We start from the raw sequence: 576,716 nt of genomic DNA, 5'->3' as shown, positions 1-576,716 counted from the left end.
GTAAAATGAGTTGTTGTGAGGGCTCTATGAAGTAAGGGTGTTCCTGGAAGCGCCCCATCAGACACTTGGAAACACAGTTGCTACGGTTTGGGTGGCTGCGGGGGGCCCCACACGAGCGTGTCTGGGTTCAGCGGCCGGGTGGGCTGCAGGGGCACCACTGCCCCCTGTTGGCGGTCCTGGCCAGAGCGTCCCCGACCTCTGACAGGCGGGGCGACCCGGCGGGCTGCTAGTGCGCTGGCCGCCCTCAGTCTGCCCGTCGGCTCGCTCTGGCGCCGCGTCTGTCCGTCGATAGATCCGCGGACGCCCGCCCCACGCTCGGCGGGTGGGCTCCCGGCCCCTGGATCTCGCGGGGCGCAGACTGCATGGTAGGTGAACGGGATGCCGGCGTGGGCACGGGCGCGGCTGGAAGAGCGCGGGCAGGGTCTCCCCAGGGCTGTAGGGATCGGAGGGCGCGTCGGGACGCCCCCCTCCCCGGGGGACTCGCAGCCTTCTAGGGTATTTCTGTCTTTTTGTCGGCCACGCACGCCGCGGGGCTGGGGGCTCCGGTGCAGCGACCTTTCTCGGGGCAGTAGGGAACCTCTCTCGAACCTGGGTTGGCGCCTGCGCATTCCCAGCTCATCTCCTCTGTCCCCACCCGGCTCCCGCAACAGCCGGCGTAGGGAGTGCGGGTGCGGCGGGCGCGGGCGGAGCGTTTGAGTGGATGAAGATGTCCCCCGATTCCAAAGTGCGGGGATTAGATGTAAGAGAGGCAGGGAGGCTGGGGGAGGCTTCTGGGTGGAGACTTCGGTGAGGAGAAAGATACTCAGGATTAAGAATACTTGGGATCTAGGAGAGAGACGGACCTGAAAAAGAAAGTCGAGTGGTAGGTGCGCAGGTACATGGGCCACGGGAGCCCCAAACCCCCATCTGAGGACAGGAAATGGAGCTGAAAAAAGAATCCGGGGAGAGGATCCAGGAGCCGAGCCTGAAAATCCGCAGTTGCTCCGAAGGGAGGGGAGGTGGTGGTGGTGGGCTTGGGGAATAGGCTCAGAAGGGCAGCTCCTGATCTTTCGCACCAAGACACATACCCAGTGGAATCCCGTTCAACCCCTGCCCCATGTCCCTTAGACTGTCCTTCCCTTGCCAGGTGGGAAATAAGGATCATGTCACTATGCATTGAAGTTGAGCACCTGAAATGTGTCACGCACACTCCTGAGAACTTTGTTCTTTCATTTAATCTTCCCAGAAACTATGAGGTAGGCTCTACTTACCCATTTTACAGGTGAGGAGACTGAGGCACAGTGAGGGCATGTCACAGAAGAGGATAGCAGAGCTAGCATTTGACCCCAGGCCAGTCTGTTTAGTTCCATGGCCTGGTTCCTTAACTACTATACCTGGTGGACTGGCAAAGAGATGGGAGCTGGAGAAAGGAGAGGGAACCCCAGAGCTGGCAGTGTCAAGGGTGTCAAATATTCCTACTTCAAACAGTTCAGGTGATAGAAAACAGAAACAAGAACCAACTTTTGGATCAGCATCATAGTTTTTGGCCCTTTCACTGCCTTACTTGATCCCCACGGTGACTCAGTCCTCACAGTGAGGTGACGTAATCAGGCCCTTCTGTGCGTCAGGCAGGCCCTGTGTTAATACCTTTCATGTCTTAAATTCCTGGATCCTTGTAATATGGGAACAGCCACAGAGAGGTCACCATGCAAATAGTCCCACAGTTCGAAACTGGGGAGGCTGGATTTGAATCCAGGCAGCTGTTTCCAGAGACCTTGCTCTTAAAGACCATGTGATACTGTGCATTGTGCCCATTTTACAGATGCCCAAACTGAGTGTCTCTCCCAAAGTCCATGACTTGAAAGGGGAGAGACCCAAAGGGTGACTGCTGATGGCATAGCCCATGCTTGAGAGTCTCCATCACTGTTCAAAGGTTTCAGTAGATCGTGAAATTTAAAATTGAAGTCCCACTTTTTATCATTTCAAAGATATACCTGTTCTTGTTTTTTTTGGCCACACCGCGCGGCATGCGAGATCTTATTTCCCCAACCAGGGATTGAACCCGTGCCTCCTGCAGTGGAAGCACACGGTCTTAACCACTGGACTGCCAGGGAAGTCCCTAAGATGTACATTTTTAAGATGACATTGTGATGGATCTTACAATGGATGGCGGTGTTTTTCCTTCTCAGCGGCACATGATATATCGGCCTTCTTGGTGTTGATGGCATCTTTGGTTTGACGAATAACAACAGAACCAGATTCCCTGAGTGACTTTTCTGGGTGTCTCTCTCTCTTCTGTTCCACAGGCTCCTCTCTGCCTCAATTGCTCCACCCTCCCTGGAGACAGGTCCCTGGGTACAAGGAGCCCGGTGCCCTGCAATGGCAGCAGGGCCCTGGGGCCCTTTGACCCCCAGGACTTGAACCTGACTGATGAGGAGCTCAGGCTCAAGTACCTGGGGCCCCAGCAGACGGAGCTGTTCGTGCCCATCTGTGTCACGTACCTGTTGATCTTCGTGGTGGGCGCCGTGGGCAACGCGCTGACCTGCATGGTCATTCTGCGCCACCGGACCATGCGCACGCCCACCAACTACTACCTCTTCAGCCTGGCCGTGTCGGATCTGCTGGTGCTGCTTCTGGGTCTGCCCCTGGAGCTCTACGAGATGTGGCGCAACTACCCTTTCCTGCTGGGCCCCGGTGGCTGCTACTTCCGCACGCTGCTCTTCGAGACTGTCTGCCTGGCCTCGGTGCTCAACGTCACCGCCCTGAGCATAGGGCGCTACGTGGCCGTGGTGCACCCGCTGCAGGTCAGGTCCGTAGTGACTCACGCCCACGTGCGCCGTGTGCTCGGGGCCATCTGGGGTCTTGCCCTGCTCTGCTCTCTGCCCAATACCAGCCTGCACGGCATTCGGCAGCTGGACGTGCCCTGCCGGGGCACGGTGCCCGACTCGGCCGTGTGCACCTTGGTCCACCGGAGAGCCCTCTACAACCTGGTCGTGCAGGTCACCGCGCTGCTCTTCTTCTGCCTGCCCATGGCCACCATCAGCGTGCTCTACCTGCTCATCGGGCTGCGGCTGCGGCGTGACCAGCTGCTGATCCGCAGGCAGGAGGCTAAGGGCAGGGCCAGGACTAGCAACGGCCGCAGGCTCCAGCTGCTGCAGGATAGGGGTCGGACACAGGTGACCAAGATGTTGTGTAAGTGTTGCTGCTGGGAAGAGGGGCGGAGCCAGGCACTGGGTATGGGGCTGGGGCTTCCAGGGGCCTGGGGGAAAGGGCCGAGTGTTTCGGTTTAGGATGGAGGCTGAGTGTGAGGTGTGGAGTAAGCCCCCCGCCCCCCACTCCCCCCGTGTGTGTGTGCATGCACTGCATGTGTGTATACTCTTCTAGATTACCCTTGAGAAAGTGACACCGGAGGTAAATGCTAATGGTTCATGGCGGGATCAGCTACATAATTTGTGGGGCCCAATGCAAAATGAAAATTCAGGGTCCCCTGTTAAAAAATCATTAAGAATGTCAAGACAGGGGCTTCCCTGGTGGCGCAGTGGTTGAGAGTCCGCCTGCCGATGCAGGGGACGCGGGTTCGTGCCCCAGTCCGGGAAGATCCCACATGCCGCGGAGTGGCTGGCCCGTGACCCATGGCTGCTGAGCCTGCGCGTCCGGAGCCTGTGCTCCGCAACGGGAGAGGCCACGGCAGTGAGAGGCCCGCATAGCGCAAAAAAAAAAAAAAAAAAAAAAGAATGTCAAGACAACAATAGTAGAGCAGCTGTCTTTTTTAAAAATAATTAATTAATCAATTAATTAATTATATTTATTTTTGGCTGCGTTGGGTCTTCATTGCTGCACGCGGGCTTTCTCTAGTTGCGGGGAGCGGGGGCCACTCCTCGTTGTGGTGTGGGGGCTTCTCACTGCGGTGGCTTCTCTTGTTGCGGAACATGGCCTCAAGGTGCGTGGGCTTCAGTAAGCTGCAGCGCACGGGCTCAGTAGCTGTGGCTCTCGGGCTCTAGAGCGCAGGCTCAGAAGTTGTGGCGCGCGGGCTTAGGTGCTCCATGGCATGTGGGATCTTCCCAGACCAGGGCTTGAACCCATGTCCCCTGCATTGGCAGGCGGATTCTTAACCACTGTGCCACCAGGGAAATCCCAGAGCTGCTGTCTTGAAGGTTTAAAGGTCAGGGCTCTGTGCAAACACACAGGTGGCACCCATGAAGCCAGCCCTTGCTCATGGAACCAACCAACCACAGACAGGGCAGAGGCGTGCGGCTGGGCTCCAGGATGACAGAGCTGTTCATGGGCTCTGGACCCTCCAGGTCTCTCATCTTTGCTCCCAAATATGTTTTGGTTCTGTCCTTCCCTAAGTAGCCTGGGAGGCAGGACCACGGGCACAGAGTTCCCCTTTCCTGAGGAACTAATTGTCCTCTTCCCTTAGTGGCTATGGAAAATCCCAGGGAAGGATTCTGATTGGTGGGCTTGGGTCATGGCCTGCCACCGGGCCAGAGTGGCAGGATGCTGAGGTAAGCAGCCCTCACAGACCCACATGGGGATCCGGGGGGAGCAAAGTTCCCAAAAGAAGGGGAACAGGGTGCTGGAAAGGCAAGATGGTGAATTTCCTGCACACCATGTCTGTGGTTCCCTGGGGACCAGAGGAAGGATCATGATCTAAAAGAGGTGGTTGGAGGCATGTTTGTGAGGGTCTGTGCACAGAGCACAGGAGAATCAGGGCAGAAGTGTGGATTGGGGCCGACCAGGGCACACCCGGCTGGCTTGAGGCTCTGGAGCTTACTGTGGCCTAGGCCTGGTGCTTTTTCAAAAACAGTGGCCCTGGGGAAACCAGGCAAACTGATGCTAAGCCAGTCATTGATTCCCTCCCCATCCTGCCCTGTCCCACAGAGCCTGAATCAGGTAGGTGGGGTGAGCCAGGGCAGGACAGGGCTGGTGAGACCTTGGTCAAAGCCATGGGATTATGGCCAGCTAACTGGGAACTGCCCCATTCCCAGAGAGAGACTCACTCCTCTCCCCCCCCAGAACAGTGTCCCAGAGCCTATGGTCACTTGTACAGCCCCCTAAGATGGGACTGACCTGGAGCTCTGTGCTTGCCTCCTGCACTACAGACCACCTGCCCGGGTCTGCCTCTGCTGCCTTCTACCGCCCTGCCTACCCGGGCTGAGTCTGCTCATCTGGGATGGCTCTCGCCCTGGGAAAGTGGGGTGTTTCCTTAAGGCTGCCTTGCTTGCTGGCCTGGGGCTCTGGCTTTCTTCTCTCCCTCCTGCTCCTGTCTTCTCTTTCTGAGGGCCTACTGTGCATCAGGCTGTGTGCTGGGGATGTAAGCAATGTTCTGATTGAAATCCGGGATTAAGAGGAAAGCCACGCTGGAATGTAAGGGGGAAGACACTGCAGGGGAAGGATTGTGAGCTGGAGATGCAAACATGAGAAACAAGAAACAAAAATCAACACAGACCTGATAGCAAAGACCCAGGGAGGGTAGGGTGAAAACCAGGGCTGGAGGGAAGCTCCAGAGAAAGAGTGAAGGATTGGCTGGCCTGGCCTGCCTTTTACTGGGGCTTGGGGTGGGGCTGTCGAGGAAAGGGGAGGTAATGCAGGGCAGGATATTCAGGGGCACCCAGGAGAGCTGGGGGCTGGGGCTGGGAAGGCTTCTAGGGCCAAGACAGGCAAGTGTGTGGGGGCAGGGGGTGTTTGTCTCGCTCTCCCTGTAGCTCCCTGATTACTGCTGTCTGACCACGGGCCTCATCCTCCTGTTCCTTTCTGCTTATGCATAAGCAGGCATGGCCCCTGAGTGGCACCCAGAGTGGGCCTTAGCCGCACTGTGTCACGCTGGGGCTCAGCATACACAGCTGTCACTTAGGTCCAGTTCCACGGTGAGAGAATCGGACCAGGCCAGTTTGGCCCGGGTGTCCACACCGGGTCCAGGGCGCACGCCCACTGCCCAGGCGGTGACAGTGGCGAGAGCAGCCTCTCCTATAGGGGTGTGGCCAGGACAGGCAAACTTCCAGAAACCTCCGGATGGACAGTGGGTGTGGGTGGCCGGTGGGAGGGGAGAGGAGAAAACAGGCTCCCTTTCTGCCCACAGTTGTCCTGGTCGTGGTGTTTGGGATCTGCTGGGCCCCGTTCCACATCGACCGCCTCATGTGGAGCCTTGTGTCCCACTGGACCGAGGGCCTGCACCTGGCCTTCCAGTACGTGCACGTCGTCTCCGGCGTCTTCTTCTACTTTAGCTCGGCCGCCAACCCTGTGCTCTACAGCCTCATGTCCAGCCGCTTCCGGGACACCTTCCGGGAGGCCCTGTGCCTGGGGACCCGGTGCCGCTGCCACGGATCCCGCCGCAGCTCTCACAGCCTCAGCAGGGTGACCACGGGCAGCACCCTGTATGACATGGGCTCCCCCCGCAGCAGGGCCCAGCCCCTGGCTGAGAATGATGGCCCAGAGGGGTGGCAAGAGACGGACCCCTCCCGAGAGGAGCCTCAGGCAGCTTCACCCTGAGGGGCCAGAGGGCCACGCCCAGCTTTGGGGACCACACCTGCCTCCTCTGCAGCATGTCTTTGTGGCCTGTCCCCCTTCGTGCCCCGTCCCCACTTCAGCCTAGAAACCCTGACCAGCACCTCAGTGATCCTGCCCCACCCATGGATCAGAAGGACTGTAAGGTTTCCGTCTGTCCTCCAGACTCTCAGGTCCCCAGTTCCAGCCCTTCCCCTGGAAGGGGAACATCATGGTCGGATAACTGGGCACCGCGAGACTCTATCTGGGGACTCCCCCACCCCCAGCCCGTTTCTGAAGTGTTTCCGTGGCGCCCTTCTTTTCCTTCCCATTTCTTGCAGAGCTTCTGCAAGATCTGGCCCATTCTGTCCCTCTCTAGCTCTTGGCCTGCACCTGGGATTCTGACCCGACCCCCTCCCTGGCCCCCAGTCGGCTTGTTTTGCTCTGGGAGCTCCACCCGGTGGAGCCACTAGGTGGCAGGTGTGTCAGGGATCCAGGACACCTGGCTCCGGTCTCAGCTGAGCCCCCGGTCACCTGGTCCCGGCATCAAGCAAACTGCCTCGCCTTACAAGCCTCGGGCCCTGCTTGCAAAATGAAAGGGGCCGTGACATTCTAGAGTGCCGCGCTTTGGCACTTTAGCTGTGGTTTTCTGTGTGCGTGCCTAAGTCCCTGCTTGTAACAAAACAGATACCCTCAGATTAGCAAGGCGGAAATTACTCTTTACATCCTCACTAACCCCCAACCCTTACTCCCTCCCTGATCTCTACAAGCCCCCCACCCCACCCCATCGAGAGCCACTCAGGGAACAACATGCTTTGCTCGTCCTAGAGCAAGTGAGGCTTGGCACCGACCAAGGGACTGTGTGTGAGCGGAGGCCCCTGCCTGCCTCTGTCTTCACCTCCTCACAGGTTGGCTTGGGGGCCTGAGGTGAGCAGAGAATTGGGCCTGACTGGCCAGAGAATCTCTGGGGGCAAGAGACATGGGCCAACCAAGGGCAATGAGTGACTCCGCGAGAACTGCTTGGGACTCAGTGAGGTGAGAAGAGAGACACGTGACTCCTGAAACGAAGCTCCATCCCGAGTCCCTGTGGGTAAGTGGGTGCTCAGTCAGGACCCAGTTAATGGCCAGAACTTGTCCTGCTGCAGCCCCTGACCTGTCCTCCTCCTAAGAGGGGACTGCAGCAGAAGGAGCCCTGGCCTTCTTTGCGGGGAGCTGCAGGACACCCAGGGTGCTACAGGTTCTTCCTGCAGACTCTCCACAGCTCAGGCCCCAGGTCCCCTGACTGCAAAGTGGAGAAGATTGTACAAAAGTATCCTGGAGTTTTTGAAATTCAGTTGTAAAAATAATACATACTCATTTTAGAAAAATTGGAAAGTACAAATGAGCAAAAATGAAAACAATTTAAAATAATTAAAACCCACCCTTGCTAGGGGATGGGGGGAGGGGGAAATAGAGAGTTGTTTAATGGGTACAGAGTTTCAGTTTTTTAAGATGAAAAAGTTCTGGAGATTGGTGGCAAAACAATGTGAATATGCTTGAACAATATTGAATTGTACACCTAAATGGTTAAGATTTAAATTTTATATGTATTTTACTACAGTTTTTTTTAAAGAAAGGGTTAAGTCTAAAGGAAAATAAAAAATTAAAAAGCCACCCATAGCTTTACTTTCCAGGGTAACCACCACATATAAGACAGGATGGGGGGATCTGAGAAAGGAGCTTGTGAAAAGAGGCTGTGCAGAGCTACGAGTGCCCAATGGCACCTCTGAAATGAGCTCCCAGGCGGCCTTGGGGTGTCGGGGGGGGGAAGCAGCTGAGGCCAGACTTCAAGCTGGAGCCTGCTGTTGTCCCCAAAGACAAACTGGACTCCCCGGGGCCTCTCTTAAGTGACAGAGACGACATGCTCCTGAGGCTCTGGTCAGTATTTATGAAGGGGCTACTATGGGCAGAGAAGCAGCGGGCAGGTTGGGGAAGCGGGGGATGTGAGTTATCAGAAGGCCTGGGCTCTGTAAATTTGATGTCTCTCAGGTGTCTCCACGGCATGTCAGTGGATCGGTCTCACTTGTCATGAGTCACTGGTTACCATGGAAAGTGGAAGCAGCAGCTGTGGGCTCAGCCCTGGAGAAGAAAGGATGGAGGTGGAAAGGCCAGCCAGCAAGATCCCACTCTGTCCTGGAAGCAGCATCGCCTGCAGCCCACTCTTCTGCACTGGTGGGGGGGGCGGCAGCAGCGTTCCTGAGTGCTCAGTGCTACTCCCGGGACAGGAGTCCTGGCTCGTCTGGGACTCGGGTCACCTCCCGTCCTAGCTCTGGCTGCAGTCACACAGATCTCTCCTCCTCCCATGTTCGAGAGTTTGGGCCCGCTCTACTTCCTGTCTACTCCACTCCTGCCATTACCCTGGGCGATGCTGAAGTCCCCTTGGATGGCCCGCCGCTGCCCTGGTATCAGCTCCTGATCTCTCCTGCAGCTCTGGAGACTCTTCTCCACCGTGGCCTTTTGGCCCCTTGGTAACATCCTGACTCCCAGAACCTCTGGGCGTTTTTCCATTTCTGGAAGTGTGAGCTCTTTGACCATGATTGCCTCCTTCCTGCTCTGCTGCTTTATAAATGATACATTTATTCTTTAACCTCATCTAACCTTCCCAGTTCTCGACCACTCTGCTTTCTCCCCATCCATCAGCTTCCTCTCATCTTCACTTCCTTTCTGATGGGTCCTAGATCCCATGGTCCATCACACACAACCCTCTCTGCCAGTATTTCTGAGAGCCAAGGGGAACATACTGGGATCACCCTTTCCTTCTCAGAAAAAAGGCTTATTTTCTTTGGGAACTCACCAAGACGAGTCTCATCAACAAACAAAGCTGCATTTGCCCACCCTTCCTTCTGTGAAGTACCTGCTCAGGAAATATAAAGTGTGCAACACTTCACATCTATTCTTACATAGTCAGATGGTGTTTCCAAATCAATCCTGACACCTGGGAGCCCATCTCATTTTGTACACTTCTTGGTGTCTCCCTTTTCCCCATCCTTGTCTTCTAGCGGGTCCACCGAGTCTTCTTTGTTCCATGTCTTCCCTGTAGAGAGGAGTTGCCTTTTTGGAGGGCTTCCTAGTATTTGCACCCCCTTCCCATTGAGGGGGATCCCTGTGTGTGTGACTCTTGGTTTGAGACCAAGCCCAGGCTCCTACCACAGAAGCTGAAAGGGTTCTGGACACCGCATCACTGACACCACTGTGTGACCCAGGACTTGCACTCAGGCAGCTGGATGGTCTGACCTGGGACTTCCACTGGGAGTGATACTAAGACCCATGACAACAGGGGCAGACATGTCCAGGGCAGCAGTGCTAACAGCAGCATCCCATCCAGGCTGCTCCCGGGGCCCCTGCTGCCCAGCCTGCCTTGGCTTCTGCCCATTTTCTCTGCCGGTTTTTTAGCCTTCTTGTTGTTCTGAGCTACTAAGAGCCTTTCAATAAATTCCTTTTTTGCTTAAGTTGGCCAGAGTTGTTTGCTGCTGTTTGCAACCAAGAACCTTAACAGATCCATCTACCACTGCTGTGAAGGTTACACATTTTGTTTGTTCTACTAGTGGTTGTCTTTACATATTTCTAAGATGAACAGATATTATCATTGTTTTGAAACCCCAAACTACAGTCTGTAATACTTAATCATTCTCCTCTCTCACTCTGTTTTTAAAACTTTTTTTAAGAGGCAAGAACGATGAGGACAGACTTAAGGAATTTGATCCTAGAAACACACTTACATTTTTCTAACAGTGTAATCCTCTTCAGCACAAGGACTTTAGTATGCTTCTTCTGCCAAAGCAGTAGGTTATAAAGGTGGTGAGCAGGGACTCGAGTCAGGCTGCCTGGGTTCAAATCCTGACTCAAAAGTCAGACTGGCCTTAGGCCAAAGTCAGACTGGACTGAAAGGTACTGACATTTCTAAACAAAGGATGAGCAACCTGCCTGCACACAAATAAGAGACTCAGAGGCCAACACTGAGCGCTGCATTCTTCCAAACAGTGTCCAGGTTCCTAAGTCTACGAGGTTTAGTTTGAGGATGGTAGTTACTGAGGTAAATGTCCCTTTGTGCGGCCTCTTTAAATGCAACACCCCAACTTCACCTTCTTTCAAGCTTCTGCACAAGGCAGGGCAGGACAACTGGGGGGCTGTTTAGGAATAGAGGCCACGGCCCAGGTGAGGGACAGTGGGGATCCAGGGAAGGCTGTACCTGGCTGGGTAAGAGTGCCCTGGCTCAGGAGAGGTGGCCACAGGCTAGAGCTAGGCTGGAGGGCCTGGAAGCTGCTGCCACATTCTCTGGAACATCTACAAGAGTACCTGGGGTCTTTTAATCTAATATTCAAGTAGCTTCATCAGCTCTGAGCAGTGTGGGCATTATTCATTCAGCTGACATGTACTGAGTACCACGTGCCAGGAACTGTACAAGGCTCGGAGCGGGGGCATACAAGTGTTCTGACAGCAGCAAGTCTGGGGGCACAGAAGAGAGGCAGCTGCCCCAGTGGAGGGAAGGTTTCCAGGAGGAGGCGACGCTGCTCAAAGTTCTGGGAGAAGGGGTTGGACTGGCCTCTGAGCTTTGGCCAGGGAAGGGTGGAGCAGCTATAATGACAGTTCCACCAAAACTGAATCCAGGGGAGGGGGACCCTAAAGGAAACAGGGGCCATCAGGAGGAGGAACGGACACTGGACAGGCAAAAACAATAGCAAAGCAGACTGCGGTCCAAGTTCTTTGCTCTCATTCTCTGGACTTCCCTGGTTGCTCTTCCTGGAATTTGCACTTGGAAACTTCCCTCCAGTCTTCTTGTCTGTCTGGCCTTCATGCATAGGTAGGATGTGTTTCCATTTTAGTAAATTTGAAGAAACAAAAAAATGAAGTATACAAATAAACTACTTTTATTCCCAACACCTAACTTAACCACTATTAACATTTTGGCAATTTGATCCCTGTCATTTCCCACACATACACCCTCCGCTCATTAATGAATAATACATTGTTTTCAGTCGTTTGCTTTATGAGAGAACTGCCTTGAACCGTCTGGTACAATATCCATGGTTACGATGGACGGATGAAGCTGACAATACCCAAACTGTGAGATCAAGTTTACCATCACTAAAAGTGGTGACTTAACCAGACATTAAGTGCCTCCTAGAAGGATGTAACAAGTACAAAACCAACCATAAGTCTTGCAAAAAAAAAATTGAAGCTGAATGTAAGGAAGCCTCCAGATCTACCTGGAAGTTTACAAGATCACTGCGGATGGAGGAGCGTGTTCAAGACACCTCAGCGGTGTAAGCCAAATCTAGCATAAGGACAAATTCTATAAGACAAATGGCTTGCTTTCTTCAACAGATAAATGGTATTTAAAAGGGGATTTCTATTACAAAGTAAAAAAGATTTAAAAGATGTATCAACCAAATGTAATGCATGGAAATGTTTGAGTCCTAATTCAAACATGCTAACAGGGCTTCCCTGGTGGCGTAGTGGTTGAGTGTCCACCTGCCGATGCAGGGGACACGGGTTCATGCCCCGGTCCAGGAAGATCCCACATGCCGCGGAGCGGCTGGGCCCGTGAGCCACGGCCCCTGAGCCTGCGCGTCCGGAGCCTGTGCTCCGCGGCGGGGGAGGCCACGGCAGTGAGAGGCCCGTGTACCGCAAAAAAAAAAACAAAAAAAAACATGCTAACAGCAACAAACAAACAAACAAACATGCTAACAGCAAAAAGGCATTTTTGAGACAGAAAACTGAACACAGACTAGATATTAAATGATATTAATCCTGATAGCCTGTATCAGTACTTAATAAAGTGTTTACTGGCAAAATAATAGGATGCCTGGGATTCACATTAAAATACTCAAGCCAAAAAAAAAAAAAGGGAGAGAGGGAGAGCAAAAATAAAGTGGGGCAGGGAATAGCTGGAAAAAGATTTGCAAAAATATTGAAGTGATTGAGGTGATGGGTAAAAAGGGATTCATTATATTATATTCTACTTAATAATGTATGCTTGAAAATGTCCATAATAAAGTTTAAGTTTGCAATAAAGATTCACATATTTGTACCTTCAGCAGCGTGATCCCTTATCTCTAGGTGAGAAAAGTGGAATTCCTAAATTTAAGGAAGGAGAATTTTTACCTCAACAGGAAGTCGCCAAATTTCTCTCCAGGTGTTTGTAATGAGGGGGTTCAGGATATGCTACCCCAAAATACAGCACCTTGGCATACTGAATATCTTATGCCAAATGCATCGGTAACACAGCAGGTGCAGAGAGGACTCTCTGACCTTCCCCTGAAGCAGGTCATAAGACCCTCACGTGAGAGGTGCTCTCCCTCTACCCAGAGGAAAGAAGCATTCTTTTCTCCAAGACTGAGGAACACCAAGACCACACTTACCTCACACTTCTTTCCTTACTATCACATATTGTGACACCCTCTACTCTTCATCACATCTAGCAAAACACTCAGGTTTAACCCATTCTTCAGGTCTTCATTTCCTTATGAAGGCTCCGTGTCACATCAAACTGTATGCTTTTCGCTTGCTCATCTGCCTTTTGTTACAGGGCCCCAGCTAACAATTTAGACAGGTAGAGGAAAAAGATATTCTTCCTCCTCTACAGTAACAATTTGCCTTCTTACCAGTTTCCCCACAATCCCCAAACACTTGTTTGATGTTTTAATTTCTGTTAATCTGATGATACAAAATAGTATTGTATTCTTGTTTTAAATGATATTTTCCCTGTGGTTGTATAGCTGAGCATCTCTTCGTTATCTTTTCGTGCCATCTAAATTTCTTCTGAAAACGACTTTTCATATCCTTTGCCCATATTTGTTTGCCGATTTTTTTTTTTTAACTTTTGCCTGCACCCCATGGCATGTGGGATCTTAGTTCCCTAACCAGGGATGGAATCAGCCCCCCATGCATTGGAAGCGCAGCATCTTAACCACTGGACCACCAGGAAAGTCCCTGTTTGCCTTTTTCTTATTGTAGTTTTTCATATTCTGATACTAACTTTTTATTATATATGTTACAAATATTTCTTCCCAATTTGTTCCTTATATTTTAAATTTGTTTCTAGAGACTCTTGCACCCAAAGGTTTTAAACTGTAACATGGCCAAATCTGTCATAATTTTTTTGCTCTGTCATAATCTTGCTGTGTCTTAAGAGTGACATTCATATTCCAAGTTCTTATTACAGATTTTAATAAGAATGCTTCTTAATTTTTGCCATCAAATATTCTACATTTTCAGATAAGGTTTATCTAAAAGATATGCATTTTTCTTCCTTTAGTCTCTTAGTTTGACATTATTAACTTACCTTGAGACATCTGGCATTCCAGAGATAAATCCTATTGGTCAATATTCTTTTACTATATTCAGTCAAGTACCAAATCTAAAATATGTAGGCAAATCGTTCTTCTTACTCTTCTTCCTTCCCAATTTGGGACTTTCTGAAGCTAGGGCAAAAGCAGGGCCCCTTACTCAGGGCCACCCTTCCCCACCCCTCAAAAACACACACATGACCCAAAGTGCTCATTTTCAAATCCCAATGTGGGTATCATTCCCAGAATTTTGATCCCACTACAGGGCCTAATGGTGCTAATGGTCGTTGAGAGAGCACATATTAAAGATGGCTTAATTCAAAGAAAATAAAAGACCATATTAAGTAATTGAGGATGCAAATCAATGGCCTCGGACGAGTTCCTTAACCTCACTCTGTGAGCCTGGGAAACCAGTAACCGATTCTAAGTCACACATTTGTTCTGAAAAGTCCATGATAAAATGTATGAAAAGCAACCAGTATAAGGCCTGGCACAAAACAGATATTAATGTTTTAGCTGTGACCATTACTACTATCACTAACTGCTTTGAGGGCAGCTTCAGACGCGGGTGGGCAGCGAGGGAGGGCTCCCCGGGGTCAAGAGGCACACTGCCGGCTTCTGGTCTCCGCTCCACCTCGCGCTGTAAGGTCTGTGCCTCTTTCTAGGCTGAAAATGTCGAGAGTACTAACACACACCCCAATGAGGGGGTGGCTGCCTAACCGGATTAATGGATGTGAAAGACTGGAACCGACCCAGGGTCCCCGCATGTATCGGAACCCGTGCCTCTTTCCACGGAGGCGCTGCACTCACAGCGAGCGCCGACCTCCCCCACTCGGGGGCCCTCCCGGGCCCGCCCAAACCAAAATGTCCGCCCTGCGCACAGGCGCAACACTTGCTGCCCCGGCTCGAGACCCCGCCCCCAGGCTCGCGCACTGCCCGCCCCCCCAGGATTGCGGCTCCGGACTGGCCTAAAGGCAGCGCGGGCTCTGATTGGGCGAGGCGGAGTCACGAGGGCGTTATTCTCTTCCGTGCTGTAATCTGCCTGGGCCTAGAGTTCTGGGAGGCTGCAGGGAGGGCTCTGCCAGCCCGTTGGCGCCTGCTGGCTGCTGCAGGCTCTTCCCGGGCGTGTAGTGCAGGTGGCCGCGCGTGGTGGCCCGCGGGGCTTTGAGTGGGCGGGGCCCTACACCGCGATAGCTTTAAGGGGAGGAGTACTCGTCAGGGACAACACTGTGCGGGTTAATTTGGGAAGTGATGGTTAAAGGTCGTGGCTTGAGACTCACTTGTGTTGTTAATTTTGATGGGGGTAGAGCTGGAAGCTGCTCCAGTTAACAGTGAGTTCTCAGCCTGGAGAGGTAAAGACACTTGAATTGTAGGTACTGATTTTGTTCCGCTATGGGGGCTTTATTTTGGTCCCGTGTGCTTCCGTTTGAGCAGTCGGTGGTGGAATTACTAATTTTTAAGAGCATCAGAGTTACTTGAAAACGATGGTGAAGGGAGCCTAATGAGAGGAAAAGGGAGGAATTCCTTTTTTACCTTGAGGAGTTTCGTTTCTAGATCGTGGCAAAAGAGAAGGTATGGGAGACCTAACCTACAAACATATACCAAAAATTATCTGTGCAATATATTTTGATATTAGCTGGTGAGAGTAAAAGATTCCAAATGAAAATAACTAGGATGAGGCCTAACACGGACTTATTGCAAATGGAAGCTTAACACGAATACTAGAGGCAAAAGGTGCATAGCCTGGAATGTTGAAGTCCCTGTGATGTGCCTAATAGTCTTGTCCATTTGAAGCAGGAAAACAAATCAAGGTGAACTGAAGAAAATGAGCCTTTCCCCAGAGGAGATAGAAGGTGGGGAAGATGAGACGTCAGAAGATAAGGACAAGGGCGGTAGAGATGAGGTGACTGTACGTACAGTGGGCAGCACTGTAACTTACTAATGTCAACAATCCAAACCCAGAGGAAGGCAGTTAAACTGCATTGTTTGATCTGAAAAGTGGTTTTGTGAACATTTTCCAGCGAGTTTCACAAGCTCACCCTAAACTCAATACCAAAATCTGACAAGGTCGTTTTTAGAAAAGAACGTTACAGACCACTCTCGTGAGCGTAGATGTAAAAATTCTAAACAAAGTATTAGCAAACTAAATATTAGTGTTATGCAAAAAGAAAAGTACATTGTGACTAAGTGCAGTTCATTTGGGGAATAAAAAAGTGTTTGTTTGAAAAGTGATTTTGATTGCCTGGAAATACCGGTTTGAAAGAAAATCTCTTGATTCTTAAAATTGCTTCCTCCAATTCCATTAGTTTGTGTGTCCACCAAACATATGTTTCCATATTTATCCTTTCGGCAAATATTTGGGTCCCTAGTATGTTCTGTTTCTGGCTGGGAGCCTCTGCGTTAGTATTCCAATGTAGATAGGTTTAAGTTGGGCCCTAAAAGAATTGCGGTGGGTGAGTGGGTACACAGTTAGTGAATATTGAATGCTTCGTCTGTGCAGCCACTGTGCTAGGACTTGACGCACTATCTCATTTCATCCTCACAGTGACCACGTTAGGTAGGGATCCTTAGCTCCATTTTATAGACAGGAAAAGAGATTTAGTCATTGACTAACTTGCTCATGGTTTCATGAGCTAATAAGTGACAAATAATAAGTGACAGAACCCGCGTTATGCATTTGGTTCTGCCGAATCCAAAGCCCCTACTCTTTCCTGGTTCATTTCTCAGTCTTCACCCAAGCAGCTCTTTTGGAGAGACAGGTATTCAATTGCCAATCTTTTGATATGGGGCTAAGGCTTTGTTTTTGACTTTGAGTTCACTGTTGCAGTAGCTTATCTTTGTATAAAGTATACCCCTTGTGTATCTTTTGCAATTTAAAATATGTTTCTTTAAAACAAAGCAAAACTTAAACGCTAGGAAAGCAATTCGAAAACAAACGCCTACATTTTTACATTGTTTTCCCCATTCTTTTATGGTTCCTCACCCACACCTAATTTGACTGCGCTTTTTGAGCTCTATTGAGTATGTCCAAAGCGTTCAACTTTGTTTTACTGGATTCAATAACTTTTTGCATTAATCTGATTGGTTTATATGACATTTATTATGTAATTGAAACTGCAACTACAACGGTCATATATAGGTCTGCGAACAAAAGACTGAGGCTTATTAAGGATACAGTTCAGCTTATAGGATCAGAAATTTCTAGGTGTACCGAGTACCACTTAGTAGCCCATTAGCCGCATGTGCTTTTTGCATGCATTTCATAGGCATCAAGTTAGTAAATCCCGTTTGGAAGTGAGATGGCCATTTAATCCAGCCACAGACTAGCTTAATGTGACACAGTTAAGTGGACATAGTAGACATAGTTAGGAGAGCACCTACTTGTACTGTGATGTCCACAGCACAGTGCATTAACTCTCTATACCAATCAGAGCCAAAAAATTCTTGGTGAATGCAACTTTTGTTTCGGAACCCAGACTGTGTTAGCTCAGAGGAGAATAGGAGTAGTCACATTATATTTTCCTTAAACTGAGATGCATGTGTTATGGTTCTAGACTGTTCACACTGGCAGCCTTTGGTCATTCCTCTTTAAAATGTGATGCCTGTGACCGTTTACTCTGATTGGTGCAGCATATAGTGGTAGTATCACAGTTAGATTAACTTCTAGGCTAACCATACGCTACTGTGGGCTCGTTGAAATTATTTAATTCAAACCCTAGTCTCTTTCACGTGCCTTCCCTGATCCCATGTCATTCCTATGCCAGATGAACTGGTCCCTCATCTGTTTGCCTGTAAATATTGTTCATAGCCAGTAATGCTAATCACATATTATAGCAACTCATCTCTTCCTGTGATGTGGGTTGAGGTCTGTATGTGTGTATGTGTGTATGTATATATACACACATACATATACATACACACACACACCAGTTGTGTTTTTGCTGGGGCTGCCATAATAAAATATCACAGATGTGTGGGTGGCTGAAACAACAGAAATTTACTTTCTCTCAGTTCAGGAGGCCGGATCAAGTTGTTGGCAATTTGGTTACTTCTGAGGCCTCTCTCCTTGGCGTGTAGATGTCTGCCTTCTTGCTGTGTTCTCACATGGTCATCCACCGCCCATAGTTCTTCATTTTCTCCTTTTGTATGTGGCGAGACTTCATTCAGTGTTCTGCTAAAATTTTCATCTTTAGTCATTTAGTTTAATAATACTGCGCCCAATTTTTAGTAGCTCTGGGATAGGAATCAGTGGTGTAATTAGGAAGCATGAGGTCCAATTTTGGGGGCCTGGCTCTCATTCCTGTGTATGTTTTAGGTGCCTGCGTGGGGGTCCTCTCCTTTGGTGTTTTACTTGAATGCAGAGAGTTGGGGCTCTACAGACACACTGAGCCACCTAAACAGTCGTTGACTTGGTATGTTTTCCTGGCATACTTTTAGAAACCTAGATCCTTCCCTGTAGAGATTCTGATTTCGAAGCTCTAAGTGAAATCCAAGAATTTTCTTTTTCTCTTTTTTTCTTAGACAAGCGTGCCAGGTAATTCTGGTGCTGGGAGCTCTTTTACTGCACGCTGAGAAATTCGTCCTGGAGAAATCAGCACAGACGTTGACACGTGGGCCTGAGCAGATCTTGCACTTGCTGACTGTGCAATGTGACTGTCGCCTCCTGGCCACAGAGGAGACATCTCTTCATTGTTGTTCTTCCTCCTCTAGGTTGATGTCCCTCAGAAAAATGGTAGGAAGATTACTACTGCTCCAGGAAATAAAATCGAGAAAAAAAAGTTTCTGGCTCCCATGTTTGCTGAGAAGTTAATATCACCATGCAGGAAGGGAGCCACAGGGGCCAAGGTGCCAAAAGACAGGAGGAGTGCCCTGCTCGAGAACCATGAGAAGTGACTTGAGAACCCTGAGGAGGATGAAGGTAAGAACTGTGAGTTGTGTCAGGATGAGGGACGTAAAGAGTCCCCTCTGGGGACATCCCTGCTGGTGGCTGTCAGGGGTCAGCCCTACGTGCCATTGCCCATGGCTCTCGAAAGGGTTCTGTGGAAATACCACCCTTGGCATCCCTGGCCGATTCTCCAGGCTTGGCTTGAGGAGTCCCAGTGGACATTTGACTTCTGCTGTCCACATGAACAGAATCAGAGTTTTCTCTTTGAGTATTGTACACTCTTTCTCTCCTTGTGCTTATGAGCCAGGCAGGTTCATTGTCCCCCAGATTTCACTCTGAGTGATTTTTTTGTCCTGATGGCATCTGTGTAACATTTTAAATGGTATTGCTTCCAAAGCAGTAATTCTTAGCATTGTTATGAAAATACAATAATACATTTAAAATTATTTCAAATAAAAGGTTAAAATGACAGCGAACTTTTTTCTTAGATGTGTATATACAGTCAGACTTATGAGCAGTGTCTCTGAAAGAACAACTTGTCATTTTCATTCTTAAGGAGTCTGTGTGGCAGTAATTGATTGGGTGGGTTTTCATTTAGATTCTGAAAAAGAAGCCCTGTATCCTTCATGGGCCAGGGGGAGAAAAGCCTTTCCCCGGGGGGCAGAGGAAGACGAGCAGGACCATAAGGGTGATGACGAAGGCTGTGAGGAAGAGGAAGGTCAGAATGACCTAAACCAGTTCTGTTAAGTGGTAGCCAGTATCAAGGAATTAGAGTTATAAGCGAAGCCGTTGGACAGGGCTGTTGAAGTTCTTTTGTGAACTTGAAGAACTTTTCCTAATTAATTTATAAATGCTTTTAAAAGTATTCTGGGGCTTCCCTGGTGGCACAGTTGAGAGTCCGCCTGCCAATGCAGGGGACGTGGGTTCATGCCCTGGTCCAGGAAGATCCCATGTGCTGCAGAGCGGCTGGGCCCGTGAGCCATGGCCGCTGAGCCTGTGCGTCCAGAGCCTGTGCTCCGCAACGGAAGAGGCCACAATAGTGAGAGGCCCGCGTACCACAAAAAAGAAAAAAAAATCCAATTAAAAGTATTCTGACCAGACCTAACCCAGGCGTCTTGTGGAGAATAGGCACAGTGTAGGTATGGTATTTGTGGACAGTGTAAAAGCTCCCACTTTACTCATTTAGTGGCACAGACAGATGATTAAAAATACTATATTCTGGGGACTTGCCTAGTGGCGCAGTGGTTAAGAATCTGCCTGCCAACTCAGGGGACACGGGTTCGAGCCCTGGTCCGGGAAGACATGCCGTGGAGCAATTAAGCCCGTGCACCACGACTACTGAGCCTGCGCTCTAGAGCCTGTGAGCCACAACTACTGAGCTCGCGTGCCACAACTACTGAAACCCGCGTGCCTCGAGCCCATGCTCCACAGCAAGAGAAGCCACCGCAATGAGAAGCCCGCGCACCACAACAAAGAGTAGACCCCGCACGCAGCAACTAGAGAAAGCCCGTGCAGCAACGAAGACCCAACACAGCCAAAATAAATAAATAAATTTATTTTAAAAAAACCCAAAGAAACAAAAAATTGTATTCTGGCTTTTGCCCACAGAGCCTATGAAGAAAGCACCTGATAAACCAGAAGGAGGAAATGACCAAACAGAATGCTTCCCCTGAAACCAAAGTTCAGAAATTAGAAGGTAACTTCTTTGCTGCGTTTTAGAGCACAAGAGACACGTGGAGAGTTTCATATTGGCAAAAACCAAAACTCTGTTAGCCCAAATGATGGACAAAGGGGTTTTAATTGCAGCCTGGTGTTACAATATGCCAGATTCTTTAATGGAAATTTTTTTTAGCATCATTCTTTCTGAACTGTTTCTTTGAGTTCTTTCTCTCTCTCTCTCTCTCTCTTTTTCTTTGCTTTTTTGTATGTCAGCTAAACCACCTGTAAGTTTCAAACTATTTGTCGGAAACCTGAATTTCAACAAAACTGTTGCTGAACTAAAAACTGGTCTTAGTGAATTTTTTGCTAAAAATGACGTCGCAGTCGTTGGTGTCAGAGTTGGCTTGTCCAGGTAAATACTGATAAATTAAGGGTGTTGTTAAGAGTTTATCAGCCCAACAATTATTATTCTTGTCAGAACCTTTTGTTACTTGTTCTTCGCCCTTTATAAGATATTACCTCAGCCTCTTGCAGTTCAGAATGAGTATTTAAAGTCCTTCAGTGGCTCGTTTAATAAATCCATTATATTAAATATTTCTATCCCTTTTTTCCAACCAAAATACTAAACTAATCACAAGATCTTCCAGGTCTTTACAGAAACATGTTTTCATGATTTTCCAACTGTGAGCAATGTTATTTGCCTAGAATTATTTTAAACGAACACAGATTTAATCACAAAACCCCTAGCTTTGGTGGCAAATATAGGTTCTGTATCAGTTCTGCTTTTTTGCTGAATTGAATTTCATCTTTCTTACTCCTTTCTCATCAGAAGCATATATCTTGGGTGTGAGCATGCTTATTTTATGGTACTCAGGATTTCTTAGGTAGAAATGAAAAGATAATAATAATAGTAAACATTCATTGAGTACTCACTCTACCAGGCATTGTTCCTTGTTTATTTAACTCATTGAATTCATAAGACAATTCTCAACTCTACCAGGCATTGTTCCTTGTTTATTTAACTCATTGAATTCATAAGACAATTCTCAGCAGTAATTATTGGCATTATCCCCATTTTACAAAGGAGGAAATTGAGGCACAGAGAAGTTAAGTGACATACCGAATATCACACAGTTAGAAAGTGGCAGGGTCAGGATTTGAGCCCAGCATTCTGGCTCCAGAGGTGATGCCACAACTTTTGACACATTGCTCTGCTTACACTTTTTATTAACTATATTGTGAAATATTGTTGTGTTTGTAGTAAATAAACATTCCTTTTGCATTAAAAAAAAATTCTGGGACTTCCCTGGTGGCGCAGTGGTTAAGAATCCGCCGGCCAATGCAGGGAACACGGGTTCGAGCCCTGGTCCTGGAGGATCCCACATGCTGCGGAGCAACTAAGCCGTTCACCACAACTACTGAGCCTGCACTTTAAAGCCCGCGAGGCACAACTACTGAGCCCGTGTGCCACAGCTACTGAAGCCTGTGGACCTAGAGCCTGTGCTCCACAACAAGAGAAGCCACAACAATGAGAAGCCTGTGCACCGCAACGAAGAGTAGTCCCCGCTTGCTGCAACTAGAAGAAAGCCCGCAGGCAGCAACGAAGACCCAGCACAGCAACCCCCACCCCCTCCCCAAAAAAAAAGAAACTTACTCTAATAGCCTTTGAGTTTGCCAACACGTTCTATTTTAAGAATGATATTTTTGGGAGTTCCCTGGTGGTCCAGTGGTTAGGACTCTGCGCTTTCACCGCCGTGGGCATGGGTTCAATCCCTGGTCAGGTAACTAAGATCCCACAAGCTGGGGCTTCCCTGGTGGCGCAGTGGTTAAGAATCCGCCTGCCAGTGCAGGGGACACAGGTTCGAGGCCTGGTCCGGGAAGATCCCACATGCCACAGAGCAGCTAAGGCAGTGCGTCACAACTACTGAGCCTGCGTGAGCCAGCGAGCCGTAACTACTGAGCCCGTGTGCCACAACTCCTGAAGACTGCATGCCTAGAGTCCATGCTCCACAGCAAGAGAAGCCACCGCAATGAGAAGCCCGTGCACCGCAACGAAGAGTAGCCCCCGCTCGCTGCAACTAGAGAAAGCCCGCGCGCAGCAACAAAGACCCAACGCCGCCAAAAATAAATAAATTTATTTAAAAAAAAGATCCCACAAGACGCATGGCATGGCCAAAAAAGAAAAAAAGATATTTTTGTTTCAATTCACAAGTGCAATGGCTGTTTCTTAAAACAGAAATTCAAAAGCGTGTCATTTTTTATAGCTTTTGGTTAAATCTGGCCAGTAGTTAGAAAACTAATAATGATTTCAGCAGGTGAGTTTGCCCTGACTCTCAGTCCTTGCCCTGGAGGAGGGCTTCTCGACTCTTGCACTATTAAAATTTGGGGCCAGCTAATTCCTTGTTGGGGGGGACTGTTCAACAGCATCCCTGGATTCTACCCACTAGATGCTAGAAGTCCCCCAGTTGTGACGGCCAAAGATGTCTCCAGATATTGTCAGACTCACCCCAGGTGAGAACTGCTGCTCTCCGGTTACTTGATGGCACTGATATTGCCAGTTGGGGGAGGCTTGGTTTTAATTTGTAAAATTTGACAGCTGCGTTTGACTCAATGCTAATTTCCACTTTCACAGCCAGTTTGAGTAGCCAGCTGGAAGGCATATGCCTTTTGACTCTACTTGTGTTTTTTTTTTTCCTTTTCGGCTGCATCTCTGTAGGAGATTTGGTTATGTGAATTTTAAATCTGCTAACGACCAGGAAAAAGCCCTAGAACTTAGTGAGACAAACGTCCTTGGATATGAAATTAAATGGAAGAAACCAAAAAGGGAAAGGAAACAAAGAAACGTATGCAAGCAAGGTAACTTGTTCAGAGATACCTGTGTACCTAGAAGATGCTGCATCAGACAGGAATATCGTATTCTTTCTTACTCCGTGCAAGCACTCCTCAGTTTCTAGCCAGTCGCCTACTTCCACAGCACAGACTCTCTCTGCTGTGCTCACTCCTTCTGCTCAAGCCACACGGCTCACCTTCTCTGTCCTAATGTTCGTGACTTATCCCCTGGCTATTGACAACCCATTCAAGAGTCTCAGCTTAAAGGTCACCTCTGCAGATCAGAAAGATTTTCCCTTACCCCCAGACTAAGTTAAGTCTTCTCTACTTGATGTTCTCTTTTTTCCCTTTTTACTTTTCCTTCCTGACACTTACCACAGTTTGTAATTATGTGACTATTTGTTTACTAGCCTTTTCCCCAACAAGACTACATTCTCAAGAGTGGAGGCCAAGTCCATATTTTCACAGCCAGCACGTAGCGCAGGCTGTCGTCACCTAGACACTGTGTGCAAATGTTTGTTTTTTTTAATATTTTATTTATTTATCTTCCTTATTTATTATTATTATTTCTTTTGGCTGTGTCAGGTCTTAGTTATGGCACATGGGATCTTTGTTGAGGCATGAGAGATCTTTTTGTTATGGTGCGCACGGGCTTCTCTCTAGTTGTGGCATGCAGGTTTTCTCTTTCTGCTTGCAGCGTGCAGGCTCCAGGGCATGTGGGCTCTGTAGTTTGCAGCGCGTGGGCTTAGTTGCCCTGCAGTATGTGGGATCTTAGTTCCCCGACCAGGGATTGAACCTGCGTCCCCTGCATTGGAAGGTGGATTCTTTACCACTGGACCACCAGGGAAGTCCCCAAATATTGTTAAATGAAGGAATATGTACTACTCTCCAACTCTTTGAGAAGTATTTTTTCTCTCTTAGAGAGCTCTTGATGCTTATGAGATCTAAACTCAGACTAAAAATACTCTTTTTGTGTTTATGAAGATGGAAATGCCAAAACACTTTTGATCAAGAACTTGCCTGACAGAGTCACTCAGCATGAATTAATAGAAGTGTTTGAGGATACTTTTCAAATCAGATTGGTGAGCAAGGATGGGATGAGTGAAAGGTATGTCTTTGTACCCTGTACTGAAAAAGAATATATGATAACAGAATTTCATTGTATTCTCCCAAATCACTCATACCGGATTTTAGAGAAGGAAAAAGTAGATATCCAGCCTTTCTACCAGCAGGCAGAAAAAGCATCATAAATGGATATCCAAAGGCTTCTAGAAGACTGTAGGGCTGTCATAGAGAAATGAAGACTTTATTCTATCAAGTACAAGATTGAAGATTAGAAGAATCCACTCATAGGTTATCATCATCCTATCTCTCCAGGGCTGACTACAGGAAAATAACACCCTTGGCGACTTGTCTGGACAGGTACCAAAAGAGAACATTAACTTGGTCTGTTAGAATTATGTTGTAGCCAATTAATGAAACACTGTCACTATATATCTGGGCTTTGGTAGCCTAAGAGGGTGAATATGGTGAAATTAGAAAGGATGGAATAGAATGTATTTTGAAGGGATTCTCAATGTGGTAAAAATTGGGTATCAGGATTACAGATACATTTGAGCTAAATTTGTTGGTGTAGGTGAACTCTAAAATAATCTATGCCACTGTATTCTGATGAACATAATCTCTGGAAAAGAATCCCACAGATTTAGAAAACAAGTCTGAAAAGATATCCCAAATTGTTAGCAGTGTTTACTGTGAGGAGGTTTGGGGGCACTCTGCTGGGCTTGCATACCATACCCCAAAATTAACTCAAAATAGATCAAAGACCTAAATGTAAGAGCTAAAATAGAAAACTACGAACAAAACACAGGAGTAAATCTTTGTGATCTTGGATTAGAGTCTTACACAAGCAATAAAAGAGAAGATTGAGAAGTTGGGCTTTATCAAAATTAAAAACATTTGTACTTCAGAGGACACTATCTAAAAAGTCAAAAGAAACCCTACATCCTGGGAGAAAATATTGCAAATCATATATATGAAAGAGACCTGTATATATAAAAGATATATAAAGAACTCTTACAGCTCAATAATTAAAAGACAACCCAATTAAAAAATGGGGAAAGGACTTGAATGACTGTGTCTCCAAACAAGGTGTACAAATGGCCAATAAACATGTAGAAAGATGCTCAACATTAGTCACTGAGGAAGTGCAAATCAAAACCATGATGTGAAGGAGGGCTGAGTCAAGATGGTGGACTAGGAGGACGCAGAATTCGCATCTCTGCACAACTAGGGAACCTACCAGGCACTGTTGGGGGATCATGGACACCTAAGGGGATGGGAGGAACTGCTAGCAACCGGCTTGTGGGACATTGGTTCCCAGGCTGGAGGCTGGGTCTGAGCTCCTGTAGTGGGAGCTCTGTGTCCAAACTGCTGGACTAACAGAGAACCTCAGACCCCAGGGAGTATTCATTGGAGTGAGGCCTCCCATGGGTCCTAATCTCAGCACCAAGCCCCAGCTCTATCCAACTGCCTGCAAACTCCAGTGCTGGACGCCTCAGGCCAAACAACCAGCAAGACAGGAACACAGCCCCACCCATCAAAAAAAAAGAAAAAGAAAAAAGAAACGACAGAAAAATATGTTACAGATGAAGGAGCAAGATAAAAACCCACAAAACCAAATAAATGAAGATGAAATAGGCAACCTATAATTCAGAGTAATGATAGTAAAGATGATGCAAAATTTCGGAAACAGAACGGAGAAAATATAAGAAACAGTTAACAAGGATCTAGAAGAACTAAAGAGCAAACAAATAGTGATGAATAATACAATAACTGAAATTAAAAGTACCCTGGAAGGAATCAATAGGAGAATAACTGAGGCAGAAGAATGGATAAGTGAGCTGGAAGATAAAATGGTGGGAATAACTGCCAGGGAGCAGAATAAAGAAAAAAGAATGAAAAGAATTGAGGACGGTCTCAGAGACATCTGGGACGACACTAAATGCACCAACATTCGAATTATAGGCGTCCCAGAAGAAGAAGAAAGAAAGAAAGAAAGGGTATGAGAAAATATTTGAAGAGGTTATAGTCGAAAACTTCCCTAACGTGGGAAAGGAAATAGTCAAGTCCAAGAAGCGTGGGGAGTCCCATACAGGATTAGCCAAAGAGAAACACGCCAAGACACATATTAATCAAACTATCAAAAATTAAATACAAAGAAAAAATATTAAAAGCAACAAGGGAAAAGCAACATATAACATATAAGGGAATCCCCATAAGGTTAACAGCTGATCTTTGAGCAGAAACTCTGCAAGCCAGGAGGGAGTGGCAGGACATATTTAAAGTGATGAAAGGGAAAAACCTAAAAGCAAGATTACTCTACCCAGCAAGGATCTCATTCAGATTGAACGGAGAAATTAAAACCTTTACAGACAAGCATAGTTAAGAGAATTCAGCACCACCAAACCAGCTTTACAACAAATGCAAAAGGAACTTCTCTAGGCAGGGAACACAAGAGAAGGAAAAGACCAACAAAAACAAACCCAAAACAATTAAGAAAATGGTAATAGGAACATACATATCGATAGTTACCTTAAATGTAAATGGATTAAATGCTCCAACCAAAAGATACAGACTGGCTGAATGGAAACAAAAACAAGACCTGTATATATACTGTCTACAAGAGACCCACTTTAGACCTAGGGACGTATACAGACTGAAAAAGATATTCCATGCAAATGGAAATCAAAAGAAAGCTGGTGTAGCAATTCTCACTGACTTTAAAATAAAGACGATTACCAGAGACAAAGAAGGACGCTACATAATGATCAAGGGATCAATCCAGAAGATACAACAATTGTAAATGTTTATGCACCCAACACAGGAGCACCTCAATACATAAGGAAAATGCTAACAGCCATAAAATGGGAAATCGACAGTAACACAATAATAGCAGGGGACTTTTAACACCCCACGTTCACCAATGGACAGATCATCCAAAATGAAAATAAATAAGGAAACACAAGCTTTAAATGACACATTAAACAAGATGGACTTAATTGATATTTATAGGGCATTCCATCCAAAAACAACAGAATACACTTTCTTCTCAAGTGCTCATGGAACATTCTCCAGGATAGACCATATCTAGGGTCACAAATCAAGCCTTGGCAAATTTAAGAAAATTGAAATCATATCAAGTATCTTTTCTGATCACAATGCTATGAGACTAGATATCAATTACAGGAAAAAAACTGTAAAAAATACAAACACATGGAGGCTAAACAATATGCTACTAAATAACCAAGAGATCGCTGAAGAAATCAAAGAGGAAATCAAAAAATACCTAGAAACAAATGACAGAACACGACGACCCAAAACCTATGGGATGCAGCAAAAGCAGTTGTAAGAGGGAAGTTTATAGCAATACAATCCTACCTCAAGAAACAAGAAAATCTCAAACAACCTAACCGTACACCTAAAGCAACTAGAGAAAGAACAACAACAAAAAAACCCCAAAGTTAGCAGAAGGAAAGAAATCATAAAGATCAGATCAGAAATAAATAAAAAAGAAATGAAGGAAACAATGGCAAAGATCAATGAAACTAAAAGCTGGTTCTTTGAGAAGAAAAACAAAATTGATAAACCATTAGCCAGACTCATCAAGAAAACAAGGGAGAAAGCTCACATCAACAGAATTAGAAATGAAAAAGGAGAAGTAACAACTGACACTGCAGAAATACAAAGGATCATGAGAGATTACTACAAGCAACTATATGCCAATAAAATGGACAGCTTGGAAGAAATGGACAAATTCTTAGAAAAGCACAGCCTTCCGAGACTGAACCAAGAAGAAATAGAAAATATAAACAGACCAGTCACAAACAGTGAAATTGAAACAGTGATTAAAAATCTTCCAACAAACAAAAGCCCAGGACCAGATGGCTTCACAGGAGAATTCTCAAACATTTAGAGAAGAGCTAACACCTATCCTTCTTAAACTCTTCCAAAGCACAGCAGAAGGAGGAACACTCCCAAACTCATTCTACGAGGCCACCATCATCCTGATACCAAAACCAGACAAAGATGTCACAGAAAAAGAAAACTACAGGCCAATATCACTGATGAACACAGATGTAAAAATCCTCAACAAAATACTAGCAAACAGAATCCAACAGCACATTAAAAGGATCATATACCATGATCAAGTGGGGTTTATCCCAGGAATGCAAGGATTCTTCAATATACGCAAATCAATCAATGTGATATACCATATTAAGAAACTGAAGGATAAAAAACATATGATAACCTCAATAGATGCAGAAAAAGCTTTTGACAAAATTCAATACCCATTTATGATAAAAACTCTCCAGAAAGTAGGCATAGAGGGAACCTACCTCAACATAGTAAAGGCCATATATGACAAACCCACAGCCAACATCGTTCTCAGTGGTGAAAAACAAACCATTTCCTCTAAGATCAGGAACAAGACAAGGGTGCCCATTCTCACCACTGTTATTCCACATAGTTTTGGAAGTTTTAGCCACAGCAATTAGAGAAGAAAAAGAAATAAAAGGAATCCAAATCGGAAAAGAAGAGGTAAAACTGTCACTGTTTGCACATGACATGATACTATACATAGAGAATCCTAAAGATGCTAACAGCAAACTACTAGAGCTAATCAATGAATTTGGTAGAGTAGCAGGATACAAAATTAATGCACAGAAATCTCTTGCATTCCTATACATTAATGATTAAAATTCTGAAAGTGAAATTAAGGAAACACTCCCATTTACCATTGCAACAAAAAGAATAAAATACCTAGGAATAAACCTACCTAAGGAGACAAAAGACCTGTATGCAGGAAACTGTAAGACACTGATGAAAGAAATTAAAGGTGATACAAACGCAGAGATATACCATGTTCTTGGATTGGAAGAATCAACGTTGTGAAAATGACTGTGCTACCCAAAGCAATCTACAGATTCAGTGCAATCCATATCAAACTACCAATGGCATTTTTCACAGAACTAGGACAAAAAACTGCACAATTTGTATGGAAACACCAAAGACCCTGAATAGCCAAAGCAACCTTGAGAAAGAAAACTGGAGCTGGAGGAATCAGGCTCCCTGACTTTGTAGTATGGAAGTATGTACTCCCATACTACAAAGCTACAGTAATCACGACAGTATGGTACTGGCACAAAAACAGAAATACAGATCAATGGAACAGGATAGAAAGCCCAGAGATAAACCCATGCATATATGGTCACCTTATCTTTGATAAACGAAGCAAGAATATGCAGTGGAGAAAAGACAGCCTCTTCAATAAGTGGTGCTGGAAAAACTGGACAGCTACGTGTAAAAGAATGAAATTAGAACACTTCCTAACACCATTCACACAAAAAAAGTCAAAATGCATTAAAGACCTAAATGTAAGGCCAGACACTATAAAACTCTTAGAGGAAAACTTAGAACACTCTATGACATAAATCACAGCAAGATCCTTTCTGACCCACCTCCTAGAGAAACGGAAATGAAAACAAAAACAAATGGGACCTAATGAAACTTAAAAGCTTTTGCACAGCAAAGGAAACCATAAACAAGAGGAAAAGACAACCCTCAGAATGGGAGAAGATATTTGCAAACGAAGCAACTGACAAAGGATTAATCTCCAAAACATACAAGCAGCTCATGCAGCTCAATATCACAAAAACAAACAATCCAATGCAATAATGGGGAGAAGACCTAAATAGACATTTCTCCAAAGAAGATAATACAGATTGCCAGCAAACACATGAAAGGATGCTCAACATCACTAATCATTAGAGAAATGTAAATCAAAACTACAATGAGGGGGCTTCCCTGGTCACGCAGTGGTTAAGAATCTGCCTGCCAATGCAGGAGATACAGGTTCGAGCCCTGGTCTGGGAAGATCCCACATGCCGCGGAGCAACTAAGCCCGTGCGTCACAACGACTGAGCCTGCGCTTCAGAGCCTGCGAACGACAACTACGGAAGTCCATGTGCCTAGAGCCAGTGCTCCGCAACGAGAAGCCACCGCAATGAGAAGCCTGTGCACCACAGTGAAGAGTAGCCCCCTGCTCGCCATAACCAGAGAAATGCCCGCGTGCAACAATGAAGACCCAACGTAGCCAAAAATGAAATACATTAAATAAATAAATTTATAAAAAAAAACCTACAATGAAGTATCACCTCATACTGGTCAGAATGGCCATCATCAAAAAATCTACAAATAATAAATGCTGGAGAGGGTGTGGAGAAAAGGGAACCCTCTTGCACTGTTGGTGGGAATGTAAACTGATACAGCCACTATGGAGAACAGTATGGAGGCTCCTTAGAAAACTGAAAATAGAACTATCATATGACCCAGCAATCCCACTACTGGGCATATACCCTGAGAAAACCATAATTCAAAAAGAGTCATATACCACAATGTTCATTGAAGCACTATTTACAATAGCAAGGACATGGAAGCAACCTAAATGTCCATCGACAGATGAATGGATAAAGAAGATGTGGCACATATATACAATGGAATACTCTTCAGCCATAAAAAGAAATGAAATTGAGTTATTTGTAGTGAGGTGGATGGACCTAGAGTCTGTCATGCAGAGTGAAGTAAGTCAGAAAGAGATAAACAAATACCATATGCTAACACATATATATGGAATCTAAAAAATATGGTTCTGATGAACCTAGGGGCAGGACAGGAATAAATATGCAGACGTAGAGGATGGACTTGAGGACATGGGGAGGGGGAAGGGTAAGCTGGGATGAAGTGAGAGAGTAGCATTGACATATACACACTACCAAATGTAAAATAGATAGCTAGTGGGAAGCAGCCGCATGGCACAGGGAGATCAGCTCGGTGCTTTGTGACCACCTAGAGGGGTGGGATAGGGAGGGTGCGAGGGAGACGCAAGAGGGAGCATATATAGGGATATATGTATGCATATAGCTGATTCACTTTGTTATACAGCAGAAACACAACATTGTAAAGCAATTATACTCCAATAAAGATGTTAAGAAAAACCAAAATGAAACAAAACCATGATGTGATACCACTGCACACTTGTTAGAGTGGCTGTAATAAAAAAGACAATAAGAAGTGTTGACAAGGATGTGGAGAAATCAGAACCCTCTCTCATTGCTGGTGGGAATGTAAAATAGCACAGTTGCTTTGGAAAACCGTTTAGCAGTTTCTCAAAATGTTAAACATAGAGTTGCCATACAGTCCAGCAATTCTCCTATTAGGTATGAATCCACAAGAAGTGAAAACGTATATCCACACATTCCTACAAATGTTTGTATGAGCTTTACTCATAATAGCCCAAACCGGAAACAACCCAAAATGTCTTAACAGCTGATGAATGGATAAACAAAATGTAGTATTTTCATGCAATGTAATGTTACTCAGCCATGAAAAGGAATGAAGTACTGATACATGCTACAACACAGATGAATCTCAAAAATATTAGGCTAAGTGAAAGAAGCCAGACACAAAAGATGGCATATTTGTATAATCCCATTTATGTGAAATGTCCAGAATAGGTAGATCTACAGAGACAGGAAGTAGCATAGTGATTGCCTGCAGCTGGGGGATGGGAGTGAGTTGGGGGGGATGAGGAGTGACCGGGGCTCGGTGCTTAATTGTCCTAAAATTAGATTATGGTGATGGTTGTAGAATTCTGTAAATATGCCCTTGTATACTTTAAATGGGTGAATTTTATGATTTGGAAATTATATCTCAGTAGAGCTTTTTTTAAAAAAAAACAGTGTGTGTATATGTGTACATTTGCTTTTATTTATACAGCATGTTGCCTCTAAGGATAGAAATTGGGCAGAAGGAAGACTTCACTGTATCCTGTCTACCTTTTGCATTTCAAATCTTGTATGTGCATTACTAATTCGAAAGACAATACAGAAGAGTACTAAATATTGACTTCTTTCTTCTCTCCCCTACCCTATCCCCACAATTGCAGGATCGCCTCTATTGACTTCAAGTCACAGGCCGATGCAGAGAGAGCCTTGGAAGAGAAGCAAGGAACAGAGATCGGTGGGCTTTCTATAGTTCTGGGACTTGTCGGAGCAAAAAGCCAAGGCCAAGATGAGAGAGACGGGAGGGAAAAAAGTGCAACTGGCAAAGTAAGGGTGTGACAGCTCTGTAGATGGAGACTCGCCAGGTTTCCCAGGGAGGGGCTAGTATGAGGTTAGGGGCACTTGGCACTGTTTTGTTTTTTGTTTTTTTTGTTTTTTTTGGCTGCGTTGGGTCTTCGTTGCTGCACATGGGCTTTCTCTACTTGTGGCGGGCGGGGGCTACTCTTTGTTGCGGTGTGTGGGCTTCTCATTGTGGTGGCTTCTCTTGCTGCAGAGCATAGGCTCTAGGGGCACGGGCTTCAGTTAGTTGCAGCACATGAGCCCTAGAGTGTGCAGGCTTCTGTAGTTGCAGCATGTGGGCTCAGTAGTTGTGGCTCGCAGGCTGTAGAGCGCAGGCTTGGTAGTTGTGGCGCACAGGCTTACTTGCTCTGCGGCACGTGGGATCTTCCTGGACCAGGGTTCGAACCCGTGTCCCCTGCATTGGTAAGTGGATTCTTAACCACTGCACCACCAGGGAAGTCCCACTTGGCACTTTTAAATACAGTTTCTCTATCAAAAATGTGTAAGTCATCCTCATAATTCTGTCAAGCTAATAAGTATTGTCCTAGTTAACTGTAACCTCGAAGCCTGCAGAAGGCATGGCACTTTGAGAGACATCAGTTTAGTTCCCCCTTTTGGGGTATCTTCTAGGATTCTGTTTCAACAAGCTCTTAAACCTGTGGTTTTAGAGTTAGATATTTAATTCTCTTCAAGTTGTGTTTTTTGTTTTTTAAAAAATTTTGGCTCTGTTGCATGGCTTGCGGGCCACGGCAGTGAAAGGGCCAAATCCTAACCACTAGACCACCAGGGAACTTCCTCAGGTTTAAAGACCCCAAACCTAATCTCCCTAATCTGATTGCTCGATGTGGTGGCTTATACAGAAAAAAATAAATAAAACAATAGAATTTACCATGGATATTTTTTAAAATCAAGAGATTTCACATAAAAAACTGGATTTCCAGCTGCTTTTGCTACATCAGAAAATCTGGTGGCCCTGGGGCTGCGTCCCTACACGTCCACAGGCGTCTGGAGAGAGGCAGCTGCTTCCTCTCAGCTGTGGCATTTGTTCTGCTGGCTATAGCCCCACTGTTCTGGAAGTTCTTACCAACCCTGAAGGAGTGAACATCACGCTGACACTTTGAAAAAATAGTGAATACTTTTTTTTTTTTTATCACAAAGCCATACTTTTTTCTTCTTGGTAAAGATATTTTTATATGTCTTATGCATTTGTCTCTTTCAAAAGTGGGAAAATGAAAGTTAGACAAGAAAACCATAGACTTCAAGAAAAATGGGAGAGAGCTTATTTCTTTGGAGGTAAAAGAACGTTCCTTCATATTTAATATGCAAACAACGTCTGTCTGTGTCAAGAGAATGTGACCTAAGACACCATTATGAAAGCAACCATCGTAGGAACTGTGATGAATCTACAGAAAAGCTGTGTGATAGAAAAGTCAATGAACTGAAAAAAAGACTGAAATTTCAACATGATTTGCTTTTGAATGTGAATAAAATAAGTGACGCTGCTATGAAACGTGTTACATATTAAGCGAGAAAATCGCCCGGGCAGCCAAACCTTTTGCAGATGGTGAGTTTATCAAGGACTGTCTGTTGAGTGCGGCAGAAATCATGTGCCCTGAACAGAGACAAGCGTTTGCCAACATAAGACTGACTGGTAGTGTTGTTGCCCAGCATGTTTACAACACGACTGAGAACTTGCAGGACAAGTTGCAAGAAAAAGCCGAATTATTTGTGGCTTTTTCCATTGCAGCTCAGGAAGGAGTGGATGGAAATATCGACCCCCACGTAGGTGTATTTATTCGTGGTGGCAATGAAACTTTTGATGTGACCGAAGAACTTCTGGACCTGGCCCCCATAACAGGCACAGCATCAGGAAATGAACGTTGAGAAAAGTCTTAAAACATTTAACGTGGACTGGTCAAAATTGGTGAGTATTAGCACAGATGGTGACTCTGCGATGGTTGGTGTTAAAGAACTAGTTGCAAAACTGAAATCTAAAGTGTCAGGGCTGGGCTTCCCTGGTGGCGCAGTGGTTAAGAGTCTGCCTGCCAATGCAGGGGACACAGGTTCGAGCCCTGGTCCAGGAAGATCCCATGTGCCGTGGAGCAACTAAGCCCGTGTGCTACAACTACTGAGCCTGCTCTCTAGAGCCTGCATGCCACAACTACTGAAGCGTGCACGCCTGGAGCCCGTGCTCCACAACAAGAGAAGCCAGTGCAATGAGAAGCCTGCACACCGCAATGAAGAGTAGCCCCCGCTCACTGCAACTAGAGACAGCCCGCGTGCAGCGACGAAGACCCAATGCAGCCAAAAATAAATAAATTTATTTTAAAAAAAAATTAAAAAGTGTCAGAGGTTTGCCAAGACACGGAACTAAAGTCTGTGCATGGCCTCATTCTCCAGGAGTCACTTTGTGCTAAAAGGTTAAAAATGGTATAGTTAAGGGCTTCCCTGGTGGCACAGTGGTTGAGAGTCTGCCTGCCGATGCAGGGGATGTGGGTTCGTGCCCCGGTGCAGGAAGATCCCACATGCCACGGAGCAGCTGGGCCCGTGAGCCATGGCCGCTGAGCCTGCGCGTCCGGAGCCTGTGCTCCGCAACGGGAGAGGCCACAACAGGGAGAGGCCCGTGTACAGCAAAAAAAAAAAATGGTAGTTAAAAAACTACTATGTCATGGACATAGTAGTTTATACCATAATCTGGATACGCTCCCATGGCTTGGACCGCAGAAAGCTCGGTGCTTTGTTTAATGAGTTAGATGCACCATATGGAAGCATGTTCTGCTCCAAGGAACTTAAGTGGCTGAGTTGTGGTGTGGTCCTAAGGCAGGTTTTTGAATTGTTGGAGGAAATTAACTTTTTCCTGTCTTCTAGAGGAAAATCTGTACCTCAGCTTAGAAGCAAAGATTGGGTCAGAGACTTAGCCTTTTTGGTTGACATTATGACATATCTAAACACGTTGGATATTTCTCTGCAAAGGCGTTCTCAAGTGGTGACACAAATGTATGATTCAGTTGGCTCATTCCTAGCGAAACTGTGTCTTTGGGAGACTCATTTGGCAAGGAACAATCTGGCCCACTTTCCTACACTGAAATTAGTTTCTGAACATGAAAATGACGGCCTGAACTACATTCACCAAATTAAAGAGTTGAAGGCTGAATTCCAAAAAAGGTTCTCTGATGAAAACTTTATGCGAATGAACTAATATTGTTCAGTTCCCCTTTCTCAGTTAGTATCAATAATGTGAATGAAGAGCTACAAATGGAAGTTATTGAATTGCAGTGCAATAGTATACTGAAAGCCAAATATGGTGATGTTGGGATCCCAGAATTCTACAGAGATCTTGGGAGTGGTTACCCGAAATATAAACCATCGCGCAAAGGTTCTGTCCATGTTCGGAAGTATTTATGTTTGTGAGCAGCTCTTTTCTGCTATGAAACTAAAGAAAAGTAATCGTTGCTCCCAGTTAAAGGATTCAGAGATGAATGCGCAGCACGGGATTCACAGCCTGACGTTGATTGACATCTTGGGGCATAAGAAAGGAGTGTCAGATTTTGAATTTCAAATCTGAGGAGTAATAAATTACGGAACTTTGAATAATTATTTCTATTTCCAAATTATGTTTTTTCAATGTCAGATTTAAAGCGTAATCTCTGGCATCGTATGTTTGTACCTTATAACATATAAAATAACGTTTGCTTATATCCCGGCAGCTTATTTGTCCTATACTTGGCTTTTCTGGCGCTTAGATTATTCAGGTTTATAAACCTGTGTCCTAAAAGTAGCCACATTTTCCCAAAAGGCACTTGTGAGCCGGCGACGTGAACCAGGGAGTCAGCTGGATGAACGGAATGTTTAGATGCCTCATGCAACCCTGTCCCCTAGGATGACAGACGTGCCACAGTGGTCCTGGGGCTCACCACTTCCTTAGACGGAGCTGGGGCGGCATAGCCAATTCTGGCCGCTGGGCTTCCTTTTTGGTGCTTGCATTTAAACACCTTTCTTTTGAAATTTCAATATTGCTGGTCAGCTCACAGTCAGTTGTGTCTGGACCTGGGAGCCGTTCTACCTCTTACAGACAGGGATGGGCATTCCTTTGGCAACCTGGTCACCCCAAGGGGATGCAGAATGGGGTGTCAACATGTCTAAGAGCTTATGAGCATTTTTCCAGGGAGACGGCCCATAGCTGCCTTCAGAGTCTTAAAGAGGTCTGTGATCCAAAAGGTGTTTTTCTACTGTGAAATTGGGACAGGACTCCTCACTGTTGCAGAAACTATATCTTGAAAAATCAGTCACATTATAGAAATGATATGTACTTACTGTAGAACATTTGGAAACTCTAAAGAAATAAAGGGAGGGCTTCCCTGGTGGCGCAGTGGTTAAGAATCTGCCTGCCAATGCAGGGGACACGGGTTCGAGCCCTGGTCCGGGAAGATCCCACATGGCGCAGAGCAACTAAGCCTGTGCACCACGACTACTAAGCCTGCACTCTGTAGCCTGTGAGCCACAATTACTGAGCCCGCGTGCCACAACTGCTGAAGCCCGCGTGCCTAGTGCCCGTGCCCCGCAACAAGAGAAGCCACCGCACTGCAACAAAGAGTAGCCCCCGCTCGCTGTAACTAGAGAAAGCCCGCGTGCAGCAACGAAGACCCAATGCAGCCAAAAATAATAAATAAATAAAAAGAAAAGAAATAAAGGGAAACACCTATAATCTCAACAACCAGAGGTAACCCCTATAAATATTTAGGTATGTTTTCTCTGTCAACTTTCTGTGCATTGTTTTATATGGTTGAGTACATCATGTATTCTGCTGCCTTCCCCCTCACTCCCTCACTTAGTAAATTCTAAACATCCGTCAGTTCTCCCAAGCTTACGGATGAGTTTATTTGATTGTGTCAGATGTGCACTGATGGGCCTTCGCCAGCCAGAGTGAGTTCTCTGGGCATCACGTGAGCCACAAGGTTGATTTCCAGGGGTGGGATTCCTCTTCCATTCTGCCAGGCTCTGCAAAGGCCAGAGAACTACCCTGTTGTCTAGGGAAGCAGACGCAGACGCCACCTGCTGACCCTCAAGGCAGTCTTCCAGCGGAGGTCCTGGAACCACTACTGAGGAGAAGCTTAGCTGAACAGCAGAGCAAAGAGGGAGATGGGGGCTTTAGGACGGGGTCTCACCCATGGCTCCAGTCTTGGCTGGGCCATCAGTGCTCCCCGAAAGTCTTCCATTTCCCTTGTCCCGTTGTCCATATGACCCCATCTTCTTCCTACAAGTCAAACCAAATTTACCACTCTTCTCTCCTTCTCATTCGGTAACTTCACCTCCTAAATAAAAGCCATTTGAGAAGGACCCCCTCCTCTCCTGTTCACCTTTACACACTTGCCGGGCTCTGTAGCCCCCTCCCTTCCTGAGGTGGCTTGTCCCTCCTGCTGTGCTCCGGTCTCCATCCCTTGCCTCTGTAGGGCTTTCCTCCATCCTCTACCTTTCTGTACTTCTGGGATTTTTGTTTGTACTGGCTCCTTCCACCAATATTTTTTTTAGTTTTCTGAATTTTTTAAACATCGAATACTTTTTGAATATTCACATAGTTCAAAATCAAAATAATACAAAAAAGTATATGGTGAAAATGATTGCTTCCTTTCCAGCCCACACTCATGTTCACCCTTCACCTCGCCTCCATCTCACTAGTTTCTTGTGTTATCTTTTTCTTTTTTTAACACCTTTATTGGAGTATGATTGCTTTACAATGATGTGTTAGTTTCTGCTTTATAACAAAGTGAATCAGCTATACATATACATATATCCCCATATCTCTTCCCCCTTGCTTCTCCCTCCCTCCCACCCTCCCTATCCCACCCCTCTAGGTGGTCACAAAGCACCGAGCTGATCTCCCTGTTTCCACCAATATTTAAACATGCCCATGTCTCTGACACACTCTTTTAAATTTTCTAATTAAAATGTTAAAATTAGGACACACGTTTACTAGTTCAAAATTTAACAGGTGTAAATTGAAAGGCCTCCTCCCCCATCCCCTAGCCACCTAGCTCCCTTGTATGGAAGTAACCAGTATTATTGGTTTCTTGTGTCCTTCCACTGTTGTGCATGGTCAAGGAATCATGTCTACGTTATTTTTCCCACCTATTTTTTTTTTACACAAAAAACGAATAGGTTATACAGGTGTATAATAGGTTATACAAGCGTAACCTACTAGTACCTTGCTTTTGCTTTTTCATTTAAAGTATCTTGGAGATCATCTCAATAACAAAGAGGTGCTTTGTTCGTTTTTGCAGTTGTAGTGTTGTATGGATGTACAAGGATTTATCTGCCAGTGTATGAGGTTAACTCCAGCTCCACTCCTGTAACAGATGGACTCCAAATTCTTAGTAGGTCAACAGAGTAATCTTTTATTTCTCACTCACGACACAGTAGGGAGTGAGTATTCTTGGTCACATGGCCTTCCATGTGATCATTTAGGGACCTAGGCTTCCTCCACTTTGTGCCTCTGTCCTGGACCATTGGAAATCTCTTCATTCAGCAAGTGGATAGGAAAGAACAAGGAGGGTCCAATGTGGGGACTTTTTATGGCGGGCCTAGGTGTGTGTTCACTACTACCTTTGTCTAGAGCTTGGTCAAATGACCGTACCGCTAGTCCCAAGGGAGGTAGGGAAAGCTGGGCCGCAGCTGCGTATCCAGGAAGAAGGAATAGGTTGGACGAGCAGCTCACCAGTCTGCTGCCACTGGTCCTCTGCCGATGCTGCCTCCGTTTCCACAGAATCCAAAACAAAGCCTTTCCCTCAACCCACATCTGCCTTTGAAGTCCTGCTCTCCTTCCTTTTACAGCTAAATGTATCTTGAAAGTGTCTCCCAATTTGCTGCCTGCAGTCCTTCTCTGACTCCTCTGCGCACCTGTGATGGAGGTGCCCCCCTCCCCACCTGCCGTTCTGCTGAGACTCTTCCCAAGGACACCAAGGACCTCTGTGGCAAAGGCTCCTAGATGCTTTTTAGTTCCTATCTTAATCCCTGCAACGTTTGACATGACTGACCACCCCTTCCTCCCCCTTTGAAATCTCATTCTTTTCATTTTTCTCCTCCTCTCTGAATGCTTCTTCTCAGGCTGTCCCCTTCCTCTGTCCCTTAAATGTTGATGTTCCTTAGATAGATGACTTTTCCCCCTCACAGCGTATCAGTGGCTTTTAACCTTCTGGGGGAAGGGGAAAGGGGAGGGCAGTCAGGGATCTCTTGGAGCACCAGTTAAAAGATGTCAACCCTCTTCCAGGAATTATGCACACGTGCACCTACATGTGTATTTTTGTTACACTTTCAGGAGGTCCCCGGATCCCAGAAGCCCACCTTGATATCCAGGTTAAGAACCTCTATTCTGTGTGTCCCCTGGGTGATTCTGTCTACTCCCACAGCTTCCATTGTGTGCAGAGGCTTCCAGAGTAGAATCTCCAGCCAAGCACTTCCTTCTAAATGCCGGCCTGTAAGTGCTGGACCTCTCCATTAGGAGATCCTCCAGGCCCTGCCACTGTATGGTGTTGATAATTGAATTCATCATTTCTCTCCCCAGCTTCTAAACCAGTTCTCCCCTGGCTTGCTTTATTTTAGTGAATGGTGCCACCATCCATCCAGTTTCTGGCTCAAGTCAGAAACTTGGGAGTTGTCTTGTACTTCCTTCTACTTACTCATTTCCCATTTCTATCTAGTTGCTAAATCCTGTTGACTGTACTCTGCTTAACTAAGCTTTTGAATCTTTCACTTCTCTACAGTCTCATCGGTAGTGAACAGCACCACTCTTGTTGGGACCATCGTCATCTCTTGCTTGAACTTCTCTGCAAAAACCCCCTAATTGGTCTCCCTGCCTCTCCATCTCTAATCTTTCTGCCTTCGAAACATTCTCCACCCCACAGAGTGATCAAAAAACAAACCCCAATTAGGTCACATTACCCCCCTGCTTAACATTCTCCAATGATTCTTTAAATCATTTATAATAAAACCCAAACTCTTCTTAACAGCAACAACAACAACCAAACAATTAAAAATGGGCAAAGGACATGAATAGACATTTCTCCAAAGAAGATGTACCAAATGGCCAATAAACATATGAAAAGATGCTCAGGGCTTCCTTGGTGGCGCAGTGGTTCAGAATCCACCTGCCAATGCAGGGGACATGGGTTCGAGCCCTGGTCTGGGAAGATCCCACATGCTGCGGAGCAACTGGGCCCATGAGCCACAATTAACTGAGCCTGCGCATCTGGAGCCTGTGCTCCGCAACAACAGAGGCCGCGATAGTGAGAGGCCTGCGCACCACGATGAAGAATGGGCCCCGCTTGCCACACTAGAGAAAGCCCATGCACAGAAACGAAGACCCAACACAGCCATAAATAAATAAATAAACAAAAAAAAAAAAAAAAAAAAAAAGATGCTCAACATCACCCATCATTAGGGAAATGCAAATCGAAACTACAACGAGATACCACCCCACACTCATTAGGATGGCTACTATAACAGCAACAACAAACAAAATAACAAGTGTTGGCGAGGATGTGGAGAAACTGGAACCTTTGTGCACTGTTGGTGGGAATGTAAAATAGTACAGCCACTGTGGAGAACAGTATGGTGATTAATCAAAGAGTAAAAAATAATCACGTGATCCAGGAATTCCACTTCTGGGTATATATCCAAAATAACTGAAAGCATGGTCTCTAAGAGATACTTGTACACCCGTGTTTACAATAACTAAAACCCAGGTGTCTCTCGATGGATTAATGGGTAAGCAAAATGTGGTATACATATACAATGGAGTGTTAGTCCTCCTTAAACAGGAAGAAAACTCTGACACGTGCTACAACATGGATGAACCTTGAGAACATTACGCTAAGTGAAAAAACCAGTCTCAAAAAAACATGCAGTATGATTCTACTTACTTGAGGTGCCTAGAGTAGTTGAAAATCATGGAAACAGAAAGTTGAACAGTGATTGCCAGGCCTGTGGGGAGGGGCACTGGGGAGTTGTTGTTTCATGGATATGGAGTATCAGCTTTATGAGATGAAAAGAGTTCTGGAGGTGGATGCTGGTGATAGTTGCTCAGCATTATGAATGTATTTCATACCATTGAACTGGACACTGAAAACAAATTAAGATGGTAAATTTTGTTACGTGTATTTTACCACAGTCAAAAAATTTAGGGAAAAAAATCCCCCAAACTTCTCACCTACCATGTGACCACAGAGCCCCATGTAATAGGCGTTTCCCTGTCTTCCTGATCTCTTCTCCACTTCGCTCCTCACTGCACGCCGGATACTTGCCCTCTTTCTGTGCCGTGGGTCCTTTTACATAGCTGTCCCTGCTACCGGGAGCACTCCTCTCCAGATCTTCTGACCACTGAGGTCAGAGCTTAAATGTTGCCACTTCAGAGAAGCCTCTCCTGACCCATCTTAGAATGACTGCCTCTGCCCCGTCACCCCTTGTTGTGTTTTCACTTAGGTGATGTTCTTACTCCCCAAACGTCATATCCTTCTCGGTGCATCATATCAGGAGGCACGTGTTGTCCATCTGCCCCTTTCCGGGCGATGTTCACTTTGGTCATTTGGTTAAGATGATTTCTGTCAGGTTTCTTCATTGTAAAATGACTCATTTTGGGACTTCCCTGGTGGTCCAGTGGTTAAGAATCTGACTTCCAATGCAGGGGATGTGGGTTCGATCCCTGGTCAGGGAACTAACATCCCGTGTGCCGCGGAGCAACTAAGCCCACGCGCCGTGACTACTGAGCTTGCTCCCCTCAACGAGAGAGCCTGCATGCTGCAAACTACAAAGCCCATCTGCCCTGGACCCCGTGGGCCACAGCTAGAGAGAAGCCTGCCCCCTGCAAAGAAGAGCCCGCGCACTGCAACTAGGACCCAATGCAGCCAAAAGTAAATAAATATTTTTTAAAAATTAAAAAAATAAAGTTACTTGTTTATAAGTATCTTATGTAGAGAGACTGCAACTCTCTAAATATTCCTATTTCTTATCCTACTTATCCCCACTCATTTTAGCATCTACTGGTAATTCTTGCCTGACACAGCTATCACTGGGGTATTTGCCAAGTGGTGGTTTTCAGTTTTCCTTATTTTACATTTATGGGTTAGAATTCTACCATGAGGAGGGCTTTTCCCTTCACCTTTCTCCCTCCCTCCCTCCCTCCCTCCCTCCCTCCCTCCCTCCCTCCCTCCTTCCCTTCCTTCCTTCCTTCATTTATTTACTTACTTATTTATTTATTTGACTGCACTGTGTGGCTTGTGGGAATCTTAGCTGCCCAACCAGGGATTGAAACTGGGCCCTCGCAGTGAAAGCAGAGTCCTAACCGCTGGACTACCAGTGAATTCCTCCTCCTTTATTTCTTCATTCATTCAAGTATTTATATTGATACGGACTCACAGATTCTTGTTTTATTCTATAGGTTCTTATTCTATGAACTATCATCCATTACTGTCATTACTTATTTTGTCTGTCAAATTGTCCCTGGTTTGGCATGGGGACATTCAGGTTGCCTCCTGTATCTATTGACATGTCCCGATATGTCTCCATTACTATTTGAGCTCTTCATTCCCTTTTGACACCATAAAATGTTGGAGGCTCACCTCGTACTTTCCTTGCTGCAGCCCTGGAAATGGCCATTTCTACAAGGAGTCTTGGTGCCCTTTATTGGAGAATGGGTTTAGATACCAAGATCCAGGAACTGGGTGAGTTCACTGGTGTTGGGCGTTACAACTTTCAGGCCTCTCAGTGGACAGTTAGGAAGCGTATGTACACACACATGCGCATCCAAAGCTATTTCTATTGATACGTATTTTGAAAACCATGAGCTCACACTGATGCCCCTAGTCCCAGTTCAACACCACAGTGTTTATTTTGGCCTACCCCCTTCCTTCTTTCTTTTTTTTTTTTTTTAAATAAATTTATTTATTTTGGCTGTGTTGGGTCTTTGTTGCTTCACGCAGGCTTTCTCTAGTTGCGGTGAGCAGGGACTACTCTTTGTTGCGGTGCACGGGCTTCTCATTGCAGTGGCTTCTCTCGTTGTGGAGCACGGTCTCTAGGTGGGCAAGCTTCAGTAGTTGTGGCACATGGGCTCAGTAGTTGTGGTGCACAGGCTTAGTTGCTTCATGGCATGTGGGATCTTCCCGGACCAGGGCTCGAACCTGTGTCCCCTGCATTGGCAGGCGGATTCTTTTTTTTTTTTTTTTTTTTTTTTTTGCGGTACGCGGACCTCTCACTGTTGTGGCCTCTCCCGTTGTGGAGCGCAGGCTCAGTGGCCATGGCTCACGGGCCCAGCCGCTCCGTGGCATGTGGGATCTTCCCGGACTGGGGCACGAACCCGTGTCCCCTGCATCGGCAGGCGGTCTCTCAACCACTGCGCCACCGGGGAAGCCCCTTTTTTCTTGTTTTTAAACATCTTTATTGGAGTATAATTGCTTTGCAATGGTGTGTTAGTTTCTGCTGTATAACAAAGTGAATCTGCTGTACATGTACATATATCTGCATATCTCCTCCCTCTTGTGTCTCCCTCCCATCCTCCCTCTCCCAGCCCAGCAGGAGGATTCTTAACCAGTGCGCCACCAGGGAAGCCCCCCTTCCTTATTTCTAACTCCTTTTTCTGACAGTGAGAAAGCTGGCTCTCATTAGTCACCATGTATTTATTTGCTTAGTGCTAAAACACACATGAGCAGTTTCTGAATCTCTAACTCACAGCTCTGAAAAACAAACCTACTACTTAGAGTCCCATACTGTGCAGTTTTCTCCCTTTAGTCTTAGAATAGATGGTCAAATACCCTTTCCTGAAGTCACTTAGAGGAGCGCCCCCCGGCATCCTCAGCGTGACGCTCTTCATCTATAGTACAGTTGAGCTCATTTGTTTCCGTTTATATTCAACTTTGGGTTGTCTCCACTCCCCCTTTCCCAGTTCCTTGTTGATTAAAATTTTTTAAAAAATTTATGAAACACAGTAATGATTCTAAAAGTCGGAACTACACAGAGATACTCAGAGAAGTGTCACTTCTCCTATGTCTTCTACCCCCTCATGTCCTTCACACCCTGCCTCTCCCGCTGCCTCTCCCGGCAAGTAAGCAATCTCACTAGTTTCTGGTTTATCTGTATTTATCACTGTTTTTCTTTTCACACGCTGTGTGTTTTCTAGTTCCTCTTGTTTACATGGTAGGTAGCCTGCTAGAAGAGCTTTTGCACTTTGCTTTTTTTCACGTCACAATTTCTTGGAAATCATTAGTAAACATTTGGGGCTGTTATGTTGTGGCCGTGCTTACTCAACCAATGGTTTGTTTCAACAGTGTTCCCCGTCTTAGAAGGGGATGTGGAGGGAAGTCAGGCCGGAGAGGCAGGCAGAGGTCAGATCCTGGCCAAGGCCATTGCTTGCTGCCCTAGTGAACTGGTACAGGATGGATGGGGATGAGGCCAGGGCCAAGGCCAGGGTGAGGAGACAGGGAGACCAGCCAGGAGAGCCTGCCGTGGCGTCGGCCTGGACCAAGGCGGGGTCAGAGGAGCTGGAGGGAAGGGGACTAATTGGGGAGGTGGGGGACAGCAGACAAAGAGGCAAAGATGCCTCCCAGATTTCTAGTTTGGTGACCGAGGGAGAGAATGAAGGCAGAGGAGCTGGTCTGAGGGAACCTGAGTGACTGGTTGAGTTTCAGGCAGCGCCTATTAGAGGGCCGGAGTAGGGGGTGTGTGCCGTCAGCAGAGGGTGGCGCTCTTCCTCCCTCCCTCCCTCTCTTTTGCTGCACCATGTGGCTTGTGAGATCCCAGCTTCCCCCCCAGGGACTGAACTGGCCCTCAGCAGTGAAAGCGCGGAGTCCTAACCACTGGACTGCCAGGGAATTCCTGAATGGTGTTTTAAATGATGGCTGCGCAGGGAATGCCAAAAAATGAGATTCAAAAATGGGTGTGGGGGGCTTCCCTGGTGGCGCAGTGGTTGAGAGTCCGCCTGCCGATGCAGGGGACACGGGTTCGTGCCCCGGTTCGGGAAGATCCCACATGCCGCGGAGCGGCTGGGCCTGTGAGCCATGGCCGCTGAGCCTGCGCGTCCAGAGCCTGTGCTCTGCAACGGGAGAGGCCACAACAGTGAGAGGCCCGCATAACGCAAAAAAAAAAAAAAAAAAAATGGGTGTGGGGACTTCCCTCGTGGTCCAGGGGTTAAGACTCCGCACAGGGGGTGCGGGTTCGATCCCTGGTCTCGGGGAACTAAGAGCCCGCATGCCTCGTGGCCAAAAATGAAAAAAAAGGGTGTGGTGTGATGTTAAGTGAAAGATGCCAGGCTCCGAAGCCCACCTGCTATATGATTCCACTTATGTGACACTCTGGAAAGGGCAAAACCAGAGACAGGAAGTGGATCAGTGGTTAGTAGGGAGTGGGTGTGGGGGGAGGGAGGGAACTGACTACAAAGGGCGTGTGGGAAATTTTGGGAGGGGTGGAAATACTCTGGATTATATCATGACTGCATGCGTTTACTGAAACTCACTGAACTGCATACCTAAAAGTAGTGAGTTTTACTGTATGTAAATTACACCTCAATAAGTGACTTTTTTTTTTTTGCCATACGTGGGCCTCTCACTGCTGTGGCCTCTCCCATTGCGGAGCACAGGCTCCGGACGCGCAGGCTCAGCGGCCATGGCTCACGGGCTCAGCCGCTCTGCGGCATGTGGGATCTTCCCGGACCGGGGCACGAACCCATGTCCCCTGCATCGTAAGGCGGACTCTCAACCACTGCGCCACGAGGGAAGCCCTCAATAAGTGACTTTTTTTAAAAAAATGGAAGCCTAGGGGACACTGATTGTTGTGGGGCAGTGAGGGGAGAGTCCAGAGGAGAATGACGGCCCCTGAGCTGAGTCCTGAGACGCTCTGGAATAGAGGAATTGAGTGTCAAATACCAAAGGGGCCAAGTAAGGTGAGACCTAGAAGGTTTACTCACCAACAGTTGGTTGGTGGGGGAACGTTTCCCTTGGATGTGACAACCAGGCCACCGATGACCTTGACCAGAGCAGATTTCCCCCCCCATTTAGGGTCCCCATGTTCCCCATATAGGGTCCCCATCCTCCCCCCCTCACTGTGTAGGGCCCCATCCTTTCCAGGGTTCCCAGCAGACGGTGAGCTGAGGAGACATGCATGATCAGGAGCCCCAGGAAGGCTGAGCGAAAGCACAGCAAAGGGAAGGGCCCAGCACATTTCTGGGAAATAGCAGTGATGGGGATCCCTGAGGCAATGTGAGTCTTGCCACCAACACCATAATTTAGGGCCAACTGCAAAGTGAAAATGCAGGGCTCCTGTTCAACTAAGGTTTCAAGATGGCAACAGCAGAGCATTAAACCAATCCCAGGGCCCTTCTAAGTGTGGATGGCATGCCTATGAAGCTGGCCCTGCTGCCACCTGAGAGTTGGGTTCCCAAGAAAGCAGAGTAGACCACAGGATCTGGCTGGGGAGGCCCAGCCTCCTCTGCAGCTAGGACTCCGAGGCTTCACCAGAACCAGGACATGCTTCAGGGCTGCCACCTGCTGGCTATGTCAGGCCACTGCACCTCCCTTCGGAGAGAAGGACCTTGGGTGGAGCAGGAAAAGCGGCTTGTTGATCTCCAGGTGACCCAACCCTTTCTTTCACTGAAGAGAAAACAGCCCCTGAAGGGGCATTCCGTCCGAGGTCACACTGGCCAAAACTGTCGCGCTTGAACCTCTCTGTTCTGTACAACCTCACAAAGTAGAGATGATAATCCCATGGAGATGAGGAAAGGAAATTAACAATTTGAGTTCCCTGGCTACTGTGGTTGCCTCCCATGACCCTTCTCTTGTCTAGGCACTCCCCTGATGATTCTGTGGGTACCCACTAGCCCAGGTGCTGACCCACCTGGGCCTGGGGCTGGAAGAGGCAGCATAACCTCATTACCTGGCCGCAGAGTGGGCCCATAACCCAAGGACAGTGGAGGGGACTTCTTTTTGGCTGGGGCTGCTGGAAAAGACGTTTTCTAGCTCCCTCTGGACGCTAAGGTGTGTAGACATGAGGGTCATTGCTTGAACTACAGCAAGAGGTTTTGCCACCAGATGAAAGCTGGTCTGAGTGTGAAACTGACATGGGGAAATGGGGAAAGAAAGACAAACAAGCAAGTACTGGATGACATCTTTGAGCTACTGGCTCAAGCCAGCCCTGAAGAGCTGAGAGTCAGGGTACCCAGCACTTTGCAGTGCTGAGAGCCAGTGAATCCCCTTGTGTATTTAAATAGTTTTGAGCAGCTGCTTGCGATGAAAGGTGTCTAATGCAAAAGTTCCTCAAACCTCCATCTGTCTCTAGCCCCATCTGCTATGATCACGAGTCCTCAAGCCCTTCAGTCTCCCTTGAGTGTTCAAAGGCACCAGGCCTCTCTCTCCAGGGCCTTTGCACAGGCTGTTGCGTCTGCCCAGGCCACTCTCCCCTCCCCCATCTAGCTGACAGATCCCATGGGCCATTATGGTCTCAGCCTAGATGGCATCTCCTCAACGAGGCTCTTCCTAATTCCGGTTCGCTCCAGAAACATTCGCTGAGCTCCTGCTCTGCCAGGCACCAGGCCAGGCCCACCTCTACCCACCCCCCGCCCCCCCGCCCCTCATGGGGAGCTCTGGAGATGCAGCAACATGAATCAAAGGGTCACACTCATGTCCTCAGACGAAGAGAAGAGACCTGGGCCTGGAAGTGAGAGTGTGGCAGGATGACCTGGGGATTTCAAAGAAAGCCAGTGAGACTGGAAAGCAGGGACAGGGAGTTGGGAGTGGAACTTCCTGTCGTAGGAGCACGGAGGTGGTGAGGAGGGTGAGGGTGCTAGATACATTGTGAAAGTAGTCAGCTGGCCTTCCCTGTTTGCCAAGCTGCCTTCTGATTCAGCTTCCATTGTGGGTCTGCAAAGAAGCTGGTGCTGGTCCACTGAGAGGTGTATTTGTCCCTGAAGGTTAATTTATTTTTATATGGATTTTAAAATTGTGATACAATTCACATACCATAATGTATACTCTTTTAAAATGTACAATTCTGGGGTTTTGGTGGTTTTTATTTCGGCATCTTCACAAAGTTGTGTGACTCTCACAACTGTCTAATTCTAGAACATTTTCATGACCTCAGAAAGAGACCCTATGCCCATCAGCAGTCATCCCCCATTTCCCTCTTCCCCTAGTCCCTGGAAACTACTAATCTCCTTTCTGTCTCTAAAGATTTGCTAATGTTGGATACTTCATATCAATGGAATTATAAAATATGTGGTATTTTGGATCTTCTTTCACGGAACACATCTTCAAAGTTCGTCCATGTTGTAGCACAGAGAAGTACTTTCCTTTTATCGCTGAGCAATATTCCGTTGCATGGAGAGACCACATTTTGTTTATCCATTCATCATTTGTTAGACGTTTAGGTTGTTTCACTTTTTTGTCTACTGTGAATAATGTGTGAACACTCACGTGCAAGTTTTTTTTTTTTTTTTTTTTTTGCGGTACGCGGGCCTCTCACTGTTGTGGCCTCTCCCGTTGCAGAGCACAGGCTCCAGACGCGCAGGCTCAGCGGCCATGGCTCACGGGCCCAGCCGCTCCGCAGCATGTGGAATCTTCCCGGACCGGGGCACGAACCCGTGTCCCCTGCATCGACAGGCGGACTCTCAACCACTGCGCCACCAGGGAAGCCCCTCACGTGCAAGTTTTTTTTGTCATGTGTGAGTTTTTGTATGGACGCACGCTCTCATTTCCCTTGGCTGTATACCTAAGAGTGGATTTGTTGGATTATATGGTAACTCTATGTTTAACCCTTTGAGGAACTGCCAGACAATTTTCCAAAGCAGCTGCACCATTTTACACTCCCACCAGTAGTGCACAAGGCTTCCAACTTCTCCACATCCTCACCAACACTTGTTATTAGCTGACGTTTTGATTATCGCCATCCTAGGGGCTGTGAAGATGCATCTCGCTGTGGTTTTGATTTGCATTTACCTTGTTGGCTAATGATGTTGAGCATCTTTTCTTTATTCAGTATTTGTTATATCTTCTTTGGAGAATGTTTATTCAAATCCTTTGCCCATTCTTTAATTGGGTGTTTTGTTTTTGTTGTTGAGCTATACGAGTTCTTTGTGTATTCTGGATATTAACCCCTTATACGATTAACAAATATTTTTCTCCCATTATATATTATTATCTTTTCACTTTCTTGATAGTGTACTTTGCAACACAAAAGTTTTTTTTTTTTATTTTGCTGAAGTCCAGTGTATCTCTTTTTTCTTTTGTTGCTTATGCCTGTGGTGTTATATCTAGGAAACCATTGCCTACCCTAAGATCAGGAAGATTTCCGCCTATGGTTTTTTTTTTTTCTTTCATTTTTGGCTGCGTTGGGTCTTCGTTGCCGTGAGCGGGCTTTCTCTAGCTGCGGTGAGAGGGGGGCTACTCTTCGTTGTGGTGTGCGGGCTTCTCACTGAGGTGGCTTCTCTTGTTGTGGAACACAGGCTCTAGGCTCGTGGGCTTCAGTAGTTGTGGCATGTGGGCTCAGTAGTTGTGGCTCACGAGCTCTAGAACGCAGGCTCAGTAGTTGTGGCACACGGGCTTATTTGCTCTGCGGCATGTGGGATCTTCCCGGACCAGGGCTCAAACCCGTGTCCCCTGCATTGGCAGGCGGATTCTTAACCATTGCGCCACCAGGGAAGTCCCCACCTACGTTTTCTTCTAAGAGTTTTATAGTTTTAGTTCTTACATTTACGTTATTGATCCATTTTGAGTTAATTTTTGTAAATGGTAGAAGATAGGTATCCAGTTTCATTCTTTTGCATGTGGATATCCAGTTGCCCCAGCACCATTTGTTGAATAGATTGTTTTCCCATTGAATTATTTTGGCACCTTTGTCAAAATCAACTGACTATAAATGTATGGGTTTATTTCTGGATTTCCAGATCTATTTCTTTGATCTGTATGTCTATTCTTATGCCACTACCACACAGTCTTGACTACCGTAGCTTTGTAGTAAGTTTTGAAATTAAAAAGTGTGTCTACCAACGTTGTTCTTTTCCAAGATTGTTTTGGCTATTCTGGGTCTCTTGAATTTTTATATGAGTTTTAGGATCAGCTTGTCAACTTCTACAACGCAGGCAGCTGGTATTTTGATAGGGATTGTGTTGAATCTGAGATCCATTTGGGAAATGTTGCCATCTTAACAAAATTAAGTTTTCTAATCCATGAACACAGGATTTCTTTCAGTGTAATTTTCAGTGTACAAGTCTTGTACTCTTGTTAAACTTGTTCCTAAGTGTTTTATTCCTTTTGATGCTAGTGTTAACATAATTGTTTTCTTAATTCCATTTTTGATTGTTCATTGCTATTGTATTGAAATATAATTGATTTTTGCACATGGATCTTGTATCCTGCCATCTTGCTGAACTTTTGATTAGCTCTAATAGTTTTTTGTGAATCCCACTGGATTTCTATATATAAGATCATGTCATCTGCACGTAGAGATAGTTTTACTTCTCTCTTTCCAAACTGGATGACTTTTTTTCTCCCCCAAATCACCCTGGATATAACCTCCAGTACAGTGTTGACTAGAAGTGGTAAGAGCAGACATCTTTGTTTAGTTCCTATTCTCAAGGGAAAAAACTTTCAGTCTTTCACTATTGAGTATGATGTTAGCTGTGTGTTTTTTGTAAATGCCCATTATCAGATTGAGGAAGTACCCTTCTATTTCCTTGTTGAGTGCTTTATCATTAAAGGCTATTGGAGTTTGTGAAATGCTTTTTCTGCATCTATTGAGGTCAGTACAGTATATGGTTTTTGTCCTTTACGGTTAACACATTTTTAAAAGCAGTTACCTGTGCAGGTAGAGGAATAGGAACCAGGAGAATGGGAGACAGGAGTGCAAAAGAGACTTTTTACTGTATATTCTTTTATATTTTTTGGTTTCTTGGATGTATTTCTTATTCAAAAATGAAATAATCTTTTAGAAAATTGTGGGAACATAATATAAAATTTACCATATTAAACATTTTTAAGCTCAGTAGCGTTAAGTATATTCACATTGTTGTGCAACCTCCAGAACTTTTTCATCTTGCAAAACTGAGACTCTATACCCATGAAACAACAACTCCGCATTGCCCCTCCTCCCAGCCCCTGGCAACCACCATTCTACTTCCTGTCTCTATGAATTTGACTACTCTAGGTGCCTCATATCGTGAAATCATACAGTATGTGTCTTTTTTGTGACTCACTTATTTCACGTAGCATAATATCTTCAAGGTTCATCCATGTCGTAGCATGAGTTAGAATTTCCTTTCCTTGTGTTTATCCATTCACTCATTGATGGATATGTGGGACGTTTGGCTATTGTGAGTAATAGCCAAACACGGCTGTTGAACAAGGACGTGCGATGTCTTTCAGACCCTGCTTTCGATTCTTTTGGATCTATACCCAGACGCATTACTTCTGGATTGCACGGTAGTTCTGTTTTTAATTTTTTGAGGAACCACTACAGTGTTTTCCATAATAGCTGCACCATTTTCGTTTATACCAGCAGTGCACAGGGTTCTAAATTTCTCCACATCCTTACCAACACCCGGCTTTTAAAATTATTTATTTATTTATTTTTATTATTTTTTAAAAATAAATTTATTTATTTATTTTGGGGGGCTGCGTTGGGTCTTCGTTGCTGCACGCGGGCTTTCTCTACTTGCGGCGAGCAGGGGCTACTCTTCGTTTTAGTGCGCTGGCTTCTCATTGCGGTGGCTTCTTGTGGAGCACTGGCTCTAGGTGCGCGGACCTCAGTAGTTGTGGCACGCGGGCTCAGTAATTGTGGCTCGTGGGCTCTAGAGTGCAGGCTCCGTAGTTGTGGCGCACGGGTCCAGGTGCTCTGCAGCATGTGGGATCTTCCCGGACCAGGGCTCGAACCCGTGTCCCCTGCACTGGCAGGTGGATTCTTAACCACTGCGCCACCAGGGAAGCCCCTCACCTGGCTTTTTTTTAATAGCAGCCATCCTGATAGGTGTGAGGTATAAATTATCTTTTAAAAGTTCAGGTTTCTGAATCTACAAAGCTGAAGTCCAGACTCTCAACTACTTTTAATCTTACCTTCTTTCAATCTTCTGTGAAGGCATGGCCCTAGACCCAGCTTTGACCCTCCTAGACCCAGGAGGACAACTGGAGGGATGGACAGGAACAGAGAAGGAGGTCCAGTGGGGGACAGTGGGGATTCACGAAAGGCAGGGTGTCCCAGCTCAGGCAAGGTGGCCACGGGCTAGGGTTAGACTGGAGGACCTGGAAGCGGCTGCCTTGTTCTCCACAGTCTCTGGAAACCCATCAGAATTCCTGAGCTCTCTGTGGCTAATCCTGGGTTCCTCCAACAGCTGTAAGTCATGTGAGCATCACTCACAGAATCTGCATTTATTTATTTATAAAATGCAAATGTCTTTTTGTTTTTAATATTTATTTATTTTATTTTATTTTTGGCTGCGCCGGGTCTTAGTTGTGGCATGCAGGATCCTCTGCTGTGGCGTGCAGGCTTTTCTCTAGTTGTGGCACGTGGGTTCTGTCGTTGTGGCGTGTGGGCTCTCTAGTTGTGGCCCGAGTGCTCGTTAGTTGAGGGTGTGCGGGCTTAGTTGCCCTGTGGCATATGGGATCTTTGTTCCCTGACCAGAGATCGAACCCGTGTCCCCTGCATTGGAAGGCGTATTCGTAACTACTGGACCACCAGGGTAGTCCCTGAATCAGCATTTATTGAGCACCACCTGTTCACTGACACTGTGCAGAGCCCAGGGTTAAAAGGACAAATTCCACATGACCTCAAGAAGCTCACTGCAGAGTAGGAAAACAGACATGGAAGCATACTCACCCAAAGGCACTGTGACAGCTGGTGCTTTACAAGTAGAAATGAGTTTCCAACCCAGTCTGCAGATAACGGGGGTCTCCAGGAAGAGGTGGCTGAGTCAGAAGGTCAACCAGGAGGCCAGGGGTGGGGGGAGGTTGTCTCAGTCAGGGGAAGGAGCACAGGAGAGGGTGCAGGTGGGACAGAGGCCAGAGGGCCCATTAGGGGAAGGCCAGTGGTTCAGTTGCCTGAAGTCTGGAGGTCACAGCTGGGCACATAACCAGGACTAGGGTGAGACAAGTGAGGCAGTTGCCTTGGATACAAAGTTGAAGGCCAAAAACTCAGTAATCAATACAATGTTTTAATGCAAAACATGAAACACATATTCCAGGAGAGAAAACTGAATATTGTAAGAATGTCAGTCTTTCCAAAAGTAGTACAAGGAAATTCATGATGAACAAAATAACAAGTTTTAAATGAACACAGGATCAATAATAGTGTTGTGTAAGCCATAGTGGAGGCTGAGGCCAAAGAAATATCAATAATTCTCGTCCTGAGGGTTTTCAAAATTCGATTTTGTGTTCATTGTGTATTTTTCACGTTAATGAAAAAATACTGCACTGAAATCCTACTTATCTTGATCACTCAGTTTCTGGTGCCCCTTAGATCTTGTTCCTGAGACAAATGCCTCGCTCGCCTCACCTTAGTCCCCTTCTCTGCAGCAGGAAGTGGGCTTTCATTGGTAGGCTGTGGCACTGGGGGTTCACCCTGCCGGGTAGAAGTCATTGAAATCTTTTATTTATTAGAATGTGTTTGTATCTGTAGATTTAAAAAACTGATGTGGCAGGAATTCCCTGGCGGTCCAGTGGTTAGGACTCCGCGCTTTCATTGCCGAGGGTGTGGGTTCAATCCCTGGTCGGGGAACTAAGATCCTGCAAGCTGCGTGGCGCAGCCAATGAAACAAAAAAAAACCTGATGTGGCTACACATAAATTAAGATGGGGGGCAAGACTGGTGTCAGGGAGGCCAATTCAGAATTGCTGCCTTAATCTAGGCAGGATGACGAAGCTCGAAGTAAGAAGGAAGCTGTGGGAAGAGTAGGGGAGCGATTCCAAAGACTCCCAAGGGCCAGGCTGTTGGAAGCCCCTGCCTTGGGGGCTGAGGGGGACGGGCGGGTCTAAGACTGTGTCGGGCCCTGGACTGGGAGGGCCAGTTGCTGTGTCTCGTTTAAGAAGGTATGAAAGATGGCGGTTCAGAGCGGAGGAAGCAGCTGAATTCAGTTTGTGATGCTTGGAATTTGAAGATCTACAGGACACCAAAGGGAGCTGCCTGGAGCCCAGGAGGAAAGAGGCTCTGCAGAGACCCTGATTTGGGCGCTGTCAGGGGACAGTCGTCCCCGGAAGGTGGAACCAAAACCAGAGAGGGTACCCTAAGCAGAGGGGCAGGAGGTGGGGGTATGTACAGAAGGGAGTTGAGGCCACGGGGGGCCCTGTTCTTCCAAAAGAAGACACCAGCAGACAGGAATTATCGTTAATTGTCACACCATACTCCATTCATTGAATGGACATTTCCTAAGCATCTTTTATGCACCAGGCACTGTCTGGGCACTTAAGAGGCACTAAGCCGTCCTGGCAGTAAGCTCCGCCCGCGCCCCCCCCCCCCCCCCAGAGCCTACATTCTGGCTTACTCTTCTGTGTTAGTTACACAGGTACGCTTACCTTTAGTCTCAAATTGGTGTGGAGCAAGGGGTAGCCCCTTCATTTGGGAATGCTCACTCAATCTTGTCCTCTTGTTTCTTTTCGAAGCTTCCAATTCTCCCTCTACTGGGTCCTTCCCCATAGGCTATAAGCTATGGGGAAGCTTGAGCTGCGACCACTCCCTCTCCCAGGAGTGCTTCCTCCAGGGGCCCTACACTTAGCACTGCCACTTTTCCATCCGCAGCAGTGTGGCTTCTACCCCATCACACTGGCCAAAATCTCCAACATCTTTTAATACCAAATCCAGTAGGCCCTCTCAGGCCTCACCCTATTTGACGTTTTTGTGGCATTGGATACTGTTCTTTCTTCCTTTTTTGTGGCATTGGATACTGTTCTTTCTTCCCTTGGCTTCCAGAACTCCCCTTTTCTAGCTTGGCTTCTGCCTCTGGGCCTTCTCCCACCCTAGATGTTTTCCACCACTGGGTCTGGGTCTGCCCAGCCTTCTCCTCTCCTCACTCTGGCTGCTATGCTAGGCTGGTCCCTCATGCCATCTGTGTCTGCAGCTGTGTGACCACCTCCATAGAGCCAGCTGCCTAAAGCAGTGGTCCCCGACCTTTTTGGCACCAGGGACTGGCTTTGTGGAAGGCAGTTTTTCCACGGACGGGGGGATACGGTGGGGAGAGAGGATGGTTCAGGAGGTGATGGGAGCGACGGGGAGCGGCAGATGAAGCTTCGCTCACTCACCCACGGCTCACCTCCTGCTGTGCGGCCCGGTTCCCAACAGGTCGCAGACCGGTTTCGGTCCCCTGCGGGTTGGGAACACCTGGCCTAAAGCGATGGTATTTCTTATGCATGCATCGTGTCCAACATTGAACTCGGGAGCTTCCCCCCAGACCTGCAGCCCTGCTGGTATCACTCCACATACATACACACACTCAACAGATAATGGAAATAAATGATCTGTTCTCCCTCTCTATTCAAGTCACGAAGTCTGTCAATAATACCAATAGCTAATACTGAGGGCTTATTACACATCTCACTTAATACTCATAACAACCCAAATGTCAGGTACTATTATCATATGCATTTTATAAAGAAACTGGGATGACAGAGCAGGGTCTCAATTTAAATCCTAGTTCCTAGCTATGTGACCCTAGACAAGTTAACTTATCTATGCCCCGGTTTCTGTAAAATAGTGATGATTTTTTTCTAAGAGTAAATGAATTTATATATATATTATGTATAAAGAACTGGAATAGTGCTTGGAACTTCGTAAGTATTATATAAGTATTAGCTATTACTGTTTTTCTGGCCCAGGCTGGCTCCAAAGCAAGGCACTCGAGCACTATGCTATACTGGCTTTCTCCACTGCTCCTTTGACCTAAATACTTCATTCATTCAACAAATAATTTCCACCACTACTTATGTCAGGCAATGCTTGAGGCGCCAGGAATATAGCAAAGAACAAAGTCTGCGTTCTCGTGGCTGGGGAAGGAGCAAACAGACAGTAAACAGAACAGAAAAATGCCAGGTAGTGGTAAGCACCTGCAGAGGACTCGGTTAGGGTGATGTGGTAGGGAGCCTCTGGGTGGCACTTTTCATTGGAGGGCTGGGGAAAGGCCTCTCAAGAGGTGATGTAAACTGAGATCTGAATGACAAGCCAGCCACGCCAGTATTTCTATAACTCATCCCTGTCACTTGATCCTGCACTGCTCTCTCCAGCCTCTTCCCATGAGTGCCCCAAGCTTGCTGTGTGCCAAACTGCTTGCAAACACGGGGGTCTTACTCCACCATGGCTTGGCTTACGCTGTTCTTTCCGTCCCCCATCACCCAGTAAGTGTCCCCTTGGTCCCCATCCCAGAGTTTAAAATGAGAACCTCGTCAGGGTGCTCTCCACAGATCATAAAAAAGCAGGGTGCAGACCAGAGAACTAGCCCCAGCTTCCTTCCTGATCAGAGAGCCCCAGTGGGTAGCTGTGAGTTTCCTATTCACTCAGTCACAGGAGCCTTCTAGGAAGAGGTGCAAAATAACTTGATTGCTCACAGAATCCCCACCAGCCCTTATTAAAATACAAAATCCTGGGGCTTCCCTGGTGGCACAGTGGTTGAGAGTCCGCCTGCCGATGCAGGGGACGCGGGTTCGTGCCCCGGTCCGGGAAGATCCCACATGCCGCGGAGCGGCTGGGCCCGTGAGCCATGGCCGCTGAGCCTGCGCGTCCGGAGCCTGTTCTCCACAACGGAAGAGGCCACAACAGTGAGAGGCCCGTGTACCAAAAAAAACCAAAACAAAACAAAATCCTGCGCCCAATGCCACACCTCTTTAACTCCAGAAGTGATTCTGAACATTGGTTCAGTTAGGGAAATATCATCACAGCTGAAGGTATCTTGGTTTTGTACCAGGCACCAGGTGCCCAGGATGTAACCATCCTACCTGGGCAGGCTCAAAACCGAAGAAAGTGCTCTAGGTTAAGTTTGACACCAATTAAGTTTTGCCACAGTGACCCATCTGAAGAATTGGCAAAAACACAACGCAAGGGCAATTTTCTGTGCTTCCGCCAACAAGGGAACTTTTCTTTGACTTTTTTGATTGACTCCTAGACCATCTGGTGACACTGATTTAGCAGCCACCATTTTAAAATAGATGCTTTAGTCCCAAATAACAAAGAGGGAACTTTTGAGTGGTCAAAGGCCCTGCACTGTGGTTGGCCTGACCAAGTTCTTCTCCCCATCCCGCAGTTGTAACATCCAGTGACCACCAGGGTGTTTCCCACTGGTAAAATTACCTAGTGCATGAGGTTTCTTGAGATTAAATATTATGTTTGTGCGCTGCTCACAGTAAACCTCACAAACATACGCAACTGGCTATATCAGCGGCTCTCAGAAGGCAGCGTCAGGCACGTGGGCCGGGGGAGTCACCAGCAGACAGGGGGACTTTCTGGCTCCCGGTTCGTTAGCGGGCGGGACGAAGGTGGTCCCTCAACGCGGTGGACCCTGAATTCCCGACGGTCTCGGGCTAATTAGGAAACTGGGAAAACTCTTATCTTTCCTCCCTCCAGGAGGCTCTGCGTGGAGTGCGGGCCGGGGTCGCGCGTAAAGCCTCCCAGGAAACTCAAGACCTCCACAGTCGACAAGACCCAGACACACTGGGGAGCCGAAAACCACCGCTACCCACCGCCCGGGAATTAGGGAACACGCGGCGCCAAAAATGTCCGTCCCACGGCGCAGGCGCCGCGAGCGCGGGCCGTGGATAGGCACTCCGAGAACCGCGCGCTCACGGCCCAATCAGCGCTGGCCTTGCACAAAGCGAGTCCCGCCCCTAGGCCGCCGCCACGAATCCCCTCCCCCCTTCTCTGGCCTCCTCTGCCTGCCCACTCCTGCCCGTGCCCCGCCCCGCGCCGTTCTCAGGTAGAGGCTCGCGATTGGCTTATGGGAGGGACGCGAACTCTGGTTGGTCGCGGCGGAGTCACGAGGGCGCCGTCGTCGCCTTTCCAGAGGCGATTACTGGGCAGGCTCAGTCTTTCGCCTCAGTCTCGAGCTCTAGCTGGCAGCCAAGCGTACGAGCTCTGCGATCAGCGGCCGCCATCGACGTTGCTTCGCTTCTTCTGGGCTCATCTGCGCCACTCGCTCGCCACACACTCCGCAGTCCTAAGCCGCTATTATGGTAAAGCTTGCAAAGGTAAGAGACCTTGCCCGTGCGAGCACGGACGTCAAGGCCTGTTTTCCGAGGAGCGCGCGCGCGGCGCCGCCAGGAGGAGGGCCTGCGCGCCACCCCGGGCGCTTTCGAGGGCGCCATAGTGCGGGAAGTCTCGCGCGATTAGCTGGGAGGTCTCGCGGCTTTTGGCTGTGTGGTAGCGACGTGAAGAGCTTCGGCAGGTGCGGCGGATGGTCGATACGGCGGGGAAGGACTTGGGGGCTGAGCGCGGGAAGGGGGCGCTGGGCCCCGGACGGATGAGGCCAAACTCCTGCGACGGGCCCGAGCGGAGCCCCGCCTCCTGACGCATGTGCCCCGGCTCGCGGCCCGCCACGTGGGCCGCGCCGCGTGGGTCCTGGCGCCTGCTGAGGGCCCCGGGTCCTGGGGCGGAGAGCGGCGGCCCACGGGGTCTCAGCTCCGGGCGGGCGGCAGGTGGGCTCCGGAAGGAGGCCCTGCCGCGTGCTTTTTGCGCAGGGCTGCGCGCACATGGTGGCCTGCGACTTAACCCCACGTGGCCTTGCCGGGGATGAAAGGGGCGGGGTTGATAACCTGGGAAAGGAAAAGTTAATGGAAGACTAAAGCTTAAGACGTGGGTTTGTTTTTTTTTTTTAAGACTGCCCTAATTTAAATTCAGACGAGGGTGGTGGGATTAGGTGCCACAACTTACCCCAAAGGCTTTTTTAAGGTGGTTTTCCCCAGGTGAAGGGCCATGGATTGTTAGCTGTTACAGCGGTCCGATTGTAGGCTCTATTGAAAAATTGTGCCGCGATGCAAGGTTCGATTCTGGCTGGATGTATAGTTTTTAAAATGGGTGTGCTTAAAGGACGCAGCAAGAAGAGAGAGACCGTTTTCTTGAAGTTGCGTTTTTATCCTAAGGTTGGTTTTTGAAGAACTTGACAGGAAATATGTGGGAAGTTGAGAATTCACCTGTGTTAACATTGGTATGAAGAGTAGTTTTTACGTTAATTGTCCTTAACGGTATGAAGAGCGGGTTCTGAGGGAGATGATTGCAGTTTTACTCTGAAGAATGGCCTGAAATGTGGGAGGTGTAATGTGTAATGCGTCTGTTTTAGGCCGGTAAAAATCAAGGTGACCCCAAGAAAATGGCTCCTCCGCCAAAGGAGGTAGAAGAAGATAGTGAAGACGAGGAGATGTCAGGAGATGAAGAGGATGATAGCAGTGGAGAAGAGGTAATTGTATATAGTTTAACGCAGAATTGTGTTAAACTACAAAATGGAGAGTTAAAAGCACGTGGTGTTGGATGTCTGAAAATACTGGCAAAAAATAGGATTATATTCATTCATATATGACCTGTTGTAATGGTCCAGCGTTTCACAAAGTTTTTATTGACCTGTCAAGATACCATAAGAGTAATGAACTTGAGAGGAAAGGTGTGGAGTTTTCATGTGCCCTCTGCAGGGCTTGGTGTGATATAATGCAATAATATATTATTAGTTTTCCACTTTGAACACATGAGCCCCACATACCTGCTGGAGAAACAGCCTGGACAGTTAACTGTCCTGCGAGTGGCAGCTTTGAGCATTATATTTAGGTCTGAGGTTAACCTTAACAGATTCTTCTAGTCTCTAAGTAGGATTAATTGGTCTTTGTTATCCTATATGGGCTTGGTAATACTAAACACTGTTACAATGTGTGGATTGAGGGTTGCCACCTCCCGTTGTGTTAGCACTTAAGTAGCACTCCCAGCTACTGTTGGCTAGCTGCAAAGACACCTAATTGCTGTATTTGCTCATGTTTCTTATTTAGAATTTAATAAAGATTTTATTTTGACACACATAAGCTGATAAAACCAATAGTCAACAAAATGTGGTTTTGAGTGACTTAAATGTAGATAAATGACAGTTTTTTTTTAAGCCAATGTGTTCACTCTTTGTATTAATTTTGCAACGATTGATTGATGTTCATTTTCTCTTTGGTCCTAAGAATGAGCATTCAGTGAACTTTATTCCTCCACCCACTGTGAGAGCCCCAAATAACTTAGTAACACTTAGCAGGTAGTCCTTTCTATGTGTAAGGCTTTTAATTACACATATCAACTCAATCCTTAAAGCAACGTATAAAGTTGAGATATTTTCAGATGGGAAAACTATTGAGGCTTAAAATTAAGTTTTAAAGCTTTGCCTAAGCCCACGCAGTGGCGTCCAGTCTATTTTCAGAGTCCGTGTTAGGGTGTGCTGATGGACTGTGACTTGAAGCGTACAGAAGGACATGTTACTTGACCCTGTAGTTTAACTTGCTAACATCTAGTGCATGTGGTCTTCAACTAGAGGCAGTGCTAGAATTTAGCATTCATTTATGGGACCAAGGCTCTCTTGAGTTTGGAAACAGGCCTATGTTGGTTTTTATTTATTCTTAAGGTTGTTATTCCTCAGAAAAAAGGCAAAAAGGCTACCACAACTCCAGCAAAGAAGATGATGGTTTCCCCAACAAAAAAGGTTGCAGTTGCCACACCGGCAAAGAAAGCAGTTGTCACCCCTGGCAAAAAGACAGCCGCTACGCCAGCCAAGAAGACAGTTACACCTGCCAAAGCAGTAGCAACACCTGGCAAAAAGGGAGCCACACCAGGCAAAGCATTGGTAGCAACCCCTGGTAAGAAGGGAGCAGCCGCTCCAGCCAAGGGAGCAAAGAACGGCAAGAATGCCAAGAAGGAAGACAGTGATGAGGAAGATGAAGATGACAGTGAAGAGGAGGAGGAGGAGGATGAAGAGGAGGAGGAGGATGAATTCGAGCCTGCGGTGATGAAAGCAGCTGCTGCTCCTGCCTCGGATGACGAGGATGAGGATGACGAGGATGACGGTGAAGATGACGATGAGGATGACGAGGATGATGAGGATGGTAAGGCATTGTGTTGGGAGTCCTTGGGCTCCTGTTTGCAAGATACATTAGGGGCGAGGCGTGGGTGGTAATGCTGTGCTCCTGACGACCTGGGGTGGGTTAGACAAGCATCATCCCAGGGTTTCTCTGGGCTGCTTGTGGTGCGCTCGTGGTACCTGTGGTGCCTGTGAACGATTGCCTGCTCCTGAGTAACATGCTTCAAACAGCTCATCCTGTATTTTTCAAAATGTAGAATTTTGCTTCCAAGTGATTTGTTAATTCTTGCCATAACAACTAAGCACAGTGGCATGGACAAGATTACATTCATTTTCCTTTGGCTTTTCCTAGGACTAGGAATAGAACTGGGATAATTCTGAGTTTTTGACGAGGTGGCTTCTCTTTCAGACTCAGAAGAAGAAGCTATGGAGACTGCAGCAGCCAAAGGAAAGAAAGCTCCAGCAAAAGCTGCTCCTGTGAAGGCAAAGAGCACTGCTGAAGAGGAAGATGAGGAAGATGACGAGGAGGACGAGGAGGAGGACGAGGACGAGGAGGACGACGACGAGGAGGAGGACGAGGACGAGGAGGACGACGACGAGGAGGAAGGTAATTGAGTTATAGGTTCTGAAGTGCATTGGCATGAGCTTTGTTTAAGGGAGATGCTTGAGGATGTGTGGCTACTTGTGGATGACATAGATTGTTTGATATCTTGACCAGAACTTGTCAAAGAAGCACCTGGAAAGCGAAAGAAGGAAATGGCCAAACAAAAAGCAGCTCCCGAAGCCAAGAAACAGAAAGTGGAAGGTAACTTAGAGAATTAGGAGGTGGGAAATAACACCTAATAGCACAAGTGATGAACAACAAAGGGACTTAATACTGAAACCTGATGTTACATTGCAATGTGCTGATGTGCTGTGTACAGAAATAATTTGACTAATAGTCAAATATACTGGAAAATAGACTAATTTGAATAAATTTTTTGTACAGCCACAGAACCAACTACATCTTTCAATCTCTTTGTTGGAAACCTGAACTTCAGTAAATCTGCTCCTGAATTGAAAACGGGTATCAGTGACCTTTTTGCGAAAAATGATCTTGCAGTTGTTGATGTCAGAATTGGTGTGTCTAGGTAAGTGTGGGGGAGCTATGCTGTAGTTCTGCACGATACTCGTGGTCTGCTAATGCTTTTTCCTTCCCCTTTTAGAACCGTAGCCCATTATCTTTAATGTGAGTATGTTAAAGTCTTTAAAGATTAGACATTAATGAATTAAATCATTGGACTATAAAATTGTAAAACCCCCAAATTGAAATTCCCATAATCGTCCTTAACTTTTGATATAGCACAGTCTAGTTTCTAATAATGAGATTTGATGCTTATCTTAGAAGTAGCTAATTAGACCTGAGAAGCCATAATAGTGAATGCTTTTAATCAGACAGGATTTTCCTACCTTGGTGCTTAACCAGGTGGTTTTTGTCATCTGCTCTCAGTTGTTAAGGCACAGTGTAACTAACGCAGGTCTCAGAGGTGAACTTGCGTCAGGCCTTGGTGCTTAGATCCTGCTCTGTAGCCTCGGCTTAAAAGAGCCTGCCTCGGTTTTATTAATTGTATAGGTGCTTTTTAATCCTTGTTTGCACTGTCATATTAGTGTTGCTGCTTGCCCAGAATATGTGTACGTGGCTCTTGTTTGGTGGGGTTTTTTGTTTTTTCCCCCCACCTGTAATTTTTTTTTTTTTGTCCTCTTCGCCTTAAAGGAAGTTTGGCTATGTGGATTTTGAATCTGCTGAAGACCTGGAAAAAGCCTTGGAACTCACTGGTTTAAAAGTCTTTGGCAATGAAATTAAACTAGAAAAACCAAAGGGAAAAGACAGTAAGAAAGGTATGTAAAGCTTTAGGTAATGATGATACTTGTTAATGACTATGTATCTAGTCTAATGTAGACAAACCAGGGTAAGTAGTTTAACTTTTTTTCCTTTGGCTTCCTCATAATGTTGTGAGGATTAAATGAATTAGAATGCTAAATGTTTACAACAGTGCCTGGCACTGCTTGCTAGATTTTATCAAAAAATAATTGGTTAGATGTACCTAAATTAATAGTCCTTTCCTCACTGGACCTAGAGCAGATCCCTAACTACTCCTTTTGCATCTTTTACCCTTCTCTGTATGCACTTGTCACATTTTAAGTGTGTGTTTATGATCTTTTTATATTTTAATTTCTTTAAGTAAAAAAAATTTTTTTGGCCATGCCGTGCAGCTTGCAGGATGCTAGTTCTGCGACCAGGGATCAAAGCATGCCCCCCTGCAATGGGAGCTCTGAGTCCAAACCACTGGACCGCCAGGGAATTCCCTACACTTTTTTGTTTTTTAATGATATTTTTAATTGAAAAATACTGAACATCTCTTCTCTATATACAACATAATTAGCTGTATTTTAAATATTCAGTGCATAGTTTGTTGTCAGCTGTGACAACAGTTTGTTTTGCCACTGCTATATCTCCATAATAGCAGAGTGCCTCCTACTTGTAGAAACTCTTTTTTAATTTTTAACCTTTATATTTTATTTTTCTGGCTGTGCTGTGTGGCACGCAGGATCTTAGTTCCCTGACCAGGGATCCAACCCGTGCCCCCCTACGTTGGGAACGCAGAGTCTTAACCACTGGATGGCCGGGGAAGTCCCTCAAAATTATTTCTTAAACAGAACTTTTACCTTGGTCAGTCTTTGGTGATCTTTGGGGGAAGAATGGTCTTTTAAGCCATCCAGTTCATTTTTGTGTTTTTGTTTTTTAATCTAGAACGAGATGCGAGAACACTTTTGGCTAAAAATCTTCCTTATAAAGTTACTCAGGAAGAATTAAAAGAAGTGTTTGAAGATGCTGTGGAGATCAGATTAGTCAGCAAGGATGGAAAGAGTAAAGGGTATGTTTTGTGTCTACTGCAGTGTTTCATTAAAATTAATGAACTTTACTAATTTATAAAAGAAATGTTGATTTAATTTTCCTGTGTTTGTGATTTTGGGCAAATTAATTATTCTATGTCAGTCACCCATCTGTACAATGGGGATAATGTACTTTAAGTGATAAAATAGAGTGATTTTATTGTAAGATGAGCTAATGTATAAAATACTATACATGTGCCTAGCTTACAGTAAATGTTTTGGAAATAATTGTAATTATTGTAGTGAGGTGGACTTAATGTGAACAAATTTTCTAGAAGTGTTTGGCAAACTTTCTGTAGTGGGAGGAAAGTTTAACTTGAAAAGTGGAAGATGGCAGAAACCTTGAACATTTCAATTACTATAAAACAAAGGACATTTTTATTGTACTCATCTGAAATATGGGCATGTTGCTGAGATTAAAAAACATCTGTGTTAGAGAATTAATATGGTTTTAAAAATCAAGTGAGTTCTTAATGTTTTTTCCTTTTGTAGGATTGCTTATATTGAATTTAAGACAGAAGCTGATGCAGAGAAAACCTTGGAAGAAAAGCAGGGAACAGAGATAGATGGGCGATCCATTTCCCTGTACTATACCGGAGAGAAAGGTCAAAGTCAAGACCACAGAGGTGGAAAGAATAGCACTTGGACTGGTAAGAATTTATAGGCTTCCTACAGGGTTCTGGAATTGATGGAGGGAAAAGAAATCCTTTGCATCTTTGTACTTTATAAAGTTGACTGATAAATTGGATGGAGATGTAGATCAGCAAGTTATACCTGTATTTGTAATTGAGTGTCTTGAATGAGGGCTATATGAAATCTTTGTACTAGAACACAGATAAATCTAGCTTCCTTTGCATGTTTTATACTGTAAAGGACCTAGATCGTGTGCATTTAAAAATTAGAATATGCTAGGAAGACACAGGGCTGTAGTCAGCTTACATCTGAACAGTAAGAGTGGAAAGAAGCAGCATGTAACAGTACATAGTAGGTACTTGATATGTTGAGTACCAGGTAGGGTTCCACTTGTATCAGCATTGGTGTGTTAACTCTCCCAAGCACAGAGATTCTTTAAGAACAATGTGTAGCTGTGACTGAGGTTGGGAACTACTGCTTCAGTCTTAATTTGACATCTCTTTATTTGTAGGTGAATCAAAAACCCTGGTTTTAAGCAACCTCTCCTATAGTGCAACGGAAGAAACTCTTCAGGAAGTATTTGAGAAGGCAACGTTTATCAAAGTGCCCCAGAACCAAAGTGGCAAATCTAAAGGGTAAAATAATTAGTATCTTTATGTTGTCAGTTACAGGCTTTTAAGAGTATCTCGTGGAGGTAAAATCATGTTCTCCTGGCCATTAGTAGAAGCTGCACCATTGAAGTGTTTGAAGAAAAAGGCTTGGTGGCATCAGAGGAGCTGTGTGCTTGGTAACTTACTCTAAATGTTGACTCTTTATCCTCAGGTATGCATTTATAGAATTTGCATCATTTGAAGATGCTAAAGAAGCTTTAAACTCATGTAATAAAAGGGAAATTGAGGGCAGAGCCATCAGGCTGGAGTTGCAAGGACCCAGGGGACAACCTAATGCAAGAAGCCGTAAGTTAACTTCATTAACGGGCTATTGTTTGTGGTTGCGTCCTCAGATCTAGAACGTTTGTTTCTGTTGCTGCTGAGTGAGTGACACTGGACATGATGACTGATTATCTGAGAAACAGCTGATGAAAGCTCACGCAAAGCCCTCTAGATAGTCAAGTTCTGATCCAGCCAAGTCAGCACTGAGCAGCACATTTGCCAGGGGGTTACTGTCTTGTATGGTGTTTGTAGCTGCCTGGTTTAGAACTACTTTCACTTGCTTGGGTCGCTGCTTCTCCTGTTTTCCATAAAAGATTCTCAACTGCTCTGGTGATCAGTGAAAACTTGACATGGCATTTGGTCTAAGCCCTTCGCTTGAAACGTTAGTTGACCAAGTTGCTTTTACCCAGACACTCAAGGTGAAATGCTACTACCTTTTGCTAAGATGAGCATTCTTAGCCAGTAGTCAGATACTAGACTGCAACATGCAAGTCCAGCATGTTGTCGTAAATTGTGACTTTAATAAAAAGTACAATTTTTATTTTTCCTTTCCCAGAGCCATCCAAAACTCTGTTTGTCAAAGGTCTGTCTGAGGATACTACAGAAGAGACATTAAAGGAGTCGTTTGATGGCTCTGTTCGTGCAAGGATAGTCACTGACCGGGAGACTGGATCCTCTAAGGGGTAAGTAAGATGCAGGGAACATGTGGCGTCCACCAGGTGGAGAGTTCCCACCTAAGACGTCTTCTCATTGAGCTCCTTTCTGTCGATCGGTGACAGTTTAGGATTCGCACGAGAAGAAGAGACAATTCACAGAGCTAGCATTGTTGCCTTCTGTCTTCACAGAGGTATATTCAGCTGTTTTGTGGGACATTGTTTCAGCTTTCCATAGAGAACTGCCCCCACCTTGGTCTTGCCCCAGCTAAGCATCACCATCCAACATGTGGGAGTAACTTGGCATTTGTTCCACATGTTGGCTTTATAATGGGCGATTTCGTTTGGTGTTTTTAGGTTTGGTTTTGTAGATTTCAACAGCGAGGAAGAGGCCAAAGCTGCCAAGGAGGCCATGGAAGATGGTGAAATCGATGGAAACAAAGTTACTTTGGACTGGGCCAAGCCTAAGGGTGAAGGTGGCTTCGGAGGCCGAGGAGGAGGCCGAGGTGGCTTCGGTGGCCGAGGAGGAGGCCGAGGTGGCGGCCGAGGTGGATTTGGAGGCCGAGGCCGGGGAGGCTTTGGAGGTAAGGGGCGCGGTGGCCACCCAGCTGTGTGTGCCAGGTAGCCGTGGCAGTGCACTCCTGGACCTGAGCCTGCAGGCCCCGGTTCCTGCACCAGTCCCCACTTGTCCTGCTGGGGAGGGCATGGCTGGCAGCTTTGCAGCCGCTCTTCAGTGACGGCTTGCCTTCCTGCAGGGCGAGGAGGCTTCCGAGGAGGCAGAGGAGGAGGAGGAGGAGACCACAAGCCACAAGGAAAGAAGACGAAGTTCGAATAGTTTCTTCTATCCCTGTCTTCCCCTCTTCCATTTGAAAGAAAGGACTCTGAGGTTTTTACTCTGTTACCTGCTCAATGACAGAGCCTTCTGAGGACATTCCAAGACAGTATACAGCCCTGTGGTCTACTTGGAAATCCGTATAGATAACATTTCAAGGGAGATAACCCTGTTGGTGTTGACTGGATATTCGTATAAACTTTTTAAAGAGATGAGTGATAGAGCTAACCCTTATCTGTAAGTTTTGAATTTATATTGTTTCCTCCCATGTACAAAACCATTTTTTTCCTACGGAGTTTTTTGGTTTTGTTTTTGTTTTTTTGCGTTGGTGGGTTATAAAGGAAAGCAGAATGTTTTATCATGATTTTTGCTTTAGCAACTTTGGGACAAATTAAAAGTCCTAAACTCTGGTGCCAGACTTGTACTTCCTGTCCTAGAGTGTTTCTCCTGGAATACACTGAGAGTGGAGCATGGCAAATCAGTTCTGCCACTCCAGATCTCCACCCCCTGTGAAAATGCTTATGCTTTGGTTTCAAGTATCCCAGCCATAAGTTTTTGCAGCCCTGTGTATGTCACGTGAAAGGCTCATTGGAAGTCCACTGTGGCCTTAGCCCACTTAGAAACAGGCCTGAGGGGTCAGGTGTCCTGAAAAAGTGCTTTGGAAAGAGGGCCAGGAGCACTTTGGTCCGGCCTTGTTTAGGTGGGTGCGAGAGCGACGACTGAGTGTACTTCCTGCTGGGTGCGTGGGCCAAAACGGAGGCTTTGGGACTGTGAGGCTGGAGAGGAAGCTACCGGTCTAGCCGATGGACCTGATATCTTTTGTAATTCCCCAGCACCCTCAGGTTAAACCAACAAGAAAGGCCTTTGGTTTTGCACTATGATGAGAACGTGGACATTCTGGCTTGTTAAGCATTCCCTTGCCCACCCCCCACTTCCAGTAAAAGGTCACGAGAGGCCTAGGTCAAGCGATTAACATGATATATTTAGTTGGAAAATGGTGCGCAAGATGGTACAGAATGAAAGTACCAACTCAAAAATCCGGTACCGGTAGACTAGAGGGCAAACTAAAGGATTTGAATTAGCTTAGTTTTGGCCTGGTTATGAGTTGCTGGCAGGATGAGGGAATCTAAACCTTGTGCATATCACGTACCACTCACCAAGTCAAGTCCGTTGTAAGTACTAAAGGAGCAGACCAGGACAAATAACCTGGTTTGAAGGGGTGGAAGATTGGAAGTTTGGGTGCTGCTGGGAAGAAAAATCAAGCCAGCAGAGGGACATCCTCTCATCAGGCAAACCTAAAAACTAAAATGAACCATTGGAGAGCCTACTGTATAGCTCAGGGAACTCTACTCAGTGCTCTGTGGTGACCTAAATGGGAAGGAAATCCACAAAAAGGGGGATATATGTATAGGTATAGCTGATTCACTTTGCTGTACAGTAGAAACTAACACAACATTGTAAAGCAACTATACTCTGATAAAAATTAAAAGCAAAATAATGAAATGAACCCTTGGTAGCCTATATTTTTCTAGAATTAAAAGTTTAATTAGTTGGAGCCCATTAGGGCTACTCACGAGTTAAAGTATGTTGCGTCTTAAAGCAACGCTGAGTAGAGTTTTAGCTGAGCATGTGAAAAGTTATGTCATTTATAATCAGCTCAGTCTGTCCCAAACTGGAATTTGAAGAAGGGGTCTGTGAGATTGGCCTTTGGGTCTGCAGGGCCTTCTCCATTACCCCGCAGCTGTTTTCTGGGTTTAAACCTGAAAGCGTAGTGCACTCTTCGGCCATCTAGGAACATGAATTAGCATTTGCCGGCTTGGCAGAGCCAGTGCTTATTCAGTACTTGGGTTAACTTTTAAGACCCTGTGGTGATTGGGGGTGGGGGGGGTGGGTTCTCTTTGGCAGGGGGGGCTGAACCTGACCCTGCTAGCAGCCCAGTTGCAGGAGTTCTTGGCTCCTAGGGTAGGGCCTGCATTGAGATAAGTCTGAACCCACTTTGCTAACCCACTGGCAGTCAATGGTGCTGGTAGTGTGCCAGGCGTTTACCTCAGCCTCTCTGTAACCGGCTGTGGGGCAAGACACGAGCAGAAAAATAGGATTCCTTCTTCCTAACTGCTGTTTTTCTTTCAAGTGAAGGAAACAGTCCAGCCCTGTGTCTTACTAGTCATTCCAGCCAGGGGTATTATGCCGACTTCCAGTGAAAGGAAGATGAGGATGGAGGGTGGTTACCCTTTGCGATGGCCGAGGAGCTCTAGGGCTTGCACGGAGGGAGTCCTGCAGACTTAATCCTAGGCCTGCCTGCTTCCTCTGGTTTCTGGTTTGGATTGGGTGAGGGTTTTGCAGCCATTTTAGAAAAGCAGCTCCCTACGGCAAATGGTTGTCGCCACTTCCATCATCCGTCCAGCAGGTGGCAGCACATCCACAAGGATGTGGACACCTGACAGAGGCGTCGAGAAGGAAGCCGAAGATTGTCTCAGGCCAATGGGTTTTCAACTCCAAACTCAATCTATGTAGTGATAGGGTCTGGGAATCTGCAGGAAGTGCACTCAGCACACAGAGATGGTGTGGAATCCCCGCCAAAAAAGTGGATTCCAGTTGGGTACAAGAAATACAGTTTGTTGAATGCTGTCCTGTGCTTATCTCAGAGTTGTCCCATTTACCCATACTTGGCCCACTAATTACTTCATTGTAACCCAATCTTTGTCTGCCCTCAGCCTTAAAAAGTGCCAAAGCTACTTCCCTGGTGGCGCAGTGGTTGAGAGTCCACCTGCCGATGCAGGGGACACGGGTTCGTGCCCCGGTCCGGGAGGATCCCACATGCCGCGGAGCGGCTGGACCCGTGAGCCATGGCCGCTGGGCCTGTGCGTCCAGAGCCTGTGCTCTGCAGCGGGAGAGGCTGCGACAAGTGAGAGGCCCGCACACCGCAAAAAAAAAAAAGTAAAAAGTGCCAAAGCGTTTCTCATCTCAAGAGAGCTTGTCTCCTGAGCCTACCTCCCTGCCTAGCCGTTCCCTCTAGCCTTTATTGCCAGACTTCGAGAAGGACCACACTCCTGCCTCCCACTTTGCCTCCAGTAGTGTGGCTTCTGTCCCCACCTCAGCACTGAGTTCGTTAAGGGTGCCAGTGACCAAAGGCTGCAAATCCAGTGGTTGGTCCTCCCCTAGTTTATGGCTTCCCTGCAGCACCTGACATTCTTCCTGCCGACCTGCAACGTCCTTTTCTCCCACGGTTAGGAAAAGGGTGGAGGCTCTGTGACAGTAGGATGAAGAGGGATGAGAACAAATAAACTTGGGAGTAGAGCCTCCCAACAGGATTTTATCCAATTAATATTTATGAGCCAGTGGCTGTTCCTCCACATCAGGTAACCCCGTCATTGGAGGAGAAAGACTTTACTGCTGGTCCTTCGACATGGAAATGTGAAAAGAACCCTCGTGTTCCTGCCAACCTGAGTGGAGGGACTTGGTTTTATTTACTGTTCTGTCTCATGGGCCTAGGACAGTCCCTGACACATAGTAGGTATTCAGTAGGTAATGAAGGAATCCTGGAGAAACTCCTTCCCTCAACTGCAGGAAACCTATGGCAGCAGCAGGAGGGACTCTCTAAGGCCAGGAGTTCTTAATGTACGTTTTTCAAGTTCTTAACATTTTTGTGTTGGGAGTTCTTTTGGGAGTCTGGCAAAGCTTTTGAAACCTTTTCAGAATAATGTTTTCAAATACTTTTTTTTTTTAAAGCATTATAAGGGAAATCAAGTATATTGAAATTTTTTTTTTTTTTTTTTTTTTTTGCGGTACGCGAGCCTCTCACTGCCCTGGCCCCTCCCGCTGCGGAGCACAGGCTTCAGACGCGCAGGCTCAGCGGCCATGGCTCACGGGCCCAGCCGCTCCGCGGCACGTGGGATCCTCCCGGACTGGGGCATGAACCCACGTCCCCTGCATCGGCAGGTGGACTCTCAACCACTGCGCCACCAGGGAAGCCCTGAAAAAAGTTTTTAAAATATTAAAGTACATAATTTGTGATAGAATTGTGTTATGTGTTCACTAATACATTAGGTAAGATGTATTTACATTTTTAAAATTTGTAGTCGCTCTACAATTGTACAATGAAGTGAATCAGCTGTATGTATACATATATCCCCTCCCTCTTGGACCTCCCCCTCCACAGGATGTATTTACATTTAAAATACAGTTAGGGAGTTTGGTTCTGGTAATGATGGAGTGGCTTGTAACAGACTAACCCTCCTGTTGATAATTATAAACTCGACAAAATATAGGAATCAACTTCTGAAGGTGTTGAAGACCAAACAATACCAGATAGAAACTGGAGCAGAAACCATCCTTGAAAGAAGGTAAGGACACGGGAGGAGATACATGTTTAACCATCTTTCCCCTCAAGGGTACCCAACCTCGATTAGCATGAACCTTTGGGCATAGAGTTTAAGCAGAAAAACCTTTGGGCATAGAGTTTAACCAGAAAGGGAGTCTTACTAAACTGAGCAGTCAGGTTGGAGTTTGAGTCTGGAAACTTTCCTGAAGATGAGGGAGACAGAGAAGAAAGCCATAAAATATGCATACAAGTTGCCTTCAAATTCTTGGCTGAGTCCTAAACTGATGAGTAGAGCAAGAGTCTCGAGCACAGGGGAAAACAAGGGAAAGGTGAAATCGCTGGCTATAGGTTCCAGCACATACCTGGTGCTGGAGAGAAGTTTGAAGTTCAAGTTCTGCCCAGTTAGAGGTGTTTGATAAACACTTAAGCTTTTCTTTGAAACTCAGAAGAATCATACTTCAGAAGTAACAGCACGTTCCAGGCCCATGGATTAAACCCTAGGACTAAGGGCAAAATGCAAAACTAAGATAGACTCACCCTAACAAAACCTAAAGCCTAAAACTTAGCCCCCACGTAATCAATGGGGGAATCTGTTGGGAATTTAATTGCCTACTAGAACAAAATCCAACAGTGTTCAGGGGACGGTAACAATCCAAACTCTGCAATATGTCATACATAATGTCCAGTAAGAAAAAGGTAACTAACTATATGTGCAATGACGTATGAAAATGTCCACAATCGAGAAAAAAGCAAACAACTCGTTGAAATTTGTAAGCAAGGACTTTAATCGTTGTAAATATGTTAAAGACTTTACAGGAAAAGATAAATGAAACGGGGAATTTCTGGAGAGAGATGGAGACTCTGAGAACCAAATGGGAATCCTAGAACTGAAAACAATATATTAAAAAATTCACTAGAAAGGCTTAGCAGCAGGAGAAAGTATCAGTAAACTAGAAGATAGACCAATAGTAATATAGAGGTCAAAGCATGCTACCCCAAAATATGATATCATATTAAATATTTCAAGCTGAAGGAATTTGAGAAACAGCAGGTACAAGAAGGACTTACAGAGCTTCCCCTGAAGCAAGTCCTAGAACCCTCATATGAGAGGTGCCCTCCTTATACCCGGAGGAAAGGATCACCCTTATCTCTGAAGACAGACGGACACCAAGAGGGAATTTGAAGGAACAGGCCTTGCTGTTTCCCCCAGTTTACTACACTCAGTTCATACCCTTTTTTGGGGGGTTCTATCATATTTTTCCACAACTCTCCACCCTTCATCAAATCTAACATAAAAATACTAAGGTTTAACCACTTCTTCAGGTTTTCATTTCCGTATGAAGGCTCCCACATCATGTAAGACTTATATTAAATAAATTTGTATGCTTCTCTCTTTTTAATCTGTCTTTTGTTACAGGGCTCCAGCCAAGAACTTAGAAGGGTAGAGGGAAAAGATATTTTTCCTCCCCTACATGATCCAAACTGAAGCTCAAAGAAAAAATGTTGGGAGAAAAATGAGCAGAACCTCAATGACATTACCAAACTGTCCATCATGTGTCATTGATCCCAAGAAGGAGAGGAAAGAATGAGTGGGCAGAAATAAATCTCTTAGAAAAGTAATGGCTTAAAAATATCTAAATTGATGAAAAACAACCTACAGACCCAAGAAGAAAGTCATACACACCTCAGCACATCATAACTGAATTGCTAAACAACAAAGATAAAGCCAGACAAGAAAGACCGATTATGTGCAAAGGAACATCTATAAGAATGATGGCTAAGTCTCATCAGGAAAATTATAATAATGGATGATATCTTTAAAGTGCGAAAGGAAAAATATCAATCTAGAATTCTAAATCTACAAGGTGTGCTTCAAAAGTAAAGGAGAAATAAGTCATTTTCAAACAAATGAAGCTGAGAGAACTCATCACCAGTAAGTACACTTGCATTTCAAGAAATGCTAAAGAAAGGTTTTCATGCCGAAGGGGAATGATATCAGCTGGTAAGCTGCATCTTCCAGAAGAAATAAAGAGCACTGGAAATGGTAAATAATTTATCCTTTGAAAGGTAGTCTTTGTCTAAGGCAAAAAACATACACGTATATTCTGGGGTTTATAATATATGTAAAAGTAAAGTACATGACAAAAATAGCACAAACTAAGGGAAGTAGGTCAATGAAATTATATGATTTTAAGATTCTAGTATTACACTTAAGCTAGTATAATGTTAATTTAAGGTAAGCAGTGATAAATTAAAGATGAGTATTGTAATCCCTAGAGCAAACATTAAATAAAATAATATAAGCCAATAGAGAATATGGAATATTAATTCCAAAGATGTGAAATGTGGGCTTCCCTGGTGGCGCAGTGGTTGAGAGTCCACCTGCCGATGCGGGGGACACAGGTTCGTGCCCAGGTCCGGGAATGTCCCACGTGCCGTGGAGCGGCTGGGCCCATGAGCCATGGCCGCTGAGCCTGCGCGTCCGGAGCCTGTGCTCCACAACGGGAGAGGCCACAACAGTGAGAGGCCCGCGTATCGCAAAAAAAAAAGAAGGAAAGAAGTGAAATGTTAAAAAATAACCCCAAATAAGGTAGAAGAACGAGGATTAGATGGGATACTAGAAAACAAATAGTGGAATGATAGTTTATTTAAACTCAATCATACCAATAATTACAGTAAGTGAAGACGGACTAAACGAAAGGTAGAGATTGTCAAACTGGATGAAAAACACAAGAGCTAACTATAAGCTATTTACAAGAGGTGCCCATTAAATACAAAGAAAAAGGTTGACATAAAAAGATGGAAAGGAATATACCATGAAAACGCCAGGCGTAAGAAATCTGTTGTGACTATATCAATGTCAGACAAAGTAGATTTCAAAACGAGGAGGATAGGGCTTCCCTGGTGGCGCAGTGGTTGAGAGTCCGCCTGCCGATGCAGGGGACACGGGTTCGTGCCCCCGTCTGGGAAGATCCCTCATGCCGCGGAGCGGCTGGGCCCGTGAGCCTTGGCCGCTGAGCCTGCGCGTCTGGAAACTGTTGCTCCACAGCGGGAGAGGCCACAACAGTGAGAGGCCCACGTACCGCAAAAAAACAAAAAACAAAACAAAAAACCGAGGAGGATAACCAAAGATAAAGAGCATCGTTTCATAATGAAAAAAAGGTCAATTTATCAGAAATGTATAGCGATCCTAAATGTATATTAATAACAGTCTTACAATATGTGAAGCAAAAATGAACAGAGCTAAAAGGAAAAATAGACAAATTTGCAAATCACAGTTGCAGATTTTAACACTTCTCACTTAATGATAGATAAAGTAAGTAGACAAGTATCAGTAGTGATGTAGAAGAATTGAATGCTATTTAGCCAATTAGACCTAACAACGTGAGGATACACATTCTTTTCAAGTGCACATTGAACATTCACCAGAATATTCTAGGCCACCAAACAAAGCTCAAGAAATTTCAGACTGAAAAACACATGTAGCGTATTCTCTGGCGTAATAGAAATACATTAGAAATCAGTAACAACAAGACAGCTAGAAAATCCCTAAATATTTGGACATTAAGTGCACTTCTGAAAAACACTTCTGAATGGGTCAAAGTAGAAATCAAAAGAAAAATTAGATGATACTACAAAGTGAATGATAATGAAAACGCATTTGGGATGCAAATAAAGCAGTGTTTAGATGGAAATTTATAACTTTAAATGCTTTAGAAAAGAAAGGAAAAAGATTTTAAAGTAGTGATGTAAATTTCCACCTTAAGGTAAAAAAGGAAGAGAAAATTAATCTCAAAATAAGCAGAAAAAGGGAATAATAAAAATAAAAATGAAAATGATATAGGAAAATCAAGGCAAAAGTTGGTTCACTGGAAGGATGAAAAGGATTCGTGTAATTGATAGCAAGACTGATAAGAAAAAAGAAATGAAAAGACAAATAGCCAATACATTTAACAACTTAGACAAAATGAGCAAATTCTTTGAAAACACAACTTTCCAAGACTGACACAAAAAGAAATGGAACATCTGAATAGCTAATCCCTACATCTACTGAAAACATTGAACTCATCATTCAAAACCTTCCCACAAAGAAAATCCCAGGCCCACATGGCTTTGTAAATAAATTCTATCAAATGTTTAAAGAAGAAACACCAATCCTAACCTATTTCAGAAAATACAGGAAGGAAGAATTTCCAATCTGTTTTATGAGCGCTGATACCAAAGTATGAGAAGGACATTACAAGAAAACTACCCCAATATCCTTCATGAGCATAAACATAAAATCCTTTTAATATTAGCAAGTTAAATGTAGAAATATATTTAAATGTAATGCATCATGACCAAGTGGGGTGTATCCTTAATTCAAAGTTGATTAAGATTTGAAAATCAATGTAATTCACCACATTATAGGATAAATGAGAAAATACAATTGTCCAAATAAAAGTAAAAAGAAATTTGTCAACATTCAATAATCAGCATTCATAATAAACAAAGCTTGACAAACTTTAACAAACTGATGAACATCTATGAAAAACCTACCACTAACATCATGTTACATAGTGAAATGTCGAATCTTTTTTCCCTAAGATAATGAACAAGGCAAGGATGTCTGCTCTCATTATTTCTACTTAATATTGTATTGGAAGTCCAGTGCAATTAGGCAAGGAAAATAAACAAAAAGGCATAAAGATTGGGAAGCAAGAGGGAATTCACTGGCGGTCCAGTGGTTAGGACTTGGTGCTTTCACTGCCAGGACCTGGGTTCAATCCCTGGTGGGGGAACTAAGATCCCACAAGCCGCCCGTGGCATGGCCTAAAAAAAAAAAGAAAAATATTGGGGAGCAAGAACTAAAGTTCTTTATTCACACATGATATGATTGTCTACGTAGCAAAATAACAAGGAATCTTCCAAAATACTATCACTAAAAAGAAAAATTTTTATAAAGTTTACAAGGATTTATATACCAAGGATCAACATATAAAAACCAGTTGTAAAAAAAAAAAAAAAAAAAAAACCAGTTGTATTTATGTACAAATCATAAAGCAATTGGAAAATATAAAAAATTTTAACTACAATTTATAATTGCATTAATAAAAACAAAATGCTTAAGTAAATTTAATGAAAGATGAGCAGGACATTGTGAAAAGAAATTAAATAAATAACTGGAGAGATACAACATGTTTGTGGATTGGAAGCCTCAATATTGTTAAGACGTCGATCTTCTCCACATTTATAGATTCAACCCAATCATCATAATCTCAGCAAACTTTTTTACAGAAATTGACAGCATAATTTTTTTGGGGGTGGGGGGGCCGTGCCGCACGGCATATGGGATCTTAGTTTCCTGACCAGGGATTGGACCCGTGCCCCCTGCAGTGGAATTTCGGAGTCTTAACCACTGGACCTCCAGGGAAGTCCCAACAAGATCATTTTAAAACTTATATGGAAATGCAAGGGACTAGAATAGCCAAACAGCCTTGAAAAATAAAAGAAAGCCAGAGGACTTATACTAAATAGTTTCAAAATTTATTATAAAGCTACAGTAATCAAGGCACTGTTACTATTTTAAGGATAAATATATAGAAAATGAGACAGACTAGAAAGTCCAGAAATAATTCCTCATATACACAGTCAGTTGATTTTTTTTTTTTTTTTTAGTCAGTTGATTTTTGATAAAGGTACTGAGACATTTAATGGGGAGAAGATAGCCTTTTTAACAAGTGGGGTTTAAAAAACTAGGTATTCATATTTTAGAAAATGAACTTTGACTTTACTTCACCCTATATATGAAAATAATTCACGATGGATCACAGGCCTAAATACAAGACCTAAAACTATAAAGCTTCTAGAAGAAAACAAAGGAGAATGTCTTTATGACTTAAGGGTAGGGAAAGATTTCTTAGGACACAAATGGTATTTACCATAAATGGGGAAAAAATGATAAATTGGACTTCATCAAAATTAAAATGTCTGCTCATCAGAAGACACTGTTAAGAAAATGAAAAGACAAGCCACAGATTAGGAGAAAATATCCACAATATATATGTATTTCTGATAATATTCACAATACATATGTATTTCTGATACATATGTAGTTCACAATACATATGTATTTTCAAAATAATAAAGGATTAAAGATCTATAATAAAAAGACAACCCAATAAAGAGACTAAAGTCTTGAACAGACACTTTTTTTTGTTTTTGTTTTGTTTTTTTTTTTTGGCGGTACACGGGCCTCTCACTGTTGTGGCCTCTCCCGTTGCGGAGCACAGGCTCCGGACGCGCAGGCTCAGCGGCCATGGCTCACGGGCCCAGCCGCTCCGCGGCATGTGGGATCTTCCCGGACCGGGGCATGAACCCGTGTCCCCTGCATCGGTAGGCGGACTCTCAACCACTGCGCCACCAGGGAAGCCCTTGAACAGACACTTTAAAAGAGAAGATATCTGGTTAGGAAAAAAGCACATAAAAACGTGCTCGGCATGATTCGTCATCAGAGAAATACAAATTAAAACTGCAATGAAAACAAAAAACAAAAAACTGCTATGAGACACTACTACATACCCACCACCGTGGCTAAAGTTAAAACTGCTGACAGTGCCAAAAGTGGTCAAGGATATAGAGCTAGAACTCATATATTGCTGGAAGAATGTAAATGGTATAGGCACATCTTGTTTCCTTTTTGTTTTTTTGGGCCATGCCACCCGGCTTGCGGGATCTCAGTTTCCCAACCAGGGACGGAACCCGGGCCACGGCAATGAAAGCCCGGAATCCTAACCACTAGGCCACCAGGGAACTCCCTAGGCACACCTTATTTTACTGCGCTTTGACTTGTGCTTTGCAGGCATTGCATCTTTTATAAATTGAAGTTTTGTGGCAACCTGTGTCAAGCAAGTCTATTCACGTCATTTTTCCAACAGCATTTGCTTACTTCGTGTCTCTGTGTCATATTCTTGAAATATTTCAAACTTTTCAATGGTAATTCTAGCAATATTTCCAACTTTCTCATGATTATTATTTTTGTGGTGGTGACCTGTGATCAGTGATCTTTGCCTTTTTTATTTTTTCGGCTACACCGTGCGGCATGCGGGATCTTAGTTCCCCAACCAGAGATGGAACCCGAGCCCCCTGCAGCGGAAGCGAGGAGTCCTAACCACTGCACCACCAGGGAATTTCCTGTGATCAGTGATCTTTGATGTTACTACTGTAATTGTTTTGAGGCACAACGAACCACACCCACATAGGACTGAAAACTTCATCAATCAAGGTGTGTGTTCTGCCTGCTCCCCCTACCGGCCGTTCCTCCGTCTCTCTCCCTCTCCTTGGGCCTCCCTATTCCCTGAGACACAATATTGAAATGAGGCCAATTAATAACCCTACAATGACATCTAAGTGTTCAAGTGAAAGGAAGAGTCACATGTCCCTTAATTTAAATCAAAAGCTAGAAATGATTAAGCTCAGCGAGAAAGACACATCGAAAGCTGAGACGGGCTGAAAGGTAGGCCTCTGGCACCACAAGTTGTGAATGTAGAAGAAAAGTTCATGAAGGAAACTAAAAGTGCTACTCATCAACACATGAATGATAAGAAAGTGAAACAGCCTTATTGCTGATGTGGAGAAAGTTTCAGTGGTCTGGATAGAAGACCAAACCAGCCACAACATTCCCTTAAACCAAAGCCTAATCCAGGTCAAGGCCCCAACTCTCTTCAGTTCTATGAAGGCTGAGGGAGGTGAGGTAGCTGCGAAAGAAAAGTATGAAAGCTGACAGAGGTTGGTTCGTGAGGTTTAAGGAATGACGCCCTCTGCATAGCATAGAAGTGCGAGGTGAAGCAGCAAGTGTTTGTACATCTGGTTGATTTGTTTTCCTTTTCAATGTTATAAGTCGTGAAAACCTTGACTTGCAAAGATCTATATCTAAGCTTCTAGGGCTTGCTTTACTAGGAGAAGACAGGCTTTTCTCAAAGAATACCAGAATTCTTCAAGGCTTTTTTAGTTAAGCTCTCCTCGTCATAAGTATTTTTGTCCTAAGAAAAATGAGTTCATATTTAGCTAGGTCAAAATTCAGGAACACATTATCTCAGGAAGAAAAGAATTGTGGATTCATGGTTCAATTTTGATTCCCTAAAGACTGAAATAACTTTTGAAAGAGTTATGAAATGTTGCCAGGTGTTGGCAAATTTCTCTTTGCAAAGAGATTGTTAGAGCATTTTGTGTCTGCTCTCTGTCCTAAGAGAGCACGTCCCCAGCCCGGGATCATTTGCAAAGATGTCATTGGTACTATATTCTCCTTCCTTATTGTCCCAGTTTGTAAATTTTTTAGGAGCAGCATAAATGGTGACTCCAGGACCTCGAAGAGGAAGACATCTCATTCATACAGTTAAAAATACCTGCCAAGTAAGCCAACCCGAGGATAAAATTTTTTCCTTCAAATTGTTTCCAGAAGTGGCCTTTCTTTTTCTTTCAGAAAAAAATAAGACTTCTGCTGTTAGTCTGAACAGAGCACTTGTCCTTTGAAAGCCAGTGGGAAGCACTTCACGGACTGTGTTCCCATTTCCTGACAAGCTGTTTGCAAATGCAGTCATTGAGAGACCTGCTTCTGAGGAAGTTGAGGACTTTTACGAAAGTTGACAAAACATCTTTCAGAGATGTCACAAAAGTCTTTATTGCCCGTGCGTTGAGTGATGACAACGTGGAGAGTTTTATCACTAAGTTTGCAAAATCAGATTTGCAGGAGGTCCATCTGGATAGAGAATGAAGCTTTTCTTCCCAGGCAAAGTTTTATTTGGCAAAGACACTTTTTACTGCTTTCAAAATGTCCACAGCCTTTGTAGTTTGCAAAAGCCACTCGGAAAGTAAGAATTCTTTGGTAGCACCAGCACGCCCACAGTGAGGAGAGTGAAGCTGCTGTTTCCCCAGCGACCTGCTTCAAAATGTTAAAAGAAATGTCATCTATTCTAGAACATATCACACCATGTGACAAGGAAACTGCTTCCAGTGTTTTCTTCTGGCCCAATCCAAAAAACAGTTGGATAATCTCTGTGCATGTGCCATGGCACTGTACCATGTCCCCCCGACAGCGTGGGAGACTTTTCTCTGGGCGACTGGTGAGCAATTTTGGAGGATGCTCCAATAAAAGCTTATTGTGAAATAGCAAATCCAAGTGCTGGAAGTGTTCCAGCTTTTTTTTTTGTTTCTGCTGTATAACAAAGTGAATCAGCTATAGATATACATACATCCCCATATCCCCTCCCTCTTGCGTCTCCCTCCCACCCTCCCTATCCCACCCCTCTAGGTGGTCACACAGCACCCAGCTGCTCTCCCTGGTTCCAGCTTCTTTGAATTGAGCTTTCCTTACACAACACCCTTACCCCCCACCCCAACATCTTTAAATGCATTTTCAGAAGGGATAGACGTCCCATGGCATTTCCATTTTGCTGGTTCATCCTTCCATTCACAAGAATTTTTCAGTACAGAAAACACTGTGGCTTTTGTGTTCTGTCATGCTCGCTATTAAAAGCGAAACCGGATAATACATTGTCTTCATCATACTTCAGTATCACTCCTGTAACGTGACTTCTTTTGGTGACTTTGATGGTCTTCTGATGTGTCAGCCTGCCTAGGCTACCGTCCCTGGTTCTTCAGTCAAACACTAAACTGGGTGTTGCAGGGAAGATACTTTGTAGATGGGCTGAAAGACCATAGGCAGTTGACTTTAAGTAAAGGAGATTATCCTAGATAATTTGGATGGGCCTAATTCAGACAGTTGAAAGACTTTAAGAGCAGAGTGGAAGATTCCCCAGAGAAATTCTGCTCGTGTATGTCTGCTTCTGTCCGAGAGCTCCGGTCTACCCTTCCCGACAGCCTGCCCTGTGGATTTCGGAAGAGCCCACCCCCATAATCCTGAAAGCCAATTCCTCACAATACAATAAATCTCTTAATATATACAGGTGATCCTCATTATTTTTGGATTTTGTATTTGCAAATTCAACCACTCACTAAAGTTTATTTGTAACCCCCAAATCCATACTCCTGGTGCTTTCGTGGCCATACGAGGTTGTTCCCACGGTCATCCAGGGCACGTACAGAGAGGCAAAAATTGTGAGGCATCCGCATGCGTGTTCCTAGCGGAGGTCGAGTGAGGCGACCTGCCTTCTTGGTTCAGCGCTCACACTGCAAGCAAGGGTCCTTTTGACAGTACATTTAGTGCCATGGTTTTAGCATTTTTGTCCTTCTTGTTGGTGATTTTGCTGTTTGAAATGGCCCCCATGCATAGCGCTGAAGTGCTGTCTAGTGTCCTAAGCTGTGTATCATGAACCTAAAGGAGAAAATATGTGTGTTACGTGAGCTTCGTTCACAGCTGAGTCATAGCGATGTTGGCTCTGAGTTCAATGTTAACGAATCAACATATATATGAAATTAGGTGTCTTTAAACAGAAACACACATAAGCAAGGTTGTATATTGATCGGTTGATGAAATTTCCCCCAGGAGCAATGTTTCAGTGTTTACTAATTCAGTGTTTGCAGCGATTTTATAGAACATAACTACCGCAAAGAAGGAGAATTAACTGTACCTTCTACTGATTGTTTCTCTGCTTAAAGCCCTCACTGATAGAGTGACAGTCACAGAACCGCTAAGATAACTGTGGTTTGTTGCCCACTTTTACAATTAAAGGAAACTTAAGGCTGGGTGAAAATGAAGATGCGGGTTTTGTTCCCATCCCAGTTTGCGGCTCCCCTGAACTCATGGCCCCCAGGTTAAGACCACATCTGAACTGAGGCTCATGGAGAAGGACCACACGACCGTGGCAGTCAGGTGGTGTGGGCCGAAGGCAGAGAGGGTCCCATAGACGCTAAAGAGGCCAGAGGAGGAGTCCCGAGTGCTTTGCTGCTTCGGCCCCACCCAGCATGTCGCCTGCAGTTCTTCTTCAAGGGGTGGTTGTCCCCAAGGCTGGGCCATCGCATCCGGAAAACAGTGGTTGCCTCCAGTGCTGAGAGAGAGGGGCCTGCAAGGAGGGGAGTTTGGCTGGAGCAGTTCCAAGGTCCCTCCCTCAGAAGATACAACGGCATCTTGATGGTTTTGATGCGAAATAATCCGCATGCTCAAGAGACATTTTGGGGTGGCAAATTTTGTTCCTCTACAGTCCCGCCTTTAAAACTTCTTGTACGAAGTTTCAAGGCCCAGAAGCTGAATTGGTAGATGGCTCCATCTCATGAAACCAGTCTCTCCTTAAAGCAAAACAAAGGTTTATGGTTGGGCTTCCCTGGTGGCGCAGTGGTTGAGAGTCCGCCTGCCGATGCAGGGGACACGGGTTCGTGCCCCGGTCCGGGAAGATCCGGCGTGCCGCGGAGTGGCTGGGCCCGTGAGCCATGGCCGCTGAGCCTGTGCTCCGCAACGGGAGAGGCCACAACAGTGAGAGGCCCATATACCCCAAAAAAATAAAAAATAAAAATAAAAAAAAAATAAACAAAGGTTCATGGTTGGAGCACATGATCAACCTGGGGTCTGAGTCCTGAGTGCTGCCACTCGGGAGGATTTCTAGATGTCAGGGTCAAAGCATCTTGGGCAGTTTGAAATGTCTCTGATGCTGCGTTCAGGTTAACTTTCTGAGTGGTTTCCACAGCAACAGGCATGAGGATGAGGATGGTCTAACGAGGGGGCAATTGTCAGCTGTCTCAGGTGGATGTCAGATTTCTCAGGTTGACTTGGTGGGGCTTCAGGAAAATGGCAGCTGTCTTTCTGGATGATGCCAAGTCAAAAGTGGGAGAAAAATTGGAGACGTGAGTTGGAAGAGTGGTAGCCAAATATTGGAGAAAACTAGAATTCAGGATGCAGTCTAGTTTAGAGGTGGGAGGGGGGAAGAAAAGAGAAGATAAAACTGGGGTCACCAGGGGTTGTACACAATTTGGCTTTATTTCATTTATTTATTTATTTGGCTGCACTGCGTGGCTTGCAGGACCTTAGTTCCCCGACCAGGGATCGAACCCGTGCCCCCCTGCAATGGAAACACAGAGTCCTAGCCACTGGACCTCCAGGGAATCCCCAGACGCCATTTGTCTTGACTCATCTGTTGTTCTATCTGTGGCTTTAAACCTCCTTCTGTCTGGACAAGCTCACCTTTTGTCTTTTTATTAAATTAACCAATAAGCCCTGGTTCATTGGACCTGGGAGGATCCTTTGGCTGCCTGTCTGTGCACACAGGCCCACTCTACCGTCCTAGAAAGTGAGATCGGTCTGCCTGGACAGGCTCCTTACAAAGGGGGGCTGGTAATCCATCCTGTCCAGGCCACCGTGCCCTTCAGCTTAAGGTCCTGGGGACACGAGGACTTGCTTCTGGCATCTTCAGGCTGTGGGGCTGGACCTTGGTCCTTCTTGGCTGGACCTGAATTCACCTCCAGTGGCTGGCACTCCCTTACGCACGGCTCCATGGACCCCACGATAGCGCCCTCTATTGTAGGTCTCGTGCCCATTTTGTAACTGAGAACTGAGCTTCGCAGGGTAACTAGACTGACCTGCACAACGCTTTTTCCAGGCTGAGCTGACCCCACCTTACCTTGCCCACTCTCAGATTTCAGCTTTGCCAGAACCTTTGTCTCAGCACCTCCACTCTTGGGTAAGGATGCGGCCCTGCTTTTGGCCCTGGCTCTGTGACGTTCCATTCCTGAACGAGCAGCCCCCAGTCCCCGGTGTGAGGTGGGAGATCCTTACATTTTTCCTAGAACCCATTGTTCCATCTCCGGCTCCAGCCTGGGGAAAAGCTGTCACCCAACTGGGATCAAGTCTGCCGTTCCCCCTGCGTGAGACTGCATTTTCACACTCTTTCCAACAACACAACTATGCACATCCCAAGACACATGGCTCAGGAATTATCAGATGAAATCTTTGGTTATGACTTTGCCCCAAGCGGACATATTTGTCTTCAAAGGTCTCCTCTGATCTCTTTCCTGGAGCCTCTTGGTGTTTTGTTAGCATCTTGACACCTGCCCATGAGCCCAGGGTGAATCTCAGATGGATCTGTATGCGCTTCACGTCTTGGCACCTGCAGCGTTGCTTTGAGAATCTGAGGAAAGCCATGGATCCTCTCCAGAAAAATCCACAGATCCATACACATAGAATATTTTTTGAAATTTTATATTGGATTTTTTTGTATTGTTGATAAACAATGTTATGTTAGTTTCAGGTGTACTGCAAAGCGATCCAGTTTTACGTATACATGTAACCATTCTTTTTCAAATTCTTTTCCCATTTAGGTCATTACAGAATATTGAGCAGAGTTCCCTGTGCTATACGGTAGGTCCATAACCATAGAATCTTGCAAGCAACTTCAAGGGGCTCAGGAACCCCCGACCCCGAGTCTTTCCCTCAGTCTCATCCCCTGTATCAAGCTCACTTGATCAAGCAAAGCGAAGACAAAAAGTAAAAGATTCCAGCCCTACACTTACAACTGCTCTAAGACAACAGGGATTGTGAGTCTAGGGGCGGGGTCCTGGCCACAGAGAAGGTCACATAGCCTGTTGGCCACTTGTAGCGGCCCCCCTGGGAAAATGTAGGAACAGAACAGCCCTGCCTGGGAGGTAGCCAAGCTGCTAGGTTAAGGGCAGAGCCCTCCAGACTGCCACGTCTGCCCAAGACTTCTCACACTAGCTGCAACAAGTTCGGCCAACCGGACTATCTGAGGGAACAGTCCCCACAAGACTGCACTGACTGCAGGCACCAGCTGCAAGTTCAGGGGTCTCAGGACCACCTTTACTTTAGATCTGGGGGCTACAAATTTCAGGGTCCTCGCTACCACCCTCAGGTTTGATCATTTGCTGGAATGACTCACAGAACTCGCTGAAAACTATTGTACTCACAGCCACATTTATTACAGGGAGGCATACAAATTAGAACCAGTCGTAGGGAGAGAAGCATAAGGTGGAGTCTGGGGGGCGTCCAAACGTGAGCTTTGCCCATCCTGTCCCTGTGGAGCCATGCGTGGCATCACCCCTCCCAGCCGTGATGCGTGAAAATGCACACTGAGGCTTGCCAACCTGGAAAGCTCACTCAGCTTCCGCGTCCGGCGTTTGTGTAACCGAAAGTGGGGCCCGGCTGCTCGTCGCTCAAAAGCCAATAAAGAGGCCAGGTTGGTGGAAAAGAAATTTTGCTTTCTTTTGGATGTCGGCAACTGGAGGGGAGGGCACACTCCCGTCCAAAGGCCGACTCCCCCACTGACAATCAGGGGGCAAGAGCTTTTATAGACGGAGGCTGGGGGCTACATGCAGAAACAGCTCTGACAGTCATCTTGAAATTGGCCATCGGTGGTCTGATAAGCGTCATCTTGATTGTTTTAAATACAATTAATCTCCAGTTCCGGGGTCGGTTTGTTCCCATCGCCTTGAGGCCTGTTCTCGGAATTGTGGCAGCTTATGTCGTGGCTACAGTCTGGTCATCACGTAGTTAACTTCTTCCACCTGGTGGGGCTTTCAGTATCTATAATACAGCTCGCAGGATACGGCTCAGAATAGTATCTATAGCCCCTGAGGAGGAACTAAATGTCCTTGACTTTGTTTAATGACCAAACTATTATTATTTGGTCTCCTTTGACTGTTTTCCTTTGTTTCTGCATGTTCTCACTTCTCTGATTAAACTTGTTCTTTGGCTAAAGTTTTTCCACAGGCAAAAGGCAGGCAGAGGACATGGGGGGCAAGGACCACAGGGTCCTGTTTCCATTTCATTTGTATGGGGGTTTCATTACATAGGAATGAATCAGGGCCCACATAGTCTCCAACCCACCTCCTATCCCTGGAGGATGAGCTGATATCACATAAGTCACTTTCTTAGAATAAAATATCTGGTGTGGTCCAGGGGTCCACCATGAATAACAGATAATCTCCTGTTACTTGGGAGATTCCAAGGGCTTGGAAGTTCCCTCCCAGGAGCCAGGACAAAGGGACCAAGGCCAGATCTTTCTCTTGGGGGAGGCCCAATTCCTTAGTACACAGCTCCTGACCTCAGCCCTCTGCCCCTCAGTTGGGCAATCATCCCAATTCTGACTTCAGAAGCACATTCCGCTTTGTAAGCGACCCCACAAGTCTTCTCCAGGCTGCAAACTGGCAATGGGGAAAACGCCGATGCAGGTGGCTGGACCCAGGGCCCGGTCCACCTATGGGAAGTGCTGTATGCCACCCTCCCAGCAACCACCGGGCACTTCTCCTGCAGACCCCACTGGTTCTTCAGGAGCTTCAAGCAAACTGCAGCATCTGTGGAGAGACCCAGACTGCCAACTGGTCACTTGTGAAAGGGTGACTGGTGGCTACCTGCCAAACCTCCTGCCCTCAGCCTCCCTGTCCTGGGCTCTATGTGGACGTGGATATCCTGAGCCACGTCCTGTCCAGTCAGAATCCTGCTCCATGTGGACTGAGCCTGTGGTGGTTCAGAATTGGGAGGATAGAGCAGAGGACCGAGCATGGCCCAGAGTTTCGCTTCCGTCTCGACGCTATGCCGATGGGGGTGGAAGCTGATTCAGTGGATTGAGGAGTGAACAGGAGATGGGAATGAGAGACGGTAAGTGGCTGATGCTCTTAGAGACCCGGGGTCTGAGGGCCAGAGTAAAGACAGCAGTAGCTGAAGAGGATCACAGAATTGAAGGAGGGTTTTTGTTTTTGGTTGTTTTTAATGTGTGAGAGACTTGAGTCCATTTGGACAACCACTGAGAGGGGGTAGGGAAGCAACACTTAGATGTTGACCACAGAAGAGAGTGTTCCTGAGGGGCTTGGGAAGGTGGGCTCTCAGAGGGGTGCAGGGGCTGCACCCTCTTGCAAGGGGGACCCCAGAAGCTAAGGAAAGACACCAGTGATGATTTTTGAGGAGGGAGGGTGGGCCTTCCATTTTAAGCAGGAGGCGCTCCCCCATGAGCCCTTGCATTTCCTTGTGGACTAAAAGGCAGGGACCCAAGTGCACAGGAGAATTCCATAGATAATAAATAGAGCACTTCAGGTTGGTGCAGGAAAGGCGGACTGATGTCGGGGCAGCTGGATAAATACCTGCCGAGAGAAAACACTGTTCCTCGTGGCTTACGTTAAAATAAGTTCCAGGTGGATCAAAGGTATTGATGTGAAAAGTGAAATAGTAAAGAACTAGAAGAGGGACTTCCCTGGCGGTCCAGTGGTTAAGACTCTGTGCTTCCACGGCAGGGGGCACAGGTTGGATCCCTGGTCAGGGAACTATCCTGCATACCGCGTGGCCAAAAAATAAAAAATAAAATGAAATAAAGTACTATGGGAAAATTTGTTTTATAACTTCAGAGTTGGAAAGGACTTTCTGAGAATGACATAGAACCCAGAAGCCATAAAAGAAAAGATGGGTAATTTACATAAAAATAAAATATCATTGCATTGTAGAAAAATTAGGAACAAAATTGAAAGAAAAATATTTGCACAGCATATTGGATAAATGGCTTTAATGAAGCCCTTCTACAGATCAATAAGAGAAAGACAAATACGCCAATAGGAAGATGGACAAAGTCTGAGAACAAACCATTCTCAGAAAAGGAAATACAAATGAGTCATAAACTCAGGAAACAGCTGTTAACCTTGCTCAGAGTAAGAGAAATGCAAGTTAAAACAACACTCTGAACCTTTCCTACCTATTAGATTGGCACAGATCACCAAGTTTGCTAACATTCTGTCAGCAGGTGTGCGGGGACGGGGCTCACTTGTGCGTTGCTGTAGGGAGTGTAGTTTGGTAAATCTCTGGGGAGAGAGCTAGTTGGTAGCCGCTATCTGTTATGGGCCGAGTTGTGCATCCCCTGCCCCAGTTCATATGTTGAAATCATAACTCCCAGTACTTTAGAACATGAATGTATTGGAAGATGGGGTCTTTACGGAGATAATAAAATTAAAATGAGGTCATTAGGGTGGGCTGTACTCCACTATGACTGGTGTCCTTATAAGAAGAGGAAATTTGGACACACCTGTGAAGCCTTAGAAGAAACCAGCCCTGCTGACACCGTGATCTCAGACTATGGGCCTCCAGACTGTGAGGAAATAAATTTCTGTTGTTCAAGTCACTCAGTCTGTGGTACTTCACTTTTTTTTTTTAAAGTTGATTAATTAATTAATTAATTAATGTGGCTGCGTCGGGTCTTAGCTGCGGCACTTGGGATCTTCCCTGCAGCATGCAAGATCTTTTGTTGCGGCACGTGGGCTCTCTAGCTGAGGCACGCAGGGTCTAGAGTGCATGGCTCAGTTGCTCTGCGGAATGTGGGATCTTAGTTCCCTTACCAGGGTTCGAACTTGTGTCCCCTGCACTGGAAGGTGGATTCTTTACCACTGGACCACCAGGGAAGTCCCATTTGGTACTTTGTTATGGCAACACTAGCTGAATAATACACTATCAAAATTTAAATTGACCTGGAAATTTCACTTGCAGGAATTTATGCTACAGTTAGAGTGGCCCATGGGTTCATGAGCACAAACAAGGATATGCAAGCTGTACTGTTTGTATCAGTCAAGGTTTAATCAGGAAAAGAGAAGCCACTCCAGGTATTTCAAGTAGAGAGAGATTAATACAGGGAAATGGAGACTTGCAGAAGCATTGGAGGGGTTGGGGGAGGAAAGGACAGGAAGCCACTGGAAGTGAGGGGATGGCAGGGAACGTGCCACCAATGATCCCAGGTGCCAGCAGGACCAAAGCAGGGGTTCCCCAGGAGGACACCTGGAGCTGCTGGAAGCTTTCACTAAGGGTCTCAGTTGCCCACAGCACTGAAGTGGGGGTCTTGCAAGGGGGACCCCAGAAGCTAAGGAAAGACACCAGCGATGATTTTTGCTGCTTACCCATAGCTGCTTCTCAAGAGGAATGGCTTCTACTTCCTTCAGCCTTCTGAGTCTGGTGAGGGTGCCCCTCATAGGCAGAATTCAGCCTAGAACATACTGGAAAGGGATTCTGGAAATTCAGAGGAGATATACAAGGGGATAGAGATGATGTTATGTTACGATGATCTCACATGCCATGGAGCAACTAAACCCGTGCACCACAGCTGCCAAGCCTGCGCTCTAGAGCCCGCGAGCCACAACTACTTAGCCCAGGCGCTGCAACTACTGAAACCCGTGCGCCTAGAGCTCGTGCTCCGCAACAAGAGAAGCCACTGAAATAAGAAGCCCGTGCCCTGCAACAAAGAGTAGCCCCCGCTCGCCGTAACTAGAGAAAGCCTGCGCGCGGCAAGGAAGATCCAAAATAGCCACAAAAAAAAAAAAAAATTATCTACTGTTCATCTATTATTGCGGTAAAATATACATTACGTAAAATGTACCATTTCAACCTTTTTAAAGTGTACACTTTACCGGCATTAAGTACAAAGACAATGTTGTGCAACTATCATCACTATCCACCTCCAGGACTTTTTCATCATCCCCAACACACAAATTCTGCACCCATTAAACACAAACTCTTCCCTCCCCGCATCCCCTGGTAACCTCTATTCTGCTGTCTCTATGAGTTTGACTACTCTAGGGACCTCATATAAGTGGACTCATACAATATTTGTCTTTTCTGTGTCTGATTTATTTCACCCAGCATAATGTTTTCAAGTTTCGTCCATGTTGTAGCATGTATTATTCTGTAGCAAGTTCATTCCTTTTTTTGTTTTTCTTTTTTTGGCCATGCCGTGCGGCATGTGGGATCTTAGTTCCCCAGCCAGGGATCAAACCCGTGCCCCCTGCAATGGAAGCATGGAGTCTTAACCGCTGGACCGCCAGGGAAGTCCTGCAAGTTCATTCCTTTTTATGGCTGAATATTATTCCATTGGACATATACCACATTTTGTTTATCCATTCATCTTGATGGACATCTGGGCTATCTCCACCTTTTGGCTATCGTGAATAATGCTGCTGTGAACACTGGTGAACAAATATCTGTTTGAGTCCCTGCTTTGCATTCTTTTCGGTGTATTCCTAGAAGTAAATTTGTTGGGTCAAATGGTTTCTGAGGAACAGCAAAATGGTCTGCATACCCACAAGTGGAATTGCTGGACATATGGTAGTTCTATTTTTAATTTTTGAGGACCCTCCATACTGCTTTTCATGGTGGCTGCATCAGTTTACATTCCCACCAACAGTGCACAAGTGTTGCCTCTTCTCTACATCCTCACCGACACTTGCTATTTGTTGTTTTATTTGGTAACAGCCATTCTGACAGGTGAGAGGTGATATCTCATGGTAGTCTTGATTCGTCAATTTTTTTTCTTAAGGAACAACTTTTGGATTTATTTAATCAATTCTACTGCTTTCAAATTCATTAAATTCAACTTTCTTTCTTTTTTTTTTTTTTTTTTTTGCGGTACGCGGGCCTCTCACCGTTGTGGCCTCTCCCGTTGCGGAGCACAGGCTCCGGATGCGCAGGCCCAGCGGCCATGGCTCACGGGCCCAGCCGCTCCGCGGCATGTGGGATCTTCCCGGACCGGGGCACGAACCCGTGTCCCCTGCATCGGCAGGCGGACTCTCAACCCCTGCACCACCAGGGAAGCCCAACTTTCATTTTTATTGTGTCTCTATTGTTTCCTTTTTCTGGCTTTGCTTTAGTCTGTTTATTTATTTTTCATTAAAAAAATATTTTTTGGCCACACCCTGTGGCTTGTGGGATGTTCCCCACCAGGGATTGAACCCGGGCCACAGCAGTGAGAGCTCCGAATTCTAACCAACAGGCCACCGGGGAACTCCAGCTTTAGTCTGTTTTAAAGTCCTTTCCCTGAAATTTTGAGTTGAAATATTAGTTCAATTATTTGTATTACGTTTTCGTAGATAGTGAATGCAGTTAAAGTTACTACATTTCACAGTGTCCAACGGCTTTAGGGCCACGGCCTAACACCTTCGAAGTCATGATGACATAAATTGGTGTTATCTTCACAAACAGAATTACGTGGTAGCCCTGATTTCAAAACAATCTGCCTTTATAGCTTTTATTTTCTCTTTGGCGCACAGTTATTTAAGAAAGAGGCTAGGATTGTTGTCATTCTTCTTGTCATTTGGTTTACTTTTGTGGGTAATTTCTGTGGTAAAATTTTCTTGTGCAGAAAGGACGTACTGCTGAGCCTGGTACAGAGTTTGATATGAATCTTTGATTCAGTCCCACTTCCTTGCTGGCTGCCAACCAAGGCCTGCTCTCAGCTTCTAGAAGCTGCCCTCACACTTTGTCACTTGGCCACCTCCATCTCCAAGTCAGCTATTGTATGTGGAATCCTTTTCCTGCTTTGAATCTCTCCAATTTCTCCTGCTGGCAAGAGAAAGCTCTCTGCTTCGAAGGGCTCATGGGATTAGATCGGGCTCACCCAGATAATCTCCCTATTTTAAGGTCAACTGTGACATACAATGCGCTGTAGTTATAAGAGTGATACCTCATCAAATATGAAGGTTCCGGGGAGCAGGTAGGACATCACTGGGGGATGCTGAGTGTACTGTGATTCACAATGGCTCATAAGTCTTCATTATAAAAGACACATTTTTATCAGTAACTCTCTATTTTTTTAAGTGCCAAAGAACATAGGTTCAAATTACATAAAACAAATCTAGTAAGAAATGTTTGACTAGGTCTGGATGTGCTGGGCTGCCTGATTTGGGTCTGACCTTTCAACCAGCAGCTGGTTTCAGCTAACTGCAAGTGACAATGGTGGATGGTCAGCTGTTTCCTGACCTGCCTCAAAGTTTTCCAGACCATTTGCATGGGTTCAGTATGGTGGTCAACATGCACCTTTTGCAACCTGAGTGCAGATCTGGCAAGTGGGGAGGCTGCCCTGTGCCTTTATCCTGGATGAGCAGCTGGATCAGACCAACTCTGAAGGTGGCTGCCCTTGGCCTTTCACTCATGTGAGCCAGCAAATTGCTTTTAAAGTTTCAACCAGCGTGAGACTTCCCTGGTGGTCCGGTGGCTAAGCCTCCACACTCACAATGCAGGAGGCCTGGGTTCGATCCCTGGTCAGGGAACTAGATCCCATATGCATGCTGCAACTGAAAAGATCCCACATGCCACAAGGAAGGTCCCACACGCAGCAATGAGGATCCCGCGTGCCGCAACCAAGACCCGACGCAGCCAAATAAATAAATTAAAAAAAAAAAAAGAAGTTTCAACCAGCTTGAGCTGAATTTTATGTCATTTGCAATCAAACTTATCCTAAGCAAGGCTGGCTATACGTCAGCTTTTATAGCTTACGGATTATTGTATCAGTTGTCTAGGAGAGCTTAGGTAGTAAACAATTGCAAGGACAGCAAGCTGTTGCCAGGTATCTAAGGCCTTCCTTCTGACCTCAGAAGGTCTCTGAGGGTGGGCGGGCCAAGGCGATTTCTGTCAAGAGGCTGCACTCATGCTTGGTGGGTAAAACAAGAATCATTCCTCGAGGTGGCCCTGAGGGCCTCAAAGCCATCTCCCTCCCTCCAAGGCCACCGTGTCTGTCCGAATATTGGCCTACGTGTATCTCCTAAACTTTACCCCTCAACTAAGTGATAAACGCTCAGGGTAGAAAGTCTTCTTTATACAGATAAGCTAAAAGAAAAGGATAAACCCCCTGGAATCCCACTACAAGGAAACAATTCCTATTGTACAGTCTGGCGTGGAGATTTCTGGCATTTTTGAGGCACACATGGCCTTAGGTACCGCGGATAACTTGGGCTACAAGTATTCCAAGTTACAGATTTCACGGAACAGCTCTAATCGTCCCTCCCCTCATTGTCACGATGTCCAACGTGGTCGGCTGGGGGCGCTCCCCGCCCTCTCCTGGCATCGCTCTGGCCCCGCGGACGCCTCCAGCCCTCCGGCCCCGCCCCGCGCCCTGGATCTTCGCAGGGCCCCGCCCACGGCCCGCTGCTGCGGAGCCGGCGCAGAGGGGTCTGCCTGCAGCCGTGCGCCCCTCGCCCCTCTACGGCCGCGTCGCGGGCCAGCAGGTAGGTCTCACCGGGAGATGCCGCGCTTCTCACCTCCTAACCAGGTCCCCGGGATCCGGTGGATTCCGCCACCACCCACCCCTGCCTCCCCCACCTCCGACGGCAAAGCGCGATTGTCCCCACTAAAGCCTAGGTGGTTCAGCGACGGCCTGGGTCGCGGGTTGGGCTGACCGCCCTCCGACGCCTGCACCCTTTGTCCAGCCTGGGGCGGGAGCCGGAATTCCGGGCATTCCTGTTAGATTCGGCACCAGAGAAAAGCAAAGCGCGAGGAGATTCCTGAGCGGTCACCTGCGGCTCTGCAGGGTCTGGTAAATCCCCGCCGGGGCGCCCGCCGGAGTCACCTGGCCAACTGTTTAAAACACCTAGACTAGCGCCCGCCCCCGAGGTTCGGATGTAACCCGCCTGGGTTGGGCCCTGGACGCAAGCGTTTTTCCAAAGCTCCCGGGGGCGGGGAGGGCGGGGGGAGGTTGCTTTTCAGATGAGCAGCGGGGCTGAGCCCCTCCGGAAAGGATTGAGCTCCAGGCTCACCTGGAAGGTGTAAAATTTATTCCGAGATGCAAGTTTTGTATCAGAAATATACGCAAAAATTGCATTCTACTCCATAATGTGTCTGTATTCGTTTTAATGTAGAAGCAAATGTAAAAGATACTTTTCAGAAAAAGAAACTCCTAACTCCTACAGGTATAAAAATGAACGCGAGGTAAAGATTTATTTTATTCATAAGAGGGCAAGTGGATGCTATAACTGGTTCACGGGAGACTTGTCAAAATGCACAAATTTATATGGAGAGAAGGAATTGAATTGCAAACGGAGGCAAAACTGGTTTTTCCATAGGGGGGAGAGAAGTTGCTGGAAGCTCTCGCTTCCTGCGATTTTTTTTATTATTATATTTACAATGTATTTCTTAAAATTTTTTATTTAAAAAAATCTAAAATTGAAGTGTAGTTGATTTACAAAGTTGTGTTAGTTTCAGGTATCCAGCAAAGTGATTTAGTTGTGTGTGTGTGTCTGTATATAGATATATTCTTTTTCAGATTCTTTTCCATTATAGGTTATTACAAGAAATTGAATATACTTCCCTGTGCTGTCCTTGTTGTTTATCTGTTTTATATATAGTAGTGTGTTATATATACACTACTTTTGGATTGTGTTAATCCCAAACTCCCAATTTATCCCTCCCCCACTTCCTGTGAGTTTAAAAAAAGGTGCAGAATAGCTCCAAGACCATGAACTGGGCTAGAAGCAGACAGCTTGGGGGCTGTGCTTTAAACAGTGCATAGTGTTTCGCTGCAACAGAAAAGTTTTTCTTCACAATATTTGAAAAAACTACCTGGAAAAGAGCCTTCTTACAGTGTTAATACTGCTGGGCTCCCCGAAACCCAAAATACCCAATTTCCAATCACTCATGGGACATCACATTTTTCTACTTTTGGGGCTTTGGGGCAAAACCCCACAAATACACATGGAAGTCAGTGGGTGAGGGGTTAGGTGCAGAGACCTGAGTTCAAGTAGTGCCCTGTCACACGATACCTGTGGGACCCTACTCTTGGGAGCCTCCATTTCTTCACTTGACTGTCGTATATAACAGGGTTCCAGAAGCTTCCCTCCCTGCTTCTTAGCTTAGGTGGACAGGGTAAGTCACCTCAGAACAGGCTTTCTTTGTTAAGGGGAGGTTTCTTTGAGTGGTCTCTTTAGTTATGTAAATGTGGCAAAGAGAGCACCCACTGCCCGGCGGAGAGCAGACCGGACCTTCTGTGGCCTGACAAAGCTCCCTCTTCCCAAGGCCCCTAGGAATGCAGGGCTGGTGGCTGGGGAGGAGGGGAAGTGTCTTGCATTTGAAGCTCAGGGCCCTTGGGGAGGAAAGGGTTTGAGACCCACCTCCCCCCACCCCTACCTGTTCCCCAGGATCTGATTGAGGAGTGACTAGAATTTACTGTCAGGGAAGGCTTGGAAAGTTGCTTCCCAGGGACAAAGAGAACCTGAGCGCGTTTGTGGGGCTCCCCGGGAGACTGTGTAACCGACTGGGAGTCTTGGGACCCAGCGCCCCTAGCTTGCTTCTTCTCTTTGGGGAAGGATGGCAGCGCTAGCGAGGGTGATTAAGAGAGTCACTCTGTGTCTGAAGCGTGCGCCCCGCTACAGCCTCTGCCAGGAAGATAATGCCTGAGAGTGCACAGGACTGGGGTGCGGGGAACCGTGTTCCACCATGTCACCGTGTCGGGGGAGAGGCAGCAGCTGAAGAAGGCGGCTCAGACTTTCCAGGGAACACACTTTGGACTAAGGATGTCCTTGAGGGTCCAGACGATTTAGGAGTGAGTGGGCTCCAAAAGGGAGAGGTCGCGTTTTGTAGGGAGGAAAGATAATTTTCCCTCTACCCTTCTAGGTTGTTGGTGGAGACTGCTCCCTATAATAAAAGACACATTAACAGGAGAAAAACAAACAGAAGTTAAATGACATGCATACCTCTTATATGCACGGAGGATACCCAGGAAAACTCTCCGAAATGGCCCAAGCCACCACCTTCAATACCATTTTCGGCTAAAGACTGAAGAAAGATATTGTGGGGTGCAACACCAGGACACCCCGCCCAGCTCCTCCCATCTCCCGCACTGCCCACCCGATGCCCCACTTTTCTGCACTTCTGGGCTGCTGCACGTGTCCCCAGCCTGGACTGTCCTTCCTTCCCCTTCCACCACAGGCGAGCGCCCACCCCTCCTTCAAGATGCAGGTGCTCCCCGCCCTGCGCTGGGGGTCCTGTTACACCAGCCCCTTCAGGTGGGCTCCCCGCACTTCCTCCCTTCCTTCTGCGGTGCTAACGTGGGCGCCCCACCCCTTTCCCGGCCCTCTCTGCCAGCCCAGCCTGGGCCCCTGAGGTTTGAAATGGGGTCAGGAACAAGGGTCCCCATGGGGCAGAGCCTGAGGAAGTTCCCATGCTGGAAGCTTGCTGCTCCCACTGAGATCTCCCTGTGCGTGCGGCTCAGCTGGAGAAAGAGCGAGCCCAGAGGAAGGGGTGTGCCGCCAGGGGCCCCCGCCCCGCTCCTCGTACCTCTCTCTCAGGATCGAGTCTGAACACCCTCCTGCAACCCAGAAGGCCTGAGATCCCCAGCAGCCTTCCCCTCTCACAGCCCTGTTCCAACACCTGCAGCCTCACCCACCGCAGCCCCCCGCACTGCAGAGGGGCTCCTATCTGCTTTGGCATGCACCCACCTGTCTCCCCTCCACCTGCGCATCCTTCAGGTGGCAGCTGAACACAAAGGCTGCCTCTGGACCCCCACCTGGGCCTTGGGTCCAGTGGCCCTTCCACCTCCATCTCCTGGGTGTCCCTCCATGGCTCTTGGCTTCGCTGGACTGAGCCCTGGGTAGGCAGAGACCCCAGAGCCCCTCCTTGCTTTCTGCAGCCCCTGGCTTCAGAGGGTGAGGGATGGACAAACAGGGCTAGCGACCTGTACAGTCACAAGGCTCCACCTCAGAAGGGCCCTGTGCCCAGTTTAACTCTCTGCTGTGCCATCATGAAATTCTTAACATTCTAAGACGGTGCATTACATTAGGATCTAGCCATTCCTCTCACTCACCTGGAGGAGAGTCCTAGTGTGGGCATTAATAAGTAAGTGACCCTCTCGGGGCATGTGACCCACTGGGCGCAGGCAGGGAGCTGCTGTCTTGCCCACTACAGCCCCAGTGCCCCTTCTCCTGCTGGTGGCTGCCCTCGCCAGCCTGGAAGTACGCAGTTTAGGCCGAGGTTCCCTGCACAGTGCGGTCCCGCTCACACCAGACCCCACACAGGCACCGTTTCAGTGCCGCTTGTCAACCTTACCAAGGCTCCAGGCTGGCTGAAGGAACGTCAGGAAGCCCACCAAGCCCTGCATGCCCCCGACCCAACCCCACTCGCTGCAGCGCCGGCCTCGGGGCGGCTCTGGCCTGGCGCTCGCTGGGAACACTGCGGGTGGCAGGTCTCTCTTGCACCCCGCTCCCCACCCAGGGGGCGTCTTTCTTGACTCTGCTTTCATCCTGGCACTCAGCTCCCTCTAAGGTCCTTCAAAGGGTCCTTGTGTACCCACCAGCCAAGAACAAGTTACGAGCTGTGTCTTCAGAAATCTCCAGCAACCTTGGCCCCAGCCAGGCCCTCTGACGGAGATGGCGACAGGAACTTTCACACCAGAAAGAAAATCAGTCCCCTTTTATTGAGAAAATAGAGTCAACCCCTCAATCTTTTCCCAGGTGATTCGATCCTGATACAAGGTGGCATCCTTCTGCAGCCACCCCCAAGGACCCCTGAACCTGAGTGGGGTGGCTCACGAGGGCCACGCCATCCCTTCACAGGGGCGAATGGTGGTCTGCTTAGGCCCTGCAGAAGTAGGCGTGCAGGTCGGGCAGGGTTCTGGAGCGGGGCTGGGACGGGCACGGGGGTGCCGGGGCAGGGTTGTGGCTGTGGGTGGAAGAGTGGCCGAGGCAGGTCGTGTCTTGCTGAAATGAGGGAAGTGGAGGGAAGAACACCACCTTCTCCCGAGGCCTGGCACCTTCTCCCTCCAAATTCTTCATAAATAAAACTTCACATTAGTAAAGGAATGTCCACTTCCAGGGTCGAACCGGCTGGTTTCCGGCTGGGGAGCCAGGCCTCACAGGGCTGCAGGAGGGCCCTCGGCTTGGGCTGGTTGGGCAGCACCGTGACTGCCGGGGCCGGAGCACTGCTCTTTGGCCCTGCGTCAGGGGGTGAGGTGGGGCTGCAGCCCATCCAGAGGTTCTGAGGATCGCTGAGGTAGTCAGAGTGGCCGGTCATGCTTCCAGACAGACGGGAGCCGGAGGGAGCATCACAGGACGCAGTAGGAGTGAAGCCAACTGGGAGTAGACTGGGCAGCCAAACCCCAGGTAGGTCAGGGGGCGGGGGTGTGCTGAGGGCCTTCTGAGGCTCAGTCTCCAGGAGACCCAGGGGTGTGAGAGGGCCTGTGTGCCTGCACAGGGCTAAGCTTCTCCTGAAAGGGCTGCTTGGGCCCGTGGGGAGACTGAGGCATTTCACAGGAGAAGGAGAATCTTCTCCGTGAAGGTGAGAGGGCAGCCGCAGACCCATCCAGGGGCAGGTCTAGCCCAGGTACCTGAGCACAGGGTTCCTTCAGAGGCCACCAGGGCCTCCCACCGGGTCAGAGGGAGCCAGGCCACAGACCCAGGTTAGGAGGGCTGCCAGGGGCCAGTGGCCTTGCTCCCCAGAGAACTGTCTCCAGTCTGGGCAGTTCCAAACGTTCCCGGGCCTCAGCTCCGGCTCCCTGCACCCCACCACACCTGGGGACACGTAAGGCCCAGCCCTCCGCCTCCCCGCGGAGACCGAAGGCTGTGTCCCGGCCTCGCGCTTGCGGCCTCGTGCCTTCCGGGGCTCGAGGGCACACGCCCTCGCCTACGCTGGCGGCCCGCCTGGTGTCAGAGCACCTGGAGCTTGCGGGAGCAAGTGAGGTTGCTGTGCACCAGACCCCACATGGCAAGCAGCTCGGTGGGCAACAGCTTGTGCACGACGAGCATGGAGCGGAAGAAGCAGGGCTCCTTGTTCATGCGGCTGTTGCGGTTCCGCGAGATGCCAAACGTCTTGAAGCCCTCGTGGGCCGTGGGCCGCACGCCCAGCACCTCCAGGCACATGCCCAGGAAGACGTCGTCGATGGGGTAAAGCTCCAGGGTGTCGCAAGCGTGGTGCAGGCGCCGGGCCAGGCCCCCGGCCATAAGGAAGCCCCCTCCGCCTGCGTACGGCGGGTAGCTGGCCTGGCTGTACAGGGCCCCGGGGATGTAGTATTTGTTATCCTTTCTGCGGATGGGCCGAGCGTGCTGCAGGACGTCACCCACAAACAGGTCTTCCTGGGGCCGCCGGTCAGCCAGAAATTCCAGCAGGTTGGTGGGGTTGACGAAGACGTCATCGTCGCCCTTGAAGATGAAGCGTACGTCGGGGCAGTAGATGTCAAGCCACTTGAGGAAGTGGATCTCCTTGAGGGTCAGGTTGAAGAAGCTGTCAAGAAAGTCCCACTGCAGGATGTCCCCATAGATGCGGTCCTCGTAGGCCAGCAGCTGCTGGTAGTGGGCCCTCTCCTCCTGCTTGGAGGCTGTACCCAGCAGGAAGAGGGTGTGCACGGCGCCGCGGCCCCGGCCCGCCGACTCCTGCTCGCGGCCCCAGGTCTGGCGGATGGCCTCGCGGCGGTCATGCTGTGTGATGACGGACTTGACAACCACCAGGAGATAGACGTCGCCGCTGCACTTCTCTGGATGGTTCAGCAGCATGGGGAAGTATCGGCAGTGGCGATAGAACAGAAACTGCTGGAAGTGTGGCTCCAGGCCCTGGAACCAGGGCTGGTGGGTCAAGTTTACATTGGCTGAGCAGTTAGTGGTGGTCACATCCCAGGCCTGGGGGCCCCGTGAAACCATGGGTGTGAGGGTGACCGCATCCTTCCGGTTCTTCCAGAAGCTGTCAGGGTTCACCAGGTGTCCGCTTGGTTTCTGGGCCTTCTGTAACCCGAGGGTGGGTAGCAGGGGCTCCTGCAGAAACTGGCTGGGGGTCAGACTGCGCTGGAATACTGTTACAGCCACAAGCAGGGCCAGCGACAGGCACACACTCTTGTAGATGGTTCTCTTCCTTGGGTGGGGGGGGGGGGCGGGTAGTGAGGTGGGGAGAGGATGGTACAGAGGACAGAAGAAAGGATGAGTCAGTCCCCGTTTACAGAGGTGCAGTCCCAGATGGGCAAGTGGACCCTGGACACAGACTCAAGTCCCTGGGCCCCTGAGCGGTCAGAGGAGGGTCCTGCTTCCTCTCTCATCCTGACCTCCCTCCTCCAGGACCAGGGGAGCCACACAGCACAGAGCTGAAGTACAAACACTGTGGAGTCAGGCTGCTAGGATTCGGATTTTGGTCCTGCTAATTACAAGCTGAATGGAGAGGTCCAGTGGGTCTCCCTTAACCTCTCCGAGCCATGATTTCTTCTTTTCTGAAATGAGGATATCATGCAATTGGAGTGCTAGCTGCAGTGCCGAGCACACAGTGGGTATGGAGTCAGGGGAGTGCTGTGATTCCCCGAGGGTGACCTCTGCCCTGCTCCCCACCTCTCCCCCAGGCACCCCCTTTGCTTTGTGCAAGCCTGGTGAACCATCAGAGTGCACCTGCTCAAAAAGTGTGGGGGACATTGGGGAGCCGGCTCTAACTTGGGACCTGAAGAAGCCTGTCCCTCCCCCGTCCCCCTGCATCCATGTGACCCAGCAAAAAACAACAGCTCTCACGGTCGACAGAGGCCTGAAAATGGGGCGAGCATCTCCTAGCATGCCCACTGCCCCCATACGCCCACTAAGAGAGGTGAAGTCCCCCAGCTCTGCTGCTTTGGGAAGGGCGCAGCTGTATCCCCACTCTCCAGGGTCCCTCATAACAAGTTAACCTCACCACACCCCTTTCGGAAGCAGAAATCAGTTTTTTTCTTTTCCAGGAGTGCTCGCAGAGCCAGAGCCAGGGCCCTGAGTCCCTGGACCCTGAGCCCTTGGACCCCAGGACCCTCTCTCCTCAGCTCACACTCTGGAGGTGGCCAGGCCACCTGCCATATACTCTCCTGTGGAGACATAGGAGCTGGGGACTCCGGTAGGGGGGCGGGGGGCAGGCCAGAAAAGTGTAGCCTCACAGGGCCAGCCCAGCAGGGAGATGGCCCTGAGTGCCAAGAGGGGAGATACGGGAGAGACAGACTGTAAAGTGGTGAGACAGGAACCAGGTGGAGCAGCCCGGAGTGGCCTCAGGACCGGCTGACTAGGCGGCAGGCACCCGGGGCGAGTGAAGGCTGAGCCCCATGGACGGCAATTTTCCATGGGGTCCCAAGATTTCCTGGAGGAAGACTGGATCCTCTCAGGTGCTGGGACAGGGATGTGACCCAAGACCGGATCCTCCCAGGGGGTGGGAGCGGAGTGCTCCGGGCTGGCTTTCCCGCCCTGGGGGTTTCGGCAAAGCCGTCCACACCCCAGGTCGGGAGGCCAGACTGGAGGCAGTACAGAGGGGGTCATCCCCCTCCACTCCAGGCTGGTTCCACTTGCACCACCCCACTTCATTTGTGGGAAAAAAGCCCCCAACGGGAGGAGAGGAGAAGGGGATAGGTGGGCAGGCGGGAGGCACGAGCTCCCCGGGAGGAAGGAGAGCCACTCGGGGGTTGAGGGTAGAGGACGGGGGTCGCCCAGGACGCAGGAGGCCCTCGGAATGGGGGACGGGACCCAACTGCCGGCGAGACCTTGCGTCGCTAACTCCCCGGGTGCGGGAGTGGATGTGCGTGCCTCGGTGCCCGGGCGTAAGGGAGCAGAGGGGCCGCCGGGGAGGGCTGAGCGCACGGGCCCCGCGGTCCCCGGTCGCCGACTGGCCGGTGCAGGCGTCGCGCACAGCCGGGCATCTCCGGCCACCGCTGTGCCAGCCCATCTGTGCCCGGGAAAGTGAGGCCAGCCCGGGACACCCAGCGGGGCATGCCTCCCCGCGCCCCCAGCCCGGGTCCCCCGGCCCGACGGCCCCACTCACCACAGAGACATGGCGGCCCGGTCCAGGGCGGCGGCGGAGCCGGGCGCGCGGATCGCAGCTCTGGGCACCGCGGCTCGGGGACGGCGGGCGGGGACCTGGACCTGGATGGGGACCGGGACGGGGGCGGGCGGGGGCGGGCATGGGCGGAGGCCGGGACGCGCCCCCGCCGAGGCTTTCCTCTTCCCCGCGGCCGGAGGAGGGGCCGGGAGGGTAGGCGTTGGCCCAGGTACCTTAACCCCTTCGGCGCCCCCGGCCCTCCATCCCCGCGGCCGCGCGCCGATCCCTCAGCCCCGCGCAGGGCGGCAATTACCCATTTCCCGGGGGTGGCGCCCGAGCCCCGGGAGCGCCCGGAGCCGCCCAGGATCACTCGGCCCGAGCGTGAGTGGCCGAGTCAGGACTTCGGAACCCACGAGGGTCACTCACGCCCCCAGGGACCCGGTTTCCCCCGCGGGGCTTCCCTGGGGTCGCCGGCCCCTCTGGACTCTTGCGGACCGGGACCCCACCCACCTCCAACCTCCCCAGGCGTGCGGGGCCCAGCCATTTCCCTCCGGCCCCGTCCGGACTTTTTCTGGGTGGGGGAGGCAGAGGCAGACAGGGCTTCCTTTCGCCCCTCTGTTTCCCTCTGCCCTCTCCCCTAACACCCCCCGCCCCCCCACCCCCGCACCTACCTACCTAAGGCTGGGTCTACCGAGGAGAGGGACTGGGGCTGGGAGAGCAGAAGCCCGCGCAGAGGTCAGGGGGAGGCCGGGCTGCCTGAGTGGGGACCCCGGCCCAGGCCGCAGCTCAGCCCTGAAACCTTCTCTGTGTCCCCGGACAATAGCCCTCTCCATCTCTGGGGTCCTTCTCGCCTCTGGAAGCCCCTCCTCACCACCAAGGAAAGGCCTCTCTGCCGGCCCAAACTTCCTTTTCATCCATCAACAAGTATTTCACTAGCAACCTTTTTTGTCCCTAGGCCTTTATTAATGTTTGTGTACGACACACCCAGGGACTCCTAGGGAGTGGGTTGCACAAAGACAGAGAACTCACGGGGCGTTCTTGGCCCGGGTGGGCCTGGGGTGGTAGGCGTTCCATCCAGGTGACTTCCAGAACCCTCTAACAGGTAATGTGTGTCCTAGCCTTGTTCCGTGGTGAGGCCCCATCACCGAGCTTACAGTAGGGCCTCAAAAAGGCCCACATAGGGCTTCCCTGGTGGCGCAGTGGTTGAGAGTCCGCCTGCCGATGCAGGGGACACGGGTTCGTGCCCCGGTCCGGGAGGATTCCACATGCCGTGGAGCGGCTGGGCCTGTGAGCCATGGCCGCTGAGCCTGCGCGTCCGGAGCCTGTGCTCTGCAACGGGAGAGGCCACAGCAGTGAGAGGCCTGCGTACCGCAAAAAAAAAAAAAAAAAAAAAAAGGCCCACAGCAGTGAAACAGAAGCATTTCACAGTCCAGTAAATAACAGCTAACATTCATCAAGCAGTGCAATATGCAAAGCACGGTCTAGGACCCTGCGTGAAATGACTGAGTCCTAGAGGCTGTTATTATTACCACTTTACAGAGGAGGAAATGGAGGTGCCTGCCTCCAGTGAGTCAGGTCTCAGAGTAAGCAAACCCAGGAAGCCTGCCTGGCTCCGGAGACAGGGAAAGGGTTGCCCTTTTGCCCTTCACTCAGGGAAAGCAGTGACAGGGAGCAACTTCCTGCCAAGGGGCACCCAGGGAGGCCAGGAGGCCTCCAGGTACAGTCAGAGGCAGATAGTAGGAAGCCTAAGGAGGCTGCTTTTTCACAGCTGGACCCCAGGCCCCTGAGGCTCGGTGAGGAGCCCTTTCTTTAAGGCTCGAGGGCCCATTGGAGGGGGAGGAGAAAGCCAGCGCTCATTAGAATTTTTCCTGGATGTTGCAAGCCTCAGGGAGGGATCGTGAAGGGCCTTTCAGGCAGAATTCCAAAGGAGAACCCTGGGGCCAGCGCCTTAGTAACAGCCCCTCCCAAGTACCAGAGCCGGAAGAAGGTCTGATCTGCAGTCCAAAGTCCCCTTGGCCTGTCAGCCTGTTGTTGAGGGCCACCCACAGTCCCACTGGCCACCCATCCTGCAGGGCACCAGGTAGTTCACTGCCCAGGCTTCTGTGTTCTCTTGCTTTGCCCTGCAAGTATGACCTTGAGGGAGGGCTAGTGCTGGCCTGGCTGAGGAGAGTCCGCCCTGCCTCAGCACTGACCTCTCACCGGGAAGCTGCGGGGTCTTTTTAGGAGCCTAATGAGGGGTGGACACAGTGATCTCTGAGAAGGGGATTTGAGCCCAGGGTTAGGGACTGGAGGGGCAGTGTCGGGTCTGTGGGTCTGCACTTCCTACATGTCACCGGGGGCAGGTGGCTTATCGCCCTGAGACCTGTTTCCTGGCAGCACGGAATTACAGAGATGACGCATGTGAAGCTTGATCAGTGCCTCCTGCGACATGGCAATCCATAGGCCCCAGAACCCAGGAGGGTTCAAAGGTGATAACGGGAAGACCGCCGCCAAAAGCGGCAGAGTGCTTGCCAGTGGAATCTGGTCCACTGAGAGGAACAATTTGTCATCATGGATTCATTTGATCTGTGCCTCGGTCAAACTCAGCCTGGGAAATGGATGACAGTTAAATACTCGGTGCTTGACTCTGGGGTGGGAGCCAGGCCAGCCCCTGCTCAGCTTGCACCGTCAGTCTGCCAGGCTCCCCTGGGGCTGCTTGGGCCTGTCCCTCTCAGGAGTGCCAGAGCTCACCCAGTCTGGCCCACTCCACCTGTCCCAACCCCTGCCCTTCGGGCAGAGTCCCAGCAGCAGATTCCTGCTGATGTCTCAAGCCTTGACGGGGGTGGTCGAGTGAGGCCCCTGAGGAGGCAGAGGTCAGTCTGCAGATGGAATCTGTCACCTGCCCCACAGCTGTGGCTGAAGACAGAGGGAAGCTGCAGAAACTGATCTGGGAGGTGGAGGGGGCCCTGGAGGGAGGGTGGGGGAAAGGAAGCAACCGGTTAGGCGGGGGCTGGCGTGGGTCCCAAGCATGGTGGAAGTGGGTCAGCTGTCCCTGTCACATGGTCATCCTCTGCCCCCCTCAGGTTGATGTTCTGCCCTGAAAGAGGGAGCTCAGTGAGCCCTGCCTGGGAGATCGCCAAGAGCCCCCTTCACCCTCCCCCTTCCCCCTCCCCCCTCCCCCTTCCCCCTTCCCCTTCCTCCTCCCCCTCCCCACTTTCTTTCACATCAGCCCCACCAACCCTCCAGAACTGGTTGGGATCCCGACCCTGCTGGTTTCCCCTGGGATGAAAGCCCAGGGCCCAGAGCCTGCGGAGCCCTCAGATGTTGAGGGCCCTCTGCAGGACCAGAGGATGCACTGGGCCAGACTCTGGCCAAGGTGTGAGGCGCTCTGGGCACTTGGGAGAGAGGGGATGGAGCTCAGAGCTGGGCAAAGGCTGCAGGGTGGAGAGTGGCCCTGGCTGTGGTCCCTTAAGTGCAGCATGTGTGAGCGTGTGAATTCATATCCTGCCCAAGTAGGAGTCTACGCTCCAGGGGCAGCCACGGCCAGGGCTTCGAGGGTGGCCATCTACACTTGCACCGTGGGGTCTGTTAATTCACACTGGAGTGTCAGAAGCCATCGCTCTTTGGTAAAGATGTGTGCCTGGCAAGAAACTGCACAGGCCCCTCTGTTCGAGCCTGAATGAGCCCCATAACCCAGCAGAGCAGTGCCCTGGGCCCAGAACTTTCTGATCACCTACAGTGATCAGACTGGAGGGTTAGCCAGTCCTTGGTCAGCCTGAGCATGTCCTTGAATTCGCCCTGGGATGGAAAGTGCTTCTCCCTCGGCCTCCTGGGCAGGGGTAGGAGGTCTGCTTATGTGCTTCTCCGCAGTAGGTGCTTTACGTGGGGTAGCATTGACTGCACTGGCACACACCACCTGCCCAGGAGGTGTGGGGTGAGGCCCACTGTCCTCACCTACCTCTGGTCCTCAGAGGCCACCATATCCCCTGCAGAAACCTGACCCACCCTGCAGGGCATGCTGGGAGGGGCTTCCTGGTCAAGGGGGGCAGTGCACGAGCTGGCACTGGAGGAGCCCCCCGCAGGCAAACTCTGTCCCCCCTGCAGTCTTCCAGGGGAACGTGTTTCCTGTGGGTTGGCCCTCCCTTTAAAGAGTGGGAGGAACAGGAGGAGGTCCAGAAGGAGTGAGCAGAGAGGTGGGGGGATGGGGGAAGAAAGGGGGGCTCGGGGAGGGGGCAGGGAGGAGGGACAGGGTTTTGAAGCACGGGTGGTCTGGTTTGGAGTCTGAGAGGTCACCTCACCCAAAGGAAGACTGGGCCAAAGAGAAGCCCAGATCACAGGGGCTTGAGAGAAGATGGGAGGAAGGTAAAAGGGGCTCCTTGCAGGGTCCCCATATGAGCAACACAACGGGCAACCCCATTGCTTCCAGGGAAGCCCGAGATGCCCTTCTAGGGCCAAATCCTGATGGAGCCAAGACTGCCCCAACAACTAAGAAGGTGATGTCGCCATAACCGGTGAAGCTGCTTTCAAATCATGATTCCAGGGCCTGCCTGCAGAGAATCCGATGGAACCTGGGAAACTGTATTTTCCCACTTTCCTAGATGATTCTGATGCACGGGAAGGTTTGGGAGCCACTGGTGTTGAGCCCTCCAATTCCAGCTCTTTTGGTCAGCCGTGGGCAAGGGCCAACGGAGGGACAGTTCCTCCTGGGAGCCTGGGGACAGGAAAGACCTAATGGGAGGCAGGTGTGGAGGAAATCAGGCCAAGATGGAAGAGCTGAGGAGTTCGCTTTTCCCATCGAAGCAGGAGGCAGTTGAGGAAGCGGCCGTGGAGTCAGTGGCTTGAGAAGAGGGGGGCAGGGTGGCCACAGCCCTTGTATGGGATCTGAGAAAGCCAGGGAGGGACAGAGGCGTGGTAAGCGCCAGGCAAGGGCGGTCCCGTGCACCCTGGAGACTCAGACCCGTGACTGAGGCAAGGATTGTCCGGGGCCCCTCTGGCTGCAAGTGACAGACACCCAAATCCAAGTAGCTCAAGCTTGTTTGATGGGCCAGTGATTGTGTCTGGGGGGTTCGGGTGCCATGATCGGCCGGGCCTGGGTCACGTGTCCGCTGCTGTAGTCGAAACAACTGCGAGGGGGCAGATCCCTTAAAGGAAGCTGCTATTCTCAAGAAGGCAAGGGAAGAGCTGCCCGGGCCAGTCCTCCTGCTGACGCCCCCTTGGACTCTCAAACTGCCCTGAGAAACAAGTCCTAAACCTGAGGGCCCCAGAAGGAAGAAGAAGGGTGGTGTGTGTGTGGGAAGTGTCTGTAAATGTTTTCCTGACAAGTCCTTCTCTCCAGGCTGGCCACTGGGGGGGTGGGCACAGCCCCCTTGCGGGGCTGGCCTCCCCTTTCCTGTGCCTGGGCCCCCACTGGCTGGCCTGGGGGAAGCCGAAGCCACCCTGGCCTTTGTAGGGGTGGGAGCCAGTCACATGTGGGTGGAGCTGGTCAGAGGAGAGAGAAGCCACAATTGAAACAGGCCCAGGAGCAGGGTCAGGGCGGCCTGTGAAGAAGCTGGGCGGGAACGAGAGGCACACTCCCCGGATGCTGCCCTGGACACAGGCCAGCTGGGCTGAGCCCCAGGCTGCTGTGGGCAGGGCGTGGTGGGCACTCACAGCAGACACACACAGAGACACGCAGGCAAGCAAGCGACAGACCCAGACACACACACACACACACACACACACACACACACACACCCAGGGACAGGCATGAACACACAGACGTATTTAGAGACACACAGCACTCAGACACAGATACATTCACACACAGAAGCATGCGTGTTTGGCATGACAGTCATAGTCATACACACTCATACACACAAGAGATACATGCACACCTGGTAAGAAATACACGCAGACACACTTATACACCTACAGAGACACACATTTCCACAGAGAGAGGCACATACACACACCTAGACTCACCCATAGACACACCCAGATACTCATCACACATGCACACACACCTTCACACACACACACAAGTCCAGGTGGGAGGGGCTTCCCCCAACCAGCTCATTTGCTACCGGTGAAACCCTGCTTGGCAGGCCTTTGAGAATGGGCTCAGCGCCAGGCAGCTCCCTACTGCATCCTTGAGTGGCCTCTTCTGATCTCCTGCAGGTCCTCAAGCCTATGCCCACCCATACCTCCGGAAACCTCCAGCTACTGACCACAGGCCCTTTGCACCACCGGAGTCTACCTCCCATCCCTACTCCAGCTGCCCTGGCCTTCCTCTCTCCTTCACCAAGACTCCAGCTTCCTTCTGCTCAAATGCGCTCCCCCCTGCTGCATCGAGTGAACTTCTGCTCATCTTTCAAAACCCACCTCAAATGTCCCCTTCCTTGGAGTAGGTGCTCCCTCTCTTGGCTGGCATCATGTCTGTCTGTCTGTCCCCCCGCCACCTGTCCCACCACAACCAAGAGCAGGGGCAGGCCTTTCAGTTCTCCTGGCGGCACAGGGTGGGGAGGCACCGATGCTGTTGGCTGAATAACGGAGGGCATGAATTACCAGCATTGGCTGCCTCGAGGACACCCTGGCACAGGCGAGGCCAGTCTCGCCACAGCCGTATTCAGAGGATGACGGGGTGTGCCTACCCCAGGGAGCCTTGGGAGGTCCAGACAGATCTGCAGGGCTCCCGCCCCACCCCCAGCACGCACGTTCAAATTCACACTGACACGCATTCACACGAGGGTGGGCATTGTGCCCTCTCATCCTGGACAGCTGTGTGCCCCCTCCCCCCAGGCCATCAATGACTCACATCCCCGCCCGCCAGGCGGCCGGCTTGGGCACACACAGCCTCCTTTCAGCCCCTCGGCCTCAAACACACTAGCTTAGTCTTCCTTCCCCGGCGCCTCCCCCTCGGCTGTGAGCCGGCCTGCCCTCCCCGGCCTGGCAGCTCAGCCCCACCGGGAGGCCTCCCTCCTCTCCGAAGCACAGGGCTCCCTGTCTCTCGTCACCCGGCCCCTGTCCAAGCCCTGAATGACTGCCTTTTCATGGCCCAGAGCCTGGCCAGGTGCATTCTGGGCAGCCCTGCTCCTACCACAGCCCGCCGGGTAGCTGTTGGCCTGGTGCTGCTACCCGAGGGGCCAGAGCCAGAGGGACCACTGAGACTCTGGCCGAGACTCAGAGCCCCAAAAGTCCCTCCTAGGCTATGGTCAAAGGCCTCTCCACATTGACAAAGACTCTTCTTCACACACATACCCTCCCACCTGCTTCCCTAGCAGCCCTAGAGAGCTTGGCCAGGCATGGGGTTTCATTATTCCCATTTTACCAAAGGAACAACTGAGGCCCAGAGAAAAGTCAGCCTGCTGGTGAACGGCAGAGCTGGGACCAGGTCTCGGTAAAGACGGGTTAATAACACGATGGGCCTTGAAGAACTGCAGCAAGCACGGTAAAGGGCTGAGCCAGGAGCCTTGGAGAAGGGGTCCAAGAGTGGGCTTCATGTGACAATGGTCACAAAATCTGTTCTGGGCTTTGTACCCAGCACCCCTCCCTTCTTTTGGTAACAGACCTCCTCCCTCTGGTCTCAGGGTGGGCTCTCAACCAGGCTGGGCCAGTCAGTCTCTTATGCCCCCTCCTGCCCTGACAGCATGCTTGGTCCAAGGGGTGGGCCTGTGACCTAGACTGGGCCAGTCAGGGCTCTGCCCTGGGGAGTGGAGCCTGGAGAGGGGCACCCCCTCCTCTCCGGTCACCAGGCTTTTGAGAGTGTGGCTCTGAACATGCTGGGGAAGCATTGTGCTCGTGCACCCCGTGCCCCACTCACAAACAGCAACAAACAACACGCGCCGCAGACAGAGAGACAGGGCCGGAATCCTGGATCCAGAGGTCCTGTGGTTGGCAAAGTATTGCCCCTCCCACAAAGCTGTCCCTGCCCTGACCTTCAGAACCTGTTACCATATTAGGAAACAGGCAAAAAGGATCCAGATGTAATTAAGGTTCTAGACCTGGAAATAGGGTGTTTAGCCTGGATTATCCAGGTGGGCCCAATCTAATCATGAGAGGCCTTGAAAGCAGAGAACCTTCTCTGGCTGGAAGCAGACGGGAGCATCAGAGAGACTCCAGGTGTGAGAGGCATTTGACGTGCCTTTACTGGTTGTGAAATATAGGGACTCACTTGGAGCCTAGAGACCAGAGAGGCCCCTGGGAGCTGTAGGTGGCCCCCAGTTAACAGCCAGCAAGGATTCGGGAACCTCAGTCCTGCAGCCAAAAGGAACTGGATTTTGCCCACAGTGTGAATGAGCTTAGAAGCATATTCTTCCCAGAGCCTCCCAATAAGAGCCCACCAACACCTTGATTTTTTTTTTTTTTTTTTTTTTTTTTTGCGGTACGCAGGCCTCTCACCGTTGTGGCCTCTCCCTTTGTGGAGCACAGGCTCCGGACGCGCAGGCTCAGCAGCCATGGCTTATGGGCCCAGCCGCTCCGCGGCATGTGGGCTCTTCCCAGACCGGGGCATGAACCCGTGTCCCCTGCATCGGCAGGCGGACTCTCAACCACTGAGCCACCAGGGAAGCCCCAACACCTTGATTTTGACCTTGTAAATTTCTGAGCAGAGAAACTAGCTGAGCCACCCTGGGCTTCTGACCTACTGACGTGTGAGAGAATAAATTTTGAGCTGCTAAGTTTTTGGTAATTGGTTACTGTAGTATTAGGAAGATAAAATAGGGCCTGAGAACTAGTGCCACCCTCCTCCCCTGATTTGGTTACAGGTGCCGATAATTTTTTGTTGGTGGTTTTTGTCACCCACCCACAAGCAAAGACTCTGGACTTTGCCCAGAAGCTCAGGTGGCCCAGCTTTGCCCTTTCCTCACCCAGCAGGGCTGATGTCACTGGGGAGAGGTCCAGCACCTGAGAGACAGGGATGAGTGACTTATCTGAGAATTTTCTATGGTGACTTAGTCAAAACTTGTGAAGGTTGGCAGGGTCAATAGACATAGGGAGTTGTGGTCCAAGGTGGCGACATAGGAGGTGCCTGAGCCCACTTCCTCCCAGGAACACACCAAATCTATGTCGACACATGGAGCAGTTCTTTCTGAAAGAAACCCAGAAACTAGCTGAGTGACAACTACACATCGAGAAAATGGGGGAAAAAACCTACATTGAAAGGATAGGAAAGGCTGAGACACACTCTTGCCATATACTCCACCCCTGTTAGAGTGACATGTACCAGGAGGGGACTCACAATTCCCAGCTTCTCTCTCAAGGGTGGAGGGTTTGGACCCCAGTTTAGTGCACCAAATTCTAAAACTTCCACCCGAGGGAAGAGTCCCCCAAACACCTAGCCCTGAAAGCCAGACTATACCAAACAAACAAACAAACAGTTCTTAACTGGCTATACTCCCAGGGCTCTACTATCAAAATTCCAAAGGTATTTTTCACAGAAATAGAAAAAACAACCCTACAACTTGTATGGAACCACAAAAGGCCTCAAATAACCAAAGCAATCTTGAGAAAGATAAACAAAGTTGGAGGAATTACACATGTGGTTTCAAATTATATTACAAAGCTATAGTAATCAAAACAGTATGGTATTGGCACAAAAACAGACACAAAGATCAATGGAACCAAATAATGAGCCCAGAAGTAAATTTATGTATATGTAGTCAATTAACTTACAGCAAAAGAGCCAAGGCCAAGAATATACAGTGGGGAAAGTATGGTCTCTTCAATAAATGGTGTTAGGAAAACTGGTTAGCAACATGCAAAAGAGTGAAACTGGACCCCTCTCTTATACCACACCCCAAATCAACTCAAAATGGATTAAAGACTTGTATGGATTACGGCCTGAAACCATAAAGCTCCTAGAAAAAGACATAGGGGGTAATCTCCTTGACATGAGTATTGGCAACTTTGGGGATTTTTTTTGGATTTGATACCAAAGGAAAGGCAACAAAAGCAAAATTAACAAGTGGAACTACAGGAAACTAAAAAGTTTCTGCACAGAAAAGGAACCATCAACAAAATGAAATGGCAACCTGCGGAATGGGAGAAAATATTTGCAAATCATATATCTGATAAGGGGTTAATATCCAAAATATATAACGAACTCAAACAACTCAACAGCAAAAAAACAAACAATCTGATTTTAAAATGGCCATTTTCTCAAAGAAGACATCCAAATTGTCAACAGGTACATGAAAATGTACTCAACATCGCTAATCATCAGAGAAATGCAAGTCAAAACCACAATGAGATATCACCTCATACCTGTTAGGATGGCTCTTATAGGAGAGAGGAAAAGATAACAAGTGTTGGTGAGAATGTGGGGAAAAGGAACCCTTGTGTGCTTTTGGTGGGAATGTAAATTGGTGTAGCTACTATGGAAAATAATATGGAGGTTCCTCCAAAAAATTAAAAAAGGAGCTACCATATGATCCATCAACCCCATTTCTAGGTATATATCCAAAGGGAATGAAAAAAGTGTTTCAGAGAGATATTTGCACACCCAAGTCTACTGCAACATTATTCACAATAGCCAAGATATGGAAACAACCTAAGCGGCTGTCAATGGATGAATGGATAAAGAAGATGTGAGATACACACACACACACACACACACACACACACACACACACCACACGTACACACGAATATTATTCAGCCATGAAGGAAATCTTGCCATTTTTATTTCTTTTTTATTTTTTTGCTGTACGCGGGCCTCTCACTGTTGTGGCCTCCCCCGTTGTGGAGCACAGGCTCCGGACATGCAGGCTCAGCGGCCATGGCTCACGGGCCCAGCTGCTCCATGGCACGTGGGATCTTCCCGGACCGGGGCACGAACCTGTGTCCCCTGCATCGGCAGGCGGACTCTCAACCACTGCGCCACCAGGGAAGCCCAAATCTTGCCATTTTTGACAACATGGATGGACCTTGAGTGCCTTATGCTAAGTGAAAAAGCCAGACAGAGAAAGATAAATACTGCATGTTATCACTTATATGTGGAATCTAAGAAAAAAGTCAAACACATAAAAAGAGAAAATTGGTTGCCAGGGGCTGGGGGTGGGGGAAATAGGCAGAGGTTGATGAAAGGGTACAAACTTTCAGGTATAAGATGGATAAGGGGAATTCCCTGGCGGTCCAGTGGTTAGAACTCCGCCCTTCCACTGCTGTGGGCCTGCGTTCGATCCCTGGTCAGGGAACTAAAAGCCTGCAAACTGTGCAGTGCAGCAGCAAAAAAAAAAAAAGATAAATAAGGTCTAAGGATCTGAGGTGAAACGTGGTGACTAGAGTTGATAACGCTGTATTGTATACTTGTGATTTGCTGAGAGTGGAACTTAAATGTTCTCACCAAATAAATAAATAACTGTGAAGTGATGGCTGTTAATTAGCTAGATGGGGGGATCATTTTACAGTGTATTAGAAGGTCTGAATTACCAAGTCTGAGCACATCAAGTGTTCCTGAGGATGCGGGGCCCCTGGAACTCTCGTCCACTGGGGGTGGGAATGTCAATTGTTTCAACGCCTTCAGAAAACACTTTGATGGTTCCTTAATAAGTTAAACATATACTTATCACAGGACCCAGCCATTCCACTCCTAAGTATTTATCAAAGAGAAACGATCCTCAGTCCCTACAAACACTTGTACATGAACGCTCACGGCATCTTTATTTTTAGTAGCTAAATAAACCAACGGTGGTATTATAAAACGGACTACAGCTCAGTAATAAAAAGGACTAATTCCTGATACACACCGCAACAGGGATAGATCTCAAAATAATTATGTTGAGTGAAAGAAGCCAGACCAGAAAGAATACCTGTTGTATGAGTCTAGTGTGTACGTAAAAGTTGGGAAAATACAAACCTGCCTTTAATGACAGAAAAACCAGTCACCTAGAGGTGGGGGGAGGAGACGGGAGAGGTTCCAAGAGGCCGGAGGAAGCCTTTGGGGGTGATGGGTCTCTTCACTCTGCTGCTTGTGGCGTGGTTTCGTGGGTGTTTACACGCATCCGAATTGATCACATTGTACCCTAGACAATTTACAGTTGATTGTATGTTGATGACACCTCAGTAAAACCGTTAAAAAGCAGCAGCAGCAGTACTAGACACGGGCTCCCTGAGGGGGTTTGTGGTTTGCAGGGAGGAGAGTTGAGGCCCAGCCAGGAGTAGCTCCAGCGGGGGAGCCCTGGACAGAGAGCCAGGGCCCTGGTGCTCTCGGGATGCTGACTCCAGGCCACTGGCCCTGCGCCGGTGAATCCTGCACCTTCAGGTGTGCTGTGCCCACCCCACAGGACACTGGGGAGGGGCCCTCCCTGCCCTCCCAGAGCTCCCGGCAAAAACCTCCAGGGTGTCTCTGCTGTGATGGGGTGGGGGGGGGGTAAGAAAGGCCTCCTGGGAGCTGGTGTCCCAGCAGAGGCCCAAGGAGGAATGGGGGTGTGTGGGGAAGGGCAGGCACACGTGGGCTGTCGGCCAGGGACAGGGAGGAAGGAGCAGCCTGTGTCTCCTGGGGGCTAACTGCTCCCTGGGAGCCCGCGGGGCCGTCCTTCTCCACGGTGTGGGCCCCTTGACCCTAGCCTGGGCCGGCGATCCGCTCAGCCCCTCCATCGCCTGGCTGCTGGTCCTGCTACCCTCCCCTCAGCACAGGGCAGGGTCTCAGGAAGCCGGACTCTGCCTAGAAAGTGATAACACAGATGCGGGGTGATACACATGTCAGGGCCTGGACCCCTGCCCCAGTGGAGACCCCAGCCTGCTCCGGGCACCGTGGGAGAGCATCCCTCAGCCAGGGATAAGGGAACGATGTGATCCTGTCCAGGGTTGGCAGAGACACAGTGACATTGTGTGCCAAAGGTGTCTGGGCTGTAGGCAGCTGCCCGCCTGTGCGGCCTCCCCCTCGGGCTTCGGACATGGAAGGGATGAAACCGCGAGGCTCACCTTCGTGCTGACTTTTCCCTCTCCCCTTCAGCTAAGGCTGTTTTGGGAAGGTGAAACCTCACACCCAGTCCTGCTTGACCAAGGAAGTTTCCAGCAGGACCGGGAGAGCTGGGCTTAACGCCCCTTCCCACCCTATTTCCCATGGATGGAAATCCCTCTCAACAGCCTCGGGCTCCCTGCAGGAGAGCAAGGCCTTTGGCCGTGGAAGACTGAGCTGATCCACTTCCAGAGAAGCCAGGGGGCCAAGGGAGGCCTTGTCTTCAGAGGTCCTCCCAGCCCCCACTTCTGAGTGGCAGCTCTTTTCCCATTCCCCACCCCATCCTGCTCTCCCCATCAAAATGGGGAGGGGAGACACTGGCGGAATCATTTCTTCTTTGACTGGAAGCTTCCTCTCTCTGGGATTTGTGGTTCAGGCCATGTTGGCCCAGTCGTGCGTGGACCACAGTTCTGGATCGGTTTGGTCTTGGTTTGAGGCTCACCTTAGACACAGGATACCATCTCGATTCTCAGTTTATGGCACTGGGACAGAGGGGAGGTTCCCTCCGCTCCTTTCTGCTTAGACCCTCTTGTCGCTGGATGAAGTCCCTGGTGCCCTCCCATCTTCCTGAACTGTCATCTGGCTGGAGCAGGGGCTGGAAGATTTGCAGGAGCCCCAGAAAGATGAGACCTGAGAAGCGCTGGGAGGAAGCGGGTCTGTGAGGGGTGGGGTGAGGGACAGGAGTGGATAAAAGCATTTTCAGAGCCGGGGGCCCCATGATTCTGGAGAGTGGGACCCAAGATCTTTCCTTAACATGGGAGGGTCACTGCAGGTACAGGGGAGCCACTGATTATAGATGTTGGAGAACCAACAAAGGAGAAAAGAAAACCCAGCCTGGATCTGATGTTGTAACAGCAGAAGCTGACCAACGGAGGCGTGAGTGAGGGCGGGGAGTCTGAGCCTGGAGCCCAGCGCTGGGAGGTCTGCTCCAGGGCACAGAGAGAGGGGAAAAGGCCAGAGCCGTTCCAGGGGGCCAGAAACAGCAGTGAAGGCATTTCAGTGCCTGCCTGACCCACCCTAGGCAGTAGTCATGGTACCTTCCCTTCTGGCAGAAAGCTTTTTTGTTAGCCACACCACCGTGCAGGAAAAAGATGGCAGTGTGTTTTATCCCCGAGCCAGGCTGCATTTCTGAGAGGATGCATTTAACCACAGCTATGACCTTGACTTTTTGGTCCAGTTTGTTTGGCCTGCTACTGCTCCTGCCTTATGATGACCTCCGAATCCTTGCAGGACCCCCGACCCTTACGACCGAGGCTGTGGAGGGAGTCTAGTCCCCAGCAGACCGCGAGCTTGTCACTGCAGCATCACCCTTGGTCCCTTTGCCGATTCCCCACACCCGGCCTCATGGTCACCTCTCTGGTCCCCTCTTAGTCTTACATCTACACACATCACAGAGGGATGGAAAAAACAGTGCAGGTGGAAAAAATTGTTCTCTCAAGAACGAAGGGTGAGCGGTTTGGAACTTCATGAGGGGGGTGTATGTTGCTAAAGAATCACAAGGGACCCAGCCACACGACGTTTCCTTGAAGAGACCTGAGGCAGAAGGGGACGAGCCACAGCATCGGGCCACACTTCCTGTGGGCCAGAGCGGGGAGCACGTGGGTGGGTGGGAGGGCAGTTGCCTATGAAAATAATCAGAAGCAGAGTTAGCGACGCTTTTCCCCAGCCGCTAAGAGAAGGTGGGTTTTGAAGGAAGGTTGGGAGCGATGTGGCCGGCAGAACCCGCCAGCAACCCGAGTCTAAGCGGGTAGGTCACTGCTTCAAATCGTAGGCTTGATGGTAAGTGACACCCCACACGAAGAATCATTAAGCACACAATCAAAAAGGCAGGGCTTTATCGGTGATTTATTGGCCCAGATGAGCAGGAAGGATCAGGGTGTTGCTGGAGACGGCTGCAAGCAGGACTCTGTCCAGGGATCTCACCTCTGTTTCCTCCTCAGTGGCGCCTCCTTCTCTCCTCCTGCAGGAGGGAACGCGGCCGGCATCTCAGCTTCGCCATCCAGAGGGAAAGGGGCCCCCGGGTCTGACTGGCGTGGCTCAAGTCCACCTCCTCCCCGCATGACTCCAGGGGGGCCAGGGTCAAGGCAGAGAATGGGATCTCCATTTGGACCATGTGGTGAGGGCGGGATGAGGAGAGACCCCTACTTGGAGGGAGGTCTGCTCAGGCATCCCGTGGCAGCACCCGAGCTTCTGATCACCAAGGAATACCAGACACAGGTGGGACGGCCCCACGGATGGTGCGGCAGAGGGTCACGACGCCTTAAAGCCATGTCGCTGTTGGGAGACGCCACCCTACACCTCAGCTTTGGTGGTGCCTCTGCAGCCTCTCGGTCAAGGCTCTCCCTTGCCAGCTGCCCCCCTGCACCTTTCTTAGTACTTGATCCTCCTTGAAGTCATTGTAATGGAAATGTCACTCCATTCTTCCCTACGCTCTGCAGTCGCTGGGACGACAAGGGTGCAGGCTCCCTGGCTGCTCAGAGGAGGGACTGGCCGGGCCTGGCTTGGCCCCCTTTCTGGTGATGGGGGAGTTGGTCTCCTTGGGGTTCCAAGGTGGCCCAGTGATAGACAGGTCCCCACCTCCCTATTTCCAGGTGTCCCTCCCCGGTGGCCCCCAAAAGCTCAGAAATCCTTCTCTTTTGCCTGATTTTTGTGTTTTTCCACTTGCCCCCTACTCCATGCCCTTTGTGGATGGAAAGTCCTGGTCACTGTATCCCTGCCCGGGAGCCCATGCCCAACGCTCCCCCCCCGTCTCTGGGCCCCTCTGCCCTGGGCAACTGGGGCCTCACCTGTGGGGCTTTGGGCTCAGAAACTGGGTCCCCCTGAAGATGGCCCAGCTGGGAACCCCACACCAAAACATTAATCGACCCTCAAGCCCCGGGGCCCCGGGGCGCCCAGGAGGCCCCAAGCCATCCAGTCATGCTGCCCCCCAGGGCGGCCCTGGAAGACTGGCCTTTGGCCTGGTGCTAGTGTCCCCCCGTTCAAGTCCCAGCCACTTCCGCCTGCAGTCTTCTTGCTTAGGCAATTTATCCAGGCTCTATGCCTGCCTTCTGCCGGTGCAGCCAGGTCCCCAGTACGCCCAGACCCTGCCCCTCTGCACTTGTAAGTCACTGGGACCCTCAGCCTGGCTTCCCCCTTGAAGATACTGTTGCCTGGGTTCAAGCCTGGCCTGAGTGCTGCCCGGGAACCCGCTGACGTGAGGAGGGCATCCACACTTATCTCCTCTTCAGCCCTGTCAGTGCTCCCACCTGGGTGTTTCAGAATCAGAACACAAAGCCCTAGGAGTGTATCTGGGGAGCCCTCCTGACTCTCTGGGAGGGTGGCCCGCCACCGTGACTGGGAGGCAGCAGTAGTGCCGTACCCTTAAGCACACATGGTGGCTGTGTTTCTAGGTGGCACAGAAATAACGCAAGTGCAATCAGCAGCAGTGTGTCAAGAGGGAAGGTGTTCAAGGGCACTCCCAGTGACCGGATGTCACCCTCAGTTATCACGTGACCCAGGAGCAAGGTGCCACGTCAGCTCCTGCAGGGCAAACGTCTGGAAGTGAAGTGATGTAGCCACCACCTGTCCCCGCCACGTGTCCCCCTTGCCGTTCTAGGGGGCACACACTGCCCTGATCCTTCCAACTTGCGCCTGACCCACCCAACCTTCTGCCCCAGGCTGCACCTTGCACACGCCTTAGCAACCGGCTCTGCTGCTGGGGGGCCGGGGGAAGCCTGGTTTGTAGCGTTTGTCACTTTCTGTGGTGTAAGTGTCCCCATCACAGCCAATTTCAAGCTACCAAAGTGATGTCACTGAACACAGACTTGTGAAGGGCTGCATAGTAAGCAGCGTTATAGTGTATCTCCCTCCTACAAATACAACAGGTGTATGTGTCCTCCAGGATGTAGACGATATAAACAGTAAAACTAGGAAGGGATGAGTTTTGAGTATTTATTACCTTTGTTTTTAATAGAAATTATTTAATTTTAAGTTTATAAAATGTAAGCTTTGAAGATGGCTACGTTCAACACCAGCTCATAGAAATCCTGAACATTTAGCGAGCGGGCACAGACTGACTACAGGACGCCACTGCCTCCTGCCCAGGTGGGACCTGGCCCAGGGCTGGACCCAGCACTCCTCAAGATCACTGCTCCGTGGCCTGTGCTCCAGCTGCCCCTCTTAGAGCTCACGCCATCACTTTGGCCCCTCGTCCTTCTCCAGGAGACCCCACTGACCTCAAAGCCTCTAGCATCCAACTCGTTGCCTCAGCTTTTTCCCGGGGCCAGGCTGACCTCTGGCCCAGCACCGCTCTCTGGAAGGTGTCCTCAGGCAGCCTAACCCTCCTCCAGCTCTGACCATGGTGAGCACCCTCCACGCACTGCTTTCCTCCCCGGGTTCTGGAGCATGTGCTCCCAGCCTGGCTCCTCCCTGGAGACTGTCTCCTGCACCAGCCACTCTTCTTTCTCTCACCCCTGGTTCTGCCCTAGTTTTCTTATTTCTCCAGTTCCCTCCTCTGAGATCCCATCCATTCCCAGGCTTCAACTGACACCTTAAAGAGACGGCTCTGCATAGGTCTCTCTAGGCCTGACTTGCTGCGAATTCTACAAGCTCCTCCTAGAAGTCTGCCCATCACTTCAGTGCTGGTGCCCTGCCCTGAACTGTGGCTGTCTGCAAAGGCCAGGACTTCTTCCTAGAAGATGGATAGCGACTCACAGGCCAGTGGAACCTTGTCTCCTGCTGCGAGTTTAGCCAAGCTACTCTGTGATGTTGCCGCAGCATCTGCTGTGTGGCTGAGGCCGCAGAGGCTTTGAACTGACCCCAGCCCTCTCGCCAGTGCGTGGCCGAGGAAGAGCCTGCAGCTCAGAGGTAAGAGTAAGTTCCCGATAGGACTTCCCCAAGGGCCTAGTGATATATAGTCTCCCCCACCTCCCAGGACCTCCCCGTGTGTCCCGTCCCCGACCCCAGGAGAGCCGTGTACCTCCCCCGGAGGTACTTCTCTGTTGCACTTTCCCTTCACCGGGGCTCCACCTAAGCAACGTTAACTTAACAAAATCGCAACACTCCACAACCCAGTGCAGAGCAGCCCCACAGGATACGTTCGTTGAACTGAATTAAAATGGGAAGTTCATGCCACGGTGGAAAAACCATCCTGAAAGATTTGGTTCTGAGGCGTGAGGTAAGTTCTGAACACCCTCTCTATGGTAGACTGTCGCAGACCTGTCGGGTTTGTTTCTGGGTCCTTGTCGGTCCCTCTTGCACAGACTTGGCCTTGGCCATGTAACCTGTGTTGGCCAATGGGAGAGCAGCAAACGTGATGCAGGTAGAAACCTGAACAGCACGTGGGTTTGATCTCTCTCACTGCAATTGTTGCCCTGAGACCACCATGTGAACGAGCCTGAGCTAACTTGCTGGAGGATAAACCCAGGACCCAGCCCACAGCCAACCGCCAGACGTGAGTGAGGTCCTTGACTGCCCTCTGATCAGCTGGGTCCATCCAAGCCCGAGAGAGCTGCCCATCTGGGCCCAGCCTCCATTGCTGGTCCACACTGATCTTCACATTAGTGAAGCTACTGAATTGTTGTTTTATGCCATTAAGTTTTGGGGGTAGTTTGTTATGTGCAAAAGTGAACTGCATCACTCCTTAGAACAACTCCCCACAGGGTCTGGAGAGCTGAAGATGGTCAGGCAGGCAGGCCCGGCCCCTCGGCCACGAGGCTGTACTATTAGCACCCTGGGAGGCCCCAGGAGGATCTCCCCAGATCCCAGCCGAGGCCAGTGAGGCATTCACCTCGCACACAAAATGTAAGGGGTGCCCCCAGATTCAAGATACATGATATTTTAATGCAATTCAGCAAACTATGGCTCGTGGGCTGGCTGCCTATTTTTGTAAATAAAGCTTTATCGGAATCGGGGCTGGGATTAAGGTTCTGCAAGCAAGGTAGGGCCACAGAAGCATGTGGTCAGATCCTGCTTGGTTTTTTTTTAAATAAATTTATTTATTTTTGGCTGTGTTGGATCATCGGTGCTGTGTGAGGGCTTTCTCTGGTTGTGGTGAGCGGGGGCTTCTCTTCGTTGCAGTGCGCGGGCTCTAGGCACGCAGGTTTCAGTAGTTATGGCACGTGGGCTCAGTAGTTGTGGCTTGCGGGCTCTACAGCGCAGGCTCAGTAGTTGTGGCGCACGGGCTTAGTTGCTCCACGGCATGTGGGCTCTTCCTGGACCAGGGCTCGAACCCCGTCCCTTAAATTGGCAGACAGATTCTTAACTACTGTGCCAACAGGGAAGCCCCAGATTCTGTTTTTATTATAAGTTTGATACTTTGTCATGGATTTTTTGTGTTAATTTTATTTATTTGTGCTTTTTTTTTTTTTTTTTAGCTCCTTTGATTTGGGCCAAGTACTTTCCAGCCTACCGAGTGAGCCCTGGTATCTGACTAGATCTCAAACCTCTACCTGCCTATTATATTCCCACCAAGGGTCATAATTTAAGCTGTTGCCGGACTTTTACACTTGTTGTGAATGAAGCAAATGAGATCAAGTCCTACTCAGGAGAAATTAAGGGGCCAGTAACCAGAGAGCTGGGATCAGCTTTCAGGGGCAGAAGGACTCTTCCTGAAGGCCCATTTCTCCAAAGTTCCATGGACTCCTCTCCACGTCTTCCCTGAGTAGGTTTCATGGGCAAATCCTCAAAGCTGCATGATTCGGTTTCCAGATGACCTGTGAAAACGTTCTGGTTTCGGTTTTGTATATTTGATTTCCCCCCCGCACCCCACCCCGTAGACAGTGTTCATATTCACCTCCCATTAGGGCAGCAGAGAGCTAGAATATTTACGCATAAATCATTGGTATTTTACAAAGTCTCTTTTGTGCCATCAGCCTTGGGATGTGGAAGTGTGTGTCTGCAAGAGGGCTCTCCCAGAGGCCGAGGCCATGTTTAGTCCCCAGGGAACCGCCCAGACCACTGCTGGTGACCTCAGTATAGTTTGCCCACATTGTTTTTTTATCCCAAATGGCCAGACATTTACAAATCACACTTGAGCTCATCCGCAGGCTTGAGGAGAAAGAGAAGTTCCCCTTGCATCAGGGAGGCTATGGGTGGTAACAGATGAGCCACCCACTCCCTCTGCATTCTGGAGACAGGGCTTCTCCCACGCCAAGGCAGGGCACGCTGTGCCAGTTGGTGGCATCTGAGGAATCTGAAGGGAGTGGACAGTGCTGGAGAGAATGGGAGAGGTTTTTCCATGATGCTTCTCTGCTGTTTATCAGCAAACACTCTGCCTTTTCAACGTTTCACCGCGGAGCGCTTCCATTTCAGGGACCCAGCCTCTCCTCCTCCTGTCTGTCCGTATCAACAACACTGAGAGAAGTGTTCGTGTTTTCTCTTTATTCCTTCAGAGGTCAAGCCAGGAGTTCAGAGGGCCCGGAGGCTGACATTCCCAAGAAAGCAGGGCAGTGTTCCACACAGCCTCCTTCCCCAGGAACAGAGAGGGGCTCACGCATTTCCAGAGAATCAAGATGGGCCAGTGACACGACCACAGAGTTCTAATGTGCCCAGCCTAGCACCACTGCCAAGACCTTGCGAGATTAACCCGGGGTCCTGGCCCATGATGTGTTTACAGTCATCGCCGGGGCAACCTGGCCCCTTGCCTGCTCCAACATTCTCCCGTTTACCTCTCTGCCCGCTCTCCTGAGGAGTCAGAAGGCCATTGAAAAACGCAGCGCTTATCCTTTATTTACGTCCAGTGGGACCACAGTAATGTCTCCACTAATGGGCATGGCCAGGGCAGACGGACTGCCTGGGGGGCAGCATGTGATTTTATTCACACACACACACACACACACACACACACACACACACACACGTACCATCTAAATACTGATAATTTTATTTCAATATTTGTGTTTTAGAAGAAGTCAGACCCTGCGACTAGCTTGAGTAACATTCCTGGCTCTGCAGTGAAGTTTCTTCCTCTGTCCTCAGACGTGGGCCCTGAGGGCACCCTCGGCGAGTACAGGCCTCCACCAGCCAGCGGGGGACAGTCACACTGCCTGGGGCACTATTTGTGCTTATGGTCTTAATGGAGGGAGAGCTCTGAGTCCTTAAAACACACGCGCAGAAGCACGGGGCTGCCTTGGAATAGCCATATTCCCAGCCAGAGAGGGGAACACACCACATTCTTACCAGATTTTAAAAGAGGAAGAAAATACTAAGTCTGCTGCTCAGACAGCGGGCTTAAGAGTGAGTTTCTGTTACTCTCAGTCCCTTCTGTTTCCTCATACTCGGTCTGGGTGAGGGGGGCCAGTTTCCGCCGAGGCCAGGGTCCTGTCTCCGGCCGAGCTGTCTGGCTCTGGCTCCTCCGCAGAAGCGCCCGAGATGGACGAGATGGACGGGCTCATGGATTTGGCCGTGCTGCTCCCCCCAGCTAGGTGCCAGGGGGAGGGCGGGCAGGAAGGGCGGTGGCAGGACCCTGGGGCATGGGCTGTGGTGGGCCTGGTCCTGGATGCCTGGAGGGCTGTCCCCCTCAGCCCCTGAAGCCACCTGGCGGCTCACTGACAACTGTCTCTTCACATCTGTCACCTGCAGCTGCTGGCTGGCTGGCTGGCAGGAAGTTGGCTGGTCACTGGGCAACGGGATGGTGACACCGGGGAAGAATCCAGCCTCACTTCCTGGAAGAGTGGCCGCCTGGAGAAGAAAATCTAGGCCAGCTGCCAGCGCCAGGCCGCTGTCAGCACAGAGCCCCCTTTGTCCCACACAAGCCCTCCTTTCAACAGGAGAACCTTCCCTCCCGGGTCACCTGCTCTGCGGCCAGGGCCTGAGTCGGGCGGCCACGCTCGTTCCTTACAGGAAGCAGGCTGCCCGGTGCGGGGACTCAGTGAGCTCCGCCGGCCGCGCGCCTGTGTCTGTTGAGGCCGAGGGACGCGTATCTGCTGCTCCCCACCCCGTGCGCCGGCCAGCCCGTCCGCGGCCGGGTGCTGCCACCGTGGTTATGAGAGCAGGCGCGCCCGGCCTGCTGCAGCCCGGAGGCCGGGCAGGGATGGGCGGCCTGCCTGCCCCTCTCCTGGCCGCGCCCCCCCTCCCGGTACTCGCCGGCATTTCCTCCGGACCTGTGTGCGGAAGCACCGCGGTGGGGAGGCCGGGCTGGGGCCCCGCGTGTGTTTCCCAGCAGAGGGGCGCTGAAAGAAGGGGGAGGGCCCCGCGGGCTTCCCAGCCTCGGCCCATTTACACGCTCCCAGCCCAACGGCTCCCGGCTGGCCAGAGCGCCCAGGGCCGCGTCAGGAAGGGAAGGGGCTGGCCACAGGCCTGCATACATCCTGAGAGTGACAGATTCTGTGCCGCTTGACGTTCTCTTGTTCGGTTTCTCTTTTGTTTTCCCTTATTTTTAGTAAAGCCCTTTAGAAAGTTAGCTGACGGGCTGGGGACAGAGAAGCCGTCTTTACCGCTAGTAAAAGGGCGGGAGGGGGGCCCTCGGGACAGAGGGGGGCCCTTGGACACCCCCACCCCTCGGTCCCTCGGGCGACCCCTCCGCCCAGCCTGCGAGGAAGCACCTGCTTCTGTCTGATTTCGAGGCCACCCTGAGCTGCTGCTGGCTGCTTCCCACCAGAAGGCCGGTTCGGATTTCGGGGTTGACCTGCAAGCCCCACGCAGGGGGATCTTGTCTCCGAGTGGCACTGCCTGGAGGGTGCCATTCCGCCCATCTGTGTATGAGCCGCTGAGGCCAAGGGCAATTTCATAAACAGAAAGATGAGTGAAGAACCGGTCCCTGGGGCAGAGGAAGCGACCGGCTAGGGCCCTGGTCCTGAGGGGAGGGGAAGTGGGCCTTGGTCCGGTGGGCACGGAAGGGGCACCAGTCAGATGTGGAAGGCCAGCGCCCTTCCCTGCAGGCTGACTTACTTTGCAGGCTCCTCGTGGCGGACGCCGTGGAGCCGGGGCGGCTGGCCTGCTGTGGGCCACACGAGGAGAAATGAGGGGCCAGAGCCGATGCCTTGGCCTTGGGTGGGTTCAGGTCCAGGATCTCCGGGCTGCAGGGGGCCCGGGGCTTGTAGGCGAAGCCTGGTGTAAACTCCCTGGAACAAAATGTGCAATCTGAAGTCACAGGAGGAAGGAAGGACCCCCCTTTCCAAGCACTAACAGATGGCAGGCAGGCACTGTCCTGGGCACGCGGCGGGTGTGAGGGAGAGCAGGGCACCCAGAGCCATAAATCCCTGCCCCACGGAGCTCACGTTTTAGGGCAGGAGGGAGACGATGAAAGAGGAATCAATGCTAAGGAGGAGAGGAAGCAAGGAAGGGAATAGGGAACTTGGGAGAGTATTAAATTGTGAGATCGAATGGCGAGGAAAGCTGTGGCTGGCAGAGTAATGGTCCCCAGTTAGGTCCATGTCCTACTCCCTGGGACCTTACATGACAAAGGGAATTAAGGCTGCAGGTGTGAGATTATCCTAGATTACTGGCGTGGGCCCAAGGTAATCACAAGGGTCCTTAAGAGTGGGAGAGAGGCAGAAGAAGAGAGTCAGAGGAACAGGTATGGCCACGGAAAAAAGGCACAGAGACGCCACGCTGCTGGCTTGAAGGATGGTGGAAGGGGCCACGAGCCAAGGAGGGCATGAGGCCTCTAGAAGCCAGAAAAGACAGAAAAGAGATTCTTCCCTAGACCTCCGGAATGTAACTTGTCCAGTGGACACCTTGATTCCAGCCCACTGAGACCCGTGTAGGACTTCTAACCTAGGGAATTGTAAGATAATAAATTTGTGTTTGTTCAGGTAACTAAATGTGTGCTAATTTATCATAGCAATTGGAAAGTGATTTTAGATGGGGTAGCCCGAGAAGGCCTCAGTGAGAAGGTGACTTTTAGCCCCCAAACAATTCTGTGAGGCAGGCATTACTACCCCATTTTTCAGATGTTAAAACTGAGGCTCTAGGTTCATAAACTTTCCCAAGGTCACACACATAACAAGCAGTTAGTGAGGCTAAGCTCTGAACCCAGTGGGATCTTATAGCCAGCCATCCTCCAGACGCCCTCAGGACCCCATCCCAATGGACCAGCTTCACAGAGACAGGAGCCAGCTTTCCTCCGGCACCTGCAGCCACCGCAGCTGGGGTTGGTGATGTGACTTCCCGGCCCAGCCCTTTGCTCTCTGGCTGTCATTGAGCTATATACATGCTCAATTCTTCTTCCCACCTCGACTTCTGGGGCCTTTGCTATCTATGCGCCCATTTTCCGGACAATAACTCTGAAGACCGGAGTCCCGGGTTGTCACCCAGGGTTGTTGTCACCATTGAATGAGCTGATGTCAGCGCCAGCTCCGCTCCCGGCAGGCAGCAGGTACTCCTATAGTCCAGCTGCCCTTCAATAAGTGGGTGTCTCCATCTGCAGGCTGCACACAGTGGGCGCACGGCAGGTACTGTGAGCTTGGTGAGTGAGGGGGTCCCCCCACTGCATCCCCTGGGACAGGGAGATGCTGACCGGCTGCAGGGCTTCCCAGTGGGCAGTGGGGAGTGTGTGTGCGTGTGTGGTGTGTGCTGGGGGTTGAAACTGAGGTCTGTGGGAAGTGCGGGATCCAGTGGCCGGGAAGGAGGGTGGGGGGCCCAGAGGGTGCGCTCACTGGAAGGGCCTGGACTCTCAGTCCCGCTGTGCTGCTCTCTAGCTGGTGACGAGAGTGAGCAGGTCTGCTGACGTTTTGGGAGCCTCAGTTTCCTCACCTGTAAAATGTTTTCTATAGGACAGCTCTGAAGGTAGGGTGGCTGTGCTCCGGGCCCAGTTGTGGTAAAGTGCCCCCTAAATGGGGGTTACGGCTCTGGGGAGTGAGACTCGGGAGGAAACTACATAATTTTTGGATTCATTTCTATATGCCTCCTTTTTTTTTTTTTTTATTGAGCATCTATTACTTTAATAATCAGAAAAATAAAACTTAAATATCTGAAAAGTCTCCAAATTCAAATTTAGAAAAAGACCGGCATACGCTACTATATATAAAATAGATAACTAATAAGGACCTACTGTAGAGCACAGGGGACTCTACTCAATACTCTGTAATGGCCTCTATGGGAAAAGAATCTAAAAAGGAGTGGATATATGTATACGTATAACTGATTCACTTTGCTGTACAGCAGGAACTAATACAACATTGTAAATCAACTATATTCCGATAAAGCAAAAAAAAAGAGGCTGGCATAAAAACTGCCCATACACTTTAGACAAGAAATCTTTCATACCAGGTTGAAAAGGATAGAGGAGATTTAGCCCTATTACTCTTTAAAAAATTTTTTTTCTTCAAAAAGCAACATTTATTTTTATGTCACTCATAATATTGTCCCTCCAGGTGAACTCCCTAAGAGCAGCAATTTGGTCTAGTTGACCTTTGAGCCCCAGTGTCCAGCACGGTTTCTGAGCACCACATGCATTACCAGTGAATGAAAGAAAAGCAAAACGTTAGGGCAAAGGCGTCATAAATCCCGGTGTGTAGATCAGATGAAAGAGCACACAACCATTAAAAATAATGGAGATGGGGGCTACTCAGGCATATGAGAGAGAATGGAATAAGGCTGAAAACAGAGCAATACAGAGTAGCCTGTAAGTCTGGCTGCAATTGTGCGAAAGCAGGCATGCATCGCTGACACTTCTTCCACATACAAAGAAGCTTCTTACATGGGCTAATGAGGTGGTTTTCCTTTCATATTATTTAGGTCAGACGTTTTCTCCTATTTTGCTGTTCTAATTTTGATATATAGATTTTTTTTTTTTTTTTCTTTTTTTGGCCTGTGGCTTGTGGGATCTCAGTTCCCTGACCAGGGATTGAACCCGGGTCATGGCAGTGAAAGCCCGGAATCCCAGACCAGGGCACCAGGGAACTCCCTAATTTTCATATTTTTTATCATTGTTATTGCAGTAAAATATACAGAACATAAAAATCTTGACCATCTTTAAATGTAGCCCCATTACACTTTAAGAAGGAATACTTGAGAGACACTAGTAAAAACTACTCAGGTGAGCACTGGGGCTATTCCCGGCAATGGTAACGGCACAGGGTCAGCCCTGGGTTACCTGGGGATGTCCCATCACACGGTCATGGAACAGGGTGGCCAGATTTGGAGGAGCTAGACGTGCAGGCCCAGGACGGCTGGCCCGCTTCACCCCATGGGGCCTTAGAGCCAGTGGGCAGCAAGGTCAAGTTGCAGGGTCAGAGGCAGCCGAGGTGAGTTGGCAAGAAGTGAAGGGAGAAAAAAGTCTGGGCAGCAGGGCTGGGAATCTAACCTCCCAACCCAGGGCAACCAGGAAAGGGTCCCATCCTTTTTGGAGAGCGATTTGGCAATGCGTATGAATACCCTTACGTGCAGGTTAATTTTATGGGTCAACATTGCTGGGCCATGGCACCCAGGTATTTGATCAAATATTGTCTGGATATTTCTGTGCAAGTGTTTTTTGGATGAGATGAACATTTCAATAGGTGGACTTTTTTTTTTTTTTTTTTGGCCGTGCCGTGCGGCTTGTGGGATCTTAGTTTCCCGACCACGGATTGAACCCGAGCCCTCGGCAGTGAGAATGCGGAGTCCTAACCACTGGACCGCCAGGGAACTCCTCATAGGTGGCCTTTGGGTAAAGCAGACTGCCCTCCAGAATGTGGGTGGGTCTCATCTGATCACTTTTGGATTTTGGATTTGTCAGGCCTCTGCTACTATGGGAGCCGATTCCTTAAAAGAAATCTCTGTATAGACACACTTCCTGTTGGTTCTCTTTCTCTGGAGAATCCTAACTAATACACCTTAAAAGGCAGCCTCCTCTCTGCCGTGGGACGTGACCTTTGTTTGCCCAGGGCAGCGTTGCTGCTGCGGAAAGGGCACCCTCAGACAGAGGCTCCCTCGGCTGGCTCCTCCCGTTGGCATTGGAGAAAATGGCCTTTGGCAGACACCAGGGGGCCGCCCTTCGGCTTGGCAGGTGCCCCCCATCCCATGAGGTTCCCCAAACCACCTGGGGGGCTGCAGGAAGCGGCGGTGTGGACTGAGGGCGCTGGCCACTGTCACTGAACTCTGCAGGGATGATGGCATCAGGACCCCCTGGAAAGGACTCTGTAGGAGGTGGGGATGGGCGTCTGTCGGTAAGGGTCAGCTTGGCCTCTGAGTGGCCCCTAGCCCCCTAACGCCCCAGAATGTTGAGATCAGCAGTCTGGGCAGCTAGGAGCCGGAGCCAGGAACGGGCGACGGTCTGGCAGGAGATGGGGCCGGATGAGGGCAGAGCAGAAAAAGCACATGGATGGCAGTCGCCTACGATTTAGAAAAACGTAATCTTCTGCGGGAACACATGGTGCTGGGTCCTAGTAAGAGGTAAACTTCAATATATTGGTGAATTGGGAGGTGGCCTGCAAGGCAGGCGATTACTTATTAAAGAAGACTGGCCAGCTTATTTTATCTCCCTTATCAATGGGAACATTGTGTTGGAAAGGAGTAGCAATAAAAGGCTTCTGGAGACATTTAATCTCTACTTGTGTTCAGAACGCTGCTGAGTCATAATCCGAAGATGGCTGGCGGCCGACGGGTCGGCGAGGCCACGGGACAATCTGGGCAGCAAGGCCCCTCACCTTCCTGGAGGTGACGGCTGCAAAGCAACGCTGCACGTTCCAAGGTGCAGGTCAGCCCTCCAGGTCTGGACCGACAGATTTCCCGGGAGAGGGCCTTGGCTCTTCTTGGTATAAATGCTTTTTTTAAAAAAATGCATTTTCATAGCCTGGTTAACAGCTACTCAAAGCTAAGCGGATAGAAAAAAGAAAAGGAGAACTTGGCTGTGGGGAGGTGTGGGATGGTGGGGTCCGAACATTTTTACTCCTGGCTTTTCTAGGAAGGCAACTGCCCAGCAAGGCCAGCTGCTGGAAGCCACGAGGCTGCAATCATCTTTACACCACCTCAAAGTTGGGGTTAAGCAACGAGGGCTAGGGCTATCATTCCGTCTACCAATGGCCCACGCCCAGAGCTCCAGGGCCTTCCTTCTGCCGCAAATGAGGGCCCACCCAGCCAACTCATCTTCCTCCAGGGCCAGGGGCTGCCCTCGCCCCTACAGACAGAGAGAGGGGGAGTTGTCAAGCCAGACAGAGAGCCACTCTCTCTTCCTTTCTCCTGAGGATCCATCCATCGCCTATTTTGAGCTCCTGCCCTGGGCCAGGTGTGGGAACACAGGGACAAACACCCTGCTCACGGCCTCTGTCTTTGAGGAGAGCGGGAGACAGTCACGGAGCACGGGACCACACAGTGAGCCTCGGGCTCACCATCTTTTATGCCCTCGGCCCGGTAGAGACATCCAGGACTGCCCCCCTCCCCTGTGCAGGTTCCAGAGTCCTTCTGGCTCATCCCCACACAGCAGGAAAGAAAGGTGCAGGCTCGCTGCCTGCCTCAGTGGGTGCCGGCTCTGCTAGGGCTTCTGCAGGTCATCTCTGACTCCCTGGCCACTCCTGCAGGCGGTAGGTGGCTTCAGGCCTCTCTGGAGCCTGGAATGCTGGCCCTCCCACTGCCTCACCCAGCTCCCCGAGGCGCCGCCGCCGCCGGAGCATGACCACAACTGAGGTTAGGGTGACCCTGCGGACACAGCAAGGGAAGTCCTTCCCTGTTCTACGGGAAGGTGGGGCGCGGGAGGCCTGGACAGTCACTGTGGCAAGATCCCTCTACTTCCGAGACTGCAGGGCGTAGTCGTGTTCACCATGACTCTAGCCCAGCGTTTTAGTGCTGGAGGTTGGCTTGTCTATGGTGACATGCTCAGCCGGCAGGGCGTTCTGTGACCAGGAGGAAGTGGTGGGTGGCGGTTGGGAGACAGGCTGGGTCTGAGTCCAGAGCCGGGCCCCTCCCCCTGAGCAGGCTTCCTCCGAGCTGAAAGAGGGGGCCTGTGAGAGATTGAGAAAAACAGTGCTTTCTAGGTTCTAAAGGATCCCTAGTAACCCGTCAAGCAGCAGTTTGTGCTCGTTGGGAAAGAGGGAGAGAAAAGAACTTTTATTTTCTTCTTGGAGGCCCAGTTTCGGTTTCAGGAAGCTGACATCGGAGCCCAGCCATTTTACTGATCTCGTTCATCTTTCTCCCCTCCAAAGCCAGCTGCTAAGATAGGACACCGACCTCAAATTACTTCTAATCACAAACCCTCCCAAACATGTTTACCTATCAGTTCCTAAAACTCGTCTCTTGGGCATGTTTGTAAGTTTTTCTGTCCTTCCGGTCTGACAGTTGGTAACTGTCCTGAGGCAGGTCCCTCCCCTTGGGCTCTGAGGTTATCAGGCGCGGTGACCAGAGTCCCCCGAGGATCTCAGAACCGCACTTCAGGGCCCAGCGAAACGCTCCTTTGCTTCCATCGTCAGACGCTGGGCCTCAGAGGAGCCTCCCCAGAATACCTCCCCATCCCTACCTGGTGGTCTCGCCACTGTCCAGGGCACAGGGCACCTCCCTAGGCTGGCTCGGGCCCCCCGCTGGGGGCAGGTGAGGCTCTCCCTGACGTCCTGCTGGCAACCACTCTCCCGACTTGGCATCGATGGCGGCTGGGGAAGAGGAGAGAGCTCAGTTGACTTCTGCTCTGGAAGCTCTTTGAGGATGCTCTCTGCTGGGCGGCGCCCTGAAGTCGAGAAAAGCACACCCCCCGGGCCAGTCCCTCATGGCTCCCCGGCGCCTGTGGATGGGGACTTGTTTACTCGTGAGGCTTGGGGCCTTTCCAGATGGCCACTTGATGTACTTATAACCTGAGGGTGCAACAGGCATGCTCTGGCTGGAGCACACGAAGCGCAGAGAAGGACAGACCAGCGGCCCTGTCGCCTCCCACACTCCCACTGCCTCTCAGGGAAAAGCCAACAAAAGCCAGAATTGTCTCCTGGGCCCCTGCTTGGCGCTGATGCACAGCGGCCCAGAGGCACCCTGAAAAACTCTTCGTGTTTATTTGAAATTCAAGTTCACCTGGGTGTCCTGTATTTTTATTTGCCAAATCTGGCAACCCCAGAGGTGGGGCTCTCTTCGCCCTGTGCTGCCCCAGGATCCTTCAGGCCTGAATCCCTGTCTTCCCCCAGGGGCAGGAACCTCCATAATACCACCTAGCAAGGACAAGGCCACCTAGGTCACCCCAAGATCACGGGGAGTGATGGGAGAAGTCCCAGATGACGCTGCCGCAGATGCCTCCCAAGGGTCTGGGGACGGGCCTGTTCTGTATTTCAAATGACGTGGACCCCTCTTTCTCCAGCCCTGCTTCTCCTCTTCTTGTTCTACAGCCAAAGGGGTCCGTGTCACCATCAGAGCAACACTGTGACAGTCTGGATTCACTGCTTCCTTAATCCAAGCTCTTTTCAGCTCTTTCATTTAAAAAAAAAAAAAAAAAAGTCTCTCTAGCACCTTTGCAATGTGGCCTCTGCTTTATCTTAAATATAAAGAGTCTTCCCTACATAAACAGACATGTCTCCAAAGAAGACGTACAGATGGCCAACAGGCACATGAAAAGATGCTAAACATCGCTAATTATTAGACAAATGCAAATTAAAACTACAATGATATACCACTTCACACCAGTCAGAATGGCCGTCATTAAAAAGTCTCTAACAAATGCTGGAGAGGGTGTGGAGAAAAGGCAACCCTCCTACACTGTTGGTGGGAATGTAAGTTGGTGCAGCCACTATGGAAAACGAATGGAGTTTCCTCAAAAAAACTACAAATAGAGTTGCCATATGATCTAGCAATTCCACTCCTGGGCATACATCCAGACAAAACTATAATTCAAAAAGATACACGCGCCCCTATGTTCATAGCAGCATTATTTACAATAGCCAAGACACTAAATGTCCACTGACAGATGAATGGATGAAGAAGACGTGGTACATATATACCATGGAATACAACTCAGCCTTAAAAAAGAATGAGATAATGCCATTTGTAGCAACATGGATGGACCTAGAGATTATCATACTAGGTGAAGTAAGTCAGAAAGAGAAAGACAAATACCATATATGGTATTTGTACCATATATGGTACAAAAACACATACTCACTTATACGTGGAATCTAAAATATGACACAAATGAACTCATCTATGAAACAGAAACAGACTCCCAGACATAGAGGACAGATTTGTGGTTGCCAAGGGGGCGGGGGGTGGGGATGGGATGGAGTGGGAGTTTGGGATCAGCAGGTGCAAACTAGTATATATAGAATGGGTAAACAAACTAGTATATAGAGAATGGGTAAACAAACTAGTATATAGAGAATGGGTAAACAAATTAGTATATAGAGAATGGGTAAACAAACTAGTATACAGAGAATGGGTAAACAAACTAGTATATAGAGAATGGGTAAACAAACTAGTATATAGAGAATGGGTAAACAAACAAACTAGTATATAGAGAATGGGTAAACAAACTAACTAGTATATATAGAATGGGTAAACAAACTAGTATATAGAGAATGGGTAAACAAGGTCCTACTGTAGAGCACAGGGAATGATATTCAATATCCTGTGATAAACCATAATGGAAAAGAATATAAAAAAGAATGTATATATATACGTGTAACTAAATCACTTTGCTGTAGAGCAGAAATTAATGCAACATTGTAAATCAACTATACTTCAATTAAAAAAAAATCTTCCCTGCAGGTTTCCTCAAATCCATAGCAAGGGGGCACAGCTTTGACTTCCAGATAACTCTCTTTTGACCCAAACAAGGACTCTGTTTCTGGTATGGAACCCAATGGGTGGCTTTATTTACGGTCCACATTGGACAGTCTCCACCCAGAACTGGGACTGGAACTGGAACTAGGATTTCAGCCTTCTCTGATCTGCTCTTCAATGGACAGCTGGCCTGCTTGTCTGTGCTCTCTGCTCAGTGGACTTACAGTAAGTCCCCTACATACAAACCTTCAAGTTGTGAGCTTTCAAAGATGTGAACGTGGATTTGCACGTCCAGTCACGTGAGTTAGTTCACGCCTCTGGCGTACATTGCCATGTGTGTGCATCCTCTACAAATGGTTGCAGCAGCCATTCGGAATGCAATCTGGTGCTACCGGGTCATCTATGATGAGAAAAAAGAGCTACTACCCAGACGTCACTGGATCGTTTTTTCAAGAGGGTAGACAGAACTGAATCCAGCAAGGAACCAGAACCTGTGCCATCCACATCAGGCGTGAGTGACATTGCAGCTTGCCCTCCGTCTCCTGTTGCTGACGACCCTTCAGCTCTACCATCTCCCACCTCCTCTCCCTCCTCCAGTCAGTAACTCTTCTTGCCTGTTCACGCGATGCCAGCCCCTGTGTGCCAGCGGTTGTGCTGTACGGCTGCACTTTTCAAGATACCGTACTGTAAGATCAAAGATGTTTTCTTTATTTTGTGTGTTTGTTTTTTATGTATTATTTGTGCAAAAAGTATTATAAACCTATTACAGTACAATGTAGCTGATTATATTAGTTATAATTAGTTATATTAGTTAGTTGGGCACCTAGGCTAGCTTCGTTGGATTTACGAACAAATTGGACTTACGAACGTGATCTCAGAACGGAACGCGTTCCTATGGAGGAGACTTAACTGTTTAATAAAGTCCAGGGGACCAGATTTGGGTGTATGAAATCATAGTTGAGTGGAACCACACACGAGCACTGAGCTACACACAGAAAATCCCATGAGGGTTAATGGTGTTACAAGATGGTGCCCAGGGGTAGGCAGCCCTCCAGGATCAGGACCTTTCCCCGGCCGCTGGTGGTGGGAGACAGCTGGCACAGCCCTCTGGCAGGAGGGAGGAGGCGCCAAGCTGGGGTCTCCGGAGACCCTCCGAGGTCTTCTCGGTTCAGTCACCAAGCAGTAGCCACCCCTCCGTCCCCCCTCCGTCCCTGCCTATTCCCTCTGCAGTGTTTCAGAGCACCCGCTGCGGCACACCCCCCGCAAGAAAACCAGCTCCACTGAAAGAGCTGGGATCTGGGAGGAGAAGGGCAGTGCGTGCGTGCACCTGAGGCTGCCTGGGACAACCACTGCTTTCCTACCTGTTAATCCATTTCAGACAGGGCTGGCATTGTCGCTCCACGGTCCACTGACAAGGCATGTGATTTTGATACCCCCGTTTTGGTTGATGGGGAAATGAGAATAACTTGCCTCGGGCCAGTATCTTGCAACACTCTAAGTCACATTCTTGGCTTCTTTTTCTTGGGAACTATTTCCTTTCGGCTCCGTGGGGCTGAGTCCTTTGCTTAAAAATAATGTACTTTCTGGGCCTGCATTCAACTGATCAAGCCGTTTGAGGATCCCGCAGGTTCCTCATCACGAGTCCTGCCTTCAGTGTTGACTGAATGCACAGGTGTGATGGGGTGTCCTGAACAAACCCGACGTGTGGGCCGCGGTGCTGGGTTCCCATGGGTTAATTCCCAGCATGAGGGTAGCCAGACTCAGTAGCAAGTCATGTGTGAGGGGAGCTGTGGGAAGTGGCCAGGCGAGGCCAGCATGGGATGCGGGGGGACAAGGTGAGCAGGAGAAGAGACGGGCAAGAAAGGGCTGGGGGGGTAGGACCGGAAGGACAGTAGGGTCAAGAGGAAGTCAGATCAGCTCTTGTCGGGGAAGGAGTGAAACCGGAGCCGGTGAGGGTCAGGACGGCCCTCTGCCCACCGCTGTCCCCTCCTTCCCTCAACCGTGGCACTCAGTCCCAGATGCAGCCTCAGAACCAGTCTCAAGGCAGCATTCCAAGCACACTGGCTGAAGCCTGTTTGCACGCAACCTCACGTGGAGGCTGAGAAGAGGAAGAGATGGCGGTGGCGAGACAGGGTGGGGAGCTGGCACTGGTCCACGGATGAGGCGAGGGCCAGGGTGGCTGCAGCTGGGCAAAAGGAAGGAAGCACAGAATCTACACCGGAGACGGAATCCACGCTCATTAAATGACCCCGGGATGCCGATGACCCGGACGCTTGGCTTCTCCAAGGGGAGAACTTTTGTCAAGGAAAAGGATTGTAAAGGAGAACTACGGGTGCTGGCCTGAGGTGGAGACACGGCCTGGGGGTGTGGGGAGAGACTAATATGCCTGGTGTCTGCAGGGGGAGTGAGGGCAGACTGGGGGTCAGTGTAGTGGAGTCCACCGAGGCAGGAGGGCAGTAGATGGGCTCCCAGCCAGACCTGAGCGAACAGGAGCAGGTGGAAGATGGGACCCGAAAAATACGGCCTCAGTGTTCACAGCAGGCTCACAGGTGCACCCGACAGCGTGACTGGGCCTGTCCGGAGGGGCTGGTGAGCAGCTGCTGCCTCTGCAGGGACAGGCACTGTTAACGGCTGACGATCCCAGGGATGGGTGCCCATTGTTTTCCTGCAAGGAACCAGACCCTGCCAGGGCCAAAGGCAGTTGTGCTTGAAACTAACAAGAATGTCTACATCACCCGCTGACCCTCTGCCACCTCTGTCCCTGACAGCCTCAAGTGCGTTCACCCTACAGGTAATAATACCATGAGAAATCGTTCCAAAAGATAGGACCACACTCATAATCCGTGCAAGACAGAGGGTCACCCTGGTGGTCATTTGGGTCAAACAAGGATGTTACTGCTAAGTAAGTTTAGCCTAAATGCAACTGTTTGGAAGTCCAGGCCTGTAGAACTTGAACTCATTTTAAACTCAGTGGCATTACGTCAAACTGGCAAAAACTGTTAGACAACCTAAAACCTCCACCCTGGCAGCAGAGACCTCTGGGTAAATTATGGAGCTAGTCGACTTTTAGAGAAGGCATATTAATGTCTGCAGCTCTAACAAAACCCATGTAAAATAACAGATGATCAAAGCTGGCAAAACCTCTAACACTGCTTATAGCCAAGAGATCCTCTCCTGGGGTAACCAAATAACCCGGCTTTCTTCGGGCGCCGTGACAGGTCTATTGCTCTGAACTGGGGATGAGAAGCGTTTGAATCCAACTGTGAGCAGATTATAAAAGCCCGCAGATGTTTCATACTGGAATCCGACCTGCCCCTCTGTTGTTTTTCTATTTGAATGGATATTACAGTCTTATCTGATCTGTTCATATCTTTTTAATTTCCTCTTGAAAATTAAAAAAAAAAAACTTTGTGCATTTCTAATTCCAAGCACATATATTTTTTCTGGCATCTAAAAACTACATTTATCCCCCATCAGTCTCTGATGAACTCAACTGGATACTTCAAAATGTGTTTGGATCCCACAGTAGTTTTTGCTCCTAGCCAACATTTCCGACTCAATTCAGCCTTCTAACACGTGGCTGACCACCTCAGCACCAGAGTTTGGGGCACCAAAGTTTTGGTCAAAGATCTACATCGTTTTGAGATTCCTACTTAAAAATCTCACATTAAACACAGCTTCCCCAGTCAGAAATGTTGCTCAGATAGCTTGTACATGTGAGCACTGGACACAGCGCTCTGAGAGAAGGGGGTCTAGAGGAAAAGCCCACGGTCAGGTCTGGCTGTGTGGTCACAAGCCTGTGGGCCTCTACGACACGGAGCAGTGGCTGAGAACAGAGGCCTTCTCAGGAGCAGGTGGGAGGCCAAGGCCTTTCCGGGTCTGTAACTGCAGCTGCTTCATAAGAATCCAGGCATCACCAGTCCCAGAGCTGCCCCCAGGCCCAGTGTTGCCCCCAGTCCCAGAGCTGCCCCCAGTCCCAGAGCTGCCCCCAGGCCCAGAGCTGCCTCCAGTCCCAGAGCTGCCCCCAGTCCCAGAGCTGCCCCTCAGGCCCAGAGCTGACCCCAGTCCCAGTGCTGCCCCCAGGCCCAGAGCTGCCCCCAGGCCCAGAGCTGCCTCCAGTCCCAGAGCTGCCCCCAGTCCCAGTGCTGCCCCCAGTCCCAGAGCTGCCCCCAGTCCCAGAGCTGCCTCCAGTCCCAGTGCTGCCCCCAGGCCCAGTGCTGCCCCCAGTCCCAGAGCTGCCCCCAGTCCCAGTGCTGCCCCTAGTCCCAGAGCTGCCCCCAGGCCCAGAGCTGCCCCCAGTCCCAGTGCTGCCCCCAGGCCCAGAGCTGCCCCCAGTCCCAGAGCTGCCCCCAGGCCCAGAGCTGCCCCCAGGCCCAGAGCTGCCCCCCACATGCTGCCAGTATGCTTACATGAGGAGGAAGTGCAAGGCTCAGGACCAGGCATGACCCCCTTGCAGACTGGACGGTGGGCATTTGGCAGAGACGAGAGGCAGCTGTTTCTGGCATGTTTGGCCATCTGGGGAGAGATGGGATGGTCTTCCAGCCTGGAGGAAAAAAAAGAAGAACAGCAATAAACACAGATGGGAGATATTTGACTGCTGACTACTGTGTAGCATCACAAAGATGCAGGAAGTGGAAGTACCTGAAAGCCTTTTGTTAAACTGATATTAGCAGATACTGAATCTCTTTAAGAAAGAGGAAGTGCCCTTACCTCACTCTTGTTAGCTCTTATAAATTTGCAGTGAAACATGGCTATTATTTTTCTAACACACAATTGGATCTTTTGGCTTTGGGTGACACGGGAGCATGACATTTCAACCAAACAATTTAAAGTATCAATCTTCTGGGCTTTCTTCCAAGGGTGAAGCAGATTAGCAAAGGGATGAATTCCATCAGAAAAGACGTGACATGTGTCAGCCGTGACAACAAGAGTTAGGCCGGAACAGGACTGGGGAAGAGCTTGTTCTCTGGAACACTATCAATGGTGTGTGCAGTGCCTACCGCTGGCACCTGGGTCGATGGAAACTTGTTCACCCAGCAGACATGCAGTGGGCACCTGTGAGAGACAGGGGGCCTGGGCAAGCACATCACAGGGGGGTAAGTAGGATGTGGGGTGGCATCTCCCGTCAGCCTTCACAGCAGACCCCCAGGAAGGTTCTGCAGTGTGCGCCCAGCAGCACAGCACTCACTCCCCTGCAACGGGGAGATAGCAGCCACCTGCTTCGGCACGGCAGGCTTGTCCCCCCTCTGTCTAGGGTTGCGCCCCGTGAAACGGCTGTTCTTGAATGCCAGTTCCAGCAGCAAAGACAAGCAGACACCTAACTGCCGTGCGGGGCAGAAAAGCCTCTGTGTGTGTGTGCGTGTGTGTAAGAGAGAGGCAGGCAGACAGACTCAGCCGGTCTTGAACTCTGAGCTGGGGTTTGTCAGGGGCGCGAAGACGGAACATTTCCCGGCAGAGGTAGCAAGCACCATGAACAGGCAGGGCAGGATATAGAGCAAAAGGCAAAAAAAAAAAAAAAAAAAAAAACATATATGTGCGCTGCTTTGTTACAGAGATTTAGCGCACTCACGATGCAGGCTGGAGGGCACACAGTGTCCTGGGGAACGTGGGGCTTCGAGGGCTGAGGTTGGGGGGTGTCAATTAAGAAGGAACTGGTTGGCCAGCATTTGATTAGATTTGGTCCCTGAGGGAAACAGGAGTCACAGCAGTGACGTTTTGTTTGTTGCTATATCCCCGGTGCCGAGTTGTTCATTACAGATTACTATAGAGCAAACCTGGAAATAAGCAAACCGCCCAGCTGTAGGGGATAACTAAGTAAAATATGTCATATTCATTTGAAATATCTTATGGCCACTGTTGTATGAATAAATGTAGGTTTCTCCCCTGCTCTCTATAATCCCCTTATTTGCACCTGTTTCTCTCCAGCGTTCTCTCCAGACAGGAGAAGAGGCCACCCAGACCACGGAAGAGGCTTCACCCTGACCAAGCTGGACTGCCTGGCCTGGGGCTCCCCAAGAGCCACCAGGGGTCAGGTCCTCAGGTGCCCAGGGAGACCAGAGGCTCTGGATAACCAGACTAGTTTTGTTTATATAAACAGGGTAGGAGCAAGGCTATGAAGAATGAATAAGGCTTGGCAGCCAAAAATGCATATCGGTGCTTTATAGAGTCATGTAGAAATAAGCTGACGGCATCTGAAACTGTGACACTCCATCCCAACAAAGGGCCTGGTGCTACGGTGGGAGGCTGCAGAAAAGAACAGGAGTCCTTTCTGGGTAGACCCACTAGTCCTTTTGGTCTTCTCCTTCAGAATCACATTGGCCAACACCAGCCTTCTCCTGGATAAAGGCTGTAAGTGGCTTGGAGACCCCGAGGGACATGGGGGGAAGAGGGAGACTCAACCTCTTTCCTTTCAAAAAATCCCCAAAAGATAAATAATAAAGAGATAAATGCTTTTTGATATGAAATTTTATTTTGAATTTTAAAAATACGTACATCTTACACTGCAGTTGATCAAAACAAAGCTTAAGAAAGTAAATCCCAGCCTCCTTTAGTACCCAGACTTACACTGGGTACCCGGTCCTGTGGCCGCCGGGAGTGATGGGCCGGCACAGGGGCTCAGGGCCGCCCCACTGCACGCCGGCCGCCCCCTTTCGCCTCACCTTCCCCGTGTTGGTCATGATCTGGTGGAAGCAAAGAGGAAACAGAGCTGGAGAAATCATCTAGTTGAGAGCTGACCTAGACATTCTAACTCACTACATTTAATAATCTATAGTAATAAGAGGATTTGCAAATAAGTGAGGAAGGATCATGACACAGATCATTCAGCTAAACAGAAAATTTCGGGGAAAATCTGCTTAGGTTTTCATATTATACCATTTAGCAGTATAAGTTAAAAAAACAAAATCAAACCACGGAAAAAGGAGAAGAAAACAACTGGATATAGTAACTTATCACATCCCTGGAGAGGACTGACTTTTGAAAGTAAGAAGGGAAAAAAGACAGACAGATTTGGTTTCATAAAAAAAATCAACATTTCCACATACACAGTAATTTAATGATAAACCAAATTAACAGGTAAACAATGAACTGGGAAGAAATATTTACAGCACGTATAATAGATGAAAGCTTAAGATTTTCATTAGATGAAGAGTTCTTACAAATCAGTAAGTAAAACACTAAGTAGATGACTGGGAAAAGAATTCCAACAGCCAAGTCACAAAATAAAAAGTATCACCAGTAAAGAGAAGAAAAAATGATGATCGACTTTATAAGTAACTAGAAACTACAACTTTACAAAAAGTGTATCATTCTCCAATTATTAAGTGAGTGACAATTAAAGAAATGACCCCATCCACTTCTGACAATAGTTTAAAATGTCAGTGGCGTGGAAATTTGAGACAGCTCTTTTGGAAAGTAATTTGGCATTTTATATCAAGAGTCATTAAAATGTTCATATCCTTGGGTGTTAAACCCTAGAGAGAGAATCCAAAATGTGGAAGATGTTAAATAAAGCTGTACGTTACAAAATCATTACACAGTAAAACTGGAACAATCTAACTGTCTAGTAATAGGGGAATAATTAAGTAAAATATGGCATATTCATGGGAAATATTACATGGCCATGTACAATGATAAAGACTAGGTTATGAAGAAAGATGTTTATTTAAAACATTGTTAGGTCAGGTTATAATATTGTACATAAATGATGCTTTTCATTACGCTAAGTGCACAAAAAGACGAAGGAAATGAACGCTACAATGATTATAGTGGCTACATAGGACAGTGAACCAAGAATAATTTTTTTCCTCTCTATTTTCCGAGTTTTCTGTGATATGGTTATATTATGTTAATAATTAAGAAAAACTGTTTAAAAAAGAAATCACTGTAAAATTGGTAAAATGTGAATGAAGTCTGCGGACTGTACCAACATCAATCTCCTGGCCCTATACATGCTACAGCCACCACTGAGGACGCCAGGTGCAGGGTGCACGGGACCTCTCTGTACTACTTTTTCAACTTCCCGTGAATCTGGAATTATTTCCAAATAAGAAGTTAAAGAAAAATTTTTAATTGGAATTACGTCTTTGATTTCCTGATTTTACTTAAAAGTTATTTGGGTTTATCTAGTATTTGAGGTAGGAAGAAGAAAAAAAAAAGGCCCACTGCCTCTGGGAGAGCATCACTAGGCCTCACCTGTGCTGTGGGGGACAGCTACCAGCTGGAGGGGTTGGTCAGCGGGTGAGGGGAGAGGGAAGGGGGTGTGAAGGGGAGAAAGGCAGGTGAGAGGGCTGGGGAGGCCCCTACCCTCTTGGAGGAAATGGAACGTAATTAAGCTTCCCAAATAAGAACTAATATGCAGCTTCATCTCTCTTAATATCTCTTGTGAAATTTGCAGAAGAAGCCTATTTTAACTGCCGTCACTCAACACTGCTGTCTGCTTCTCCTCCGACTTCCCTTCTGTCCCGCTGTCCCCGTCTAGTACCTAGGGTCAAATTCACAGGTCCGCCCCCATCACCAGAGCAGGTTCCTTCAGGCCAATATTCAACAGTACCTTAGGACCACCCGGGGCTTCTCTTTCCCCCTCCATTATGCCAGTCAGACACCCGCGTCCTTCCACAGAGGGCTAGGATAGGAAGGCTCAGTCTTAGGCGCTGGAGAGGGAGACAGCGAGTGTGTGGGCTGCCAGCCCCCCATGCCCCCTGCCTCCTCCCTGTTCCATTGTCCCTCCCAGCTCACCCCTCCCAACTCCTTCCTAGAGGAGAGAGAACACAGCACATATTTGAGAGTGTTTCCGCCTTTGGAAAACCCCGTCAGCCACAGCATCTCCCTAAAACTTCACAGGCCTAAGAAACAATCTAAGGCGGGTGGTATTTGTCCTCTCCAGTGGATGAGGAAACTGGGTCAGGCCTGTGGGCAGAACCACACGGTGTGTCGTCAGAAGGCCTGAGGAAAGGTCTCTGGTGAACAGGGTTGGCGTGAGGGCCCAGAACGACTGCGTTAGGCGCTCGGTGTCTCAGAGCAGCTCTTTCCAGAGGGCTGGTTTCCTGTTCACCTCACAAGCCACTGTGCATGTGGGGAGCCACGGAGGGGCCCACAAGGGCTCCAGGGCACTCTCTGGGCACCTCAGTTTGCAAAGGAGCCTTTTTGGGCTGGAAAGGTCTTAAAGTGTGTCTACCAACAATGTGCTATTTCCACAGAAATGCTTCAGGGGTTGTTGGGAGAGAAGAGAAAGGGTTCCTGACAACCACCCTACTCACCAAAGGAACTCAGCTTCCATCTGTGTTACGGATGGAGATGCTGTTTGAAAAAAGGTTCTGATACTAAAAAAATACAGCGTGTTTAACCACAATTAGAAAAAAATGCAGCGTGTGATTTAGCTGAACGTACTTTATTCTGTAGTAAAAGATGGTCAACATGTCAATTTAGGTAAAAAATTTCCCATTTGCTAGTTTTTGAGTATTGGTGAATCACTTAAAGCAATTATGACATGCTATAGAGCAGTATGAATTTTTTAAGAAAATACAGGCACACAATATGTCCATCTATACACATGGAAAACAACCTGGAAGCTGAAGGAGACACTGCTAGCTGGCCGCCTAATACTCATTCCCTCTTTCTTGACCAACAGCCCTCTGATTTTGTGGGCCCAGAAATGCGTCTACTTAAAAACACCTTTCCAGACTCCCTTGCAGTTAGGGGCCACGTGGCCCAGTTCTGACCAGTAAGAAGTAAGTGGGGGCGGGGGGGAGGTTGGGAGGGAGACGCAAGAGGGAGGAGATATGGTGATATACGTATATGTATAGCTGATTCACTTTGTTATAAAGCAGAAACTAACACACCATTGTAAAGCAATTATACTCCAATTAAAAAAAAAAAAAAAAGAAGTAAGTGGGGGACACCAGAAGTAGCTTTGGGAAAAGCACTGTAGAGGGGGTGGATTTGGCTGGCCTGCACGCTTGACTTCCTCCTGACTTTATCATGTTTTGTGCCAGGAGCTGCATCCATCGTCTTATGACCAAGAGGCAACAAGCATGTGAATGAAGGGCCAATGCACCAGGCAGAGCGCCCATGGAGCTAATGAAACCAAAGCTTCACAGCCCCGGAAAGAGCCCTGGCAATGTGCTCATATGGTTTTTGTAAAATTTGCAGAAGTAGCATGTTTCAGTTGCAGTCACTTAAAGCTGCTGTTTCTTTCTACTCTCACTTCCCTTGCCATACTCCCCCTCATGGTGTTGGAATGGCCAAAGGCAATTTAGAACTTAGCCAAAAGGACGGTGAACCCGGATGACCTTTAATTTGAGTTTAGTGGGAAATATGATTCCCAGTCACTTCTGTGCATAGCCAAACATCGCTAGCTGTCCTGGTGTGGAAGTGGCTTCTAGAATTCCACACACCATCAGAGAATTTATGAAGAGTCAGTGCACAGGAAAATTTGAAATGCCCCCAAATCTTCCAGTTTCTTTATGAAAGAAGTTTGAGGATGGTTTTCTCAAATTTAACAACAATCCTAAAAATTTACACAGCATTACCATAAAACTAAATGTTAAGCCAAAAGAAAAATTTCAAATCTATCAGTAATAAGAAACAAAGCTGGGGCTTCCCTGGTGGCGCAGTGGTTGAGAGTCTGCCTGCCGATGCAGGGGACGTGGGTTCGTGCCCCGGTGCGGGAAGATCCCACATGCCACGGAGCGGCTGGGCCCGTGAGCCATGGCCGCTGAGGCTGCGTGTCCGGAGCCTGTGCTCCGCCACGGGAGAGGCCACAACAGTGAGAGGCCCGCGTACCGCCAAAAAAAAAACAAAAAGATAGAAACAAAGCTGATCAAATACATTACAGGAAGGACTAATTTTCTTTTCTTTCTCTGTAGAAAATATTACAAACTCGTTGCAACATATGTAGAGGCAATCAAAGAGTATAAAACAAAAAATATACGGAAAGAAAACCATGAAGCACGTGGCAAGCAGCTAGTTAATAAAACATTATTTTTCTGTTTGAGATCCCTGTCAGTTCTTTCTTTTTTTCCCTTTACCTACTTTTTAAAAAAAAAAAAATTGAACTATAGTTGATTTACCATGTTGTGTTAGTTTCGGGTGTACAGCAAAGTGATTCAGTTATACATATGTCTATTCTCTTTTAGATTCTTTTCCATTATAGGTTATTACAAGATATTGAGTATAGTTCCCTGTGCTATACAGTAGGTCCTTATTGGTTATCAATCTGTCAGTTCTTAAAATTTGAACTTGACTGTGATTTATTTTTCTTAGTCTCATTCTAAGTATTCACTTTTATACCTAAACTTTGTATTCCATTGTTTTAAAGAAGGCCTGCAAAACCCTGTAAACTGGAGGGCCCACAAAACCTGGATCTTCCCTTCTGACAGGCTGGGTGAAAGAAGGCAAGAGACGAGCCTGGGGTCTGATAAGGCTGGATTCCCTGCTACTTGCAGATGAGCTCAAAACCAACTGACAAAGGAAAGATGAGATACAGAGATAAATGAAAGGAAAATAGAGGGAACAGTGGTTATCTCTGGGTGGACAGAATTATTATGGTGGTTGTTTATGCTGTGCTTACTTTTGACTTTTCAGTAATAAGCATGTATTTCTTTTGCAATCAGAAAAAAGAATCCCAGAAACAAACTGAAAAAGAAAAGGATTTGGAATCTTTGGGGGTTGGGGATTCTTCCCCCTGCTTGTTTGGTTGTGTTTTCACACATAGGAATATGGACTTTTTAGTTAGTTCCAAGTGACTTTTCAATCATCAGAGTCAGGCAGAGCAGGAATAATTGGTTGAAAAGTGATTAGGAAAAAACCCCAAAGTGGAGACAAATTTGGGAAAAAAAAAGGAAAAATTGGAAACTGAGGCCCTTCCTTCTCCGGTTTTGGTTTTCACTGCGAGTAAAACAGGGCCAGCTGCAGGCGCCCAAGCTTCTTCCCTGTCTCCGGCGGGCTGGCCCTGCCCCCTGGCCAGATGCACTCACTACCCCTGCTGAGGCCCCGTTAACCTTGAGGTCTGCCCACGTGGCAATGTTTCCATGGCCCAGATGCTGGCTTTAGAACCACTGAGGGGTGTAATAAAGAGGCAGATTCCTAGGGCCAGGTCCACACACTCAGACTGTCCGGAGGTTGGGCCAGGACCCCTGCTTTAACCAGCCCTTTAGGAGATCTCCAAACCAACTTGGCAGAAAAGGAAGTGTGGAAAGGGAGTGATTAGCATTGACACCAGGCATTCCCCCTCCAAACTGAGTCTATGCTCAGAAATTGGACCACAGAGTAATTCTGAATATTTCACACAGTTGGAGACTCTAAACTTTCAAATACGGAACAGAATTCACTGGAAAATCAACGGCTCTCCCAGAAGGCAGCAGAGCTTAGTGGTAAAGAGCAAGCAGGCTCAGATAACACCTGAGAATGCTCCCCAACGCTCTCAGCCTTAGCTGCCTCATCTATGACACGCGATACGAGCAGAATTTACCCCATCCTTTGTTGGGAGGATGAAATAAATGGAATCAGATGTGTGAGGCAATCCGCACAGGACTTGGCCCAGGACGTGAGCCCAGCTAACTTAAGGCACGCCTATGACTGTTGTTAAAGGTAACTGAACAATAAGTTGAAACTTCAAAATAAAAACAAAACAACTGAGATCCTATGATAAATATCTACACGCCTTTACCCAGGGTACTGAAGATATTTAAAGCAGGGCACTCTTTTTAGGAAGAACTAAGTGATTATTCGGCATAATATGGATGATTCTGAAAGATTTAGAAATAACCAAGCAAGGAGAAGTTGGCAAGTCATCAGTCTTGATCTGCTGCTGATCACGGCCTGAAGACGAAACACAAAAGGGCGCTGTTTTCACCAGAACTATGAGTGAACGGATACATGTGATGTGGCCACCACCACGCTCAGGCAAGTCCAGGAAAAGTGGCTTGTTCTGCCCAAGCTTTCCCTGAGTTCCCTGTGGTCGCCAGCTTCTTCACGGCCCGGGCTCTGCAGTGCGCAGGCGCTATCTGCTTGAACTTGGGGGGGTGAGGACAGGCGGCGAGTGTGGCCTTGCAGGGCGCGGGGTGGCCATCGATGCCCAGCAAGCGGGGAGCCATGGGTCCAGGCACCCTGGGAAGGGCTCCCTTCCATCCCCTCGACACCCTGGCAGGCTGCCCTCACTGCACCTCCCCGCTCACGCCCTAACTAGTATTATAGTTTTTAAATCACTGGTGTGTACAATTACCACTCCTGGGATTATGGTAAGGAGGTCTGGGCTGGGACCTAGACTCTATTTTTTTATTTTTATTTTTTTTGTGGTACGTGGGCCTCTCACTGTTGCGGCCTCTCCCGTTGTGGAGCACGGGCTCCGGACGCACAGGCTCAGCGGCCATGGCTCACGGGCCCATCCGCTCCGCGGCATGTGGGATCTTCCCGGACCGGGGCACGAACCCGTGTCCCCTGCATCGGCAGGCGGACTCCCAACCACTGTGCCACCAGGGAAGCCCCTAGACTCTATTTTAACGTACCTTCGATGGCCAGCTCTGACATCACAGGATGATACCCGTCAACCCCCTGACCCCCCATCCCTCAACAGCAGCACACTTTTATCTGCTCTGTGTCATCTTCTGTAAACTTCTGGAAGATAACAGCTTGAGAAACTTTGCCAGCATTCTGTTGTGTGTTAGGCAAATGGCACAGGTTCAATCAAAAAGTTTTGAATACAAGTTTCTAAAAGTCAACAGCTTTCCACTGATCTTGAAAAATCTACAGTCTACCCAGTACACCAGAATGGGAGGGAGGCGTGAATTGTGATTTTTGGGGTGCACATTCCCTAGTGAAATGCAACGCCTTCTGTCTCTGGCAGGTTCCCTCGTTTGACACAAGCAGTTAGCAGGTATGAGTGCACAACCCCCGCGTGAACCACCAGAGCCAAAGGTGGGCAGGTGAGGTGAGCTCACAGCGCTGGCCGGCTGTCAATTTCAAATCAAGACTGGGTGGCTGAGGGCAGCTGAGGAGTCTAACGAACAATGACAGCAAAATGGGCAGTGTTCCTATAACCTCAGCGATTACTGCTCAACAGTAAGTTTCCTAATAAAACTTTAAAGTGTTTCCACATGAGATCCTATGGTGACCTGGTCTAGTGAGTGGGTCGAATGGTGGCCTCCAACAGATCTGTCCATGTACTAACCCCGGGAACCTGTGAACGTGGCCTGATTTGGATAAACAGTCTTTGCAGATGTAGTTACATTAGGGATCCTAACATGAAGAGATCATCCTAGATTATCCTAAGTCCAGTGAAGAGTGTCATAAGAGACAAGAGAACACAAAGAGAAGAGAAGAGGAGGCAGAGTCTGGAGTTCCACCGCCAGAAGCCAAGGAGGGTCTGGAGCCGCCAGAAGGTGCAAGACCAAGAAAGGTTCTCCCCTAGAGCCTTCAGAGGGCGTGTGGCCGTGCTGATAACTTGATGTGGACTGCTGGCCTCCAGAATGGCGGGAGAATACATTTCTGTGGTTTTAAGCCATCCAGTTTATGGTCATTTGTTACTGCGGCCCTAGGAAAGTAATAACCTTGGTCTTTACGTCCCTATAGTGAATTCTTTCTGTACTTCATTCTTACCACTCACATTGCCACCGACAAGTTAACTGACACCAATGAGATAAACAAGCATGTGTAGAACTTTTCTAAATATTTCCTTCTGGTCAAAGAACAGTACCTATGCATTAAGAAGATTTAGAACTGCAGGCTATGGTAAAGTGACACCATTTCTGGATGCCATTAAGCTGGATTGTTGGTTGATTTGAAAGCTCTGTCACTTTGTGCCTCACCAAACTGCAAGATTAAACTGGTAGTTCCAGCATGTTCGGTGTCTTGTTTCCGTTGTTGCTGTTAAAAATCTTCACCACATCAACATAAGATCTCACCCGCGGCATTTCACTGTGCAGAGGTGCTAAAAGCTACTTAGCGGAGGGGCTGTACTGGGGTTTCTGTCTGAACATCCTTGCTGACCCTCGCGTGCTTGTGCAGTGGTGTCTGTGGGGAAGTCCCAGCATCTCAGGGCTGAGTTCTCGACAGCTTCGCCACCATCCTCCAGAGAAGCCCCACCAACTTGCCTTCTGTCTTCCTCACCACCTGCCCATGAAGGATGAGAATCTTGCTTTTAAAAATGCACGTCCAGGGCTTCCCTGGTGGCGCAGTGGTTGAGAGTCCGCCTGCTGATGCAGGGGACACAGGTTCGTGCCCCGGTCCGGGAGGATCCCACATGCCGCGGAGCGGCTGGGCCCATGAGCCATGGCCACTAGGCTTGTGCGTCCGGAGCCTGTGCTCCACAACGGGAGAGGCCACAACAGTGAGAGGTCCGCGCACAGCAAAAAAAAAAAAAAAAAATGCACGTCCAGGGCTTCGCTGGTGGCGCAGTGGTTAAGAATCCGCCTGCCAGTGCAGGGGACACGGGTTCGAGCCCTGGCCCAGGAAGATCCCACACGCCGCGGAGCAACTAAGCCCGTGCGCCACGACTACTGAGCCTGCGCTCTAGAGCCCGTGAGCCACAACTACTGAGCCCGTGTGCCACGACTACTGAAGCCCGCACGCCTAGAGCCCATGCTCCGCAACAAGAGAAGCCACCGTGGTGAGAAGCCCGCGCACCACAACCAAGAGTCGCACCCGCTCGCCACAACTAGAGAAAGCCCTCGCACAGCAACGAAGACCCAACACAGACAAAAATAAATAAAATAAAAAATAAATAAATTGAAAAAAAAAAATGCACGTCCTGTCAAATGGAGCTCAGGCCTTCCCTGACAAAGCCAGTGTTCTTCCAAAGGGAAGCAAAGGCCTAGTCAGGGCTCAAGACTTCCATCAGCAGTTTGGAACCCGGATGGCCTCACTTCTGTCCCTTCTCAAGCACCTACCTCCCCACTTGACTTAACGTAATGGAGCCTCCGCAGTCAGTTAGGTTCCTTTGATCCCTGAGCTGTTTCTAGGGACAGTGGCGGGCTATAGGCACTTGTCCATGACTGGGGGCCGGTGGTCACCCAGCCTCCTAAATCACCCCCTTTCTTTAACTCTTGCCCCACGTGGTCTATTCTCCACAAAGCAGCCAGAGTGAAAATAGAAGTTAATATAGTAAAACGTAAGTCAAACTGAGCTCTGCCCTGCTCTGTGCCCTCCAACAGCTTCCCAGCCCATGCAGAGTAAACTCCAAAACCCTCGCCGACAATGTCCCCGTGCCTCGGCCCTTGGCTGTCCTCCAACTTCAAGTTCTGCCAGCATATACTGACTCCAGCCCGGGGCCCCTGGAAACTCCCTGAACAATGAGGAAGACCAGGCCCAGGTGACCAGGGAGACCAGTGCCCAGGGTGAGGTGATGAGGGCCTGGACGGGGCAGCAATGGGAATGGACAGGTGCTTTCTGCTTCCACCTGCCCCTGGAAAGGCTCATGCCACCTGCACCCACCACCTTTTTCCTTCCCAAGTCACTGTCCTCGCTTCGATTGTTCAGCATCCCAGCTCCAACACTGACCTGCCAATCTGAGGAGATTTCAGGGTCCATGCAACCGACCCAGTCAACCACCAGCTTCAAAATTCCAGGAGCTCCTTTTAATACCAACGGCCTTCACCCCTACGTGCTAGCCATCTGTCACGGGGCTTCGGTCTGAACTGGCCTCATCCTGTGCCATTGCTGCTCCCTTCAGACACCTACCCTGCGGCATCCCACCTGCTCACCCACGTGTTCTCTGATCAAGGCTCCACGAGACACCTGGGTCCTCGACGCCGCCGTCCTCTCCCAGCCAGTAGGCAGCTCCGCTGACTCACACCCTTCCCTACCTAGCTGGTGGGTGGTAGCAAGGCGTTCCCGGAGCCTCGGGGTCGTCGGGGAGTTCAGATTATGGCCCCTCACAGACGTGTGACTCCACAGGCCCCTTGGTGCTTTGACTGCCCACTCAGCCCACCCGGAAACACCCCTGCCTCCTGGTTTCCGTGGCACTGCTTTCTCCTGGTTCTCCTCAAGCCTCCCTGACTGTTCCCTTTCTGTCCTTCTCAGGGGCCCGTCTTCCTTCTCCTGCGCCTGACATGCTGGCTCGGCCCTGCCCTCCCTCCCTCTCCACCCTCTGCCTCCCTCAGCGGGCGACCTCACCTGCTCGGATGGCTTCGGCCATCACCTGTGTGCTGACAACTGACAAAGCTGCAGCAGTCTTCCCTTCTCATGGACGAGGCACGAGAAAACAAAGACGCTGGACGGGCAGACGATTGCTACTGAGGACGGGCTTACCCTCGGACGTTACGAAGGCTCTGGAGTGTGCCCTTTAGTTATACTCTAACCGCCTTCTGTCCAGCAGCGGGTCTGTTTAGGATAGTAACTAGGGCCGCTGGAAGCAAGCTGGCTGACACATATCTTCTAATAAACATAGTATCGTAACAGACCAAACCAAACCCTTATGTGTTACCGCAAATGCTAAGTCCATCAACGGTCCATCTCTCCTTTCTATTTCGGGGTCCCGCCCCCTTCACACGGTACTTACTCCCAAGTACTCCGTGGTCAGAAGCTTCTCGCCTGAGAGCTCTCCAAGCTGGGGCTGGATCAGTTCATCTTTGTCCAGATCGGCTTCCATAGTGTCATGGTCCTCCTGTTTCAAAGGAGATACGGGGTGAGTGCTCTGGACCCCTCCCTCGCTGCAAGTTCCCAGAGGGCGCCTCCCCAAGTGGGCACCTCATGAAATGGGAAGACCTTAGCCCAACAGCAGCGGCTCATGGGTCTGCATTTCAAAGGTTCTCCAGGGCCGTCTGCCCTCCGCTCACAACCTCCGTGAAGATGAAAGGGAAAATGCCAACCTACGTCTTTAGGAAGCTGGGCGTCTAATGAACACTTCCACGGCCACAGGTGGGAAGAGGTTCACCCAAGATGCTGTTGAATGGTCTCTGCTAGTTACAGTTCTCAGAATGTTTTTCTCTGTGAGGTCAAGGTGCCACGTGAACAGCCAAATCAGCCAGTCTACAAATAAATACTAAGCACCTCCACATGCGCAGGCCTTACAGAGGATACAAAACTGTATATTATAGGCTTGCTCTTTTGCCGCAGTTTACGGTCAATAAGACCCAGCAAAAAGAGAAAAACCGTTTTGCTTCTGGGAAGATGGAGTGGACATATTTTTCCCTGTTCCTCCCACTAAGTACAACCAAAAACACTGGACATTACGTACAAAATAAATATGAGACCCTGAGAGGTGGAGAGGAGGGGGCAGACTGGCTGGGTATCCTGAAACACAAGGAATAAAAGGTGGCGAGTCCCCTGGGTTTACTTTTTGCCTTAGAGATTCCCCACTTGGCGCTGAAGAAGCCAGCAACCCGGAAACGAGCATGGTGAAGACAAAAAAAAGTCCCCCAAAGCCTACTCCGTCTAGCCAAAGAACCAGGAAACGGGGAGCCCAGCATGATGGAACTTTTAGACACTCACCAAACACCGGAGCAAACACTGTCATCCCACCCACAACCACACCAGCAAGGGCGTCAGGCCGCTGAGACTTTTGCCCTTACCAGGCTGTGACGAGGCACCCCAGTAACCCCCACCGGGGTGATATCAGAGAGGGACAAGTAGGGAGGGGGAGTTTTGTCCTTGCTGGGTGGTAATGAAGCCCCCCTACCCGGAGGGGAGAGTAGAGACCAGGTGGAGAGGCTGGACTTCCACCCCGACTCTGCAGTAATGAGATGTCCCTGCCCCGCAACCAGGGACCGTGTCAGAGGAGGCCTGGTGGAGACTCAAGGCGTTCACCACTGCCACGTTTCACCATGTTCCTGTGGTGTCGGGGAGGCCACGTGGGGGGCAGTAACAAGGCATTCCTACCACCTCTTCCAGTCAGGGAGGTGTTAGTGGCGGCCCAGCAGGGATGGAGAACTCTCATACCTGTCCTGCAGTAACAAGGAGTCTCCTCCCCCGCTCCCCGGGGTGTCAACAGAGGCCAACTGCAGAACCTGGACTTCTCCCCACACCTAACAGTAATGAGGAGAAGCCCCTGCTCCTCTGCCACAGCAGGGTCAGAAGAAGCCAGGTAAAAGAGAAGGTTTAAAATAAGACAAAAGTTTCCTAACACAGTATCCAAAATATCTGGGTTTAAATAAAAAATCATTCATCATACCAGGCACCAGCGTGCTCTCAAACTGAATTAAGAGACAATCAGGAGATGCCAACATCAAGATACAGAGATGCTAGAATTGTCTGAAAAAATTTTAAAGCGACCATCATAAAATGGCTTCAGTGAGCAATCACAAACATTCTTGAAACAAATGAAAAAAACAGGAAGTCTCAAGAACATAGAAAAGTAAACATAAAGCAAACAAAAGGAAGGCAATAATAAAGAGAAGAGCAGATATCGATGAAAAGGAAAACAACAGAGAAAACTGGTAAAACTGAAAGCTGATTCTTTGAAAAGATTAATGAAATTGTCAAACCTGTAGCAAGACTGGCAAAGAAAAAGAAGACACAGGTTACTGATATCAGGAATGAAACAGGAGATATCACTACAGACCCGCAGACATCAAAAGGATAATAGGCCCATACCAAGTTAATCATCACACTTTCGCCACCTATATACTTCTAAATTTCTTTTCTACTTGCCACTGTCTTCTCTTAGGCCCTTGTCGCTTTTTGTTCTTTTTCACTGTTTGAAAAGATACATTAGTTCAATTTTTTTGTAACAAATAACGCACAATTAAATTGTGCATATAATGCACGAGAGTTAACTTGGTGGGACTTCCACTGGCCAAATGGGGACAATGTGAGCATGAAAATAAATGTGGATATTAATGGATTATCAGGTAGAAATCCACAGAGGTAGAGTTCACACTTATATAAATAAAAGATTTTTTAAAAATGAAAAAAAAAAAGGATAATAGGGATTACTATGAGCAACCGTACATAAATTTGACAACTTAGATAAAAAACACAAAGCCTCTCAGATGACTTTAATAATCCTATAATTATTAAGAAAATTGAATTCCTAATTTAAAAATTCCCCCAAAGACTTCTCCAGGCCCACATGGTTTCACTGGAGAATTCTACCAAACTTTTTAAAAAGTTAACACCAATTCTATACAATGTTCTCCAAAAACGGAAGAGGAAGAAATAATTCCTAATTCATTTTATGAAGCTGGTATTACCCTGGTACCGAAACCAGACAATGATAGTACTTTTATAAACAGAGTACAGACAAATATCCATCATAAATAAAGATGCAAAAGTCCTTAACAACCAAGTTAAAGGAAAATGAAAAAAAATCCTTAATAAAATATAGGCAAATAGATTAGACCAATAGATCAATATGCTAAAAAAAATTATATACAATGACCAAGTGGGGTTTGTTCTAGTGACGCAAGTCTGGTTCAGTATTTAAAATGTAATCATTGTAATCCACAAGATTAACAGGCTTACGAAGAAAAAAAAATTACATGATTATATTAATAGATGAAGAAAAAGCATGGCAAAATTCAATATCCATTCATGACCAAAAACTCAGAAGAATAGGAATGGGGGGTACTTGATAAAGAACATCTATAGAAAACCTGTATTTAACATTATACTTAATGGTGAAAGACTGGATGCCTTCCCCCTAAGACTGGGAACAAGGGAAGGATTTCTACTCTCACCATTCTTAGTGTTATAAGTTCTAGACAGAGCAAGAAGGCAAAAAAGGAAATAGGAAGCGTACAGATCAGAAAGGAAGAAATAGAATTGTCTTTATTTGCAGATGACATGATTGTCTATGTAGAAAATCCTAAGGAATTGACCTCCCCAAACTCAAAGAACTAATAAGTGAGTTCAGCAAGGTCACAGGATATAAGATAAACATACAGAAATCAATTTCTACATACTAGCCTTAAATTAAGACTCTGATTGAAAGTACAATATAATTTACAATTGCTTATACACACACACAAAAAAAATAAAATAAGAAATACTTAGGTGTAAATCTAACAAAACGTGTATAGGACTTGTATGCTGAGAACTACAAAACACTAAAGAAAGAAATCAAAGGAGGTCTAAATAAATGGAAAGACATTAACTTGTTCATGAATTAGAAACTCAACATAGTTAAAAATGTCACTTCTCCCCAAGTTGATATACAAGTTTAATGTAATTTCTATAAAAATCCCAGCAAGATTTTTCTGTAGATGGGTACAAGACTACTCTAAAATTTATACGGAAGGGGCAAAGGAACTAGAATAGCTAAGACAATTTTGAAAAAGAAGAACAAAGTGGGAGGAATCAGTCAGTCCACCTGATTTCAGGACTTATTATTGTAGGCAAAGACTGTCGTCTGCCATTTCAGCAAACAAAGGATGCTGTGGCCATAAAGTCATCAGCCACTGCAGCCGCCCCTGCTGGTGCACCCTGAGGGGAACTCAGGATGGAAAAAAACAAGGTACTGGCCCTAGATAGTTAAGATGAATATCAAAATGGTAATTTCAATGAGCCCAGGCTCTTGCATCTTCCCATACACTGAAAAGCACTAAAATTGTTAACTTGAGATGTCCGTTTTTTGTGTGTGTGTGTGATTAGTAGTAATCTTTTGATGTTCAACTACATTCTCCTCCCCAGCAAAAGCTCCTATTATATCCAGTGCCTCCCTTACCTCTTTGGAACAGTCCCTCAGAGCTGTCTGAGAGGCTGTCTCCCAGGCTACAGTCCTCAGTAAAGCCCCTGAATAAAACATAACTCTCAACTTTTAGGTTGTGCACTTTTTTCCCAGTTGACATTATATAGCTACCAGAATCAAGACTATGTGGTATTGGCAGAGGGAGAGAGATATAGATCAACTGGACAAAACAGAGAACCTCAAACAGACCTACACAAATACGCCCAACTGATTTTTGACAAAGGTGCAAAAAGTATTTCAACAGAGGAAGGACAGTCTTTTCAACAAGTGGTGCTGCCCGAAGATTCAGTAATGAAAATTTGGAATTATTGACTAGATTGCTGCAAACTGGAACAGATCTCTTGGTGAGAAAAAGTAAATTATCACCGGGGAAACTTTTAAAATCTAAAATTATCATAAAATATGTTAATACTAGAGAAGGTAAAATATTCTATACCGGAGATAGTAGAGCACATAGGCTAGAAACATGGGCTCTGATGGTCATCTGCCATTGGGCTTTGTACGGTTTATTCCATCTACCTTTCAGTTTCCTTATCTGTAAAATCATGGTAATAATAGAATCTAACTCATAGGACACTTCTGAAAACTGTACATTAGAAAAGTGCCAGATACACTGTAAATGACTAATAAATGTCAACCACTGTTATTAAAAACAAACAAACAAACAAACAAAAACAAGTGGTGCTGGAGCAACTGGACATGCATGGGAAAAAAAAAAAAGAACCTTACTTTAATTCTCACACCTTATATAAAAATTAACTCAGAATGGACCATGGACTTAAATGTAAAGCTATCAAATTGTTAGAATAGGAGAAAATCTTCAGGACCCATGGCAAGGCAAAGCGTTCTTATACTTGATACCAGGAGTACAGTCCATAAAAAGGAAAATTTGATAAATCAGATTTTTATTGAAAATTTAAAAACTTTGCTGTGTAAAAGACCCTGTTAAGAGGACAAAAAGAAAAGCTATAGACTGGCAGAAAACATTTGGAAACCACATACCCGACAAAGGACTAGTATCTAAATATATTAAGTATAGAAAGAATACTCAAAACTCAACAGTAAAACCCCCAAACAATCCAGTTAGAAAATGGGCAAAAATATGAAGAGACATTTCACTAAAGAGGACACGTGGATGACAAATAAGCACATTAAAGTGTTCAACATCACTACCTATTAGGAAAATGCAAATTAAAACCACAGTGAGTCACTCCACACCTATCAGAATGGCTAAGTTAAAAACAGTAATAACATCAAATGCTGGTGAGGATGCAGAGAAAGTAGATCACACATACGTTGCTGGTGGGAACACAGAACTGGAGCGGCTACTCCGGCAAACAGCCTGGCAGTTTCTCAAAACGCTAAACATGGAGCTACATGTGACCCAACAATTATGCTCTTAGGCATTTATCCCAGAGAAGTGGAAACTTATTGTCACACAAAAATCTGTACATGAATGTTCATAGAAGCTTTATTTGTAATAACCAAAAACTGGGAACAACAGATGTCCTTCCACAGGAGAATGTTAAACAAACTGTGGTCCAGCCACACCACGAACTATTTTTTTTTTTATTAATTTATTTAATTTATTTATTTTTAGCTGCGCTGGGTCTTTGTTGCTGCGCTCAGGCTTTCTTTAGTTGCGGCGAGCGGGGGCTACTCTTCCCTGCGGTGCGTGGGCTTCTCGTTGCAGTGGCTCCTCTTGTTGAGGAACACAGGCTCTAGGTGCTCGGGCTTCAGTAGTTGTGGCACGCGGGCTCAGCAGTTGTGGCTCGCGGGCTCTGAGCGCAGGCTCAGTAGTTGTGGCGCACGGGCTTAGTTGCCCCGCGGCATGTGGGATCTTCCCAGACTAGGGCTCGAACCCATGTCCCCTGCACTGGCAGGCGGATTCTTAACCACTGCGCCACCAGGGAAGCCCCACACCATGAACTATTGACACACAGGGGCCTGGATGAATCTCCAGTGAAATACGCTGTGTGAAAAAAGCCAATCCTCAGTGGTTACATACTATATCATTCCACTTATACAACGTTCTTGAAACGCTAAAACTATGGAAATGGAGAACAGATTAGTGGTTGCCAGATTTTAAGGAGGAAATGGGAGTTGTGGCTGTAAAGGGACCCTGTGGTAATGGAAATCTTCTGGCTCTTGAATGCATCAGTGTTCATACCCTGGTTGTTGTTATGCTGTAGCTTTGCAAGATGCTACCAGTGGATGGAATTGGGTAAAGGGTACACAAGATTTTTCTCTATCGTTATGTCAATCTATAATTATCTCAAAATAAAAAGTTTTCAAATACACAAAAAGAGAGGAGTTACAAACAAGATGATAGCATATATGAGCTGTCTCGGGTCTGTGTCTAATCAAACTCCAGCTGAACGACGTACATGGTACCGGGGAAGCTGCGGTCCTCTTTCCCGCTCCCTGCTGGGGCTTCGGAGATTACACTGTCCTTTGCAGGTTAAATTATAAAGATCAATACAAAACAGACCAGGCCGTCACCTGACTGAGGTAGAAACTAAGGAAAGAATGTGTCTGTGTGAAGGGAGCTGGCCTGCTGTGAAGTGAGATGGCAGGAAGGAGGGGCCCTGGAGGAGATGCCCGTCCAGTGCCCGTCCAGTCTCAGGGCGGAGGGGGTGCCCCAGGGCTGCACGCCTGGGTGACAAGGGTCCCTGAAGTTATCTAACCAATCCTTCTCCTGATTCCTCACCCACTCAACCACATGTGACTTGCTTCCTCTAAACTTGCCAACAGGAAGAGAAAGCAAACGTCAAGTACCTGTCCTTGTTTTCAAACAAACTTCCAGCCATTTTGGGTGCCCCAGTCTTTTGTGAATTTGGTTTATCGGAGTCAGTTTCCAAGGGATGGGAAGGCCCAAATTCCCGTGAGGACTGCCTCTGGGTAGGGCTGTTCCAGGGCGCAGCCCTGTCTCCCGGGCTTTCTTCACCACCCAGTCAGTGCCATCTGCCACCACTAGACGCTGTCACCCCAGGATGGGCTTTCTTAGGGAAAGGGGATTCGACTTATTCTAGGTGGCCCCCGAAGCAGACCAGAACCAGCAGACTGAGAGGCATGTTCCAGTCCAACCCATAGCTTTTCCTAACCCTCCGTGCTGTCTTACCCGCGGCAGGGGCTGCTGCGGCGACACTGCTCCCTCCAGCTTACATTTGAGCACTTCATTGATGCTCTGTGACCACAGAACCATGGAGGAATCCACCTTACATTTCCACAGCACTTCACCTTAATTCTCACAGTGACTCCGTGTGGGTTCCTTTGATTACACCGACTTTGTCTGATGTGGAATCTGAGCTGGAGAGAGGTGACAGGTCCACAGTGAGAGCCTGGCCTGGAGGCAGGAGTCTGGACTTTAACCTTGGGCCAGTCCCCTTCTGCCCAGATCTTTCTGACTCAGCCACCTGGGGCCCCTCAGAGAAGCCGGTCTCTGAGGAGGCACAGGCTGGACTGACCGGGTCCTCTGAGGCCCGAGGGTCCTCAGTGCCCGGTGGAGATTGAGCTCAATGGGGCAGAGAGAGGGGAGAGGAGGGCCGCGGCACCGTTCTGGAACCCGCTGTCTTGTCCTCCTCTCTCTTCCTGTCGCATCTAATCACCGACGGAGAATCCGCCCTTGTCCTACCTGGAACACCAGGTTCATGGCCGTCCAGCCTCTAGTCCTGACTCATTCTCCATGCAAGGGCTGCTGCCTTCTCCTGCTGCTTCCCCTGAGTTGGCAGCTCTGTCAAGCGCGTGTGAACACGCCATCCTGAAATTTCACTCGGGGTTCCTTAAAGGTAATGCTATATGAGGCCCTACCTGAGGTCAGGTCTGGGACAGCCAGGTAAGATTTATGCTGCTGCCTTGGCTTAGAGTTTAGCTTACTACAATACCAGCATCTTAGTGATCAAATAGTGTGTACATTATATGATTATTTTAGGAAAATGACTGCTCTTTGTGGACAAAAGCATTGGGCTGTGTGGTCAGCGTGAGTGGCCAAGCGCTCTGGGCAGTGGGGTAGTATTTCATCTCTTTCCTAGGGAACCAGGCTTTGGAGGCACCAGTTGGAAATGGGCATATGGATCACAGTTTCACAGAGGTATTGGTCATACACCACTTCCCTGCCAGGATGAGATATGAAACCTTAAGAAACAAAACAAATGCCCACATTCCATTTCAATGAAAAATAAAAGGTCAATGGCTAACCTCAGTCAACGCTCACAAAAGTACTTCTTTACTCTCGACAACGAGTACATATGTAAGGCATTCACTTGCAAATATACAAACCAGCGAACATATTATCCATCATAAGTTAAAGCTTGATTTATTAACTCGTTCAAAAATAAGTTAGTAAGAGATTCACTGAAATATTATTCAAATTTTTAAAAACTTAAAGCAAGTTGAAGCTGTTTTTTATTAAAAATACTTCATAGCTAAATTCATTGGTAATGGATAACCTTCGTAAAACACAGGCCAGTTTCTACATTTGGTCCCTAATATATACGACCCTGTAATAAAAGTCGACTTAAGTCACAGTGTCATATGCAAGGGTAGGGCCAGAGGAAGAACCAGGGCATCTCAGCCGATCTGCTTGCCACCTGGAGAATTTGCTTCCTCTGCCACGGTTTCTCTACTGCCAACACGCAGGCAAATACTCTTGGTGCTTTCGAGAATATTACGGTGATGTAAGATGCATAAATGTAAGCAAATGGATGTGAAAATCATTATTAAATTGATAATTCCTGGTTAAGAAAGTTTGTAATGAGGCTCTGATTAGACGTGATTCTTGTCAATGCCTGAGTTTCTCCATCCGGCGAACGAGATCATTTAAAATCCTGTCCCTTTTAAAATCATGCCTTACGGATTAAGGAAATCTCTTAAGTTCTCTGATTTTGAAAAGCCATATACTGTACAGACACAAACAAGTCACTGTCATCGTTGTTCTAAGAAACACTGATATCAGCAAAAAGGAAACGGAGGCATCGTCAGGACCCCTGAAATGTAAAGAGCAGAAGGAAAACGGGCTGTACTCGATGAGCTGGAAAGTGCAACTTAGCAAAGAGAAGCAAGAGCTTAATTCAATACTATTCAATCTGTTTCCAGCAACACTTGGGAAACTAGACGCAGAGGGAGCTTCGGGAAGGCAGAGGAAACCACTAGGTGTGGTGGGAAACGAAAGGAGAGAGGCTGTAAAACTGATGCCTACTGATAGCAGGGCACTGGGTCCACTTCTTCAGTTGGGGCCAAGTGGGTGGAAACGACTGAGGATGTGTCAGAACTTTTTGAAATGGGCAAACCTAGGAGACATTCAGTGATAAGTTTACAGCTTCAGCCTTCTCTCTGGGAGAGAGGAGACTACTTCCACTAGTTTCCCCCCAATTTAAGTGGGAAGAAGTTCCCTGGCCTCACTTAAGTGTGTGTGAGCAGCTGAATGCGGCAGCACCCGGGTGCAGAACACACCGTGTAAAAACAGCACCAGCCGCATTGCCAGCTTTTCCGAGCTGCCTGGGAATTCCAAATGAAACATACTTTGCAATCTACTCTGTGAAGTAGCAGGTGATGGATAAGGAAATGCTTCAAGAATAAATGTCTCATTAGGGTGGGTTTTAAATACCATTGCTGGGAGGAATTTTACTAAAATTACTGGTCTTTATGTACTTCGGCAGAATGCATCAGATTACTGAAGGGAGAGCCCAGGGATAACTGATTACTTCAAGAAATTAAGAATGCCTCATAAAAAAGGCACTTGAGCTGAGATGAATTTAGATGTTCTAATACGAAGCTTCCCCATAGCGGCTCGGTGATCTTATGACACTACAAGATTCTTAACTGGAGGGCTTAGATACATAATACTCCAGACAAACCAGATTCTAAGCAATTGGCCTGAAAACAAAACTAAGGTTGACCACTAAATGCATTTGAAAACTCAGATTCTTACAGATATAATGCAGAGAGCAGAATGTATTCAAGTGGTTTTACATATGACAAGTGAAAGTATCGAGTGTGTTTTCCACTTGAAATAATTATAAGACTTCTACCAGCAGTTTAAATTTGAGACACCTTCTCAGAACACTGAATTGGAAATCTCACTCTTTGTAAAAATAAGGAAAAAACACTCCACATGGGAGAGAAAGGGTGGACCAAGGTGACCAGGCAGGCAGTGTAATCAACATATTTCCCCTAGCGGAATGGACCTTTTCCATTTTTGCAGATTTCTTTGAGTGTGTGCCAGGACTGCGGATGGAAGCAGGTTCTGAATCCTGGAGGACTTGTCGCGATGCTGCGTTGCTCTAGACAGCAACTTCCCTACCCGCAAAATGACATTCCTGGGGGTAATGACAGCTGGCTTAACAACCAGCTCAGTTCATTAACTAACTAGACAAACCCCAACACCCTTCATTTCCCTGATTCCTCTAAGCCATTGCTTTCGCTGCTCAGTATGCTCGCTTCAACTTCACCTGAAGTCTGAGTGAAAATAGCAAGACACATGGAGACGACGGCAGTGTTGCCCTGAGAGAAGCCGAGCGTATTAAAATATGGAACACACAGAATCAGAGGAGACTTGGAGGCTGAACAGGACTGGAAGTGAAAGACAGTAGAAAGCTTTGGTGGGACAGAGGGAGGAAGACGACATCATAGCAGTGTCCAGACACTGTGCGGGATGCAGACAGGACGACTCGTGTAACCCGCGCTGTGGTTCCTTCTGAATAAGAGTCACTGAGCGTGCTCAAGAGATGGGAGGGGCAGGCGGTGCGGCACTCCGGGGAAACAAAAGACCCCAAGGCTGGGTGGGGCCCCCCCCAGCCCGGAGTGAGGGGGGCGGCTAGCTGACAAGCCAGAAACCACCACCCCAGACCTGGAAATGCCCCTGACACAATGAGGGTATATGCTTACACATCAGCAAGAATGTCATAAGGAAAAATTATTATTCAATAAATCACGTAAGTTCTGAAATAATGTTTAGATGAACTTCAAAGTCCTCAAAGAATCTAGATGAAGGAGATTTGAAAAGTAAGGATTTGTCAGTGTTTCTCAAGCTCCCTGCAGAGGGGAAAATGCTTTTGCGGGGATTGATTAGGAATCTGAATTTGTTTTTTTAGGAAAAACCTCACAAGCACGCTGTTACCAGAAGTTTGTGCTGGGAACAACCTCCCTCCCCTCCTTTTACCCACTGAGGGCGTCCAATGGCCCCCTTCCCCCGCTCTCCACCCCCAGCTCCATCCTGGCCACCCACCAACCTTGGCTCCAGCTCTGGCCGGGTACCACACGAGGAACCTCCACTCTAGCAGACCTTCATCTGCATCAGTCTAGTCTGCCTGTAGGTCATGATGATACAGTAATGTCAAAACTGGCTAACATGCACTGCGTCTGTGCTAGCACTTTATGGGGATGATTTCATTCGATCCTCACAACCACCTGAAGAAATGGGTATTTATAGTTGCACTTTACAGATGAGAACACTGAGGCCTGGAGTGGTTAACCAACTTGCCCCAGGCCACATGGCTGGACTCAGACCCAGGCAGTCTGATTACAGAACCACTTTCTCTGGATTTAGATTCAAACACTCGCTGTTTTAACATTCAGCATGTATTTGTCATTTTCAGGGTCTGTTCGGGGGTACAGAGAGGCTTCTGTGCTTGGCCCCTGTCACCTTGGACTTGGAATGAGGACCCGGACAGTACACGTGATCAAATGCGCCCATGAGAGGAGACAAGAATGTGATCCAAGACCCCAGTGAGCTGCAACAATAAGATATCAGGAGATCAAGAGAGCGTCCTAGTCTTGGCTTTAACGTGTCCCCCTGCTCACCCCCCAACTTTTCTGGATTAGACTCTTTTCACATAGCTCCAGAAGGAGCAAGTGTGTACTATATAGATACAAAGGGAGGAACGGAAACTATCATTTTTTTGTGTGTCCCTTATGTGCCACAGATTAACTCATTGATCTCACAACAATTTGGTAGTAATTATCTTTATCTTTATAGATGAAGAAACAAAGCAAGTAATGTGAAAGAAAACATAAAAGTAGACTGGGGTCTCAGCAGAGTGGGCCTTTGAATACCACCATTAGCAACTTAATTTTATTAGGAGATAGGGGCATGGGAATGTTTTTAAGACGGAATCAAGTGAAAGTGTAAATGGATTCAGCCACCTTGAAGAGCAATTTGGCAGTATCTAATAAAGATGAGATTTTTGTACAGCAGTTAAGAGGATGAACTAGGGCAGCACGTATTGGTATCAATAAATCTCTAACACGTAATGTTGAATGGAAAAAGCTGGTGAATGATTCATAGAGTATTATGCCATTCATGTAAATTTAAAAACCATAAAACAATATTGTATATTGTTAATGGGAACATAAAGGTACTATAGGAGCACAGAATGCTCATGGAATTTTATGCACCAGCTTCAGGATGGTGGTTAATTCTGGGGAAGGTGGGAGAGGAGAGGGATGAAGGGATAGATCCACTGATGTCATGTTACTTTCTGGACTTTCTAGAAAGTTTAAAATGTCCCCCAATTTAAAAAGGAAGAGATCATGTCCCTGCATGATTGATCCAAGCCCTGCTTTAGAAAGATGGTCTGGTGGCCACATGCAGGACAGGCTGGGGAGGGAAGAGACTGAGGCTTAAGCCAGGATGTGGAACAGAAAAGGAAATGAAGGGGTAGATGAAAGTGACTTTCAGAACAATGAACCACTGTGTCTGGAGGATGATGACAAAGTACAAGGGAGAAGGAAGAGCCACAGGTCGCTGCGCTGTTGAAGGAGTGTGGGGGCCTGGACAAGCAGGCAGTTTAGGAACCTCAGTTTCTGTTAACGTCCACATGTGAGTTAGAGCCAATTACTGACTGTATATCACATGTGTTAGACACTGGATAGTTGGCTCATTTAGAGAAACGGAGTCTTGTACCTGGCAGGGTTAGGACCCCAACAAGGGTCCCTGATTCTAAGACAAATGATGTTCGGCTAAGCCCAGATGCCTCTTCAGCCTAGAAGCTCAGGAGGTCCACTGGCTCCCTGGTCCCAGTGCCTCAAGGCTCAGTTCAAGGACAGGGATGCCAAGCCCTGTCAATGACTTTCTGAATTCACTTGGCAGCTGTAGTTCTCATTGTGATGCGGTCAGTGGGCATTCTGAGTGAGCCCTTAAGGCAAGACGAGTGATAATGTCACTTTTCACTTAATACCTTCCAACAGCTTCCCTCCTCTCTCAGAATAAGAGCTAATGTCTTTCTCAAGGCTCCAGGTGATCTGACCTTAGCTACCTCCTGTGACCCCGTATCCTATTCCCTCCCCATTTCTTGTGGCTCCCCAAATAGGCTTCTACCTCAGGGCCTTGACATTTGCTATTCCCAGTGTCCACCACGGGGCTTCTCCCTCAAGCCCTTCCTACTTTTATTGTTCTGTAAGGCACCTACCACCGTTTGACGTATCACATTTCTATTTTCTTATTTGTTTAAGGCCTGCTTTTCTCCCGATAGAATATCTGTTTCGCTTACTGCCACGCCCTGATGGCTTCTGGTAATGGAATATGAGGTCAGGCAATTACCCTTTACACAGATCAAGCACAAAATGTGACAAATTTATTAAAAACAGTCATTTCAGGACACTGGAAAATGACCAGTTGCAGGCCACAACTGCTCGCTGGGGAAGTGCTACTGCACTTGGGGCAAGAATGGTGCAATGGCTGGGGGAGTTCCTGTCTATTTCAGGCAGTGAAAACCCACAGCTTTATCAGCTGAAGATGTGGCCTTGGTAGAGGGCAAGTAGCAGAGCAGCTAGTTGAAGGGGGATACCCAGAAGCAAGGGAGCCATAGAAGGACTGAGGTAATAAAATCTCTAAGTATCCCCGACCGACTGCTAAACTACAGATACACACAGGAAACCCCAGGGAGCTCAGAGAAATTTAAAAGCTTGGGGAAACTTGCAAATTTTCTGTGCTTTTAAATGCATTCCTCAACCTACACATAATTCAAGTGGCAGAACATGGTCACTTGAGGTGTGTCAACATAACCTTCGCCCAAATCTCTGACTGACCGTAAAAATATGCAGAGGAAGTAATAAGCAGAGACACCACTGGGGGAGAGAGTTCACAGTTAGAGACCAGGCAAGTTAACAGCTTACTAAACAACACTCAGGAGAACAAAACGTAATCCAGAATCATTGCAACATATCATCTGCAACGCCCAGTTTTCAAACAAAGCATTACTAGACGTGGCCCAAGAAACAGAAAAATGTGACCTGCGCTCAGGAAATATCAAGAAGCTGAGAACTCGCTTTGAGTGGGCCCAGATGTTGGATTTAGCAGACACACACTTCAAAACAGCTATTATGAAAATGTTTAAAGAATTGAAGGAAAACGTGCTCAAGAGTTAAAGAAAAATAAACTAAAAATGAGTGAAAAACAGGAAATCTTGACAGGGAAATGGACACTATAAAAAGGAACCAGATGGGAATTCTAGAGCTGAAAAGGATTAATAACTGAAATGAAAAATTCAGTGGATGGGCTCAATAGCAGATACATATGAACTGGCAGAAGTATCAGTCAATTGGAAGATGGATCAACACAAAGTGTCTGGCTTAAAGAACAGAGAGAAAAAACACGGAAGAAAATGAAGAAAGCCTCAGAGATCTGTCAGAGAAGATCAAGTATTCTAATGTATGTGTAATTGGATTTCTAGGAGGAGAGGAGAGAAGAAAGGGGCAGAATATATACTTGAATAAATAATGGCTGAACCCTTCCCGAATTTGGTGGAAAACTGTAACTTAGAGACCCAAGAAGCTCAGTGAATCCTAAAGAGGATGCATATAAAGAAAACTACACCCAAACACATCATAGTCAAATTGCCGAGAACCAAAATTGAACATTAAAATCTTAAGTAGCAGCAAGGGCAAAACAACTCACCACATCCAGGGAAAGGATGATAAAAGATAAAATTAATAGCAGGCTTCTCATCAGAAACAATGGAAGCCAGGAGACAGTGACATATTCAAAGTGAGAGAGAAAAACCTCTTGATCAAGAGGTCTATACCCAGTGTCACTGTCCTTCAGAAATGAAGGTGAAATAAGGACAATTCCAGGGACTTTCCCGGTAGCCCAGTGGTTCAGACTCCACACTCCCAATTCAGGGGGCCCAGGTTCCATCCCTGGTCAGGGGACTAGAGCCTGCATGCCGCAACTAAGAGTCTGCAGGCTGAAACGAAGATCCTGCGTGCTACAACTAAGACCTGGTGCAGATAAATAAATACGTAAACAAATATACATTTAAAGACAATTCCAGCTTTAAAAAATGGAGAGAATTTGTTGTTAACGGACCTGAATTACTAGAAACGCCAAAGGCAGTGCTTCAAACGAGAGGGAAATGGTGTCAGATGGTAACCTCACAGGAAGGCATGAAGGGCACTGAAAATGATTAATACGTGGGTGGATACATAGATATACACTTTCCCCGGATTTCTTTAAAAGATTTACGACTATTTAAAGCAAAGGTTTACAATACTGGGCTGATAATAAATATAGATGTAGTACATATGGCAACAAGAGCACAAAAGAGAAACAGAAATGGAGCTGTACTGGTGCAAAGTTCTTGTATTTATGAGAAACAAATCAGTATTAACTCGAAGAAGGCTGTAAAGGTGCATATTGTAATCCCTAGAACCAACTCAAAAAGAAAAAGGGAAATACAGCTAAAAAACTAACAGTAAATAAAATGGTATACTGAACAATATTTGTTTAATACAAAATAGGGTAATACATGTATTTGTTTAATACAAAGGAAGGCAGGAAAAACAGGAAGAGATCACACAAATAGAAAACAGCAAAGGGCAGAATTAAACCCAACCACACCAATAATTACATTAAATGTGAATAAATGTCAAACAAAACAATTTTGAAAAAGAACAAAGTTGGAGGACTCATTTTCAAAACCTATTATAGAGCTACAATAATTAAGATCATGTGGTACTAGCACAAGTGAACAGAAATGAGAATCCAGAAATAAATGCTTACATTTACGGTCAATTTTTTTACAGAGGCTCAATTTGACAGTCATTCAATGGGTCAAAGCACAGTCTTTTCAACAAATTGTATTGGGGCAACTGGATATTCACATGCAGAAAGATAAACTTAGATCTTTACCTTACACCGTAAACAAAAGATAACTACAAATGGTCCTAGATCTAAATGTAAGAGCTAAAGTTATAAAACTCTTAGGGCAACATAGGAGAAAATCTGATTTTTTTTGCCCACATCATGGCATGTGGGACCTTAGTTCCCCAACCAGGAATCGAACCCATGTCCCCTGCATTGGAAGTGTGGAGTCTTAATCACTGGACCTCCAGGGAAGTTCCAGAAGATCTTTGCAATATTGGTTTAGGCCAATGGTTTTCAAGTGGAGGTGCTTTTGCCTCCTAGAGGATATTTAGCAATGTCAGCAAACATTTTTGGTTGTCACAGCTTTGGAGTGGGGTGAATAATCCTGGCACCCATGGGTAGAGGTCAGAAATGCTGTTAAACATCCCACAACACGTGGAACAGTCCCCACAACAAAGAATGATCTGGCCCCAAATGGCAACAGCGCCCAAGGTTGGTAAACAGTGGGTTGGGCAAAGAGTTCTTAGGTACAACAACAGAAGCACAAACCATGAAAGAAAAAAACAAAAAAATTGTGTACTTCAAAAGACGCCATTAAGAAAATGAAAAGACAAGCCACACACCAGGAAAATATATTTGCAAGTCATATATCAGGGAAAGGACTTGTATCCAGAATACATAAAGAACTCTCACAACTCAATAATAAAAAGACAAACAACCCAATTTTTAAAATGGGAAAACTATCTGAATAGATATTTCACCAAAGAAGACATGCAAATGGCTAGGGTTGAACTGTGTATCCCCCAAAGATATGTTGAAATCCTACCCCCAATGCCTCAGAATGTGACCTTAATTGGAAATAGGGTTGTTGCAGATGTAATTAGTTAAGATGAGGTCATACCGGAGTAGGGTGGGCCCTTAGTCCAATGTGACTGGTGTCCTTACAAGAAGAGGATGCGAAGACACACAGGTGAGAAGTGCACCTGCAAGCCAAGGAACGCAAAGGACCTCCAGCAACACTAGGAGCTAAGAAGAAGGCATGGAACAGATTCTCCCCCAGAACCTGGAGAGAGTGTGGCCCTGCTGACACCCAGCTTCCAGAACTGTGACACAATACATTTCTGTTGTTTTAAGCCAGCCAGTTTGTAGTACTTTGTTACAGCAGCCTTAGGAAACTAATGCATCTAGCAAGCACATAGAAAGATGCTCGACCTCATTAGTAATTAGGGGAATACAAATTAAAAGCACAGCGTAGTATCACTTCACACCCACTAGGATGGCTATAATTAAAACAACACACAAATAACAAACATTGGTGAGGATGTGGAGAAACTGGAGCCCTTATACCTTGGCTGATGGGAATGTAAAAATGGGTACAGCTGCTTTGGAAAACATTTTGTCCATTCCTTTAAAAGTTAAACATAAATTTGTCATACAACCCAGGAATTCCACTCCTGGGTAACTACCCAAGAGAAATGAAAACATATGACCACACAAAGACTTATACATAAATGTTCACAGCAGCCTTATCTATAATAGCCAGAAAAATGAGAACAATGCAAATGTCTATCAGCCAGCGAATGGATAAACAAGTGGTCTATCCATACGACAGAATACTATTCAGAAACAAAAAGAAATGAACTATTGCTATATCCTATATGGTTAAACCTCAAAAATATCATACTAAATGAAACCCATCGTATGCAGAAGACTACATACTATGTGATATGTCCGGAAAAGGCAAATCTACAGAAACAGAAAGCAGATTACTAGTTGCTTGGGGCTTGTGGGGGAGGGGGACAGTGGGCAGGGATTGACTACAGAAGGGCCTAAGGGATCTTTTTGGGGTGATGGAAATGTTCTAAAATTGAATTGTGGGGACAGTAGTGCAACTCTGTAAATTTGCTAAAAATCATTAAATTGTACGCTTAAAATAGATGAAGTTCATGGTATGTAAATTACACCTCGATAAAACTGTTTAAAAATATGAATGCCCTAGGGCTTCCCTGGTGGCGCAGTGGTTGAGAGTCCGCCTGCCAATGCAAGGGACACGGGTTCGTGCCCTGGTCCAGGAAGATCCCACATGTCGCGGAGCGGCTGGGCCCATGAGCCATGGCTGCTGAGCCTGCGCATCCGGAGCCTGTGCTCCGCAACGGGAGAGGCCACAACAGTGAGAGGCCCGTGTACCGCAAAAAAAAAAAAAAACAACAACAACAGACAGACAAAACATACTGGGCACATTACTAGAGACAAAGAGGACGTTTCATAATGATTAAAGGGGTCAACACTGGGATGATATATTACAACAATTACAAATATATATGATTCAAACAAAAGAACTCCAAAATAGATGAAGCAAAACTGACAGAACTGAAATGAAAAATAGGCAAGTCTACAATTAAAATCGGAGATTTCTATATTCCTCTCTCAGTAACTGGTAGAACAACAAGTAGACAGAAAAATCAGTGAGGACATAGACTTGTCCCTGGCATAAAACAGGTGCTTGATAAATACCTGTTAACCAGATGAATTCTGTCAGTTTTTTTTTTTTTTTTTTTTTTTTTTTTGCGGTACGCGGGCCCCTCACTGTTGTGGCCTCTCCCGTTGCGGAGCACAGGCTCCGGACGCGCAGGCTCAGCGGCCATGGCTCACGGGCCCAGCCGCTCCGCGGCATGTGGGATCTTCCCGGTCCGGGGCACAAACCCGTGTCCCCTGCATCGGCAGGTGGACTCTCAACCACTGTGCCACGAGGGAAGCCCCTTAAAATGTTGGTTTTTTAAAAAATTATTTATTTATTTTTGGCTGCATTGGGTCTTCGTTGCTGCACGTGGCCTTTCTCTAATTGCCGTGAGCAGGGGGCTACTCTTTGTTGCGGTGCGTGGGCTTCTTACTGCGGTGGCTTCTCTTGTTGTGGAGCACGGGCTCTAGACCCGCGGGCTTCAGTAGTTGTGGCTCGCGGGCTCTAGAGCGCAGGCTCAGTAGCTGTGGCGCACGGGCTTAGTTGCTCCGAGGCATGTGAGATCTTCCCAGACCAGGGCTCGAACATTGCAGGGCTCGTGTCTCCTGCATTGGCAGGCAGATTCTTAACCATTGCGCCACCAGGGAAGTCCTAAAATGGTTTATTCTGAGATGAATCTCACTATGGTGGACTGTTGCACAGACAGCAACTCCTCCCATGCCAGCAAGCACACTCCTTCACAAGAGGCCTAGTGGCTTTGGCCTTTGCCTTCTGAGAGCCTGGAAACGACCATGTTGTGAAGATGCCCAGCAAGTTCACTGGAGGAGGAGGGCAGGCCCTGCCCAGTCAACCCACAGAATCGGGAGGAAAAGACTGTTGCTTTTTTTAAGCCACTAAGATTTGGGGTGGTTTTATCAGTTAGCAAGGGCTAACTGGTACTGTCACAAATAAAACATTTTGAGCAAACGAGCCAAACTCAGAGAGTGCATCATGCTGTAGGAGTCCATTTACATAAATGTCAACAACAGAGCGAGAACTCAAGGTGGGGCTTCTGAGATGCAGACGCTAATGATTCGGTTGGTGGTTACACAGGTGTGTGCATTTGGATCAGGTGAACCTGCCTGCATCCACTTTTCTGGGGGAATTCTCTGCAGAGAGAAACCATCAGAGCTCCTGTGAGCATCTACCCAACCAGTATCCCTACCCAACAACCAGTGTGTGCCACGTGCCGTGCTAGGTGCTGGGGGTGCTCTGGAGAACAAAGCTGACACTGTCCCCGCCCTAGTGGCACTTACAGTTCACTAGTGGAGAATAAAAGGCAGTGCGAATAAATAGCATCTAAAAAAAGATGAATCCATCGTGAAAGGTAATATCAAAATAAATGCCCAAAAGTAGCACACAATTTGCAGCAACGTGAGTTGCGTGACTATGAGTTGCATTCCCTGCAGTGTTTCTCCCGCATACCACACAGCAACGTTAACTTTCACTTTGCTTCTGGTCTTCTCTCTTTCAAGTGAGCTTGCTCTGCTTTTCCCTTTAAAGATCTGACTTCTATCTGTCTACTCTTAGCAGCAGATCTTGGTTTAAGTTGAATAAACCACGCCTAACAGCTTAATGAGTATCTGTCCATTTCGTTGTTCTTGTCATTCTGCAAAATTGAATATGGTGCATTGCTCACTACTAACAGAAAATTGCTTCTATTTCTATATTTTATATAACAGGCATATTCAATATTTTATATAACACACGTGGCACACAGAATTTAGACACAAACTGGCTCAATTTGAGTCAAACAGACCCTGAGCCCTTACAGCCAAATGACAGTGATACAAGCAAGGGTCTTAGTTACTACCTGGAGCGCCAATGTCTTGAATTTTTAAGTTGGAAGGGATGGCAGGTCATGCACTATTTTTTCTCCACTCACATTCCCAGGCCTAAGACACTAAGTGTTTCATCTCTGAATGCCAAGTGATAGTGATTTGATTAGGTAAGTAGAAACAAGTTTATTTAATAAAAATTTTTAAATAATGCAGAATGCACTTAAGTATAAGGATTTATCAAATAGGTCAAAATTAGAAATATACATGTCTCACTACATAAAAAGTACTATTATTCCAAAAATCTATGATAACAGGAAAAAGCAATGCACTGCTGTGGTATTTGTAAAAAATTAGATAAGAGAAAAAAATGTTTATTGTAGAGTACTGGTTGACCTTTTCTGCATCTGTTTCCATGGAAACAGATGTTGGACAAATAGGGTTTGTAAATGCCTCAGAATCTGGAGGTGTCTCCGAGCCCTCACCTTGTTTTGAGCCATCTGATGTCTATTTCCATAGAAACCAGAGTGGAAACGAGGGCAGTAGCCATGAGTCAGCCTGTTGGGTGGTTTGTTCCCGCCAAGGTATGAGAGCATAGGAGCTGTGTTATAGAAATAAGCGAGTTTAGAACCAGAAAAAAGCAAAAACCGTAATTGGGAAACACTGGGCTTCTTCATTGACTTGATTAAATAATGGAAAGGCCCTGCAAGTAACACAGACATAAACAGATGTTTCTTTGCTAATTAGGTAACAGGGAATTAAACTCATATCCCGCACGGTGCCAAGGAAGCAGACCACAGGAGGTGACCCATCAGAGGTGATTCACAGAGAGCAGCTGGTTCTTTGGACGTGTACTCTGAAGCAGTTTCAGGTGGATCAACCATCTCACAGGCTGTGTATAAAGGTGGCCAAAGAGAAAGGAGGTCATGGCCCAAGCACTCAACACCTCTCTGTCTGTGGAATGCAAGGTCGCTCGAAGGAAGCCCGGTTGGGCAGGAAACTGACTGGACCTAGGCCCCACCCACTTTCTGTTCTAGCCAGATAATGGTATGTGACTCCCACATAAAATCAAGTTCCCCCTAATACACGATCGGCTTCCCCCACCCCGAAGCCTGTGTTGCCCATTTTCATTAAAGGCATCACCACCCTCCCTGCTATCTGGGGTCAAGGTTCCTGGCCTTCAGTTCCTAAGGACATGCCCTGTTAGTGACCAACTCCTGCCACTTCCACCTCCAGGAGCACCCCCTGCAGAATATCTCCCAGCTGGTGGCCAAGTTCAGCATCATCCCCACTGAAGCATGCAGCAGAGGGAGGGCGGGCACAGAGACTCTCACACCAGCCTGGGTTTAAATCTCAGTTCCACCAATTACTGCCCGTGTAACCGTGAGCAAGTTTCTGAACCTCTCTAAACTCTGGCTTTCTCATCCAAGAAACAGGGCTAATAAAAGTACCTATTTGACAGAGGGGGTACAAGGAATAAATAGAAGAAAGCTCGTTAAGCTCTTGGCCGGCACACAGTAAGCATTCAGAAGATACTGGCTCCTCAGTAATTCTAAGCTTTCTCGATCTCTTGTTAACTTGAACACTGACGCCAGATCAACCATCCTATAGCACATCCCTCCCAGGCTCTGTTCACATCCCTCCCAGGCTCACACATAAGTATTCAGGGCTTCACAGATATTCCATTTTCTGTAGCCTGGCTCCAAACTGCCTTTCCAGCTTTGTCTCCCTCCCTCCCCCTTCGCATACTCCAAGCTGAGGCCAAAGTGAACCATCCTTGGCTGGTGTCCGGCCTATGCTCTTGACTCATGCCATTCCTCAGCCTGGATGCCCACCTTCTCTGAAGCTGATTTGAATCTAACAGCTGTAACACCTCCTTTACTCGCTTTCTTCCTCTAGTTTTCGTTTTTTTTTTTTTTTAACTTAATTAATTAATTTATTTAATTTTTGGCTGCATTGGGGCTTCGTTGCTGCACATGGGCTTTCTCTAGTTGCGGAGAGCAGGGTCTACTCTTTGTTGTGGTGCGCGGGCTTCTCACTGCAGTGGCTTCTCTTGTGGAGCACGGGCTCTGGGTGTGCAGGCTTCAGTAGTTGTGGCACACGGGCTCAGTAGTTGTGGCGCACAGGCTTAGTTGCTCCACGGCATGTGGAGCCCTTCCAGGACCAGGGCTCGAACCCATGTCTCCTGCATTGGCAGGCGGATTCTTAACCACTGCACCACCAGGGAAGTCCCTCTTCCTCTAGTTTTTAAATAAATAAAAGTTCCATTTGAAAGACTTTGGTCTTTACCAGTTGGGGTGAATACTTAAGGGATCAACGTGACTCTTACGACCAGATTACCAGATATGATGACGGCGGTAATTGTCCCAGCCCCAGAACCCAGGCAGCAGCAACAGTGGGATAAAGGCAGTAGGGGAAACAGCAGGGAAGGTTTGAGACCACGCAGGGTCCCTAGAGCTCCAGCTTACTTCAAGAGTCAGTGTCAGGGAGAGGAGGGAGATAAGGCTAGAAAGTCCAGTGGGGCCAGGCTGTGGAAGCCTCGTGTATTAACCATGCCTTTTATTTTCTCTTTTCTGATGGTTTGACATCTGGGGTCTTGCTGACCATGGAAGGACTGCCTCTCCTAGAAGTAGCCAGTTCCTGGAGATATTAAACAACTCGGGAGCACACCTTTCAAATGCAAACCAACCAATCCAGAGCCCACGCCCCAATCACCTCCTGTATTGGGTCCTCATACTCTGGGCCATTATCCACCCGCCCTAATCACCTGTCTGGCCAGGTACCAGACAACTCGGGACAGCCCCTAGACCACAAAGCCCCATGAAATTATTCAAACCAGCGAATCTTAGCTTGCCCCGACCATTCTTTCCTCAGAAACCACAACAAAGGCTCTTGGCCACATTTCCTTTCTCTCCCTCAGCCTCCTGACCTCGGTGCCTCCTCTCCCCTGACATGTACCCCCCTGGGTGTGATGTGCCCCAACCTCTTGCGAACTGGGTGCAACTATTTTTTCTGATCTGTTAGCCTAACTGAAGCTCACATCTTCTATTAATACACTATATTTTAAAACACTTGAGGCCATATCCTTATCTAAGGCTCCTCTATGGCACCCATGCTTCCACCAGAGCCAGAATACAATGGGACACCAGGTGCAGAAACACCAGTACGTAATATGTTCTCTACAGCCAGGTGTGGTGGGCCTGAAGTTGACGACAGTGGTGATACTGAGGATCATAACCATGACCATCATCACCATGGGAACCGACATTCACCAGGGACTTACGGTGTCCCAGGAACTGTGCCAAGTGCTTTTTTTTTTTTTTTGGCGGTACGCGGGCCCCTCACTGTTGTGGCCTCTCCCGTTGCGGAGCACAGACTCCGGACGCACAGGCTAAGCGGCCATAGCTCACGGGCCCAGCTGCTCCGTGGCATGTGGGATCCTCCCGAACCCGCGTCCCCTGCATCGGCAGGCGGACCCTCAACCACTGCGCCACCAGGGAAGCCCTGCCAAGTGCTTTTGATGTGATTCCTTAGTGACGTCAGAACACACTGGGATTTTATAAAAGCCACTGATTCAGCTCTACTGCCTGAGCCCGGCCTTTCTTTGGATACTGATGTTTCTACCCAGGGCCTTGTATTTGGTAAAATGCATCTAAAGAGAGTATCACTTGAAAAATTAGTGACATAAAAAATTTCTTTTAAGGAATAAGATTTAGGAAATATGATTTAAAAAGAAAACGAAAAGAAAAAGCCTAGCCTTCCCACGTCATATCAACCACACGAGATGGTCACTGGGTCTGAGTTTACGACAGCAGCCTGGGGGGCGGTTAACCTCGGACCCCCTACCCCCTCCCCCCACTTCCTATACCAGACTGACCGGCTTCACTTCCTCAGGAGAATATGTGCGTACACCATGGGCCAGGTGGGATTGGGGTGGCAGGGTGGGGGGTGGGGTGGTGGGCAAAAGAAATGGTAAGACAAAAAAAAAAAAAAAACTAATTCCAGCCCCCAGGACAAGATAAAAATCCTCCTGATCTATTTTATGAAGCCAGAGTAAATTTTAATAACCAAACTCATAAAGATGTACAAAACTAAACTGTAAACCAGTGGTTCTCAAAGTGTGTTCTGGGGAAGCTTCAGAGGCCTCAAGATCCTTTCAGGAGGTTTATAAAGTCTATACTATGTTCATAATATAATATTATTATATATCACATAGAATATACTTATATATTTATTATCATTTATAAAATGTAAAACAATACACAATTATTTTAATAGTAATAGTATTTGCCTTTTCACTCTCATTCTCTATGATACAGTGAAGTTTTCTGGAGGCTACATGACACGTGATATCACTCTGATAGTTAATAAATGTATGTTTTATTTATTCTTGTGTTTTCTAGAAATTTCTAAGGTTTGGGGTATAGATATGTACATTTTCATAACTAAGTTTGTTCTCAGTACTTCTACTGTGCTTTTACTAGCAATCTTTGGTTACATCTACTATAACTTATACAACTTCATTATCAACCAATAAATCTTTATTTTGAAATCATGAGGCTTTCCTTGCTCCTATGCAGTAACAGACTAGCAGTACACGTATTGTTTTATGTTGCAACAGTTATTTTTATGATGAAAAATTATAGAAAAGCTTTTCTAATTTAAAAATTTCTCTCTAAAACTGTTAAAATTTAAGAATCATTTATTTTAAGATAAAAGAAAATTTGTTTATAAAGTCTTCTTCTTATACTTTTAAGGACGGATCATTGGCTTAAAAAAGAATGATCATTTGTTATAAAGCAGAAACTAACACACCATTGTAAAGCAATTATGCTCCAATAAATATGTTAAAAAAAAACAAAACACACACACACACACACACACACAAAGAATGATCAGAGGACTCAATTTCTCAACCCACAGCTGCACCATTTATATGAAAAAATGCTGAAAAAAATGAAACCGACTTATCAGAAAGGTCTCTGACTCATGGAAGGGAGGAATCTATTCCAGAAAAGCTGGGCAAAACTGCAAATAAAAACCAAAATTATGATGGAAGTTATCTTTCCCTCAGTTTTATAGATGTCAATAATTTACCTTACGTAAACATTTGTTTGTTTGTTTTTGCGGTACGCAGGCCTCTCACTGTTGTGGCCTCTCCCGCTGCGGAGCACATAAAGCCAGTTAAGGTATAATTTTGAGACCAATCATTCAGAGTCCAAAGAAAAAGAATTTAAATATTTTAAACATAGATGTGACTGAGTTCTTTAAAAGTCAAAAACTGAAAATTTGTTTGTTATATCTTTTCAGACTAGAAATTAGAAAGCCACTGAAGCTGCGTTATGGGCATACAGGAACTGTGTATTCTTTTTCTTTTTCGGTAAATCTAAAATTATCCCCACCCCCAAGCCCAATTATTTAAAAAACAAAGACACTGAAGACCTTAAAGTGTACGTTATTATATTGCATTGGTCCAAGAAAAATACACAACAGCCTTGTAGAGCCAATACTACTGAATGCCAGCTGGATGGAGAGTTAGCAAAAGAAATTACAGCATGCTACTTCTCAATGAAACAGTAGCTTGTTGAATTAAAGATTAAGCTGCAAACATGAATGCTGAGTTAGTATCTCACCTGCAGAGCTATGCCTGGACCTGCTGTTTGGCTTGTATTCATCCAGTATCAATAGTAACGAGTCATTAAAGACCTTTTATGTAAATACTTGGCAGCAAAACACAAGTGACACTAACTGAAATACCTCATTGAATACTTTTATTGACTTTCATGGTTTAACCTGATATCTGAACTTATGGTGCAAAAGCAAAGGAGGGTAAAACTACTAGCTCCATAGCATCAATCAGGGCATTGCTAACAAGCTCTAGTCGTAGTCACTTTATTCTCCATTACCACCACAGATAGCTAGCTAGCTAGATAGACAGACTTATAGATGAATAATAGAAAAATGATAGGTAGATAGATAGATAGATAGATGAAAGATGATAGAAAGATGATAGAGTTTCATTTAAGAAGTCTTCAGTGAAGCAGCAGGAATTAATTTTATTAAATCTTGATTCTCGTGGTCTGTCTTTTTAGCATTCTGTGTAAAGAGGATGTACATGATAGTCATCTTGAAGAAAGCATTTGTGCGGTTATTTGATTTGCAAGCTGAATTAGGCACTTTTTTTCGAGGAGCATCTCTTTTACTCAAAAGAATGACATAAGAACTATGTTATGCAGCCTTGGGTATCTGGCAGACATTTTCTCAAAAATTGATGAGGTGAGCCTGTCACTTCAAGGAAAACAACTGATAGTATTTGTTATCAATAATAAAATTTGAACTCTCAAGAGAAAACAAGAATTTTAAAAAACTTGTACCTACTACTGTGAGCTTGATAGCTTCCCAACACCTAAAGACTTTTCTGATGAGATCAGTGGTGATATTAACGAACGCAATTTGGAAGGATGTTTTATAATAAAATACAACAACAACTGGAAGAACTGCAAAAGTGCAAAACCATTATTTCCCCAACTATCAATGCATGAAAATACAAAATCACATGTGGGTGAAAGAGCAATTGAAAGTGCAAAACAGGCAGGATGCCAGCAGGAATTGTGAAGTAAGCACTTTTGAAAATCCATTCTCCGTAAAAGCAAGAACACTGGCAAAAATTGTCAAAATCAATTTCTTCAGGACTTTGAAAATTAACCAAAGGCTGCAACAATCTGAGGAGTGTTTATTCAAGAAGAAAACTGGCTCTCAGTAAGAACAGCAAATGTTGTGGCATTTAAACTTGCCCTGTTCCTCTCACTCTCTCCCCAGGTCCCTGAAAACCACCAGCTCTGCAATCAAAGTGAAAACCAGCATCCAAGCAGTCACTGGAGTGAGCAGAGAGGTTTGAAGCACCCCAAAGGCCTCATTCTCAGAAAACTGTCATGTTTTGACCTGTCTGGCAATTTCCTGGAAAACCCCCTCATAGATAGAATTTGTCTTTATTTAACCCACTAGTTCACTTGGGGTCAACTCATAGGCTTTGTTGAAAACACACTCTTAAATAATCAGTGGGTGAAGAAATCACAAGAAAAAGTAAAAAATACTTTGAGATGAATGAAAATGAAGACACAACCTTCCAAAACTTATGAGGTGTAGTAAAAGCAGTACTCAGAGGGAAATTTATAGCTGTATATATTTAATGTATTTAATGTCTACATTAAAAAAGAAGAAAGATCTCAAATCAAGAAGCTAACTTTATAACTTAAGAAACCAGAAAAAGAAGAGCAGGAGGAAGGAAATTATGAAATTAGAGATAAATGAAATAGAGAAACAATAGAGAAAAATCAACAAAAACAAAAGTTGGTTCTTGTAGAGATCAACAAAACTGACAAAACTTTAGCTAGACTGACTGTATTAGTCAGCTTGGGCCGCCATCATAAAATACCACAGACTGAGTGGTTTAACCAAGAGAAATTTATTTCTCATAGTTCTGGAGGCTGAGAAGTCCAAGATCAAGGTGCAGGCTGATTCACTTCCTGATGAGGGCTCTCCTCTTGGCTTGCAGACAGCCGCTTTCTCTGTGTCCTCACATGGTGGTGAGAGAGACAGAGTGCTCTGTAGTGTCCCTTCTTCTAAGTATACTAATTCTATCAGATCAGGGTCCCACACTTATGATTTCATTTAACCTTAATTACCTCCTTGTAGGCCCTATCTCCAAATACAGCCACACCGAGGGTTAGGGCTTCAACATATGAATTTGAGGGAACACAGTTCAGTCCATAGCACTGACTAAGAAAAAGAGATAAGACTCAGATTAGTAAAATCAGGAATGAAAGGTGAAATACTACTGCCCTTACAGAAATGAAACCATAAGAAAATACTATGAATAACTGTACACCAGCAAATCAATGTCATAGATGAAATGGACAAATTCCTAGAAGGACACAAATTACAAAAACTTGCTCAAGAAGAAATAAAAAATATGAATAGACAGACATATAATAAGTAAAAAGATCAAATTAGTAAAAACAAAAACAAAACGTCCCACAAAGAAAAGCCCAGGTGCAGAAGGCAGCACTGGTAAAGTTCTACCAAATGTTTAAAGAAGAATTAACAACCCTTCACAAACTCTTTCAAAGATGGAAGAGGTGGGAACACTTCCCAACGCATATTATGAGGCCAGTATTACCCTGATATCAAAACTAGACAAGGATATCACAAGAGAAGTCAAACGACAGACTGCTATCTATTATGAATATAGATACATAAATCCTCAAAGAGATACTAGCAAACCAAATCCAGCAACATATGAAAGGGATTACAAATCATGGAGAAGCAGGATTTATCTCAGAAGTTCAAGGGTGGTTTACCATATGAAAACCAGTCAGTGTAATACACCATATTAATAGAATGAAAGACACCCCCCCCCCACCACACACACACACATGATCATCTTAATTGATGTAGAAAAGGCATTTGACAAAATTCAACACTTAACAAAGCTGGAAAAGAAGGGAAATTTCTCAAACTGATAATGAGCATCTATGAAGAACCCACAGCTAACATCATACTGGACAGTGAAAGACAAACATTCCCCCTAAGATCAGGAAAAGACAAAGGGTCCACTCTCACCAATTCTATTCAACACCATACTGGAACTTCTAGCCAGGGCAATTAAACAAGAAAAGGATATAAAGACATCTAGATTGGAAAGGAAGAAGTGAAAATATCTCTATTCGCAGATGACATGGTGGTGTATACAGAAAATCCGAAGGAATCCATCACAAAACAAAACAAAGAAACAAAAACTTTTAGAGCTAATAAATGAGTTCAGTAAGGTTATGGGATACAAGATCAAAATACTAAAGTCAATTGTATTTCTATACACTAGCATTGAGCAATCAGAAAATAAGATAAACAAAATGAAAAATAGATGAATAGATTTTAATTAACAGAATAAAAAAGGTTTATTGATATAGTTTCTGATTTCACATTGCAACTAACCTTTAATAAACTATCACTTGTCCAGTTTTGAAGTAGTATCAAAGAAAAATATTTCTATCCCAAAAGGCTATTAAAATACTCCAACAATTTCAACTACATAAATGTATGAGGCTAGATTTTCTTTATATCCTTCAATCAAAACAACATATTGCAACAGGTAGAACCCACAGGCGGATTTGAGAACCCAACTCTTTTCTAATCCAGATATTAAAGAGATTCCTAAAAATAAAATACAATGCTACTCTTCTTAATAGTTTTTTTTGTTTTGGAAAATAATTCTTTAAAAAAATATTTTATTTACATTGACATGTAATGGGTTTATTATTGTCATTTTATTTTATTTTTATTTTTCTGGCTGCACCTTGAGGCTTGTGGGATCTTAGTTCCCTGACCACGGATTGAACCCGGGCCCTGGCAGTGAAAGTGCCAAGTCCTAACCACTGGACCACCAGGGAATCCCCTATTATTGTCATTTTAAAATTAATAAGTACATTTTATCAGTTTTATATTCTAATTTAGCAAACATTGACAGGCAAAATACACATAAACAAAAGCTCTTTGCAATATTCAATAATTTTAAGAGTATAAAAGTGTTCCACAACCAAAAATTTGAGGACAGTTACTTCAAACCTACATAAACATTATATATTTCTTTTACATGTATAAAATATTTAATAATCAAATTTTAAATGAAAAAATGAAATCTTCGAAGAAAATCTAGGCGAGACTACATGTAAAATTTAGGGTTAAGGGAAACCTTAATCAGGATAGAAAACCCAAAGGGTATAAGAGAAAAGCAAAGATATTTGTCTTTAAAATTTTTTTTAAAGATTTATGACAAAAGAAGTTATAAAAATATGTCAGTAAATAAAAGATACATCTTTAAAATAGCTGCAATTAAGGTGAAAAAGGATCAATATCTATAATATATAGAGAATTCACATGAACCGACACGGAAAGACAAACGCAATTTTAAAAATAGAGAAAGGATAGGAATGTGAAATTACAGCATAGCAAATCCAAATATCCAATCAAATAAACATAAAGACACTCAAACTCACTACTCAATGGAGATGCAAAATTAAAATGACAATGAGATCCACTTTACCACCATTGGATTGGCAAAAATAAAAAGAGTAATGACACCTATCGCTGGTGGAGATGGAGGGAAAGGCTCCTCTCCTGCTCTGCTAGTGAAATCTGAACTGTTACAGCCTTTCTAAAAAGCAATCTAGAAAAATGCATTACCATTAAAACACACATACACTTCAACCCAGCAACAGAAGCTCATGTAAATAAAAGCACCACTAAATAAGGATACATTTGCAAAGATGTTTACTGCAGCACTGTCGGAAGTAGCAAAGATCGGGAAAACCGCACATGCACAGCTTTAAAGGGAATCCCAGCTGCCTTGCTGATTGACTCAGAGGGATTTCCAGAAGATATTAAGAGGGGAAAAAGGCAACACTGAGGACGTGTGTGTTTGCATCTGTGTGTTATCTCATTTTGTACAACAAATACTGACAAAAACATCCAGGACTATGGTACATATGTTTGTGTACTTTCTTTGTGTACCTTGTAAGAAAAGTATGAAAGCACATACACATACTAGGTTGTTAATATGGGTTTTGTGGGGGCATCACTGTGGGTCGGGGAGAAGCAAAGGACAAAGCTCATGCTGCCTCCTCTAGGAGATGCCTTTCCTGCTTTCCTGACCACATCCTTCTCTTCAGCAATCCATTCCACTCACCTTTCACCCTCGGTGAGGCAAAGTGCTGTCAAAACAGCCACTTTCCAGTCTTCTCTGAGTACTCGGAATTTCTGCAGCACTTCTTGTTTCTATCACATTCACGGACTTCTGAGCGCGTATTTATTCTCTATTATTTGCTAACTTTATATATGTCTCGCAAGAGACAAAATCATGTAGTGGTTAACAGTGTGGACAAGTCAGACCACCTGGGTTTGATTCCTGGCTGCGTCACTTAATTACCAGCTGTGTGAACTCAGCAAGTGACATATTTTCTCTGTTTCCCTGTCTGTGAAATGGAACAATAACGGCACCTATCACCAGGTTCTTGTGAGGAATAAATGGGTAAACAGTAAGTGTAAGGTGCCTAGAACAGTGCCTGGCACGTGGTGATGCTACACAAGCTATTATCAGGGTCTTTATTACCTCACCTATCTAGATTTTAAACTCTTAGAGTCATTTTAAACCACAGATACTCTTAAATTTCTTTTGGATCCCTTCCCCATTACTTCCTAGAATAATGTTATTTTAAGGTCCTCAAATATTTGTTGAATAAGCAAGTGAATGGCTCTTAGATTTCAGAAGTCTATAGAGAAAGGAACTGCTGAGAACATGACTGTCACTTTCATGGCAACCAGTAAGTAAATGTCCATGGCTGACCTAACCCAGCCTTTAAACCTATTTTGTTAAGAGGGGAGAATATTTGTCTTAAAATCAATCTTCCGGAATAGCACAGAAAGGCCTTTCATCTCCACTTACAAAGCCACTTATGAGCTAGACACAAGGAACTCGCCTCAAACTGTAAGAAAATGTGAGCCGTTTGTGGTGAGAATACTGGAATCAGGACTCCTTGTGATTCACCATCGACCCTTTGGGAACATATTATCTACGTTTAATATAAAAATAAACTGTATCAGATAATAACACATTTCTTCAAAGCACTAGGTGAGATGAGTTGGAACCCTTAAATCGTTGTTGTCATTTGTCCATTCTCTCCTAGGTACTGTCCAAGCTTATCTAGCGATAGTTTTTTTTTCCTCTGGAGCTTTAAATGGTCCAAGAAGAGTATAAGAAGCAATTGAGAAAATAATGAAAACACCTGTCCTTCTGATGCCATCCTCTCTCTCTCCTCCTGCTTTGAATGTTCAACCTTTCCCTCTCAACTGGATCCTTCCCAAACAGCATTTTTTTTTTTTAATTATTTATTTATTTATGGCTGTATTGGGTCTTTGTTTCTGCGCGAGGGCTTTCTCTAGTTGGGGCGAGCGGGGGCCACTCTTCATCGCGGTGCGCGGGCCTCTCACTATCGCGGCCTCTCTAGTTGCCGAGCACAGGCTCCAGACCCGCGGGCTCAGTAGTTGTGGCTCACGGGCCTAGTTGCTCCGCGGCATGTGGGATCTTCCCGGACCAGGGCTCGAGCCCGTGTCCCCTGCATTAGCAGGCAGATTCTCAACCACTGCGCCACCAGGGAAGCCCCCAAACAGCATTTTAACATGCTTAGGTATCTCCCAAATGAAAACAGAACAAAAATGCCCCGTTTAGCCACCATCCAACTCTCTTCCCCTGCTCATAGCCACATCTGTGGGAAGAGCTGTATGTACTTATTAGCTCCATTCTCTTACTTCCCACCTGCTCCTCAACTGCTCAGTTTGGCTTTTGCCTCATTAGTCTTCAAAAATGCTCGGCAGCCAACCTCCGTCCACTAAATCCAGCATGCCCTTCCTACTTCTCGCCTCACGTGGTGAGTCTGCAGCCCTGGGCCCTGCCGATCCAGGCCTTTCTTCACCTCTCAGCCACACTTCCTCGTCCCCAGACCTCACCCCGGGGATTTCCCGTGTCAACTAAGAGGGTGTAACTTTCCACACCTTCTGCTCTGTATATATGAGCAGGTATATAATTCGTCAGGACGTGTGTTTATAAGTTTGTTTTCTGAAATTGACTCATACTGCTCATGTTACTTTGCAATTTCCTTTTTCCATTTGACGTTATATCCTAGACAGTCTACAAGTCAGAAAAAAACTAACTCTAGTTAACTTTTTATGTTGGTATGTGTATGTATATATATTCAGGCATAACTAAATAACTGTTAATACATCAGGACAAGTCATTACATTTTTAGAAATTAGAGGGAAAAATCAGATTTTGCATCTGGGGATCCTTGAGAGTCTCCAGCGGAGCAGGACCAGTGGCCGAAGTTGCAAGGGCACAGATTTCAGCTCAGTGTAAGGCAAGGCAGCCATAATTTACCCCGGCCTCCGGCCCCTCCTAGAGCCATTTTACCTTTAGAGGCACTAAGCAGCTAACTGCAAACAGTGGCTTCGTTATCTGCGTTTTGGGTTTAAATAATTTTGCTGTCTCCTTCAAAGTTGTCACCTTGGGAAGTGACAGCCACATTCCAACAACAGTGTGACTTGCACAACTGATTTTTGGAGATTTTCCTGTAGTTTGAGCACCTTTCACTTTCTCCCCACACCCATACCTCCCCCACCCCTGCCCCCAGTTTAAAAAGTAACACCTGGCCTTGGGGAAAGCTGAGTAAAGCAGAGACCTGCTGGCTCCTTCCCAGGTCGTCCTGGCTAGTCCTCCACGGTACGCGTCGGGACCATGACAGAGGGAGAGCCCAGAACCTGCCGACCTGAGCTCATCACAGAGAGTCAAGTTTTGGCCCCAAAAGACAGGTCCTTTCCTTATAATTTTCCAGCTAAACCCTTTCAAGAATCTTCTGAAAATTCTAGTTATCACAACAAATATTTTCAAACACTAGCTTCTTAAAATAAAAATATGCATAGAGTAGCAAAAAGTCCAGAAAATTAAAAGATGTCTATATTCCTTCTTTACCATAGACTATAACTGTAGTTATAGTCGACTATAACTTCCACAGGGAAATTTCCAAAAGTTGAATTCCCATGATTAACAGCTGAACCAAATGAATTTTCCCTTGCAGTACAAAAACAAAGGGGTTAATAGCAATAAAATAAAACCACCCCACAGTGATAACAGATAGGGGGGAAAAACAGAACTTGAGGGGAGCTTTTTTTGGACAAAAAGTTATTGGAATTAAATAATTAAGATATTAACTCGGGGCTTCCCTGGTGGCGCAGTGGTTGGGAGTCTGCCTGCCGGTGCAGGGGACACGGGTTCGTGCCCCGGTTCGGGGGGATCCCGCATGCCGTGGAGCGGCTGGGCCTGTGGGCCATGGCCACTGGGCCTGTGCATCTGGAGCCTGTGCTCCGCGGCGGGAGAGGCCACAGCAGTGAGAGGTCCGCGTACAGCAAAAAAAAAAAAAAAAAAAAAAAAAAGATATTAACTCAAAGTATAATATAAAACAGTGCTGAAGGGCGAGACACACAGGTGGTGTCTCTTCACGGTCCTGAGAAGGCCAGTGAGTCAGGGAGCTGGGTTCTCTCCAGGGTCGGCAAACAATGGCCTGTGGTCGTTAGGCCAGTAAACTAAGAAGGATTTTCACATGTTTAAATGTTTGAAAAAAATTTTTAACGACACATAAAAATCATATGAAATCCAAACTTCAGGACACATTAAAAAAAAAAAGGTTTATGGGAACACAGCCACGTTCAACCATTCATGTATTGTCCATGGCTACCTTGTGTTACAATGGGTGGATCTGGGTGGATGAAACTGACAGTGTGGCCTGCGAAGCCTAAAATATATACTAGCTTCCTCTTTATAGAAAAAGTCTGCTGACCACTGTTGTAAACCAGATTTTACTGCCATCAGCTCTGTGTGACCTTAGGCTGGCCTCCTCCCTTCTCTGGATCCACCTTTGTAAAGGAAGGGGCCTGGACACGGTGCTGGCCAGTTCTGGAAGTCCAGAACTGCAGGGAGCAGGGGTGCTCGCTGGCACCGCCTACAGCCCATTAGGAAAATGGCAGGCAGGAGGCTGGCTGCAGAGGGACCATCGCTCACAGATCTGTCCTCATTGGTGGAGCCGTCCTCGTTGGTGGAGGGCTCTTAAATGAACTGTCTCCCCTAACTGATGCCATCAATGAACAAAAACCTGGCTTCTACACACCTTTTACATGGACAGACCACAACTCCAAAGAACAACTCATCTTCCAGCGTTCACTTCAGGAATAAATGCTCCCCACAAAATAGAGGGAATGCAAATCACTTATTACCACAGAGAACAAGAGAGGACAGCCATGTATGGGTTTTTTAGGTCTGAAGGAAAAATAATGAAATAGCTTGTCATGTGAAAATCCACCTACAGCCCATGAGTCACCATTCTCTACACCACCTCACGGGACTCACTCAGACGCCCTCGTTCTGAACCTTCACGCTCTAAAAAACCAGGTAAGCGGATTTTTCACAGCTGAGGTAACCCAAACCACAGGAACGCAAATGACAGGGTAAACTGGTAGGTTCTGCCAGCTCTGAACCAAGCCCCGGACTCCCACACTGGAGATTCTCCCGGGGAGCCTCCAGCCCAACGTTCACACCCACGAGGAAGACAGGGGAGGTTCACGCCCCTTCAGGGCAAAAGACTCAGCTGAAGACCTGTCATCTTTCAGCCTCCCATCAACCCAAGTGCCACAGAGTGTGGCGTCTCCATGCTGGCTGCAACGAGCCCACCAAGGTGCGGCCAGTCTCCAGACACGCCCCCCGCAAGTCCTCCCACCCTGCAGCTGCGCGTGGGTGGAGTCTAACTGCCACCCCCCCCACCCCCACCCCTCCCCCCCACCCCCACCCCCACCCCCACCCCCGACTGGTCTGGTCTTGGCACATGCCCCGAGCAGAACACAGCGTTAAGTGACGTACTGAGGCTGCTGAGCCCACACAAGGACTGGAAGCTTTCCCTTCTTTCCCCTTGGAGACCAGCCCCCAACCAGTAAGGCAGTCCCGGATGGACCGCTGAGTGATTAGAGGCCACGTGGAGAGGGGCTGTGGCAGCCGCGATGCCAGCTCAGACGTGGAGAAGAGCCACTGACGCCCCAAGAGAGACCAGCAGAAAACCACCCAGCTGAGCTCTAGCCGACCCACGGAATTGCGAGAAGTAACGTAGCAGGGACTGAAAGCTCCGTTTCTGGACTAACTTTCCAAGGCGAGGAAGAGACTCAGAATAGTTGGCCGGAGTTTTCTATGTGGTGTCAAGAGCCTCTAACTTACCTCATCATCTTCATCTTCGTCATCATCAGATTCAAGAACACCGTCCAGTAGCTCTTCTACAAAGAAAAAAAATCAATGAATAACTGCAACCACAGTTGGGAGCCTTGGTCAACAAAATCCTTTAGCTGCTGCAGAGACAGGTAAACGAAGCCTGTGAGCCCCTGGGGCCAGAGCACCTGACCTACTCAGCACCTTCCTTATTATCACCCATTTATTGAACAGACGACAAGAAAGTAAAGAAAGCCGGAGAGAAGAGGAAAGGAAATCAAAGAGGAAACAGGAGGACAGAAGGAAACAAAGGCGCTGAAGACACTGTCCAGCACACTCAGGAAGGCGGTAGATGCACCTAGACTTAACCAAACCCCAAAACCATTTCCTAGAAGGGAATCCGTAGAAACGCCAGGACTCCCGTTGTCCTCGACGCAGCCCTCATTCTGTGCCGTTGTCGTGGAAGCTACTTTGCACACTGGAGGATGTTGCGTTACCTGCATCCAGGCTGAAGCTTAATTACCCAACTTCTATGCCCTCCCAGCCCCTGAACAGCACTGCTCCTTCCCACCTTCGGTAAGTGGCTTTCACAGTGGGGAGGCTGCTATATTTACCAATTGTAAATTAAACCTTTCTTCTTCAAATATGGAAAGGCCTTTTTTTTTGAATCTCAGCTATTTCATGAGGCCACAGGCTAGTCCAGCCACACTGCCCCCTCCCCCGAGCCTGTGGGCTCAGACTCAACCTACTTTCGGAACAATGTGCAGTCCTGTGAACCCAAGTCCCTTACGAGCCTCAGCTCCTCCTCTCCGGGAGGACGGAGACACGAGCCCTGCTTCCCACACTGCTCCCTGGGCTGTGGGCCCAACAACAGGGCGCTTGAGCTACCAGCATCCCTTCTTTCCTGAGGGCCCTCCAGGAAAGCCAGCTCCGCCTTGCTCTGCCCAGTGACCAGTCAGGTCGCCCTGTCCTCTCTTTGGTGACCGGCTGGTATCTGCCGGTCCCCCTTGCTGAGCGCTGGAGTCACGGACAAAACTCCCTGCTGCTGCTGGCCATTCACTTCCACTCGTCACATCACCAGGCCGGGAGTTCCCCTTAGGCTTCGCCAGAGCAGTCCTTTCCCTCCTGTGGGGTTAGAGTTCTAAAATACATGGGAATTTTTGTCCTTGAGGACCTTAAAACTCCACTAGAAAAAGAGTGCTAGAGGATTGAGACGGAGTTGAGTTATGAAAACCCATGTACATGTTTTCATGTTGACTAAAATAAAACAAGAAAGCCGATACTTTAAAAAAAGATTGTTAAATCTAAAACTAGATTTACTAGTTTAAGATTCACTGCATAACTCCCACTCGGCTATCAACTTCCCCTTGAGGAGGAAGACTGGACTAGATGGGAACTCTCCAGCTCCCCCTCCTCTAGGTTTAAGCATGATGCTTGCAGATTCATTTTGCCTTGATAGCTGTTGACAGGTAAGGTATTTATGTGTATGTATCTGGTCCTCCACCCACATATTCAATGACTTTCTAATTTTGCTTCAAAGTAGCAGACTCCTGGGTCATCGTCTCTGGAGTCCTGCCACTGTCCTATGGATACAGAACAGCTTCTGTGCTTGAAATGAAAAAGAACCACTGTAGGCACTCCATTTAAACTGGACCTTCCGGAGCTGAGCAGGTAGACCCCAAGTCTGTCCTGAACACACAAGGTTGTAAGGCCTTGGCTCTGCGCAGGACAACCTCTTGCTAAAGCACATCCCTTACGGAAACGTAGACTGACCCCTCGTCCTCACATTCGTTAGTGTGCCGGTCCAAGGGCCAGCTTTATGTAAGAGGAAGAGATGTTTTCTTGGCCAGAGAGACAAGGCACACTGCTTTCTGGCTGCCTGGGAGGAGGGAAGACTGACAAGGAAATAGAGGTGTGTCTCGATAGACTGACTGAAACAGAGTCAGCCTTGAAGGTTCCCAACCCAAACCCGACCCTGACGCTGCAGAGGACTCCTGGCCTGGGAGGGAGGTCTCGGCATAGCTAGTGACCTCAGAGCAGATAGGCAACAACTTTTCCCAGCATTCCCCTGCCTTCCCAACTGTGGCCTACACAGAGAAGGTTAGGGAGTAACCTCGGCCAGGACTAAGGTTAGGTTTTATTTCCTTTTATTTTTTTCAATATGCCCGCCTAGCAGAATGGAAGTGCAAAGTCAGAAATGCAGTAGCTGCAGAAAATACAAATCTGTTCCTTCCCCACCTGAATCCGGGATGAATTATACTTGCTCCATAAAAACCAAAGGGGAGGACATTCAAGTGGAAATGGGCCCCCAGCCTGAAGGCAGCCAAGCTTTAACCTCACCAGCTGCTCTCCTGGCCGCCTCCTGTTGATGGGGAGACCTCTAACCCCCTCCTTCTGCCTCTCCATTTCTGTGTCCCTCCGAGGCAGGACTGCACACTGGAATCACCCGGGAGTTTTAAACACTATTTGTACCTGGGGCTCCTCCAGGGATTCTGATTTAATTGGCATGGGGTGCTACCTTGGGGGTTTTCAAATCTCCCCAGGTGACTGCCCTGTGCAGCCCCAGCTGTGAACCAGGAGCTGGGAGAGCCACCTGTGGGCTTCCTCCAGTGAAGGGCTTCAGGCATTTCCCTTTTGCTCGGCCTTGGTCAAGCTGCTGCCTTGGGATTAGAGATCAGGAGATTCAATTTTTACCTGCGTTCGTGTGAGGAACAGAATCTGTGCACTTGGACTTTCAGTGATGTGGACAAGGGCATGCAGAAAGACGTAAGTGACAAGCTTGACCCTGGATGCTGGCAGTGCCAGGTGCCTCTGGCTTGTGTACAAGTCAGGATCAAGGCATCAGGGGGCCAGAGAAAGAGCTAAGAGCGTCCCCACCACCTGGTCCCATCCAAAGCTTCCTTTACCTTCCTTTACTGCTTATTATGGGATGTGGGTGGTCACAGTAATGGAAGGAAGGGGATCACATCCTCCCACGTTGCTGGTTGGCAACATGAATTCTTCTGGAGCGAATGAACGTGGGAGGACGAGGGCCTTTTCCACGGTGGTGCCGGAAAGATTGGCATCTGTTTTCATTATCTGACCCTCGGACCCTGGGACGGCCGCCCTAGTGGTCTGGGGGAAATAGTTAGGAGGGGGAGGCCCACATAAAGAGAACTTCCAGTTAGAGAAGGGTTTCTGCAACTGCTTTTGAGCTCTTCTGGTTGACTATAAGCCAAAAGTGTGATGAGAGACCATTGATCATGGGACAAAGTGGCCTCGGCTACCTGGCTGAACTTTCATTTGTGGGTTCGCTTGGGTCTCCCCACCTCCCTTAAGGCCTCTTGAATGAATTCTAAGATATGACAAGCCCCTCTAAGAAAGCCCACGTGTCTTTCTAGCATATGTGAAAGATTCCAAAGATACATAATAGATTCTTGCATTGAACAGACCGGAATGAAGCTGCTTGATGATAAATTCAATCTGCCGGATCATTTCAGCATTGCCTTCTTTGATGAAGCAGCAAAGGATGTCTTCCATTCCCTAGAAGCATTGGAGAGAGTAAGAGTTAACATTTCAGTTTTGGGGGGAAACTACTTTTTAATGGAGTAGTTTCACCTAATCAAAAAAAAAAAAAAAAACAGGGCTTCCCAGGTGGCACAGTGGTTAAGAATCCGCCTGCCAATGCGAAGGACACGGGTTCGAGCCCTGGTCCGGGAAGATCCTACATGCCGGGGAGCAACTGAGCCCGTGTGCCACAACTACTGAGCCTGCGCTCTAGAGCCCGAGAGCCACAACTACTAAAGCCCTCGAGCCTAGAGCCCGTGCTCCACAACAAGAGAAGCCACCGCAATGAGAAGCCCGCACAACCCAACGAAGACCCAATGAAGCCAAAAGTAAATAAATTAATTTAAACAAAACAAAACCAAAAACCAAAAAACTTTTTTTTTCAGGAGGAAGGGATATGCACAATAAAAATCCTCTACTCAGTTCTAAACATTCTTTTTGTTGTTTTCACAAGGAAATTATTTTATTCTTGGTTGACTATCTGACCCAATCATAACACATTTATTTTTTAAAAAGCTATCGTAAAATTTTACTGTGTAAGTCCTCCTTTGAGCTTTGGCAGTATGTTGTCTGGGGAGGTGGTTTCTCTCCCATGTTTTCCCTGTAGTTATACGCTGCCTACTGGATTTTAGGGCCAAAAATGGTCTTTGAAAAGTAAAACCACATGTTCAGAGAAGTCAAAGAACAAATAGAACCTCTTTTTAAACAGCCATCGTTCTTTTTCTATCAAAATAATTATAAAGTCATTACAGCGTGTATTATTTACTACGAAACACTGACATCAGCATTTTCAGTTCTGACTAACAGAATTCCAGGGACATGTAGAGGTAAGATGCTGACTTGACCATAAATGTCTATTTCTCCTCCTTCCTCTTTTCTGTGGGACTTGAACGTATGGTTGGAGCTGATGAGGCCTTCTTACCCCGACGAGGGGAAAGTGTATCTGATATTGAACCCAAAGCAGAGGGAGCAGAGTACAGAGGTGCTGGTAGAGAAACAGATCAAGTGACATGTGAATCCTGATCGAGCCGTGCCTGAAGCTTGCGCCTGAAGCTTCTGCCTGGACTTTTCAGTTACCGGAGCCAGTAAGCTCCTTTTTAGGTAGGCCAGTTTGGAATCAACAGCTCTAACTGAATCAAAGAAGAAGTGCCCAGTGCACTTTTGAACATGGTGAGTTCCCATCATCTAAAGCAGAGCATTACCTTCTAGAAAGGTTAAATCTGGATTGTAATTCTCGTTTCCCCATAAACTAGCTATGTGACCTTGGTCAAATTATTTAACTCTTCCCAGCCTTTTTCCTCAACTATAAAATAAGGATGGCAACTCAAGTTGACACGAGATTTTTAAAGGATATAATTGGGTGTTGGTTATGTAAATATGTGTATTTGTCAAAATGCGTTGAACTGTATATGAAAGGCTTGTGCATTTCACTGTTCATAATTATACCTAAAAAAAAAGATAGAAAAAGCATCTAGTCTGACGACTGGCACATAGGAGATGCTTAATAAACGGTTGAAACTGTGTTTGCTGTGTCTGGTAGGGGTTTCTGGCTCAGAAGAGAGAGCTGGTAGCTGAAGCAAGGGAGCAAACAAGGTTCCCGGTGGCCCCAGAGTGAGAAGAGAAGAGGGTTAGGACAGAACCCTGGAGAACCTTTAGGTTGTTTCCTGTTTTCCACTATGATCAGTAATGCTGTGATGAATATTTTGATACATGAATCTTTGTTCATGTTTTTGTATGGAGCTTCAGAAGTGGAATTACTGGGCAAAGAATATTAATATTTTTGAGGACTATTATACATATTGTCAAATTGCTTTCTAAAAATGCCATATCAATTTATCCTCTCAGTAAGATTTCCACACTAATTTTTTTTTTCAGTAAATTTATTTATTTCTGGCTGCGTTGGGTCTTTGTTACTGCGTGCAGTCTTTCTTTAGTTGCGCCGAGAGGGGGACTACTCTTCGCTGCGGTGCACGGGCTTCTCACTGCGCCGGCTTCTCTTGTTACAGAGCACGGGCTCTAGAGCGCAGGCTCAGTAGTTGTGGCACACGGCCCTAGTTGCTCCGCGGCACGTGGGATCTTCCTGGACCAGGGCTCGAACCCGTGTCCCCCTGAATTGGCAGGTGGATTCTTAACCACTGCGCCACCAGGGAAGCCCTCCACACTAATTTTGAAAGGCCCACACATGATGGGATGCCATGGAATACAGCAGACAGGCTTACCAACTGTAATGGACAACTGTTACATTTGTAGCTGTGAACACTTTTAAAAGAGCTTCTCTACGATGTGTTCATTTCCCAAGGCCGCAGCCAGCATGTTAGCATTCCCAGGCTCCCTTCAGCCAGGGTGCAGGCAGATGACCTAGGTCCTGCCAATCAAATGCACCCATGTGGGACTGATCAGAAGTGGGCAATGTGAAGAATCAGGCACGCGGGGAACACACATCTTTGTGACGGTTGGGCAGGCGGCATCCCGCCCTTCAGGGACAGCAGAGCAGAGTTTCTGGCACTGCAGTGTGAGCCTGGCCCCGGGGCATTGGTGCAAGGCACAGTGGGGATATCACTGGAGCAGCCCCGTGGAGTGTGTGGGCATTTCTCCTGGCTTTGTGGCTTCTGAGCCCAGTTCCCTGGCTCTCCCAGAGACTCTGAGAGCCTTGACAGAGCATCTGGTCTGCTCCAGCCCAGGGCGCAATGTTTGGCTGGGGTTTCGATCCCAGGGAAGAGCTCCTGGCCGACAATTACTCCAGCCCTGGGTGCAGGAGCCCTTGGGGTAGCATTAGGGTGGCCCTCTTGATCGCATCTGCTCTCCGGCCCCAGACCTTGGTGGTCTCTTAAAGTTCAAATGGGCCTCAGGGCACGCATGTATCTTTTTCTCCTTTTTTTTTTTTTTTTTTTTTTATTGTTGGTATTACTTTAAGACCACCATAGTGGCATTTGGTACTAATCTAATTTTTACGTATGCTCTCTCATTTTCCACAAGCACACAAATGTTTTACACAGTTGCAAACACAGAGTTATTACAATGTCATATTCTGCTTTTATCCCTCATTACACAATAAAGTTCCCATACTGTCTCAAAGTGCTTTTCTTAATTATCATCTTCAATAGCTACTAATACTGTGAGCAAAAGAACCACAATTTCATTAGCAATTCCTCTATTACCAGACATTTATGTTCTGGTTTTTCACTATTATAAAAATATTGAAATGAGCCTTGCCATGCACAGAGCTCTTCTCCTCTGCGTCAATAACCAGAGGAAAATGAATGAATCCAAAATATGTAGGTTTCCATAATTTGTCACATATACTGCTGAACTTCTTTCCAAAAGGACTGTGCTGACACATACCCGGCACGGCCTGAATGTCAGTTCTGTCACCTCCTCCCTGGCTTTGCGTGTGAGCAGACGTTAGGGCAGTGAGATTATGGATAATGTTCTCCTCACTGTCTGGTTTCCGTTATTACTGTTATATAACAAAGGAAAAGGATGTAATACCCTCCATCAATCTAAAAACCTCTTCAAGGATAAGAGTGAAATGAGAGGAAATCTCAGGGTTTTAGAAAAACTCTGTTGAAGCCATATCCTCCTTTAGAGGCCTCTCTTACAAATAAATAGGTAACTACTTAGGTGAAGTGTCCAAAAGCTTCCTCCATTTGCTTATGACTTTGATACCTGTTAAAATGCCAGAGGGAAGCATATGCTACTTACATCTCTATCTAAGTGGTCTACATTTTCTTTTCAAAGTCGGTAATTCAGAGGCTGTCTAGAAACTTATGTCAGAAACTATAAAGGAAGATATTAATGGATTTAACTATAATTAAAGCTGTCATATAACCAAAGCCCCATAAGTAAAACACCAGTGAAATACTGGGGCAACATCTGTGATATATGTCAAACGATTAATAGCCCTAGTTTCCTTTGCGACTTCTTTGATCCAGAGGCGACTTAGAAGCGAGTGGCAGCCAGGCTCCAAGACGAACCCCCCTCCTGGACCGCGTGCTCCTGGGCTGTCCCTCCCACACTGCACCCGAGCCAGTCCTGTGACCACTTCTCAGACTGGGTCATAAAGGAGACTGTGGCTGCTCTCTTGCTCACGCTCTGACTCTCTGGGATCCCTCAGGGAGAAGCCAGCTGCCAGGTGGAGAGAAGCCCTATGCAGCAGTCCCCTGGCAAGGAAACGAGGTCCCCAGACAACAGCCAGCACGAGAGCGAGCTTGGAAGCGGATCCTTGTGCCCTCGGCTCCCCGGCTGAAGTCTTCACTAAAATCACAGGAGAGACTCTTGGCCAGCACCACACAGCTATTCTGCTCCCCAACGTCTGTCCTATAGAAACTGTGAGGCAGTAATTTTTTATAAGCCATTAAACTTTGGGGTAATTTTTTATGCAGCAATAGAAAACGAACTCAATTGTGCTGTTTAATTTCCAAACCTTTGGGGATCTCCTAGATGCCTTATTATTATGTTTATGTTTTCCATCATTATTGATTCAACCCTTCTGCTGCCCATTCCCTCTCTCCCCTCTCCTTCTGGGGCTCCAATGACAGGCGTGTGAGACCTCAGGATATTGCTGCACAGGGCTCTGAGGCTGCCCCATTCTTCCACCTCTTTTCTCTCTGGCCTGGATGATCTCTAAGGGCCACCCCCCTCGTGTCCGACAACAGTGAGTCTCTTTTCCCCACCTGATGCCTGTCCCTTTCCTGCCCTTAAGTCCGCCTTCTCCACCCCTGTGCCCTGGATGTCTGCCCTTCATGGTTCTGGACTCCATGTCACCTCTGTTCTTTCTTTTTCTTCAACCTCCATGTTTTCTTCCTTGTTCTCTGCCTTGGTTGACAATTCCTCTCTTTGACCTGAATGACCATCATGCAGAATTTAATCAAGTTTCTCTTCCCCTATTCTGTACTGAAAAAGCAGATTTCATTTTTTCTTTAAAAGCAGTAGGCAGGGCTTCCCTGATGGTGCAGTGGTTGAGAGTCTGCTTGCCGGTGCGGGGGACATGGGTTCGTGCCCCGGTCCGGGAAGATCCCACATGCCGCGGAGCGGCTGGGCCCGTGAGCCATGGTCGCTGAGCCTGCGCGTCCGGAGCCTGTGCTCCGCGACGGGAGAGGCCACAATGGTGAGAGGCCCGCGTACGGCCAAAAAAGCAGTAGGCAATTAAGTTTCATTGTTTACCGTGACCACACAGAATGGATCTTAAATAAGTTTTTGTCTCTGGCATAACTGCTGATGTAACTGTAGACCCATTAGAAGATTTAGTAATTCTTCTAAGTAAGCAAAGCCACGTGGAAGAACATGCTTCATTGCTCTCAAACTGAATTTAGCCTGTGTTTTGATGGTGGAAATGTATTTAATCCCTTCATTCTAAGCATTTAATACGCACACACGGTTTCACATGTCATAAGGAAAAAGGACAAAACTCCAATGGTTTTGATTAGATCTAGAAACGTTTGTCATCTCAAAAGAAGATGCTAATCGCCTGAGGTTTGTTTTAATGCTTCCAATATAAACACTGAAGTAAACACATTAAATATTCAGTTAACTCTTTTCCAGCCAGTTTTATCTGTTCCACATGGTTGCTATCAGAATGCCTGCAGATTAGAGGAGTGTTTTGATTGCCCCAGGTCTCACTGCTACAATCCTCCAGGAAGCCTGGAGGTAAATTTGGGTGATGATTTTTCTCCGTTTCATCATTTTCTTGCTAAGTTTCTCCTACTATGAAATCCATAAGCATTCCCAAAGCCCCCAATTAAAATGGGTCACTTAAATTTTTAAAAATGTCTACAACTTTCCAAAAAAATAAACCTTCTAGGAACTTCTGACGCTGTGGTTCTTAATCCTGTCGGCTGGGACCCCTTGAGAATCTGATAAAAACCACAAACTCTCTCCCCAGAAAACTGCAAATACGTATTTGGGATACAATTTCAGGGAGTTCAGAAGCTATCTGAAGCCCTTCCCTGGGGCCCCGCCAGGAACCCCTTATTCTAAAAGCCTCTGAACGTGGCACTGACAGAAGCTGACCAACCCCACAGCACGTTTTCTTACCATTGCTCTTGCTTCTTCACGAATGGATGGAATAGAAAGGATGCTGTACAGAGCTCCATTCACATACGGCTGTATCTTTAAGGGGAGAAAAAACAGTCATTTTCAGGTTCTCAAATACCATACAACTCAAACATCACACACTACCCTTGAGAACAGCCTGGCTGGCGAGCACTGCCACCTTCACAGCTCCCTGAGCTCCAGGAGGCAGGTCTCCAAATGACAGACATCTCCACTGGCACGGCCCAGGGCAACAGCTAAAACTAAGAGTTCAAAACCAAGGGCATCGTTCTCTCCCAAAGTTTACTCCCGTTACATGTCATTGCTGAATTAATGTCATCCTGATGACTCAGGCTAGAACCTTTGGAGGCATCACTGATTCCTCTCTCTTCTTACCCTCCAATGTTGGGTGTCCAAGCCATCTTTAGTGGGAACCCATCTTTTCCATAGGTGCCGCTACAGTCCTTGTTCAGACATCATCGTCCATGACCTAGGCTACATGAGACCTCCAAAAGGGTCTCTCTGCCTTCTACGTTCACCCTTTAACCCAACCATCGTATCATTGCCAAGATTCTACCGCATGGGCCAAATCATCCCTCCCCCGACCTCGGGAACCTTCTGTAGAAACTACCTGGAAAGTCCTAACTCCTTACTGTAGGACACAGGGCCCTTCAAGGTTTGGCCTCTATATCATCCCCCTCTGCTCCTTCCTTCCTGCCACTTGGGATTCACACTACAAAGATTCCACTTAAGGGACTGCCCCCCGCCCCCCGCCAGCACGCTGTGACATGCCCTGGCCTGGTTCTAGCAGCTCATCTTGCTGGGAATGCTCTTCCCATATACGTCTATCTGGAAACCTATGGTTCATCCTTTAAAACTCAGCTCAGGGGCTTCCCTGGCAGTCCAGCGGTTAAGACTCCGTACTTCCAGTGCAAGGGATGTGGGTTCAATCCCTGGTCAGGGAACTAAGATCCCACAGGCCACACAGTGTGGCCAAAAATAAATAAATAATTAATTAAAAAATAAAACTCAGCTCAGACATACCTCAGAGGAAGCCTTTCCTAAGCCCCCAGACAGGCTGCTCTGCTCCCTGTACATACCTCCCTCTGCTTCTGCACTGGATTCAGTATTTATTTACTTACCTGCTGCACTGCGTGGCTTGCAGGATCTCAGTTCCCTGACCAGGGATTAAACCTGGGCCACGGCAGTGAAAGCCCAGAATCCTAACCCCTAGGCCACCAGCTAACTCCCAGGATTTAGTATATTTTTAAACTTATACTTATGTCTCTCCATGAGCTCTTCAGGGACAGGACCCATGCTTTACTCACATAAGTAACCCTAACATCAAGCCAGACGGGACATGGAACATGGCAGCCGCTTGATAAACGGGCTTTCCCTTTCGAGTGGACTGCGTGCTACATACACTCTCCACAGCAATGGGGGAGGTCTCATTTCCCACCACCCTTTTCCAGAGCTGGATTTATTACCACTTTTCATTTCTGCTAATCTAATGGGTAAGAGAAGACATCCTACAGTTGTGTTTATTTTCATTTCCCTGACTACTAGCAAAATTGAAGATCTTTTCATATTTACAGACCATCAAGATTTACTGTTCTGTAAACTGTCCATTTATACACTTTGTCCTTTTTTTCCTGTCGGCTTTTTCTCTGTTTGACTCTTAACGTATATCAAGAGCCGGCTAAAGAGGGCAGATCTTTGTGGAGGTTTTGGCTTCAGGTGCAAAGTGATGTCATGGTTTCCACAAAGGCATTCGTAGAAAGCGGGTGAGAGAATAATCATAGTGTGTGTTAGCTGATCCAGACCTCTATTTTATTTAAAAAGGGCTTGCCTCCCATTGGCTAGACCACCACACGGATGAGAGCAGAATCCAGGACGGCCATCCTGAGGACAGTTCTGCAGGACTCTGACCCAAGACTGACATATGGGGTGAGCCAGCAGTGACGAGTGTCTACGCCCCAGGGAAGCTCCGGCTCGGGCCCTCGAGGGGGAAGTGCAGTCACGTCCACCGAGGACGGCTGTGGCACAGAGAGGTGAAGGCAAGCAAACAGGGCACCCCTGGGGGACTGGATAAGTGAAACGGCAGGGCTGCCAACAAGGGGCTGCTGTGCAGCAGCGAGAGTTAAGGACCTAGGCGTACAGAAAGCAACAGAGAAAGGTCCTAAAGACACAGTGAAAATGGAAGAAAAGGATGAGATTTAGAGGGCAATGTTATTTATACAAATTGAGCACACCCATAATATTAAATATATTTTCATGTTACATACATGTCCATGGACATATATTAAACCCAGCAGAGGAGTGTCAACATGGGGGGAGGAGTGAAGCAGGGGGAGATGCCCAGGAGGAAAAAATAACCCCCGGGAGGGAGCAGTACAGGCCAGCGAACGGCAGTTGTGCTCACAGACGGGAAGCCAGGGAACAGCCTCCTCTTCTGGGTTCCAGAATTTAAAAATGATAAAAGCTCTGACGTAGCTTATACAAATACTTGGAAGAGGGCGAGTGCAGTAAGTACCCCGGGCCACCCTCCCCCAAGCCCGGGGTTTACGGCGCTGACTGGGTACCTCGCGGTTTTCATGGCCGAGCAGATCCGAAAGAACTTTCAGCACGAGGCCCGCCACCTTGGCACACATGTTCTTCCCTTTAGGAGAAAAAGAGAGAAACAAAACAGGACATGTCTAAACTCAGAGGCACAGTTTCAGGTCAGGCAGACTTGAATATGAACCTTGGCTCCTCTGCCTGTGAGCTGTGTGACCTTGGGTGAGTCACTTCACCGACTCGGGGCCCAATATCTTCCTCTGGGGTCCCTTGGGGATTATAATGTCCACCTCAAAGGGCGATGTAGAATTAAGTAGCTCAGTATATCTCAGGATGTGAACACTAAAGTTTCCCAAAGCAATGTGAGACAAGGAGACAGGACCATGAGACAGAAAGAGAGCATCAGTTTTTCGTGTTTTTTTGGCCGAGCGCCACGGCATGTGGGACCCTAGTTCCCCGACCAGGGATCAAACCTGAGCCTCCTCCTGCATTGGAAGCGCGGAATCGTAAACACTGGACCGCCAGGGAAGTCCCGGCGGCTCAGTATAGGGTGGCACACTCCCAGTGCTCAGTAAGTGGAGGCGGTTCTTATTATTCAGGAGGTCAGAGCTGTTCACTACACTGAAAGCACGATGAGTCAAAGGGCCATGCTCTCCTCCCAAGTGCACAGGCCATCACTTAAAAATCCTCCAGCTATTTCAGGAAGTCCAAACATCATCAGGGCAATCATTGCAAATAAACTGATGATAATAAAGACAAGCCGATTATAATCTGATAAATGTTTTAAAGCTAGGAAATTTGCATATGCTATATTTTTAAAAGAGAAGATAGAAGTAAGTCATTTAGTCAGTCAACAACACAGTTAGGTGGTTCAGATTCCAAGGCATCTGAGGGTGAAGGAGCTTCTAACAAACATCCCGGAGCTATTTATCCAGGTAACCTTCTCCCAACGCCTTCTCAACACCTTCTCAGACAGAGGTCAGCCATGGGCCGGACGTGGCACCTCTCCAAGGAAGCTTCTTCTATCCCAGGGCACAGATCATTTAAGTGGGATGGAACCTGCAGGAAAGCTAAAATCACTCCCTCCCTTTATTGATCAAGACATAAATGACCTGAGATGTCACATGGGAATCGCTGTCTGTACGAGGTGGAGTGGGGAAGGCGACTGTGATTAAGAGCAGGAAGCCTGGTTTAATGTCGCTGCTCTGTCACCAACTTAATCCTGTGGAATCTTGGGAACATACTTCTCTGTCTTCAGATAAAACAGATCATAATTCTTCACTTCCTACCTTTGAATAATGCAATGAAAATGAAGAAAAACGTAATGTAATTCAATCTCCTCTTAATGTGGGTTCTGCATATATATATATATATATATATATATATATATATATATATATATACATACATATATGTATAAATTATTCTTTCCAAGGCCAGAGTGGTATCTTGGCTTTAGGGATTCAATAGCTTTATACCTAGCTGGACATGCTTCACTCTTTTTCTGTTTTGAGTTTTCTGGGAGGGAAACGGAAGGCAGACCACATCACGCTTCAGGCTCGTGGGCACTCCAGAGCCTGGGGGCAGGGGGACAGCAACAGTGAGACCTGTGCTCCGAAGGCAGAGGTTCATGAGCAGGGCCACCGAGTACTCGAGCGTGTAGTCTGACAGGCTGTCAGGCTCCTCCAAGACGTCAATCAGCCAGAAGATGAGGCCATCTTGAATCATCGCTGTCTGCAGTGGGCGCCTAGGATGAGACAGCCTGCGGGGAGTTAGCAGGAAACCTTTCATGTGACAGTACATGGTAGTGTGAATGCCTATCAGAAAAGAACCTTCACAGAAGTTACGGACCCTGGTGAATATCTTACTGTTAGACCTGTACGACGGAAACTACAACAATAAATTCTTTACCTTTCAGGGATGTTACTGAAGGTTTAAAGAAAAATGAGGCAGTAAGGAGACTTCCTACTCTGAAAGTTTCCTTTTCAATATTTAGAGTTAGCAGCGTATTACTTCAAATACTTAATAAATATTTACTGATAGCTTTTGGTCTACTTAACCCAGGAAACAGAGTCATAGAAATGGTTCACTGACAAACAGATTTTTACCTGAAGTCTAGTCTATATAATGTAGTTGAGGCACTCTGAGCTATGTAAAAGTAAAGAAACACAAAAAAGAAGACCAAAAAAAAAAAAAGAAGACCAGCTCATATAAAACGAGCTCAATACCATTTTGATTCAGATCTCTATAGAGTAAGGCCAGTTTAGTAACCTGGGTAATACAATTTATATGGAATTATTTTCTACCCAAGGCCCAGGTGTAAAATCTTACAAAATTCAATGCCTCATCATAACGTGTTACAGTGGATGTTATCACGTCAACCTTAAGAACTGATGGGACTAAGCGCTATAATAACTGAAGTTATTCAATTTCTAAAAGTTTTTCAAATAGAGTCAACACCAAGCTGAATCATCGTTATAAACCGACAGAAACATGTTCCTATGATCTGGGGAAGTAATAACTCTGGAGATTATTTATAGTTCTTTCAATTCATATAGGTAGAACGAGAAATCTTCATCAGCAGGGACGTGGCAAATAGTAGGAACTACACATCTACAGCTTTCCCCCCACAAAACATACACACACTTAGAATATGTCCCTTTTCAGGTTTTAGTTTATTAGTGAGAGCCAGTCAGATGTTAACCACATCTGGTGGGAAGAAAAAGTTAGGGACTGAGAGAAAAAGTTAGGGACTGAGAGAAAAAGTTAGGGACTGAGAGAAAAAGTTGGGGACTCAAGGTACTAAAATTCTTAGTAGTCAATGAGAAAGTCAGGTGGTCATCAGGGAATACGGATTCTGGAAGAATTAGCATATGACCCAGCAATTCCACTCCTAGATACCCACCCAGGAGAAAAGAAAACATGGGTCTACACAAAGACGTGTATGCAAATGTTCATAGCAGCATTATGCGTGATAGCCAAAAAGTAGAAACAACCAAGATATCATCAACTGATGAATGAATACACAAAACGTGGTCTGTCCACGAAATGGAATGTTATTCGGCAACACAAAGGAACGAAGCACTGGTACACGCTACTTGTATGAACCTCAAAAACATTATGCCAAGTGAAAGAAGCCAGTCACAAAAGACCACACCAGTACAGGTAAATCTACAGAAAGCAGAGTGGTGGTTACCTGGGGCGAGAGGGATAAGCATGAAAAGTGACTGCAAATAGGCATGAAGTTTCTTTCTGTGGTGATGGAAATGTTCTAAAATTAGACTGTGGTGATGGTTGTACAACTCGGTGAATGTACCCAAAATCATTGAATTGTACACTTAAAAGGGGTAAATTTTGTGGTATGTAAAATACACCTTAATAATGCTGCCAATTTAGAAAAAAAAAAAAGCTCTGGGAGGACGTCAGATCTGCTTCAAGAAGAGGTGTCTGAGTTTTAAATCTCGAATGTGGAGCACTCCCAAGTCACGACCAGGTCCAGGTTGAGACCACAGCGCAGGCGGCTGAGATGGGTGACCAGGAACCAGGAGGCTCCACCCCTGACTTCCACAAAGCGACCTACCCACCCCCCGACTGTGACTGCACATCTACACGTGCCTCCCCCACAGTGAACTGTGGGCACTTGCAGGTGGAGGCTCTCGCGGGGTGCATTCACGTGCTTATCTCCAAACCTTGCACGTGGCCTGAGACACAATCTAGCATCTAGCACCTGGTCAGCATGAGATAATGGTCATTAGGAGAATATACCAGTGCTTTAAAGTGTAGGAGCAGGATGGTTTAGTGGATCTGAGGTACGCTTTCCAGCTCTTCTTCAGAAAGTCACCCAACCTCTTCTAAGCATTCACTGAAAAACATCACCTGCATCTTGGATTGTCACTGGGACCAAATAAGCACAAAACAGTGGCTAAGAAACCCCCAAGTTGATGTCACAGGCGCCACCATGACCTACTGCACGGTCAGCACCTGAGGCTGAACTTCTGCAAGGCCCCGAGGACGTTCTCCCGGGTGATGACGTCCTTGTCTTCCTCCTTCAGCCTCTCTTCCAGCATCCGCAGCACCTTTGTGCTCTGGGCAAGGTAGCGGCGACCTAATGATATAACCAGAGATGAACAAGGGAGAGAATTTGTCTTGTGTTAAGTTCATGTTCCAAAACCACTTTCTATGAAAACTTTGCATATAACACACGTAGAGTTTGGGTAATTTTATGTTCTAGAAAACGTATTAAAGCATATTTCAACTGCAAGTTGGTTTTACTCAATCAACTATCTAATGAATGGAAAACCACTTTTCCTGTCATCTAAACATGATTCATCACCGTGTCCTTGTGCTGAGCACGGTCTTTTATCTACCTAAAATCTTTTTTTTTTTAAGATTTTTTTTGATGTGGACCATTTTTTGTTTTTAAAGCCTTTATTGAATTTGTTACTATACTGCTTCTGTTCTATGTTTTAGTTTTTTGGCCGTGAGGCATGTGGGATCTTAGCTCCCCGACCAGGGATTGAACCCACACCCCCTGCACTGGAAGGCAAAGTCCCAACCACTGGACCGCCAGGGAAGTCCCTACCCAAAATCTTGAACCCAAAAGTCAGATCACAAGGAAAAAGGGGGTGATGAATCTGTGTGTTATGAACCTCTTAGTCTTAACAATAGAGGCAGCCCAGTAGTGCTTTCTGGACACACCCAGAAGAAGTTAGGAACCATACCTGGGACCTCTTAGTCTTAACAATAGAGGCAGCCCAGTAGTGCTTTCTGGGCACACCCAGAAGAAGTTAGGAACCATACCTGGGACCCCATCACTAGCCTGTTGTGAACTTGTATCTTGATACAGATGACATTAATCTCAGACATAAAGTTCAACCATATTATATGAATGGTCTTCGGCACATACCCTGGCTTATCATAAAATGTTTGTTAAATGGCTGGAACAACAAACAAATGAATGAAAAGACTTCTGGAGTGTCATACAGTCACAATTTAAAACTCCCATTATTCGTGTTAAAAAGAGCTCAAACAAAGTAGAATTTATGGGAGGTAATGGCATTTTGTAAAATCATTTTGAATTAAATTATGGTGGCATGTTATTTTGGGAATTTTCAAATCCTCTTGATTTAAAAGGATTAGTGTTTTGAAAGACATGGTATAGTGCTTACTGGGATCACTTTATTTCACCAACCTTATTTGGCCTTAAGTAGAAAATGATAAAAAATGCATTACCTGCTATCTTGAGAGCAATCTAAAAAGTACTACGTTACAATACCAGAAAGTTTACAAAATAAAACCAAAGGCTAACAAAATAAACTCCCAAACCATCAAAATCTGCTCTGACGTAAGTTACAGCAATATGACAACAACTAAGTTTTTCAAAAGACCTTAGATGCATTAAACAGTAATAAACTGAGGAATCACATGTCACTGCTAAGAAACTTGGGGAAGAATGTGTTTTCACAGGGAAAAACACATCCACAAGACCTAGCTCTTCTCTTTGAAGGTATCAATGGAAAACAAAATGTTGCCTGCCGTATCAGTAAGCAAAGGATGTTGCAGCCATCAAGCCACTGCAGCCACTCTGGACGGTGAGCCCTGAGGAAGCTCAGGATGGAGACCAACGGGCTGCCCGCTGCCAAGCCCTCAGCCCCTGCAGCCACCCCCAGCGGTGCACCCTGAAGAGGTTCAGGATGGGAAAGCACAGGATATGGCCCTAGATCGCCGAGGTGCCTGTCAAAGGAATGATTTCAGTGAGCCCAGACTCTTGCATCATCCCGTGCACAGAAAAGTGCTGAATTCCTTAACTTGAGATGTCTGGTTTTCTTTAACGACAGTAAGCTTTTGATGCTCTGTCTACCTCAGCTTTGCTGCAAAAACTCTTTTATACCCTGGCTCCCCCCTTGCCTCTTCAGAGCAGTCCCTCTGAGCTAGGTAAGACGCTGCATCCGGGCTTAAGTCTTCAGAAAACATAATTCTCAGCTTTTCATCGTTTTCCCCTCAGTCGGCGAGGAGCTGCCGTCTCACCTTCTGCCAGGGATGCGAAAGCGTTGACGAGCCTGGCCGCGTACTGCCGCACCACCTCGCTCTCTGAGTGCAGCAGCTGCAGCACGCTCCTCTACGGGAGAAAAAAATAAACATTAAAAAAATATAATCAAAAGAGGGAAAGCAATGAAGTGAGAGAAAAGCGAGAGGGAAGCGTATGCCTCCTCTGCAGGTCTGCTGTCCTCTTCCTCTGAGTGAACTTATTAGAGGCGATTCGGTCTTGATTTCCAACTGACTTTTTTTCTGAGAGTTGGCAAAAAAAATATGTTTCTCAGTCTTCCAAATTTAGAAGAATCAATTATTCGAAGCACTCAGAATGGTGACCGGCACCGAGTAAGCAACACTACTTGCTATTACTGTGGCTGACGTCTTTCCAGGTAGAACAATTGATCCAACACTCGTCTAACTGCGCTCCCTCCAAAACCACCATAAAACTACAGTAAATGAAGGAGACAAATCTTCAAGGACAGAGAGGACAGCACAAGAAACTATAACAACACAGTCTTGGAATCATGAATGCAGGATGGTAACAAACTTAGCAGACCCGAGAACGCCAAGCGGGCAATGAGGAATCACCCAGCTTACGTCACGCAATCCTCAGAAGTCTCAAGAACTGGGGGGAAATCAAGAAGAAGGAATGAAAGCTGTGGAGGCAGCAGCTAGGTCCCCCCCGCACTGCTCCGGCACAGCTGTCCTCCCGTGCACCTCCCATCACACATCTGGGAGCGCTCTCTTTTGAGAGACACAAAAGGTCTCTGGACGGAGGGCAGCAGGCACAGGGGAGCAGGGCTGCCACACCAAAATGGAGCAGGAGTGGTGCCTAAAAGCAGGATAAATGCTCGACAGAGAGCCACCCCCATCCTCTTCCCCTACCTGGCTCTCGGAACACTGCCAACCAGACTGTTACCTTCTAGGCAGATTAGAAGACACTTCCTGGAGGAGAATGACCAGCCCTGGAAACAGGGAAAGAACTAAAGTTCCTGAAATCAGAGGTTCCCAACAGATGGCCCACCAGGGTCACCCTCAGTGGAGCTCTATGCCTACAGGCCTGACCCTCACCTTCAGAACGGCCAGTCAGCTTTTCAGTCCCTCCACTCTAAACATTAGGAGATAACCAAGGTCTACCAGGAACTCAAGGAAAGTTTCTAACGTGGAAAATAAGGCCAAAACAAATGGGGCAGGGGAGAGAAGCAACTTGGAGGAAATGAGACTGTGCAGGGAGAAGAAAACTAAAAATAGACAAAATTTGTCATTAATATCCTCAGAGAGATAACTGTATCCATGAAACAACAGAATGCTACAAAAAAACACAAAAAAGGGAAATGAAAAACTCTACAGGAGGGTTGGAAAATAAAGATGAGGAAATCTCCCAGAAAGTGGAACAAAATGAAAAACATGGAAAATATGAGAAAAAAGATAATTAGAGAACCAGTTCAAGAGGCCCAACATTCAGAAAGAATGAACAGAGAAAACAAGAGAGGAAATCATCAACAAAACAACTCAAGAAAAGTTCCCAAAACTAAAGTTGTCAGATTGAAAGGGGTCACAAAGTGCCCAAAACAGTGAATCAAACACACATCATGAAAGGCATCAATGGAAAATTCATTAACACTGGTGAAAAAGAAAAGATTCAACACGTTTCTAGAGAGAAAAAAACAGGCCACATACAAAGGGTCAGGAATTAGAATGGCTTGGGACTTTTCAACAGCAACACTGGAACCTAAAAGACAATGAAGCAATATCTTCAAAATTCTGAAGGATAATTATTTACAGCCCAGAGTTCTATACAAAGAATAACGATATTTTCAGACATACACAGTCTTGAAAAATATACTTCCCATCCATCCTTTTTCTAGAAGCTATTAACTAAAGGCTTCACCAAGAAGACAATATGGAATATTGGAAACAGAGATCCAATTCAGGAAAGGGCTGCAAGGAATCAACATACGTTTGGTGAAAAGAGATTTCTGGAAGGCAGCTGTGCCCCAGATGTGGAGGGCCACCAGTACAGGCTGAATGACTGACTCAGGAGAGTGACATACCAAAGGCTGTCATCCCCAAGATGCCTATTGCCACTGTACCATATTCATTTAGGTAAAATTTTTATTGAAATATAACATCCATTCAGAATATTGCCCAGATCATGAGTGTGCCGCTTGACGACACGTGGGTAACCGGTAGTCAAATCAAGAAACAGAACATTGGGCTTCCCTGGTGGTGCAGTGGTTGAGAGTCTGCCTGCCGATGCAGTGGACACGGGTTCGTGCCCCGGTCCGGGAAGATCCCACATGCCGCGGAGCGGCTGGGCCTGTGAGCCACGGCTGCTGAGCCTGCGCGTCCGGAGCCTGTGCTCCGCAATGGGAGAGGCCACAGCAGTGAGAGGCCCGCGTACAGCAAAAAAAAAAGAAACAGATCATTACCAAAGCCCCAGACACCCTTCCGGGGTCCCTTTCCAAATCAAGGGCAATATCTCTCCTGGCTTCTTATGTCGTAGGTTAGTTCTGTCCGTTTTTAAATTTTTTAATAAGTAAAGTCATGTAGTATGTATTCTTTTATGTCTGACTCTTTCATTCAGTATTATGTCTGTGAGAGTCATCCGTGTTGTATGCTGTGTGCTCCTTCCCATTGCTCAATACATCTCATTTTACAAATATATCCCAGTTGATTTATCCATTCTACTCTTGACGGGACATTTGGGTTATAGCCAGTGTTTTGATTCTTATAAATAGCACTGCTATGAGCATTCTTACACATCTTTTAGTTGAACGTATGGACACATTTCTGTTGGGGTTATACTTAGGAGTGGTTTTGCTAGGACACAGACTATGCAGTTTTAGCAAATACGGCCAGGGATCCAAAGTAGTGCACCATGTAACATATTTTCAAATAGAGTGCAAACTACCTGGGTAAGGCGAGCCCAGACTCATCCACACTTGGATACCCCTGCCCTTGTTCTGATGAAGCTCCAGCTCCCCCATTCACACCCTGCTGTGTGGATCAGCTGTGGAAAGTCTTTTCATCCCCACAGAAGTGTTCTCATGTGATCAGCTCCTGAGAGCTAGAAGTAGACGAGCGAGGCAAGCTTAAAAACCCAAATTACAGAGCGGCTCACCATTCCCCTTGGCCATACATATTGCTGCTGGATAACCAGGACCTGGCCTACCTTTCAGCCCTGCCAGAGGCCCTGTGCTTCCTGGGACTGTCTCCTGACTCTGATTACCAATGTCCCCAGAGGGGACCATTAAGAGCCCAGAGAAGCTACGTCTGATTATAATCCAGCAATGTTATTCATGTCATCTCCCCCAGGTGCCTTCATCTAACGTGGGAACAGTACCCTTCCCGTGCAGAGCAAGGTCTGTGCTTGCCACTCAGCAAACCCCAAATCAAACACTATATTGTTCAGGGTACACATGCAAATGAGGACACTACAAAGAAAAGCAAGGAACTGACTGAGACAAAAGCGAGGGTGTGCGCACTCACGTTCAATGCAGCGTTATTTACAACAGCCAAACGGTAGAGGTAACTCAAGTGTCTGTTGATCAATGGATAAACAAAACGTGGGAGATATATATATATATATATATATCTCCCAATTTATTTTGGTGTCATGGTAACACGGCACCCATATTTCCCAAGGAGTTCTCCTGCTCTGCAGATTCTCTGACATTTTAAGGTAACTCCAGCTCATTCCTTATTAAAAAAAATAAATAAGCGATAGCAATTAAAAATAATGACCTGAGGAAGATATGACATCTTCAGTGGCTATCAAGATTTCGGCATTTTGGGGCTTCCCTGGTAGCGCAGTGGTTAAGAATCCGCCTGCCAGTGCAGGGCACACAGGTTCGAGCCCTGGTCCGGGAAGGTCCCACATGCCACGGAGCAACTAAGCCCGTGCGCTACAACTACTGGAAGCACCACAATGAAGAGTAGCCCCCGCTCGCCGCAACTAGAGAAGGCCTGCCTGCAGCAACAAAGACCCAACGCAGCCAAAAATAAATTAAAATAAAATTTAAAAAAAAAAAAAAAGATTTCGGCATTTTGACAAATATCATATATCACAAAACCTAAGACACCTTTCATCGGAGGACATATTATTTTTTTTATATATTACCAAGAAAGAAAAAAGCACTGCAAGGTAAACTGTAACAGGCCGTCGGCTATTAGATACACCCCAGTTTCGGAAATGCTAAAATGGGGGGAGAAATTACTTCTTAGATTCAATGAAATATCACAGTTCAGAAAGAATCAGTATTGAATCCACTCTTTGAATTCGAGTTCGTTCAGTCATGACAGTGTATCTTCAGCTGCTTCGTGTCTTATAGGCTGGTTTCCGTGCCATTGCAAATACCAACAGAAAAGAAAAGGAAAAGAAAATAAGAATTTGAGGGACTTATTTTTCATACTTAACTGTTTCATGGGAACAATATGATCGTGTACAAAGAAGAAACTCAAAACCCTTAAATGCTGTCGCCTGTGCACACAACAGATTACGCGCAACAAGCTTTCTCCAGGGCTGTTTCATCAGCGATCCCGAGAGGTATTGATACTGCACTCAGGGCACACACTGTGAAGCCTAACAGTAGGGAGATGAAGTTTTTAGGGCATTTTGGATGAAACTGAAATAATGAGATGCAGTATCTTCTCTGCATAGGGCATGTTCAAGCTGTCGATCCTCCTTCGGTAGGAGGCCAGGTGCTGAGAACCCTGGGGAAGAGGGATGAGGAGGCGGGAGGAGGACTCCTCCGAGCTGGGCCCTGGGTTAAGTTCTTCCCACACGTGACCGCATGCAGCCATCCCAACGACCTCACGAGGCAGGTGATGGCCCCTTCTTGGTGGTGGAAATCTCCCTGAGACTGAGAAATTTGCTTAAGGGTGTCTGGCCAATAGCCGGTGGGGCAGAGATTTGAAACCAGTTTACCTCCCTCTAAACCCCATACTTTTCCCACTGCACCATTAGACCTATCTGGTCCAAAGCTATATACAAAAAGTGTTGAAGACACTTTTTTTTTTTTCGGTACGCGGGCCTCTCACTGCTGTGGCCTCTCCCGTTGCGGAGCACAGGCTCCGGACGTGCGGGCTCAGCGGCCACGGCTCACGGGCCCAGCCGCTCCGCGGCACGTGGGATCTTCCCGGACCGGGGCACGAACCTGTGTCCCCTGCATCGGCAGGTGGACTCTCAACCACTGTGCCACCAGGGAAGCCCAAGACACTTTTTAAGTCAGGCCCAGATGAAAACAACTTGAATCTGCTCACCTGCCTTGCCCCTTGTAAGTCATGCTGAGTTTTCAGGACTCATGGTAAGCAGTGGGGTGAGGGAAAGAGCAGGGAATTTGAGAAAAGGAAAAATGGCAGGAAAGGGCTCCGGAGTTGAATCAAGCAGTACTAGCTTGTTTAGGACTCTGCATTAGAAGTGAAAAGTGGGCCAGTGTCCAGGGTGGACGGCAGATTTTGGAAGCTAACAGAAGCCCCAGGCTGACATACAGTCACTACGATGAAGATATGCATAGAAATGAAAGCCTCCTCCTTCTAAGATCCTTCCCAGAAATGCAGGCCCTGGCTGGGCGCTGGCCCCTCTCTCACCCACCTGGCTATGGCTGTGACAGTCCAAGAGGTCGTTGCTGATGTAGGCCTGCAGAACGGTCTCCCTCTGCTCTCCAGGGTGCGATGTGGTCAAGCGCTAGAATGAAGAAAAACAAGGGCAACAGGACCCAAGTGTCGATGTGGAGGAAACTGTTCCCACAGCTGGCAGCACCAGTAACTATGCATTTCACCAAACAAGGTGAGTAATACCCAGCCGGGTGGCCAACCAGCCAACAAGTCAGCTAACAAAAAATTACAACGTACTTCTGAATGGGCGATGCAGGAGTCAGCTTACACATGTAACCTCCAGAGCAGTGAAGGATTGTATTGGACTGGACTGTAAGGAGCAGATAAGAGACAGCACACCAATGCCTGGAGAGGGCTTTTTTTTTTTTTTGTCGTAAGTGGCTCAAGAGTTGGTACCCGAAGGACGAGCAGACTATTGGGCAGCACGGGGGGATGTGAGCGCAGTGGGGGCTGGGGACGTGTGGTCCAGCCGAGGGGGGTGTGAAAACACAGGGTGCCTTTGCGTGGTGCCCGACGGGGGGGCCGTGAATGAGCGCCAGGCGCACAGAGCAGACCCATCCCACAGGGGCTGGCGCAGCAGCACTGCGGATACTGTGTGTGTGTGTGCGTGCGCGCGTGTGGCACCCCTGGCACCGCCCTCTTTGCATACGGTCCTCTCTTCCCCCGGGGCCTCCCTCCTTGGCCGCAGCGGGTCCCACCTCTCCGGGACACCGGCCTCTCAGGACCTCCACCTCTGGGTTCCGGACAGTCTGCTGCTCTTCCCACCTTCTCACCCACGGGCTTTACACGGTCAGAGGGGCTGCCGCCCTTCTGGTGAGTTCGGAGGCTACTGCTGGGCTGGGGTGGAGGGGTGAGGGGCTGGAGGGGTCTCAGACAGAATTACAAGGATCTCTTTATTTTTCCTGCTTGTTCTATGACATTCATTCAGCAAAGGAACATCCTGTCTCGCCAAGAGGCTTAATAGCATGGACCGATAGCAAGTGCCCGGCGGATAATCGAAGAAAGGGAGGCTGGTAACTGGAGCAGCGGCAAACCTCCAGGCAGGGACAGCCACTAGCGGTTACTCACGCCACCCCACCCACTCTAGTCAACAAAACCAGAGCAGACACACTGGCCCCAGGACTCCTCCTGCTGATCCTGGAGCGTCCTCAGAGTGCTCCTCCAGACCACATTCCCAGAAGCACTGCCAACCATCAGAGTGCAAGTGCTTTCCAGAGAGATGGGGAAATCACTCAGAGGCATTTGGACGTCAAGATAACCTGAAATTTGGGGATCCATGAAGGGGTTTGACGCTATTTCAAGGTGAATTAGAATCGATTGTTCAGTTAAAGAGTGAACCAGGGACTTTTCTGGTGGCGCAGGGGTTAAGAATCCGCCTGCCGATGCAGGGGACACGGGTTCGAGCCCTGGTCCGGGAAGATCCCACATGTCGCAGAGCAACTAAGCCCGTGCGCCACAACTACTGAGCCTGTGTGCCACAACTACTGAGCCTGCACTCTAGAGCCGCATGCCACAACTACTGAAGCCTGCGCGCCTAGAGCCCATGCTCTGCAGCAAGACAAGCCACTGCAATGGGAAGCCCACGCACCGCAGCGAAGCGTAGCCCCCGCTTGCCACAACTAGAGAGAGCCCAATAAGTAAATAAACTGTACTCCAATAAGAAAAAAAAAAAAAAAAAAGAGTGAACCAGTGTTGACTTAGGCCAGCAGTTCTCAAAATGTAGTCTGGGGAACCCTGGGGATCTAGAAGGGTTCCCCATACTACACTTGGAGAGTCCCTTCAGGGTAGTCTAGAAGGTCACAATTATTTTCATAATAATACTAAGGCATGTTTTGTCTTTTTAATGATCAGCCTCTCAGAGGTCATATGAAGTGTGATAGATACTGTGACAAACTTAATGTAGAGGCAGAGATGAGAATCCAGCTGCCCTCCATTAAGCCAGACATTAAAGAAATTTATAAAAGTGTAAAACAATGTCAGTCTTCTCACTAATTTTTTTTTTAGTTTGGAAACTAGTTATTTTTCATAAAAAATATGTTATGTTATGTCCTCGGTTTATTACTGTTCATCTTAAATGAATTAATAAATATATATTTTATGTTTTCTCAGCTTCAACTTCTAATACTGTGAAATTTTGGTAGATAAAATTTACATAAACAAGGGCTCCCCTGGTGGCACAGTGGTTGAGAGTCCACCTGCCGATGCAGGGGACACAGGTTCGTGCCCCGGTCCGGGAAGATCCCACATGCCGCAGAGCGGCTGGGCCCGTGAGCCATGGCCGCTGAGCCTGCGCGTCCGGAGCCTGTGCTCCGCAACGGGAGAGGCCACAGCAGTGAGAGGCCCGCGTACTGCAAAAAAAAAAAAAAAAAAAAAAATTTACATAAACAAAAGCTCTTTGGGTTCCTCAGTAATTTTTGACAGTGTCAAGAGGTCTGGGACCAGAAAGCTTGAGACCACTGCCTTAACTGTGATCAATCTGAAAATTGGCGAGAAAAGCAACCATTTATTTATTTAAACGAAGGCTTTTTTTCTTTTTTCTTTTTTTCTGGCTGCGCGCGTGGCTTGCGGGATCTTAGTTCCCTGACCAGGGATCGAACCTGTGCCCCTTGCAGGGGAAGCATGGAGTCCTAACCACTGGACCACCAGGGAATTCTCAGAAAAGCAACTATTTAGATTACACTCTATTTTCCTTAAAGACTTGTTAATAAGTTTTCACCCTTGATGCCTGCTCGTGTGGCTGTGGGGGAATACCTAAATCCAGAGGTGTCTGCGGGGGTCAGTGTGAGCGGGACTCGTGCTCTAAAACACTGACACCACCAGCTGTGAGTCTGGCTCAGGGCCAGGGAAGGGCCAGATGCCAGGACGTCTCCGGGGCCTTGAAACTACATGTACCAAATCATCATGTATCAAATCATCGAGTGAAGGCAATGGCAGCTGTGACGCCAACATAGGGGTTTTTTAAAAGAGACCACAGTGATCTTCAGAAGCTGCTTTTCATTTCCACTCTTGGTGTCAGCAGGAAGCATGAAGAAAGATTTTGAGAAGATGGGTTAAAAGATACAGGTAAGGCAGCCAGACAAGAAAACCAGCATGGTCTTTTTTTTTTTTTCTCGGTACCTGGGCCTCTCACTGTTGTGGCCTCTCCTGTTGCGGAGCACAGGCTCCGGACGTGCAGGCTCAGCGGCCATGGCTCACGGGCCCAGCCGCTCCGCGGCACGTGGGATCTTCCCGGACTGGGACACGAACCCGTGTCCCCTGCATTGGCAGGCGGACTCTCAACCACTGCACCATCGGGGAAGCCCCTTTTTTTTTTTTAACTTCAAGAAAAAGGTACTTACCCAGCGCAGAGCCTGCAACAAGAAGGCTTTCAAGCGGTCACTCCCCCAAATCAAATCCTTCTTCAGTTTCTCATAATCCAAGGAGGGCAGTAATGGGACATCCTTCAATTTCCTACTCAGCAACACAAGTTCAAAGAGAAAGAACAGAGCAAAAGGGCATGTTCATCACACCTCCTGAGTATCATGACAGTCTCACCTAGAGCTGCTCTGACACACTGGACGGGCAGTGGCCCACTTGCTCTCCGCGCTCCTGGTGTTAACTCCAGGCCTTCACCAAGAGGGCTGGGTTCCAGGCCCCCCACCCCAGCTTCAACGGGCTCAGCTCTGTCTCTTCTGTTGCATGTACCAGGGTCTATATAACACTTTTCCTAAAACAAGGAGTCTCGGCCTAATGGGATTAGATACCAGCACATTCACAATAGGCCAGGGCTCCACACCATGGGGATGAAATCACCTTGGAGGCCTCATAGAATCTTGAGTTCTATTTAGAACCCTGAGCAAAGTTCAAAGCTTATTAGTTTCAGCAGGCTACCCTAGGGTCCTCCCTAAAAACCTGAAGCCACTGTCCCTCTCAAGCCTGACGGACTGGCTTGGGGGGATGTGAAGGACAGAACAGGGGTCAGAAAACAACCGTGAAGAGGAGGTGCACAGCCGACCCTCCCTCCGGGAGGTAGGAGGGTGTGGCCAGGAAGCGGCAGTGGGGACGTGCCAGTGAGACAGGTAGTAAGTAGGGCAATTTGCAAACCCTCCTCAGGAGGACTCCGAGTCAGACCTCAGGCGAAGGCAGGTTTCAGCTAAGAGAGACCGCTGTTCAGAGATCTACACGGTGCAGATGACCCAACACCTGCATCTGGCTGGCCAGAAACAAAAGGGACCACCTCAGATGCCTTGTCACTAAAACAAGTAGCTTCACATTTTGTTCTGTTGAATAGAAGAAGATTGGAGTGTATAGAAAAATTGAAAACTGAATGAGGTCTGTACTGTCTCCATGTTAATTTCCTCGTTTTGCTGTTGTACTACAGTCAGATAAGATGTCACCACCTTATCCGAGACACTGAGGGACTCAGCTTCCTATGAATCTATCATTATTTCAAAATAAAAAAACTAAGAACAAAACAAAATATGATTCTTCTAATACTGTGCAGAGAATATTAATATTAAATGAGAATTCATGAAGAACTGAGTGAAAAGACTAAAGCTCTAGGGTTTCATTTGTTTTTAAGGGTGGAGTAAAAACTGAGCTAATACCTCTGGGAGGTAGGATTTGGGGTTCTCTAAATTTTCTTCTTCATGTTTCTATAGACTCAAATTTTCTATAATGAGCATGTATTACTTACATTATAGGAAAAAATTAAATGATAGGTTTTTTTTTGGTTTTTTTTTTTTTTGCCACGCCACGCAGCTTGCAGGATCTTAGTTCCCCGAGACCACGGATCGAACCCGTGCCCTCAGCAGTGAAAGCGCACAGTCCTAACCACTGGACCGCCAGGGTGTTCCCTTAAGGTTAGTTTTTAAAAGAAAAAATGAGATCCTCTTATAGGGCCTGGAAGAAAAAGCCAGAAAAGAGGGCATCGAATGGGGTCTCAGTTAACACTCCTGGGGAGGAGCGTCAGAGTCTTCTATTTAATATAGTAAATGGTAAACCTCTGTACATGGCACATTGATTATTTTTATTTTTTTCCAGAGGCAGATACTATTGTGAGTTTAAAAATTAATACAAATACTTAAAAAAAATTCCAGTTATAAATAACTGGTCAGTATTCTTCAAAAGTGTCAAGGCCTCGAAAGACAAAGACCGAAGAATGATTTCAAACTAAAGGAAACTAAGACATGACAAGACTAACGTGTGATCCTAGATTGAACCCCAGACCAGAGAAAGGACGTAATGGAACAACTGATAGAATGTGAATAAGCCCTGCAGACTAGAGGACAGTACTTTTTCAGCATTAATTTTCTGATTTTGATAACTGCACTGGGCTTGTGTAAAATATTAACACTGGGGAATCTGGGTGAAGGGTATACGGGAATTCTTTGTTCTATTTTTGCAACTCTGAAATTATTTCAAAATGAAAAAAAGTTTTAATTTAAAATGCAAACAGGCTCTTTCTCTAGACAAAAAAAGTTCCATTTGTAAAGCCAAGTTTGATAATGTTCCATAGCTGGGGAGCTTCTACTCAAAGGAGGAAAAACGGTCATGTATATTTAGGCCATATTTACTTGCCAATAATGGCAATATTACTAAGTTGCTCGGCTATCCCCCATTTCTGTGGTCCAGCCACTCTCCTACAGTCCATGAGGAAACTGAGGTACAGACAGGTTATAAAAATGGTCCAAGGTCACAGAGCCGGTGGCAGAGGGGGGTTTTAACCCCGGCAGTCCGTGCTCACAAGCACTGCATTCTACAGCCACCATCTGAAGTGAACAGAGTGCAGGGTTAATGTCAGACTCGGGCAGGACCGAGGGAAGGAGGAATGTCGTATCGACCGCAGGCGTCTTGGTAATATCATAGCACCCTCCAATCCCCACCACCACCCAAGGCTGGCTCAGAGGGTCACCGGAACCCACCCTAGTCCTCGTGTCCATGCCAAAGGTTCTCAACTTCCCCGCTAGTGCAACACATATGCCTGGTGAAGCCCCCGTGCATCAGATACCCCCGCGGGGGACAGCCTGGCTGACTTGGATAGGAATGCCCCAGCGCACACAGAGCTACCCTGTGGCCCTGGTCACAACGTGACTCAGGAGAGAACATAAAACTTAGACATTGCAACGTTCTGTTGACTGCCGTATGACGGGAGGTTAAACTGATTTCCGTAGAATATTATAGGAACAATTCAACAACTTTTTCCATTCGATGCTACCTCACCAACGTAAATAGAACTGACTTTAAAAGATACTTTCGTAAGTATTTTGTAAGTATTACTTATGATTACTGGTATTTCCTTTAATGCCCACATGTAGCTTCAGCTTAATCAAAGGAATTCGTCTAAGCGAGGCGGTTAAGAGCTTTTATTAAAACTGTTTTGAATTTCAGTTTTACCCATAGCTATTCTCCTTAATAACAATTCCTAAGAGTAGTTACTTACACGGGTGCCAAGGAGGCTCTTAACATGGTTGAAGCCTGAGGGGGGAGGGGGAGAGAAGGAAAGAGATCGTGTTAGACACTGACCGCAATGCATTAATCCCAAATCACTGTAACGGCACAGAACCAACGGATTTGCAAAGTGTTTCATCCACCAGGATTCTCCAACCATAATCGTATATGATTTAAAAATTAGCCCAAGTCCAAGTTTAGTAATACCCTACTGATGCATTTCCCAAGCCACCCACCTTTGGCTTGTTGCTACTCCACTCCAAGCAGCAGTCTATAAGAAAAAGGGTGGGTTCGCCCTGACCAAGCTCCCAGAGGAACTTAAAGCTGCCTAGTCAAAGACATCATAAAGAACAAAAGCAATGAAAATCAGTTTATTATCCTGGTTTTCTTCTTTATTAAGATTTTATCTTTGAGTATACAAAGAACACATGCACTTGGCACCAAGTCGCTCTAGAGGTGTTTATGGAAAAAATTCACAATCCCCCTCCCACCCTACCCCCTTTTAATCCTGCCTATAGGCCAAATCACTGCCTACTTTATGGGCACGTCCCATTTATTGTTTTGTTTTTGCTACTACAGCAACGTGGTATTCAGCATGTACCAAAATAGAGAAACCACCAAATGCTGTGAATGACACTTGTTTGGATGGACTCAAACCAACCGTAAAAGACATTTTGAGAAAACACGGGAAATGTGAAAATGGACTGCACTGGTGTTACATGATACTAAGGAATTAGTATTAATTATATTCGGCACTGTGGTTACGTTTTTTGAAGCCCTTATCTGTTAGAGATGTATATTGAATTATTTATAGGTAAAATGATAGAATGTTTGGAATTTGTCTAAAAGAACTCTAGGGGACAAAAGTAAGTAGAGGCGAAGAGAGGAAGTCTCAGCCGTCTGTGGAGCCCTTCCCGAAGGGGCAGGCAGTAGCACTCAGTTCCCTCTATGTCACCACAACCCTCGAACGGAACATTATCCACGCTGATCATATTGAACTGTGATCATTTTGCAGCCATTTCTGTGTCTTTCTCCTTTAGCAGGCATGGAGTTTCACAAGGGCTGGAGATATAGCACCTGCATGTCCCTAGCACCTGGCACAGTACCTGGACCACAGAGGCACTCAATCAACATTTATTTGTTGAATGCATGAATGAAGATTGACTTCCAAAAGTGGGCACTCCAGAATACTTGACTGATTTACTAAATGTAATAAATCGGCCACGTTCTCAACTGCTTCCCTTCGCAGTATTTACAGATCCCCATATTCTCACCTTGAAGACCGAAAACCCGGCTTTTAAATGGTTCATGACCATGTATGATCTTGTAACTTTTAACCTTTGACTTTTCCTTTTCTTTTCTGGCCACACTGTGCAGCTTGTGGGATCTTAGTTCCCCGACGAGGGACTGAACCCACGCCCTCGGCAGTCAGAGCTCGGCGTCCTAACCACTGGACTGCCAGGGAATTCCCTTTCCTTTCTTTTTTTTTTTTTAAACCCTTGACTTTTCAAAAATTAATTACTTGTTATTCCTGTTATTGGCTTAAACAGCAAGGAGCTCAGAACATTGTTTGAAATGTCATCTAAATGACTTGTCTAACACATTAAGGGGATCAAGGAGCCAGTAATGTGGTCAATGAAGGACACAGCCATAGTAAAACACTCGCATAATATATACACAAGAGAAAAATATTTTAAAGTTAGTGATATTGGCTACTTCATATTTCCACAAATAAAATTCACTTACATACAACTCCCTCTTTTCATAATTAAGAAAATGTTCTCGGGCTTCCCTGGTGGCGCAGTGGTTGAGAGTCCGCCTGCTGATGCAGGGGACACGGGTTCGTGCCCCGGTCCGGGAAGATCCCACATGCTGCGGAACGGCTGGGCCCGTGAGCCATGGCCATTGAGCCTGTGCGTACGGAGCCTGTGCTCCGCAACGGGAGAGGCCACAACAGTGAGAGGCCCGCGTACCGCAAAAAAAAAAAAGAAAGAAAAAAGAAAAGAAAGTGTTCTCTATCTTTTAAAACACTGATTTTTTTCTCTTTTGCTAAATTCTATATCATTCTATTTGCCCTGTGAAGAAATTAATTGAAAAGCAGTAATAACTGACCCTTTCATGAGAAGAGCCAGTACGTTAAACAGTACTGAGACTTTACTATTCAATCAAGTAAATAAAAATTTTCTTTTAAAGCTGGCAATGAGCTGAGGGGAGAATGACCCAGCCTGCTCCTAACGAGGGAGGAAGGTGTGGTATTTCATTCAGTAAGTACTGACTGCCCACCATCTAACAGGCCTCTGCTAGGCACCGCTGAAATCGGTGGGCAAGGCAAAAGCCCTCTTCTCAGAGAGCTTGCAATCCAGTGGGCAGAATCAATGATCAAATAAACCTCCGTGCCTCATCTGCAAGATGGTGGCAATGCTATACCAGTGGGTGCAGATGCCAACAAGAGCGCATGGAAGTCAGCATAACTTCCCCTCTTTTCTGCCTGTCCACGCTGAGCTCCCAGTGCTCACGGGGATGCTAGAGCTGAGAGGTACTGGGCGTAAGTTATGAAGTAGAAGTTGACCTGAACATTGACACCCAAGTATAAATTTGCCCATGGAATGGAGAACTCACAGCGGGCGACGGCTACCACTTCCTTCTTAGGTGGAGGCGTTAATAAGAATGCTCGAGCACTCAGGGGGCTGCTCTGATCTGTTGACTAACCTTTACCTTGGATTGGATTTCTAAAGGTCACTGCCATCAGCTGCGGGCACTGCTCTGCGCGTAGGCGGGGTGGACACAGCTACCACAGTCTGGCTAAGGAAGAAAAGCCCCAGGAAGAGAAAGCTGGGAGAGGCCCCAGAATCATCATCAGTTGGAATAATTTCCCTTTCAAGGTGACTCTGGCTTTTGAGTATGGACGACAAGCCCAGGGAGCATCCCCTCGCTAAGGAGGCCCTGACCGCAGCCCCGGTGGGCGCTGTGTGAGTTCCGGGATTCTACGCTGGCACTCAGAGTAAGGCCCCCAAGGCCTGGGGCACCAGGAGGAGGCCGGCGCCCCGGCCCCGGCGGACGTGGGCGCAGAGGGGCGGCGCTTTCCACTGGGCAAGCACGGTGTGAACATGCGGCAGCCCCTTCCGGGCACAGGTAGAGGCCAGTGGAATGAGGAACGTATGCACCTGTCGGCTAGTCACTGAGCGCCTGTGCCGTGCCGGGCTCAGGGCAAGGCTCTCTGCAACGCTTGGATGCGGGGGAACTGAACAGCTACCGAAGCCGAGAGTAAACACGCAGAACTACGGCCCCACCCCTTCCCAGCTGCAGGCAAGGAAGCGGAGCCCGGCCCTCGGGGTCATGGTGTGGGCGAGGGCATTACTGGGGCCACACGAGCCTGGGACCACTCTTGGTGACAAGAGCAGGATGAGGGACTTTGCTAATGACGCATGACGTCAGGAAGCGTGCTTAGAGAAACCGGGAGGAGGTGTGACGTGGCGAGAGTGTCCCTGGGTCACGAGCGACTGGAGGTGGACTGGGTTGGCAGGGGCCTGTCACTGCGGGACTTCTCCGGGGAGTTTGGTGTACGGCTGAGGGCCGTGAATCTCAGTACCAAGCGTGTCTCAAACTTGTGACATCAACAAGGTTGCTTGGGGACGGGGACATCCCATGGGACTGGCTTCAACGCACACAGGAGCAGCGGGTGTGCACAGCCCAGGGAGGGCCAGAAAGAAGGAGCCTCACCGACGCCAGCAGTGGCTGCGAGCCCCAGGGCGACAGGAAGGCCCCGACTGGAGCCAGAAACCTCCTCGGACCAGGCTGGTCCACTGCCAGCCCTTCTTCCCTGGCCCCGCTCAACGTGGGACTAACGCTGAACCTGGGGGCCGCCTCTGCGGTGCAGGACAAAGGCAGGACCCTTGTCAGGCGACCTCATGGGGAACGGTCACCAGGAGAGGTTAAGTCACCACTGTGGGAAACCTGAGGAAATGTGTGTTGGCCACGCGACAGAGAGGCAACGGGAGCCAGGGACCCAGAGGGACATCCCCGCCACATGGCCAAGGGAGGCTGCTATGGCCAGCTCTGTAACAGGAAGGGGTACGGACACAACTCGAAAACGCAGGGTTGTGACTGCAGAAGGGGAGCGCTGGAATGGAAAACTGTGCAAATGAGATCTGGAAGTGGCGCTATGTGTGCGCGTGGCGTGGGCGCGCCCAGTGTCTGAACCCTCGGCCTTGCCTCACCCCCCCACAGCCTGAAGGCATCTGAGAGCCTGGGGCCGGGCAAGGTGCACAGCAACGCGCACACCTGGGGAGGTGCCAGGGGCTGGGGCGCTGGGGCTTCTTGGGGTTTCTGAGACCTGAGTCAGGCCTGGAGAGACAGATGCGCATGAGATCATGGAGGGCTGGGGACTCCATGCTGAACAGGTCAGACCGGAAGCGATGACAGGTATTAAGCAAGGGAGTAACCAGATGGGATTCCTGTATGTACCTGAAGCCTGAGGGCATAAGTAAATAAATAAGACACAACCAGAAAGGTCACTCCAGCTCCCATGTGAATGAGCCATCAGAAATCTAAGAGTTTTGAGACTGAGACCAGTCAGGAAATGTTGCTTTAAGCCAGGACAGAAAGAGGGAGAGCCTGAACAGACACAAAGCAACAGAGGCCGGGCAGGAGGGAGGAAGCCCGCCCAGATCCCCACGGCCACCTGAGCACAGGGCAGAGGAAAGGGAAGAGCCTCGGGTGACTCCTGGGGTTCCCTGGAGTGCCATTTGCTGAGACAGAAACACAGGAGGGAAATCACCTGTGTGGAGGAAAAGATGAGCCTGGGTCGGGACACGGAAAGTGTGACGTGCCTGTCAGACATTCACGGGGAGAAGGCCGGTAAGTCTGGGTTTGGAGGTCGGGGAAAAGGTCTGAGCTAATGGCACAGTTACCCTCTGCCGATCACGGTCCTACCGACTGATGAGACCAAAGGTATTCAACCCTCACATCAGCAGAGTCAGTTCAGGTACGTGACAGGCACTGGTGTATGAGGTGTGGTAGGGAGAGGGGAACCAGGTGTGCAACTCCCCCTCCTCGATACACAGAGCACTGGGCCCAGAAAGGCTGCCTCGAAATGCAGTGGCAACATGGGGAAAGGGCAGGCGTCCTGCCAAGACTTAAGCAAGCCACCGAAGGGAGAACGCCAAGGCTGAAGAGGCTGGACTTCATTTGCAGAGCCACAGTCCACACAGCAGGAAGCTTCGGGAAGTACCCTCCTTAGCAGAATAGTGCCACAGCGAGGCTTCCTGAACAACTGTACGAGGCCACCTCCCCAAAGGGTCACCGCCACCCCCGCCACCCCCACCCCCCGCCCCTGCAGGTTTTCACTGCTAACAAAGATGGTTGATTTTGGAAGTAGACGCCTCCTAAGATTCACATGTCCTGGGCCTTTAATAGATTTAATGCTATCACGCCGGGAAGTACCGTAACTTGCATTTCCAGGGCGGCCTACCTGGAGTCGAGGAAGAAAGGGAGGGTCAATTCCCCAAAGAGCCATTTTTCCAATAAGGATGGGTTTAAATGGAAACTTTCCCATCCGATGAATCACAAACCTACAGGCGCCACAGGGTGGGACTTGGGACTCAACCGGGGGCTGTGCTCAGATTTCCACCTTGAGAGTGTCTCTGCATTCACGCTTGCCCACTGCAAACAGGGGGCTAGGAAGAGAAAGACATACCAAAGCACTTTTAAATGCTATTTGCAGCACACAAAGATGGACGCTGCATCATTAGAAAGAGCAAAAAACCGACGATGTCTGCCAGAGGAACGGCTAAATGTACCATATTGTTCTCAAATTAAAATTCTGAAAGATAAGGGAAATACAAGTATGCTAAAGGGACAGGAAAGACTTTCAAAAATGTAGTTAAGTGAAAGGAGACAGCTGCAGAATGATATGTGTAACAACATCTCAATTATATACAATTTTTAAAGGTCTGGAGGATGCGTATGAAACACAGTCAACACTTATCTGTGGAGGAAGGCAGGATGGGGTGAGTGTGAGGGAGGGAAGGGGTTTCTGCTTTGCTCCATTTACTGCTAAATTGTTGTGTATTTTCCAGCTAACACATATTCTTGTATCCCTTGTATAACCTTAGAACACACAACAAACCTCCCTCTTGTGCTCTGAGGAAGAAGTTTCTCCTTTTACTACTTATCACTAGATTCCTGATAATATAAAATCAGATTCATCTCAAATCCCAGCAAATAATGGGCCCCAGGGTTTGGAACCTGATTTGGTAAGGACCACGGCATGACAAACCTGGGGTTTGTGGTGGTGGTGACAAGCAGTCAAGCTGGAAGAGGCCACCCAGGAGAGCTCTCTTCTCCAGATTTAATCCATCAATATCAACCCTGGGAGCACGTGGATTTGACGCCCAGCTCCGATAATGCATCAGACTTCCGGACACAGTTACCGGGGCGGGAAGGAGGTAGGGTGGAAACACGCTTCTTGTCTCCTCAGTGGGGTCCTCGGCCTCCACACATACACAGTCTTCACATATACCCCCCAGAGGGGGTGACTTACTGGATTTGCACCGCCCTGCACCCCCCTCCTCTGGGCAGTGAGGCTGCACAGAGAGCACAGCCCCAGTGGTATGGGTGGAGCGGGTGGAGAGCATGGGCTGGGCCACAGCTGTCCATGACGGGGCGGGGGGGGGGCATTTCTTTAATTCCAGGGCTCAAAAGTAGGTTACTCACCTGCCTACCAAAAAAAAAAATCCACATTCTCCAACATAAGCTTGTCAGAATCAGTGGCAATGTCTCCAGCTCCTTTTCCCTTCATTCTATTGTTGTATTTTTCAATTGGCTCGGAACTCAGGGGGAAGAAGGGTCTTATTTACTGAGCCCTTCTGAACTTTCAACAGTGAATGAGGTTGCAGAGGGCCAGATTCTTAACAGCCAGATTTAGAAACCAGTATCAAAGGCACTAAACTTCGTAGCACCAGCCATTTTCTGATGGGCCTCAGCCAGGCTCCTGTCAGTACAGTGAATTGAAACGCTCAAGCCCAAGGAGAAGCTGATCAAGGACCAGGCTAGAAGGAAGGCTGGTCTGTGCCTACCTATTTATCTTGAAACTGATGGCATCCTGTTTGGACTTCGGGTAGACTGTATTCCGTTAAACAAATAAAAAAGCAATCTTCTTCCCAATCCTAGATCCGGCTGACTCAGTCACCGGACATTGATCTAAATTGTACCCTAATTTCCTCTTCATGCGTTATAAATCTGATATCATACATTGACGTTAGGCGTGCCTAGTCAACTACAATATTCTTTTACACTTCCATAATGACCCCTCACCCACTTTTTATCACCTTATAAGAAAAATATACTAGGAACAATAAAAAATTGTTTGCAGTTTTTATGGCCTGTTACTAAGTCAATGACTCAAGTGGGGGAAAAAAAACGGTTACGAGTTAAGGCAAACGGAGCACATCCTCTCTCCCGTGGTTTCTGAGGCTTAAACTCTGTACCTTAGTGCCACCATAACTGGGAAGGATGGGAGGACCAGTCTCTTGACAAATGAAGGTAACTTCTAACGGGATGAAATAGCAGATACGTTGTTCCCCCATCCCCTTTTATACCGCTCCTTTTAAACAAGACATCAGTTTTGTTCACGTGGCCCGTGGGATCTTAGTTCCCTGACCGGGGACTGAACCCGTGCCCCCTGCAGTGGAAGCGCGGAGTCTTAACCACTGGACTGCCAGGGAAGTCCCAACATCAGTTTTAAATATGCTGGATGCAGCACTCCGCCAACAGACAGGATTCTTGTATATGCAAGACAGGGTGGGGTTTTATAAACCAACCTGAGAACACTAAGTATTTACTGAATTAATACATAAATGGAAGGGGTTGGGGGAAGAAGTGGTCTTATTAGACACAGATCCTGCTATGCTAATTACTGCTAGAAAGCCATCATTTTTGATGAACACACTCTATCCTTAATGTTACCTTAGGTTGATGACTTACAGCTAAGCATACACTGGACACAGAGGGTCAACTCAGCCAGGCCACAGGGATGTGGCTTGAAACCCCTCATCCCAGAGGGCCCATGAGGGAGTTACTTTTTCGAAACTCGGATGTCTGTGTGTGCTTTACTGACATTTTAAAAATGGTCGATTCGCTAAGATTCCTGTATGCTGACATCACTGCACCCACATCCTAAAGCATGGACTCCGCAGCTCCTGTCCACGTGTGGCACAGCCGATGCAGCGAAAGCCTGGCGGTGCGCTTCCACGTGCACCCCGAGGACATGGTCAAGGATGCTGGCTCTTCACCACGTTACCATGTCCTTTCTACCAAGATCCACGAGGGGAACTCTCCGCGGGTCGTAGCACCAGAAAAACCCCGTGCGGCAGTTTTCGGACCTTCCGGTCCTCAAAAAACAAGGTGCTTAGACTTCTTTTTAAATTGTAAGAGTAATATACCTACTTGGAAAAAGTTCACCATCTAAAGGGCACATAGGGGACGTTGGTGGCATTGAAATGGTCTATTGTGGGCACGTGTGATGGGCTCGCAGGCGTTCATTTTACTGCTGTGCTTCACAGGCTACATGCGTAGCACAAATGCCGTTTTAGAGGCGGTGAATAATACTCTCTCTTCCTTTAGAAATAAGTCATGCAACTGTTCTTTGCACAGGCTACTGGGAAGCCCACAGCCAAATCTGAGCCTCGCTCCCAGGGGTACAGTAACTTAGGACATGCATTTTTTTATACTAGCCTGAGCCCGGGCTTACTTTTATTCTTCCTACCCTCATCTTCCTTTAAGCACAATTTCTTTTTTTCCCCCAGCATTACTGAGATATAACTGACAGACAACATTGTGTGAGTTTCAGGCATACAGTGTGATAATCTAATAAATGTATATGTTGTGAAATGATTACCGCGATAAGGTCAGTTGACACAGCTGTCACCTCTCAGCTACCTTTTGCGGCTGTGAGAACATTTAAGATCTTAGAAACCTTCAAGTACACAGTACAGTACTGTTAACCGTAGTCACCATGCTGCACGTTACATCCCCAGACCTATTCACTTTAAAGCCAGATGGCTGTACCCTTTGACCAACATCCCCTCATCTCCCCCACTCCCTGGCGACCACCAATCTACTTTCAGTTTCTATGAATTCTAACCAAAATTTCTTTATTTTTATTTTCTATCTTTTCATTTCTCATATTTGTGTTTTCTCATAATAAGCTGCTTCAAATCTACTTGAGAATCAGGTAGGTTATTTTAATGCTGAAAAAGGCCTTGTTTATGAAGACCCTAGTATGAATGTGCAAACACTTCATTAAAAGCTGGGGCTCTGACCCTCGGGGTTGCCTCAGCATCACCCGGCGCTTCCTTCCTAATTGCCCGGCTCCACACACACAGCCTCTGGACCAGGCGGCAGGTTGGTGTGCGCTCCCGGGACATGCGTTCACGAACTCTGAAAACTTCCTCTGGAGACACAGCTATACTCGTGCCCCTGGTTGAGAACCCGACTCAGCTCCACATGCCTCCAGATGAGCTCTCCTAGGAAGGACACGTCACCTACGTAATGTCTTGGCCTGTAACGCAAACCTGAGTCTGGCCACAAGGAAACATCAACCACAAAAGGAGAAATGTTCTATTTTTAAAGAAGGGGAAGGACTGTCTTCTTTTAAAATGTCGATGTCATGAAAGTCAAAGAAAGAAAGACGGGGGTGGGGTGGGGAGTGTTGAAGCTGAAAGGAGGCTAAAGAGACATGACAAATCAACGTAACACCTGAGCCCACACTCCGGGCACGGGGAAGGGGTTGCTGTAGAGGATGTTAATCACTCCGCTGGCAAAACTGGGACATGCACAGTAGGTTAGTCAGGTAAAAATACTGCCTGATATTAAATTTACTGAAGTTGACAATCACATGGTTATATGAGAGAACATTGCTGTTAAGAAATGCACACTGCACTCCAGGATTTAGGAGCAAAGGGCCATAAACATATGTAATTTATCCTCAGATGGTTCAGAAAACATTGTGTATGGGTGCCTGTGGAGAGAAAGTAAACAAACAAACGAGCAAAATGCTAGCAGGTGGTGAACATGGGCAAAAGGTATACAAGTGTCCTTCGGGCAGTTTTTGCAGCTTTTCTGTACGTTTGCAATGATTCTAAGTATAAAGTTTAAAAAGATAAAAGGAAAGCCCGTCTGCCACCGCACAACCCCAACACGGCAGTGATTTTTCAAACAGGACGAGGTTTCCTTCGTTTCCTACTGCCTTGCTGCCATTAGCGGCCCTGGGACCCAACAAGCAGCTCCGTCTGGAAGAGACAAACGCGCCTCCCCCGCCCCCTCCCTCAGGAGGCCGCCTCCCAGCGGCCCAAACCCACTCTTCCTTCTGGGAACGCACAGACCTCCAAAGCCCGCTGAGATGCAGACTCCGAATGTGTTATTTCTCCTGTTCTACCATTTTTTAAAGTTACGGGATTTTGACACCTGGGGGCAGACCCGGGCGCAGAGCCTCACCGTGCCGGGCCTCGTGAAGTCCACGCTGCGCGCCAGGCTCTGCCGCATCTGGTTGCTGAAGAGGCGGACGCAGACGCTCTGCAGGTACTCGGGGGTGATCTGCCGGAGGACAGAGGATGGACGGCGGGTGAAAGGGGTGAGACATCCCCGGAGCCGTGAGAGGCACCCTAGCCAGTGTCGGAGCTGACTCTCAACAGCCTCTCCGAGGGCACAAAGGTGAGCTTTTGCTTTAACATCGCAGCCCTAGGGAGTGGAAGCACTGAGCCTGACGCAAAAACTAACACACTACTGGTGTGGTCACGGGATAGCATACTTTAAGTTACAGAACTCCACTTAACGTACTCCTGCCGTCATGTAGAACAAACTGATTTTTCTTTTTTCTTTTGGCTGCACAGGGTGGCTTGTGGGATCTCAGTTGCCTGACCAGGGATTGAACCTGTGCCCTCAGCAGTGAAACTAACCACTGGACCGCCAGGGATTTCCCATAAAATAAACCGATTTTAAACCGTTTTTTGTTAATTCAAGCAACAAAGTCACTGGGTGGCCATAATGTGATGGAAAGAAAGCCGGACTGAAAATCTGAAGATCTGGGCTCAAGCAGTGGACTCGAGAAAACCAACAGCTCTGCCTCCTGCTTTCCTGACCTGTCGGACGAAATGAATGAGGCCACGGCTCTGCGTCACGGGGAGGGGGGTAAATGAGATCAAGGGAGAGCCTAGCACATGACAGATGGCTCAGTAAACGCTTATTGAATGAGTGACGGAGACACTTTATACACTGTCCCGCGCTAGACAACAGGTGGCTGGGTTACTGCTGCATCGATGCCACTGCATCATGGCCTCTTCCTTCAGCACCTCTCATGCCTCTCTCATTAGCTACCATGATTCAGGATGGACATCCAGCATCTAAGGTGGTAATCTCTGAAACGTTTTCATCTTATGTCTTTTCTTTTTATAGGGGTAACATGTGCTCATTTAAAAGGTAACACAACCTCTCCCCAGCCCCACCCCACAGACCAATCCCTGGAGGTAACTACTCTTAACAATTTTACTCCCTCCCAGACTTTTCCTGTGCCTGACTGTGAGAGGGAAGCTCCTTTTCCCCAGCCTCATGATCCCATGTGCTGAACTTCCATATGGTAACGTAACTGGCTCTCTTCCTACCCCTCACTCATCCGTCCCCACAAGAGGAGGACAACTCAACTGGTTGGTGAGTTGGAAAGAGCCAGAACACTGGGCTAGACCCTTTTGTCTCCCTGTGGTCCTCCTGTCTGTCCCCTCGAAACATCTGGTCTGTTTCGGCCACCAGAAAGACTGCCCCTCTGTGCCAGATGTCTCTGGTCATCCCTCGACACTCGTCTATAAGTGACTCAGACAAAGAAGGGCCCCATCTCAAGGCTGCACCTCCTACATTATCCTGAGCCCATTTACTCTGAATTCCCACAGTATCAAAATTTAATCATTCCTTTTTCATCCCGTACATTTAACCTTTCCTTGTAAACCTGTTCCTTCCCTACAACCTAGAAACATGTCCAAATACAGTTAATATTACAAAAATACCTTCCCCTCTCTCCTCCCTAGGCCCTCATCTATCAACCACCCTCTCAGTGTTCTTCCTTCACAGCCAAGGTCCTTGAAAGAATAGCCAATGTTTGCCGCCTCCCCTTCACTTTACCTTTCAACACACCACAGTCGAGCCCCCATCTGAATCACCCCAAGGAAACTCATGGCAAAGGCCACCACCAATGACCTTCTAAGTGTCAGAAACACTGGATACTTTTCCGTTCTGGACTTCTACAGTTTTCTGTGATTTTTGAGACTTTGGATCAACCCCTTGCTCCTGAAACTGTTTCCTCTTTTGGCTGATACCGGAACTGATGCCAGACCCATCCCTTTAACAAGGAAATCTGATTCTGTCACTCTCTTGCTTAAAACAAGTGAGTGAGAAAAGGACAGGAATAAAGAGTTGACTAAAAGACAAATATGTAAATGGCCAAAAAACATATGAAAATATATTCAGCCTCATACATAATTAAAGAAATGTAAATTGAAACATTCAGAATACCAAGTTTTACTTAGCAAACTGGCAAAAATTTCAACGTATAATCATGTCCAGTGTTGGCAAGTGTATGGAGAAATAGATGCTCTGATATGCTACTGGGGGTGGGGGGGGTGGGTAGACATTGTTGAAATCTATGGAGAAATAATTTGGCAAAACACCTCTCAAAGTTTTAATGCCCATAACCTTTGACCTAGCAATTCCATTCTTAGGATCTTATCTTACCTATATTCAAAGGTATACAGTATATACAAGGATGTGATGTTCATTATAACAGTTTTTGTTAAAGCAAACAAAAAAATCTAAATGTTCCTCATCGGAGGTCTGATGAATTATGGTTCACCCTTGCAGTGGAATAATAACGTACAAGCATCAAAAAGAATGAAGTAGGTGTGTGGAAAGATCTCCAAGATATATTGAAAGTGAAATAGCAAGTTTGAGAAGAGTACTGGATCCCAAGATCCCAAGTAAGTATGTGCATACCGTACGCACACGTGCACACACATGCACAGAAGTGCTCTCAAATAATCCACAAGAAAGTGTTAATCTTGAATGTCAGTAAGAAAATGAGCCTTAGAAATTGTGTGTGGAAGGCCTTTTGCTCCTAACTATATACTCCTCTGAGTTGTTTCAATCTTTTACCAAGAGCACGTGTTTCTTTTACATGAAGAACAAGCTAGTTAAGATTCCAGTGTTCCCCCCAACCCCATCTCTCCCTGTTTTGATCGTGGAGGCCCTTCCAACTCCTGCCTGGTGGTCTGCAGGCCTCTGCTTGCACACTCCAGTTGTAAGAGCTCATGTGCCTATCTGTGGCCCGCATGCCACACCTGGCGTCGTGTCGACCCTGGCTGTAGAAAGCACACCAGGATGGTGGCAGTTAAGTTTTAAGAGGAGAGAAGGAAAAAGGAAAACACACACTTTCTTTTTATTTATTTCTGTACTGTTTGAATTTTCTTTCTTTTTTCTATTTTTTGGCCTCGCTGTGCGGCATGCGGGATCTTAGTTCCCTGACCAGGGATCGAACCCGTGCCCCCTGCCGTGGAAGAGCGGTGTCTTAATCACCGGACCGCCAAGGAAGTCCCTGAATTTTCTATGTACATGCCTTCTTTTTCTTCTTTTTTTTCAACAGATGTGTCATGACACATCTTTATCTCAAAAAAGACACATGAACAATGGGGGACCTTCCTTACCATCTTGCCACTGACTGTGGCCTCCAGAGAATCCACCAGCTCTGCTGTGACTCCGATGAGATTGTGGTAGTCCACCTGGATCTTATTGTACCGTTTCAAGTACGTCATTGACCTACGCTCAGCTTCTACCAGCTGCTGGTGGAGCTGCTGCAATACTTCTAGGAAGACAATATATATTTATATTAAAACAAAAAAGCAACAATTTAAAAGACCCCTACAAAATAAAAAATAATTATATTCTTCTCAAGGGAGTACCATGCCTACTGTCAGAATATTTTACCATAACAATGAACTTGATGCTCCGTATTTGTGTTTAACACTTCTTCTGTCTCATGCCACTTTTAATTACAAAGTGCTTTGTAATCACTGATTTTTTTCATTTCTTATCCCCGGTAGTTCAATTGAGTCATCACTGGCTTTCCTAACAAAATCTATTTCCTTGGCTGAACCCCATGCAACTTCTTTTAGTTCCTCTCTCTATGTACAAGAAACAAACTCAATGTTTCTTTCTAGAATCAGCTCACAAAATGGTTGAACCAAAACTGAGTTTTTTTCTCTGTTTGTGCCCCGTGAGGTTGTCTGGGGGATAACTCATAACCGCAAGAGAGTTCTTCATTTTAAGTAAAGGTTAGGGCTGCTTGACAGGTGCTGAGAAAACTCAAATCCAGGATTAGGTAAGATTCCAGGTGTTCATTCTGCCAGTTCGATGAAGCATAAGTCTTAGAGCGGCAGCCTTGGAAGGTTCTAGGGTTGTCTCCTTGGAATCCCCCCCACCCTGGCCCCGTACCCCATGGCAGTGCTTGATGGCCACGCCACCCTGGGCACAGTTGGACTATACAAATCTTCTTCGGTGTCAGTACTCCTTGGCCCTATCCTACTTTTTCCCTTTCCTGGAAGGCTATGTTTTGGATGGAAGGACGTGTTGCTGCCCCCAAACCCACGTTAACTCAATATTGTCCCGATCCAGGCACTGTATAATACTTAAAGCCTTCATTTTAGAACACATTTCATGTATACAGAGAGAGCCTTTACAATTATAAAGACCAAATATAGCCATTATTTTATAATAACTTTAATGGAGTATAATCTCTAAAAATATTGAATCACTTATGTTGTATACCTGAAACTAATATAATATTGTAAATCAACTATAATTCAGTTAGAGACCTGGGTTCAAATCTCTACCCTACCAATTTCTTGCTGGGTAATCTGGGGCAAGACACTTAATGTCTCTGCTTCTCATTTCTTAACCTATAAAATGGGGAAAATGGTAATGATCTTGAAGGGTTATTGTGGGGATTAAAGAACACATATACTCAAAGTGCCAAGCACACGGCTGGCCCACAGCAGCTGCCCACACACAGCAGCTATTATTATTATTGCCTTTCACGGAAAGGGGTCAAAGATTTTCTAAATATATTTCTATGCAAGTAGATAACTTGAAAAAGGGGCTGAAAGGTTACGTCCTAAAGCAGTGGTAAGGCACATTTTGAAATATATCAGAATCATCCAAAAATAAAGATGACCAAGCTTTACCTTCAGAGACTCTGACTTTGTGGATATTGGGTAGGGGCTAAGTATCTGTGCTGTCAACAAACTCCCGGCTCTGACACAGACCACGAGTTTGAGAAACACTGTCCTAAATTATGTTTTCCTCCTAATTTGTGTCCTAAACAGCTATGAGGATCACCCACATTCAAACTGTATTTCAAAAACTTTCATGTGTCACAATTGTTGATGTGCAGAAGTAAAATATTTTAACTACTAAAACCCAAAATATCACATAATGAATTATTATTATTATTGAACGCCCATCAAATCTCAGTATTGAAAGATAACTTTAAAGAGTCATCTGACACAAATTTACATCCAGTACTTGAACCTCTGGAGAACATTCTTAGAAATCATTTATCAATCTTCTCCTAATATAATATTGGGAAGGAGTCACTACCTTCCTCCTACACTAAGTATCATTTAAGCTTCTTCATACATCCAAAACTCAAAATTACATAAACAAGAACTTCCAAGGATGAAAATTTTAGATTATTCATAGTCCCATTTTATGGGAATAAATATTAAAGAGTATCTGTGACATTTTTCTCAACGTGTACCAAGTGGCCGACGAATGAAATACCAAAACCCATTAGCTGGGTCGAATGACTTCCCAAATTATCAGTGTTAACGTCAACAAAGTAGTCCCTCTCTAAAGGGGACTGTAGCAAAAAACTCTCCCCCCCACCCCCCACCACATAAACTCATTGTACGATTAACTAAACGTTAGGGACTATTTGTGGAACTTTTGCCTTGGGAACCCAGAACTGGAATTTATGACAGTTTCAAAGTATGGTAACCTGAGGCAAAAGAGCCTTCACTGCCAGCAGCCTACAGGAAAGAGAGAAGTAGGCAACTGGGCTGAAACGTTCATAACCCTTTCAAATACACCATTTAGCAAAAAGAGCCTGCTATCCAGAGATATCACCTTGCAGACACCTTAACTGGCTACACACAGGACCTAACCATTACTGTAAGCTATTTGGGTTACAGCTCAAAATATCAACTTTATTTCTGAGCATTAAACAGAACTTTGACTCTTTTTTTCCCTGTCAAATTGTGACGGGGAAGAGCTAAATCAGACTCCATGTTCCGATCTGTTTCTTAGACTTTAACCTTTGCTTTTCGTTGCTTTTGTTATTATAAGCATACCTAATAGCCTGCCTCAGGGAACCCTGCCCACCTGTGGATGGCTGCAAGAAAGAAGAAACTAACACATCCTCTCTCCGAGTCTGGTCATTCCAGAAGATGCTTTGCAAGACTGATGGCCCTTTTACTTTAATTCACCACCTCTCCCTCTCTGATTCTATAAAAGAAACTGGCATCCAGACCCAGATAAGATGGTTTTCCAGAGACACCGGTCTGCCGGCTTTCCGAATAAAGTCGTATTCCTTGCCTCAAGACCTTGTCTCCGATTCATTGGCCTGTCATGCGGCGAGCAAAGCGAGCTTGGACTCAGTAACAAAAAGTTTTAGGAGACAAGGACAACTAAGCTAAGATGCCTTGCCATGCAAGATCTCAACTTTTAATGGAGATGTCTTGGTCCATGTTATTTGAATGAAACTGTCGTAATCATGCCAGCAAAATTTATTGAGACTCTTTATATTTCAAAGCCACTGACATAATTTGTGCAAAAGTCCAAAGAACTGCATCCCAAGCTTTAAACAAAAGATATATACAACCAAAAGAATGCCAGTTAAGGTCACAAAGAGTGACCTTATATTTCCTATAATTTCCTGTATTATATAATTTCCTATATTTCCTATAATTCGAGTATGAAATGAATCAATAACAAAAGTGATCCTACAGAAAAGCAGTCAAGCTTTCCCTTGTTAACATTTCTACTTCATTTAGATGCATTGTTGGTTTTTTTTTTTAAGAGTTAGATGAGGGGCTTCCGTGGTGGAGCAGTGGTTAAGAATCCACCTGCCAATGCAGGAGACACGGGTTCGAGCCCTGGTCCGGGAAGATCCCACATGCCGCGGAGCAGCTAAGCCTGTGCGCCCCAACTACTGAGCCTACACTCTAGAGCCTGCGAGCTACAACTGCTGAAGCCCGTGCGCCTAGAGCCCGTGCTCCACAACAAGAGAAGCCACCGCAGTAAGAAGCCTGCGCACCGCAATGAAGAGTAGCCCCCGCTCGCCACAACTAGAGAAAGCCCACGCACAACAACGAAGACCTAACGCAGCCAAAAATAAATTAATTAAATAAATTAATTTAAAAAAGAGAAAAAAACGAATTAAGGCAGTTCTCTGGGACCCAAAGGACGCAGGTTGGGTGGTGGTTTTAAAATATGACTGCAGGGTCTTTGACAGTTCCTTCCCATCAAAAGGTGGAATGTAAGTCTCCTTCCTTTGAATGTGGGCTGGCTTTAGGAATTTGCTTCTAATGAATAGAACACACCAGAAACAACACTGAGTTACTTCAGAGACTGGGTTAGAAAAGGTGACACGGCTTCCATCCAGCCCCCTCTGGGGACATTCACCCTGGGTGGGAACCCGGCCAACAGGCCCTGAGGAAGCGTCCACGTGGGCATTCTAGTCCAGGGCCTCTGCTGAGAGCTCAGCCGAGAGCCAGCATCAGCCACCAGACCTGTGCACGTGGAAGCCTTGGAGACAGCTCTACCCGGCTCGGTCTACACCCGGGAGACACCCCGAGGGAGAACTGACTGAGCCCACAACTCCCAGACCACGCAAGATGAAAGCAATAAGAATAAATGGACATGGTTGCTTTATGCCACTGAGTCTGAGGCAGCTTGCTGGGCAGCAAGAGAAGTAGTGAGGCAAAGGAGCATTTCTGGGGGTTGCAGGTCGAGCCCCGAGCGCCTGTCCCAACTGAGGAGCTCCAGCTGTGCTGAACGGGAGACAACCGGCCTGGACCCGCCCTGGCCAAGGCCCGGAGCTGCACTAACCCAGTAGGGAGCAGGCCTGGGCAGCCGCAGAGAGAGACCCCAGGTACGCGTCCTCCGCGTAACCATGCTGGGGGCAACGCCACCTCCGGGAGCTCGAGGCTGCAGCCTGTGACCCTCGGAGCGGTCCCCACTGCTCCTCTGAGTTCAGGCGCGGACCGAGGAGGGCATTAGTCCTGCCGCTCCTCCACGCAGGTCCCTCTGAGTTCCGGGAGGGGAGGCCCAGCTGCGGAACCAGCGGCGCAATTAGAACCGCTGAGCTCGAGGCCCGCGAGGCCACTGAGGGCGAGAAGAAACACCCAAGCGCTTCCCACCTGAAGCTACTGAAGCACGCGTGGGAATCAAATCTGCAGCCCCGCTCATCATTCAGTTCCCTGGCACACCAAGAGCTAAATAATTTACTGATGCTTCTTTTCTTTAGAAAACTTTAACTCTCTAAAAGGAAACAGAAAAACAATGGCAGGAAGCTTTGCAATCCTCTCTAACATGACTGCTGTGAAAAGGGCAAATGTGTTATTTCACGTAGTAAAACTCCACCTGCTGGAAACTGAGGATTATGCCCTCAATAGTTATCAAAGGCATGAAGCACATCATATAACCCTTTGCAGCAGAATAATTTAAGCAGTTTTCATAATGTTGTATCACAGACAAAACTCCGGCAAAGAACCCCAACTGTGGCCACCAATTTCATGTTAACTAAAAATTTTCTCACCTTTCTGGAAAATGAACAGGTCTGGTAAAAATTACTCATCTTGGAAAACCATCATTTTATGCTAAAAGTGTAAGGCTGGAATTCCTACTCTGAATGCAAAAAATGGAAATGCTCTGTAAGAACGAGAACTCCATATTGCTGCGGAGATAAGACCCTGTTAAAGTAGTTTAAGGTAAAAGTGAAAGATACTGAAGTAACTCTTTCCCTACCCACACTGTACTGCGCCTTCTAACTGTGCTGCTGCACTTAGGTCCCTCTGGCTCTTGCTTGGATTCTCGTTGTTTCTCCGTGTCTTAGTTACCAGACATACAAGACAAAGCTAACAATACCATCCACCCTGAAAAGGGGGTCTCAAGGAACGCAGATTAAAAAGGACTACAAAGCACTTCATAAATATTTAGATTTTTAAAGCCCTCGTTTGCCAAGTCCGCGGAATTCTCTCCATTTCATCACTTAAAACTCGAGTTGGCAAAGTTGTGATTTAAAATTTTTCATCTAGATGATTTACCTTTGTTGCTTTGTCCATTCTCCTTCTGGGATGAAAGAAGTTCAGGAAAACAGGCATTCAGGAGGCAGAAACTCAGGGTATCTCACATTGTGTTGGCCAATCTGAGAAAGAGCCCCAGCGTGGTAAAAAAGAAATCTCAGGACAGGGAAGGGCGCTTCTTAATGTTGCTATAAATAACTAAGACAGTTACCGACTTCTCGATTTTTGGGTGACTCATGACTCACAGATAAATCCTCCTCTATGCACCCCAAGAACCACTCTGAGTCCAACAGCCCCTAACTGGCCTCCTTCCCCCTTCAAAAACCTTCCCCACAGCTACCAAAACGTTTGACTAAAAGTGCAAATCTGAATTCATACCCTTTAACGCTGTAACTTCAGTGCTAAAACGTTAGCCTAAGAAAATTGAGAATGGGATGAAGAGAACATGGCACGGTAACTACAACCAGACTCTGGCACCAGACTGCCTCCTGGGTTTAAATCGCAGCTTCTACACATCTGGCTGCATGTCTGATAGCAAGGTATTTACCTGTTTTATTTGGGTTTTCTTAATTTAAAAATATATATATATATATTTATTTATTTTTGGCTGCATTGGGTCTTCGTTGCTGCGCGCGGGCTTTCTGTAGTTGCGGCGAGCGGGGGCTACTCTTGGTTGTGGTGCGCGGGCTTCTCATTGCGGTGGCTTCTCTTGTTGCGGAGCTCGGGCTCTAGGTGTGTGGGCTTCAGTAGCTGTGGCACGTGGGCTTCAATAGTTGCGGCTCGCGGGCTCTAGAGCACAGGCTCAGTAGTTGTGGCACACGGGATTAGTTGCTCCGCGGCATGTGGGATCTTCCCGGACCAGGGCTCGAACCTGTGTCACCTGCATCGGCAGACGGATTCTTAACCACTGCGCCATGAGGGAAGTCCCTGGGTTTTCTTAATTTTTCTGGTAACAGCTTTATTGAGATGTAATTCACATATTATATAATTCACCCATTCAAAGTGTACATTTCAATGGTTTTCAGTACATTCACTGAGTTGTGCAACCATCACTACAGTCGGCTGTGGAACATTTTCATCCTCCAAAAAGGAAACCCTGTGCCCGTCAGCAGTCACCACCAACCCCCCCCCAGCCCTAGGCAACCACTGTCTACTCTCTGTAGATTTGCCCCCTCTGGCCCCTTCATACAAATGGAATCATACAATATGCAGCCTTCTGGGTCTGGCTTCTTTCATTTGGCATCATGCTTTCAAGATTCATCCATGTTGTAGCACAGATCAGTAATTCACTCACTTTTATTGCCAAATAATATTCCGTTACACGGACAGACCACATTTGGTTTATCCATTCATCAGTCGATGGACATCTGGGTTGTTGGCACTTCTTAGCTATTTCAAATAATGCTGCTATGAACATTCATGTACAAGTTGCTGTGTAGACACATGTTTTCATTTCTCTTGAGTATACAGCTAGGAGCGGAACTGCTGGGATGTAGGTAATTTCTATGTTTAAACTTTGTGAAGACAATCTATTTTTGAAGAATATTTAATGATATGAGGAAATTCTCTCATTTGATAAAAAATATTTTAAAATACACATACATATAGCTGTCTATCTTCGTTTATTGTAAACATTACATACTTTGGGGTGTATGTATGTACACAAATGCATTTCTGTGCTTTCCAAATTTTCTATAAGGAATATGATCAATTTTATAATCGGGAATAAAAAAAGAGTGTTTTTTTGTTTGTTTGTTTAGAAATGTAAACATAACCATGCTATTCTTCTTCTTAAAATGGTTCAAAGGCTCCTCATTACTTACGGGACCTCATAGGAACCTTTGTGCCCTGGGCCTGCCTAATCTCTGACTCTCTCTCTCAACTCTTCTGCTCCAGCAATACTGAATGCATCACAGTTTCCCAAACACACAGGCTCAGTGCCTTTGCACGAGCTGTTCCCTCTACCTGGAACTCCTGTCCCACACAGGCTCAGTGCCTTTGCACGAGCTGTTCCCTCTACCTGGAACTCCTGTCCCTCATTCTATCTGCCTCACAGACTCCCACTGTACTGTTCAAAACGCCAACTTGCCTGAGACAACTATGTCTTGGCCTTTTCTTCGTGTCCCTAATTCCTAGCACAATATTCAACCTAATATATGCGTTGAACTGAACTCCAAATATTTCCACACAACAAGGGAAAGAAAGGAATAATGTCTATAGTTACCTGCTAGACTTCAGTGTATTTGCTTCAAAGCATGTTGAACAGGATAAAAGGTAACAACTATTTGCAAACTATAATACTAACAGCTAACAGTCAGTAACACAAGTGCTTCCATGTGTTGGGCTGTTTTAAGCAAGTTTTTCATGTATTAACTCAATCCTCATATTATTCCAATGAAATGGGTGCTATTATTAATATAACTAATATGATTTACTACGTAAAAAATTTCTTTTAGAATCTTTACATCATCCCCATTACCTTTTTAAGGAGAAACGCTTTTTAAAAGTGTATTCAAGTAATCATAAACCAAGTTGGAAAAGTCCTAATTTCACTGAAAACTGTCCTTTTATATGGAACTCTAAGAGGGAAAAGAATTGGGTATGCAAACATAATGGTATGTGGGCAGAGGGTAGTATTGGAACAAAACCTTAAAGGATATAAAAGCAGAGAGGAGAGCTGTACTCAGCCCGATGGTGGGCGGTCTCAAAGTGAGGCTGAGGACTTGAGTACGGGCCACAGGGAGCCACCGGAGGCTTAGGAAGCTGAAGCAGGAGAAACACGCCATGAAATCCCAGGGATTTCAATTCAAAGAGTTCAATTAGGAAAAGAGAATCCAGTGCTTTGGAGTTAGAACGGAAGCAGAAGGTATTATGCAGCACAGTGGCCTAAATGTTTTATTAAATTAAACAAAAAACACCAGCCTTACAATTCAAAATGCTATATTCTTGTTATGGAATAACTTTTGATACATTCTTGCTCAGAACAAAAGGAGATGAACGTCCTTAGAGACGCACGAGCTTTGGGAAATCAGCCTCCCACGGGCCGGGCGATCCGTGACATTCTTCCCCGGACAAGCTCCATCTACACCTGCTGCCTGGTCCCCTGTCCGGTCAGTGCTCCCTTTTTACTCTCAAAAGTGTCCCTATTTAAACTGGATTGTGGTGACGGCTGCACAACTCTATCCATTTGCTAAAAATCATTAAACAATGCGCGCACCGCGGGTAAATTTCACAGTGTGCAAATTACAGTTGTTTTTTATTTATTTATTTTTAACATATTTATCTTTTTATCTGGCTGTGCCGGGTCTTAGTTGTGGCACTTGGGATTTCTAGTTGCGGCATGTGGGATCTAGTTCCCTGACCAGGGATCGAACCCGGGCCCCCTATATTGGGAGCACGGAGTCTTAGCCACTGGACCACCAAGGAAGTCCCAACAAAGTTGTTTTTTTAAAAGTCCTAAATTGAGGCTTCCCTGGTGGCGCAGTGGTTGAGAGTCCGCCTGCCGATGCAGGGGACACGGGTTCGTGCCCCGGTCGGGGAAGATCCCACATGCCGCCGAGTGGCTGGGCCCGTGAGCCATGGCCGCTGAGCCTGTGCGTCTGGAGCCTGTGCTCCACAACGGGAAAAAGTCCTAATTTGAGTGACAAGTTATATATGACTTGTCCATACGCCACGGCCTCAAGGCCTTAAAAGTGACTAGCTGATCTTCTGCGAAGGACAATTCTTCCAAAGAGTTGTTTTTCAAGAAGACAGACTTTTTTTTTTCCTACTCAGACAGCTTCTCAGCACATGACGTGAAAATAGGACCCTCGCCGCGTCTCAGAGACCCAACGCCATAGAAGTCAATCCTTTACAGCAGTGGTCCCCAACCGTTCTGGCAGCAGGGACGGTTTCGTGGAAGACAATTTTTCCACGGATGGTGAGGGCGATGGTGCGGGTGGTGATGCGAGCGATGGGGAGCGGTGATGAAGCTTCACTCACTCGCCCGCCGCTCACCTCCGCCGTGCAGCCCAGTTCCTAACAGGCCGCGGACTGGTTGGCACGCGCTCCCATTGACGCTTAATTCGCTCTTAAGTATGAAAGCAGCACGACCACAACTATCCCTGCTTGAGGACATCTAGGCCAGTGAGCTGCTCTAACACCATAGGTGGCCTCCATATGCTTCAAAAGGATACATATAATGTTAAAAGCTTCGGCGTGTTACTGGCTTTAAAAATTAAAGCCAGAAACTTTTCCAACTTCAACTTTAATTCTGGAGTCCAAGGATCCTGAAGGAAAGGAAAAAAAAAAAAAACAAGGAAGAAAAAGAAAAGCACTAGATCATTAAATGCCAACAAACATTGTCAAGTTGTGGCCTTTAGGGTTAAATAACTCCACCACAGTTACTGAAATCAGAAGCAAGATGTCTTGCCAGTGGTGTGATGCTGTAAAAAACAGGTTTTAGGACATTTCACCAATTCACTTATAGAAGATTCGAGAGCCCACAGCAGGAGGAAAGAAGAGAGTACTTTCATATACAGAGAAAAAATAACCCTGTACATGATTTGAATTTTTCATGTGATTTAAACACAAGCCTGATAAGTAACCTTATTATGTTGAATACCAAAAATAATGCAGTATGGTTTAGGCATACGTGGCACTGGCAGGAATACACAATTATCGCTAAGTTACTGAGAGTCTCCAGAAGAAGACTCATTTCCATAAACCTCATCCAGACAAGAAAAACAGAAAGAAGCTGTTATCTGCCTCAAATACTCCATCACGTCCAGCATCATGACGTACATCTAGTTTGATTTGCTCTTTAAAAATAAATTATTTATCTCAAATAATGCTCATTGAGAAGGAAAAAATAATGACTCACGTAGTAAAAGAATAAGTGTCACAAGCAACGATCTTTCTCAGGACAATTTTTCTGAGTCTTCAGACAAAAGTATCCGCCACCTAAACCAACAAGTTCCCCTAGAAAGAAGCTCTGCCACTAAAAACTCATGTCCACTTACCTCTGAGATCCTGCCCCATCTCCCCCAGATCTGCCCATCCTTCCCTATTTCTCCCCCCAGCTCTAATCCTCATCCACGCCTCCCACGCCACCCCATCAGTCCCTCCAGTGTGTTGTCTGACCCTTTGAAAAAACACTGCCAGAAAAGCAGAAAAGTCTGATATTTTAAAAAGATTTTGTAATTCCCCAACACAGCATGATGACTTCATTTCTCATGTGTCTGTTGTGGGTTGAATTGTGCCCCCTAAAAAGACATGTTGAAGCCCTAATCTCCTCAGAATGTGAGGCCAGGGGAACGGGGACATTGCAGATGGAATTAGCTATTAGTGTAAGCTCTTAATCCAATATGACTGCTGTCCTTATAAGAAGAAGGGAATTTAGACACAGACACAGAGAGAAGATGGCCACGTAAAGACAGAGCAGAGATCTGGAATTATTCAACCACAAGCCAATAGACACCTGAGGCTACCAGAAGCTGGAAAAGGCAAGGAAGCATCTTCCCCTAGAAGCTTCGGAGAGTGCACGCCCCTGCCAATACCCTGATTTCAGACTTCCGGCCTCCTAAACTGTGGGACAATAAATTTCTGTTCTAAACCACCCGGTCTGTGGTCCTTTGCTATAGCAGCTGCAGGAAACTTATAGCGTGCTCCAGCTCAAGGCTCTCTGTGCTCAACCATATAGAAAAGAATCTCAGGAAAGGTCTGCTAGATTGGCCAACATAAACGAAGACATCTTAAAAAACAAAACAAAATAAAATATGTGGGTATCCCTAGACACACTACAGTGAAATTATACAATCTTAAAGGCCAGAGAAAAAAGACAGACCACGTACAAAGGAACAGCAATTAGACTGACGGCCAACTTCAAAATTGCAACAGTGGGAGCCAGGAGATGAAATAAAAATACCTTCAATGTCCCAAAAGAAAGTAACTGTCGGTTCCAATAAGGACGTTAAAAAGAAAAAAAAAAAAGAAAGCAACTGTTGGGACTTCCTGGCAGTCCAGTGGTTAAGACTCTGCACTCCCACTGCAAGGGGCACGGGTTCAATCCCTGGTAGGGGAATTAAGGTCCCACATGCCGCGTGGCCAAAAAAAAAAAAAAGAAGAAAAGAAAAGAACTGTAAACCTAGTATTTTAACCCTATCTGAGAAAGCAATAAAGATGTTTTCAGACAAACAAGAACTGAAAGAAGGGATCCTCAACTAAAGGAGATTTTAAAGGAATGTATTTAAGGTAGAGGAGAAAATGATCCCAGATGGAAGGTCCTCAGCGCAAGATGGAGTGGTAAGCAAACATACTGGCAAACCTAAAGATAAATCTATACACATACTGACTGCATAAAATAATAAAAATTTCAAATTTGTGGGGTTAAAGTATATAACTAAAATATTTGATAATAATAGCACGTAAGTTGGGAAGGAGATAAATGAGGTTAATGTATTCTAAGGTCCTTGTAATGGTCAGGAAGAGAATAAAGACATTAACTTTAGATTTTATTATGTACACTGAAGTATCTGTGATGACCACCGAAAGAATATATTTAGAGAGTAGGGCTTCCCTGGTGGCGCAGTGGTTGAGAGTCTGCCTGCCGATGCAGGGGACATGGGTTCGTACCCCGGTCTGGGAAGATCCCACATGCCGCGGAGCAGCTGGGCCCGTGAGCCATGGCCGCTGAGCCTGCGCGTCTGGAGCCTGTGCTCCACAACGGGAGAGGCCACAACAGTGAGAGGCCCGCATACCGCCAAAAAAAAAAAAAAAAAAAAAATAGAGAGTAGCAAAAGGAAAGAAAATGGAATAAAATGACTCTCCATGAACACTGATGGTCTCTAAATTCCTGAACTCTGAAGAACTTGGCCTCTGCCTTGGAACATCAGACCTGCTGCGGCCTCAGAGGGACCCTTCCCTGACGCTGCCGGCACATCCTCACCGTGATCTAAGCTGTAGCCACGCTGCCATGTCATAATTCTCATAAACAGAAGCCTTGACTGTGAGAACTTTCACAACTTTCTAACCGTTTTATATTTTCAACCTTCTAGGAGAAGACGGTAAAACTAAATTTGGACTGACCAAAGAAACAAGCACAGAATTCAACTGTGCTACTATACAACAATCCGGCTTTGATGAGCTCAGTCAAGGACCTGACCTTCAGTTTAGCAGCTACTATTCAGGAGTAATGAAATTTGTTTTACTGAATTATAGCAGAAACTGAAATGTACTGAGCTTGGAAGAACTGCATCCGTCGTTCAATGGCAGGGGAGTAAGCACGATACAGATTCTTGGAAACAGTGTGAGATCTTTAGAAAAAGTATCTCGTTATATCAAAACATTTGTCTCTAAATACCTTTCAATAAACCTCTCAGTGGGACATACTAATTTTAGTAAGTCAACAAAAATTACCTTAATAGGTAAATCTTATTCATAAATATTATTCTAAAATGTCAACTAAAATGAAGTATAACAATTAAAAGAGCTATAGGCAAATAGTCTGATGGTAATATAGTACACAATCAGGTAACCAAATATATACCAAGTAAGTGAGAATTTTAACACAAATCAAAATCTTCATAGCCAGTGATTGTGTAAAGCAGCCTAGTTTCTTTTCAGGCTACTAATTTTCATCGTAATTGAATAAGTTATTGTTTCAATACCGCAGAAGTATACACAGAATGATTTAAGAGGTTAGTATATTTTAAAATATTTTGTCAGTCTGGGTTAACAAGTCTTGGTGCAACAACAAAAAAGCACACTTTATAGCACAAGAAAAGTTTGTTAAAGCAAACTACCTGTACATTCTTTTAAAAAACAACATAACATAAGCAAATTTTAGCCTTTTTACAGCATCATTCAGAAAGCACCAACGTATACAAGGTGAGACTGCCATGCTGCCCAGGATCTGAGACAAGGTTCGGAGGTGGTCACTTACCTGGAAAAGCTCTTTAAATGAGGGGTGGACCATGGGATTGGGAACAAAAGGCAGGGCATAGAAAGGGAGAAACTCCGTGGTCTGGCTCAGCGCTGCCCCTTTGGTCTCCAGGTAGGTTTTGAAATAAGAAATCCTTTCATCCAGTTCCTCTTTGTCCTGCGAGGAAGGGAGGATGCTCTTTTGAGATCTCCTGCTTGACGCCAGCTCACCTGTTCACCTGTCCTCTCTCCGAGGCTCCTTCAGTTCCAGCCACGTCGCTGGCATCCTCCCCGTCTGGCCCAGCCTGCGTGCCGTCACCAGTCATCCTAACATCACCCCTATTTCGCCCCTTCGTGAAACTGTCAGGAATAGCAGAGAACTAGATATATGATACACACAGTTCAAATGCTGCCTTTTCAATCTATCGTTACCATTTTCTCATATCCTTAAGATTCTTCATAAACATCATTCTTAATGGCAGGACGAAACCTCATCTCTTGGGTCTATCATAATTTATTTAGCCAATTCCCCCATTATTAGATATGTACATTGTTTTCATAGCTCAGATCTCAGAAATAACCATTTGTCTGCATTGCTGTGATTTCCTTTCGAGAGGTTTTTAAGGGTGAAGTTACTGTTTTTAACATGGAACGCTTCAGGAATTTGCATGTCATCCTTGCGCAGGGCCATGCTAATCTTCTCTGTGTCGTTCCAATTTTTTTTTTTTTTTAGTATATGTGCTGCCGAAGAGAGCACTTAAAGGTGAATAGTTTTTTGAAATGGAAGTTTTCCATATCATCGTTCCTTTCCTTTATTAGGCTAACTAAGAAGTGATCCCGCCTGCTTTCGCTGCTTCCAGGTGTAATCCCAGGCAAGTCGGGTCCCCCGCCAGGGTTTCCATTTTCTCCTGGGCCTCAATGAGAAGGTCCACCCTGGCCTCGCCTGTTACGTCCCTCACAGCCTCATACACAGGCCAATTCTTCTCATCAGTGCATCTCACTTCACCTACACCATGAAGCCCACCGGACTTAAAAAATTTATTGATCTTTTTATCTTACAGAAAAATGGAAAAATTAGAAAATAAAAATAAATGCTAAGAAAATGAAAAGTCTCCCACAACGGCACCCACAGGAGTCCTATCTTAAGGAACAGCATTCCAAGAATGGCTACCACAATGTGCTGTAAAGCTGCTCCTCTACCACTGAGCCTTCCTGTGGCCCCCTGACATTTGATAAGTTAGCACAGGTCCTGGGGGCAGTAGCCAAGGCGTGGAGGAGCCACGAAACAAATGTGCGTGGTCCGATGTCAGCCTGGCCTGCTCCCCTTCTGTCATTCTCTCCGTGCCCCAGGGTTCACCTGCAGAGAAGTTTGCAGCTGCTCCCCTCTCCCCTTCGCAGCTCCAGTCCCACACCTGCAGGAAAAGACTGCAGAAGCTAAATTCAACTTAGCACTCATGAACTTTCACAGACGGGCATACCATTTTCCCACTGTTTAAGCTTAAATTTATCTTCTAATATATGGTCGAAAATGTGGTCTAAACACGTATTTTCTTAGACATACGTGTCGAGGTATTCAGGAAAATGATGTAGCTTTCATTACAGAAGTGATTAACTTTCCATGCAAATTAGAAAATAAACTGCTGGGAATGAGATAGAAAATCATTCATCAGGATGTAAGACACCTACTCCTTAGAAGCAATATGATAAAATGGCCACAAAACTAAATTAATCCTCATTTGCAAAACATAACACATTCTCCTTTAACACACCATTTGGACCAACCCACGCCATAAGGTGAACCTACAGGTCTCCCTGTGGAGTGTTTCAGAAGATAGATGGCAAAATGGATGTGTAGGTAGAATTCCAACTTCTGGGCGAGGGAGTCGCCAGCCCGGATGGAACTGGGAATGTGCCCCTCCCACAAATCGAAGAACACCTTCTGGTCTCCACTGTCAAACGCAGCAAGGAGGTCCTTCTGTGGAGAAGACATCAGAGTGAAGCCTGGTCATAGGGGTGCCCCTTCTCTCAACACCCCGAATCCTCACACCCTCCCACTACCTTGGATACCGGTATACTCCATCGTTTCAGTGTGAGCAAAATTAAGTCTCCTTTTCAGAGGTAAGGGATAGGAAAATAGAGACCCAGAGGGCTTCAAACTGCCTAGGCTGAGATTCCTACAGACCGACCCTGGATTTCCACTGCTCTGCAACATCAAATCTGAGCATTCTAAAGAACAGACACAACATTTAAGGTCTCTGAGATGGAAGGAATCAGGCATAGGCCAAAGATCGAGCCCAGAGACTCATAGGCAAGTGAATACACTGAGGTCGCCCTTTGGACTTGCTGACCCACTGCACGCAACTGATGAGAACAGGCTAGACCCAGAGCCCAGCCAGACCTCAGTGGAACAACCTCATACCTATGGCAAGTTGCTGACACCACAACTGCCAAGTCCCTGAGCGCCTGGGAGCTCAGCCACACGGAACAGTCGATCCCAGGCCTGGGAGGTGGGTGCTGTCACGTGCCCGCTGTTGCTAGAAGCATGTCTGGTGGAGAGGGCAGTGTGGGAAGCAACCATAGAGCCCAACACATGCAGGTAGTGACTGCCCGGGCCCTCCCGTTCCAGGAACAAGGAAGCCTGGGCTGGAGATGGAGGAGGGCGCACAGGCCCAGCACCAACCCGACCTCAGAGCTGTGCCAGTCTGACTATGTGGGGCAGAGACAGCTTCCCGACTCGCCATGCAATAGCTGAAACAGAATTCTGGAGAAAGGTGGTGGCAGTTCCCATGTCACCTGTCTCACAGGAAAAATGACAACTGGTCCATCACAAACAGCTGCTGCGTAATTTTGCAGATTTAGGTATAAGGCAGAATCACAAGGACTTCCTGCGACTCATATTGTCTTCCTTTTTGTATCAAATGCCCAAGATCCTCAGACCTACATTTTGTGCTCAGCTGCAAAAGCTTTTCTTGGAGTGCATTTTCTATAGAATCACCAGTTCCCCAACCCATCGCCACCACTATTTACCACCATTATTTGGTCATTGTTCTTTTATACTTTTTTTAATGGTTTTACATTTTTTCTGTAAAACCGTCTTTTTTTTTTAAGGTTACACATTCTATTTGTTTATAATCAAACTTTTTAACATTATAAAATAGAAATGTACAGAGAACAATGTTACATTGTTTGGTCATCCTTAAGCCAAAGACATTCACTGATAAGGAATCTTCCACTGTGAATCTTACAAAAATGTTCTCTACGTCACGTGACCGAGAACAACTGTCTCTGAATATTATCTTAGTCTGGAAGGGATTGGCATACATTTGAAAGAAACTCAGAATGTTTCAAAATAAGCCCTACAGTGAAATTCTACCTCTTCAAAACTGGCCTCTTTCTGTCTCTCAGCCCTGGAAACAGCGAAGGACAGCTGGTCAGCAATTGCAGGCAGGGCGGGTAGCAAAGTAAAGCAGAGGCAGCTAAGCACCGCCACCGCTGGAAGAGCCTGGGGGAACCTGGCCAGAGGCTCCCCTTTTCTTGTCACTGACTGATGCAAAGGTGGAGGGGAGCCTCCCAAGGGTGTGCTGCTGGGGCCCGGCCCCGCCCCAGGCTCACCTCAGCTGAGCTCTGAGCGAACCCCGCGAGCCACTCTGGGGAGGACTGTCCTGCGAGAGGTCCAGTGACTGTGTGAATGAGGTGACCGCAGACTCTCGTGCGTATTTTAAAGCTTGGAGTCAAGGTACTTTCTTAACATGGCTTGGCAAAGGAAGTCTATGCGTCCAATGGCCCATCTACACTTTATTCTAAACTCTACCTTTGTAGACCTGGGACTACAAACCTTGGCTGTGCCATTATGCTCCCAATTTATGAATCATATTCTGTACCTGGAATGGTCCCTGCCTTTAAAGTAATATCTACATATAGAGCAATCCAGTGTTACAACTCATAGGGTCACAAAAGATTAACTTCTCAGATATAAACAATGATCACAGCCAGCATTATGAAGATCAGGAAATTTACATACCGCCAATAATCACCTATAAACACACACACACACACACACACACACACACACATTCTTACACAACTGTGCTTAGGGAAACTCTCCCTTTGCTGGGTGCCAACTTCACAAATGTCCCTAAGGCACCGCTCCAGGTATTATTGTTTGGGAAATCTGTAATGGCAGGACACAGCTGTTCATTGAATGAGCAGAAAAGACAGGCTTCTCACTGTCAGAAAGTTTCAAGGTCTTTCAAGTTAAGTACAGCCTCTGTTTCCATGTCTAATAATGACTAGATTCTTGTTTCACGTTCTGAAAAGTTTGCTCCAGGCTTGGGAGCGATCATCAGGCTGCCCGATGCATCACTGACAGAAGAAGTGGTGGCAGCTCAGAATCCAGGTGCGTGAGGACTGGAGGGGCACTGGGTCGGGGGAACAGATAAATTTATTAAAATAATAAAATCACGCAAAGCTGAAATACGCTGCCCCAGGAAACGGTATGTTCTCTTGTCACTGGATGTATTCACGGTGAATCAATCACTTACCTAGAATGTTACAGATGGGGTGGAGCATCAAATAATGGTTGAAATGAGGACTTTTAAGATCCTGTCTAACCCTGAGAGTTGAGGACTACGTAATACCTGCCCTTTGCAGCCCACTGCCACAGGCTCACCGCTGCCCAGGCCTTGCTTTGGAAGGATGCTGCCTTGCATATGGCTCTCGCTCCCTACCCGCTCCGACCTCCCCGAACTAGAAGGCAAGCACCATGAGGGCAGAGATTTCGCTTTGCTTTGTTCATTGCTGTGTCTCCAGTACCTGGAATTCATAACCTAAAACTCCTCAGAATGGGGACCACATTAGTCTTAGTTTCTAAGCATCGCACGGTTTCTTCTTGCCAAGAAATGTATGTGAAAGATCTTATGTTGCCACCCGTTTCCTAGGATACAGAGATTTGAAAATGACATTACTCATTTATCCGTAAACATCTGCACAGTCTAAGAGTCACTGTGCCCAGGTCCCCAGAAATATTCCAACATTCTCTAATGGCAGCATTTCTTACAAATCTGGAGCATCTTGATTACCTATGGAAATCAAGAAAAGTAAAATGTTACCTGGATTATCGATGATTTGGAGTCCCTTAAAGAGCCACATGCTGACTTGGATAACGGTTTTCCTTTTATTTTGCATTCTTTTGAAAATGTTTTCAAGGTGTCTTCAAATTCGGCAAAATCTAAATACTATTTAAAAAAGCGCATAAATGTATATATATTGCTCTGTTTTAACATCAACAAAGTAACCATCTTTGATGTAATTGTACCAGCTCAATATTATCACAAAATTTATAATGGGGTTAATGAACTGTCATCTTTGGGAGAAGTAATTTGGGATCCAGCTTAGAATTTACTTACTGATATGCACACTAAAAAACTAGAAAGACAGTATCATAGAAAACATTTATTTACAGAAAATAAATTTGTTTTTGGAAGGAAAATGTGAGCTGCATTATAATTTACGTTTTAATTTTGGCCCCGTCGCATGGCTTGCGGGATCTTAGTTCCCCAACCAGGGATCGAACCCATGCCCTCGGCAGTGAAAGTGCAGAGTCTTAACCACTGGGCCACCAGGGAATTCCCTTATTATAATTATTAATAGAAAATAAGATGATATGTGCAGCAGCCTGAAAAAGGCAAAAGTGATCAAAGGACCTGATGGCTTTGGGTCTAAGTAGGTCTCTGGGAATTTGTTACTTGAAACAGAGGGATTAGAGGTAATGCTTGCCCCTAAGAACAAAAGGTAAGTCATTAAAAGATGGGCAAAGTCACCAGCCACCTTCAAGCACTAATGATCCCCGCCCACCCGTCCTGAAACGCCCCCTGCCTTGTGTTAGTGACATGCATTACTTCTACTGCTGCTCTCCACACTTCTCTGCCCTTCTTAACAGTTTGTGTCAGTCGTAACTTTCTGTTTCCACCTCCTCTAACTGTGGCTATTTCTCCAGGCCCTATCCACAACCCTCTGCTGTGACAGCTTTGAAAATTTATTCACGATCACACCAAATTCCAAAGCTGCATTCCCAGGGTGGATGCCGTATCCCTGCTCCACGGCCATGTCTCTCAACGCCTAATGGACAGTTCAACCACACAGTAAAACAGTAGCAACCATTTCTTTAGCACCAACTCCATGCCAGCCCCTGCTAAAGGCAGTAGAGAATACCAAAAAGCACACGGTGTGGGTCTTATCCTTCAAAAGCTTTCAGCGTAGGACACCTAAATGTCCATTAATAGGCAACAAGTTACATGATGATGCGGCCGCTCAGTGAAATGCTCTGCGGCGTTCAGAAGTGTGAGGCAGATCACAGGGAGAGGGTCACACTGTGCTACTGCTGACAGGTGAAAGGCCAGCTGCAGAACAATGCGTGTGGTATCACCATATTTTGTAAAACAAACTACAGTCGCGCGAATACATTTTGAATACTCATAGAAAAATGTCTGGAAAGGTAATATACTAAGCCATTAACAGTGGTCACTGCAGGAGGGCAATTCACTGTTTATGCTTCTATACTGTTTGAATCTGTTACCATGAGCATGTGCTGTCTTTATAACTTTCTTTAAAGGAATTCTAAAAAGCAGCTTTACAATTTCAGTTTAGTTATGAAAGCAAAATATAAATACATGGAAAATTATAAAAAGGAAAACAGATAACTGTAATGTAATGATAGAAACATTACAAGGCATTACAGAATTTCCTGCGTTGTAAAATACAAGTTTTCAAGATCTTTTTCTGTGACCCGTGTTTTGTAAAACATACCTCTTTCACTAGTCCAAGTAATTCTGATTCATGAGCCAGAATGTCCCCCATATTGAACCGTTACTGTTAATTCTCACAGCAAAAATCTCTACAAGGCAAAAACATGAGACAAAGGCTATCATTCCAACTGTCTGTAAAATAACAAAAAGATAGCTGTAGTGGGCAGAATAATGGCCCCCATGTCCTAATCCCCAGAACCTGTGAAAATATTAGGTTGCATAGAAGGGGTGGATTAAGGCTACAGATGGAATTAAGGTTGCTGATCAGCTGACCTTAAAATAGGGAGAGTAGCCTGGATTATCTGGGGGACCCAATATAATCACAGGGGTACTCATCAGGGAAAGAGGGAAGCAGGAAGGTTGGCATCAGAGTGACACAGTGGGAGAAAGACTCAACCCGCTGTTGCTGGCCTTGAAGATGGAGGAAGGGCTGGGAGCCAAGGAATGCGGGCGGCTTCTAGAACCTGCGAAAGGTAATCAACTGATTCTCCTCTGGAGCATCCAGAGAGGAACAAGCCCTGCCAACACCTTGAGTTTAGTCCAGTGAGACCCATTTCAGCCTTCTGACCTCCAGAACTGTAAGACGATAAATCTGTGTTGTTTTAAGCCACTACATTTATGGTAATTTATTACAGTAGCACTAGGAAATACAGTGGCTAAAGTCAAAAGTAATTCTCTCTTCTATGACAACTACTTAAAATGAACGTGATCAAGGACTGGAGGGTGGTATAAATGAGACAGTCAAGGATTGCTGGTGGGAGGGAGGAAGATTATTTTTCTTGAGTTTTCTAACGTGCTATGACATGGTATGTGTAATTCAAACAGTCAAAAGCATAAAGTGTATTTAGAACAAAATAGAGTGTAATGATAAAGTCAATTCATTTACTTTAAGAAAGGATATGCACTAGAATTAGTCTCATGGAAAAAACACAGAGTCACTAATCCCTCGCTCTGCTTCCAAGTAAAAAACATTAAACCCAGAAATAGAGTCACAGATGTAGAAAACAAACTTATGGTTACCAGGAGGGAAAGTGGGGGGACGGATAAACTGGAAGATTGGGATTGATATATACACAATACTATATGTAAAATAGATAACTAATAAGGATCTACTGAATAGCACAGGGAACTCTACTCAATACTCTGTAATGACTTATATGGGAAAAGAATCTAAAAAAAGAGTGGATACATGCATATGTATAACTCATTCACTTTGCTGTACGCCTGAAACTAACACAACACTGTAAATCAACTATACTCCAATAAAAAAATACAAAATAAAAAGTTTCTAAAAAATGCAAAAAGAAATTAAACAGTCACAAAAAGATATCAGGTACTACTTAAAAGAAATCTTTTTTTTTTTTTTTTGCGGTACGCGGGCCTCTCACTGTTGCGGCCTCTCCCGTTGCGAAGTACAGGCTCCGGACGCGCAGGCTCAGCGGCCATGGCACGCGGGATCCTCCCGGACTGGGGCACGAACTCGTGTACCCTGCATCGGCAGGCGGATTCTCAACCACTGCGCCACCAGGGAAGCCCCAAAAGAAACCTTTAATGTCACCCGAAGTCCATAGTCATTCAGCCTTACGCTACCGGAAGAGGTGGTGGTGTGCATTTACACAACTGTTAACACAAGGTTCATACACCAGAGAATTTATTAGGTCAGTTTTTAAAAAATTAAGTGCAAGAATGTCCAACATCTTTTATATTTTCAAAACACTTAAATAAATAAAACATCATGAAATTTTTTAAAGTAAGTCTTTCTTCTCTTCCTGCCACCCCTCCCCAAGGTGTACCCAAAGCAGCCATTCCCTGGACCCCATTCCCAGTCTCCTCCCCGCGGCTGGTTGCCCATAACCTCAGAGGAATTACAAAGCCTGGGCTCTAATGCTAACTCTGCTAGTCACTGGCACCTGATCTGGGGCACATCACTGGAACCTGTTTCTATCTGTAAAATAAAATGGAGAATTTATCAGATCTCTTCTAGTTCTAAGAATGCATGATTTGGGACTTCCCTGGGGGTCCAGTGGTTAAGACTCCACGCTCCCAATGCAGGGGGTCCAGGTTCGATCCCTGGTCAGGGAACAAGATCCCACATGCATGCTGCAACTAAGAGACTAAGAGTTCACGTGCCACAACTAAGGAGCCCTTGAGCCGCAACTAAGAGCCAGTAAAACCAAATAAATAAATAAATATTAAAAAAAAAAAGAATGCGTGATTCTGTAACCTTACATTTTTCTGCCCATAACAGTACATTCAGTTTGAAATATTTGAACACAAGTCCGGAAGACGAAATTTAGAAATCTCCCCCTTTTCATTCTCTCTGTCTCCCCGTCACTGTCTCGTGCCTTTGTCTGTCCCGAGGTCCCTCCACACCACCTCCCATCACCTCCCTCTCCACCTCACTCCAATGTCTAAGCTACAACAAGGGATCTTTCCCCTCCTGTTTTCGACCCTCCCGTGGTTCCACCTCTAGATGAAGGCCAGGCTCCTTCGGTCCAACTCTCATCTCAAAGTCTACACCACTTGGCCTCCAACACTCTTCCTTTTGCTCCATAGGCTTGAGCCACATGGGCCACCGTGCGGTTCCAGCGCACACCCGCTGGACCCGCCCTGCACATGCCTGCCCTCCCTGAGGGCTCTGCTTTCACTGCCCCCTCTGCCTCGTGGCCCCTCCTCCAGGCATCCACGTCCCACTCAGGTCTCTGCTTCAAAGTCACCCCCTCAGAGCCTTGCCCTGACCACCCTCCCTAAGGAGCCAGCCCTCGGTCACTTCCTACCCTTTCTGCTGCTTTACGTTTCTCAGCAGCACTAAGCACCCCCTGACAGGAACATCCTTCCATTAACATATCTGCTCACTGTCGCTCCCACCCCGGGGTACAGATTCCACGAGGAAGACACGCGTTCACTTGGCATCCCCAGTGACTGGACCAGTGCCTGGCACACTGTGGGTGCTCAAAATTACTTATTGAGTGAATGGAAAGAATTTCAGATATGAAGAAAATATGGCAAGGAAGGAGACAGAGCACGGAGGAGAGGGGTCTGGGGACATTTTAGAAAGGGTGGTCTGGGGACTTCCCTGGTGGTTCAGTGGTAAAGAATCTGCCTAACAAGGCAGGGGAGGTGGGCTCAATCCCTGGTCAGAGAAGATCCCACATGCTGCAGAGCAACTAAGCCCATGCGCCACAACTGCCGAGCCTGCGCTCTAGAGCCAGCGAGCCACAACTACTGAGCCCGTGAGCCACAACTACTGAGCCCGTGAGCCACAATTACTGAACCCGCGAACCACAACTACTGAGCCCGCGAGCCACAACTACTGAGCCCGCGTGCCACAACTACTGAGCCCGCGTGCCACAACTACTGAGCCCGCGTGCCACAACTACTGAAGCCCACGTGCTGCAACTACTGAAGACCGTGTGCCTAGAGCCCGTGCTCCACAACAAGAGACGGCACCGCAATGAGAAGCCCGCGCACTGCAACAAGGAGTAGCGCCTGCTCACCGCGACTAGAGAAAGCCCGTGCGCAGCAACACATGCAGCAACGAAGCCCCAATGCAGCCAAAAAAGAAAAAGAAAAAAAAAAGAAAGGGTGGTCAGAGGAGGCCTCTCTGGGAACAGGAGTGGTGAGCAGAGCTGTGAGAGAGCAGGCACTTCCCAGACCTGCGCAGATGGATTTGCAAGTGCTAAGGCTGCGGGTGCTGGGGTAGGGGCGCCCCTAGGGCAGAAGAGTAGGCAGGCTGTGGAGGCAACGAGGTGCCAGGGCCCAGTCCAGTAGGACTCGTGTAGGGGACCGGCCGGGCCGTTAGCCGGGCACAACGGGAGGCCGGGAGGGGGCTGACCCAACCTGGCTCACGTCTTGTAAGGAGCGCCATGTCTGCCAGGCCAAGAAGAGACTGCAGGGCCCTATGAGAGGAAACGGGCGATAAGGGCAGTTCGGACGAGCGGTAGGAACCGTGTGAAGTGTTCTGGTTCCAGGTGTAAAGGCAGAGGTGGCCGGCTGCTGCTGGGCTGGATGTAGCATGTGCGGCGACAAGGTGAAGGGCAACACCTGGGGCCTGCGCAGTTGGGTGAAGAGTAAGCCACTCGCTGATCTGGGGAAACTGGGGAGGGACGGTCTGAGAGCTAAATCAAGAGTTCTGTTCCGGCCCGAAATCTGAGATGCAGAGCAGACATTCAAGTGGGGGCGCTGAGAAGGCTGCTGGAGTGAAGGCAGCAGCGGGAGCCGCGGAGGAGCGTCCGGAAGTCGTCCGCGCAAAGATGGCGGTGAGGCAGATGAGCGCGGTGACTGATGTGACCCCCGCCCCGGGCAGAAAGTGCAGCTGGAGAGGAGGACAGGCCCAGGCTGAGCCCTGGGACCCTCGGTACTGCGGGGTCAGCGAGACGGCAGACTAAGCAAGAACAGAGACAGGTCGTGCTGGGAGACACGACCAGGACACTGTGACACTGGGAGCCCAGTGAAGGTGCTTCCCACGTCAACTGCACCTGCGCGTGGTCAAGGGAGATGAGGACAGGAGAACTAATCCCTGGATTTGGCAAAATGGAGTTTGGCTGTGACCTTGATAAGAGCAGTGAGGACATGTGCCTGACTGGAAAGGGTTAAAGAGAGAAAGGGAAGTAAGGAAGGAGAGACAAAAAGGAAAGGAGAGATGGCAAGGCAGCTGGAAAGAGATGGGAGGTTTTTTTTTTTTAAGAAGGAAGATGTTGTAAGCAGCGTGTTTGTACGTTGATAGGAGTGACCCAGTTAGAGAAGGAAAAGTGGATGAGGCAGGAGAGAGAGGAGATGGTTAAGGAAGCAATGTCCTTGATGCGGCCAGTGTCCAATGAGGGCCGGGCCTCACACAGGCATGGGGACAGGACATCTCCTGACACAGAGGGATGGCAGAGGATATGGGTAGTGACCAAAGAAATGGGCAGATTTAGTGATGAGAAGCAAAACAAGAAACAAGGTCATCAGCTGAGAGCAAGAAGCAAGTTGGTAGTCTGAAAAGAAGGGAAGGTGGGAACAAAATCAACTATGGAAACACAGCAGGATTTCCAGTATTGAGAGTCTGCTTAAGATACATGGACTCGAGGGACTTCCTTGGTGGTCCAGTAGTTAAGAATCTGCCTTCCAATGCAGCGGACATGGGTTTGATCCCTGGTCGGGGAACTAAGATCCGACATGCTGTGGGGCAGGGGTCCCCAACCCCCGGGCCTCAAACCGGTACCAGTCCGTGTCCTGTTAGGAATCGGGCTGCACAGCAACAGGTGAGCGGCAGGCGAGTGAGCGAAGCTTCATCTGCTGTTTCCCACCGCTCCCCGTCGCGTGCATTACCGCCTGAACCATCCCCCACCCCGTCCATGGAAAAACTGTCTTCCACGGACCTGGTCCCTGGTGCCAAAAAGGTTGGGGACCTGCCGTGGGACAACTAAGCCCGCGCTCTGCAGCTACTGAGCCTGCGCACTCTGGAGCCCGCACGCCACAACTAGAGAGTGCGTGCGCCGCAACTACTGAGCCCGCGCGCTCTGGAGCCTGCACGCCACAGCGAAGGACCCCCCTCACCCATGCCGCAACAAAGCTCCTGTGTGCCGCAACTAAGACCCGACACAGCCAAATAGATAAATAATATTAAAAAAAAAAAAAGATACATGGACTTGAATCCCAAACAGAACCAGTCTGCACCATTTTGCACTTTTCTCCAGCCACTTTCAGCTGTCTGAGTTAGGTTAACAGGGTGAGGCTTTTGCAGGAGAGGGGAAAGAGAAAACAAGCATAACAGCGATGGAGCATTGAAGTTAAGCTACGTTAAAGATGGGGGGAGGGAAGGTGCATAAGGGTGTTGTAAGGCAGTGAAAAAGTAATGGGGTCAAAGACCTACTTCAGAGGTCTTTGAAAGATAGAAGGTGGTGCTCAGAGAGCAGGATGAATAGTTCAAATCAAGATTTTGAAGGTGGTGCAGTAATAAAAAGCTCATGACCGCAGAAGTAGGCAAATGAGGAGGATGGAGGAAAAAGATGCCTATAAGTAAGGAGGATGAAGAAACTTCCAGGATTCTGAAACCCCTCAAAATGAAGCAGAGGAGGTGGAGACGTAGACGGTGAGCCAGGCGCTGCAGTCTTCAAGGAAACAACGGTGGTAAAGCCCACGGCATGGACTTCAAAGGTGGGGGGGTAGCGGGTGATGGGGAAGTAGCAATGAGGAGCAAGCAGGACCCCCTGCCTGCCAGTTACACAAGGTGTGAGGAGAAAGACACCTCTGTGTCTGTCTGAGGACCACCCACCTCTCCAGCCTTCCTCTGGACCAACCACCACCCCCTGTCCCTGTTCCTGTCCTGGCTCCATTCTTACTTCCCCATGTGAGGCCCCAGTAATACTGAACTCCTGGCCATTCCTCCTTACAAAATGCTCTTTCATGATTCTGAGCCCTTGGATGTACTCTTCTTCACCTCGTGGGCAAACTTGACACATCATACCGAGTCAGGGCTTGACCTCCTTTACGAAGTCTTCCAGGAACCCCTCTCCTTCCTTCCCCATCAAGGCAATGCTCTCTCCTCTGGGGTACCTCTATATCCTACATTCACTTCTACTGTTATACTTATTACCCTATTTTAAAAGGCAGGCAGCTGTATTTAAATTTTGTATCTCTAGAACCTAGCAGAGTGCCTGGTAGGCACCCAAGACATGTGATAAATAAACGAAGCCCAAGCAGATGGAAAAGCATTTTGAAGGCCCTGGAACAAGAAAACTTTGTTGTTTTGAGAACTCAAGCTCCTTCCTACCTCAGGGCCTTTGCACATATTGTTCTCTCTGCCAGCAACGCTCTTCCCCTTTCTTTTTTCACCTGGCTAAGCCCTGTGCTTATAAACATCACTTCGTCAGAGAAGTTCTTCGTGACCATCTTTTGAATGAGATTCTGCTATGATCATCTGTCAGTGAATGTGAGCCATCATTGGGTATTCTATTACTCTGACGTTCTTAAAAACTACAGAATTTTCTGTACACTTTTATATCATAATAAGTTCACTTATTGAGGGCTTATTGTATGCCATGCAAAACGCTTCGCATTTAATTTTCACAATAAACCTGAATGATGAATATGATTTATATTCTCCTTTTACAGATGAGGCAGCTGAGGCTCAGGGACGTTAAGGTGCTCCCAATAACTCAACTAGTGAGTAACAAAGTGGGAATTTAAATCCAGACTGATATTAACCACTACACAGTATTACCCCAAAGTTTGGACCACCTCAATCAGAATCACCTGGGATGCTTGTGAAATGAAAATTCCTAGCATCACTCTGAACTTACTGAACACAATGCTCAGAAACTGTTTCACACAATCTCTCCCGATGACTTTTATGCACGTTCAGGTTTGAGAACCACGGCTTTACTTTATGCAAAAACTAGAGAAAACTTCTTCAATCACTCTTGAGGACTGCAGTGGCAGCTTCTGATTTCTATATAATAGGGATTTAGGGCCTACGAGCTGGTTGAAAAAGGGGAAGACTATGGGATTTGTCTGGAAGACGAATCTGAATAGGAAGCATCCTGGTTTTGCTTAGATTGGATGAAGTCTGGACTCAACCTGGGTGCCTGGGGAGAGCGGTTAGCTGATGGGAGATAATGGAAGGGATGGATCTAAAAGCCCCAGGCCACCCTCTCGTGCCGCCACTCCCCAGCTGGACGACATGGAGCCCCCTTCACGCTTGGCTCACTGAAGCAAAGATCAGGGACTACTTGTGGGAAGCAGCTGGGCCTGTACTCGGGATATCCAGGCAGCCGCCTCGGGCCCACAGAGTCCAGGACAGCAGTCCAAAAGTGGGGTCATCCGGCAGCGGCTGCTGAGTTGGCGCGTCGGGGTTTTCCTCTGGGGAGATGGCTCAGCAGAGCCTCGGCCCTCTGGCCCATCACCACTCCTCCCCGCCCGGGGACGGCGGGTTCGGGGGTGGCCCGGCCGCGTCGGGGGACGAGCTTACCTGCTGCTCTGACGCGGGCACACGCGCCTACCCTGCCCGGTCGCCCCTTGTCCAGCCGTCGCCCCGGCAACCGCCGCCGCCTGCCTGGCACCACGTGGAGCAGCGCAGCCAATCACCGGACGCGACCTACGCGGAGCATCCTGGGACAAACGGCGGAGCCTAGCGGGCTAAGTCTCCGGGCTTCCAGGCGGCGGAAGTGAAGTCGCGGCTCGCAGTTCCTAGTCCGCTGCGGGTTGCAAGATGCTGGGCGGCGTCACCCGTCCTCCTCTCCACAACTTCTCATTGGTTCTTTTCCACAAATATTGCGCCTGGGGCTTCCCTGGTGGCGCAGTGCTTGAGAGTCCGCCTGCCGATGCAGGGGACACGGGTTCGTGCCCCGGTCCGGGAAGATCCCCCATGCCGTGGAGCGGCTGGGCCCGTGAGCCATGGCCGCTGAGCCTGCGCGTCCGGAGCCTGTGCTCCGCAACGGGAGAGGCCACAACAGTGAGAGGCCCGCGTACCGCAAAAGAAAAAATAAAAATTGCGCCTGGCGTTGTGCCTGGCTCTAGGGATGAGCCCGACCAGGCTGGAAACAAAACCATCAAGAGATTACAGTGTGGTGTGCGCGGAAAAAGATAGGCGTCGTTATTCCCATTTTACAGGAGCGACCCAGGGTCAATTTAGAACCAACAAGGTAGCCCAAGATCTGCCTTAAAGCTCCAGGCACCAGGGTTCCACCCCACTGTAGCAGTTTCCAGGGATTTTAGAGAAACTTTTTTTTCCCCACGTGAAATGTGGGTCTTTAAAAGTGAAACAGGAGCATAAATCATCCCTGTCCTTGCGTGTGGTACCTTTGAACTGAAGTTCACCAGCACTGAAAGAGCACCTGCGAGTCGCCCAACTCTGGGCTGGAGGCTGAGGAGTTGGCTAGAGATGGAGAAAATCTCTCCCTACCCGGCATTGAGGACCAGATCTCCATGTTTCCATCTCCATGCTTCCAAGAAGGTGGAGACCACCAAGGCCAGAGACAGGGAAGAGGGCATGGAGAAGGTAGATATGCTTGCCTTTGAAGAAGCCCTAAGATGGTCTGTGGCCACCTCCCCAGGACCCAGGCCTGCCAGTGCTCTTTTGAGATCTGAGAGTGTTTTCAAAGAAAGGTTGTATTTAGCAGGAAGAGACACACTGTCCAGGTAATATGAATTGAAAATAAACCTCGCCGTTCATAATGATAAAAGTTCACATCTATTGTCAACTCACTGTGTGCCAGGGATTGCCAGACAAAATACAGGACAACCAATTAAGTTTTAATTTCAGATAAGTTTTTAGTTAAGTATATCCCAAATATTGCCTTATTTTATTGTGCATATAGGACATTATAGTTCCTGTATTTTTATTTGATAAATATGGCAACCCTATGAGTGCCCACTTGTATGTAATCCTCACACCACATCTATGAGATGGGTAATATTTTCAGGGGTTTACAGATTAACGATGTTGTACCTTACCTGAGCCCTCTGCTCCTGGGAAACAGTGATGGTTAAGAAATCCCCCCACCCTTTTGTGTTCTGGGAAGGGGCTTACCAAAAAGAACTACCCTTCCTCTTGTGACTTAGATAAGGCTCATCATCCACTCTTCTTCGTGACTCCTGTAAGATTCATGGATGATGCCCTTGTTTACCTGTGACAAGGCCAAACATAGACCTTTCCCCTTTTGCTTGAACCTGCTCACCAGGCCAGACACAGACCTTCCAAATTCCTGTTCTTTGTCTCGTGGTTGATTAACTGAGATAAGAACCGTTTGTGCCCCCCCTGAAACTAGTTAGATACAGAGATAAGCATGTCCTGTTCAGCTAATTGACTGAGATTTCCCCTGATGGCAAAATCAACCCAACTGTAAATCATCCTACTTGTAACCTGTCTAGCCCTCCCTCTATGAGTCCAGGGTAAAACCACCCTGTGGAGACACTCTGATGTCTGACCTGGTTTGCTCTACCTATTGAAATAGCCTGAATAAAATCAACCTGCTTGTCCAGGTTTTGTCTTTGACAAGATGAATAACACAAAGAGCTTAAGAAATTCCTCCAAATTCACATAGCTAGGGAGTGGTAGAACCAGAACTGAACACAAGACCTTGTGCCTTTGAACCCTAGGCTCTTAACTACAATAAAAACCACTCCAGGGAATTCCCTGGTGGTCCAGTGGTTGGGAATCTGCCCTTCCACTGCAGGGGACACGGGTTTCAATCCCTGGCCAGGGAACTAAGATCCCGCGTGCTGCGCAACACTGCCAAAGAAAAAGACAAACAAACCACTCCTGCTTTACTTTCTCTTACAAGTGCATTTGCCTCACGATCAGGATTGGTCACTTACAAGTGCATTTGCCTGAGGAGCAGGATTTGCCCAGCGTCCCATCCCATGACCACAGGGATGGGCATTACAGCCCAATCTGGACCAATATTGCCCCATCCTTCTGACAAGTGATTGGTTCAGTATAGGCATGTGACCCAAGCTGATCCAATGAAAGTCCTTCCCTGGGATTTTTCTGTTGAAGTGTGGTCAGTTCATTGTAAAATGAGACTCCAGGGCAGCCTACTGCCGTGTTCTTCATCTCATGGGAAGGCCTGAGAAAATGAAGCTGTTACCTAGAGAGAGGCAAACAGAGCATGTTGGGGGCATCCGACCCTTGGTCCCAGACTCCTGAGTTCCCTGGAGCAGCCCTCACTCCATCCATTGCGTAAGCACTGCTCCCCCCCAACCCCAGCATTCTTCCAATCAACCATCATTTTCATTTAAACTGGTTCAAATTGAGTTTCTGTCACTTGCAACCAAAAGATGTCTGACTATTACAGACGTAATTTCTATATGTTCTATCAACTGAAAATGGCTTAAAAATTTGTTTCTTGTTAAACAATTTAAGTTTATTTCCAGAGATGTGAGTCACATCACAGCACCCAGTAGTTCTGTGGCCTGGGTGAGGTTGGCAAAAAGATCCAGACCTTCAAATGGCCCTCCCAAAGGGCAAGCACAGAGGGCATGTATGTTGGTTTGAATGGAAGAGTAGATGCTACAGTGACCGAATTTGGTGGTTTTCTCGCAGGTTGACACATCTTGAGGACCAGCAAGGCACAGCTCACAAGGAACCTCTTTAGCTGTACCGCCAACCCTGTCACTAAGCATTTCCTGGCCTCATTGTTGTCTCAGCCTAAGCACCGATCCACTTGCCCCAAACCAACTTTACATTATGACTACTGCTTTCACGGTGAGACCTACATATGGACTTGAGAGGGTGTGTGTGAGACAGGGACAACTGGGCTACTAAATAGTTGGTTAATCGTGATAGTGAAAAGAATAATTCCTGATGATAGAAGATGCACATAGTAACGCTGAATCTCCCTTTTCACCCTTCTCCCCGCCTATATTTAATGTCCCATGAGCTCAGTTGAACCTGAGGTCAAGGGTAAGACATAGAACTCCTTGCTGCCCCTGGATGAAGCCTTTTACTGCTAATAGACATCTGAAGCCAAAAGTGAAACTATGGCTGGTGAGGAGAGAATTTGGGAGGATGACCCACTGGCTTTCCCATGTGTGGTCCCCAGATCAGCTGCCGCAGCAGCATCTGGGAGCTTGTTAGAAATGCACATTCTCAGGCCCCACCCAGACCTGCCGAATCAGAAACTCTGGGTGGGGCCCAGCAATCTAGGCGATTGGGACTGATGGGCGCCCCAAGTGTGAGAGCCGATGGACTTGAAGGTCTCGGGTTGCGCGGGCTCTGGGCGGGAGCGGAAGCGAGCATCCCCCGGGCCCCGGCGCGGCGCGGCGCGGGGAGCTGGGCTCTGCGAGGCCGGATCTGCGCCCGCCGCCCGCCCCGCCCTGGAAGCCGCACAGACGCCGCCCGCCCGCGCGTCCGGCTGGCTGGCGCGGGGACCAGGTGGAGCCGCGATCACCAACGCAGCCGCTCCGCCGAGAGGAAGCAAGCAAGACGCCCACGGAGTTTTCACCCAGTGACCCTAATCTTGGGGGTGGGGGTGGGGGCGTCACTGCAGTGACCTCGGGCCTGGGAAGTATGGGGTCAGCGCGGGGCCTGGTTAGAGCTTAAGACAGCAGCCGTCGGACCTGACCTGGGCTCCGCCCAGGTGGAAGTTCGGCTCCTGCCGGGCCCCAGGCGCACCCGCGCCTCCTTCCGCGGTCATTTCCAGGAACCTGGACTCTGGCTGTGCCAGCCCGGCGGTCAGAGTGCAGAGCGGTTCCCAGAAATCACAGGCGCTCTGGAGCGGAGACAGTCCCCACCCGGGCGGCCCGGGCATCACTGTTTTCCTCCCGCGACCGGCCCCCAGCCCTGACCCCGGGAAGGAAGTCGGGGCAAAGACGCTGGAGCGGCCTGGGGCACAGCAGCGCAGGCCAACGCCACCTTCCCTCATTACAAGCTCTCTGGCCCTGTCCCTTTTCCTCCCGGCCTCAACTCCTTACAGAGTCGCGCCAGGGACGCAGAGGACTCCTTCACGTCCAGTGACAGAAACCTGTCTTGAAACAGCTTCAGCCAAAAGCGACTTTTCCTGGCTCCCATCACAGGGAAGTCAGGCGCAGCCCGCCTCCCTCAGGCAGAGCGGGAAGGAGGACCCCAGCAGTGCCTTCAGTTCTCGGCTTCTGTCTCTCTCCTCTGGGCTCTGCCAGGGGCTCTGTGTGGGGCGGGGACTGGAAGCCAGCTCTCCCCGTGGCGGGACCTGTGACCTGGGCCCGGGAGCAGCGAGCGGCGGCCTGGGCGGAGAGGCAGGGATGACGAGCCAAGCCCTGTGGGAGCGCTCTCCCTGGAGTCTGGGGCCCAAGGGTCTGGTTCCCCTCTCTCCTGGGGCCTGGCTGCACCCTGTCCTTGACTCTTTAAAATGGCTTTGTGTGTATAAGATGAAGGCTGCTTCCGTGCTGAGCATGTTCGAGTTGATGACCCACAGGGAAGAGTCTGGACTCCCACAGGCTCCCTGGGCAGGGCTGGCTGCCTCCCAGCCTCCCTGCCCGCGGGCGTGGGGCGGAGCTCCCTAGCATGGAGGAGGGAAGAGGGGACACAGACACTGCCTCAGCGTCCAGCTCGGTGACCTCCTCCTCCTTCCCGCTGGGACAGGGGAGTGGCCTCATCCTCCTCTGTATGGGTCCCAGCAGGGCCTGCCAAGATCCTTGGGGGAGGTGCTAAAGTAGGCAGAGATGTTGGAGCAGCTACAGTGTGGCGGCATCTTGTCCAGGCTCAGAAGTTTCTGGTAAATGGAGCTAAGGCAACCCCCGCCCCCCGCCCTGAGTATTTGCTTTGAGGAGGGGCTGAGAAGCTGTCCAGGAAAAATGATATGAACTCTGTCCATCCCTAGGGTTCAGGCAAATATGGCCCAGCTGAGAACCTGTGATAGTCCTGATGGAGGTCAACCTGCAGGGGTAGAGGTCAGCCTGCAGGAGCTGAGCACATCCAGGAAGGAACGGGAGGGGCAGTATCATCAAACTCTGCAACGATCTGAGGCTTGGCCAGCTGGCCAGCTCTTAGCAACAGCATCCCATCTCAGAGTCACAGATCTTTGGGACTGCAGTGACCATAGGCCATATAGGACCATAGGGATCACATGAGAAAACTGGAGAGTGAGAGAAGTCCATGGGAGGGGGACCTCCGCTGTGAGGTGAGCCTCCATCCACCCCTTTGAGCTCCCGGGCTGGGAAGCCAGAGCCACTTAGAGGTAGCAGCACCTTTGCGCTGGGCCTCTTGGCCAGTGGGGACAGAGGAGGAGACGCTCTGAAGGTTTCCTAGCTGGGCTGTGAGTGGTGAAGCCCAAAAATCAAGGCCAGGCTGGGAGGGTGACGGGTGCCGTTTGTATGGAGATGATGGAAATTTCTTTCTCCAGATTTTCTCGTAGGCTGAGCACTGGATTTGTTTGGAAGAAATATTTGGATAAGTCCTTTGGGGTAAGCATGGGTGAGGAGCAGATGAGAACCCAAGGTCTCAGTGCTCTGCCTTCCAAGGGGGCTGGGTGCTAGCCCCTGGGTGCTGGCTAACCCACCGCTGCCTCCAGGGGTCACCCTTGATGGTGGTGCACCATGGTGGCCCTGCTCCCCAGCGTCCAGGCCTTGCTTTGAACCCCAAAGCCCTTGCGTCTAAGCTATCCAGGTCTTTGGAAAGCCAGGTCTCGGGCCAGGCCAGCTGTGGCCACACAATCGTGCAGGCAGGCCTTTTGCTGTTCCCCCCAGCAGTGCCGAACCTAGCACACAGGTGTGGGCAAGGAGCCAAGACAAGGGACAGTTTTCTATCATCCTGGACCCAAGAGCCCTCAGGACCCTGGTATGCCTGCCTCCCATTTTCTAGAACCATCTGTCCTATGGAAATGTGTGTGTACCTGTCTGGAGGAAGTAACAGGGGCTGTAGACAGGTAACATTCTTTACTTGCCCTTGAAAGTCTGGCTCAGTCCAGATCCTCTGATCGGAGGTCTCGGGGGCAGGGGGCATGGGGCAGCCCAAGCCCTCTCGGGGGGCGGTGGGGGGCTCTGGGAGCCCCCTCCCCTCCAGGAAGCTGTGAGAGCTACAGGCCCCTGCCAGAGGAGAGCCCATTTATATCCTCTGCCTGCTCAGCCCTCACATGGCCTTATGGGGTAGAGGCTGCACAGAGGCCTGGCCCGCTGGGAAAAGCAGGCGGGGGGCCTCAGGGTCGCTCTCCGTGGAGGCTGCGCCGTCGCCCTGGGTGTTGAGTCTCCACCTTCTCAGGCTCCCCCTTCCATCACATGCTTTGTAATATCCTCTTTCCTATCCTAAAATGAAATTCCCAGCTAATATAACCCCCTCACCCACCTGATTTTAAAATAATCATGATAACGCAATTTATTAAAAAACAATGTATTTTTCCATATGTAAGCACTTGGGCCACTACACGGGAAGAAGAAAGCAGTCTGATGCACGTGGCCTCAGGCAGCTGCCCCTGCAGACTGGCGCAGGGGTGCGATGGTGGCGACTGGGTAGTTCAAAAGGATGAGCAGCTCTTAGTAAAGTTCTGGACCAGACCGAGCCACGCGCGGCAAGATGTCCAGCATGGTGGGCTCCCACCAGGAATGCCCGTTGGGTTCCCCAGTCATTGTGGGAACTAAAAATGCCTCCACCCTACCGATGTGGGAAATGCCTCCCTTCCAGGGGCAGTTATGCCTCACTCCTGAGAACTGCAGCTTCAGGCTGTGAGGGCGGAGGGGAGATGAACGTGAATCCACCAAGCCCAGACCCAGGAGCTAATAACCCCGTGTGGGGAGAGGTAAGGGACACAGTGAGGACAAACACAGGTATAATTCACGGTCACCACTTGGTGTCTCTGACTTCGTTCCCTCTGCTGCTGGAGGACATGACACCATCAGGCTCCAGCAAAAAGCTTGATATCCCTACCCTCACTTCGTCATCGTCAGTGACCAAGTTGTTCAATTTGGCCTAAAATTTCTCTCAGATCCATGTTCTTCTCTTTATTGCTTCTGCCTCCTGCTTCGCTCAAGCCTCATCTCCCTGGTGGAAGACTGCAGTGGTTTCCTCTGACTCCCCCCACCCCCCGCCACCAATTCAATCACCTCATCTGTCCCCTAGTACACCCTCTGTGTTAATTTGCTAGGGCTGCCATACAAAATACTAGACACCGGGTGGCTTAAACAGCAGAATTTTACTTTATTACAGTTCTGGAGGCTGGAAACCCAAGATCAAGTGTTGGCAGGTTTGGTTTCTTCTGAGGCCTCTCTCTGCAGCTTGCAGATGGCCTCCCTCTTGCTCTGTCCTTCCATGGTTGCCCCTTGGTCTGTGTGTTGTCTGTCTTGTGAGGACACTAGTCATAGGATTAGGGCCCACCCATATGATTTCATCTTAACTACCTCTTGACAGGCCCTATCTCCATATACAGTCATATTCTGAGGTACTGGAGGTTAGGATTTCACTATATGAACTTTGAGGGGACACAGTTTAGCCCGTCACACCTCTCTTTAACGGTTCTTCTTGAAGTAGTCTTTTGGTATCAAATGCCAGAAATTCAACTCTAGGTGCCTTGTGTTTTGCTTAAAAAAAGAGGAGAGCTTGTCACTCATGGAACTTCATAGTCTGGAGGTAGAGACACGGCTGGATCCGGAGCTTGTGTGATGCTCTTTGGATCCGCCTCTGAGCTCGGGTTCCTCTGGGTTGGCCTCACGTTCAGGCTCTTTGCGGAGCAAGGCTCAGCTTTAGGGCGTGCCAAAAGTAGAAGAGAGAGTGGTTCCCAGTAGTTGGAACAGAGGTCCCAGAATTGGTCTTGTTTTCTCAGATTGGCCTGATGGGCTGTGTGCTCGTCCCTGAACCCGTCACCGAGGCCTGCGGGTGGAGTGTGCTGACCGGTAGCTGGGCTGAGCTAGGAGGTCAGCAGTTCCCTCAGGGGAGGCACAGACATCCGTTCCCAGAAGGGATGCAAATGGCGGCTGGTTTGCAAACGTTATAGAAGCTCACTGGAGAATGGGTGAATACACGAGTGAATGAGCTCTCTAGACCTTCTCTAACGTGGTAGAAATGTGAGCTAAGGCCAGTCGTCTATGGATTTAATTCCCACAGTTTGGTTTGGTTGCACTGGCTTTCCCCTCAGATGTGATGCTTTTCCATATTCCTTATTAGTATCAGCTCCACTGCCAGAGTGTGACTTTGTCTTGGACCAGTCAGTGGCTTGAGAATGTTGAGGGACTAAGCACAGATTACATGTCCCTGTTCAGGATAGATTAGGACCTTTAAAGACTCTAAGCACTGAAAAGATTATGGTGCCTCCCCCACGCCCCGTTGGCCCCATTGAAAATAAAAACATTTCTAAGCCACAGAATAAATGTAAGGAGGTCTAACAGCGTATTCACTTTCCCCATAAAGACTATTTTAATTGCAAATATATGTTGATCAAATTATTTTAAGAAAAATGAAATTATTTTTCCCTGGGCTTCTACCCTGCTGGCTCCAGCATGCACTTCTGCCCGCTGATGGACAATTTAGCCCTGCCAGCCCCGCCTGAGCCCGCTGCCGGCTGAGGAGGTACTGGACTGCGTGAACACAGCCCCCTGAGAACCCTGACGAGAAGAAAGGCTGAGGCACCTGTGTGTAGGCCTCTGTGGGGCTGGCTTGGGGCCTGGAGTTTCCAGGGCAAGGACTGACTGTTTGGCATCCGCTCACAGGCACTGTCTGCTCGCGCAAGGCGATGTGCTTGCATCTCCCTGGTCACTGCAAGCCGCAGAAGGTCTCAGGCTGGGGGCTCCGACGGGGCACTTCCCAGGGGAAGCAGTGCATCGTGGCCGCCCCTGCTCCTCAGTATGCCCACCGCAGGGCTCTAGGGAAGAGAGCGAAGCATCTCATTAAACGGGCTGTTACCAGAGTTCGACAAACCCGAAGTCCTTTTTGCTGGCGAGCAGCAACAGCCACAGTGAGTGCAGGAGAGCCTGGAGTTAGGGAAGCCAGCAGGCCTGTTGCCATGTATCACACGTACTACAGGCGAGACCTGCCCAAGGGGCCCCGGCAGGACAGCATTCTCACTTCATGCCGCTTGGTCCACTGACCTGGTTTCTGGGGACCCTTCCTTTGGGGAATAATTCTGCCTCCAGGTATGTCCTGCATTGCTGCTGGAGACATCTGTCTTCTACGGAGGGCTTTTGCTGATGGCTGTGCTGTTGGAAGGGTTCTGGGGTCCTCACTACCCCCGTATCCACACCCCGTCTAAACGCCAAGGGGACCCAAGTCTGGAGGCAGCTTTGTGTAGGACCGTGTTTCTCAGTGTGGTCTCAGGATCATCTCTATCAGGATCACCTGAGTGCCAGCTAAACTGGCTGATTTCTGAGTTGGACTCCAGGTCTGTCAAGTCCCTGCCATGGTGGCTAAAGTAAGCAGAAGCAAACGAATCGGGTTTAGTCGTCAGACCTGGGTTTGAATTTGTCTCATAACTTACTGTGTACCCTCATCCTCTCTAAGTCCCATTTTGCGTAAAATGGGCTAGTAATATTTAGCTCACGATAGAATTGCGAGGATTGAAAATGGTAAAATGTGAATAAAGTGCTAAACAGTGCCTAGCTCACAGAAGCTAAATACACGTTTGGCACCATCATTGGTCCATCTACCTGTCCATCTGTCCATCTAATACTGGGAACCTATGATGAGCCAGGAACTGCTCTAGGCACTAGGAATACATCAGTCATCAAAAACAAACTCCTTGTCCCCAGGAAGTTTACACACTAAGTGGGGGATACAGACAATAAAGGAACATATGATAGGCAAGGTGGTTCTAAGTGCCATGGAGAAAAATAAATCAGGATCAAGTGTATCACCAGACTCCCCAATTATTTAACCTGGAGCCAACAGGCATTATGTCTCAAACACTGTGACAGGGACTTTGGGGGATATGTTGGGGCTTGCTCTTAAGGAGCTTATTTATAAACTGGCTGGGCGATAAAAATCCCATACACACAGGAAATCACTGGAGAACAACGAATCACCTGCCAACCATGTATCATACACGCCTGGGAGCTGCTCAGAGGAAAGATTGATTGAATACCCCCACCAGGCTTCTAATCCAGGAACAAAGGAAGGGATGTGCTTACTCCTTATTTTGGAGAGGCTAGTTCATACCCAGCATAAGCAGAAAGCCTTGTATGCTTATAAACCTCTTAAATCATTAGAACATGAATCAGGGCTTCTGAGAAAAGATCATGGCACGAGTCAGAGGCTGCTCACACCAGGTCGTGGGAATACAACTTGAAACTCTTTCTCTCTGTCCAACTATTTGCCAAGTCCCAGCTCTGTGTAATTGTCTCTGAAGGTAATTGTCTGCCGGATGGAATTTTATTATAAATAAATAACTCACTGATTTGGCAATCACTGAGTGCATGCACCAAAGGAACTGCCCAGATCCCAGCGAACAGATGGGAAATGCCCATCAGCAATGGGCTGTGTTGTAGAGGCGACGGGTGTTTGGAAATAATGCTTTTATTGACAATCCCTTTTTGAAAAGGCGTACTGGCTTAAGAGTATGGAGGAAGAAGACACAAACTTGGAGCAGAGTATGGAAGTAGAATAGCCAGAAAAATGGCTATTTGGAGGTCTGTTGCCCTTTGGATCAAACATGCCCAGAAAACTAATAGGCCAGGGACCAGCTCTGTGGAAAGACGAACTGGAAACACAACTGTAAAAATGGTGCTTGATGTCAACCAGTCACTTCACTCTTGTAAGTGCCTTCATGTGTAAAATGAGGGGTTAGACCGTACCGTTCTGATTCAATTAAAATTTAGTGAATACGTTAGTGCTAGGTTCTTTAACCTAGATAGATTATCTCAAGATAACAGCGTCTAGTTCACAGGGTTGTTGTGAGGAATAATACGTGTGATTCTTAGTATCTAGCATGTAGTAAGCATGTAATAATTAGCCATTATCATTTAATCCCCCAACCTTGAGATAAACATTATTTCCTCTGTACAAATGAGGAAACCACTAAGGGACAAGATCAGGATCTGAACCAAAGTCTGAAGCCAGAGTCTACGACCTTCCCATTATGCAGTTCGGTTTGGAAGGGCCCTCCCTTCCAGTTCTTAATTGTAAAAAATGAAAGGGTAGAAAAGGAGCTTGAGCTCTAGAAACAATCAAGCTAAGCAACTTCTAAGGGATTTGCCGTGCAAAGCCGAAGTGTTGTCTCATTTATGATGAAGAAAATAAGGAGGCTGGGGAGAGGACTGAGACAAAGCCACCAAAGCTTCTTTGCCCAAGCTCAGCTTCTTCTCATCATCTCATGCCAGTTAGAGATTTCAGACACACCATCTTGCACATATACATACACAAAGAAAAGCCAAGGTTCTCCAAGAGTAAAACCAACTGAAAAACAGTCCTTAGAAGGATTGTTTAATCACTGCAGGAGATAAATAAGAAGACATTTGAATTAATCCCCTCATATGTCCTCATGGATTCTGTCCCAGTTGTTCTGTTAGTGCTCAGTTGTGGCTCTCACCATTCTCAACAGTACAGAGTCCAAGAATATATGATCATACATTGTGCACTAGGGTTATAATGGTGAGCAAGACAGAAGTGGGGGAAGATACAGGCAAGTCAACTGGGCAACGAATAGTAATATGGTGTGATAAGGACCACGGGGGCAATACTGGGTGCTGGGGAAGCAGAGAGGACCTCGTCCAGCTCTGGAGAGGGGAATTGGGGAGGGTTTCTTAGAAAAAGTCTCTTTAAATTGAGACCTAAAGAACTAACTAGTAGAATGTATACATATAGCTAATTCACTTCACTGTACAGCAGAAACTAACACAACACTGTAAAGCAATTATACTCCAATAAAAAAAGAAAAAGAAAAAGAAGCAACTAGTAGATTCACCAGACCTTGAGGGAGAGGCGGGAATAAAGAGAGAAGGGTATTTCAGGCAGAAGGAATAGTACCTGCAAAAGCCAGTTATCTCTAACTGGCATGAGATGATGAGAAGCTGAGCTCGGGCAAAGAAGCTTTGGTGGCTTTGTCTCAGTCCTCTCCCCAGCCTCCTTATTATCTTCATCATAAATGAGACAACACTTCGGCTTTCCACAACAAATCCCTTTAATGGATCTTTGAAGGAAGTGAAAGTGGTTCTAAGTGTGAGGTGGGAGAAGAGTGAAGAGATGGGAGGCTGGAGAGGTGAGTAGCAGCTAACGCCTTGCGTAACTTTGTACACATAGAAAAGGATTTGCACATTATTCAACAAAGAACCACTGAGAGATTTTAAGCAGGAGACTAATATGGTTTGCAATTTAGAAAGATCAGTTTGGAGAATGGAGTAGAGTGGGCCAAGTCTGGAGGCAGACAGACAGTTAAGTACTTAAACTAGGGATAGTGAACAGTGGGGAAGGAGGGTGGACGAACTGGAGAGATACTTGAGAGGCTAAACTGAGTCAAGGGTGAAGCCCTTCTGGATTTCTGGTTGGATCACCAGATCGAGGGGTTGTAATTAGCCTCAAGCGGGAGCAGAAGAGGCTGGATGTGCTTTGCTTATATGGTTTTAAGTGCCTGTGAGGCAGCCCGAATAGGGATGCCCAGGGAGTGGTTGGATGTGCACCCCCCTTGCCTCAACTCTGAAACAGTGTGTGCCCAGTGACAACACTGGCAGTAATTGCTGCCATTCCCCTTCTGTTTCTTCTATAGAATGTGGCAATTCTAGCTCCTGTCCTGTTTTCATACGTGACTTTATTTCATATATCACTTTAGATTTCTTTGCACCTTAGTTATCTCGGTGCTGTGCGTATCTTAGGAAATCTTCTAGGAAAAAAAAATCAGGAAAAGAGATACAATCTCATCATAATCTGACCCAAGAGGCCATTTTACTTTAATAGCTTGCATTTTTTTTTTTTTTTGTTACGCGGGCCTCTCACTGTTGTGGCCTCTCCCGTCGCGGAGCACAGGCTCCGGACGCACAGGCTCAGCGGCCGTGGCTCACGGGCCCAGCCGCTCCGCGGCATGTGGGATCTTCCCAGCCCGGGGCACGAACCCGCGTCCCCTGCATCGGCAGGCGGACTCTCAAGCACTGCGCCACCAGGGAAGCCCAATAGCTTGCATTTTTTTTTTTTTTTTTTTTTTTTTTTTTTTTATGCGTTACGCGGGCCTCTCACTGTCGTGGCCTCTCCCGTTGCGGAGGACGGGCTCCGGACGCGCAGGCTCAGCGGCCATGGCTCACGGGCCCAGCCGCTCCGCGGCATGTGGGATCTTCCCAGACCGGGGCACGAACCCGTGTCCCCTGCATCGGCAGGCGGACTCTCAAGCACTGCGCCACCAGGGAAGCCCAATAGCTTGCATTTTTAAAAGCTATAACCTTAAGATTTAAAAAAAAAAAAAAAGCTATAACCTTAAGATTTAAGACCAAGATACAAATTCTAAACTACACTTCTTACCGGGAACCAGTGCTGACTGCTCCCTGAAGTTCAATCCACTATTGTAGAAAGAATTTATTAACCTTGGCCAGAGACCCATGTATGTACCACTTCTCCCAGACTACTCAATTTTGGACAGTGATGTCATTTACAGACTTCTGTTTTTTAAACATTTCATATATTAAGGGAAATGTTAGAGATAACTATGTCTGAAATGCAAGCAATGTTAAGAGGTTGAACAGGAAGGACATAGCTAATGAGAGGCTAGGAAATGAGATAATCTCTTTTAGAGAATCATCTGATATTGAGGAAACAAGGAGTTTACAAAGGAGGGGATACAATGAAATTAACCAACGAGTGGAGCCATCCTTTGGGATCAGTAACCTTTAGACCTGGACCTAACAACAAAGCTGCGGTAGATGAACGGATAGAGCTGATCTACCCAGGAGTTTGTTTCCTCTAAAAACAGGTTTTTTTTTTCTTTTCCAGACTCAGAAGGCTATATCTTAAATTAAGAAGTGAAAGAATCAAGGTTGGAATAAAGAGTTATTTGTGTATAAATGTTGGAAACTACCTACTTTTACTTTAATAGTTGAAGGCCAAGGCACAAAAGACCCTACATAACCAAACGTCTGCATTTTTTTATTACCTTTAAATTATACCTCAATAAAAAAAAACATGAAAAAAAAAGTCAGAAAAGGAGAAAAAAGGGTACATTATTAGATCTTGTGGCTAAATAAATTGAAATAATTTATATCTATTGTCCTTAACAGGATCAAAAGCAGGAAACAATAAGCGAAGCTTATTTAAAAAAAAAAAAAAAAAAAAAAGCTTCTGAGCTGCCTTAACAGACTACATTTCCCTTGGATCATTAAAGGGACTTCCGCCTCAATAAGAGATGCCACCCTACACCTTGAATCCCATGAATAAAAATGCAGAGAATTCTTGGAGTAATAAACAAGGGTGGCTGTTTTTCTCTCTTATTTTTTCCATTATTCTGCGAACAATCTATGAAACAGTTTAACTCTTTCACCAATGTTAAAGTCATGCATACTCATCCCCGCAATCAAAGATTTAGCTCTTTGGGTTTAGGCGTTTCACGGTGGGAGGAAAGAGCACTAGATCCATTTATTTAAAATCTAGGCTGAAAAACAAACAAGAAGTCCTTGTCCATCTGAAGATCTTAATATATTTATTTGAAAACCAAGTTGTGTGAAAGAGAACACTAAATAGTCATATGCCATTTCTTCAACCAAAGACTTGGACACAAGGTCCGCACAGAGGCAATGATACATGCAGTGAATAGCAGGTCTCAGCATGAACTTCCTCACAGGCGTTTCCAATATGAGCCTGGACAATCTTCTTCAGGTGAGCAATAAAATCCTGGGGAAGCGGGGAGAGGGAGAAGCTAGGGTTATTCTTTATTTTAAAAACATTAAAAAAAACCCAAAACAAACTACTAGATGTTGAAGTCTAAAACTAGCCTATAGACTTCCCTGGTGGTCCAGTGGTTAAGACTCCACGCTTCCACTGCAGGGGTAATGGGTTCAATCCCTGGTTGGAGAACTAGAATCCCACATGTTGCACAGTGCGGCAAAAAAAGAAAAAACAAAAAAACACCCAAAATAAAAAACCAAAACAACAAACAAACAAAACCAAAATAGCCCCTAACTCTGCTGATGCAGTCCTAATACGACAGTTCGTGCTAAGACAGACTATAGTTTCCAAATTCTCATTTGACTGGATATTTTACCCTTTTAAAAACTAACAAGGGGAACTTCCCTGGTGGTCCAGTGGGTAAGACTCCACGCTCCCAATGCAGGGGGCCAGGGTTCGATCCCTGATCGGGGACTAGATCCTGCATGCATACTGCAACTAAGAGTCCGCATGCTGCAACTAAGAAGTCCGCATGCTGCAAATAAAAGATCCTGCATGCTGCAACTAAAATCTGCGTGCCGCAACTAAAATCCCACGTGCCGTAACTAAGACCTGGCGCAGACTAAATAACTAAATACAAAAGTAAATAGATAAATAAATAAATATGAAAAAAAAACCTAACAAGAATCCAATTTCCAACTGAAAACTTCTAAGCCATTTTGTAGTTAGCTGTCTTGAAAGACTTAATCAGGGGGTTTTCAGTAAGGTATTGTGAAAGGCTGAAGAGGGCTAATGTGAGTTCAGTTCTGCACACAGACTGAGAGCTCAGGGTATTAATATTGTCATGTGCTGGTTGGGTAAAGCTTAGGAAACCATCAAGAGCTTGAAGACAATTTTCAAAGGCAGGAAGGCAAGTTATAAATTTCCAATCTGTGTCTTGGAGGCTTGAATATATTTTTCTACTAATAGCAGGGTTTCTGCCTTAACATTTATCTGAGATTTCTATAAAAGCTTTCATTAATTGCTTACTTAGTGTGTAACACTCACAGCGTTAGATTTGCAACTTGACATTTCAAATGTATTTTTCTTTTGTCCTAATGTAATAAATGATACTGATCTTACTGTCTTTAAAGAGTAGAATAAATTCATATTTGTTTGACAACGTATTTGTAGTAGGGTGGAATTAGAGAACCTTGATTATACAGTTTATATGCATCTTCAGATACGTGATGACCATTCAAAAAAAATTGGAGGAAACAGAATGACAATTTCGTGAAATTGCAATCTTTTTGCACCTAAAAACCCCCTTCAACATTGTTAGGACATTGGCATAATAATAATCTTTTTCAACTGCACAAAGCTTTGTGTTACAGTCTAACTGACCCCAAAGTACCTATAAGTACTATGGCTTATACATATTAGATGTTCAATAGCTTCTCAAATAAATGAATGGTAAGGCTTTTAGTGCCAAAAGTATTGCCAAAGGAAAGGGAGAGAGAGAAGAATCAGTGAGGAATTTAGACCTGTGCTACTCAAAGTGTGATCTACGGACCAGTGCCCGTCCACAAACTATAACTGATCCACAACAAGGAGCTTACATCAAAATGGAAATCACCTCCGTCACTGAGCTGACTGTCAGTTCAGCTGACTTTTTTGGGGTTAGTGGGTAGCAAGGCTTTTTTGATGAGAGAAGCATTGAGTTACATTCTGGAGCAAGCTCCCTACTTCGTCATGGACCTATGAAATCAGTTTGCAGTCCAGCCACTTTGAATAGCACCGGTAGAACACTAGAGGGTAGAGAGTCAAAGAAGGAAAAAGGAATTGGTATATTCCATATTCATGAAGAGGTCAAAGAAGGGTAAATTTTAATACTGTTTAGGTAAACAGGGATTAAGTACAAAAGGGAAAAAGTGAGACCATGTCTCTGTATAAAACATTTGTGAAGAACTGACTAAGAGATTTCCCTTGATACACAATTTTGTCCCACACACACCTCTGGTCCTTAGTCATCAATATACTCAAATGGTTCTGGGGGTTCTGGCTCTTGCTCCTCTTCCTCAATTTTTGGGCCATGGGCTGCCACAGGTTCCACCAGCTCTTCAATGTCTTCACTGGTATCCTTCAGAATGATGATGCCTCCAATGGACAGCTATTAAACAGAGCAAGGAATGAAGAAGCACAAGCTCCACTCATATTTCCAGAATGCTCCAGAATCTTGAGTGCATATTTGTTAAATGGTAACTTAAGGCTACTAGAATGATTTGGAAATAAAGAACTGGGATGGAACTACACTTTCCTTGATGACAGTCAGGAAACCTGGGCATTTGTGCCTGTGTGATGCTACACTAGTGACTTAACTAAACTGTTCAAACGTAAGAAGGGGCTAATAAAATCTTCCTGATCTATTCCTTCAGGTTAGTCTGAGGGCTGAATGAGGACATCATTGCCAATGTGCATAAGAAAGGATAAAGATAACTGTAATCTACAGGAGTACCTGCAAACTTAACCCAGTGGCTCTGGATGGTAGAACGTGTGGTGTTGCTGTCTGGATGATGCATTCCAATTTAAGAAGTATTTCTCAGTACTGCACTAGCCTCAGTCGGACTGCAGGGAGAATGTTTACTATCCAAAGACCGTATTCTAATGCCTTGTTACTCAGTGTGTGGTCCTGTACCAGTAGCATCCTCATTACCTCGGAGCTTGTTAGAAATGCAGAAAACTTAGCCCCGCTTCAGATCTCTCAATTTGTATTTTAAGAAGATCCTCAGGTGATTTATATGCATGTTAAAGTTTGAGACGCACACTAGTCTAACAGATACTTTATCATTTGTGAGAAACCATCATGTTGGACACAAGAGACAACCTAGAAATGAAAAGCCAATTTTTCTCCAGCAATTTCAGAATGATAGAGCAATATAAGTATCACAAATATCTGAGTGTTTTTCACTATAATCTACAAATCCTTGTGATGCGAGACAGTGAAAAACTAGACTGGAAACAAAAGGGAAGTACAGTATAGAAGCAATTCTATTAAGCCCTCTCCCAAACATATTTATCAAAAGGTAAATTCAAAAATCAAACTGTCTGCCCTTCTCTGGTGTGCTAATCTTATTCTATTTGCTTGCCTGTGTCAAAGGAAATGGAAAGCTGCTCTCTGTAATTAAATCAGTCAACAGTGAAGGGAACATCTGGCAAAAACATATTTCTACCAAAGCACATTACTGGGAAGGAAAAAAAGCCCAAGCACGTTAGGAAAATGATTCATATATGTATAAGCATCTCTGCAGTTCAACCTAATCTAATTTTTACTCATCAGAACTCTGCTCTGCCACGCTATAAAACCAGTGTGCCTTCATGAATTTCTAAACTATTTCCCTTCTCTCAATACATACATATCCATACACATTCATCTATAATCCTTTCACTTAAAAAGCTTGCTTTCCTTGAAGAAAAGCCATTTTATGAATGGACCCTTCCTTTAATACCAATATTCATCCAAGAACAGAGTAACATGGCCACTATCCTAATACTCCATGGTCTAAAAGTTTATTTGAACCTTCTAAAGGACCAAATGGAGATCAATCTTTTACTCAACAGAAAATACCCATGTTCATCAAAGGACTTCCTGCATTTTGGAAATACATGGCTCCAGATTACAATGGAACTATTTCATGCTTAACTGGAATGCTCCAGCCCAAATCCTGCAATATAATCAACATATGGGAAGAGCTTTTTATAGCTACATGGTTTAGATTTATTAATGCCTTATATGTTAGAGAGAAAGTTCACACTCTCTAAGCAGAGAATAAGATATATGACATCCTGTTTTCTGAGAAGGCTAGTGACAATGGAAGACAGAGGCAATGGGGCACTTCGGCTGCCGAATGTTCCACACTCTCTATAAGACATCTTTTTTTTTTTTTTTTTTTTTTTTTGCTGTACGCGGGCCTCTCACTGTTGTGGCCTCTCCCGTTGCAGAGCACAGGCTCCGGACGCGCAGGCTCAGCGGCCATGGCTCACGGGCCCAGCCGCTCCGCGGCATGTGGGATCTTCCCAGCCGGGGCACGAACCCGTGTCCCCCACATCAGCAGGTAGACTCTCAACCACTGCGCCACCAGGGAAGCCCTATAAGACATCTTTTAAGATGGACAGGAAGCAGAGTAGGAATGCCACCCATTTTCAAAACTAAAGCTGCTGGGACTTCCCTGGTGGTCCAGTGGTTAAGAATCTGCCTTCCAACGCAGGGGACGCGGGTCTGATCCCTGGTCGGGGAACTAAGATCCCACGTGCTGTGGGGCAACTAAGCCCATGCACCGCACCTACTGAGTCCACGTGCTACAAACTCCAGAACCCATGCACTCTGGAGCCCACATGCCACAACTACAGAGCCCACGCGCCGCAACTAGAGAGAAGCCCACACACTACAATGAAGAGCCTGCGTGCTCTGGAGCCCACGCACCACAAGTAGAGAACAGCCTGTATGCCACAACAAAAGATCCCGCGTGCCACAAAGAAGATCCCATATGCCACAACCAAGACACAACGTAGCCAAAAAATAAAAAATGAAATAAATAAATATTAAAACAAAACAAAACAAAACAACCCTAAAGCTGCCTCTTTCAAATGCAATGTCTGAGGAAGGATCTGATGACCCTGCCATTGAGGGTTCTGGAGGGAATGAGTCAGGGGGCACCCCTTTCTTCACTGCACACACACAGAGGCAGTCTTTCCTTCCTTTTTTAAAAAATTGAGATATAATTCACATAACATAAATGATCTCTTTTAAAGTACACAATTCAGTGATTTTTTTTTTTTAGGATACTCACGAAGTTGTGCAGCCACCTCCACTATCTAATTCAAGAACACATTCATCAACGTAAAAGAAACTCCGCATCTGCCAGCCGTCATTCTCCATCCCCGACTCCCAACTCCTACAACCGCTAAAGCAACTTCTGTCTGTATGGATTTGTCTATTCTGGTCATCTCAGATAAACAGAACCATACATTATGTGGCCTTCTGCGTCTGGCTTTTTTCACTTAGGATAAGGTTTTTAAGTTTCAAACACGGTGGAGTATATATCAGTATGTCATTTCTTTCAGCTGAATAATATTGCATTGTGCATATCACATTTTGTTTATCCATCCACCACTTGATGGACATTTGAGTTGTTTCTACCTTTTGGCTATTATGTATAAAGCTGATATAAACATTAGTGTACAAGTGTTTGTGTGGACATAGTTTTCATTCACTTGGGCATATACTAAGGAGTGGAATTGCTGGGTCATGTAAGTCTACATTTAACTTTTTGAGGAACTGCCAAACTGGTTTCCATACAGGCTGCAACACTTTACATTCCTACCAGTACTATATGCGGCTTCCAATTTCTCCATATCCTTGCTAACTTTAACCTACAAACCTATTGTCTTTTTATTTTGGCGGTACGTGGGCCTCTCACTGCTGTGGCCTCTCCTTGTTGCGGAGCACAGGCTCCGGATGCGCAGGCTCAGCGGCCATGGCTCATGGGCCCAGCCGCTCTGCGGCATGCGGGATCCTCCCGGACCGGGGCACAAACCCGCGTCCCCCGCATCGGCAGGCAGACTCTCAACCACTGTGCCACCAGGGAAGCCCCTATTGTCTTTTTGATTATAGCCATCCTAGGGTATTACGAAGTATCTCCTTGTGGTTCTGATTTCCATTTCCCTAATGATGAATGATGTTGAGCATCTTTTCATGTGCTTTTGGCCATTTGTAAATCTTCTTTGGAGAAATGTCTATTCAAATCCTTTGCCCATTTAAAAAATACATTTTTTTTTAATCATTGAGTTTTAAAAAATGTATTTGGGTATAAGTCTCTCATCAGAGAGACTTATAATATTTTCAATATGTGATTTGAAAATATTTTCTATTCTCTGGGGTTTTTTTCCACTTTCTTGATAGTGTCTTTCGTAACACAGAAGTTTTTAACTTGATTAAGTCCAATTTATCTTTTTTTTGCAGTTGCTTCTGCTTTAGATGTCACATATGAGAAAACACTGCCTAATCCAAGATCATAAAGATTTACAGATAGGGTTTATATAGTGTTAGCTCTTACATTTAAGTCTTTGATCCATTTTCAATTAATTTTTATATATGCTGTAAGGTAGGGATCCAATTTAATTCTTTTGCATATGGATAGCCAGTTGTCTTAAGCACCATGTCTTGAAAATATTATTCTTTCCCCATTGAAGAAAACCAATCGACCATAAAATGGATTAAAGACCTAAATTTAAGACCGGATACTATAAAACTTCTAGAGGAAAACACAGGCAGAACACTCTTTGACAGAAATCGCAGCAAATTTTTTTTTAGATCCATTTCCTAGAGTAATGGAAACAAAAGCAAAACTACACAAATGGGACCTAATTAAACTTAAAAGCTTTTGCACAGCAAAGGAAACTATAAAACAAAAAGATAGCATACAAAATAAGAGAAAATATTTGCAAATGATGTGACTGATAAGGGATTAATTTCTAAAATAAATAAACAGCTTATACAGCTCAATATCAAAAAAACAAACAATCCACTCAAAAAATGGGCAGAAGACCTAAATAGACATTTCTCCAAAGAAGACATACAGATGGCCAACAGGCACATGAAAAGATGCTCATCATCACTAATTATTAGAGAAATGTAAATCAAAACTACAGTGAGCTATCACCTCACACAGGTGAGAATGGCCATCATCAAAAAAAACTACAAATAATACATGCTGGAGAGAGTGTGGAGAAAAGGGAACCCTCCTACACTGTTGGTGGGAATATAAATTGGTGCAGCCACTATGGAGAACACTATGGAGGTTCCTTTAAAAACAGAGTTACTATATAATCCTGTAATCCCACTCCTGGGCATGTATCTGGAAAAGACAAAAACTAATTCAGAAAGATATATGCACCCCAATGCTCATAGCAGCACTATTTACAATAGCCAAGACATGGAAGCAACCTAAATGCCCACTGACAGATGAATGGATAAAGATGTGGTATATATATGTGTACACACACACACACACACACACACACACACACACAGGAATATTACTCAGCCACAAAAAAGAATGAAATAATGCCATCTGCAGCAACATGGATGGACCAAGAGATTATCGTATACTCAGTGAAGAAAGTCAGATAGACAAAGACAAATATAATATCATATCACTTATCTGTGGAATCTAAAAAAACGGTACAAATTTATTTATAAAACAGAAGTATACTCAGATAATACTGTAGAAAGCAAACTTACGGTTACCAAAGGGGAAAGGGTGGGGGGGGGGGATAAATTAAGGGGAAAGGGTGTGGGGGGGGATAAATTAGGAGTTTGGGATTAACAGATACACACTACTATATATAAAAGAGATAAACGACAAGGACCTACTGTATAGCACAGGGAACTACATCCAACATCTTATAATAACCTATAATGGAAAAGAATCTGAAAAAGAGTAGATATATACATAAATGTATAACTGAAATCACTTTGCTGTATGTATACCTGAAACTAATACAACACTGTAAATCAACTATACTTCAATTAAAAAAAAAGTCAAATTGACCATAAATTTTTGGACTCTCAATTTAAAGTCATTTATCTGGATGTCTATCCTTATGCCAATACCAGTTTTGATTACTGTAGCTTTGTAGTAAGTTTTGAAATTGGGAAGTGTGATTCTTCCAACTCTGCTCCTCTTTCTCAAGATTGTTTTGGCTATTCTGGGTCCCCTGTATTTCCATATGAATTTTAGGATCAGTTTGTATATTTCTGCAAAATAAAGTTAGCTGGGATTTTGATAAGGACTGTGTTGAATCTATAGATCAAATTGGGGAGTACTGCCATCTTGAGTAATACTAAATCTTCCAATTTGTGAACATTAATTATTGGCTCTGTAGTTTTTTTCCTTGTAATGTCTTTGCCTGGTTTTACTACAGAGTAATATTGGCCACACAGAATAAGTTTGGCAGTGTTTCCTCCTCTTGTATTTTTTAAGAGCAGTTTGTAAAGGATTGGTGCTATTTTTTCTTTAAACATTTGATGGAATTAACCAGTGAAGCCATCTGGCCCTGGGCTTTTCTTTATAGCTTCCTGATTATTAATTCAATCTCTTTACTTGTTATATATCTATTCAGATTTACTATTTTTTCTTGAGTCAGTTGTAGTAGTTTGTGTCTTTCTAGGACTTTGTCAATTTCATCTAAATTACCTAATTTGTTGACATATAGTTATTCACAGTATACTCTCATAATCCTTTTATTTCTGTAAGGTTGGTAGTAATGTGTAAGGCTGGTAGTAATGTCTCCTCTTTGTTTCCTGATTTTAGTAATTTGAGTCTTTCCCCTTTTTTTGATTAAACAGATAGAAATTTATTTGCCCTATATAGTAAGAATCATAAAAATATCCAACTTTAGTATACACATACTGTGTGCCAGACATGGTTCTGTATGGCTCACGTATGTGCCAAACATACCTATATGTTGTGTCCCCTCCCCCAATTCATATGTTGAAATCCTACCCCACCCCCACAGAGTGTAATGGTATGAGAAGTTGGGTCTTTAGGATGCAATTAGGTCATGAAGGCAAAGCCCTCAGGAATGAAATTCATTCCCTTATAAGAAGAAACATGAAGAGAGTTTGCTTTGTCTTTCTCTGCTATGTGAGGATACAATGAGAAGAGGGCTGTCTATAAGCTGGGATGATGGCCTTTACCAAGAACTTGCTCATGCTGGCACCCTGTTCTTGGACTTCTAGTCTCAGAACTGTGAGAAAGAAAGATTTGTTGTTTAAGCCACCCAGTCTTAAACACTAGGTGGCAATTTGCTATAGCAGCCAGAACAGACTAAGACATATTTTAATGCAAATTACATTTTTATACAGTGTGTACACATCAACACCAATTTATGATTGCACTGTACAGTTGTCTTTTAAATCAGATAAGAGGAAAAAAGACCAGGGAGTGGGTGGTGAGCTGGCCACCCTGGGGATAGGGTGAGAGCAGACTCCGGCCACAGGGTGGGGTCCCTCTGGTCTAGAGTTCTGTGACCACATTTTCTGAACTCCAACTCATCTGATAAAGAATTTTTCTGGATCCCTTCATAATCTTAAGAATTACTGAAGACCACAAATAACAAATATTGGCAAGGATGTGGAGAAAAGGGAACCCTTGTGCACTGTTGGTGGGAATGTAAACTGGTTCAGCCACTACGGACAACAGTATGGAGGTTCCTGAATAAACTAAAACTAGAACTACCAGATGATCTAGCAATTCTACTCCCGGGTATGTATCTGAAGAAAATGAACATTAATTTGAAAAGATATATGCACTGCAATATTCACAGCAACATTGTTTACAATAGCCAAGATATGGAAGCAATGTAAGTGTCCATAAACAGGTGAATGAATAAAAAAGAATAAATGGAATACTACTCAGCCATAAAAAAGAATGAAATTGTGCCATTTGCAACAACACGGATGGAATTGGAGGGTATTATGCTCAGTGAAATAAGTCAACGAACTAGCAGAAAGAGAAACTAAGAAAACAATCCTGTTTACAATTGCAACAAAAAGAATAAAACACCTAGGAGTAAGTTTAATCGAGGAGGAGAAAAACCTATATACTGATAACTGAATAAGACATTGTTGAATGAAACTGAAAATACAAAGAAATGGAATGACATTTCATGCTAATAAATTAGAAAAATTAACAATATTAAAATGTCCATATACCTAAAGCAATCTATAGGTTCAATGCAATCCCTATCACAATCCCAATGACATTTGTTTTTACGGAAATAGAACCCAAAAAATCCTAAATTTTAAAATGTAAATACAGAAGACCTGGAATAGCCAAAGAAATCATGAGAAAAAAGAACCAAGCTGGAGGTGTCACACTCCCTGATTTCAAATTATACTACAAAGCTGTAGTAATCAAAGCAGCATGGTATGGGCAGAAAAATAGACACAACAGACACACAGACCAATGGAACAGAACTGAACATTCAGAAATAAACCCACATATACAGACAACTAATTTACGACAAAGGAGCCAAGAGCATACAGTAGAGAAAGTAAAGTCTCTTCAATAAACCGTGTTGTGAAAACTGGACAGCCAAATGCAAAAGAATGAAACCAGACCACTTTCTTACAGCATACACAAAAATTAACTCAAAATGTATTAAAGACTTGAATGTAAGACCTGAAACCGTAAGACTCCTAGAAGAAAACACAGGCAGTATGCTTTCTGACATTGGTTTTAGCAGTATCTGTCTGGATATGTTTCCTCAGACAAGGGAAACAAAAGTGAAAATGAACAAATGGGACTACTTCAAACCAAAAGTTTCTCCACAGCAAAGGAAACCATCAATGAATAGAAAACCTACCAAATGGGAGAAGATATTTGCAAATCATATATCCATCATACAAGCGGTTCATATCCAAAATATATAAAGAACTTTTACAACTGACCAATAAAAAAACAAATGACTAAATTTAAAAAACGCAAAGGAGATGAATAGATATTTTTCCAAAGAAGTTACAGGTGGCCAACAGGCACATGAAAAGATGTTCAACATTGCTAATTATTAAGTAAATGCAAATCAATCAAAACCACAAGATATCACCTCATACCCATTAGAACGGCTATTATCAGAAAGGCAAAAAATAACAAGGGTTGGAGAGGATGTGGAGAAAAGGAAACCCTGGTACACTGTTGGTCGAAATGTAAATGGATGTAGCCATTGTGGAAAACAGTATGCAGATTCCTCAAAGAATGATCCAGCTATTCCACTTCTGGGAATATGAAAACACTAATTTGAAAAGATATATGTACCCCTCTGTTCATAGCAGCATTATTTATAACAGCCAAGATATGGACACAACCTAAGTGCCCATCGACAGAAGAATGGATAAAAAAGATGTGACACACACACACACACACACACACACACACACACACACACACAATGGAATACTTACTACTCAGCCATAAAAAAAGGATGAAATCTTGCCATCTGCAATAACATGGATACACCTTGAGGGTATTATGCTAAGTGAAATAAGTTAGATGGAGAAAGACAAATACCATGATTTCACTCATATATGGACTAAAACAAAAATATTAATGAACAAGCAAAACAAAACAAAGCCAAAAAAAAAAAAACAAGAGAAAACAGTAACTTCTGGGGGGGGGGTGCGGGAGGGTGAAATGGAGAAAGGGGGTCAATTGTATGGTGATGGATGGAAACTAGAGTTTTGGTGGTGAGCATACTGCTGTGTATACAGAAGGTGAATTATAATGTTGTATACACAAAACTTACATTTGTTATAAACCAATGTTACCTCAGTTAAAAAAAAGAAGAAAAGAATCCTTCTTTGTCTTTCAACAGTGTGATTATGATGTGTCTAGGTGTGGATCTCTTTATCTTACTTGGATTCACTGAGCATCCTGGATATGTAGATCAATGTTATTCATAAAATTATGGAAGTTTTCAGTCATTATTTCTTCAAATATTCTTCTATAATTTTCTCTCTCTTTTTGGGACTCCCATTAGCCCATTTCTGTGTATGTTGGTATGCTTGGCTTTTAACAGGTCTGTTCATTTTTTCTTCACCCTTTTTTTGTTGTTCCTCAAATGACCTATTTTCAAGTTTGCTCAAGTCTTCCTGAATCAGCTGTTGAGCCCCTCTAGCAAATTTTTCATTTCAGTTATTGTATTTTTCAAATCCAGAATGTCTATTTGATTATTTTTTACAATTTCTATCTCTTTACTGATATTCATGATTTGTTAAGATAACATTCTTATACTTTCCTTTAGTTCTTTAGACATAGTTCCTTTAGTTCTTTGAACATATTTTAGTTGATTTAGTCTGCCTATTATGTACAACATCTAGGTTTCCTCAGAGTTTTATTTATTGCTTTTTTCCTGTGTATGAGTCATGTTTTATTGCTTTGTATATCTTATAATTTTCTGTTGAAAACTGGACATTTAAATAATACAATGTGGCAACTCTGGAAATCAGATTCTCACCTCTCCCCAGGGTTTGCTATTGTTGTCTGTTTTGTGACTTTTCTATAAAGTATTTTCTGTTGTGTGTGATCACTGAAGTCTTCTCTCAGTTACCTGATTGGACAGCTAATGACTAGCCAGGGATTTCCTTAAAGACCTGGAACAATAAGTCTCTGAGTCTTTGCTGAGGGGCTATGTGTGTGATTGGGGCACACCTTCAATAGTCAGCCAGGCACAGACAGAAGAAATCTTTTCGCTTGTAAATGAACAACTGTTACAGCTTCCTCGGATTTATTTTGAGCAAGGGCTTAACAATCATTTAAGTTCCAGCTGAGGAAAACCAGTCTCCTCATATGGCCTCATGACACTGAGCATATACTTTGCTCTCTTTAGTTCTTCAGAATTGTCAAAATCACTAGGTGTTTTGTGTGCTTAAAGTACTCACTAGTCGTGTACTAATATACCTGTTCTGGCATGAGCAGTTTTGAAAGGATGCTGTTAGAATATATTCTCCGGAAACATGTCACTTTAGCGAGCTGGGTTGCAGATTAGATAGCGAGTACATTTAATGTGTCCATTAGTGGTTCTATTAATTCATTCATTCGACACTACAGACCAAGCAGTATTAGGTCCTAGTAATGCAAAATTAATAGGAGATGGGAGAAGACCTGCAAGCTATTCCGTCTTTCCCGGCCTGACTGCCTGCTACCCACAGATGGCTGATGATTTGTCACCACCACCAAGTAATATTCACTGACTGAGGATTTACCATGTTCCACATGTTGTTTTAAGTGTTTCACATATAACAACCTATTTAATCTTTACAATATTCCTAGGCGGTAGGTAGTATCACCATCCCAATTATTAGATGAGGAAACTGAAAGACGAAGCAATCAAATGACTTGTCTCAGTTACACAGCTAAGAAACAGCAGATCTGCAATATAAACTCAGTTCCGCCCAATTCTAGCTCTTCCACTAAATATCTTCCATCCTCTGCCCTTGTCTCCTCTAGCTGATAATCTAGTCAGGTAAGAGCTTGACTCACAACTGTGGTTAAGAGTTGTCACCACCATCAGGGACCACCTTCAAGCTGATGAGAATGGGTTTACTTTTCTATAAGGATCTAGAAATCTTGTCTCTGACATTTGAGACAGGTCCAGGATTTGAATGTATTAAATATGTCTACTAATGGTTCTCTAGTTTTCGAGATACAAGAACCTAGAAAATAAAGACATTATCATGGCTCAAATTTCTGATCAGCATTTGTTTCTAACATGAAACATTCTGCCCTAGAATAAATTAAATGGCATGAAGATCCTTTTCTAATTGTAAAATAGGACACTCTAAGTGCTTATGTATTAAGTGTATTACCTTGTTCAATCACATTCCTATGAGTTAAGGATGATAATTCTTATTTTATAGTATGAAAACTGAGGAAGAGAGGATTAGTACTTGGCTTAAGGTCTCATAGGCTGAGAGTGGTAGAATCAGGATTCAAACTCAGTATGTCTGGCTCCACAGTCTGTAGTCCAAATCACTATGCTGTATTAGAAACTTCCATGATGTAAGCCTTTGGTAGATGAAGGATGTTTGCAGGGTCACACAAAGAAAAGTCTCCCCAAATCTGTATGGAATGCAAGGGAATGTCCTCTTTTGCTAAGAGATTTATTAGTACTACAGAGCTTTTCCCAATACTTTGGAGATTTATCCTTCTCTATAAAGATTCCATTGCCCTACAGATTAACATCCTACTGGTATATAGTTAAGGGCCATTGGTGACTTACTGGTTTGAAAGGCTGGTATCTGCAGGTCTCTGGCATGCTTAGGACCTTAAGTTGGGCAGGCATAACTCGGGCTGGGTTATCCAATAACTGGAAGTTTGGCTCAGGTTCTTTTTTCTTCTCTTTTTCTTCCTTTTTCTCTGCCTCATCCTAGGCGGGAAAAAATAGCCCCATAAAAGTTCACTTCTGTTCTACATCACTGAATAATGTTTAATAAATTTACTGAGCAACTATTAGGTGCAAAAGGTAGTTAGGATTAGACATAACGGAAGTAGAAGTAAAGTGATACCAGACTCAGACAAGAGAGATGGTAACTCTACTTGGGGGTGAGAATGATACTTAACTTAGTTGTAAAGAGTGAGAAGGTTTTTCTATCATCAGTGATATTCAAAAATAAATGATGTTCCCTTTGCCTGAAAGGGCTTTTCTCTCTACCACCATCATCTCACTGTCTAATGAAAATCCTACTCTGCCCTTCAAAACTCATTTTAGTTGTCATTTCCTCCAAGAACTCATTTTTGATTTGTACCCTTCTATTCTTCCCATGAATGGGTATAATTTCTAAAGTCTCTTCCAATCAAAATTTTGAGTCTCCATGCTTGGAACAGGATAATTATTTAAAGGAAGCCAAGAGCAAGGTATAACAATGTTCAACTAAGGAAGAATCTGGACCATGACAGAGAAAGCTACATCAACCCATATGACCACCAAGTTATACCTACCACTTCCATTTTCTCCTCCTCCTTTTTTTCCTTTTCTTTTTCCTTCTTTTTAGCCTTGGCAGTTATAGATAACACAGCAGTGGAAACCTAGAAGAGTGAACAGGGTAAATCATTTTAATCCCTTACTTACACGCAAATGTACAAGCCCAATGAGAATTCAGTTCTACAGTACTATTCTGTTTCCTGGTAGTAAGTATCATAAAGAACAAAATAATCTGGGAATATAAAGATAACTTACTGTTACAGTCATCAGGTAAATCTTTAGTTCCTAGAGGCCTGTGTCCAATATAACTCTAATTTTTTTTGATCTGTAGTATACCTTGGATGTGAATTAGCTATGATAAGTTTCTAAGATAGAGATTTGGGTGCCACATCCTTTTTTACTTCATAGGGAAAGCACTGGAAAACAAAAATTTTCTCCAAACCTGGTCATAAAGATCTCTCACTGGACTAGATGCCCTACAATGGTAATCCACAGTGGGTGAGTCGTTAACCTAGAATTATCCTCCTTGATGGGTCTCATTGAAATCAAAGGTGAAACAGGTACTTCGAAAGGCTGGGCAGTAATGGTGTAAAGCTGCCTTTGTTTTAGACTCAAAAGGGAGGGGGCCCTGAAACACAGCTGATGAACAAGATACTGCTGTCAAAGGATACCATCACCTACCACCCGCAAAGTTGGTCAGTTATATAATTATCCCTACTTAACTATAACATTTACAGCAAATAGTCAACTGGCTAATATGGAACATTTTCTTGAGGGAAAAAATCATTTTCCTAAACCTCAAGTGTCATAAAGGGTAATTTTACTGAGAAAACTACAGGGGCAAGCACAGCTCTCAATTTCACCATACTTTAACTTAACACGTATCAATGAGTGTCTTCATGCTTGTGGGGAGGAGTATATAAATTGGTTATATCCATTTTGAAAAGAAATTTAGTTGACACTTATAAAAATAAATAATGTGCATTACTTTTGATCAAGCAATTCCATATCTAAGATACTAACCTATAGCTATACTGGTACAAGTGCACAAATATATACGTATAAAAACTCTATTCCAGTCCCATTTGTAACAGTGACAAATCAGAAATAACCTTAAATGTCTATCAGATAAAGAACTGGTAAGACGATTATATATACATAAAGGGATTGCTCTGCAGCTTTGGAAAAAGAGATCAATACACATTGAAAGTTTTTTAAAAAAATTGTTAAAGTGAAAACAATAAGATGCAGAACAGCACACAGAATAATTCGATTTGTGGTATAAAAAGTATAGCTATGTGCAGAAAAAACATTTGGAGGGATTCACAAATTGTGATTCCTGCAACATGGGACTTGGATGACCAGGAGAGAAAAGGGCTTTCACTTTATATTCCTGTGTAACGTTGGATTTTACTATGAGAAGTATTAACTTTAAAAATACCTACTTTAAAACATAACAATATTTAAAACAAACCCAAGTAAAACACTAAGCAGCTCCTATATAGGTACAAATGGTGCTCAAAGTAGCAAAAACCCTACCTTTTCCTTTTCTTTTTCTTTTGGTACTTCCAGAGGGGCAGGATATGCAAATGTTGATGGTTTACAGTTTGATTTATATTGAACTTTCGGCATCTGAAGAAATAAGAGAATTCCCCCCTCTATTAAAATAATCAAAATCAAGATTTAAGTACTCTATGCTCTTAACAAGCGTATACAGATGCCAAGGGGTGCCAGAAGTCTCAATCCTGGCTAAATTACACAGTTATTCAATTATGTTACCACTCCTCCCTTAAAGGCATCTCTCTTCTTTCACTGAATTAGTTTTGAGGTGCTTTACAAAACTACTGTGGTCCCCTATACTTTCTTCAAGCGCTGTGCCTTTAAACAGGCATCCCTTTCATTTTTACTGACCACACATCCTGCTTCAGAGCGTTAAGTCCCACTCACAGTGTGAGCATCAGATCAACTGTTACCTTCTTTGTAAAGTGTCATCTGATTATCTAACCTGCATTCCTAACTTCCATGTCCCTTCCTTGTACCACAGTAACAACCTATACACGTCCATATACAGTTTCTACACCATATAATCACACCTTACAAGAGTCTAGCGTGAGCCTAATGGAAAAGTCGGCTTTGCATTACTTATTGACCAGGTTTAAAGTTCTCTAGTCTGAATTTTTCTCTATTTACCCAAGAGAATGGTAATGAGCATCACATTTACTAGGACAAGCAATCTTGTCTTTTCCATCCCACTTTCACTGTAAGGAATGGAAACAGAGATCATAAAATTGTGTGCCAGAGGAAGATGTCCCTAAAGATTATACAGTATGTCTAACCACAATGTTAAATGTTAGGGATTGGGAAAACAAAAGATTCTTGCTCTGAGAGATAAAACTGCTCAATATTTACAAATGTGAGTAGTTTAATACTGAAACACTTAGAGGATAATTAATTGGCTATACAGCTATACTGAAAAAAATCAATTCAATGAAATACTCAATCTTTACCAGCCATTTTTTGGCCTAAAATTTTTCCACTCTGAAAACTTAACAGAATGTTTTAACAATGGCGATGACCAAATGTAAGAGTTATTTAAAGATCAAAAAGCCTCTGAGAGGATGCAAGACCAAGAAAGTGATTCATCAGGCCACAGGACTGAGAAAAAAGACATAAGCAAAAATCTCATTAAAAAAAAAAAAAAGGATAGTGTGATGACAGGGAATGTATCACCTTAAGTCTTTGACTTAAGTGACTAGTTTCTTTCTGTCAGTGTCCCTGGCTCCTCACTGCTGGTCTTGCTTTCTGCCACTACCAAACGGACATCCTCCTACCTTGTTTTCCCTTTAGCAACAATCCTCTCTTCCATCAAATGCTCTAGCATCACATAACACTGAAACATATCCCTGTCTCAAACCTTCCTTCCTTAATAAGATTTAGTTTAGGTCTTCCTTGCCCAGATTATTGCAATAGCATTGTAACAAATTTCCACTGATATCAGAATGTTTCTAAAATGCAAATCTTATCATGTCATTTATCTGCATGAAATCCTACAACAGCTCTCACACACCTTCAATATTAAATAAAATTCATCAGTGATTATAAATCCTTTGCATATTTTTATATTTTGCCCCCCTCTTACCAATCCCTCTCAATTGATTTACCCAAGGTTACGCAGTTAGTAAAAAGACTTGATTTTCAAAACTTCCACCAACACACTCCTCTCAATAAGGTGATGACTCAGTCTGAAGGGAAAATATATTAATAAGATGCCAACTAATCTTTAAGATTTTATGAAAATCCTCGTGAGTGGGTGGCAAATAGGATATGGTGAAGATACAATATAAAACTGAGGTCTCACAAACATACCTTTAAGTCCTTGTTAAGGCCAATGACACAGGTAGGGGTATAAGCCAATGACAGGAAGTGTGAAAGAGGAAACCAGAACCAGAACTGGGTAAAGACAAGGACGCCAACCACAGAAGGCATATGGGTGTGCCCAGTTCTGGACTGCAAGGAGATTGTGACATTATGTCCACCTGTAGAAAAGGAGAGAAATCATAAACATGAATCTAGTTGAGCAATAATAAAGATTTCTAAGTACTACACTAGGGAAAAATTTGGTGATTATTTTGAGAGTATAGTTCTAAAATCTAATATGAAGTCACTGGAATTAGTTAGCCAATGAGCTATCTAGGGTCTCCAAAATTGGAAATACTGGACTAAGGGTAATTTAGAACTTCTTTCTATATAGGTAGGCATTTTTCAAAAACTAAGCCTCAAGGATATCAGAACGTGTATGCTTAATTAAATATTAATCTATATTGTACATTGGCTTTTAATGTGCAAACAAAAAGTAAAATTTTAGTACATATCATATTTGTAAACAGTGGCAAAGAGACAAGAGGTAAATACTGTTTGCTTATTTTTATTCTTTCTGCTTTAGTCATGTCTGAATGCAGGCAGCTCCAAGATTAACTAGCCTTGTGATCTTGGACAAATCACTTTACCTCTAAAAGTTTTTTTTTCCCATTGGCAAAATGAGAGTTTGAACTTGAGCATTTGAACTAGAGCACTACCACTAACAAAAGAAAACTTTTAATATCCAATCCTTGATTCAACTGAAAAAATTTTTTGAGGAAGCACAATATGTAAAACAACGAAATCAGAGCTAATTCTGTTAAATCAGAAGAGATTTGGGGCTTGAATCTGACCTGTAAATCTACCTCTTTCCACATCCCCTAGACTTTCCCTTGAGGGAGTGCAGAGAAACACAGTTTGAAAGCTAGTAAACAAGAACTAAGATCCAAGTATCAGTTAGCTAAGATCTCTACTGGGACCTCATAAGGCTGAGATTCTAGGAGGCTTTAGGGGTTGCAAACTTGAATGTCTTTAGGAACTGGTCAGGTAAACAAATGAGAAAAGTTGGACTGAAAGCAGTGTGGATTGAAGCAAACTGAAAAGTTCATGTCGGGCTTCCCTGGTGGCGCAGTGGTTGAGAGTCCGCCTGCCGATGCAGGGGACACTGGTTTGTGCCCCGGTCCGGGAAGATCCCACATGCCGTGGAGCGGCTGGGCCCGTGAGCCATGGCTGCTGAGCCTGCACGTTGGGAACCTGTGCTCTGCAACGGGAGAGGCCACAACGGTGAGAGGCCCGCGTGTTGCAAAAAAAAAAAGGTCGTGTCATATTTAAAGAGGACATGTTACTAGGGGTGTTAGATCCAGGGTCACTATGTAATTTTGTTTTTAACAGTACACTTGAATCTGGATTTCGGACAAAATTTTGCAAATTTTGCTAGGCAGGCAAAAACGTGTTTAAGGCAGGTATGGCCCATGGGCTGTTGTGTTGCAGCCTCTGGCCTATAGTAACAGTGTTAGTGTTGGACCCCAGAACTTTAAGACACGAATCTTTTAGTTTATATAATATAGCCCACAAAAATAAGGCTTGTTTGTGCCTAGTCACCATCCTAATATGAATTCCAATTCTGGATTTCCATTGCTCACATTTCACTTCTCTTCATCTCAGTATCACACAGACACCTTCATGTTTTTTATGTATTTATTTATGGCTGTGTTGGGTCTTTGTTGCTATGCAAAGGCTTTTTCTAGTTGCGGTGAGTGGGGGCTACTCTTTGTTGTGGTGTGCGGGCTTCTCATCGCGGTGGCTTCTCGTGTTGCAGAGCACGGGCTCTAGGTGCATGGGCTTCAGCAGTTGTCACACGTGGGCTCAGTAGTTGTGGCTCACGGGTTTAGTTGCTCTGTGGCATGTGGGATTTTCCCGGACCAGGGCTTGAACCCGTGTCCCCTGCATTGGCGGGCCGATTCTTAACCACTGCGCCACCAGGGAAGTCCTGCCTTCATGTTTTGCTTGGAGTTAGGAAGTGAGTACTAACTTTACTAAGCCAAAAAAAGCATTTTTTAAATAAGAATCAGCATTCTACTGTTCAACCAAATAACCTAGATTTTCTTAATACTCCCTCTACAGATATTTCATTTAAGATTTTGCCTAGAAATAAATCAGGTATACTTTAATTGTGTTTTTCCAACAGGAATGAGTTATACTTTTACTGTCTTACTTATATTCTTCCTTATTCTAAACCCTACATTCACAGAATGCTTACAATATATTAAAAATTTTGAAATACTGAAAAAGATTCCAAGGAGCCTCCAATCTAGTGAAGACAGATAATTAGATAATAAAATAAAGCACAAAAGTATTATGTTAGGTATAACTGGGTACTAGGCCCACCTACATGGTGGAGGCTGAATACAGTAGAAGAAGAGGGGGGAAAGGCTTCCTAGAGAATGTGATATTTGATCTAAGTTTTGAAGCCGAATTTTCTTTTATTTCAATGAAACCTATCTTCTTCACACTTAGAAACTAAACTAGCCTTTAGTTCTAATAGTTTGAGATTTAATATGAAACAAGGGCAAGTTTATTCTATTGATAGTGTTTGCACAGTTTTACAAACTTCACCATAAACTTTCTTAATCTTCAGCTTTTCTCCTTGAAGAAACCAAATCATTGAGTGAGTTCTCATAAACTTTACTCATTCCTTTGAAGTTGCCCTCTCCAGATTTTCTCTACTACCATTAACTTCTGAGAGATAAATTACAGGACTAAAATTTTTTCTAATGCAGTTGCAGAAATGTTTTCCAGGAAGAAAGGATATTAGCAAAGTGAAAAAGGGTAAGAAAATAATCTTATGCTCCTAATAGCAAATATGGCAGTACACGACTTTCATGTACTTAATGACACTAAAAAGAGAAATGGAAAGAAGCATCAAAACTTGATTGGTGCACCACAGATCAAACAGACACTCCCCAAAAAAAAGATGGAAGGAGAGAAGGGCTCAAAGAGGAAGGAGGGGAAAACAGAGAGAGGACTTTTAGTAAAAATGGCAGAATAACAAAGAATTGTAAGAGATGGAAGGAGAGAAGGGCTCAAAGAGGAAGGAGGGGAAACCAGAGAGGGGACTTCAAGTAAAGATGGCAGAATAAAGCTAAAACAAAGAATTATTCTCTCCCCAATTTCTTAACAAATGACTCTAATTTAGTAGTACTAAAGAATGAGTAAAGGGTTGAAGCCTAAAACCACAAACTTCAAAAACTAGCAGCTAAAAGAAAACATAAAAGATTATGGAGTAGTAAAATGTTACTTCTAAATCCTATTTAAAAACCAGTTACCAAAAGTAGCCAATCTGAAAAGGTTACATACTGTATGATTCCAACTATATAACATTCTGGAAAAGGAAAAACTAAAGCTATAGAGACAGCAGAAAGATCAGTGGTTGCCCAGGGACTGGGGGTGAGGGGTGGGGAGGGAGGGAGGGATGAAAATGTAGAGCACAGAGGATTTTTAAGGCAGTGAAAGTATTCTGTATGATACTGTAAATGTGGATACATATCATTACGCATCTATCAAAACCCACAGAGAGTGAACCCGAATGTAAACTAGAGACTGACAAAATCCAGTCAGTTAAGTGTTAAGTCTTAGTATAGATACCTTGGAAAAAGAAGCAGCAATAAAAGAAATGGTGGTGAGCACTGAATCCCTTTAAATATGAAACTAAGACTAAACTGTGAGAATTATGATTTCACAAGAGTATGTAAATGTTATGAGCTATGACAATGTAAACATAATATAAAAATTTTGGAAGGTGGCAAAGAATGAGAAAGGAGAAACTATGGCATGTCAATGTCTGTATCATTTATACATGGGAGAGAATACCATCAAGAACTGAAATGGTTTACTTCATCTAAAGTTATCTATAGAATACTGTCCTTATTTATATACAGCTGCAACGACCTATCTTTAAATTAAAAAGAGAGAAAAATATAAATTGTACGTTAAACACTAAAAATTTAAGCAGAAAACTCTCAACTTCTTGGAAAATTAAAACAGAACAAACTTTACTAGACAAATGGATTAAAAGAGAAGGGTATTTGCCTCAAAAATTTAGAAAACAAGGACTTCCCTGGTGGTCCAGTGGCTAAGACTCCATGCTCCCAATGCAGGGGGCCCGGGTTCGATCCCTGGTCAGGGAACTAGATCCCACATGCATGCCACAACTAAGAGTTCGCATGCCACAACTAAAGATCCCACATGCTGCAACGAAGATCCTGCGTGCTGCAACTAAGACCCAGCTCAGCCAAAATAAATAAATTAATTAATTAAAAAAAATTTAGAAAACAGCACCAACATTCTAAGAAAGAAAAAGCAAATAAGAGTCAAGCAAAAATAAAGAATTTAGGGGAAAAAAAGACTAGCAATAGCATATAAACAAAAAGAGAAATCTCTAGCAAATCTAATTAAGAAAAAGATAATATAATCAAATTAGAAAGGAGACAGATTTTTTTAAAAAGCCTCATATATAAGGGAGATTACCTAAAATTAAAAAAAAAGGATGCTGAAAATCTTAATATGACTAAAAATACTCTAAGTACAACACCTGACAAGGTTAACAAAAAAACTTACGATATCAAAAACTTCAGCTTCTTTCTCTGATTTCCTTCACTAGAAATATAAACACATTTCTAGTTGACCAATAAAAGAATGTTTGCAATAAATATGGCTAACAGTGTTTTTATTAGAAGAAATTAAGATAACCAACAAGTTTTAGAAAAGCTCATCTAGTAATAGAATTACTATGAAAACCTTGAGATACTATCGTTTTACCTTCCAAATTAGCAAAGATTAATGAAAAAGATTATACTCTACATGCCTAGGGTACAGTTAGAAAAAGAATCTCACACTTGAATGAAACAGTTATGCTTCCTCCCTTCTACCCTACTGAGTGAGATATCACCAGTAATAACAGTTAAAGAATAGGTTGAATGAACCCCAAGTCCAAGGTACTAAAGCACACCATTCTATCTTGAAAGGGTAGCCCATCTCTTTCTAAATAAACCATAGTGTAGTGGTGAAGAATGTGAAGTCAGGAGCCAGTTAGTACAGTGTGCTATGCATTTACTAGGCAAATATTCCATGTATCTTATTTTAGGATGATTTAGCTGCTAGAGTTTGTCTAAAACCTAATTTTTTCCTCAAAAAATTTCCAATGTCAACTTGTTTAAAACTGATATATACTAAGAAAATTAAAGGAAAAGAAATCAGCCAACACTCACTGAGCACTTTACTAAGTGACTGGGACTGTTTTAGTTGCTTTACATATATTTTTAATCCTCCAACACTATGAAGTAGACCTTACGAAACAAGAAAACAGACATAAAGAGGGGAAATATAGCTAGTACTGTAAAGGGACTGGGATTCAAACCGTAATAGTCTGCAGTTTTAACTCTACTAAATTATTTCTATGAACTACAGGCTCCAAATTTTCTCCAGGAGTAATTTGTCCCAGGCTCAATTTCTACATTGTCATATAGTTAGAACATATATTTCATTAGATTTAGTTTAAACAGACAAATTAATCTGGAAGATTTAAAAACATTTACCTGCATCCAGTATGCCCTGGGCCAGAATAGCGCCAAACTTGGCCATGACATCATCGTGTTTATCATTGATGACTTTCGAATACAGCTGTCTGAACTGATTCACCTGAAGGAACAAGAAAACCAATTATAGTCTAGTTCTATTCACTTGCTGTGTCATTTTCGAGCGGGGAATAGACTGCTCAAATGGCAATAAAACCTGAGTTCTGATTCACAACATTCAAAAAGAGAGCGTTCTGGGCTTCCCTGATGGCGCAGTGGTTGAGAATCTGCCTGCCAATGCAGGGGACACGGGTTCGAGCCCTGGTCTGGGAAGATCCCACATGCCACGGAGGAACTAAGCCCGTGAGCCGTAACTACTGAGCCTGCGCACCTAGAGCCTGTGCTCCACAACAGGAGAGGCCGCAATAGTGAGAGGCCCGCACACCGCGATGACGAGTGGCCCCCGCTTGCGCAACTAGAGAAAGCCCTCGCACAGAAACGAAGACCCAACACAACCAAAAATAAATAAATACATTTATTTAAAAAAAAAAAAAAAAAAGAGGGTTCTGGACCGGATTTGAAGGCAGAACAGTCCCATGGTTGAAATCATGGATGTCATGACTTTTCTGGTATGGGAGCACCAGCTCTGTTTTCAATCCTCATTCCACAGTGGATGATTCAGACTCAGAGGAATGCTGAGTGTGATTTCATATTGTACCACTGTTAGTCAGCAGGCTTAAACAGTTCAAGTGAACACTAAGGCTTTCAGTGAACTCTGAATTACACCTCTTCTGCTCACCGTCAACCTACAGATTTCCTAATCGGCACAGTCCTTCAATTCTACCTTACAACAAACTACCTTTCACTGCAGCTGTGTGAGGCATATTTTGGATTTATATTCACATATACAATAAAGATTTTCATTATGCTTACACATCAATTTTCAGAGGACACATCACAATAATTACTCTTACCAAAAGAATACATCAAGGGACTTCCCTGGTGGCGCAGTGGTTAAGAATCCGCCTGCCAATGCAGGGGACACGGGTTGGATCCCTGGTCCAGGAAGATCCCGCATGCCGTGGAGCAACTAAGCCTGTGCATCTCAACTACTGAGCCTGTGCTCTAGAGCCTGCGAGCCACAACTACTGAGCCTGCACTCTAGAGCCCGTGCTCCGCAACGAGAAGCCACCGCAGTGAGAAGCCTGCGCACGCCAAGGAAGAGTAGCCCCCACTCGCTGCAACGAGAGGAAGCCCGCGCGCAGCAACGAAGACCCAATGCAGCCAAAAATAAAATTAATTAAAAACAAAAAGGGAAAAAAAAAATCTTAAAAAAAAAGAACACACCAAAATGGAATACATGTTGACTCATTCAGGGAGGGATTACTGGTAATTTTTGTTCGCTTCTTTATTATTTTCTGTATTTTTCAAAATTAACATATATTACTTTTATAATTAGAAAATAATATTTATAAAATATATGATCGCATCAAAATATCTGATTTTTGGGTGACAATAAGGGAAATATTTTATGCTTCCTCCATGTCTTACACTTCTCTGTTTTCCCATCAAGTGCTTTTCAAATGGTAAGCACCCAGAAAGAAGTCGGCTTGTTCAAGAGCACATGATCACCAGAGCTCCCCAAATCTGCCAAAGGCAGAAAATATTGAATTTGAGTTTCCCAATATAATGATTTTATCTGCATTACGTATTCTTTCAGAATCTCTTACCCTTTTCATTTATCTTGGTCGGGGAGGCCACACTATGATACAGCGCAGAGTACCATAGGGTCAGACAACACTGGCTTATAAACACCTCTGCTCTAATAAGCTGTTTGGGTAAGTTACTTGGCTTTTCTGAGTCTCAGTTTCTTCGGCTGCTGTAAGGACTATATGAAGTAATACATATGTAAAGTAATGTGTAAAAGTAATGTGTAAAAGGCATTTTATGATTCAGTAAGCATGGCTGTCTTACCATATCAGAGCAGAGTCCTACCAGTCCTCCATGACTATCCTCTCTGCAACCTAAATACTGCTATCAAAATGATATTCCTTAAAATGGTTCTCACTTATTTATTCATAGGCAACGACAGAATGTGATAGCGAAAACAACGAACTAACTCTGCCACTACCCAGCATATGACCATTAGCAAGCTACTCACTTCTTTACATCTTACTTTCTCTAACTATAAAACCCTGCACGATGAGATCATCATAAAATTCCCTTCTAGTTTTAAAAATCCTAAGGTTTGATGATTTTACTCTGGTTCAACAAGTCAAATTCCTTTGATTCTTAACTTATTTTACATGAACACTTATATTACCTTATATAGGATGGAAATTTTATGTGCTAAGTTTACATGAACTTACAAAAAGAAACGCTGGACAAAGCACTGTATGTACATTATAAGGAAGAACTTAAATATAAAACCACACCCAAACAACAGGACATTTGGTGAAACTAAAAGATGGAATAAAAAAAATCAATGCAAATACATAATGGGTTTCTCCAATCAATATTAAGTAGACTAGTACTTTTAAAAAGCTAGTTTTTGTTCATCACTTAAAAATTTTTCCTCATTTTATTACTTATGCAGCAGTAACTTAATTTTCATTATTATGATTCTTCATAAAGAATTATTATATTAGTAGGTTAGGATAGTATCTTATTTGGAAGGCGACTTTGAGCCCATCTGGTCTACTCTGCCTGATTTACAGATGTGAAAAATGGAACCAAGATAGGTAAAATGACTGGCTTGCTTGTGATTACAAACAATTAATTGCAGTCATGGCTAAGGATCATGATTTTCTGACTCAATTTCATCGCTATGAATAGTATGGCCCCCACATAAAACAAATTAGAATTTGTAGGAGAAAATCATATTAATTTCCCATTTTATATTATGATAATCTCACAGAAAAGACAATTAAATTTCAAACAATGCTGTGACCCATGCCTTCTGCTGTGCCTGATTATCTAAAATCTACCTTCTCCAAATCCTGCATTTAAAACACTCATCATGTTTTTAACTCTGTACACCTTATACTGTTGGAAAAAAACAAAACCCATACTTCTATGTCAGCGAGAAAAATAAAGGATGGGAGAAGGGCATAAAGTTCCGTAAACGTCTTTTCTGTGGTTACTTATCACCTAGGTGTGTCTCTTCCTGTTTTTTTTTTTTTTTTCCTGTTTTCCTGGATATAGAAATGAAGCTGTACATTAGGGATCAGTTTTAGAGGTTTTTTTTTCCCTTTTCTCTTTCTATGACATTACATTAGCTCTTATGACTTCAACTAGGTATATAATTCCTTCCACGAACTCACTGAGGCCCGAAGAATTTTGGAATTCAGAATTTAGAAAGGTGACATGGTGCACACACCATAAGTTATGCAATACCCTCAGTGGAGCGTGGGGGTAATATCCCGTAATCAACCAAGTTAATATTTCTGAAGCAGCAAAATGAATGTTTACTAAATGGGATAAAGGCTATAAATGAGTTCATACTGGCTCAGATTTTACAGCCAAACGAGTCCTTAAAGACAGACAAAACTCTTAGTTTTCAGACCTTTCTGTAAATTAGAATTGCAGGTAAAGGCCATGAACTTATATAATTTATCTCGGCTAGCTCCCATCTCTTTCTTTAGTTCTGTTTTTTTCCTATGCTCTCATCTTAAATCCAACTGACTTGCTATAATCTCAAACTTAACATGCCTAATGTGAAAATTATCTTTATTCTTTTTCAAGATTCCTGGCAATGCGATCATGATTTCCCCACTATCAATATCCCAAGTGATGTTTTCAGCTCCCTCCTCAATCTTATTAGTATTATTTTGTTCATGGTAGTTGGTTGTGCCTTTTCTTTATATTACCACCAACGCTTTTAGGGTCCAAATCCCTGTCTTACTTAAGGCAACAGTATGGTAATACAAATTACTATTTAAAAATGTGTTATGCTGTAAAATAAAACCTTATAATATAAACGTTCATGCTGATTTATTTTAAAACTGCAAAAGCTGATCAAACTTGGCCAAATATGATCCTACTTCCAAAAAGGGTACATGCCAATGGTGGGAGAAGCTTCCTTGTAATAGGCCTCAGGCTAGATGATATTAGGCAAGGAGGAGCACAGGATCCCATTCTTACACTTTAATATTTTTATCTGATTCTATATATGATACTTGTTATATACATGTTCAAATAACTGCTAACAGTGGAGTTCATTTAATAAGATAAACAGAAGATAGATCCTTCATAAAGAGTTGGGTTCTGGAGACAAAATAACTCCAAGGACCTATAAAAGAACAGTATTCTAGTTAAATGGTTCTGAACCTCTGGTCTAAGAGCCTTCTAAATTGGGTTTGTAATCACCCAAGGGTGTATGCATGTTCTGGGGTCTATGTTTGTGAGAGTGAGTGAGCAAGAAACTGGCAGAAGAAAAGCAAAGATGTACTGGAGTTAGTTAAGCTAAGACCACAATGTGTAGAGCTTAGTGTTAAGACAGCATTCTGCAAAAGGATGTGAGGTAGATCATGACTGCATAAAAAACATTTCCTTTGGAAATTTCCATTAAAAATCTCACAAAATATCTGAGAAATGTCCCTTCTGTATTCCTTTGAGGAGGGGGTTATAGTCTTGATGAAATTAACACTTGATCTTTGATTTCAAGGCATTTTCATGGACTGGTTTGTAACCTTGTGACTAGGACTCTGTAGCCTTGAGAACTTACTTCTCTTCAAGCTCGTTAACAGCTTTTTCTTTTCAGCAATATCACATACCACCCCAAAAGAATATCAAGTTTTAAAATTTTGGCCACGCCACGTGGCTTGCAGGATCTTAGTTCCCGGAGCAGGGACTGAACCCATGCCCCCTGAAGTGGAAGTACGAAGTCCCAACCACTGGACCGCCAGGGAATTCCCAGAATATCAATGTTGCCTTCTTCGCAATTATCAGGTAAGAGAGAGATATAAACTATATATAGTCTACAAAGCTCTTGATCACATGCTTAAGAGCAGAAAACGATGAAACAGAACTTAAAGTTTAAGGATTCATGAAGTGAGTAACAATTTTACTCTAAGGGATAGTGTTTCCAGAAAGAACATTTGTTGTATACACTTTTGCTTTTGTAGTCACTGGGGTACACATTTAACTTTCCCCATTGAGTTTATATTAATGGCACAGCCTACCAGCTATAACTGCGTTTTAACATTCTTATCGATACCCAAGATTCTGATACAATGTGAAGATGCAAGTGTACACCACATATTCACAACAGCTAAGACTTCATTCAACAAAATTTATGCAATGATTACAAAATACTAATTATTTAAACTGCTGTATTTTTTACATTTTCTAAATATGAAAAAGTTTTGTTTATTAGAATAAATAGTTGAAAGTTTTTGAAACTATACAGCCTACCCTAACCTAACCCCACCCCCATTACAAAGTACTCTGCCATTGCTGGTACAGAGCTTATGGTTATAAAATCAATGAAATCCTATAGCAGAGGATGGGAAGATGGCAAAACATTTGTCATGTTCACAATACGTATAACAAGAAAGCAACATGCGAGGTCAAAATGAATAAATATCTATATATTACTGTTAGGGGACGTGCATTCCATGGTCAAACTTCCTTCTTTAATGATATTACTCAGTTGGATAACCTCCAGCTGATAAAGCTCAACAGAAGATCAAAAGTAGAAATAAAAGATGCAAAAGCTACTCATAACTGCTCTATTTAAAAACAAAAACCAAAAAGAAATGTGGTCTGCTTGAAAAGATGTTTATATTCTAGAAGATACAATATATTAAGTAATGTATTATTAAAAGAGGATGAGAAGTTTGATTCTATTTTTTTCAACAATCCAATTTTTATAAGTCTTAAAAGTGATTTTAGGAGAGAGTAGGACTGGATTTAAAAAAAAAAAAAAAGGACAGCAACAAAAATGATAGCAACTGCTCAGAAAAGGAAATCTATTAAAGCTCCACAGAATAATCAGTGAGTTCTGAAATTTTTTTTCTCCTCCTCCCCAGTCTATCTATTGATACTTTGCTAAAAATGAATCTGCTTAATGAGGCAGAAGACAGTATACCAGTGGCTTTTTCTGTTGTCAATTTCTTTGACTGTTTCTTATATAGGAGCAGAATTATACAAGGTTGTTAAATGCCCTAACTTTAAATTAAGAAGTAAAGATCTGAAATTACTGCATAAGCTATATACATCTATTAAACATGTCACACATGGTAATTTTTAGTATATGTAATAAGATTTATGCACTTTCTGTTTCTCAACAAAATGAGAAGTTCTGGGTGAGGTGCCAAGCTACATTAGTTACCAAAGTCTGAAATGAGGTCCGAGAGACTATCATGAGGAAATTTTAAAACAGATGCCTCAAAATCTGTTATGGGGTCATCCACACGGTATATATGAGGACTTGATTGTATCAATAGAAGGATATGTGAAAAGGATTTCTCTACGGGGAAAACTGGGCTTTAAGTCTTTCCCACTAACAATAAGCCTAGAGATGGGCTTCAGAGAGACCATGTGGTGAGCATGTGGTGAGCCTAGTATGATCAGTGGTCATTGTGCACTGACATCTGACACATGAGTTATGAGGCAATAGCTATTGACTGAGGCACAAGCAATGAGAGAGGGAGGGGGAGAGAGAGGGAGAGGCAGGCAAAGCTGCACTGAGAGCCTATTATACTCCTACCTACAAGAAGGGCAAAAAATGCAATAGTGTTTCTGTGGACAGATGTGGGTCAAAGAAGAAAGAAAGCCTTCCTGGAGCCATTTGAAACCCTGCCCAAGGGATCTCCAATGAGGGCAATGATATTCTAACAGAGAATCTGGGTGTACTCATTTCTAAACTGAGACTGTATATACCATATAAAGTTTTTATTACCTCAGAAGGATGGATCAAAAAAAATCACAGACCACTTAGTTTGCATCTTGTATCACAGGAACAAGTTATCCTACTGAATAAATTTTAAAAGCACAGCAGGAGGCAAAAATTCAAGTTGATTTTTATGATTTTGTCAACCCATGAGTTCTAATTTTTCAAGTATGGCTATATAACTGAATTAACAAAGTGACCATAAATTTATAAAAAATGCAATCAAAGAGTATTATATACTTAAAGTTCTCCAATTCTCCTACCTCTTTACTTTCTGTGAGTTCAGTGTACACCATATTTGAGGTAGAAATGTCCTCAAAAGAAGATAAGCTACCAAAGAAAAGCCTGAACCAGCTCTCTTCTAGAGAATTTTTTTGTTTGCTCACCTTGGGACAAGTGATTTCAGTCTGCTGGATCATGATGAGAGCCGAAGCTATGAGAGCTCCTTGCCTCACATAGTTCACAGGGTCATTTGTCATTGGTTCTAGCAAATTAATTGCTTCCTGAAAGCATTAACAAAAAAAACTTTTAATAAAGTTTATATAGCTAAATTTTCAGATTAGTTACTGTCTTTCTAAGTCAATATTTTCATCTAACATTGTAATCACAAGTTAATTTAAGACTACTTGGATGCAACAGTCAGAACTGAGTATGCTTTAAGTTTCAATATAATTGATGGTAAGTGAAAAGGAAGCTTACAACACAAGTGCTCCTGTCTTGGGGTAAAAGAGATAAAAAAGAAAGTAGAAAAAATGAGATTAATGTTTGATAAACACCTATTATTTTCCAGGTGCAGTGGGAGGTATTTTATATATATTATCCATTTAATCCTCTTCATCCTAAAACAACAATAACAGCAATACAAAACAATCTTTAAAAACAAAGAAACAGAGTTAGACAGGTAAAGTAAATTGCCAAAAATCATATAAGTGTAGCAAACTCAGGCCAGTCTGACTCTAAGTATCCAACTTCCTTCAAATACTAGAGTAAGATAATATCTTAAGATGATTTTACAAAATCTAATTTAAAAAATTAAATAAATCAAATGTAAATTGAAACAAACAAAAAACAAAGAGAAACAAAACCCCCAAAACAAAACAGATTTTACCTGCTAGGAGAATGGCAACACAAATTAAGTCAAATAGGACTAGACATGATTCCATGGTTACACTTCCCACATATGGTGGGATTTTCCAAAATGTTTACCAGGATATCCCCAATATCATATTCTTCAGAATACCAGTTCTATGAAAACGGGATTCCTTGATTAAATAAGTTTGGGAGCTCCTGCATTCTGTGTATCACCCTCTCTTGCGATTCAAAAACGTATCTAGCACACCAAGGGCTCCAGGAGTGTACATATCATAACAAAAGGTTCAAGAAACCTTATTAAAGAAACTACTAGACCTTTGCATAGCCCAGCATCTGTTCATTGTATTTGACCAAGAACTCTTTTGTTCCATTATAATTTCTATTACACACCCTGCAGGACCTTTGTTCAGTGCCCCTTACAAGAGTCTTAGGTAGGTATAAATTTGGAGGAACAAAGCAATTATTTTATATGATTATCAAACTTAATTTAATACAGTATGTCATTTCTCAAATGTCCTTTGTTCCAAAGCCAAGTAAAGGAAGAATAAATTGAATCCTTTTTTGGGGGGCGTGGGGGGAATGACTTCAGATTTCCTTTCATGTCAATTTATTTACTTAAGAAATATCAGAGCAAGAGACTGGTTCAAGATAGCGGAGTAGAAGGATGTGCGCTCACTTCCTCTTGAGAGAGCACTGGAATCACAACTAACTGCTGAACGATCACTGACAGGAAGACACTGGAACTCACCAAAAAGATACCCCACATCCAAAGACAAAGGAGAAACCACAATGAGATGGCAGGAGGGGGGCAATCACAGTAAAATCAAATCCCATAACTGCTGGGTGGTGACTCACAAACTGGAGAACACTTATACCACAGAAGTCCACCCACTGGAGTGAAGGTTCTGAGCCCCACGTCAGGCTTCCCAACCTGGGGGTCTGGCAACTGGAGGAGGAATTCCTAGAGAATCAGACTTTGAAGGCTAGTGGGATTTGATTGCAGGACTTCAGCAGCACTGGGGGAAACAGAGACTCCACTCTTGGAGGGCACACAAAAAGTAGTGTGCGCACTGGGACCCAGGGGAAGGAGCAGTGACCCCATAGGAGACTGAACCAGACCTACTGCTTGTGTTGGAGGGTCTCCTGCAGAGGCAGGGGGTGGCTGTGTCTCGCCATAAGGACAAGGACACTGGCAGCAGAAGTTCTGGGAAGTACTCCTTGGCGTGAGCCTCCCCAGAGTCTGCCATTAGCCCCACCAAAGAGTCAGGTAGGATCCAGTGTTGGGTCGCCTCAGGCCAAACAACCAACAAGGAGGGAACCCAACTCCTCCATCAGCAGACAAGCTGATTAAAGTTTTACTGAGCTCTGCCCACCACCAGTCCCTCCCATCAGGAAACTTGCAGAAGCCTCTTAGACAGCCTCATCCACCAGAGGGCAGACAGCAGAAGCAAGAAGAACTACAATCCTGAAGCCTGTGGAACAAAAAACACATTCACGGAAAGAGAGACAAGATGAAAAGGCAGAGGGCTATGTCCTAGATGAAGAAACAAGATAAAACCCCAGAAAAACAACTAAATGAAGTGGAGATAGGAAACCTTCCAGAAAAAGAACTAAGAATAATGATAATGAAGATGATCCAGGACCTCAGAAAAACAATGAAGGCAAAGATCGAGAAGATGCAAGAAATGTTTAACAAAGACCTAGAAGAATTAAAGAACAAACAAACAGAGATGAACAATACAATAACTGAAATGAAAACTACACTAGAAGGAATCAATAGCAGAATAACTGAGGCAGAAGAACGGATAAGTGACTTGGAAGACAGAATGGTGGAATTCACTGCTGTGGAACAGAATAAAGAAAAAAGAATGAAACGAAATGAAGACAGCATAAGAGACCTCTGGGACAATATTAAACGCAACAACATTCGCATTATAGGGGTCCCAAAAGGAGAAGAGAGAGAGAAAGGACCCGAGAAAATATTCAAAGAGATTATAGTCAAAAACTTCCCTGACATGGGAAAGGAAATAGCCACCCAAGCCCAGGAAGCACAGAGAGTCCCAGGCACGATAAACACAAGGAGAAACATGGCAAGACACACAGTAATCAAACCGACAAAAATTAAAGACAGAAAAATTACTGAAAGCAACAAGGGAAAAAATGACAAATAACATACAAGGGAACTCCCATAAGGCTAACAGCTGATTTCTCAGCAGAAACTCTACAGGCCAGAAGGGAGTGGCATGATATATTTCAAGTGATGAAAGGGAAGAACCTACAACCAAGATTACTTTACCCAGCAAGGATCTCATTCAGATTCAATGGAGAAAACAACAGCTTAAAGACAAGCAGAAGCTAAAAGAATTCAGCAGCATCAAACCAGCTCTACAACAAATGCTAAAGGAACTTCTTTAAGTGGGAAACACAAGAGAAGAAAAGGACCTATAAAGACAAACCCAAAACAATTAAGAAAATGGTAACAGGAACATACATATCGATAACTACCTTAAACATGAACAGATTAAAAGCTCCAACCAAAAGATACAGGCTCTCTGAATGGATACAAAAACAAGACCCATATATATGCTGTCTACAAGAGACCCACTTCAGACCTAGGGACACATACAGACTGAAAGTGAGGGGATGGAAAAAGATATTCCATGCAAATGGAAATCAAAAGAAAGCTGGAGTAGCAATATTCATATCAGAGAAAATAGACTCTAAAATAAACAGTGTTACAAGAGACAAGGAAGGACACTACATAATTATCAAGGGATCAATCCAAGAAGAAGATATAACAATTATAAATATATATGCACCCAACACAGGAGCACCTCAATACATAGGCAACTGCTAACAGCTATAAAAGAGGAAATCAACAGTAACACAATAATAGTGGGGGAATTTAACACCTCACTTACACCAATGGACAGATCATCCAGACAGAAAATTAATAAGGAAACATAAGCTTTAAATGACACAACAGACCAGATAGATTTAATTGATATTTATATGATATTCCATCCAAAAATAGGAGATTACACTTTCTTCTCAAGTGCACACAGAACATTCTCCAGGATAGATCACATCTTGGTCACAAAACAAGCCTCAGTAAATTTAAGAAAACTGAAATCATATCAAGCACCTTTTCTGACCTCAACACTATGAGATTAGAAATCAATTACAGGGAAAAAAACGTAAAAAACACAAACACATGGAGGCTAAACAATACGTTACTAAATAACCAAGAGATCACTGAAGAAATCAAAGAGGAAATCAAAACATACCTAGAGACAAATATGATGATCCAAAACCTATGGGATGCAGCAAAAGCAGTTCTAAGAGGGAAGTTTATAGCTATAAAAGCCTACCTCAAGAAACAAGAAAAATCTCAAATAAACAGTCTAACCTTACACCTGAAGGAACTAGAGAAAGAAGAACAAACAAAATGCAAAGTTAGCAGAAGGAAAGAAATCATAAAGATCAGAGCAGAAATAAATGAAATAGAAACAAAGAAAACAACAGAAAAGATCAATAAAACTAAAAGCTGGTTCTTTGAGAAGATAAACAAAATTGATAAACCATTAGCCAGACTCATCAAGAAAAGGAGGGAGAGGACTCAAATCAATAAAATTAGAAATGAAAAAGAAGAAGTTACAAAAGACATCGCAGAAATACAAAGCATCCTGAGCGACTACTACAAGCAACTCTATGCCAACAAAATGGACAACCTGGAAGAAATGGAAAAATTTGTAGAAACGTATAACCTTCCAAGACTGAACCAGGAAGAAACAGAAAATATGAACAGACAAATCACAAGTAATGAAATTGAAACTGTGATTAAAAATCTTCCAACAAACAAAAGTCCAGGACCAGACCGCTTCACAGGTGAATTCTATCAAACATGTAGAGAAGAGCTAACACCCATCCTTCTCAAACTCTTCCAGAAAATTGCAAAGAACACTCCCAAACTCATTCTATGAGGCCACCATCACGCTGATACCAAGACCAGACAAAGATACGACAAAAAAAGAAAATTACAGACCAATATCACTGATGAATATAGATGCAAAAATCCTCAACAAAATACTAGGAAACAGAATCCAACAGCACATTAAAAGGATCATACACCATGATCAAGTGGGGTTTATTCCAGAGATGCAAAGATTCTTCAATATACACAAATCAATCAATGTGATACACCATATTAACAAACTGAAGAATAAAAACCATATGATCATCTCAATAGATGCAGAAAAAGCTTATGACAAAATTCAACACCCATTTATGGTAAAAACTCTCCAGAAAGTGGGCATAGAGAGAACCTACCTCAACATAATAAAGACCATATATGACAAACCTACAGCAAACATCATTCTTAATGGTGAAAAACTGAAAGCATTTCCTCTAAGATCAGGAACAAGACAAGGATGTCCACTCTCACCACTATTATTCGACATAGTTTTGGAAGTCCTAGCCACAGCAATCAGAGAAGAAAAAGAAATAAAAGGAATACAAATTGGAAAAGAAGTATAACTGTCACTGTTTGCAGATGACATGATACTATACATAGAGAATCCTAAAGATGCTACCAGAAAACTACTAGAGCTAATCAATGAATTTGGTAACGTTGCAGGATACAAAATTAATGCACAGAAATCTCTTGCATTCCTATACACTAATGATGAAAAATCTGAAAGAGAAATTAGGAAACACTCCCATTTACCACTGTAAAAAAAGAATAAAATACGTAGGAGTAAACCTACCTAGGGAGACAAAAGACCTGTATACAGAAAACTATTAAGACACTGATGAAAGAAATTAAAGATGATACAAACAAATGGAGAGATATACCATGTTCTTGGATCGGAGGAATCAATATTGTGAAATGACTATACTACCTAAAGCAATCTACAGATTCAATGTGATCCCTATCAAATTACCAATGGCGTTTTTTACAGAACTAGAACAAAAAAGTCTAAAAATTTGTATGGAGACAGAGAAGACCCCAAATAGCCAAAGCAGTCTTGAGGGGAAAAAATGGAGCTGGAGGAATCAGACTCTGTGACTTCAGACTATACTACAGAGCTACAGTAACCAAGACAATATGGTACTGGTAGAAAACCAGAAATATAGATTAATGGAACGGGATAGAAAGCCCAGAGATAAACCCACACACCTAGGGTCAACTAATCTATGACAAAGGAGGCAAGGATACACAATGGAGAAAAGACAGTCTCTTCAGTAAGTGGAGCTGGGGAAACTGGACAGTTACATGTAAAAGAATGAAATTAGAACACTCCCTAACTTCATACACAAAAATAAACTCAAGGGGCTTCCCTGGTGGCGCAGTGGTTGAGAGCCCGCCTGCCGATGCAGGGGACATGGGTTCGTGCCCCGGTCCGGGGGGATCCCACATGCCGCAGAGCGGCTAGGCCCACGAGCTATGGCCGCTGAGCCTGCGCGTCCAGAGCCTGTGCCCCACAACGGGAGAGGCCACAGCGGTGAGAGGCCTGCATACCGCAAAAAAAAAAAAAAAAAAAACTCAAAATGGATTAGAGACCTAAACCTAAGGAAAGACACCATAAAACTCTTAGAGGAAAACATAGGAAGAACACTCTTTGACATAAATCACAGCAAGAGATATTTTGATCTACTTCTTAGAGTAATGGAAATAAAAACAAAAATAAACAAATGGGACCTAATGAAACTTAAAAGCTTTTGCAAAGCAAAGGAAACTACAAACATGACGAAAAGACAACCCTCAGAATGGGAGAAAATATTTGCAAGCAAATCAAGGGACAAAGGATTAATCTCCAAAATATATAAACAGCTCACGCAGCTCAATATTAAAAACACAAACAACCCAATCCAAAAATGGGCAGAAGACCTAAATAGACATTTCTCCAAAGAAGACATACAGATGGCCAAGAAGCACATGAAAAGCTGCTCAACATCCCTAATTATTAGGCAAATGCAAATCAAAACTACAATGAGGTATCACCTCACACCAGTCAGAATGGGCATCATCAGAAAATCTAGAAACAACAAATGCTGGAGAGGGTGTGGAGAAAAGTGAACCCTCTTGCACTGTTGGTGGGAATGTAAACTGATACAGCCACTATGGAGAACAGTATGGAGGTTCCTTAAAAAACTAAAAATAGAATTACCATATGACCCAGGAATCCCACTACTGGGCATTTACCCAGAGAAAACTATAATTCAAAAAGACACATGCACCCCAATGTTCACTGCAGCACTATTTACAATAGCCAGGTAATGGAAGCCACCTAAATGCCCATCAACAGATGAATGGATAAAGAAGATGTGGTACATATATACAATGGAATATTACTCAGCCATAAAAAGGAAAAAACTTGGGTCATTTGTGGATGGACCTAGAGACTGTCATAGAGAGTGAAGTAAGTCAGAAAGAAAAACAAATATCGTATATTAACACACATATGTGGAACCTAGAAAAACGGTACAGATGAACCGGTTTGTAGGGCAGAAATAGAGACATAGATGTAGAGAAGAAACGTATGGACACTAAGGGGGGAAAGTGGCGGGGGGATGGTGGTGGTGTGATGAATTGGGAGATTGGGATTGACATATATACACCAATATGTATAAAATAGATAACTAATAAGAACCTGCTGTATAAAAAAATAAATAAAATAAAATTCAAAAGAGAAAAATCAGAGCGATTAATAAATAATACAAATACCATATAAATGTATTCCTTTTCCTCACTTCCCTGAAAAATGTAGTGCCGTTGTTTAGAAGAGCAAGTTTTGCAAACGTTACTCATATTGTCAATATTGTTTATGAAGTATTAATGATAAAAATATAAGAAAATTTCCAACTTGTAAGTTAAAAGACACTAACTTGGCCTTTGAGGTATGTGATATGACCTCAAAGATACATTTTAGACTAAATAGGTGTTTCAGGCTTTTAAGAAACAAAATTAATGTGCCAAGTTTCAGACAGATAGGTATTGATACATAGATCATACAAACTATCTAGAAATAAAGCAGACTTGTTTAGTATGAGTAATGAAGAATATTCATTGAATTAACTTGTCAGATACTGTGTCTCAAAGAACATTTGCTCCTAGATAGCATATTAAGTTTAGAATAATCTGGGAAGAAAAAAATCTAATTTACATTTAACTTATGAGGTCTGACATAAATGTCTACTAAACACCGGAGGGAGAAAATACTTAGTAAAACATCCAACTATATTTTTCCTTTGTTTATAGAACAGATGTGCCCTAGAAAAAAATGAAGGCCTATTTCTATAAACTGTATTTTATACACACAATGACTTTTCTAATAACACTGAAGATACATTCTCATGTAAGAAATTCTCCTCCAAAAGAAATGAAAACATTTAAAAAACAAAACTGTGAGGACAGAGACCATGTCCAACTTGTTCATCATCATATCCTTAAAATGATCTTCCCTTCATCATTCATTTGACAAATATTTACTGAAACTCTACTATCTGCCAGGTCTAACTTTAGGTTTTAGCAGTGAACATTCTGTTCTCAGGGACCTTACATTTCAGTGGAGAGAAGACAGACAATAAATAAATAGGTGTAAAAATATGTCAGGTGGGGCTTCCCTGGTGGTGCAGTGGTTGAGAGTCCGCCTGCCGATGCAGGGGACGTGGGTTCGTGCCCTGGTCTGGGAGGATCCCACATGCCGCAGGGCGGCTGGGCCCGAGAGCCGTGGCCACTGGGCCTGCACGTCCGGAGCCTGTGCTCCGCAACGGGAGAGGCCACGGCAGATGAAGAAAAATAAAGCAGGGTAAGGAGACAGAATAAGAATATTGGAAGGGCATGTCTCTATAAATTTTTATACAATTCTTGCCACATATAGTGAAAATGCCTATTTTAATTCCTAGCTTTAATAATGTTTTATGTGACTAGAAAAAAATTATTTGTATCCAATACTAATACTCTTTATTAGAGAAAAAGTCAAGCAAATTAAAATGTAATTCCTGGAATCAATCAATAAACTAATAATTATGCTTTACTTTAGTTTGGACAAGAGATGATTTTTTAAAAATGGCTCCTTTCTGATGTAAAGACACTGGGAATATAATCATGTTCTTCTTCCCTCTCTCTCTCTCTCTCTCTCTCTCTCACACACACACACACACACACACACACGCCTGTGTGCTATTAAAAGAAAAGTGCACCTTTTGGGGAACTGGCCAAGGTGTGTTCATGTGCTCTATGAAAGGCAAAATGTGGTGATTTATGTTATTGCTGTGAATCAAGAATACTTGTTATTAAAGCACTGGTGCATTTCTTTATGACTCTCATGACAAACTTTTCAAATCATCAATGTACCTAACCCAAGTCTTTATTCTGTCACTTTTGTGGGCTTAACAAATACCAGGTTATCTATTATGTTCTTGAGGAGAAAACAGCAGTTAAATATAAACTTAAAACAAACACACAAAAAAATCAAACTGAGTTGACTGTGGTGGCCTCAAATAAGAACTTTGATTTCCACAATACTTATTATGCAAATTAAACATGTAAAATAACAATGTAAAATGGCCAGAGTAGCTCTTCAAAGAAAAAAATACTATTTCTTCTTTTTAAAGAAATCAATGCTTTCATAAAAAATTCAACAGCATTGTTTTCATTAGAGCCATCCATGTAATGTGGTGGTTTGTTCTTAAACGGCTTTGAGCAATCCAGAATAGTTAAGTGAGGAAGTTCTGGGAAGCTTAACTTGTGAGGCAAGTTAAGTCTTACAGATCACACCACACTTGTATTTTTACAACTGTTACATAAACTTTTCAGCTACAGAAAACAGTCTGGCGCCAGAAAAGAACTGACTGCATTGGCTTTGGCCTTTACCTTGTTTCCTGTACCAGCACAGCAGATGCCCAGGGCCATTGCAGCTCCATAACGCACATGAGGATTGTAACTCTCTGACAACAATGAAACGACACTGGGGCACTGTTCAGGGGTCCTGATGAGAAACAGAGAAAGTGAAGACAGTGTTATAGATAACATATTTTAAATCAAGATGGAAGAATTTTAATCAATTTTTTGAAAGTTATGGGAAACAACAGTTATATTTAACACAGAAGTTACAGAATTAAAAATCTCCAACAGAATTCTAATTATTGATATTAGAAAGCTATCTTCAACATTCGGAGAATATATGAAAAGAAAGAGGAACATATCAGTGATCCCTCAAACACAGCTCTGCATCACAGCATTACTCATTCCCTTCTGTCTTCTCCAGGGTGGGGAACAGCCATGGGAGACGGGGCGGAGCGGTGGGTGGGGGGTGGGGTAATGGGGACAGGGAACACTGCCCTACGTCCACTATAACTCCTGCTTACTCTGTGTCTTGTTTCAGAAGACAAAAGTCACTTACAGAGACTCCAAGATGTTTCCAAAGCTGCACAAAAGATTTAAAACTCCCAGTATTACTCTGATTGAATATTAAATTGTTAAATAAGACTTGGTATGAAAAAATTCTGATTTTTTTTGTCTTCAGCAATTATTTTTGTGTTGATAAGAATAGAGAAATTGTTCTTTTCTCATCTTCTTCATATTTGCAGCAAATACAGAAGAGAGGACAACCTTGACAAATGAAGTATTTGATCTCATCTTTGAAGGACTATCCTGTTATAGTGGTCACTCCTGAGGGGGCAGCAGGTTGGGTGTAGTAACTAGAAGAGAGTGTAAGGGGAGTTTCTGGAAGGCTGGTACTGATGTTGAACTAGGTGCTGGTTACACAGGTATGTTCAGTTACGAAAATTCATCAAGGTGTAGGCTAATTATGTTCATGTTTTTAGATGTATACTACACTTCAATAAAAACTTAAAAAGAGACTATTAATATATTACATTTCAATAGAACGTTTTTTCTTTTTTCTTTTTTTTTGCGGTACGCGGGCCTCTCACTGCTGTGGCCTCTCCCGTTGCGGAGCACAGGCTCCAGACGTGCAGGCTCAGCGGCCATGGCTCACGGGCCCAGCCGCTCCACGGCATGTGGGATCTTCCCGGACCGGGGCACGAACCTGTGTCCCCTGCATCAGCAGGCGGACTCTGAACCACTGCGCCACCAGGGAAGCCCAATAGAACATTTTTTTAAAAAAGTATCCTGTTGTGAATGAAAGCAGTTATTACCTACAGACCAATTTAAATCTATAATTCTATGTTGAAATTGTCCTCTAGCCTCAAACTCCAGTGAATGGTAAATTCAAATTTCAAATGGAGTAGAGCCAAGTTTATGCAAATTGCCTATAAAGGTGGAATTTTGGGGGAGAGGCAAGATAGGGGTAGGCGATTAAGAGTACAAACTACTATGTATAATATAAATAAGCTACAACGGTATATTGTACAACTCAGGAAATACAGCCAATATTTTATGGTAACTATATATGGAACATAATCTTTTAAAATTGTGAATCACTATGTTGTACATCTGAAACATATATTATACATCAACCATACCTCAAAAAAGAAAAAAAGGTAGAACTCTGCTATCACTCTTTCTCGAAAATGTTCTTTCTCAGTTTGATGAAGCTAGTTCCCAGTACGAAAAATCTGTAAACAAACTAGTGGCAACAATACAGAATAGTATAAAGAAAGCAATGTACTAGGAAACAGAAGATCTGGGTTCTAGTCTTAGTTTTGTTAATTTCTTAGTACATGACATCAGGCAAATCACTTAAATTTTCTTTTCTGTAACTAGAGATAATATTTCTTGACTATCATGCAGGAATAATATAAAAACAAATGAACAAATACACATATGCTTTCAGTTAATGAGTACTGAGGTAAATAACAGTAAGTTATATAAGAAGTAAAAAACCCATGTTCTAGTTCCTGTTTTGCCTCTAAATAGCTGGGATAATTTTAGACAAGGTTCAATTAACCATACACTTTGGGGTCCCTTTTCACATCGGAAAAAGAACGAATTGGACTAAAAGTTCCATAAGGTCTGTTCCACTTTACAATTCTATGGCTTTTAAAAATGAATCAATCATCAAAGGTTTTAAATCAGTGTTCATTATTACAGGACATTTCATCAATGAGAAATATTCCTATGAAATAAAAATGAAATTTTAAAGGTGATATCATACCAAAGAGGTTGCTGGAGAATTACTGTAGTTGACAGCATCATTGTTTAACTTTTTAAAAATAAATAATCAATTAATTTTTGGCTGCATTAGGTCTTCGTTGCTGTGTGCGGGCTTTCTCTAGTTGTGGTGAGTGGGGGCTACTCTTCATTGCAGTGCACGGGCTTCTCAATGCGGTGGCTTCTCTTGTTGTGGAGCATGGGCTCTAGGCGTGCAGGCTTAGTAGCTGTGGCTCACGGGCTCTAGGTGCGCGGGCTCAGCAGTTGTGGTGCACGGGCTTAGTTGCTCCGCAGCATGTGGGATCTTCCTAGACCAGAGCTCAAACCTGTGTCCCCTGCATTGGCAGGCAGATTCTTAACCACTGCACCATAAGGTAAGTCCCATCATTATTTAACTTTTATTTTTCACTTGCATTGGGCTAAGAACTTAAAAGTTCTGTCCGTAATTTCTTTTTAAATGTATTTATTTTTATTATTTATTTTATTTTTGGCTGTGTTGGGTCTTTGTTGCTGCGCGTGGGCTTTCTCTAGTTATGGCGCGCGGGCTTTCTCTAGTTGCGGCGAGCAGGGGCTACCTCTTTGTCGCGGTGCGCGGGCTTCTCATTGTGGTGGCTTCTCTTGTTGCGGAGCACGGGCTCTAGGTGTGCAGGCTTCAGTAGCTGCGTCTCGCGGGCTCTAGAGCGTAGGCTCAGTAGTTGTGGTGCATGGGCTTAGTTGCGCCGAGGCGTGTGGGATCTTCCCGGACCAGGGCTCGAACATGTGTCCCCTGCATTGGCAGGCGGATTCATAACCACTGGGCCACCAGGGAAGCCCAGTTCTGTCCATACTTTGATACTCAAATCCTCTGACAAACTCAAGCATCTTATCACATAACAAATTATAAATAAAACCACTCAAGACTGCACATGTCTCAAGGGGCAAGGATGGAGACTGTGTCTTCTGTACTTTTTCCCATAAATTAGTGGCACAGTGCCAGGTACTAAAGATAAAATAATTTTTATTACTTAATAAAAGACAAAGGGAGCCAAACTAAATATATATTTAGAGACTTGACCAACAAGTATTTCCTACTAGGTTCAAATCCTAAGGGTTAATCACTGGGAAAAATCTCAGGCCTTTCCTTGTTCCCCTCCTCACTTAAGTTTTTAACTCAGCTAGATAATCAAAAATGAGAGAGGTAACAAGTACCTCTGAGTTAGTTCATAAGGGCTAATTGTGTGTCTTTTAATTTTATGTGCTTTGAAGTTCCCAGTAGAGAGACCACATAAAGGGCTAGGGAAGGCCTACTTTAAAAAGTAAAACCCTGACACAGGTAACTAAGTTCTGATTTGTTGTTTCAATAAAATTTCTTGGCTTGTAGCTAACAGTCATCTTATCAACTTACTATTTGTACAACCTTCCAGAGAGCAGGAATTGTGCAAGGGCATATGCACAAGTCACTACCATATTATCCAACCATAAAGTGCACATATGAATTCCTTTTTTTTTTAAAACATACTGGCTATTAACTACTGTTTATTGAATATTTTGTACAACCTCAGTATTAAATTGTATTAATCAAAATGCTTTCAAGAATATGTGTCTTTTCTAATCTATCTTCCCTAGAAAAGGAAAAAATATAGCACTATACGTATACAGGCAGAAACACTGTTCTAAGCACGTGGGTTTGGTCCATCGCAGTGGGAATTTGGTGAGGACATAAACCTCACGGTAGTCCCTTGGCAGAGTTATGAATTTATATTTTCATTAGGTAGGTGCCATAATGACACAGGAATTAAGAGTATTCCCTCTGTTTAAGTCGCTTGTACTCCCTACCAACAGACTCCAAATAATCTGGGCAGCATCCTGAATTTTGAATTGCCCGTTGAACGTCTTTAACTAAATAGTCCACAAATACCTCAGTCAATACACAGAATTCTGTACAGAAAGAGGAATAAAGGGCACCCCTCCCCTAAACTGCTTCTCTTTCCACCATGACTATTCATCTATACACCAAGAAAACTCACATTTTCAATCATTCTATTCTCTCATTCCCCACATCTAATCTGCCCAATCAAGTGAAACCTTTAAATCTTGTTTCTGTTTGCACTGCTTGTTTTAGACCCTGGTCATCTCTCACTTGAAATAATACAGTGATTCCTTAAAAGATCTCTCTCTTCCTCCTCTCCCTTTCGTTTTCAACATGCTGTGGTAGAGAGAACATGGGCTTGGAATTTGAAAAACCTGGATTCCAATTCTAGTGCAGCCATTTATTAATAGAATGGCAATCATTAAGTCCCTCTGAGACTTAACTGCTTCATGCATAAAATGATATCTGCTCCACCTTATTTATGCTGGAGAGTTAGTGGTGTGGTAGAGTAGAATACTATACTATAATTACTAAAATCTAAATGCATAACCGGAAATTGCCTTTGGGTCAGAACCAGGAATTTGGTTACTAGTATGCTGTAGTTTGGGCTCTTATTTTTTAAGAAAGGTAAGGCAACTCATACCCAAAAGTTCATTCAAAACAATGTAAAACAAGTTGGATATTAAACCTAGAAAACTGGTTATATACAGGGTTCTGACCTCCAGATTTCCTCATCAACTTTTTAGGGAGCTAATGGCACAGAGAACACTACCTACCTTGCCCCTCAGCTGCAGCAAGGACAAGACATTCCAGGGAAAAGTGACTCACAAAGAGCTTATCCTAAACGTATCTTAAAACTTCATTTATTTTATGATCTCCCACTTGTTAAAAGTATTATACTTAGAATAGGGCATTAACAATTTCATGAGGTTTAGAAAAAAATTTTGCCTGCGAGCATAAATACAGAGCTTTGCCTGGGAGTCTAACGCAAAGAGCTTTACCTAGTTGATTACCATAAAAGACTGATCTAGGTTGTGAGGGCTATAAACTCAAAAGCACATAAAAAAATTCTTTTATGTTTCTCAGCCTAATAATAGTTCCAACTCTGACACCTTCTTCAGAAAATTTGTTAAGACAAGGAACGACAAATTCTTTAATTAGCTTAGACATTCAACCTCTTCAAGAGTACAATAAAATCATAATATTCTAGGTTTATTTTAATTTTTCAACAGGCAGCTCTAAAAGGACAAAAGAATTTTTCTAAGCAATGATCGCAATGCAAACATTCACTGAAAGCAAAACTTACATTAATCTTTATCCAAATACATACATACATGTTGGTATATATGTCTACTTTTTAAAACTAAGCTAATAAATGATAAAATTATATCATCGCCATTTTGAAACTGGTAATGAATTAATGGACAACAGCATCATTATCAACGACGCTAACATCATGAAAAGAGAAACAACTAGACCTTACACCTTATGTGCACTGCCAGCCCCTTCTTAATAAAAAAGGAGGAGGAGGAGAGGGAGGAAGGAGGAGAGGGAGGAAGGAGGAGGGGGAGGAGGAGGAGAAGGAGAAGAGAAAGAGTGAAAAATTGAACCAGAATGTGACCAAGCCTCTAGATCTAACTATCAATTTACAGGAAATATAGAAGACCAAAAAACATTATATTACACACAGGGATGCAACTGAGAAAGAGGGGGGCAAGGCAAGGGAAGGAGAAAGAACCTGCAAATTAATAGAAAATACACTAACTCTTTAATAACAATTCATAAGGCTTTTTTTCAGTTATTTTAGATAATTCTGACTCTCCTTGAATGTTAGCTTTTCTATGTAAACATTTATCTCTTTAAGATAATGTCACAAAATAATTCCTGTAGTTTGTTTTAATGGCTTTGGATCAGCATTTAAAACTGAGTATTTAAATGACTAATCCCTGATCAGCAATACAAGTTCATCTCTATGTCTCTGTGAACATATTTAGAAAAATAAATGTCTAGAAATGTTCAAGTCACAGGAAAAATAGTGGATTTTGTTATATTGGCTGGGGATAGTTAGCAAGGAATTCAACACTTTGATTAGCACAAAATGTGTTACCTATGACTTAGCTTTTCCTCATATTTACATTTTGATATATTAAATTTAAAAGTATATTTACTCAGACAATTACAAATTTGCTAGCTGCATTTGTTCTCAACAATGGAGCTACATGTTGTGGGAATTCTAGCAACATTTCTTGCTCTCTTTATTTCTTGGCTAGTTTATAAAAATTTAAAAAGTGAATACCATTAAAAGAGGGGAGATATTACACATTTTGAATTTCGTTTTCATCACAATATAAAACATACATAAAATATTATCACAAAAATAACTGAAAAAGAAAACAGTTTCATTTCCCCAAAACACTTCTGTCCTATGAAACTGTATCCTAAGCTACTGCTATTCGTAGTTTTTTACTACCGTTTTTATGATAGTTTTTTTTACCATCAATTTAGTACTTACTGAATTATCTATCTATTACATGTAAAGTACCAAAAGGAAAACAAAACCACACAGATCTTGCCACAAACCTTACAAATTTAGTGCAATCTTTAATGTTTCTTTTTTAACATCTTATTGGACTTCAGAAAACTAAATATAATTATAGTTTTAGACAAGCTTTTGGTATGTTTCCAAACAGATTAATTTCTTTCAGGTGCTGCCAAAATGGAGTGAAGATATCTCAAATAGGTGAGAAGTAGACTGAAAAGATTTATATAAAGAAATTGCTACTTCACCATAATAAGAAACATGGCTCTTAAAACTCTCGATTGCATTCCTGAACCTAGAGAAATGTGTAACATTCAAAAAGTTACAGAATTATCAGCATGTTTCCCCCTGCCCTTCAAATCATCAAACTAAGAAATGAAAAATTCTCTAGAGGGGGCTCAACAGCAGAATTGAGCAGGCAGAAAAAAGAATCAAATAAGGTTAACTGATAATATTAAGTTAGGTTAATTGAGAATTGAAGTTAGGTTAGTTGAGATTATCCAATCTGAGGAGCAGAAAAAGAATGAAGCAAAATGAACAGAGCCTAAGAGACCTGTGGGTTGACACAAAACACACCAACATACGCATAATGGGAGTCCCAATGGGAGAAGAGAAAGAGAAGGCTGAAAGAACTCTTGAAGAAATAATGGCCAAAAACTTCCCAAATTTTGATGAGAGCCTAGAAACTTAACAAACTCCAAGCAGGATAAACTCAAAGAGAACAGTGAACAAAAAAGACAAAGACTACATTCTAGTAGGAGAAAGACAATAAACAATAAATGATAAAGTAAGTAAAAAGGTGAAGTTCTAAGGAGAACCAAAAAAGTAAATCAAGGTAAGGCGTATTGGAAGAGCCAAGAGAACGGGGCATTTTGCAGTATTCATTAGAGTAGTCAAGGCAGGCTTCAATGGTAGGTGATATTTAAGCAAAGAAAAGAAGGCAGTGAAGAAGTGAGCCAAGTGGCTATCCAGAGAAGGAGTATATTAGGTAGAGGAAACAGCTCAAGCAAGGGTCCTGTGGGGGAATGACGCCCAGCATGTTTGAGGAGTGGCAAAGAAGCCAATAGTTCGAGTGTAGTGAAGAGGGGAAGAGTAGTTGAAAACAGGGCCAGACTATAGGAAACTTGGTTTTTACTTAGTGAAGTGAAGGGCAGTCAGGATTCTAAGCAAAGGAATGATATGATCTGACTTGTTTAAAAATGGTAATTTTGGCTGCCCTACTGAGACCAGAGGGCAAAGGTAGAAGAAAGAAAATGAGTTAAGAGGCTATCTCACAAATCTGGTTAAGATATAACTGTGACTTGGTGGTAGTCATGAACATGGGGGAAAAAGTTTGAAATTTGGTACATATATTGAAGTAGAATAAACAAGATTTCCTGATGGTAAGACGTGAAAAAAAAGAGACTGGAAGAATGCAATGGCCTTTAACTGAGATAAAGAAACCAACAGATAGAACAGATTTGGAGGGAAAGGGCAAAAGTTCAATTTTGGACATTTTGAGTTTGAGATGTTTTTAGACATCTAAGGAAAATACTGAGTAGGTAATTGAATGTAACAGTCTGGAGTTTGAAGGAAAGGTCTAGGCTAGAGATACAAATTTGGGAGTTTTAGTATATAGGTAGTATTCAAAGCCTTAAGTGTGTCTGAGATCACCAAGTGTGAAGGGAGAGGAGATCCAGAAATGAGTCCCAGAGGAGCCCCAATATTAAACAGGTTGAGATGAAAGAGAACAAGTAAAGGAGACTACAAAGAAGTAGTAATGAGGTAGGAGAAAATCCAACAGTGTGGTCTAGTGGAAGCCAAGCAAAGGAACTATTTTAAGGAAGGGGAAGGGGAAATGATCAACTGGGTCAAATGCTGCTGTGAAGTAGGCAGAGCAGGTTACATCACCTCCTATTTACAAATGTAGAAATTAAAGCTCAGAGAAATTGGTTTGTCTGAGGTCTCCTAACCCTTAAGTATGCTGCTCGTCTCATCTCATGACCACAAGATCACAGTCATTGGGCTGGAAATAGAGTTTTAGGAGTTTTTTTCAACAAGTTAATGGAAAACCGTAAGAGTGAATGGAAGGAGAAAATGAAGAGGGAGAAAAGTTAACAGGATAGGAACCTCTGAAAATCTACATAATAAGAGGGTAGAATAAGACTTAGAAAAGATTCTGTAAGAAAGACAAAGAACGCAGGCAGGATAAGGTGTCTTTGGTTTTTTTGTGTGTGTGTGTGGGAACCTCCCTCCCTCTCCTGGACCAGCCCCTTCTCTCCACCCACCCACCCCACGGCCCCCCAGTCCATTCTCTACTCTGCTGCCCAACAGCAGGTTTCCCCTGAGGTGCATGGAAGCCACAGGAAGCAGGCCTTCGTGCTGCCTTCAGGACCTTCGCCTAGGCCATCCCCTCCCACCCCTTGGTCTGACACCCTCTGGGCTCATCTTAGGCACCTGTCCCTCCCGAAGTATTCCTCCTGTTTTAGGCTGTAACAGCATTTATCATGCTGGATTGTCACTGCCCAGAAGACTGCCCTGTTCCCCACGCAGTCTGCAGGGTGGAAATACTGTGGCAAACACACCTCTCAGAATTACTAGAAATTGACCTTCCCTCTCTGAGCATGCTGCCTTATCTGTAAAACGAGATACTGATAGTCTGTGATTATGGTGGGGATTGAATAAGATTTTTTAAAGCAGCAGGTACTGCCTACGTTGGGTGCAAAATGAAATGGGAGCTTTAAAAAAGAACTTCTGACAGCTGTAGCTGTTCCTTGCAAACTGCAGGGCACGGACCCAGCCCACGACCGCAGTCTGTGTAGTATATTCAGGTCGCACTGAACACGGGACCTGCAGGCGGCGGAGCGGACTGTGTTCATGGAACAGAACCTAGAACTGGGGCGATGGGCTGAGGCCCAGCGGTGACAGGCCGCTCCTAACGGCTCCCGGGCACCCAGCGCCCGGAGCTGCACCGGGGTGCCGGGTGCCATGGTTCCGGGGTGTGGAGGTTCCGGGGTCTCGAGGTCCCGGAATCCCGCGGTCCAAAGTGCCGGAACGCGACCCAAACCCAGTCCCGACCAGCGGCCCTCACGCTGATGGCCCCGCCCCTTAGATAAGGTGTCTTTGAAGTAAAAAAAAAGATACAAGTTTTAAAGAGAAATGCTCAGTCAATAGTGATGAATACTGCACAAAATCAACAATTGATGTTAATTAGTGACTTTCTAAGAGTTATTTTAATAGAATGTTGGGGATAAAAATCTGATTACAAGGGTTATAGATTGGGTGGGTAGTAAGAAGGAAAAAGGATAGGCAATTCTCTAAAGAAGTCAAATGACGAAGGAAAGAGACTTAAGGGATAACGAAAGGTTTTTATTTTTCATTAACTGTAAACCTGAGCATGTCTGCAAGAAAGAAGTTAAAGCTGAGGAAATGAATATTCAAGGCATGGATTCTATGTGTGAAAAAGAAGATACTTTATTCAGCAAGATTGCAAAGAATTACCATAAAGAGTTGGGACTAAGGATTTAAGTAGAAGTTAGTTATGGTAAAGAGGAATGACAACATGATCCCAAATGATAGGATGGATGAAAAGAAAGACATTTTTAGAAGTTGAAAGGTGACAGAGCTTTCAGATGGGTCTAAGTCTTTCATTAAAATAAGATGTAAGGGACTTCCCTGGTGGTGCAGTGGTTAAGAATCTGCCTGCCAATGCAGGGGACATGGGTTCAAGCCCTGGTCTGGGAAGATCCCACATGCCGTGGAGCAACTAAGCCCACGTGCCATAACTATTGAAGCCTGAGTGCCATAACTACTGAAGTCCGAGCACCTAGAGACCGTGCTCTGCAACAAGAGAAGCCACCGTAATGAGAAGCCTGGGCACCACAAGGAAGAGCAGACCCCACTCACCGCAACTAGAAAAAGCCCGTGCGCAGCAACCAAGACCCAACACAGCCAAAAATAAATAAATTAATGAAAAAATAATAAGAAGAAGTAAATTCAGTCACCAGGGAAGAATGAGCGAAGTTTTAGCTCTTTCACTGATCTCGTCAAAGAGAGTGAACAAGAAAGGAATTTTTAAAAAAAGCCAAGAAATATTTGAGCTGCACTGAGGGCCCTGCTGAAGTGAGTTAGTCTTAGCTGTACCATATCTATATTATAATTATCAGTATATGTGTTTGCACCCCTCATGAAATTATAAATTATATTGATATAAAGGCAGAAAATGTTTATCTTGTTCATCACTGTATCTCCACAAGCTAACGGAACTCAATGAATACTTCGCAAATGAATGAATATGTAGTGGACACAATCCACATATTGTCAAAAATTCCTTAGTGTGTTAGTGTTTGAAAGATACTATGACTGAGATAAAAAATATCTTTGACTGATATTTAAGTTGTCTTCCTAAACGTATAAAAGATACTAGACTGTCCCTTTAAGTAGAAGACAGAATCTGTTCAATAAATTAAAAGGCATCAGGGATAAAAATAAGTATTTTAGAAAAAAAGGCACCAATTAGGTGTTTTGGTTATGGTCAGATTATAGTTTGAGTTTGACCTTTAAGCTACTTTAGTAAGAATTAATTTATCTGGAGTTCTTGGTAAATGAGATATTCTACACAAATAAAGTTTCCAGATATTTGAAATCTCATTCTACCATTTAGAATCACACTTTTATATTTTTTTGTCATTTTGGATGAAAATTTAAAAAAAATGCATTTCACGTATTCCTGTCATCCAAAACAGAGCTGAATAAAGATGATTTAACCTTTATTAAATATATGGTAGTCAACACTATGATATCAATTATTACACCACAGAGTTGTGGAGGGCTGAGTTATGAGAGCTACAAATCTCTATTGTGAGTAGACCTACACGCCTACACTTGTTAATTCCTGTTTTTTAATTGGCCCCCTTTGCTATTACCAAAGTGCTGGTCCACCTCTTAATCTGTTACTCTACTCTGGAGAAGGGAGGGAAACATGTTTGTTAAAACTGTCTCAAATATTAAAACAATAACCACAAAAAAAAACCATCTCAAGAGTGAATTTATCAATGGATATTCTTTTGTACTATTTAGATTTACCACCATGTGCAAATGTTTGTTTTCATTAAAGATGGGGGACAGAAGTTTTTGTGAGTGTGTTTAGAGCAAAAAGATTTGGAGTGGGGACTTATAGACAGCCTTCTGCCTAATATGCATGAGGTTTTAGAACACAGGTTTAGTTATTTGCCAACTGAGAGATTCATCTACCCTTTTATTATTATTATTTTGCTTTCTCTCCGATTATCAGCTATGCTTCTAATAACTCAAGGTTGCCAAATAAGTAGTTGTTCTAGCTAGTTATGTACTTTAGCCATTAAACTAATTAAAAATACAAAAATAAAATAAAAACATTCCAAGAACCAATTTTAACTACTTTTAGTTAAGGTTTAAAAAAAAAAAGTGAGGGACTTCCCTGGTGGTCCAGTGGTTAAGAATCTACCTTCCAATGCAGGGGACGCAGGTTTGATCCCTGGCAGGGGAACTAAGATCCCACATGCCGTGGGGAAACTAAGCCCGTGAGCCTCAACTACTGAGCATGCGAGCCACAACTAGAGAGCCCACGTGCTCTGGAGCCTGCGTGCCACAACGAAAAGATCCCACATGCTGCAACCAAGATCCCGCGTGCTGCAACTAAGACCCTATTCAGCCAAAAATAAAATAAATAAATAAACATTAAAAAAAAAAGAAAGTGAGTGAATGTGGGTGAGAAGGGTCGGCATTGGCACAGTATTATAAAATAATAATGTTTGGTATTTTAATAATATACTCAATGAATATTTTAATAAATTTATCTGTAAACACAAATCAATGAAGGCTTCTTTCATACAAGTCTTTTTTTTTTTTTTTTTTTTTAATTATTTATTTATTTATTTATTTTTGGCTGTGTTGGCTCTTCGTTTCTCTGCGAGGGCTTTCCCTAATTGCGGCAAGTGGGGGCCACTCCTCATCGCAGTGCGCGGGCCTCTCACTATCGTGGCCTCTCCCATTGCAGAGCACAGGCTCCAGACGCGCAGGCTCAGTAATTGTGACTCACGGGGCTAGTTGCTCTGCGGCATGTGGGATCTTCCCAGACCAGGGCTCGAACCCGTGTCCTCTGCATTGGCAGGCGGATTCTTAACCACTGCGCCACCAGGGAAGCCCCCATACAAGTCTTTTCATTAAATATAATGATGCTATTTTCAATCTGACATTACTTGTTTTGCAGATACCTATCTGCCTGCATGAGCACAGGGGTCAAATTGTGGTTCAGAATAAAGCAGTATTTTAAGATATTTTCATAGTCCTGAAGAGAAATTCTGGCACATTAAAATCCATCTGATTGTTCTTGAGGATTATTTTATTCGTTTTCACCCAAAATTCTTAGTAAATATTTTTTCTAAAATATTGAATTTTGAGTTAAAATAAAACAAATATTGAATAAAATCTGAAGTGCTCAGTAGAACTGAAATGAACAAAATATTTTCCAGTAACTTTCACACAAGGTAAGGAATATAATTTTGAAACGGCATAAATGCTGTTGCCAACGTAGAAGTAATTAAATAATTTTAAACTATGAGCAATCTATGATGATCTTTATTTATTTTTTGCCACATGGCATGCGGGCTCTAGTTCCCTGACTAGGGATCGAACACGCGCCCCCCTGCAATGGAAGCACAGAGTCTTAACCACTGGACCGCCAGGGAAGTCCCCTATGATGACCTTTTAAAAGGAAACCTTGAGAATGCTGAAGTTCTAGTACTAAGCTAGTCTTACAGTTTAAGGAAAACTCAGAACAGCTGGTAAGACTTTTACACTAATTTTCTGAAATAAGGCAGAAATATATTTTCATTATATATCACATACTTTCCCCAATGTATCTGTGAAAAAAAAAAAAAAAAAACTGCCAATGAACCAACTCCCAAATCCAGAGGCCATCTTTTTAAAAGCAAGCAATGAAAAAGTCTCTTCTAAAACTTATGTAAGCATGTAGAATTCAAACCTTTCTGTGTTCTTCTATATAAGGTTGTAACCAGAGCAAATTAATTGTGTTCCACAACAAAGGCATAAAAGCTGGATAAGAATCTTGTTTCACTGGTAGAAATTAGAGCTCTGGAAATCACTCTAAGGTTCACTGGGCAGAACCTTCACAGAATTAAAGCTCTAGTATCTCTAGATTGTATCTTATTCTTTCTCAAATGGGAAAAACAGCCTAGGGTTAATCTAAAACAGAACTATGTTAAGCTAAAATGACAGAGTTTATTATAGTCCCCCCAATATTAAAGAGAGCTCTTAAGAATATAACTTGAATAAGGGTCACGAACTGGTTTAACATACTTAACTAGTGATTTTATGAGTTATAATGAATGCTGCTACTCTCTAAAAATGAATGTATCAAAGATGAAATAACCTCCTTGGCACGCTTACAGCTATACAACACATTTGTTTCATTGCTTTCAAGCACCAGTGCTGGAGGCTCAGAATAAGTCAATGGGAGGAGGACTTCAGTCACAGCAGCATCTGGTCTACTGAGCAGATAAGATGACATGCTTGGGAGAGTAAAGAGCAAGCAAGAGGTAAGTATTTAACAAATAAATATAGAGTTGATCTAAAGAGTTTTCTTTTTTACTTTCTTCACAAACTCTGCTACCATAATCTTTTATTTCTATTCAGTGGTTAAAAAAACCAAAATGAAAAATTTACAAATGTTAAAGGGGAGATTTTTAACGTGGGATTTGTAGATTTTATGAATAAATGATTTAATCTTCCTCTCAGCTTCCCCTCCTTCCCTCGGAAACTGGGAAGGTTAAGAAAAAAATTACTACTTCAAACCAAAAAAGAACTGGTTCAAATTTGGCATAAAGCGATAAACATAAAGTGATAAATTTGGAAAATATTTGTTGCAAAAACATGCTTTCTTCGAAAGATGAAATAAGTAAAGACAATTATCTGGATTCTAGTAATAACGTATTTTCTCCCCTTCTTTCAAACTAAAGGAGTTCTAAAATGTTTTACAAAAATGGCATTTATATCAGTATTAAAATAAACCTGCTCAGACAAAACCCAATTACAAATAAGGATTCCTAGCTGGTAAATCATTTATTTATATGTTAGGGGGGCTTGGAGTGTTTCTAGGTAGATGGCCAGTGTGTATGAAAAGTTCTATTCAGAACTATTTGGTGCTCTGATGTTTCTAATCTTCTGTACATATTCTAAAGTAAAGGTAAAAAGACATTCAAGGGTCAGGAAACACCTAGGTTTTTATTATACCACTGAAAAAATTAATATATCTCGTTTCATTAATTGGAGCATACCAGGCATACGTTTATGAGGATTGGCTGCATTGTCACAAATGCACAAGAGACCTATTGAGAAGGGAGGGGCTACTAATAAATTCAACTTTTTAAACTGGGTTTTGAAAATAAAGAAATAAAATAATGCGATTGACATATTTTATATCTAGGGGGAACTCTCTGGCATTCAAATTCAAACTCGACTCCACCACTACAAGAAAAAAAAAAGAGGGAGAGAGAGAAACCAAAAATATAGTCTTTTTTTCACAGCTATCAGTTTCTTTCACTAAGCCTTCTGAAACCGGAACCTCTGCAGAATACTAAACACTCGGGCCTTACCTACAGACATGGACAAATGTATGTATGCTCTCATTTTATAGAATTTGAAATTTTTTTTTTAAGGAAGGAGTCAACTTTGGCCTTGAGTATTTGGCATGGGTACAAAGGCTTAAAAATGCAGATGACCAGCTTAGCTACTGACCATGCTGACCACTGTCTGGAATCGGAAAAAATTAAAGAAAAACCATGAATGGCTCTGTCTTATAGAGTATTCGAACAACGCACAATTCCTGAGCACATTTTGCAGAGCTCATTTGACCATTTAATCTCTTCTAACTGGTCTGGATTACAGACAGAATCGATACCAGACGAAATGAAACAGATTGTTGAGGAACAGGGAAATAAGCTGCACTGGGCAGCTCTTCTGATACTCATGGTGATAATACCCACAATTGGTGGAAACATCCTCGTTATTCTGGCTGTTGCACTGGAGAAGAAGTTACAGCATGCTACCAATTATTTCCTAATGTCCCTGGCAGTGGCTGATTTGCTGGTTGGATTGTTTGTGATGCCGACTGCCCTCTTGACAATAATGTTTGGTAAGTATTTCATTTTGTTCCTGCCATCAAACCACCAAACTATGGTATACTATTAGAGAAATAGATACTCATTTAATCTTTAAATATGGACTTGGACTATTTAAAGGTACAGTGAGTAAACAGTCCCTCCTTTTTCATCATTTTCTATGGTTGATAATCAGTTTTAAAGAGCAAAAAATAATTTCTTGGAAACAATTTCATTACCTCCTCAGCCACCTAACAAAATCATTTAAAAAGTCATCCAAGTTAGCAATATTCATATATTCTGCATACATTACCTAAAAATTATTGTGAAGAACAGACCTATACTTTACCCCATTACTAGTACTTTTTTTTTCTTGATAAAGCAATATCTAGGACACTGCTGTGACCATTAATGTGCTGGGTTAATTATTAATAATAAGGTCTTTGAATCACTAAATTCCAATATAAATCTCTAAACCCCAATTTAAATTGGAATTGTTCTAAAAAGTCTTGTTATATCTCTTTATAGTTTGTGTACTTAAGACTTAAACACAAGTCTTACACATGTGTCTTGTTAACAAAAAACTATGTTTAGTTGCTGAAGGAATGGTCTGGCTCAGAGCATCTCAAGAGATGATCCATCTGTTTAATTTTTATGATTTCTGACCATTTGTGTCCTTGATATATGTTAGAGGAATCAGACCTCTAAGTTACTAAAATAAGGGATCAAAACCTGAGTTATTACAATAATTTAAAATATAATTAGAACTGAAATCTTAGTTATAATATTGATAAAAAAGATAACGATATTAAAATGATATAAGTAGTTTCCTATTCATGCATATCATCTCTAGTTAGAGAATTTGGGTAAACACAAATAATTCTGATGATGAATTAGGAGGGCTCTTAAGAATCAGCATTAAGAGAATATTTAACTTATTTAATGCTTGACATTAATTGATATTCCATTCATTAATTGCTTAAGAAAAAATGATTCTTTGTAGCAGATAGGGCTTCTTGGAATTGCTTATATGGTGAAGATAAAAATATTTCAGGTTATAGAAGTAAAATTTATTAACTAGAATATATATTAGAAGGTGAAGAAAAACTGCCATTCAAACTATTGTATTCAGGTTTAAATGTTACATTTTTATAAGTAAGTACAGAAAGATATCTAAAAGTAAGTACTTGATCCCCCATATATAATCACATGGTGACGGGCTAAAACTTCCCATTCTAAATCAACTCTTATCCAGGCTTTAAATTCTGTGGTAGGACATGCAGTAATGAATAAGGTTTTCTGCTTTAGAAGACTCTCTAATCATTAATACTGCCTGCCTATACCCTCCCTTTTACAAATTTGCAAGCTTTTGAATAATCTAGTGCTACACATCACCATGGAAAATAATTAAGAAATCTTACTCTAAAGGAGAACCTAAACAATCTTAATTCTGAATAAAGTTTAAAAGAAATAAATGAGGATTATGCAGGAACATTTATGCATATATGGTAAAGACTGTATAGGCATTGATTCAAACTCTTATCTCCATGCACACAATAATTTAATGTGTCAAATCACTCTTTAAATTGTGCTTTGCTAGGCGTACAAAAAATATTAAAATGCTCGTCTCATACTACCACAAAATTTAATTGACGTTATGTTGAATAAATGAGATTGAAGTGAATTTTAACTTTAAAATCGATGAGTCCATCAAACATCTATTAGTCTTTGCAAAATACAGTGGTAGATACTTAAATCAACAACTAAACAGTTAAGGAACCTTAAAAGGCAAAGTTTCATGGCATTAAATAAGCTGACAAACAAAACACAAAAGCAGACAACAGTGATAATCCCATGTATTCCACAGGAAAACAGTAGGTATATAGCAGCTGAAAACTAAGTTTATATTTAAATATTTGGGGCCCAAGATATTCTTAGCTATAAGAGTCAGCAGAAAATCCAACATATTTTAACACAAAATATGTAGAATGTCTTCCTATGTCTGAAATAATTATTACATTTTTAACCTCATTTCCTTCTTTCAAATGTAAATTTTTAATTACAAAATAAACTCTTTCATAGACTGAAACACTTCTACTATCAGTAATTAAGCTATATAGAAAGGTTAGTAGATTTTAAAAAATAAACTAACCTGGGAACTTAACCACTATTCAAAATATTACTGAATTAATTCATTATTGAAAACATTATTCTATTTCTATGAGAAAATATATGAGAAAATGCATGTTGCCCTCTAAAAAGCTTCAAAAGGATGCATTCATAAATTGGGAACTGCACATATTATAAATGGGGACCTGACTTCAAATTCTAAGATTTTTTGATAGCCTTTCATGCGTTAACAAATACTAAGACTTTCTAAATTAATGCATTTATAAGGATTTCTATAATCTTAAAACGCAGGAGTAGATTTTGTGTATTTTTCTCTCATTATAGGGATAATCTTCAGAACTTCTGAAGTCTGTACAAACAAAAGTGTCTCTGGCTCTGTAAACATAAACTAATTACCACTATGAATGACATAAGTTATTTTAGTTATCTCACGGAAATTCAACGAAAGTAACACTGAAACTTTATATTCTAATAAAATGTAGTTTTAGAAAAAAAGGAGAGCACTGAAAATTTTAAAGTGGCTTTTACACTGAGACATTTTATTCAACCAATAATTTGTATAATATTTGATTATATATTATTTGAATTTCTTCCAAGATTATTACGACTGGCAGGCAAAACATGGTGTTTCAAATTGTGCTACATCAACTTTTCTGTCACTTCTTCCTCTTTGGGAGCATTGGACTTAACCTTTACTTTCCAGTTTTTTACTGTCTTATCTATAATTCTTAAAAATCATGATCACAAATTAGTAGCTTATAACATAAGGCTTGAAGTTGCCTAGGTTAGAAATACTTGAGTAGGACGCAAAGGAAAACAGAACATCGTATGCCGATATAAAAAAGAAAAATTATTCACAGTTTAAGAACGTCTCTGAACTTTGCCTTCTCTCATGAAATAAATGATTAAAAATGTAAAGGGAGTAAATACAGCATTTGGTCATTCATTGGTCATTAGTGGCTTATTTACAACAAGTTTTAATCCATGTCTCATGATCTGTAAGTTGAAACAGTATCTGTGGTACAGTTGAAAGAGGGTGTATAAAATGGCTGAAAGATGGGGGTTTGAAGCAAGATACCCTAGGCTTTGAATCCTGGTTCTCTTGTATTGGCTTATGCAAGTCACTTAACAACATACCAGAGTTCAATCACCTTGTCTGTAAAATGGTTATGCTACATCTTCCACTGCCAATATCTTGTGAAATTGTCAAGTAGGTCCCAGCACGTTTTAGGCACTAATAATTGGCAAGTACCAGTACAACATGCAAAGGGTTTATATACTTAAATATAAGATTTAGTTTGGATGTGAGTTTCACCAGAGATGAGATAAATGTATAGCAGTAAAAGAAAAACAAATCAGTTATTCATTTATGCAGTGAAATGCTGCTCTACCTAATTCTTAAATGAGGGAGCAAAGCAATTAAAGGCACTTCTTTTCGGAAAGTGGAAATTTTAAAAAACCAAGGAAAAATTTTTATAAGTATTAAATCACTCGAAACGCTTAAAACACTGTATTGGACATCTAACCCCAGGATACCTCATATGCTCAAATGTAACGAAAAAACAAGCATAACAAAAACAAAGCAGAAGCTTTGTAATAAAAATTTAAGCACTGGTCTAGGTCTGTCTTTTCCAGAAGATAAATATAGAAACATAAGAATTTGAGATTAAAAAAACGTGTACTTGAAAACTATGTCCTTTTTGGACATTAGAGCCATTTAGCATTTGTCCTACTCCAATACATTCATGAACTATTTACCCCACGAACATAGTCCTCTTGGGATGGCTTTAAAAATAGTCTTTATATCCTTAAAAGGGAAATCTTTTATGTGCCAGATTCAGAGATTAATGTCAATTACTTTCCAAAACAAAAAAACAAACAAAAAGACATGGCAATGTTTGGCAATGCACATAGGTTACTTATGCTTCTTTGCCACATATATAACATGGTTAAAATTCAACTTTAGTAAAAGGCATACTTTCATGATAAATTTAATTAAAAGTTGAACAGTTAAACATGTTCTCGTGCCCTTTTTTTGAAGTACAGTTTTAAGTTTAATTGGATGCACGCACTCTTGCTACAGCAGGCAGGAAGATAAACATACCAGGTTTTATACTGATGATATGGCTCATTGTTTCTAAGTGGGAGTGTTTTAATGGTTGGGCTAGTTGGCTAGTTTCCGTCAAACAATAATAGTAATAAGAACTAACATTTTGAGTGCTTTCTCTATGCCAGATATTGTTCTAAACACTTTACATGTATTATTGCATTTAATCCTCAAAGCAACTCTATAAAATCAGTATTATTATTATCATCCCCATTTTACAAGAGAGGACATAGGAGTAAGTAAGTGGCAGAGATACAATTTGAACCTAGGAGAACTGATTCTAGAATTTACACTCTTAACCTCTGTTACACTGCTTTCTCAAATGAAATGAGGAACTATATCAACCAAAGCTATAATATTTGGCAAAGACAACATTTATATCTTAAATAACTCGATCTAACAGGAGGGCCATGGAATTTTCTCTAGGGACAAGGCAGAACCCAATATTTTTTTAAGGTTATATTTCATATTAAATGATACAGAATATGTGGGTCTTAACCAATACTTGCATGAATCCTTGAAATGATTGCCAGACATCTTTTCTGAGGAAGATATTAGACATAGGCCTAGGAAGTTACTGAACCTTCCCTGGGAGACAAATAGAAACGTATGTAACTGAACGGCAGTTCTACCACCCCTTATGTATGATGGTACAGCACACAAGTCTTCATTTTAAACAAGATATCTGTGCTACTAATATTTTTAGATAAATAACAAACTGTCCATGATCCAAGACTCATCTAAGACTTGTTTTGCTCCTATAATTATCAATTTGTAATTATTTTAGGCACCCAAAGAAATGCCATTATTCAAACCTTATTGGAAGTAAATTCCTCTTTGAGTTTAATGAAGTGGATAGGGCAACGAGGTGGGAAATGGGATTTGTTTTTGTTTTTGTTTATTTTGCGGTACGCGGGCCTCTCACTGTTGTGGCCTCTCCCGTTGCAGAGCACAGGCTCCGGACGCGCAGGCTCAGCGGCCGTGGCTCACGGGCCCAGCCGCTCCGCGGCATGTGGGATCTTCCCGGACCGGGGCACAAACCCGTGTCCCCTGCATCGGCAGGTGGACTCTCAACCACTGTGCCACCAGGGAAGCCCGGGATTTGTTTTTCAGAGAAATTTTGTGTGCTTTCTTTTTGTGGGACAACAAATACTATATAATTTAAATGTCTTCCCCTTTCTGTATTAGCTTTTATTAAAAAAAAGTCTAATTTAGAGCCCCAGCAGTAATAAATTTAGTTTAAGTACCTGATAACTTATTTCCCTTAGATTCTTTCTTTCTTTTTATGTTCCATTTAAAATAATACATTACATTCTTATGGAAATAAGTTAGACATAATACATTATAACAAATAAATGAATTATAAATCCTTAAATCAAATTAAAACTCCTAATAAAAATAACATATAAGTTTTTGAATAGCTAACCTATCTCACCATACCAAGTTAACCTTTTTCAGTTACTCTGAATAGTAAAAAACTGTTCTGACCTTGAGCCTATCAAATTAATAATATTTAGAATGAAAATATCTGGACTAGAAAAAATCCTTTCATAAACTGAGAATGTCTAGAACTGTTTTTAACTTGTATAAATTATTGTATCACGTGATTTCTACTTTAGGCAATTATTTTAGCTTTGCATAAAAGATACCTATTTAATGCAGTCGTCTGTTACTTTTATACTAGTTTCATAAAAACAGTCTATTCACTAGTATTTCATGAAACTTGGAATCATAAAGGTTAATCAAAAAGATCCATCCCACTTAATTCTAAATCTCAGTCTCTTTCTTTCTTAAAGAAATTTCTCTATCACGTTTCAACATCTCTACTATTATCAATTAAGAAAGCACTCAAGTAATAAAATTTTAATGATCTGCATTAATTTTAATATCCACTATCCACTTTCTGTTCCAAAATTGGAGTTTATAAAATAAATTCATTATGTTGGAAAAGGAGGCTAACAAGGTCTCACAGGCTTAACTAAAACCAGCACTAAAGAGCTTTCCCTCTTAGCTCACAATTAGAAGTATGTGGGTCAGGCGGTTCAATTCCAAAGACATGTACTTTTCATATGAGAATTCTGTTGTGGCTTCCTGCTCACGGCTACTAGATTTATGACTAGAATTTTCCAGACCTTAATTTTAAAAAATATAATCCATAATTAGAATAGCTAAATAGGCAAGTTTAAATTTATTAGCAACCCACTTTGAAAGATGATGGAGATCATGCATTTAAAAAAAGGAAGCCTAAGATATAAGACATTAATTATCTGCCTTTTAAAATCCTTAACTATGATTAACATCTCTGGTTGTAGCTCTAGGCTTGAGTATTTTTCTACTTCCTACTCAGTTCTAAATCTGAACTTCAGGATAGTTGAAGATGAAGCCTCACTTCAAGTAGCTTCCACTGCAAAACTATCTGTCATGTATGATTCTTTCCACTCTAGACCATAAGTTTGCTTAAGCTCAGGTCAAAGAGTACATTGCTGCCTTTGTTCAAGGTCCTTTTCCACTAGTTAACAGGAAAACTGAACACTACGGCTAAGAGGGAGAAAGTCTGATTGATTAGATTCATTCTAAACACAAGTTTCTCTGCCATACTTTATTTCTTTGTTTATTTTGAGCGGTCTTCCATAAGTTTGTTTCTGTGAGGAATTCTGAGTGCCTATCCTACGCCAGCAAACTCAATACACAACCTTTTCAAGAAAGCAGTGCTTCTCAAACACTAATCTGCATACAGATCACCTGGGTATTGCCTTCAACTGCAGTATGATTTAGTACCTAAGGGATGAGGCCCAAGAGCCTGCAGTTCTAACTAGTTCCTAGGTGATGCTGATCCTTGCTGATCTGAAGAGCACACCTTGAGTAGCAAGGCCCTAAAGAACACTTTCAATTAACATTTAAATTTTGATAAATAAATGCTCCCTCTCATATTCAAAGACTTAATTGTACCACAATTTACTCATCCACAAAATCAATGATATAATCTCTAAGGTCTCTTCCAGCTCAATGACTATAATTTATCATCTCTTATCCCCACCCCCAATTCAGTGAAGTAGGAAAAGTCTGATTACAGTAATTTACTTAAAAGTATGAATTACTCCTTCCACCTAATGCTTTAAGTCCTTTTGAAAGAATCTGCTGAGCATGGAACCAAGTACCAAGGAATCATTTATCTTTTTTCAATAAAAAATTCATACTGATTTTGTTTTAAAAAGAAATATTTTAATATTTCTATTAAGCATGCCACATACCAACTCTGGAAACAGAAGGCACCAAACGGTGTGTTTGTCAGCCTTGCTACCTACCTTTTTTTTTTGCTACCTATTTTTTTTTTTTTTTTTGCTACCTACCTTTTTTTGTGAAGTATCCAAATATTTTTCACTGAGATCCCACTTGAGTCTTGAAAAAGACATATTCAAGTCTATCTAAAACCTCTTTCCCTAAATTATGGTCCTTTTTTGATCTGGGATACTAACCGTTCTCCACACCCAGGCTTCCTGAATTTAAACAGTTTACAATTAAAGGGTCTCTTGGTGCTCTGAAATCCTGAGATAGTTATCTTGGTTCCCTCTTCAATTATCTCAATCATTTTATACCTGTCAAAGTCAGATATACTCGCAAAAACCAGGAAAAGAAAAGTAGTTTACATGTCAGTGGACATACAATTAAACCATAAAAAGGGTTTATATAATCTCATACGTATGACATTTGTTCTATACAGGAGGAATTTGCTTTTATGGCAAGTTCTAAAATCTGTGTGTGTTTGTAAAATGGATTCTAACTGAAATACTCTAGGACAAATGCTATAATAAATTTTAGTTGTTTTAAGACTGCAAAATTTAGTAGTGAGTATATGTATAATGCATAATGTATCACATTCATATATGTATGAATACTCGTCTAAGTAAATTTATTGGAAAACTATCATACCCCAAACCTGAAATTTTTTTAAAAAGTTAATATTTCTAAAGTGTTTCAGACTGTATGAGGTATAGAATAAATGCTTTTTAAATAAAAATTTGTTAAATAAAGTACTATGCTTAATAATGAGATTTTCTTTTTAAACCCAAGTCTGTACTGTTTATTACACTCCTTGCTTGGAGTGAAGGATGGACTATATTGGAAGGGTAACAACCCATTTTTCTTTGGAATAATCTGAAGCCATTCCTTTTGCAAACTTTATTTAAGAACTATTTCTGTCAAAAGGAAAACTCAAGTCATTCCACTTAATTATTTCACCAAATTAGAGTTTGCTATAAACAAGGATCATACTGCTAGTTAATGCTAGAAGTGAGCCCAAATCCCAGGCCTCACTGAGACTGCCATGCTAATATTCTTTTTGCCACATTATATTGCTTCCTCTATTTGGTAAATTTTTTTTTTTTAAATACAATAGCAGTTTAAAAATAAATTTTATCTGAATAGTAAGGTTAAGTTCCAGTTGCAACACTGTATACATTTTTAAAAGATCACAAAAGGAATACACAAAAGAGCAAAGGTCAAAATAATGCTAAAAATGCTAAACTGATTTAGGAAAAGAGCTGTAATTATTATACAAAACAGAAAATGTATTTAAAGGGTACCATCTACAGAATGTATTTAATATTACTGACTCCATTATCTGAAGTCAAACATTACCTTGGAGCTTAAGTTGTAAAATTTCAGATGAATACAGAAAAAGGTTAAAAATATGTATCACTTAAAAAAGAAACTGCAGATTAAAGGTTGCCATTTTGAGGAGAATATGTTTTTGTTTTGTTTTTCTTTCTTTCAGAGGCTATGTGGCCCCTCCCACTCGTTCTATGCCCTGCCTGGTTATTTCTTGACGTTCTTTTTTCTACTGCATCCATCATGCATCTCTGCGCCATTTCAGTGGATCGTTACATAGCCATCAAAAAGCCAATCCAGGCCAATCAATATAACTCACGAGCTACAGCATTCATCAAGATTACAGTGGTGTGGTTAATTTCAATAGGTATGTGGGGAATGTCAGGGTGTGGGGTGGTGTATATAGGCTTTGGTTCCATTTGGCTAGGAGATTACCAGGCCTGGTAGACACTGTTACACCAATACAAGCTCCTTACAACATTACATTCATCATATAGCCTCTAAAGCACACTATCAGCAAAAAGTGTGAAAAAGAAGAAAAGTTCAAGGCTTGATTTTGACATGCAGGAAGACTAAAGCTGAAAACAGCTTTCATATTTGTCAATCGATCATTAAGGTCTGGGTAGCATGCAGAATCTTGAAATTTTATTAAAGTAACAACAATTTAAAAAAATGAAATGCATCTTAAATCACACCTAAGAAGATAAATAGGAAAAGAGGAAAAAAAAACAAAAACAAAAAGAACCCAAACTTTTTGCACGCAGGTATCAGAGTTCATATATTCACCTTGGAAACCAATATGTACGCAGACTAAAGGCATTACTGTCTAAGTGTTTTGAACATGTTTAATTACAAGTTTTAAGAGATACACAAACGATGTTCAGAGAGAATTTTTGGGAGAAACTGTATTTCTTCTAAACTGTTTTTATGCCCCTGTGCCCATGTTTAATACTCAAAGATAGCTGCTATATTAGAGTATCTTAGCATGAAGTACAGCATAAATGATAACTCAAATCTTTTAAGTAAGTTAGTATCAGAAAAACAAACAGATTCACAATGGTTACTATGATCATTAACAGTTTGCCAGCAGATTCACTTTCTCCTAGTAAGGAAAAATTCAAAGAAGAAAAAAAATCAAGAGAGACCTGAAAATGCTAAAAGGAAAGCAAGAAAAAGATGTGACCTCTCTCCCTAATCAGAAAAAAGAACGCTGGGGGAAAAATCAAGAAAGCAAGACATTGAAAATGACCTTTATATTCCCGGAATAAAGATACCAAGGCCAAATCTCTTTTGAAAAATTTGGAGGTAAAACTAAGGACTGTTACTAGTCTGGCTTGGGAGGAAATTAGGGTCAAGGAAAACTCTATTCAGAATGGAGGTATCTGCAAGTAGAGAGAAAAGGCTAGCTTTGGGGACAGAGGCTGATTGATAGAAGAGGCCCCTAAAAAAGAAGCTACGGAAAAGGCATGGATGGGTGACAACTGCCAAAATTTAGAGTGGAGAGAAGGAAAACTAAAGTAGTTCATGTCAAACAACCCATACCTTTTTGGTAAGCTCAGTGTGATAAGGGAGAAGGAAAGGGAAACAGTGTGTGTTGGGGTAGGCTGGAGGCGGAGGTGGGGTGGGGTGGGGAGACAATAGGGCAAAGGTAGAGGGAAAATAGGAGAAATGGCTCCTTAAGAGAATTAAAACATTGAAACTGAAATATAATCAAGCCAATAAACAGCCTGTTGGTACCTCAATCAAGGCTGGATGACCTGAATTTATAAATTGATCAAATTTATAGAGTACCTATGATATGTTAGGTACTAAGAATACAAAGATAAATACGAAAAAGAATCTTTGCATTCAGGAAGATGGACTAATACTAAGTGATATGTATACAGGAAGAAAAGAATAAAAAGATGAACCCAAATTTACAGCTTAGAAGGATCTTACAAATCTACTTTTTCCTTTTACAGATGAGAAAAGAAACCTAGAGGTTTTAAACAGTTGGCTTAAAGACTTAACAGCTTTTTAGCACAAAGGCCAAGATCAATGCCATTTTCATTTCATCACACTTTGTGTTGTAGGACCAATGACAATTTAGCGACTTTGTAAAAGAAAAGGCAAATAATGAGGTTAGTTCAGTTTTTAAATTCTACAAAGTGCTAAAAAAAAAAAAAAAGAGCTCACTTTCTTCTTCTGAATTTACAGTTATCCTAGGTAACATCTGACAACAGTAAGGCAAAAGGAGAATAAGAGGGTAAGGTATAAAAAATACTAGTGAAAACTTAAATGTCATTGACCAACAAGCTGGTTGGGAAGGTAACCTGAGCCTTGATGGGAGTTAGTGGAATGTGAAAAAAGAGAAGGAAGGATGCACTAGATCTCAAGATAACTGTAAAGAGAAGTAATGAAGAGTAGCAGGACAAGAAAGGGAAATATCAGAGTTCATGATTTTCGATATGGGCCAGTTTTTTCTTTTTTAAATTTATTTATTTTTGGCTGTGTTGGGTCTTTGTTGCTGCGCACGGGCTTTCTCTAGTTGAGGTGAGTGGAGGCTGCTCTTCGTTGTGGCGTGCAGACTTCTCATGCAGTGGCTTTTCTTGTTGTGGAGCATCTAGGCACACAAGCTTCAGTAGTTGTGGCATGTGGGCTCAGTAGTTATGGCTCATGGGCTCTAGAGCACAGGCTCAGTAGTTGTGGTGCACGGGCCTAGCTGCTTCACGGCATGTGGGACCTTCCTGGACCAGGGCTCGACCCCGTGTCCCCCGCCCTGGCAGGCAGATTCTTAACCACTGCGGCACTAGGGAAGTCCCTATGGGGTAGTTTTAAGTGGACTTATGGATGGATGGCTTCAGGAGTGCACTGGAGTTGAAGAGTTCAAGAAATATAAAATTAGGTGTCAGAAGAGTAATAAATGGGATGAAGTCATGGAAGATGATAGCAAGGTTAACAGTGGTTAGAAAACTATAGCAAGGGGCCGAAACCATTAAGGAAGACAGACATATATCCTGGAGGTTGGTAGATGATCTGGATGGAGAATAGAGTGGTATAAGTAGCTTAAATAGACTTTAAAAGGGAAGTGCTTTGGGGTGGGGAAAGAACAGTGTAATGATTACCTGGAAGTAACAGGGTAGAGGTGGGGCCAGCCAAGTTTTTCTATAAAGGGCAAGACAGTAAATATTTTGGTCTTACAGATGCTATATGGTTCTGTCAGAACTACTCAACTCTGCAGCAGAACAAAAGCAGCCACATATAATACATTAACAAATGGGTATGGCTCTGTTCCAATAAAGTTTTATTTAAAAAACAGAAGGCAGGCCAGATTTGGCCCTTGGGCTATAGTTTGCTGACCCCTAGTGTAGAAAAGAAAGTATACAGAATCCTCTTTCTGGTGTTATACCTGAGGAAAAGCAGAAAAAGCAGTGGCCTCCATTAGAAAGGGTTTGAGGAATATATTCTTGTCAAGGTCTCTTTGCTACCATAAAAAGGCTATGCAGGTGATAGGAGTACTTTTAGATTCATAAAAGTGAATTCTTTCATGATACTTCCTAGAGTTGTCTAAAGATCAATTAATTCAGACTTATTTTAAAGTATTTGCTGTTTCAAAGGGAAAGGATTAGGGTTAACCCTTGTGCTATCTTGCTAATAAGCTACTTCACTAATAAACAAGGTCATATTTAAATACCTACTTCATGGTATTTAAAGTATAATAAAATTAGCATGAGGTACATTTCTTTCATTTTTATTAGAGGAACTTTAATCTTGAAAATAAATTTCATGGCTTCCTTGGTGGCGCAGTGGTTAAGAATCCGCCTGTCAATACAGGGGACTCAGGTTCGAGCCCTGGTCAGGGAAGATCCCACATGACGCAGAGCAACTAAGCCCGTGTGCCACAACTACTGAGCCTGCACTCTAGAACCCGCAAGCCACAACTACTGGGCCCAAGTGTTACAACTACTGAAGCTCGCATGCTTAGAGCCCATGCTCTGCAACAAGAGAAGCCACTGCAATGAGAAGCCCGTGCACCACAATGAAGAGTAGCCCCTGCTCACTGCAACTAGAGAAAGCCCACATGCAGCAACAAAGACCCAACACAGCCAAAAATAAATAAATAAATATTTTTTAAAAAGCAAGTAAATTTCATGATCCACTCGCTCTCAAATTATTAAGTAGCATTTGAAAAAAAAAAAAACAATAAACCCTGAGTTTTCCCTAAGAAGTCAGAAAGAAAAGGTTAAAAGACATTCACAAATATCAAAAGATAAAACTGTCTGTTAAACGAAACTGTGTAACCTCAAAGATTATAAAATAGGTATCTACTCAGAATTAAGATATTGCATGAATGTATTCTTAAGTCTCTTTAGCTCAGCTACACTGGATATTAAGATAAAAGCAGCTTCTCTTCTGAATTCTTTTCCTTAACTTGGAATAGATCAACAAACAAAAATAGATAATGAGAAATGGAGAATAAATGAAGACATTCTCTACTATTTCATGCATACACTATGGTTTTAGGGAAGCTTTAATTACAAAACTGAAACCACTAACCAATCTCTTTAAAAACAGCAGGTTTGCTTACTTAGGTTCTATTTGTCAAATCTTCCATTGATTTATTGCTTGACAGATTCTGCATTGTGGGTACCAGGAATTACAATACACTAATAGGGTAAAGTCAGTAAGATAAACTTTAAAAGGACCTAATCTAAGAGTCAAAGGTCATAAAATAACTCAATTTATCTTGTTTCTTCTTCCTTAGGCATTGCCATTCCAATCCCTATTAAAGGTATAGACACTGATGTGGGTAACCCAAACAACATCACTTGTGGGCTGACAAAGGATCGTTTTGGCAATTTCATGCTCTTTGGCTCACTGGCTTCCTTCTTTACACCTCTGGCGATCATGATTGTCACCTACTTTCTCACTATCCATGCTTTACAGAAGAAAGCTTACTTGGTCAAAAACAAGCCACCTCAACGCCTAATGTGGTTGACTGTGTCCACAGTTTTCCAAAGGGATGAAACACCTTGCTCAACACCAGAAAAAGTGGCAATGCTGGACGGTTCTCACAAGGACAAAACCCTGCCTAATGCAAGTGATAACATACTTATGCGAAGAACGTCCACAGTAGGAAAAAAGTCAGTGCATACCATTTCCAATGAACAGAGAGCCTCAAAGGTTCTAGGGATTGTGTTTTTCCTCTTTTTGCTTATGTGGTGCCCCTTTTTTATTACAAATATAACTTTAGTTTTATGTGATTCCTGCAACCAGACTACTCTCAAAATGCTCCTGGAGATATTTGTGTGGATAGGCTATGTTTCCTCAGGGGTGAATCCTCTGGTCTACACCCTCTTCAACAAGACATTTCGGGATGCATTTGGCCGGTACATCACCTGCAATTACTGGGCCATAAAATCAATAAAAACTCTCAGAAAATGCTCCGGTAATGTGTACTTCCAGAATCCAATGGCAGAGAACTCTAAATATTTTATGAAACATAGAATGCGAAATGGCATTAATCCTGCCATGTACCAGAGTCCAATGAGGCTCCGAAGTTCAACCATTCAGTTTTCATCAATCATTTTACTAGATACACTTCTCACCGAAAATGAAGGTGACAAAACTGAAGAGCAAATCAGTTATGTATAGAGTAATGGCACAGTTTTTATGTAACTAATATAATGATGAGAAAGATAAAGAAAATATAAATATACCAAGAATTACATAAAGAAGAACTTTATATCATGTATCAAAAATCATCTCTTTAAATTAAGAATTATGTATTAAGATTACCCAATTTTATTAGGGCAAAATTATTCTAACAAAAAAAATCATTTTTGTATAGTTGCAAATTAAAACAATCCAGCACACTAGTTAAATGCTAAGATAGTCAAATGAAATAAAATTAAATAAATCAATAAACTTCTGGCTTACAAAAAAACAATGTCACCATAAGAATTTATTTAGTTCCTAATTGTATGCAAAGCTATGCTAAGAATGAAATAAACAAAACAAGTATTAACCTTGTCTTCAAGGCGTTAAAGACATAAGGCATAACACAAAACAACAGTGATAGGAACAGAGGACTAAAAATAAGTGCATAAAATAATGATCACATCTGAAGGTAAGCTGAGATTGCCATTCACAGTCTGGCTTAGTTAAATGTAGTCACAATTTTGCACTGATCAGGAAACTGTCTTGATGGAAGGGGTAGGGAGAGTAGCTGGATATCACACAAAGTGACACGGTCTTAGAACTAGAGCTGTTTGTTAGATGGCTCACACCAGGCATCTACTCAGCAGAGGTGGGTCTACCGGAGGAGGAGGAGAAAGCAAATGAAACCAGTCTTGGGTACCTAAACCTCATTATGTTTCTCAAAGAGCCTGTGCATTATGTTTCTCAAAGAGCATGCAATAAGGCATGGGACCTTATTAATCCAGGAACCTAAATTTTAATGATCTTATAAATGAGATCATGGCTGCCTAAGCTTCCCCAAAGACTTGGTTGAACTTCTGGTACAAAATTTTTATTCATCCTTTTGTTACTTTACTTTGCGCTACTAGACCTGGAATAAATCCAATCTATGCCGTTTACTAACTGATTGAATTTACAAAAAATACTTAATTTCTCAGTCTCCTCATCTACGTTTCATAGGGTTCTTATGAGAATGAGTTCATGTGGGTACTCTGTAAATGGAAGCCAATTCTATTTACTTTTGATATTTTAATTTTTTTTTTTTTTTTGCGGTACGTGGGCCTCTCACCGTTGTGGCCTCCCCCGCCGCAGAGCACAGGCTCTGGACGCGCAGGCCCAGTGGCCATGGCCCATGGGCGCAGCCGCTCCACGGCATGTGGGATACCCCGGACCGGGGCACGAACCCGCGTCCCCTGCATCGGCAGGCGGACCCCCAACCACTGTGCCACCAGGGAAGCCCCGGTATTTTAATTTTTTAATTATTTTGTTTATTTTTGGCGGCGTTGGGTCTTCACTGCTGTGCGCGGGTTCTCTCTAGTTGCGGCAAGTGGGGGCTACTCCTCATCGCGGTCCGCAGGCTTCTCACTGCAGTGGCTTCTCTTGTTGCGGAGCACGGGCTCTAGGCATGCGGGCTTCAGTAGTTGTGGCATATGGGCTCAGTAGTTGTGTCTTGTAGGCTCCAGAGCACAGGCTCAGTAGTTGTGGTGCATGGGCTTAGTTGCTCCATGGCATGTGGGATCTTTCTGGACCAGGGCTTGAACCCGTGTCCCCTGCATTGGCAGGCGGATTCTTAACCACTGTGCCACCCGGGAAGCCCTTGATATTTTATTTTTATGCTACTCACATAAATGGTGAATAAATTTAGGCTGAGGGAATCTGCAGTGAAGACAGCCCACATCTTAGCCTTTCCTTTTCAGGCTGACCCATTCTTATGCCTCAACCAATTGCTCCATCCTTGCTCCCTTCCAGGCAACACAGTTTAAGAAAATTATCACAAGAAATATGCTGGCTATGGAGAAGCTCACTCAGCATAAGAAAACCAGGTACATAAAATTCAAATTGCAGAATCCTTTCCTAGAACATGGTTCTATTACAGATCTTATGGGCTCTACGTCATCTGCCAGAAAGAGTATACCTTACAAATTTAACTCCTAAATCACTAAAACTTTAGGCATTTTTGCGACAACTCTTTTTTCAGCAGTGTTAAAGGTGGGTCACCTCCGAATGAAAGGATGCTTAACGTCACTAATCATTAGAGAAATGCAAATCAAAACTACAGTGGGGTATCACCTCACACTGGTCAGAATGGCCATCATCAAAAAATCTACAAACAGTAAATGCTGGAGAGGGTGTGGAGAAAAGGGAACCCTCGTGCACCGTTGGTGAGAATGTAAGTTGATACAGCCACTATGGAGAACAGTATGAAGGTTCCTTAAAAAACTAAAAGTAGAATTACCATACTGCCCAGCAATCCGACTACTGGGCATATACCCTGAGAAAACTGTAATTCAAAAGGAGTCATGTACCACAATGTTCATTGCAGCTCTATTTACAATAGCCAAGACATGGAAGCAACCTAAGTGTCCATCGACAGATGAATGGGTAAAGAAGATGTGGTACATATATACAATGGAATATTACTCAGCCATAAAAAGAAACAAAACTGAGTTATTTGTAGTGAGGTGAATGGACCTAGAGACTGTCATACAGAGTGAAGTAAGTCAGAAAGAGAAAAACAAATACCATATGCTAATACATATATATGGAATCTAAAAAAAAAATGGCTCTGAAGAACCTAGGGGCAGGACAGGAATAAAGACGCAGACATAGAGAATGGACTTGAGGACACAGGAAGGGGGAAGGGTAAGCTGGGATGAAGTGAGAGAGTGGCATGGACATATATACACTACCAAATGTAAAATAGATAGCTAGTGGGAAGCAGCCACACAGCACAGGGAGATCAGCTCGGTGCTTTGTGTCCACCTAGAGGGGTGGGATAGGGAGGGTGGGAGGGAGACACAAGAGGGAGGAGATATGGGGATATAGGTATATGTATAGCTGATTCACTTTTTTATACAGCAGAGACTAACACAGCACTGTAAAGCAATTATACTCCAATAAAGATGTTAAAAAAAAAAAAGGGATGGGTTATCTCGAATAAGAGGCAAAATAATTTACATTCCTTAAAAAAAAAAAAAAGTCATTCTTATCTATTTTGGTTCCAGTCTCTAATATGAAGTGTTTGGCGTATGTTAAGACTTACATTCTTGCCAGGTCAGAGATTAAGTTTTCAGATATCACTCCAACAGTATTCCAAACTGTGTCTTAGGTATCTGATGGCATATAAAATTGTTTCAGAAAATTTAAATACTAGAGATGGCAATCTCACTGGCAAAGCTCTATCCCTAGACAATCTAGATTAGAAGGAATATCTTCCCACATGCTCTATACTGACTTCAAATTTGTGTATGTGCTTAAACATATGCACACCCACAGAATTAACGATAAGACCTTTAAGCTGTTCAGCTTCAATTCCTGAAAAAAAATTCCTTGCTTACAGTTAGCTGAGAGCTAGTTGAGATCATTCTAGTATTTCCAGAAGGTTCTAGAAAAAGAAATACAACTCCAATATAAACTATTCCTGAAAAAGTACCACAGAGCACAAAATTTTTAGCATTTTGATACATAACTGATATTTCTATTCTAAAACATTTTAAGGAAATCTATATTTAAAAGCAAATCTCGAAGTTAACCACCACTATGGCAACAAAGGGACTCTCTTTAATAGTCCTACCTTCAAAGAAAAGGAATAGATTGTACCTATTTAGAAGAATAATTTTGAAAAAAATTTTTTTCACTCTACTCCGTATTTATTTATTTATTTCTTGCGGTACGCGCGCCTCTCACTGTTGTGGTCTCTCCCACTGCAGAGCACAGGCTCCGGAAGCGCAGGCTCAGTGGCCATGGCTCATGGGCCCAGCCGCTCCGTGGCATGTGGGATCTTCCCGGACCGGGGCACGAACCCGTGTCCCCTGCATCGGCAGGCGGACTCTCAACCACTGCGCCACCAGAGAAGCCCCATTATTATTGTTAATTGAATGCGAGGGGAAAACAAAGATGCAGATAGAAGGAAGAATTAAAAAAACAAAACTAAAGGAAGTTACAGCATCCAAACACTGAGGCAGAAACAGAAAACAGCACACAGAGAATATGTATCAAATTGATACAGAATTGTGAATGGAGATATTGTAAAGATAATTTACAGATTTGGTGGTAACTATTCGATTGCTAGGGTTCCTTCAAATGCTAAGGATCTATGATGATGCAACATATTTCTATTCAAGAAACCATTTTTTGTGGTCTAAAAAGTATCTGCACCAAGAATCTCCCACTGATCTTGAGAGATCCATCCATATCTGCAAGTAAATTAATGTATAAACTGAGAAATATTTAGTGTTATATTGTAAGCTTAAGTCATAGCAAAGATGATCACGGATATCAAAGATTATCTAATTTTTTTTTTTTTTTTTGCGGTATGTGGGCCTCTCACTGTTGTAGCCTCTCCCGTTGTGGAGCACAAGCTCCGGACGCGCAGGCTCAGTGGCCACGGCTCACGGGCCCAGCCGCTCCGCGGCATGTGGGATCTTCCCGGACTGGGGCACAAACCCGTGTCCCCTGCATCGGCAGGCGGACTCTCAACCACTGTGCCACCAGGGAAGCCCTATCTAATTTTAAGAAAGGCCTATATCAGGTCATCACCTTGTTCACCATTATAGCAACTTAATTTTAACAAGTATATAAAAACTAATACTTCTATTAGCCTCTTTCTTCATTTTCCTTTCCAATGTGAAGATGAAATAATTCAGATTCTGTTCAATTCCAACTGAGTTTTCAGTCAATGCCAAGCACAGTACTGTACAGAGTTGTGACAATAAATCTGCTGACTAGACTATTAACAATGGACCCACGAATCACCTATCTACTGGATTAAAAATACACTAGGTTCATTTCAACTTGGCAAGAATGTTTTTCAATTTAATTTTCTATTTTTATCACACAGATTATGAACATATAACCCACAAATACCAGTAGAAAGAAACAGTGAAAACACTACAACTCCCTGGACTATCCTAAGAATAAAGGAGATAATATACATGAAATTCTTTTTTTTTTTTGCAGTACGCGGGCCTCTCACTGTTGTGGCCTCTCCCGTTGCAGAGCACAGGCTCCAGACGCGCAGGCTCAGCGGCCACGGCATGTGGGATCTTCCCGGACCGGGGCATGAACCCGTGTCCCCTGCATCAGCAGGCGGACTCTCAACCACTGCGCCACCAGGGAAGCCCTACACATGAAAATTTTTAGTTTCCTACAAAGACAATTTCACCTTAGTTGCTGAAGTACAAATATGTGTTTACTGATATGTTTTCAGTATTTGTGTCCAATAAGTACACTTTAAAAGAAGTTTTAAAAATTAAGAAGAAATAAATCCTTAAAACACAATTCAAGGGGCCCAAATGTCTGTGGTTATTTTAAAAGTGACATTTAAAAGGGAAGAAATGATAAAATGGAGCACACTAAGAAAGCAACCGATGACACATCAGAAAACATTTACTAATTCTTAGGATACAGTACAGAAACTTTCCAAATATTAAACTTAATAAGGAAATTTGAGAATAAAAACGTTCTATCACAGCCACTCAGAAAGAAGGTGCTCTGAAGGAAAGGCACGGTAGAGAAAGCATTGGTCTATCCTGAGACTTGTTTTGAATTTCTGTTCTACCATTCAGCTCTATGACAACAGGAAGTTTTGTTAACAATTTTGGAATTCAATTTTCTTCTCTTCAAAAAAAATGGGGGGCTTCCCTTGGTGGCGCAGTGGTTGAGAGTCCGCCTGCCGATGCAGGGGACACGGGTTCGTGCCCCGGTACGGGAAGATCCCACGTGCCGCGGAGTGGCTGGGCCCGTGAGCCATGGCCGCTGAGCCTGCGCGTCCGGAGCCTGTGCTCCGCAATGGGCGAAGCCACAGCGGTGAGAGGCCTGTGTACCGCAAAAAAAAAAAAAAAAAAAATGGGAATACTGTTTTATTTCTAAGGTTTTTTTCACCTTTAAAAGTTATCACTCCAAGGCTTCCCTGGTGGTGCAGTGGTTGAGAGTCCGCCTGCTGATGCAGGGGACACGGGTTCGTGCCCCGGTCCGGGAAGATCCCACATGTTGCGGAGCGGCTGGACCCGTGAGCCGTGGCCGCTGAGCCTGCGCGTCCAGAGTCTGTGCTCCGCAATGGGAGAGGCCACAACAGTGAGAGGCCCGCATACCGCAAAAAAAAAAAAAACAAAAAAAAAAAACCAAATCACTCCAGGGAATTGACAACAATCTAAAATTAGAGAACTTGGTTTTAACTGCAACTCCTTAGACAAGCTGATAACATTTAATTTTCTTCATCCATGAAGTTTTAGACAAAGTTACCTGTAAAGTCTTTTCCAGTTTCTACCTCTTATAAGAATCATATTATGAAGAAAAAAGAAAACAACAGCAACAGAACTCTGAATGGTCCCTTAGAAATAATGAGCACAAAAACAACTCATTAGCTGGATCTGAGTATCCTAGGTAGTAGAGATCTTAGCAAAGCCTAAAAGCAGCTCATGGAAGACATCTGCTGCTGAAACTGGGAACTGAGCACATGTGTAAGCTACAGTAAACACAAGGGCAGAAATGAATTTTGATAATTAGAGAGCAAAGCACTGTCAGGTTAAAAATGGAAGAAAAACAGTTTTCAGGAAAGCTCAACTTCCTGTGTGGCAGAATACACACACTAGGTGACTGATTTATATGATATAAAATATAAAGTGACTAACAGGAACAGTTAGTAGCCGACAATGAATAGATAAAACAAAGGAAGAGACCATGATGAGCAGGATTCTTTATACAGGCCAATAGTTACTAAGGGCACACCTAGAAGAATATATTTTCCATATACAAATCACCTAGGTTTCCAATAAGAATTTAAAAAAAAACCTCCCCGAATAGCAATAATAAAACCATTTGTTTTTGGTTTTCAATTGTGTCTAAACTCTAGAACAAAATTAAGGAAAGGTTAGCATCACAGGTTGGCTAGAACGATATGCCAAAGATGACAGGAAGGAAACAGAACTATTCAACTTCTATTCTGCTTCCATCTTTTGTTTCAGGAGAATGCTTTTTAGACCAGAAAGATAGAAAGTAATGTTGTTAAGACTGATCAAAATGCAAAACAGGTGAAGAGACTGGGTGCCTTAAATGAGTTCAAGTCTCTAAGCTAAATGAATCACTTCCCTGAAACAGAACTTGTGAATATAATTGTAGAACCACTGTTGACAAATCTGAGCAAAAACAGAAAATGGCAAAGATACAAAAGGACTGTACGTGGCTAAATATTCCAGTGTTCAAAAAGAGACAGGACTCAAGAAATTTAAACTATGGAGCCTGCTGTAGATCTTTTGAAAAAATGTGGATGGCTTAACACAAATAGGTTTTATCAGATCTCAGAAAAGGAATCAATGAACACGTGATACTTCTATGAATTTACTAAAAACAATAATAACCAATTAACCACATAATCTGTTTTAGAGGTACCAGACTAGTAGATCTGTATAAATACTATGACTTTAGGATTTAGTGAAAGTTCTCTAGTCTCTCTGTGAACAAGTTAGACAAATGAGGTTAGAGGTAATACAGTAAAGATTAGTATTTTTTTGAACAACCTCATTCAACAAAACTGACTGGTGTAAGGAGAAACCTATTAACATGCTATATGGATGTGTGCTTTGCTGTTTTATTCAACATTTTTATCCACAATAGGAAAAAAATATTTAGTGCCTGCAGTAAATGGTTAATTTCCTATCTTGCATCTTAGAGAAGGTCCTCTAACCAGTTCACAGTGGATGTTGAGTAAATATTCGTTGGAGAAAAAATATATACAATCTATACCAAAGATGAAAAGTACATGAAACTCATCTTACATGCACCTTCAGAACTTATTTTACTGTGTAATTTCACCACAAGTAAACTCTAATAAGCAGTGCCCAAAAACGAGCTGAAAGGAATACTTTTTATTTTCCTATGTTGCATTTTAAGATAAAGTACCTTAGCGAAAAGAAACAGTGTACATGAAATTGGAGAGAAGAACTACTGTAAGAAGTACTACTTCATCTACCACAACTATCGCAACTGCCACTACTCATACACACTTGAATAGCACTTACTAGTGCCAGATACAGTTCGAAGGGCTTTAGACATATTAATTCACTTAACTGTCAAAAAACAGTCTTAGGTACTATTACTATACCCTTAGGAATTCGAAGTTCAAAGACGCTAAGTAACAAGCCCAAAGTCACTCAGCTAGTAAGTGACAGGGCCAAGATTCAATCCTGGCAGATTGGTTTCAGAGTGTGTCCTCTAAATCACAACCATACTATAATGCCAAGGGCATCTCCAAATCTGCACATTTTCCACTCCTTTGCATTTAAACAAAACCTAATACCTTTCACTCTCATTAAAGAGCTTCAAGAACTCTACAAGTCTGTGTGAGAGATAGCATCCCTTTTGAATTACCAATATACATGGGAAGAGGACTACTGCTTCTCAAAGAGCATCTCAGACTCTCAAAACATACTGGCTTCTTTTTCAGAGGAACAGTACTACCTTTAATGTTATATGGTCCTCACTCTGAACCTAGACATACTTCCTCAGATATTTAGTTTCTGTTTAATTACTAACTACAAATAGAAATGGAATATAAATAGAATCAGAAGTTAGAAATTATTACCTGAAGAGAATGAACCCAAGTGATTCTACTGCTGCCCTCCTGACATCGTCATTAACATCACTTACCTAGGAAAAAATTTAAAGGATAATTACATTATACTACATGCAGCCTATTACTACATTCTTTACATTACTAGAATAAACTGATATGAGAGGCCCACATCATTTAAATGTAAACTAGATCTCATTAGCATATTACCGAAACCACCTCCCTAATCCACGGTTTCACTTTCAGCAGTTTCAGTTACCCACAGTCAACTGTGGTCTGAATATTAAATGGAAAATTCCAGAAATAAACAATTCATAAGTTTTAAATTGCATGTCATTCTGAGTATTCTAATGAAATCTCACACCATCCCACTCTGTCCCGCCTGGGATGTAAATCATCCCTTTGTTCGGTGTATCTCAGTTGTATATGCTATCCACACACTAGTCACACAGTAGCTCTCTCAGTTATCAGATCGATGAGGTATTGCAGTGCTTATATTCAAATAATCTTTATTTTACCTAATAATGGCCCCAAAGCACAGGAGTAGTGATGCTGCAATTCAGGTATTCTCTTACTGTGCCTAATTCATAAGTTAAACTTTATTACAGTTAAACTTTATTACATATGTATGTATGTATATGAAAAAACACAGTATATGTACTAGCCGTGGTTTCAGGCATCCCCTGGGCGTCTTGGAACATATACCCCGTGGGTAAGGGCGGGGACTACTGTATTCCTCTATTAGAATGTCTTACCCCAATTAAGAAAAATTCATCTGAGAATTTCTTCATTTCAAGGCTTAGAAGCCTTTATAGTTTGGTGAAGTTTAAGATGCAGGGCTACTTCTAAACTACTTCAGCTCTACCATAGCTTTTGTGGGCCACGTTGAAAATCTAACCATTCCTTCAATGTTGTTTTCAAAACTGTATGTCCTAAACTCAAGCAAAATACAACCATCTATAACAAACCACATGCTGCACTGATAAATAATAAATTATTAATAAATACTGTGTCATGTGAATATCTCTAGGAAGAAAGAAATAATAACAGCTCTAAACCCTTTCTGCATGGGAAGATGACCTTGGGCCTACCATCTCCCCGCACCAAGATGGTAGAAACCTACTGGGTTAAGACATATGGAACGTCCACTGTGTTATCAGGCAACATTATGTATCACTGAAAAACTGTACCTGGATTGGGTGACTCTGAGTGGAAAAAGCCTGTTGGAAAACATGGGCATTGGCTTTCCTGTGCAACGTGTCTCTTGTCATAGAGCATGTCCCTTACGGGTACCTGGAAGCTAACTTCACAGGCTGGAAAAAGAAGTCGTTCCTATTGTTCATTAGATTTCCCTACCCTCAGGTGGCTGCACACATTCACATGGTCTTTTTTTTTTTAAAACACAATAAAAGAGTTTAATAAGGTGTCCAGTTTACAAAATAAATCTAAAAAAATCAATAGCTTTTGTTTTACACCAATAATAACCTGGCAGAAAATGTAATGGGAGGAAAATTCCATACACAATCATAACAATAAATATGAAATACCCAGGAACAATTCTCCTGAGGTGTGTTGAAGTCCTAGACGAATGCTTTACAATTTATTTGCAGACGGGAAGACATATCATGTTCCTCAAAGGAAGCAGCTGATATGCAGTTTGAGTTTTCTGTGTTGTAACTCTCATTACACTCGTATTAATTTGTTCTGGCATCTGTATTCCCTAAGCTCAATGTATTCCATTAAGCTCAATGATGCCAAAGACTCAGTGTCATTCCCTGCTGTGTTCTAGTGTATGTCCAAGTTCCTGGATCCATTCACATGGTCCTGTCCCTTATAAATGAGGGTGCCCCTTGGAATAGTTTCAGAAGTTGCTCCTAAATGACTTTAAGGACTTTCATTCAAATAGACACACTGTCATCCTTTCCTGTATCCTTCTGAAAAGCTAAGTGAACCTGGCGCTAGGTTATGGCTGACTGTGCTCCATGAATGAGAATCTGAACCTGGGGCCGCTGGTGATAGTTATGTGGTGTGGGTGTGCAGTCATCAGCACATTTAGTGTCCGTCTGCAAACTTTCTCTCCCATGTCTATCCAAGAAAGGTCAGAGTACTTACAGCAACGTGTAGCAGGCGGCGAATAGCTTTGTTGTTACCTGAACCACAATAAGCCATGGCCACGGTATACATTCCAGATCGTCGAAGAATTGGATCCTAAGAAATAATTCAATGTCAATCATCAACTTATTTCAGATAGTAACTTCTACAGGCTTAGTTTCATCCATCAGGGGAGCTGGTTTTAGGTAAGAAATGAACTCAAGGAGCACCATTTTGTGGTTGGCAGTTCTCTACACAAATGGAGAATTAAAAGACTCTAATATGGTAGTAGTTAACTGCTTCTAATTCCCAATATTCTGTGCAACATGCCCATGCTGCCTCACACTTTATAAAAGTATAAACTCAAGCCCAATACCAACACTCACTGCCCTATGATTCTCAACTTCCATTTGTCAGACAACAAAGAAGCTTGCTTCTAATTCTACATTCTAACTTGCTTTTACCTTACCACTTAATTCTTGGCAACTGAGCACTGAGTGGAAGAGATATGTAGTCTGATAGGTGAGCAAAATAATTAGTTTTATCAATAAACTATAGCAGTGGATGTTTTTATCAGATTACAGAGGACAGTACTGTTTACCACTGACTACCTACCATATACAATACCATTGTAAAAACAAAACAAAAGGCAAAGGAAAAAAATCTCACCCAAATAAATAAGTATAGATTGGCACTGTTTTCTGATGAAAAAACAATGAAGTAAACTTTATGTCCTATTAAATGATTATGAAATCATCCCCAAAACATTATTTCTAAAAGAAATCAACTTATATATTTCTAAAGAACTTTTCTAAATCTGCTTATTTGAAAATCACTGAAGTCTTGATTAAATTTAAAATTCTCAAATTAGCCCTGCTCACCTCTTTTAATCAGTGTTTTTCTTTCCTAAATTCTATAAGGCTTTATATATCTTTTGAGAAGTTTTATCAACAAATGTGCCTAAGAGTTCTGATAGGAACAAAGACAATTTCCAGTAAAGGTTAAGTGTTTCTGTAAATGCAGGATATAATAACCGGAGGGTGAGGAAATGCAGGGAAAAAAGGATGAATAATATGTGACCTTATCACGGCAGAGAGATTCAATGAGAGCATCAGCCTCTTCCATCCTCCCGTACATCACTAATGCTATGCCAACTGCAAGACCACGTAGAATCTTCTCATGTTGAGTTTCCTGTGCATAGCCAACCATGTCCTCAATAGCCTGGGCATTTTTAGAGCCCAACATAACCAAACCTAGGGCCAGGCCAGCTGCTTCCCCTAGTGAGTGAAAAGCAAAACATTAAAGAGTAAGAGTTATGTATGTAAAGTAAATAAAACATATCCTATTAGAACTGCTAACTATTAGCATCAACTATCAAAACAACCATTAGCTTCTGAGAGCATTGTTTCAAGTCATCAGACATAAAGAATAGTTTATGTGGAAGTATATCCATATATTTACAGCTATTTTCCTTTTACATCTTGATAGGATACACTACCAAATCCTACAGAGATTTCAAAGGAGACATTATGGCAATATTTTTTCTACATTATCACCTAGCAGTAGAGACAGCCTCAGGATACAAGCAGATCACTCTAATAAACTTCTATTTGCAAAAGTCAGTTATACAGACATACACACAAGACATACCATTTTAAAAAGCCTATATATCACAAAACATATTTTTATAAAATGAGTTTGATAAATGGGGCAAATAGAGAAATCTATTCCTATACTTCCTAAAAAGAATTCTCTACAAATAGAGAAATCCATTAGATTTTTAAGAGACCACAAAATATAGGTAGAAAACAAATATTACAGTTACATTAATTAATCCTAGAGTTTGTTATCTTTGGAAAGAATCACTTACCTGTCACAGCATCATCCTGATAAAGGTTTGTTTTTAGCAAATCATACACATCCTGGCGTGCAGTCCCCATGGCAGCCAAACCAAGGCCCAGACTGCCACCATGTCGAACAATCTAGAGAAAAAGGATGGGCTCCATTTATTTGGTACACTGCACTTAAAATCCAACTTTCATTCTAATTTCAAAATACGTTGTGATATTAGGCATGGAAAGCAGCTGGCCTAGGAAGTATGATCAAAGGATACAGAGGGCCAGTGGTAACCTCACCAATTTCAGTTTCAAAAGAATGCTGCTTGCTGATGCAAAATAATAGTGAGTTGAAAAGGAAATGAAAAAAATGAAAGTGGAGACAGTACAGCTCTCTTTTAATAAATTCACATGAGAAGGGGAGGAGAAAGATGACAACAACTAAAAGGGAGAAGCAAGTGGTGAGGAAAGATTTTTTTAGGATAGATGAGACCTGAAGATGCTTGTGGACTGAGGGAGGCAGCATAGAAGGAAACTGAAGATAAAGGAGAAAAAAGTTTCTTCATAACTTCATGGTTATGAAGAAAGTGGGAGAAAATGGTGTCAAGACCAAAAGTTAGTCTTTATTTGAAGAACACTTTTGTGGTGATCTGTTAGTTTTGAATGTACAGTATCCTTTTATTGGTGACAGCACCCCACTCCTGCTTGGGGAATATTCCTCCCCACTGGTTCGAGTCTTGGTGGAACCATCACTTAAAATAAGCTCCCATCTTCCCCTAGCGGAAGTGTGGGCCTGTGACCCAAGACAGGCCAACCAGATGCTCCTCTGGAATTTTAATCTTTCTTAGGTGGAATGACCCAAGGACCAAAAACATTTCAAGTTCATTCATCCTGACAGTAGTGCCCTGAAGAGATGATCCTATTAGTTCTTGTTATCTAGATTCCTAGAACTGCCCTGTGCTTAAGCTTTGTGAGAACTGGTTCATCAGCTTTTCCTTTAATTAAATAAGCTACTTCCAATAAACTCCTTGTTTAAGCAGAGGGTTTTATTGCTGGTAACCAAAAAGTTTTATCTGACAAGAAAATTTTTACCTGAGACCAACAGAGGAAATGAGGTAGAGATATGTATAAACTATATGATTTGTGGATAGGGGGTTTATTAGCTGAGAAAGACCTTCCTACTGGCCTCAGTCTTTTCACTGAAGTAGGACAGAATTTTCTGGCTCACTTAGCTACTCTCCCGATAACCTTCTGAAAGAGACTAACATAAAAGTTAAAAGTCTAAAATCCTATGTGTCAAGGTTCCTTAAAAAAAGAACAGGGCTGCTTAGTAAGTTTTTCCAAAAGAGTTACATTTAAAAAACCATCGAAGTTCAAACAAGCAAGAATTCTGATTCCCAAAAGAGTACATGCAATTTCTTTGGGCTTTAGTTTCCTGAAAAATAATAGAATTAGGCTAAATGATCACTAAAGTCACTTATATAACATAACAAGACTCTGAAGTGTGGGAATACAACACATATTTTATCAATATAAATATCTGGTACTTTATTTTGCTCCTCACACACAAGGTTTAAAGGACTGAGAAGCACAATTTTAGCTTATAGAGAAGGAGAGGAAACTACCTTCAAAAGAAAAGATTCTAAGGACTTCCCTGGTGGTACAGTGGTTAAGACTCCATGCTCCCAATGCAGGGGGCCTGGGTTCGATACCTGGTCAGGGAACTAGATCCCACATGCATGCCGCAACTAAGGAGCTGGCCAGCCATAACTAAGGAGTCCACGAGCCACAACTAAGGAGCCCGCCTGCCACAACTAAGGAGCCCGCCTGCCACAACTAAGACCCATGCAACCAAATAAAGAAAGAAAGAAAAGATTCAATGAGAACAGTACTGGTTTGGGAATCCTACAAAATTTCTATTCACTGAAATAATTTGGCAAATTTAATGTTTCCCTGGACTCTTAAGTAATGGGAATTTATTTTTCCATTCTAATACTTACATCATTGCTGGCATTCTTAAGCTGGTTAAGCAGATAGTCAATTATATCACCACCATGATTGGCATGAATGAGACCTAGTGCATAGAGACCTCCACCTTCCTGATAGGCTGATCCTGGAGAGGTGTCCTTGGGAAGATATGTTGCCATTAACTGTAATGCCTCCTTCTCATGACCCTGTAAATTTGAGCCACCACAAAGGTGTCAGTAAAAGAAAGTTAGAGAAAAGAAAATGTAACATTTTCTATGATTATTGCTTTTTCTCCAGAGTGAATGGGGAAGTGGGACTCTCTCCTAAGCAACTTTATCACTCACACAAGAAGACAGCCTTTAAATGACCCAGTCACATCCTGGTTAGAAACAAATGCTGCAATTCCCACCCCCTCCTTGTTTTATAACAGTTCCCCAAATTCATCTTAGACAATGCAAATAACTTATTTCAATTCATTTTGAGAAATGTCTTAGCTAGTCTTCACAGGAAAAAGGCTTCCACTTTTCATAAAAAAACCAAACACACATTTCTTCTTTACTTTATCCTTCCCTGTATGAGGACTGACCCAATTTAACAAAATGTACCTGTCAATGAATTATAGTAAACTTTAGTTTTTTTCTTAACTCCAGGAAAATTGCTTCTGTTCTGATGCCTGCTCACAGTGATCAGTATATATTACCTTATGAATTACACCCAAACTGGCCGTGGCTGTAAATTTTGCCCAGTTAGTGGCTCTGGCTAACCATTCCAAGTTATCTCTGTAAGAAAAGGAAATTCAGCAACACTACTGAAATGAACTCCATAAAGCTTTTTATAACGCTAACGTCAAAGCATTAAAATGTTCACCTTGAACTGTTACAAATCATTTTACTTTATGGATCTCAAGTTACTGATGATTCCATTTTACCTCCTAAGTTGTTCTTAATATTTTGAGGACTTTAAAAATGCATGACATGTAATTCCACTATGAACAAAAGCATAACTGTATCAAATTTCTAAGCTTAATGTATTTCATTCAAAAACCTATATTCAAGGCAACTAATAAAGAAAATTAATATTACCTCAAAACAAGTAGGCATATGCAATTTTAAAAATTTATAAAATAGAAAAGTAGAATTTAAAATTCAAGACTGTCAGGCAGGGAAAGTTCCCCACATCCATGTGACAATGTCAACAGAGTCTCTGTCAAAGACAATTTTAAACCAAAGTGGGAACCTACAAGCATATTTACCTAAGAAACTGGTCACTGGTAGTCCCACAGTGCATAAAAGAGTTTGCTATAACTGTTGCTGTGTGACACACAGAGTTCCTTACCGCATCCTACAAAAACAAATACAGATTTTTATTATTAGCAAAGTATTCATACAAGTGCAAGCTTGCATGTGAACACACAGTAAGAGGCCCTGTTTTGTGGTGAAAACATGAATAAACTGAACTGGTACTTAACATATGAACCTTGGATATTTCTTTTATAAACATTAAATAGCTAGCTTATAAAAAACAAGCAAGTCAAACAAAGTTTTATTTGTGGTCTTAACTTGAGGTCAGTAGTAGATTTTGGGTAGGAATTTATGCAGCAGACTTTCTAATTTTTGGTTTCTGAATAGTTCGCCATTTCTCTTCAGTATCTTGCTCAAGGTCTCCAAAGTACTGGGGTAACCTGAGGAGCAATGCTGCACCTCTTCTGGCACTGTAACTCTGGCAAGCACCGAAGTTATTTTGTTCATTTTTATTTATTTATTTATTTTTGCGGTACACGGGCCTCTCATTGTTGTGGCCTCTCCTGTTGCGGAGCATAGGCTCTGGACGCGCAGGCTCAGCAGCCATGGCTCATGGGCCTAGCCGCTCCGCGGCATGTGGGATCTTCCCGAACCAGGGCATGAACCCGTGTCCCCTGCATCGGCAGGCAGACTCTCAACCACTGCGCCACCAGGGAAGCCCCTATTTTGTTTAGTTTTAATGAGACTGCGTTATAAAGATAAACATCAGAAAACTGTCATAAATGCAAATTATATTATTCTTTTTGCCATCTGTAAAAATTATTTTGAAAGTCTGGAGAAGCCTGATTACATATGCCTCAATCAAACAACTGTTTAGTAATGGAATAGTATATGACAATAAAAAATGAATAAATGACTTTGGGAAAGGATACTGGGTAAATAACACAGGCAAGGCAGGAAGATCTTTTTGTACTATGTATCTTTTTATATCAAAACATTTTTTGAACCAGATGAATAGATTATCTGTTCAAAAATTAATATTAATAATTGTTAGGATCAATATCTCAACAAAGGTTACAATATCAAGGTAAGAATCCCTATTCTCAAGGAGTTTACAGTTCAGTGGGAAAAACAAACACACAAATAACCTGTATTAATGTTCTGATTGTGGTATTTGTCCAAATGCCACATGTATACATTCAAATAAAAGCTAACTTAAAAAAAAAAAAGCCACTACACTTCCCAATGAGAGACCAGCACAAAAAACAGGAGCTCAATCAATATTAATTCCTTTTCTTCTTCAACAAGATCAAGCATTTCTCCCATTGTTATTTTTTCTTAAATACTTATTTCCATGATCAGGAATAAAATGCAACAAATTATTCAATAACAAATATAAGTACTTATTCAACAAAGAAATAAATATAAGAAAAAGGCCTCCATTACAGATAAATTTCCTACCTTTGTGTTTTTTAGAATCATGAGATCTGTGTTATTGTTTCGTATTAAAAACTGCAGATGTAACTCAATAGCCATTTCACCACTTAGAATTTTAATCATTTTCAAAGTCTGATCCTTGGGCTCTGGACTCTGCCGAACAAACAAGAATGAAAATTATTGTATTACTGAAATCCAGTAAGCTAACTTTATTTTAACAGCACTAAACCAGTGAAATTCAGTCATACACACAACAAAACCCATATTTTAACAGTAGGATCTAGCAAACTCATGTATCATTTATTTGAGAGAAAGTAATTTATTTCTTTATTAGATGCCATTGAGATATGATACCAGCTTGATGGAAGAATGTAATTCATTCCAAACTCACTTCCAATATAAAATATTTTAATATTAAAAAAAACTGTAAAAGAGTAACTAATTACTGGTGATATGCAAGAACTACTTTATACACAACCAACTTATAGTTTAGGTGAGAAACTCCCTCCTCCAAATTGAGAAAAAGCACCTTTAACCAACACATATATATGATCTCATGAACTACCAAGCCATCAACACAACTCTCCAACCATGTGAAGAAGAGTTGAAATTTATATACCTGATAACCAGAAACCAAAAATCCTGATGGAGGAAACATTTACATCCAACAGACCACTGCTCTAATCTTTGCCCCACTCTCCACACACCATGAATACTAAAAATAAAGACAACTAAACTACCCCCTCCCCCTCTATGATAAGTTGCCATTTATTTGTTAGAAGCCATACTTTTTTCTCACCCTGTGACAGGTAATTCAGAGTTATTCTGGACAGAGTTCATTCTTTGATAAGGATCTAAGGATTTGATTTCTTCTAAGTCAAGTGCTTTCTGGGATTGATCTTTTTTCTTTTTTGGCTGTGCTGTGTGGCTTGTGGGATCTTAGTTCCCTGACCAAGGATTGAACCCAGGCCCTGTCAGCAGTGAAAGCGCCGAGTCCTAACCACTGGACCACCGGACCACCAGGGAATTCCCTGGGATGAATCTTTAAAATTTTACTTTTTATAGAAAATCCATTTTTATAAAATAACTTTGGTATCAAACTTAATAATAAACCTCCATAAAAGCAGGTACGAAACACTTTTAAATAATTTACAATATAGTGTGGAAATATATGTTTAAATGGCAACCTCAACTTCAAAAAGCACACTTACCACTTCTGGTGTCTTTCCTACAAGTACACTACTTGTCTTTTCTTCTGTTTCCATTGAGTCACTAAAAGGAAGAGAACCAATAGTTACTAATGTGATAAATCTTTTCTGAATAGTATGTGTGGGTGGCTTTTTTTTTTCCTTTTAATCAAACTGAAGGTCTGAACCATGTCCAAATTAAATATTTTGCAAGGAAAAAACAGTTAATTACTTCTTAAGTACTGCCATTAGGAAATGAAAAAGATTGTAAAATAAGATGGAGGCAACCCAGTTACTGGATTTCCACCAAATAAATTCATAAAAACACGCAAAGCAACTAACTAGGTTAGCAAAATATATGGACAACAAAACCAGGTGACAAAGTATCTCCCAGATTCCCAAAACACGGTCAGGTGAGGATACACCACCACGAGCCACAAAGACCAGTCTGAAGCAAAGCAGCTGGAGCCTCAACAACTCTTAAACGAACCAGCCGACACCCCCTTCTAGGTCAAAGCACTACACTGAGGAGAAAATGCTGGGCACAGAATCCAAATTAAGGCGGCAGAAATGAGGGAAAAAGAAGGCTGAAATAAAAGTGAGAAAGGAAACAGAGCCAGGCGATCTCAGAACATAAAGACACCATTTTGTTTAAAACTCCACAAACACAATAAAAGAGGAAATTCTAGAGAACAGGGAAATTAGGAAAACTATCCTAAATCAAGCTTCCTTTGTAAATATTTAGGAAAACTAATTTCAGTAAAGATAAACCACAGAAAAGGATCAAAGTAAAATCCCATTCACTATTATAAGAAAAAATTATTTGAAAAGAGGTCAAAGATATGAAGAAAACTTTTATAAGATATAAAAGAATATTATATATCAGAAATGAAATAATATAACTAGGGAAAAACTGGGAATGGAAGAAGGAGGATAATTACTTCAGAAATTAAGATCAACTCAGAAAGAACATGAAAGCAAATAAACACAAGAACAGGAGAGGGTAAGGAGAAAAACAATTTTAAAATCAAAAAGAAAGAAATTAAATGCTATTACCCCACGATTAGGAACAAAGGAAGAATGTTTGGATTTCCTGACCAATGCAGAAAAAAATAAGGGGGGAAAAGATATGAAAGTTATAAAGGAAGAAGTAAAATTGTCTCTGTTCACAGATGACATGATTCCTATGTAGAAAATTCTATAAAGGGATCTATAAAAAAAATTTACTAGACCTAATAAGTGACTTAAGCAAGGTTGTGGGATTCAACATTAACATAGAAAAATCAACTGTAATTCTATATATTAGCAACAAACAACTGGAAATTGAAATTTAAACGTACCACTTACAGCAGCATTAAAAGACCTAATATACTTAGGAATAAATTTAAGGGAAAATGTACAAAACTCCTGTACTAAAATCTACAAAAACACTGTTGAGAGAAATGAAAGAAAGCCTAAATAAATGAAGATTACAAGATTACTGACTTACAGTAATTTTTATTAGTTCTAATAAAAGTGTTAAAAAAGCTGAGAATGGGGACTTCCCTAGTGGTCCAGTGGTTAAGAATCCGCCTGCCAATGCAGGGGACACGGGTTCGAGCCCTGGTCCGGGAAGATCCCACACGCTGTGGATCAACTAAGGCCGTGTGCCACAACTACTGAGCATGTGCTCTAGAGCCTGTGAGCCACAACTACTGAGCCCACGCACCTAAGAGCCCATGCTCCGCAACAAGAAGAGGCACCGCAGTGAGAAGCCCCTGCTGGCTGCAACTAGGGAAAGCCCGGGCACAGCAACAAAGACCCAACACAACCAAAAATAATAAAAATAAATAAATAAATAAATAAAAAAGCCGAGAATGTTTCTAACTGTACAAATAATGTAACCCAAATGCCTAAAATCTAACCCAACCTACCCCACCTGAGTTTTTTTTTTTTTAATTAATTTATTTTATTTTTGACTGCGTTGCGTCTTTGTTGCTGTGTGTGGGCTTCCTCTAGCTATGGCGAGCGGGGGCCACTCCTTGCTGTGGTGCACGGGCTTCTCACTGCGGTGGCCTCTCCCGTTGTGGAGCAGGGGCTGTAGGCGCAATGGGCTTCAGTAGTTGTGGCTCGCGGGCTCTAGAGAGCAGGCTCAGTAGTTGTGGCAGACAAGCTCAGTTGCTCCGTGGCATGCGGGATCTTCCCAGACCAGGACTCATACCCATGTTCCCTACATTGGGAGGCAGATTCCTAACCACTGTGCAACCAGGGAAGCTCTATCTGAGATTTTTAATTTACCTGATTAAATAGCACACATGCTGTATGGCAAGCACCCTCCCCATCAGACAACCACTTCCATTTCTTTCCATAAGGGTCCATTTCTTTGGTTTTCCTTAATGTATGCAGCAAAGTGCAAAAGAGAGCAATAGCTTTAGTAAGAGGCTAATCTATGAAAGCTAATGGTGAAATTTATTCTTAGATTATGTTGTCTATAAATATCTATTCCCAAAATGAAATAAAGATTGTTGAATTAGTTCTGATACAGAAAAAGATACTTATACCTGTCTTTCTCTGATCCTGGAACAGTACCCGTATTGGTGGATCCAGGCACAGAAGCAATAGGGGTGCCAACAGTTCGAAGATTCTGGATTACAGATGACAAAAACTGCTGGCTAGCGCTTTCATACAAATCAAAACAAATCTGATAAGCCATCAGGAGGTTGTCTTCCTTTACCAGTTTTTCTAAGATATCACTCACAGCCTGAGGATCATCTAAGAAAATTAAGCACTGAAATGCAGATAAAGAACAATTACATAATAATTGAAAACTTTGTCTACAAGATACTTAGAGAGTGATAGTCAACAAATATAAGTAAAGGCAAACTGGGGCAGACTATCTATCTAGTCTAGCATTCTATTTCTGATCCTGGCACCAAAGTTTTCCTGAAAATGGAATCTGCCTTCCATAAGAAAATCCATACAACTTATATTCACAGCTCCTAACACTGTGCCTGGCAATCAGCAATATTCAATAACCGGTTGGTGAGTGAATCTTGGCTTCTTTAAATCTTATCCATAAATCGCTATCAAGTGCTCTGTAACTTATTTTCTGCTTTACCATAAATTGTAGGAGTCGTTCATTCATTTAACACATTGTATTGTGCTGGGCCAGGACAAGAGGCACATTTTAAAATGACCATTTTGAAGTATTTCTCTTACTACTCTTAGGATTTGCCACATATTTTAACAATAACCACCCAATAAATTTAGGATTTTTCTTTTAAGAATTCAATTTAAATTTTCTTGTTCCCTTAAGCAGCAAATAACTCAATTTCAAAATGAACACATTAACCAAAGTTATTATAAATTAAGAATAGGAAATTATGGAAACAAAATAAATGACCAATACCAGGAGACTGGTTAAGTAAGGCAAAGTATATCCACTGAATGACTACTGCACAATCAAGAAAGAGTTTGTACAAGAATTTGTGAAATGTCAAAACATGAAAAAATGTTAAATTGATGGAAATATATAATTGATACTGTTTGCTTCCAGGGAAGGGAAATTGGGAGCCAAAGGAAAGAAGTGTCAAGAAGACTTTTTACTGTATATCCTTTGATTCTTCACGAATTTTGAATCATGTGAATGTAATATTACCTATTCAAAAATGTATTGTAAAAATGTAAAATAAATTAAAAAAAATTTTACAGGGACAAGGAATAAAATAGCTAAAAGAAATAAAATTACTTCTGAGGAATAAAACTGAAATACACAGAGGAAGAAGGCAAAGGACTACCGTTTTTCATGTAAGTTTTTAAAAACTATTTTTAAAACTATTAAAAACTATTTAGAAGCAAACAAAACTCCAAAAACCTCTACAGAGAAAAGTGAAAGGAAATATACTGTTAGGTGGACTTCGGGTGATATAAAGGTGGATATTTTTCTTCTAGCTTTTTCTGTGTTTCACACTTGGTTTAAAAAGCATCAAAAACTATATATAAAATAGATAAGCAACAAGGATTTACTGTACAGCACAGAGAACTATATTCAGTATCTTGTAATAACCTATAACGGAAAATAATTTGGAAAAAAAAAAACCTGAATCACTTTGCTGTACATCTAAAACTAACATAATACTGCAAATCAACTTTATTCAATTTTTAAAAAAAGCATTGAAAAAAAGGATGTATTAATCTATATTTTAAATATGTATAGAGGATAGAAACACATATTGAGAACACATTATAATGAAAATATAACAAACCAAATGTGTGATAAAATGCTGCGCTCTAAGCAGAATACAAAAATTTGTCAATAAAACACAATCTAGCCATTGAAAAGAATGAGGTAGCTCCACATGTGCTAGTAGGTGGAGGAAAAACATTTATGAATCTTTTAATTGGGAAAAGGCCAATGGAAAGGGAAAGATACACTTTTCATTTTATATATTTTCTATACTGTCTTAATTTTTTTTAAAGTGTGCAAGCAAGTCCATACAATAAAAGAGCTAAAGAAAATATACCCAAAGGTCTTGGCTGGTGTTTGGGGAATGAAACCGAAGATAATTTTTATAGCTGAAATTCTTTTTAGAAATGACATAACATAGGTACCGTTTTTACCTTTTCTTCTACCTTTTTTTTTTAAATCTCATTTTCAAAAATTTCCTTAAATGCCTGGATTATTTTCAAAGTGAAAAAAAGAATACATAGAAATAACATATTATAACAGTTTTTTAGTTTTGAGAGATTCAGTTTCTTATCAGTAAAATGGAATATAAACGCATAAAGTATCTTCACAAGGCTGTTGTAAAGATCAATTGAGATACATGCATGAAATTATAGTGATGTTATATAATATAATGTAGTGAGGCATGGCTCAGCAGTACAGTGTAAAGTAATGCAATGTTATTACCTGACAAACATTGATGAAATCAGGTTTCTCCAAGTTCATGTAGATTTTAACTAGAACTCTCAGTACTTTATTCCGAAACTGTTTATTCTGCATTAAAGACATGCAGAGCTTGAGGCTATAAGCCAGCATTCCTGGGACATCATTCTGAAAGAGATAATTTGAAGAGATATGATTATCTGGTTATTGAAGCATGTTTATTTAGAAATCAAATTATTTTAATCGATATTCTTTAGTCATTCTAGGCAGCTAAAGATTTATTTGCTACCTAAACAATAAAACTTAAAATTTTTAACCATTTTAGATGAAAATCTTAAAAGAAAATTACCTATTTCCTGTCTTCATGAAAAAAAATAGGTTGAAAACAATTAAATATTCAGTGATCATCCAGGATCATGACTATATGACCATAGTATACTATAACTGTGGTGGTGCTGTTAATTATTATAAAAAGATCTATACAGCTGTACATATACCAAGTGGCTACGCTTTTCAATTGTGTCTGCCTCTAGTCTTGCTAATCCTCATGACTTACCACCTATACTCACTGGCCAGGAACACAATGTGATAGAACTATTCTCCAGCTCTGAGTGACTCAAGCTTTGAGTGCTGTCACATCTAGCTGGTGCTCTCCTGAGGAAATTTTGACTCCAGATTATTTATTTATTTATTTATAAATTAAAAAAAAATTTTTATTTATTTTTGGCTGCGCTGGGTCTTCACTGCTGCGCTCAGGCTTTCTCTAGTTGTGGCGAGCGGGGGCTATTCTTCGTTGCGGCACGCGGGCTTCTCACTGTAGTGCCTTCTCTTGTTGCAGAGCACAGGCTCTAGGTGCATGGGCTTCAGTAGTTGTGGCGCACAACTACTGTGGCTTAGTGCTCCGCGGCATGTGGGATCTTCCCGGACGAGGGCTCAAACCCATGTCCCCAGCATTGGGAGGTGGATTCTTAACCACTGTGCCAGCAGGGAAGCCCCTCCAGATTATTTATGTTTACCTTGTGATTCTTCAAAGCATACCCAATATTTGAGATACTAACCTATAAAAGTCCTTCAGCATGAATAAGCATGCTGAAGAGCTACAAGTGTACTTCTCAAAAAGCGAGTTGAGAAATTAAAAATTCACAAAATTCACTAATTCGAAAAGATATACACACCCCAATAGCAGTGTATTTACAATAGCCAAGATATGGAAGCAACTTAAGTGTCCATCAACAGATGAGTGGATAAAGATGTGGGGTGTCACACACACACAAATGTATATACACAATGGAATACTACTCAGCCACAAAAAAGAACGAAATCTTGCCATTTGCAGCAACATGGATGGACTTGGAGGGCATTATGCTAAGTGAAATAAGTCAGACAGAGAAAGACAAATACTGCATGATATCATTTATATGTGGAATCTGAAAAATACAATAAACTAGTGAATAAAACAAAAAATAAAAGCAGACTCACAGATAGAACAAACTAGTAGTTATCAGTGGGGACAGGGAAGGGGGAAGGGCAATATAGGAGTAGGGGATAAAAAAGGGTTATTATAGGATTATATGAAATCATGTGTGTGAAACTTTCGAAAACTGTAAAGCACTATAAAATTTAAAGATAGCTTTGTTCAATGATTAAAAAAATATTTTTTTAAAAAAGCAAGTTGTGACCTATTGGCGTATACATTATGAAATCAACTTAATGGGACTAGCATTTTTTAAAAAATGAAATACAATTTTAAAATATCAGGATTACATATTAAGTAGAAAAAGTAGGTATTATTTCATCCTAAGTTACATCTATATGTACATGTGCACTGGGATGTAAAGTAAGACGCATTTCTTACCCTGCTTTATTCTTTTTTAAAAAATTTATCACCCCTTTACCTTATAGGGAATAAGGCTTCACTGCCTATTCCCCCAGTGGATTATTCCATTTGGGCAGGAACTTTGTTGGTCTTGTTTGCCACTGTATCTCCAATGTCTAGAACAGTGTCTGACACATAATATGCACTCCAAAAATATTTGTTGAATGAATAAAAACAAATATTTCAGTTCTATTCACCTGAAGACAAGGAGAAACTACAACTGCACAAAAATCAAACAGAGCAAAATAAGGGCCGTTCTATGACACTGGGTCATTCATTCATTTACTCATTTAAACTAATCTTACCACTGCTGCTAAACACTGCCTTAGGCTTTGGGGACCCAGTGGTGAAAGTGCCTATCCTTAAGGAGGTTATAATCTGGTGGACGTAGCTGGACCTAAGGGTTGAGGAGGGTATGGCTGGCAGGGATTGACAGAAGGATCTGTAAACAAATGACAGTTGAGCTGAACTGTGAATCTTGAACAGGAATACAGCAGGTAAAGAAAGAAAGGGAAAAGGATGTTTTTGGCAGGGGCAATACTTTTGGCAAAGGGAATGGGGTATGGTACATCTAGCAGAAGAGACAAGGTCAAAATGGCTGGAGTGCAAAGAGCTAGCTTGTGGAAAAGGATAGGTAGTGAGGCAGGCAAAGTGGGCATGCAGATCAATGTCCATTTAACTCTGTCTTGCACTCTCTGACCACTTTGGTTGGTGACTTACAACTGTCATAATTATTGCAAAACACCCCCAAACCAGGAATGTAGCTTACAGTTTTAACCATGATAAATGCATTACAATAGTAGTTTACCAATACAGTCTTCTTAAAAAGGGCAGGGTAATTAAGACAACTTCCCCATGCAAGATCTCAAAGGAATAAATGTGGTAAGATAAAAGCAACTATTTGACAAACGCAGAACACAGCCAAGGTTCATTTATAAACATAAATATAAAATACATATATTTTATAAATATAAAAATAAAATTTTTCGCAAAAGAGCACCTTATTATATCTAAGTTAGATTTTCTTTTCACTATCCATGCAATTTTCAGTTTTAATTATTTGCTCTGCTGATTCTTCATCAATAGCAACCTCTAAAATCCCATCATCTACCTACCGACTCAAGTATAGTCTTCTCAAAGACGTCCAGTCTTCGTGTCTCCAGAGCAATGCCGATAGCTTGCTTATACTTGTGATCATCTAGACATCGTTGAAACATTTTATTCACAATGCCTTCCAATCTCTGGTCAATTGGTTTTTTTTCTCCTTCAGGCAAATCTGCATTTTCCACACACTGTTTGGTGTAGTGATCAATGCACTTTGCTATAGAGAAAATAAAATAACTCTGATCAGCTGGTAAATTGGGCTATACTACTAGAAAGGACAATGCCTACATTTATAATCATAAAAATAACTTATGGGATGACTATGGAGTAATGAGCAAATTTCAAATTTTTTAAATGCTGTAAGTTATACCTTCAAATTAATATTGTTCCGTTCGTAACAGTTACACTGCAGGGCTACACACTAATTCCAGCAAGCTGACATTATTTAAAACATTTCTAGGACTTCCCTTGTGGCACAGTGGTTAAGAATCTGCCTGCCAACGCAGGGGACACGGGTTCAAGCCCTGGTCCGGGAAGATCCCACATGCAGCGGAGCCACTAAGCCCGTGCACCGCAACTACTGAGCCTGCGCACCTAGAGCCTGTGCTCTGCAACAAGAGAAGCCACTGCAATGAGAAGCCCGCGCATGGCAACGAAGACCCAATGCAGCCACAAAATAAATAATTTTTTTAAAAAATTTCTCTCTTTTTACTGCTTATTATTCAAAATTATGTTATTCACCTTGACTAAGCTGCTTATTCTACAGAGCTGGCTACAAACAGCTGCTGTTTTCACTCTCAAACACAAACACTTGCCATGATTGAGGATATTAACAAAAACCCTACTGCAGCAATTATCACATGGCTATAAATTACACTTCTTCACATTAATGAAACTATCAGATCCTTGATAGTAGAGAGTCTGTCTATGACCTGAAATGTGCCACAGGTTCTAAAGGCAATCCCAAGAAGATTTCCAAAAACCTTTCCGGCAATCAGCTAAAATATTCCCTGTCTCAATGTGAGGCAGGTTGAACCTATTCACACATACTTCCCCTCTCCCCCAGACAGGGAGTCTGAAAATTCATGCAGTGGTGCATGTGCATAATGTGGCTTTCCCATTTCACAGTGATTTGGGTGAATGGGGAGGATGAGGCAACATACTGAAGGGTATCGTGTTTACAACTTACACTACTTTACAATCATAACTTAAACTTTTTAGGAGCAACCAAGAAAGGAAATTTCCCTAAACCTTCTTCCACCTTCTTAAGGAAAACAGCCACTCAAGTTGAATGACATATATAATAGTTATCCTCTCTATAACTCACTGGCCTGTCACCCTCCCTTTCAAAGAGAAAGGTACAAGGAAAAGATTAATTAGTTGCAAACTATAGCCCCAGGAAACAGAAATGATTTGAACTAGGATAAAGAACTGCTGGTCTACTAGATGGCCCATGTTAATGGGTCTATATTTTGGGGGAAGCAGAGGACTTTTTATAAATTGGAATATACCACATTCAGGGTCCATCCAGGTAGGATTAGGCAGGTTCAGGCACAGTTAGTAAGAACTAAGTGGCACTCACAAGCAGACCTTAAACAAGTTTGGTTGCAGAAAATCTTCACCAGGCCCTAATATGAGCTTTCTGACCAAATGCAGTTGTGAGGAAACATTCCCCTACCTCATTAGAAAGGAATCTCAGATTTATAACATTTGGGGAGCTTTCCTTAGTTAATAACTGAGGAAGAAAAATGTTACCTCCCAGGTTTCAAATGAGACCTGTGCTCTCACTTACCAGGTTTATGTCATAACTGTACTCCAGAACCGAGCCTCATTCCTAGCTGAAGTCTTATTACAATCGGGAGAAGATTGAAAATTCTAGCCTTGAATTTTCTGAGTGTACTGTTTATGACATTCATTAAGCGCCTAGGAAGGCTTTCCTAAATTCTATTTTATATATTCTCTCACAAATCTTACTGACATTTAAAAAAATCCATTCTAATAGTCCCAAGAAAACTAGAAGGGTGAACCCCATTTCCACACAAAGAAAAGCAAACAGAACTGGTCTACCAGTCAACAATCACCTTCTACAAGCTAAGACTAAGATGATACATAGGAAGGCATCTACCACCTCATAGCCTCTTATAGACCAGCTGTCCTGATTAAAAGCATCATTTGTAAAATGTTAACATTGCAAGCACTTGCAGATCACCACTGGAAAAAATTATCAACATTCATCAAAAAAAAATCCTTCAAATAAGAGAGAAGAGATAAATGCACTTAACTCACCATTTCTAACTTAATGTAGGGAAAGTGCTCTGGTTTCAAATGATACGGTCTATTCTTTAAAATCATCTGTTCTTCCCACAGGATTCACAGATGAAAACTCCAATTCAGTGAGTTCCCAACAACAATAAACTTACTTGCAACATTCTCATACCATCATGGCAAAAAAATTTTAAATGTGAACACAAAATCTTACTTCAAACTTCAGGGACATTTGAAAAGTACCTCTCTGGACTGCCTTGTGCAGCATTTCCCAATTTCTGAAAGAGAATACCAATTTTCTCCTTTTAAGGGTTCAGGTGAATAATGCAGATCTCCTCTTAATCAGCAATTCAAAAAACTATACTATACACACTTGACAGAGAACACACTCTTGGGCTCTCTGTAACTATGATCTAAAGCTTGACAGTCAAAAAGACACGTCTGAAGGGTATGCAATCCCTTCTTTCATCTATTAGAACAGGAGTTTTCAAACATTTTTAAAGCTACAAAAGCTTTGAACGAACTCTTACAGAGCTGGTTCAACTTACAAGACAGAGAATCCCAAACCTTACCTGTGCGCTACTCTCTCACTTCAAAAATACAGAAGCAAATAAAAAAACAATGGCTACTAGTAGAAACAGTATGGATTTCGTAGTGAGGAAGCCTGGGTTTTAAATCCTGACCCTCCTATTTAACAGCCATGTGCCTTTATCATCTTGAAACCCAAGTTTTCTCATCTGTAAAACAAGGCTAGCTCCTTCTTCCCAGGGCAACTGTGGAATAAACTATGCTATGAAGAACGACCAGTACAGTGCCTAGTACAATGGAAACACTCAATAACGGTTTCCTGTGTTAGAAACAACTCTATAAATCACTATCATTTAATTTCTGTTATTCACAATAATCTGATTTAATTTTTTCATATAACAGTATGCTCACTGGAAAAGAGATAAACATAATCACTGAGATAACTATCTTTGTGTTAAGCTGGCTGCTTCTGAATAATTTCTTAGATTCATTCTTAAAATATTTTGTGAGTAGAGTGTCTTTATTATTACTGTTATTCATGTTATTGTTCATTATGACAAAAAATAAAGCACAGAATTCTAAGGCAGATCTAAAAACTCAGGTTGCATAAAATTACTGTAGAAAGATTATGAACTTTCAATTAAAATGAAATGTGGCAACCTCAAAAATTCAGGGAAAAAAATGCTAGATGTACTAGAGCAAGAAAGAAGCCAACAAGATAAAGCCTTACTAGATGGAAGATAATTACCTATAATAGTCTCCACATATTCAGAGTTATCATTGACATTGAAGAGGTCACCTGCTCCAAGTGCATAATTCAGAGACTCCTCAAAAGCCCCCAGGTGATAAAATACTTTAGATGCCACTAAGGCTGCAAACTGCCGACTCCGGAAACCTTCATCTTCATACAAAACTTCTCTGAAAGAAATTAGGAAGTATAGGCCTAGTTCAAACTGTGGTTCTCCTTAAAAATTCCAAATCTAAATACTCAAGCCGCAATTTAGTGGCAGCAAATCTCTAAATGAATTAATAAGCCACAAGACCCACATCCACAGATAATTAAGGTTGATCTACTTTATTCCAATTTATAGAAATAAAGTAAATTCTTACATTTTGTCTACAGACTCAGAAATTTCTGCCCAGAAGTCATTGACCACTGCATTCAATTTGTGTAGTGCAAATTCCTGTAGAAGATAAAACCAAAATTCGATTTTGAGACAGACTTACCATTATACTTCCTTAAAAAAAAGTTTCCAACAAATCAGTGGCCAAATTCTAAGTCATATTTACTAAATGACAAATACAAAAGTTTACCAACTGACTTTCCATTGGGCTTACATACTTCCTTTCTGTTTTCAATCATAAAACATAATGTCATTCCTTATCATACTGAACGTTTTTCTTCTTTGACAGTATGTGTAAGATTGACTCTAGGCTGCTGGTTTGGATATAAATGAATTCAGGTGCCTAGAGCCAACTGAAGTATATTCCAAATTTTTGTCATATGAAAATAGTTTTAAAATATGTGATACAGAAGTAACTTTTTGTGATTGCCGTTGATGAGAAAACTGGTGTGTGTGTGTGTGTGTGTGTGTGTGTGTGGTTTCCAGGTGCCACACTGAGATTTATTTGCCTCAGCTTTGTTAAACTCTAGGGAAAACCACTGCTGTTGCCAAAATACTGTCCTGTCCTCTGGGGCTAGATTTCAGTGACTAGGTATAGACTAAGTAGGACGGCTATTTTAAATGGTGGAAGATATATAGTTATCAGTAAATTCAAAGAGCTTCAAAGTACTCATATTAAGCCCAGTTAATTTTTCTTCAACTCATACCTTAAGCTGTGGTTCTTCTTCATCCAGAAGAGAAATTATTCCAGCTATAAGACAAAAGGTATATGATTATGAAATATATATCCTAAGATAAACTAATGCTTAGTCAAAAATATATCAGAGTTGGAAAAAAAGTATTTTTTGAGGGGTGACTTCACTAGAGGAATCATTATTTTTCTTTAAAACTGAAAAGGTTTAAAATACAAATTTTAAGAATTAACTGTTATCAAACCCTCATAATACCATATATATCACATTATTTGCCTAATTCAACAGTTTTCAAAGCATGGTTCCTGGATCAATTAGCATTAACATTACCTGGGAACTTGTTAAAGATAAAAATTCTTGGCCGCATCACAGATCTACTGAATTAGAAATTGTGGGGATAGGGTCCAGTAATGGAGCCATAAGCCTTCCTTGTCATACTGATATTCATTACAGTTTGACAATCACTGGCCTAATTTACTGACCAAAATGAGAAACTTTCCTACACAATTTTAGAATAAAATTATTCACACAAAATAAACCAAGAGTTATAAAATTATTTACAAAAGCAGGAGTATTTAGTCATCAACTCACAGAATAAAATAATTCGATTATTTCAAGATGCCTATATTAAGGCACCTCTGTTGTAATCACAAGTAACCTAGAAGGTTTTGCTAAATGATGAGCAATCTCACTTGTTCTGACTTCAATTACTGAAGCACAGCATTCCCCATGTGACCCTGAGGTGATTAGCACTAACACTGGGGAGTAAAGGAAATAACTGTCCTCTCCAAAAAAATGCACCCTGAAATAGTCATATATCAAAGGGATTATTAGAAAAAAAGACGTGGGAAACTACCGTCCTTGGACCATGAAGGAAACTAAACTGTCTCTCAGATATGTTTTCCATGTAGGTCTTAAAATCATTCCGGAACACTGAGTTGGAACACTGAGTTGAAACTGTGAGCTGATACAAAGTGTCAGGGCAACTTTCCTTAGGAGATGTAGCCATTTCTAACTGGTAAGTGTAGGTCTGCCAAATAGCTTCAAAATTTAGCAAACGAAACTATGCCATGGTTCTAGCTAGGGCATACTACTGTTCAAAAAGCATTAAAGCAGATGAAAGGAACTTCTTGGTACTCTAGGTTGGTATAACAAACCCAGAACAGAGAGGTTGAATTGACAGCATGAAGAGAAGACAGATTAAAGAATGCAATCAGGGGAGGGGAGGGGGATTGTGAACTAGTGACATGGAAGAGCTGATAGACAAGAGTACCTTAAATGTGGAACAGATCATAAATGGCAGAATGCTTTATATCAAAACACTAAAAATGCTACCCATTCCCTTATCATCAATCAACAGTATGTCTGAACTGCTTTTACCAAAAGAGGTGATGGATTTCTGTATACTCTCCTGTTTGGTTTCACTTATGACTAATGTGTTGTATGGTTGTCCTGGCTTAGAAATGCAGCCGTTGTCCGTGGAACACAACTAAATCAAATACCTACACTTCATACACAAATATTTCTCATCTTAAAAACAATAGAACTCACCTTTAGATGAGGGACGAGGCGCACCTGGGGAATGGGGAATGTTTCAGGATGCTAAAAAGTTTCTTATGCCATAATATGAAGTCAGCAGATATTACCTAAAGTTGCTGTATCAATTTATAGCATTATTTTAAATAGCATATTATTTATAAAGGTGTGCTCCAGAAGACACAGCTTAAAAGTTGAAAACAGTTGCCTCAATGAATAAGGGAAAAGAGGAGTGGGAGACTATTGTTTGAAAGCTTTTACGCATAATTTTCCTTTATTATGTTAAAAAAAAATTCATTCTCCCGTCTCCCTCCAGTAACCACCTATCTCTATCTCTCCGCTCCCTTTCACAGCCAAACCTCTTGGAAAAACTTACTTAACAGTACATGTTGACCTCTTATTCACCACTGTGTTCTTAGTGCCCTGCAAGTGCCTCGGCAGTAAATGAACAAATAAACTGACTAATCCAAACTAGTACCTGTTAGGTTCTGTTTAGCACCCGGGACAGATCCTAACCCACAGAGAGCCAAAGGACAGGAAACCAGGTGGCAAAAGGTTTGGAGCAGAAGCTGATAAGTAATCCAGTAAACGTAACCAATGACAGTAACGAATACACACTATGCTATCACCACCGAGTCTCAGAGTAAGACCTCAAAAATCATTAGGTTTAAATTCTATTAAATCCCCACCAAGTGTTGTTTCAGCCTCTACTTAAAATACTCTGGTGACTGATTTATTGATTTGATTAGCTAACTGATTTCTTCATTCGAGAAATACTTCTGAACTTCTGTCATCTGCTTGGCAGTTGTTCTAAGAATTATGAAAAGTCTCCCACCCAAAATTCTACCACAGAGAGAAAAACAGTAGTCAGGCAAGTAAACAAAGTAATTACAGGACTGTAATGAAGAGAGGGGACAGCTGAGGGGGAGAGATGCAGCATGTTTTAATAGAATGATCGGGAGAGACTAACATTTGAGCGGAAACTAAGGATTGAGAAGCTAAGGGAAAACTTGAGGAAGAGGAGTTTAGAAAGGGGGAAAAGAATGTGACAGGGCCTGAGATAGGAGAGAAACTGACATATTCAAGGAACAGAAAGGCCAGTATGATTAGGGTATAGTGAGGAAAAAAGTAGTACAAGACAAGCCAGGAATCAGATCATGTAGGCCTATAAGCCTGGATTTTATTATAAGCACAATGGAAACCACTGAAGGATTTTAACCAGAAAAATAATATTGTGATTAAGGTTTAAAAAAGAATACTCTGACTACAACACGAAGAATGGACTATACGGAGGCAATTGTTGGAAAAACAAAACCTTAAGGCTGTCAAAGCAAGGCAGGCAAGAGATGAAGGTAGTGTGGGCTAAGTAGAGGGATCTGAAAAACAGTGAGGCCTACGTTTACAAGCAGCAAGTAATTTAGTGCTCATTTTCTCTTTAGAGAACTCCGACTGGATAGAAAAGCTTTTCCTTACATTGAACTAAAATTCATCTCCCAATCACCTGTAACCACTGGAGACAAAACTCTAATCCCACGTACATGTGACAGCTCTTCAAGTCTTTAAAAAGAACTATTATGTCTCCCAGGGTCTCCACCAATTTCTTTAAGTAATCCTTATAAACACATGGTTTGGAGCTCCTTACAAGTTACTGTCCTCTGATTATCAGTCTGTTTAGAGCAAAGCACTTGTGGGGCAAGTGTAGAGTAAAACAGGACGAGAAAAAAGTTTGTGAGCAGGCACGAAAAAAGGCACCAAGGCTGTGGACAGCTACGTGCACGTCAGTCTGCAGCCCGGGACTTAAAAATCTCCCCTTGAAACCTGACTTCTACAGCTTATCCCGCTGCAAACGTCATTCCACGATCTACGCACACAACGGTTAAGTGTAGGAAACCTGCCTCAGACACCCATGAGCTCTTTCTTCAAGGCAGCATAGTTAGCATCTAGCCTCAAAACCACAGTTGGATTCTCAGTATAATGTCTGCTTTCAGGATGCTGTCTTCACAGAACACGAAAGTTCTCTGGGTGCTTTAACTAAATATCCTTAGAACAGACCCAGAAACGACCCGCCTCAAGCCTAGTTTAATTTAGATTTCCCTCTAAAGAGAAAGGTGCTAGGTCAGGTCGAGAAGTACTTAAGTAGCATGGGCTGCCTCACAGTCCGGCTGCACTGGGGGACCATCCCACCCTAACCACCTGCAAGGAAGGGCTGGGCTCGGACGGCCCCACATGGTCAACCGCCGAAGGAAGAGAATTAAGGAAAACCCGTCGGGATCGGAGAAGGGCCCAGGAAGCCCCTAGTGTCCGGGCACGGGGGTGTGGCTGCGGAGGAAGAACGAGCCGGTCAACCCAGCGCGATTCCCTCGAGCCGGAGGGGGTCGCGAGGGCCCCCGGAGAGCCCGGGCCACACTGCCAGCCCCCGGCCCGGGGCGTGAGCCTCGCGCAGTGAGCAGCCGCGCAGGCCGGTGCTCCGCCGGGAGGTGCCCAGTCACCGGCCCTGACTCAGCTAAAAGCCGGCGTGGCGTCTCCTCCCTTTCGGCGCCGGCTGCGATCCCACTCACCGGCTGAAGTGATCATGGCTGCGCCCCGTACTAGCCCGCCCGCTCGCTCGCTCGCTCGCCGCCCCGGCCGCGCCGTCTATCTGTCAGCTCCCTGCCGCTCGCTCCGCCGCGCCGCCTGGCTCCCCTGGTGACCGGTTCAGTCAGTCGCCTCTTCAGGCCACCGGCTCGCTTCTCATCCAGGACCCCGCCCGCCCCGGGGCTGCCCGCTGTCCCGCCTGCCGCCTGGCGCGAATTCTCCCCAGGCCTGTGTCTTCCGTGCCGCCACTGCCTCCCCGCCTCGCGAGGGAGGGTGCACGGAGAGCTCCATGGTGTTCTCTAATCCTCCTCGAGGTCAGCGATCCCGCGGGAATGGGAACCGTCGTCCGCACCTGGGATCAGGCTTCAGAATAGCCACCCCTAGAGAAAGGCCTCCCTCCCGCCCCTCCACCGTCACCCGCCATTGCTGAGAAAAACGGGTTGAGGAGAGGTGCTCGCGGGGCTCGTAGCGCCACCTGCTGCTCGGGAAGTCTCCCTGCAGCGCCCACCCCGCGCCCCAGCCAAGCCTTTGGGGATCCCGGTAGGGCAAAGAGCGTTTTCTTAGAAGGGTGATTTTCCTTTTTTTAAAAAAAACCAGGGCCCAGCTTCCAAAGAAATCCAACATAAATGCTTTACAATCATAGCACGATGAATCCCTAAGCAAGCACTGGTTTATAATAAAGTTGAACAATGAAGGTTTTTATTTACATTTGGAATAGTTAATACTGTACATGGTTTAAAAATCAGAAATATAAAAAGATATACAGTGAAAAGTGTTCTGAAGGAAAAACAAATTTTCCGTTCTTGTCTTACATCTGACCAGTTCCTCTCTCCCTCCGTAGCGACAGGTTCCTGTTTTTTATTGTATCTAATTTGGAACGCCTGTTGTGATAGCCATCTGCAGTCTTGTACCAGCTTTACTAAACAATTTACTTCCATAGTCAGTACTGAGAAAACCTTGACAAAGATTTGTGACAAATGGTGGCATTTTAAAGCCACTGGCCTTATCAAGCCACTCTTCAACTGGATAGTGACCTACTAAAGCTTATTTCTGAGGCCTTTTGAAACAATGTAACCCAGTGGCACAAGCCAATGTTTTGCAGTTGAAATAAAATTTGGTTTATGACACACTTGAGCGTATGTGTGAATTCTTTTTTTTTTTTGTTTACTCTTGTGGCCAAGTTTCGTGACATGTGAGATCTTAGTTTCCCAACCAGGGATCCAACCCACGCCCCCTTGCTTTGCAGGTGTGGAATCTTAACCACTGGACCGCCAGGGAAGTCCCAGGGCATGTGTGAATTTTTTTAAAATTAGTATTCTTAGGCTATGGTTGTTAAAATATATTAAATATAATTATTAAACACTTTTCAAGAACCTGTAGCTCAGATTGAAAGACACTCACCTCGGAGGTGTGCATGAAAAAGAAACAGATTGAGTACATGGGAGTATTATTTGACAGAGGCACTTTGGCTGATCCCTCACATAAAGATACTTGTGCGCCCCAAACTCCTAAAAGAAGCAGACACAAATGCTAACAGGTAACGGGAATGAGTGAAGCAGGCCGAGTGTAAGAAAACACCAGCTCAGCAGATGGTGCACGGCAACTGACACTAGTGTCAGGGACACAGTAGGGGGTGGTGGTGACTGTGACAGAATGAAGAGTGATGCCCCATCTAAAGAGAGCAATGGCTACTCAGCTCCAACAGTGTTGCAGTGCCAAATGCAGGGCTACTGTCGTGAGAGCTTCTGATTTTTCCAAGAAAAGCCAGAAATCAGAATTTTGTGTGAAATCCTCGGAATTTTACATGTTGGCAAGTTGGGTGAAATGGGTGAAGGGGGTGGAAAGGTACAAACTTCCATTTATAGGATAAATCAGTCCTGGGGATGAATGTACAGCATGACGACTTACAGTTGTATATTGGAAAGTTGCTAAGAGAGCAAATTTTAAAAGTTCTGATCACAAGAAAAAATTGTAACTTGGTGCAGTGACGGATGTTAACTAAACGTATGGTGATAAGCAGTGCACAGCATACACAGATACCAAATCATTAGGCTGTACACCTAAAACAAATACAATGTTATATGTCAATTATATCTCCAAAAAAATGTTGGCAACTAATTCTAAATGGTTTAAAGCAGAGAGGTGGCCAGTCTGCCATCTCTGCTCTTCAAAAAGAAGACATTCTCCATGGAAGGACGATTCTGTCTCTGGCTGGGACGCTGAGCTTGTAATCGCCACAGTCTCATCTGAGCCCCACGGGAGCCCTCTGAGCGGTCTCTCTCTTCTCGGACATTCTGCTGTCCCAGGCCTCTGGCTTCTCCCTCTCCATTCCATTCTGCACTCTTTAGCCAGAGCAATCTTTTTCAAAATTCAACTCTGACCACGGCCTCTGCTCCTTGAAACCCTGAGTTCCCATCTTGGGCTCTATTCTTCTGCTTTGTTCTTCCCTGTTTCTGTGCACAGGCTTCTTCTCACTCCCCGTTCTCCCTGTGGGAGTGCAATGCCTCGGATTGCTATGGACAAGGTGGTGGCCCTAAAATGTACCCCTGCAGCCCTGCCCTCTCTCCAGAGCATCAGACTCACACACCTACCAGGCATCTCTGCTTGATGCTCCTTAATTCAACGACCTCAAAGCTGCATACATTGGGGCCCCCCCCACCCCCGCTGCATGTATGTCTCTTGCCTTGATCCCAGTGTGATGAAGGGCATCCATCAGCTACTGAAGCAAGGCCCCCAGGGAGAGGGTGGGTAGAGGGCACCATTGACTGTTCTGTCCCCCCCACCTGGTCTGCACCAGATATGGTCCTCCCTAATCTCTCTCACACCAGCCCAGCCTCCCATCTCACTCCATCACCCAGTAGTCATCTCCCCCTCTTCTTTCCTGGCCACAACAGTTCCCAACAGCCTTGACTTCCTGCTCACCATGGCACAATTCTCCAGGCCATTCTTCACAGCTAGCCTGGAGCACTACCCAAAACAAGGAAGCTTGTCTCCTCCAAGCTTCTCCAGGACTTTCATCCAACCCTGCTTACCCTCCATCTTTATGTCCCACCCCTCTGCCCTGTGTGCCACACTCTGGCCATCCTGAACTGCTCCGATTCCCAAAAAGGCTGTGCGGGCATGGTACCTTGTCTCTGACCTCAGTACCTGCTCTCTGCTCTGTCTTCAAGGCCTCTCCACCTCATCCCCAGCACCTCCTCCAGGAAGCCTTCCTTGACCACCCCACCATGTGTCCCGTTACAGCCTTTACCCACACAGCTATAATCATGTCTTCTTGCCTATGTCCCAACTGGACAAGGAACTACTCAAGGGCATAGCCACATCTTATTCATCTCTGTGTCCCCTAGAGTAACTAGTACAGGGTCAGGCACACAGTTGGTGCTCAATAAATATTTGTTGGATGAATGGATCAACACAGGGTCAGTTAGTTATTGGCACAAGGCTAGAACTCAGACCAGTGTCTCAGAAACCCCTGCCCTCTCCAAGACTCTAAAATGTGCTCTTTTTAGAGGACACTTAGGACACAGTAAAACCACAGAAAGAATTCTTACCCAGTGCTCTGTTCATAAACAACTATCTCCTTCCAAATACAGGAATAACACAAAAGATCTCAAAACCCAAACGAGGTCAGCTGTGGGCTCACACAGTTACGGGCTAGGCGGGGACCTCTGTCAGGGTGACGGGAGGAAACCGTGAGCCTGATTTTTCTTTGCGGATGTGCCCACCTTGAGCAGGATTCAGTCCGAAGCTTCGCCGAAGCACCTCCCTGGCCCGCGCGGCGCCCTCTAGTGGTCACAGAGTTCCCCAGAAGGCAGAGCACATGGGAAGGGGCGAGCGCTCTATGGCCACCCACCGCTACCCACCCCCGTCCCCTCAACCCGCGAGCCTTCTGGCATTTAAATCCTGGGTCTTAGGAGGGCTCGGTCTCCTGTCAAGGACTGGGCTCGACTGCTTTTTGAGCTGCACAGTGATAAGGTGGAAAGGGCGGTGTCGGTGCCAGGACACCAGGGATCAAATCCCCGTTGCACAGCAGCCCTGGGGTCACCTGAGCCCTGCTGTAGAGGGGGCTGGTCCATCTACCTGGCGCAGCTTGTGACGGGAGGTGCTCTAATCAAGGGCTTGGCATAGAACAGCGCGGAATAAAACTGGCCACGAGGCTAGTGGTTGCTTCCTGTACAGCACGCCGGCCACGTGCTTTTAGAGTAAAAGCGTTTATTCAGGCAGCAGAAACGTGAAACGCAGACGGTGACTCGGGCCTCCCGTAGGTATGTGCTTGGCTGGAGGGAAACGCCCGGCTGGGGCTGTAATTGTTTTGGATGGACTGAGGCACGAAAGAACCCGGGAAGCCATCAGAGACGCTGGGCTCTCTTCCCTCTAAGGACAGTGTCCAGGAGGGCAACGCCTATCATGGGCAACCGGAAGTCTGCCCCGATGAAGTGATGCTGGAAGCCACTGTTCCCTCGCTGGGGGAGGGGTGGCTGGGGGTGGGGGGAGGGTCTATGATGACCAACCAGCTCAGGGCAAGTGGCCAGGGGTGGGAGGAGCCACAATGAACCCTCAAGCGAGACCTCCTGCACTCTGGCTGTCCTATCTAGTGGCTTCTAGACCCAGGTGGCCACTTGAAATGTGGCTAGTGCAACCCAGGAACTGATTTTAAATTAAAATTGTATTTTATTGAAATTTAAAGACTGGTACCCAATTCAGTCATTGGAAAACTTTTTAAGTATCTTTGGAACAACTGAGGATGTGAATCTATTTTTTCAACTATAAAGTTAATGAAATCTAAATACAGATTAAGTATATTGGATAAAAATTTAATTTCTGAATTGGCTGTAAGTGTAAAATTCTCACAGGGTTTCAGAGACGCAAAATGCCTCATTAAAATTTTTTTTTTATATTTACAGTTGAAATGATACTATTTTGGACATACTGGGCTAAATAAAATGTTAATAAAATTAATTTCACCTGTTTCTTTTGATTTTTTTTTTCTAATGTGGCTACTAGAAAATTTAAAGCTACCTATGTGCCTGGTAGGTTCTTCTGAGACAGGGCTGGTCTAGATTCACCCCGAGGTCTCAGGCCCTCTGCCCTCCTATTCAGGCCTGGCCCCTTGGCCTGCTTCACAATCATGGCTGCTCTTTGCTGGTGGCACATACGGGGCCAGACCAGATCAGGGGGCAGAATCTGAAAGTGAGACCCACCTCTGTCAGGGATCAAGGGGCTGGGAGTGGCTGCCCTCGCAGCTAGGAGTTCTGGAGAGGGCTATGCACCTGGGATGGGGGAGGGGAGGGAGGTCAGGGTGAAGGCATTCTGGGGTTAGGGTAATGATCTGAGGCAACACCCTGCTCTGAGAAGACCTTGTTAACCAGTGAGAGAGAGAAAGAACTCATGTGACAAGACAGAGACCCAGTTTCTGCAGCCAGGTCTCATTCTGAGGGCTTGGCTCCAAGGACTAAGCTAAGCGCCTAATTACTCCGTATAAGTGCAGAGCAGGACAGCAACAAGCAGGACTTGAGACTGAAAATCTGCATTTCTGCCTGAGGGTCTCTGAAATTCACTGTCTGCACTTCAGCAGGAGCCCTGGCTGGAGCTGAGCAGCTCAGGGAGGAAGCCAGACAAGATTCTCTCTCTTGCCAGAGCCCTGGACCCACAGCAGCCCTAGAGCCCAGTCGCACACCACGGTCCCTTGGAGTCGAATTCCAAGATCCCTGTGAACCACAGCATGGCCCAATGGGGTAGTCTCTGTTTCTGCTCCGTACTAGGCAGCCTCAAATAGAAGGCAACCAGAGGGCTCTGGCCCAGGGGCCAAAGGCATCAGAGGGATACGTGTGGGGTCCTGGGCATCACCCCTGCCTTCTCCATTTACCCTTGAACTTTCCACGTGTCAGCATATGGCAGGCTGCCCAGGCCAACTTCCTCGTCTGTCCCAATCCTTGATCCACTTACACACAAAACCAGGTCAGAAGGGGGTCATCTGGGTACAAAATAACTCCTGTACTGTGGCTCCTCTAGTGTGCTGGCTGTGTTTGCCACCCAAACAGGACAAAGTGCAGCCCGACCACAGGGACAGCCCTGCAGCATGGATCTGCTACACTCTGAAGTATAGACTGCTTTCAGGTTAACGTGGCCACTGTCAACCTTCCCCAGGGAGGTGGGGTCCTAGGTGGTCTGCCCCCGGTAAGAGGGGCTTGTTTAGACCACAGGTGTAGGGACCTCAGCCCTTGACCCCCTTGCAGCTTTGCCTTAAGCTTTGGTTTGATAACCAAGGGATTCTTGTGCAGAAGGTCTTGTAAACAAATATTTTGAGAGGAAACTGTGACGCACGTAGTATAAAGGGTTCTCTGAGACTCAGTTAAGGCCATTTTATCTCATTAAACATTCGCGTGTGCAGAGACACACCCTAATAAATACCAAGTTAAATGCTATCTCTTAAAAAAAAAATCCTCTTTTTAAATATCTACTTACACTTTCCAGCTACATGTTTTCCAATCCCAGCCAATAGGGTTGTGGAGACGTCACCCAGGGCAGGACTGAGGGACTTTAGGCCGGACGATTCCAGAGGTCCTGTCATTTAACCAGATGCCTTGCTCCCAAGGGTCCCTTCAAGGAACACTTTTATGAGAATAAAGGGAAAGATCCATTCCGTTTCCAATTAGCCGGCAATTAGGTACTGTTTGGTTTTATTAGATATTAGGAATTATTGATTCAAGTCAGAAGTAACACAACCACTGCCATATTAGAAAGATTAGCACCGAAGAGCCCACACGGGGACCTGACTGGAGGCCCCTCACCGATGGCTCCTGGTACCACTGACCTAATTCTGCCCTCAGACAGGCCCACCCCAAACTTTGTGCCTTGTAAAGGGTCCCTAGAGAAGAGACCCACTGCCAAAGCCATCCCTTCTGCTACCTAACTCTTCTGTCTGCTAGAAGACGGCAACAACATTTCCAGAAAGGATGGGGCGTATCTTAGCCATTCTCAAGGAAGCAAAGATGGGTCTCAGTCCCGTTTAACATTTGGGAGGCAGAACCCAAATCTCAGTAAGGAAAGACCTTCTCTCTTCAACTATTCACAGCAAATACTGAAGGTAACGAAAAAATAATGAGTAAACCACCCTTTATACCAGAGGCTTGCAAACTCACTTGGCCACCTGGACCAGGACCAGGCAATGGCATATTCAGATGAAGAGAAGCAAAGGAGTGGCAGAGGTGGGCGGGAGGGATGCAGGACACTGGAGAGGACAACACGCCCCATCCTTCACCCAGAAAACCAGCTTTTTTACATGCAATCTCCCAAGTTTCAAATGTTGGCAACAAATACAGAAGATTTTTAAACACAGCAGAGGCTACTGTCTTGTGACTTCTGCCTTAGACAATTTCCTAACTTAAAAAAAGCTCCCGCCCCCCATCAAATAACAAAACTTCAACCAAATTATTACAAAGAAATTAACAGAGAAATAGAAAAATACAGCAGCTTCAAAAATACCAGTCTTGGGGCTTCCCTGGTGGCGCAGTGGTTAAGAATCCGCCTGCCAACGCAGGGGACACAGGTTCGATCACTGGTCTGGGAAGATCCCACATGCCGCGGAGCAACTAAGCCCGGGTGTCACAGCTACTGAGCCTGCGCTCTAGAGCCCACAAGCCACAACTACTGAAGCCCGCGTGCCTAGAGCCCGTGCTCCACAACGAGAAGCCACCGCAATGAGAAGCCCGCACACTGCAACGAAGAGCAGCCCCCGCTCGTGGCAACTAGAGAAAGCCCGCGCGCAGCAACGCAGACCCAATGCAGCCAAAAATAAATAAATAAAACAAATAAATTTATTAAAAAAAATACCAGTCTCCCCATTTTATTTTATTTTTTTATTCTTATTTTTTAACGCTTTCATCTTTAATGAAATGACTTTGGAAATAACATTCATTTCCATGAAACCAGTACTACAGTTTTTGGAGTCACAGTAAGATACACAGAATTATATCTGTAATTAATATGAATGCCAACATTTCAAGGCAGTAATTTCTGTTATATGGCAAAACAAAATCAAGAAAGCAACCGTCAAACAAGAGACCCATAGCTTCAGACAAGTCAAATCCCAGGATAGCGTATGAGAACAGCTGCTGCTTCAGGGAAGGGTTTCTGGCGAAACCAAGGACGAGGCTGCCAAAGGCTGTTCCCATAACAGCACCAGAATCAGCCACTCCTACTGCTGCAGCACCTGCACCAATAAAACTGGCTGTAGCATCAATGTCTCTGCTGATTGCACTGGTCTAAAACTCCCTTTGGATTAACTGAGACACACCATTCTGGGCCCCATTAAGTACTGAAGAGCCCTCTCCAGCCCTAGCCTCTGGTCGAGATAACACTGATGCAGAAATTGGTCTGTCTGCAACTCTGGATCCAACTCGGATCAGAGCAGGGTGCAGGCGAGCTTGCACGGGCGAACATCTTGCACTCTTCAGGGCAGCTGGAGGACTTGGTTGACAGGCAACGTGGGCTCCTCTCCTGCTTCCTCTCTTCCCGGGAGGTGGCCGTGGCCGTGGTGGTAGAGGTCCAAGGAATGGGGCTCCCCATTTTAAAACAAAGTCAACAGCAATTCATTTTGTGTAGGAGGAAGTCAGCTGTATCCTTCCTGTCATCCTACCTGCCCTCACACTCCTATGGACCAGGCTCCCTATTATAGAGAATAAATTGACGCATAGAGCAGGGAGGGCCCCTCCTTAGCATCAAAGAGCTCCTCGGCCACAGAAGGTTTCCCATTCCCCATTTGGTCGCCGTCACAGCAAGAACTGAAATAACTAATACAAGTTACGTAGCATCTTGCAGAGTGCTGGGCACAACTGCATGTCTGCTGAGTGAATCATGCGTGAATAAATGAATTCAGCTGCTTCCCTTAGACAGTGCTTTCTACTTGGGAAAATCAGGAGCTGTGCTTGCCATTCCAAAGACTGGATTTCTCCAGGGGCAGGTGAGAAAGACAAGGGAGCTAATACAGAGTTCCCTCTCTGAGTGAACAGTCAGATGGTCTTCCCGGCTTTTAAGGGAACATCATTGACCCTGACTGACTCATAAACAGAGAAAAAAGGATTGAGGAACTCGGCACCTCTGGGCTTCGTCTGCTTCGACCTTGGGTTAGGACCTGAGATCAAGAACAAATCGTATGCTCTTGTAATCCATACCCCTAACTTTCCTTCTGTTTGGTGCTGTGGTTAGTCCCTAGCATCTTTATCCTCAAAGAACGCGGCACAGAAAGTTAATGTCAACACGAGGAAGAAACATGGTCCTTTCTTCTCAAGAATGTGCAAAGCTATTTATGCCCTGGGCTTGCAGCACAGGGACCATACTGGCTCTGGCCCTAAAGGCCCCCAGGGTGGCAATGCATCTTTATTCTGCCTTGCTCTGGGAGCCAAAGCCCCAGGAAGCCCAACTCTCTCTGCTCTGGGGGACTCTTCCTAGAATTTGACAGGGAGGAGATTGTCTCATCTACAGTTTCTCAAAGTTGCCGTGATTGGCATTTTGAATGGAACAATTTTGTGCTGCTGGAGATTTGCCCTGCACATTGTGAGATACCCACTAAAGTCCAGGGGTGTCCCACAGTTGCAGCGACTCTCCCAAAGGTTGAGTGACAGGTCCAAGGCTCCCCTCTCAGATCTGATGATTTCTAGTCCAGCTGCTCTTGAAATGATGGATACTCATGCAAACAATCATGGGATGCCACAGCACCGCAGAACCTCAAAGCAGATAGCCAGCTGTCTCAATGGCATAGAGAAACCACGGCACAGAGAGAAAAAATAACCCCACAGTGACCAGAGAGTGAGCAAATGCGAGGGGAGTGGGGGGCAGATTCCCAGAGGATACACTTTCTTAGGTCCTGCTTAGCTTAGTAAGTCCCGCTGCTTGGCTGGTAACAGGTCAACGCAACAGCCCCCTGGAAGGTGGGGCTTTGTAGCATCTCAAGGTCAACATGGAGGCAGGGTAGCTCAGTGAGAGCCAGCCCCCTGTCTGTAGGTGAGAGCCGGGGCAGCCAGGGGTCCAGCCTTCATCTCAAGTCTCGGCGGGCTCAGCGGGAGTGGAGGCAACTCTATCAAAGGCTACTGACCCCTTTCTGGGATCCTCGCAATCACCATTGGGATATACGACTGTCAGTGCCAGCTCCTCCTCAGGGTCCTGGGCGTTATCTGGAACACAAGAGAAGGAATCACCCAATGAGAAGATAAAGTTTATGAGTGGGTAAGCTGGGAATGAAAGGGAAGGAGTTGGCCCCAGTGACTCTCTACTTTAAAAACACAACAAAATACGTAGCGAAAACCTTAAAAATGTACATACCCTTTGACCCAGCAATTCCACTTCTAGGATTTTATCCTAAGGAAATAATTAGGAATAATTAGTGGAACTGCTCCAGCCATCTTGCTACCAGTATACGGATGAAACAGCACTGAGGATGGCCCAGCAAAGAGAAGGAAAAAACCTGGGTCCTTGAAAGTGTTGCTGGACCCCTAAATCAACCAGCCCTGAAACTGACTCCACCTCTAGACTGTCTTTTAGGTGAGATGATGAATTCCTCGTCTGCTTCTGCTAGTTTGAGTAATGGCTTCTTTACCTATAGCTGAGAGCATCCTAACTGATTCGATATCTGACAAAGGGATTGGCTGAGTAAACTGTGGCTCAGTCACATTATGGGATTCAGGCATTAAACATGACGTATAGGGCTTCCCTGGTGGAGAAGTGGTTAAGAATCCGCTTACCAATGCAGGGGACATGGTTTGATCCCTGGTCTGGGAAGGTCCCACATGCCGTGGAGCAACTAAGCCCGTGGGCCACAACTGCTGAGCCTGCGTTCTAGAGACCGCAAGCCACAACTACTGAAGCCCACGTGCCGAGAGTCTGTGCTCCGCAACAAGAGAAACCACCGCAATGAGAAGCCCGTGCACTGCAATGAAGAGTAGGCCCCGCTCGCCACAACTAGAGAAAGCCCGCACGCAGCAACGAAGACCCAACGTAGCCAAAAATAAATAAATAAATAAATAAATAAAAATGATGTATAAAATTCCATAGGACTAAACACACACACACACACACACACACACACACACACACACACACAAGTAAAATTCAGGAAATCTGAATAAGGTCTGTGGATTGTTTCAATGTCAACACCCAGTCTGTGATCTTATCCTATAGTTTTGCGACATGTACATGGGGGAAAACTGGGCAAGATGTACACAGGATCTCTTAATGGGATTTCTTACAACGGCATGGGAATCTACAATTACCTCAAAAAAAAAAAAAGATGAAAGATGTTGACATATACTTATCACTGTGGAATACTGCACAATCACGGTATGTTTCTGATAAAGAAAGCAGATTCTAAAACAGTGTATGTAAATGTATGTACGTATAATCTGCTATTGATTATGTATATTATGTTTATGTATAGTCTGTACACGCAATTTGCATTTAATACATTCACTTCTACATGAGACTAAACAATTCGGTATATGCTACAGAGAGAGGTGATCAAAGAGTTACGTAAAGTTGTTTACGGGGACTTCCCTGGTGACACAGTGGTTAAGAATCTGCCTGCCAATGCAGGGGACACAGGTTCGAGCCCTGGTCCGGGAAGATCCCACATGCCGCAGAGCAACTAAGCCCGTGCGCCACAGCTACTGAGCTTGTGGTCACAACTACTGAAGCCCACGTGCCCCAGAGCCTGAGCTCTGCAACAAGAAAAGCCACCGCAATGAGAAGCCTGAGCACCGCAATGAAGAGTAGCCCCTGCTCGCCGCTACTAGAGAAAGCCCAAGCACAGCAAAGAAGACCCAATGCAGCCAAAAAAAAAGGAAAAAAAAAATGTTTATGATTCCTTTGCTTTTTTTCCCCTTTGGTTTCCAGATACATCCAAAATGATGATGGAGAGGTTGAAGTTAACATTTTTGCAATTAAATATATTAAATATGTGATGCATTTTGCAGATGATTTATATATATATAGAAGTGAATTTATTAACATTTAAGTAGTACAAGGCAATATAAATAGATAGCTAGATAGACAGACAGAATGGTCTACCCAAATTATAGTTACCTCTGAGTGGGGGAATTAAATGAATGATTTTTAATATTTGTGTTTCTTCTTTTGTATTTTTTGAGCTTTCAATTGTGTAGACAGAATTCTAAGACAGCCCCCAAGATTCCCATTCCTTGGTGTACTTATCCTGCATAAGTAGTGTGGGTGGGGCCTGTGATTCTGATGAGATAGTCATGCCATAGATTTGGGTATGTGACGAAGGTGATGGGGAGTCACTCCTGTGATTATGTTATGTTATAGGAGACCGGAGATTCTCCTGCGGATGGAAGGAGCAGCTGCTGTGTGGTGAGTGAGCCTGGGAGAGGAGACAGCTTCAGGGCCTCTTGGAGGTGACAGCCAGCAAGGTGGGGACCTCAGTGCTCCAGCAGGGTGCAGTCCCCCCCTAGGTGGGCTCTGCCTCTGGTCTCTCGCTGCTCCTGCAGTCCAGTCACGTCGCTATACACCCTAATCAGCGCACACCCCTGCTCAGAAGTCGCCAGGGCTCCCTATTCCTGAAAGACTTGGGTCCAGAGCCCTGATGTGGCTCCGACTGTCCTCTTCAGCCTCGGCCCTCACCAGTCTCATTCTGCACCTCACCCCCAGGGCACTGTTTTCTGAGCTTGACATCATGCTGTCAAGCCTTTGTTCATGGTGTTCCCTCTCCAAATCTTCCCATTTCTAAGAAAATCCCCCAACCTCCAGCTCAAAAGTCACTTGTTAAACTCCCTGGATCCTCAGGGGAGACAATGCGTTTGGCTCCAGGTGCCCCATCACCTACGTCTGGCCACTGTCTTCCAGCCCCACCCACAACCCCTTCCCTAGGCAGAGACTCCTGGGGCGAGAGCCCCACTGACCCAGTCTGAGTGCCGGCTGCCTGGGGGTCAAGGCACCTCACGTTGCTCATCCCCACGCCCCGCACAAGGCAACGGCTTCGCCGATGGTGGGCCACTCCATCCCTATGGTCCCCTGTGTGCACGTGACCGTAACCCCAAGCCCCCGTCAGGGTCCAGGAAGCCAGGAAGGCGACACACTCACCCTGAGCTGGGTCACTGGGGGAAGTGGCATCTGGGTCCTTCCCTCGGCTCCAGGGACCCCAGGAAAAGCATGCCAGCAGTCCTGGGAGGCCGGGTCTCTCCCACGCTCCTTCTGCTAGAAAGAACACAAGGTCCAAGAGGCAGTGGGGTCAGATGGGGCTTGACACGACTGAGAGACTTTCTGTTCAGCCAACCAAGAGCTTCAACTGTCAACTGCCCTAGTTTTAACTGCCTGATTAAAAAAAAAAAGATTCTGATTTGCAAAAGGGGGTAGGTTTTTGAGCTTTAAAAAAAAAAACCAAAAAGAAAGACTGCTTTTATATACCTATTACCTAATTTCATCTTCGCAAAAACTCTGTGTAGGTACCACGTTGGAGAAACTACAGTAACAAAAATGACATGAAATTAATTATAATTACATAGCACCAAAGAAAAAACTCAAGAAGCAGTAATTGCCCCCCTACCCCCAGATTTGTAGTTCAAACTATTTTTTTAAATTTTATTGAAGTTTAGTTGATTTACGATGTTGTGTTAATTTCGGCTGTACAGCAAAGTCACTCAGTCATACATATATATACTTTTTTCATATTCTTTTCCATTCTGGTTTTTCACAGGATACTGAATATAGTTCCCTGTGCTATACAGTAGGACCTTGGTGTTTATCCATCCTATATACAGTAGCTTACATCTGCTAATCCCAAACTCCCAATCCTTCCCTCCCCCACCCCTCCTCCTCCTTGGCAACCATAAGTCTGTTCTCTATGTCTGAGAGTTTGTTTCTGTTTTGTAGGTATGTTCATTTGTGTCGCATTTAGGATTCCACATATAAGTGATAACATATGGTATTTGTCTTTCTCTTTCTGACTTACTTCACTTAGTATGATAATCTCTAGTTGCATCCATGTTGCTGCAAATGGCATTATTTCATTCTTTTTATGGCTGAGTAATATTCCATTGTGTGTGTGTATATATATATATATATACACACATACACACACACAATGTGATATATATATATATCACATCTTTATCCATTCATCTATCAATGGACATTTAGGTTGTTTCCATGTCTTGGCTATTGTACATAGTGCTGCTATGAACACAGAGGTGCGTGTATCTTTTCGAATGATAGTTTTGCCTGGGTATACGCCCAGGAGTGGAATTGCTGGATCATAGGGCGACTCTATTTTTATTTTTTTGAGGAACTCCATACTGTTTTCCATCATCGCTGCACCAATTTACATTCCCACCAACCGTACAGAGGGCTCCCTTTTCTCCATACCCTCTCCAACATTTATTATTTGTAGACTTTTTTGCGGGGGGGCCACGCAGCATGTGGGATCTTAGTTCCCCTACCAGGGTTCAAACCCGCGCCCCCTGCATTGGAAGCGCGTCATCTTAACCACTGGACTGCCAGGGAAGTCCCTATTATTTGTAGATTTTTTAATGATGGCCATTCAACTATTCTTGAAATGGCCATCAAACTATTTCTTAATAGAAATAGAATTAATCTTTTTTGATAATCACACACAAAACAATTACATGTTGATTCGAGTTTCCTTATTATAGTACCACCTCAGTTATCTGGGGATTACTTGAGATCCCTAACCATCTGGAATAAGGTCAACTGGAACAAAGTTTTAAAAAAGGACTCCGGAGAGCCAAGACACAGAAAATCCTTTCTCGTAATTCTTTACTTGGGGCCAATTTACTCTTAATCTGTACCCAATTCTAAAAAGATTGGGTCCTTGTTTTTCAACCAAAATGCATCTGAATTAAGCATAAACTGGGTAAAAGCACTACCAAGAGGCAGGCAACCTAAAAGTGTAAGAACAGCCATCAGACAGTGAGGAAAGAGACTGGAAAGCTCCACAAGCACTAGCAAAACCTCAGCAGCATGAATCCATGGCGTAACCCACCGCAAAAGCCTGGAAGAAATTACTGGACAATGAGTTATAATTACACCCGTGACCTTTAGTCATTAATGAAAGGTTTCATGTTCAGTATGTTTTGATAAAAGTACAATCGACTTTAACACAATATATAGAATGACTCCCTTGCAAAATGTTAAAAATTTGAAATGTTAGTGTTTAAAAAGAGGCAAGGATTCTGCATGCCATGCAGGGTGTCAGGAAATGGGAATACAGTGGTGATTAAACTCACAAGGGAAAGTGACAAAACCACGCAGAAGCAGGTTCGGGTTTCATTTGTGAATTGCAAATGGAGTGGGCGGGTCAGGGAAGGCTTTCTGGAGGAGGAAGTCCAGTCCTGAATGGTGAGATGGGATTGGTCAGGAAAAGGAGGATGGAAGAAAAGGCTTTTCTCTCTGAGGCAACTGCAATGTAAAAAAAGTTTAGGAGCCCAGAGCAAGCTTGGCTCTGGGGAATTAAAAGTTGTTCCCTGGGGGTGGGGGATGGGGGGGTGGGATGAACTGGTAGATTGGGACTGACATGTATACACTAATATGTATAAAATGGATAACTAATAAGAACCTGCTGTATAAAATAATAAATAAAATAAAATTCAAAAAAAAAAAAGTTGTTCCCTGGGAATAAGAGATGTCTAAGAGACAAAGGGCTCAGAGAATTTCTAGGCACAGGCTCATTAGGGGACAGAAAATTTTCCCCATGGGGCCAGGTCAGCAAAGGTGCCGGCAGCAACAACCCGAATGACAATCCATCTCAGGACGTTCTCCGTGTCTTTCAGAATGCTGGTCCTTGAGTTTCAAATTTAGCTGGCTTCCTCACAGACTCAACAGAAGAGTTGTGGGAAGGGGAGGGGAAGGTTAGGGCAGGCTCCACAGCTGAGAGGAATGGTCTTCACCTAGGCAGGCCACGCTGGCAGGTAAGTCTGTGACATTTGTGACATCAGAGGTACCAGGTCTCCTTGCAGGAAAAGCCCCACCCCCGACCCCTGTAAGTTTGGCATCACCCAGTTCCTGAGTTAACACACCAATGCCCAGGGAGGCGGAACACAGCCTCTGTCGTCATTAACTCTTTAGCAAGAAGGTTGGCAGAGGTTGGAAAGCTTGGAGGGCGGCAGGTGCTGGAGAGGAGTGGGGGGAAGGAAGCTAGAAGCTAGAAGCTAAATCACTCCGGCGTTTCACAGCTTTGCCAGATCCAGCTGTACTTAACATCCATATTTTAATCTCGGGGCACTGGAAACCTTCTGTAAAACCCTGTGTACCCGGATGGATGAGATTCAGACCCTTTTGCTGATGGCAGCAGTCACTGGGGCTGGCAGAAGACCCGTACTCCCCTCCCCACACTTCAGGAGAGTGGGGAGGGAAGCGAGGGAGACACTGCAGTGGGTAGCCAAGAAGGACTGGTAAACTCTAGGCCCTCAGTCCCTCACATCCTTTCTCCCCTCACCTCCAAGTCCCCAGCATTTATTCCTTGCCTTCTTTTGACCCCGCGGCGTTTAACCGTCGCGTCTCTAGGGCATCCCTAGCTGTGCGCATCCTAGAAGCTCCTGGCACCGGATATCCCCCTAGTCCCAATTTTGTCCTCCTCCCACCTTGAAACTGGTGCATCCCAAGGCTTTCCCGTCTCCTCCTCCCCTGCCCCCCCAATCCCAGATCTTTGCCCAGCTCAGTCCAGCCCTCTTTCCACCAACCTCCCCCGCCTTCTGCTTGCCGCCTCGGCTTTCCTAAGCACTCCGAATCCCATGCACTCAGGATCCACCCGGGACAGACTCGGCCCGTTGCCCAGGGCCCGCTCCGCCCTACCCGGGAGGCCTAGTGCTAGGCACCTCCTCTCTCCTGGCCTCAGTTTACCTCGGTGTACCATGAAGGGGGCGCTGGCCAAAAAAGCTGGCCTTCCCCCAGCCGCCGCCCGCCCACGCCGTCCGGGACCTAGAGCCCACTCACCTGGTCGCAAGCGCCCGGCGGCTTGCAGGGCCCTGCAGGCGGCCGCCTGAACAGTCAAGTTGGAAGCCGGGTGGTCGGGGCAGTAGGCGGCCGCCTGCACCGGGCCTCCAGCCTGGCGGCCGAACACCGTGCGCAGCAGCGCCTCCAGTAGCCGCAGCTCCGGAGCCACCAAGTCCACGGGCTCCGCCTCGGCCACCAGCACCCCGACCAACGCCGCGCCGGGCCGCCGCCGGCTGCGCACGTCCCGCAGCATCTCCCGCAGGTGGCGCCGCGGCTCCCGGGCTGCCAGCGATGACGCGCGGCACAGCACGAAGACCAGCGGTGAGCGGATGGCGCGCGCCCGGGTCGCGGGCACCTTCTGCGCCCCCGGCGCCCCGGGCCCCGCGCCTTCGGCCGCCTCGCCGCCCGGCTTGCCCGCGGCTTGCTGGGGCGGGAACACCGCCCGGGCGAAGTCCCACAGCAGCGCGCGGCTCTGCTCGCGCTCCCACAGTTCGCCCACCAGCAACACCTGCCCGCAGCCGCCCGCCGCCTCCACCAGCGCCTGGAAGGGCGGCTCAGCCGGGCGCGCGGGCCGAGCAGCCAGCGCCTCCAGCTCGCGCTCCATGCTCGCCGCCTCCCGCCTTCTGCGGCCGCTGCTGCCCTGCCTGGCCAGCTGCCTGCCTCTCGAGGGGGTAGCGGCGGCGGCGGCGGCGGAGACGGCGGCGGCGGCGGCCGGGAAGACACGCCCCCGAGGGCTGCGCCCCGCCCGGCCCCCGGCCCGCGGGCCGGGATCGCCCAGCTCCAGCCGGCTGCTGGGCCGGAGCGGAGGCTCTCCCCCAGGCCTCTAATGGTGGCGCCTCCCGCAGTCCCTACGGCAGACGCGGGGAAACTGAGCCGTTCATCCATCCATCCACCCATCCATCCATCCAACATTTATTGAACACCTACTAGGTGTACAGGACCCGAAGGTAGAGGAAGACAGAAAATTATCATGTGAGCAAATGGACCTTCACAAGTTAGATTGGTCTGAGGCCTGGAGCAGATAGATTTCTGAGTTCTCATGGTTCGGGGACAGGAAGCTTTGGAGGCCGGGCTGCCGGTGACTGCTGCTTTGAAGTGAAGTTGGCGGGTGGGGCAGGGCACCAGATAAGGGGGTAGCGAGGTGAGAAAAGAAGGGAAGCAGGGGTCTCTTCTGTTACTTCTGTCCTTGACTCACCTTTTGGGGCTTCAGCATTTAGAAAACTAATTGAGGGCTCATTGTTTCAACAAGTCCTCGTGACCTGCAGGGCATTGTCCTCCGCACTGGGAAGTGGAGGCAGATCGTGTTGCTCCCTGTGGAACAGAAAGTCTAGGGGGGCAGATGTGGGGCACAGATGGTGTTCTGATCTATGTGTGCAGGAGGGGGACAAGAGGATGTCAGTAGGCCAGGTCAGAAGCAGGAATGCATTTCCTTTCATTCTAAGGGTCTAAGTCAGCTTCGTCCGATAGAACATTTGGTGGTGATGGAAGTGTTTTATATTATCTGCACTGTCCAATGCAGTAGCCACTAGCTGTATGTGGCTATTATGGAGCACTCGAAATCTGGCTAGTGCAAGATTTAGATTTTATTTCGTTTCAATTAAGTGTAAATAACCACATGAAGTGAGTGGCTAGGGCATTGGGCAGCGCTGGTCAACGCTCTTTACCTCTCCTCTATTACTCGGTATAGACCAAAGGCCCCTTTGGGTCAATAACTTGTTAATACTCAGTTCTCTCCTTCACTGTATAACCCACAATCTGCTCTTGTAGTTACTCTGTTTCCTGCCCCCTGTAATTATGTTGAAACATCTCCTCCTGGAGAGTTTGTATGTCCATTCAATAAAGCAAACCTTTTCTGAGCACCTCCTGTGTGCAAGCAGTGGGGATTCAAACATATCCAAGCAGCTCTGCCCTAAGTCTGATCATCCTACAGTGGTATAGCCAATGTTGGGGGGAAGGACCCCATATCTTTGTTGTGGGCTTTGTTGTGCCTCTCTATACCATCTCTGCCCATGATGGATATCCAGGGGCTTGGGTGGGAAAAACACAAGATATGGAGCAAGAAGCCCTGGGCTGGAGTCAGGTTGGGTTCCAGCACCAGCTCAGTGATTCAGTCAACCAATCTGTATTTATGGAACATCTCTACCGTGCACTGTGCTGGTGCTGGGAAGACAGCTGTGAACAGGCCAGGTTCCTACCTTTGTGGAGCTGACGGTCTAGTGGAGGCTGGGAGAGAAAGACGAGAAACAAGTAAATTCATAAATAACAGCTTCAGACAGTGATCGGTGCAATGAAAAAAATAATGCAGGACTGACACTATGGTAATGTGCTTGAGATGCTGGCCCATTCCCGTGGATACAATCCTGAAGATGCCACGGAAGCAAGAAGGAGGTTGAAGAGGACTGAGAAACAAACCTAAAAACTATGAGACATGCCCTCCCCCACCCTACCTTCCTGGAGGCCGCAAGTGGTTGGGTTGTGGTGTGTGGGAGAGAAACAGAAGTCCTTTCCAGATGATCCTAATCTTCTAAAATTAAAACAATATGTGTGTGTGTGTCTGTGTCCAGAAGAATATATTCAAAAAGTAGTCATACTCATCTCTAGATAGTAAGAATGACAGGTAATTTTTATTTTGTCCTTTTTGCTTATCTGTATTTTCTAACTATATAAAATAAATGGGATACCTTTGTTATAAGAAAACAGTGAAAGCTATTAGTTTAATCAGATTTCTGGAAAGTATAAGCCAGTACAGATTTAATCAATAAATGAATTAAGATTCATTTCAGCTGCTAATGACACAGACTACAAATAACAGTGGCATAAACACGATGAAAGTTTATTTTTCTCTCTTGTAGAAGTTTGGAGGTGGACAGTTTATGGCTGATGTAGTAGCTCTGTTTTACTAGGTCTTTGAAGACTCAGGTTGCATTCCAGATCACTATTCCCCCATCTCTTCTTCATGATTCAAACTCGCAGCTAAAGCTCCAGTCATTACCTCTGTGTTCCAGGCAGCTGGATGGCAGAGGGCTGAGGAAGGAACAAAATTCAATCGACTTCAGATTTCTTTAATAGTAACACTGGATTTAAGAAGATAGGGACTGTCCTGGCGGTGCAATGGTTAAGACCCTGCACTTCCGCTGCAGGGGGCACAGGTTCTATCCCTGGCTGGGGAGCTAGGATTCTACATGCTGTGTGGTACAGCCAAAAAATAAACGATAGTTGAATAATATTTTTAAAGTATCAAAAAGAGAGAACTTTGAAGCTAGATTTTGCTAAATTATCAGGCATATACAGGAGATAACGCCTTTATCACATACAGCCCCTCTTTGAAAGCACCGTTAGAGGAAACATTCCAACAAGAAGAGAAATAAATACAGGCGTGCTCAACAATAGGGAGTAAGAGGGATTAAATCACTTGTTTAAATGATTCTTGTCTAAGTAAACGGTGCAGTGTGGTGCCTGCAAAGCACAGCTTGGGTGGGCATAAGCTGGGAGGGCGGCAGAGTGGCTGGGACCCCTACCAGGTAAGTGGAAAAGGAATTGGCCCCATTTGGTTACCTTTCTGAGGAAGAGAGGAAAACTTATCAGCTGATTAGAGAGGAACTCTCAGAGGTGCTGGTGTTTTTGTTTTGTGTTGTTTTGGCCACACTGCACGGCATGGGGGATCGAACCCATGCCCTCTGCATTGGAAGTGCAGAGTCTTAACCACTGGACCACCAGGGAAGTCCGTGTGCTGGTGTTTTTGTACTTTCTCGTGAGGCTTGTCTAAAACCAAGACGCTCTGCCTCTCCAGCTATTTATTCTCTGGCTCTAATTTCCAGGTAACAATACCAAACTTTCCAGTGGTGGGTTGGAGGATAGATCAGACGGGGGGTGGGGCATTAAACAAAGGTCAGAGTCCAGGGCTAGTGAAGTTTATCTTTACCTGTATTATTTACATGGCAAATTAACACGAAATTACAAAGACCTTAGGAAAAAGGCAGGATGCCAAGGATATTTCTTCCCCCCCTCTGTCCATGCCCTAAAAATCATAAAACAACCAGGCTTTTTCTTGTTTCTCTGGTTTATCAATGGAGATGTAAAGTGAAACTGGGATTTCTGAAACAGTTTGCCTCTTCATGTTCACTCAAGCAGAACTTGGGAGGAAGAGTGACAGAAAAGTGCTGATTTGGAAAACAAGGAGTAGTCTTGGTTGAGTTGCTGGTGCTTTCTTTCGCCTCTCTTCTCCCTCTCTTTCATCCTATTCTCCTTTTCTTCCTTCCCCTCCCCTCCCTTCCTTCCGCTCCCCCTTTCCCGTGTCCCCACTGTTTCTTTTTCTCCCTTATCATCACTCTTCCTTCCCTCTTTCTTTCCTCTCTTTTGTCCTTCCACACTCTCTTTTCTCCCCAAGACAATTGTTTTGGGAGCTGTGAGGAAGGTGGGACCTGGGGAGACTTTATGGGCTCCCTGGTGAGACAGATAGAGGAAAAAAGATCTTAAAAGTGAGGAAGACCATGGAGGGAAAGGAAATTGGGGGAGCCCCTGGACCACAGAGGAATGAGATTGGGGTGGGAGGAGGCATGGGAGGACGTTCAAAGCCTGGGTCCAACGAGGAACTGTGGGCCCCATGGTGGAGCAGCCCCCTCTGACAGGGACAGGGTAAAGGGACAAATTAGGTAATTAAATAGTTAATCCCACTAGGGGATTGTAAGTAAACAAAAAGTATGGGAGACCCCTGGAAGTTAATGATCACTCAAGAAAGAAGGTTTGCTTAACCACAAAACCAAGCAGGCCTGTTAGCAACAAAACCGTGCAACAGAAGCGTGAGACATGCCCCAAAACAATAAAACAATGGTGGCGTGAGACCCACATCCTGCCCAGTGAGCTCAGTAAGTCAGTGATGCCTAGGACACGTTCTCTGCACACATAAAAACACAATAATTTATGGAAAGGTGACATTTCAAAGTGAAAGACCCTCATTGTACTGAGACCTGAAACAGTTTTTTCATAGTGCCACGACAGTCTTGGCTTGACCATGTAGGGACAAGAAAACTCCCTTGCCCAACCTGGAGAAGGAGCTGGTGATGGAAGTGCGATGTCTACTCAAGAATGAGGAAGACGGGGGTCTTTTCCCCCTCCCCACTTTTCCTTTGATTATAAAACTGTAGCCCATTAAGTTCTTAGGGTGGCACCCTCTCACCCTCACAAGCATCCTATTGTAATAAGTCATTTCTTATCTGTTACTTTGCCTCTCACTGAATTCTTTCTGTGCTGAGACATAAAGGACCAGAGCTCCTTGGAGCCCCACAAAGTACCACCTAGCCGTTTCACCTCTGTGTCCTGGCTGCTGGATGACAAGACAGGGCACCAGTGTGCTAGGACTTCATTTCCTCATTGTTGGGGAAGAAAAGGATTCCTTTCCTCCATTCTGGGTTCTCTGGCTGGTTCAGTAATTAAATCGACAGACAACAAATTAATAGGAGAAAAACAAATTTAATTATGTGCATACCGGAGCCCCACAAAGACAGGAGATGCAAAGGCAGTTGGGCGATGGAGCTTACATGCCATCCTGGGCTGAGGAAAGGGTTAGGGGCCTGGGGCTCCAGAGGGGAGGAGGGCCATTCACAGGAAGATGAGAAGCGCAGGTGGTTGGCAACCAGATGTTTGCCCTGCCATGCAGGTAAGTCTTTCAGATTAGAAAAAAAGTTATCTCTGGTAATAGCTGTCTTTTTGGTACAGGCTTCCTTTTTAAAATCTTTTAGGCAGTTACGGGAGAGGAAGGACTTCCCTGGCAGTCCAGTGGTTAAGACTCCATGCTCCCAAAGCAGGAGGCATTGGTTCAGTCCGTGGCTGGGGAACTAAGATCCTGCATGCCACACAGTGTGGCCAGAAAAAAAGAGGAGAGGTTAAAAGCTTCCCCTAAGTCTGCTGGGTCTTCATTGCCTTCACCTCAAAATAATCCACACGCCAAAGTGGCACATTTTGGGGGGGCGTATTCCGCTTCCCTTCATCGAATACCTGGCCAGGACTGGTTCCCATAAGGGCACTGGGAGTGCAGATCTGTGTGACAGCTGGTGTCCTTCTGGGGATTAAGCATCTCAGTTTTCCCTGAACTCTAGGGGTCTAATGAAGGTTTGTTAAGAAGCCTGGGAGGGGATGCTGAGCCAGAGACCCTGGCTTAAGCCCCTACAGTACTCCTGCTGGGCCCACGATGGTTCGCTGCTGTCAGGAGGAGGAGTGGGCAGCCCCCAAGGACACACCCGCACTGGCTGAGTGAGGGGCAGCGGCAGGGAGGTAATCCTCCATCGGTAGACACCTGTACTCAGGCCGCCCTTCAGCCATCCTATTCCATCCCTCCTCTACCCATCCACTGAGGGGCACGTGGTTGAAGACCCGGGAGCAACAACTGAAAGGACATCTGTGTGAAGCGCGGGCACCAGCCAGCTCTGCTTGGCATCCAGGAGCGGCAGACAAGCTCGCCTGAGCAGGGTCTGCGTGTCTGCATCCTTAGCCCAGCACAATGTGGGCAAAATGTGGCCTCAACCTGCAACCTCAAAGAGGGCGTCTGCACCTGCTGCCATGGCCATGGGCTCAAGGTGACTTTGTGAGGCTCTGTCAACATCTGAGAGTCTGGTAGGGCAGAGAAGAAGCAACAGCTGACCTGTGCTATAAGGACGGGGTGATCTTGAAGCCACTCAACTTGGTCCTCCTTTAAAATCTGCCTGGCCAGATGAAGTTAGAGCTTGAGCCTGAGTCTCCCCAGATCCAGCCTTACGGTAGAATGGTGCTGGCCAAGAGTGGCCAGGAAGTGGCCAGGGACTCTGAGAATGGAATGGGACCGTACCTCCCCTAGGATATCGTGAATGTACCAACCTCAACCAACCAGGCACCCTTTACCTGCCAGGCCCCTCGAGGTCAGAGTGGATGAAAGGTCAGTAATCACAGGAGGCATCCTTATTCCTCAGCCAAGGCTCAGAGTGAGCACCCTTTACAGACTGTCAAATACAATGCCAGCTGTGTCCGTGGGGCTGGACCTGAGGGCCAGTGCTCACCATGGACTCCCTGCTCCTGTACCTATACGTCTCATTCTGTGCACTTTCTCAGCCCCTTAGTCTCCAGCTGATGAGATCTAGGAAGTGTGTTTTGGGGATATGAACAGTGGGTGACTTCATGAACATTGTCCACAGGGAGCCTGGTATAGAACGAGGTGACCACTAAATATTAATCGTATGATAACATTTCTTGATCAGACCAGTTCCCAGCCAGCACTTCTCTTGCCCAGAGGGATGGATCAAAGATTCAGAAGGATGGGCTCAGTGAGTGCATGGAAACACGGGTTTCATTGCCAGATCTGTGTGTTCAGTGGGACACCTTGTTCACTATGGAAACACATGGAAGAAATTCTTTTCTGGTCTTGGAATTAAGCACCTGATTTGTCTTTTTGGGGCGGGGGCGGGGGTATGCGGGCCTCTCACTGTTGTGGCCTCTCCCGTTGCGGAGCACAGGCTCTGGACACGCAGGCTCAGCGGCCATGGCTCACGGGCCCAGCCGCTCCGCGGCATGTGGTATCTTCCCTGACCGGGGCACGAACCCGTGTCTCCTGCATCGGCAGGCAGACTCTCAACCACTGCGCCACCAGGGAAGCCCCCTGATTTGTTTTTAACCTAATGGACATCGTGAGTAAAACAGCTGGTCTTGTTTCTTTCTTTGCATGGGCTGCTAGGAAGCTCAGAGTCTAATTGTGGCTCATAACTAGCAAGTGTGGAGCACTTTCATGGCAAGCATTTTGTGTATTAATCTTATCCCTGGCTTCACATTATTCCTCCTAAGCTAATTCTCTCTTCTTCCTAATGTCCTCTGTGACTTCTTAAAAATATATTTTATTAACGTATTTTGCAAGCAAGCTTAAATGTTTTTTTTCTCTATTTTTTAGTCAGGGCAAGATAAAAATAAAGATACACATAAAATATTTAAAATGTTTTCACTTGGACTTATACTGAACTCTGTGCCATTCTCTAATCTGGGGAGCTCAGGGGTTTTATCGAATTGAAAGTTTTTATTTGTCTTTGAGAATAATCATTTTGTCACCACTTCTGTGATTCCTGTGGTAGAAAGAATTTTCACCCACTTGCATTCTTTCAGAACTCCCCTTCTGGGGCTTCCCTGGTGGTGCAGTGGTTAAGAATCCCCCCTGCCAACGCAGGGTACATGGGTTCGATCCCTGGTCCGGGAAGATCCCACATGCCGTGGAGCAGCTAAGCCCATGTGCCACAACTACTGAGCCTGCGCTCTAGAGCCCACGAGCCACAACTACTGAGCCCATGTGCCACAACTACTGAAGCTCATGCACCTAGAGTCCGTGCTCCACAACAAGAGAAGCCACCACAATGAGAAGCCCACACGCTGCAATGAAGAGTAGCCCCTGCTCGCCGCAACTAGAGAAAGCCTGCGCACGGCAGCAAAGACCCAATGCAACCAAAAATAAATTAAAAACAACAAAAAAATCCCTCCCCTTCTTCCGTCTGATGTTTACTTGACACCCGACACAATAGTTATGAGCTTATCTTTATTCTCTGGATATGGAATGGGACTCAGAAACTCACATCCTCATGCAGCTTTATAATCCTCTTGAAGAATTGTAAGAACTTTGAGTTTTTAAGCTTTTTTTTGTTTCCTCTTTGGGCGTGGATCTGGTACAGATCAACATCAGAAAGTCACTAGTTCGTCTGAGAGGCAAACTTGCGAAGAACAATCTGTAGTCACTGAAGCTGATCGGAGCCTCCACTGGCCTCCAGCTCCCTCAGCCATCAACACATACACCAGTGACCTGAAAACCCAGCGTGTGCTGACAGAGGAATGTATGTATTCATTACAGGGTAATTCTGAAGGCAGTGATCAATCCCCTTCTCAGGATATTTCTTGCAGAAAAAACAGAAAATAAGGACAATAAAAAAGAAAAAAATATCACCCACCATCCTACTATTAACAGCTAGGGGGTTAACCTTCCAGGTTTTTTAACAAGGTGTTTATTATATTCAATAAATATTTATTGAGGGCCTAGTATATATAAATCCCTGTATTATGTCTTGGAATATGACAGAATTCAAAGCCAGACACAATCCCTACTCCATGCCTCCTACCATAGATCTACTCTACCATAACCCATTTGTACGGAGAGCGTCACTCAGTGCACAGTGTTCGGATCTCTGCTTTTCTCATGGAACCACAGATTCTGGATATCTTTCCATGTCAACATCTATAGACTGACATTTCATTTCAAAAGGCTAAATAGTATCATGTATATGATTAACGATACTTTAATCAGTGCCCTAATGTTGGGAACTTTTTAGTACTTATAAAAAGCACCTCTGGGGGCTTCCCTGGTGGCGCAGTGGTTGAGAGTCCGCCCGCCGATGCAGGGGACGCGGGTTCGTGCCCCGGTCCGGGAGGATCCCACATGCCGCGGAGCGGCTGGGCCCGTGAGCCATGGCTGCTGAGCCTGCGCGTCCGGAGCCTGTGCTCCGCAACGGGAGAGGCCACAACAGTGAGAGGCCCGCGTGCCGCAAAGAAAAAAAAAAAAAGCCCCTCCGTGCACAACCTGACGCATACAGGCCTTGTGCACTGGTCTTATGATTTCAAGATGCTCTTAAATCATCCTCAGATGCACCAGTGTTGAAAATTGGCTCCAAGTCGCCCATAATCTTTCTGGCTTTTCCAGTTCAATGACTTCTGCCTGTACCTGGGTAATCATTTTGTGCAGGAAGCCTGACTTGTTCACATTCAGGTCGGGCTGACCGGGACTGCTTGGGAGATGATCGAAGAGAACATCTGGCTTCATCCTTATAATGGCCTTATTTTCTACAGTGACAGCATCCTCTCACACTGGTGCTAGAGATAATGACTGTACTGCCTCATCACTTCTGGTGGTGGAAGGAACCAGCTCCCTTCCTTTTTATGCCTTGTTTGAGACTTGGCATCCTCTTCCTGCGACATCCTGGTACTCATTAAGTGCGAATCTGAGAGATGAATGCATGAATGAACAGCTCCCGGGACTGGAGAAATGATGTGAGTGAGGGACAGACATTTCACAAGTAGGAGGTAACAAGCAGGGGCTGGTAAGCAGGCTTGAGCCCAAAAACATGGGTAAGTTAAAATGAATGTTTCAGTTTCTAGGAAGAAAACACTAGAACTGACACCAAGAAGCTTAGCTAAAAAAATTAACAGATGAAATAAATGGCAAACTAAATGATAATCAACTTACTCAAAATATGACAGAGAAGGGATGAATAGAAAAAAAGAACAGATGGGATACATAGAACACTAAACCAAGATGGTAGACTGAAATCTAACCTTGTTAATAATTATTTATATCAACGCACCAAATACTTATATGTGAAAAACAGAGATCATCAGATTGTATAAAAAAAACATAAAACAAGCCTCAATCAGTTTCAAAGGATTGAAAAACACACAGAGTGTGTTATCTGAGGTGTTCAATAGTAATAAGATATCTAGAAATTCCTCAAATATATGGGAATTGAGCAACACACTTTCTAAGTAAACTGTGGGACAAATGAAAACAACACAAGTGAAATTGGGAAACATTTTGAATTGAATAAAAGTAAAAATAAAACACCAAAATTTGTGAGGTGCAACTAAATCAGTATGTAGAAAGACTTTTTTGTTATAGCTATGGACTATATGTCCCTCTTTCGCCTCAACTTTTTGAACGAGAGAGCATTGCGTTTTTATGCCTCTGTCTCACCAATATTTGTCAGGTGTGTGGCAGGGACCTAGCTAGTCTTTGTAGTTCACTGAATTAATCTAAAGACACATGGCAGGTGGACCAGTGAAGGTATCTGACCAGGATTTCTGGCCCTAGGGGAGCACTCCCTGGCCATAATTGGGCCGCTGTGCCGTGAGAATCAAGCATCACTTTTCCCAACCCGAGAAGCCAGCCTGACTCATTTCTGTCTTCATTACTCAGGCTATGGAGGTGATGACAGTAAAGGTGTCAGGCAGCTTGTTCTTGGGGCCCCAAACGTGGAGAGAGGTGTAGCCCAAGTTTGAAGAGTGTATTGGGAATCCTGTGCAAAAGGGTAGGTACGTTTGAGGATGTTCATTGTAGTACTGTTTGTAAAAGTGAAAGATTGGAAAAATGTATATATCCATCAGTAGGCGACGTGTTAAAAAAGGAAAAAACCAATATTGAGAATGTGCATGTTGATCACCTCCTCGGCATTCTATGCTTGCTTATTAAAATAACCCAATTTTCACTCAGATCATCTGCCTTCCCTCATGCAGTCTAGTCACTTTAGGGGAAACTAAACCAACCCAGCTCACGAGTGGGCCCTGGGTGGCCTAAGCCAGTTGGCACACTCCAGTCCCTCCCCATCGCTGGGGGTCATGTGACCCAAGGTGGTCCAATTAGAGTGAATTATAGGACTCTTGCTTGGAGTGCTGGGAAATGCACAGGCTTGTGGGCACTTTCTCTGGATGTTGACAAAGACCCACTGTATCTGTAGGAGAGGCAACATTTTCCCTGTACTCTCTCAGGGTTTTTCGGCTGGGCCTAAGATTTAAACTGACATAAGACAGATTAACAAGAGAAAAGCATCCACATTTATACAAATTTTATATGACATGGGAGCCTTCATAAGGGAATGAACATCTCAAGAAATGGCAAAACCTACCTGCTTTTATGTTAGGTTGAACAAAGAGAGGCAATTGTGGAAAAGTTAATAAACTGTGTGGGGAGGCTAAAGGAAGATAAGAATTATTTTAACAAGGTCTGTTTGTATAGAATTATCTCAGTCTTAACGTTTTGTCCTTGATGATAAGAATGCTACTTTCTTTCTGGTACAGGGAGGACATCTTTTATGTGGGAGCTTTTATCTCCTATTTTCAGGAAGGAAAGGGGAGATTAGAATGCCCTTCTTGCATCATCTGTGTTTTAAGTGTTTTTAGCTCAAAACAACCCTTATGCCAAAGTGGCTTATTTTGGGGTAGCATATTCTGCCACCCTTCGTGGTCCTGGGTGTTTAAGGCCATGGGACCTTCCTGGGACAGACCCTTCCCCCCATGTCCTCTGCCTGCCTCTTGTTTGTAGAAGAGCTGTCGGCTTCCCCTCAGTTACAAAAGCCTGGCTCAAGAACTAATGACTGAAAGAATGTGAACGTGTAGTGACATAAATAGCAGTTGGGCCAGGAGAACTGGTAAGAATTTAAACAGTAAATCAGTCACGTGGCAATCATAGAATCTTTAGTTTCTCCCTGAAGTACCTAGATAATCGTATTTGATGCACATTTCCTGAGTTGTTCTACAGATGCTAAAACCCCCACTAAATGGAAGAAGTTAAGTACTTGTTGACCATGGGCAGGTAGCCTCCAGACCTACTGGAGCCTGAGGATTGATAATGTTAACCCCAGGGACACCACCCTGTTACCTCACCATCAACCAATCAGAGAATTGTGTATGAGCTGACCGCATACCCTGTGACTCCCCTCCCTTACGTTGCCATTAAAAGTGCTTCCTTGGGGACGGCGGAGGGATAAATTGGGAGATTGGGATTGACATATACACACTACTATATATAAGATAGATGACTAATAAGGACCTGCTGTATAGCACAGGGGAACTCTATTCAATACTCTGTAACGACCTATATGGGAAAAGAATCGAAAAAAGAGTGGATATTCTATATGTATAACTCATTCACTTTGCCGTACAGCAGAAACGAATACAACATTGTAAACCAACTATACTTCAATAAAAAATTTAAAAAACTGCTTCCCTGAAACCCATTGGGGAGTTCGGGTTCTTTGAGCATTAGCTGCCCCCAACTCCTTGTCTGGTGCCTTACAATAAACGCTGCACCCTCCTTCACCACAACCTGGTGGCAAGTAGACTGGCTTTACTGTGCAGGCCAGTGGACCTAAGTTTGGTTCAGTAGCAGGTGCTGTTGGCAGCCATCTCACAACCGCAAGGAGAGTTAATCTTAGTATGAAGCTGACTTCATGGAAGGCAGAGTGGGGAGAAAGAAAGAAATGGGATCTTTGGATTAAGCTCACCCCAGAGCCTGCCCGACCTGTAGACTCTACAGATCACGAGCCCCTGTTTCCCTTATGTCTAAGCCCCTTCCCCGTCAATGACTCTGATGGGTATCATAGCCAGTGTTCACTGAGCCATACTGGGAGCCAGCACAATGCAGAACCTGCAGAGGCTCATTTGATCGATTAAGAAACAGTCATGTTGTAGAGGGACTTCCCTGGCGGTCCATTGGTTAGGACTTCGCCTTCCAATACAGGGGGTGTGGGTTCGATCCCTGGTCGGGGAGCTAAGATCCCACATGCCTCATGGCCGAAAAACCAAAAAACATAAAACAGAAGCAATATGTAATGATTTCAATAAAGACTTTTAAAAAAAAAAGGAAACAGTCATGTTGTAGAGAACAAACTTATGGTTACCAAGGCGGGGAAGAGGGGATGGGATGAATTGGGAGATTGGGACTGACATATATACACTACTATGTCTAAAATATATAACTAATGAGAACCTACTGTATAGCACAGGGAACTCTATTCAGTGCTCTGTGGTGATCTAAATGGGAAGGAAATCTAAACAAGAGGGGACATATGTATACATATAGCTGATTCACTTTGCTGTACAGAAGAAACTAACACAACAGTGTAAAGCAACTATACTCCAATAAAAATTTAAAAAGAAGAAAAGAAACAGTCATGTGATGGCACATCATGCAGCTGTTAACATGAGATATTGCATGGAACGCTTTCCATGAGAAGTGACAAGAGCGTGTAACAAATATATGGTGTGAAATCCTACATAATCGAGAAAAAGTGTCCCATTTTAACCAAGGGATCTCTTGGCAGGGGTGGGAAAGGTAGTGAAAGGAGAGAGGAATCCTGTTTGCCTTAGTTATTTCAGCTTGAACCCTGTCTGATGCCCAAGGGAGGAGAGGGCACCCCGTCCTGCAGGGAGACCTGGACAAAGGGTGAACCAGAAGCTCAGGGGAAGGGACCTAGTCTTTGAAATGTCACCGTGGAGGAGCCCAGACAGGACGACAAACCTTGAAACGCCCGCTGCTTACTGACACAACAGTCATGCCAGTGGGGATCTGCTCTGTCCGGGAGGGGCTGAGATCGGAACCTCCTTGTTCTAGGGGTGAAGGGAGCAGGCAGGCCCAGGGCCCCTAGAGAGAGGAGAGCCGGCTCATTTAGAGGCTCGTCCAGCTCCCTGGATTTGAGCTTCTGGTGGGCGACAACTGTCTTGGTTTGAGTCTCCAGTCACCCAGGACTAGCGTGCACACAGGCACAGGGCAGCTCTGAATGAAGGAGGTCAGGCGAAGGTGGGAGCGGGGCACCGACAGCAAAAGTAGGGGTTTTCCACCTGCGTACCCGCAACGAGGCGAAGCTGGGCTCCGGCCCTTTTTTGTCAAGCCTGACTTCGCAGCTGGAAGTTCTGCTTTATGGCAGTTTCAGAAGTTTCTCCTTTAAATGCAAGAATTATTATTATTATTATTTTACATCTTTATTGGAGTATAATTGCTTTACAATGGTGTGTTAGTTTCTGCTTTATAACAAAGTGAATCAGTTATACATATACATATGTTCCTATATCTCTTCCCTCTTGTGTCTCCCTCCCTCCCACCCTCCCTATCTCACCCCTCTAGGTGGTCACAAAGCACCGAGCTGATCTCCCTGTGTTATGTGGCTGCTTCCCACTAGCTATCTACCTTACGTCTGGTAGTGTATATATGTCCATGCCACTCTCACTTTGTCACAGCTTACCCTTCCCCCTCCCCATATCCTCAAGTCCATTCTCTAGTAGGTCTGTGTCTTTATTCCTGTCTTATCCCTAGGTTCTTCATGACATTTTTTCCAAAGAAGATATACAGACTGCCAACAAACACATGAAAGAATGCTCAACATCATTAATCATTAGAGAAATGCAAATCAAAACTACAATGAGATATCATCTCACACCAGTCAGAATGGCCATCATCAAAAAATCTAGAAACAATAAATGCTGGAGAGGATGTGGAGAAAAGGGAACACTCTTGCACTGCTGGTGGGAATGTGAATTGGTACAGCCACTATGGAGAACAGTGTGGAGGTTCCTTGAAAACTACAAAGAGAACTACTATACGACCCAGCAATCCCACTACTGGGCGTATACCCTGAGAAAACCATAATTCAAAAAGAGTCACGTACCAAAATTGCAGCTCTATTTACAATAGCCAGGACACGGAAGCAACCTAAATGTCCATCATCGGATGAATGGATAAAGAAGATGTGGCACATATATGCAATGGAATATTACTCAGCCATAAAAAGAAATGAAATTGAGCTATTTGTAACGGGGTGGATGGACCTAGAGTCTGTCATACAGAGTGAAGTAAGTCAGAAAGAGAAAGACAAATACCGTATGCTAACACATATATATGGAATTTAAGGGAAAAAAAATGTCATGAAGAATTATTTTTAAGGAAGCTCCTGCCCAGGGAAGTCTTGACCTGCTTAACTGTGCACAGGGGGAGTACACAGCTTTAAAGCCCTTGAGAAGAAGAATCCAACACTGAGGAATTTGCCTATTCGGAAAGCTCTCAATAGAAGGCCGAGCCTTGGAGCCCGTGAATAAAGTCTTTCTGTGTTTGCTGCTCCATGTGAACAGTACAGAAGGGAGAAGAGAAATCCCGGCAGCTGCGGCTGAGCCAGTGGGGGAAGGCACATTTGCCAAGAGCCGGCGAGGATTCTGGGATGTGTGTGTTGAGTCACTTGTCCCCTGCAGGTTTCCAAGGAGCTGGTTTGCATGAGGTAAACACGTAACCTTATTCTCAGTGCCAGGGGCCACTGTTCCATGCTCTGCAGCCTCCTCTTGCCTTAAGGATATGGCCTTGCGGGGAGGGGCATGGCAGCTCAGGGGGCAGCGTTGGGGAGGGGGCGATTCTGGCTGTTTGGTGTTGATGTGGGATTCAGCCCCATGCTCAGATGGGCTCCTTTTCCATCCCTTCTCACGTCACTGGGGACCCGTGACTGGCTGTGTGAGGTGTGATAACGCATATAATTTGCATATTATAAGCATATATGCTGTTTCTGCATATGCAAGGGAGGAGTTGCCTGGGGAGATAGGATCTTCCTGAGTTTGCCGGTAAAGCCAGAACTTGCAAGAGCAGTGTGAAGAGCTGTCCTTCCTCCAATGGGTTACCAGTGGCTGCAGGCCTAGTCTACTTCCCTGCCTGGGACCCTAGGCCGGAGGCAGAAGAGGCTGTACTTCGGTGTTCCACAGGATTTTTATGACTGGATTTGTCAGTTCAGTTCTCTGGATCCTGGTTACTAACTCTACCGGTAACCCACCAGGCTTCATGGCAAGTGGGAGAGTGGTTGTCCTCTGGAGGTGGGGGTGGGATGAATGGAGACCATAGTAGTGTCTGAAAAGCTCAGGACCTTTCACCTGGTCCTAGACTCCTGGCACCAATGAACTGGGTCGACCAGACGGCCACTGTAGGAAGATGGGTCCTTCTGGGCTTCGTTCTGCCTTTTCCTTCTTGTACTCTCATCTCTCACTCTTGAATGGATTGTTCCAGTGGGATAGACCTGACTTTCCCAAGAGTAACGAACCTGTGGTCTGGAGACCACATTCAGAGCCGAGGTGTGAGTCCAGCCTGGTGAAGATGCTAAATCCTGAAGCCTAGTCTCAGCCAGACCGTCTCCAGGCTCACAGCCAGGGCAGCCTTAGTTACTGCACTGTGTTCGCAAATATACTTGGTTCCACTTCTCTCTGGCTCTAAACTTCAAAAGCACCTCTCGGAGCTAACACTTGAAATTGGCAGTAATTAAAATAAAGTTGAATCTTAGCTATTTTCAGCCTCCTGGAGACTGTTCATAAACCTATCAAATAACGGGAGTGCTTACTGCTTATGTAGTTTTCCATAAAAGTCATTGTTTGCATATTTGTTTCAAACATCAAAACATAAAACATCCAAGTTGTAAAATGTAAAATAAAGAAGTTTAAATTTTCAAAAAACCCCAGAACAACACAGTTGACCCTTGAACAACGTGGGGGGTTATATGAGTATAATTTATTGTTGGCCCGCCGTATCTGCACTTCCTCTGCATCCTTGGGTTCAACCAACCATGACCACGTAGTGCTGTAGTATTTACTGCCGGAAAATATCCATGTATCAGTGGACTCGTGCAGCTCCAACCTGAGTTGTTCAAGGGTCAACTGTAGTTCAATCCAGTGATCACATTTATAAGCCACTCTGAATATAACGGTCCAAATCAAATCTCATCTTATCCAAAAATGGTCCCAATGGTGGCAGGCCTGTTTATTCGTGAGATTCTGTTATGTTCTGGGAAGGATTTGAGAGAGGAAAAACACCTGGTCTCTGGCTCCAGAACCTAACAGAGGGGAGAGGCGGACATGCCAACAGATCTGCACACAGTAGGATGAAGGGTGATGGGGGACTCTTGGCATGTGGCTATTTAGCATGTGGTTTCCGCTCTTTAAGAATGAGGTCTATGGTCCATGACAAGTGCTGTGAAACCCAAGGCAAAGCCAGTGTAGGAGAGTATCCACAGGTGAACCCAATGGCAGTGGTTGCCAAGGAGGCTGCTATTGGCATTTGGGGTGGGATAGTTATTTATTGTGTGGGACTGGCCTTCACCACTAATGGCCCATAGTATCCCTTGGTTATTGTGACAACCAGCACTGCCTATACATTTCCCTGGGTGGGAGGGTAGAACTGCCCAGGTCACCGCTGCCCTGGGGAATCCATCCCCAGGAGTCTGGGGCTCAAAGTAGCTGTGAACCCTCAGCTCCTGGCTACTCAGGCATTCATTCTGGTGAAGGGGTCGGGGTGGACGGGAAAGGGGCAGGAGTGGGAGGGCAGCACCAGGGCCCTGGTCACAGGCCCAAACCTACCCAGAGTAGGTATCTGCTGTTTTCAGCTGCCTTGCATCCATTACCATTTCCTTTGGTTAAAGGTTACCAAAATTACTGTTTTGTCTCTTCCCTGCTCTCAGCCCTCTCACTTGCTGTGGAGTTGACCCTCAGTTCCAGAGGTGGTTGTGTGGGGCTAGGCTGGCCAATCAGAGCACTGCATTCCCCTGGGCAGAGCGCAGGTTCCGGGAGCGACACAGGACTTAAGCAGACCCCCATCAGAGGCCTTCTCTGCCAGACTTGACCTCGGAGGCTGGGGGGCTGTTGCCAGAGCAGCCATCTGGCCACCTTGCTGGCCGCGTTGTGGGAAGAGCTTGCCTGTGCATGGAACTGACACGGCAAAGCAGATGGAGAGAAATGGGCTCTGGGGGCGCAGCCGGCACCTCTGGAACAAACCATATCTGGACTGGAACGCTCTTGACTTTTACAGGAGTTAATACATGCTCATTTTGCTCAGGCCACTTTGGGTTGGATTGTCTGACATTTACAACAAACGGGGGCCTAAGTAATACGCCAGAAAAGGGAGCTAAATATCTTCAGTCAGAGGAACTGTGCTGACCAGAGGCAGCAGCCCGGGGTCCCCGGTCCCCTCCGCGTCCCTTTCATGCTGATCTGCAGGACAGACCTCAACATGGCCACACCCCACCCTGGAAGTCAGCATTATTCTTCCCGAGGCTGGCTTCCCAGAGAAGGATCCTGTCAATCCAGGGTACCCACTTCCAATCTCCCAGCATCTGTTCAGGAAGGGACATCCTGGGATTGGGAGGTGGAGGGTGGGCTCCGGGATTCCGGGTAACCTGCCTGCCCCCCCCCCCCCCCCGCCCAATCCCGCTTGCTCCGAGCCTGGCCCCCTCTTAGAGGCAAGCGGGTCACCCAGGTGCTCTGTGCACTCACTCACTTGAGTTCAGGGCTGTCCTCACCCCCTACTACCTGCCCCCTCCTATCCTCTTATGTAACTGCTTCAGTGAATTCTCAGCTCCCGACCTCCACCCTCTGCACTCCCCAGGGGACAAAAGTGTGGGGGAATTAACCACCTCCCTCCCAGCAGCCCTTAACCGATTGGTATATAAAAGCCCAGCTTCTCCTCCTTGGGTGAGATTAATCTGATGTGTGTCTTCTGTTTCCTAGCGCTGCCCCAGCAGGATTCAGCTTCATTTGCCCCCAGTGGCCACTGCACCTGTATTCACGGTCCTCCCTTTTCTGTTTCACGTCTACTGGTGTTTCCCGGGGTCACCTTGAAGTAAGACCTCTGCCTCGGCCGCTCAGAAGCTAGATGTCCAAACCCACCAGACAGACCACAAGGCTGCAAGCCCGGCCTGGAGTTATGTTAGGCATTGAATTAAGTTGTCTGATGTCTGCATTTATAGTGGGAGGATCTGAAATTGTTCTGTGAGCGTGTGCAGAGAAAGTTGCCCCCCTTGGGTGTGCGGCCGCCAACAGGAACAGCAGGATCCCACCCTGGCTTACCTGAGGCTCACGGTCACCCCCAAGTTCACCTCCCTACCCATTTGCCAAGGCCAATCTCTGTGTCTCTGGATAGAATACACTAAAGAAACAGAATTCCTTTTTGTTTTGTTTTGTTTTGTTCTATTTTGGTGACAAGAGAGATCCTTGATGGAAAACTGGATCTGTAAGAAAAATAAGGACAGAACCATGAGCTTAGACAATACTCTATGACCCCAGAATTCTGGTGGCTTTCCAGTTTTATAGCCTCAGGGTGAGGGTTTAGCAGCTAAGATCCTCCTGTGGGAAAATAAATTTCGGATTCAAATTTCTTCCGTTCATCACGTCCACTCTTCCTTTTGTCCGAACTCGGCCTCTCAAAGACTTTGTTTTTTCCCTTCAGGCTGTAACAAGCTTTTGCAAAGTGCCTGGCATGAACTGGGTGCCTTCTGTTTCCTCTCCCTTCCCCCAGGGATCCCAGCAGCTAAGACGGAGCCTCTCGCTCCCAAACGCCGAGCCACGGTGGAGAGTTTTACTACATTCAGTGCCCAAAAGGAGAGGGGAAGCAGCCCCTTGGTTTTAGTGCCGCATCATTCATTGGTGGGATGCAGAGAGAGAGGCTCTCCAAGCTTTTGGGAAGAACATTCTAGAAACATGTTTCCCTGGAGAGGAGGCTCTGCCAGTGTCATCAGATGCTTCTTCATCCTCTGGACTGAGAAGGACACCAAACCGCTTGTTTCCCTCCCAGACGGTCTAAGAACTGAGTCTACAAACTCATCCCTCCCCCTACCACCAACACATGCGTGCACCCTGACTCACAGCACCCTCAGGGTGGCTTTCAGGGGCTAAAGCCAGAGAGGTCCCAGGCCAACAGGTCTGCTTTGAAGTTCCTCCTGCACAGGCTACCATATCACAGGCTACCATATCTTAAAACACACTTCCTTGTTGTAGTGGGTGCTGCTGGCTGCTCCCCCCAAATCCACTCACACACCTGCCTTCCTGGCGGGGGCCCCATTTGGGAGCATTGTTGCTCCCCTCCTTTGTCCACCCTTGTCCATAGGGGCAGGGTGTGGGAGCAGATCTAGATTGGTCTAATCCAGTCATGAAAATTCACCCCCTCCATGCTATTAATTTGCTTAAGAAGGGGCATGAGGGATGTCCCTGGTGGTCCAGCGGTTAAGACTCAGTGCTCCCAATGAAGGGGGCCCGGGTTTGGCCCCTGGTCAGGGAACTAGATCCCGCATGCACGCCACAGCTAAGTTCCCACACGCCACAACTAAAGATCCTGCATGCTGCAATGAAGATCCCGTGTGCCACAACTAAGAACTGGCGCAGGAAAATAAATAAATAAATATTAAGAAAAAAAAAGAAGGAGTATGAGACCCAATTCAGAGGCATGTCACCGCAATGAGGAGGCACGTATACCAGGGGAGGGGGATCCTGGGAAGAGTTTCTTAACTCAAGAAGAGACACAAGAAGGAGGTGGCCTTTTCCCTGCTTCTGGTTGTCAGGGTGTGAGGATATAATTCTGGGGCTCCTCCAGCCATCTGCCCAGGAGGGGAACTAGTGCGCCCTCCGCTGAGGGTGTCAGAGCCGGAAGTTGGAAAAGTCCCCAGGTCTCTGATGACACTGTTGAGTTCGCCAGCCCTGACACTTCCTGACTGTTTTGTTATGTGAGATAATCTCCTTACTATAATTTTGAATTAGGTTTGCTGAAATTTGCAGCACCAAGTAATCTAACTCATAATCCACTTGTAAATCAAGTCTTAAAGTGCCTTGTGGCATTTGGAAACCTACCAATTCACCCTTTCATTTTACAACTGAATTAAAAAGAGAGACATCAGAGCAATGCCATTGGTAGAACGCTTCCCAGTGTTTACTGGGAAGAACCTTAACCATGGGAGGTAGGTGAGTTTCATTCAACTGTCAAGCTAAGGAATTTTTCTCTTGAAGCAGTGAAAACCTTTTGCACTTGAAAGGGTCTGCATAGAGAGCCGTGGCTGAACATACAGGATGCCTGGGAAGGGGGACCTCAGTGAGCACCAGGGTTGGCCCATCTAGTCAAGAGGCCATGAGACCTGAACCTGGGTGCTGGTCTGGGGTCCTCCCTCTGTTCACTGTACAAATGGGGATGGGTCCTGGTGCCAGGATGGGGAAACACAGGCCTGCCTGTCCACATTCAGGGAACAGGAGAACAAGCAGAAAGGAGCTGCTGGGTCCTTATGATCAGAGGTCACAGCTCACCAGCTCCTTCCACTGAGATACATCTCTGTTGCCTTTCCCTACCTGTGGACACTTTTTGACCTGAGCCTACCTGTTCTCCTTACCTCTGGAAACCTCCTGGGATCCCATGTGCTCACCTAGACCCAGAGAAGACCCAGAGCAGGTGTCTTCTCTGCAGACACCTTCCTTTACTATCAGACTTCTCAGCGTTGGCTTGATTCCTGGCCCTCTGCCCTATCCATGCTTTCTCCCTATGTCAGATATTGCTAATGACTCTTATGTTTACAACTAAGACCTGGCCTTTCCTGTGAGCTCCCTCTATGCCCCTACCTACCTGACATCTCCACTTGGTTGTCCAACATCTCAAAATTAACAGCAAAACAGAACTCTTGATTTTTGTCCCCTCTTGCACATTGATCCTCTGGCAATGACACCCCAAACTTGGAGTCATCCTTGAGGCTTCTCTTTTCCTCATTATTTCATCCAGTCTCTCAGCCAGACTTGCTGGTGCAACCCCCATAGTATAGCTGTTCACGTTCCCCTCCACAGCCATCACCCTGGTCCAAGGACCATCTTCGCCTGCCTGGACCAGTGCAAGTGAGTCCTACCTGGTCTTTCCCCGCCCCCCCCGCCCCTTCCCATTTTCTACCCAGCAGGCTGTGTGAACTACAGTGTGGGTGAGACACGCACCCCTCCCCTGTGGACAGTGAGACACTTCGGGGGGCACTGGACACCGAGTTCAATAATGTGGAATCACGGCCCATTCCCGTTATCTTTCAACCCTCTGGTTAAGAGGGTCTTAGCGTGGAGCTGGCCAGTGTTAACATCCAACACTTGTCAAATATCTTTGCACACACAGGGCACTGACGTCAAAGCTGAGGCTTTTTCAGGCACCCTATCAGCCAGAATTCCATGACATTTCGTTTTTATGGTATTTATATTTACTGTGAGTCTTTTTTTTTTTTTTGCGGTACGCGGGCCTCTCACTGTCTGTGGCCTCTCCCGTTGCGGAGCACAGGCTCCAGACGCGCAGGCTCAGCGGCCATGGCTCACGGGCCCAGCCGCTCCGCGGCATGTGGGATCCTCCCGGACCGGGGCACGAACCCGCGTCCCCCGCATCGGCAGGCGGACTCCCAACCACTGCGCCACCAGGGAAGCCCTATTGTAGTCTTCTTTATGGCAAAGGATAGGATTTTCCATTTATGGCCAGTTTGAAAAGAAATGCATTTAAGTTAAAAAGGAAGCTAATTTAAAGAAAATAAGTGATCGATCCCAAAACATAGCTTGACTATATTTTGACTTCTAGTTTACTAGTTTTAATAAAACTAGTGTTTGTGGGGATCATTTTGTAATGTATAGAAATATCGAATCACTATGTTGTGCGATGTAACTCACACAGTATTGTAGGTTAATAATACTTCAAAAAATATATTAAAAAAAGTAATATTCCAGATTTCAAAGGTCAGTAAAGTTCGGGAAATACTGAGTTAAAACATAGTGATGGTGATGTCGCTGCTATGTTGAGCGCCTGTTCTGTGCCAGGCCCCATGCTAAGTGTCTCACGTGCATTTTTTTTACCCAGTTCCCCCCAACCCCAAGTGAGAGCTGCAGCACTATTATCTCCATTTAACAAGAAAACGAGGCATCAGGAGTTAAGGGAGTTGCCCAGGCCCCAGAGATACTGGGTGTTGAAGGGGGATCTGATCCCAAGGCTTCTTGCCTCTGGAACCCAAGCTCACACCAGTGGGCTCTGCTGGAAGGAGACTCTAAGCCAAAACGCTTGAGATTGGGTGCCATCTTCACACTGCCAGTCGCCACCATCTACCCAACCCGTGACCAGGCCCTGCAGGGCTGTGCATCCCCTAGCTTGATCCTCACAACCATTGACCTTGGAGGTAGCTGTGATTCTCCCCACTTTAGAGATGCTGCTGACTCTCACAGAAGTCAAGTAACGTGGCCCCGAACACCCAGCGACCAGGCAGCAGAGTCAAGGCTAGCACCTACGGCTCCAACTCCAAAACCAGCGTCTTTCCAACAACCGCCACCTCCATGATGATAACAGCAACAAGACTCCCCCAGCTGGCCAGCTCTCTGCCCTCCAAGCACCTTGTCTCATACTCGTCTCATACTCCCAACGATCTCAAGCTCTTCCCTATGTACAGATGAGGAAACTGAGGATTTCAACTGCTGTGGAATTTTGTGAAGCTTAAGGTGCTTCTCTGCTCTTTCATGAATGTCCCAGGACCAGGCAGCAGAGCCCTTGAGGAGATGATGAGCTCTCACTGGAGTTTATTTTCCGGGCTGGGCTTCTGAGTTACCTTGAGCCTCTATTCCCACCACACGCCCTGCTGTGGCTGCTGGAGGCCTGGGGTGGATTGAAATGCTCCCATTACCCCCTGCCCCACCCCCATCACCACTTGTTAGGCATTCACCGCATGTGGACTTGACAATGGGGACAATTGGGGGTGCTCTTGGTACCCGCCCAGATCCCCTTTCTGGGCTGACACATCCATCACCCAGCTCCTGTGAATTATGAATGTTGGTTGCTAAAGGCTCAGAGCTGTCTCCTTCCTCAGGGACTTGTCCTCACCCAAATGGGAGCCGCTTTTTCACAAAGACATGTACTCCCCACCTCACCCTGTAGCCAATGACTGACTCACAGACGGGCATGAAAGGCCAACCCTCTGGGCTCATGGTGAGACCAACTCTGGTTGTAATTCACCCTCCAGAGCTCCCCAGGACTGGGCTAAGTGGACCTCAGCTGAGACCTTGTCCTTGCTCCACTCCTTCCCCTCCCTCTCTTGCCTCCCTCACTTTTTTTCCTCCACTAAATCCTGTGCACCCAAATCCCTGTCTCAGGCTCTGCTTCTAGGGAGCCCAGCCTGAGACAGGGGAGGATTGAAGATGTTGTGGAAGGCATGCTCCCTGCCCTCAAGGATCTTGCAGTACAGCGTGGAGACAGGCCACATATGTACATAAAAATCATCTGCAGTATGGGCTGGAATAGGCTGGAGAAAACAGTAATAACAAAGATGGGAGAAAGGCTCCACGGAACATGAAGTTCACAAAGGGTAGGTAGGGCTGGAAATGGTGTGACAGGCAGGGAGAAAGTTGGGAGGAAAGGCTCTGAGATGCATAGGACCCTCTGCCCCCACCTCTCCCATCTCCTCCTATCTGGTGTCCACGACTAGGGCAACCAACCCCAGGCCAGAGGAGAGGTGGGAAACTCTGTTTTGAAGATCCCACAATGGGTCTAGCATTGTCCACGAGTGTCCAGGGCTGCCTAAGAGAGATGTGCCAGTGGACCCTGAGGCCAGAAACAAGTCACTCAGTTGTCAAGATTCCCCTGAGAGGCTGGGGGTTTCGCCCACCCCTAGAGACCTCCTCCATTCAGAGAAGAGACAGACATTCCATCAGCCCTGGGCTGCAGGAATGGTGAGTTAGTGGGCTTCAGGATCACTCTGCAAAGGGCCGTGGGCACGAAGGGGGTCCACATACCTGCTGGGCCGCAGGCCTGGAGACTTGTTCACAAGGATTCAGTGATGTAGTAGGCAGCTCCCAGGGCTCCCAGAACCACAGCAACAGTCCCAAGGGTTCGGAACATGCAAATTATGATGAGTGGAATGTTTACTTGCAGGTTTTCTGCAAAGCAAAGCAGAAAGCCCACAGGTTGGGGGGCAGCTGGGATTTAGTGCCTGTCTATATGCAGGGGAAAGTGGAAATTGTGGGGTCCCTCAGGATCACAGGAATGTCCATCTCCCCCTATGGCTCCTCCTCTCAAAGGAACACAACTCCCTGCACCCCTCCCAATAAAGCTCTACCACAGGACCCCCCCAGGATCCGAGGATGGGCTGGCCTGGGATGCCAGCTCCCCTGGACACTCAGAGAGAAGGTGACAAAGGTAGTCAAGGCTGCCGTGTGCCAGGCCCTGTGCTAAACACCTCACATCCAGTGTCCTCCTCAAGCTTCACAGCCACCCTGTGAAGTAGTCCTACCATGTAGCTCTATTCTGGGGTTGAGGCATCTGAGGAAACCACATACCACACCTACCACAAAGGTGGTGGAAAAGCAAAGTATGTGATTATGCTAATAATTGCGAGGAAGGCTTTCACAAGATGCAACATCCATTTGGACAAAAATCCTACTAAAGTAGGGATTCTTATCTAATGTGAATGTGTACCTAAAGCCCAGAGTCAACATTCCACTCCACAGAGAAATGTAAAGATTATGGAAGCAGGTGAAACTTGAGCAGAATTAGGACTGCATCCCGGCCAGACTGGACTCCGCCCCTCCCCGTCACTTTCCTATTTCTGAGCCTTGCCTTGTGCCTTTTCCTCCTCCTGGAAAGCTCTCCCTTTAAAATAGGCCATAGAGGATGCTAAAATCCTTTTAGATTCAGCTCAGTTACAACTGATACTACAACGTCTACCTGGACCCCAGCTCAGGAGTGAAGCTCTTTGAACACCTCCTGTAGGACACGTATCACTTCCTGGCCTGTACACGCGTTTCTAAATGTCCACATCTTAGCTTACCATGTGGACTGCACACTGTTTAAGGGTAAAGTTCCCTGTTTTGGTTTCCCTCCCAGTGCCTAGTATCCTTTTGCAGAGTCGGTTTTCCTACTTGTTGGTTTATGAATCCACGGCACAATTTGGCACTAAATGGACAGAAGCACTAAGTGTGTGGAAGGATAGCTGATCATGGTGGGTGGGGGGCAGGCCCTTCCTTGACGGGACTTACCAGGCAGTACGGTATTTTTAGCTCTGGCATATTCTCCCAACACACCTGGGTATCTGTTTGCCTCTCTTCATATGCCTGAGAGGTGGTGCTTTTCACGAACATACAAGAGAGCGGGTTTGGTGGGGCAGGGGCTGGGAAGAGGAGCCGGATGGGGATGGAGGACGGGTCGGCTCAGCTTCTGGGCTGGGAGATGCCCAGGCGGAAGGCCTCTTCTGTGGACATTTGTGAGACCTGAGTATAAGCGGAGCTGCCCTGGGTCCCAGAGCTGGGGGTAGGCGGAGGCCCCTCTCCAGCCCTTGTGCGTAGCCCTGCGCCACCGGAAAAGGTGAGGGACATCTTCAGTCCAGTTCCCTCAACAGGGATCTTCCCACAAGAGGAAGTGGCGGCCACCTGGTGGCTTCGTGGGAGAGGAAAAGAAGGGCAGATGCTGCAGGCGATGCTGTGTGGGCCTCCGGGTCACGGACAGACCCCTGTGGGGCTGCCAGGAAGAGCCCGAGACCCGCTGAAGGGGGTAGAGGTCTTCCTGGCACCAGGGGTTATGTGATTTACATCCGTATTTATCTCTAAATTCCAGGGGACGCTCATGTGCGGGTCAGGAGCCGGAAGCGTTGGGCTATGGCTCAGGCTGCGGAAGGAGCGACAGGGACTTTAGGACGGACTGCGGGGGCGTGTGCTGTGAGCAAGGAGGCTGCCTATGGAGCGACGAAAAATGAACCCCAAAGAAGCCATGCCCGGTAAGGAAGAAAGTCGTCACCTCTCCATGAAGGTGGGGTACCTGGGCCTGGGGCTAGTCAGAAAGGCCCGGGTGCCAACCCCCAGGACGTGGATTTCCTCTGGGCCTGGGAGTCCCGAGAGGAAGAAGTTACACACAACTGCTAATACACTGTGTGCCCCGAGGGCCCAGCCCCCCCACGCGCCCTAGGACCTGTAGAAGGTGAGGAGGTTTGGGAATCCTCTCCCCGGCATGGTCGGCCAGGCCCGAGGCAGAAGGACATCGAAGATGCGGCTATGGCACAGGCCCAGACGATGCCAGCAAGCAGAGCTGCCGGGACACGCGGAACAGGAACAGAAGGAGCGCGGCCCCGCTCGCGTCACAGACCCTGCTGGACAGAGAAGGAGAGAGGTGAGGGGCCCACTGCCTGCGGGAGGTGTCCACACCAGGAGTGGCGTGTGCAGAGGAGAGAGGACCAACTGCATGGGGAACTAGTTGTCTTCTAGACTGGTGCTACCTGGGAATAATACGAAGAACACCGACGTAACAGCTGACACCTGTACAGTGTTCTGTACGGCATTTTCCATCTCATTCAATCAGAACAATCCTGTGAACGGGAATATGGTTATTCTCAGCTTACAGATACGGAAACCGAGGCTCAGAGGATAGAAGAGACGTGCTCTGATAGCAAGGAGATGGAAGGAGTGGGCTTCAACGCAGGATTTCTAACTCAATTCTGTGCTCTTTCCGTGGAATTCACAGGAAGGGACGGCAGCAGGTGACTGTCCATCCTAGGAGAAGTGGCACTGAGATTCCTGCAACTGGAGCGGCCACGTTCCATTTCTCTGGGGCTCTCGGATTCAACCAGAAGACAACTGCTACTCCAGTGGACAGTCTTTGAAATACTTCCCCAAGCTCACCTCCCATTGCTGTCCTGGGCTGTGGGTCCCAGAGGAATGTGGACAGGTAATAATTGATTTTGCCTGTGTGAGTTCCCTCGACACGCTCCAATGCTCATTTGGACCCTGGATACCCAAGAAGATGGGGGAGCGCTTTCCATTGGACAGCCGTTCCATTTTCAGAGAGAGCTAACTGTTGGATTTTTTTTTAACGCTGAGCAGAAATCTGCCTTCTCCAGTGTTTTCCAAGGGTAAGTCACCAGATTTAGCAAATAAAAATACAGGACGCCCGTGCAATATTCATAACACACTTATTATACTAAAAAATTATGTGTTGCTTATCTGAGATTCAAATTTGACTGGGTGGCCTGTATTTTATCTGGCAACCCTATCCAGGGACCCTTAGTCAGACATCTGAGGACAACATGGAACAAATCTACTCACATCTTCCAGCTGACAGACATATCCTCCAATTCCCTCAACCGGCTCTCACACACCAGAAGGTTCTTGCCTCCCCCCCACCCTTCTCATCCCCCCAACCTGGACTATCTTCCTTGGACTAGATCGCCGGGCATCCTTTACAGCACACAAGTGGCCTGATGAGGACAGAGTAAAGCGGTATGACCACCTCCCTTGTCCTTAACTGTATTCTTGTACTAATGCAGACTTGGTGGTTATTTTCTAGCAGCCACGTGGTACTTCTGAGTCCCAGTGAGCTAGGATTACCACCGAGCCATGCTGAATGTTAATATGTTTGCGAGGCTGTCTTCAGAGAGACTCAGTATGGTGAGGAATGACAAAACCCAGGAATCCTGGTCTCCTGGGTAAAAAAAAAACCCAACCCCCTCGCACTCCCCACGCACCGTTCCAGAACACACGTTAACCATGCATCACTACCCAGTAAGAAAAGTATCAGCCCCTGGGGCAGCCCTGGGACTCCATCAGCAGGAAGGCTAGAACCACTCGGGCAGGCAGGCTGCCCACCTGTTTTGCTGGATCGAGGGGATGCTTTTGTGCCAGTGTCTGGAGACACGACGCCCTGAGCCCAGCGGCTGACTTCGGGAGCTGGGAGAGCCTGGGGCACGGGCTGCGGGGGGATGGATTCACTGCTGGGCTGTGAGGTGACTCCAGAGCTGGGCGGTGGCGGGGTGGGCGGGGGGCTGGGCGGCTGCGGGCTGGATCCGGTGCCTTCGGAGCTGGCGTGCTGGGAGGCGGAGCCTCGGCGCCTGGCCTTCGACTTCTGCCCCTTGCCCTTCTTCATGGTGGGTCCTCCTCACCTAAACGTGCACCTACGTGGATCTGCCTAATCTCCTGACTCCCTCCCCGAGGGGCTGTGTGCCCCTGCCCTGCGGGGAGGCTCTGGCATCCGTCCGAGCCCAGGGCCCACAGGAAAGGGTCACCCACACCCCTCCTGTGAGGTCACAAAAGCCAGGGTGGCTCCCACGGCAGGGTGCTGGGGACAGTCTTCTCTGCCGACAACAGCCTGCTGTCCTCCCTCCTCCTCGGCTCCTGCGGATGGGTGGAGAGCAGCTGCCGCGCCCCTCACGGACCTGGGCACCTGGCGAACGCTGGCCTCGGGGCCCGTGGAAACTTGGACGCCCACGATTCTGTCCCCCGAGCGCCTCCTTCAGGCATCTGCTTGCTGGTGTGTTCCTGAGTCCCTGTGTGCTGTTCCTCTTTAACACACCCTGGCTGTGATGCTTGCTCTGTCACTGGTTTTCACATACACCCCCAAAGCAAACAAACGGACGAACAAACAACTTCACCATGCATTTTGTGAGTTTTAGGTAACTAAAGATCTGGGGGTCCGTGGAAGGCCCGCAGCCTTCTGCTATGTCAGTTGTCTCCCCCACCCCAGATTATCCTATACGGAGCGGCTTCCCCCTTCTCCCAAAGCCGGCCCTCCCCGCTATGGGAAAGGGCTGGGGGGGTTTCCCCAACTTTGATAAGAACCATCGCAATTGGCAAAAGAATTTCCCCTAGAAACACAACAGCTGTTTGGAAAACTAAACTTCTGAAACTCACTACACTGACAGCTGGCAGACCACCTCTCAAACTCCCAACTTGTCCTGCCAATTAGGAGACTGTGACTCTTCCTCGAAGTTAACAATGTAATTTTCGTTTTAGGAAAGAGCACTTTAAACAGACAACCTTAAACTTCACACTTTGACTGCAATGTAGAACGTGTTCACGTTAGGAGACTCCGCCTCCACCATTAATGCACCACTAGGTGGGTGAGGTTTCGACTGAACCCCTGGAATCTGGGGACTCATACGCTTGCCCCAGCATACGGTTTAGGGCAGACCTACCTAGGAGGAGCCCTCACATAAGGCCAGACCTGACATGAGACATAAAATGGACAGGACGTATTTTAAGGATTATAGAGCCTGAAAAGACCTTAATGATTCTTTTTTGCAGAAGAGAAACTGAGGTTCAGAGAAGTTAAATTACCTTCCCAAGGTCACACAGCTGGTTGGAGGCAGCTAAAGTCCCATTCGGGGCTCTTTCATTTCATGACTCCAGAAGGCAATAGGGAGTCAGATAATGATACAGGCCTTAAAATTGATGAATTTTAAAACCCCTTGATAGGACTGAAGAAAACAAAGGCATGAAGGATTAGAAAGGAAAGGAAGCTCAGATCAAAGAAGGTGGATTGAATTTGGTTGACCCTTGGCGTGTGGATGTTCACGGAACAAGTGAGTCTACAAGAAGGTGGTAATTCCCTGAAGTTGAGAGCAATGGATCCCTCGGCGGGGGATTCAGTTTTGAATCAGAGAGACTGGAAACCTCAGTCAGGAACACTGTCCAGATTTAGCAGACAGGTCAGGAACTCCTAAGGCATTTATGTCTGCAAAATTCGATTTTCAGGCACCAATGGCCACACCAGGTTGACCGAGGGCCACAACCTCGTTTAAACCAGGGTTTCTCAACCTCAGCCCTATTGACATTTTGGGTCAGATAATTCTTTCTTGTGAGGCCGTCCTTCACTGGAATTGGTTTAGTAGCATCCCTGGCCTCTCCCCACTAGATGACAGTAGCAACTATCCCTCCCCCGAAGTTGCAACAACCCAAAATGTCTACTGACATTGCTAAATGTCCCCAGGATGTTGTGTTCTTGTGTGTGTGTGTGTGTGTGTGTGTGTGTGTGTGTGTGAGAGAGAGAGAGAGAGAGAGAGAGAGAGAGAGAGAGAGAGAGAGAGAGAAATTGCCCCAGGTTGAGAACCACTGGTTTAAATGAATTAGAGAGGGGCACACATATATGGGTAGGATTTCCTGGTAGCAATGAAAGAAACATTCCATTTCACACCAAGGAGCCAAACAGGACACAGTAACAAATCCTTGTTTCCCAGGAGAGCGATGAAGGAAACACAGAGGGTCAGGCTTCAGGCGGAGTGGGGAGTTTTTCCATGACAGTGGAGAAGATAGCAAGCGTGATCCCAAGAAGCAGAGAGACGGCACTTGTGGAGTGAGAGGTTGTCCCAGAAGGATGAGGAAGAATGGCGCTGCAATAGTTTTAGCTGAAATATCTTCCCCTCTGCCTTCTGGCTTGAGCACACGTTTCAAGCCCGGAAGTCTGACACCTCTATAACACAGTCACGGCGCACTGTCCCAGGCTTATCGGCCACCTTGCTGCTGCCGTGACACGCCTCACTTTCCTGCATTTGTGGAAGCCCTTTCCCCTCCATCAAGCCCCTCTCCCTCTCTGTCAGAACACTTCCCATCATCAAGATTCACCTCAAGTGGACCCATCTCCTCATAAAAAGCCTTTCTGTAGGTCCCCAACTGGAAGCAATCTCTCCCTCTCTGGGCCCCAGATCACAACCTACATGGGGTTAGAATGATTTCTATCCTCGTCTTCTCTAGGGCCAAAGTCTAGAGAAGGGGCTCAATGCAATCTGCTTGAAGGTGACGGTGGGAGGCCAAGGAACGCGGGGAATCGTTGAAGGCAGGCTGCGTGTGGCCGAGGGGGGACAAGGCACCTTGGAGCTGCATCACGAACGGCTTGTTTGCAAAGATGGCCTGGGATTTTCTGGATTTAGCCTGAGGATCATGGTTGGAACAGCCCCCAGGCAAGGGGCTTTCTGAAGCAGGAAAGCCAGCCATGGGAAGACCTTGTGGACTATTTAGGAGAGCGAGAAGAATGAGTCTAAAGGACTCAAAGTTAGGTAGTCAGGATGCGGGCCTGACCAGAGGGTCCCTGGTAGTCCTCGCCCTCTGGGTGCATCTTGGGCACCCAGAACAAGTAGTCACCGTTTGTCCTGAAGCTAGCATCTTAGATCTGGATGGCACCGCAGACAGCAACTGACCCTTCACCCCCACATGTCAGAAGGGCAGCTAATCGGCGGAGGAGACAACGTGCTCTGGTCACCAGCAGAAGGGTGTCAGAGCCTCCCGGGAGCGGGCTGTGGACTACGGAGCCCAGAGCACTTCCTTCTTCCCAACTGTTGCCCCTGGAAGGGCTCTGAGCAGCAGAGGCACTTGGTGCTCATTTAGGAGCTGGCCGGTGGCCCAGGGCCCTCAGACCCACAGATTAACCCGCTGGGGCCACAGGCCTGGATTCCTCGATAGGAAGGGTTTCAAGGGCTGTGGCTAAGAATCCTGCATTGGGGGCGAGGCGCGCGGGGGACCGGGGCTACTCCAACACAGCGCCTTCCTTAGAGGGTTGTGAGGATTAGTGGTGAAAAGCCCTTAGGACAGTGCCTGGCTCACCATAGGCATGTTTTTTATGGTAGTTGCGATTCCTTGGAGGAGAAGACTAGGGAACCAAGCAAGGTGTAGTGGACGTGGAGAGGAGGGGCCGGGGCTGGGAACTACAAACTCCCGAATCTGGACCTTAGAAAAGCTTGTTTGGGAGCAGTGGGCAAGGCGGAAGGGAGTCGGGTGGATTGGTGGGCGGTTTAACTACACATGAAGTGAATTCGAACATTTTTGACCCGAGATTACCCCAGCGAGACACCTGGGGCAAGAAATCTAGTTCATATTTACCCAAAACGGAGTTACGTGGAGGCGTTAGGAGAGGGACTGTGACACGGGGGATTTGTCTACTACTTGGGACCAGCAAGGTCAGGGAACTCCCTCTGTATTAGTTTCCCACCCGGGGACGCCCGTGGCAACCTGGCGTTCCGGGCCCCCGCCCTCGGGCCCCTCACCATCCGTCTGGGTCTCCCGACCCACTAGGGGGACGCAGCCCGGCGACGCGCCCTTGTGCGCTCCGCTGGCGGCCAGCTGGAGGTCCAGGGTGCCCTCGGGGCGGCTGGGGCAGAACACGGCCGTGTGCACCTCCATGGAGGCGCTGTGCGGGGCAAAGGCGCTGCAGAGCAGGGTCTCCATGCGGCGGGGCGCCTCGGCTGCCTCGTCGCGCCGGGGCTGCACGACGATCCCGACGAGCGCGGCGGGCGGGCGGCGGCCCTGGTCGCGCACCTGCTGCAGGAGCAGCTGCAGCCGCGGCAGCTGAGAGCGCAGCGCGGACGCGCGGCGCGACACCAGTAGCAGCCGCGCGCGCGGGGCGAGGGCGCCGCCGGCGGCTGCCTAGGGTCTTGGCAGCCCGACGCCGCGTCTCCCGCCAGCCCGGAGCCGGAGCCGCAGCCCGAGCCGCCTCACGCTTGCGCTCTTGCGAGTCCCCAGCCTTGCGCCGGTCGCAGGGCTGCTTCTGCGTGCAGCGCTTGGACTTGGCGGCCGGGCAATCGGCGCACCTCCGCGAGCTGTCTCCGGAGCGCTTGAGCCTCCGCCTCGCTCAGATGCTGGAGCTGCTGTGGCCGCTCGTGGCTCGGATGGATGAGGGCCGAGAGGGCTGATCAGTCGGGCCCTGCTCCAGAATGTTCTGCAGCGTCACACAGCACTCATCCTGCTTCCAGAGCTCGCCCAGCAGCACTACCTGGCCGTGGCCCTCGATGGACTGAGCGAGGGCCTGTTGCTGCGGCTCGGCCTTCCCGTCCCCCGGGGCCCTGGAGGGCTGGGCCCCGGGCTCCATGTCCGGTCCGGCTCTCTTGCCCCTCTGGGCCGGGGCCTCCGATGGCCAAGGGAAAAGCTGCCCTTCCCTGGAGGATGTCACAGCACCCCTGCGCCCTACCTCTTCTTGTCGTGACCAAGGGCCTCTGCCCCCAATTCTTTGGAAATCTTCCAACACAGGGAAGTTGCTGTGGGCGCCAGTGTAACACTGGCAGTGACTAGTTTCGCTATCATTTTCTATATCTTTGGTGTCAAAAGGACAAATCCCTTTATCCCAGGGATGGATCATTGTGCCCAAGCCTCCAAGTAAAATGGATTTTTGGGCCCTCAGGGCATTTAAGAAGCAGGGGGCCCGGATGCTCACTGCGCCTGGAAAGTTTGAATGGCAGTGAGGAACAGAGAGGCTGGTTCTAGGTGGCTGCATCCTAGGAGGGAGGCCTGGCTGCTGTCTGGGTGATCTGGGAGCCAGAGTCCTGAGCTGTTATACACTGATGGGGCTGCAGGAGATGCTTAGGGGGGTCCCCTCAGTTCCAGCCTTCTCTGGGTATGCATTTGAGAAACTCAGTCTTTCCTGCCTCTGTTTCTCCTTTACACCTCACACAGAACACTTCACCGCCACTTCTGGCCACCAAATGTGTGGGTTCCCCCCCCCAGACAATTCTGTATTCTACGATTTTACTCAGTTCTGACACTATCCACCTGGAGAAAGGGTAAAGTCTCACAGGTTAAGGGTGCTGTCCCACAAGATGACCCCCCTGCTTCCCCCATGCTGATCCCAAGTCCAGGTTATTACCTGTGCTTCTGACTGATGAGCTGTAAACAGGGGGCTCCCATGACCCCCTCCTCAGGTTTGATTAATTTGCTTGAGTGGCCCACAGAGCTCAGGAAAACAGTTTACCAGTTTATGACAAAGGGATATGATAAAGGATACAGATGAACACCCAGCTGGAGGAGATGTATGGGGCGAAGTGTGCGTGGAGGGGTGTGGAGCTTCCGTGCCCTCTCCGGGAGCACCACTCTCCCCACACTTGTGTTTACCAACCGGGAAACTCTCCAAATGCCATACTGTTTGGGGTTTGGGGAAGGCCTCCTCATGCAGGCAAAATCAATTACTAACTCCATTTCCAGCCCGTCTGCCCTCTCTGGAGAATGGGGGATGGGGCTGAATATTCCAAGCTTCTAATCATGGCTGGTCTTTCTGGTGACCAGCTCCCATCCACAAGCCCACCCAGAGTGGCCTCATTAGAACAAAAGAAACTCCCATCATCCAGGAAATTCCAAGGGATCTAGAAGCTCAGTCCCAGGAACCAGGGTCGAAGACCAAATATTTGAACAAGAGATACTCCTACAGTTCATATATATATATATATATATATATATATATATATATTCTGTTATCTCACAGGGCACCAGAGGTCTGTCAAAGTGCCAGGAAAGATCTTCAGGAAAACAAAACAAAACAAAAATCATTAAAACTCCTTATCTGCCTAGCACATGAGGTGAGCAAAGAGAGCCTGGGGGAGGGAGGACGGAGGTACCCAGGACAGCCGCAGTGACTGGGAACTCAATGGTGGGGAAAATTTTTCCATTTATTATTATTTTTTTTAAATGGACTTTACCAGGTTGCTTAAAATGGTTTTGAAAAATATAAAGATTAAAGACTCTGAAAAGCAAGCTGTCAATCAGAAAACTCGGAGCTGGAATCCTGCTAAAGGCTCCAGAAGCCCCAGGCCAGGTAGCCTCGGGAGGACTAGGTGAAGGCAGAAGCCCCCAGCAGCTTTGCAGAAGCAGGTTGGACGGTGTTGGGGGGACTCTTTCTTTCTCCATTCTGGTTTTTCAGCCTTGGCCCAAAGAGACCCAGCTCACCCTCCATGTGGACAGTGTTGATGAGAACATTCCAGCCCACTTCCCTTTCCTCAGTGAATCTGAGCAGTCAGAGTCAGGAATTTATTGGGTGCCTTCCTCTAGACCACTGGGTCACTGTCACTGTGGGGTTTTTAAAAATTAATTAATTAATTTTTGGCTGCGTTGGGTCTTCGTTGCTGTGTGCAAGCTTTCTCTAGTTGCAGCAAGTGGGGCTACTCCTCGGTGCGGTGCGCGGGCTTCTCGTTGCAGTGGCGGAGCATGGACTGTAAGTGCGCAGGCCTCAGTAGTTGTGGCTCGCGGGCTCAGTAGCTGTGGCTCGCGGGCTCTAGAGCGCAGGCTCAGTAGATGTGTTGCATGGGCTTAGTTGCTCTGCAGCATGTGGGATCATCCCGGATCAGGGCTCAAACCCGTTTTCCTGCCTTGGCTGTGTGACCCATTCCCTGGGTCCCTGCATTTTAAAATGATGTTAGTTTCAGGACTTCCCTCGTGGCGCAGTGCTTAAGAATCCGCCTGCCAAGGCAGGGGACACGGGTTTGAGCCCTGGTCCAGGAAGATGCCACATGCCGCAGAGCAACTAAGCCCATGCACCCGCCCCACAACTACTGAAGCCTGCACACTTACAGTCCGTGCTCTACAACAAGAGAAGTCACTTCAATAAGCTGACGAACCACACCGCGGAGTAGCCCCTGCTCGCCGCAACTAGAGGAAGCCCGCACACAGCAACGAAGACCCAATGCAGCCAAAAATAAATAAATAAAATAAATAAAAATTAAAAAAAAAATGATGCTAGTTTCATCCAGGATGAATCAGACCTGCCAACCCACCACACAGGTGGACCTGAGTGTGGACTCTCAAGATTTAGATTACCGCGGGACATAGGAGGCCCTACCTGGGCCTGGGCTTTTTAAACCAGTTTTTATCAACAAGTCCTGAACTGGGGAGTGCCAGTTTAGGAAGGACTAGCGGTCCCAGACTCCCAATACACAGATTTGAACTCTAAGGAGGAAGGGTGCTTTCCTCCCCTGCTCTCTCCCCACTGACTGGGGGAAACAGCGGGTCAGGGCTGCCAGCGGTCAGTGCTGTGCCCTTCGTTGCCAGTTCAACCGTCAGGGGAACAGTTATCAGAGGACCCTCGTATTTAACTGTCTGACAGAGTAGATTGCCTTCACTAGAAGGTTAGGACTCAAGTGTCACTGACAAAGGGTCCCACCTGGGCCACGCCCCTGGGCACAGTGAAGCCACGGCACAGGGAGAGGAGCAGAGAGGTGGCAGGGCTCCCAGCCCCAGTGGGACCCTACAGAGCAGGAAGATGAGGCTGGAGTCCAGCCATCCCTGCGGTTCTCTGGGCCCAGGCCTTTGGGGGTCTTTTTTGGGGCAGGAGAGAGAGAGACCTAAGAATTGACACTACAGGCAAGGGCTCTATGAACTGGTGTTAAAGAGGGAATACTAAGACTCCTGAGCATACACTTTGAAGGGGAGCAGAATATGCCACCCCAAAACCAAAATGTGCCCCTTTGGCCTGTGGGTTATTTTGAGGTGAAAACAATCAAGACGCAGCAAGCTTAGGAAAAGATTTTTACCTCTCCCTTAACTGCCTAAAAGAATTTAGATAGGGGTGTTGTACCAGAAAGAGAGCTATTACCGGAGAAAACTTACAAAAAAAAAAATCAGAGAGACTTACCTGCATGGCAGGGCAAACATCTGACGCCAAACGTTTGCTCTTCTCATCTTCCTGTGAATGGCCCCGCTCCCCTCTGGAGCCCCAGGCCCCTATCCCATTCCTTAGCTTAGGATGGTATAGAAGCCTCAAACGCCTGACTGCATCGGAGTCTCGTATCTTTATGGGGGCTCCCGCATGTACAAAATTAAATTTGTTTTTCTCCTGTTATTCTGTTTTATGTCAATTTAATTTTTAGGCCAACCAAAGAACCTACAACTTTAAACTCTTTCATGGTTCATCCAAGTTGACGTAACAAAGAGGTCCAAAGATACACTGTCCTAGAAAGAACAATTATTTCTTCTGAGGTCAGTGATCCAGGGGTGGTGTGGAGGCTCTTCTATCCTCAACAGGTAGCTTCCTTTCCTGTTTCCAGGGCAGCTGGCCCGGGACCCTCCATCTCCCCAGCCAGTGGGAGGACGGAAAGGCAAGAGGGAGGAGAAGGCAGCATCCTTTCTAGGGCACAACTCAGAAGTTGGGCACATCATGTCCATTCACATTCCACTGATCAGAACTAGCTACGTGACCGCGTTGTCTGCAGGGAAGGCTGAGAAATGGGGCCTCTGCTTGGGTGGCCAGGCACCCAGGTAATCCTTTGGCATTTCTATTACAAAAAGGAAGAAGGGGTGAGCAGATACTGAGGAACATTTAACAGATTCTCCTTGGTGTCTAATAATAATTGCCCCCATTAATTGAGATCCTTCTACTTGCTAGATGTTTACTTATATCACCTTTAGTGCAAGCCAGCAATGGAGAGAGGACCGTCTCCAAGTTACAGATGCAGAAACCGAGGTTCGGAAGGTTAGGTAACTTGTCCAAATTCAACCAGCTAATGAGCGGTAGGTCTGGGATCTAAATCCAGATTCGACTGGCTACAGATTATAGGTGGCTGCCAGGACACAGTGAGTACCACAGCAACCTGAGGCTGAGAGGTAGGGCTGACCCTCTCTCATACTGGCTTCTGGAGGCTAATCCTGGCTGTGGTGGGTGGTGGAGAAGGGGACGGAAGAGATGGGGGAGAGGGGAGCCCCTGGGACAAGCCCCCCACTTGGTTGCAGAGGCTTCTGGATACACGGTTTTATGGGCACAGTGAAAAAAGTTTCGGAATTCCTGTTCAAACCAAATGACTAATCCTTCCTTCCTTTAAAGGTTGGGTAACTTTCTGGCTAAAAAAATTATAAAATAAAATGTCTTCATAATAAAGGGATATCAAGAGGAAAAGACTCCAGGAGGAGGGAAGAATAGGCTTTTTACAATTTCAGATCTCATCAAAGCTCTTTATTTCTAGCATTGGAAAGTCCGGAAGGTCTTGCTTAGATAAAAGGTTGAATCCAGAGGTTTGTAAAATGAGGAGTGAGAGGCACATAGACAGTCTCCAGGCCTCCCATCCTGCTGGGCCACTTGCTGTTGTATATGGTTGTGATATTAGGATTTCCTGTAAAATTTCATTTGAGGAAATAGTTCTGCTGATAAGTCTTGGAAGCTTCTGAACTAGACCAAACTGAGTAATGTTATGGGTAATTTTTATTTATTTTGAAAAATTATTTTATTAAATGTTTAATAAATTATTAAATAATTTAAATAGGTAGTATATGCACATGGCTAGGTTAAAAAATAGGAATTGTGGCTGCTGTTTTGCTCTCTTGGATCACTCTCTCTGGGGGGAGCCAGCTGCCATGTTGTGAAGACACTCAAGCAGCCCTCTGGAGGGGCCACATGCAAAGAACTGAGACCTCCTGCCCACAGCCACTGAGTCCTAGCAAATCTTTCAGATGTTTGGAGCCTGGGGCGATATCTTAACTGTACCCTAATGAAAGACCCCCCTCTAGACTGCTCAGCTAAACTGCTCACTAATTTCTGATCCTCAGAAAAGGTGGGAGATGATAATGCTTTATGCTACTAAGTTTGGGGGTAATTTGTCCCCCAGCAATTAGATGACTAATACAATCACCATCCCTAATCCCCGCTCCAACCATTGTAGGAACTCTTCTTCATAAGGAAACAGACTCTTGGAAGTTATGTAATTATTCTACATCTGTTGTAGGCAGCATAATGGCCCCCTGCAAGGTGCCCACATCCTAATCCACACAACCTATGAATATGTTAGCTTATTTGGTAAAGGTGAATTAAGGTTCGATGGAATTGTGGCTGCTAATCCTTGACCTTAAAATAGGGAGATTATCCTGAATTATTCCAGGCAGGCCCAATATAACCACAAGCATCCTTAAAAGGGAGGCAGGAGGGGTGAGGGAGATTAGAGGGAGATGTGACTATTAGAAGAATGTCAGAGTGCTGGCTTTAAGGATGGAGGAAAGGGGCCATGAGCCAAGGAATGTAGGCAGCCTTTAGAAGCTGTTTAGAAGGGAAGGAAATTGTCTTGGCCAGCTTGGACTGCTATAAAAAAATACTACAGACTGGCTGGCTGAGAACAGAAACTTATTTCTCACAGGCTAAGAAGTCCAAGATTTGATGTCAGGTGAAGATCTGCTTCATGGATCACAGATGGCCATCTTCTTGCTGTGTCCTTAGTGGTGGAGGAGACAAGGGGTCTTTCTGAGGTCTCCTTCATAAGGACACTAATCCCATTTGTGAGGGCTCCACCTTCATGACTTAATCACTTTCCATAGGCTCCACCTCCAAATACCAACACATTGGGGATTAAGTTTCCACTTATGAATTTGGGGGGACATATTCAGTCTATAGCAGAAATGGATTTTTCCCTCCATCCTTCAGAAAGGAACACAGTTCCTTTGACCAGTGAGAGCTGTGTCAGACTTCCAACCTACAGCATTTTAAGATAACAAATTTGTGTTGTTTTCGGCTTCTAAGGGTGTGGTAATTTGCGGCAATAAGAAATGAATACAAGGTCACATAGACAGAAAGTGGCAGAGCACGGCCTTAGGCCTGGTCTGTTGGACCCGAGGCCCACACTTTCCTCCCACCTCACCCTGGTTCCCAGAGAGTGGAGAGACTTTCTGCTGCAGGAAGAGCTCAGATCACTAGTGACAGAGTCACCGGAGCTGGAAGTGCGGGTGCTGTGCTGCTGGTGGGGTAGGGCCGGGAGGCTAATCTGGCTGCTCTGGAACTTGTGGTTAGAACACAGGTCACATCTGTTAACTTAACTAAACAAGGAGGCCGGTAGACTGAGGTGGGCTGTTGCCATGGTGCCTATGGAAGCAGACAAAATCTAAGCCTGTAAATGCCCCAGGCTCACGAAATCCAAGTGCTAAGGACAGCGAATCACAAACACCAACTTGGCTTTAAGCACTAGTCAATCAAATTTCCTTTCTTCGCGTCCACACTTTCTCTATATGTCTGTCCTTCCCCTGGCTCCTACGGGCTGAGTACCCGTCACCACTTCCAGTTGGGTGCTGCCTGATTTGAGTTGATTTTTGCTCAAATAAACTCTTAAAAATTTTAATATGCCTCAGTTTATCCTTTAACAGATCCTAACAGCACTGCACCATCTCCCCCAACGTGGACGGTCACATCCTTTCCTTCCGTGGAAAAGCATCCATCTTTTGGTCATTTGGTCCATGTATATCTTTTGAGTGCCTGTGATGTTCAAGCATCGAGCACGTTCTATAAGGATATAATGGTGACTGGGATAGACAGGGGAGTTTCCTGCCCATGTGGAGGTTGCCATCTAGGGGGAAAGAGAAAGATCTGTCTTCACAATAACCCTACCATGATCACCACCCGCATCTTGCAATCAAGGAGGCCACCTCTGTGCAGTTACTGGCCATGTCCAGGGTCATGGAGCTACTGAGTGAGGAGCAGCGGGGAAGGGATTGGACCCCTCAGTCTAGTTCCTGAGCCAGAGCCGCAGTGTTTTCTGAGGACAGCCCTTGTTTATTTGTGTTGTAGAATTTAGGCTGGTACCTGTTACAAATGCCCTGCAGCGAGAGCAGAGGAAAGGAAGCCCTGTGGTGAAGTACCGGAAGCTGGGGATGATCAGGACATTTAGTGCCTGGAAAAAAAGAATAAGGGATCCGGAAACGATAATCATTGCCAGATGTCAAAGAGTCTTACATTACGTCTGCATGGAAAACTAGGCTATAAGAGAACATTCAAGGCCATGCAAAGACGTTCATGGGATGTTGTTAAATGGAGAAATTACGTTGCAAACAGTCTATCTTATGAGCCTCTCCCCCCTTTATGAGTAAAAAATGTATATATAGGGAGTAAAAAAAAAATGCTGTATAAATACACCTCAACCTGTTAACCAGAGAGTTAAGTAGGTTATGGTATAGAGTTACCAGGTTTAGCAAATAAAAAATAAAGGACATCCGACCAAATGTGAATTTCAGATAAATGGCAAATAATTTTTTAGAACAAGCATGTCCCACTCAATTATTCGTTGTTTATCTGAAATCCGAAATTAATGGGATGTCCTATATTTTATCTGGCAATGCCATATAGGTGATTTTTCTTTTTGTTTACCTGTGTTTTTTTTATGATAAATGCACATTACTTTTGAAATAAAAAGGGGAACCTACTGGAGTTCTGCTTTGTGTAAGAAAGAGGTGTGTACGGTGGATTCCTGGATTCTCCCCGGGCCAAGTAGGCTAAAGTAGAAAATAAACCTGGGCTTAACGTGGGCCCTGGCCGGGACGTGGATTCACGACGCGGGCTGAGCGATGCTGACCAGCAGGTGGCGCTGCGGGACTAAGGGTCGTGATCGCCAGGGATTGCTGCGTCAGGGAGAGGGAAAGATCAACAGTAACTCCTTGGGATCCGGGGGCCTTGGGGTGTCTCCAGGGTCAGGGGTGCAGGAAGAGCTGAATACAAATTTGCAACTCTATTTCCAAAGCACACCCCCGCGCCCTTTTCCTCTGCAAAGCCCCGGAACGACTGTGACTGTGGATGAGTCCTTGGAGCTGAATCGAGGTAGCAGCCACCTGTGCCCTCCTGTGTGCCCAGGTCCCTTTCCTCCAGCTAGTCCCCAAGCATCTCCCCATTGATTCAGTTCATATTCCTCCAGGGGGCTGAAAGGGTCTCAGTCACTGCCCTGGGACACTCAATCATGGGCGGACTCCAGGAGACCAAGGGACACAGCTTCTGTCCTCAGGGAAGGGAGAGTCTAGCTCCCAGGGAGAGAGAAATGAAGGGTCTTGGGCATGTGTGTGGAGATGCTCAGAAATTGTGAATTCCTGATGTAGCTGAGCTTGTGTCCACACCTTGCTTGGCCCGGCACGTGCTGAGCAAAGGAGAAGTTCAGTAAATGTTTTTTAGCCAGTCAACAAATCCTCCAAGGCCCTGGCTGTGCCAGGCAATGGGCTAGGCTCTGGGGATGAAGTCCGTGTCCTCTGGGGGCTTATATTTTGGTAGGAGAGAGACAACAATAAGTAGGTAGAACAATACTATAATTTCATTTGGTATTAAGCTCTAGAAGAAAATAAAGCAAGATTCTGGGCTTCTATCTAAGGCTGTTTTCTGCCTGGTCCAGGCTGGCAGTGATGCAGGGGCAGGGAGGCACAGGGAGAGGCACTCCTCCCATTCACTGGGTGCAGCCAATCATGCTCCATTCCCTCCAGGAGGTGCTTGGCGTAAATATAATTCTGGGAGCCACCAGAGTGATGGGATCCACCTGGCTGGAAAGAGAAAGGTCCAAGAAGGAGGAATTCAAATTCCTGGGACCTCTTTGGGTAGAACAGGGCAGGGGAGAGCTCAGGGTCAGCCCAGCAGGGAAGGGAGTAGGCATAGAGAATGAGAGAGAGAGACTCAGAGGGCCTCAGTGTGGCTCCGGTAGGGGAATGTGATGGTTAATTGTATGTGTCAGCTTGCCTGGGCCACCTTGCCCAGAAACTTGGTCAAATATTATTCCAGATGTTTCTATGAAGGTGTTTTTGGAATGGGCTTAACATTTACATCAGCAAGTCTATGAGTAAAGCAGATTGCTCTCCCTAATGTGGGTGGGCCTCATTCAATCAGTTGAAGGCCTTGAGAAAAAGACTGAGCTCCCTTGAGAAAGGGGGAATTTATCAGCAGACTGCTTTCGGACTTGTACTGCAGTGTCACCTCTTCCTTGGGTCTCTAGCCTGTTGGCTTTACTCTGAAGACTTTGGACTTGCCAGTGTCTACTATCATGTGAGCTAATTCTCTAAAATAAATCTCTGTCTCTATACACACACATCCTATTGATTCTGTTTCTCTGGAGAACCCTGGCTAATATAGAGAGCCCCACACCCTGGCTGAGGTTGGCAGACCTGAGAGTTCTCTGAGACTTTCCACATTTAACGAGCATCTGCTGTACGTTGAGCTCTCAGGCATTGGGCACAGTGACTCTGCACGTGGCTGCAGCTGAAAGTCCAGAACTGGACGGTGTGGGCCTGTGCCTGTCGTGGCTTCAGGTGGATATTTAGCCCAGAGGGAAGGCACTGGACCCGGGTTATGAGGTGAGAAAGCCCTTGATGGACAGCTTGCCCCAGAATTCCTCTTGATGGGATCAATCTCCAGAAAAATACCTTAGAGTCGCTTGGAGAAGTGAGACCCACGGGTGTGGGCACTGCTCCCCTCCCTCCCTCCTCTCCCTCAGCACCTTTATCCAGCCCCTGCCCTGTCCAGCCTTGCACAGCCTGCTCTCTGGCTCACTCAAGAGGAGAGCTGCCGTCAGGGAGCTCCTCCGTGAGCATACCATCCAGTGAGTTGCCACACACATGCCGATCACTTAGGAAATCTAACTAAAAAATCGAGATGAAGAAATAAAAAAGAAAAGTCTCATTAATGCCTTTTCCTCTTTCCACCCCTATTTTCAAACTAGATCTGCCCCAGGGCAAGGGAGATCCTACCTACATTGCAAGGGAACAAGTTGATTTTTGCTTTTGAGCTTCAAGGTCTGGTTCTTGGTGGTTTAAAAGGGATCTCTGAGGGTGATTTTGGTTACAGGGATTTAAGCTTTTTGTACTGACTTTTGAACCTCCCACTCACCCCCCAGGAATCTGGGACTTCCCAGAACAAGTCCAAATCTCGCATGCAAAGCCATCAGCAGGATTAATTGTCAGATGAGTTTTCTCGTAAGCCTGGGGTCCAGCACAGAGCAGGCAGCCAGCAAACACTTGTCGAGGGGTTCAAACAAGATCAATGCCCAAGGTCATAGAGTTCGATGGAGGGCGACACAGCTGGGGCCTAGGGTGGCCGGCAAAGGGACCTCAAAGCAGGGGGCTTGGAAATAGACCCTGAAGAGAGGGTATAATTTGCATGGCTGGGAACGGTTTGGGGGCCCACCAGCATTTCCCAGAATGCCTTCTGTTTTCTTTTTGAGAAGTGGTGAGAGCCTGAAGGAGTGATGGTTTTGTCGGCACAGTTGTAGTATGAGTGGCCCTCACCACAAGGCACCAGCGCCAAGTCAGAAAGAAAGCGAGATGAACTGCTGCCTCTCCTCTCTCATGTTCTGTGGAAGTCTCATACTGTAGTGGATTGAATGGTGGCCCCCAAAGATATGTCTACTTTACAATTCTGGGGACTCCTACATATGACCTTATTTGGAAAAAGGGTCTTTGCAGACATCGTTGAGGATCTTGAGATGAAGAGATCTGTGGGATCCTTATCTGGATGGACCCTAAATCCAATGACAAGCGTCCTTATCAGAGACACACAGAGGAGAGACACACAGAAGAGAAAGCTGTGTGCATACAGAGGCAGAGATTGGAGTGACGCAGCCATAGGCCAGGTAGCGCCTGGAGCCACCAGAAGCTGGAAGATGCAGGAACAGAACTTCCCTTCGAGCTTCCGGAGGCAGTGTGGTCCTGCTGTCACCTTGAGTTTGGACTTCTGGCTTTCTGGTGAAAGCATACATTTCTGTTGTTTTGAGCAATCAATTCTGTGGCAACTTGTTGCAGGAGCCCCAGGAGACGAAGACAGACTCCAGCCCACCGTTTCTGCTAATTCCAGAGGGTTTGTATTCCTAGGACTCTTCTTCCACATGTGCTTGTTTTGCCCTGTTTTGCCCCATTTTGTTCCATGTCCACCTGCAAGTGAGACTCAGTCCCCTCGTCTCATTCCATGTAGAGTGCACTTGCGCCAGGAGTTTCTTGTTTTGGGGGAACCATGTGTTATGTGTTGGGGGAAAGAGAGTAGCAGAGGAGGGTTCCGTTCTCCAGTGTGATCCTAGGAAAATAAAATGATCTCCAACCTTTGCAAAGCAAATCATACATCTCTGGGTTGGCCAATCCTGAGAGGCAGAATCGTGTATATGAGTGTGTGTGTGTGTGTGTGTGTGTGAGAGAGAGAGAGAGAGAGAGAGAGAGAGAGAATTTGTGTTTGCATGTATGTCCCTGAGCTGTTCCTCTGTCCCCATCCTGGCTTCCAGGGGAGAAAGAAAAGGCACCCTCCGGGCCAGCCAGCCAGCCAGAGGAGCTTGTCACCTGGAATATGGGATGCTGCCCAGATCTGCTTCTGAGGACAAAGGAGAGCAGAATAAGAGGAGCCTGCCCAGGACTGAAGACTTGTCCTTGAGTGTTCTTCTGGGCGTGGCCAAGGTTTCTGGAGGAGCAGGGCAGGCTCTGGCCACACGTGGCCGCCGTGAGTCTTCACAGAGCCCCAGCACGGGCCTCTGCTCCGCGTGCCTGACTGTCGTGCACCCCCCTCCACTGAGGCCTCTCCAGGATGTCCTGTGAGGGCCACCAGCGTCTATCTGGTTACTCAAGCCAACCCTGGGGGTATTCCTTCACACCCTCGTGCTCATCGTCCCCCAAATCCGGCCCATCCCCAGAGCCTGCCGATATACATCCTGCCTGTCACTCGAATGCCACCTACGCAGTTCCCCTTCTGAGAACACTCCGTTGGCGCCGTGTTCCTCCCGTTCTTGGCGCTTGTGTTGTTTGCAGTTTGCCTGTGAGCTCCATGAGGGCAGGGACCACAGCTGCTTGTCCATCAGGGTGTCCCTCGTGCTCCAAACAATGCCTGGTGCTCAAGAAATACTTGTCAACTAATTGAATAATTGAACAAATGAATGAGCAAATACAATTTTTTTTTTTTTTTTTTTGCGGTACGAGGGCCTCTCACTGTTGTGGCCTCTCCCGTTGCAGAGCACAGGCTCCGGACGCGTAGGCTCAGCGGCCATGGCTCACTGGCCCAGCTGCTCCATGGCATGTGGGATCTTCCCGGACCGGGGCACGAACCCGTGTCCCCTGCATCGTCAGGCAGACTCTCAACCACTGCGCCACCAGGGAAGCCCAACAAATACAATTTTGAGCCAAGTGGGTGAAGGACAGTCCAGGGCTCCCACTCCGGCAGAACCCGAGGTCCACTTAGGAAAAGCCCCTGGAGTCCTAGATGAAAAGAAAGGGGAGAAACCCTGGTGTGGTAGGTGGACCCCCTCCCACCCAAGCTCAAGGCTGGGACCAGCCAGGGGCTTCACAGGCCTGGAGCTTGGGGGGTGGGGATCGCCATCCCAGGGCGTAGGGCCTGGGGAGACTCTACTCTGTACCTGTATGGTACTTGCCAGGTGTGTTTTCCATTCATCAAACTCTTCCAATGGATGCTGGGTTCAGAATGTCTGTAACTGGCGGAGGTTTTACCAGGTGCTGAATGGGGGTGAGGATGTTCAAGGCACGTGGAATGTAGACCCTTCCCTCTTTTCAGAAGACGTAAGAGGACAGTTAGTCTAGTGTAATTTAAGAAGACTTTCTTATTTTTAATTTTTTTGGCCATGCGACATGTGGGATCTTAGTGCCCCCCACCAGGGATCAAACCCGTTTCCCCCTGCAGTGGAAGTGCGGAGTCTTAACTGCTAGACCGCCAGGGAAGTCCCTAGGAAGCCTTTCTAAACTTCCTGTGTGGGTGGCAGACCTCTTGGGCCTGGCGGCAAACTATCACAGCCTTCTCTGTCCACCCGACTTTCTCCCTCCCCCGCCCCGACCCCAACCTTTTATTTTGAAATTGCCAACAGAAAAGCTGAGTACACCGAGCACACTTATACCGTCCCCTAGATTCTCCAATGGTTAACATTCTGCTATATTTGCTTTCTCTTCCTCCCTCTCTCTGTATATTTTACATACTTTTATTTTGCTGAACAATTTGCTAGTAAGTTGCTGACATCTTGACACTTCACTTCTAAATCTCTCAGCATCTCTTAATCCGGATGTTCTCCAACAAAACCTCAATACCATTATCATAACCATGACAGCATCTGCGTTCAATAGACTTGGCCACCAAATGTCTTCTATAGCTGGATTTTTTTTTCCTATCCAGGATCCAATAGAGGTTCACGTATGATATTTGGTTATGTCCCTTTAGTCTCTCTTAATCTCAAACAGTCTCTCACCTTTCTGCTGTTTTACTGCTGTTTGTTTGTTTTTGTGACATAGGTCTTTTTGAAGAGTCTCGGCCAGTAGTCTTGCAGGATGTGCCACATGGTAGATTAATCCGGTTGTTTACTCATGTTTAGATTCGGGTTTAATATTTTTGGCAGGACTACTACCTAGGTGATATCGTGTACTTCTCATTGCATCACTTTGGTGAGCAAATATTGTCAGGTTGTGCATCCTCGGTGATGCTGACTTCGATCACCAAGACTCTCTCCACTTTGTAATTAGTAAGTAATTTGAGGGATCGTCACATGGTTAGAGGATCAACTGAATATCCAGGTAGTTTGAGCAATCATCCATGAGACTTGCACAAATCAAGTACTGCAATGGGGGTCACAGAAGTGGTGGGTTTTCATTCTTTTATTAATTCCACATTTACTAGCTGGCATTTTTCTGTAAGAATCCCCCCACCCCCTTCCTTTCTTCTGAAAATCACTGTGGCTTCACGGATTTTAAAACTGTGTTATAACCTAATACTACTGTTATTCATTTTGATGTTCTTAATGTCCCACACTGAGAGGTGGGAGCCTCTAGGTCACAGCCTGAATCTCTTTGCCACAATCACGTTTATCTTGTGTACTTTTCTACTTTCTGGCACGACAAGATATTCCAGGCTCGTGTTGTACATTTTCAGCCCCAGACCTAGAATTAACCATTTCTTCAAGCAGTCCTTGTTCCTGGTTCCCTTAGTGGTGAATGATACGTAGGAAACAAGAACTTAGTGTTGTATGTGCTCATTGCTGTAGGAGTGTTGTTGCTTCTGGGCCCGTCAGTGAACAAACCAGGAAATATTAAAAAAAAAAAATAACACGAGTTCAAGCTACTGATAGTTCCACCTGAAATTTAATCTCATATGTTTTTTCTTTAACTTCTTAATTTTTTTTTCTATTTCTTTTCGGTACGCGGGCCTCTCACTGCTGTGGTCTCTCCCGTTGCGGAGCACAGGCTCCGGATGCGCAGGCTCAGCGGCCATGGCTCACGGGCCCAGCCGCTCCGCGGCATGTGGGATCTTCCCGGACCGGGGCACGAACCTGTGTCCCCTGCATCGGCAGGCGGACTCCCAACCACTGCGCCACCAGGGAAGCCCTCTTTAACTTCTTTTACTGTACTGTACTTATTACTAGTATCTTTTTTCTCTTACAATAAAATATGTATTTGCTTAATACTATATAATACATAGAAGTTTCAGAACACAAGACCAGTACTACAACTAACAGTACACCTACTAAGTAAAGTACAGTTGATCCTTGAACAACATGGATGCTGGGGCACCCACTCTCTGTCCAAAATCGTGTATAACTTATTGCTAGTCTCTGTATCCCTGTTTCTGCATCTGTAGATTCAACCAGCTGAAAGTCGTGTAGTCCTGCAGGACCTATTTAGTGAAAAAAATCCACATACAAGTGGGGCCACGCAGTTCAAATCCGTGTTGCTCAAGGGTCAACTATATAAAAATGTTTTTGTTCTTAGAACAATTAGAGTACTTGAATCAATTCCTTCTGTGTGGTCATGTTATCCGTTTGATATATAATCAGTTTGTTTTGTTTCTGTTTGCACTTCACTGTAGGATTTGCTTTATCCCGTCTTTTTAAATTAAATTTAATTTTTCACATACATAAAACATTTATATAGTTCAAAGTTAAAATGATATAAAAAGATATACAAGTCTCACTGCCATCCCCAGTCCTTCTACATTGTCCCCTCCCACCTCCATAGTTAACCCTTTTCATTAGTTTCTGTTAATACTTTCTGTATTTCTTTTCAGGAAAATAACGCACCCATGTTCCCATGTTCTATTTTTCGTTACACAAAAGACAGTATAATATATATCGTCTTTTTCATATTATCCTGCACTTTGTTACCCATGCAAACAGACCTCTGGTGCTCACTTTCATTTCTTCCTGTTTTGGAACATTTTGCCTTAGGGTGGAATCCATTCGGTGTTGGTTTTTGTCTAAACTATTGATGCTGGATATTTGGGAGGATCAAATGTGATACCCTTGATGCGGGGCGTGGGAATACTTGCATCCTTCCGGGGCTGGCACAGCCTCCGGATTCTGAGAGTGATGAGAAGGCAGTAGGACCGAAGGTGCAAATTAGGGCAAAGGTCACACTGCAGGCTGACTTCTCCTGTCCGGCCTCCAGTCTTCAGGCGTCTCTTGGGAGGTGGGTGGCTTTGGAAGGAGGGTCTCTGACACTGGGGGATAATGAAGAGTTGCAAGGAGAGAAGCAGCTTCTGTGACAAACACTTGCCTTAGTCAAAGTGCACACACAAAACAATTGAGGTAAAAGTCACGTAACATAAAATTCAACACTTTAACCGTTTCAAAGTGTACATTTAGTGGCTTTTAGAACATCCACAGTATATTGTAACCATATTTCCATCACCCCCAGAGGAAACCGCATACCCGTTAAGAAGTCACTCCCTGTTGCCCCTCCCCCCATGCATACGGGGTCACTAATTTGCTTTCCATCTCTATGGACTTGCCATTCTTGACATTTCACATAAATGGAATCATAAAATAGGTGCCCTTTGTGTCTGGCTTCTTTCATGTAGCATGTTTTCAAGGTTCATCTGCGTCGCAGATGTGTCAGTATTTCATTCCTTTTTATGACTAGTGTGTGAATGAAAAACATTGCCGGCCATATCAGTAAACAAGGGACGTTGCCGCCACCAAGCCACTAAAGGCCTCCCCAGCTCTGCCCACACCCCCTACGGTGAGCGCTAAGGGAACTCAGGATGGAGACCAACGGGCTGCCCACTGCCAAGCCCTCAGCCCCTGCAGCCACCTGCAACGGTGCACCCCGAGGGGGCTAAGGATGGGAAAGCACCGGATACTGGCCCTGGATGGCTAGGGTGCACAGCAAAGGAATGATTTCAGTGAGTCCAGACTCTTGCATCTTCCCATACATAGAAAAGTGCATAAAAATTCCTTAACCTGAGATATCTGGTTTTCTTTAATTAAGGTTTGAAGTTCTGACTACCTGGTCTTTGCTGCAAAAACTCCTATATACCCTGGCTCCTCCCCTATCTCTTCAGAGCAGCTCCCCAGAGCTATCTGAGATGCTGTGTCTGGGCTTAAGTCCTTAGTTCCGTCCACCAAGTAAAACATAATTCTCAATTTTCAGGCTGTGTATTTTTTTTTTCTTTTTTTCAGTTGACAAGTTAATTGTCCAGATATACTACAGCCTGCTAGCTATCTCTCAGCTGATAGACGGTAGGCTGCTTCCACCTTCTGGCCACTGTGAATGGTGTTGCTATGAACGTTCCTATACAAGTCTTTGTTTGAACGCCTATTTTCTATTCTTTTTTTAAAAATAAATTTATTTATTTATTTTTGGCTGCGTTGGGTCTTCGTTGCTGCGCGCGGGCTTTCTCTGGTTGTGGAGAGCGGGGGTTACTCTTGGTTGAGGTGTGCGGGTTTCTCATTGTGGTGGCTTCTCTTGTTGCGGAGCACTGGCTCTAGGCGTGTGGGCTTCAGTAGTTGTGGCACATGGGCTCAGTAGTTGTGGCTTGAGGGCTCTAGAGCGCAGGCTTAGTAGTTGTGGCGCACGGGCTTAGTTGCTCCGCGACCTGTGGGATCTTCCCAGACCAGGGCTGTTCCCTGCATTGGCAGGTGGATTCTTAACCACTGCACCAGCAGGGAAGTCCTCTATTTTCTATTCTTTTGGGTATATTCCAAGGAGTGGATTTGCGGGGCCATATGCAGCTACACCATTCTACCTTCTCAGCAGCAATGAGGGTCAAAGCAATGTGAGGCTTCCAATTTCTCCACATCCTCATCAACCCTTGTTATCTTGGTTGAGCCAGGTCTTAGTTGAGGCATGCGGGATCTTCACTGCAGCATGTGGACTTCTTAGTTGCGGCAAGCATGTGGGATCCAGCTCCCCAACCAGGGATCGAACCCGGGTCCCCGGCATTGGGAGCGTGGAGTCTTAACCACTGTGCCACCAGGGAAGTCGTAACCCTTGTTATTTTCTGTGTTTTTGATTCTAGCCATCCTAGTGGGTGTGAAGTGGTCAAAGTATACACTTTTTGATGCAATCTTGAGATGTCACATTATATGCGCTAATGTTGCCCTTTGGTTTTGTAAGGCTACTTAAAGCTTCCATTTTCCTGTAAGTAAGATTAGTCTTTGTTTTCCTTACATTAAGTTGATGACCTCAGGGATTCACAGCCATAGGAGGAGAATCCTGGTATAGATTAAGCATGATGTTAGCTTAATGTTTGCAAGAAAAAAAGCAACAACAAAGAAACCAACTTTTTACAGCATATAGCCACACTCAAAATGTGCTATGGGAGTACAGAAAAACAGAGGTGATATTATTAACTTAGGGGAAGGCTGTGAAATACTTACCGAGATAGGTGACCTTTAGGACTCTTTTAAAATCTACAATGATGTGCGTGATCAAGGTGACCTGGCCCAGGCCTGCAGTATCCAGGCATCTTGATAAAACTACACGAATGGGGAGTGTAACCTTCTCGTGATCAGCTCCCCCAGGGGAATTTTTCAGCCAGGCACCTTACTGTGTTGCCCAGAGCCTTAGCGACATGGAGGCCAGGCTCTGGGGCTGGAGGACCCCTGTGAGTCAGAGCCTGAGACGTGGGAGTGTTAGAATTACCACTTCCTTTACACACACACGCACACACATACACACACACACAAAACCACTCAGTTCCCACCGTGGCCACGAATCAATCAGTTTCTTGCTCCATGACTTGGCCTTAGGTCCCCCACAAACTCCCGAAAACAACAAGGCACTGCCTAAGGAGTATACATGGGGGAGGTCCAAGGTAGTTTTTCTATTTTAATTATGACTATTTCTCAGGGTTGGTAGCCAAGCAGATGTCAATAACTTTCATTCGATAATCTAGATCTTAGCTTGTTATCCTCACGCCAACTAAAGTACCACTGAAGTTTGGAAGTGGAGAAATCCTACCTGGTGGGTCAGGAAAGGCTGGACAGATGAGGGGACATTTGTGGGGGGCCGACTTTATTTTGTTTTTTATTTTTTTTAAGTTATTTATTTTTGGCTGCCTTCGGTCTTCATTGCTGTGCATGGGCTTTCTCTAGTTGCGGAGAGTGGGGGTTACCCTTGGTTGCGGTGCGCAGGCTTCTTATTGCAGTGGCTTCTCTTGTTGTGGAGCACGAGCCCTAGGCGCGTGGGCTTCAGTAGTTGTGGCACGTGGGCTCAGCAGTTGTGGCTCCCGAGATCTAGAGCACAGGCTCAGTAGTTGTGGCCCATGGGCTTAGTTGCTCTGTGGCATGTGGGATCTTCCCGGACCAGGGCTCGAACCCGTGCCCCCTGCATTGGCAGGCGGATTCCCAACCACTGTGTCACCAGGGAAGTCCCGGGGGGCCTACTTTAAAGGATGGATGGGATTGGGATGGAAGAGGACAGGGGGAAGAAGGGCGGGACAGAGGCAGGAAGGTTCAGGTGTGTCCCACATACATGTACTGACGGCTGAGTCTGGAACCAAGGGTGAGTGTCCTGGAGTAGAACAGACTTCTGGGACAAAACCATAAATCAGAAATGTATCCAAAAGTGATTGTGGCAATTTTATTTTAAAAGTTTAGTGGCCAAATTTAAGAAGTTTGAGGTTATAGAACAGGCATAATTATTTCTTGGCATTGTTAACTGTGAGATTTCTTCCATAGTTACTCTACTGAATATTTGTCACACTTAAAAAGACTGTCACTTTCAACTAAGGTAGGAGCAGGATATTTTGAGGGCAGCTTGGTTACCCAGGAAAGTCACGTTTTACCCCTGGGGTCCAGATGTAGTTATTAAAAGCATCTACTCTTTCAGCCCAAAATGTCCCAGGTTACCAGTAAATTATACTGGCACTCTATTTATCATGGATTATTACTACTAGTAAATTTTAAAAATTGTGGTAAAATACATATAACATAAAGTTTACTATTTTAAGCATTTTAAGTGTACAATTCAATGGCATCAAATTCAATGGCATTCTCATTGTTGTGTAACCATCACTACCATCCACCTCCAGAAATTTTTTAATCTTGCAAACTGAAACTCTGTACTCATTAAACATTACTCCCCATTCCTCCTTTCCTGCCAGCCCTGGGAAACCCCCATTCTACTTTCTGTCTTTAGGAATTGACTAAACTAGGTACCACATATAACTGTAATCACCCAGTATTTGTCTTTTTGTGACTGGCTTGTTTCACAGCATATTTTTGTTTTCTTTTTTCTATTGCTTTGGCTGTGCTGCTTGTCTTGTGGGATCTTAGTTCCCCAACCAGGGATCAAACCCGTGCCCCCTGCAGTGGAAGCTCTGAGTCCTAACCACTGGACCACCAGGGAATTCCCAACATAATATTTTCAAGATTCATCCATGTTATAGTGTGCGTCGGAGTTTCCTTCCTTTTAAAGGCTGAATGATAAATATTTCATTGTCTGTATATACACTACGTTTTGTTTATCCATTCATTCGTATGTAGATGGATGTTCAAGTTGCTTCCATCTTTTGGCTCTTGTGAATAATGCTGCTACAAAAATGGGTGTTCAAATGTCTGTTGTGTCTCTGCTTTCAGTTCTTTTCTATTCCAGAAGTGGAATTGCTGGATCATACGGTAGTTCTATGTTTAATTCTTTGAGGAACTACTATACTGTTTCCAATAGTGGCTGCACCATTTTACCAGCAGTGCGCAGCTGTTCCAATCTCTCCACATCCTCACCAACACTTGTTATTTTCTGTTTGTTTTTGTTTTTAAATAATAGTCATCCTAATGGGTGTGAAACAGTATCTCAGTGCAAATGAAATTGATTGCATTTTCCTAATGATGAGGGCTGTTGAGCATCTTTTCATGTGCTTTTTGCCCATTTGTATGTCTTCTTTGGAGAAATGTCTATTCAAGGCTTTTATCCATTCTTTTTTCTGGTTTCAGATTTTATTTTAGAATTTATGAAATTCCAGCATCATCCATATTCATGAGTCTTTACACATGTTTGCATATAATCTCAAAATTTCAAAGTTAAGGCCAAGGTATAGATGGTAGCTGTCTTTTACCCATTTTAAAATCAGGTTGTTTATTTTTTGAGTTTTAGGAGTCCTTTATGTATTCTGGATATTAATCCCTTATTTTATATGTCATGGATTTTGCTTTATATGATTTTGCAACATTTTTTCCTCATAGCATTTTGAGATATAAAGAATTCCCAAATTGGGCTTTTACTTGAATGACTCATAGTCTAAATGTATAATTGAATTGTATAACTAAAATTTAGAATGCCATCTTAAAGGTTACTTTGTTTAATGTTACAAATGCAAGTACACTAAACGATTTTACAAAGATTAGAATTGTGATAAAATCTAATCTCTATTATTTTGCTTAATATTCTCATTTAAATCTTTTTTTAAAAATTATTTATTTATTTATGGCTGTGTTGGTTCTTCATTGCTGTGTGCTGCTTTCTCTAGTTGTGGCGAGTGAGGGCTACCCTTCGTTGCAGTGAGCAGACTTCTCATTGCGGTGGCTTCTCTTGTTGTGGAGCACGGGCTCTAGGCACGAAGGCTTCAGTAGTTGTGGCACATGGGCTCTGTAGTTGTGGCTTGCGAGCTCTAGAGTGCAGGCTCAGTAGTTGTGGCACACGGACTCAGTTGCTCCGTGGCATGTGGGATCTTCCTGGTCCCCTGCATTGGCAGGCGGATTCTTAACCACTGCGCCACCAAGGAAGCCCTAAACCTTTACATTATGTGTTATATTATAAAGGATCCATTGCTTTTCTTAAGGTTATCTGGCTAACACATTCTCTCTTAACCATCAATTTACTTCCTGATTTATCTATCGAGAAACTCTTAATAACTGTTTTGGTACATTAAAAAAATGCCTTTCACAATGATCATTAATTGTCACAGGATTTTACTCCTGCAATTGGTATCACTTTTTTTCCCCTCAAATATTTGGTAAAAGTCACCAGTGAAATCATCTGGGCCTGCTGCTTTCTTTTTTTTGAACCCTTATTAATTATTGACTCAATTTCCTTGAATAGACCTATGTAGATTATCTATTTTTCCTTGTGGCAGTTTTGGTAGATTGTGCCTTTGAATGAATTGGTCCATCCCGCAGCATGTGGGATCTTCCCAGACAAGGGCTCGAACCCGCATCCCCTGCATTGGCAGGTGGATTCTTAACCACTGTGCCACCAGGGAAGTCCTTTAATTGATTTCTAATCTCATAGTGTTGTGGTCAGAAAAGATGCTTGATATGATTTCAGTTTTCTTAAATTTACCGAGGCTTGATTTGTGACCCAAGATGTGATCTATCCTGGAGAATGTTCCATGTGCACTTGAGAAGAAAGTGTAATCTGCTGTTTTTGGATGGACTGTCCTATAAATATCAGTTAAATCTATCTGGTCTATTGTGTCATTTAAAGCTTGTGTTTCCTCATTAATTTTCTGTCTGGATGATCTGTCCATTGGTGTAAGTGAGGTGTTAAAAGTCCCCCACTATTATTGAGTTACTGTCGATTTCCTCTTTTATAGCTGTTAGCATTTGTCTTGTGTATAGAGGTGCTCCTATGTTGGGTGCATATATATTTATAATTGTTATATTTTCTTCTTGGATTGATCCCTTGATCATTATGTAGTATCCTTCCTTGTCTCTTGTAACATTCTTTATTCTAAAGTCTATTTTATCTGATATGAGTATTGCTACTCCAGCTTTCTTTTGATTTCCATTTGCATGGAATATCTTTTTCCATTCCCTCACTTTTAGTCTGTATGTGTACCTAGGTCTGAAGTGGGTCTCTTATAGACAGCATATAGATGGGTCTCGTTTTTATATCCATTCAGAGAGCCTGTATCTTTTGGTTGGAGCTTTTAATCTATTCATGTTTAAGGTAATTATCGATATGTATGTTTCTATTACCATTTTCTTAATTGTTATGTGTTTGTTTTCATGTGGTTTTTTTTTTTTTTTTTTTTTTTTTTTGCGGTACGCAGGCCTCTCACTGCTGTGGCCTCTCCCGTTGCGGAGCACAGGCTCCGGACACGCAGGCTCAGCAGCCATTGCCCACGGGCCCAGCCGCTCCGCGGCATGTGGGATCTTCCCGGACCAGGGCACGAACCCGTGTCCTCTGCATCGGCAGGCGGACTCTCAACCACTGTGCCACCAGGGAAGCCCCATGTGTTTGTTTTTGTAGGTCCTTTTCTTCTCTTGTGTTTCCCACCTAGAGAAGTTCCTTTAGCATTTGTTGTAGGGCTGGTTTGGTGGTGCTGAATTCTTTTAGCTTTTGCTTGTCTGTAAAGCTTTTGGTTTCTCTGTTGAATCTGAATGAGATCTTTGCTGGGTAGAGTAATCTTGGTTGTAGGTTCTTCCCTTTCATCAGTTTAAATATATTGTGCCACTCCCTGTGGCTTGTAGAGTTTCTGCTGAGAAATCAGCTGTTAACCTTATGGGAGTTCCCTTGTATGTTATTTGTTGCTTCTCCCTTGTTGCTTTTAATAATTTTTCTTTGTCTTTAATTCTTGTCAATTTGATCACTATCTGTCTTGGCATGTTTCTCCTCAGGTTTATCCTGCCTGGGACTCTGTGCTTCCTGGACTTGGGTGGCTATTTCCTTTCCCACGTTAGGGAAGTTTTCGACTATAATCTCTTCAAATGTTTTCTCAGGTCCTTTTGCTCTCTTTTCTCCCTCTGGGACCCCTTTAATATGAATGTTGTTGCGTTTAATGTTGTCCCAGAGGTCTCTTAGGCTGTCTTCATTTCTTTTCATTCTTTTTTCTTTATTCTGTTCCATGGCAGTGAATTCCACCATTCTGTCTTCCAGGTCACTTCTCTGTTCTTCTGTCTCAGTTATTCTGCTATTGATTCCTTCTAGTATATTTTTCATTTCAGTTATTGTATTGCTCATTTCTGTTTGTTCTTTAATTCTTCTAGGTGTTTGTTCTTTAATTCTTCTAGGTCTTTGTTAAACATTTCTTGCATCTTCTCGATCTTTGCCTTCATTGTTTTTCTGAGGTCCTGGATCATCTTCACTATCATTATTCTGAGTTCTTTTTCTGGAAGGTTGCCTATCTCCACTTCATTTAATTGTTTTTCTGGAGTTGTATCCTGTTCCTTCCTCTGGTACATAGTCCTCTGCGTTTTCACCTTGTTTATCTTTCTGTGAATGTGGTTTTCATTCCACAGGTTGCAGGATTGTAGTTCTTCTTGCTTCTGCTGTCTGCCCTCTGGTGAATGAGGCTATCTCCCAGCTTTCTTTTGATTAGTTTGCATGGTACACTCTGTTACTTTCCTTTTCTCCATTCTTTAATTTTAATAAAACTTTTTTATTGTTGTAAAATACAAATAACATAAAATTTACCATGCTAACCATTTTAAAATGTACATTTCCATTGTATTAGGGACATTCATATTCTTGTGCAACCATCACCACCATCCATCTCCAGAATTCTTTTCATCTTGAAAAACAGAAACCATATCCATTAAGCAATAACTCCTTGTCCCACTCCCTGAAAGCCACCATTCTACTCTCTGTCTCTATGAATCTGACTACGTTCCAGACAACATCTCACATATGTATTATCTTTTTGTGTGACTGGCTTATTTCACTTAGCATGTCCTTAAGATTCATTCAAGTTGTAACATATGCAGAATTTCCATTCTTTTTAAGGCTTCCATCCCTTTAGTTTTAATCTGTTTGTATCTTTATATTGAAAGTAATTTTCTTGTAGATAACATACAATTGGGTCTTGTTTTTGTATCTACTATGACAGTCTCTGTCTTTTAATTGGTCTATTGAGACCATTCACATTAAAATAATTATTGATATAGTTGGATTAATATCTGCCATGTTTGCAATTGGGTTTTTTTCAAGGTTTTAAAAAAATTTATTTATTTTATTTATGGATGCGTTGGGTCTTCGTTGTTGTGTGTGGGCTTTTCTGTAATTGCGGAAAGTGGGGGCTACTCCTTGTTGCGGTGCATGTGCTTCTCAGAGTGGTGGCTTCTCTTGTTGTGGAGCATGGGGTCTAGGTGTATGGGCTTCAGTAGCTGTGGCACACACGGGCTTAGTTGCTCTGCGGCATGTGGGATTGTCCTGCACCAGGGTTTGAACCCATGTCCCCTGCTTTGGCAGGTGGATTCTTAACCACTGTGCCACCAGGGAAGTCCCCTGCAATTGTTTTCTAATCATCGCACTTGTTCTTTATTTCCTTTTAAAATCTAACACTCTCTTTCTACCTTCTCTGGCTTTATTTGAGCATTTTAAATGATTCCATTTTCTCTCCTCTCTTAACACAGCAATTATACTTCTTTTAGTGGTTGCCTTACAGTTTGCAATAGATATTTACAACTAACCTAAGTCCACTTCCAATTAGCACTATAAAACTTCCATGATAGTACAGTTGCTTATAATGGAGGTTTCCCAATTCTTCCCTCCTGTCTCTTATAACGTTTCTGTTAATCATTTTACTTATCCAGAAGCTATAACCTGCCAGTACATTGCTGTTATTGTTACTTTGAACAATTATCTATTAGATCTATTAGATTCAGAAAAATAAAAATTTTATTTTACTTTCATTTATTCCTTCTCTAACATTCTTCTGTTCTTTAAGTCTGAGTCTGTAGTTTCTGAGCTATATCATTTTCCTTCTCTCTGAAGAACTTCTTTTAACATTTCTTGCAAAGCAGTCTACTGGCAACGAATTCCTTCAGTTTTTGTCTGCCTGAGGAAGTCTTTATTTCTCCTTCACTTTTGAAGGCTAATTTCACTGCATACAGAATTCTAGGTTGGTGGGTTTTTTCCTTCCGGCAATTTCATATTTATTCTGCTTGTTCTCTGATTTTCCTGGATCTGTAGTTTGGTGTCTATCATTGATTCTGGAAAATTCAGTCATTATTATTTTAAAGATTTGTCTGCTGCTCTCTTTCTTCTCTTTCTGATATTTCCATTCTGCGTGTGTTATACCTTTTGCAATTGTCCTTGTGTTCTTGGATATTGTCTCATTTTCTTCATTCTCTTTTCTGTTTGCATTTCAATTTCGATTGCTTGTATTTCCTTTTGATTCTTTCTTAAGGTTTTCATCTCTTTGCCTTCATTAGCCATCTGTTTTACATGTATCTGCTCTTTCTATCAGAGCTCTTAACATATTATTCACAGTTATTTTAAATTCCCTATCAGATATTCCAAAATCTGTGTCATTTCTGAGCCTGGTTCTGATGCTTGCTTTGTCTCTTCAGACAGAGTGTTTTGTTGCTTTTTAACATGTAATTTTTTGTTGAAGTTTGGTTATGGTGTGTGTGATAATAGAATCTGAGCTAATCAGGCTTTTAGTGTGAGGTTTTACGTTAATCTGAGTAGGATCTAGGCTGTGTTTAATGTTTGCTGTAGCCATAGGTGCCAGAGACTTCAGTATCCTAATTTTATTTATTTTTTTCTCTCTGTTGATTTTATGTTCCCTAAGAACTCTATCTTTAATAAAGTCTGTGTCTTGCAGCTCTCTCAGTTGTGATTTACTTTTATTATCCTGGAATTGTTGCTATGGTGATAATGTAGTGGGCTTAATAATGTTCCCCCCAAATTCATGTTCACTTGGAACCTCAAAATGTGACCTTATTTGGAAATAGGGTCTTTGCAGATGTAATTAGTTACATTAAGAAGGTTGTACTGGATTAAGGTGGACCCTAAATCCAAAGACCAATGTTTTTATAAGAGGAGAGGACACATAGGGATACACACAGACACACAGAAAGAAGCCATGTGATGACAGAGGCAGAAATCGGAGAGATGCAGACACAAGCCAAGGAATACCAAGGATTGCTGGCAACCACCAGAAACTAGGGAGAGGCAAGGAAGGATGCTTCCCTAGAGCGTTGAGAGAGAGCATGGCCCTGCCAACACCTTGATTTTGGACTTCTAGCCTCCAGAACTGTGAGAAAGTAAATTTCTATTGTGTAAGCCACTCAGTTTATGGTACTTTGTTATGGCAGCCCTAGGAAACTAATACAGTAAGGTACTGGGGGAGAGGAAATATTCTATAATCTTAGGATTAAACCTCAGTGGACCTGAGATCCTGAGCTTGACCTTCAGAAGCATTTCTTGGCTTTTCTTCTCCCATTACGTGAGACTAGAAGACTGGAGGGGGCTGGAGCTGTCTCATTGCCCTTCCCCCAGGGCAGATAGACTTTGGTAAAGCAGTTTCCCTTGATGGAGGGCCTTTGATAAGGAGAACAGAACGCTCTGGGCTTTCAAAATGGTTACATTCTCCTGAGTGTATGTTAAAATGGTTACTTTTCTCCTCCCCTTCCCTGAAGCACACGGATTATTTCCCTCCTTTCCCAGAGGGAACCTGGTGGGGCTCCTGGAGTTAAACCCCAGGAAACTGTGGAGTCTCCCTAAGACTGGAACCTCAGCAGTTTTTAACTGTCAAGCCGGTCCACACTCAGCCTCCAGCAATTCATCAAATCATTTGCATTCCTGCCAGTTGCTGGCTTCAGGGGCGGCTTCTGCTCCGGGTAAGTTGTGATTCTCCGTGTTGCCCTGTCTCTCCAGATTTCAGGGTGGTGGTTTATCCTGTGACCTCAGTTCTCCTATGAATCTAAGACAAGTTGTTGATTTTCAGTGTGTCCAGTTTTTTTCATGTGAGGATGGAAGTATCAACTCCCAAGTCTTTACACGTAAGAACCATCTTACGGTGGCTTTTGTTATCTAGAACTGTACATAGTTTTGTATTGTGATTCAGCTTCCCTCCTAATTCTTTTTTCCTTTTTAAAGGCATTTCCCCCCTCTGCTGGAGACTATAGGGAAACAGACATGGAGTAACAAAAATAAAAACCATGGGAAAGTTAGAAAGGTCCAGAATCTTATAAAATCTCTCAGAGCAATGACTTTCTGGTCTGTGATTCTTTTTTATTATTTATTTATTTATTTATTTATTTATGGCTGTGTTGGGTCCTCGTTTCTGTGTGAGGGCCTTCTCTAGTTGCGGCAAGCGGGGGCCACTCTTCATCGCGGTGCGCGGGCCTCTCACTATTGCGGCCTCTCTTGTTGCAGAGCACAGGCTCCAGACGCGCAGGCTCAGTAGTTATGGCTCACGGGCCTAGCTGCTCCGTGGCATGTGGGATCTTCCCAGACTGGGTCTCGAACCCATGACCCCTGCATTGGCAGGCAGATTCTCAACCACTGCGCCACCAGGGAAGCCCCTGGTCTGTGATTCTTAATTTCCTTCTAGAAATTTCTTGAAACCTAAATTATCTCTCCTGCATCTGACCTTGGTGAATGAAGATCACTGTTCTTACCCCACTGCCAAGCATTTCTTACTTTGTCCTTCTCAAAAATTGATTCTTGTGTGTTTCCTTGTCTTGCTGTTACTTTGTAGACAATTTGAGGTTCAAGGCTTAGTCTTCTCTGTCCTTAATAGATGCCTGCAGTCTTGCACAAAGCCAGGCTGTGATTAGGAATCTGGGAAAGTGGACCCTTGGTTGAACTGGATTCTTTCCCCCAGTTGGTCTGGTGTAGAATGAATCACATATATTGCTGAATGACCACTTACTAGCACATACACCCAGGCATGCACCCATGTGTTTATCCTGTGAGCCTGGCTCTATAAGGGACAGATGACCCTTAGGAAGAGTCTGTTTGAATCTAACAACTAGAAATTTGCCCAAACCATCAAAGATGTTCATTATAGAAAACTTGGGAAATACAGCTAAGGATAAAGAGGAAATAAAGATGGTCCATAATCCCATGGTCATTATTTTGGTACAATTCCTCTGGCCTTTTTACAGCACATTGCTAATAATCACGGGGAAGGAAGATGAGTTCCCTAGGAATCAACAAAAATCAAGGATTACCATTGCTGTGATTGTCATATGTGTATACAAGAAGGGACAACACAGCGGTTTAGGAATGAGGCTGGGCAAGAATATTGATTTTTCAGTCATGTGTTTAGGTTCAAATCCCTGTTCTGTCACTTACCTTGGGTAAAGTTGCTTCTCTGTGTCAGTTTAAATGATCAATGTACCTAAAACACTAACATAGTGCTAGGAACAACGTGTTCAGTAAGTGAAGCGGTTGGAGGGAAAGAAGGGTGAGGGTGAGGAGATGGAAGTGGAGACCACACGGAACGCTGTGCTCCCCATTGTGCTTCTAGTGGAAGATTTCCTGCTGTTTTAAATGTGATTTATGACAGATAAACCCATATTTCAGCTTGTCTTCACAGAAGAATGCTGGCTAATAAATAAAGAAGGAATGATAGATAATCACCATTTTGCCAAGACCTCTGTAATAACTGATCCAATCAGTATCATCAATTGATGCTAAAACCATTGGGTGACGTGTTGTGGGGTACAGGATATTTGCATAGTATCAAAGTGTCACTTCACAGACTATATATTATTGGATTGGCCAAAAGGTTCATTTGGGGTTCTCGTAACATCTTAATGGAAAACCGAATGAACTTTTTTTTTTTTTTTTTTTTGCTGTATGGGGGCCTCTCACTGTTGTGGCCTCTCCCGTTGTGGAGCACAGGCTCCGGACGCACAGGCTCAGCGGCCATGGCTCACGGGCCCAGCCGCTCCGCAGCATGTGGGATCTTCCCGGACAGGGGCATGAACCAGTGTCCCCTGCATCGGCAGGCGGACTCTCAACCACTGCGCCACCAGGGAAGCCCCCGAATGAACTTTTTGACCAACTAAATAATTACAGTGGAGAGCTCTGTCAGACGAGACCTTATTAAAGGATCAAAATTAGATTCATAAATAATGGGACAAACTAACATTATGTGCTTCCTGATGTGACATATTAGGAGGGACACAACATCACCTAAGCAATATTCTTGCCAAAAATAGTTAATCTGAATGACGTCATGAGGAAGAAATTAGGAAACTAGATATTGGGGAATAGTGCATAAGACTGTTAAAAAATATAAATGTCATGAAAGACAAAAAAAGGTCGGGGGACAGCTCTAGATGAAAATATATATTAAACAATCAAATACAATGTGTGAAACTTGATTGGATGTAAGATAATAATTAAGAAAAACATTTTGGAAATAATTGTGGAAATTTGAATAAGGACTGTCTATTAGATAATATTATTGTGTCCATGTTAAATTTCTTGACTGTGATGGTGGTATTGTGGTTGTATAAGAGAATATCCTTCTTTTAATAGATGCAGGTGAAATACTTAGGGGTGAAAGTGACCTTATGTTTGCAACTTACTTTCAAGTGGTTCAGCAAAAAGTTGTGAATATACACTAATATGTGTGTGTGTGTGTATATATATACAATTTTACATATATATAATTGTTAAAGGACAAATGTGTATTTATTTAATTGTCTTTCAACTTTTCTGCAAGTTTGATATTTAAAAAAATAAAAATTTGGGTACAAAATGCAGCTTTCAGATGAATGCTAAAACAAGACCCCCCCCACCGGCCTAGATTTTGGGACTCCCTTGTTAGGAGAATTAGAGAGCCTCTGGCTTAAAGACATTGGCATAATCTATTCTGGCTGCATTTTACCGTATGCCTCCGTTATGGACATCTGGTCTACCTAGGGGAAGTATGCTCATTCTTTACACTTGCATTGTATTTGGTTTTGCTTTACAGTTCTAAGAAAATTTCCATTGAACTGACCTTTAATAGGCCTGTGAGTAGTGACGCCATTAATATGCTACTAAATTTAGATACTGGGACTATCTTGAACAGGCCCAAGAGAAAGCACAGTGAAAAAGAGCCTGTGTTTAGGTTGTGGGGGTTTTACAGTTTTGTAGGGAGAACAAGGAGTCTGGGTGAAAACCACTTTCTTTTCTAAGAACATCTGATCCATTGTCACACATGTTCATGACAAGGACTCAGACCTGTTATCATATCAAGGAAACACAGATAATAGGAAGTTAAGATCTTTATACTGGATGATCCCTAAAGAAATAACAGGGAATCATTAGACAAATTACAGTGCAGTGTGGTTTGTATTTTTTTATATAATCTCAATAGTGGACTGTGAATTCATTTTTTCTTTGCCACTCAAAGCAGATGGAGATTATTATTGCATAGAAAAGATGAATGAGTTGGGATGCCAGCTCTTGGGGAGAGAGGATATTACCGTCACATAGTAAATGGATAAGAATACTGGGGGAATTTCAAAAGATGAATTTGTCACTAACTGCAATTGCATCAGGGGATGGCCCATAAGTTTCTTTTCACCTGTCAATTCCAGTTGTTTACTGTGGACTGCCCAGAGGACTATGTTAAGAAGGATTCCTGGTTCAGGGAGGAAGAGGGTAGGAATTGATTAGAGATGTCTCTGTTTTGATTTTTTGAAAGAGTATAATGGCATGCATCTCCCTTTGTCATCTTTGAATTCCCATCACAAACTAAATTGGATGTTTGAAAAACATAAAGCCTTCAAAAAAACATTTATTAAAGTAATGATTATAACAATAACTAATATTTATTAAGCACTTACAATGGGCCAGACAGTGATCTAAGTGCTTTGTATGTATTAACTCATATAATCCTCACAGCAATTTGTTTATTTTTTATTTTTATTTATTATTATTTTTTGCGGTACGCGGGCCTCTCACTATTGTGGCCTCTCCCGTTGCGGAGCACAGGCTCTGGATGCACAGGCTCAGCGGCCATGGCTCACGGGCCCAGCCACTCCACAACATGTGGGATCTTCCCGGACCAGGGCACGAACCCGCGTCCCCTGCATCGGCAGGCGGACTCTCAACCACTGCGCCACCAGGGAAGCCCCTCACAGCAATTTGATGAGCGAAATACTTTATTATCATCCCTATGTTGCAAACAAGGAAATGATTCATCCTCTTCAGGGCTTTGCTCACCTTCTCAGTCCATACTGAGGATTTTCTGGTCACTGGATTTCAAATTTCAGCACTTCCCCTGTCCCTGTCGCTCCCAATCCCTCTTCCCTGCCTTAGTTTTCTCCTTGATACTTGTCACCACCTGACATTCGATGTATGTTAGTTATCTGTTTGCTGCCTCTCTCGTCCCACTAGAATGCAAGCTCCTGAGGGCAGGGATTTTGGTTTACTGCTACATTTCTAGAAACTTTCCTAAGCCACTGGCACTTAGCTGGTGCTCAATAAATACTTGTAGGATTAGAGAATGAGGCTTAGAGGAACTAAGCGCTTTACCAAAGGTCAGACAGCTGCTTAGTGGTGAAAGGTGGGTGTGGGAGAGGTCTCGTGGTTGTCTTTCTGTTGGGAAGTTGGAAAGGATGCCAAATATGATACAAAGAGCCCCAGAAGCTACAGAGAATCTGAGGTTTACAAATTTTGAGAGTAAAATGGAAAGGGAGCAGCTGGTCTTCAAGTTAAAGAGGCTTCCAAACAGAGTAGGTGTACCCTGGGTATGAGGAGCTAGGTAATCACAGTTTGCTGGGATAAAGATGAAAAACTAAAGCCTGCCTCCCAGACAGGTACCCAGAGCCATTTCAGGGTCCAGCCTAGCCACAGATGCACCCCCATCTCCAAGGATTTTTTTTTTTTTTTTTTTTTGTCTCAAGAACAAATAGGTTGAGAGATGTTGTCTGTGCACAGAAACTACCAGGAGGCTTCTGCCAGTGATGTGGGAAAAAGGGAAGACTGTTGTCTGAAAGCTAAGTATGAGAATCAACAGATAATGGACCATAAGAGATTAAAGCCAAGTCCGTTTCAGGAGAAAGAAGGGCTCCCGAGCCAGAGCAAGGACTTTGTTGTCACTGTGGAAAGACTAAAAAGAAGACTGTGAAGGATGAGGCCTTGGCAGAGCTGTCAACACTCTGTCGGGGGGTGGGGTTGGGGGAACCAGGTGCAAGGATGCACACAGCCTACCTGGTGCTAGGGGCAGCTATTGTGAGTACGACTGTGGGGCTGTGTAGCAGGGGCTGTGAAACATTCGAGTCACAGAACCTGCTCAGAAGTCTTCCAGTTATGATTTGGCTTCCTAGGTATCGTGGTTTGAGAGACATAAGGTCCTGATCATCAGAAGCTAGTGGCATGCAGCCCCGGGAGCTGTGGTTCTCAGAATGAGCTTGGCTAATATGAGAACACTCCATGAGACCCACCCAACAGATCTCTAAGCCTCCAAACCAAGGACCCGCCCAGGGAATTCCCCGGGGGGAAATGGTTCCAGGAGACCCGGGGGACTGCCAGCCCGTTCTTCCTGGTCCTATGCAAAGTCACACTTTTCACGGCGGTGGTCTTTGTCAAGGTGTCTTCTGGGTATACGTATCCTGGATGTTTCCAGCATCTATGGATTCCTGGATGATCCTGCCTCATAATGCCCTCATTACCATCCCAGGGACCCAGGATGTGCAGACTTTTACCAGGTTCTCTTCTCCTGATAGTGTCTGGGAAGGTCTATTAGTTTCCTGTGGCTGCTCTAACAAAGGACCATGTATTGAGTGGTTTAAAACAACACACAGGGGCTTCCCTGGTGGTGCAGTGGTTGAGAATCTGCCTGCTAATGCAGGGGACACAGGTTCGAGCCCTGGTCTGGGAGGATCCCACATGCCACGGAGCAACTAGGCCCGTGAGCCACAACTACTGAGCCTGCGCGTCTGGAGCCTGTGCTCTGCAACAAGAGAGGCCACGATAGTGAGAGGCCCGCACACCGCGATGAAGAGTGGCCCCCACTTGCCACAACTACAGAAAGCCCTCACACAGAAACGAAGACCCAACACAGCAAAAATAAATAAATTAATTAATAAACTCCTACCCCTAACATCTTCTTAAAAAAAAAAAAAACCACACACACATTAATTATCTTCCAGTTCTGTAGTTTGGAAGTCCAACACAGGTCTCACTGGACTAAAATCAAGATGGTGGCAAGGCTGCATTCCTTCTGGAGGCTCCAGGGGACAACCTGTTTCTTTGACTTTTCCAGCTTCTCGAGGCTGCTCTCCCCACAGTCCTTGGCTCGTGGCCCCTTCCTTCATGTTTAAAGCCAGCAACAGTGTCTTGAGCCCTTCTCCCATCACATCCCCCTGGCTTTCTTTCCTGCCTCCCCCTTCTACTTTTAAGAACTCTTGTGATTACATTGGGCCCATCTGGATAATCCAGGATAATCTCCCTATTTTTAGGGCAGTTGATTAGCAAGCTTAATTCCATCTGTAACCTTAATTCCCCTTGCCATGTCCCTTAACATTCACAGGTTCTGGGGACTAGTATGTGGACATCATTGGGGGGTCCATTATCCCGGAAGGCCTGAGGAAGGCTCCAGGATCCACAAAACCTTCCTGGTTGCCCCTGGTTACCTTAGTCATAGTGTCTCCCTCCTCACCTCTGGCCACCTCAGAACCAGCTTCTGTGGGGTGCACATTCTCCCCAAGCCACTGCACCCCAAGTGTGGACCCAGGCTTTACCCCAATTCTCCAAAGCCCAGTTGAAACAGGATGAAAAAAATCACTGTAGGGGGCTTCCCTGGTGGCGCAGTGGTTGAGGGTCCGCCTGCCGATGCAGGGGACACGGGTTCGTGCCCCGGTCCGGGAGGATCCCACATGCCGCGGAGCGGATGGGCCCGTGAGCCATGGCTGCTGAGCCTGCGCGTCCGGAGCCTGTGCTCCGCGACGGGAGAGGCCACAACAGTGAGAGGCCCGCGTACCACAAAAACAAAAACAAACAAACAAAAATCACTGTAACAACTGACACCAGAAGTCCTCTTAGCCGAGGAAACATCTCGACAACTGTTAGGGCAGAAGGTGGGACTTAAGGGTGTGGGTGTCAGAGTGAACTTGTGCCACAACTCAGAGGCTTCAAGTGTTCTGTGGGAGGTAAGGGTGGAGAGAGAGAAAGGTCGGGAAGGCAGTGAGAGGAGCCTGCCAGCAAGAGGCTGGGGTCTGTGTGGAGGCAAGCCTGAGGCTGCTCCCCAGGGACAGGGTGGCTGCGGGTCATTTTAGCTGTGGTTAAGCTGAAGTTTGTGTTTTGTGACATGAATCCTCTTGTCTCTCTGCCTCACCCAGATTTTAAAAAATTCCCAGGAAACTCATGACTGCCTGTGGGCAGGGGGGCTTGCTGGAACTCTAGGAAGAGGCTGACAGCATGGTGGCCAGAGGGCACCATGGAGATGTCAGCCAGCCCTGCCCTGGGAGCTCCTAGAAAACTTGGGAGGGCTTTGGCTATTCTTCATCCATGGAACAGGACATCCCAGGGAGGGAGGGCTTTGTCCTTCTCCAGCCCCTTGAGGTCCAGGTGAGCCAGTCTCGTCTAGAGCTCAAGGGGTGGTGAGACTCCAGATGACTTCTGGATCTCATAGCTAAGCCCAGGATGTACCTTTTAATCATATATTACTAAAGGCTTGAGAATAGCAGGAAAGCATTCCGATATGGAGAACAGTCAAAGCGGTCACCAGATTTGCCAGCTCCCGGCACCCAAGTGGTGGCTTCCTCAGGCTCCCTGCTCTCCAGAAGACCCTGGCCTGCTGGAAGATTTGCCTTTGATCATGTTGTTTCTACCTGAAGTCTAGAAAGCCCCTCCCTCCCTAATTTAATTTTCTCTGGGTAGAATAAAAGGGGAAAAAAGTTCCTTCCTACACTCTCAATTCTCAGGATCTCAGGAAACTCCAAGTTGCAAGTGGCACAAAGCAGACCTGATAAACATTTATGTTCCTCTGAGTCAAAGGGTAAGCTATTTTTAAGGTTCTGGATCGGTACTGCCAAATTGCCTTCTAGAAACTGCATGAAGGTGTCCTTTTCCCTAGACTTCTGCCAGCACTAAGGATTGTCATTTAATAAATCCCTGCCAATTTGATAGGGAAAAAAGTTTCATTTTCAGTTCTTTGATTACATGTGAAGAGGTGTTTTAAAAATATACACATTACATTTTTGAATGGGATGAGTAATAACGAAAAGCCTATTTCAAATGTCACTAAATCTTTATTTAGATGTAAGAAAAAATTTCAGTTCATATGAAAAAGGGAAGGTGTTGTTATCTGTGTGACTTTTGTTATGAGAATTGAGGCTGGGGGAGGGGAAAGGAGAAAAACAAGAGGAAAACTGAGAAGAGGGAAAGGGAAGAGCAGAAGAAATAAAAGTGGGGAAGAAGAGATAAAAAGAAAAGAATGTAGCATTTCTTTGCATGTCGTCCCAGGTGCCTTGCCTGGGATACAGGCTAGTAGGTGTTGGTTGAAATGAGCCCCACTCAGCTGACCCTGCACTCTGCCATATCATGTCCAGGTCAGCGGTTCTCAAATTATGATCTCAGGAAAACTTCACATTATTAAAAAGTATTAAGGACCCCCCAAAGCTTTCATTTATGTAGATTATGTCTATCAGTATTTTTGATGTTAGAAATTAAAACAAAAATTTAAAATATTTACAAAACATTTTTATGAAAAATAATTTTATTTTCCAAAACAAAATAATTAGTGAGAAGAGAGGTATTATTTTTACAGGTTCCTAAATCTCTCTGATATCTGACTTAATAAAAGATGGTTGACTTTTCCTTTCTGCTTCTGCATTCAGTCTGTTGTGATATCACACATCTTGCAGCCTCTGGAAAAGCCCACTGTACACTCATGAGACGAAGTGTGTGGAAAAGGTTAATAACATCTTAGTAATATTATAAAAATGGTTTGACTTTGTGGGTTCCCTAAGTGTCCCAGGAACCCTCTCCCCAAGGGGTGCTTGGACCACACTTTGAGAACCACCGATCCAGGCAGGGGGGATTGATACCAGCCTCCTCCCCCTTCCCCTTTAGAAAGGGGTATCTAAAAATATATAGCAAGGGCCATAAAAACATTAATGCCCTTTGACACCATGATTCCCCTTGGGGGATATATTTTAAAACAATAATCCCCAAAGAAGGAAAAACTGCCCAAATGATCCACAATTGGAGAATGGTTAAATAAATGCTGGTATACCCACTTAATAGAATTCGTGGTTTAAAAATTATAATTATTGGGAATTCCCTGGCAGTCCAATGGTTAGGACTCGGTGCTTCCACTGCAGGGGGCATGGGTTTGATCCCTGGTGAGGGAACTAAGATCCTGCATGCCACGTGGAGTGGCCAAAAAAAGAAAAAATAATAATTATGGAGGGAGTGGCCAAAATGGTGGAGCAGGAAGACCCTGAGCTCACTTCCTCCCACAGACACACCAAAATTACCACTATTTACAGAGAAAGTATCAATGAGAATGACCTGAAGACTAGCAGAAAAGATTTTTCACAACTAAAGATATAAAGAAGGAACGACAACAAGGTAGGTAGGCGGAGCAGAGACATTGTATAGTCAAGACCCACATCCCCAGATAGGTGACCCACAAACAGGAGGATAATTACAATTGCAGAGGTTCTTCTCAAGGAGTGAGGCATTCAAGCCCCACATCAGCCTCCCCAGCCCAGGGGTCCTGAATTGGGAAGATGAGTCCCAAGAATGACTGGCTTGAAGGCCAGCAGGGCTTGTGTATGGGAGAGCTGGGAGGCTGTAGAAAACAGAGACTCTGCTCTTAAAGGGTGCACACAAAATCCCACATGCTCTGAGACCCAGCAGAGGGAGTAGTTTGAAAGGAGCCTGAGTCACACTCACTTATTGATCTTGGTGAAGCAGGAGGCAACTGGGACTGGGACTCCCCCTAGGGACATAGATGCTGGCAAGGGCCATTTTGGGGAGCTCAATCTACCATGAGGATGCTAGTGCAAAGGGCTGTTTTGGAGTCCTCCCTCTAGCCTATTACCACAGGGGGCCTCCCTGCCCACCAGCCAGTTGGCACCAGTCCTGGGAACCCCCATGTCCAGTCAGCCAGCCTCCTGGAGATCCAGCCTCACCCACCAGCAGGACTGTACCAGCTGTGGACCCACCAGCCCCTTAACCAGCCTCCGCAGGACCTGGCATTGCCCACCAGCAGGCCAGCACCAGCCCCGGGATCCTCCAGGCCCCACAGCCAGCTGCACCAGGACTCAGCCTAGCAGCCCACCAGCAACTGCCGCATGAGGTAGGGCCTGGCAGCCAACTGGGCTTGGGGCCAGCCCCACCTGCCACCAGGCCCACAGTAGTCAGCCCTGCCACAACAGAAGGGCCCATACAGCCCACATAGGGGACACCACTAGCACATATAAGTCTGCTGACCAGAGGGCAGTGTGCTGCTGGGCCTCAAAAGATGACTCCTACATAAGGCCACTTCTCCAACATTGGGGAACATAACCGACCTACCTAATACATAAAAATAAAAACAGGAAATTAGGTCAAATGAGGTGACAGAGGAATATGTTCCAAATGAAGGAACAAGATAAAACCCAGAAGAAGAACTAAGAAGAGTGAGGATAAGCGATCTACCCAATAAAGAATTCAAGGTAATGATCATAAAGGCGCTCAATGAACTCAGAAGACTGGATGAACACAGCGAGAAGTTTAATGAAGAAGAATCAAACAGAGCTGAATACAAAAACTAAAAAAACAACAACAACAAACACTAGAAGGAGTCAAGAGTAGATTAGATGATACATTGGAATGGATCTGTGAACTGGAAGACAGAGTAGTGAATGTCACCCAAGCTGAACAGAAAAAAGAATTAAAAAAAATGAGGACAGTGTAAGAGACCTCTAGGACAACATCAGGCATACTAACATTCACAATATAGGTGTCCCAGAAGGAGAAAAGAGAGAGAACACATGCCACGGAGCAACTAAGCCCACGCGCCACAACTACTGAGCCTGTGCTCTAGAGCCTGTGGGCTACAACTACTGAGCCCGCATGGCATAACCACTGAAGCCCGTGCACCTAGAGCCTGTGCTCTGCAACAAAAGAAACCACTGCAGTGACAAGCCCACGCACCACAATGAAGAGCAGCCCCTGCTCGCTGCAACTAGAGAAAAGCCCACACACAGCAAAGAAAACCCAACGCAGCCAAAAATAAATAGATAAAATACATTTATTAAAAAAAGAACTAATAAATGAATTCAGTAAAGTTGCAGGGTACGAAATTAATATACAGAAATCTGTTGCATTGCTATACATGAACAACAAACTATCAGAAAAAGAAATTAAGGAAACAATCCAATTTGCAATTGCATCAATAAGAATAAAATACCTAGGAATAAATCTAACCAAGGAGGTAAAAGATCTTTACTTGGAAAACTATAAGAGCTTAATGAAAGATATTGAAGATGACACAAACAAATGGAAAGATACACTGTGCTCACAGATCAAAAGAATTAATATTGTTTTTTTTTTTTTCAAAAACATTTTAATATAAACAGAAAGTAAATATGCAGTAATGCCAGAAATAAACTATATTCAACTCCAGACTCTTTTCAAAAGATACAAGATACACAGATAAATCACATTCATTCCTTACAAATGTTAAAAAGCAAACAATTTAAATTCATAATGAACAATGAATATTTTTCAGTAGCTGAAATTTTACTCATTCCATAATTTTACAAGTGAAAAAAGAGCTAATCATGTTCCTTAATATTGTCATTTGTGTATTATTCAAAATACAAACACCCTGAAGATAGAGTCCCATTCTTATCATATGTATTATAAAAACACTGAGACATTTATCAGGTATAATTAATATAATGAAAACTATATGTTAGGATATGTTTCACAAACACAAGTCCAACATTTCTCTCTGGTTCGGAAAATATGAGAGGTAGTTTCAAATAAAGTAAATGTCTATTATGTCACTACATTTCCATTAAAATGTTGGCAATTTATAACAAATTACTAGAAATAAAACTTGAGTTTAAGAACTCAATTGAATATGGGGATATATGTATAGCTGATTAACCCCGTTATAAAACAGAAACTAACACACCATTGCAAAGCCAGTACACTCCAACAAAGATATTAAAAAAAAAAGAACTAAATTGAAAAATGATAAGAATAACTTCAACTAATAAATATTTTTCTAAGTCCTAATCACACAAATCAGAAAAGATAGTTGATTACAAAAAATGGCTTCAGTAAAATAAAAACATGCTATCAATATTATAAATCAAATTTTCTATATCATAATGTGTTTCTACGTTGGGGGAAAGAGAAAATATGAATGTACATGTTTGTAAATTGGGCCTTTCATTTATAGTACCAAATATATAAAATTAATATATACTACTATTAATATATACTATTCTCCTAGCTTTCTGCTGCCTAAATTGAGAATTGCAGGGTCAAATAAATTAAAAGTGAGGGGGAAGCGAGAACGCCATTCACCCATGATCAACCTACTTCATGTAATTAAGAAATTTCAGATAACCAAGAATGGTCCCCAGAAGCCTTCCTGATTAAAATGGAAGTCTGATTCAAGTAGGAAACAAAGGACAAAGAGAAGAGAGATGCTCTTCAGAAACTGATACAAGTAAAAGGGTTTTGTTTCCTGGTGCTTTTCAAAGCAATGACAATAAACAGAATTTTTCAAATAAGTTGCCTTGTGTTGATAATTTAACAGTAATATACTGACTATCAGTGTGTCATCCTGGGAACCAAATAACAGTACAAGACAAATGGAGAAGTGCTCACTGAAATAAATATTATTTTATCACTCTTCCTTACACAAAAATCATATGAGTGGACTAGGGTATTCACATGCCTTGAAGTTCTGCCGCTTATGTTCATTCTTATTCAGCTTTAAAAAAGATTATAGACCTTATACCTATTTGGCTGCTGTAAGATTATGTTTTCATGCAATGATTCTCCATGAATGGTCCTACAAGGAAATTTTAAGAAGTTTAAAAAGACATTCAAAATACATAAATAATTTAAGTTTCTAGGTTTTCCAATCATTTTGTTTTTAAGAAAAAGAGATTTAAGTATAAAGGAACTGGCATAAACTTGAACCAACCAAAATAAAGATCAAAGATTTATAATTCACACAAAGCAAATTTAGTTCAGCAAGTACATCTTTTCAGATTTAGGATTCTAGGCAGAGATTTGTAGAAAGGACTAATAAGAAAAGATATAATTTTATTGCCTTTTCAAAACTGTATGAGCTTATCAAAACAATGATTTTTAGCATTTCTGAATGTATAAAATTGAGTCCAAATGTTTGAAGTTACCAATGATTTGCTCTTCCCTTTTGTGAAAAAAAAAAATACAGCTTCTTTTTGCCATGGACTTGTTGCAGCTCTAGGAGAAAAGGTCACTCTGGAGATGGTTGAAAGTTTCAATAATTATGCTAAAGCAAAAAATTCAGCATATCACTTCTGAGTTACTCCTAAAGTTTGTCTCATATTTTCATAAACCACGTAACTGATGCCTACAGCAGGAAGCACCTTCATAAAGTTTGGGGTGATGCCTCTGTAAAGTCCTGGTATTCCTTCTTTAGAAATTATTCGTCGAAAGAGCCCAACCATGTTCAGCTGTGCGGCTCCTTCTACCATGGCTTGAACCTGCATGTGTGTTCTCACCAAAGCCAAGGGGTAGCTGGCCAGCTGACCACAGGTGCTGGATAAGGCACCACATCCCAGCAGCACCACGACTCCAGGGTTTACAGAGTCTTTGGCAAAATTATCTAGCCAATGGGACTTCAAGAGCTCATACACAGCAAGATCTATACCTGCATAAGGTATGATGCCTAATAAATTGGGAACGTAACCTTTGTAAAAAGCTCCCATGCCTTCACGTTTCAAAATCTTCTTGGCACAATCAAACATCCCAGAGTATTGTCCAGTTTTGCCTACAGCCAGCCTGGTTTTCAGAACCTCCATATGATAAATAAGTGTCTGTGCAGTTGCTCCAGCCATGGAACCAGAAACGAATCTCTCAAAGGTTCCCACTTTTTGTCCTTCCTCAGTAAGCAACTTCTTGTACTGTTCATATACCCAGAACTTAACAGCTGTCTCAGGAGCAATTTTAATGACATTTGTACCATTTCCTCTCCAAAGTGAGCGGATACCTCCCTCTTTCCCCATCTGTCGAAAGCCGCCATATATGTTCATTTTCTCTGATTTTGAACCATGGACGTGCATCATGACTTTCAGACGATCCAAAGGGGCAGTGCTTGTTCGAGAGACGGCACCAGCAACACCTCCTGCCAAAAGCTGCCTCCACCACTGCCCCGACTTCTTTTCATCTTCCGTGAATTCATCTGGAACAGTTAAACTGTCTCCTATGTCAATACCAGTAGAATGTTTCCAGAAACGGATAATTTCCTCAATGTCTGTAACAGGGTTAAATAAGAAGTAGTCTCTCCATTCATTCCAGTCCACTGTCATCGTCCCATCAGCATCGATGCTTTGAAGAATCAACTCTGCTTGTTGTTTAGAAATAGTTAGACCTAGTATCTGGAGAGACTGGACAATTTCAGAAGCCTCAATTTTTCCATCATTATTTTTGTCCAAACTCTTAAATGCCAATTTCATTTGTTTCTCATGGTCTTTAAGGTACTTCATAAATTCTTCAAAATCCAGCTTTCCATCTTTGTTGACATCACCAGTCGTAAAAATTTTCTCCTCGGCGTCCTGGCCCAGGGGGATGCCCAGGCTCTTGAGCCCCTCCTGCAGCTCGCAGATGTCCACCACGCCGTCCCCGTTGCGGTCCAGCTTGTGGAAGAGGGTCTCGTAGCGCGTCGGCGGCTCCGCGTCCTGGCGGGCCGCCGCGGGCAGCACGACGCCCCGCAGCCAGCGCAGCATGATCCCGGAGGCGCGGGCCGGCCCAGCCGAGGGACGCCAGGGGGGCCGAAGGCTGCTCGGGCGTGAGGCCTGGCTGTAAGGGGCCCGCGGCCTGGCTGTAAGGGGCCCGCGGCGCACAAGCTGAGAAGAATTAATATTGTTAAAATGACCATATTACACAAGGCAATCTAGAGATTCAATGTAATCCCTATCAAAATACTAATGGCATTTTCCACAGAACTAGAACAAAAAATTCTAAAATTTGTATGGAGACACAAAAGACCCTGAATAGCCAAAACAATCTTGAGAAAGAAGGACAAACCTGGAGGTATTATGCTCCCTGATTTCAAATTATATTACAAAGCTACAGTCATCAAAACAATGTAGTACTGGCACAAAAACAGATACATAGATCATTGGGACAGAATAGAGACCAGAAATGAACGCACACTTCTATGTTCAGTTAATGTACAACAAAGGAGGCAATGGAGAAATACAATGGGGAAAAGACAGCCTCTTCAATAAATGGTGTTGGGAAAACTGGATAGCTATTGATACATTCAAAAGAATCAAATGAACTACTTTTTAATATCATATACAAAAATAAACTCAAAATGGAATAAAGACTTATGTGTAAGACCTGAAACCATAAAACTGGAAGAAAACATAAGCAGTACACGCTTTGACATTGGTCTTAGCAATATTTTTTTGGATGTGTTTCCTCAGGTAAGGAAAACAAAAGAAGAAATAAAATGGGATTATATCAAATTAAAAGCTCTTGCACAGCAAAGGAAACTATCAGTAGCTGCCCACTGAATGGGAGAAGATATTTACAAATGATATATCTGATAAGGGTCAATATCCAAAATATACAAAGAACTCATACAACTCATCAAAAAACCCAAACAACCTGATTAAAAAATGGGCAGAGAGATTTCCCTGGTGGTCCAGTGGATAAGACTCTGTGCTCCCAATGCAGGGGGCCCGGGTTCGATCCCTGGTCAGGGAACTAGATCTCACATGCATGCCACAACTAAGTTCCCACATGCCACAACTAAAGATCCCGCATGCTGCAGTGAAGATCCCGTGTGCCACAGCTAAGACCTGGTGCAGCCAAAACAAGCAAACAAACAAACAAACAAAAACGGGCAGAGAAACTGAATAGACATTTTTCCAAAGAAGACATGCAGATGGTCAACAGACACGTGTAGAGATGCTCAACGTCACTAATCATCAGGGAGATGCAAATCAACACCACAATGAGATATCACCTCCCATCTGGCAGAATGGCTAACATCAAAAAGACAACAAAGAACAAGTGTTGGTGAGGATGTGGAGAAAAGGGGACACTTGTGCACTCTTAGAGGGAATGCAAATTGGTACAGCCACTGTGGAGAACACCATGGAGGTTCCTCAAAAAATTAAAAATATAACTACCATGTGACCCAGCAATTTCACTTCTGGGTATTTTTCCTAAGAAAATAAAAACAGTAATTCTAAAAGATATATTGCACCCCCCCAACCATGGTCATTGCAGCATTACTTACAATAGTCAAGATACGGAAGCAACCTAAGTGTTCATCGATAGATGAATGGATAAAGAAGATGTGGCCTATATATATATTACGTTATATATATTACAATGGAATATATATATATATATATATATATATATATATACTACTCAGCCATAAAAAAGAATGAAATCTTGCCATTTGAGACAACATGGGTAGACCTAGAGGGTATTATGCTAAGTGAAGTAAGTCAGACGAAGTCAAATACTGTGTGATTTCACTTACATGTGGAATTTAAAAAACAAAACAAGTGAACAAACATAGCAAAATAGGAACAGCCTCATAGATACAGAGAACAAACAGGTCATTGCCAGAGGGGAGGGCGGTGGAGGGGGGGATGAGTGAAATAGGTGAGGAAGATTAAGAAGTATAAACTTCCCACAAAATAAATGAGTCATGGGGGCTTCCCTGGTGGTGCAGTGGTTGAGAGTCCGCCTGCCGATGCAGGGGAAGATCCCACATGCCGCGGAGCCGCTAGGCCTGTGAGCTATGGCCGCTGAACCTGTGCATCCGGAGCCTGTGCTCCACAACGGGAGAGGCCACAGCAGTGAGAGGTCTGCGTACCACAAAAAAAAAAAAAAAAAAAAAAAGAGACATGAAAATGAAATGTACAGCATGGGGAATATAGTCAGTAATATTGTTTAAAATATATATGTATATTTATATTTATGAAGACTGTGTACTAGCATGGAAAGAATATATATGGCCTGAAGTGAGAAATGAAAATTATAAAACAGACTCTTCATGGTGCCTCCCAATCTCTGGCCTCAGGTTTTTTTGTTTTTTATTTTGCAATAAGCATAAACAAAAGCAAGGGCTTTGTAACCTGTCCGCTGGCCCAGGTCAGTGCGATTAGGCAGGAGCCGAGAGGAGAGTCACCGAGGGGCCTGGAGCCAGGGAAGAAGGTGGGGGTGAAAGGCATACGGAGGGAGCCAGTCAGGGATGGAGACTTGATACTTCAGCTCATGCATGGTGCCCTTTCAGTGGTGACATGAAAAACCTTTGCTTAAGCAGCTGTTATCAAAGGCTTGTGTGGAGGTGACAGCAGACCAGCTGTGAGGGGATGTGCTTCACTTCACAAAGGGAAGGAAGAAGCTGCAGAGCCCAAGACACTTTGGAGAGAAACAGGTCCAGGGGGCCCCACCATGTCTAATGGAGCTGGGTGAGAGCAGCAGGAAGGCCGCCAGTGCCGGGTGGGTCTTGGCCTGGAGGAAGCATGGCTAGCAGGGCCTGGTGGGCAGTCCCTGGGCTGGAGAGCTGGGACCCAGAGACTCCACCTGGGCAGGACCAGGGCCTGGTCTGTGTTTTAGGAAGCCCTCACTGGTAGCCGTGCGCAGGCTGTGATAGACTTGGGGAGACTATTTGAAGATGAGCGCAGCGGTCCTTAAAAGACAGAACTGAAGTCGTCAAGTCCAGCAACAGACTCAGAGCTAGTGAGAAAGGGGCAGGGAGTGTGGCATGGGCCCTATTCCCCCCGAGCTGAAAATACAACCAAACCTCTCATTACACCTTGCAGTGTAAATGCAATCTTCTGTGGCCATGACTGTGCACGTACCCTTTGACTGCATTCTGGCCCTTCACACTGCAGCAGGTGTGGCCAGCTGACGTCCAAGGTGCAGCTGACCGAGGCCGAGCTTGGCTACTTCAGCACATCTCAGGGTCTCCATCTGTGTCTCGCCTGTATTAAGGTCATTTCCTATCACTAGTATCAGCACTTCCATTTTCTATTCACAGTCATAAACTATAAGGACTAACCTCAGTAAAAGGCCCGTGAGTAGCAAAACGAGGGTGATACAGACCAAGAGAGGTAGATGCACAAACAGCTGTGGGCTTCCAGGCAGGTGCTATAGTAGGTAGTTCGAAGTGTCGATTTGACGGCCAGTAGATCTCTCGGGGCTGGGTGTGTGAAAAGGGTGGAGGGTCTGGACTGTGGCCAAAGGTGATGGGGCTGTTGGAAAGTTGAATACACCCAAGTCAAACATGGGGAAGTTGACAAAGGTTAGGTTGACCAAGGTTCAGCATGAACCTATGACAATTCTTATCTACTTTTTGGGGTTCACCAGAATATGATGTGACTCAGATGTTCTGATCTCCAGCTTGGGGCAGTGTCTCAAAGAACCCCAGTAGAGTCCTAAAGAACCACACTGGATACCCACCTGCTATGGCCCTGGTAGGCCCCAGAGGTCCCCAAGAGTTCAGTGGGCCAGTCCTGCTCGCTCCTGAGACTGCCAGAGCAGAAAGTCGGCCCCGCTCCAGCAGGAACACAGTCGGCCCCACTGGGACTGCCCGCCCAGCTACCTCAACGATTAATTTCCGCCGACCTTCTCAGATGGATTCCTTCCCCCACCCACTCCCACTGACTCATGACATCGCAGCCTAACACATCAGGGTGCATCGTTCTGTGGAGGATACTTTTTTTTAATTGAAGTAGAGTTGATTTACAATGTTGTACTCATTTCTGCTGCATAGCACAGTGACTCAGTTATACACGGATATACTTGTTTTTTTAAGTATTCTTTTCGATTATGGTTTACCCCCAGGAGATTGGTTATAGTTCCCTGTGCTGTACAGTATGACCTTGTTGTTTCTGTTCTAAATGTAATCGTTTGCATCTATTAACCCCAAACTCCCAGTCCATCCGTTTCCCCCGCCCACTCCCTGCCTTGGCAACCACAAATCTCGAGGACACTTTTTAATGCAACCACCACTTACCATCTTAGCTAAAAAAATTTTAAAGTCAGTCTTTAAGATCATCTATCGCCCAATCTATACTCAGATTTCCCCAGTTGTCTCAAAAGTATCTTTTTACAGGTGGTTTGTTGGAATCAGGTGAGGACCCAAATGAGGGCATGCATTGCATTCAGTAAGCCTTTCCTCCTTTTCTTTCTTTTTCTTTTCATGTCATTGTTTTAAGGAGAAAACTGAGTCATATGTCTGGGAGTACATTCTTTTATTTATTTATTTATTTGTTTGTTTGTTTGCGTTGGGTCTTAGTTGCTGCGCGGGGGTTTTCTCTAGTTGCATCGACCAGGGGCTCCTCTTTGCTGCGGTGCGCGGGCTTTTCATTGCAGTGGTTTCTCTTGTTGCGGAGCTTGGGCTTTAGGCGCGTGGGCTTCAATAGTCGTGGCACATAGGCTCAGTAGTTGTGGCTCGCGGGCTCTAGAGCCCAGGCTTGGTAGTTGTGGTGCATGGGCTTAGTTGCTCCGCTGCATGTGGGATCTTCCCGGACCAGGGATCGAACCCACGTCCCTTGCATTGGCAGACGGATTCTTTTTTTTTTTTAATTTATTTTTGCTGTGTTGGGTCTTCGTTTCTGTGCGAGGGCTTTCTCTAGTTGTGGCAAGCGGGGGCCACTCTTCATCGCGGTGCGCGGGCCTCTCACTGTCGCAGCCTCTCCCGTTGTGGAGCACAGGCTCCAGACGCGCAGAGCTCAGTAGTTGTGGCTCACAGGCTTAGTTGCTCCGCGGCATGTGGGATCCTCCCATACCAGGGCCCGAATCCGTGTCTCCTGCATCGGCAGGCAGACTCCCAAACACTGCGCCACCAGGGAAGCCCGGCAGACGGATTCTTAACCACTGCGCCACCAGGGAAGTCCTGGGAGTACATTCTTAATGCTCCGTAAGTAAGTGAAAACCTCGCCCCAGCACTCACCCTCGAAATATACTTCTTAAAGAAGGCAGCTGCCTCCCAGAATCAACTCCTTCTCTTTCTCTCTTAAATCCCAACCACCCAAGCCCACCCCCCTCCCAGGCTGGTCTGTAGGGCTCCCCTCTCCCAGCTCCACTGTCCTTTGCAGAGATCACCTGAGCCCCCGGTCTTCTTTAGGGTTCTCTCTGCTTTGCCCATGAGCAAGAATCGTTATCACAAAGGAGAGCCCCAGGCCTGGGCCAGCAGGCACACCCCCTTCCACTTGGAGGCTGAGTGGCTGGGAACGGGGGTTGGGGGGTTGCGGGGTTGGGGGGGAGGGGGCTGGGTGGGGGGGAGGAAGGAAGTCCCAGCGGCACAGTGAGAATAACGCAGTGAGAGTACCTGGGGGACGGATACGGGGGCACCGTTATGTGTTGAGAGAGCCAGTGCCTGCGGGGACGACGTGTCTGACTTCATCGTCACATCTGCAGGGCCGAGAATGGTGTCTGTCATGTGCAGGGCATCGGGAAGGATTCCTTGTCGTGAGCACGGGCAGGGGTCCTGCTTTGTCGTCTTTGGGACAGTGGTCTGTGTCTGGGGAGTCGTGATAACGAGCTCCATGCCAATTTGCGACAGAGCTTTCAGTTGTGTTCTTCCCACTCCTGAACGAGGGTCTTAACCTCCAGCTAAAGCAGAATGTCGCGTGCCACATCAGTGCTGAGTCACTCCCGGGGGCTCCCACACGCAGGCACTGCATTCTCGTTTTCACTCTGAGAATTCGCTCTCGTGCTGTCAGTCATCTCACCGCGGAACTTTTCCTTCTGAACCAATCAGCAATGGTTCCTGGAATCCAAGTCCCCTCCAGTTCCCTCCGTGAGCTTTCTTCCAAACCTGTGGGGTTTGCCCTCGGATCCCAGCCTCCACGCTGATGGGGCCGGTTCCCATCTCAGTTCGTAAACTCACATGTGTTTACGTGAAGAAAGGAAGAAGCCAGAGCTTCTTCCTTTCTTCCAGGACTTGATTTCTGTTTCAAGGGCCCCTCGTCTTGGTTAACTCAGGATTCTCCTCCTCTTTCCCCAGATCTCACGAGTGTGGGGGCGTGGCTACGGGGAGTGGGGGCGGGGTCAGCATCCGGTCGTCGGGCTTCTCTGCGCCACGCTGACCGACATCCCCCAGGAGCCCTGGCCTGACACGGCGGCGCCAGGAGCTCTCACAGGTGTGCTAACCCGCCCACATCTCTCCCTGCTGGGATGCTCGCCTGCTTCCTGCCCCCTCCCAGGCTCAGTGAATCATTCTGTGGCCCCTGGTTTAGAACCTTCGGGGCTGACTCGGGGTTTCACACCACCCCGGGATGTCCGGGCTGAGCCACTGGGGTCTCTGGGAGGTTTGGCACACCGCCCCGGTCTCCAGCGTGGCAGGGGGAGCAGCATCGCCACCCTCACTTTCTGATCCCCACATCCTGTCTGCGGCCCTGTCATACTCTCCCCGTGGCTCCCTCACGGTGGGAAGCAGGCACAGGAGCTCTTCCCAAGAACCTGCCAGCATCTTGGGGTGTTTGCAAGGAGTCATTGTAATTAGAGCAAGTGAGGAGCGGAGGGGAGTGGAGGACAGTGAAGAACGTGGTAGAGTGATGCATGGTGGCCCCAGGCCTGGAGAATCATTGGAAGGGAGCTTAGAGATGAAGTGGAGACAAGGGAGGGGGGTGCAGTAGGATATGACATGGGGAGTGGCTTGATGGGGTTCAGGATTTCTTGGGCATTTGCTTGGAGACAGTGAAACATCTAGAGGAGAAGGCATGAGGGTCGAGTGGACTGGCAAGGTGAGTCCAGCAAGTCCCCAGAAACCCAGGTTCCTTGGTCTCTGTTGTGAAGCTCACAGAAGTTCTAGGAAAAATCAGTCAGTCACGCGTGGGCGGGATCAGGTTTGCCCCAGTCCAATGTCCAGTCTTAGGTAATTTCCATCACTGTCCTGGGAAATCTCTCTGAGGTCCTTCCTGGGATCCAGAGAGCATGGGGACGTTACTGCGTGAGTGATGAATGACAGGTGGAAGCGGTGTCCATGGAGAGATTTCTTACCTGACTCTTCTCACTGGTCCTGACTCCTGGGCCTGGGGTAGGAAGCCAGGGAGAATGGGGGCAGCGCCTGGCTCACCACGTCCCAGCACAGACCCCAAGGGGACTCTCCACGCTCCAGGTTCTTGCTTTTTGACCGACACTCCATGGCTGCTTTTGCTGCCTGGACCCCACTGGGTCAGGGAAGCTCAGAGACAAACATGGGGATCCCTGTTTGCTCTAGGAAATTCCTCAGCCCACACATCTCCCAGGCATCCAAGCCTCTTGACCCTGCCATGGAGGGGCTCCTGGGAGAGGGAGGATACGCCTGGGAGAGAGGGGCCACTCCAGAGCACCAGCCAGCCAGGCTCTCAGGCTCTCTCCAAGGATGGGGGAGCCAGGAGTCTGTCTCATGAACCCCCAGATGGGCCTAACTTGTGCTGGCTCAGGTTGGAGAGGGACCTTGCCCTGGGACAAACATACCTGGTTGTGGCCCAGGCACTGCCTCTGATGGTCCCCATATAGACCTTGGTCTCCTCACCTCTACAGTGGGCACAGCTGTGCTGCAGGCGGGACTTTTCATTCTCTCCCTCTAGAATTCTCTGCTTCCGAGGTCACAAGGACAAATCCACAGGGCAGACGGAACTCGGATTCCGGAACCCCAGGGTCCAGCTCTTGTCCTGTTCATTGGCAATAATGAAGAAAAAGCAGCCCTGCTGTTATTCTGCTGCCCCCAGCCTGCCGCTCTCCCCTCCCCCTCCCCCTCCCCTTGCCTCTTCCCCCTTACCTGCTCCCCTCTACCCCTACCTGCTGCAGCAGCCCCCCACTTCCCTTTGGAGCCCGTGAGGCCTACTGCCTCCACAGGCCCCTTGGAGTCCCCGGCTCCCCATCCCCCGCCAGTCCGCCTACCACCTCCCCCCCCCCCCCCCCACCGCCCTCTTCCCTCGCCGCCTGGCCTCCAGCCACCCAGGCAGACTGCTCACCAGTCCGTACAACTTCCCCGCCCAGTCACCTCCTCCCGCTATCTCCCCACCTTCGGGTCATTTGGCAAACTGTTCTAGGGGCCTGATGCCCCTGCCAGCGGGCCTCCAGACCTCTCAGAGCTTCGTGGATCAGGGGCGCAGGGCAGCCCATGGTGGGCAGCTCTGAGGCAGTCTGGCGGGCCCTCCAGCACTCCCAGAGGCCCCCCTCTCCACAGTGAGCTCTCAGCCACCTGGGAGAGAGCACTCCGGCTGGAGGTGAAGGCTGAAGGCTGGGCGACGGGGGCCGGGGGGGGCGGGGTGGCGGACGCAGGCCGCCTCTGAGCCTGGAGGTTCCTGAGCCTCAGGGCCTCCACACCGTCCTTAACTCCCTTCTTGCGGGCCCCAGTGCAGCCAGGGCTCCTCCTGTTTCCCATCCAGGACAGAAGCAAGGAAAGGCTGGACTGGCCAGAAATGGGGGCACCCACTTTCATATTCTTCTGCCTCCCCAGCTGGGCCAGACAGCTCGAGCTGGGGCAGCCAAAAGGCGGCGGCATGTCCCCCTAGGAAGGTGAGCCCTGGCGTGCTGGCGGGTCGTGGGTAGGGGTGACCCCTGAGAGCCCTGAAACAGAGCCCAGGCTCCCTGCCCCCTCCAGGGGGGCGCAATGTGGTGTGGTCAGTGTCCAGGATCATGCTTTCTTTTGGCCCCTGTGGACTTCTCAGTCTTGATAACCGCCTTCCTGTGAGGTGAGATCTCTTGCCGTGAAGACAGACCATCCGACCGGCGCCTCTTCTCAGGGCTCACGGCCGAGGGAGCTGGGAGGCCACCTGCTCATGGCCTCAAGTTTGCAAATGATTACGAAGTGAATGTAGTACCATGAAACCGTAACCCTGAGCTCCGAATCTGAATACCAAGGGCAAGTGGGGAGAGGAGCAGAGTTTGAGGAGCCCTCCATAAGCCCCTTCCTGCATAGTTACCCACTTCCTCTCTCACTTCCTCTCCTCCAGGGCTAGGTCCTACTCCAAGCAGAGTCTCTGCTGGGCCCTGGTCCAGGCACAGGCAGAACCCGCTCCCCAGGGCCCTGGCTTTCTCAGGCCATTTGCACCCCCTAGGCCTGGCATGGCAGGACAGCAGGGGTGCCCCCCAGACTGAGGATGGGGGGACTGGCTCTCTTCAGGGCCCAGCAGGACACTTTGGCCCTGGGCCTGCTGGGATGGAGGTGACTGGGGAGGGGGGAATGGTAGCCCCTCCCCAAACCCTCCCCTACAGCACAAGGGCCTAGTGTCTCTTCAGTGAGTGGGCAGCCTCATTGCTGGGGAAGGAATCGTGGCACTGACCCCACTTTCAGAACAAGGTTCTGCCCTGGGCACCGTGCCCAGGGCCAGGCCATGTGAAACTTCCATACACACTCCTTCACCTGACTCCTGACCCCCAAAGGCCTCCTGTCCATTCTCTCTCTTCACACACACACACACACACACAGAGCTGTTCTCCAAATCGGATATGGCGTCCTCTTTTTTCACTTCAGACCACTCACTGGCCTGCACCCTGGTCCCTCCCTCCTGTTAATGTGGTGAGTCGATACATTTGGCCCCTGTCGTTGCCAGAGACCCACAGACACCTTTACTTTGGGGGTCACGGGTCCACCTGGCCTCCTGTTCAGGTATCCTAGAAGATACCCCGGTGAATCTCTACGGAGCCAGTGGTATGAGGCCCAGACCTCTGCAGCCCTGGGGGGTGGGGGGGGGCTGGGCAACTGGAAGGATACAGTCTTCTCAGGGCGACAGAAGTGGACTGCTTCTATGAAAAACACCTCAGACCACCCCTGCCCTTTTAGGATTGGAAACTTCTCTGGGAAACGTCTGGGTCACGTCATTCCCAGGCTCCAAATCACCCCACCCCTGAGAACCCTCCTTCTTCTCCTTGACCGGTGATACCTCCGGGCTCCCCCGGGGCATCTCAGACAGGGCTGAACAAGGACAGAGCTTGCAGTGTCCACCCAAGTGAGGAAACCCATGGCTCAGCTCCTTGGAGCCATGGAAAAGGAGCCTTGTCCCCTGGAGCTGCCCGGGCCCCCTTTCCCCCGGGGCAAAGGTAAGCACTGGGTTCTCATAGGCTCAGCCCAGCCCAGCCCTGGGGCTGCAGGACAATGAGAAGTCTGGGGAGGAAGGTGCGGGGGAGGTGCCGTGGTGGGCCGGTCCCCATGGCTCTCCATCTCGAAAGCTTGGCCTGTCCTCTAAGAGACCCCTCGTGCATCGTGCTTCCCACCCCAAGATGGGGAGGTGGGAGCCATGCCATAGCTGACTTTCCTCCCCAGGTGCTACTTGGAGGCGGTTTAATTAGCTCTTAAGAAAGGCCAAGCCCTCCTACTTTACCTGGGAGCTGTTTACTGAGACCCGGAAGAGACACAATGAGCGTCAAGGTTCTCGCCAACAAATGACTGGCCTTGGGGGACTTATTTCCTCCCATCTGACACGGTATCCTTCAGTTGCCCAGGGGAAAATGAAAAAGAGGTGATGGGACTCAAGGGAGGCTTAAGGCTGCCGCAGTGCTCCGGAGGGTGGCTGGATGCAAAAGCCCAGGGCTCTGGGAGTCTGGTCCAAGCCCTGCCCTTTGCCTGCTGCTTGGGGTTCCTGGAGAGTTTTTCATTTTCCAGAGCTGGTAGAATTCAGCCAAAAGAGGACCTGGAATCTTCATTTACCTTCCTCCTGATTCAAGTGTCCCCAGCACCAGTCAAGCTCCCTAGTTTTTCTTTCAAGTGAGATGCTATCGGGAAAGACCAAATATTTGGTCTTTCTGCAACCAGAAAGACCGTTTTCCGGTCATCTGGTTGCAGGAAGAGAAATTTGATTGTGTTGATACTTCTTATGCGTTTTAGGAGCAAATGACATAACACGGTCTTTTGTAAAGAAAATTGATTCCATATGAAGCCCGTCCTGACAGTTTTACTTCCTCAAGTGGCATTTCGGGACGTCCTTGCCTGGCCAGCTTTTTTATGTGACGTTTAACCACCCCACCCGACAGTGCTGTCGTCTGTCACCGTCACTGGCTCAGGTCAAGTTTGCTTGTATCCTGCCTCTGTCCCCTCCAAGTATCTCTCTTGAATGACCTGCCATCTTGTCTTCTGCTCAGGACTCTCGGTAAGGAAGGCTTAGGAAGCCTGGACTGTGGCCTTGGGGAGGGAGAGGAGGTCATGAGCCAGCTATGAGGTAATGGAGCTGCAGAGGATCTGTGGTGGTTCAGGGCTGTGCCTGTCTGGGAGTGCATAGCTGAGTGGGTGTGTGAGTATGGGTAGTTCTCGGACTTTAGATCTCTACACATTTGTGTGATTTGACACGTACCTGTGTCTTTAGGTGTGAGTGAGTCTGTGTGTGTGTCTGTGGGAGTATAAGCATGTGTGGGTGTCCTTGGGTGTGTGTGTGCACGTCTGCGTGTGTGTGTTTGTGCCTCTGTCTACGTGTATCTTTGGATGAGTTTGTGTGTGGGTGTGTGTGTTTCTAGGTTAGGGCATGTCTCTGGGTGTATATTTTTTTTTTGCGGTACACGGGCCTCTCACTGTTGTGGCCTCTCCTGTTGTGGAGCACAGGCTCCGGACGCGCAGGCTCAGCGGCCATGGCTCACGGGCCCAGCCGCTCTGCGGCATGTGGGATCTTCCCGGACCGGGGCACGAACCCATGTCCCCTGCATCGGCAGGCGGACTCTCAACCACTGCGCCACCAGGGAAGCCCCTCTGGGTGTATATTTGTTTGTGTGGATATATCTACATATCTCTGTGTCTCTGGGTGTGCGTACCTCTCAGGGTGGGTGTGTACAGTTCTGGTTGTGAGCCTGTGAAGGTCTGTGGAAAGATGGCGACACACAGCACAATTATTCTGGACCCTGGGGCAGATTAATTGGGCAAAGCCCCCTCTATGGCAAGGTGGTCTGTTACCCTTTGAGACCCCACCAGGAGTCGGTTCAGAAGGAAAGAATTCCTGATGGAGAAAATAGTGAACAGACGTGTGGAATCCCGTCATCTTTCACTGCCTGGGCCCCTTGTCCAGACTAGAGGCTGGGCTGGGCCGGGGGTGGCCGCTGGGCCCAAGACCACACACTCTAGTTCCTGAGACTGGTCTGCTTCGTGTAACCTGAAGCCCCTTGTCTGATATGTTCCAGACGTTCCCACATGCTGGCAGCAAACACAGCCTGAGGTAACACAGCCCCTTTGTCTGACCGTGGCACCGGGAGCCTCTTCTTGGAAATGTGGTCACTGTGGTGTTGAAACCAGGGTGCCTGCCAGCCGTGTCTGAGGGAGAGAGGAAAATACTCACGCCACCCCCAGGTGTTTGCTCTGAGGCCCAGTGACTCTGCAGTGAAGGGCCCTGTGTGTGCTCATGTGTCCAGGAGGAACCCATGTGCATCTCGGGAGCCAAAGAGGATCAGGGCGTGCCAGGCACAGTCAGTGGAAGAAAGGACCCTGGGCCAAAGCCCAACAGACAATGTCCTTCCCCGGGAGATGGACTCAGGGAGAGGAACCCTCAGATTGGTGAGAGGGGCCAGTCCCCAAAGCTCCCTCACTGACCTGCTGTGGCAGCTCATCCACTCAAAGGCCAGTGTCCCAGGAGCCCTCAGAGCCCTGGGCCACCAGGACAGTTGGCCACCCGAACCCCCAGGTAGCAAACTAGTGTCTCCTGGGGGGAAGCTGCCTCTTGCCCAAGAAGTGACTCAGGCCCCTGATGGTGGGGTGTAGGGCCCGGGTACCGGGGCGAATCTGAGGGTTTTGCTCACCACCCTTGGACCGGCCAAGGCTGGATTTCCCCGCTGCGTCCAGCCGTGTGCACTTCCCTGGCACCAAGAGCTCAGGGTGGAGGCTTTCAGTGGAGATTTGCGCTGTTAACAGCCGTTGGTCACCTCACATTTGGCTTCCAGAATTAACCTCCCTGAGGTCCTGGGGCAGAAAGAGCCAACAGATCCAGGGGATTGAGAGTGTGGCTGGGGATCCATAAATGTTTAATCCAAGCACATTCCATTGCTGCTGCAGAGAGAGGGGCAGAGAGGTCCTGGCCCTCGCGCAAACTGAGGTTTTGTGATTGCAGAACCAGAGCTGGGTTGGAAGCCGCCAGGTTCTGTGGTGTGAGGAGGGGCTAAGTCAGCCTTTTGTGTTAAGGGTGCAAAGGAGAAACAGCAGGGCAGGGAGGGGGCCCCCAAACAGCATGAGTTTGAGGGCCGGTGCCCCATGGAGACAATCGAGCTGTTAGCTCCCAAAGGGAGCTTTTATAAGGTGGACAAGGAAAGCACCTGGCCCCAGGGGACAATCTGAGCAGCCAAAGTGGGTGGGGGTGAGAAGGGCTGACCTCTGGGGTGGCAGGGTGCTGTACGGTGGCTGTAGGTGTGACCTCAGAAACCTAAGTCAGGGACTTCTGAAGCCAAGGTCTGGTAAGGAGGGGCTTGCCCCCCACTGCCCCCTTCCTGCAGGCTTTTGTGCCCCAATACCTTAGAGCCTGGCATCACCCCTCCTCCTGCTGCCATAGCCTCCCCTACTCAGGCCTCCTTTGCTCTGCCAAAGGGACCCCCAGGAGCCAGCACCTGGTTTGGAGCGTGGGGTACGTACCAGCCGCCAGGCGCAGTTGCTCCTTCTGAATGAGGCTGTCTGTGCCTGGCCACCTGGAAAGGAAGGACCCTGCAGGGAAAGACGCCCTGAGTCCGTCAAGTCCAGACACCCCTTTCCAGTGATGGCTTGGAGAGCCTGGAGGGACCCCAGAGTGGACACAGAGGAGCGTGTTACCCCCCGTGGCCTGATGGACTGATCCCAAGGAGGGGCAGCCACCAGGTGACACAGGTCAGACCCCCAGATGGATGGATGAGAACTGGCTGTAGGGATGGGGCTTCCTGGAGCGCTGGCGGGCCCACCAGGCTCTCCCTGAGCCCAGGAGGTGCCCAACTCACGAAGCTCCAAGAGGCCCAGGGGCCCACTGGCAGGGGCACCAGGCTTCTGGGATGGTTTGCCCGATGGCCCAAAAGAGGGGAGATGATGGGAGGAGGTGACTGGGCAGGAAAGTTGTAGGGACAGGTGAGCAGGTTGCCCAGATGGCTGGAGGCCAGAGGGGGGCCAGAAGTGTGGTTCAGGACAAAGGAGGAGTGAGGAGCAGGGAGGAAGGCCAGGCGGCAAGGGAAGAGGGCGGGGGGAGGGGGACTGGCAGGGGAGGGGGACTGGCGGGGCAGGGGGACTGGCGGGGCAGGGGAACTGGTGGCGGAAGGGACTGGTGGGGAGGGGGACTGGCAGGGGAGGGGGACTGGCGGGGCAGGGGGAGCAGGGGACTCCAGGGGATCAGTGGAGGCAGTGGGCCTTGCAGGCTCCAAAGTTAGGAGAGGGCCTGCTGCTGAGAGCTGGGAGCCTGGCTGGGTGAGGGGGAGAAGGAGGGCCAGGCCGAGGGCCGAGAGCAGGGGCCTGCAGCAGGCAGGGGTAGAGGGGAGCAGGTAAGGGGGAAGAGGCAAGGGAAGGCGGAGGGGAAGGCGATGGGCTGGGGACAGCAGAATAACATTAGGGCTGCTTTTTCTTCATTGTTTCCAATGAACAAGGTGAGAGTCTGACCCTGGACTTCTGTCTGCCTCTGTTTCCCCAGAACTTAGGATCAGATAATTCTAGAGAGAGAGAGTAAGATGACCGGAGGCCGTGCTTGCAGCACAGCTGTGCCCACAGTAGAGATGAGGAAACCGAGGCCTGGAAGGAGACCATCAGCGGCAGTGTTTGGACTCGAACAAAGTGTGCTTTTTTTTTTGCAGGAGGCTGGGAAGTGATGGGATCAGGGAATGGGGTGAGGAGTCCTGGACCAGGATGGAGGGTGGGCCTGAGCAAGGATCCAGGCTGCAGATGCATCCGGGCTGGAAGACGTGGACCTGGAGACTTTCGGCCCCACGTGGAGACTGTCCTTGTGATTAACACTGTCTCGAGTTCAGAACTTTGAGAATGTTGTTTAATCCGAAGCTTCTGTGCTTTCATCTTATAAATATTCATACCCATGTTCTTTTCATTTAGAAGAGGTGTAGATCCAATTATTTTAATGAACACTGAAAACTTTTCCTTCCGTAATAGCTTTCCCTTCATATAACACTATATGTGTTATGTAACAGAAGTTAATGTTCCTTTACAGAAATCTCTGTAAAGATCATATCATACATAAATTAAGGTTTAATGGTCACCTTAGATTATAGAACAGGTATCCATCCAATTTGTAAGTGTCTACCTTCAAAACCAATAAGCAGGGAATGAAGTTCTGTTCTTGTAACATCCCCTAACATTTTTCTATGCCCTACGGACACCCCTCATAAACAGCGGTGACAACTTGATGGGGCAGGTTCCCCGCGGAGACAGGTGAGGTGGGCTAGAGTTGGGAGGTGAGTTTCTCTAAGCAGCAGAAACACCTTGCGGAAGTTGGTTGGGTGCAGACCGTGCCGTTGTGAGGACGAGGGGTCCGAGGTTCATGCTCGATGAGCCAGGTTTTCTCTCTGACGTTGGAGGCAAAGGCATCCGTGGATGGTGGGGATCCTGGGGAGGGCAGAAGGAGATACGGGAGAGGCTGGGGTGGGTCTGATCTCGCACCAGGAAGGGGTGCTGGTGCTCCAAGACCGCCGTTTTGAGTGGCTCCCTTTGCCTCTTGGAGCGTTTTCCGCTGGCTCAGTGGCCTGGGGGTGGAGTGCAGCAGGGGTGGGGACTGACCCGGGCTGGGGATGAACTGGGCAGTGGAGAGGCAGGGGGTGCAGCAGGTGGAGGGAGGGCTCGAGGGAGAGAGGAGCTTTCAGGGGCTGTGGGGTTGGGGGCGCCCAGGGGCGGGAGGCGCGAAGAGGAGGAGGTCGCATTGTGAGAGCAGCGTGCAAATTAAGAGGCGGTGAGGGTAGCAGTTACCTTGGAGCCTCTGGAGTCAGGCAGGTGTGGTTTGCGCTGCATCTCAGCTTCTTAATAACTGGGTGCGCTGTTTAACCTCTCGTGTCTCTGTTTCCACACCCATGAATCGGAGGTGCTCGTGGGCCCTGCCTTGTGGGGCTTTGCGAGGATGCCGTGAGGTGGTGCAGGTGTGCCCTGAGCGCCAGGCCCAGCAGGTACAAACCTGGACTCGCGGCTTGATGACCAGGTCCAGCTGTGCTCCTGGCGCACATGTGGGGTCATGACTCGACCTTGCTGCATCTCAGTCTCCTCGTCTGTAAGTGAGGCTAATGATAGTGTACGCCTCACGGTTTGTTTGGAGAATGGACTGGTTTTATTTATAAGGGCGTAGCCCACGGACTGATCCTCAGGACTGCCTGTGTAAATGGTGGATGACGCTGTCCTGGCATTGCTGAGGTCTCCTGGGGTGGGGGGGTGTCCAGGGATGGAGACTGAGCTACGAGCGGGGAGTTACTGGGAAGATATTTGATGACAATAAAGAGCAGATGTGGAGGCACCGCAGCTGCGGGCAACAGGCTCTGGGGACAAAGCGTTTTTGTATGAAAATAGGAGGGTCAGCTTCACTCTTACAGGGACCTGTCAGGCCCTCGGTATTGGAGAAGCTTTTTTAATCCTCCAACTCAGGATTAAAAAATTTTTAAATCAAAATGAATTCAAAGATTTCCAGGAAGGAAATGAACACCATGCTAACTCCAGCTGTAGAGGGGTGAAGATGTACTCGTTATTAATCACTGCAAGACAATTCATGGGAACAAAAGGACATACCATTATACCCCAATTGACAATTTTCTTGCAGCAAAGATAAAAATGTGTGTCAGTGGGAGAGGGCTGGGAAGGAATGTAGTAAGGAGAAAACACAAAAAATAAGTAGGACAGATATTTAGTAACTAAAGCGTGAAAGAGATTATTACACTCCCATTGGACACGTGGGCTAAGGACAGAGTGTACTTTATGCAACAGGAAATACGAAGAGTAGAATATTCCAGAAGGGTCCACCCTTCCCCCACTCCATCATGTCCCCGGGAAACATACAGTGTAACTGGGAGCTGTGACTTCCGGCAGGTGTCATGGAGCCCCGGAGGCCAGAGGAGAGAAGCCCCCAGGGCCCAGGCAGGAGGGGGACTGGGGCCCTGGATGCCAAGCTGGAGGCGGAAAGGCCAGGAAGCTCCCTCCATGGCTCAGCCCAGGTCAGTCTCCCCGTTGAGGGCCAGACCCCCGAGGGGCCTTGGAGAACCTGGACAAGAAAGCCAGGGGTGGTAACTTGGAGGCATCTACATTCAGATGCTTCCTCGAAGTGCTGGCCCTGCTTACACATAAATCACAGAACCCTTCCTCCCTTGTGGAGGGGAAGCTTTGGATGCCCATCTTTTCTAGAGCCCTGTGGTCTTTACACCCTTCATGGTGAAGGGCCCCTCTGATGCTGCGGAATTTTGGCGTCTGCCTTGGAGTCCACCTTGTCTGAGTCCTGCACCCTCGGTGGACTCCAGATCGCATTAGGGCCAAAAGCAGCAACAGGGAGGACAATTGTGGGGGGCAGGGAGCTCTGAAGAAATGACCAGAGTCATGACAGGAACCGAAGGGAAAGCCCACACCCAGGTATCTGAGCACCCAGAACTTTCTGCCTTAACCTTGCACTACATTTCTAGCGAGAGCAGGAAGGGGCGTGTGGGAGGGGAATGGGTGAATCCTAAAGGGCTGCTATGCCCTAGTAGGTTCTACTTGCTAGGAAGCGTCTAGACCTTGATGCTGTCGGCTACCCAGTGCCCACTTTCAGGGAGGCTCTGTGGGTGCTATAGGGTTCAGCTGATTTGCCAACAACTAGGGGGCCTGGCGGGGTGGTCCTCAGGGACTTGGTTCAGACGCCCGGAAAGGGCCTCGTTTGTGCTCCAGTGGACTGAGTTAGGCAGGCTAAATGCATAGGTTGGGCTTAGGGACAGATCTGTGGCAGAGCCTGGAGGTGTGGCGCTGAGGGTGCCTCCCTGCCTTTCCGTCCTCAGTGTCTCCTGCCCTCCTCTCTCTGTCCAGGCTGCCTCATGTCTGGGACCCCATCCCCTTCTATCAGGAAGGTTTCCTTCTCCACGTTGCTGCTTTCCTTTTCTCCTGAGAGACCCTTGAGGCAGACATACGTCAATGGGGGCCAAGGGGTCTCAGCATCGTGAAGTACCGGACACTTGCTGGTGCTCTGAGCCCTGCGGTCACGCCGACTCCTAAAAGCAGTGTTCTGAGGCAGGTCCTGCTGTCTGTCTTGATCACCACTGCCTGGTAAGGAGTTTGTTGATTGAATGAATATCTGACCCCCAATTTACAGAAGTTAGGCAACGAGCCAAATTTACAAAGCGGCTGCATGGGAAGCGGTTACTGAGCCCGGCCGCCTGAGGCTCTCGCCGGAATCAGGCTGCCTCTGATGACAACGACCCTTCCCTCAAACCACCCGACACCCCCTTCCCTTCCTGATTCCTTCCTGTTACTGCTGTTGCCCTCACTCCACACTGACCCTGCCCCCCGAGTGGGTCTGTCCTGTGTCCAATTCTTGAACTGCCCCAGCCCACGGTAGCTGGTCCTGATTTGGCTGGGTGTGAGAAGAAAAGCTCTGGACTATGTCAGAGCATTCTGTTTTATTGGACAGCTTCCTGTATGACATTCTGATCCAGTGCATACGTTCCCTGGGGCCCCTGAGCACCCCTGCCCCTGCTGATGTCTGGCCAGCCCTTCGACTCTACAGAGAAACCCCCAGATCCCCCCAAACGCCACGCTCCTCCATCCTCGTGACTGCCCTTGGCTGTTCTCTGTGCCTCTAGAATCCTCCTTCCCCACCTTGTCCCTCCCCCTGTTCCCTGAGTAGCTCCTCTGGGCAGGGTTGGGAGGCATCCTATGTGACTGTGACCCAGCACTTACAGCCTGCAATGCACACACCACACACACACACACACACACACCCGCCTCCCTCTCCCACAGCGGTGGGCAACTCTGGATGGAGCTGGATGGAGAAGCCAGAGCCATGGGTCAGCCCTGGGCAAGTCCTTGCCTGGTCCGCCCCTAACGAGCCAGCGCACTCTGAGCCTCCCTGAACCACACGCTCTCCTGCCAGGGATCCACTCCCTTGATGAGGGTCGTTCCCCTGCCAGGGGTCCACTCCCTTGATGAGGGTTGTTCCCCTGCCAGGGGCCCACTCCCTTGATGAGGGTTGTTCCCCTGCCAGGGGCCCACTCCCTTGTTGAGGGTCGTTAGCAAAGGTCTTCAAGAAAGGGAGGTGGAAGATGACTTGTGTTTGCATTAAAAGGGAGAAAATAAGGACCCACATATGTGTACATGCTTGTATAGAAACTGTGATAGAAGCTGCAATCAGCGGCACCCTGAGGGTAGGTGGGTGCTGGGCACAGACATTTTACTGTATGTTTACATGTGTATTTGAATCACGTGTTTGCGTTCCAAATTTAAAATAAAAAGCAACAGTAATAAAACACAGAAATATTCATTAACAACAACAAAAAAGATAGCCGGAACGGGAGGTGGGTAAGGCTCTCTTTGAGGAGGGCCTGAGCTGTGAGTCCTTCTCTGCGGGCCCCTCGAGGCTGACCCCTTCCCGGAGCTCCCACGCCGCAGGCCCTGGACACCTGCCCATCTCCTCCCTGCTGCTTTCCCCACGGGCTCCTGGCCTCCTGCAGCTTCACCCAGGGTGCCCTGGCCTGGGCACCTCACCTCGGCTTAGATTGGGCCAGGGGCCTGGGGTGGCCTCGCTTGGGGAAGGACTGCCCGCTGCCCTGCCTTGAGCCCAGGCCGGCTTGTGTTCCATGGCCCAGGGTAATGAGAGAACTTGGTTCTACCCATAGCACAAGCACGAGTGTGATTGGATCGGAGACGGTGAGAACTTAAAGTGTTCTGTCAAGCTTTTCACCGAATGACGAGGAACCCGTGCTCTGGAGGGCCAGGTGACTCGCCCACAGTCACACACAAGCTACTGTTTATACAGAGACAGAGTTTGCTGGGATAAATCACCCCGACCCACTTTGGAGAGTTTCTATTCCTGTAGATGCCTGAAAGCCCCGGCCTGCCAGGCCTGTAGAAACAGCCCGTGCCTCAGTCTTTCGTGGGATCTCCTAGTCCCTCCTGGGCAGGGAGCGGCATCTGCCAGGCTGCGTTTCAGCCCAGACTTTTCTGAATGTCTAGAATCTGCACGGGTTCCTTGCTGACAGCCTCCTGGGGCCCGTGGGCGAGGCTTGGCTCTTCCTGCCCTGGAGATGGGCCGCCCCGGGGAAATCTCTGCTCACAGGGCCCTTGGGAGTGATGCAGGCCAAGGCTGACCCAAATCCCTGTGGAGGCCAGGCGCAGAGAAGCTAGGACCAAGGAGCAACATCACCGGCATGCCCTGCTGACCGTCCCTGAGGACACGCAGGCAGGGGCTGAGATCTCCTAGGCTGGACCTTCCCAACCCATAAGTCCTGAAATATGAAGGTGTCCAGCACCACCTTCCTTTCTGTGGGCAGTACTTCTGAATCCTAAACCCCAGAAGCGCTGGAAGCCGTGACAGCCCTTTTCAGATGCTGGCTGTCCCTGTGTGATGCCAAGCTCAGAATGTCTGCTGCGTGAGATCGTCCCTCCTCTTCCAGAGGCTTCTCACACCTCGGCTCAGGCGGTGCCTCTTGACGTTGTTTTGGGGAAGCTGAGTGAGTGCGCAGACCCTCTGAGAGGACACAAGAACCTAGAGCCTCTTCCTGGCAACATGTCCGCCACCCCAGGCCGCATTCTAGCTGCACTTAGAGAGGAGGGAGCCCCACGGAGCCCCTCTCCTGACCCGAGAGAAGGAGCCCCTCTCCTGACCCAGGAGAAGAAGCCCCTCTCCTGACCCGAGAGAAGGAGCCCCTCTCCTGACCCGAGAGAAGGAGCCCCTTGGCCAGACAAGGCTGCTGCGAAGCTGCTTGAAGACAATGTGGTCCCACCCCCTCATTTCACAGATGAGGAAGCTGAGACCCAGAGAAGGAAGTGACTCTCGCCAGAGCAAGTTGGTGACCAAGCTGGGAGGAGAAAGGACATCTCACAACTCCATCGGCTGCACTGGACCCCCTACAGGTAATAGCCCCTGGGCCGCTCAGAAAACCCGACACACAGAACCACACACTGACCTTGCTTTCTGGGACTGCGGGCGACTTTCCTGAGGTCAACCGGGTCCTCGGGTCCTGGGCTCTGTCCACACCTGCCCCTATTCGGCAGGGGTAGTGGCAGCCCCGGGCAGCCTCCGTGGCAGCGGCAGTGGCAGCGGAGGGCTGGTTTGTCCCTGACTGCAGGTGACATTTTCTGCGAACTCTCAACTTCCTCCTGATTTGACTCAGGGTGGCAGCATCTTGCCTGAGTGGGGAAACCTCGCTGCAGGCAGTGCAGGAGCCTTCCCCTTGGGAGCTCGGCTTGCGTGCCACCAACCTCCACTGCCCTGGCTGCCTGCTGCCCTGGAATCTGGCCAGGAAAGCACAACGAGCCCAAGATGACAAACTCAGGAATCACCCTGCAGCCCCTGAGTGGGGTGCTCGTGGCAAGCTAGAGCCATGCTTGGGAGTCCAGGCCAGCCACTCGCCAGCTGTGTAACTTCCCCGGCCTCAGTGTACCTCTCTGGGGAATGGGAGCATTAATAGTTTCTTCCTCATGGGGCTCTGGAGAGCAGTAAGTGATGCAAGTGCTTGTTCCCCCTCCCCACCCCAGTTAGCACCCAGCAAGCTCTGGATACCGTTATGTCTTATAACTAGATTATCCTCGAACCCTTGGAGAGGCTGGGAGGGAAGATACAGCAGCATGGAAAACCCTGAGGAGTCCAGATCTTTCTTAAGAGTGGAGGTGGAGAATGGGAAGTCAGGAAATGTCTGCAGGACTGGCCTGGGCTGGGCTTTGCGCTCTCGGGGCGGTGGAGCTGGGGCAAAGATGTGCACACTGCAGCTCAGGGCTCCGTGGAAGGCTTGGTGCTCTCAGGTCTGGCTGGCTGTCTCAGCTCCACGGGGAACGTCTGTCACCCTGGAGCTGCCCCAGACCAGTCGTTAATTCAGTCCCTCTTTCATTTAATAAGTCCTTTTTTTTTTTTTTTTTTTTTGCGGTACGCGGGCCTCTCCCGTTGCGGAGCACAGGCTCCGGACGCGCAGGCTCAGCGGCCATGGCTCACGGGCCGAGCCGCTCCGCAGCATGTGGGATCCTCCCGGACCGGGGCACGAACCCGCGTCCCCTGCATCAGCAGGCGGATTCTCAACCACTGCGCCCCCAGGGAAGCCCTAATAAGTCCTTTTTGACGGACTGTTATATCACCTTCCCGGAGTTGCTTGAGGATGACAGGACACTCACCCCAATGGCACACAGATGCTGTTAACAGCTCCACCCGGCCACAGCAGGGACATCATATCAGATGATACGGTGGATCAGGGAAGTGGACTGGAGGAAGGGATGGGGTTTTTAGGAGGGGAGGTGAGTCTGAGTGTATCAGACTCTGTTGGGTGGTGCCAGGCACTGAAAGGAGTGAGGAAGGGGGTGCTGGGAGCTCCTGGATGTACCGGGTCCTCTTGCTGATGCTGCCGGTGGGGATGGGGTGAGGGAAAGATGGACAGACGCAGAATGTGAGCTCCAGGGAGGCCCCTCACTACCTGTTTGATCTTAGGTAGACTCCTTAACTTCTGTGAGCCCCACTGTCTTCCTCTGTAAAGTGGGCATGATTATAACAGCATCCCAGGAATGTACCAAGTTCTCTCCTTAGAGCACTTAGCACAGAGGGGCCATATCTCAAGTCCCTGAGCTGGCCCCTGCACTCCCCCAGTCTCATTTCACCCCACCAAGCTCAAAGTACAGCTACAGCAAAATTCTGGACTCCTGGAGATTCTGCCTATGTGCCCCATCCCCCCGTGTCCTGTTCTTTCTTAATCGTGCCCCAGAAGCCCAGCTCACACTGCAGTACTAGTAACAGATAACTGCATCCAAGTAAACATTTATATTCTAACTGTGGCATTCACCACTGCGCCCCCAGAGGAGATTGGGATTTCAGGCAAGGAACTTGGTCCTGCGGAATGTTCCTCTTCAAACCACGTCCCTCAGGCTGTACCAGCTCTGCTCAGCCCCAGGCTGGGACTCCCATCTCTGAGTTGGCTCCCACCAGAGTGCTCCCCGAGGATGAGGGATTCGGCAGCATAAGAGAAGCATCTTCCGGGCTTCCCTGGTGGCGCAGTGGTTGGGAGTACGCCTGCCGATGCAGGAGATGTGGGTTCATGCCCCGGTCCGGGAAGATCCCACATGCCGCAGAGCAGCTGGGCCCGTGAGCCATGGCCGCTGAGCCTGCGTGTCCGGAGCCTGTGCTCTGCAAAGGGAGAGGCCACAAGAGTGAGAGGCCCGAATACCGCAAAAAAAAAAAAAAAAAAAGAGAGAGAGAAGCATTGTCTTAGCCTGCAAACCACCTAAAGTTGCATTTTTCCCATTGCTGGTGTTTTCTGGAAAATCCAGGACTTTCCAGGAAGGAAGGCTGGCTTGGTCTGAGCCACAGCTGCGTTTAGATGCCCCCGCTGTACACACACGGGATCAGGGCTGCCCCAAGTGGGATGCTGGGTCCTTGAAGATGTAGGCAGACTGGGCCCTGACAGCTGCAGGAATCACAGCCCAGAATGTGGCCGAGTTGGCAGTAAGAGAGCCCCTTGGTGAGGCCACGGGCTCCAGGACCCCAGGGCTGGGCAGTGCTGTTTGGATGAGAGAACCCAGACAGAGGCCCCACAGCCAGAGAGAGCCAGGAGCAGAACAGGGGCCTCTGGACTCCCAGCCCAGTCTCTTATCCTGTATGAGATGTTTTCTCTCTTCTTCACTAAACATTAGAAAACAATATATTGACAGAATATTCTATTTCAGGGTTTAAAAAGAAAACCTCTCATATACATGAATTTTCTTGACAACATTCTGAATAAACAGATATTCTGCCTTTGCTTGCATACCTCTGGGGACAGAGAGCTCATTACATAGCCGTTTGGTCTGCTCTCTGACTTCTGGTAGCAAGATAGATCTGCTTTTTACAGCACCTGGAAACCGTTTCTTTTGTGGCCTTGTGGAGTCACACAGTAGAGCTTGTCTTGAGCCTTGGAGACGCTGATATGTCTATTCTTTTATAGATTATGAACAACCCTAGTCCTTCCTTTACATTCCCAGTCCCTCTGCATGCAGCCCCTGCAGACACACAGCCTCTGGTGCCTGGGTGGTCAGAGCAGCGCAAGGGCCACTTGTCACAGGTCCGCCACGCTCCTCTTCTAGATTTTCTGACTGTAGCCGGGGTTCACCTCGTTTCTCACTGTCTTCCTGTTTACGAGACTACTTAGGAATTATTTTCCTTTCAGCGGTGACTGCATCTGTGTTTTATATATAAATATTTGTTCCTTTCCAATATTTCAGTGATGTACTTCTGATTTTATCTTTGACACATTACCTAAGAGACTGCCTAAGAGAATGCATAAAAATGCTGATTATATATTATTACTATCACGGTGCTGCAGCAAATGGATCTGAGAACAGGAGAGTGGAATTGCCATTGCCTTGGAGTCCTTGTCTGGGCTCAGCAATGGGATGAGTCTGTTGAAAGACACTTGTCCTCTCCCCAAGAGAGTGTATTCCGTTGATTTATGACGTAGTTCTCACTAATCTGCTAGTTCTGCCTTACTCATTGGGCTCTAAACAGCTCTGCCTACTTGATCTGTGGTATTCTAAGAGGGGAGCATTAAGGTCTCTACGTACAATTACATTTCTATTTCTACTTTGTTTTGCATTTCTGCTTGTTCCCATCATGGATTTCTTGGCTATGCTCATTGGAACATAAATTTTACGTATTAATTGTTTATTATAACATTTACCTTGTGGGGTTTCTGTGTTACTCCCTCAGTTCTTTTTACTAAAAAGAATTACTTTGTCATATTTCCTTCTTTCCTAGCGTTCTGTGTGCCTGCCAATCCATAGATTATCTTATCATTTTACTCTATCTATGCCTTTTTGGTTTTTTGTGTGTTTCTTATTGGCACAAGATGATTGAGTTTTAATATTTTATCGGCTTCCCCCTTTGATAAGAAGTATTATAGTTAATATAATTGTTAGGGAGTATTATAATTTTTATTATAATTGTTACATTTGTCTAAACCTCCATGGGGTTGCCCGTCTGCTTTCTATATTGAGACACTGCAGTTTTTTTTCACTTTCAGTGTCTACTGTGAATTTTCTCTTCCTTTGTCCCTTTAAAATAGACAAGACAATTTAACCTAAATACCCACGTTAGAAAATAGTTAAATTTTAATGTCTACATTTGTTTCTACTAATAGCTCTCTGAACTTTGTATTTAAACATCTTCCCTCCCCTTCACCCACTCTCTGGCACTCAATGTTCATCTGGCATTTTGAGCCTCTTTCATATTCTTCTTTCCTCCTTATGCACAATTTTCACGATGTGATGGCTGACCTGCGGACTGAGGAAACTTTGCTTTTTGTCGGGTATCGGGCTCTTGTGCCTGTTCTCCGGTCGCTTAGGTGGCACCAGCTTCCTCACTTGTCCAATTCTCTGTCACTTCAGACTTTGTTCCCAAGTCCCTCTGACACTCCATGTTGAAATCTTTGACCTGGCAAGATTTATGCCTCATCAACTGAGCATCTGTTAGTTCAATGCATTCCTTTAAATTCTGTGTAAACCTCCCTTCCGCTCCCACCTTGCCTCAAGCACACACCCAGATGTTGCTTCTTTTAAGGGAAAGTCAAAAGCTGTTCTTATTTTTCTTCTTTTTCCCCAGCATTTAATGCATTAAACAATTTTTCAATTGTTTTCATTTTATCATTAGAAAAATACACACACACACAAAAGAGTGAGATAAAGATAAAAGATTTAAAAATCACCCCCCATCTAACTGTTAGAATGCAACCAACGTTTGGTATTTGGAAACTTTTTCTAGGTTTTTTTCCCTCTGCGTGGGTTTTTTAAATCATATTTGAAATCATTCTGAATGTATAATTCTGTAGTTTGTGGGTTTCTTATTTAATGTAGTCAGTATAAACATAACATAGGCAGACAAAAATTTTCCATTGACTAGATTTACCGTAGTGAAATTAAGCTCTTGTTGACATTTAAATGCATGCGTGTATTTTTTGCTATCAGAAAAAAATATTAAAGTGAACATATTTCTGTACATATTGTTTCCTTCTTTTGCATAATTTACTTAAGGCAAATTTTTAGAATCTCTGAATGAAAGACTAATAAGATTTCTAGGGCTTGTAATATAAGTTATCAACGTCCCAAGGTTGGGTACTTTTGTGTATACTCACCAGTATATTGGTGACTGTTTCACGGAACCCTTGCCAGCTTCTTTGATTATATAAGCAAAAATTTTATTTCTTAGTAAATCTTATGGGAATTATTTGTGTCCTTTGCCTGTTTATCTATTGTGGGTCTTGATATTACACATTTTTTAATATTCTTCATAGCGAAGGAACATCATTTAACCTATTTGTTGTACTTCCTTTCCTCCAGTATATTATCTGATGTTAAACTTTTTTTTTTATTTTTGGCTGTGTTGGGTCTTCGTTTCTGTGCGAGGGCTTTCTCTAGTTGCGGCGCACAGGGGCCACTCTTCATCGCGGTGCGCGGGCTTCTCACTGTTGCGGCCTCCCTTGTTGCGGAGCGCAAGCTCCAGACACGCAGGCTCAGTAGTTGTGGCTCACGGGCCTAGTTGCTCCGTGGCATGTGGGATCCTCCCAGACCAGGGCTCGAACCCGTGTCCCCTGCATTGGCAGGCAGATTTTCAACCACTGCGCCACCAGGGAAGCCCTGTTAAACTTTTTTAACAAAAATAAATTTTCTAATTTTGTGCAGTCAAACCTGTCCTGTCTGTTTTCTGATTCTTTTGCTTTTCAGCCATTCTAAGTTGACAAACAGCTTTTCTTTCCCTCCACTGGCTTTTATAAATTGACCACTAATTTTTCATCTAGTTTTTCTATGGTTTGATTTTTTTGGAAATTTAATTTATTAATGAATTTGGAATTTCTTTTGCTACTTGGTGTGAGATGAGGATCTGAAAGTTGTTTTTACCCCCGAGTTGTTCACTGATAGTCTCAACATCATTTATTGACTAAGATTTCCATTTGCATTATCGATTCAGGGGAATACCTCATTTCTTCTTCTGGGTTCTGTTAATTGTCTAGCACATTATTTGGAACTTCTGGGTGTTGGCAAGTGTCCAATTTCAACAAGAATGCCTCTTTTTTTTTTTTTTAACCATTAAATGTAAAGTTGGCTATTAAAGTGAACAGGTTACTCTTTATCAGGTGTTGTAAGAAGTATCCTATTCCTGCATTTAAATGACTTTTGTGGAAAAACTGTCATACAATGAGATGGCTTTTCGTTTTCGCCGTGATGACGTAACGCACAGTATCAACAAATTTCCTGACATTGAAAAGGCCTTACATTTCTATGGTAAATCTGACTTGGTAAAACGATGGTTTATAATTTTAATATACCGAGTTCTATTTGGTAATATTGTAACTCAGATGTTTGCATCTATATTCATACATGCATTTGAGCAATTGTTTTTCTCTTTTGTGCTACATTTGTCAAGTTTTGGTATTTGGGTAAATTAGTTTCATAACAGAAATTCATTATTATTATCTTATGTTCTGAAATTGTTTACAGAGTATGAGAATCATCTCGGCCTTGAAATTTAAAATATGCTAGAGCCAAACAAAATTATGTTAGAAACTGTTTATTCTTTGATAACATTCTCAGTTTCATTCATGGTTGTTGATCTAATCAATACTACTTGTGTTAACTCGTATTACTTGTAGTAAATTATGTTTTGCCCCTAAATTTTCAACTACTTCAAGGTTTTTAAATGGATTAGCGCACAAGTAATAAGGTCATTTCTTCTCATTTTTTCTCTCTTCTCTATCTAAGCTTACATTGCCTTCTTATTTATATTACAATACTGCTTCTGTTTTATGTTTTGGTTTTTTGGCCTCTGGGCATGTGGGATCTTAGCTCCCCGACCAGGGATTGAACCTGCACCCTCTGCATTGGAAAGTGAAGTCTTAACCACTGGACCACCAGGGAAGTCCCCAATTTCTGCTTTTCTTTTAATGGAAGGTTTTGTTTTTGCTAGGCAGGTAATTCATCTTGACAACTGTTTCTTGATACTTGAGAAAAATGTGGATTGCCCATTTATTTAAAATCAAATCTAAGAGCTATTAATTAAATTATATTCATTATACTATTTATATAATTTTATATATTCTAATTTATACTTTGCCAACTCGATCTGTTCAAATCTATAGTATATTAAAATCTGACACTACCATATCTTTGCCAATGGCTCTTGAATTTTAGCAATCGTACTTTTATACAACAACCTTCAGTGCATAAGATTACTATATTTGCCTTTAAGATCTTTCTTTCATTAATATAAAATAAACGTTTTAATCCTGATATGTAGTTTTATTGTTAATTCTACAGTGCTAGGTATGCATATTGCCACTCTGACTTTCCTTTTGTTTATATTTGTCCTCTATCTCATCGTGGGACTTTTACTTTGAATATTTCTCTGTCATTAAGTAAGTGTGTCCTTTATAAGCAACAAAGAGTCGAATTTTATTTTGTAATTGAACTGAAAATGTTAGTTAATTTAAATATGTTGAAATTTTCATATTTATTGCTGTGATTTCTATGCTTAGGTACTTCTTCCCATTCTATTTACTTCTTTGCTATTTTGTCTGATTTCTTTGTTTCCTTTTATCTTTTTTAGTGATTTTGAGGATAAGCATCCTGTTTGTAATAGTCAGTGGTTACTTCAAGGCTTTAAAAAATCGTACAGGGCTTCCCTGGTGGTGCAGTGGTTGAGAGTCCACCTGCCGATGCAGGGGGACGCGGGTTCGTGCCCCGGTCCGGGAGGATCCCACATGCCGCGGAGCGGTTGGGCCCGTGAACCATGGCCGCTGAGCCTGCGCGTCCGGAGCCTGTGCTCCGCAACGGGAGAGGCCACAACAGTGAGAGGCCCGCGTACCGCAAAAAAAAAAAAAAAACAAAAAACGTATGCTTTCTGTAAAATTCACGTTTAAAAAAACAGAACAATGACTTTCTTTTATAAAGTGTGCTCTTCATTTTTAAAAAATAAATTTATTTATTTATTTTTGGCTGCTTTGGGTCTTCGTTGCTGCACGCAGGCTTTCTCTTGTTGTGGCGAGCAGGGGTTACCCCTTGCTGCGGTGCACGAGCCTCTCATTGTGGCGGCTTCTCTCGTTGCGGAGCCCGGGCTCTACGCTCGCGGGCTTAGTAGTTGTGGCATGCAGGCTCAGTAGCTGTGGCTCGCGGGCTCCAGAGCGCAACCTCTGTAGTTGTGGTGCACGGGCTTAGTTGCTCTGCAGCATGTGGGATCTTCCCGGCCCAGGGCTCGAACCCGCGTCCCCTGCATTGGCAGGCGGATTCCTAACCACTGCGCCACCAGGGGAGCCCCAGAACGATGACTTTTACTTTCGTTTTACAGAGTATTTGCTCCGCCTGTGTTCCAGTACTCTCCACCACCCCTGCCTCCTTCAACCCAAGAACATCTTCCTTCTTTGTTAATTTATCTGAGGTATTACAGCTTGTCTCTTTTTAAAGACATGGATGATCTCTTCTACTGTTTGTTCTTTTAAATCTTTAACTCTATTCATCATAGCTTCATTCTCTTTCCAGTCTCCTGCTTTTAATGCTCAGCTCCAAGCTTTCCCACCTAGATGTTTGCATCCTTTATGGTTAGTATCTCTTGGAGATCTAAAGTTTTGCCTCCTGGAGGCAGTTTTCTCCTGGAAGCCACACATACCTGAGTGTGGCTTTCTATGATCTGCACACCTGGACAGCCACCCAGTTGGGCACGGAATTCGTGTTGCTCAAATTTTCTCCCTCAAAACTTTTCTGGTATTAATTATTTTTTCAGAGAGGTTTCCAGGAGACTGGGTTGGTTTGTTCACAGATGTTTGTAAGGTTCCGTATTAATGACATTTAAAGGTGTAAGTGGGACATCTGGGAGTGGTTTTCTTTCCAAAAATTTTGCGTGAAACGTGGCTTCTCTAACCCAAGTTCTCATCTTCTCTGCTGTTCATTTCAGTGCGGCCCCACCTCTCAGGCACAAGCTGCTGGTGGTTAACAAAGGTCCTCTCAGGCCCTTCACGTCTATTCACAGACCCGATTTGCTTGACCCATGACCTTTCCCCATTCATTCTATTTCCTTCCTAGCATGAGGCTGGGACCAGGGCCCTGGTGACTGACAGCCCAGCTGGGGCCATGCTCACCTTGGACTGCTTCTAGCTAACGACTGGGCTCCATGGAAGCACTGGTCCTGGGAAATTCCTGCTAGATGTGGAACTTCTCCAATGGGCAACTTGTGCTTAGGGACCCTCCGTCGACCTGGCCCATCATTCTCAGAGCTGCACCGTGGTCTGAGGGCTCTCCCTGTCCATGTCTATCCCTTTCCCTTTATCCTTCACAGGCCTTTCCCCTAGTAAATCTGTCAAATGTCTAATATTGTCTAAGCATCCGCTTCGCAGCCTCCCACCCACCCACCTTACACTGCGATCAGTTGGTTGCAGTGGGTCCCTGAGTTGACCGGAACAGGAGCTATCGACAGCCCCAGGCAACGGATCAAGAGTGGGGAGGTTGCTGGCTCCTACTACCAAGTAGATTGGTTTTTACTGGCAGCCCATCTTTGAGAAAAAAATGAGTATTTTATCTCTTGCTGCAGCCTGAAGCCTTTTTATCTTATTCCAGTGAAGTTCCTGATCTTTTTATAAAAAAGATTGTTTAAAAGATGGTTTCTTTGAACTTTCAGAGGGAATTCAGAGGATTAATTTTTTAGAGTTTCTGCTCACTCTACCATTAGCTGGAAGTATTTTTTTCAACCTAATTTCTTTTTGCTAGTCCACAGAGTGCTTTTCTAGCTTCAAAAATTACCGTTTGAAAAGCTCCCATTTGAAGTCATTCAGGGGACTTCCCTGGTGATCCAGTGGTTAAGACTCCTCACTCCCATTGCAGGGGGCCTGGGTTCGATCCCTGGTCAGGGAACTAGATCCCACATGCCACAACTAAGAGGCCGCCGTGACTAAGACCCGGCACAGTCAAGTAAATAAATAAATAAATAAATAAATATTTTTAAAAAATGAAGTAATTCAGCAATTCAAATGTGACCTTTAGGATCGTCCTGCTGAAGGACGCTGATAGCCGAGTTTTGTCTCTTTTCCACACAAACACCTGGTACAATCAATTCAGACAAATCCCAGCATCCTAGAACGGATGCTTTCCGTCAGGCCATTTTTCTCTGTTTTGCATCGGTTTGTTCAATTCAGCCATGTTGTGGGCTTGAGTCTGGGTTTATCTCTGAGCATCACCGATTTTTTTCTTGGCCACTTCAGTTCTAATCTTTGAATCATCAGCGATGTGCGCTGGGTTCACCCACGGAGTCTGCCTGAGCATGACCCAGCCAAAAACAGATGCCCAAGTTCCTTTTTTTGCAGTCTTGTCGGATCTCTTTAAGCACAGCTTGTATTTGTTTCTATCTTTGCGGTTCTTGGTTTTCTGCTGTTTCTGATGTTGAAGGTGACCTCTCTGAGCCAAATGAGTCTTCCTCTTTGGTGCTGCAACACCTTTCAGTTGGATCGAATTGGGTTCTTGCCTGTTCTCACCATTTTTCTTTTTTTTTTTTTTTTGCGGTACGCGGGCCTCTCACTGTTGTGGCCTCTCCCGTTGCGGAGCACAGGCTCCGGACGCACAGGCTCAGTGGCCATGGCTCACGGGCCCAGCCACTCCGCGGCGTGTGGGATCTTCCCGGACCGGGGCACGAACCCGCGTCCCCTGCATCGGCAGGCGGGCTCTCAACCGAACCCGCGTCCCCTGCATCGGCAGGCGGACTCTCAACCACTGCGCCACCAGGGAAGCCCCTTCTTACCACTTTTGAAATTTATCTTGTCGGTTCCAAACTATTCTAGCTATTGTTTGAGATGCTCTTGGTGGATAGTTCGGCATGTTTCTTGGGAGGGGGCAGCCTGCCACCTGCAGTTAATTTATTCCGGGCACCCTAGTGTTGGGGCAGGTGCACCTGGGGCTTATGCTGTACACCTTCAGGAGGTGCCATTCGCACAGACCACAGGAGTCTGGAGCTTTGGATATGAGCAAATACATTTTCCTAGATCTCTCATGACATAAACCTATAATAAAGGTTAGCACATAGGAAAATGTAGAATTTTTGGAAAGCCACCAAACCAAATAATGTGTATTACATATTTACTATATATAGTGCTCAATGGATGAGAGATAAATGTGCTTTTTTGTTTTGTTTTTTGCTAGCAGTTAGAGGGGGTTTTGGAATGGCATTCTCTATAGGGTCTTAAAAGTACTCAGCTCCTTCCTTCCCAAGGGCTTGTGACTTCCCTCTCTCTGCTGGCTTCCAGCTTCCATCTGCAGCCACAGCTGCAGCCTTGATCATCTTGTCCCTGAGGCCAGCTCTAATTTTCCACCTGTCCAAAGGCCTTTCTTTGCCTTGAGGAGACCTCAAGCCCTTACTTCATTCCCTCTGGGAATGTTCTTTCTTCCATGTTTCTCCAATTTCTGTCTGGTTTTCTCCTCGGAGAACAAGAGGTTTTAGCAGCTTCAGACTTTATCCTCCCAACTCCAAAGCCCCAACCCCCTTCCTAGAAACCCAAGCAAGAGTTTCATTGCTTTTCATCGCCTCTGGGTCTATTGTTCATCCCTGGACCTATAAATGGACCAATGACAGTGTCCAGGGGAATGTGATGCCCTGATTGCCACCAGCCCTACATTCGGGGGTGGGGTGAGCTCTGTTCAGCCTTCGGGGTGGGGGTGGGGTGGAGCAGAGGGGCAACATATAAAGAGGAGCTGCGTCCTGAAAAGAGCATTTGAAGCTGTACGATCTGCAGCTCAAGTCAGCCCTGCCCTAGTTTTCATGTTTCCAGTTCTGTGAAATTCACTCTTTGATGAAACCAGTTTGGGTCAGGGCTTATGTTATTGTTACTACTTTCAACAGAAAGACTTCTGATTGGAAAAAAAGGGACAGTTGCTTGTGCACAATTCTGTTTTTATTAAAGATAAAGGCACACATGTGTATGTGTGTGTACAGAAAGAGTCTGGAATTATAAATATACTTTATATATATATATATATATACCCATACATATACGTACATATATATATATATGCACATACACACACATATACGTAAAGTAACAGTGGTTCTATCTGGGCCACAGATTTCGAGGTAATTTTTCGTCCTGTGTTTTCTGATCATTATTCAAAGAGCATAGATTGCTGTGTGAGAAAGGGGTCATGTTTATGATTCTTGACCAAGTCGTGTGAATCCATCAGTTCTAGAGTGTAAGAGGACCTTCATCTCATCTACCGTTGACGTTGTAGGAAGGAACATGAGCCAGCGAAACCAGAGTGAGAACTGCTCCTTCCATGACGTGGAGGTGCTGATGAAAACCGTGCAGCTGGCTGTCCACACCCCTACCTTCCTCCTCGGTCTGCTCCTCAATCTGCTCGCCATCCGAGGCTTCAGCTCCTTCCTGAAGAAGAGGTGGCCCTGCTACGCTGCCACCTCCATCTACATGATCAACCTGGCGGTCTTCGACCTGCTGCTGGTGTTCTCTCTGCCATTCAAGATGGCCCTGTCTCACGTGAAGGCTCCCCTTCTGCCCTTCTGTACCCTCGTGGAGTGCCTCTACTTCATTAGCATGTACGGGAGCATCTTTACTATCTGCTTCATCAGCCTGGACAGATTCTTGGCCATCCGGTACCCGCTCCTGTTCAGCCACCTCCGGTCCCCCAGGAAGACCTTTGGGATCTGCTGCACCATCTGGGTCCTGGTGTGGGTGGGGAGCACCCCTATCTATAGCTTCCATGGGAAAGTGGAAAACTACACGTGCTTCCACAACATGTCTGACGGCACCTGGAGTGCCAAGGTCTTCTTCCCTCTTGAGGTCTTCGGCTTCCTTCTTCCCATGAGCATCATGGGTTTCTGCTCCTCCAGGAGCATTTGCATTCTGGTCGCCCGTCGGGACCACACCCAGGACTGGGTCCAGCAGAAGACCTGTATCTGGACCATCGCGGCCAATCTGGCTGTCTTTGTGGTCTCCTTTCTCCCAGTCCACCTGAGTTTCCTCTTGCAGTTCCTGGTGAGGAATGGCTTTATCGTGGAGTGCAGAGCCAAGCAGAACATCATCTTGTTCCTGCAATTGTCCATGTGTTTCTCCAATGTCAACTGCTGCTTGGATGTTTTCTGCTACTACTTTGTCATCAAAGAATTCCGTGTGGACATGATGGCCCACCAGCCTTCCAGGGTCCAGCTGGTCCTCCAGAATTCCATGACCACCGTGGCTAAGGGAAGAAGGCTGTGCTTGGAGGAAGGAAACCTCAGTCTGAGTTCCATAGCAGATACCTCTTCCTAGGGCTCTGATTTGGGGGGCTGACACATGGCACATTTACTGGTGTGCCGTCCCTCTGATGCTCACTTGAATGCCATCTTTGCTCACTGTGACCCCAAACCCTTTCCCCAGCACCCAGACAACTTGATATAGACCACTCAGTGTCTGGGGAGCTCTGAAGAACTTAAGACCCAGGTGAACTCTTGATTTCTAAGCCTAAAAAGCATGAGGTTGGAAGAACTGAGAAAGAGAATGAGACCATCTGAATAAGGCTGTTTCCCAGCTCTCCTCTGTCCTTCTGTTAGGCTAGAAGATTCTGGAAAGGAAGAGAGAGAGGAGTTAGGAGAGAGAATCAAGAGGGTTGGCATGGAGGAGAGATGGAGTGGGAGGGATGGACCAAGCTCCTTTTTGGTTTGGGGATCCCGGCGTGGAGCAGTTGTACTTTCTGGTCTCTTCTGGAGCTCTGTTGGCCCATGACCTCACAGAGATGCCAGCAGAATGTGTGACTGGGGAGAGCAAGTATGTGCAGAGAGCCCCGAGTTTTCTATGGGCCTTGGAAAAGCCTGGAAGGCCAGCCAAACCTTCCTGTGCCCAGGACAAAGCTGCAGAGGGACTGAGGTGGGCTGGTGTGGACCAGGCTTTGTGATGCTGTGGACACTTTGTGAAAATAGTGGGGACAGAGTGGAAAGGCGCTGGTGACACCTGAGAGCCACGAGGGGGCAGGATATACCTGGGAAAGGTAGGAGACAGGCCAAGGGCCGGAATTGGGCAGCCCCTCCCGCATTGCCATTGGGGCGTCCACTGCGTGGAGTTTGAGCTCTGGCCCAGGGGGAGGAGAGGCAGTGGAGACAAGCCTGGCAGTGGGAAATTCCTGGACATGACCAGTTTGCTCTCTTGAACAGGCTGCAATGTTGTTGATTAGGTTTAGTTTCCTTGAGAATGATGGGAAGGAATCAGGCTTGATTCGGTTCAGCCAGAGGAGAACAAGGTGTTTGTCTTGCCCACCTGAGTCCTGGCTGGGCAGCTGGCCACGGTGGCACCGTCCACAGAGATGTCCCCATCCAGTGGCTGAGAGGGAGAAGATGAGGCAGCCAGGAATAGAGGAACCACCTTGACGACGCAGGGCTCTTGGCAGTTCCTCGTTGGAAACTGTAAACGATTGAATCATAGTTTGGACTGGGCTTCTCTCACGCTCTAGAGAAGGTTCAGTGGTGGCAGCTGAAAGCCTGCCTCTGACTCAGCTTCCGGAGAGTGAAATGGTGATCAGGATAAATTGTGGGGTGGTTTGCAAGACGGAGTGAGTGGGATGAGAAGTAACAAATGAGACAATGTGAACGGTGGTGGGGGGGGGTACTTTAGGAAGAGAAGCAACCGCCTTATATCTGCAGGAGAAGAGGCTTCCACCGCTTAGCGGTGGACGGAAGGGAGGGGTGGCTGTGGGGTGGGGGGAAGAGGGCAATTTAGATAAAACCCTGCGGAAGGAGGAGGTGAGGTTGGGTAACAGTCTCAGGCTTGAAGCGCTGGGGCTCTGTGAGGGGTTGGGGGTTGGGGTGTGAGACCAGCAGGAAGGATGGAGGGCAGAGCGGCTTCCTGTCTGAGAATCCTCAATTTGACTGAGAGCCATAGAAGGGCAGAAAGCCCACCTTCTCCCCCCTCCCCTGCGGTCAGTGGTCAGGTGGCACTCTGTGGGGCTGGAGGGAAGGGTGAGGAAGAAAGGGTAGAAATGGGTGTAGAGCAGTGATCACGGCCAGGACCAGAGGCTCCCGCCCCTCAGACTGGGCCTCCATGAACCGGCAGCCAGGGGCAGGAGCTCAGCAGACCCAGAGATGAGTCCCGCCCAGCTGCTCCAAGCCCTGGACACTCCTCCGCCTGCCTACAGGCTGCACAGTTCCGTGGCCATCCTGGGCCGAGGCACACTCGTGCTAGTCTCAGAAAGCCAGACATGTATCCAGCAGGACACTGGGCTGGATGGGGTCGGAGCCCATGGGTGGGTGGAGTTAGGAACCGCCCACCTCCAATTTCTCTCTTTGCACTGGGAGCTGGGAGCCTGCCCAGTGGAGCTGAGTGGCGCGGTTCATGCTGCAGTTGTATCTCCCAGTGTGCTTAGGGCCAGACAGGCTTCTAAAGAGGAAAGGGATGGTGGGGCCCTGATGACCCATCATCCCCAGTGATGTCTGCAAACATCCAGTCTTGTCTCGTGGGCAGCGTGACTCTGCCGAGCCAGGCGACAGAGGGCCGGAGGGGAGTATAGACTCACAAGCTGCGTAACCATTAGCTGTAGGTCCCTGGAAGGATGCGGCACGCCGGGGTTGATGTGACGACTGTGAAGGTGAGCCTTGGGGACCGCTGACTGATCCCAACACGCTAGGGGAGGAGATGGGCCTCTCCTGTCTCCCCGTGAGGACCCAGCCTGGATTGCATGTCACAGAGGACCCATCAGGGTCTGTGGGAGTGGGCACCGGCCCAGAGCTGCAGGCTAGGCTGCTCTATAGGAGCGTCCACACTCTGGGCTGAGTCGTCAGGCCCAGCAGGCGCAGAGGGGGCAGAGCGTCAGGGTTAAGGTGACTGTGCCGATGCCTCCAGGGCCCACCCTGCAGCAAATGGCAGTCAGTGAGTTAGGGGCGGCTGAACTTAGCTGTGGAAGAGGCTGACATTTTCACTACTAAAACCAGTGGAGGCTTAGGGACGTTGTCTGGCCTTATTTGTACTCCTAATCTGGAAAAATCTGAGATACACAGGGTATATGTACATGTGTGAACCTAGGACGATTAACTGGAAAACTAATTTGAATAATCTGATTTGCCAAATAAATAGATTCCATGATGCCGAGTAACCTTGTCTTGGGCTACCCTTATTGACCTCAGAGAAGAGCTGGCTGCTGATGACCCTTGTCAGGTGACCCAATAATCTTGGTCAAAGGAACTATGAAGGGACCATGTCGAAGAAGCCACCTGGACACGGAGTCTGGGAGCACAGAGATGCACCCTCTGGCCTGTCCCAGGAGCACAGCTGGGGCCTGTCCCAGGTGGCCAGGAGCCAGACCCTGCAGGGTCTAAATGTAGCCCTCACATCCACTTGGGTACTTGGTCCTCTGGGACAGCAACTGGGCCGCACAGACCCCACAGGCTGCGGTCCCTCCAGCTCTGAGTCCACTCCACCCTGCTCCCGCCATCTTGTCCCACCACCACCATGACACTGGAGCTGCCTCCAAAGGCCCTGGGTCCTGTGCACACATTGTGTGGCCCAGCTCAGGAGACCTGTTGACCACTAACAGGCTGAAGACACAGAGCCAGTTCTCCAGAAGTCCTCCACTGATGACCCCTCCCTTCTCTGACCACCCACAGAGTGAGTCCGTTTCTCCCAGGTTATATCTGAGTTTTCCTTCATGGCTCATCCCACGTGAATCTTACGAACCTATCCAGAGCTCCTGGAGAGTGTGAACAGCCAGGCGCTGGCCTGGGCCACCCCGTTCTCCTGAGTCCCCCACAGTCCTGAGCACAGCCCCATTGTGGCCTGGGTGCCAAGGGATGACTGGGGGCATCCTTGCTCCTTGATGGCTGCTGTGGACTGAACTGTGTCTCCCCCCAAAAACATATGTTGAAGCCCTAACCCCCAATGTGATGGTTTCTTCCTAAGTATCTTCCTAAGTGTCTCCTTAAGATGAGGTCCTGAGGGTGGAGCCCTCACGATGGGATTCGTGCCCTCATAGGATGAGGCACCAGAGTGCTTGCTTCCTCCTGCCCCATGCACTGAATGGGAGCTCCATGAGGACACAGTGAGCAGATAGCCCTCTGCAACGCAGAGAGAGAGCCCTCAGCAGACATCAACCCTGCTGGCACCTTGATCTTGGACTTCCAGCCACCAGAACTGTTGTGAAAGCCAACAGGTCTGTGGTATGTTGTTATGGCAGCCTGAGAAGGCTGATTCAACAGCCATCTTCTGCTGACCCATCTTCTGCAGACCCACGTCTGGGCCACATCCCCTCAGGGGCAAGGACTGACCCTCCCTTGGAATATTGGCCCCCAGGGAACATTTGCATGGAGAATGCTGGTCCACCAACTGCATTTGCCACTATGTTCCTACTGAGTCTCTCTCTGGGGACCCTACGAAGCTAAGAGTCACTGTATGGATGCTACGTAGCTGCTACAAGATACTAATGACATTTGTAGTGAGGTAACAGCCTTGTTACCACAAATAAACAGTGATTGCACAGATGCGTGAAATGGCTGACACCTGGTGGGCACCTGTAGAGACTAACAGAGGTTAAAAAGGATTCTGGTGAGAGATCAGTGAGGAGAGAAATTGAGAAGAGCAACCGTGTGGGTGTGAGGAGTGTCTGGTGTGCAGAACAGTCAAGAGAAAGGGACAGGGACGCCCCTACATAGGAACCACGTGGGGATGGTGGTGATACCCACAGCAGACCACCCTCCATTGACCCTAGAGGGTAGGCTGTGCTGTGCGCAGTGACCTTCCAGGGCCAGCGTGAGACCCCACTGCCGAGGGGGGAGAGGATTCGAACACCCACAGAAAAGTGCCACAGAGATATTTGGTGGGGGGCAACAACCCCTGAAACTACCACTGCAGCTGCCTCTGGCTTTTTTCCACCCAAAGCCAGCTTCTCAAGTGAGCCCAGGACTCAGAGCTGTGAGTGGGCATTTGAGGGAGAGCGTATGGCAGGCGGGTCAAGGCGGACTCGGGAGCTCTGCCCCGGTTCAGGCCCCACCCCCTGCCACAAGCCTGCGAGATGTGTCCTCCGCACAAAGCCGCTGCAGGAGCGCCCACAGGACGCTAGATCGGGAGCTAAATGTGGCCCTCGGTGCTTTGAAGTCTCCGAAGCCCTGTCACTTCAAAGCCTGACGTTACTTCTGCTGCGGGGGGCAGGGGCCCTGAGTTCACCTGGAAACCTCAGCCAGACTTTGTTCTGGGGGCCTTGCTTAAGCGAGTGTAACCCTGTGAGGGAGGCTGTTGAGACCTCAGGCTCTGAGGGGCACCTACAGTCACGCAAAAGGCACCTCAGGGTGTGTCTGTGTAACAAACATCTCTGTGAAGTGTGTTCCGCTGCCAGAGACCCTCTCTGAGGGGCTCAGGGCTGCATATCGCGGGCGACGGTGCACAGACACGTGTGCGTGGCTTCTCGTTCAGGGAGGAGTGAGGACCAGTGGAGGCTGCAGAGAGGTGTGGAAAGGTGTGCAGTTATCAGACCTGACCTGGCTCAATGCAGAGGATCCAAGTAGTTGATCCTTATGGATGGTGCCTGAACGAGGCGTCCAATGACCCAGGAATCGTTGAGTGAGGTCCAGGGCCAAACCACAGCTCTTGGAGTGGATGGTGGGGTTTCCCTGAAGGGCAGAGAGGCCTCATGGCCAAGGATCTGGGATGGTCAAGGAAGTTTCCAAAGTACTGGCACCAGACAGGTGGGCAGACCTCCCCCCAAGATGTGCCAGGTGTTGTTGCCCCTGGATTCTGGGAAGGGCCGCCTCCGATGGCAGAGACAAGCCTCTTGGCTGTGCTTTTCTTCCCGTTTTCCAGTCTTCAGCACAGACTTAAAGTGGGAACCAGGGTTCAGCTCTCACTGATGGGAATCCAGCACATGCAGCAGAGTGGAGCACGTGTAAATGCAAACCCAGCAGGCGTTTGGGGGACTTGTCAGCATGTCCTGGGGCAGGAGACCCAGAAGTACTTGCGGAGGGGAACCTGGCAGAAAATGGACATCTGCACTGATGGGAGCAAACTGATGGCTCTCGGAGTATGAAGAAAATTTGACTTCAGAGGCTGGTACGTTTAAGCCACATGGATAAAATAGGGCTGGAAATGGATGTAATGGAGCTGGAAACTCTTGCACGCTGCAAAACCCATCCCTAGGTAGGGAATGGTGTATAACCTGCAGGGCTGCCATAACAAAACACCACAGACTGAGGGGCTTAAACAACAGGAATTTATTTCTCACGGTTCTTGAAGTCTACATCCAAGGTCCAGCCGTGTGTGGTTTCTCATGAGAACTCTCAGCCACCTTCTCACTGTGTCCTCACGTGGTGGGGACGGAGGGAGGGAGGAGGACGTGCACGTGAGCTGCGGTGTCTCTTCTTATAAAGACACTAATCCCGTCGGATCAGGGTCTCACTTTTATGACCGCATTTTACCTTAATCACCTCCTAAAGGCCCTATTTCCAAAGCAGTCACATTGTGGGTTAGAGTTTTAACGTATAAATTTGGGGGGAGGGGCGCCATGCAGTCCACTGCACGCGGATTTACTCTGTATAAATTTGGGGGGAGGGGCACCATGCAGTCCATTGCACGCGGATTTACTCTGTATAAATTTGGGGGGAGGGGCGCCATGCAGTCCACTGCACGTGGATTTACTCTGTGTATAAATTTTGGGGGGAGGGGCGCCATGCAGTCCATTGCACGCGGATTTACTCTGTATAAATTTGGGGGGAGGGGCGCCATGCAGTCCATTGCACGCGGATTTACTCTGTATAAATTTGGGAGGAGGGGCGCCATGCAGTCCATTGCACGCGGATTTACTCTGTATAAATTTGGGAGGAGGGGCGCCATGCAGTCCATTGCACGCGGATTTACTCTGTATAAATTTGGGAGGAGGGGCGCCATGCAGTCCACTGCACGCGGATTTACTCTGTGTATAAATTTGGGGGGAGGGGCGCCATGCAGTCCACTGCACGCGGATTTACTCTGTATAAATTTGGGGGGAGGGGCGCCATGCAGTCCATTGCACGCGGATTTACTCTGTATAAATTTGGGGGGAGGGGCGCCATGCAGTCCATTGCACGCGGATTTACTCTGTATAAATTTGGGGGGAGGGGCGCCATGCAGTCCACTGCACGCGGATTTACTCTGTATAAATTTGGGGGGAGGGGCACCATGCAGTCCATTGCACGCGGATTTACTCTGTATAAATTTGGGGGGAGGGGCGCCATGCAGTCCACTGCACGTGGATTTACTCTGTGTATAAATTTTGGGGGGAGGGGCGCCATGCAGTCCATTGCACGCGGATTTACTCTGTATAAATTTGGGGGGAGGGGCGCCATGCAGTCCATTGCACGCGGATTTACTCTGTATAAATTTGGGAGGAGGGGCGCCATGCAGTCCATTGCACGCGGATTTACTCTGTATAAATTTGGGAGGAGGGGCGCCATGCAGTCCATTGCACGCGGATTTACTCTGTATAAATTTGGGAGGAGGGGCGCCATGCAGTCCACTGCACGCGGATTTACTCTGTGTATAAATTTTGGGGGGGGTGGGGCACCATGCAGTCCACTGCACGCGGATTTACTTTGTGTATAAATTTTGGGGGGGGTGGGGCACCATGCAGTCCACTGCACGTGGATTTACTCTGTATAAATTTGGGAGGAGGGGCGCCATGCAGTCCATTGCACGCGGATTTACTCTGTATAAATTTGGGAGGAGGGGCGCCATGCAGTCCATTGCACGCGGATTTACTCTGTATAAATTTGGGGGGAGGGGCGCCATGCAGTCCACTGCACGCGGATTTACTCTGTATAAATTTGGGGGGAGGGGCACCATGCAGTCCACTGCACGCGGATTTACTCTGTGTATAAATTTTGGGGGGGGTGGGGCACCATGCAGTCCACTGCACGCGGATTTACTCTGTGATCTGGAGCAAAAGGAGTGTTGTGCTTCTTTTGTTTCTTCAGATCCAACGTCACCTGCTCTGAACTCATCAAGCTTTACTGTAGGATCTTCCAGCTCCACCATCTGGGGCTCCCTCCCTCTCCCAGGACCTGCACAAGTCCTAGGGATGGGGTCCCTCAGTGGCTGCACTATTTACAGGAGCCTCTGAGTCTCAGGTCACACTGGTCACAGCTGTGGTGTCCACTTAACAGTCCCTTCGAACACTTGGGCACGAAGCTCATCCCTGCGGCCCCAGAGAACTTGGTGTTAAGTGGTCTTTCCCCTTCAAGCCCGAGGCTCCCTTCGGCCATCCTGCGACTCCATGGGGAGGCGGAGTCTTGTCCTGGCTCTTCTGGGGAACTATAACAGCCTGCACCTTCCTAGGCTCGGGGAGCTGGTGCTCTAACCTCGCTGAGCCCGGCCACACTCCTCTGTACTCCCCACCCACAACTTCCTGCAGGGATTTCTTTACCCGACCTCTGGACAAAAAACCTGGCTTCCTTTTCAGGCAGAGGGAATGGAAGAGACTTTTTTTTTTTTTTTTTTTTTTTTTTTTTTGGAGGGGGGAAGAAAAATTGAATCCTGTTTATTTTTAAAACCAAACCACTAGGAAAATATATCACAGTCTTGAAACGGCAAACAGACAGGCTATGTTATCATTTCAAGTAACAAGGTCCTTATCAAAACTATAAGGTGCTAGAACTGGAGCAAGAAGAACGCATGTCACAAAAGCCCAGGCAAAAATGGTATTTGGTAACAGAGGGCGGTCCTTCTTTTGCACTAAAGGAGTCACAGCTCGCCCCCCCGAGCTGCTGACTTTTTCTCCCCTGACCTTCCTGTTGCCAAGGGACTGTCTCAGTAGAGCTCTGTTATTTCAGGGGGCAGAGTAAGTAATACTGGGTTTAGGCTTTCACTCTATTCTGTTCTTTGAAAACCAGATTTTTCCAAAGCCAGTACTTCATAACTCTATTAATTAAGCAGCCAACAGTTCCTCTTTCACTCTTCATTCCTGAATACTAGCATATAGCACAAGCAAAATCCTCTTTGCCTTCAAGGGTGAGTGTCACTGCAAGATTGTCTTGTCAGTCTGCTGCAGACAGCCTCAGGGCCCACCATGGCTGCCGGTGAGAGGGAAGGTTTGCTTCCCCTCACCGGTGTGATATCGCTTCTTACGTTTTTGCAGGGTCTCCAGGCTGAAAGATGTCATGTGTGAGAATTTTAAGAAATGCACATCCACCTCTTGCTGGCCAGAAATGGACTCCTTCAAAATTTTTATCCAAACTACCTCTCCCAACTCTGCATCTTAAATAACTTCATGCCCTTGTATGTAAAACAAAACCAAACAAAACAATACCCCAGAAGCCCCCTTTCCCCTTCTAAATTAGGGACCTCCTGGATTTTGATTTATTACAGTTTGTGGAAGAAGTAGTGGTGATCCTTCTGGCAAACAGGAAGTTGGCAACAAACAGAAACACCTCTTCTCACACCCCACCAGGTCATAGGTGGGCCAGATGAACCTGCCAGCCTGTTGGTATCTCTGTACTAAGAGAAGCTGGTACTTTGGAGGGCTCTGGTTTGGTACAAGGGAGATTGCCAGGAGAAGCCCTGGCCACATGAAATTCAGGCTCACAAAAACTCTCCTGTACTATCTCTGACCCAAATTTTAGCACCAATGTTTTCCATTTCACTTTCTAGGAATGAAACACAGAGGAACCAGTGTCCAGAGGCAAGTGACTGAAACTTGCTGGCATCCTTAATTTCCTCATTCATAAACTTTCCTTAAAGACCCAAATCCCCATTCCTCTTTTTTTGTTTGTTTGTTTGTTTATTTATTTTTGGCTGTGTTGGGTCTTCGTTTCTGTGCGAGGGCTTTCTCCAGTTGTGGCAAGCGGGGGCCGCTCTTCATCGCAGCGCGCGGGCCTCTCACTATCACGGCCTCTCTTGTTGAGGAGCACAGGCTCCAGACGCGCAGGCTCAGTAGTTGTGGCTCACGGGCCTAGTTGCTCCGCGGCATACGGGATCCTCCCAGACCAGGGCTCGAACCCGTGTCCCCTGCATTAGCAGGCAGATTCTCAACCACTGCGCCACCAGGGAAGCCCCCCATTCCTCTTTTTAAATAGACTCCTGCCCTCAGGCCCGATGGCCAATAGCAGACATCTATTTCCCAGTGGACAAGAGACTCCTTCATCTTCTTGGTCATGGCTGGGGTGAGGTCCATGCGGTCATCCACACACTTGGATGATGCAACTCTCCAGCTGCCGCTTCACCTGAAGCTCTTTACTCCTCGCATCCATTGAGTCTTTGGCCTTGTTGTTGCAATGCATAGTGCCCTGGGCCAGGCGGTCCTGGAACTTCTCCAACTCGCTGGTCCCCAGGGCCTGGGCTTGAGCCAGAGGTGCGTGGCAGTGCTCAACGCACTGGTGCACTTGCTGCACGGACAGCCTGGCTGTCCTCACAGCAGCCAGTGCTGCGCCGGAACCTGCGATCCTGCATCTTCCGGATGTTCTCTCTCTCCAGACTCTTCACCAGGGGTCCACCGCCTCCTGCACCCAGAGCTGCTGCAGCTCCACCACGGTGACCCCCTGCTGCTCCCTGCCGCGCGGGCGCCCACATGGATTCCCGCCAGAAGAGGCTTCTTACCAGCTCTTCCTGGCCCTTGTGGTCCTGATGGGCAAGTGCCCTCTGTGATCTGTGGATGGAACCACTTTCAGCTTCAATTCAGTTCAACTGGCATCATATTTCCTGAGCAGCCACTGTGTGTCCACTCCTGTGTGGGAAAAGAAGGGCAGAACAGTGGGCTCCGAGCCCCTCTGAGAGGCCAGTGAGCCCGGGCTCAGAGAACAGGGCCATTTCCGAACCCAAACCGGCTGTAGGCCTTGGGTGTGGCATGTGTTTTCTAAACTTCACAAAACATCTCAATGGCGCCTTGAACAGCAGGACGCGGTGGTCTGATGTGTAAAACGATAAAAGAGGAGGAACCCTGGTGGGCAGGTCCCCCGAGCGACTCTACAGAAGCACCCCAACACCAGCTGCCCTAACCTGTGGGCACATGTGGGCCATCCTGAGGCCTGTGGTCTGAGTGGTCAAGACCGTGGGGCTCCAGTGGTACCCAAAGGCCCCCCCATCACCTACACCTCCTCCCAACCCCACTCTCTCCTCTCGAAGGCCTGGCTTCCACCCCAGGCTGGAGCCACAGAACGCCTGCCCTGCTGGTTGGGTGTCCTGAAAAGCTGTCTCCGAGTTGGAGCTCAGCGTGTGGGCGGTTTGTTAAGGAGTGTTCTCAGCACCAACGCCTGTGAAGGGAGATGACGGAAGCAGTGGGAGTGATGGAGAAGCTGAGCCGGGATGCAGGCCCAACTGCGCCTCAGCCAATGCCCGTGAGACCCCTGCAGCTGTGAGGTCCGTTCAGAGTCATCCCAAGTTGGAATGGGACTCCAGGCCTGTAGACCCCACGTGACCCAGTCTCAGATGTGGGCCTGGGAATGTGTGACCTTGGATAGGAGGTCCCCTGCGCCGAGGACCTGAGAGCAGCTGGGCAGTAGGTCCTCACCGGAGGGGGGCGCCCGGGCTGCTCACCTCCACCGAGAGGCAGGCGGGCACAACGCTTGGTGGGCAGCTCAAGCCACTTGGCTGGATCTCCCAGCTGCGCTCTGGGAAGGCGTAGCCAGCCCCAGGAAGCAAGTGGCTGGGTCTGAGAGAGGGTGGGAAACAACAGAGGGCAGAGTGGGTCACCTTGTCTCAGAAAGGAGTGCAAAATGGACAGCTAGACAGAGAAAGTCTCCGGGAGCTGAGGCAGCTGGAGACCCAGGCACACAGGTACGGGGTCTTTAGAGAAACCAGACCCGGGGTCTTTGCCTTGAAGTACCTTTGGGACTCTGTGAGGGCGCGGAGTGTGTTCAGGACAGAGCCCCATCCTGAGTGGGCAGGCCGATGGGGTTGGGGCTACAGGGTGGGCTTTCTCAGCGCCCAGCTGATGCCTCCGTGGCTCCTGGTAGCTGGATGGCACAGAGGATCAGCTGAAAAAGCCACGGTATCAATGATGTGAATGAGTGATGTTCAATTCCAAGGACCAAGTTCAAACATGTCACCTACTCAGGGCTCCCTCCTCCCTCGGTTGGGACACTTGGGGTCTGTTATGGACTGAATGTTTGTGCCCCCCCCACCAGTTCATATGTTGAAATCCCACCCTCTCCCCCCAATGTGATGGTATTAGGAGGCGGGGCCTTTGGGATGTGATAAGGTCATGAGGGTGGAGCCCTCATGAATGGGATTAGTGCCTGTATTAGTGCCCCAGAGAGCTCCCTTGCTCCTTCTACCATGTGAGGACACAGTGAGAAGTCAGCAGTCTGGGACAAGGAAGACGGCTCTCGCTGGACCCCAACCATCCTGGTGCCCTGATCTCAGACTTCCAGCCTCCAGAACTGTGAGAACTAACTGTCTGTCAGTTGTTTAAGCTGCCCAGTCCATGGTATTATGTTACAGCAGCCTGAACTAAGACAGAACTCAGCTTAGTAATTAGTTAGATTGAGAAAATGTTATTTACCGAAGTTCCCCTTCGGAAAAGAAAGTATTGGGGAAAGTCCTTGGAGGTGAAAATGGGAGGAACTGTCCCAAGAGAGAAAGGGGCCAGGATCTATTGCCTCAGCAAAGAAGGAAGGAAGAAGGGAGACGGGAGAGTGTTAGGAAGCAGGAAAGAACCAGAAGGATGGCAGAGGGCACGTGTGACCTGGCCGATCTCTAGTAAATGGTGAAAATCTTGCAGTGCCTGGCATGAGCAAACGCTGTGGAACCAGGGAAGGAAGTCGTGGTGGCTGATGGCCTGAAGCAGCACGGAAAAGAAAGATGAGGAAGGATGTGAGCCCTGGAGTGCGTGGCTGTCCTGGGGAGGGCCCTGTCCCCCTCAGCCCGTGACACTGGGGTTCTGGTCAGGTTTATCCAGGCCTGCAAGGGGCAGGGAGCCGGGGTGACCCTGGGGGACTGAAGGTTGCCTGGTGCCTATAAGATGAGAGCAGGCCATGGTCACCCCAGGTGGGCTGAACACTGGACCCCCTGAGACCACCTCCCTCCCCTGGCCTGAGCTGGCTATGGCCCGGCCCTCAGCCCTCGAGGGTGAGCTACACTCAGATCGAGCTCCCTGGGACCTTGGAGGCAGCCTGACTGAAAATGGTGAAATCTCAGCGCTGGGTTAAAAGGTCAAGGCTGACTCCTGGCTCCTACCCTGACCGCTGTGTTCTCATGGCCAAGTTACGTCATTCAGTGCACCAGTGCCTCAGCTTTAAATGGAAATAACAGCTCTACCTATGATGCAACAATGCATAGAAAATGTCTGGCATGTGGTAAGGACTCCATAAATATTAGCGCTTAGAACTGTGGTGAGGTTCTTTTTCTTTTTTTTAAACAAAACAGTGGCCAGTTGCTCTCTGGATGGCCATGGATCTTAATGAGTTTTGTGTCATGGATTCCTCCTGCAGTCTGGGGAAGCCTATGGACTTTCCCCAGGATCATAGTTTTGTTTTGTTTTTTTATGGTACCCAGGCCTCTCACTGTTGTGGCCTCTCCCGTCGCGGAGCTCAGGCTCCGGACGCGCAGGTTCAGCGGCCACGGCTCACGGGCCCAGCCGCTCCGCGGCTTGTGGGATCTTCCCAGACCGGGGCACGAACCCGCGTCCCCTGCATCGGCAGGCGGACTCTCAACCACTGCGCCACCAGGGAAGCCCAGGATCATAGTTTTAAATGCATGAAGTAAAATACATAGGATGGTAAAGGAAACCAAATATACTGAAATACAATGAACAGAATTTAAGAATTGTGATAGAGCAATATATGTGCTTTATTGAGGCCTTGGATAAAGGAGGTCTAGTGACAGGTTCAATAACTTATCATGATCTTGAATTAGTGATGCGCTGAGCTGAAATAACATTTTAAAATATCTACAGCAATTGTGGTGCTATATGAAAATAGTTGTGATTTCTACTGATGACAAAGTCCAGGCACCGTACGTACTACTGTGGTGTGATGCCTATAAGCACAAAGGAAGGAAATGCTAGTTTCAATCAGTGATTAGTGAAAACGAATACATAATGCTTTTCCCCAACCAGTTCATGACGCCGCCCCTGGATTTCACTCCTGATTCCCAGGTTAAGAGCTCCTGGTTTAGGCAGAGACATGGCGATACCTGGAACAGACGTTCTTCCTCTGGAGAAGGATCATTTGTGTGCCCTCTTTATTTTAGTTTTAGATTTATTTTTTTATTGAAGTAACATTGTTTTATATCATCATATGTTTCACGTGTACATTATATTTCTACTTCTATATACCTTACAGCATGCTCACCACAAAATATGGAGTTTTCATCCATCACCATACAGCTGATCCCCTTTACACAATTCTCACCCTCTTTCACCTCTGGTAACCACTACCCTGTTCTGTGTACCCCCTTGGTTATGCAAAGGTGAGCCACCAGGGTGCCAGCCTCTTTCTCCTGGGGTGTGAGCTGTGGCGCTTAGCAGAAGCTGGCCCGCCCCTGCTGGTATGGGTGAGACTCCCTGGGGCTCTCTGAAAACAGAAGCACCCACATCCCAGCCCTGATCTCTGAGATGCAAAGTCAGGCACACCTGTTCAGGTGAGCTAGGGTGATCAAGGAGCAGTGGCAGGGAGGAGCAGAGAAGCCCTCCAATTAAATCACCTTGATTGAAGGGGGATTTGGGCTGATGTGCCGCTCTCATTTCACAGGAGGAGGGCTGAGGCCGGTGTGGAAGGTGGCGTATGCTAATTACCCTTCCCACCCAGCCTCCACGCCCCAGGGGCCGTGCTTTGGGCAGTGATGGCTGAGTGCGGGAAAGTAGACTAAGAAGAGCTGTAATCCTGCACCTAGTCCGTGAAGGGCATCCCACCCTCCAGGGTAGCAGCATCGTCTGTGAGAGCGAGCTTCAATAGCGACACCTTGTGACAGCAAGGAGCAATCGTAGCAGTGGGCTCTTGGGACCCTGATTCTTCTGGTGTGAAGAAACAAAGCTGACCTCCCCTTGGACGCTGAGATTTTTGAATAATATGGGGCAACTCTCTTCGTGCCCCAAAGACACACGGGGACTAAAACAATGAATTGGGGCAATAAAAGAAATGTGAACATATTTGTAATCTAAGTTGGTGAAGCAGGTCATACCTGCTACATTATCATCGTATTATTATATATGATATTTTAATTATTACTGCTCCTCCCATGTGCTGCTGTAGTAAGTTCCATTCTCAGAGGATGACCTTACCTAACCTTACATGAAAGTTCTCGGGGGCACCTTAATGTCACCCCATAAAGCATCTCCAATCACACCAGCAGATACAGCCTCTGGTGAGCTTGAGAATTCAGGTTCCCAACTCCTCCAGCGCCCCCTCCCTGCTACTGCTCTCCCCACCCTACCAGGCCAGCTGCTTCTCATCATCAGTTGTTACTCGTTATGTTTAACTGCTTGGCCACGTGATTTCTTCTTTGTTGGGATATTTACAATGAAACTGGGACAAAGCTATAACTCAAAGAAGAAATCAAGAGAGCAAAGGGGAAACACTTTTAGAAATACTTCCTATGCTTCTGAAATTACACAAACAGCCTGCATGGGTGAGGTACTGCCAAGACTTCCCAAGGCTGTGGAACATCTGGCATCAGCGCACCTGGGGAGGGGGCGGCACAGGCCAATGGGAAATCCTTGGGCAGAGAAAGGGGCTTGGGTACGTTTCAAGTTTCTGTACATTATAATCCACTAGCCCTGGGCTTCCACAGAGTATCCCGCACTCCAATAGCCTACGTCAGTCGTCCTTTATGGGAGAAGGGAATTGGAGAGGTGTTCCATGTGGGTCAGATATACAGACTTGTAGGACCCAGGACCGTTTCCCCTGGGACTCCTAAGACTATTGTGGGGACGCCAGGGTTCCCACTGAATATGGGATGAAATCACAAGTCTTTCTGTTTGGAGATTAAACTAAGGGGGATCCCTGGACTTCCCTGGCGGTCCAGTGATTAAGACTTTGCCTTCCAATGCAGGGAGTGTGGGTTCGATCCCTGGTCAGGGAGCTAAGATCCCACATGCCTCACAGCCAAAAAACCAAAACATAAAATAGAAGTAATATTGTAACAAATTCAATAAAGAATTAAAAAATGGTCCACATCAAAACAAAAATCTTAAAAAAAAAAAAAGTAAGGGTGACCCCATAAAACAGAGGACTTGTCACTAGAAATAGATATGAACAGGACCTTGCCTTGGAAGGGAACTCTTTTACAGATGTGGAAACAGATGTGAATGGAGGTATGAGTGGCGGCAGCTCTCCGATTCCCAGGTGCGGGCTCTTTCCACGACAGCACTCTGGGTCTCTGTGCCTGGCCCTCCCTCCCCTCTCTGAGATCCTCTCGGGGCTCTTCAAACACCCTGAGCTGTCACAGAGTGACCAGTCTGCTCCCGAGGTGGGCGCAGCCCGCCCTCCAGCCTCCCCCAGTCAGCAAATGGTGGAGAGCAGACTTCTTCTCTCCTGGTCTGTTCCGCCTGATTTGGCCCTCCACTACGCAGTGCACTGGGCACGGAGCTCTAAATAGAAACGGTCCTTCTTAATTGTCTCTCCCAGCGGGGGCTCTCATTCCCTCTCTGCCTTGCGGGCCTGGCACAGGCTGGGCGCACGGCGGAGCCGATAAATACCTGCTAGTTGACAGCTGCAGCCATCACCGTTGTCCCAGCCCTCACTTCAAACCAGGAGGCCACTGGAGGCTCGGCTCCACCTGAATCCTAGGCCCCATAGCACCTGCTGGAGGTAACAGAGAGCCAGGGTTCCCCCCCAAAGCCCTCATCTCCAACCGGGCACAAAGAGCCTCACCACCCTCGTAGAAGTGATGATAATGCCCGGGTGCCTGGGATGTCCCACATCACCAGTTATGAATGAGGTCACATTTATCTTAAGGTTAAATAAAAACTCTAAGCCTCCAACATTACAGGAAGGGGCACTTATGGCTTGGGATAAAATGGCCAGTGATTGTGTCACACAGGGATTTAAAAAGCCCTGAATCTGAGTAACTGAGCCTCGAGGGGAGGTCATGCGCTTCGGAAGCCCCTGGTGGCTTAACTTGGCGCAAGGGATGGTGAGGACACAGACACCCAAGAGGCTAGTGAAAAGCTGAGATAAGAATGTTCCATAAAATGTGAAAGCGGAAAGGAGCAACATTTTCAAATTAATGTACTAGTTACCTTTTATGAAATTGAAATATGGCTTTAAAAACGCACCCATGAGCTACTCCCTGAGACATTTGAACAATGGCACACACCCCCCTAATAGTCTGTATATTCAAATTGGATCTTCTCATTTGAGAAAACTATTTCTTTTGCATACACATCTTCTTAATGGCCAAGTGGGAGATGCTTCATACCCAGGCTTGCCCTAGGTTTGGGCAAGTATGGCATGTGCCCCCGGTTCCTGGAGAAGCCCAGGCCTGGGTAGGTGGAGCAAATTCAGACTCTTCTAATGGGACATGGAAGCAAATAGGGGTGGCATATCCCCAGAGGCAACGTCAGGCCTAACGTCCCCCATCCTTGCCACAGTGGAGTGACCCCAGGGCCCAAGGCTGGGGACCCCTGCAGCAAGCTGCCATCAGTCCTCTCTCGGGGGAGGGAGGCCGCGGGAGGCCCAGGGGGATGGAGGCACCTGCGGAGAGGGCCTGAGTTCCCGTCTGCTGGGTGTCTCATGTGCGACTTCCAGCTGCTCCTATTTACTTGGGGAGCTGGATCTGGTGTCTCTCGCAAGCAGCAAAGAAGCCTCCTGGCAGGAAATGATTCCTGCTCCAGGATGAGGAGGGCTGGCTGTGGGGAGAGGGGAGAGCAGGGGCTCTGGCATGCAGGTGGGACTTGGGGATCCTCTCTGATGGGACTGGGAAGGGAGTCATGTATGGTCAGACACTCCCACCAGTCTCAGAGCCGCAGGGGTATAATCTCACCTAATTCCTTGGGAAACACTGGGTTAGGGTGTTTTGGACGAAAGCTCTCTGGGGCGGTGCAGGCAGCACAGCGCCCGTCGACTGCAGATTCTTCCCTTCCATGAAGATGAGGAGGTCGAGGCCCCCAGGGGGCACTGGGGAGGCCCCGTCCACTGAAACCAGGGTGGTCTCCACAGCAGAGGTGGGGGAGGCAGGAGAGCTGCTCCGACTTCGCTGGGTGCAGGTTAGCAGAGGCTGATGGAGGGTTCTGTCTACCCCGTGCCTGCGGTAGGGGGCACTTGGTCCAGATGTTGCCACCTGGTCCAGATGTTGCCACCTGAAGGTCAAAGAAGTGGATGACACTCTCCTCCTCCCCCACATCTCTGGGGTACTCGTACCGCCCTCTGGTCCTGGCTTTGGACGCGCATCTCTCTGGGAAGACTTCCCTGACCCCCAAGCCTAGATTAGGCCCTTCCTCTGTGTCCCCACGGTGCTCTGTCTTCACATGGATCTGGGGTGCATGAGGGTTGTTGGTTGTAGGGAACTCGCTCAGATCTCTTCAAGAAAAACAGATTTAGGGCTTCCCTGGTGGTGCAGTGGTTGAGAGTCCACCTGCCGGTGCAGGGGACACGGGTTCGTGCCCTGGTCCGGGAGGATCCCACATGCCGCGGAGCGGCTGGGCCCGTGAGCCATGGCCGCTGAGCCTGCGCATCCGGAGACTGTGCTCTGCAACGGGAGAGGCCACAAAAGTGAGAGGCCCGCGTACCGCAAAAAAAGAAAAAAAAAAAAGAAAAACAGATTTATTATAGAGACTGGATGAGGATGATAGTCACACGCTTTATAATTTTACTACAAATCACTGAGTCGTTAAACAAGAAAGAAAGGAAAGGAGGAGGAAGCCGTTTCACTGTAAGGATGCCCAGGGAAATAAAGGCAACAGGACTCAGCTCCACTGCGGGCCCAAAGCAAGCCCCCCCGCTGGGCTGGGCGCCCTGGGGCCGTGGCTCAGTGCTTGGAGGGCTGGAGGCCCCAGAAGGTCTCCTGACTCTGCTATCCCCTCCAGCCTTTCAGCTCTGTCTCCTGCCACCACTGTTCCAGCCAGCGGCCATGGTCTCGGCTGGCCAGTCCCCCTATGTCAACCACTGGCGGCCTCAGGATGGTCAGGTGTTCACCAACAGGTCCAGCTGACCATGGCGGCGACCGTGGGACCACACAATGCACGAAGTGGTGGCCTACGGTGCCGGCTCAAGCCAGCAGCAGGGCCCCGACAGGCGTCCTGAGGCTCTGTGTGTCTGTCTCTACCTCTATGCCTGGGGCTGCCGCCTGCGAAATCTCACTGGAACACAGTCACGCCCAATTTAACTGTTTGTAGCTATAATGGCAGAGTTGGGTAGATATGACGGAGACTATGGCGTGTGCAAAGCCAAAAGTATTTCTGATCTGGCCCTTTGCGGAAAAGATTTCCTGACCTCTGCCCTGAGCTACAAGCTCTTGAGGGCAGGGACCAGGTCTTGTTCACCCCCAGTAAACACACTTAGAAGAATGACAGGGTGACCAACGGTGCCAGTTTGCCCAGCACTGCAGGTTTCCCAGGACATGGGACAGTCAGTGGGAAAGCTGGCAAAATCTTGGGCAAACCTGGACAATTTGCTCACCTTATGTTCAACAGCCTGGCCTCTTTCTATGCAGAATGCCCACCTGCTGCATTTTGGCCAATGAATCAACACAGGCTGCTGGCAGAACTCCATGCCGAGCAGAGACAGGTACACGAGTAAGTGCCTACATAACAGTAACAGCTTCAAACAACTGGCTAGAAGAGCAAGGCCTGAGGATGGTAGCAAGGGGGCTGGAGAGGCAACTGTGATGGGGATCCCGGGAGTTAATGAGTGAAGCAGCTGAGATCTCTCTGGGCCAGGATGTTGAAGAAAGTCTCCCGGGAGCAGGAGTCCAGCTGGGTCTTGAGTGGATGAGACGGAATCCATCGCTGGTGGAGAAGAAGGAAGGCAATGACCTTATGGGTGTATGAGGCCCCCAGTGTCCACGCTAATTCCCAGGGAAAACTCAGGTGGGTCCCATGGCTGTTCCTGAGCCAGTTTCTGTGGCCAGAAGGTGAGGTACTGACCAGCTAGATGGTCACATGCCCGTCTCCGAGGGGACAGTGGGGTTGCTGATTGTGGCACCAGGAGCATCCCGCAGAGTGGAAGAGGTGCTCCAGAAAGGAAATTGAGGCGGCCTGGTTTGGGTTCCTTGGAAAGCACAGCAAGAAGCAAAGCCACGGTGCCACTCCTTTGTTAGGGAGGGTGACCTCAGAGAGCAGGAGAGGGAAAGGGAGTGCGTCTGGGACGGAGAGGGAGCCAGTTATGCAGCTGAGTGCAGACTGGTAACAAATGTAACTGGTTGCTCAGTGCCCCAGGACCATCTTCTGAGAATCTGTCTAAATAACTGTTTATCAGCACAGTCCTGCAGAAGAGAAGGGAGAGAATTTGTCCACAGTCTCCCCTTTCTCGTTGGTTCACATGTAGGTTGTGACTTGGTGGGCTTTCCAGTTGCTCATGGGTGGATGCAGCGTCTCACACACTCATGCCCAGGGCAGCCCGAGAGGCAGGAAATGTACAGCGTGCACCCGAGGCCAGAGGCTGCTCGGTTGAGGGGGTCTGAGTCCACACAGAGGTGGTGATCTCAGCAAAGGCTGGGGCTGGTGGCCAGTGACCCACAGATAAGCGAGAGGGTCCAAAGTGGCCTGAGAGGTGTCGGATCCAGAGGGGACTTGAGAGTGTGCAGTGAGATAAGACTCGAGTGACCACTGTCCTCCTCCACACAGTCTGGTCTCCTGCCTCTACTGAAGCTGAGACCAGGGCCAACCGGCATTTGCACAGAGAGACAACCAGGGCTGGAACGGTCACTGGGTCATGGGAAGGTCAGCTGTTTCTCGCAAGAACCAAGGGACAGGCCTTAGCAGCCCCCAGAAGAAAAGGCAGGATGAACTCCTCTCGGGGGAATCCAGAGAAGTCTGGAAAGGCTGCTCAGCAGATATTTAATTATTAAGCTTGAAGGAGTCATCAGCCCCAGGACCCTCGTCATCTCACGTGTAATGGAGAGGTTTGAGCAGAGCATTTGGGTTGGTGATGTGGGAATTCAGAGTTAAGTAGTGAGGTTTGAAATTTTGCCAAAGGACCTGGAGGGGCGGCAAGCCGATGGGAGGCTGAACATCCTGGAAGAACCAGGCTCTGCCCAGCCCTGGCTGCGGGTTGAAGGAGGGGGAAGGATGTGATCTCAAGTCCCCACCGTGCAGGACTCTGCTCATCTCACTGTGTCCCCGTCAGACTCCGGCCCTCCTTTCTCAGTAGGGGCCAGAGGTCATGGAATCCAAGGAGCGGCGTCCCATCCCTCAGCCTTGAATGAGCGTGTGAGGGTGGCCTTTGGTGGCTGTCTGTGGGGTCTGATCACCATCTCCTTGTGCAGGAATGGCTGAGGCTTCTGTCTGATGGGAACTCGGCCAAGGTCAAAAAGGAAAGTGAAACAAGTAATATCACAAAACTGTGAAAACATCTGGTCTTGAGGACAGAGGATAACATTTAAAATGAATCCAACACACAGGTCCCCTGCTTTGCTTTTTTGGGCCACACCCCCATCCCTCATGATACCCTGCACTTCCCCATCATAACAGCACAATGCCCAATAACTTCCGGTTTGTTCTCTCCTACCAGACCTCGGGCTCTAAGAGGGCAGGGCCTGTTTCTTGTTCACAATCCCATGCCCAGCCCCTGCCACACTGTAGGCTCTCAACCATGCTCCGAAAGCCCGTGTTTCGTATCTTGGTCTAGAGAGCAGGTCTACCCAGGTCGAGAGGCTGGCTATGAGGTCTGTGAGCTCCCAGAGGGCAAGGCTGTGTCCTGCTTATCTCTGTTCCCATTCCCTGGACAGGACCCAGCACACAGGATGGCTCAGAGCCGTTTACTGAGTGAATGACTGACATCATCTCCTCACTCAGCGCCTTTTTGGTTCCATCCCAGCCTGCAGCCCGGGTGAGCCGAAGGACGTGCAGAAGGCCTTCTCTTAACGGCTTGGAAAACTGGGACGACACCCTCTCTGTGCAGAGGCAGGATTGGATGCGGTGAGGGTTTCCTCTCGACCCCCCGCGGGCAGTGGTGTGGGGTGTTCTCACTTGCTGGATGCCCACTTGCCCCGAGGAGGGGCGGCCACGTGGCTGCCTCACAAAACTCGTGGAAGATGGCCCTCCTGAGCCAGGGCATAGAAGCCCCCAGGCTCAGGACTGCCCGAGGGGGCCCTTGGAGCCCGAGACTTGGTGCAAGTCACTGAAATACTGTTTTTTCCACCCAGAGCTTGTCCCAGTTCTGGTCAATGCGAGTTGCATTACCAGCAATGACAGACAAGAGCACAAAGCCAGCTGGAGGAGAGCCAACTGGAAACGTTCCTGGTCTCAGAGGCACAATCTCTGCTCAGCAAAGCCTGGCCCTGGAGCCTTGGTGACAGAGGTCTCCTGGGTAACGGTGGCCAGAATGAGGAGCTCAGGCCCTACGGGGGTCTCTGGAGCCAACCGGGCAGGCTGTGTGGGGCAGCTCTGTGGTGACAGTTTCCCCAAGGGGAGAAACCACGTGGGTGGGTGCTGGGGCTCCATCTGCACTGCAGGCCAAGGAGATGGGTGCAGCCTGGGTGGTTAGGGGCTGAGATGTCCTCCGTGACACCTGGGGGATGGGGCCTCTCCTGAAACAGAATGCATCTCACCCCTCCAACCCCACGTTGTAAGGTCTCCAGTCACCACAGCCCAGGCCTGCCCTGCCTCCCAGGAACAGGGCATTTCTGAACACCTAGAGAATCAGGTTTTCCCATTTCTTTTGAAATGGGACAAAAGGAATTTTGCTTCCCAGACTGATTAGAGCTGTCCCATTTCTCAAACCATTTGGTGTCCCATCAGATTGCTGCCAACTGCTTCTAACCGCCTGGATCCAGAGAGGCCTGATGATGACCCAGGATGGGTCAGCTGTGCCCCCTCCTTCCTACAGAAATGACACCGCCTCGGCCCTGCAGAACAGAGCCTCGCTGCACTGATGAAGTGCCAGGGCTGCCCAGGCAGAGGCTGGGGTAGGGGGTGGTCTGTCCTCTTCCAAGCCTGGACTCACCACTTCTTTCTCTTCTCTGGCTTCATTCTCTCCCTACCCAGCTAACTCTACCACGAAGAGAAGACCCGCGGAGGCCCCCAGGAGGTCGGTTATAGTTTTACAACAATAAATCCCTCTCAATTAGTGGGAGCCCATGGGGAGGGGTTTTGGGCTGGGAGGGGTGGGCAATGTTAGCATCGTTCCACAGGAGGTGTCCCAACCTAGGGAAACTGAGGGCCCAAACGCGCCCCCCCACCACCAAGTGGCGCCAGGAAAAGACCTTCCAGGAGTGAAGCCCAGACCCCCAGGCACTTTGCTGCATGTCCAGGAGAAGGGGAGGAAGGCTTGGGGGCATCTCCGGTGAGGACCCTAGAGGCCAGAGAGCAGAGGCAGATGCCAAAAGGACTAATGGTGGGGAAAGTTTTCCACCGTCTTCTGGCGTAACGTGTGCACACGATTGTCTAATATTAACACTGAATTCTTTGGGGCCATGGGCTACTTATACATTCTTCCAACTACTGTGAGCTCAAATGAGAGCTTATTTAATCCTATCAGTAACCAAACGAGATAGATAATATTATCTCCAGTTTACAGAGGGGGAAAATGAGACTTGGGGAGATTAAATAACTTGCTCAAGTTATTTGCTCAAGTGGTAGCTTGTATCCAAAGATGGCCCCAAACAACTTCACCCCTTCATGTACACGGGTGCTACTTCTCCCCTTTAGAGACGGAGCTTATATCTCCTCTTGAATCTGGGTCAGGCTCAGAACTGCTTGACTAACAGAATGAAAGGAGATGATGTGCTGGGACCTCGAAGCCCAGGCATTAAGAAGGCTTAGGAGCTTTGGCTTCCTCCCTTTTGGAACCCAGCCTCCATGATGTGGGGAAGCCCAAGCAGTCAGGTGGAGAGGCCCATTTGGAAGAGAGTCAAGGCTCTTGGCTGACTGCCCCAGCTGGGCTCTGAACTGATGTGAAACTATCTTAGAAGAGGATCTTCTTTCCCCCATTAAGACAACCCAACTCATGACACATAGGGCAAAATCAAGCCATCTCCACTGAGCCCTGCACCCATTGTAAAATCCTGAGTAAATACCTGTTATCCTGAGCCACAGGTTTTGCAGTGTTTATTACTCAGCAATAGATAACCAAAACAACCACACAGCCAGTAAGTGGCAGAAATGGGATTCAAACCCAGGTCTGGTAGTCCAGAGCTCACTCTCTAACCACTGTCTTCCATGGCTGACCTGCCACCACTGATGTGCAGGGCATCATCTGACCCACCTCCCCGAGATGAGGCTGGCAAACTTCCTTTCACATCCAAGATGCAGGCTGGGCACCCTCAGTTTCCAGGAGCCCTGGAATGTCAGAACCTTCTCCCTCGCACAGTTTCTGGAACTCCCAGCCCAGCCTGGGCTGGGTGCAAAGAGATGGCCTCAGGTCAGACTCACTGCTCCAGCCCCTCCGCAGTCACAGAACCAGCTGCCTGGGATGCCCACGGGGGCCCTTCCCCCTTCTCCCCGCATCCCCCCTCTGAGTGTAGATGAAGAGCCCACAAGCTGAGAGAAAAAGAAGTCAGAGGCAAGTGAGGTTGCCCTGGTCCCCCTGACCCTCATCACCTGAGGTCAGCGCCAAGGACGAGACTTGTTACACCCCTTTGGGATCTGAGAAAAGAGGGGGATAGTGCCCCCTAGACAGACATTCCAAAATAAAGGGCTTTGAAAGGAGGTGGCCCCAAACCAATCCTGCAACCCCGGGATGCTACCTGGACAGAGCGTCTCTAAGGAGAGAATGATCAGCCCCCTACGTACCTTGGCCTTTTGCCAAGTGAGAGGGGCTTCCCTGAGCGTGCCGGAGAACTTGCTATGTGTCCTCTGTGGCTGGGATAGGGGACCCTGAGGACCTGGTGTGTGACAAGCACGTGTAGAGGCTAGCGGTGACGGGCTGTGTCTAGAGCAGCCCTAGTGGAGCACAGAGCAAGGGGAGCTGGCTATGCCCGGAAGGCCCATACTGCAGAAGCATGGCATCAAAGGGTCCATGAATGTCTCAGGAGCTGGCCTGGGATGGTTAGACCCAGCCCTAGAAGTCTGGAGCTGGCAGAGAGATCACCTGCGCTGAGATGTAGCAGGAGGTGAGGATTGGGGGGATCAAAAGCTCCCACAGGTGCCGAAGTCTCCCATCGGTGGCCTCTCTGACCCCTTGTCTCCTCCCTCCGTCACCCAGCAGCCCGGGGCGGGGAGGAGTGGAAGCACGAGGCAGGGGGGCGGGAAGCTGCTGGCAGGGCTCTCCCTGCCTGAACCGGTGGGGCTTCCCTGTGGTGCGGGTCTCCACGGTGGAGGGGGCAGCTCCAGCTTCCATGAACTTTGGAGTCCCCACTGTTTTGCATAACTCCACGCTGTAATTACTGAAATCGGATTTTTGTGGCTAAAAGTGACCCAGGGCATTTTTATTATCTTGGATTGACCTGAAAAACCAAGAAACTGACCTTAGATTTCATCCAGGGTTGAGGGAGAACTGACCCCACAGAGCAGGTTTGAAAAGGAAAAGGGAGAATGAAGTGGTTTTCTGATTTTACCCACAGGGCTCTTTTGCTCAGTAAAACTGTTACACAAACAAGGAAGAATTCTGGCTAATTTAGCCAGAAAGGGATTCAATGATAGGATACTGGGTAGCTCAGAGAATCACTATGGGCTCAAGAAGCAGCTCCAGCAACTACATGGTGACAAAGGGAACTCCAGGGAGGACGCCACCACCTCCCTCTGCCCACAGGGCATTGGGTGACGCAGTCTTCACGTGTTCCTAGAAATTACAATAGGAGGCAGCCACCACCTCCCATCAAAATCCTGTTGGTGGGGAAAATGCCAAATATAAGCCCGTGACTCAGATGCTGGGCCTTGGAGCGGGGGAGCAGGCAAAAATCTATGAAAAGGGTGAACCTTTAATTGATCGCCCTTAAAATGGAAGTAACAGCTGCATTCACCCCCAAATTATCAAGATGACATTTTCTGCCACCAGGCTAAATGAGGATTTGAGAACTAGATTGTTCTACAAGATAGATTATTATAGAAAAATAAAGATACTTTCTTGCACGACTGAGTTTGCAGCTATGAGATTCATATTTACCTCAGAGAGGAGGCAAGAAATGAACAAATGAATCAATGAAAGTCCCTGGCATGTGCTTGTACACAATGGGTCCTGGCTCAGTAAGTGTTGGACAAGGATGCTGGTCAAAGTCATGGTCTACGCATCCTCCCCATCCTCCCTGCCCTATTATCTCACTGCTGCCCAGTTAGGGGCAGGGCCTTCACTCCTGCGGGGCCAGACAGGACATCTGAGCACTTGTTCTCACAGGTGGTAGGCTCGCTCTGTGCTCCGGGAGAATACGCAGCACACAGCAAGGGCCAGGAGACCCAGTGGTAGGTGGCAGGCTCGGGGCCTCACCGATGCTCTGGACCCACCCTCCTGGAATGGCACCACCCATCCCTGGTGCCCCCAAGCCCTGGACTCCAAGCCCCCCTTCCAGTCCCTCAGCCTCCCTCAGAGCACTCAGCCCCGGGAGGGCCGTAGGTGCCATGTCCTCTGGCCCATGGAGGGCGTACCTCTTGTCCCTGTTGCATTTTGCCCTCCCCCCCACCCCCGCACCATTCTTCCTCACCATCCTTCAAAGCTCAGAGGAGTTCCCCGGAAGCCTGCCCTGGTCACTGTTTGGTCTCTCTCCTCTGAGCCCCATGCTGCCAGGCCACATGCAAACCAGTGTTCTTAAAGCTGGAAAAGACTTAGTCTTTTCAGAACGACTTAGTCCAAACTCTCCACTTTAAACAGGGGCAGGTTGAAACCCAGAGACAGTGTTAACTCACTGTAGCTGTACAGCCACACCGGTGGTCAGTGGCAGAGTCCAGACCCCTGGACCTCCAAACTCCAGTGCCCCTTCTCCCTCCTGGGATGCTGCATGCACTGCCTCGTGTGTCTGCTTCATATGTGGGTGCTGTGCCTCCCCACAAGGGCACGTCCCATGGGGACGGTCTCTTTCTCCTTCTCAGGTGGACGGCAGGTGGTGCCCAGAGCCCACCAGGCATCCCCAGGGTGGGCAGAAGCCAATCCAGCATTCCCTCCCTAAGCATTTATTGATGCTCTGAGGTCCCAATAAGTAAGACTAGCACCAGTGGGTGGTAACTCCTTCAGGGGGGAAGGCTGAGAATGGTTTCCGTGGAGACCGCCCAGGCTCTGGTTTCCATAGCAACGCCTGCAAGAGGTTACAGCGCTTCCTACTTATGTCAACTTAACATTTCCAACTGTTCTAGTCTTCAGGCCAAACCTGGGACTAATGCAGAGCTTCCTTTCTAGGATGGGTGACAGACCTCAAGGGCCAGAGGGGAAACAGGTGAAACACTGTGCAGTTAGCTGACAGTGAGGCCACCTCCTCACCTAACAGGCCCTCCTCCATCCCAGCAGCAGGGTATATATATGCGGAGTCATACACACACTTAAGTGATAAAAAGAGCACATCTTCATGACGTGGAAGGATATAAAGTCTTACAGCTCCTATGCACCTCCACAGAGCTAGCTTCTAGAAAGTTCACAAATGGTATATGTGTGTGTATATATATATATATATATATATATATATATATATATATATATATATTTTTTTTTTTTTTTTTTTCTTGCTCAGCCACCTGCTTTACGCTAATTATAGATCTTGGAGAACTTTACACATCAGCACAAATAGATCTACTTCATTCTTTGTAATGGCAACAAAATATTGCATTTCTCTTTTTAAAACTAATTCTTCATCTGAAGGTCTTTGGTTTCCAGTTTCTTGCTATTACAGCAATAAACATCCTCGTACATATATTTCTGTATACTTGTTTGAGTATACCCATAGGGTAATTTCCCCGGGGTGAAATGGCTGCGTCACACACACTGCATTTTACAATCTGAAATTTTACAATGTAATTCTTGTCAAACCAATTTACTGCCACTATTTTTTTTTTTTTTTTTTTTTTTTTTTTGCGGTATGCGGGCCTCTCACTGTTATGGCCTCGCCCGCTGTGGAGCACAGGCTCCGGACACGCAGGCTCAGCGGCCAAGGCTCACGGGCCCAGCCGCTCCGCGGCATGTGGGATCCTCCCGGACCGGGGCACAAACCCGCGTACCCTGCATCGGCAGGCGGACTCTCAACCACTGCGCCACCAGGGAAGCCCCTACTGCCACTATTGATACAAGAAGACTTATACACACTTGGGAAGACTGGGCATTATTAAACTTAAACAAAACAAAACCACAAAACCAATCTCTCCTAATCATACTATGAGACCAGCAAAACTTTAACACAAAAGCCTGAAAAGGACAGTATGAAAAAGGAAAATTACAGGTCAGTCTTACTAATAAACATATATCTAAAACTCCTAAACAAAATATTAGCAAACAGAATACTATAGCATAGAAACAAGGTAATACATCATGATCAGATCAGTTATTAATGCTACTCACCTCATTAGCAAATTAACGAGGGAAAAACATGCAGTCATTATCAATAAACGCAGAAAAAACATTTGATAAAAGAATTCAACATACATCCTTGACGGACGCGGGTTCGATCCCTGGTCGGGGAACTAAGATCCCACATGCCGCGGGGCAGCTAAACCTGTGCGCCACAACTACTGAGCTCGCGTGCCTCAATTGGAGGCCACGTGCCACTAACTACAGAGCCCACGTGACCTGGAGGCTGCGCGCTACAACTAGAGAGAGAAAACCTGCATACCGCAACTAGAGAGAAGCCTGCACGCCGCAACGAAGAGCCCGCATGCCTCAACTAAGACCCGACACAGCCAAAAATTTAAAATAAATAAAAAATAAATCTTAAAAAACCCCACATACCTTCTTTATTAAAAATAAAAACTAGAAATAGAAGACAACTTCTTTAATTAACCTCAGAAGGAATATTCTCCCCAAAGGGAACCCTTCTGCACTGTTGGTGGGAATGTAAATTGATACAGCCTCTATGGAGAACAGTATGGAGGTTCCTTAAAAACTAAAAATAGAACTACCATATGACCCAGTAATCCCTCTACTGGGCATATACCCTGAGAAAAACCATAATTCAAAAAGAGTCATGTAACCCAATGCTCATTGCAGCACTATTTACAATAGCCAGGACATGGAAGAAACCTAAGTGTCCACTGACAGATAAATGGATAAAGAAGATGTGGCACATATATACAATGGAATATTAGTCAGCCATAAAAAGGAATGAAACTGAGTTATTTGTAATGAGGTAGATGGATCTAGAGACTGTCACACAGAGTGAAGTAACTCAGAAAAACAAATACCATACGCTAACGCACATGTATGGAATCTACAACAACGATACTGATGAACCTAGTGGCAGGGCAGGAATAAAGATTCAGATGTAGAGAACGGACTTGAGGACATGGGGGGGAAAGGGAAGCTGGGATGAAGTGAGAGAGTAGCATTGACATATATACGTTACCAAATGTACAATGGATGGCTCGTAGGAAGGTGCTGCATAGGACAGGGAAATCAGCTCGATGCTTTGTGACGACCTAGAGGGGTGGGATAGGGAGGGTGGGAGGGAGGCTCAAGAGGGAGGGGATATGGGGATATATGGATACATATAGCTGATTCACTTTGTTGTACAGCAGAAACTAATACAACACTGTAAAGCAATTACACTCCAATAAAGATTAAAAAAAAAAAGTATTCTCCCAATATCTATACTAGAGCTACACTCAAGGTGAATTCCCTTTAAAGTCAAGAATAAAATAAGATTTGTAACTATTTCCATGGTACCAGAGCTCCTAGTCAGGGAGGCAAGATAAGAAAAAGAAATAAAAGTTTTAATTATTTGAATGGAAGAAACAAAATCTATTTATAGTCAATACAATTGCTTATATCAAAAACACAAAAGAATCGTTGGGTAACCTCTCAGAATAAGAAAGATGGCTTGGCAAATTTGCTGGATCAATAGTCAAAAATAAATTACATTCCTACACACTAGCAACAAAGAGTTATAATTATTAATTATAATATCAACAGTATAAGAGATTTAGGAATCAATGTAATGAAAACTGTGCAAGACCTCTACTGAAAAATGTATGAAACTGTATTGGAAGATACTAAAAATCCAAACAAATTTAAAAATACCATGTCATGCATCAGACACTCAGTATTATAACAATTTCAATTCTCCCCAAGTGGATCTATAGATTTAATATGAGTTCAATAAAAACCTCAGCAGAACGCTTTGTAAAACTCGATAAATTGTTTCTGAAATGCATATGAAAGCAAAAGCGTAAGAACAGTCATGGCACTGCTGAAGCAAATTAAGGTGGGAGACGTGCACAGTCAGATGTGCACGTCTTATTTTAACTGTGGTTATGGCTCAAATAATAAACCCAATAGGACAGACTAGAGAGCCCAGAAATAGACCTTATGCATATGGAAACTAGATCATTGCAGGCACACACTGCAGCTCAGTGAGGAAAGGAAAATAATCCACGACGAAGAGAACGAATGATTATTCCTACCTCACACCATACCAGGGAATAAATTCCAGGGGATTTAAAAATGTAATATATAAAACTTTAAAAGGAATAGAAGAAAATATAGGCTAATCTCTTTTCATTCTTGGGATAGGATGGATTTCTGAAACAAGGTGCACAAAACCCTAACCCAAAATAAGAAGATGGATACATTTGACTACATTAAAATCAATAATTTCTGCTTGGGAATTCCCCAGTGGTCCAGTGGTTAGGACTCCGAGCTTTCACTGCCGAGGGCCCAGATTTAATCCCTGGTTGGGGAACTAAGATCCTGCAAGCCATGTGGCATGGCCAAGCAAAAGACAGCAACAAAAAAATCAATAATTTCTGCTCATCAAAGAGGTCACAACGAAAAGTGATAAGACAAGTCACAAATTTGGGTAAGGTATTTGCCACACGTCAATGATAAAACATATAAAGAACTTCTACAAGTTAATAAGAAGAAAATGAAGCATCCAATAGGAAAATAGGCCAGAGAACACAAACAGGCATTTTATATAAAAGGTCCAATACACATATGAAACTTGACTCACTTTCCTAGTAATCAGGGAAGTGATAATTAAAACCATAATGAAACACCATTTTACTCTCAATCCATTGACAAAAAATCCCAAGTGTTGTTAATATTAAGTGTTGGCAAGAACTTGGAACAAGGAGGATGCCTATGCAGTACAGGTGGGAATGTGAATTGGTTCAACTCATAAGAAACAATCTGGTAGAGTGTTTTTTTTAAAAATATTTATTTGGTTGCGCTGGGTCTTAACTGCGGCAGGCAGGCTCCTTTAGTTGCGACTCAAGGGCTCCTTAGGTGCAGCACGTGGGCTCCTAAGTTGTGGCATGCATGTGGGATCCAATTCCCTGGCCAGGGATTGAACCTGGGCCCCCTGCTTTGGGAGCACGGAGCCTTAACCACTGTACCATCGATGAAGTCCCCAATCTGGTAGAATTTTTGTGAGTTGGCCATTTGCATACTATGTGGCCCAAAGATTCCTTTTCTAGGGAATACAGGTGTATATTAATAGAGAAACCCTTGCAGAGGTGACCAGAAGCCTTGTAGAAGAAATGTTCATTAACGCATTGTTGTAATAATAGTAAAAAGTCAGAAAGAACCCAAATATTCATTGTTAGAATAGGCAATTAAATTACATATTCACATAGTGGATTGATACACAGCAGTACAAATGAATTAAATACTATTACAGGTGTCAACATGGCTGAACCTTAGAAATATAAGGTTGAGGGGAGGAAAACAAATCAGAGAATAATCCATGTATTTTATTACTTCTTTTATATTATTCAAATCCAAGCAAAACTACATTAAGAGCTTCATAGATATGTGGCTCTAAAGACTTTTAAAGCAAAGCAGAGAAACTCAGGATAGGAGTTACCTGGATTCATGAATTAATATACAAAGATTGGCTTAATAGATGGAAAATTGGTATATTTTCATGATTGTCTTTGGATCTAAAAATAGATGCATCTTTAATGTCCCTCATAGGATACAGAAGTGGGGTGGTGGGGTGGGAAGTAGAGGCTGGGATGATGTGGGAGCCTCTGAACATGGGAGCCAACAGTTCGTTTCACCCCCGAGCATGAATGCTTCTCCCCATATTGGGAGGTGGTCTACTTCTCCTCCACTTAAATCAGGGCTACTTTGGTGACTTGCTTTGACCAATAATGCACTAAAGTAATATTCTGGATCTTCAGATTGCAGGCTTTAAAAGGACTGGCAGCTTACCCTTCCCCTCACTTGGAGCTCAGTTGCCATCTGTAAGGAAGGCCAGGGTATTGATGGGCACCCATTTGTAGCCATACCCTGGACGGCAGGGGCCATTTTGGATGGCCCAGCCCAGCGAAGCCTCCAGCTGAGTGCAAAGAACGAGGCAGCCCCTAGCCCACGAGGGCTAACGTCAGTCAGTGTGGAACTCAGCCATCCTGCAGAATTAAGTTCTGGGGTGGTTTGTTCGGCAGAAGCAAGGGGAGAGGGACATGCAAAGAATTCAGTGATATTGGCAGTCTTGTTTCGTGGGTTGGCTGTGGGGTCACCGTACTTCATAACTTACATGCTGGTGATTTAGATAGAGTATTCTGTACGTATTAAGTGCTTCACAATATAAAATATGAAAAAAAACCCAACTTATCAGATTGTATCTCCCTAGTTTTGATTTGTATTTTCTATGCAACTGTGATTAAACATCTGTTCGCGTTTAAGCAACGATCCATTTGTGTTTCCCTGTGAACTCCCTGCTCCTATTCGTTGCCCCTTTATCTATTGGGTTGTTCATTTTTTCATATCGATTTATAAGAACTTAGCATATTAAGGAAAATAGCCCTTTTATGTCCTGTGTTTCTAAAGTATCTCCCCGTTTGTCACTTATAAAACTTTTGACTTTGTGGTATGTTCTGTTGCACAAAAATTTTAATTTTTTATTAGTCCCAGTTATTATTACTGGTAGGTATCATGCTTAAAAAGACTACCCTCCTTCAAGATGATCTTTTAAATCATCTCAAGTACTTTTAAGATTTCATTTCATACTTAAAACCTTTGAATTAATTTTGTTACAGGGAAGCAGGACCCAGGTTAATTTTTTTGTCAAAATGACTAGCCAGTTGTTCCAATAAAAAGAATCCACACGTACCCCACTAACCTGAATTTCCTTGTACTTAAGTTAACTTCTGGGCACTCCACTGTGTCTCATTGATCTTTGCTACACCAAAGTCTTTAATTCTACTAGGTTTTATATTTGGAGACTGTTCTCCGCCCCCCCCCCCCCCCGCCCCCTTTTCAGGATTTACCTGGCTATCCCCCATGTTTACTTTCCTGAAATAACTGAATGTGTCAGTTAAAGAATAAGCCCTGTTGGCATTTTAATTGTGACTGCTTTACATTTACATTGGGAAATGTAACAGAACCCAACATCTCTGCAAGATTGCATTTGCATCTGAGAACAAGGCGTGTCTGCACTAATTTGAATCTTTTACGTCCTTCGCAGGATTACCTAGTCTGTGAGCCAAGGGTGTAGACACCCATCCTTGCCCCCAGGGCAGGACCCAGGTCGCACCTCTGGGGTCCACTCAGCCAAGGCTCCAGGCAGCTCCCACACCCTTCTTCTCTGCAGCATGTGACCCTGTGACTCATGTCAAACCCTACCTCAGATCCACCGAGATGGTTACTAATCGCCCAGAAAGTGTGGCGACACCGTCCTTGTGCTTAAGGACAAGCAATAATGATGTCATCTTCCGTGTAGAACTAAACCGGTGGTTTAGAGGCACTTAAAAGCAGCCAGACCTTGGGCAAGTTGCATGACCTGTGGTCCCGTTCCTCCTCCCTTGCCTGTAAAATGGGAAATCTACCTGGCGGGGAGTGACAGAACGAAGGGGACACCTACATTCCTTGGCTGAACCTCGGAGCAGGCCCACCTCTTCAGGTGCCAGATGCCAAGCCCTGTGAGTGAGCTTCTCCTTCCTGCCGCTCCCACCACGCCCACCTGCCCCCCCCCCCCGCCCCCAGGGACACCTGCCCAGCCTACGGGTTGGAGGGCACCCGTCACCAAGCCGACACCCCGCCCCGCGCCCCCCACCCGCCTTTCCCAAGCCAAGCCGACACCCCTCCGCGCGCCCCCCACCCGCCTTTCCCAAGCCAAGCCGACACCCTGCCCCGCGCCCCCACCCGCCTTTCCCAAGCCAAGCCGACACCCCGCCCCGCGCCCCCCACCCGCCTTTCCCAAGCCAAGCCGACACCCCTCCGCGCGCCCCCCACCCGCCTTTCCCAAGCCAAGCCGACACCCTGCCCCGCGCCCCCACCCGCCTTTCCCAAGCCAAGCCGACACCCCGCCCCGCGCCCCCCACCCGCCTTTCCCAAGCCGGAATCACAAGTCAAAGATGTGTATTGTTCGACAGACACTTCTGAAAAGAGATCTAATTGAGAAAATATACAAGGCATTTAAGAGTCTCATCTCCAGCGAGCACCGAAGTCTGACTGGAGGCGTCGGAGCCCTCCTCTTCAGGGCTCAGGGCTGAGAAGGTTAGCACATCGAATCATCAGTAAAAACATGCAAAAGTGAGAAGGAAACGGAAAATAACGCTGTGTTCCCCCAAAGCAGAGGGGGACGGAATTTCAGAACAAGGAGACAGGGTGTACAAGTACCAGGTGGCCCTCCCTCCCCTCCCCCGGTTTTCCTCTCAAACGCCCCCGAGCAGGAGAAAGCAGGGAGCCCCGCCCACTCGGCAGGACCCACAGTGCATCCCTGCTCCGTGCTCAGCCCGCGGGGCTGCCCGTGGACAGGAAGACATCTCCCCACTTCTGCCCTATTCCTTCTCTGGCTGTGGCTGCGGGGGACCCCGCTTGTGCTCCTGGGGGGCCAGGGCCTGCAGCCCTGGCTCCTTCCTTCTTTGGTTCCACCCGGAGATTGTGCTTGACGGATTCATCCCACCCCCCAAACTCCAGGCTCCCACTGGTGGGCTGAAGGCACTGACAGGAGTCCTGGGGAGATCCCCAGGACAGCCACCTTCCCCTGTGCTCTGGGCGGGTCCACCCCTGGGTACATTCCCCCCAGCCTCAGCTCAGGCCCGGGACAGGGGTGGAAGTGTGCTGTGCACGGAAAAAAGCCTCTCAGACCTTTCTCAGCTGTGCAGACGTTCCTGAACCCCACTCCACACCCCCGCTCCCAGCCCGCCCCTCGCCAGAGCCCCAGCATGCTTGGCCGTGCCCTCCAGTCCTCCCCCTTGGGCTACCAGTGCAGCTGTGGGCCAGGCCCCCGGGGACCTGACCTCAAGATGGTGGTCACAGAAACCATCTTGGGGCGCCCCCTCCATCCCCCAGACTCAGGAGGTCAGCAGAGGGTGAGGCCTTGAGAGGTCACAGCTCTGGTACAGGGAGGCTGGCAGGGCTGGAGAGAAACGGGAAGACACGTCACATATATGGAAAGGCGTCCAAAGTACAAGCTAAGCAAGGGGAAGTGCCAGAGTGGCCAGAAGAGAAAATGGAAGAGGGAAGGGGCGGGGCCTGGAGGGAGGGGCGGGGCTTCACGCCACCCCGCAGATGAGTGTCTCTACCACGAAGGTGTTCTCGAAGTGGCGGATGGCGTTGCAGTTCTTGGCCCCTCGCTTGTTGATCCCTGAGAGAGAACAGAGAAATCCCAGTGAGGCCTGTGTCCTGGCCTGGAACTGTCTGGGCCACAAAGGCCACCAGCCTCAGAGCCTGAGCAGGGCCTCAGGACCCGGGCCGGGGAGGAGGAGGCCCAGGAAATGAAACCCAGATTCACCCGGAGACAGCGTGGTACAGCGGCATGAGCTCAAAAGCTGGAGTCAGACCTCCCAGCTCTGCCACCTTCTTGCTGTGAGACCTCAGAGGTGCTTCTTAACCTCTCTGTGCCTCCATTTCCTCATCTTTAAAAGGGGCAGCAAGAATAATGATGACAAGGATGAGGATGATGGTAACTTACACTCTCTTAGGAGGACATAAAGAGTGTAAAGTAGAGGGCTTCCCTGGTGGCGCAGTGGTTGAGAGTCCGCCTGACGATGCTAGGGGACGCGGGTTCGTGCCCCGGTCCGGGAAGATTCCACATGCCGCGGAGCGGCTGGGTCCGTGAGCCATGGCCGCTGAGCCTGCGCGTCCGGAGCCTGTGCTCCGCAACGGGAGAGGCCACAACAGTGAGAGGCCCGCGTACCGCAAAAAAAAAAAGTGTGAAGCAGTGCCTGGCACATAGTACGTGCTCATTAGCTGTTATTACTGCTGCTACAATCTGAGATCTGACAGCTGGTCTCCAGCTACGCGGCCAGGCACTGCCAGAGGGTGGCCATGGTTTGGAGCTCAGGGCAGGGGCCAAAGTGGGTGGAATCTGCCACTCACGCCTCCGGGTGGCCCTGCGCCGCAGCCGGTAGGTGTCCTTCCCGCTGCACAGGTGGTAGATGAAGGAGCCCAGGGCCTCCTTGTCACTGACATGCTCCGTGACCACCATCTCCTCCTGGATGATGTACGTCTGTGGGAGGTAGGTACCCCTCTGCAAAGGGAGTGGCCACAGCACTGGGTCAGTACCAGGGCTCGCCGCTCTCGGTCCCCGACTGCCCATTGCGCTCGCCTCCCTCCTTCTGCTAGCTTGAGCCGAGCCCCCCCAGCGCCTGCAGTGCCCATCCAACACGCCCACCCCCTCATCCACAGGCTGCATGGCTCGCCTTTCTGACGTGCCCAGGCACTTCCTGCACCCGCACTGCCATGAGTCACGTGTGTGCGAGTCTGGTCTCCCACCCTAGGGGGAGCACTCCTCGGGGGCAGGGCCCCCATCACCTCCCTGCACTGCTGACACGGGGTGACGTGGCGCATGGCCATGAACACTAAGGAAGCTGGTCTTGGGGTTCTTCCCAAGTGAGGGAGGCAGAAGTGGGAGGCTGGTGGGGGGCAGAAAGGAGAGGTGTTGACTCTGAATGTGGTAGAAGGGAGCTGGAGGTGGGGGGACCAACCTGGGGTGCTGGGTCCAGCTGACAGCAACGCCCAGGCCCCCCATCCTTCCCTTGTCTCATGGAGGGAGGACAAGGGAGAGAAGACGCTGCCAGGGCCCTGCTCACCTTCACATTCATGAGGAGCTCCCAGAAGTTGCGAGGGGGCAGCACGATGGTGGTGTTGAGTTCAATGACGTAGCACTTGTCCAGGGAGATGTCGTGATAGGCAGTGAGACCCTGAACAGGAAGAGGCGGCCACGTCATCTCCGCAGGTGAGGGACTGGCCCCGGCGGGCTGTATGAGGCACGAACCCCACCGCACCCATGATGCACCCAGATTCCTCAGCACCGGGGCGGGGACCCCTTCTCCCGCTCCTCTCCCAGCCTATGTTGGTAGAAGGTTCCACTCACTAGATGAAAACACTATTAAATGCTTCGGTTGTGACAAGGATTCTTCTTGGGGGTATACAGCCGAGGTTCGAATTTCAGGGCAACGTCCCCCCGTGCATCTCACCAAAGCTAGGAGGTCCCGCCACCCCTATGGACAGCCTGGACCCTCAGCGAGAGATGCCCCTCCCAACCCCATGTGCTGCATCTCGATAAGATGTCAACACGGAAACAGCTCAGTAAAAAGGAACACTGGCCTCGCCTGTTCCAGCCAGCGTCCGCAGCTGGCAGGTGGCCAAGGAGAAAATCAACCGTGACTAGTTCACATTCAGTGATAACCGCATGACGTATATGATAAAAGCGGTCTCTTTAAATCCCTGACTGACCTAAACCGTAGATATCTACTCCATGGTTTATATTACACGGTATGTACTCCAAGTCTGTACAAGGGGCGTGGGCGTCCTCCTTTCACACCTGTTCCTCCTCGTGGCGCCCCCATCGCCGCCCCCCCCACCCCGGGTCCCTGGCCGGCCTCACCCGCTGGAAGTCGTGGATGATGTCTGCAGGGTCACCACCCCCAAACTGGGGCACCGGCACGTTGATGCGCTCGTAGTTCTCCTCGAGGTAGATCTTTACGTCCTCCTCCAGCTCCATGCGGGTGCGGACCTGCGAGGTCAGGGAGTCCTCGTAGAGGACGCCGCAGTGGAAGAAGTTGTCTCGGGCCAGCTGAGCAAGGAGGGGGGCGGCGGGAGAGAGGGAGGGAGAGAGTCTGGTCACACAGCGCCCGCCGTGAGACCACTGCTGCCTGCCCAACCACTCCCGGCTCCGAAGGCCTGGGGAGGCAGGGAGGATGGGTCTGTGACACCCATTTCACAGATGGAGAAACTAAGAAACATGGGGAGCCAGGGAGGGTGAGCCGGGTCTGCCAGTTCCTAGGAGGATGACCTCTTTGGGCCTCAGTTTCCCCATCTGTAAAACAAGGTGACCCCTCAGGCCCCTCTGGCCTCCGAGTCCATGAGTCAATGGCTGTGAAATGGGGCAGACCAGCGGGGGGACAGACACCTGAGAAAGAGCCTGGGGTCGGAGGGGTGTCCTCAGGGGCAAACAGGGGGACTCTGGGTTGGACAGGCTGGGCCCTGCAGGGTGCCACCCTCCGCCACCACCAGGGGGTGCTCGCCCGCCCTTCTTGCCCCCTTTGCGAGGCCCTGCAGACCTTGGAGGGAGGAGGTAGGAGCTGAGAGGCAGCCCTGTTATCAGATTCTGGTGGCACCGTGTCCAACCTCAAGCAAGGACCCACCACCTTCCCTGGATCCTGTGCTTCCTGAGAAACCTACACAAACATGGTGTCCCCTATATGAGGGACACGCCTAATCACTCCATCAGTAAGGGAAGGGAGGCAGCCTGGCGTGACCGAGGCTACGTGACTGACTGGTGGACCGCGGGCCCCTCCTACTTATCCAGGGCCTCCTCCAGGTCCGGCCCACGATGGGCAGACACCCCTTTGTCTGTTTTAGTGTAAGCTGTCCCGGGAGGATGAATCATCACACAGGAATCATACTGTCCCAGGTTGTAGACCCAGAGGCTGCTCTGAGGTTCCCCTACTCCCTGGGAATTGGGGTGGGGTGAGGAACCCCAAGAGGGCATGAGGGGGGGCTGGGATCAGAGGGGAGGTCCAGGGCAGGGCCACAGCCGCAACAGGAAAAGGCCCCAGAAAGTGACAACCAGGAACAGGTGGGGAAGCAGGCCGTGGACGGAGGGGAGCTGAGGTGTCAAGGGTAAGGTCACATGGACTGCAAACTCTTTGGTCATTTCCACCGTAGAAAAACTGGATGACAACAAAGTCAAAGTCCAATGCTTGAGGGTGGGAAGAGGTCACTTGGGTCATAAATGACTGGCAATTCCCAACCTTTCTGTCACCGAGATTCCCCATTCATTATGCTTATGGTTATCCTATTAAGCAACCTTTCATTTAACTACCTTCAGTTCTGAGAGCTTCGTGGCCCTGCCTCCCTCCCCAGGCCTGGGCTGATCGCAAGGTTGCTGTGACCACGACCAGTTCTTTGGCCCAGCTTCGTGCCCAGATCGGTTGTGTGAGCAGATAACCAGGGTGTGATCATAGGTGGAGGTGACCCTCCACCCTTCACGGTTTATAGCCCAAATGTCCACGCGTGGAATGTAAGCCCTTAGAGCAAGATCCATGGGCACAGGGGCTGGGCTCTGAAGGGATCGCAGAGTTCCAATGTCTGCTGCACCTGAGTTTCTGGTGCTCATGCCCTGGGGTGACGCTGTGGGAAGGGGCTGCGGGCCTCACAGCCCAGATTCCAATCCCGGCTCCCCCATCACCGACTGTGCTCCTGGGAGAGCTCCCTGTCAGCCTCAGATGCAACCAAAGAGATAGGTAAGGACACTCCTCCGGAGCCCATGGCAGTCAGAGGACGGGGACCCGGTCCTGTCTCCCGGACCAAGACCAGAGAGGAGAAGGAGGCAGGTCTTCTGGGCTTGCCCGGGCACCCCTCCCACCTAGGGGGCGTGTCCAGGGCTTCCTGCTGTCTCCGCCTCTCCGCCCCTGTTCACAGGGCCTGATCCTGCCGGCCCACACCCACGGCAAACCCTCGCCCTGCCCTGCCCTCCGCCTCCCTCCGCCCCACCTCACCTGAGCGAGGAAGAAGTATCTGTAGATGTAGACAGAGGCGAACACCAGGCCCATGAACAGCACGACCACGCCCATTGACAGGTAGCACAAGCCGCCCACAGAGCTCCCCTTCTTGTGGCGGTGGTAGGCGGGCCGCTCTTCCTGTGGACAGCAGTGCAGGGTCAGCCCCGTGGTGGCCCCGCACCCCTGGGAATCCCTGCCACCCCTTTCCGGAAGTGAGACCTCACTCTGCTGGCTGGGAAGGAGCCTTGGAGCAAAGGGAGGGGAGGACGACGCTCAGGACACACAGAGCATCGTCTCTGGAAGGAAAGGAAAGCGTTACCAGGACCCCCCAGCTGTTCCCATCTAAAGAGAAACGGAGCCCCACCTTGGACCCACGGGGACTAAGCAAGCGTGTTTTGAATCACCCACGCCATTAGTCCCCTTCATTATACCAGTTGTGACCACAGTAGATTCTTTCAAATGTAGAGAGGGGGGAAGCACAGATATGGCCTTGGTGACTGAGCCAGGCCTAGGCACCTGTAGGAACTGGAGTGACTGGAAGGGCCGGGAGCCGCTGCCCTGGGCAGTGGGGACCAAGGAAGGCTTCGAAGGTAGGAAGCGACAAGATCCACCTGAAAGCTGGAGTGCCCAGAGGGACCGGGATGGGGACAGTGGGGGTGGGGAGCCTGCTGGGCTCTTCCAAGGAAGCTGCGGCAGGAAACAGTCACTGACCAGTGGGGACAGGGCTCTGGGAGGCCCGCAGGGTCTGGGCGTGGGAGCTCGCGCCCTCCGGCCACCCCGGGCAGATGCCAGCCTGCCGGGGCGGCGATGGCATCACACGGGCGCTGGTGTTGAGCAGGCTGTCAGAAACAGGCCCACAGGGTGCAGTCTGGGGGCTTCCGCAAGCCTGGGCTGGGAGGGGAACGTGGTTACCGGCAGGCAGGCCAGGGCAGGAGGTTCCTGGAAAAACCCTCTCTAGGGAGCCAGGCTCAGGTGTGGGACAGTAGCTGCAGGACTGCCAAGAAGCAGCAAGCCAAGCGGACCCAACTCCAGTCCACACACTTCTGGGCCAGTGGCCGGAGGTGTGTGTAAAGCTCAGCAGCCCTGCGTTCCCTGGAGCGCTGGACTGAGAGTCTCGTGACTCGGGCTCTTCCCAGCTGTGTGAGCTCGGCCATCGCTCGTCTTGGTGCCCTTCCTCGCTGGCACCCCTGCCCTAAGCCGGGCCTCCTTCATCCTGGAGATGTTGCAAAAGCCCCAGGCCTGGCTCTGCCTCTGGGATCCATCATTCAATCTCTCCTCCACGGTGTCCAGATGCAGCCGGGTGAGGGTAGAGGCCAGTGCCCCTGCCAACCTCAAGGAGCTGTGGCAGAGGTGGGGGGGCAGGAGGGGAGCCTGGGCCTTCTCACTGCGGCCCCGCCGCTAACCGTCTGCTTAGTGCTCTGTGCCCGCTTCCACTCCCCTCGTCCTGCTTAGCGGGAGGTCGGCAGTGGGGACGTGATGCAGGTCCAAGTTACCCAAGACAGGCCTTTATTCTCAGGGCACACAGGAGGCCCAGACTGGTAGGGGTGGGGGACCTGGGCCTCAGGGAGCAGAGGGGCATCCCATCAGAGTGGGTGATGCCTCCCTGCTTGGAGCTCTCCCCTCTCCCCACACCCTTTCCTCAGGAAAAGGGTAGAAAATGCCAGAAAGACACACCCCCCCCCATCACGAGGCACATGTATCACCAGGCCAGTGGCCCCCAGCCTCCAGCACCATGGGATGGAGACACAGGATGGAGAGGTGACCCGGTCCATCCCATACCCCCTCACAGGCTGGGCCATCTGCAGGCCTGGGGCCTCTCCCCACCCTGGCCCTGCTGCAGAGGTGCTGCGATCAAAACCAGAGAAGCACCTGGTGAGACCACCCCCCTGACTGGCATCTCCTCGGCATGCTGGGGCTCCCTGGGGGCAATAACCAAGGTCACTAGCACACTTGGGTGGCCACTGCTCACAGGGCCTCCAGGGACAGCTGCCAGTGGGAGGGGGTGGGGGACTGCAAGCGTTTTGACTTTCCAACGGGCTCCCAAGATCAGCCCAGGATGGGGCGACCCGATGACCAAGCTCTGCCAGTGTCTCGCAGGAACAAGCCACCCAGGGGCTCCAGCCATCCTCAGTGGGTCCTAAGGAAAGGTGGGTGACGCAGAAGAAAGGCCAGGCGCCACACCCACTGGGAATCCCGCCCTGGAGGCACAACATTTGTATTTAGCGAGACCAGTGGGGACGCAGGGACCCAGAGGCCCCCAGCAGGGGCTGCGATCCATGCGTGGGGAACATCCCAGCCTCCTGACCCTCCAACCCTCTGCAGGTCCTCCGGTGAAATGTGAACAGACTCTTCCTGACAGGGTTTTGTTGGGATTAAAGGAGACAGAGACCCTGAAAGCCCTTTGTAAAGGATAAAGTGGTAGATAAAAATAGCAGATCTTTATCAGCTAAAGCTCTCCTTCTTTTTTTTTAGGGCCACAAGCCAGCTGTCGAGGCTGCACAGTGGCCATGCTTTGCTCCTGCAAACCAGAGGAGCAAAAGCAAGCTTATGAGAACCGCTTTTAAAAAAAACCAGAAAACAAAAAGAAGTCAATGGGCTACAAAGCAAGAGCCCGAGGGCTGGCTCCCGGCTCCCGGCTGGGTCAGGTGTTTCTATGTGCCTGGGGGAGGGGCCAGGCAGGGGGGCCAGGCTGCCCCAGGTGGGGAGGAGGTCAGGGAGGACGGAGAGTGGGGAGCGGCTCCAGAGGAAAATGAGGCAAGTGGCTGAGGACAGTCTCCAGCCAGGACCCCTGGATCTCACCCTGTGTCCTCACACGGCTCTGTGGGTGTCCCTGTGAAGGCTGGGGGTCCTCCCCTTTCCCAGAGCTGTGGACAATGGCTTCCTATCCTGCTCCTACAGACCCCTCTAGGGCACACCCTTGGCTCACGCCCTGCACCCCTCCCTACCTGACTGACACACCTCGGTGGCCTGGCATGCATGCGGAGGCCAAACCCCCAGAAGCATCATGGCTGAGCAGGAGGGATGGAAGGGAAAGCAGGCCCTGAGGCTGCTGGTGTCCCGGCTTCGAGACAGAGGCACTGGGACTGGGACATAAAGCCCCAGGTGGGTGGGAAGCCCCTGAATCCTGCCCTCGCTGGCAGGGCTTGAAAGGTCAGCCCCGAGCTGCAGCCCTCAGAGGCCTCTGGGGAGCCTGTAAACAGCCTGGGCTGGAACCTGGGGCCTCACCCCTTAGGATCTGGGCCGCACAGCTCACCCAGAATGACAGGAATGACGGCCGAGGGGCCTGCTTCCCGAAGCCCCCAGCTGCTTCACCTGTCATGCTGGAGCCCCGGGAGAAGGCTCCCCCGCCACATGGAGCAGTTACCCACAGCCAGGCATCTGGGGGCTTCCAGAAAGTAGAAAAATACTGCTTCCATGGCAACTGGGCTTCCTGAGCCACAGGCCCGCCGTGCACTCGTGTAGGCCACGTGGGCCACATGTCCGGGGACCCGAAAGGGGCCCAGGCCTAGGCCTGCCTGTTTCACGGAGCCTGCAGTGGAGCTTCTTAAATGATTAGGCAAAGCCAGGGCCAGAAGAGCCAGGGGGAACCCAGCCAACTTAAGCATTAACGCAGAAGACCCGCAGGGCTCATGGACAGAGCTCCCCAGCTACCTTCCCTCGGTAAGGATGTCGAAATGAACCGCAAGCAGAGTAACTACAGTTGCAGGCTGCTCGGAGGCGGCTAGCAGGGAGCCAGAAATGCAGCCACAGCAGGCCCGGGCAGACGGCTGGGGGCGGGTCTCGCCTCACCTCCCCAGCACCAGTCCCCCCTCCTCAGCATCATTCTTTCCCAGGCTGCAGACCACAAAGGCAAGGGCACCAGTGAGAGAGAAAGAGAGAGACAGACAGACAGAAGCCTAGCCGGGGTCGGGGGACTGGGCCTCTGCCCACGGAGCACGCAGAGCTGTGCTCAGACATACAGACGTCAGCTGGGTAAATGCTGGTAAGGCATCGTGAACTTGCCATCAGGGAAACCCATTCCTGCCCTGTGACCCACCGGTGCCCACGGTGCAAGCCGTGTGAGGAGGAAGGGCATGGACCTGGAGGACACTCTCGACAGCCCTCTGCACTGCTCTGCTTGGCTGGGCCAGGCAGATTCCCTCTTCTGTTCTGTACCTGACAGTCAAGGTGAGACCCCAGAGAACAAAGGCTGGGGGGGACGAGAAGCAGAGCTGCGGCTGGAAGGGCTCTCCTGGGGGAGAGACAGCTCAGAGACACTGCAGGGGCTGCGCTTCCCTGCTCTTACCATAAACATTTTTTTTTATGGTAAGAGAAACTCATCCTCTGTGGCAATCTGCTGACAGCCTTGAAACATGCAAGGATGGGCCGCGGGGAGAACAGAGAAGAGAGGGAAATGAGAGAGAAAGAAGAAAAGCCACTGTGGCACAAGTCCAAACGCCACAGCCCCTCAGGGAAGGCCCAGGGAAGGCCCAGGGCAGGCGGGCAAAGGGCAGGACTGCCCATTCACCAAGGTCCTCTTGGCCCAGGCCGCAGGGCTGGCGGGGATGGGGCACGGGGGCAGGAGGACGCCAAGCTCTGCGATCCACCCTCCTGGCCGGCAGGGGACCCTCCCCCAACCGCTCCAGGAGACTCAGCTCCCTCCTGCCCAGGACCTGAGGCCAGGACGGGGAAAGTGAAATCTGATCCCCAGGTATGCGGGCCGGGGGAGGGGGTGACACAGGGGCCATTAATCAAAAGCAAAAGCCAAGGAGAAAATTCCAGCGCTGAGATGACTGTACTGAACACGGTTCTCTCCCCTTGCAGGCCTCCAGCCCGGACTGTTCGAGTCTCTACATGCCCACACCTGGCTGTGTGTGTGTGTGTGTGTGTGTGTGTCTGCGCTCGCGTGCGCACACACGGGGGAGCAAAGACACAGGCAGATCGTAGGGAGAGGGGAACTGGGTTGAGAGGCCCAGGGCAGGCCAGTGGGCCTCCAAAGGGGAAGAATCCAGCCAGAGCGTACTAAGAGGGGGTGCTCCCCGTCCAGCCCACCTTCCAGGCTGGCTTGCTGCCAGCTGCCCACCAGCGCAGGCCCCTCATCATCTGGGAGGCAAGCACCACATGGGGGGGGGGGGTGGGCAGCTGGAGGCGCAGCTGGACCCTCACACCCATCCCTTCCTGGCCCACCGAGGCACTTCCTTCCAGCGGCACATGTGAGGACAAAATCCTCCTTGTTTCAGTTTTTACTCAGAAGCAGGGGGAGGCCCAACGTGAGAGTGTTCCTGCCGCCCTACCCTGGCCACTGGGGCCTGCACACAGGTTGAAATTTTATTAGGACAGCTAGAGGGTGGCTCACTGGTGAAAGGCACTCGTGAACTCATCTGTTCATCGAGTGGTCCTTCCAGGGCTTTAAATCTTATTTTCGAGTCCAGTTCAGTAACCAAAGAGGGTTCCAGGGTCACCCCGAGCCGAAACAGACCTTCCGATAAGCTTTCCTCCGGCAGGCCCGTCAGCGCGGGACAAACCCAAATGTCCTGTGTTGATGAAGCAGCTCCTGGGGCCTCCCAGTCCGCTTGCCCCAGGCTGATGCGGTCCTGGGCTACTGAGCTTACTGGGCGAGGTAGGAGGCAAGAACGGGGGGGCTTGCTCTACGTTGGGCACTGGATGTGGGGGAAACGTACCCACTGGCCAGGCGAGGCCACAAGAGGCTCACAGAAGTGCACTCTTCCCAAGGCTCCGATTCCATGAGACAACTGGTAGAGCCAACATGCGACACCCCAAAGCCTCCCCTGATCCCCTGAGGGCCCCTCAGATCCCCTGAAGCAGACCTGTCCTAGAGGGGCTGGGATTTTCATCTTCCTCCAGGGGCCCCATCGCTCCCCCTTGCCAATTAAGACAGCCAGGAGACCCTACCCAACTAACGAGGTCTGGGGGCGAGGCACACCCAGCAGGCTCGAAGCCACTGAAAACAGCACAGGGAAAACGTTGATATTTCCATTTCACGCTGGATGAGGGGGAAGAGAGGACGCTTGACTCCGGAGCCAGAAGCTGGATGTCAGTTACCGCCAAGGCGATGCTGGCATCTGCCATCCCGCCTGACACCCATCAGCAGGCTGCTGCCGGGGGACGTGCCACTCCCGTGAAATTTGGCAGACCTTCTGATGGGTTTGAAATCCATCCTTCCACTGTCTGGCTGGTCCTCCCTCCTGCCCAAATCCTTTTGGAGGCAGGGTCCAGTTTTCCAGGCCTCAGCTGGGTGCCCGGCCCTGGGAGTAGCAGCTGGGAGAAGACAGGAGTGGGCGTGCTGCCTTGGGCCCCCAGCCCTGCACCCTCCAGGGGCTAAGCGGAAGGGAGGAAGGAGGTTTAAAGGGTCCCCTGCAAACTGTTAAAGGTGCAGGCCATGCCTTCAAATATGAAGTGTCCCCCCCGCCCCATCTAAGCATTAGAAGAAGATGGAGCTGCTCTGGTGGCGGCTGCAGAGCACCCCACCCCCTGGAAACCCAGCCCCGGGGGTCACTGATGCTGCAGCGACCACACCAGGGCAGGGGAGCGTGCCAAGGCTCTTCCTGGAATTCCGCACTCAGGTATCTTTGCTCTGGCTATAACACCCACCTCTGAGGACCCTCTCCTGTGTCCTCTCTTCCAGGGCACAGGTCATCCTGAAGCACCCACCCTCCCATACCCAACCCCCCAAGCAAGGTTTAGTTTGAGCCATCAGCTTGGGGAGGGCCTTGGCGCTGAAGAAGACTTCCCATGGTGGGGGGGGACGGGAGCTTGGTGCGCCCCAAGAACGCCAGGAGCGACGGCCGCGTGGAAGCAGCGTAGACACCTCTGCCGAGACACTATAGAGCCAGGCTGGACCAGCTCTCTCTCCCTCCCCTCCTTGCCCGCCACGCGTCCTGCCCCCTCTGGGCCCTCCGCCGGTCGGACTCCACGCAGCTCAGTTCTCCACGGCGGAAATGCCTCCTCTCCCCCAGGCCGGAGGGAAAGGGGAGGAGGGGAGGCCGCTGGAGGGGAGGCCGCTGGAGGGGGCGGGGTGCACCGAGGCCCGCCTCCACAAAGCGCAGCCTGGGTGCTAGAGGGCACCAGGGCACCGCGGAGTGGAGGGGGTAGCCCAGTGCGCGAGGGAGCCGGGAGAGGAAGGAAGAGGGCAGGAAGGCCCAGGCGGCAGGGGGGGCGGTGGGATCAGGGCACCCAGCCTCGTAACCCCGAATCTCGAACCCCGGACGTGCGGCCAGGCGGATTCTGGTTTATCTCCATTTCATGTATTATCACTTTCTGGTCCACCAATTCAGGTGCAGACCAACAGCACATCCCTTGCCCCCAGCAGTCCCCCGTTTGGGACGCAATCAATAGTCCCGCCCCCTTCGTTGGCACCAGACCCCTCTCCCCATTCCCCACCAATCACAACCCACCGCCCTACTTTGGGGAAACAATGTCCAACCCTCCTCCCATCCCCCACCTGGGGACTCGACCCGCGGCCCCTCCTCCATGATTGGAACCAGACCTACATACCCCCACCGACATTCCTCGAACCTCTCCGGACCAGCTCCCTCCCCTATTCTGGGGCCAGGCGCCTAGGGCTCGGTCCACTTTTGGAAGAGACCTTGAGCCCTTCCTCACCTGGAACCATCGACTCGGAGCCCCTCCCATTCTTCAGACTTAGCTTTCGGCTGCCGCAGAGAGCCAGGACCCAAGGCCCCTCCCCACTCTGGGATGGATGACCCATTCCGGAATCCCACCCCTGCTCCGCTCGAGACTCCGGGGTCCCGATGCGCCTCGGGTAGTCGCCGGGGCCGGCAAGGCGCGCTTCGACCCCCCGTCCCCTGCCTGAGACCCCCGGTCCCTCTCACCCGAGCCGGCGTCAGCAGGATCTCAGCGGCTGGGGCGGGCGCCGGGGCCGAGGCCGAGGCCGAGGCCGAAGCCTTGTCGGCCTTGTCGCCCTTGATACCGGCCACCGCGGGCTGGAAGCTGATCTTCACCATGGCTGCGCCGGGCCGCGCGTCCTCCCTGCAGCCTCCGGCCGTGCAGCCTCTATCTGTACCACAGCCGCTCGGTTCTCCGCAGGCACCGGAAGTTTGAATCGCGTTGGGTCCTTTTCTCTAACCCCACCCCCAGCCCGCCCCGCCCCCGCCCCCCCAAAGGAGGGCCTTGGCGCCCTGCGCGCCTGCGCCCCCTTCCCGCCAGCTGGGCTCACAGTGACCGCTGCCGGGCGCGCTGCTCCGACCTGGGGAAGTCTAAGGTTCCCTTAACCACTCACTCACTCACTCCAATCGCATCCATCCATCCATCCATCCAATCAGGCATGGACTCAGTCCCCATCGCTGCTTTATCCCTTCCAGCTGCCTCTCCAAGACCAGCATCTCCAGAACATACAGTCTTTGTTAAAACCGTGTTTGCCAGGCAAATGCATCTTCTAGACAAGCTCCCCGTGCCCTCTATCCCACTTCATACCCTCCTCTTCGGAAATGCTGGAGCCCCCACTGAACCTGCCCACACCGCTCCCTCCTCCCACTTCCTTTTCCGACGTGTCCTGGGCCCTGGCAGGAGGCTTCAGGGCCAGGTGCCCAATTGCTTGCCTTTATCCTGCATCCTGCATCCATCTACACCTCCTTCATTCTCCATCATCCTTTTTCCTTCACCCTTAATTCCTGCAGAACCTTCCTGGGGGTGCATGCGGAGGACACTGGAAGCAGAGAAATGAGGGCAGCCCCTGCTCTTTCACTCTCTTGTGTAACCTGTGGCCTCAGTTGCTGAGTGAAGGGTCCTGTTGGCCATTTCTCACCCACCCAGGAGGATACGGCAAGTGTGATGGGAAGATCCGCAGGGCAGGGTGTCTGGAGGCTCAGTCCTCATCTCACCTGGGATGCCTTTGGGCTGCTCCGCCGCACCCTCACCTGTGACGCGTGCCTCTCCCCATCAACCCAGTTGAGGAGCCAGGATTGGCCCCAGTAGGAAGGTCTCCTGGAATCAACCCCTGCAACAGTTCATTTTAAAACTAAAACCCCAGATGTGAACTCTTACATGTGTTTTTTACCTCTTTCCCCAAATTGAGTAGTTGAGTGCCGTTCTTAAAAAAACATCTGGTTTATTACAATTTAAAGCACTGGTTATTTAAGGCTTAACGATGGTAATTAAGCCCTAGAAGGTCAGTGGAGAGGCTTACTGGAAATGCAGTGGTCTCAGACAAGTGTATACCCACGACCCTCCGAGTTCTATCCGCTCCCCAGAACTTATTCATCTTATAAATGAAAGTTTGTACCCTTTGACCAGCCTCTCCTTATTTCCTCCACTCCCCAGCCTGTGGTAACCACCATGCTGTCTCTGGTTCTATGAGTCAGACTGTTTAAGGTTCTACATACAAATGAGTTCACGTGTAGTATTTGTCTTTCTCTGTCTGGTTTATTTCACTTGGCATAACATGCTCCAGGTTCATCCATGTTGTCACAAATGGCAGGATTTTCTTCAGTTTTACAGCTAAATAGTATTTATTTTACATATACACACACATCTTCTTTATCCAGTCATCCATCAATGGACACTTAGGTTGTCTCCATGTCTTGGCCATTGTGAATAATGCTGCAATGAACATGGGAGTGTGGATATCTTTTCAAGATACTGATTTCATTTCCTTTGGCTATATCCCCAGTAGCAGAATTGCCAGATCATATGGTAGTTCTATTTTTAATTTTTTGAGGCACCTTCATACTGTTTTCCATAATGGCTATACCTGCTAAGTATATCAAAGAGAGCGTTCTGCTGAAAACTATCAGTAGAAAGAGACAAATCTCTGGAAAATCTAATAAATAAGAGAGAAAATATTAATACATTTCTATATCCTATAGAAAGAAGATGTAACTATAGACAAGGTGGATATTACAAATTATAATGTATTTTATATACAATCATATCTAATATAGATATTCTGAAGTGATGATTTTATGGAGAAGTATAAGTGGCCAAACGGACTCAAGAAGTAGAAGGGGACTTCCCCGGTGGCGCAGTGGTCAAGAATCCGCCTGCCAATGCAGGAGACACGGGTTTGAGCCCTGGTCCGGGAAGATCCCACATGCCGTGGAGCAACTAAGCCTGCATACCACAACTACTGAGCCCGCATGCTGCAACTACTGAGCCTGTGCTCTAGGGCTCGCGAGCCACAACGACTGAGCCCTCGTGCCACAACTGCTGAGCCCGCACCCCTAGAGTGGGTGCTCCAAAACAAGAGAAGCCACTGCAATGAGAAGCCCGAGCACCACAACAAAGAGTAGCCCCTGCTCACCGCAACTAGAGAAAGCCCACGCACAGCAACAAAGACCCAACACAGCCAGGAATAAAAAAAAAAAAAAAGTAGATCACAATGCCCTATAATAAAGGAAACTACTGGAAAAAGTTCTCAAGCAATTATCTCAAAAAATGGTTCTGAGCAGCCAGACCACTTAACTGGATAATTCTTTCCAACTAAAGCAATAGTTAATTCTACTGATGCTTTGATTAGTTTTAGGTATAGTTTATGTCTTCTGATACAAAAATCTGACAAATAAAAGAGAAAAACATAATCTTAGTTATGAATAGAGATACAAAAATTCAGCAGTACCTCACAAGAACAGTGAAATGTCATATAGGACTTCTCCTAAGAATAAAGACACAGATTTCGTGTTTGGAAATCTATTTGGGGAGAAATTGCTTAGTAAAATAATGCTTAAAAGTAATAGTTATTCAAACTTGAAAAGCAGAGAAAAGCATAAAGAAACAAAACAACTATTATGACAAAACCCACAATAACCACTGTTAGTGTTCTGTTATTTTTTCTCCAATATTTCTTACTCTCTGTGTGTAAGTATGTTTGTGCTGTGTTTTTTTACAAAACTGGAACCACATTTTGTGTGTATGCCTGTGTGTGTGTGTGTGTGTGTGTGTGTGTGTGTGTGTTCTCAACTGAGGGCAATTTTGACCCTCAGGGAACACTTAGCAGTGTTTGGTAACATTTTCAGTTGTCACAGTGGGGGAGGAGGAGGGGGCAGGGTAGGTGCTACCAGCCTCTAGTGGGCAGAGAAACAAGAGATACAGCTGAACATCCTTTAATGCACAAGACAAAAAATTATCCAGTGTAAAATGTCAATAGTGCCAAGGTCGAGAAACCCTGATTTTTTCTTTTAAAAATAATTTCAGCGTTTTCTCATGTTGTAGGCAGAATACCCACCCACCCCCGCTCCCCATATCCTAATTTCTGGACCCCGTGAATTTGTTACCTTGCATGGTGAAAGGAACTTTGCAGATGTAATTAAGGTTATGAACCTTAAAATAGGGAGATTATAGTGGATTATCTGTGCAAGCCCGGTCTAATCACACAAGCCCTTAAAAGCAGAGAACTTTCTCCAGTTAGAGTGAGAAAGATGTGGCAGAAGGAGGATGGAGAGAGATTTGAACTATGAGAAGGGCTGGATGTGGCATTGCTGGTTTGAAGATGATGTGGGCTGGGGGGAGGTGTTGTCAGGGAAACAGGTGCCCTTAAAGCCAGGAGAGAGGCTCCCAGCTGAGAGCAAGAAAACGGAGACCTCCGTCCTACACCCACACAGAACTGAGTTCTGCCAACAACCTGAGTGAGCCTGGGAGAACATCCCCCTCCAGAGCCTCCAGATAAGGAGCCCAAGCTGACCAGAACCTTGCTTTTGACCTTGTGAGGCTAGGCACAGAGAAAACAGCAGAGCCCACCTGTACTGTTGACCTACAGAACTCTGAGATGAGGAAGCTGTGTTGCATTAAATTTATGATAATATGTTACAGCAGCAATATAAAACAAATACATCTGGCATGATTAAAAATTGTCTCATATTCATGAACCTCTTTGTGTGTAAATCTTTGTTTCATCTCATAGACTGTTTTTTTCAAACATTGCCGTGGTCCTCTCCAGAATTTCTGTTTTCAATTTATCATCAGCCATATTTGTGAGAAGTGGCTATACTACCTTTGGTGAAGTCATTTAAAATGCGTCCTTTAATTTGACAAGTAAAAACATATACCTCAACATTATAATTTTTTAAATTGAAGTATAGTTGATTTACAATATTGTGTTAGTTTCAGGTGTACAGCATAGTGATTCAGTTATTTTTTCTGATTATAATCCATTATAGGTTATTACAAGATATTGAATATATTTTCCTGTGCTATACAGTAAATCCTTGTTGCTTATCTATTTTATGTAGAGTAGTTTTTAATCTGTTAATCCCATACTCCTAATTTGCCCCCTGCCACCACTTCGGTAACCATAAGTTTGTTTTCTACATCTGTGAGTCTGTTTCCGTTTTGCATATAGATTCATTTGTATTATTTTTTAGATTCCACATATAAATGATATATAGCATTTGTCTTTCTCTGTCTGACTTCACTAATCATGATATTCTCTAGGTCCATCCACGTTGCTGCAAATGGCAATATTTCATTCTTTTATATGGCTCAGTAATATTCCACTGTATATATACCACATCTTCTTAAGCCAGTCGTCTGTTGATGGGCTCTTGGGTTGTTTCCATGTCTTGGCTAGTGTAAATGGTACTGCTATGAACACTGGGGTGCATGTATCTTTCCAAATTAGAGTTTTCGTTTTTTTCTGGATGTATACTCAAGAGCGGGGTTGCTGGATCATATGGTAGCTCTATTTAATAATATAACATTTTGTCAATTTTTTATTCAAAAAATTTTAAGTGCCAGATATTTGCTAATTATGTATTTTTTAAAAGAACGTCTTAGATTTATCAATTCTGTTTTTCTGTTTTCTAGTTACTTTATTTCCGCCTTTTAAAAAAGTGAATATTCTTTTTCAGATTTGTTCTGTTCTTCTTCTTTAACATTTTTTAAATTACTAGTGAGGATAAAACATTCGTTCTCATGTTCATTATGTCTCTGCCTACCAATTGGGGGAAATATTACCTATTTCATAGGTAATAATGATTAAGTGATAATATTAGGCTTAAATGAGATAATAAACAGCACAGAACTGGAGGTATCATAACTCAAATAACTTTCTGCTGCCGGTTATTTTGGGATTACTTTCAGTTTTTCACTATTATAAACAATGCTGCAGTGAACATCCTCACTACTCTTCACAAAGGGCATACAGTTCAAACCCCACCAGCTCTGCCACTACTGCTGCTTCCTCTCTGTAGCCTCCCCAGCTGGTGCGGGGTGGGTGGGAGGTAGGTTCCATTTAAATCATTTGAAAAAGAGTAGTACTATTTTATCGGAATTTTTCAGAACACTGCTCATAAAAAATAAAAATATCATCAACAGGTATACGAATTTGAAATATATTTTGAATCATTTTTTTTTACCCCATCACGTTATATGAGACTTAATTTCTAGTAAAGTTTTTAAAAATTTAAATGGAAATACTTTGTTTTTCTGAGGATGCAGTAAATGTTTGCATATTGGAGAAATTTCAGACAATATAGGAAGCCAGCTGTATTAGTTAACGAGGGCAGCCATAGCAAAGTATCACAAATTGAGTGGCTCAAACAATGGAAATTTTTTGTTTCATAGTTCATAGTCTCCTAGTGCCGTGGTTGGTTTCTTCTCAGGTCTGGAAGGAGAATCTTCTCCACGCCTCTCCCCAGGTTCTGCTGATTAACTGGCAATCTTTGGCGTTCCTTGGTGTGTAAAAGCATCACCCAGCCTCTTCCTTCATCTTCACATGGAGTTTTCCATATGTATGTCCGTGTCCAAATTTCCCCTTTAATAAGGGCACCTATCATATTGGATTAAGGCCCATCTTCATCAGCTCATCTTAACTAATTACATCTGCAACAACTCTATTTCCAAATAAGGTCATATTCTGAGGTACTGAGGGTTAAGGACTTCAACATATGAATTTGGGGGGCACAATTCAACCCATAGCAGCAGCCTTGTCCAAAATTACGCTTTGCTAGTATAACTTCTGTTATCAGTATCGATACACAATTGGTGTATATTCTTCTAGGTCTTCTCTACATGCATATATATACTCACAAAGTTTATCCTGTAAAAAATGGAATTACGCAGTTCTCTAATCGGTTTTTTTCAGTTAACAAAATGTTCTGAACAGCTTTCCATGTCATCAAATACAGATTGTAGTTTAATGAGTGTACAGAATTGTATCCTTTGATGTGCCATATGTTATTGATTGAAGAATATTCCAAAATTTTGCTCTTCCAAGCAAAGCAGCCATGAAGATACTTGTATGCTGTGTGCTTCCTTGCTTCCTAGCTTGCTATTTTCCGAAGATACATTGCTACAAGTGGGTCTGCTGGTTTAAATGGCCTACCTCTTGCGAAATATTTTGATACATATTGACAACCTGCCCTTTAGAAAAGCTGTGACTGTTTATACTCCCTTCATCAAAGCACTTCCTCTTTCATACCTGCTCCTCCCCAGTCTTCCACACTTGAGCGAGGACGACTCTGTTCTAGCAGCTAACGCCAGATCTTGATCATCCTGGTGCCTCTTATTTGTCTCCCACCCCGCACTGAATCTACCAGCAACTTCCCTGGTCCAAAGTCTATCCATATCCGACCGCTTCTCCCACCTTGGTCCACGCCATCACCTCACCTGGTCTTTCTCCTGACCCTTTGCAGGGTCCTCCCCACCTTTCCCGGCTCCCGCAAAAATCTGTTCTCGCTTCAGCCGCCAGAGGGCGCACTTTTAAAAGTAAATCAACCAAGCCCTGCTTCTCCCCACGCCTGCCTCTGACTTCTCAGTTCATTCAGGATAAACCCCACAACCCTGGCCAGGCGGCTCCTGACCCTACTCTTTAGGGCTCTGTCTGTGTCCTTTCCCAGTTTTTCTACTCGTGTGTTTCTCGTCATAAAAAACAGAGATCTCTTTGTATATTAGGAATATTAGCTCTGTCCATCAGAAATCACTGGTGTTTTTCCACTTCGACGCCTGCCTTTTGATTGCATTCATGGACTATTTTGATATAGAAATTCCTCAGATTTTCCATTACGATTTCTTCCTTGCCTGCGCACTTAGAAAGGCTCTCTTGACGATTGTAACGTATTGGCTTTTCAAGACACATTTTAGAATGAATTTTCGACTTGTCTGCAAAAACTTATTGGGATTTTTATTGGATTTGCTTTAATTTGGGGGAGAGTCTACATTCCTATCCAGGAATATGGTTTGTCTCGCCATTTAAGCTTTATGGTCCCTAGGAAAGTTTTGTGCTTTTTTACACAGTTCATAAAGCTGATTCCTAGGAATTCTGTTTTGTAGTTGCTTTTGTCGGGGAAATATATTTGCAGCCAGCCTTCTTCCTGGGAACCCCATCGCAGGCCGGGCCCCTCTTCCTTCCGTCGGGGTACCTGGAGGGAAGGAGGGGCACGTTTGGGAACGAAGAACTTGGAAGTGGCGGTGGCCACGCCCAGGGTCCGCCGGCCCGGGCTGAGGTTGGCACCTCCCCAGCCTGCTCAGGGCGATTAGGTGGCGCCTCCTGGTGGCCACCTCCAGGGCGGCGCTTCTGCTAATTTTCAATTTCACCTTCGCATCACCCCCCTCGATTTTACTTCCCTGCTAGAATTTCGAGACACCTGTCATCGAAGAAGGCAAACATTTTCAACGTTTTTGATTCAGAGAAGTACAATTTGGTAGATGAACTTGTAAAAGTCACTCTAAAGCCAAATCGACTCATAAATGTAGCAGCTATTTTTTCATGCACTCAACACCCGCTGATGGAGGGTGTCTTATGGGCCGGGCTGTAAGGATTTAGGAGTGAATCAAGACAGGCAAGGACCCTACCTTTCCCTTGCATCTTCTATTCTAATGAAAAGAGACCAGAAATAATCAAGTAAATAAATGTGATTATTCCCGAGTGTTACATGCTTTGAAGAAAATAAAACAGTGATGTTTAAGAATGGATAAGGAGTCAGGGTGGGCTTCCAGGAGGAGGTGTCACTGAAGTGGAGAGCTGGATGGTGACGAGTCATTGCAGGAGGACAGCTGGACTAGAGATTAACCCTCTTATCAAATACGGAGACTGTATTTTTTTCAGAAGTGGAAATTCAATCAGGAGACAGTGGAATTATATGAGTCTTCGTGGCCTTGTCCATTCTTTCATATTCATATTTTACGATGCAGCTATGTTTCACCCACAAGGTAAGAGTGAAGTTCCTGTTTGTCTGCAGACCCCGCCATTTGTACTTGTTCAGGGAATGTGGATGTTGTCAGCTTTGACCTGGGTGTGAGACGCATCTTGCTTTAGACCGTGAGCACAGTCTTTCAGGCTGTGCTTAAGGATTTCCTTTTTTTCTGTAATTATTGCTGTCAATACTAAAAAGAAAGTCTAGGAATTAACGACTCATGGTGTTATGAGCTAAATTGTCACCTCCCCAATTCCTATGCTGACGTTCTAACCCCCAGTTCCTCAGAATATGACTGTAGGTGGAGAGAGGGCCTTTAAAGTGGTGATTAAGTTAAAATGAGGCCATTAGGGTGGGCCCTAATCCCATATAACTGATATCTTTAAAAAAGAGGCGATTAGGACACAGACATGCACAGAAGGAAGACCACGTGAAGACACAGGGAGAAGACGGCCATCTACAAGCCAAGGAGAGAGGCCTCAGAAGAAACCAGCCCTCCTGACTTGAGCTTGGACTTCTACCTCCAGGATTATGAGAAAATAAATTTAGGTGGTTTAGGCCAGCCGGTCTCTGTTACTTGTTATGACAGCCTTAGCAAACTTATACACTTAGATGAATGTTATCTTTAGAATGAAATTTAAAAGAATCAAAGTATAATGGTTGTAATAAGTGACTTACTGTAAGAAATACTTGTAAATTTGGGCTTAGAAGGTTGAGCAGCATCCTACTAGGGTTGGGCCCTGAGATTATAATGTGTTGAAACCCAAGAAAGCTGAGAGTTAACTAACCATGCTGCACCCGGGCGGGGTGAGGAAAGACTATTAACAGGAAAGAGGCAGAACACGGAGCTCAACGGGCAGGGACCAGACGGCTTTCAGAAACTCATCCATTCAGCCAACTCAAGTAAGTGTCACCTACTTGCTAGAGGATGGAAGTGAATCAAGTTCAAGGGAGGGATGCATGAAGTCAGGAGCAAACTAGACAACAGGGTGAAGCCGTCAGGTTTTCCCACACTCTGCTGAAAAAGACCATCAAACCATCCTAAGCAAACTTCTGGTTTCTAATTTAGCTTTCCAAGTCCCCTGACCTGGGAAAGAGGGGTTCATCCTCCACCCCAAGTTTTGTTTATTGAACATCTACTTTGTCCCAGGCCCCGAGACATACAGTGAGGGATATGGAGAGAAGTGGGTAGATTCCAGATCTGTTCGGAGGTAGAATAAGAAGAACTTGGAGAGAGATAGAAGTGTGGGGAGGTGGGAAGGAGAGAGATGACTCGTAGGTTTGGGGCCAAGGGACCGGATGGATGGTGGTGAAATGAGAAGCTGTAGGGAGGACAATTAAGAGCTCTCCTAGCCATATTGGGTTTGAGATGCCCTTCAAGCATCTAGGAGACATCAAGTAATTTGATATGTGAGTTCTGGGCGGAGGCTGGGCTGGAGATATAAATTTGGGATTCAGCAGCTTAGATATGGAATTTAAAGTCGTGGGACTGGATGAGGTCCCAATCACATCATCAATCATAGATGGAGAAGCCAAAGGCCAGGATAAATTTTGTTGTGTTAGGTTTTAATTTCCACTTATATCAAAATATTTTCTTATTTTCCTTGTGATTTCTTCTTTGACACATGGAATACTGTGAAGATTGCTCTTTAATTTCTAACTATTTGGAGATTTGAGAGAGATCTTATGTAATTGACTGCTAATTTCTTTCTACTGTGTTCAAAGAACATCCTCTAACATACACTATATAATTTCAATCCTTTTCCTTTCAAGTTTGTTGAGAATCACTTTATGGTCCAGTGTATAGTAGACATTGACAAACATTCCATGTGCACTTGAAAAAAATGTGTATTTTGCAGTTTGGGTTTTAAAGTTCTATTAATGTCCATTATGACAGGTTGTTTGATAATATTGTTCAAATCTCCTGTATTCTCACAGACTTTTTTAAAAATTAGCTTTTTTAAGAACAGTTTTGGGTTTACAGAAAAATTGTAAATATAGTAGGGAGAGTTCCCATATGCCTCACACCCCATTTCCCCTCTGTATGGAACTTTTACATTTGTATGGTACTTTTATTACAATTAATGACTCAATATTGATACATTATTATTAACTAAAGGTCATATTTTATTCAAATTTCCTTAGTTTTTACTTAATGTGCTTTTTCTCTTCCAGGACCTCACTCAGGATCCAACAGGACATTTAGTTATCACATGTCCTTAGGCTCATCTTGGCTGTGACAGTTTCTCAGATTTTCCTTGTTTTTCATGACTGACAGTTCTGAGGTATTTTGTAGAACGTCCCTCTAAGAGGGGATTTGTCTGATGGTTTTCACATGATTAGATAGGGGTTTATGGGTTTGGGGGAGGAAGATCACAGAGGTAAAGTGCCATTTTCATCACATCACATCAAAGATAATATATTACAGCATCATTTATGGCCGATGATATTGACCTGGCTAGGGTAATATTTGTTAGTTTAACCAGGCGTCCTGTACTTCACCTGGTACCCCCCTCTAGTGGTCCTCTGGGACCCTGCCGTATGTCCATTTGGAACATCAGGGACATAAGGTGGTCTTCAAAAGATTAAAGTTCTTCCTCAGTATTTTTTGTCTGATGTATGAAATGCTTTTCTTACATTATCAAGGTTTCTTTCAGCCAACAGAGCGCTTAGCCACATTATCATGAGCTTTTTCTCTCCTGGGAAATAAGCTGGCTTCAATTATAGCCCATGAGTCTCTTGAATTCTTCTTCTGATGGAATTTTGGCTTGTACGCTGTAGGTATCCAGCCCAGCTGACCTTGCCGTCTGCTTTGGAAAGATTCTCCTATAACGTTAAACAGCAAATTCTCTCTAGATTGGATTACTTGGCAAACATTCGTTTATTTTTCTTGCTGTAATTCAGGAAGGACTTGAAATTTCTGCTGGTATTATTGCCTCTCCCTTTTTGTGTTTTTCTAACTTCAGTGAAGCTTTCTTAGTTTGCAGACTTTAAATATGAGGGCACTGGCTATTTCATCTTCTTCGACGAATTTAGTGTACATTCTATTTCTTTTAAAGTGTTTTAAAATAACCCTTTCGTTGAGTGGCATCAAAAGTCCTTTTGATTCATCTTCTAAGAAGTCTCCTGTTTTCTGGTGCATTCGTTATAGCTGACTCCAAGCTGCCACCATCCACCTTGTCTTCTAAGAACGCCAGCCAATTGCTTCTCTGTAGCAGTGGCCACTTGAGGCTTGATAGATTTTCTTCAGAATTCGCTAACATTTCATTGTGTTTAATATGTTCACTCACTCTCCCTTTTCCTTCTTTGGCTTCTTGTGAAAGCAGCTTCATGCATCCCTACAGATCATCATTTTCATCCAAAGCACCTTTTAGCATTGTCTAAAGCTCTTCTTTTTTTCTTCGGATGCATTTTGAAGCCTGTTGCAGTTGCAGGTACTTGATATTGGATGTGTTTTGATGAATCTTCTAAAGACTGAAGGTTTCGTGTAATGCCAGCCATCACCTCAACTTGTTCTGTATGTTTAGATTGCTCTTTGACACATCCTTTTCTAAAAGCCCCTATTTTAAGCCCAAGTAAAGAGTTGTCAGTTTCCAGCTCTTCATTAATGTCCTCCAGTTTCTTTTTTTAAGAATTAATTTTCTAGAGGAGACTAGATTCAAGGCAAAATTGAATGAAATGTATCCAGATTTCCAATATGACCCCCTGATCCCACACATGCGTAGCCTTTTCCCTTATCAACATCCCCCCCCATCAGATGGTACATTTGTTACAGTTGATAAACCTACATTGACACATTGTTATCACCCAAATTCCATAGTTTACATTAGGGTTCACTCTTGGTATTGTACATTCTGTGGGTCTGGACAAATGTATAATAATCTGTATCCATCATTATAGTATCATATAAAGTATTTTCACTGCCCTAAAAATCCTGACCATTCTAATAGGTGTGTAGTGGTATCACGTTGTTTTAATTTGCATTTCTCTGATGACATATGATGTGGAGCATCTTTTCATGTTTATTTTGCATTTGACTATTTTCTTTGATGAAGTGTCTTTTAAGGTCTTTGACCCATTTTTTTAATCATGGTGTTTGCTTTCTTATTGTTGAGTTTTAAGACTTCTTTGTATATTTTAGATAATAGTACTTTGTCAGATATATCATTTGCAATTATTTTCTCCCAGTCTGTGGCTTATCTCTTTGTTCTCTCTGTTTTTATTTTATTTATTTATTTTTGGCTGCGTTGGGTCTTTGTAGCAGCACGCGGGATCTTTCATTGTAGTGCAAGTGCTTCTCTCCATGTGGCGTGGGGGCTCCAGAGCGTGTGGGCTCTGTAGTTTGAGGCACACGGGCTTTCTAGTTGAGGTGCGCGGGCTCAGTAGTTGCGACGGGCGGGCTTAGTTGCCCCACGGCATGTGGGATCGTAGTTCCCCGACCAGGGATCGAACCTGCATTCCCTGCATTGGAAGGTGGATTCTTAGCCACTGGACTACCAGGGAAGTCCCTTCTCTCATTCTTTTGATACTGTCTTTTACAGAGCAGAAGTTTTTAATTTTAATAAAGTCTAGCTTATCAATAATTTCTTTCATGGGTTTTGCTTTTGATGTTGTATCTAAAAGGTCATCACTATACCCAAAGTCATCTAGGTTTTCCTCTATATTATCTTGTAGGAGCTTTATAATTTTACATTTCACATTTAAGTCTATGATCCATTTGGAGTTAATTTTTTTTTTAACATCTTTATTGGGGTATAATTGTGGAGTTAATTTTTGTGAAGGGTGAAAGGTCTGTGTTTAGATCTTTCTTTCTTTCCCTCTCAGTCCCTCCCTCCGTCTCTCCAACCCTCCCTCCCTTCCTTCCTTTCTTTTGCATGTAACTGTCTAGCTGTTTCAGCACCATTTGTTGAAAAAAACATCTCTGCTCCAGTGTATTGCCAGGGGCACCCAGGCCTTGTCCAGCTTGATGAGTAGCTTGATGTTGATAATGAATCTGCAGGTTGGCTGGAACTGACTAACTTGGGCTGAACTTGGTTGACAGTTCTGCTGACCTCAGTTGGGCTCACTCCTGCATGTCGGGGTCAGCTGGAGGTTGGCTGCTCTCTGCAGGCCTCAGCCTGGGTCTCTCATGAATCTCAGGGTCAGCTGGAGGTTGACTGATGCTGAGATGGGCTGGGTGGCCCCGCTGATCTTGGCTGGGTTTGCTCGTGTGTCTCAGGGTTGCCTGGGTGTCTGCTAAGGTGGGCAGGGCTTAGCTGGGTGCTCGGCTATTCAAGGCTGCCATGGCCCAGGGACCCGCCTCCAATTGCTGAAGGGAGCTCAGGTGGCCCAGAGCTCCTGCCACCGAGCTCTACCCAGCACCTAGTAATAGTCCCTCAGGGCTTCTTCCTCATCAAACATCTCACTCCTGCAGGAAAAGCTAAAAATCAGGCCTTCCTTGCTCAGGTTGGCCCGTACGTTCCTGAAGAGCCATGTGTCTCTCATCTGCCTCCGAGATGTCTACTCTTTTTTTTTTTTGGTAGTTAACAACTCCCTAATTTTAGCCTTGAGTTTCTTTTTTTTAAATTAATTAATTAATTTATGGCTGTGTTGGGTCTTCGTTTCTGTGCGAGGGCTTTCTCTAGTTGTGGCAAGTGGGGGCCGCTCTTCATCGCGGTGCGTGGGCCTCTCACTATCGCGGCCTCTCTTGTTGTGGAGCACAGGCTCTAGAGTGCAGGCTCAGTAGATGTGGCTCACGGGCCCAGTTGCCCTGCGGCATGTGGGATCCTCCCAGACCAGGGCTCGAACCCGTGTCCCCTGCATTGGCAGGCAGATTCTCAACCACTGTGACACCAGAGAAGCCCTCAACTACTCTTTTAACGGCCTTTTCTTTTCTCTTCCTGAAGTCATCATCCCCAGGAAGATGGTAGATTTCCGAAACCAGGATATAGAGTAGGAGCAGAGCAGATGTAGTCACCCATTTCTTCTTCTCCTTTCCTTATTTCTCCTCCTCCTTCACAGCTTTATTGAAGTATATTTGCTATACAACAAGCTATAGATATTTAATGTATACAATATGATGAGTTTGGACCCATTTCTACTTTTGTTTCTGTGGCTCGCATCACCTCACCACCCACTAAACAATAGAAAACACATGAAAAAAATCCCTAGCCTAGCGGGGCTCCAGCGAGTGTGGACACTTCCTCCTTGGCAGGATTGGGACCATTTTTTTCTGATAGAGCTAGTTTTGACCATCATAGAGTTTTCACGAAGGAGTAAGTCAGCATCCGCGTCAAAGCTGCGTCTGCTGCTGTGCCATCATCCCCCCTACACCTTGTCCAAATGTTACACGCCTTTCATTGTTGCCCTGGAAGAACAGTTGCAGTAAGAGCTCCAGAATCTCAGCCAACTGGACATCTCGCTCCTCACCTTCTCTTGTTTCCACCTCTCAGAGTCACTGGCCCTCCTTGGGGACTTCCCACGACCCCTCCTTTGGGCTGGGCAGCTGCAGCAAAGTGTGTGGGTGGGGGTGTGGGCATACAGAGGATGCCGTCCCCGTGCGGTAAAGCTGCTGTCTTCACTGGCTTTTGTCTGCTGGTTCCACCAACTACTATGAAAGGTGTGTTTCAATGATGGATTGCTGCATAACAAACCACCCCACAACTTCATGGCTTAAAACAACTCATCGTTCCCCATGATTCTGTGGGTCCACTGGGCATTTCTTCTTGTTGAAGTGTTAGCTGGTGTCACCTGTACAGTTGCAACCATCTGGAAGACTCACTCACACGTCTGAGGCCTTGGTACTTGTTGTTGCCTAGGTCGCAACAGCTGTCCTCCAAGGGGCTTCCCTGGCTTTCATATTCAATAGTCTAGTCCAAGAGAGTGAAAGAGAATCTTCCATGCCTCTTAAGGACTTGGGCTGGAATTGATATAGTGTCACTTCTGCTAAATTCAGTTGGTCAAAGCAAGTCACAAGGACAGTCTGGGTTGAAGGAGCGGGAAAACAGCTCCATCTCATGTTGGAAGGCATGGCACATGGTTGGAGGCTGGAGGAATTGGTATTGGCTGTCTTTGGAGGCAATCTTACCACAAGGGAGTTGCCTACCCAACGATGATTGTGAATTTAACTATTTCCCACTTAGTTCTGTCAGTTTTCATTTCACGTATTTTGAAACTCTGTTAATAGGCACAGACATATTTAGGATTGTTACGTCATCTTGATGAATGGACCAATTATTGAGAAATATCCCTCTTTATCTCTGGTAATACTTCTTGCCTCAAAGTCTACTTTATTGATATTAATACGGTTACATCAGCTTTCTTGTAATTAGTGTTTGCATTGTAATTTTTTCATCCTTTTACTTATCTGTATCTTTATATTTATAGGGCACCTATTATAAACAGCACGCAGTTAGGTCTTGCTTTTCTATGCAGTCCGACAATTAATTTTTAATTTTATGCAGTCTGACTATTAATACATTTAATGTTAAGTATTTATGTGGTTGAGTTTCAATCCATTATCTTGCTGTTTGTTTTCTATTTATCCTATCTGACCTTTGTTCCTGGTTTCTCTTTTTCCGTCTTCTTTTGAATGAATCAGGTATGTTGTAGTATTCTATTATTGATTTTGCAGCTGTACTTTCTTAATTTTCATTTATTTGAATTTTTTTAGTGGTTGCTTCAGAGATTAAATAAAGCATGTATTCTTACAGTGTATGTTTAGTTAGTATTAAGGAGCTTCTGCATAACACAAGAAACTTGCAACGATATAATTACTCCTCTCTTGTCTTTCCCCTGGTTATACTGTGTTTCTATATATGTTATAAACTCCACAATATGGCATTATTTTTGCTTTAAAAAGTCAACTGCCTTTTAAAGAAATTAGGAAAGAGAGAAAATAGTCTTCTATGTTTGCCCGTGTATTTGCATTTCTGGCACTCTTTATTCCTTTCTATTAGATCTGCATTTCCATCTGGTATCATTTCTCTTCAGCCTAATGAGCTCCCTTTAGCGTCTCTGGTACAGCGAGTCTGCAGGCTATGAATTCTCTCAGCTGTAATATTTCTGGAAATGTCTTTATTTCACCTTCATTAAAAATTTTTTTGGTAAAATAGAAATTCTTCTTCTTTATGTCCATATTACAATGATATTTAACCATGACTTTGTACTAGAAAAAGTGCATTATCAATTACTACTTTATTTCCCAATGGATTATATTTAGGCAATAAAAAAATATATAATTTTTTTTTTTTTTTTGCGGTACGCGGGCCTCTCACTGCTGTGGCCTCTCCCGTTGTGGAGCACAGGCTCCGGACGCGCAGGCTCAGCGGCCGTGGCTCACGGGCCCAGCCGCTCCACAGCATGTGGGATCTTCCCGGACCGGGGCACGAACCCGTGTCCCCTGCATCGGCAGGCGGACTCTCAACCACTGCGCCACCAGGGAAGCCCTACAAACAATTTTTATTTGTATTTTAAAGTGTTTCCAAACATTAAGGCAGATGGACAGAAGCAAAATATTCTGTCATATATCTTTTTTTTTTTTTTTGGTTGTTAAATGTATACTTTTTTCAATTCAATAATTTTTAGTAAATCTGTAGCTGAGCAACCATCTTCACAATCCAGTGTTAGAACATTTCAACCACCTTACAATGTTCCTTCATGCCCATTTGCAATTCATCCTTTCTCCCATCCTCACCCCTAAACAACTGCTGATCTGTTTCTCTCTCTCACAAATTTGGGACATTTCATATAAATGAAATCAGATAGTATGTAATCTTTTGTCTGGATTCTTTCCATTCGTATAATTTTTTTCAGGTTCATCCATGTTGTAGCTTATGTCTGTATTTCTTAACTACCGAATAGTATTTCATTGTATGAGTCCATCACGTTTTGTTTATACGTTTGTTTTTGGACATTTGGATTGTTTCAAGATTTTCATTATTATGAATAATGTCGTCTGTGAACATTCAGGTCCATGGTTTTGTGTGGGCATATGCTTTCACTGTTCTTGGGAAGATTCTTTGGAGTGGAATTGCTGGGTGACATGGTAAGTTTATGTTAACTGCATGGTTTATCTTTCTCCATCCTTTTACTTCCAACCTATTCGTGTGTTTGAATCTAAGGTGTGTCTTCTGTAGGTAGACTCTAGCTGGATATTGCTTTTTCACCCAGTCAGACAACATCTGCCTTTTGATTGGGATGTTCAGACCATTCACATTTAACGTAATTATTAATATGTTTGGATTTATATTTGCCATTTGGCTATTTGTTTTCTGTATGCCTTTTCCCCCTCTGTTCCTCATTACTGCCTTCTCTTGTGTTACATATTTTTAGTATATCCTTTTAATTCTTTTGTTGATTTTTAAATGACATTTTAAGTGTCTTCCCCCCGCAGTGATTGCTTTAGGCATTACAATATGCATTTAACCACAGATTGACACTAACTCAATTCTGGTAAAACACAGAACATTTGCTCCAGTCTAGTTCAATTCCATCCCCCTCTCCTCTGTGCTATTATTGTCATAGACAACAAATCATTCTATCTATTTACCTATCTATCTATCCATATGTATATATGTTATAAACACAACACTGCAGTGTCATACTTATTGCTTTATGCAAACATGTCTTTTGGAAGTTAAGGGAAGAAATAAGAGAAAAACGTTTATCTGTTACATAAACCTACATATTTACCATTTCTATTTCTCTTTACTTCTTCCCATGGATTTAAGTTAAGATCTGGATTCATTTCCTTTCCCCCAGAGGACTTTATATTTCTTGTAAGGCAGGTCTGCTAGCAATAAAGTCTCTCAGTCTTCATTTACCTAAAAATGTCTCTATTTTACTTCATTTTTGAGGAATCGTTTCACTGGATACACAATTCCTGATTGACAATTTTTTCTTTGGCATTCTGAATGTGTCATTCCACTGCCCCAGGATTCCATCCTTTTAGACGAGAGAAATCAGCTATTATTGTATTGTTGTTTGCCTTTACCGACGAGTTGTTTTTCTCTTGCTGTTATTAAGATTTTCTCTTTGTGGTTTCAACATAATTGAGGTCCTACTATATGGATCTCTTTGAATTTATCTTACTTGGTATTCATTGAGTTTCTTGAATGTGTAGAATAATATTATTGTATACACACTCATGTTGACTATAAGCACTTTCTTCCATCTGGTGCAGGGGTGATCCTTCAGATTCCTCCTAGAACAGGATGAGATTTGCCTCTCACTGTTGTGGCCTCTCCTGTTGTGGAGCACAGGCTCTGGACACGCAGGCTCAGCGGCCATGGCCCACGGGCCCAGCCGCTCCGCAGCATGTGGGATCCTCCCGGACCAGGGCATGAACCCGTGTCCCCTGCATCGGCAGGCGGACTCCCAACCACTGCGCCATCAGGGAAGCCCTGGGCTGCAGCTTTAATTCAACCATGTTCTCTGTGGTTAGCCCAGTCCCCAGTCTCCTGGGCCACTGACTTTTTTATTTTGTCATTTGAACTGGTAGGCATTTGGCTTCAATTTCAGATATTTTTGGTGCATCTTTGGATTCAGCTCTGGCAGAGCCCCAGAATCCAATCACCATAAGAATGTTTGGGATTATGCTGTTTCCTTCTACTTACCATCCTCTACCCTATTGCTGTTTTCTTGGCAAAACTCAGAGGAGGAAATTTCTGGGCCAAGTGTCCTTGTGTTTGGTGCTCTTCCAGACTCCAATCTGTACTACAAACCCACTCTGTTTTCCAAGATCTGGCTGATTTCCCCTTATCTTTGCGAAGTCTCTCCATCTATGGCAGCATTGCTCTTACCCAGACCAGGTTATGGAAGCTGCCTCAGTTTCCTGTTCACCTATGAAAGTCTCAGTCCTCTTGGGAATTTAGTTCACCAAGGCTTCCTTGTGTTCACTTTTTGCTAGCTTCATAGAAACATATAATTTCAATTTTGTTTGTTTGTTTTCCTTCTTCTTATCACAGGAATAAAGTCTTTTGAGACCTCTAAACCTTGGCTGGAAGCAGAGGTCAAATCTGGAGTTTCTACTGGGTGTACTGAACTGTAGAATGAATGCTCTCAACCGCTCTGTTTTACTGTTATTTGAGTCCTGCCCTCTTAAGGCTCTGGTGAGGATTAAATGAGCTGATGCACGTACACCCTCAGCCCCATGACTGGCAGGCAGGCAGCGCTCAACAACCAATAGCTATAGTGATGATTACTAAGCACGGTGGCCTTGGGCAGGGCAGATGCTGGGATGTTCCTGAGACTTGCTTTTAACCATCAGCCAGTGTGATGAATCAGGGTAAGGCAGTATTATTCTGAAGGACACTGCTAAAAATGTGACACCTGATGGTTTTTCCAAGCAAGTACTTATTGAGGGCCTACTATGTGCTGGGCATGCTCCCAAGTCCTCATAAACACGGGCTTGTTTCATCCTCACAGAAAGTCTAAGAGGAGGGTTTTACTCTCCCCACTACACAGAGATGAGGAGACAAAGGAGAGAGGAAATGCATATACGGAAATTTTACTTAAAGTCCTGTATGAACTTGACTTTTTGTCTTATACATTTTCAAAATACAGTAATATTTAAACTGACACATTCTTTCACTGAGACAGTTATTAAACCTCTGACCTTCACAAGTGCAGGTCTGGTGTTATGGATTGTATGCTTGTGTCCCCCAAAATTCATATGTCAAAGTCTAACGCCCAATGTGATGGTATTAGAAGGTGTGTGTGTGGGTCTTTGGGAGGTGATTAGGTCATGAGGGTGGAGTGTTCACCAATGGGATTAATGCCCTTATACAAGAGGCCCCAGAGAGCTCCCTCACCCTCTTTCTGCCATGTGAGGACACAGGGAGAGGGTGGCCATCTGTAACCCATAAGAGGGCCCTCATCAGAACTGACCATGCTGGCACCCTGATCTCGGCTTCCAGCCTCCAGAACTGTGAGAAATAAATGTCTGTTGTTTGTAAGCCACCCAGTCTACAGCATTTTGTTACAGCAGACTGAAAGGATTAAGACATCTGGGTCAAAGTCCAACATCCTGCAAGAGGAATAAAGGATTTCCCGTCACACTGGCCTCTGTGACATTCCCTCGATGTCAGGGAGCAGCCACTTGGTGGGTGTCCCTGGGAACAGCTATCCATCCCTCCCACTGCCCACACCTGCAGTGGAGTGTTGAACCCCTCCTACAGGGGCCTCGGGGACCTTTTCCTTAGGGTGGTGTTTGGATGGATGTGACAGGAAGCCCACAGCGGCGTGGCTGGACCAAACAAGGGTGTGTTCTTGTCACTTACACACAGTTGGAGTGGGATGTCCAGGCCCGGCCGAGTCAGAAAGGCACCACGGCTCCAAGACATTTACCTCCTGCTCACTATCCTTAGCCGGCTGATGCGCTCCTGGGCGGAGGGGGTTACACGCGTGGGGTGGATGCAACAGGGCGAGCCTCAGCGAAGGAAACCCCGGCCCCGCAAGCTGCTTCCAGCTGAGTCGCTGCGAGCTGCCCACTGAGCTGGGGAGGAACAGCTGGAGCTGCCAGAGGTCCCAGCCCTCCCGGGACACCCTCGGGGGAAGAGAGCGCCTCCCGTGCTTCCCTGGGCGCAGCCCTGGGCGTCCGCTCTGCACTGCACCCACACCAGCTGGTGCGGAAAGAGGAAGGGCCGCCGAGGCC

The 576,716-nt window shown here is 46.2% G+C and overlaps 11 protein-coding genes, 3 non-coding genes and 1 pseudogene across 17 annotated transcripts in view; 7 read left to right on the top strand and 8 right to left on the bottom strand.

Annotated features, from left to right (window-relative positions):
• NMUR1 (neuromedin U receptor 1) overlaps positions 1-6,468 on the top strand; it is a 9,121-nt gene extending 2,653 nt beyond the window's left edge. Inside the window, 6 exon segments of the mRNA XM_065880189.1 lie at positions 206-262; positions 265-294; positions 297-363; positions 529-655; positions 2,286-3,171; positions 6,059-6,468. Of these exon segments, the coding sequence (XP_065736261.1) occupies positions 206-262; positions 265-294; positions 297-363; positions 529-655; positions 2,286-3,171; positions 6,059-6,468 (1,577 nt within the window).
• A 52,041-nt stretch (positions 6,469-58,509) lies between these two features.
• Positions 58,510-67,781, top strand: NCL (nucleolin). The gene is made up of 14 exons (XM_065880471.1): positions 58,510-58,527; positions 59,616-59,732; positions 60,921-61,398; positions 61,783-61,980; positions 62,092-62,178; positions 62,362-62,503; positions 63,127-63,251; positions 64,165-64,288; positions 64,800-64,957; positions 65,452-65,575; positions 65,763-65,896; positions 66,429-66,555; positions 66,883-67,109; positions 67,281-67,781. The coding sequence occupies exons 1-14, from the start codon at positions 58,510-58,512 to the stop codon at positions 67,358-67,360; spliced, it is 2,139 nt and encodes a 712-aa protein (XP_065736543.1). The 3' UTR covers positions 67,361-67,781.
• Positions 62,218-62,287, top strand: LOC136126157 (small nucleolar RNA SNORD82). Its single transcript, XR_010656054.1, has one exon. It is a non-coding gene; the product is annotated as a small nucleolar RNA SNORD82 (small nucleolar RNA).
• On the top strand, positions 65,985-66,064 carry LOC136126158 (small nucleolar RNA SNORD20). Its single transcript, XR_010656055.1, has one exon. It is a non-coding gene; the product is annotated as a small nucleolar RNA SNORD20 (small nucleolar RNA).
• LOC136126149 (small nucleolar RNA SNORA75) lies at positions 66,614-66,747 on the top strand. Its single transcript, XR_010656048.1, has one exon. It is a non-coding gene; the product is annotated as a small nucleolar RNA SNORA75 (small nucleolar RNA).
• Positions 67,782-98,987: 31,206 nt separating the features above from the next.
• On the bottom strand, positions 98,988-102,092 carry B3GNT7 (UDP-GlcNAc:betaGal beta-1,3-N-acetylglucosaminyltransferase 7). The gene is made up of 2 exons (XM_065881164.1): positions 102,082-102,092; positions 98,988-100,182 (listed from the first exon to the last, which is right to left on the bottom strand). Exons 1-2 carry the CDS (start codon positions 102,090-102,092, stop codon positions 98,988-98,990), a joined length of 1,206 nt encoding a protein of 401 aa, XP_065737236.1.
• Positions 102,093-140,023: 37,931 nt separating this feature from the next.
• Positions 140,024-259,759, bottom strand: ARMC9 (armadillo repeat containing 9). Of its 3 annotated transcripts, XM_065881216.1 has the most exons (21): positions 259,675-259,759; positions 251,725-251,812; positions 250,029-250,154; positions 246,725-246,895; positions 244,943-245,098; positions 241,197-241,289; positions 237,043-237,067; positions 231,364-231,521; positions 228,116-228,214; positions 217,614-217,648; positions 214,531-214,642; positions 211,170-211,262; positions 205,568-205,658; positions 203,522-203,645; positions 201,148-201,287; positions 199,567-199,643; positions 196,988-197,062; positions 190,840-190,930; positions 187,421-187,476; positions 151,071-151,175; positions 140,024-140,256 (listed from the first exon to the last, which is right to left on the bottom strand). In XM_065881216.1, exons 2-21 carry the CDS (start codon positions 251,773-251,775, stop codon positions 140,137-140,139), a joined length of 1,998 nt encoding a protein of 665 aa, XP_065737288.1. In that variant the 5' UTR covers positions 251,776-251,812; positions 259,675-259,759; the 3' UTR covers positions 140,024-140,136. The 3 variants fall into 3 exon arrangements, with proteins under 3 accessions (XP_065737288.1, XP_065737291.1, XP_065737290.1); XM_065881219.1 differs by lacking the exons at positions 151,071-151,175; positions 259,675-259,759 and having other exon boundaries at positions 140,034-140,256; positions 251,725-251,775; XM_065881218.1 differs by lacking the exons at positions 228,116-228,214; positions 259,675-259,759 and having other exon boundaries at positions 140,034-140,256; positions 251,725-251,775.
• LOC136126230 (U6 spliceosomal RNA) lies at positions 245,561-245,658 on the bottom strand (annotated as a pseudogene).
• A 14,938-nt stretch (positions 259,760-274,697) lies between the features above and the next one.
• PSMD1 (proteasome 26S subunit, non-ATPase 1) lies at positions 274,698-380,554 on the bottom strand. Of its 2 annotated transcripts, XM_065881140.1 has the most exons (25): positions 380,383-380,554; positions 376,304-376,347; positions 375,583-375,656; positions 375,221-375,390; positions 371,691-371,896; positions 368,724-368,867; positions 366,373-366,599; positions 363,857-363,917; positions 362,670-362,798; positions 361,220-361,308; positions 360,668-360,746; positions 360,000-360,173; positions 358,035-358,146; positions 357,245-357,441; positions 356,186-356,281; positions 354,086-354,150; positions 315,215-315,329; positions 305,631-305,747; positions 298,371-298,473; positions 292,786-292,955; positions 290,959-291,051; positions 289,437-289,523; positions 288,718-288,864; positions 276,893-277,048; positions 274,698-274,905 (listed from the first exon to the last, which is right to left on the bottom strand). In XM_065881140.1, the coding sequence occupies exons 1-24, from the start codon at positions 380,396-380,398 to the stop codon at positions 276,902-276,904; spliced, it is 2,862 nt and encodes a 953-aa protein (XP_065737212.1). In that variant the 5' UTR covers positions 380,399-380,554; the 3' UTR covers positions 274,698-274,905; positions 276,893-276,901. The 2 variants fall into 2 exon arrangements, with proteins under 2 accessions (XP_065737212.1, XP_065737213.1); XM_065881141.1 differs by lacking the exons at positions 274,698-274,905; positions 290,959-291,051 and having other exon boundaries at positions 276,902-277,048; positions 380,383-380,398.
• HTR2B (5-hydroxytryptamine receptor 2B) lies at positions 330,483-345,499 on the top strand. The gene is made up of 3 exons (XM_065880622.1): positions 330,483-331,015; positions 339,992-340,192; positions 344,570-345,499. Exons 1-3 carry the CDS (start codon positions 330,667-330,669, stop codon positions 345,457-345,459), a joined length of 1,440 nt encoding a protein of 479 aa, XP_065736694.1. The 5' UTR covers positions 330,483-330,666; the 3' UTR covers positions 345,460-345,499.
• A 9,882-nt stretch (positions 380,555-390,436) lies between the features above and the next one.
• Positions 390,437-397,961, bottom strand: C7H2orf72 (chromosome 7 C2orf72 homolog). The gene is made up of 3 exons (XM_065880188.1): positions 397,358-397,961; positions 393,491-393,604; positions 390,437-390,570 (listed from the first exon to the last, which is right to left on the bottom strand). Exons 1-3 carry the CDS (start codon positions 397,959-397,961, stop codon positions 390,437-390,439), a joined length of 852 nt encoding a protein of 283 aa, XP_065736260.1.
• Positions 397,962-422,496: 24,535 nt separating this feature from the next.
• Positions 422,497-426,572, bottom strand: SPATA3 (spermatogenesis associated 3). The gene is made up of 3 exons (XM_065881034.1): positions 426,296-426,572; positions 424,626-424,800; positions 422,497-422,602 (listed from the first exon to the last, which is right to left on the bottom strand). The coding sequence occupies exons 1-3, from the start codon at positions 426,570-426,572 to the stop codon at positions 422,497-422,499; spliced, it is 558 nt and encodes a 185-aa protein (XP_065737106.1).
• Positions 426,573-472,269: 45,697 nt separating this feature from the next.
• Positions 472,270-473,703, bottom strand: LOC136125700 (mitochondrial adenyl nucleotide antiporter SLC25A24-like). Its single transcript, XM_065880619.1, has one exon. The coding sequence runs from the start codon at positions 473,701-473,703 to the stop codon at positions 472,270-472,272; it is 1,434 nt and encodes a 477-aa protein (XP_065736691.1).
• A 33,538-nt stretch (positions 473,704-507,241) lies between these two features.
• GPR55 (G protein-coupled receptor 55) lies at positions 507,242-508,267 on the top strand. The gene has a single exon (XM_065880187.1). The coding sequence runs from the start codon at positions 507,242-507,244 to the stop codon at positions 508,265-508,267; it is 1,026 nt and encodes a 341-aa protein (XP_065736259.1).
• Positions 508,268-543,542: 35,275 nt separating this feature from the next.
• On the bottom strand, positions 543,543-555,961 carry ITM2C (integral membrane protein 2C). The gene is made up of 6 exons (XM_065880334.1): positions 555,830-555,961; positions 547,995-548,135; positions 545,879-546,067; positions 545,082-545,192; positions 544,369-544,519; positions 543,543-543,634 (listed from the first exon to the last, which is right to left on the bottom strand). Exons 1-6 carry the CDS (start codon positions 555,959-555,961, stop codon positions 543,543-543,545), a joined length of 816 nt encoding a protein of 271 aa, XP_065736406.1.
• Between the last annotated feature and the right edge of the window lie 20,755 nt (positions 555,962-576,716).

Source organism: Phocoena phocoena, chromosome 7 (genome assembly GCF_963924675.1).
Source record: "Phocoena phocoena chromosome 7, mPhoPho1.1, whole genome shotgun sequence".
Lineage (NCBI taxonomy): Eukaryota > Metazoa > Chordata > Mammalia > Artiodactyla > Phocoenidae > Phocoena > Phocoena phocoena.
Note: the sequence above shows the minus strand (reverse complement) of the source record. Positions and strands in the feature narration are given on the sequence as shown.

What these genes read in the sequence shown, in the direction of transcription:
- NCL (XM_065880471.1), top strand. An exon ending in CAAGAAACAGAAAGTGGAAG is followed by an intron (nt 62,179 to 62,361) that starts GTAACTTAGAGA and finishes TTTTTTGTACAG; the next exon opens with CCACAGAACCAACTACATCT. An exon ending in AGGCCGGGGAGGCTTTGGAG is followed by an intron (nt 67,110 to 67,280) that starts GTAAGGGGCGCG and finishes GCCTTCCTGCAG; the next exon opens with GGCGAGGAGGCTTCCGAGGA.
- ARMC9 (XM_065881216.1), bottom strand. Translation starts at nt 251,775, where the DNA reads ATGGGGGACATTCTGGCTCATGAATCAGAATTACTTGGACTAGTGAAA. An exon ending in TACTTGGACTAGTGAAAGAG is followed by an intron (nt 250,155 to 251,724) that starts GTATGTTTTACA and finishes TTTTTTAAATAG; the next exon opens with TATTTAGATTTTGCCGAATT. An exon ending in GAATGGACAAAGCAACAAAG is followed by an intron (nt 231,522 to 237,042) that starts GTAAATCATCTA and finishes TTGTCTTCCTAG; the next exon opens with AAGTATTGCAGCAGCTCCAC.
- HTR2B (XM_065880622.1), top strand. Translation starts at nt 330,667, where the DNA reads ATGGCTCTGTCTTATAGAGTATTCGAACAACGCACAATTCCTGAGCAC. An exon ending in CCTCTTGACAATAATGTTTG is followed by an intron (nt 331,016 to 339,991) that starts GTAAGTATTTCA and finishes TCTTTCTTTCAG; the next exon opens with AGGCTATGTGGCCCCTCCCA. An exon ending in GGTGTGGTTAATTTCAATAG is followed by an intron (nt 340,193 to 344,569) that starts GTATGTGGGGAA and finishes CTTCTTCCTTAG; the next exon opens with GCATTGCCATTCCAATCCCT.
- PSMD1 (XM_065881140.1), bottom strand. An exon ending in TCTGAGTCTGTAGACAAAAT is followed by an intron (nt 375,391 to 375,582) that starts GTAAGAATTTAC and finishes AATTTCTTTCAG; the next exon opens with AGAAGTTTTGTATGAAGATG. An exon ending in AGAAGACTATACTTGAGTCG is followed by an intron (nt 368,868 to 371,690) that starts GTAGGTAGATGA and finishes TATCTCTTTCAG; the next exon opens with AATGATGTCCCAGGAATGCT.
- C7H2orf72 (XM_065880188.1), bottom strand. Translation starts at nt 397,961, where the DNA reads ATGGAGCGCGAGCTGGAGGCGCTGGCTGCTCGGCCCGCGCGCCCGGCT. An exon ending in CGCCGGGCGCTTGCGACCAG is followed by an intron (nt 393,605 to 397,357) that starts GTGAGTGGGCTC and finishes TGTTCTTTCTAG; the next exon opens with CAGAAGGAGCGTGGGAGAGA. An exon ending in CCCCAGTGACCCAGCTCAGG is followed by an intron (nt 390,571 to 393,490) that starts GTGAGTGTGTCG and finishes CTTGTGTTCCAG; the next exon opens with ATAACGCCCAGGACCCTGAG.
- SPATA3 (XM_065881034.1), bottom strand. Translation starts at nt 426,572, where the DNA reads ATGAAGAAGGGCAAGGGGCAGAAGTCGAAGGCCAGGCGCCGAGGCTCC. An exon ending in CCCTCGATCCAGCAAAACAG is followed by an intron (nt 424,801 to 426,295) that starts GTGGGCAGCCTG and finishes TCTGTCCAGCAG; the next exon opens with GGTCTGTGACGCGAGCGGGG. An exon ending in AACCTCCTCACCTTCTACAG is followed by an intron (nt 422,603 to 424,625) that starts GTCCTAGGGCGC and finishes TTTGCTTTGCAG; the next exon opens with AAAACCTGCAAGTAAACATT.
- LOC136125700 (XM_065880619.1), bottom strand. Translation starts at nt 473,703, where the DNA reads ATGCTGCGCTGGCTGCGGGGCGTCGTGCTGCCCGCGGCGGCCCGCCAG.
- GPR55 (XM_065880187.1), top strand. Translation starts at nt 507,242, where the DNA reads ATGAGCCAGCGAAACCAGAGTGAGAACTGCTCCTTCCATGACGTGGAG.
- ITM2C (XM_065880334.1), bottom strand. Translation starts at nt 555,961, where the DNA reads ATGGTGAAGATCAGCTTCCAGCCCGCGGTGGCCGGTATCAAGGGCGAC. An exon ending in TCCTGCTGACGCCGGCTCGG is followed by an intron (nt 548,136 to 555,829) that starts GTGAGAGGGACC and finishes TGCTGTCCACAG; the next exon opens with GAAGAGCGGCCCGCCTACCA. An exon ending in TCATCCACGACTTCCAGCGG is followed by an intron (nt 545,193 to 545,878) that starts GTGAGGCCGGCC and finishes CTTCCTGTTCAG; the next exon opens with GGTCTCACTGCCTATCACGA.